A 576,716-nucleotide genomic window follows, 5' to 3' on the forward strand; every position below is an offset into this window, starting at 1 on the left:
AGTGCGCCAAGGTCAGACTGGAAATGACTTTAGTAGAGTCACGCGATAAATGCGTAAGGGAGGCAGCACCTGTGTTGAAAACTGGAAGAAAGTGGGCAGCAAAGAAAGCTGTGGAAGATGCAAAGGCTGCCCTTCGAATTGGTGATATCATGGGGCAAGTTCAGCATGGAAGAGGGGGTCTTGGTTTCAGTTCAACTCCTCCTACATGGCACAAGGCGGCCCCAGCTCAAAGGAGGAAGCTGGTAGTCAACGAGGTGCAAAAGCAGGAGGAGAGGATGAGGTGTATAAAGGCCATTTCCCAGGCCAAGCAGGGAGAATGGATGAGATGGGAGAGTGTGGAACAACGCAAGATTGGCTGGAAAGACCTATGGTCAATGGAACAGAGCAGGATCAGTTTCCTCATCAGGTCAACATATGATGTTCTCCCATCACCACAGAACCTAAACCTCTGGGTAGGAGAGGATCCCTCATGTCCTTTGTGTTCATCACCTGCAACATTAAGGCACATTTTGACAGGATGTAAGGTGGCTCTTAGCCAAGGACGGTTTACTTGGCGCCATGACCAGGTGCTGCGATGTTTGGCCTTAGCATTGGAAGACAAGCGTAACATGACCAATAAGTTGTCACCTGTTCCATCAAAACATTACACACAAAAGACAACATTCCTCCGCCCAGGAGAGCAACCACCAAGAAAAGGTGTTAAAACCAATTCTCGCCCAGGACAACTGGAAGCTGCTAGAGACTGGAAAATGCTGGCAGATGTTGGTCAACGGCTTATTCTTCCACCTGAGATTGCCACCACTAACCTTCGACCAGATATTGTCTTGTGGTCTGGATCAGCACGCCTTGTTCACCTGGTAGAGTTAACAGTGCCATGGGAGGATGCTGTAGATGAGGCGTATGAGAGGAAGAAACTGCGGTATGCTCAACTAGCTGAAGCGGAACAGCGAGGATGGAGAGTCCGGGTTTACCCAGTGGAAGTGGGTTGTCGAGGATTTGTGGCACACTCTACAACCCGGTTTCTCAGAGACGTCGGATTCAGTGGCCAAGAGTTGCGTCGCACAGTGAAGAACTTATCTGAAGCAGCAGAGAGGAGCAGCAACTGGCTGTGGTTGAGACGGAAAGATTCTGGCTGGGGACAGGTAAGTAAGCTGGGCTGAGTTGAGTGGGGGACGGAGGGAGGTGATGCTGGGACGCCAGAATCACCGTCGAGCCCTCTTGAGGTGTCGTGGGCTAGTCGACGAAACACTGAGGATGGAAGGTGCCCACTTGAAAACCCCAGAGATGTACCCTACTTAGCTCAATCCAGACGGTTGTCATGCTGATGCGCTGGGGAGGCCGCACTTTGGTTGATCCCCGGAGCCAGCATCGCAGCCGTTGTGTGTGCTGATGCGCCAGGGAGGCAAAATAAGCTGATCCCTGGAGCCAGCATTACACTTCAGCCATTAACACCAGACAGAAGGATATCTACATCATCATATGGAAGGAAACGTAAATGGATGGAGACACATATGGATCACATTAGTTTACTGTAAAGCTACGTCTTAGTTGGTGCTTATCTTGGCGAGAGCCGAGTTCAAATCAGCATGAAGTTTTAACATCTACTCTCGTGTAATGGAAATCATGTATTATTATTATTGTTTTACTTTGTACAGTCAAGTCTCTTTTGAACTTGGGTTACACACATTTCCTTATAACACATTTTTTTTTAACAAGGTACTGGACTGAAGGTAATAATATCTTTACATCAACTGAAGGTTTACATCAACACAAAATCACTTTTCTCTAAAACATTTCATTTTAGTTTGTTGAAATGTAAGTGTATGTGTAAGTTTGTATGAAGTGCTTGGTTAACTTGATTTTGTACTCATCTATTTCCAGACGAATCTTCTGATGGAAGTTAGGAGAGATTTTATTCACAAAAGACACAGTAAGACATGCCAGCAGTGTATAAAGTAAAAAAAAAACTGTTTTGTAATTCTGAACAGAATTAAAAAAAATGCCCTTTGTTTATTAATGTTCTCACTATGTTCATTCGACAGTTCCCCCCTACACAGCGGTATAGAAAGCAGCACCCTGGGAGGTGTGTGAACCCGCGTCCCTCACGACTCTAGCGATGCTAAAGGAGCTGGGGCTGCTACTTGCTGTTATCTACACACCACCCGGTTGTATATCCTCCTTTCTTACACATTTGTTTAAGTTTCTTTCTCAACTTATCTTAGCAGATAATATATTAATTATTGGAGACTTTAATATTCACATAGAAGATCTTCCTCAATCTCCAGCTACTGTCGATTTTATATCATTGATTGATAGTCTGGGCTTTACAACCCATATTGGAAGACACACCCTTGATTTCATTTGAACTCGTGGTTGTACTCTGGAGGGCTTACTGAGAACAGAAATAGCTTTTTCTGATAATTATTTAGTATCTGCTAAACTTCTGGTCCCGAGACTGCCCCCACTTGTGCATGATAAGTTTATGTCCCTTCGCCCAGAGGAAAAATCTTACTCCAGTAGTCCTTGCTCCGTGTCTCGCCACCTCAATGAGTTGCCGAGGATGTAACTGAAGCTGTGAGTTTTCATAACACCACTTTAACTAAAATTGCAGATGCAGTTGCCCCAGTTACCATTGGTTTAGAACGGTATAGCTGGTATACGGCTGAGTTAAGAACACTAAAGATAGGGGGGTGTAAACTGGAAAGGGCTTGGAGACTTTCTGGTACGGTTGAAGACGGCTTAAATTGGATTATCCACCATAAACACTACTGTAAGCAGCTCTATAAGACAAGAATTAAATATTACTCTGGCATTATTTCTTTAGTGGTAACTCAAGAGTTTTATTCTCCATCTTTAACAACATTATTACTCTGAGGTCCCCATACAGCAGAACTAGTTCTACTGCTCAGTCGCTGCTGTCATGTCATGACTGCTGCACACTTGATAAATACAATCAGCTTCATTCAAGGTCACATATCCTTGGCATGATCCTTGGATCTGAGGCTGAGTTGTTGGCGATCGCCCCATAATTCCCGTTTAGCTTCATGGAAGTTTCTCAGGCTGGAGTTTTAGGACTACATGAGGCTACGTGACTGTGACAGAGAGTGAATCAATTCTAGTCAACAATCTCCCTCCCGACCTGTGAGAGCACGGTATAACAGGAACAGTGTGCCCCGGATTGGATGGTTTGACAGTTTATTCCAGGGTCAGTTGGAAGTCGGCCATCCAGAAAGAGGGCCGAGTCACAATACCAGAAGTCATCACCTTACTGCAGTAGGCGATGTGTCAGGATGGAGGATTGGAGGATACATGATTGCACTTGCTACCGAAGGGGGCGTGACTGAGGGTATATCAGGGGATGTGGCAAAGCAATCTGTTCCTTTGTTATGGTTACAGAAAGACCTGTAAAGGACGAACAAGTGAAAAAGTGTTTAGTGTTGTCTTATCTGACTGTTTAACTGTTGTTATTTGTTATTCTAGATGGTTAAATATCCGGGAACTGTCTCGCTAAGCCAGCATCAAACCCGGACTACACTGCACTACTGCTGTCACTGATTATTGTGTTAAATCACCACTTGCACTATGAGCCTCACTATTGGACCTGTGATTGTGTGTGTATAAAGTGTGTGTATAAAGTGTGTGTCATTATTAGTATTATTATTTCGAGACTGAACCCCGTGGTTTACCTGCGCTGTACACATTGTTGTGTAGAGCCAGGTATTATTACACCGTGTAACATTTTTTTTTTTTTTTTGGCTCCTGGGTAGTAAGTTTTATTTCCTAATTGCTTATGCCTCAAAAGTATAGAAAATGGCTATTATTCCCCACAAACTTTGCTTTTGTGACCAGGACAGTGATATTTTGAAATTTACCTATTTTCCAGAACATTCCAGATAGATTCAGTGCTGAGTAAACTTGGAGTAACTTCTAGAACTTTCTAGAACTTTCCAGTAATATAAATAGTAGTATAAATACAGGGGCCTTAAGCCCACCAGTTCAGTTTAGTTCCAGCTGCCTAAGTGGATACATACAGTGCCTTGCGAAAGTATTCGGCCCCCTTGAACTTTGCGACCTTTTGCCACATTTCAGGCTTCAAACATAAAGATATGAAACTGTAATTTTTTGTGAAGAATCAACAACAAGTGGGACACAATCATGAAGTGGAACGAAATTTATTGGATATTTCAAACTTTTTTAACAAATAAAAAACTGAAAAATTGGGCGTGCAAAATTATTCAGCCCCCTTAAGTTAATACTTTGTAGCGCCACCTTTTGCTGCGATTACAACTGTAAGTCGCTTGGGGTATGTCTCTATCAGTTTTGCACATCGAGAGACTGACATTTTTGCCCATTCCTCCTTGCAAAACAGCTCGAGCTCAGTGAGGTTGGATGGAGAGCATTTGTGAACAGCAGTTTTCAGTTCTTTCCACAGATTCTCGATTGGATTCAGGTCTGGACTTTGACTTGGCCATTCTAACACCTGGATATGTTTATTTGTGAACCATTCCATTGTAGATTTTGCTTTATGTTTTGGACCATTGTCTTGTTGGAAGACAAATCTCCGTCCCAGTCTCAGGTCTTTTGCAGACTCCATCAGGTTTTCTTCCAGAATGGTCCTGTATTTGGCTCCATCCATCTTCCCATCAATTTTAACCATCTTCCCTGTCCCTGCTGAAGAAAAGAAGGCCCAAACCATGATGCTGCCACCACCATGTTTGACAGTGGGGATGGTGTGTTCAGGGTGATGAGCTGTGTTGCTTTTACGCCAAACATAACGTTTTGCATTGTTGCCAAAAAGTTCGATTTTGGTTTCATCTGACCAGAGCACCTTCTTCCACATGTTTGGTGTGTCTCCCAGGTGGCTTGTGGCAAACTGTAAACGACACTTTTTATGGATATCTTTAAGAAATGGCTTTCTTCTTGCCACTCTTCCATAAAGGCCAGATTTGTGCAGTATACTACTGATTGTTGTCCTATGGACAGAGTCTCCCACCTCAGCTGTAGATCTCTGCAGTTCATCCAGAGTGATCATGGGCCTCTTGGCTGCATCTCTGATCAGTCTTCTCCTTGTATGAGCTGAAAGTTTAGAGGGACGGCCAGGTCTTGGTAGATTTGCAGTGGTCTGATACTCCTTCCATTTCAATATTATCGCTTGCACAGTGCTCCTTGGGATGTTTAAAGCTTGGGAAATCTTTTTGTATCCAAATCCGGCTTTAAACTTCTCCACAACAGTATCTCGGACCTGCCTGGTGTGTTCCTTGTTCTTCATGATGCTCTCTGCGCTTTAAACGGATCTCTGAGACTATCACAGTGCAGGTGCATTTATACGGAGACTTGATTACACACAGGTGGATTCTATTTATCATCATTAGTCATTTAGGTCAACATTGGATCATTCAGAGATCCTCACTGAACTTCTGGAGAGAGTTTGCTGCACTGAAAGTAAAGGGGCTGAATAATTTTGCACGCCCAATTTTTCAGTTTTGTATTTGTTAAAAAAGTTTGAAATATCCAATAAATTTCGTTCCACTTCATGATTGTGTCCCACAGTTTCATATCTTTATGTTTGAAGCCTGAAATGTGGCAAAAGGTCGCAAAGTTCAAGGGGGCCGAATACTTTCGCAAGGCACTGTATCTGCATTTTTCTGAGATGGCATCAAGGTCATAGGAGACTTCAAAATGGTGGCATTCCTGATGGGTCTCCAAGGTGGTTTTACCAAGTTTCCCTGCTATCTTTGCCTTTGGGACAGCAGGGACACCAAGGCGCACTACCACAGGCGGGACTGGCCACAGCAGACCGAGTTCTCTGTGGGGAGGAACAACGTCAAGTGGGAACCACTGGTGGACCCCCGGAAGGTGCTGATGCCACCACTGCACATCAAATTGGGCCTTATGAAACAATTTGTCAGAGCTCTAGATAAGGAGTCGGCAGCCTTCAAGTACCTTCAAGACTTCTTCCCTAAGCTGTCTGAGGCAAAGGTCAAAGCCGGTGTCTTCGTCAGACCACAGATAAAGAAGATCCTGGAGTGCAATGAATTCCCCAAGAAGCTCACTAGTAAGGAGAAAGCGGCTTGGAATAGCTTTGTCGCAGTGGTTCGGGGCTTCCTGGGCAATCACAAGGCCGAAAACTATGTGGAGCTGGTTGAGACTCTGGTAAAGAACTACGGCACAATGGGCTGTAGGATGTCCCTCAAAGTCCATATCCTTGATGCTCATCTTGATAAATTCAGGGAGAACATGGGAGCGTACTCGGAGGAGCAAGGCGAGCGCTTCCACCAGGATATACTGGACTTTGAACGCCGCTACCAAGGACAGTATAACGAGAACATGATGGGAGACTACATTTGGGGGCTGATTCGTGAAAGTGATTTACAGTATAATCGTAAATCTCGAAAAACTACTCACTTCTAAATCTTTTGTAGTCATTTTTGTATTACTTTAGTATAAATTAATACATGTTAATTTGGATTCATATGTTGTTTTTTTCTGACTTTATGTGAATGAAAAGACACAAATTCGCCTGTTTTCTCATTAGAAATAGGTACATTTCAAAATATCACTATTCTGGTCACAAAAGCAAAGTTTGTGGGGAATAATAGCCATTTTCTATACTTTTGAGGCATAAGCAATTAGGAAATAACACTTACTACCCAGGAACAAAAATTGTGTTACATAAGGTTGCCAAACAAGCAACCCAGCACAAATAATGAGCTGTTTTTCACCGTGAACTGTGTTGTGTTTGTTATTAGTGAGCAGTGCATCGCCTCTACACCTGCACACTGCAAACGACTTTGCCACAGTGACCCACGACCTGTCTTTTGGACCCTTTGCTGTCCAATATACTCTGTCAGTGTGGGACTGAGCTTGCACCATGCCTGACTCACATTTTAAATATTTCATTAAGAACCGGCACTGTCCGAGTCGAATTAAAACAGGCCCTCATAAGACCTGTGTTGAAAAAGGCTGATTTATCAAACTATTGCCTCATCTCTAATATACCATTTCTCTCTAAGTTACTTGAGCGTGGTGGTTTACATCCAGCTCTCAAAACACATAATGGCCAATAATTTATTAGATCCTGTGTGACAGGCAGAAAACATTATGTGAGTTTTGTAGATCAGGACCCTGAGGTAGACCGTGTCTCACACAGAACACATGATGTGAGTTTTGTAGATCAGGACCCTGAGGTAGACCGTGTCTCACACAGAACACATGATGTGAGTTTTGTAGATCAGGACCCTGAGGTAGACCGTGTCTCACACAGAACACATGATGTGAGTTTTGTAGATCAGGACCCTGAGGTAGAACGTGCCTCATACAGTTCCACATGGTTCTGATCTGGGTCCCCTGCTCTTTAGTATTTATATGCTGCCACTTGGATTACTGATACGTCTGCACAGGATGTTCTAGCACACCTATGCTGAGGATACTCAGCTGTATATCCCAGTTGGCAGGGAGGATAGTGTTACTGGTGGCTCCTTAGCAGCCAGTCTTATGACATTCATGACTGGATGACCTCCAAATTCCTTCAGCTCAATGCTAGCAAGACAGAGCTACTTCTGCTTGGCACAAAAAAGCTGCTAGCCAATTTGGACACTTGTGCTTAACTCAGCTGGCTGCAAGATAATACCTTCGTCTCCTGTGAGGAGCTTGGGGGTCACCCTGGATAGTGGCCTCAGACTGGAGAAGCATATGTCTTTGGTGGTTAGGTCTGCTTTTCATCACCTCAGAAATATTGCCTGTGTTCACGCCTCCTTTTAAATCAAAGGGTGCAGAGATACTGTGTCACGCTTTTATAATAAAACTTTCAGGTAGTCTGCTACACATGCACTTCATAGGTTATCTGTCATTAATTATTTCAAAGTGAAAATCCAAATTCCCTCCAAGCTTTCAACGCCTTCTTTCCTGTCATTAAGCAACAAGCTGCTTCCACTCATGACTGGCTTGCTTTGAGGCAAATTAAGCATGCAAACAGTTAACTTCCTTTAGCTCAATATGACAGCAGAGCTCTTTTTTAAATACACGTTTGCTATAATCTGTGCTTCTTTCTAAACTGTTTACTGCATGTGAGAGCTGAATAATAAGAGTGCACGTCGACAGGTAAGCTTTATCGAATTATTTTGTTAACTAATACACCTGTAAGGCCCGGTTTGTGTGTGTAACCCACTGAAAGAGTAAAGAAATCTTCAGAAATGTGTTCAGTGTTCTATAGGACTGTGCTTTATTTTAGTCTAAACAGAATATCATTTACTAGAGAATTACAGAGTTTAGGAACACTACAGGAAATCTCTTCAAATCATTTTGCAAAACAGGCTACCAACTCTAGTTCAAATTACAGTTATGTTTGAGAAATGAAAATATTAAAAAAATGAAGAATCTTTTCCCAGAAATAAATAGACATTTTATAAATAATTATCCAAATAAATAAATAAATAAATAAACAAAAAACAAGGCAATAAAGACAGTTTCACACCTGGTTAAAAAGAAGCTGGGATCTACTCCCCCTGACTTCCTGTTGACCTCATCATGCGCTTCAGACATTTCACCTGTTTACCCACGCAGCAACCTGACAGAACCTTGTCACTGATACACTATCACCATGGAAACAATTGGAACCCTGGGTATATTTTTACTAATCATTTAATCATAGTGCAAACTAAAGCAAGAAATGTGCAGAACTTACAGACGTGGAGGGGCTTATTTTAAAGAGATTGCAGCTAACAAAACAACTCCATAAATCTTACCTGGTTTGCGCTTCCATTAGCTATATAGGTCTGTGCTGATTTAAAAGAAGCGCATATTATAGTCAAGTGTCTTCATTTAAAACCATTCTCAGTTGCTTATTCTCTGGAAATGTGTTACATCTGCACTTCCTTGGTCATTTCACCTCAGCATGGTCTTCCAAGTAAAGCGTGTTACTGGCTGACAAGCACGGCAGTCAATCAGGCAAGCAGCTGGTTGCTTAAAAACAGTAAAGAAGCCGCTGAAGCAGTGGAGACAATTTCACCCTCCATGTGACCAAGGAAGTGCAGCACTATCTGAAAGCACAGCTTGCTAACAAATATACAAATGCTTACTTTCATGTGTTTCTTTCAAAACTGCACATTTGAGACCCACATAGAAAACATAATTTATTAAACTATTTTGTTAGCTACAATACAAACCTTGTAATATTCCGATATGGCTTTCTCAAAATGTATCACAGTTTAACTACAATTATTTGTTTTTAGTTCACTAAAAATAATCTCTCCAGAATTGTTAATCCATCATGTTGGGGCTTTTAAATGGACACACTGTTACCCAGCCATTACCAGTAGATCACAGGTTCCAAGTTTACATGCCTGCCCTGATCTGTAATACAGCCAGGCGTTGCTCTTTGTTGTCATGTCTATTTCACAGGTACCATCGGAACAGAATTTTCTATATCTTCCAGCCCTGTTAACTGCTATAAGAAGGTACATACTGCAGTGCTTGACTCCTCCATGGAAACTAGTGACAGTTGGGAATGTTCCAGCAATAAACTAAACATCTATTCAGGATTCCAGATTGATGATGGAATTCAATGTTCCAACAATCACCAAAACATCTATTCAGGATTCCAGATTGATGATGGAATTCAATGTTCCAGCAATCACTGAAAAATCTATTCAGGATTCCAGATTAATGATGGAATTCAATGTTCCAACAAGCACTGAAACATTGATGATGGAATTCAATGTTCCAGCAATCACTGAAACATCTATTCAGGATTCCAGATTGATGATGGAATTCAATGTTCCAACAATCACCGAAACATCTATTCAGGATTCCAGATTGATGATGGAATTCAATGTTCCAGCAATCACTGAAACATCTATTCAGGATTCCAGATTGATGATGGAATTCAATGTTCCAACAATCACCGAAACATCTATTCAGGATTCCAGACTGATGATGGAATTCAATGTTCCAGCAATCACTGAAACATCTATTCAGGATTCCAGATTGATGATGGAATTCAATGTTCCAACAATCACTGAAACATCTATTCAGGATTCCAGATTGATGATGGAATTCAATGTTCCAACAATCACTGAAACATCTATTCAGGATTCCAGATTGATGATGGAATTCAAGTTTAGGCATCATTCTTTTTGCAAGCTTTATGTTATCTAACTTCAAACAAGTATATCCATAATTATTGTACTTACAAGAAAATTACCAATAATTCTTATAAAATGGCATTAATTTGGGATTGGTTTCACATTAATTATTTTAAACTTTAATGATTGGACAAGTTGTGTTAAATATATTGCATTTTAATTAAAGGGTGTTTATCCCTACCCTTGATATGCACTGGTTGCTTCTTGTGTATTTTTCAAAGTAACATATTTGCAGTGACTGACTGGGCACCATCACAGACAAAGCAAAGCTGGTTCTGTTTTTAAAGCCAATGAAAGCTCGATATCAAGGTCAGTCAAGAGACCAACACAATGTGGCCTTACTACTGAAGAAGCACATCATTCCTTGTAACAAAGTAATACTGCAGGATTATGGGTATTTAAAAAACAGCTTGTTTAACTGGTTAACACAGTCATTCCATTTTAGTTTCCAATAGTTTTTATTTCTAAATCAAAAGCAGATGAGTTACATCATGCTGGATCCACGTTTTTAAAGTGTTGTTTTACTGCACATTGCTTACCCATGAAGGCTGAGTGTTCTTACTGCACATTGCTTGCCCAAAGGCTGAGCGTTCTTACTGCACATCATGTTGAATGGCAGTGGGTAAGCTGTGAGGCACAGGAGGTGAATTGACTTGAGATTCTTACTGCATGTGGTTGTGCTGAGGGGAGCCTATCTATAATCACACAGCAGGGCTCTGCCGCTGTTGTACAGACTATAGCCCTACGGTAATTAGTGCAATATACAGAGCACATGAATCGTACAGGAGCAGCCTTGGAGGGGAGTCAGCACTCACGACATCTTACAGATAAAAAGGGACCCTTTTGAATAATTCCAGCCAATGAGGTTCAGATGAAGTCCCAGTTCCTATAATATGAAAACCTGATGCACTGTGTAATGGGGAACACTACTCCACTGAACCATATTATTATATTATTGCAATGCATCATCAGATTCTTATAGTGCACTATGTGCTGATAATATCAGCATTATGAACACCAACAGGGTTCTTTCACAAGCTGAATGGGCACAGTCTTGTAAAAGATTATCTGGTATAAAGTCAATGTGAAATTGAAAAAGCCAATGTAGTCTTTGTTGTGGATTAAACACAAATGCCGATAAAGTAACATGATGAATATCAGCAGCCGGGTATAATAGGTAGATTTAGAGTTTCTATTTTTTGTAGAAATGAGTCCACACTGAATACAATGAAGTGCAAGGCATTAATGCAATGAATGCAGCCATTTTCTGACTCATGCCCTAGGATTACACTTTAATTATAGCAGCTTTTTAAAAAAGCACCGAATAGCAAAAAACTGATAACTGTGTGCAACACAGCAGTTGCTTGTTCTGTAATGTGGTACTTTATAAAAGCTGCTATCGGTCGTCTTTATCCTACGCACTCAATCAAAAAACACATTGGTTCCTTCTGTTCTATGGCAACATTATCCTAAGGCATGGCGTATGTGTTTTCAGTTAGGGCTTACAGAACTGTAGTGCCAGAGAATTTGCCAATGCAGTGGGTTGTTTAGGCCATGTCCTCCTATTCTTGAAAGTTGACTGAATAGTTTCTAAAACAGAGAAATAGCATTTTGAATTTTAATTGAAAGGCAAATGGATCCTGTGATTCTGATGGTGAATAGATTTAATTTGTTGCGATTGTAACTTCAAACTGCGGCAGGACTATACCGAGACTCCCTACCCTAGAGATCAGTGTGACTTTGAGCTTAACTGCGCAAACCAAACAATCCTAAACACAGCATTGGAACTCAGTGCTGACTCACCAGTACAGAAGGCCCTTGACTTCAAGTCGCCAAAGCAACAGCCCATGGCTGTTGCTTTGCATTGTGGAGATGTTTGTCATAGAGCACCCCCCTGCCACCAATTCCCTATGTTCATTAGGCATTTGTAATTCCCAGCTATCCCAGCTTCGTATGAAACAAAAATCCACATGTGAAAAATAAGAAATCCATACATATTGAATAATTTAAACATCAGCGTATTAATATACATACAACAGAATCTCTGTTATTGTTTCTGATCAGTTATTTCATAGTCTCCTAATTCTCATGAACTCATTGAAATATATGATTATTTCTTTTTTGTATGGTCTATAAAGAAGGTTGATAACAGAATTAAAAAATAAGCTATATTATATATACAAGTACTGCAGCTAGTTGGCATAACCTGAAAAGCAGAGGCAGGGTGATGGACACTGGCAGAAGAGAGCTTAAAGATATATACACAAGTCTTTATAATACAGTATCTTCAATAGATTTAAATATGAAATTCTTCAATTCAAGGACTCTAGTTCTTGTTGCCTGCTGTCTGTTGGAGAACATGTACAACATTTCCCAGTCTTTACACCTTTCTAGTACTGGATGGCCTGGGAAAGATTTACATTGGTTTAAAATACAGGCTCTTAATTGTATTGTATTACACGTTTTACTGGCAAATCTTTTGGCTGTTAAGGATTTTCGAGTGTGGTTGAAAGTGGTATGCTAAAATCATATCAACCCCCAGGGCCGCAATATACAGGACTTTTCTTTCCCCCTGAAAGGATAAACAATTACAAATAAGAAAACATTTAAAGTAATTGTACATGTGCACAGCAGCTAAAACATAGTTCCACAGTTCCATCATTTGTCTCCGCCATGAACCTTAGTTATAACGGTAGGTCTAAAAAAAAAACCCCAAACTGTATTTTCATTTTAAAACATGATACAACACTCCATTAAAGAAATGTCTGTTTGCAACCCATGCTTTTATACTGTCCTGCACTTCCTGGGTCTTCACCTGGATGGTGAAATTGTCCCGTCCCCTTCCCAGGCTTATTTCCTGTCCATAACCAACCCCTAATGACTGACATGCTTCAGTCAGTAACATGCTGGGATGAAATGAAGAAGACAGTGAAGCAGGACCAGACTTCCTGGAAGGTAAGTCCAGCAGACGGGGAATGTTCTTTAATCTAGTGTAGCACTAGGTGTCTGTTTAAAATGAAGATGCATGTTTGCTATAACACGAGTTTCTATCAAAGCTGCACATTTCAGACCTCTGTGGCTAAAGGAAGTGCAGTCCAGAGGTGCGTTCAACTAAGAGAACGGTCGGGAATGCTTGCAAACAAAACTGTTTTAAACTGTTTTCTGTTGGCGGTCTGTTCACCTCAACTGTTTGCTAACTGAGGTGAACACTCTGAAGAGGTAGTTTGTGTAAAACAATAATGGCGACAGGCTGGGAGAACATTTCTTTGACTCTGGGGGATGGACAAGTTTTGTCAATTTATATGACAAACAAATAAGCCGAAAGAGTTACTTCAGGTATGTTTAATATTATAATGTGACTTATTTATAAAATATTGGTATTTTTCAATTAAATTGATAAAATATGGATGATGATGATGATGATGATGATGATGATGATGATGATGATGAGGATAAGGGTCTGTTTACTTAGAAAGAAAAAAAAGATGAATTCCAATTTTAAACTAGCTAATCCGGCCGTTTTGCTTTCGGATTTTAGGATGTGCTGCAAATGTTCGTGGAATGTTCAGTAAACCATTCAACTAGCCTTGTTCAAAGCTAACACAGTTCCTTGTGAAAGTGCACCTAGTTGAACGCACCTCTGTTAACAGATAATATATATATATATATATATATATATATATATATATATATATATATATATATATATATATATACATACATATACTGTCTATTGCCCTCTGATCTTTACCAACAGCCCTTTCAGCACACACTGTAGATGCTCATTTTGAATGCTTGTGTTTGAAAACAAAGAAAAAAGAAATCAGATGCTGCCATTCAAGTCTATCCTGCAAATATCAACATACAATAAATAAATAAATATATAAATAAAACAAAAGTTCTTAATTGTGTAGGAAATTGTTCTGAATTACAAATCCATAACCCCCCAGAATTCTGTGGTAAACTACAGTTCCCACAATGCCTCGGTGCAGCTGAGAAGTGGTCATTCTGATTGATACAAGCTTTTCAGGATGTAGTCCATGAAAGACTACATCACCATTGGGTTTTCAGCTGTCTATATAAAGGGAATGACATTTCATAAGTAACATTTAATAACAAGTGCTGCTTATGACCTGGGATCTAATGATTTGACTCACAAAAAGAAAAAAGGCATTCGCTTTTGGCAGTGTGGTTGCATTAGAAATTGTGCCAAACACAGACCTGTTTAAATCTCCTCCAGTTTACACAGCCTCTAATCTACACAGGGATTCTGTCTCTGGATAAAGGCAACTGAAGCTCCATGTTGGGGTTGTCACCACTGTCTTAGTGTGGAAAGATTTCAAATGAATTCCTGGCTAATCCTCTTCACAGCACCCTCACCCTGTCTCTGTTTCAACAGCATGAAAAATCTTAGTTTTTTTCATCATTTAAAAGCTCTTTTTTTCTCTGATAATTATTTATGAAGATATATCTTTTAATAAATGGCACCTCGGATGATTTGAGTGAATATTAGTTACTGCAGTGCATAAAGCAAGGCAATGTCACACATTTCTTATTCTTTCACTGAACTGCCCATCGTTCTTTAGAAATGTACATGAGAGGAGTTCACTGGCTATGGGGCCACAGACACCAGCCCTTTTGTTCAAATGAAACCACAAAATCCGGCAATGATTTCACTTTATCATTCGTTTTCCACCAATGCAACGCTGAGTACTACCAGTGGCTCACTTCCCCAGTGGTGCTCGTAGGATTGGCCCAAACTTGTGTTCTGCTAATCTGACAGCTGTTTAATGCTACAACACACTGCCTTTTAGCGGCTTAAGAGAATGGCATCCACGCACTTCCACTCTACCAGCAAAACATGTTGCCTGGGAAACAGCATGTCATTGCATCACTCTTGTGGAACACATTGAGACCCTGCACTATATAGAATGAATGGGTCAGTGCAGGTCTGCAGAAAAGGTATCAATGCATTAAGCAGTGAACCTACAGTCAGATAATTTGGTCTCGGAATGAGACCTTCAAGGAACAAGAGCAGGCTCCGAGTCTTTGAGGCAGCAGATCTCATTTTGTATTAGAACTATTAGAACAGTGTGTTCCAGTCTGAGCAACGCTGTCTCCAGGACACTGACCATGTGTGATTGGGCTACGAGGACTTTTTCAAAAGGAATTGCATACTATTGCTCTCATAACACTATGCAGATTTTTCATCATTTCCTTTTGTACTGCTGCAGTATTCCACACACATGGAAAAGCAATATTTTTAGGAATAATTTAACTAAATCCAAACTGTCCCGCCCCAATTCTATATGGCAGTCCTAGATTTAAGTGGAGTTAGTTTTCCTGTTAGCAATGCCCTTCCCATTGTGTCGTGTGTACTTGTTCTGGGTAGCTATGGTATGCTGCTCTCCATGAATTTAGACATACTCATATTTGTTCTCTCTGAAAATTGGCATTGACTTTTAATCCTCACCTCTCAATTCTTTCTTCCTGAGACTGTTTGCAAGATGAGTAAGCCAGGATTTCAACCGAGAAAAGTTAGGGTACTGTAGCCACCCGAAATACCACCTGTCTAGATTCTTGCTAGCTCCTTTCTCCTACCTCATGACAGTAAGAAACTTTTGACATCAATGCTGCCTGAAGCAGGAACAGAAAATGAAAGGCCTCTGCAGGGTGAAAGGGAGCCTGGGAGCTGTAGTTTTAACTCCTGTGCACTGAATCACTGAATGCATAATAAATCTACAACACCCCTGGTGAAGCCAATTGATAAAGGCTGTCAATCTGTACATTGCCTGTTTACCAAGATAATTTTTTTTGGTTTGTTTTTACTGTGTAAGATTACTACATAGTATAGGGAACAGTATAATGTTGGGCAGAGAATTGCACATTTTAAAATAGTGGCCAAATTCAGTTTTGCGCATTTGATGTATGTTTGACCTAATTTTTTAAAAAGTTCATAGTTCTCACAAATGAATTCCAGTTAATCTTACCAAATATGTATTTCCATCACTTTGTAGATGTAACATATGAAACATTATGTTAAACGCGTATTTGATTTTCAGTTGTATTTTTCCCATAGCTGAATTGCACTCTTTTCATTCCTCTGCTGTCATGAGAACACAGTCAACACTGAAAACATGAGCTGCTTCTGGTGGCCGAGTGCTAAGGAAAAACATATATATATATATATATATATATATATATATATATATATATATATATATATACCGTATTCTTTAGAGTTTAAGACGCCCTCGAATTTAAGACGCAGCCCAAATTTCCCACCCTCAATTTGAGGAAAAAATAAATCATCAAGTAAATCTGCATTTACAAAGATACAACCTTAATTACGCATATGGAGGCAGTTTGCGGCTGTCTGCTATCACACAGAGCATTAGAGTTTTGTGCTGCTTCTCATTTCCAGTAGTGATTAATCACACCTGTTTTTCTCCCAATTTCTGAACTGCGGACATATATATGGTTGTAATGTCGAATAAAATATGGGGTTCTGATCAGCATTTCTGATCTATCCAAGTTGGTACTGTTTGTTAGAAATGCTGAAATTGTAAATGCTTCTCTTCGAATTCCGCAGGAAGAATGACTCATCTTTGAAAATGGCTGCCTGTATGTCATGGATGATTCGAGATCGGGCAGTAATGTTTTGGTTCGTCTTTTCTCAGCAGTAAGTCATGTTGCTGTTTGTGTACTCTGGTAGTGTCTTGTTGGCGATTTTAATACAGACATCACTATACTGTACTGGAATTTAAGATGCAGTATAAACTTGAAGCAATACGGGTATATTTTATACTCTTCTGGAAACATTCTAAATGTTTGCCATTCATTTCCTTTACCAGATCTCAAGACTCCCAGAAGCTTCATGCTTTGGCTTGCCCCCCTTCCTGTGACATGACATGTTTTCAATGTGGACTGCAGTCCTACATGTGATGTATCTGCAGGAGTAATCGATACCCTTTCTTTACTAATAGCACTACTACATAATTACCACAAAAAATCACCTAACTATAATGTGGGCATGTCTCATATCTCACAATGTAAGGCCTACACAAGGATGGCAATACATTTACAGGAATCGTTTTGTTAGCTCTGTGTAGTAGATGCAAACTAAACCCAACGATATCACATTTCACTGAATTTTGATATTGGTCACTATCCTGCAAACAGCGGGACTCCTGGCAACCAAGCAGAGTATATGTTTGAAAATCTACCCAAGTATCTCTGATTCCCGTCCTACCCTCAGCATCAACTAGAACAAATATACAAAACAATATAATCCTCTGCCTTCACTCGCCACCAAAGCCTGCTCCTTTCTTTGCAAGATATCCAAACTGTTTTCGCTTGTGTGGCCACAAATTTCCTCCATCCTTTTGACAGTTTCAGAAGCAGTCAGGCTCTCTAATAGCCATTTTAAATTATAGTTCAGAATCTGTTTGTCGTTTTAAACTATGATTGCAAACAACTGAATGTGTCCATTTTGCTTGGTCTCTTCGATAGATTGTCGCTCAAACCGAGGCCTTTTGTAAGCCTCTGACATCCACACTGTGCCCTGCAAAGGCATTGTTTTTAAATGCAGTTCTATATTTATATTCTTGTGTTCTTCTCAAATCGTTATGAAATGTACAACACTTATGATGAAGAAGAAATCCAGTGGCTGTAACCCCTAAATGAAACTATCCCTAAAATGAAAACAGAGATAAAGATATATTTTATCTACTTTTTCTCTCCACAGCCAAACAAAACTACTTTCTACACTACCTGGTACAGCAAATGGCTACCGGGACAAACAATTTCAGCCAGCTTGGATTTCATGAGACAATCACTTTTTTTAACTACTATAAATGTTTTTTTTTTTTTTTGTAATACTTGCAGCTACAAGGTAAGAGTTTTAAAAAAGCATTTAGTCATTTGGTCCCTATTTTCTAAGGAATGATGTGCCTGTCTGTAAATAATCCCAGGGTTCTCCTCAACAGTCTGGGTGCAGTTCGTTCTGGCAAACCCTCAAGCCCTGCGGCCAGGCTTCTTCAAACTCCAGAGTAGGCACAGAAACCAAGAAGCCAGCTGGCTAGCGTGTGTGTGTGTGTGTGTGTGTGTGTGTGTGTGTATGTGTGTGTCTGTCTGTATCTTCCATCTAATTTTTTTATCTTTCATAAAAAGCAGCAAAATCTTGGCTTCAGCATTCCTCAGCGGAATTTTAAATCTTCCCGTCATCGAACAAAAAAAAAAAAAAATAGGAAAAATCTCAGTCCATTCCATTCTGTCAGCCTTTCTAAACCCAAATTAGAGGGACGCCTTCCTTCATGATATGTAGCGGAACAAGGAGTCTTTGTATTGATACTGCACTTGTGGAAATTAGAACTCGTAAACTCCATGGCCCATCCTCCTGCAAGAGACAACAAAGAAGCAGTTAGAAAGAGGCAGGCTGCAAACTACAGATTGGCTCCAGGCTTATGTAGCAAAAACAATGAACAAAAAAACTCAGCAAATGGGTGTACTGGGGGGTTTGTACCATATGGAACAGACATGTATGTTTATTGGAAATACAAATACAAACAGGATTCATTTAAAGCGACTGTATTATACATCCTAGACTACCTTGCCTTTTCACTATTCATTATGAGTTTACACTCCTTGCTTTGTCTGACAGTAATTCTAAGACCTGTAGGTAGTGTCAGTTCATCAAACTTTAGTTACAGAATACTTCTTTTCTGTTACTTCACAACCCTGCATATATACTGTATGTGTGTGTCATTCTTAAAGTATTTGAAAACAGAGAAGTCTTTTATAATAGTTTATTTCTTTAAACATGGACTGTCAAACTTGGGAAGCTCATAAATAGGCTACATAGTTGAGGATTCTGAACATTTCAAAGATTGTTGATCAAAGCAAAAGAACAATGTGTATTTTGAATACAGATTCACACCAGCTGATAACATGTACTGTGTTCTGGACTGATGTAGTTACATGACATCTATTCTATCCACATCCTGTAATATTATTTTAGTTGGCTGGCCATATAATCCAGCAGTGTATATATCTATTGTCACGCCAAGGTCTTCATACTTACAATATTGATTAGCTACAGTGTGACTGATTCTTACTCATTAATAATCTGTGTGAAAAAAACAAACTGACACATGAGATTTGCTAACCTTCTCTTTATGGTAATACATATACCAGGGGGCTAATAAAAACAAGTTGTATGTTTATTTTATATTCTACATTTCAGGGTTAAGTGAGTACTGAGCTGTAATATGATTTTATCACATTAATTGCTTGGTACAAATTGATAAGAAAAGGAAGAGAAATGTTTGCAAATTAGCCATGCATGTGGATGTTTCAAGTACATTTTATTTCATAAATCAATGGCCAGCTTGTGAGAAGAGAATCGCATCCCAAATGCAGGGTGTATATTCAGCTTGTGAGAAGAGAATCGCATCCCAAATGCAGGGTGTATATTCAGCTTGTGAGAAGGGAATAACATCCCAAATGCAGGGTGTATATTCAGCTTGTGTGAAGAGAATCGCATCCCAAATGCAGGGTGTATATTCAGCTTGTGAGAAGAGAATCGCATCCCAAATGCAGGGTGTATATTCAGCTTGTGAGAAGGGAATAACATCCCAAATGCAGGGTGTATATTCAGCTTGTGAGAAGAGAATCGCATCCCAAATGCAGGGTGTATATTCAGCTTGTGAGAAGAGAATCGCATCCCAAATGCAGGGTGTATATTCAGCTTGTGAGAAGGGAATAACATCCCAAATGCAGGGTGTATATTCAGCTTGTGAGAAGAGAATCGCATCCCAAATGCAGGGTGTATATTCAGCTTGTGTGAAGAGAATCGCATCCCAAATGCAGGGTGTATATTCAGCTTGTGAGAAGGGAATAACATCCCAAATGCAGGGTGTATATTCAGCTTGTGAGAAGAGAATCGCATCCCAAATGCAGGGTGACATGTGGTGTCAAGAAGTCGGAAACAGCGCCTTCACAGACTCAGGCCAGGAGAAGTACTGCAGGTGACATTTTTTAGAAAAAACAACTTTTTTTCTTTCTTTCTCTGTGTGTTTTTGGGAAAGGAGAAAACAAAAGTGGGGTGTATATGGAGTGGTGGCATGACCACCAGCAGCAGCTGAAAGCCGAAGAGGCTCCGAGGTGTCTCGCCTCTCTGGAGTATGGGCACCTACCGGATGTGTGCCCCTACGAAGACCCCCTTTTTGTTCAGGCATTCGATTGGGGTGAGGTGGAGACCTGCCTAAGAGGGGAAGAGTGGTACTTCGCCTGTGCCGAGCCCAGGCATTCCACCATGTGCAGCATCATTCACGGGTCCCTTCTGCCACCTGACCCAAAGAGGACGAAGGGGAGGAGCGGCTGTCCCCGGATGAAGGGGAAGAAGCCGGTGCAAGGTCCAGCACCCACATAGGGGGAGCACGAGCGTCCAACGCCCTCAAGGGAGATCTGGACTGGCTGCTGGACTGAAGGGAACCTCAGGGAGGCCCTCCCGATGGTGGTCGACCTGCTGTGGGCCAGAGATGGGAAGCAGTGGGAAGCCTGGGAGCGGCTACATCGCCTAGCGTCCCTCCCAGACATCGCAGCCATGGTTTGGAACTACCTGGCTGCAGATATGGGAATGGCCCCACAACTGTTTCCAGTCCCACCAGGAGGGGCCATGCCTATTCCAGCTTCACAGGCAGTAGGCAAGTCCACACCAGAGCCCAGAGGAGAGCCACACTAGTCCCTGGCGACCGAGGGAGAGCCGCACCAGTCCCCAGTGAGAGAGGGAGACTACCTGTTGTTCCCACCTCCACCACCAGAGGAGCTGAAGCTACCGCCCAAGGTTCAACTCCTGCCCTGTCCAGCAACGCCAAGGGATGCAAAGCCTAGGGCTGCCGAGCCTGCAATTCCTACCGAGCCTGCAACGGCTAAGGCTGTCAAGCCTGAAACGCTTAGGGCTGCCGAGCCTGCAACGCCTAGGGCTGCCAGTTCGCGATCACCCGGTGAGGCCAGTTCGCCATCGCCCGGAGTTCCCAGCACCTCTGCCACTGCCGGAGTGTCCCATGCTGACAACAGCATGGCCGCTGCCAGCGCCACCATCACTACTGGACTACGCAGCACCGGCGCCACTGCCAGAGTGTACCACGCTGACAACAGCATGGCCACTGCCAGCGCCACCATCACTACCAGACTACGCAGCACTGGCGCCACTGCCAGAGTGTACCACGCTGACAACAGAATGGCCACTGCCAGCACCAACGCCACGTCCGGAGTGCCCAGCACCTCTGCCACTGCCGGAGTATCCCGTGCTGAGAGCAGGATGGCCACTGCCAGCGTCACCGCCACTTCTGGAGTGCGCCACATCGCTGATAGCATTGTATTACATTTCTGCTGCCAGAACCGCCTATGCCAGCCTGTGCGCTGTCAGCATTATCGCTGCCAGCATTGCCACAGGCAGCCTTTCTGCTGCCAGAACTGCCTTTGCTGGAGAAACTAGCCTGTGCGCTGTAAGAATTTCCACTGTCAGCATTGCCGCTGCCAGTGGTGCCAATGGCAGCATTTCTGCTGCCAGGATTGCCCCGGCTGGAGGAGCCAGACTTGCCGCTGTTAGCATTTCCGCTGACAGCATTGCCGCTGACAACATTGCCGCCCGTGGGCCCATTGAGGCCTCCGTTCCTGGCTCTGACTATGATCTGGACTTTTGGGATTTTAAGGGGGGAGGTGGCCTTTGAGGCCATGTGTGCTGCGCACAAGGGGGGAGACATGTGGTCAGGTACCCCCGCCCCTGTGCATATTTCATGTTATATCTATGAATGTATTGGTGCACGGGGTGTGGTATTATTAATATTTAAAATGTAGATGTATTTGGGCACGGGTGTTTCACAAATAGTTCACGTATAGACTGTGCCTGGACTCATTTGATTGATTAGCAATCGAGTCCCTGCACAGCTGCATACAAGAAGCATGGATCTCTCACTCTGGGTTGGGTGTTCAGAAGTGAAATTAAAAGAAAGAGAAAACTATTGCTACTCGTGCTAGTTTTAGACCAACGCGATACTTGTTTGTTCCATGTCTGTTTTGGCTACCATGCTGTTTTGTTTTGTGAAGTGTTTTGTTTTGGGGTCATTTCATCACCCCACTGTCAAAACTCACCCCACTGTCAAAACTCATTCCACTGTCAAAACACACCCCACTGTCAAAACTCATTCCACTGTCAAAACACACCCCACTGTCAAAACTCATTCCACTGTCAAAACAGATCACAGTTCCAGGTTTTGTACAGACTCGCTGACTTGCTATTTGTTTAGAGATCACAGTTCCAGGTTTGGTGCAGACTCACTGACTTGCTATTTGAGTCTAAGACTTGATCTTGATATTGTTTTCAAGTATAATTTTCTAAATGCTTTGATTCTGGCGCAAAAGTGAATATAACAGAAAAATAGCATTTATCTTAATTGTATCCTTTAGTACATTAACTGTATTTATTATCATTTTTGGCAGCATTTTAGTAGGTGTGCATACATTCTGAAACACCCTACATTTCAATAAAATGAACCCTGGGTCTATAAATTGATAGAACAGAAGCATGCAGAACAGAACCTGGAACTGATTTTCGGAGGTTTGGGATCCGCGTGCATTGAAATCCAAACAACATTGGGTATGAAGTTTGACCTTTTTTAGTCCTACTATGGAGCTGCGTGGCTCTAAAAATAGAAAGTGGGTCCTTTAGGGCCAGTGAGCACATTAGCCAGTGATATTAGCTTCATTTATTCTTGCCTTCGCTCAAGCGGTGACCCTACCAACTCCTTATAACACATTCCTATATATATATATATATATATATATATATATATATATATATAGTAACATAGCAGGGAGGGGGTTAAAATCCTCCCTGCGTAAAACATGTGCACAGGCACATTGTTCTTAGTAGTTTATTGTTTTGCTTTATTGTTTAATTAGTTTTGTTAATGGTTTTATTATAAATTATCCCCTGCACCTGGTAGTTATTGGTAAAATTAGATCCAGGTGCAGGGTATTTAAAGAGTGCACTCAGTTGGCTCAAGGCTGCTGAGTAGAAGGAGGCAGAAGAGGTGCGCTGCTTACAAGCAGTCGAGAGAAAGGTGGATGCAGTTTAAACCGGTGAGGTTTGGTTTTGTTGTTCTGTGTTTGGTGGGGAAACGGCTGCGCCGTCCCACTTATAGTCAGGGTGTTCCAGAGAGTTTAGTTAGTGCTCGTAAAGAGCTAGGTGTTTGTTTTGTGTTTGTTTCATTTTTGTGAATTAAAAATAGCGTGTCAGCGCTTAAAAAAATCTATTCCTGTGTGTGTTGGGTCTGTTTTTAAAGGGGCAACGAACCCGTGTGGCAGCAGTCCTTCCACAATATATATATATATATATATATAATATATTTTTTTTTTTTTTTACAGTGGCTCTCAAATGTATTCACCCCCCTTGGACTTTTCCACATTTTATTGTTACAACATGGAATCAAAATTGATTTAATTAGGAGTTTTTGCCACTGATCAACACAAAAAAAGTCCATAATGTCAAAGTGAAAAATAAAATCTACAAATTGTTCAAAATTAATTACAAATACAAAACAGAAAATAATTGATTGCATAATTATTCACCCCCTTGAGTCAATATTTGGTAGAGGCACCTTTGGCAGAAATTACAGCCATGAGTCTATTTGGATAAGTCTCTACCAGCTTCGCACATCTGGACACTGCAATATTTGCCCATTCTTCTTTGCAAAATTGCTGGGGATCTGGATGGGGACCTTTGGTGAATAGCAATTTTCAACTCTTTCCACATATTCTCAATTGGATTGAGGTCCGTTTGACCTTTTTGTTTTTAAGCCACTCCAGTGTGGCTTTGGTTGTATGTTTGGGGTCATTGTCCTGCTGGAAGATGAATCTTCTCCCAAGTCCCAGGTCTCTTGCAGACTTCAGCACGTTTTCCTCCAGGATTTCTCTGTACTTTGCTGCATCCATTTTGCCCTCTATCTTCACAAGCTTTCCAGGCCCTGACGCAGAGAAGCATCCCCATAGCATGATGCTGCCACCACCATGCTTCACGGTGTGAAGGGGATGGTGTTCTCAGGATGATGTGCGGTGTTAGGCTTGCGCCAAACAAAGCTCTATTTTGGTCTCATCAGACCATGGAATCTTCTTACACTTGGTCTCAGAGTTTCCCACATGCCTTCTGGCAAACTCTAGCCGAGATTTGATGTGAGTTTTTTTCAACAATGGCTTTCTTTTTGCCACTCTCCCATAAAGACCAGTTTTGTGAAGCACCTGGACTATTGTTGCCGTATGCACAGTGTCTCCCAGCTCAGCCGTGGAAGACTGTAACTCCTTTAGAGTTGCCATAGGCCTCTTGGTGGCCTCCCTGACTAGTGCCCTTCTCACCCGGATACTCTGTTTTTGAGGACGGCCTGTTCTAGACAGATTCACAGTTGTGCCATATTCTCTCAATTTCTTAATTAATGGACTTTACTATGCTCCGGGGGATATTCAATGCCTTGGAAATGTTCTTATATCCTACCCCCGATTGGTGCTTTTGAAGACAATTATTCCTAATTTGCTTTGAATGTTCCTTTGTCTTCATGATGTAGTTTTTGTTAGGGAATGTACTAACCAACTGTGGGACCTCCTAGAGACAGGTGTATTTAACCTGAAATCATGTGAAACACCTTAATTGCACACAGGTGGACTCCATTCAACTAATTATGTGACTTCTAAAGACAATTGTTTGCACCAGAGCTTAATTAGGTGTGTCATAGCAAAGGGGGTGAATACTTGTGCAATCAATTATTTTCTGTTTTGTATTTGTAATTAATTTAGAATAATTTGTAGATTTTATTTTTCACTTTGACATTATGGACTTTTTTTGTGTTGATCAGTGGCAAAAACTCCTAATTAAATCCATTTTTATTCCATGTTGTAACACAATAAAATGTGGAAAAGTCCAAGGGGGGTGAATACTTTTGAGAGCCACTATATATATATATATTGTAACAGCAGCGGGAATGTGAGACAGCAGGGAGGGGGTTAAAACTTCCCTGCGAGAGAATGCACCTTTTTGTTTGATTGTTTTCTTTTTGTTTAATTTAATTGTTTAATTGTTTTATTATTTAATTATCCCCTGCACCTGGGCAGTAATTAAGAATTGGAACCAGGTGCAGGGTATTTAAGAGAAGCAGTCTGTCTGCCCAAGGCTGCTGAGTAGAAGGAGGCAGATGAGGTGCTCTGCTTCTGTGCAGTCATTAAAAAGTAAGTGCTGTGTTAGTGTTTTTTTTGTGGTGTGTGTGACAGGTAAACGGCTTAGCCGTCCTGCGAGTCAGTCAGGGAATAACCTGTTTAGTAAGCTCTCCAAAACGGAGTTAAGTTTTGTTTTGTATTTGTTTATTTTTGTGTTTATTTAAATTAGTGCAACAGCGCTGTAAAAATCCATTCCTCTGTGTTGGGTCTATTTTTAAAGGGGCAACGAACCCGAGTGGGTGCGATCGTTTACAATATATAAAACAAAAAAATATCCCATTTCAGTTCTCCAGCATTTAACCTGTCAGCTCAGAGGCTATCTGCCGCGTCACACACCTGACAGCTTCTCAGTTTTATTAGCAATTCAAACTTTCTTTTCTCTTGTTAGTGTTCCAGCATCCCTTCTCCCCCTGCAGTGCCTGTCTGATATTGTAAAATCCAGCTACGCACTTAAATGCCTGACTGTTCCAAAGTCATTCAATCGATACAGAACTTTATATTCTTTATTTATTTTTTTGACAGATTGGATACCCTTTTAACCAGTGAATGCATGTAGAGATGGTGTGATAGAGAGAGAAAGGATCGATGCTGTAAATCTCCCTCCCGATTAGAAAGGGCGCTGTGTAAGGGGGAAGGTACGCTGCCTCCTAGATCTACCACTTCGGTGGTAGGTGGAAACCGGAAGGCGACCATATTAGGAGGGGCGCGTAGCTGCAAGTACTCCGGACGATTCCAGTGCAGTCAGCTGCGGGGCAGCCCTCTATTGGAGAAACCAGGCGACGCGTTGACTGCAGGGAGGAGTTTGCTGGGTACAAAGGGGAAGCAGCTACGTCAAAACCTCCCCTTGCGCTGAGTTAAAAAGCGATCGGCCGGAGCCGATGTTTGTTTTTGTGTGATTACGTGTTTTGTGTTTGTGTGTCAACAGAGGAGCAGGAGGACGGGAGGCTATAGCCAGCGAGCCAGCACATACCCCAGAGCACGCCCCTCATCGCACAGCACTTCACAGCACAGTGCACGCACCACAAACCCTGGAAAAGAAGAGCACATTTTCGTGCACGAAGGACTGTGGTTATTGGAGTGTGTTTTTGTTGCTTTTGTTTTAGCTGGATGCTGCTGAGTTTTGCCCCATTACCATCGCTGGTACTGGGGCTTATTATTTATTATTATTATTATTATTATTATTACTTATTTTTCCAAGTGGATTTAGTTTATGATCTTTTTGTTTGTTAATTATTAAAACCTTTTTGTTTTTGGGAGAATTCAGTCTGGACATTCACTTTCTACTGCACCACACCATTGGAGGCACAGGAGCGAGACACCAGGAGGGAATGGTGACCATGATGGAGCGGATGCATGCCATGTTCCTGGAAGCCAATCAGGGGGGACCGGCGACAGAACCAACGCCACCCTTACCGAAGATAAGGGTGGTAAAAATGTCGCTGGAGGATGATCCCATTATTTTCCTATTTGGTAGCCTTTGAGAGGCAGGCAACGGCAGCGCAGTGGCCTTGGGATTGGTGGGCTACCCAGTTGGGGCCCAATTTGATTGGGGAGGCCCAGGCAGCCTACCAAGCCTTAACCAATGAAGATGCCCTCAACTATGATAGTGAGGCAGGCCATTCTCCAGCAACTCGACATCACGGAGGAAACCCACCGTCGCCGGTTCCGGGAATACCAGCGACCCCCAGGACTGCGACCCCGCGTGGTGGCACAACAGCTGGTGGACCACGTGACCCGGTGGCTCTGCCCCGGCACCAATAGCGCAGAGCAAGTCACCGAGCTCATTGCCATCGAGCAATTCGTGAAGGTGCTGGGGCCAGACACGAGGAACTGGGTCAGTCGCCACCGTCCAACCACGCTGGAGGCAGCAGTCAGATTGGCTGAAGGGTTTGAGGACGCTCTACCTGCCGCTCCAGTGGTTGCCCCACCTGCTCCTGCCTCCAATAGACCGCGAGCGGCAACACCACCACCACCACCCCGTGTCACCCCCACTGCCCACGGACCAGCACTGCAACGTCACCCCATGGGTGGCCTCCCTCCAACACAGTGGAGAGCGAGGGCGACCCCCAGCGGGGTAAGAGCAGAGTACCCCTCCCCGCTGCCAAACCAGCAACGGGACACGCAGGCTCCGTGGGCACCTTTTTGCCCCACATGTTACCGGTGCCAGGAAGTCGGTCACCTGGCGCGGAATTGTCCAGCGGCCATGGAGTGTGGGGTGAACTCCCATTACATCCTGACAGCACCAGGTAAGTCCAGTGGTAATGATTGGGAGGGGCCTTGTGTTGTTAATGTACGGGTTGGTGAGGTGAGCACCCACGCATTAGTGGACTCAGGATGTGGGCAGACTTCAATTAGACAAGCTCTATTAAAGGGGGTACCTTGGTGGTCACGAGGGGTCATGGTCATTTCCTGTATTCATGGGGATAATTTGACAGTTGGATGTCATGCCTGCCGCGTAATCTTGGCTATGGCAGAGAAGCTGCCATATCCAGTTATTTTAGGTCGAGATTGGCCGCATTTTGACAGCATGATTAATAAAACGGTAAAGCCAGTCTCCGGTAAGACCATGGGAGCAGCGGGGGAAACTATTGGTAATATCTTTCCGCTGCACACTGATTTGTTTCACTCTCGATTTTGTCCATAAAAAACTAAAAAAGAGCAAAGGGTTGAAAAATGGGAAGGAACATTAATGAAACAAGGCTGGGGTTTGGTGGGGGAAGCCTCAGGATCGGTCAAATGTAAGGGAAAGGGGGTTGGGACCCAGTGTGACCTGCGGGGGCAGGTTACTGAGGCCCCCAGTGCTGAAGCTACTTTAGCTCCGCCCAATATCCCGAAATTCTGGGACCAAGATGTGGACCTAGCGTTGGAACAAAAGAACGATCCTTCGCTGGCCCACATCTGGGGGCAGGTTCGGTCTATCGAGGGGAAGGATGTAGAGGATAGCTGGCCGCTTACATATCCCCACCACATTATTGTCAGGCACTTACTGTATAGAGTATCCCAAGCCACGAGCACAAGTCAGCTTGTAACACAACTACTCGTTCCCCAGTCTTTTCGACATGAGATCATGCGGTTGGCTCACGATGTCCCTTGTTCGGGCCATTTAGGTATCGATAAGACTCGGGAACGAATATTGGCTCGATTTTATTGGATGGGAGTTTTTAGTGAGGTGGCGCGATATGTAGCAGAATGCCAGCAAGTAGCGTCGGGGCAGGTTCGCCCGGCCCCGCTGGTCCCACTGCCCCTGATCTCAGTTCCCTTTGAGCGCATTGCTATGGACATAGTGGGTCCATTGAGCCAGTCTGACTCTGGATATACGCACATTTTGGTAGTGGTGGACTACGCAACCAGATATCCAGAGGCAGTACCATTGAGATCCACTAGTGCTGCAGCCATTGCTAAAGAGTTAGTGAATATTATATCGAGAGTAGGGATTCCAAAAGAAATCCTCACTGATCACGGAACAAACTTCATGTCACAATGTTTGAAAGAATTATGCAAATTAATGCAAATTAAGTCGATCCGAACCTCCGTTTATCACCCGCAGACAGACGGTTTGGTGGAACGTTTTAATCAGACCTTGAAACAGATGCTGAAGCGGTTTGTCAACCAAGAGCAAAAACATTGGGCTAAACTCCTCCCTTACCTAATGTTTGCAGTGAGAGAGGTGCCTCAGAGTTCGACCGGGTTTCCTCCTTTTGAGCTGCTGTATGGGAGGCAACCACGAGGTATCCTTGATCTTGTGAAAGAAGGGTGGGAGGAGCAAGCAAAAACTTCTAAAAACATAGTCAAATATGTAATTATGTTAAGAGACTAGCATTGGTTGGTCGTTTGGCACAGGAGAACTTAAAACTAGCTCAGCATCGCCAGGAGCAACAGTACAATAAACAAGCACGTATTCGGACGTTTCGGCCAGGTGATAAAGTACTGTTGCTACTTCCCACATCGGAATCTAAGTTGTATGCTAAGTGGCAGGGGCCATATGAGGTGGTTCGGAAAATTGGTAAAGTAAATTATAACCCGATCGCCGAAATAAAACTGAAATTTATCATATCAATTTGCTAAAACCCTGGAATGAAAGGGAGGCCCTATTTGTAGCTGGTGACAGTTTGGAAGAGGATTTTGGTCCCACTGTCAATCCACCAGCTACCACTTATATTCCAATGGAGGAACAGTTACTTCCGGATCAGAAACAAGAGCTCTACCAGTTAGTGGAAAGGTTTAGTGATGTTTTCTCTGACTTGCCCGGCAGGACTAATGTTATTTCTCATGCTATTATTACTCCACCAGGGGTCAGGGTCCGGGAGAGACCGTACTGGATCCCAGAGAGTCGCAGGGTTCCTGTTCGCAAGGAGGTGGAGGATATGCTCGAGCTTGGAGTCATTGAACCTCCTGGAGCGAGTGGTGCAGTCCTATCGTGATGGTGGGCAAGAAGGACGGCTCCACTCGGTTCTGTGTGGACTTTCGAAAGGTCAATGCCATCTCCAAGTTCGATGCCCCGGGTGGATGAGCTCCTCGACCGACTGAGTAAGGCGCGGTTGATTTCGACCTTGGACCTGACGATGGGATACTGGCAGATTCCACTGACTCAGAGCTTGAAAGAGAACTGCTTTCTCTACCCCAGATGGCTTGTTCCATTTCTGGACCATGCCCTTCGGGCTGCATGGAGCTCCCGCCATCTTTCAGAGACTGATGGACCAGGTCTTAGCTCCCCATCATCAGTATGCCGCCGCGTACACTGATAATGTGGTGATTTTTAGCTCCACCTGGAAGGAGCATATTGTTAGAGTTTCAGCCGTCCTCCAGTCTCTGAGGGAGGCGGGGCTAACAGCCAAGCTGGGCAAGTGTGCATTTGGCAAACAGGAGACCCAATATCTTGGCTACATTATGGGTAATGGCCGGGTGAGGCCGATCACCTCCAAAGTCCAGGCGCTGGTGGAGACGGCGATCCCGAGAACCAAGTCACAGGTGAGATCGCTACTGGGGTTAGCCGGCTATTACCGCCGATTTATCCCCGAGTATGCCACCATAGTTCACCCCCTGGTAGATCTCACCCGAAAGGCTGCTCCAAAAATAGTTAAATGGACAGGGCAGTGTCAGGAGGCATTTGATTTGATTAAGAAGCGACTCTGTCAAGCTCCCGCTCTGATTTCACCAGATTTCAGCAAAGAGTTCATCCTGCAGACCGATGCCTCCCACATTGGTCTGGGGGCGGTCCTGTCCCAACAAGTTGATGGGGTAGAACACCCTGTTATTTATTTAAGGAAAAAAATGGCTCCTAGGGAGATTAACTACTCCGTCATTGAGAAGGAGTGTTTAGCCATCAAATGGGCTACTCACGCTCTTCGCTATTACTTGTTGGGGCGTTCTTTCTCTCTCATCACTGATCATGCTCCTTTAAGGTGGGTTACACACGATGAAGGACAATAACGCTTGGATAACTCGGTGGTATCTGGCACTGCAACCCTTCCACTACACTGTGAAGCATCGTGCGGGTAAGGAGCATCAAAACGCAGATTTTTTTTCAAGGGAGGGGGGACCATTGGGGAATGTAGAGTTGGCCGAGTGTTCCTTCGGCATCACTCTGAGGGGTGAGATATGTGATAGAGAGAGAAAGGATCGATGCTGTAAATCTCCCTCCCGATTAGAAAGGGCGCTGTGTAAGGGGGAAGGTACGCTGCCTCCTAGATCTACCACTTCGGTGGTAGGTGGAAACCGGAAGGTGACCATATTAGGAGGGGCGCGTAGCTGCATGTACTCCGGACGATTCCAGTGCAGTCAGCTGTGGGGCAGCCCTCTATTGGAGAAACCAGGCGACACGTTGACTGCAGGGAGGAGTTTGCTGGGTACAAAGGGGAAGCAGCTACGTCAAAACCTCCCGTTGCGCTGAGTTAAAAAGCGATCGGCCGGAGCCGATGTTTGTTTTTGTGTGATTACGTGTTTTGTGTTTGTGTGTCAACAGAGGAGCAGGAGGACGGGAGGCTATAGCCAGCGAGCCAGCACATACCCCAGAGCATGCCCCTCATCGCACAGCACTTCACAGCACAACGCACGCACCACAAACCCTGGAAAAGAAGAGCACATTTTCACGCACAGAGGACTTTGGTTATTGGAGTGTGTTTTTGTTGCTTTTGTTTTAGCTGGATGCTGCTGAGTTTTGCCCCATTACCATCGCTTGTACTGGGGCTTATTATTTATTATTATTATTAATATTACTTATTTTCCAAGTGGATTTATTTTATGATCTTTTTGTTTGTTAATTATTAAAACCTTTTTGTTTTTGGGAGAATTCAGTCTGGACATTCACTTTCTACTGCACCACACCATTCACCGTGTCACAGAAGGCCTTCATAATTGTATGGTAAGTGCACATTATGTAGAAGATTATAATATTTGTATAAAATCAAGACACGATCAGATTATATTCAAATGCAACCAGAAACGTCTATAGGAGGATAGTGGTGCACGATACATGTTTGGTGAAGATTGCTATAAAATCAAGATAGACGGATGACCGCGATCAGTACTTATGGTCCTATTTTTTTTAATAAAAACCCTAAAAATGGTCTCTCTGGTAAACTGGTCTTTCCCTAGACAATGTTCAGTACATACCAGTGGCTGTGTAAAAACAATTCTACCTGATATGGTTTAGGTAGGGGTCTCTGTTTTCTGTGTATATTTATAAGGAGCGCACAGTGGTTGCTGTGCATTGATAGCTCTAAACAGTCCTTAGACACAACAGTTACAGCCGGTTTCCCTGAGCTAATTTGGCACTCATTTTGGACTGCATAATGTTCCCGTATGTAAGGTAAGTGATAAGCAGGGTCTATGAAATAAGCTACCAGTGATTCAGGCAGTCTGTTAATATGCACCTTAAACTGCTTGATGGATTTTTTAAGTGTTGAGGTGCTGTACATAATGTGACCGACAACAATAGTACACTGATAAACGCTGGAGGACAATAACGGGAGCTCAGAGTATTTAAATTAAATGAATAGTTGGCATAATCTATGAGACACACTTTCTCATCATTTTGATTCTACATTGATCTGTCAAGAATTTCACTCCCTGAAAAAATATAATCATTTCAGGCAAAAAATCTGTCTCAACAACAGAAACTAAGCAGAAAGGCACTTTTAGAAAGCTGGCCAAGGAAAAAAGATCTCCCAGCTGCCCAGGAAAATGTAGGTTGACAGCAAGAGTAAAACCAAAAAGTGGGACATTCTCTCCCCATTCTGAGAAGAAAGACGCAGATGAGACTACATTTGGCATATTCACTAATGAAGGTAGTAGCCAAAACCTTTGTCTACATGAGTTTCTTTTGACTGTCATATTAAGTCTACTTTTTTATCTTTTAAAGAGACAACTAGGAAACGGGGAGGAAGAACATGCTGTATGAAGGACAAACTCAAGCGCTAGAGCACACACTAGATTTCTACTCTGAAGGAAGAGGCCATGTGGCTATTCTTTTTTATTGGACATGTTATTGACTCAGTTAAACAGTTGGGAACACAATGGAGACACAGGGAGGTACATAAGGTGTAAAAATAAGGAACACAAAAATATCCTGCAAAAACAGCAGTGGATTTAAGAGTTCACTTCAGGTCAAAGGTACTGGATAGAGACAGGCATGCACCATGACAGCTCCACCGCACAGATCTGCAATCCTCTGTCTGCCATTCAGTCCTATCAATCAGACTGCCAATCGTGCTGAATCATGAAGTGATTTGTGATTCATTTCTATCTAGATTCCACCAAACTCATTTCCCATGTGACCTGAGCTGTAGATGAAAGGGATGCTTCCCCACCTACCCTACTGCATAGTTTTCATAAGAACATAAGAACATAAGAAAGTTTACAAACGAGAGGAGGCCATTCAGCCCATCTTGCTCGTTTGGTTGTTAGTAGCTTATTAATCCCAGAATCTCATCAAGCAGCGCTTCAACAACATTACTGGGGAGTTGGTTCCAGACCCTCACAATTCTCTATGTAAAAAAGTGCCTCCTATTTTCTGTTCTGAATGCCCCTTTATCTAATCTCCATTTGTGACCCCTGGTCCTTGTTTCTTTTTTTAGGTCAAAGAAGTCCCCTGGGTCGACATTGTCTATACCTTTTAGGATTTTGAATGTTTGAATCAGATCACCACGTAGTCTTCTTTGTTCAAGACTGAATAGATTCAATTCTTTTAGCCTGTCTGCATACGATATGCCTTTTAAACCCGGGATAATTCTGGTTGCTCTTCTTTGCACTCTTTCTAGAGCAGCAATATCCTTTTTGTAACAAGGTGACCAGAACTGAACACAATATTCTAGGTGAGGTCTTACTAATCCATTGTAAAGTTTTAACATTACTTCCCTTGATTTAAATTCAACACTTCTCACAATATATCCGTGCATCTTGTTGGCCTTTTTTATAGCTTCCCCACATTGTCTAGATGAAGACATTTCTGAGTCAACAAAAACTCCTATGTCTTTTTCATAGTACCCTTCTTCAATTTCAGTATCTCCCATATGATATTTAATTTCAATAAGTATCTAGTCTTTAAAGGGGAGCTTGGTACGGGTAGGACATATCAGAGTTGACCAATTTTGTGTTTTAGTCATCACATCATGGTGACTTTTTAAAATCCAAAGTCTAAAGCTCTCCAGTGTCTGACCCCTGCAACACAGGATGTAAGAAGATATATCACATTCATTCAGCTATTAACATATATGTTTCTTATATCCACTTGGGGCAGTGTTGCAGGGGTCTGGTGTAAATTGTGGGGAACTGGGTGCAATTGAGTTTAGACATGAATTGAGAGGTCTATTGAGGCCGCAGGAGAGATTTTTAAAAGTCATCAGGATGTGATGACTAAAACAAGATGATGGTTATATTCTGGTGTACCCGATGAACTTCAAAAACAATTCTAAGAGCTATATTGAAAAATACTCATATTTCCCACCTGTCTTCTGAAAATCCCATGTTAATAGTCCTTAAACGACCTTCAAATATATCAATCTAGTGGTCGGTTCTAGTTTTAATGTAGAATTCACAGGCATGTATTTTTCCTTTAATTAAACCAGGTGTTAATTAAAACTTTGGAAGTGTGTTAATTCAGTAGTATTTCAAAGCTGAAAATGGACATGTTCTGTCTGTTTTTTGCTTGTATACCTCGGAAAAGAATCTGTAGTATTGAGTAGTAGCTGTAACACAAAACTCCAAAAGATTAGAATGAAACCTAAAGAATAGACTTAATGTGACTTATATTTCCAGAGATATACAGAGACCAATAAAAACAAGTTCATCAAAGAGTTCTGGATGTCTCGGGGAGTTCTGAAACCCTCTCCTGACAAACCTTGAACATCTTCAGTATTTTATATCTTGTTAAACAAAGGTACAGTCGCTTTAAACTATAGAAGCACCAATTGTATTATTTACTAACAGTAATTTTCAAATTTAGTAAGAGAAAATGTGCTCTGAAAATTCAAATTGTTGCAGTATTTTCAACCCCATCACATATATGTTCATTTCATATGGGCTTTGTGTATCTGTGCACATGTGCATGCTGAGTAGCGTTGAAGTGCAAGCTCATTGCAAGTGTTCCAGCATCTTGAGGCACACACCTGGGGTGTATCTATGAGAGTAACCAATACAATACAATAGAGGCACAAGAGGAAAAGGCGAACCCTGGTAGACACACCCTCACAGCTGTCCCAAGTGTCATCTTTTCAAGGGTCAAGGCAGCGGTGGGCATTTAGAAAATGGGAAAGATGTTCAATAGGAATCATGCAGTCTTATCAGGGTTGGCCTGTAGGAACTTAAAACATGTGACTTGCACTAAAAGGACCTTTTTCATGGTGGAAGGGCACAGGCAGGAAGAGGCACTGCTTACTAGTAGATTTGTTTGGCATCAGGCATTCCAATGGCATGTTTTCACAAGGGCTTACTGACTCTACTGTTTCACTTTTTTTTAAATATGCATATATCTGGCGGTATCGTATTTTAGAGTTTTAACCAGTGGTTAACGGGAGAACCTTCTATATTTTTGGGAAATATGCTCCCTCTTTATAAGGTATCCCTTTATACCACGGAGCATTGGGGCTTATCACAGTATCATAGGTGTACCCTACGTTCATTAATATTCTTTTGACCTGAAGCAGTTCCACAAATAGCCCTGACCCCGTCTTTATTGTTACTGATGTCAACTAGTTGGTTCATTGCTTTGAGAAAAATAAGTTGTATTAACGCTCCACTTTGCTGAGAAAAGGCCATTTCATTTTCAAATGAATGTGGTTGCTGAATTGATAGCAGAATAACCTATAACAGGCAGAAGCCCAGACTGTCTCTGTGACAGGGTAGCACTCAAAAACTCTTCATGGTTTACAATTAACCCCAAGCCTCTAGATGTGCAATTATTTAAAAGAAAATATATTGCTATAATCTAAAAGAAAGTACTTGTACAGTGAAAAAATATATAGAAAAATATATAGAATTCAGACGTATTTTCTACTTCAGAAACTGTCAGATATGCATATGTACAGTGTAGAATAACATATTATTGTAATAAACTATTTTATACATTTATAAGGGTTGCTGTCATGAATGTTTTCTGAAGTAGTCTCCTGTAATCTGGCATTACTGTAACTAGGCAAGTCTCCATTTTACACTGTCTTCCTCCATTTTACACCCACGTCTATGATTACATTAAAATGGGCCCCTAACTGATTGGAAAAAGGAGCAGCTACACTGCTACAAACTCTATGATTGGCAATAAAACCTGTCAAGATCCCTCTGATCGGTTTGTGCTCATTAACATGGAAGCACTCCGCAAAAACACAGGATGTGACAATAATATTATAACAAGGTTAATTACATTTACACTATGTGCAAACTAGCACTGGGGTCCTTTACAGTTCAGATTTATTGAATGGATTCCTAGAGCGATATTTTAAATAATTGGTATCCAGTTAAAATTATACAACATGTGAAGTACACCAAGACTTGTCTATGTGTGAAAGGGGAGGAAAGGGGGGTGTAACTAAATAACACAAATGAAATGTTTTGGCCCATTATTTTGGATGCCAGAGTTCTCTACAAATGGACTGAGCCCATACATACAGGGCAGCTGTAAAAACATATTTAGTTGTAGAGAAAATGAGCTCAGGGATGAAAAAGGTCCTTTTTTGCAAAACTGAATCAAACTTCTTGAGCTAACAGAAACGGGCATCAGCATCTTGCATAAATGATAAAGTTATACAAATCATAACAATTTAAAAGCAATTTATTGATCTATATATATTAAATAATATCATATACATTGAATTCCACACAAACACACAAGTTCACGTTACAACAGCAAAAGGGTCAAAGTTCACGTCAGATCATGATCAACCAATCAGCACTTCAGATTTACTTACAACAGCTATAACTACTAAGGCATTAATCAACTGCACTTCACAATTGGCAAAAATATATATATATATATATAAAATATAGAAACTCGACGTCACGTCATGCAACGCAGTCACAGTCCCGTCACATGACGTCATCCAAAACAAATGACACCATGGGTTCAACTTACAGGTTTGGGAGTTTGTCCCCCATGACAGGTAGGGTTGCTAGGCAAGAGGAAGGCCATCTTGAGCTATGATTGGCCCTGCCTGGTTTGGAGGTGGTTGGGTGCAAAAGAAGAAAAGATGTTGTGGAATTTCTATCCTTTGGTGGTTAAAATGACCCATCAGAAAAAAAAAACAGAATCCTTCCCTCTGTTAATTTAGGGAAGCTGCTATTACATTGACCTGTATTGGTACAGAATCATTCATTAACAATAGTGGTTAAACTACAGGCCAACTGGCCCTCAAGATCCATTCTAATCCAGATATGCATTACAACCAGGAAATACATTCCTGGACGAGTGGACCTGGAGTTCCAGATTGGGAACCACTGTGCTGGTCAGTCTTGTAAAATCCACAGCTGTCTTACTAACCCTCCTTCTAAGCAATGGGACTGACTGAAGAATACATGACTACATTGCTCAAGAGATCTGAAGCTCTGGAAAATATCAGATCAGACTATTTGTTGTACTTTCATAAGCTAAGAGCATGTTCAGACTAGTTCCAGAACCTATGCACTCCCACAGTTTGGTCTTTTGGAGTTTCCCTCGGACCAGGAGTTAGTGCACACCGCTAACATGGGTTTGGGCTCTGTCGATGGACTCAGGCCTAGCTGGACTGCAGTGCTACTGTCTAGTTAATACAGGTTCTCACTGAAACAGACTATATTATGTTGAAATTGATTAAGTTGAATCCTAGTTTTTCTCAACAATAGCACTGAACAAAGAAAGGCAAATTAGCTGACGAGACAGACAAAAACACATCAGACAGAACACAACAGGAGTAAAATGGAATGAATACAATTAGACCAAATACACTCTCCATTAGCTCTTTGTATTCCTAAAACAGTTTTGGCTTCATGGCGAAACCCAAGCAGAACAAAGCGGTTAGTGACAGAAAGCACAGCGGTATTCTTGGTGTCTTTGGATCTGAAGTGGTGTGTATCACTATGCTAGTGCAGCATTCCTTTCCTCTGCAGAGGTTAGTAGTGAGCCAAAGACTGCAAACTTAGTGTAGAAGTGACTCAACCAGACAATACGGTTTACAAAAACAAGAGCTTATCATTTCATTTAGTAAACGTTATCTCAAATTCTTGGTTATGAAAGTTATATACATAAAGTTATATTGTATTGTGTTCTTTTTTATTAAAGCATGATTTGTAATAATTTAATATGTGCAGTTGATCTTGCTTCCCAAAAGATATACCATAATAGACGGTGAACTGTGTATTACATGAACCTACAGAAGAGCTTCCAGTTTGTGCTGTGAATTGTACGGATCACTTGCTGCATTGCTTGTTGGTGTAAGCTCTGGAAAGGCACAGCTGCTGGACTGTATTTACAGTGAGAAGACACACCATTATATTACTAAACTCAGCCTCTTCTTATGATTTCCAAGAGATCTAGGTCTCCCTGTGTCTTCTGAGAGTTGGGAGAAGCTGCATATTTCACAACCAAGAATTTACGACAACCACAGGATTTACTAAATTCATATTTAGCTTTTTTTTAAAGGCACTATATATATATATATATATATATATATATATATATATATATATATATATATATATATATATATATATATATATATACAGTACTGTGCAAAAGTTTTAGGCAGGTGTGAAAAAATGCTGTAAAGTAAGAATGCTTTCAAAAATAGACATGTTAATAGATTATATTTATCAATTAACTAAATGCAAAGTGAGTGAACAGAAGAAAAATCTAAATCAAATCCATATTTGGTGTGACAACCTTTGCCTTCAGAACAGCATCAATTCTTCTAGGTACACTTGCACAAAGGCAGGGATTCTGTAGTCATATAGTCAGGTGTATGATTCAACAGTTATACCAAACAGGTGCTAATGATCATCAATTCAATATGTAGGTTGAAACACAATCATTAACTGAAACAGAAACAGCTGTGTAGGAGGAATAAAACTGGGTGAGGAACAGCCAAACTCAGCTAACAAGGTGAGGTTGCTGAAGACAGTTTACTGTCAAAAGTCATACACCATTGCAAGACTGAGCACAGCAACAAGACACAAGGTAGTTATACTGCATCAGCAAGGTCTCTCCCAGGCAGAAATTTCAAGGCAGACAGGGGTTTCCAGATGTGCTGTCCAAGCTCTTTTGAAGAAGCACAAAGAAACGGGCAACGTTGAGGACTGTAGACGCAGTGGTCAGCCAAGGAAACTTACTGCAGCAGATGAAAGACACATCATGCTTACTTCCCTTTGCAATCGGAAGATGTCCAGCAGTGCCATCAGCTCAGAATTGGCAGAAAACAGTGGGACCCTGGTACACCCTTCTACTGTCCGGAGAAGTCTGGTCAGAAGTGGCCTTCATGGAAGACTTGTGGGCAAAAAGCCATACCTTCGATGTGGAAACAAGGCCAAGTGACTCAACTATGCACAAAAACACAGGAACTGGGGTGCAGAAAAATGGCAGCAGGTGCTCTGGACTGATGAGTCAAAATTTGAAATATTTGGCTGTAGCAGAAGGCAGTTTGTTCACTGGAGAGCGGACACGAATGAGTGTCTGCAGTCAACAGTGAAGCATGGTGGAGGTTCCTTGCAAGTTTGGGGCTGCATTTCTGCAAATGGAGTTGGGGATTTGGTCAGAATTAATGGTCTCCTCAATGCTGAGAAGTACAGGCAGATACTTATCCATCATGCAATACCATCAGGGAGGCATCTGATTGGCCCCAAATTTATTCTGCAGCATGACAACGACCCCAAACATACAGCGAAAGTCATTAAGAACTATCTTCAGCGTAAAGAAGAACAAGGAGGAGTCCTGGAAGTGATGGTATGGCCCCACAGAGCCCTGATCTCAACATCATCGAGTCTGTCTGGGATTACATGAAGAGAGAGAAGCAACTGAGGCTGCCTAAATCCACAGAAGAACTGTTGTTAGTTCTCCAAGATGTTTGGGCCAACCTACCTGCCGAGTTCCTTCAAAAACTGTGTGCAAGTGTACCTAGAAGAATTGATGCTGTTTTGAAGGCAAAGGGTGGTCACACCAAATATTGATTTGATGTAGATTTTTCTTCTGTTCACTCACTTTGCATTTTGTTAATTGATAAATATAAACTATTAACATGTCTATTTTTGAAAGCATTCTTACTTTATAGCATTTTTCCACAACCTATATATATATTTAGCTCAAAGAGCCAGCTGCCCAATGTTTCGATATGTTGTACATATCTTTCTCAAGGGAGCCTGTCTATATATATATATATATATATATATTTGGATTAATCTAAAAAACACCCCTGTTGTTAACCCCTAATTTCACTCATGTTTAAAAATGAATTGATTAAATAATCAGAGCTTTACATACATATTGTGCTCCAATAGGACTCGGGGGAAGAAGAAACCTCCATGTCAAACACACTCATATTACAATGCCACATAAAATAACTGATAAAGCATCACTTTGGGTATATTCAATCAAAAATACGCTGCCTTTCTGTAATAGTAAAAGCAACACACAGGTGTTTAACAATAGCCCTAAATATCTAACCTTTCCTAGAATCTGTGGTTTTCTACGTTGCATCTGTTCACATGAATGTTTTGAACTGACCTACATTGGCAGAATTGGTTTTAATTTGTCTGTATTGAATGGAGATTTGGGAGGGTGATTTGACTCAGTGAATCTGGTATATATTGTTCCTTTAAATCGCTCAGCACTTGTGTTGAAGGTCTGTGTGTTTATTTGCTGATATGGTGGTATAAAGTTGACAGACTGCAGTCTAAAATATATTGGTTATCTAAGAAAAACTATTACTACTAATTGTCTCTAAATCTGCTGGGAAGAGTCTAGTAATAACTGAAGTGATACTGATTGTATTGCAAGCTTTGGGCTGTGTTGTAGTCTGTTATTGACACCATGACTATCATGTTGTGTAACCTTGAAATTATAAAAAAAGGAAATATTGAAGAAATTTTTTTAAGCTTCTTTTAATATTACTACATCATATTGGAATTAGCTCTAGTAAATCAAATGAATATTCAGATTACCACATGGTTGTAACATGGTAGCATGGTGGCATTATAAACACAATGTGAAACTATACTACATGTGTAATTACAGTGTACGTTTTTTTAAAGAGAAATCAATGCATTTTTGCTTACGTTGCATAACCAATAAACGTATACATACAAAGCACCATCGTTGTTTTATAGCGGGCTTATTTGGGATTATGTTGTTCATAAACAATTACAATATGTTATGTGCATTTTTTATGCATTGCTATTGTTTCGAAACTACATGCAGCAGAAACAACCTCTAAGTTGAGCTGACTGCTCAGATCTCTGAGGAGCTGCCCTTCCTGGCTGAAGTGTGAAGGGGTCAGTATGGGTGGTTGAGGAGCTGTCCTACCTGGCTGAATCACAAAGGGGTCAGTATGGCCGGTTGAGGAGCTGCCCTACCTGGTTGGAGCATGAAGGGGCCAGTATGGGTGGTTGAGGAGCTGCCCTACCTGGCTGAATCGTGAAGGGGTCAGTATGGGTGGTTGAGGAGCTGCCCTACCTGGCTGAAGCATGAAGGGGTCAGTATGGGTGGTTGAGGAGCTGCCCTACCTGGCTGAAGCATGAAGGGGTCAGTATGGGTGGTTGAGGAGCTGCCCTACCTGGTTGAAGCGTGAAGGTGTCAGTACGGGCGGTTGAGGAGCTGCCCTACCTGGTTGAAGCATGAAGGGGTCAGTATGGGTGGTTGAAGAGCTGCCCTACCTGGTTGAAGCGTGAGGGGGTCAGTACGGGTGGTTGAGGAGCTGCCCTACCTGGTTGAAGCATGAAGGGGTCAGTATGGGCGGTTGGCATCCTTTGGCCTCTTGAGCTGCACCTTCAGCCTCTTCATGCCGATCTGAAAGCCATTCATGGCCTGGATGGCTGCCTGAGCGCTGGATGGGTTATCAAAGCTGACGAAACCTGTAAGAAATAACACTGAAACTGTACACCTGAAAAATAATGGTAGGAACCCCGGTACTGGTGTTTACAGTCATCATTGCAAAGACACATTTTTGGGTGGTAAAATGCAGAAGAAATGTCCCATCCATGCATTCTGCATGTATTAATTTCCTATGGTAAGTGATATCAATGATAGTATCTCCTGCCAAGGATTTAAATACCGCATTGACACTGCCATGTAAAAGTAGGACATCATAACCTACATTCCCCAAATACACAGCATGGCTATTTTATTATCACTTGTACCTAATACCGGGTTAAACCACTGTTTGCCCTTGACTACTTGGTATAGACTCCACACAATGCTGAAAGGTGTGTCGTGGGATGTTAATCTATTCAGTAATATTTCACGCAATTGGTGTACAGAGGTAGGTGGATGGGTGCATTATCGTTAGGGATGTGATTTTGCCACGGTGCTCACTGCAGTAACTGAACCCATGAATTTTGATATTTGTTTCCACAACGTGAAATTTGTAAACAAGTTTGCATCTTTTTTAATTGGTTTCAGTGCAAAGTTAAAGCAGTTAGCAAACGTCAAATAAAGGTGAATACTGACACAGAACTGTAAAATGAGGAGAAATGAAGTTCTAAGCAACTAGCAGAGCCATTTCCAAACAATGTCATGAAAGTGGAGGGAGCAAATTTAATAAAAAACAAGCTTCAAATTAACTGAAGCCTTCTGTGCAGAAAAGATACCCCTGCATACACTTGGTAATGCAAAGCCTAAAGAGAGGACAGTCCTGGAGAAGCATGAGCCCTGATTTGCAGCTCTTGCAGTCGTTCCTCTGAGGTGCTTAACCTGTCAACAGTGTAAATGAGAACGATCCTTCTGATCTTTTAATGTACATCATGCGATACCAACACCACAGCTGTGTGTAAATAGACATGAATGAAAAGGATATTGTAAAATTCTCAATTTCCAACCAGAACATGTATTTAACAAAACTAAATTTCAGGGTTGAGATTATTTTCTTCACATTGGACAAGGTCTGCATGTTAAAATTAAAAGGTAAGCTATTTCTGTTACAGTTGTTTTTTAAAAGTTGCTGTTAAAAAAACAAAAAATCTATGTTTACTTTTGACTAGAAGGAAGGAAGCGGCTTGTCCAAGCCTTGGCTATCATTCCTTTAAGGTAGCGTTAGTGCTGAATTTGCCTGTGTGCCTCAGTCTCAGGTTGGTGCTGACGTGTCTGGGTGTCTGGCTCCTGCCAGTAAGTTATTACCTGGGTGTCAGCTCAGAGGCAGCGCTGGCTTCCTGAGTCGCGACCGCCTCGCTCTTATCAGGAGCCTCTTTGATTGACGGCTGAATTTTCCGGCTGCCGGCTGATCTGATGATGCCGAGACTGGTCCGATTTAATTTGGGGGGAGGGAGGGCAGAGTTTTGTCAGCTCTGGAGAGATAAGGCTCTGCTTTACAATCTGTAATCCAAGCCTCCACTAACAACCCACGTAAACTATTCTCTAACTTCTCCTCCCTCCTAAACCCTCCCCCCCTCCTCCTCCCTCCTCTATCTCCCCTGATGACTTTGCCTCCTTCTTCTCTTCTAAAATTTCAGATATCCGCAAACTCTTTAACACCTCTCCCTCCCCCGCACCCCCTCCCGCTCCAACTCCTACACCCACTGCAACCCCTACTAACTCACCCTCCTTCTCCACCTTCTTGCCCCTCTCAGACTCTGACCTTTCCTCCCTGCTCCAGGGTCACAAACCCACCACGTGTGCCTTGGACCCCCTCCCCACTCACCTCTTTCAAGCTGCTGCTCCTGCTCTACTCCCCTTCATCTCCTCCCTCCTCAACACCTCTCTACTTTCTGGTATCTTCCCCTCTGCCTTCAAAAAAGCCTCTATCACTCCCCTCCTCAAAAAACCTACCCTCGACCCCACCTCCCTCCAGAGCTACCATCCTGTCTCCCTCCTACCCTTCCTCTCCAAAACCCTCGAGCGGACTGTACACCGCCAGCTCTCTGCTTTCCTGTCCAACCACTCTCTGCTTGACCCTCTCCAATCTGGCTTCCGCTCTGCTCACTTTACTGAAACCGCCCTCCTGTCTGTCACCAACTCACTTAAATGTGCCCGAGCTGCCTCTCTCTCCTCTGTCCTAATCCTCCTCGACCTCTCTGCTGCCTTTGACACTGTTGATCACTCTATTCTACTATCATCTCTTGCTGACCTGGGGATCTCTGGCACTGCTCTGGCCTGGTTCTCCTCCTACCTCTCCAACCGCACTTACCAGGTAACCTGGCGTGGAGCAACCTCCACACCTCACCCTCTCTTAACTGGAGTCTCCTGTTCTCTCTCTACACCCGCTCCCTGGGCCCCCTCATCGCATCCTATGGTTTCTCATACTATTTCTATGCTGATGATGCTCAGATTTTCCTCTCCTTCCCCACCTCTGACTCCACCATCTCCTCCCGTATCTCTACCTGTCTGTCTGCTATTTCCTCCTGGATGCACTCGCATCACCTCAAACTCAACCTCTCTAAATCTGACCTCCTTTTCTTTCCCTCCTCCTCCCCCTCCTCTGATCTCTCCATCTCTGTTCCTCTGGAATCTACCACACTCTCTCCCTCTTCCTCAGCTAAGAACCTTGGAGTCACCCTGGACCCCTGCCTCTCTTATTCCCAGCACATCTCCACTCTGGCACGCACTTGCCGATTCTTCCTGAGCAACATCCGAAGAATCCGACCCTTCCTCACCAACTATGCTACCCAGCTCCTGGTCCAGGCCCTGGTACTCTCCCGCCTAGACTACTGCAACTCCCTCCTGGCTGGCCTCCCTGCGTCCGCCACCCGTCCGCTCCAGCTCATCCAGAACTCTGCTGCCCGCCTGGTGTTCTCTCTGCCTCGCTTCGCCCACGCTACTCCACTACTCCGCTCGGCTCCACTGGCTCCCGATCACCGCTCGCATCCAGTTCAAGACTCTTGTACTAGCCTACAGATGCCTTGACCAGTCTGCACCCAGCTACCTCCAGACCCTCATCTCTCCCTACACCCCCACTCGACCTCTCCGCTCCGCCTGCACTAGAAGACTAGCTCTACCACTGCTACGCTCCCCTGCCTCCAAAGCCCGCTCCTTCTCCACCCTTGCTCCGCAGTGGTGGAATGACCTTCCTACAGATGTCAGGACTGCCCAGTCCCTGACCACATTCCGGCGCCTCCTTAAGACTCACCTCTTCAAAGAGCACCTGTAGAACTCCTCTGTTTGTATCCTGGGACACTATCACCCTTCATGCTATGTGCTTTATTTTGCTCTTATCAGCCCCTATTTTACTGCATTTAATCCTGTACTTCAGAATACTGTAATCTGCCAAGTTTTTAACCTGTAGTACTTTGTATTTACTCACATCCTGATGTAACTATCACTATTTAATCATATCCTGATGTAACTATCACTATTATCTGCTGTATTATTGAATTGTGGTTTGTCAAACTTGTACTTTACTTGAACAAAAGTTATTGTATTTCTTGCTCTTATTGTATTACTTGTATTGTAACGCTTGAAATGTTTTTGCTTACGATTGTAAGTCGCCCTGGATAAGGGCGTCTGCTAAGAAATAAATAATAATAATAATAATAATAATTTACAAACCTTTAAACAAACCTGCTGCTAAGACCTGTCAAACAGCCCCCGCACTTTTAATCCATCTCCTTTCAAATACATTGTCAACATGTTAAAAGGGGGGTAACAGGGTTCCTATTGCAGTAACTCAGTTCAGTCTCAACACCGCAGTAAATGGCTCCTTGTTCCCTGACTTCATGTCTTCTGCTTTTATCACTTAATATGATGCCTGCAGATAGCATTTCAGATAGGAGGTCCAACGTGTGACTATTTATTCTGGCATTTTAAGAGAAATGTGTTAGTGCACTGCTGTATATTACAACACTTCTAGAGAGGGAATGGTGTGTGACTGCTGTATATTACAACACTTCTAGAGAGGGAATGGTGTGTGACTGCTGTACATTACAACACTTCTAGAGAGGGAATGGTATGTGACTGCTGTATATTACAACACTTCTAGAGGGGGAATGGTGTGTGACTGCTGTATATTACAACACTTCTAGAGAGGGAATGGTGTGTAACTGCTGTACATTACAACACTTCTAGAGAGGGAATGGTGTGTGACTGTTGTAGGCACTGTTACTGAGCAGCCAAACTGCTAAAAAACAAGATTCTAATAACCTCTTGAAAATATATAAATGATAAATGTTATTAGCTTATTTCAGAAAGGAAAACATAAATCTGTCTTTCCATATATATATATATATATATATTTTTAGGACTGTCAAGCGATTAAAAAAAATAATCTTACGTATATTAAATTGATACAATTACTACATCCATCTAATTTAAATGTATTATTATTATTATTATTATTATTATTATTATTATTATTATTATTATTATTATTATTATTATTATTATTATTATTATCCATAATTGTAAATAAAATCATTTAAAATGCATTTATTTATGTATTTATTTAACCAGGAAATGTACCCATTGAGACCGTGACCAGAATTTACTAGGGGCAACAATTTAGAAATTACAAATACAACCAACACAATAAAATGTGCGGTTCAAGCTGCATACAGAGATGAGAAAACACAATAAATAGGAGATCCGTTTTTAAATGTGATTGTGGACTGAAATTAATTTATAATTTGAATAAAATTATAAATATGTAGCTACAGTAAGCATGTCTGTGAAATTAACTGTTAATTTTGAAGAAAATTAAAATCCTATCCAAAAACTGCAAACTAAGTAGAAAAATTGGTAGGCTTTACATACTACGCACACACACACACACACACAAAGCAGCAACACAGCCTACTCCTTTAAAAAAAAAAAAAGTCTTCTTATCATACTTAGCTTGATTCATGGGCTTGCAGAGATGCTGAATTTCTGTCGAAACTGGTGGGTTTAATCTGTTGTTGTATTGTTATTGTCTGTAGCAGAAGAGCTGCTGCTATTGTATTTTGAGAAGTAAAGGTGTGTTCAGCACACAGCAGACTAGATGTACTCATGTGTGATACTGGAACTCACTTTGACAGTAGACAAGTAAGTGTCTTTCTGTCCAGTGAGCCGTCAGAACATTAAAAAAAATAAAACTTCCATTCATTTTTAGTGCTTTGCTCCATTACCCGGTTCAGTACCTGACTGTCTATTTAAACAATAACTGCACTCAGACACTCAGTCCAAAGTTGCCGCGACCGGGATTAAACTACTGTGTGCTGACAAGCTCGAGACAATGCGATTAACACATGTTAAAAAAAACGCTGATGTTAACTGAGATTAATTGACAAATATGATTAAATATGGACTGGAGAGGAGGTGTACACCGGGAAACTACAGTCCCCGAGGGAAGAACTATTTTATCACCAGGGGACTACAATCCCCGAAGCCACAGGTAACTAGTTCTTCCCGAGGGGCCTTTATTTTCCCACTATGAGTCGAGGTCTGCAGTCCATGTTTTATGAATCAGTCAAGAAAGTAATGTGTTTGAAGTCCATAGTGCATAGTTACTAAAGTTTATTTGGAATAGAACTGTCCGTCTGATTTTCTCACTGCAGCATAGAATTCTCGAGTAGTCTGTTGAGTTTGTGAATGTCCTATTTATTCAAGTTGGATTTGTTTGAATTTTAGGAATTCAGAAAACACTGAAAGCGGCATTTTTATGACGATTTTAGTGCTTGCAGCATCTTTGTTTTGTAGTGTATTTTGTTTATTCATTTTCTGATGTCCGCCATTTTGCTTTGTTGTGTGAAGAGAGGAAGGATGTTCAGCATCAAAATAAACTACAGCGTCACGGGGCAATAGTTGGATCTATTTTTGGTCATGTGATGAGGTTTTAACAAATCACATGCCAGAATTTCTAAGGACTGATTCTTATATATATATATATATATATATATATATATATATATATATATATATATATATAGATATATATATATATATATATATGTTTTCTATAACATTAGCTGACTGTTATCACAGTCCCTGGTTAGCACTGTTCTTGGACCACCTTCCCTAAATTAACATACAGTACATAGGTAGTCCAAGAATAATGCTAGTGGGTGAAAATAGCAGCTGCAGTTCCATGTGTTTTAAATATGTTACTATGTCACCCAATAAACAGGCATTTATAATCCTCTTCTTAAACAGTACGTCCTACCTTCTGTTCTGAATGTAAAGACAGGGAACTCTAAATTGACCTGCAAATATGATCATTTAATTAACAAGGAAATCTTTAAAACTTTCACTAAAGTCAAGCAGACATTGGACTAAGGAGGTAACTCCCCCATTCATGTCAACCTCCAATCAGTGTCAGCTCCTGATAGTAATGAAACCAGGTGTATTTAACCCTGCCTCTCTTTGTAGTCTGTGTCATGCTTTGAGTTTGTAGCCTCTCCATGGGGCTCGGCATAAGAACATAAGAACATAAGAAAGTTTACAAACGAGAGGAGGCCATTCAGCCCCTCTTGCTCGTTTGGTTGTTAGTAGCTTATTGATCCCAGAATCTCATCAAGCAGCTTCTTGAAGGATCCCAGGGTGTCAGCTTCAACAACATTACTGGGGAGTTGGTTCCAGACCCTCACAATTCTCTGTGTAAAAAAGTGCCTCCTATTTTCTGTTCTGAATGCCCCTTTATCTAATCTCCATTTGTGACCCCTGGTCCTTGTTTCTTTTTTCAGGTCAAAAAAGTCCCCTGGGTCGACCTTGTCTATACCTTTTAGGATTTTGAATGTTTGAATCAGATTGCTGCGTAGTCTTCTTTGTTCAAGACTGAATAGATTCAATTCTTTTAGCCTGTCTGCATACGACATGCCTTTTAAACCTGGGATAATTCTGGTTGCTCTTCTTTGCACTCTTTCTAGAGCAGCAATATCCTTTTTGTAACGAGGTGACCAGAACTGAACACAATATTCTAGGTGAGGTCTTACTAATGCATTGTAAAGTTTTAACATTACTTCCTTTGATTTAAATTCAACACTTCTCACAATATATCTGAGCATCTTGTTGGCCTTTTTTTATAGCTTCCCCACATTGTCTAGATGAAGACATTTCTGAGTCAACATAAACTTCTAGGTCTTTTTCATAGATTCCTTCTTCAATTTCAGTATCTCCCATATGATATTTATAATGTACATTTTTATTGCCTGCGTGCTGTACTTTACACTTTTCTCTATTAAATGTAATATGCCATGTGTCTGCCCAGTTCTGAATGCTGTCTAGATCATTTTGAATGACCTTTGCTGCTGCAACAGTGTTTGCCACTCCTCCTATTTTTGTGTCGTCTGCAAATTTAACAAGTTTGCTTACTATACCAAAATCTAAATCATTAATGTAGATTAGGAATAGCAGAGTACCTAATACTGATCCCTGTGGTACACCACTGGTTACCTCGCTCCATTTTGAGGTTTCTCCTCTAATCAGTACTTTCTGTTTACTACATCCTAACCACTCCCTAATCCATGTGCATGCATTTCCTTGAATCCCTACTGCATTCAGTTCGAAAAATAATCTTTTATGCGGGACTTTGTCAAAAGCTTTCTGGAAATCTAAATAAACCATGTCGTATGCTTTGCAATTATCCATTGTCGATGTTGCATCCTCAAAAAAGTCAAGCAGGTTAGTTAGACACAATCTCCCTTTCCTAAAACCATGCTGGCTGTCTCCCAGGATATTGTTACCATATAGGTAATTTTCCATTTTAGATCTTATTATAGATTCCATAAGTTTACATATAATAGAAGTCTGTCGGTACAACCCCTGTGTCAAGAGACTGTTGCATGATCTTGGTTAGCGGTTTGTAAATAACTTCTTTCATTTCTTTGAGTACTATTGGGAGGATCTCATCTGGCCCAGGGGATTTGTTTATTTTAGAGCTCCTAGTCCCTTTAACACTTCTGCCTCTGTTATGCTAAAGTTATTTAAAATTTAATAGGAACAGGTCGACATGTGGGGCATGTTGTCCGTGTCCTCCTTTGTAAAAACCTGTGAAAAGTAATCATTTAATATATTTGCTATTTTTTTCTTCATCTATGATTTTGCCATTTGTGTCTCTTAGACATTTAACCTCCTGCAGGCAGTGCAGGCTGAGTGAGTGTGGAAGCCAATGCTGCTCTGTCATACGAGTCACACACAGGGTCAGAAAGTGCCGGTGCTTACCGAAGCATTTGCTCTGGTTGGTGGCCCGGTCCACAAATACCTTGGCAGAGATGACGTTGCCGAACGGCATGAACATCTGCATGAGCTCCGCATCGCCGAACTCCTGGGGCAGGTGGTAGATAAACAGATTGCAGCCCTCCGGCCCTGAGAGAGAGCAGCAGCAAAGGAAAACCAAATCAGGGTAGTTTCAATCAGGGCTGTCCTGGAGGGCCATGCCGCTTCAGGGTTAACAGGAGATCAATCACGACTTCAGGGTCTGGATCGAGGCTTCATTGGTTAAAGTACACATTTTAGAACAAGGTTGGCACAAAGACCAGGAGTGGAGGGGCCAGCTTTGGCCAGCCTTGCTTTAAATAATTTCCATGTTCCTAATATGTGATCACTCCCCTATTAAATATCCTATGATGTGTGTTCTCTGTCATTGTCCAGTGCTGCTTCTACTTTATTTGTTTACGAACTGTTCCAGCACATATTCCTTCAGGGCTGATGTTTGGCTTCATTACACAATGCCTCACCTATGGGCTTCAGTGCAGAGCGCAATGCTAATATGCTTCCACACCCGTCCTGGCCCAGGAGTCTCTTCAGAAGCATTTTCTGTTAGCACTGTTAGAAAGCCTGGTACATTGTAATCAAAGCAGAAACAACAACACTGCCCATTTGAGATCTACTGCACGGTGAATTGAAGTGCATGACAGGCAAACTATGTTGTTAGCTACAACCACTGTAAACTAAACTAAATTCAGACCAGCATTTCTCAATATCTTTATACACTATGTTGCAACTTTATTTAATAAATGCATTACTAAGTTTCCTTTCCTGTTATATGTTGCGTGTTTAGATGTTGATAAGTGGTCGTTAAATAATTGATAAGCTTCATGTAATGTTAGCTCTTCATGCCTAATAGTGCATTATCACAGTTACTCATAAACTACAGGAATAGTGACCATTCTTTTTAAAGGTCATTTTTATCATTCTGGGAGAGCAAAGCTCATGCATGACATTTCAGATTGCCAGTGTGTCAGTAATTGACAACTCAATTTGATAAAGAAAGTAGATTTACTGGAGCAAGAACATGTCTGAGAAGAAATCGGCTATTGAACATATAAAGCATGATTTCTATGTTCCAATAACTCCGTCCTTTATTTATAAAAAAGCATTTTCTATATTATTGTCTCTGTATAGTTTTAAAATCTCAATAAAATATAATTGGAAAAAACACATAAAAAATCTGGGTTTATGGCAGCTCCCATTGCCACGGAATGGTGCATAGTTCATAAAAACATGCTGCAAATTCCACTTGCATCTCTTGCCTACTTCAGGTTTGATTGCTTCATTTTTCCCCAAAAAAAATCCAGTGTGTTTTGGCACATTAAGCAACATCAACTCATCCATTTTTTTGCTGTCAGCTAGAATTGACAATAAAAATTGTGTGAATCTCAGACCTAAGAGATGTTTTATAATAATGCACCCAAAAAGTTTCTCTTTTTTCACTTTGAAAACTATGTACTCTTTGGAATTATATCACTGGCTATTCCAGTACTGAAAAGAAAAGAAAGTGACAGATGCACATCACTAAACCAGTAAATTGACAGCCACACATCACTTTTTTTATTATTATTTGTTTATTTAGCAGAAGCCTTTATCCAAGGCGACTTACAGAGACTAGGGTGTGTGAACTACGCATCAGCTGCAGAGTCACTTACAAATACGTCTCATCCGAAAGACGGAGCACAAGGAGGTTAAGTGACTTGCTCAGGGTCACACAATGAGTCAGTGGCTGAGGTGGGATTTGAACTGGGGACCTCCTGGTTATAAGCCCTTTTTTTCTTTAACCACTGGACCACACAGCCTCACTAAACCAGTAAAGTGACAGACACACATCACTAAACCAGTAAAGTGACAGACACACATCACTAAACCAGTAAAGTGACAGATGCACATCACTAAGCCAGTAAAGTGACAGACACACATCACTAAACCAGTTAAGAAAGTGACAGACACACATATCACTAAACCAGTAAAGTGACACACACACACACACCACTATACCAGTTAAGTGACAGACACACATCACTAAACCAGTAAAGTGACAGACACACATCACTAAGCCAGTAAAGTGACACACACACACATCACTAAACCAGTAAAGAAAGTGACACATACACACATCACTAAACCAGTAAAGAAAGTGACAAGACACACATCACTAAACCAGTAAAGAAAGTGACACACACACACATCACTAAACCAGTAAAGAAAGTGACAGACACACACATCACTAAACCAGTAAAGAAAGTGACAGACACACATCACTAAACCAGTAAAGAAAGTGACAGACACACACATCACTAAACCAGTTTTAAAAGGAGCAGACATAATCTTGTATTTTATATCCAAATGTACTGAATTTCGAGTCGATGGATCATACAGTGAACATTAAAACATACACCCAAGTACTGGGACGGATGACTACAAGCCCTTTCACATGGTTCAGACCCCTTGCTCCCTTTGGGACACATTTTAATCACAGCCCAAGCCACCACGTAAATGCTACTATATACCAGTTATATACCAGTTAAGAAAGTGACAGACACACATCACTAAACCAGTTAAGTGACAGACACACATCACTAAACCAGTTAAGTGACAGACACACATCACTAAACCAGTAAAGTGACAGACGCACATCACTAAACCAGTAAAGAAAGTGACACATACACACATCACTAAACCAGTAAAGAAAGTGACAAGACACACATCACTAAACCAGTAAAGAAAGTGACAAGACACACATCACTAAACCAGTAAAGAAAGTGACACACACACACATCACTAAACCAGTAAAGAAAGTGACAAGACACACATCACTAAACCAGTAAAGAAAGTGACACATACACACATCACTAAACCAGTAAAGAAAGTGACAAGACACACATCACTAAACCAGTAAAGAAAGTGACAAGACACACATCACTAAACCAGTAAAGAAAGTGACAGACACACACATCACTAAACCAGTTTTAAAAGGAGCAGACATAATCTTGTATTTTATATCCAAATGTACTGAATTTCGAGTCGATGGATCATACCGTGAACATTAAAACATACACCCAAGTACTGGGACGGATGACTACAAGCCCTTTCACATGGTTCAGACCCCTTGCTCCCTTTGGGACACATTTTAATCACAGCCCAAGCCACCACGTAAATGCTAATACTACTGTGTGTGCAGCACTTTGAATAGGACTCTGAAGAACCAATGCTCGTCTGAGAAGTGTGGCATTAAAAGGGCCAGAGTGACTCAAGACTTTGAAATGATGACTACTGTACTGGCCGATATTTCCACTTAACGTAGCGATACACCACTGCATGCCCATTATGTACAAGGGGTCCTTATAATCATGTATTGAAAATATTGAAAAATGTACATAAAAATCAACAGTTTATTGGATTATAGCCATGTGCAAACAGAAACTTCAATACGAGACTAGAAGTATGCGATGAAGATGAAGATTGGTTCAAAATCAAGGCAGTTACTGTGTTCACCATGTAGAATGTGGCAGACAGACAGATGGACAGACACAATACGTTTTTGAATAAGGACGCCAAAAAGCTCAAATAAAACACAGAGTTGATTTATCAGTGTAGTATGAATGCGGGAAATGAGATAACATAATTCCCTTAAGAAAATAAAGCTACAAGAAACATATATGCTACTTAAAACAAACAAAATAAATAATGTTAAGGTGATGTTTGTTCAGCTGAGTAAGCATGGTTTGCAATAAAGTACCAGATTTTAGTGTAGTTCAGCATATGGCAGCCGCAGAATGCTGTAAGTATACAGTAGATTTTTTATTTAATACTAAATCTATTTTTTTAAAGTAACAAGATCTTATAAAAATGTGGTTTTATTTCAAACAAAACTTTGCAGAGCCAGCATTGCAATGTGCACTGGCCATTTGAAATCCAGGTCAACCAGAGGATGCTTTAGCCGATAAACTAGCATGCAGCTGTTCTGCTGGGTCCTTTTGAGAGAGCTGATAAACTAGCATGCAGCTGTTCTGCTGGGTCCTTTTGAGAGAGCTGTGTATGGCAGTAGCGTCTGCATTGCACCTTGTGCTGTGATCAAAATATTCTGCTACATTTTTTGTCCACATGTATCTTTGCGTCCTGTTGAGCACTCTTAGTGGAAGGGGTGGCTGTTCCATGTGAGGAGCTGTTTTGTGTCGAGCACTCTTAGTGGAAGGGGTGGATGTTCCATGTGAGGTAGCTGTTTTGTGTCGAGCACTCTTAGTGGAAGGGGTGGCTATTCCATGTGAGGTAGCTGTTTTGTGTCGAGCACTCTTAGTGGAAGGGGTGGCTGTTCCATGTGAGGTAGCTGTTTTGTGTCACTGTGTTTGTGTTGGGATGACGGTAAGCGCTTACATGTACCTTCTCTCTGTTGCTGGGGAATGATGGCTGGTTGCTGTGGAAACGCCTGGCTGATCGGAGCGTAGGCTGCTGGGTAGGCTGCTGTAGCAATGAGGAGAAAATAAATACCCTTTATTAATGTCTTCAGTTTTCAAATATAGGTAACATGCAGGTGTTTATACCAGGGTGGGAGGTTTCACTTATTTATTTCAATGAAATCAGGCTTTATGACACCTGATGTGGTTCTGTAGGGGCAGTGCTGGATACTGTGCAACATTCATTATAGTCTTTCTTATTTGTGGTGATAATGCAACATTCAAATGGTCGCATTAAGATATCCTGAAGTCTCAAGTCACAAATCTTTGGTAGGCTGTTCATTGTAAAAATTTGTCTGCAGTACACAGCTAACTGCTCAAAAACACTCTATGTAAAATGATCCATTACCTTATATATAGTGAATTTCATTTTTGCTTTCAAATATCTGAAATCATGCCCAATTCAAAAAGCTTTACCTCAAAAGTTCCATGAATGTATTTTTATGACTCTAATCCAGTTTGTCCTGCTGAAAACTCTGCTGGTGAGCTGGTGACAAGTTTGGGAATTGGAACAAATATTTACTGCCCTCTTACTGGGCCCCCAGGAGGTATATGACATCCCAGACAAGGTTCCAGCAAACAGGAGAGGAGACAGCAAACAGCTGGCTGCACAACTTCACAGTAATGGGATTTTAATGGACCTGTTCTTGTCTTGGACCAGCTTAACCAGCTCCTCAACCAGCACCACGTCTCCTGAACCAGTACGGCCAGCAGAAAACAAGCAGCTCTGACCAGTATGCACCAGTGCTGGTCATTGCTGTAATTCCCCTCAATATTCATTGAACTGTTTAAGACTGCTGTTGGCTTTTTTATACAATACAATGCTGCATTAATTCTGTTGTGGTGCTGTATTGACAACATCCTGATTGTGTAACTGTACTGTAGCACAAAAGAGCAGACCAAGGTCTGGAGAAAAGATCAGTGCTGTACTGAGTGTAATACAGAAAAGTCATTGCTGTAGACCGCAGTAAATTAGATACAGAGCTACAATCACAATACTGGGTTTAGTTCTGAGGAACTGAGAATCAGCCAATTCAACAGGGAAACCTCACACTGTATCTGATAAGCAGTGAAAATACATTGGGAATGTGCAATTCAAACAGACAAGGAATTCATGAATATGTTATTATACACTGTAACACAATTATTTCAAAACTAACAAGATATTTTATTTTGAAACTCCAAAGCCAGCACATTCATTTCAGAGAGTACTGTGAGCAAGCAAATTCAGTCCTGAGAAGTGAATACCTTAACAGCCTTTTACAATATACTGTTAGTGCTCCCTCTTTATTTGACTGCCTGGTTTAAAAAACGTGAAATTTTGAAAATGGTGAATTAGACAAGGGCTACAATCTACAGTAATACATGTATAATTTACTGTCAACGTGGACAACTCTGAATGGACTGAATTGAAGGGAGCACTGTACATAGCAACCAGTGTTGGGTAAGAGATCTTAAAGAGTAAATAGCGGGCTTCCCAAAATCTAGCGTTATATGTCCCCCCAGGTGTGGCTACACCTGTTTAAATAACATGCCTGTCATTTTTCTTTGCACTGTTAACATCCTGACAGCTTTGTACACTTCGAACTTTAAAGTCTGTTTCAAAGCTGTTTTCAAAATGCCAGCTCTAGTGCACTGATAGTGTAAGGATCATTGCCCACATTGATAAACAGGTAACACAGCAATAGGTTCATTCTGTGTTAGATCAACCAAAATCCAGGAAATCCCTGCATCAAGATTTAGATTTTACTTATATTTTGTGTAGTGGAAGATACAGGTCAGGTGTGAAACCAGTGATGAAGATTCTCTTACATTCACCCCCTTTTGTGGGGGTAGAATCCATGCAAAATAAGTACCACCACTTTAGTATTTCTGTGTTGCTGGGGGCCTTAAAATTGAGTGATTTTTAAGTGCATGTTCCTTCTAAAGTAGAAGAGATATCACTTTCAAATTGCTTAGTGTGCTGCTCGTAATTTAACTGACTTTCTGTATGCAGCTCTGCTACTGTCTACCTACTTTACTGTCTGATTTAATGACCCCACAAAAGGCTTCAGGATGAAAGTATCGAAAATGTCCCATCTTTGAAGGGCTGAAACCCCTTGTGGGACCCGAGTTAACATCCTGACCTTTGGTGGGCTTATAGATGAGGATTTGAAGGATTTGTGCTAAAACAGATTACCAAGTCAATTATTTCACCACAAGTTCTTCAAACGCTCATCTATAACCCATGAATGCTTGTTTCAGAACGTTGCAAGAATCCATTTGTAAAGATGGCAACAAACAAGAAATAAGAGGTCAACAGTCCATCTGCAGCCCTATGACAAACCACTTGCATATAAAGATTTGTGGCAAAGTGGTTTGCAGTGCGCAGGTGTAGAGGTGATGTGATTACGAAACAGAAGATAGACAACAAAGTTCACGATCCGAACAGAAACGTTTATTTTCATAATCCTGGTCTGGCGACTGCAAAGATTAATCCCAGGCAATACACAGCAATATGTATTGCACTGTGTGATAGAGAGAGAAAGGATCATTGCTGTAAATCTCCCTCCCGATTAGAAAGGGCGCTGTGTAAGGGGGAAGGTACGCTGCCTCCTAGATCTACCACTTCGGTGGTAGGTGGAAACCGGAAGGTGACCATATTAGGAGGGGCGCATAGCTGCAAGTACTCAGGACGATTCCATTGCAGTCAGCTGTGGGGCAGCCCTCTATTGGAGAAACCATGGCGACGCGTTGGCTGCAGGGAGGAGTTTGCTGGGTACAAAGGGGAAGCAGCTATGTCAAAACCGCCCCTTGCGCTGAGAATGTAAAACAGACGGCTGGAGCCTGTATTGTTTTATTGTTTTTGGATTACGTGTGTTTTGTGTTGCAGAGGAGGAGTGAGCCGCGGACCGGCAATATATAGAGCACGTCCCTGCACTGCACAGCACAGCACCGCACCGCACCACTCACGGCACCACGCTTCTCAGGACCGAGAGCACTGTGTGCACGGAGAACGTGGGGATGGACAAAGTCCCGTTTTTGTTTACTTTTTGTTTTTTATTAAGAGAGCTGCCATGTACCCCCCAATACCATCGCTGGTAAAGGGGTGGACTTATTTGTTTTATTGTTATTATTTTTATTATTATTAAAACACGCAGACTGTTTTGGGAGAAAGATTGTGTGGACCTGATTTATTCACTGCACCACTGCACCTGACCACACACTGTTTCAAAACAATGGGTTACAGTATAACACACACAAAGACCCACACACGATCACAAGTCCAGAGTGAGTGCTAAAGTGCAAGTGGTGAAATACAATTTATTTTACACAGCACCGTCACAGGTCGGAAAGGAGATTTATAACCAAGATTCATTCTTTCTCTGTTACAAGATTATACACATTTTATGGTTTTAGTTTTATGGATTGATTTATTTATACACATTTTATGGTTTCTCTTGGTTTAAACTCAAACTATTTGCAATATTGTACAATATAACCCAAAACATCATACATGTGTGTTGTTCATGTTTGTACATGTATTAAACTGTGAAGGAGACAGATTACCAAGTCAATTATTTCACCACAAGTCCTTCAAATGCTCATCTATAACCCATGAATGCTTGTTTCAGAACTTTGCAAGAATCAATTTTTAAAGATGGTGTGGAAGGGTGTGGGTATTCACTGACACGAGAGACAGAAGTGTATTTGACAACACCGCACAGGTGCCCAGTTTTATTTATTATTTGCAAGTGCTTTAGTTTAGCCCACAGAGGGCGCTGTTGTTCGTGGCCTGAATACCAGCGATGGTAGACAGGACCACAGACATACCCACAGGTAAACAGACATGCTGATGCACTCACAGGTGATCTCAAATAATAATAATAACGAAAGGCAAAATCAAAAAGAGAAAATAAAACACAGTAATAAAACTACAAAATAAAGGTGCTGCTTACGCAGTGCCCCCACTGCGGCTAAACCGGTCAGCTCGGGTCTCCATCCTACGCTGTTATGCACTATACACTAGGGTGGCCAAGGTTCCCCTTCTACTCAGACACGTTCCCTCGGATACGTAACAATTTATTTTCTATATTATTTTCTTTCTCTAGGCGGCTGTATTCCTCAGCTGTGCTTGCCTATTTTGGTCGCTCGCCCTAACCACTGGCGTTCCTGCCTGGTCTGTGTTTACACTGGCCTTCTCGCCTCTGAGCCACTCAGAGAGGGAAAGCCAACACACCCTCTTCCCCACCTCTCCGTGTCATAGCCATGACTGACAGGCGGATCTTACGAGGCTGCTGCCCTCTTCCTGCAGAACCACGCATGCGCCAGACAGTCAGCACAGACCTCCCCCGTTACAGATGGCAACAAAGAAGAAATAAGAGGTCAACAGTGCCTCTGTAGCCCTATGACAAAGCACTTGCATATAAAAGATTATAGGCATTTTATGGTTTTAGTTTTATGGATTTATTTATGTATACACATTTTATGGTTTCTCTTGGTTTAAACTCAAATTGTTTGCTAATATTGTACAATATAACCCAAAACAACATTACCAGATTACCAAGTCAATTATTTTACCACAAGTCCTTCAAATCCTCATCTATAAGCCCACCAAAGGTCAGTTTGTTAACTCGTGTCCCACAATTCAGCCCTTCAAAGATAGGGTCATTTTCAATACTTTCATCCTGAAGCCTTTTTGTGGGGTCATTAAATCAGACATTAAAGTAGGTAGACAGTAGCAGAGCTACATACAGAAAGTCAGTTAAATTATAAGCACACCTTAGAATGAACATGCACTTAAAAATCACTCCGGAATTTGACAACTGGATAATTTTTCAATTTAAGAAGACCTTCAGAAGACCTCCCTGGCTATCTGTACATTCATAGGGCTACTGACATTCTAAATATCATTTTTAGATCCTCAAAATCACTCCAAAATGAGATGCGTTTCAAGTATGATAACACCCCACCCCCTACAAAAGGGGATGTATCTGAGCAAATCTTCATCATTCAGCTTAAATATGTGTCCTGGTTTCATACCTGACCTGTATCTTCCACTACACAAAATATAGGCAAAATCTAAATATTGAGATGGGAAGCTCTGGTTGAGTTGGCATGGAATGACCCAATAATGATCCATGATGTGTTACGGAACAGAAAAGCCAGAGCACTTGTTATGTTTTTTTTTTTTTGTTTTTTTTTTAATCACCCTTCCTGCAGTGATTTAGAACACAGATCTCAAACCCCAATGCACTAGAACGGCCATTTTGAAAAGAGCTTTGAAACAGACTTTAAAGTTGTAAAGTGTAAAAAGTTGTCAGGATGTTAACAATAAAAATACAAATTACAGGTACATTATTTAAACAGTTGTAGCAACAGGTGGGAACGTATAATGCTAGATTTATCAGAACTCCTCTACTTTAAAGCCAAGCAAGTCAATAAAATATACTTGAGGATCTGTGAGCTAGCAAATTAAAAGCATGCAAAGCAGGAGATATTAAAGACGGCACCTTGAATAGAAGGGGCGAGTAAGGGGCTGGCACATTAAATGGAAGGGGCGAGTAAGGGGCCAGCAAGGTTACGGTCAAGGCAGAGGTTTCAGAGACAGGGGAGGAAGGAGGAAGGAGGAAGGAGGAAAGAGGAAAGCAAAGCGACCTGCGTAGTGCTGCACGCCTGCATAAGCCTGCTGCAGGGGGTCCGCCACAGTGGGACTTTGTGCTACGGAGAGAAAACAAGAGAGAGAAAACAGGAGAGCAGCGTGAGAGACCAGGCAGCCACATAGAGGAGCAGAGCTCGGGCCCTACCCTGGCCAGGCAGTGAGAGACCAGGCAGACACATAGAGGAGCAGAGCTCGGGCCCTACCCTGGCCAGGCGGTGACACATAGAGGAGCAGAGCTCGGGCCCTACCCTGGCCAGGCGGTGACACATAGAGGAGCAGAGCTCGGGCCCTACCCTGGCCAGGCAGTGACACATAGAGGAACAGGGCTCGGGCCCTACCCTGGCCAGGCAGTGAGAGACCAGGCAGACACATAGAGGAGCAGAGCTCGGGCCCTACCCTGGCCAGGCTCTTCACGGATAGAACAGTGGAGGAGCTGAATAAAGACACAAAGAGCTGCAGACTGGAGTTACTGTAGATCAGAAACATGTCATTGCGTGACCCATCACACAACAGATAACACCCATCCACCTCCGATTCACAACAAACTCGGGCTTAGGGTTGTTCCAGATGAAAAACTAAATGTGCATTTTCAGTCTGAATGGGTCAAGGGGTGAGAAGTTATATAGAGGTCACCTAACACAAGTCTGTAGCACAAATAGTACTTGAGTAAAAAGTTGATGAAAAGTCATGCGGTTGCCCATTGACCACATTTTGACCCATCGACATGATCAGGCTTAAAAAGTGATTTTTTTTGTATTGCCTGTAACACACTGAGTTTGGTGTAAATCAGAGGTGGTAGGGTTTATGGGAGATTTGTCATGGAATGACCCAAACCCTAGATAGAGCTAGGTTTGGAACTGATATAGTATGTGACATGGTTGTGAAATTAAAGAGGCACCATTCCACCTAACCCTGCCCATTGTATGGATATTTGGTGCCACAGCAATTCCACTGGAGATAATCTGGTTACCAAAGAATATCAGAACAATCTTATTTATCAAAGCTTGTTACACAGCGCAATTGACCCTGTTTTTTTTATCATTACTGTTAGTAAGATCAGACTCTTTAAATTAAATGGCTTTGGAATGTTGCTAGTGTTATTTTCCTTTCACAAAAGAAATAGTACACTGTAATTTTAATAAACAAGATCATATGTATTTATAATAAACTTACTACTAGGATCTATTTACAAACCATTAGCAGACTTTATTGAAATACTGTTGTTTAAAGCTTGGTTGGATAAATAACACAAGGTTTAAACTAGATTCAGAGAAGGGACTAAACTGAAATAATGACCTCTATGCGGTAGCAACTGAGTTGAGTCCTACAAAGCCAGTACCTGTGAATGGAAAGTCGTCAGTCATGTTAATGTTTAAGACCACACACTTGTGAATTACCACATCTGTTAACATGAATATTATGACTTAAAATAAGATGAAACAATACATAAAAAACAAAGGTCCTGTAAATCAGGACATATTTATATTAACAAGATATACTGATCTCTACTAAGTAATTGTGTTTCCTCACTTTAGTCCCATCACCTGACTTGCACCCAGCTATATGCAGTTTAGAAAGAAACACATGTTACAGCAGCCATGTATTTTCAGTTTTTATTATATCAGGCACTACATTAGAGTAAAGAAAGTTATCAGTGTCTATGCCGTATTTGCAGGAAATATGTTCCATTTGCACTTCCTAGGACTGCTCAGCAGTGCCTTCTGGACCAAAGCATGTTACTGGCTGAAAGCAGTGATTGGGGGTATAGCTGGTTGGTTAATGACAGAAAAGAAGCTGTTGAAGGGGTGGGGTCCTCCAAGTGACTAAGGAAGTGCAACACTGTCTGAAAGCATTGCTTTCTTTACCCAATGTTTAGTACCAGATGTTTTCTAATAAAATGTTTATTATAGCATTCTTTCAAAACTGTCTTTTGAGACCTAATAGCCAACAACAGGTAAGAGTTATACAATTATTTTGTTAGCTACAATCACTGGTTTGTCTACTTTCTCACTTTTGGCAATAGCATGGCTCCCCCTCCCAACCCTTTGTTTGTCCCCAGCTGGTCTCACCTAGGATTGGGTAGATCTGATTGGTAGCTGCCCTGTCCCCCCCCCCCAAACACCACTCGCTGGGCCCCCAGCCGCGCCCACCTGGGTAGGGGTGGATCCCATTGGTGTAGATCGGCTCGGAGGCTGGCTGCCCGTTGCTCTGGGGTGGGAGAGCGCTGAACCCGTTCACCCCGATGGCCGTCGCTATGCTGGGCACAGCAGTGGCACTGATCCCTGGCGGGGTACTGGTGCCTGAAAGAGAGAGAGAGAGAGAGAGAGAGAGAGAGAGAGAGAGAGAGAGAGAGAGAGAGAGAGAGAGAGAGAGAGAGAGAGAGAGAGGGAGAGACAGAGAGAGAGAGAGGGAGAGAGAGAGAGACAGAGGGACAGGGAGAGGGAGAGGGAGAGGCAGAGGCAGAGGCAGAGACAAAGAAAGGGAGAGGGAGAGAGGGAGGCAGAGAGAGAGAGAGAGAGAGAGAGAGAGAGGGACAGGGAGAGGGAGAGGGAGAGGCAGAGGCAGAGACAAAGAAAGGGAGAGGGAGAGAGGGAGGCAGAGAGAGAGAGAGAGAGAGGGACAGGGAGAGGGAGAGGCAGAGGCAGAGACAAAGAAAGGGAGAGAGGGAGGCAAAGAGAGAGAGGGGGAGAGGGAGAGGCAGAGACAGAGACAGGGAGAGGGAGGCAGACAGCAACAGAGAGAGTGAGGGAAAGACAACCATCACATACAGATTCCACTTCTCATATTTTTTAATACCCTCACTAATACCCTTGTAGAAATGGCCCATAGTAAAAGCATAGCAAAGTGTAACAACGCATAGTGTACGCATGGCAAGGCATAGGTAAGCAGTGTAAGAAGTAAAGGAAAAATATTTAAAAACATGTCAAACCATGCATGACCATGGGAAAAGCAAGGAAGGAAACTGCAAAATAAAATTCTAAATACTCCTGCTATTGAAATCATTAAAACAGAATCTGTAGAAACAATCCATAGATATTTGATAGATTAGCCTGTTAGATTAGATTTATATTAGATGATAGATTAGATGATAGATTAGCCTGTTAGATTAGATTTATATTAGATGATAGATTAGATGTTAGATTAGCCTGTTAGATTAGATGTTACATTAGACGTTAGATTAGATGTTACATTAGACGTTAGATTAGCCTGTTAGATTAGATGTTAGATTAAATGTTAGATTAGCCTGTTAGATTAGATGTTAGATTAAATGTTAGATTAGCCTGTTAGATTAGATGGTAGATTTGATGTTAGATTAGCCTGTTAGATTAGACGTTATATTAGCCTGTTAGATTAGATGTTAGATTTGATGTTAGATTAGCCTGTTAGATTAGATGTTAGATTTGATGTTAGATTAGCCTGTTAGATTAGATGTTAGATTTGATGTTAGATTAGCCTGTTAGATTAGATGTTAGATTTGATGTTAGATTAGCCTGTTAGATTAGATGTTAGAATAGCCTGTTAGATTAGATGTTAGATTAGATGTTAGATTAGCCTGTTAGATTAGTTTGTTAGATTAGCCTGTTAGATTAGATGTTAGATTAGCCTGTTAGATTAGATGTTAGATTAAATGTTATATTAGCCTGTTATATTAGATGTTAGATTAGATGTTAGATTAGCCTGTTAGATTAGCTTGTTAGATTAGCCTGTTAGATGATCTTGTTAGATTAGATGTTAGATTAGCCTGTTAGATTAGATGTTAGATTAGCCTGTTAGATTAAATGTTAGATTAGATGTTAGATTAGCCTGTTAGATTAGATGTTAGATTAGCCTGTTAGATTAGCCTGTTAGATTAGCTGTTAGATGGTTTTCATTTCATAACCTTACCCTTTTTTGAATGATATGAACAGAGGCAGTATCAATGGAATAGACTCCAGTAAATCCTACTGGATATATTACATATTCATTTTAGTAATGATGCAATTAGACCATGTGGCCTACAGCACCGGCAGCACAAGTTTATCTATAATTATATTTGAAATATTTACATGTCCTAAAAAATCTAATGTGAGGGGGGTATTAATAAAGATATAAAGAGAACTGTGTATGATGTTTGCAATCAGTCTGAATGCTTCTTATAGCAATACTCAAATACTAATGCATGGGGCTGGTTTCACAATTCTGTGTTAAAGTGTTATCACCTTCTATTTATTTTCACTTCTAGTTGCCTACTATAGGTGTCTGTAACACAGGCTAGATCAGCCACAGTGTCTTTATGGAAGTGAGAGTCACTGCCATCCAGTGATCTGCCACTTCGGAGCAAGATTCCTTTTGTTTTGCAGGCAAACCACAGAAGTGCTTGGTGATCTGGCCTACATTGCATTTGGGTCGGAAGAGAAGCTCCTGAACTCAAAGTCAAAGCACCTTAACACAGAAAATAAAGCACAATATTTGAGCAAAGGCAATAAGAACCAAGCAGAACGCTTGCAAGCATCATACAAAGGCAAGGGGCAGTGAAAGCTAACCATGTAAATGACAGTAGTGTTTGTATACAGTAGTGTTGGTACAGTATCCAGTAGAATGCAATGGGGCAGGGTTGGATTTCAGAGTTTTGTGGTTAAAGTTTTTAACATGGGATTTGAGCGAGGGGCCGCACCTGAGGAGGGTGTCATGGGGGCCCCCACCAGACCGCTGACGTTGAAAGCTGCCATTTGCTGCATCTGTGCGGCAGCGATCGCGGCCATGGGGCTCAGGTAGGACCCCTGTGCTGCTGCCATCAGCGCTGCCTGTTGCTGCATTAGCTGCTAAAGATGAGGACACAGAGAAACAGATAGAGAGAGGGGGGGGGGGGGGGTCAGTCAGTGGAGCGCAATATCCTTATACACCAGTGGTGGCCAATACACCAAACACTGCGATCCATTTTGGTGGATCTCAAAGGGCTCCGCGATCCACCAGTAAGCCATGACCAACAATTATTAGCGGGATTTAATATAATAGTGTCCAATACGTAATAGCAATAATAAAACAAAACAACCAGAACAACAACAAACGTGCAATCAAAGCATTTTTATTATTAAGCATAGGTAGTTATAAAACTGAAACTTACCAACATTTTCTTGAAACCTGGTGTAGGCAGGGCTCTACACTAACTTTTTTTTAGGCACATGTGCGCCTAAGTTAAACAATTTAGGCACAAACTGAAAAATTTAGGGGCACACAAAAAAAATAAATATACAATTTTGCTCAAATGTATTGTTGAATATCTACAAATCTTTTTTTCCTTCCTTTCTTACATAACACTTGTGCAGTTCAATACTTTTACATCAACAAAATTATAATAGACTTTTTTGTTAAAACTGAAATTATTTTTAACGGTCCGGTAGCATCTTCCTCAGAATGTGCTGCTTGCCTGTTTATAGTAACAGGATGGTGTGGCTGACGTTTCTGGATGTATGCCTCTCCACACATTGCATGCCGTTTTGAAGCACTGTGTTTTAATATATTTTCACGTTTTAACTTTTAGCTCCCTGTTAAAAATGTAGTCTTGCCTGCCATCAGTTCCCCTGCTTCCTGACAAAACGTGCAAAACATAGATTTTTTTTTAACATTGTCAAACTTAAATCAGGGGAAATCTTTTAGCCACTGTTGGTTGAACTTGTATGTTCTTTTGTTACTTAACTGTGAACATGCTTTAACTAACGGAGCCCTTTTCGAAGTTCCCGGTTCGGTTTTATCTTCTGACATACCTTCATTGCTCATTTCTTGTAAAGACGCTGGCATAGCTAAATTTTGTTCATCGCAGTTTTCTTTTGAAACCTCTCCAAGCACATTAAAATAATTTGTTATTTTCCTCTTCTTGGTTTGACAACTTTTCAAACTGTCTGGAAATGAGTAGCCATCGCACTGATAAATCAGTGAAATTGACAGGGTATGGGATTTGTAGTTTTTAATGTGTGATTAACAGTGGGCAGTGGACACCAATAAAATACATTCCCAAAGTACACTACGATTGAGAGTTTAGATCTGACTCTCTGTTTTTTTTTTTTTTTTCTTTTATACTTTCAGCTGAAAAAAATCACGTTTATTTTTTATAGTCAACCTTTAGGAATTCCAAGTCGCACACGTGCGCCTAAATTAAAATGTACGCATTTGTCAAGCATTTTTTTTGTCTCATATGCAGAAACTGTTGGGATATTTTCATCTGTGCTACTGGACGGCACAGAAGGCTCTCCCCATCAGCCGAAACAAAAACTATTGTATGCTTATATGTTAGTGCTTGTTCTGATTTGTCCCGAGATCCACCCAAATTCTTTTGTGATCCATCTGTGGATCACAATCCACGTAGTGGCCACCACTGTTATACACACTAAAAAACTTTTATTGTGATATTTCAGCAAATTGTTAACCTGTATGTCATATTGGTATCACTTTAGATTACAGGCCATACATCTACATGTAATTACACTGTTATAACAAAGTAATTACTGATAGTTCCTGTAATAACACCATGGTATAGTAACACCATGGTACGAGTCATTCCATGTAATTATACACTTATTCAACCTGCAGTTACCATGTGAGAGCAGGAAACATGGGTAGTTACCCAGTTACTACCATGTTATTACATAGGTATGTATTCCCTGTGATTCCCTGTATTTGTGGCTCAATGTTATCAATATTCTATTCTGCTGTTACTAAGCTTAAAAGTGACCTTATATCACATTCATACCCCCCTCTGCTGCAGGTAATAGCGGTTCAAAGTAACAGAGTGGACAGCAAGCTTCCAAGGAAGCAGGAAGCTTGTGGTAAGCCAGTGTGCCTGGTTTCTTGCTGAAGCAGAGCACACAGAAGGCTAAAACATAAATACAATTCACACGTCATACTTTTTCACAAAGCTTTAACAATGACGTGAGATGTAGCTTAGTTAGGCCCTGTGGGTCAAGAAAACATCTTCTGATACCTTCATCAGTGATGAAATACAGCGAAAAGGCCAGTGAAGGGTATCTGATGCCTTCATCAGTGATGAAATACAGTGAAAAGGCCAGTGAAGGGTATCTGATGCCTATCTGATGCCTTCATCAGTGATGAAATACAGTGAAAAGGCCAGTCAAGTGTTCAACAATATGTGTCCTTAATGGGGGATGGCCTTTTGCAAGCTGTTCTAATTCACTGTTTTGGTCAGTTTTCAATTTTAGCTTCTATAGCTTTTAGTTTTTTGTTCTAAATCAATGTTGATACATTTGGGAATGCAGATAGTGGTCACAACGGTGGCCTTAACAGTCAAGATGATGTCAACAGGAGCAAGAAAGGCCTGGATTCAGGTGTATTAATAATACATGCCTCTGCTGTTGTATACTATTAAACATGTCTGTGTACAAATACAAGTGCTTCCGAGATCGCTGGTTTCTCTTAGTGGACACTTGATGTAACAAAAATGCCAATATACAATATAAACCAGAAATAATAACGACTGAACGGTTCAAAATATCTGTATAAAATCGAGAGTTTATAGGGTTATAGCCACATGCAGTCAGATATAACGGTCTAGCAGTCTCTGATGCTTGTGTGGTGAAGACTGATGCAACATCAAGGCACTTGTGTTCGCCGTGTAGAGTGTGACAGACGGACTGACAGACACAATCACATTTTTTGCATAAGCACCCTAAAAATGCACACTGATACTAACTGAGCCACACAAACCAAAATCCCAGCACACAAACCTGACGTACCGTCTGAGTGTAAGCTCCATAGGCCCCGAACTGGATGGTCATGGGGCTGAAGATTCCCAGCTGCCCGGCCATCTGGTGCATCCTCCTCAGTGTGCGCTCCTTATCACTGTCCGCAAACTTTACCACCAGGCTTGACGAGGCCCCCTTCAACACAGGACCACAAGACAGAGCTATATATACAGAACCACTCAACTACCTCCTTCATTCCACATTTACAGTACAGGACTGACAAAGTGAGGGACCAGCCTTGACATTCACCACTGGAGAAACGTGTTTGGGGTAAATTGACATCTACGTATGTGGGAATATCGACATGAGTAGAAGTGAACTGACCAAGACTGAAAACTGAGTCCCAATATTCTGTCTAAGATCTGTTTAGCATTGCTGTATCTCTACCAGTACATAGCAGCAAGCCTGAAAAGTCACCTTAAAATGTTTACAGATACTGTACTTATTGTTCTTTCGTACTCCATATTGCAATATGGATTCTGTGGCGGTTGCTTATTAATAGAATAATTGACCTCGGGTTCGGCATGGTATCATGGAAAAGCAGACCACCGTGATCATGAAGAAACAAGAAGTGAAAAAAGTGTGGAAGATTGTGATAAAAAAGTGTGCAAGATTGTGATACTCTTGTACTTTCGAACGTCATTCCGAAGTCTCATCGCAATGGGATAAGCGCTACTCTGGTTATGTGTAAGAATGTAAGGCGACAGGTGGACGGATAGGCTCCTCCACTATAAGTATGCTCAGGGGAATGATGCACTCATTGTCTGCTGTTTGTGTTGGTTAGGTATTTTTAATTGCTGTACAGTGGTTTTATTTTAAAGTGAAACCTCATTTGTAGAAAATTATTAACAGACCTTGTATAGCAATAGATTGGTCCTGCATCAGTTTGCTAGCGGATCCTTGTGGCTGCTCTAAGATTGTGATTGGTTGCTTCTCTCCTGGCTGCTTAGAGGGGGTGGGACAGCCCCCCTCAGGCTCAAATCAGCGGGAGTGTAAGAGGCTATGATTTGAAAGGGAATGTCTGCTGCTTCTCAGGAAGCGACGCGCTGCACAAACCCACGTCTGTCAGGCTCGATGACAAGCACTTCGGACACAAATCTCAGCGAGCCTCCCCCTCCCCTGTGCGGCTGGCATTTAGATCACATTCAATTTCCTTTTTTCAATAATAGCCCACAAATTGTAGCAGCCGAAGGCAAACTGTATTCAGCACAGCAAGCAAGCTCTCCCTGACCTTTCCATTTCCCCAACCCAAGGAGTACCCTGCTGGGAGATGTAGTTGAACATAGAGATTGGTAACGTTGCAGTTACAGGGCACATATTAAATATGACATGCCTCACATATTGTCACAGCCGATCATTGTCTCACAGGTAGATTCTCTCTAAATGGAACAGGTGAAACTCACTTTAAACAGCGTTAAACATGTAAGCAATGCAGTGCAAAACGCACTGAAAACACCTTTTTCTGCCCTTGCTGTTGCAGCCAATGGTCTGGCAGGCACGATTGCTGCAGGGCCTTAATACTAAAGTTATTAATGTGTTTGTCTGTAATTAAAGGGGTCGTAGCTAACCATTTCATAAATCTTATCAGTTACAGTGCCTTGCGAAAGTATTCGGCCCCCTTGAACTTTGCGACCTTTTGCCACATTTCAGGCTTCAAACATAAAGATATGAAACTGTAATTTTTTGTGAAGAATCAACAACAAGTGGGACACAATCATGAAGTGGAACGAAATTTATTGGATATTTCAAACTTTTTTAACAAATAAAAAACTGAAAAATTGGGCGTGCAAAATTATTCAGCCCCCTTAAGTTAATACTTTGTAGCGCCACCTTTTGCTGCGATTACAGCTGTAAGTCGCTTGGGGTATGTCTCTATCAGTTTTGCCCATTCCTCCTTGCAAAACAGCTCGAGCTCAGTGAGGTTGGATGGAGAGCATTTGTGAACAGCAGTTTTCAGTTCTTTCCACAGATTCTCGATTGGATTCAGGTCTGGACTTTGACTTGGCCATTCTAACACCTGGATATGTTTATTTGTGAACCATTCCATTGTAGATTTTGCTTTATGTTTTGGATCATTGTCTTGTTGGAAGACAAATCTCCGTCCCAGTCTCAGGTCTTTTTCAGACTCCATCAGGTTTTCTTCCAGAATGGTCCTGTATTTGGCTCCATCCATCTTCCCATCAATTTTAACCATCTTCCCTGTCCCTGCTGAAGAAAAGCAGGCCCAAACCATGATGCTGCCACCACCATGTTTGACAGTGGGGATGGTGTGTTCAGGGTGATGAGCTGTGTTGCTTTTACGCCAAACATAATGTTTTGCATTGTTGCCAAAAAGTTCGATTTTGGTTTCATCTGACCAGAGCACCTTCTTCCACATGTTTGGTGTGTCTCCCAGGTGGCTTGTGGCAAACTGTAAATGACACTTTTTATGGATATCTTTAAGAAATGGCTTTCTTCTTGCCACTCTTCCATAAAGGCCAGATTTGTGCAGTATACTACTGATTGTTGTCCTATGGACAGAGTCTCCCACCTCAGCTGTAGATCTCTGCAGTTCATCCAGAGTGATCATGGGCCTCTTGGCTGCATCTCTGATCAGTCTTCTCCTTGTATGAGCTGAAAGTTTAGAGGGACGGCCAGGTCTTGGTAGATTTGCAGTGGTCTGATACTCCTTCCATTTCAATATTATCGCTTGCACAGTGCTCCTTGGGATGTTTAAAGCTTGGGAAATCTTTTTGTATCCAAATCCGGCTTTAAACTTCTCCACAACAGTATCTCGGACCTGCCTGGTGTGTTCCTTGTTCTTCATGATGCTCTCTGCGCTTTAAACGGACCTCTGAGACTATCACAGTGCAGGTGCATTTATACGGAGAATTGATTACACACAGGTGGATTCTATTTATCATCATTAGTCATTTAGGTCAACATTGGATCATTCAGAGATCCTCACTGAACTTCTGGAGAGAGTTTGCTGCACTGAAAGTAAAGGGGCTGAATAATTTTGCACGCCCAATTTTTCAGTTTTTTATTTGTTAAAAAAGTTTGAAATATCCAATAAATTTCGTTCCACTTCATGATTGTGTCCCACTTGTTGTTGATTCTTCACAAAAAATTACAGTTTCATATCTTTATGTTTGAAGCCTGAAATGTGGCAAAAGGTCGCAAAGTTCAAGGGGGCCGAATACTTTCGCAAGGCACTGTATGCACTTTCATCCACTATATAAATCTTATCAGTTATGCCCTTTCATTCACTATATAAATCTTATCAGTTATGCCCTTTCATCCACTATATAAATCTTACCAGTTATGCCCTTTCATCCACTGTATAAATCTTATCAGTTATGCACTTTCATCCACTATATAAATCTTATCAGTTATGCCCTTTCATTCACTATATAAATCTTATCAGTTATGCCCTTTCATCCACTATATAAATCTTACCAGTTATGCCCTTTCATCCACTGTATAAATCTTATCAGTTATGCACTTTCATCCACTATATAAATCTTATCAGTTATGCCCTTTCATCCACTATATAAATCTTATCAGTTATGCCCTTTCATCCACTATATAAATCTTACCAGTTATGCCCTTTCATCCACTGTAAAATCTTATCAGTTATGCCCTTTCATCCACTGTATAGCTCTCGAATGTGCATTTTTGAAGGAAACATGCGGTATCAAATATGTATTTTCATTTTAAAACACTAGGTTAAAGAAAGTTCAGTTTGTTGCCTTGCCTTTCAGGAAATGTATTGCTCATTAGGGGAAGCAGCTGATTGGTTACTGACAGGAAAGAAGGCCCTGAAGGGTGAGGAAAAGTTCTCTATACAGATGAAATGACCCAGAAAGTGCAAGCTAGTCTAAAGGCAGGGCTTGCAAACAGAGATTACTTTAACCTAGTGTAGTACCAGATATCCTGTGAAAACATGTGTTTCTTTCACAACTGCACATTTGAGACGTAATTAGAGCCCTGTGTTTCTCACAAATATGAAAGTATTTTGTTATCCCAAGGAACAATACTACTCAAACAATCAACAAACCTATCTGCTCACTATTTAAAATGTAAATAACATTATGTATGTGTCCAATGAGCTACTGATGTAAAAGTTGGACTGTTGCATTTTCATTGTGCATCAGTGTGTGTATATATATATATATATATATATATATATATATATATATATATATATATATATATATATATATATATATACACTGATGCACAATGATGCAGTATTTATTTTAATTGATTAATTAAAGTACTATATATGTATTTGTATATTTGCGATCACATTATGTTTGTTTAGTAAGAAAATAAATACATAAATATGAATAGCTTAATAAATATGAGGGCATATTAAATAATATTAATGTGTTCTCCGTACACATTACATTCTGTAAAAATATAGCTATGAACAATAGGCTTAAACAACACAGTAGTAAAATCAAATGAATACCTAGCAGGCTTTTTTTTAAGTCTATCTTACATGTAATACATAACAAATCATGTTGATGCACTGTAGGCTTCACATTATTGTAGGGTGCGTAGATAATAAAATATTATTTTAAATTGAAACTACATTTTTTCAACACATTTTCTTTTACCTCTGTCTCATATTTGTATCCCTTCCTCCAGCAGTAAGTAAGCTCCTTCACCTGCTGTCATTGGAATAAATACAGTGTGCAACTTCAGAGCTGCTGCCACCCACAATCTGTATGCGAATTTGAATTTTTCCGACCTGTATTTTTGTTTCTCATTAGTTAGTAAATAGGAAGTGACTCTTTGGTAAATACCATGCACAGTCATCTCAGTTTTCCTCCCGCAATCCTGGCCTGATTAAAGCTGCTTAGTAAATGAGCTTGTTGTATACTGCTTCAAATCAAACTGGGATTAACAATACAAATCTTATGGGTTTATTTAATGGGTAGATTGCTGTATGTGCATGTGGTAGAGCAGGGCTCTGCCTTTGGAAATATTGGCAGGGATGGAGTTAAATTCTCCTCCCTGCCCAGGTTGATTGCGTCAGGTGGGAGCAATCAACCCATTAATTATCCAATTAAGGACTTAGCCACCTGGCATAAAAGGAGGCCTCAGCCACCCATTTGGGGGAGTTCTAGAAGGAGAGGAAGGAAGTGGTTTTTTGTATCTGAATCCAGTGAAGGCAATGCCCAGCCTGGAAGCCTTATTTTGTAAGTTTTGTGTGTTTTTGGTGTTTGGAACCTTTTTGTTTGGCCCTTGTGCCTGTTTATTTTGTATTTTTGTTTTAAGTTTTATTTTGAACTTTCCAAACTGTCTCCGAGTCTCAACCTCTGTCATCCTTGCCACAGTGCAATTATTATAACAGCCCCACAATGGTAGGGTAGTGTAAATATATATTTTTATTTGATCTTAATGTATCTTTATAGAAGGGCATTGGCAGTATTTACTGTAAATAAGCAGTTGATTAAAGAGTGGGGGGCTGTACGTTACCGTTACTGCCGCTAATGAGAAATGATGGTAACTACTATGGTGCAAGGACTGTCAAAATGTTTAAAATAAATAGTCACATGTTTTTTTCTAAGCAATTAAGTCTTACCCCAATATACATTGCAAATGGATCGCTGAAGAGATGCAGGACAGCAAAGCAGTGTTTGGAATACTGCAAATTTTACCAAACAAGATTCTGATACAAAGATGGACATTGTGGTAAGTGCACTGCATATTTAGAAAAATAGTATCTGTGTGATTTGTGCCAGCACTTAGACTCTGTAAACAATTGTAAATGAAGCCCATTCTGTTCAAATGTTTGTTTATTCATGTCATTTCGATTATAGTATGTCTGTATATAAATGCATCACTTCAGTTACGTATATGCATGTTATTTAGGCAATATAAACCCATTTATTAAACAGACACATTTACATCGTTTCAGTTGTACAGTTTTGTATACATGATATACCTGTATATACACACTTATTTTCAAATATTAGTTTATTTCAGTTTTTACCATTTTTTGAAGTTGTGCTTTATGTATTTCTGTATATAAACACATTTCTGTTCAAATGTCAGTTTTTTATTTAGTGTTTTGGTTGTGTAGATGCTTTATATGACGTTCCTGAATAAAACTGACTTGTATTCAATGGTTTGTCCTTTCATTGTAATATTTATGTTTTTAATACGCCGGTCAAATTGACTGGTCATGGTTGTTCTAGGTGTGCCTATAAACACGGTTGTTCCAGTGTTAACATATATATGTGTAGTTTAAACATGTATAGTATACTATTGATATAAATCTATTTGAGTTTTATTAATGTGTGTGCGCAATAAAACATTTGTGAAATAAAATGAAATTATAAAACTAAATAATTTTACAGGGCTCTATTTAATGACTGGGTGTGCATAACTGAGACAATTTATGGAACTAATTTGTTGGGTACAAATACAGTAGTTTAATGGTTTTATATTGTAATAATGCTGTGTAATTAATGTAATTATTAGGTAATTATTTTAGTATTACTTGGCAACTTAGTAACTGTTTTGCCATGTAAGTAATGGTTAACAAGGTCAGCTGTCAATTCCAGGGCACATTCACAATAGAGAGGTTACACAAGGTCTACCTCTGAGTAAAGTGTATAGGCCTGGACAGGGAGAGATACAGACAGATCTGTGTCACAGTAGTGGAGGACCATGGCAGTGTTATTGGAGAAGGCTGAATATCGGCTTGGTCTGGTACTCACCGGCATGGTCTGGCCTCCATGCAGGTTGTTGATGGCAGTCTGTGCTTCTGCGTGGCAGGAGAACTTCACAAAGGAACAACCTGCACAGCGAGACAAGAGAACCAAGCCTGTAACAAAACTCTTAAGCATGCACATGTAAAGATGGACTTGTCATGGGCAAGCACCTCAGGCCATTGAATTAAATGAAAAGGAAGAGCCTGGATATTGGAACAAGAACCTCACAGATGTCTTACCATCCCACTGACTACTGTCGCTCCACACTCAAGAGCTTTAGCACATGTCTTATACTGTTGTTAGTAGAGCAGCTTCCAGGATTACAGACGCCCTTAGAAATCATTTTTTACAAATAAAAAAATATGTTTTTAAAACTAATTTGAACAGTTTTCAAACATGGTGTTTAAATGTAATTTGTGATTCATCTGTTCCCTGCTCTGATTTATTTCCAGTTATTTCACTCCTGATTCTCTCTCTGGCTGTCTTTCACAGTGACTGTACAGTATGACTCCCCCTGCACACCATGAGGACATGCCTTGACCAGGTGAGCTCCTCAGGGACCCTTCTTTTGTGATTTCTATATGTCAATGACTTTGGGGAATGTAACACATAAGCCTGTAGTGCAATATGCAAGCCTCTGAAGCAAAGGGACAGTAAAAAGTAGTTTCCTCCAAACAAACAATATTCACAGTAAAGAAAATACGAAAGAGTGGTGAACAGGAAACTTTTTATTAAAATGCATTTAAATCTTGAAACAATGGGGAATTCAAACAGGAATAAAAAGGATCCCTCATTCAGCAGCCATGATTAAAGCCTGACATTTTAACATCCACCCAAATCAGTCAGCCCCCCTCTGCGCATCCCCTGCACATCAATTATATGAACACCAAACACTGTCATTGCATTACTTTCCAGAATAATAGAGCCACCGTCTTCAAACCTTGTCGCAAATTGCTCGAAATGAAATCCTGAATGAATGATGACAATGAAATTACACATACAATTAACAGCGGTTATTCGTTTTCAGAGGAACAAAATGTGAATAAGTGACTCTTTTATTCCGTGCCCCAAAGAGCCCAGTGGTTCTGTGTCTGGTATGCTATTTCTCATTTACACTCGTCTGCTTCCCCGTCTCCCTTGCTCAGAATCAACCTTGAGTTCAGGAGTCTTACCAGAAGCGATTTTTGCTGGTAGTTAGTAAGCATAACAATCAATGATCTGAGCAGAAATGACCAGAGAAACAAACCTTTAAGGACCTGTGTGCCGGTAGTGCAGGAGCATATTTAACTCAACAATCACACATACTGGTGTATTGGACCTTGTTCAAATGTATAAATATATGAAGCCAGACGTCTGTTTAGAACCGTATTTCATTAACAGAAAACACACTTTTTTAGATTGGTTTTTATTTGATTTTATTGTCACATGTGTTTGTGGGTGGATTGTAGGTCTAGGTGTACTGTCCACTGCAAGTTAGCTTGACTGACAGCCCACAGCATTATTCATGAAGTCCCAATCTTCCACATCAGCTCAGAGAGTTTAAACTGTCTCAACACTCAATTAGAGACACCTCAAACTGTATTAAAGATCTCCTGATAGATTCTGACCTGCGCCTGCTGACATGGCATGCAATGCACTAGGTGAACTGAGCACTGCTGAAGATAAATGAGTCCCAGGTTTCTTTAGCTCCTGATACAGTTATGATATCTGATGAACCTCCCCTTGTGAAATAAGCCTATGCAATACTGACATCTCTCTCTGGGATAGAGATGTGATCAGGAGTGGGATAGAGGAGTGAAAAGGAGTGGGATAGAGGAGTGATCAGGATTGGAAGGTGGGGAGCGGTTGAATAGGGGAGTTTTAAAAAAATAAGGAAACGAAAGATATTGAAAAATACATTTTATTTTGGCAAAGCTTTGTGATTTTTGTTAATACTTCAATCACTCAATTGTGCAGTTCATTCTTTTCTTTTACTAAAGGTGCAGGTAACAGATATCGATGCAGCACAGAAACCAGGACCTGAGGATTAATTGGAAATGACATGGAGACTTAGGACTGAGTGTAGAAGAGATCACTGGGATCCTTTAAGAGTTCTTTTGAGATAAATCAACCATACGAGCATTGATGAGCAGAATAGCCTGCTCTTGTTTGTACTTTTTCTTATGTGTCTTATGATTAATACTTAAAGATGACAACAATCAATTTGCAGGGCCTGCTTAATGCAACCATGTTCACTGTATTCTTTGCTTCTAGCCGGGCTGGATGGAGATCTCCACGCAGAGGGAAATCACAGCAGATGAAACAGGTGTCACTCATACCTGACGTTTCCTATTGGTGCTTCTGGATGCCTTCATCTCCCAATGAAGAACCCCAGTTGGAAAAAGAACAAGCCTAGATATTGCCACAGTGTTCACCTTCCTTTTCCATACAGAATGTGTTATTTACCACTGTGCCAGCTTTCACTTTCCCCTTACTGCTGTGTGATCTGATTTACCATAATGTGCTGCTGGCAGTGTTTAATAAGGCTGGTAAAGAGTGTCTGCTGACCCTTGCTGGCAGTGTTTAATAAGGCTGGTAAAGAGTGTCTGCTGACCCTTGCTGGCAGTGTTTAATAAGGCTGGTAAAGAGTGTCTGCTGACCCTTGCTGGCAGTGTTTAATAAAGCTGGTAAAGAGTGTCTGCTGACCCTTGCTGGCAGTGTTTAATAAGGTAGGAAAGAGTGTCTGCTGACCCTTGCTAGCCCCGTCAGGACCCCTCAGGATGGTGCACTCTTCGATCTGACCGAAGGCCTCAAACAGTCTGCGCACGTCCTCCTCGCTCTGCTGCTTCCCCAGCATGCCCACAAACAGCTTCCTGTCTTCTAAAAAAAAAAAAAAAAACAAGAGAGACACATCTTACGAGACAAAGTCACAAAGCAACAGGAAAGTCTTCCTCCAGAATAATCGAATGCGCTGTTTAACATAAAAGAAGTGGTTGATTTAAAAAAAAGATTAATTTAGTTCTGGAACCCGAACACACAGCAACTCACAGACATGACAACGCACACAAATGCATCCAAACACACTGTCCCATACACACATGTATAGAAACCACTCTTAAAGTTACATTTAGCAGGTATTCGTATAAATATCAGATTCTTAAAGAGTAAGTAGCTTCAAATGTCATTTAAATTATAAATGTTTCTGGATTCTGTTGCTCGAATGCTTAGATTATGACATCTTTCTCTAAATCTGCCTTTACCTGGCTTTGAACTGCGACCAGCTGGTCTGAAGAATCATACAGTAAGTACCAGGAAAGAATAGCCTTCCTTTCAAACTATGTGACAATGTGAACTTTCAGCTCTGCCGGCCCTCTCTACTCTGTCTATATAAATATACAGCAGGCAGTGCTGGCACTTATGATTAGGGTCCTCCAGGCAAGCTCAGAGCAGCTCAAAGCCAGGCAAAGAGAATAAGAGAACACAGGACAATAACGTCATACTGGAGCTACAGAACCCTAATAAGTGAAATATAAAGAAAGCAATTCAGATGACATATTAACCTACTTACTCATTAAAGCCTCACAATACTATATTACAAACTGCTTGAGTTTCTAGCATGCTTTACTCTCTGTATCAGCACGGTTTGCTGGAGTTTCTAGTGTGCTTTACTCTCAGTATCAGCATGGTTTGCTTGAGTTTCTAGCACGCTTTACTATCTGTATCAGCACGATTTGCTTGAGTTTCTAGCATGCTTTACTCTCAGTATCAGCACTGTTTGCTTGAGTTTCTAGCATGCTTTACACTCAGTATCAGCACGGTTTGTTTGAGTTTCTAGCATGCTTTACTCTCAGTATCGGCACTGTTTGCTTGAGTTTCTAGCATGCTTTACTCTCAGTATCGGCACTGTTTGCTTGAGTTTCTAGCATGCTTTACTCTCAGTATCAGCACTGTTTGCTTGAGTTTCTAGCATGCTTTACTCTCAGTGTCAGCATGGTTTGATTGAGTTTCTAGCGTGCTTTACTCTCAGTATCAGCATGGTTTGCTTGAGTATCTCGTGTGCTTTACTCTCAGTATCAACACGGTTTGCATCCCCTGCTCCATGGATTCCCTTTTTCCCCAAACAGGGACATCAGTCACGTGCTTCAGCCACTTAAGAACATTCCTTCAATCCACCTTTTTAATAACACTGACAGACACAATTTTTTTCGTTTTTAAATTTCAACAAAGGGCTGTAGCATTCTAAGTCAGCTTTTTTTTTTTATCTAGACCAAGCACATCTGCACAACACTGTTTTTACTAGCAAACACCACATTTTGTTCAAAGTTCAAATAAAATGTAAGTACAAAGTTGAAGAGCTCCAGGGGTCTGGCTAATATCCTGCACTATAACATGGCTAGGATAAACTATGTTATTGGTGGAATTAGATTGCATGACCATGCGGTTGGTCTTCCTCATGGATGTCGGTGAACTACTGGATGTCTGGTCAGTACAGTAAGAGAAACAGTTCCTCTCTAACCAATGGGAGTGCAAGAGCCAATGCCATGCTCCCTGTGGAATCCCCAACGAAGATCAACAACTTGGCACAGCCAGGATGTGAACCTGTGCCCCCCTGACTGTAGGACTCACCCAGTTGCACACCACACGGTCGTGCCTTTATCAGGTGAGCCAGTTGGGCCCGTGTTACTCACTCTAACAGCTCTTGTTGGGCTTTAAAAACTGTTCTGTGCTCATCGTGGACGAGAACCACAGTGCAGCCCTATAAGTTACCCTAAACCAGGTAACTACAGACCAATAAGCCTGACTTCTATTATATGTAAACTTATGGAAACTATAATAAGATCCAAAATGGAAAATTACCTATATGGTAACAATATCCTGGGTGACAGTCAGCATGGTTTTAGGAAAGGGAGATTGTGTCTAACTAACCTACTTGACTTTTTTGAGGATGCAACATTGAAAATGGATAACTGCAAAGCATACGACATGGTCTATTTAGATTTCCAGAAAGCTTTTGACAAAGTCCCGCATAAAAGATTAATTCTCAAACTGAACGCAGTAGGGATTCAAGGAAATGCATGCACATGGATTAGGGAGTGGTTAACATGTAGAAAACAGAAAGTACTGATTAGAGGAGAAACCTCAAAATGGAGTGAGGTAACCAGTGGTGTACCACAGGGATCAGTATTAGGTCCTCTGCTATTCCTAATCTACATTAATGATTTAGATTCTGGTATAGTAAGCAAACTCGTTAAATTTGCAGACGACACAAAAATCGGAGGAGTGGCAAATACTGTTGAAGCAGCAAAGGTCATTCAAAATGATCTAGACAGCATTCAGAATTGGGCAGACACATGGCAAATGACATTTAATAGAGAAAAGTGTAAAGTATTGCATGCGGGCAATAAAATTGTGCATTATAAATATCATATGGGAGATACTGAAATTGAAGAAGGAATCTATGAAAAAGACCTAGAAGTTTATGTTGACTCAGAAATGTCTTCATCTAGAAAATGTGGGGAAGCTATAAAAAAAGGCCAACAAGATGCTCAGATATATTGTGAGAAGTGTTGAATTTAAATCAAGGGAAGTAATGTTAAAACTCTACAATGCATTAGTAAGACCTCACCTAGAATATTGTGTTCAGTTCTGGCCACCTCGTTACAAAAAGGATATTGCTGCTCTAGAAAGAGTGCAAAGAAGAGCAACCAGAATTATCCCGGGTTTAAAAGGCATGTCGTATGCAGACAGGCTAAAAGAATTGAATCTATTCAGTCTTGAACAAAGAAGACTACGCGGCGATCTGATTCAAACATTCAAAATCTTAAAAGGTATAGACAATGTCAACCCAGGGGACTACTTTGACTTGAAAAAAGAAACAAGGACCAGGGGTCATAAATGGAGATTAGATAAAGGGGCATTCAGAACAGAAAATAGGAGGCACTTTTTTACACAGAATTGTGAGGGTCTGGAACCAACTCCCCAGTAATGTTGAAGCTGACACCCTGGGATCCTTCAAGAAGCTGCTTGATGAGATTCTGGGATCAATAAGCTACTAACAACCAAACGAGCAAGATGGGCTGAATGGCCTCCTCTCATTTGTAAACTTTCTTATGTTCTTCTTATGTTCTTAAGTTCGTCAGCAGCGCAGATATAAACGGGCAGTTATTTGTGATTTCAGTTAATGAGCAAATGGAAAACTATAAAGATGCAAATGTCAAACTGAAGTGTCAAACTATTTGTGTCTTGTTATCAGTTCCGCATGTGTTATTCTTCTGTAGGCAATGACGGCTCCTCCCATGCGAGCTGTGTTTTATAAACACAACACTCTGCTGCACACTTCCCACATACCTACAGGTACTCACCTTTCCTAATATCCTGGGCAGTTGTTTCCTCATCTTTACCACTCATGCTGCTTGCTAACTAACACACGTAAACATTGTTTCTATAAAAAACAAATGTCACTTTTCAAACAAACCCTGTACAGGTGCGTGGACGGGATCATGTCAATACAAACTAGGCACCGAGCCAAGGTGAAAGACAAGCTGAAAGTCTGTTTCTGCCTAACACGGGTACGTCAGCAATGCACAAGTTTCACATTTCAAAGGTAGGTACTGTAGGACAGGGTGACTTTGCACTGGAAGATGACTTTAGACCAAATTTAAAAACTAAAGCGTGGTGCCAGAAACTAATATTGTTACTTTAAATTTCATTGATCCAATCTTTTTTTTTTTTTCCAAAATGCTGAGTTGATGGGGGGTAGAAAAAAGCAAACAGTGGAAGATTGCCGATGTCCTGGATTGAAGCAGATCTGAGTATCTGAATCGACTGTACATGTACGTGAGTGTTCATTTGTTGCTCATCTGTACATCATTAAAACCTGTTAACTGTGAAACAACTGGCAAAGGCTTTGTTGCTTAAGTTTATTTATTACTTCTGTCAGCTGACTTAAAGAGCCAGTATCATGTCTATCTAATCTATAACAATACCAGTACTGGACCTTGCTGTGCTGTTCCTTGTCTTCACACATCACTTGAAATAGCGGTCAGTACTTTTTAAAAATTAAAAAATGCTTCGGGCAACTCTGATCTATCCCCGTGCTTGGTGGCATTGTTTACATTTTTGGTGAGAGAACAGCCAAAAGATAAAATTGTTTATAGGTAAAAAATAAGGCATGTCCAACACTATGAAGGTTAAACCATGATACTGGATCTTTAAGTTTAGCAGGGGCAGAGACATCTAAGACAGGGAGCAGACAAGCGGGGTGTCAATCATATCTAGCACCTGCCTTGTCAGACATCAGACAGAATCAGACAGACAGGCAGGCAGGAAACCCCCTCGGTCCTTATTGGAAAATTGTACAAATAAGGAGGAACGCTGAAGAACATTTGAACATTTGACTGAATCCCTGTACAAGTGAGACTTATTGATAAGACATGTAAAATTGTGAACATTATTAAACATTTGTAGATGCATTAAACCGAAGGCTTTTTAAGGTTCAAAAAGAAGATACATATCTAATTGAATGATCACATTATTTTGTGCACTGAACATGAAGAGCCCTGTGTATGACCATTCCTCTACTATCGCTTGGGTTCCCATGCTGTTCGAATGGAGAGCAGCCTGCGAGTGGCCTGCACAACCCCAGCAAGACTCCCCTTCTCGGGGTGCACCAGTGAAAGATGAGCCTGTAAATCTGCTTCCCTTCTATGAGGAAATAGGGACAGTCATGAAGAATTCTCCTTTTCATTAATCTCCTTCACAAACTGGACGCTTTCCAAACTCAACATGGCCGTTTAGTCACGCTTCATCTGCCAGCACTGCAAATTAGCCAATTTTTCATCTTGTTCATTAATGCTTATCTCCCCTCGTTAGGCATACCCGAGAGGCACTCCAGATTGACAGAAACGAGCCTGGTGTTTGCTCTGGCTCCAGGGGTATAGATTTAATTAACCCATACAGTAACTAAGTGCTGCCGTGCACAGTCATTGGGCAGGTGTGTTTTATCTACTTTGTGAATGTTCCAGAGATCTGCAGCTTTACTAAAACCCTTGAAGGAAAATAATTCCATCTCGGGTTTCTGTGACAGATTATAAACTCGACCTGACGGTCTCATAGTGTATGACGTCACATAAACGCGAGATGGAATTATTTTTCAGTAACTTACTGAAGCCAATCTATTATTCTACTGTATATGGCTTTACTTATCCCAGCAGCATTACAGTTACTGAAGCCATGTTCTAAATCACAGTTGAAATATACATCTTAAATGAGCTCTTTACTGCAAAGGCTGATGTATAAAAATAATTAATGTGTATAAATATAATGAAACACTGCAATCACATATGCCAAAACCATTCAATGAATGTAAATATTTCTAAATAACGGTACATTCATTAACAAATGGTGTTATTGCAATCAAGAACACTTTTTTGTTGATCAAAGTCGCATCAAAGGCAACTGCTAGGGCTATCGTTTTCTTAAAGGGAGTGTCAGAGGCTCCTGATTTGCTTGCAGCTTCTGGCAGCACCTGTCAGTACTAACAGAATCTCGCCAGCGCCAGCCCAGCTCAAACTCCCTTCAAAATCACAACACAGAGCACTCTGCTCTTATGTTTGTGTTTTACCACATTTACAACATATTTCTAAAATACCTAAACTACATATACGTCAGGTATTTAATGTAAAAACACCGTGATTGCTGTTTTTGAAAGAAATACCACTACATCAATCAAAACTTCAAGTGCTGTCTCCTTCAAAATGAGGCTGGAGGGTGCAGGATCTGGGTTCACACTACGAGGTTCAGAAATTCATTTTTCTTTTCCTTTTCTGTTGAGCAGTGGCAGCTGGTGACCAGGTGAGGCACATCTGTAAGACTGCAGCCACACGGGTTCCTGGAAACGCAGTATTTATCATTGCTGGGCAAGCCTGTGAACCCAGTCAAAATCATGTAAATCCTGATATATTTATATGTAGCTGCAACCACCACTTAACTATACAAACAGGTAGCTTATAATTGGTAATACAATAGTTCAATAACATAGATCCACTTAACTAGACTTGGAATTTTAACAAGCTGGGTCTGGAGTAGATTCTTCAAGTGAATCAGCTTAACGGCCTACACTTTTTTTAGTAAACAAAAAACTGGGCCATTGCACAGCATTATGCTAGCATAGTGCAAGCTGCTTTCCTGTCTTTCTAGTTTCACTTTAGAGATTTTTTATTGTACGTCATTGGTACTGATAGGTATCCAAAACTGACAAAAAGAACGGTGGCCTTTCTCCCTGCATGGTGCAAGAACACTAAGATCCTGAGCCAAACTTCACCTTGACTCGGACTTGTTACTATGGCAACACACCGCCTTTGATGCATGCACAGGAGAATGCTTGAAGTCGCTGCTTTACTTTAGAAGAAAGTGTATGTTAGAAGATGGGAAGTTACTGGAAATGTTTTCACGGCTGGTTGCTGCAAGTTTTAATATAATAAAATCTAAGCGTGGTTTTGACATATTGAAAATTCTTGGAACGCTTGCCTTTTGGCCGTCACCGCTCTCGATTAAAAGTTGAGAAATGGATTTCTTAGATTTATGATCCGTGAGGTGTGAATAAAAATATCAAAACAGCCAGCATAATGTTGAAGAATGCTTTGCTGTGATATGGAAAACATGGGCACAACAATGAGAAGTGACTTATTTCTTGTAAACACTGCAGGGGGTACTGTAACACTTTAACATGATACATGTGTCCCTGTCAAAAAATCTCCCATGGTACTTTATTTAAGCTGTCTAACATCATTTCCATATAACTGCTCCAGTGTGGTGTGTAATAATGGCTTTCAAATGACTAAGTTAATTTCCTATTGATTTTGGATTCCCTTTTTCAGACAAATGGAAACTCCATTGCACTTGCAATACCCCTTCTCTAGATCTTACAAGCAGGGCTTGCTAACTGATTCTGTTGCTATAACATACAGTATATACTGGCTTTCCAGTATACATCATAAGATGGGTAATACAATTACAATGCAAATCAGTGCCAATGGCACTATATGAACTGAATCAATAATAATTCATTATTCTTATATATTCCGTGTTTATTAATATAACAATATGCTTGGCCTGCAGCAAAGACGTATTTCTATTTTTAAAAATCAATGCATATTAAGTTTGAATTGAACACTTTCTTATACAAAGGGGTTTTCTGCTTTCCAGATGTGTTCACGTTATTACCCTTATGTTTTTTAACAATAGTATATCACAACTCCAGCTGTGTTGAGTTAGATAGTAATGTGTGTGGACTGGATCTATAAAAAAACCACAGTGACTAAAATCCACACACTATAACTAAAGTGACTCTACCATACATACTACAATAACTGCTTTAAATCACAGGTTTGTGAGAGTTAAATAAAACCCAATTAGGGCTGATATGCCCACCCTCCCCAATCCGATTCTGGCAGTTATTGCCATATCTGATCTAACAGGCTCAATGCAGACTGGACAGTAATTTAGATTGCATACACATAGATTGGTTTAGTTAATGCCCACTAACATAATTGAGGTGTCTCAGTACTACTCGAATAAACCTGCAGTAGAAATTGCAGAGGCTCCACTTTTGAAAAAACAAAGCAGGTTCAGTGAGGGGTCAAGCTAAAGAGATGCTGCAGGTCACCGTGGAAACGCTGGAATGGGGACGTGGAAGAGAAACTGGAAGTTCTGTCATCTTGGATAAAGAGCTGGGCTTTTTAAAAGTTTCAGGTCATGTGACAAAAATCTAAACGGACGGCCAGGGCAGTAGTTGTTATTTTTGTCACCCTTTTTGTGGATATCACATTAGGATTCACTTCAAAGCCCTGGTACAGGAACTGCAATGTAGCTTTACTGTTATACGGTAACAATGGAAGTCTTGAGTCAATAAAGCCTCAAACCAACTTTGCTAGACTGATAAAATTTTTGTACTCCACTGAAACAGTTTTTTGAGAGCAGGACTCAAGCATCCCTGTGAAGCGTTTCTTCATTAAGGATGGTTTTAGAACACATGTCATTAATTAGTGTCATCTTGTCAGCCATGTGCTTCATTTGCCGTTCCATTATTGAGTAATAGCAGAACGGATGACCTCCATTGAAAACAATGGGGGAGCAGTGTCCGTGGGTGTGTAAGTACAAAGAACAAAATGATATTACTGGGAAAGAAACTTAATGTTAATGTCTAGAGATCATCTTCACAGTCTCCAAGTTGTGTGCCAAGTCCACGTGGTATAGGTATGCAATAAGGCCCAACAAGGTGTCTGTATGTGTCAAATATATGGATACCTCGGGGGGTTCTGAGGCACGAGATGAATCCCTGAGAAGTCTGTATATTCAATGTATACAGACACCCTGAAGGGCCTTATTGCATTTAAAATCTAGGTTAAACAGTCGATTAAAAAAAAAAAATCATAAATTATGTTTAGGGCAAAACATTTGTTTTTTTTTATTAAATATCCTTACACCAATGAAGTAGCCCCATTTATAACTACACGCTAAATTAAGCTGAGTAAATTAATTTAATTGAAACATGCAAAAGTAAGTATGGTACATCTTTATTTTTGATACTGTGTTGAAATGCACATTGCCATTGAAAATATCCACCAGGGGGCGGAGTTGAGACAACACTGGGTTTATTTTTTTTCCCTCTCTGAGTTAGTTTTTTGTTTTGTCCTGAAAGACAGCGATTTCTTTTCTTGGTATTTTATTCTGTTTTGCTATCTTCCAGTTCATTCAATTGTTCTTCATTCAAATCGGCATGTCAAATTACTACTTTTGTGATTTTTTTTTTGCTGGTAATTGGTCAAACAAGATGGCTACCGGTACTTTAAATTCTGTGAGGCAGCGCAGTCATTTTTAATATGTGACAATCCATCCAATATACGGACAGCTGGAACCTTGCACGATCAATCACATTACTTGTTTCACATTCCACTGCCAGAACAGGATTATATATATATATATATATATATATATATATATATATATATATATATATATATATATATATATATAATCATGAAGGCATTCATGCACAGCAAAGCGTTTTCCAAAAAATATGTGCTGACCACATGTCTCTGCAGAGTTAAAAATTAGTTAACGCCACTCGTAGAGACCAGGCTGGTCGCGCACTCAAATATCTCTTCTTTGAAACTTGATCGCTAATATTATACATCAGAAAAAAACTTTTTATTATTAATAAAACAAAACAAAAAAAAACACAACACATTTTGACACACAGTGTGTCTTCATCAGGTGTTGCAGCAATTGTCTATTTAAAAAACACAGCTTTATCATATATAATACACACCAATCAATCCAATAAGTAACTTGATAATAGCCATAGATATTATTTAAAGTTAGAGAGGACAATTTTCACCTATCATAGCATTCATTAATTGAAAATGGTTTTAGAATCAATTGTTAATCCATACATAGTGTAATTATGCAATAATGAAACTCAAACACTGATATATTAAAACGCTTTAGAATACAGCCATATATTCTGCTATACGTTACAGATCATAGTACATAGTTAACTTAAACACAGTTATTCAATACTGAAGATTGGAAGACATTGGAACTTGAGTCTTAACCCAGGACACCTGAACATTCAAGATGGCATACAAAATAAAAACAACATTCAACATTTTTAGAGATATGGATTGAGATCTAATGTTTCATGTGGTTCCATAGATTTTAAACTATAAATCCAGAATGACTCTCTCCTCATTAGCAGATTGATTGTATTACCACCTCTCTCAAAAACATTTTCTGAGTCCCATAAATTTAAGACTTGAGGCAGAACCATAATTCATGGCTTTATAGTGTTTTGCTATCACATAATCCATAGTTATTTTGTATTGCTAGACATATTTATTTATTTATTTTTGTTTGTCCTACATAAATGAAGCCACAGGGACATTTAAGTATATATACCACATGGGTTGTATTACAATTGATAAAACTTTGTATCATGTATTTGTGACCAGAGTGTGGAGGATTAGAATATTTGGTATTGTGCGTGTTAGAACAATGAACACATCTTCCACATACACACTGTTTTAGAATTGTCATTAGATGGTATTGATTTATACACAGAAGCAACTAACGCATCCTTAATATTCCTGCCACGTCTAAAACTAAATCTAGGTGGAGAGGTAACGAAGGGCCATAGTTGAGGATCACATTCCAATATCCTCCAGTGTTTCAAGACTATTCTTTTAATGTGATTGGAGATCTAATTATACTCAAGTGACAAAAGTTATTCTTTCTTTCATATCGGCACGCAAAATCGTATTTCCACCTGTTGATTTACGAAACATAGATGTATTAAAGAGAACCCTCATAATTTACTGAAATTAACAAATCTAGAAAATGTATCTTAGTCTGGCTGTATTCCAATTCAAATATCCAATAGTAAATTCAGATTGGTATTGTTTATGTAATCTCTAAACAAAAAATAATCAGTCTCAGATCTTTTCCAAAACAGAACATCATGTAGGAGTGGATTAGAGGCTGTGTGATTAAGATGCAGCTTTTCCCAATATCCCATACATACATTTTCATAGTTTGGAGCAAAAGCAGAGCCCATGGCTGTGCCTTGAATTTGTAAATACAATGTATCTTTAAATAAGAAGTAGTTTGATTCCAATATAAATGTAGTTAATTCTAAGAGTAAATCCATGGGTAGATTGTTTCGCTTTACTTCATAATAAAATGACTTCCAAACCATCCTCATGTGGTATGTTAGTATACAGACTTTCCACATCGAAAGAGGCTGTCACCCCCCCCTCAGTCGAGGGAATGATCTGCAGGAAGATGCCAGTCTTGAGACTCGTCCACATTTAAATTGAGTGTTGATGGCTAGGTTTATGAAAGCAAATAAAAAAGATCGAAACATTGAGATCAAAACAGTACTGACATCTGACAATTGCCTGATATCTGACAAGCCTTTTAATTTCAGCACACGCTCTATTAAAAATTAATGGGTTTCGCTGAGCCGGCATATGCTGTCAAGACTGATGTTTCTCACCTCTGAATTAAAGTACAGTTTGTTACTTACATCTTATTGTTCTGTGTGTGTGTGAGAGAGTGTGTGTGCTCTCGTCTACCAATTTAAGTGGGGACTTTAAATCAACATAAAATGATGCCTATACCTGCCTAAACCCCCCCCCCCCCACCCCCTTGTGAAGTTTTTTTTAAATGACCAAGCGGGGACCTGTGGGGTCCCCAAGTGTGTAACTTTTCAGTGCTGTCCCTGTAGGCTGGTGGTGGTAGTGCAGTGACTTACATTATTATTATTATTATTATTATTATTATTATTATTATTATTATTGATTTATTTATTTATTTCTTAGCAGACTTACACACACGTGGTTCACACACTCCCCCTTTGATGTTGATACTAAGGTAGACGCTTTTCATAGTAAATGTAGTTTAATTATAATATTAATAATGTAAAATTCTATAATGGAAGTATTCATTTATTTATTAATCCTCACATTAAGCAATGCAGCAATTGGTCTGTGCACAAGTGTTTCAGTAACAATCATGCCAGCAATAAAATAAGTTAAGACTAATTAATGCTAAATCTTTCACTTAGTCATAGTCATTTAAACTGGACTGCTTTTTACATTTATGCTGCATTATTTAATCTATAATAATAATAATAAAACATGCAGTTGGTCTAAGTCTCCATTACTAATTAACTATAATATCCCCTTTTCTTACCTTCAGTAGCACTATTGTGCTTCTGTTAAATATTTATTTTGCAGAAACACACACAGTGTGTGAGCATCATTCTGTACTATGCAAGTGGGGACTTGTGTTGCTCAATACTATCTAAGAGGGGACTATCATGTGGGGGGTATTTATATAAAGAATTACACTATGTAACACAATTTTTGTTCCTGGGTAGTAAGTATTATTTCCTAATTGCTTATGCCTCAAAAGTATAGAAAATGGCTATTATTCCCCACAAACTTTGCTTTTGTGACCAGGACAGTGATATTTTGAAATTTACCTATTTCCAACGAGAAAACGGGCGAATTTGTGTCTTTTTGTTCACATAAAGTCAGAAAAAAACAACATATGAATCCAAATTAACTGTATTTATACTAAAGAATTCAAAAATGACTACAAAAGATTTAGAAGTGAGTAGTTTTTCGAGATTTACGATTATACTGTAAATCACTTTCACGAATCAGCTCCCAAATGTAGTCTCCCATCATGTTCTTGTTATACTGTCCTTGGTAGCAGCGTTCAAAGTCCAGTATATCCTGGTGGAAGCTCTCGCCTTGCTCCTCCGAGTACACTCCCATGTTCTCCTTGAATTTATCAAGATGAGCATCAAGGATATGGACTTTGAGGGACATCCTACAGCCCATTGTGCCGTAGTTCTTCACCAGAGTCTCAACCAGCTCCACATAGTTTTCGGCCTTGTGCTTGCCCAGGAAGCACCAAACCACTGCGACAAAGCTGTTCCAAGTCGCTTTCTCCTTACTAGTGAGCTTCTTGGGGAATTCATTGCACTCCAGGATCTTCTTTATCTGTGGTCCGACGAAGACACCGGCTTTGACCTTTGCCTCAGACAGCTTAGGGAAGAAGTCTTGAAGGTACTTGAAGGCTGCCGACTCCTTATCTAGAGCTCTGACAAATTGTTTCATAAGGCCCAATTTGATGTGCAGTGGTGGCATCAGCACCTTCCGGGGGTCCACCAGTGGCTCCCACTTGACGTTGTTCCTCCCCACAAAGAACTCGGTCCGCTATGGCCAGTCCCGCCTGTGGTAGTGCGCCTTGGTGTCCCTGCTGTCCCAAAGGCAAAGATGGCAGGGAAATTTGGTAAAACCGCCTTGGAGACCCATCAGGAATGCCACCATTTTTAAGTCTCCTATGACCTCCTAGCCGTACTCATCATACTTCAAGGCGTCCAGCAAGGTCTTGATGCTGTTGTAATCCTCTTTGAGGTGCACCGAGTGAGCCAGGGGAAGAGACGGGTACTTGTTACCATTATGGAGCAGCACGGCTTTGAGGCTCATGGATGAGCTGTCAATGAAGAGGCGCCACTCATTCTGGTTACAGGCGATTCCGATTGCCTCGAACAGACTGGTCACATTTTGGCAGAAGCAGAGTCCATCTTGACGGGTGAAGAAGCTGGAAAAAGGTTGGTGACGCTTCCTGTGATCTGCAACTTGCACACTTTCATCCAACAAGTTCCACTGCTTGAGCCAAAGTCAAAAGCTCGGCATTGGACTTGGTGAGACCAAGATCTCTAATCAAGTCGTTGAGGTCTTTTTGGTTGGGGTAGTATGGGTTTCTCTCCTCAGCTCCACCTCTGAAATTGTCATCTGGATCTACAACGTCTTCCTCGCTCTCTGACTTGCTGCTCTCTTCTAAAGACGGCTGCTCTCTCTCCGGAGGAGTGGGTACGGGGAGCTCATGGCAGTGTGGCACCGGGGCGATGGATGAAGGAAGGTCCGGATACGTGATAGCAGGTGCATTCTTGCCAGTCCGACGTTTGGAAGGGTCCACCATGCAGAAGTAGCAGTTGCTTGAGTGGTCAGTGGGTTCCCGCCAAATTCTTGGGATAGCGAACTTCATGGCTCTCTTTACCCCTCTGTACCATCCTACAAAAATACATTTATTTCACCCATGACTAATGTGTAAGAGATTCTCACAACATTTTTCATATATATTTTTTCAATAACATTGAAAATTGTAAAACATTTTAAAATTAAAAACTTTTACAATTTTAAAAATTTTAACAAATTTTATAACATAAAATTCAGAGCAACAATTGTCCATCTTACCTTCCAGAGTTTTTTTTGCAGTGCTCGCAGGTGAAATGAGGTGCCCAGGGTTTGTCTTGATCCCCGACAGGCATGCCGAAATATGCCTTGTAGGCCTCACACATCTTAGCAGATGCTTCCACGGCGTACTTTTTCGCTCTTGTCTTGATAATTTGGCCGCAGACATAGCAAAATGCGTCTGCCGGATGCTTGCAGCCTCTTGATGCCATCTCAGAAAAATGCAGATATGTATCCACTTAGGCAGCTGGAACTAAACTGAACTGGTGGGCTTAAGGCCCCTGTATTTATACTACTATTTATATTACTGGAAAGTTCTAGAAAGTTCTAAAAGTTACTCCAAGTTTACTCAGCACTGAATCTATCTGGAATGTTCTGAAAAATAGGTAAATTTCTAAATATCACTGTCCTGGTCACAAAAGCAAAGTTTGTGGGGAATAATAGCCATTTTCTATACTTTTAAGGCATAAGCAATTAGGAAATAACACTTACTACCCAGGAACATAAAAAATAAAAAAAATTGTTACATGGTGTTATGAACCTGGTGACGTTTAATACTGATAGAAAATTGAAAGCACAGTTAGCAGCCTAATTACTATACCTATTTTATACCAGGTACCTACAATGTACTGTCGTTTCACACTATCCAAGTGGCGACTCCAAACTATCTCAGTATTCATAATTACTAATCTACTTATTATTATTATTAATTTCTTAGCAGACGCCCTTATCCAGGGCGACTTACAATTGTTACAAGATATCACATTATACATTATTTCACATTATACAGATATCACATTATTTTACATACAATTACCCATTTATACAGTTGGGTTTTTTTTACTGGAGCAATCTAGGTAAAGTACCTTGCTCAAGGGTACAACAGCAGTGTCCCCCACTGGGGATTGAACCCACAACCCTCCGGTCAAGAGTCCAGAGCCCTAACCACTACTCCACACTGCTGCCCGTACTTATCAATTTTCATTTATATCCACTATTGACAACTCTAAATTATAATTATTTTCTCTAGATTACAGTATGCTTGTAAATGATTATGAGATTTAAATATTTTTAAAAGGTAATTTGTGAATTAAAAAAAAAAGATAAAAAAGTTTCAATACTGTTTCAGTTAAACTAATTATAGCAATGAGATTAGTTCTATGTAAGATTTTAATTAACTCTGCTGATTTTGATCATACTAAATATCAATATATAAATATTATATCATATTTAATATCTAAATTATAATATTTACATAACATATAATTTTAAAATATATTAATTTAATTATATGTCTCTGTATACCAAAAAATAATCAAAATGAATAAAGAAATTTGTATTTTGAAACCTGAGTATAAAAAACAGTGTGAGCACTGTAGCAATGTCCCCCGCTTGGGATTGAACCCACAACCCTCCGGTCAAAAGTCCAGAAACCCTAACCACTACTCCACACTGCTGCCCTAGTGACATGTACAGTACTATTAAATGCTATTTAGTATGAGAATTACAACATCATTTATGAATTATTTTGCTCAAATTGCAAAATGGAAAAAATCAAACAAGCAAAGAACAAAACAGTAAAGAAGAGGAAGCAGAGACAGAGACAAATGTACAATCGCAGATTGAGCAGCATCTTCAAAATCTGTTCGGGAACTCTGCATTTGCTCAAAGCACATTTCACAATTTGATTATATCGCTTTACTCAAAGACCGAAGAAGCTGTCTCTTTTCTGTTTTGATATTTTCCGTTTCACCAAAATAATTTGATCAAAGACCGAAATAACCTTTAATTTCATTCTTTGATAATTGTAAATGCTCAAATCACAAAATGGTTATTTTTGTGAGTGATAGCCTGAATCCTGACTCTTGACTCTGAGTGTAACACACACACACAAACACACACACACACACACACACACACACACATATGTGTGTTAGTGGTATACACTAAAATGGACTTTTCGGGCTCATATCAGAGGTTGTTTGGGCAGTATATATGAAAAAAATACAAACATAATACAATTTGGGAATCTCACTGCATCATACTATTTTATTTATGTATTTTTTTTTCTGTGCTAGGATCAATAACAGTAATACTTTGAAACAAAATTAAATTGAAAAAAGACTAACATCTAAGATCCTTGAAACATTGATTTATGAATAGACTGTGCTATTTGAACATTTATTATGTTACTTAATTAAACCCTGGTAAAAAAAAAAAAAAGAACACAAACAATGCTTAACATAAAAAAGAACAGTCCTGCTACAGTAACAGGCGCAGTTTACACAGACTCTGGGTTTCTGATCGCATCAGATAAATTCCAGATTTTTTACATCCTTTGACGGAAATGTCCGTTCCATTAATGTTTTCAAGCAAATTGGCTTCATCACTGCCATTCTCATATCCACTTTGACATCCGACACATTCTTTCCCTTGTCCTTTCCCTGTTCCGCATACCACTCTGCCAGAGGTATGTTTGCTGCAGGAAACACGATACAAGCGAAATAATATCTAGATGAATTTACTTTTAAATCATTGACAATTTGACTGCAATACCGCCTGCAGCAAGTATTTCCTGCCCAACTCACGTGAAAACTGGAGTAACTTGGAAAAGCATAGGAACGTCTCCTTTTAAACACAGAAACGGAGGTGTGGGAGGACAGCTCGAGCACCTACCTGAGTTCTGTGGTTCATGGGAACGTGGTATTATATACAATTAAACAAGTTCTGTTTGTAAGTTGAGAAGTCACTGAACTTTCTATACGTGTGGTTTTTGCAACTACTGTGTTTCTGAGAGGCTCTATATTGCACTATTAAAGTAAACCAATACAAGTCTATAATAATTGCAAAAATAAATGAAAATATCACAAAACAATTACAGTAACTGAAAGATTATAATTTGAATTATTTGTATAAATCAAAACTTGTATTTTCAAACCCAAAACATCATACACATACAATATTGTTTATTCTTCATCACTGACACCAGGAAGTACTGTACTATTTACAGTAAAACACAGCGACTCATTCAGCATCATTCTTCGTCTTAATGGATCAATTTTCTAAATTACATGACTAAAGCTAAAAGCAATGTAAATTCGCCTGATTTCTTTAATGTTCATTTTTATATTGATCTTACAACCAAATTCAAATTAGGTAGTACTACTTTATGACACATATCTAGTATTTAAAGGTTGGGCCGAGGGATATTTGTCGTGAAATGCTGTGAATTATATTATTGTAATAAATAAAGCACATAAACATTGAAATGCATGCACATCAAACAGTATGCAATATTGTTTTTCAGCAGGGACTCTCTACTACAATAGATACTTATACCCCCCCCCCCCAAAAAAAAAAACACACCACCATTTTATTTTGTTTGTTATGTTATGTAAGCCTCAAACACGTGACTTAATTTCACTCTAGTAAAAGAGAGTGCATGTGTGTAACATTTTATCTTGATTGACGCTGATGTAAGTTTCACACGGTTTTTAACCCTATGCTGCCGGAGCGCTTTACATCGATCGTATATGGTGACCTGTCATGTCATATCTCGGCCTTCCAATCACCAATCTTGTTTTGTTTTGTTTTTTTTGTTGCGTGAGTCATAGCCATGACTACAAGACATGTCTCCACATAATTGGTTTAGGGCTAGGGTGGGCGGGACATATAATATTATAATTACAAAGACGCAGCACAAACGCCGCCATTTTAGTTGAGTTCACTGAAGGGGCAAGAAGGTATTTCTCAATTTAAAACGTCTGTGTCTCCGGTTAATAGAAACAAGACTAACTACTGTACCAGCATGTGCCTGTTTATTTTTATTATTGTTATTTTTAATTATATACGTATTTGTTTTCCTTTTTTGAAAACATTTTTCCTCAGGAAGTGGACAAAAGCAAAACTAAATTCCTGCATCTGATGCCTAGTTTATGAGTCATTTTAAGCTATACATATACATATAGACGTTAACAGATATTTACATAAGAAAAGCAATAACTTACTTTAACTTGGCTTTGCTTCACAATATCCATGGAGAAAAACAAGGTCTTGTTATATTGTTTACTATTCCACGCCATCATCAGCCACCTCAAAACTGAAATATTTCTATGCTTCACTGCGCAGGCTAGGCAAAACGGAAGTAATTTAATATTCTCTGCGTATAAATGTACAACACATCTAAAAGTATGCTGAATGTTGCATTATTTTGAGATGTGTTTGGAGGTTTTAAAAGTACATCTTGTTTATAATACCGAAAGTTCATATTATAAAAATACATTAATAACAGTGTAAGTAATCGCATGGAAAAAATGCAATGAACCACACTGACGCATGCGCATTCAAAATAATCCCAGTCGCATTTAACGCAGCATGCAAATATCGTTTGGTACCCTGTGAGCACATTCTGAATGGAAGAAAAAAATGTACACATCTAATTATTTAAGCTGGTTTTCATGTTTGTTTTTTTGTGATAAATTTGTTTTTAGGTGTGTATCATTTTAAAAAAGACGTTCCTGTTTCTTAATTAGTTGATGTGCGCACTTTTTGAAAACAGGATGTAGTTTCCCGTAAGGGACTGGCCGATGAGAGGAATAGGTGAAGAGGAGTGGAGCATAGGAGAGGGTACACAGGTTGTGGATTTGTTGTTTTTCTTGATTTAAAGCTATTGAATGTTTGAAATACATTTGTTAATCGGGGTCTTAAAAAAATGAAAAAACGCCAATCAATGGAATAAAATGGTTAAATGTGTGGTGTTTACCAACGAGACTGACCATGGTTGGTATGTATAGGGTTTGTTTTATCTTAATATAAAATAAACTTGATTATACTGCGTTTGTATTTTTAGCAGTATTCGCAATAAAAAGAATGTCTCAGGGAGCGTACGTGAATTTTTTTTATCCCAGGATATCGCAATGTGGAAATTATCGATATCGAACGATATCATATCAACATATCGATATTGGTGCCCACCCCAAGTATTTTATTATTATTATTATTATTAGTTTAGCGCGTTGAGGAGGAGGAGGGACGCTTGTGTTTGCCGGCAGTGTTTCTTATTATTTGTGTGGGTAAAAATTGCATTGTGTGGGTGATGATATTTTGGGCTAGTTTTAGGTCTTTGGGCTGGTAATTCGTATTTTCTGTCAGAGGTCCATAAAATATTTTTTAAAAAAGAAGAAATTATAAGTACATCTAAAATAACGTAAGAAAGATTCAATGAGCTGAAGGTAAAATGACGTCACTAAACACTTACGTTTCATAACCACTGTAACCCACCTTAACACAGCCATGGACTCATGATTGACAGTAGCAGACCATCGCGTCACCGCAAGCGAAACGTTTTCCCTTGTGGCTATTTTTGACTATTTTTCACCAAGTTCGCCACAGTGGCGAGGGATTTTAAAAATGCACTTGTTTAAGACTGCCAGCACGATCACTTTCAGCGTGTGCTGTAAGATGATCAATACAGACTGTTTAGTTTGATTTCATTTCGCCCAATGAAAGCCCTTTAGCTTGTTTATGTAAAATGTGTGCCACAAACGTTGTGTTTGGCGGTAGGACATGTTCTAATTAGAAACAGTCAGCGGACGGCGCTGCTTATAAAATTTTTATATATTTTTTAAAACATTGCATCCAAACGGAAAAAATATTGACATGTTTTTTTAAAAAAACAGACAATTACAGACAATTTTATTTTATTAGCTCTCTCTCTTTTTGGGAGGGACAGCTAATAAAGAGAGTGGTTTTAACCACCTTTAAAACCAACCCTGGTGTCCTGCCTTTTCAGCACCACCGCTGGAAACCCAGCACATAGTCGCTACGTTGTTGTCAGAAGTGGAGGCGAGGCAGGTATCCCGACACGCACTTGGAAGCTGGCAGAGGACAGTGTAGAAATGCAAAACTAGACTCACCCAAATAATTGGCATAGGCAAAACTAGACTCGCCAGACCACCGGGTTTTACCCTTAACATATACATTACTTGAAAAAATATATATGTACAGTACTGGATAATTTATTTAACTTCCAAATGTTCTTAATTTGTGAATACAGTTGTGCTTTTTTTTCCCTACAAAAACTAACAAATATGCATTAAATGTATTTGTGTATCTAATAATACTACACCACTTTTGCATTGATATAATATTGGACTGTTGGATATAACATACCTTGCTTATAAAATACCTTTTTTCTTTTGAATGTGGTACGTTATATCAGAGTTTGACTGTATATACTGTATGTTTTTTATTTTTATTTTTTATTTTTTGATAGTGTGATACCTTATTGGGTTCATAATTCTCTGTGGAGAAACTTTACAGAATGGAGTCCCCGCTTAGATAGTATTAAGGGACACAAGTCCCCACTTGCACAGTGCAGAATGACACTCACACACCAGTGTGTGTATGTAGGTATAGTATAAGAGTGTGTTATCAATAACGGGTATGAAGGAAAACTGATAAGTAGATTAATAATTTTTTTGTATTAGAAGTATTAGTGATATACCATATTGGGTTCATAATTCTCTGTGGAGTGGAATGGAGTCCCCACTTAGATAGTACTGAGTGACACAAGTCCCCACTTGGATAGTGCAGAACAATGCTCACATTGTTTTTTATATTAAATGTATATCTTTTAGGTTTCAAAATATGAATTTCTTTTTCCATTTTTATTTTTATTTTGTATATAGATACATAGAATTAATGTATTTTAAAATGATATGTTCTGTAAATTATAATAATTTCGATATTAAATATGATAATATTTATATATTGATATTTAATATGATAAAAATTAAGTTAATTAATCTTAGATCGAAATAATCTTATGGTAACAATTAGTTTAACTGAAACAGTATTGAAACTGTTTTTTTCCATATAATTGATTTTTTTAAATTACCTTTTAAAAATATTTAAATCTCATAATCATTTACAAGAATACTGCAATCTAGAGCAAATAATTTGAATTTAGAGTTGTCAATAATGGATTTGAATGAAAATTGATAAGTAGATTAATAATTATTAATAGTGAGATAGTTTGGAGTCCCCACCTGGATAGTGTTAAACGACGCTCACACACGGCTGTGTGTGTTTCTGCAATATAAGTACACTATGCCAGTACATTGTAGGTACCTGGTATAAAATAGTTACAGTAATTAGGCTGCTAACTGTGCTTTCAATTTTCTATCAGTATTAAACTTCACCAGGTTCATAATCCTTTATATAAATACCCCCCACATGATAGTCCCCTCTTAGATAGTATTGAGCAACAGAAGTCCCCACTTGCATAGTACAGAATGATGCTCACACACTGAAATACGAATTTCTTTCTCCATTTAGATTTTTTTGTATATAGTAACATAAATACATTAATGTATTTTAAAATTGTTATGTAAATATTATAATTTTAGTTATTAAATATGATAATATTTATATATTGATATTAAGTATGAGCACAACAAATTGGCGTGTTGAAGTTGTTAACCGTTCGTGTTGATTTTAGGTGTTCAATTTTCACATTTGACACCACGCAGTGTTGTTTCCAAGGTATATTTCACAGTAAAATAAAGTACACTAATCCAGGGTAATAAAATCAACACCTGGGATTTTCTGTAATGGCGCCGTTTCTGTCCATGCTGGAGAAGTTCAAGGTAGGCTAATATATTGTAACGGGCATGGCTGGACTGACTCGCCGTTGCCACCTGTTGGCGGATTGTGTGCAGTGGCCGGAGCCGGTCTCCACAGATATGTTAATGAGCAGCAGATGATGCTGGGAGTGGGAAAGTAAGTGGGGTAGTGCTCTGGGGTGGGGAAAGCGCTCTGTGTGTATGCGTTAGAGTGTGTGGATGATGCTGACTTGCTGTTGGCTGATTAAATAAACCATGTTGTGTGTCTCCAATTATTTCTGCGTTTGCTACAACGTTTGTTTACTTTTGTGGCAATTAAATATTGTTTGACAAATTCTGAAAGTTATGAGTTTAGCACTGGTACATAGTTTCTATATAAAGAGTACATGTGTCACTACATCAGTGTTAGTGTCAATCTCCCATTGCTATTTCCCAACACTTAGGTAGTTCATTTTACAATAAAGGGGTGCTAGACATACACTGAAAGAGATGTCAATTTAACTCCCATAGTGTTAAATGTTTTACAATATGGAAGTGTTATTTTATTTTTTTTTATTTAACTTTTTCAAAAGTGTAACTTACACCGTGGAGTGTGGAGCCATATGTACACAGGAAACATGTTAGATTTGACTTCTACAGAATTGATTTAACACTGACCAATTTGCTGCGAGTTAATTAGAATTTTACGTAGAAATAATCTTATGGTTATAATTAGTTGAGCTGAAACAGTATTAAAACTGTTTTTTTTCCATGCAACTGATTTAAAAAAAAAAAATCACAAATTACATTTTTAAAACATTCTCATAATCATTTGCAAAGATTCTATAATCCTAGAATAAAGAATTAGAACTTAAAAACTACTAAATGCTGAATTGTAAGAAAGAGCAAGATGAATCTGCAACATGTCTTTGTAATGGTTGTGAACAGCAGGATTCAGAGTGGCAGCGGCTGAGACACAGTCCTACAGACACAGGCTGTGCATGTCCCCACTTTGTCGGGTAAACGTGGTTTAAGCCCCCTCTTGGTTGTTTGTTTTAAATATATTTTTTCAAATTTAAACAAATATTATCAATGTTCAGTTTAAAACATAATTGTCTATATATGTTTTTTTTTAAAGAAAATGTTGGGAAGTCATGGTCCCCACTTGACTGGTGGAGAATAATAGTCCTCACTCAATTTCCAAGACATGATGACAAAAACTTGAAGTGGACTTGAAGTTATGAAGTTACTGCCTTGTGGAATCAACATGTTGACCCTGATATTGATGTGGTACAGCCATCTGAAATTACTTTAAATCTCTAGCAGACCCTGATATTTTGTGTGCCCAATTGCATAGGGTGCTGTGCGAGATACAAGCTGTAAAGTTAGTAAAGAGGACAGAGCGACTACCCATGAGTGGGCTTACTGGCTATTCTGACCTCTGAGTTTAGGAGTGGATATCAGCATCATGTATCATACAGCAACCTAAACGATGTTATATATTACAAATTTATTATTATTATTATTATTATTATTATTATTATTATTATATATACAGTTTATGGTGCAATTTTATAACCCTCAATAGTCTGTTATCAGAACTTTGACATCAGTTTTTTTTTTTTTATAAATTCTGTTACACAAGGAAGTTGCCTTCGAAGACAGCACCAAAAAATAGGCCACTTCTGCCATCTTAGTACATAATTCTTCCTGAAATCTGTCTCCAAAATCTCATGTTGACATTTGGATCACCTAGAAGCCAGGCCTAATAAATATGTCCATAAGCAAGGCCAACGGTTTCGGCTTTAACCTTAACCTCAATATTTATGAGTAGTGCTTCAAGCCCTGCGCAACACTCCAGCACCTGCTGATGAGCTGCTGGCCAGCAAGACTTGGGAATTTGAACAAGTACCCATCTAGTATATAGTACATGATTGTCAAAAAATGTAGGTTTCCTGAGCCAGCACGACCAGTTGAACACCAGCAAACTACCTGCTCTGATCAGGGTATAGACCAGTGCTGGTCACTGCTAGAATTTCCTACAAGGAAGTGGCCATGAAATAGTGGGCACAGCCTCTGAAACTCTGTTATGGATCTGTAGCAATAAAATGCTCTACTACTAAAGGCACTTGATTCATGTACCCTATGGACGAACAGACAGACAGGGATTCAGTCTCTATCTCCTGCTTCCTCGTCTAATACAGGCCACACATGTATCTCTCTGCTGTTCCTGCCCTATGGGTAGATGAACAGAGGGCTCCATCTCTGTTGCTGTCAGCCCCTTTCTATCCACGGGAGCTAAACTCGTCTCTGTGTCTTTCACTGCCCTCTGGTTAGTTCTGGAGAATTGCTTCTCTGGGTGCTGTCAATCCCTCACCATTCACAAGCACTCATTTCAAACATTGGCAATATTAAGAGAGAGAGAGAAAAATCCCCTTCTAAAGGTTAAAAAGCAAAGCCCCTGCAGAAACGCCAGCGTTGATGGAAAGGAAAACTCATTGTTATCACAGCTAATGAAAGAGAATGGGCTTTGTGACCTGGCTGCCGTCTCTCTTTATCTCACCAGTAATTGGATGTGTTCCATATTTCGCTGCAGACGGATTTACTGAACTCCGGCGGGAGGAGCGCGACAGAGAAAACAAACAGATTGTGTTTAGATAACGGCCATCTCCAATCAGGGATTATCAGGCTTGATCTTTTCCTTACTGAGAGAGAAGCAGACAAGGTCAGGGGGAAGAAATCCCAGCAGGGACTGCAGGGGAAAAACAGCTTGGCTTTGTTATGGACTCGCTCAGCTTCTCTGCCTGATTTGAAAACTTTGTTGCTAAAATCCTCCATGCAGAACTGGATTCCCAACTAACTTGCATGTTAGGACTGAGGGGCAGGGAGGTTGTGTGGTCTAGAAGTTAGGACTGAGGGGCAGAGAGGTTGTGTGGTCTAGAGGTTAGGACTGAGGGGCAGGGAGGTTGTGTGGTCTAGAGGTTAGGACTGAGGGGCAGGGAGGTTGTGTGGTCTAGTGGTTAGGACTGAGGGACTGGGAGGCAGTGTGGTCTAGCTGCTGGAGCTGAAATACTATAAGGAAGTGGGACCATGTGCTTAGAGCTGAGGGACTCTGAAGGAGCCATGCAGCTTAGCCCGGTAAAATGGAATCTTGTATTTAGAGTGGAACACCTAAACTCTAGTGGTTGGAGCCAAAGTATGAGGAGCAGGTTGCCATGGCAGGTGGTGCTGTTGACTGTGAGATAGTGTAGCTTAGTGGTTAGAGCTGAGGGATGGAAAACTGTCTATTATGCAATTTCGGTGTTGCTTTCAGTTACTTATTTCAAGGTAATTATTTTGAGACTACAGTGTAATTATAGGGTCATTATACTGCAAGCATAAGGTAATTAATTCATATTTGATCAATTTTATAGTGCTTGTAGCATGCAGGTATTCAAAACCTTCTTTGCATCCTTTTGAAATAATACTTCAATTCACAATGTAATGTAATTAGCAACAGCTGCATGTTAATGTGTGGATGGGTACCTTACCGACATGGTGTGACGGGGTACACCCTGCCCCTGTGTGTGTTTTGTGTTACTATTATTTAAAATGTATGGTTTGGTGTTTAAAAACACCTTGTTTTATTTTACAGCATGGATGGGGTTAAAATTCCCCATCCATGCTAAACTCGTGTAGAATGTATCCATCTCCAGATTGAATAATGTATTGCTAACTGGAGACGGTCTCATGTATAAAACCCTGCAACGTTGGCTGAACGAGGTTGGGTTGTTCAGAGGCGGAACCTACGGTAAAGAGAACTAGAGAAATACAATACCAGTTGCTACTCCTGCTGCTTTAAACCCAGCACGACACTTGTTAATTCACAGCCTGTTTTGGCCAACGTGCCGTTTTGTTTTATAAAAGTGTTCTGTTTTTGTTCAAACCTTTATTTATTATTAAAACGCACAGCAGCGCATTCAACCCCAGTATTGTGAGTGTGCTAAAATAATGACCTTATAGTAACAATACTTCATTGTAGCTTACATAATAATTCCATAAATCTGACCCATTTTACACTTCCAGTTGCTACATCGGTCTCAGATGTGCAGTTTTAAAAGAAACACATGCTATAGCAAAGACAAATTTTCATTTTAAAAGACATCTGGTGCTACACTGAGTTTGTGTAAGCAAACACAAGTCTGCTTGCCTCGCCGTCCAGGAAGTCTGTTACTACTTTACTTCACTCAGCAATGTCATCTGGGTCAAAGCATGTTAATGGCTGAAAGCATGTCAGTCAATAGGGGAAGCAGCTGAGTGGTTGTATTGAAAGGAACGAAGCCAGTGAAGAGGTGGGAACAAATTTCACCCTCCAGGTGAAATGGCCCAGGAATTGCAACAGTCTAAAAGCATGACTTGCAAACAGATTTTTAAGGTAGTACCAGAGATTGTGTTTTAAAATGAAAATACATATGTTACTTTAAAAACTACACAAAGCAGTGTTTCCATGCAAAAGGCTCCTGGTCCAGGCATGCTAACATCCAGTCCTTCTTTGTGATCCTCTAACAGCGTGCCCATGCACATCAGCAGGTGTCTCACGTGGCAGCTCTGGTACATGGAGGGCAGGCTCTTTTTGTTCTCCTGGTAAATGCAGTAATTGATGACTCGGCCCATCCATCCTTCTCTCTTAAGCCAAGTGTCCAATTTATCTCTTTAAAATGTGGACTAGCTCAAGCTCAAGCCTTGTCGGTCAGACTGTTCTTAGACGACCATTAATTAAAGTGGCGCCGTGACAGAAATAGGATCTAAATGGGACTTGTGTGGTGTGGAAATCAGCTGCCAAATACTAGCCCTGCCGTGTAAATCACAATCAAGCCGCGCACTGCGCACTGCATGGAGTGAGAAAAGAAACGCCTTGGAGTTAACCCTTCACCTCCTGGTTAGTTTTCATTGAGAAAATAAAAAGACAATTACCTCCTCTTCCCTCACTGTCAGCTGGTTTCACCTGGATGGGCCTGTTCATCTGTGAACAAAGAAAAGACAGAGGTTATAATCCAGAGTCCAGTCCGATACAGCAGGTATCCGTTCAGTTGAGCTAAACCAAACGGTAGTGAATCTAAATTATTCTTGAAATCAATAAAATAAGGGTACTTTGTGAAAAACATAATCCTTAACACTCTTAATGTATTGTAGACTTTCAAGGTAAGGGTTTGTTCCTGTTTTAATATTTATATGGCGGTGGTATTGCCCACTGTTCAGATCAGTTGAAAATATTTCATACTGTGGTGGGTCTTTAAATAAAATCTAAATGTTGAAATCACAAGATAAATTATCTCAACATTTCAAACAGTTAAGATTTCTTTTACTATGATTGCTTTCTGTTTATCTTGACTTAATGTTTAACCGATTTCTTTCAATCCATTTTGTCACTCCTGGTTTGTTGTATTTGCATTATCACTGGTCCCCCATTTCTTGTGCTAAGAATCTGTTGGTTCTTCACTTGCTTTGTTGTGTTAATTGAGGATCTGTATCAATACATCCTGGTATCTTTACTTTAGGTCACATGGTCTGATTGTGACCATTAGGAAAATTCTGAACTACAACACTTGAAGTGATCTGGTTATAAGAAACAGCAGCAACTTTTGATCTATAACCTTGTCTTTCTGTATAGCTGTACATTCCAAACTAAAGGTACAAATATAAGCCCAGTAATATGATTACTAGTCTAATAAGAAAACACATTTAAAATGACAGGTTTGCATGTAGGGGATTGGTAGTAAATGAATTTCACAATGATTACTGTCGCTAAATAATTCAGTCGGTAGCAGTCATTTCCTTTACAGTCTGCAATACAGCAACCCCATATAAGGTAGAGATTACCACTGCCAATTGATTCATTATTTTAGCACTGAATGTTCATAACACAGTGCTATAATTACACTTTTCACTTATTATGCTGACTTCATATTTTCCTTTTTCTCTTACATTACAATTATTTCCATATTGTTTGATACTTAAATATGGATATTTAACTTATGAAGAGGCATTTTCAACACAACTTAATAAAGGAAAGTGGAAAATACAGGCCTTAATTACATAACAAAGGACAGCACTAACCAAAGACCTAGACTGGAATGACCAACATATCCTGCCCCTGCTCTATAATTTTATTTTATTTTTTTATTACCTGGTACCCACCCATCTTATTACATCTTGACGGAGGGTGTTGGCGAGCTGCTGGCCCCTGGAACACAGCGGCCAGCCCTCACATTTTTCCCTGACGTTGTTTTCCTCCACAGCCAGAGCCAATGTAATGCACACAGTAGAATCACCAGTGAAGATCAGTGACTTCGCACAGCAAGGACACCTGCGCTCCCCTCACTTTATGGCTCACCTTGCACATCACATGGCCGTGCATTCACCAGATGAGGCACTCAGGGACCCCAAGTGTTAGAAACACTCTTGAACTATCACACGGTAAGACCTTGTTTGAGGTTTGCTGGGAGAAAATTCCTTTCATGTAGATCAGAATATATTTACCCTGAGGCTTTTGCAACTATTTTCCATATAGTAGATATAGTCTTTTAAGTACAGTACACAAGTGATTCAGTATTCCTAATCCATTTGTACCCCTGGAGACTTTTAAAACATAGAAGAATTGGGAGTTTTCTTATGTATAACGCTCTCTTTAACCCTTTAGGCTCAGTTTTACTAAATATATTTGTTATACAGTATATGCCAAGATGTACTAATTGGAGCTGGGGAATGGTATTGTTTCTAGTTGTGTTTGATTCATGTATATTTACAGGGCTTATCTCTTGTTGTTGTTTTGTTAGTACAGCACTGTAAACTGAAATGATGCTTTTCACCTGCTCGTCACACCTAGCAGTCATGGTAGTCACTGTCACTTGCTCATAAAGGTACAGCTTTCTCTTTTTGACATTCTTACAAGTAGAGCTGATGATCCGGTCTGGACGAGGTCATTAGTAAGGCCTATATATAGAAGAGCTGACTGCTTTCTTACATTTTGTTACCTCATTAGCATTATTACTGGGTACCTGTTTATCAAGCTGAGCATCTTCTGCTTATTCAGGGCTTGTTGTTGATTATAATTAAGAATATGCTAATATTTCAAAGCACTAGAACAGATTAGTGTGAGTTTTTAAACTACAAGACAACACGAAGTGATGAGAAACAGCAGCAACTTTCCATCTATAGTGTAAAAATATCTGCATATCAAACATACACAATACACAAGTGATAATACTGCTTGTGCTAATAAGAGGTATTAACCATTTAACCCTTTATTCTTACTCATTACATCTCTAGGTACCTTTACCACACAATCTTGAATATCAATGGTTCTGTACTGGTAGAGGATACAACAGTGTTCTTAGTAGAATGGTACATGTACCGTATATTGACAGAGGAAGCCTGCTGCTTGAATTCAACAAATTGGAAAGTCCTGGTATGTGTTTACAGATAGGGGGAATACTGAGTGGAGGAATAAAGTGAATTTACACCCAGGAACCATAATCTGGTATAACATGATTGTGGGGTACTGCTTTAAACACAACGTGAGATAAAACCAGTAAGAGATAAGTAGACGAACATGTCAGCTAATGTCTTCACAAATAAGTGCATTCCTAACAGAGCAGACAGGCTCTGTGTTCATGACTCCCATGTCTGCTCCAGGATGCAGAGTGGAGTCTGCTTCTGTTTTGTTACTGGATTTACTCTGCTCATTAGTGTCAAATTAAATTCAAAATGATACATAATGTAAGCATTGTCTTTGGATTTCTGGAAAATTCCTTATAAATGAACCTGACAACTGTGTAATCTATGTAAACCAAGGATTAATAGTGGGTCATTCCATGCCAAAGTCCTGATCTCATCTTCTTAAACTACTCTGCTTTTTCATGTGAGTTTCATGACGAATTTGAACTACTCAGACTATTCTGTCCAATATTAATACCTAGGGATGAGTTTCATTTAGGCCTCATTTGGCTCAAAAAAGAGTCAATGGTACTTGGTAACATGCCAGTGACCCCGATGGCTTGTGGGTGACATGAGACCAGGAAGAGAATGAACACAGACAGTGCTATGGGGTATGAAGCACTGGTGCGCATGTTTTAATAATAAATAAAAGGTTTAAACAGAAAACAAAACACTAAACAAAATAAATCAGTGTGGAGTAGTGGTTAGGGCTCTGGACTTGAACGGACACACTGTTGCTGTACCCTTGAGCAAGGTACTTTACCTAGATTGGGTTTTTACTGGAGCAACTGTATAAATGGGTAATTGTATGTAATAATAATGTGATATCTTAGAACAATTGTAAGTCGCCTTGGATAAGGGCGTCTGCTAAGAAATAAATAATAATAATTAATTGGCACGGTGGCCAAAACAGACACGGAACAAACAAGTATCGTGCTGGTGTAAAACTAACACAAGTAGCAATTGTTTTCTATATTATTGTCTTTACCTCACGACTCGCATCTCATTCCACCGCTGAACACACTAACCCTGTTCAGCCAAAGCTGCAGGTTTTTATACATGTGACCGTCTCCAGATTCGTAAGAAATTAATCCATCTGTATCAGAAACCAGGGTTTAACAGTGTTCTAGCGCACTGTACTCCAGGGTTTGACAGTGTTCTAGCGCACTGTACTCCAGGGTTTAACAGTGTTCTAGCGCCCTGTAACCCAGGGTTTGACAGTGTTCTAGCGCACTGTAACCCAGGGTTTGACAGTGTTCTAGCGCACTGTAACCCAGGGTTTGACAGTGTTCTAGCGCACTGTACCCCATGGTTTGACAGTGTTCTAGCGCACTGTAACCCAGGGTTTGACAGTGTTCTAGCGCACTGTACCCCAGGGTTTGACAGTGTTCTAGCGTGCATGTCACGTATCCACTCAGTGTTCACGCTAGGCCGTGCCATTGCGCCAATGCCCCCCTGAAATAAAAAATGTCCAGCTGAAATTCTCTTAACACGCCCGTGAGTCCCCCTTCCCAGACCAGACGCAATCAATACCAATACGCAGTATATTAATACATTTTGTATTACCATGACATGTCTGACGACAGGCTAGTCTTTTTTACTTGTTTGTTTACACTTGCGTTTTCATAATTAAACTCCCTAGTAAGTGTTATTTCCTAATTGCTTATGCCTCAAAAGTATAGAAAATGGCTATTATTCCTCACAAACTTTGCTTTTGTGACCAGGACAGTGATATTTTGAAATTTACCTATTTTCCAGAACATTCCAGATAGATTCAGTGCTGAGTAAACTTGGAGTAACTTCTAGAACTTTCTAGAACTTTCCAGTAATATAAATAGTAGTATAAATACAGGGGCCTTAAGCCCACCAGTTCAATTTAGTTCCAGCTGCCTAAGTGGATACATATCTGCATTTTCCTGAGATGGCATCAAGGTCATAGAAGACTTCAAAATGGTGGCATTCCTGATGGGTCTCCAAGGCGGTTTTACCAAGTTTCCCTGCTATCTTTGCCTTTGGGACAGCAGGGACACCAAGGCGCACTACCACAGGCGGGACTGGCCACAGCGGACAGAGTTCTCTGTGGGGAGGAACAACGTCAAGTGGGAGCCACTGGTGGACCCCCAGAAGGTGCTGATGCCACCACTGCACATCAAATTGGGCCTTATGAAACAATTTGTCAGATCTCTAGATAAGGAGTCGGCAGCCTTCAAGCACCTTCAAGACTTCTTCCCTAAGCTGTCTGAGGCAAAGGTCAAAGCCGGTGTCTTCGTCGGACCACAGGTAAAGAAGATCCTGGAGTGCAATGAATTCCCCAAGAAGCTCGTTGTATAATCAACGTTTAATCGCTAACACCAGAATGACGTGCTGTGACAGAGCGTTCAGTGCACACATTATTTAATTTACATATTAAATATATACGTTTTTAAATAAGCCCTGTTTTAAATGTCATATAAACAGTTGGTCTGTCTGGGATAAAAAAAATACATATTTAAAAAAAGTAAAAGCCTAGTCTTGAACTCATTTTATTTCCTGTGTGCGTTCGTGCCTGCAAATCGATATTTATTTGTTTCAATGACCCGATTTAAAGTTTATTGTAACTTAAGTACTTAATTTCAAAATACAGAATGTATGGCCAATCAGAAACCAAAGTATTGCCATGCGGTCTAGTTTGACAAGCCGTTACGTCTGGTGTGAGAGTTAAGAGTTTTTAGCTTTTAATCCAGTGAAAATATGGATTGTTGGCGCAATACTAGTACATTACTAGCAAAGAGCGATCAAGACGAAATACCGTTAGAGATTAAAAATATCTTGCGACTGAAGCTCTCTCCAATTTCCCTGCCCTCATCAGTGATTTGTGTTGTGACAAGCAGGGACATCCATCACACTGATAGGTAAGCATTGTATTCTTTTTTTAATTAGCATCAGTACTGTATGTTTTAGTCACCAAGAATTTAAAAATGCCAATAATATGTTCGTAATGAGGTCAGCTGTAGAGATGCGTGGATAGTGAACTTTCTTTGCCTTTTCTGTAATTTTATTATCAATATAAATACGTGATTACCATTTGCTATCATGGAATAGTCCTATGTCATTTCTGAGTGATTGAGGCTAGCACGGAGGCTTCGTTGATTTTAGAGTGGCATATTTGTAATTCAACAAAGTAGCTACCGTTGTGCTCCAGATAAGCAGAGATATATAAAAATGCATTGAAGTACATCCAGTCTTTTATGAGTGTGACTGCTTCAAACTGAGAGGAAAAAAGTTATCAATTTACTCCATGGAATATTTGATAAAAACCTGACCCTCAGAGGGGTAGGTTTGAGAATTGTTTTAAGCTTTAATCCTTAATTAACCTTAGTTTTCTCAAAGATTTTTGTTGTAATTTAAAAAAAAAAAATCTATTTGTTTAAGCTTTGGTTCAATTTGATTTGGATGCATGAGTAGCTGTTCTGGTTCATTTCACCCTGAGAAAGGAATCTGATGAGGTCCAAGAAATGGTTTGTCAATAATCGTGAATCATGCACAGTGAATTATAACAAGTTAAATTTGTAAAAATGCCTATCAGCTTTTTTCTGTTCTGTTCAAAAGTAATTTTGTTATTTCAATTATATCAGCGCTTGGAACTGGGTAATAGAATATGAGAAGGAGGCTGGCACACAATGGCACTCCTCCTCTCCCTGTGCAGGCATTTTAATCACTATACCAAAGGACCAGGTCCCTTTGAACAAGTACACTGTGTGTATTGTGTTACCGCCCCAGCAGAGCACAGCCTATCGGTACAGGCACTGTGTGTATTCTGCTACCTCCCCAGCAGAGCATAGCCTATCGGTACAGGCACTGTGTGTATTCTGCTACCTCCCCAGCAGAGCACAGCCTATCGGTAACAGGCACTGTGTGTATTGTGCTACCTCCCCAGCAGAGCACAGCCTATCGGTAACAGGCACTGTGTGTATTCTGCTACCTCCCCAGCAGAGCACAGCCCATCGGTAACAGGCACTGTGTGTATTCTGCTACCTCCCCAGCAGAGCACAGCCTATCGGTGACAGGCACTGTGTGTATTGTGCTGCCTCCCCAGCAGAGCACAGCCTATCGGTAACAGGAACTGTGCGTTACTCTTCGCTGAAGTCACATATATACATATCAATTGAAATGCCACCTTCATCTACGAAGATCTGAGTTCAAATGTGCAATGATGTCCACATACTTACTCCAATGTGAAACCAGCGGTATTACATGGAGTACTGTAGTTATTACATGAATGGGGAGAGTGAAATACCCATAGCATTCTGTGAATGTTCATGGAGTATTCTGTTAATACAACAAGCACAATATATGGAAAAGAAAGCATGTTTAACCCTACATTGAACAGCAAAGTTCCCAGTTATTTTCTTAGGTCAAGTTCTGCATCAGTTTAGCAATGTAATTCAAAGAGTGCAGTTTGGCTCCGATGGTTCTGTTGTTGGGTTTGAATGAATGCAAGAGTTAAAAATGAGAAACGCTAAAAAAAAGGAAAAGAAGAAACCAATCAGCAGTGTTGAATATGAAAAAGCAAACATCTCTCAATATCTGCAGTTATGCACGCGTGTGGAGATTTCTAAATTCATTTGTCAATAATATCCAATTTAATTAATACCCAGTTTTTTAAACGTTACAAAATGATCGTGTATGGGGACTTTTGTTGCCCCCAGGTCCATAAGTTAGATTTGGTCACTCGTGGGGCTATGAAAATAACAGGGGCTTATAACACTACAGTGTACCCACAAGCTCGTGCATTATTAACACAAATGTTTCTGAGACTTTGTCCCTGTCTACCTTCACTCCCTTGGTGGTATACATGTGAGGCTCTGACTCATTCAGAGGAACAGTAAAGCTCAATCTCACAAAGTGATAACTTATTTCTAACCACAGCTGGGAATAGTCTGCAATGCAAATGAACTATATAACACAGGTTTCCCATTCTCCTGCTGGAATATTTAATGTTAGGTGACTGTGCTGGACATTTGAACTATAAATCACAAAGGAAGCGAAGAGGATGGCATGAATGTGAATAGAATAATGCATGGATCAGAATATATGACTATTACTGGATCAGAATATATGACTATTACTGGATCAGAATATATAACTATTACTGGATCAGTAACACTTGAGAGGAACCCCAACCACCCCAAAGCCAGCGAGAGATAGAATATTGAGTGATCATACATTCAGGGTTTTATTTATAAATTTTTTTAATATATATATTCTATTGTTTGTTATGTTTATTAAAAAAGGCAGTTGTTTTTAGGCTGAGTTGTGGTTCTTGATAATCTGGCTGCTTCTGTGAGAACCGGGGCACACTAAGTTTAAGAATATAAAGACCATGCTAATAATTGATTTATCTTTTGAAACGATTGAAAACCCAAGTTCATAGTGCTGTCAAAAAGAGTGATTTAAAAACTCATTGACTCATGTAGTGAATTCTTATCTTTTATGAGCGAGACTGCTTCTAACTGTTAACACAAAGAACAAATAAAAACAAGTCATTGGAAGCTACGCACTCATAAACAGTCCACTAGATTCAGCTAGCCTTGCGTAAGAGATGCAGTTTCCCATAGACGGTCTCCTGAGAAATCAGCTCTCGACACCTATCCACCACAACTACTTCTTTCATCATTGTAAACCACTTTTATTAAGGCTCTGCGCTTCCCACTACTGAATTATTTCTCATTGCCTTTGAAAAAGGGCTTCCGGACAGTTTTCTGCACATTCAGGCAATTAAAACCACAGTTGACAAATATTCAAGAAACAAAGCATACAGCCAGAGGGACACAAATGGTTGACCACAAATTGCTCACTTCGGTTTATTGCAAGACAGATTTAAGCTGAGGTGGGACTGGACGAAAGATGAATTCATTTTGCTGAAACAGAATCTGAAGTTGATGTCATGGATTTGAACTGTTTGCTGTCCAATCTTACTCAATGTCTCTTGAACTCAACACATAAGCTAGTTATACAAAATGACGACTGCTTTTTCATGCATGTTACAAAACTACCGAATAATTCTTTATAGTGCTTTATTGTAAAGATAAACTACAATGTTGCCACTACTTTTAGGCTGAGGCTATTTTCAGAGCAGGTCTGTAATGAGCCTGTACTGTTAACATCAAACCTGAAGCCTTCTAATTGCAAAGCCTAAATGGACATGCCAGCACACGGGTAGCTACAGTGAAGTGAAGCTGCCTTTGGTATGAAGGTGCTCAAGTGATACACAGAGAGTAGCTTTTCACTTTCTCCTGGCCATCTTCATGACATTGGAAAATGATTCTGAGTGGTTCTTTTTACTAACACAGTGTGTTTGTTTCGTTAGCAGGTCTGTGTTTAGGGTGCTTTGACCTGGGTTCAGCCAGCCAAGCCACTGTAATGTCAGAGTATAAGGAAGACCCTGTGCATTGTGCGCATGACAAGCGTTTTGAAAACCTGTTTTGAATGTGTAACACAAACCCTGTCCTGATCAAGCCTCCTACCCCCGCTCTTCAGTTAATTTTTAGTGTTTTGTGGATGAGTGGTTGGGTCATGTGAGTAGTCCAGACCCAGTGAGAAACTATCATCATCTATGGATGCTAAGGAATAATAATAATAATAATAATAATAATAATAATAATAATAATAATAATAATAATAATAATAATAATAATAATACTTAAACATGTATACTGGTGCCAGAATGTAATGTTCTATCTAGTGCCATTCTCCAAATTTGCACCCCTGCTAAGCAGTATCATTAAGCGTCCCTTGTGTAACGTGCTCCCCCGCTTTCCGCTAGCTGGGTAAAGCAGAAAACGATACTCAGCAGGCCTGGTGTTAGGGGTGAGCTGCATGGGCTGCTGCCTGGGCTGGCAAACACAAAACAATGTGAATAATGCTGCCCTACTATAGTGTAAGATACAGCTCAATTCTGATGAATCAAACAGAACAATGTGAATAATGCTGCTCTACAATAGTGTAAGATACAGCTCAATTCTGATGAATCAAACAGAAGAATGTGAATAATGCTGCCCTACTATAGTGTAAGATTCAGCTCAATTCTGATGAATCAAACACAACAATGTGAATAATGCTGCCCTACTATAATGTAAGATACAGCTCAATTCTGATGAATCAGTAAACCTTTTTTTACAAAGGAGGACACGGACAACATGCCCCACATGTCGACCTGTTCCTATCCAATTTTAAATAACTTTAGCATAACAGAGGCAGAAGTGTTAAAGGGACTAGGAGCTCTTAAAATAAACAAATCCCCTGGGTCAGATGAGATCCTCCCAATAGTACTCAAAGAAATGAAAGAAGTTATTTACAAACCGCTAACCAAGATCATGCAACAGTCTCTTGACACAGGGGTTGTACCGACAGACTGGAAAATAGCAAACGTAATACCGATCCACAAAAAGGGAGACAAAACCGAACCAGGTAACTACAGACCAATAAGCCTGACTTCTATTATATGTAAACTTATGGAAACTTTAATAAGATCCAAAATGGAAAATTACCTATATGGTAACAATATCCTGGGAGACAGCCAGCATGGTTTTAGGAAAGGGAGATCATGTCTAACTAACCTACTTGACTTTTTTGAGGATGCAACATTGAAAATGGATAACTGCAAAGCATACGACATGGTTTGTTTAGATTTCCAGAAAGATTTTGACAAAGTCCTGCATAAAAGATTAATTCTCAAACTGAACGCAGTAGGGGTTCAAGGAAATGCATGCACATGGATTAGGGAGTGGTTAACATGTAGAAAACAGAAAGTACTGATTAGAGGAGAAACCTCGAAATGGAGTGAGGTAACCAGTGGTGTACCACAGGGATCAGTATTAGGTCCTCTGCTATTCCTAATCTACATTAATGGTTTAGACTCTGATATAGTAAGCAAACTCGTTAAATTTGCAGACGACACAAAAATAGTAGGAGTGGCAGACACTGTTGAAGCAGCAAAGGTCATTCAAAATGATCTAGACAGCATTCAAAATTGGGCAGACACATGGCAAATGAAATTTAATAGAGAAAAGTGTAAAGTATTGCATGCGGGCAGTACAAATGTGCATTATAAATATCATATGGGAGATACTGAAATTGAAGAAGGGAACTATGAAAAGACCTAGGAGTTTATGTTGACTCAGAAATGTCTTCATCTAGACAATGTGGGGAAGCTATAAAAAAGGCTAACAAGATGCTTGGATATATTGTGAGAATGTTGAATTTAAATCAAGGGAAGTAATGTTAAAACTCTACAATGCATTAGTAAGATCTCACCTAGAATACTGTGTTCAGTTCTGGTCACCTCGTTACAAAAAGGATATTGCTGCTCTAGAAAGAGTGCAAAGAAGAGCAACCAGAATTATCCCGGGTTTAAAAGGCATGTCGTATGCAGACAGGCTAAAAGAATTGAATCTATTCAGTCTTGAACAAAGAAGACTACGCGGTGATCTGATTCAAACATTCAAAATCCTAAAAGGTACAGACAATGTCAACCCGGGGGACTTCTTTGACTTGAAAAAAGAAAAAAGGACCAGGGGTCATAAATGGAGATTAGATAAAGGGGCATTCAGAACAGAAAATAGGAGGCACTTTTTTACACAGAGAATTGTGAGGGTCTGGAACCAACTCCCCAGTAATGTTGTTGAAGCTGACACCCTGGGATCCTTCAAGAAGCTGCTTGATGAGATTCTGGGATCAATAAGCTACTAACAACCAAATGAGCAAGATGGGCTGAATGGCCTCCTCTCGTTTGTAAACTTTCTTATGTTCTTATGTTCTTATCATTATTGCTGACCATCGTTACGTGCTGTTGAGATGTTTGTACTTCATTATTGAGGGTATCTATATCTATATTTCCTAAAACCAAGTTGTTGGCTGTCTTGTATTGATCAACAAGATTTACTGGTAACTAATGGAGTTTAACCATACAATACCCAACACAGTTCTTCTTTAATTTGAACTCGGATGGGGCGTCACCTCAAACGCTGTTACAATACCCAACACAGTTCTTTAATTTGAACTCGGACGGGGCGTCACCTCAAACGCTATTACAATACCCAACACAGCTCTTCTTTAATTTGAACTCGGACGGGGCGTCACCTCAAACGCTATTACAATACCCAACACAGTTCTTTAATTTGAACTCGGACGGGGCGTCACCTCTAACGCTATTACAATACCCAACACAGTTCTTCTTTAATTTGAACTCGGACGGGGCGTCACCTCAAACGCTGTTACAATACCCAACACAGTTCTTTAATTTGAACTCGGACGGGGCGTCACCTCAAACGCTGTCTGTGGCTCGAGATACCTTCTCTCCACCCTGATTCTTAGAAAGATCAATGTATCAATTAAGCATAAACACCACACTTGCTATAAAGTCAGACAATCCAAACATGAAATCTTTGGTTTTAGTTGTATTTTATTTCAAACATAAATCAACTCTCACGTATCATCAGGTTTTGCTAACAGCTGCGAGAAAAAAACTGAACAGCAGCTTCTGAACTCAAGTCGAAGCACTATAAACACAGACACATCAAAAAAAGAGTCATTGATAGCAAACAACATGAAACGGTAAAGGGACAGTAATAATAACAATGTAAATTGAAGCTCCTGTTTAACATAAAAGAATGACAATACAGTTGTAGGAGCCAATACACCCTTGCAAGGCGGTGCAGTGCCACAGCACCAGATCAGTACAGACCCTGTGCTCCCGTATCAGGACCAATCCACTGTTATTGATTGTGTATGAAAAATCACATCAATACACACACTGTGCTCCCCTATCAGGACCAATCCACTGTTATTGATTGTGTATGATAGATCAGATCAGTACAGACCCTGTGCTCCCCTATCAGGACCAATCCCCTGTTATTGATTGTGTATGATAGATCAGATCAGTACTGACCCTGTGCTCCCGTATCAGGACCAATCAACTGTTATTGATTGTGTATGAAAGATCCCTGTTTTCTTACAGCAGGGCCTGCCTTTAGCACAGATCTGTTTTGTTTGTGTCCAAGTCCTGAGTGTCTGGCAGCACCTAGACGGGTTGGAAAGGGTCTGCAATTTGTCTAGCCGGGGGCCGGCCTCCATGGAAGGAGGCAGACGAGGGTGAGCCCCCCGGCACACAGTGTCAACATGGATCAGTCACGCCAGCCGAGCTGCACCGACGAGCATCGCCTGCCTGCCTGCCTGCCTGCCTGCCAGGGAAACCACAGCTGAGTCCCAGGCTAAATATAGACAAAACAGACATGCACAGATAGAAAACTACAGCATTAACACACAATGAATAACACTCCCTGACACTTCTGTAGTTCCTGACTGTTGTACACAACTGAGTACATTTTTATTGTGTATCACTGAACCCAACCAGACACACCAAGGTATGTGCTTCCCTCGGCACTCACTAGATGGCAGTATCCAGCATTGTGTTGTTAGGTGCTGTTATAATTTCACAATCAGACTGCAGTAACTGAATACATGTATACACAGAGCTTTTGTTTCTTAATGTGTAAATAAAATGATGCAAATTGAATTAAAACAATCTACATCACAAAGCTATTCTCAGTCAATCATGACAGCAGATTTCAGAACATTCCAGTACATCTTATTTTATCGTCACATGCATGGTGAACTACCAACTGACAAAACTCAAATGGCATTTACTGTATTAATGAAACCATTTCTAATAAATTGACCATGTCTTTTACAGTTCAGCTTCACTTTGCAGTCCTCTTGCCCACCCAAGGCTTAGTTACAATTTGTATTTTGTTTTTTTAAATTAAAAAAATAGTTTGTGTGAACTTGATGGGGTTTGAGAAGTTGCCTGCTAAAACTTTGAAAAATAATCTATGTATTGAAATATGGATACTGTACATAGATAAGAAACACAGTTATGCACGCCATGACTGAGGGGGTTATATCATAAGAGATAGGGTGAAATGTGCATATTAATATAACAAACATACTTAAGACCAATTTTGAATCTCAAAAACTTCTTGTTTCTAATACTAGTTAGTTTGCTGAGAACACATCTTTAAATGGTTCATAAAAGAAAACACATTCTTATCCCCAAATCTGTGCGGAAGCTATTTGCAGGAGAGTTTACAAATATGGGTTGATCTCAATAGGAATATTTGAGAGGCTGAGATCAGTTGCTGTGAATCTATAAAGTAATTACAAAAGACATGTTTATGTAAGTCTATAAATCATACGAGCTTGTACTCTGGGGTCACTGAAGAAATGAAGGCAATGGTGTGAATTTCACAACCAAATAATAGTCATATAGTCTAAAAGAAAACAGAAATGTATAGAGCGAGGTTTTATACAGAAAAAGGTCAGCCCTGTATGTAATATAAAAGGTAAACAAGACACAACTGGGGCAATCTTGGATGGCTGTTGGAAAAACAATCCAATAAACTTCGTTCCTGTATGATTTCCATTACACGAGCGTAGATGTTAAAACTTCATGCTGATTTGAACTCGGCTCTCGCCAAGATAAGCACCAACTAAGATGTAGCTTTACAGTAAACTAATGTGATCCATATGTGTCTCCATCAATTTACGTTTCTTTCCATATGATGATGTAGATATCCTTCTGTCTGGTGTTAATGGCTGAAGTGTAATGCTGGCTCCAGGGATCAGCTTATTTTGCCTCCCTGGCGCATCAGCACACACAACGGCTGCGATGCTGGCTCCAGGGATCAACCACAATGCGGTCTCCCCAGCGCATCAGCTTGACAACCGTCTGGATTGAGCTAAGTAGGGTACATCTCTGGGGTCTTCAAGTGGGCTTTCCTCCATACTTTATTGTAACATGGCCGGAGTAACTACCATGACTCCTAATTCACTGATAAATAACTATTCAGCAAATGATAGTGTTTAAAGATTTCTAAACCGGGTTTTGCTTATTGAAAAGGGTTGGACACAAACCAGACGGATCACCACTTCTGACAGAAGACTCCAATGACTCAACAAGATCAAAAACACATTGAAAAGGGAGCTGTTTGGCAAACACACAGGAATTTGAACTCAAAAAGCTTTAATACAGCCAATTGACTGGCCCTACCTCACACTGCAGTAGTTCAAACCAGTACCTCTCTTGGCTCCACATTGACCAGTTCCACCAATAGTGAGTAACAGGAGGTATCTCAGGCCTTGTTGTTCTGTCCAGGCTGTAGTAAGTGCTTCTTCACCCTGATTAATAGCATTTCCTGCTCAGGGCTGGTGCGTCAGGCTATTGGTGGCCTCCAAGGCAACATTTGAACAAGAATCATTAGACAGCAGTTAATATGCTTGTCGTTGCCTAGCAACAGTGGAAAGGACCATTTCAGAGCGGGCTGCACGTTGGTTTATAGGTCATTATCCAGTGAATTGGCACATTTTGGGTCTCTGAGGTACATCAAAAGTGAAATTGTTAAACAGGTTTTAATATATATATATATATATATCAGACTGTCGAACCACTGTTGCTTAACAGCTTCCATTTGTAAAGTTATTCATAGTTTGTAATTATTCCCAGCTGTGTGATGTGGCTGCATTTAGCCTGACCGTGACCCCTACAGGTCTGTCCTCTAGACTCGGCAATAAGAAGCTCAAACTCAACACTGCAGGGCTGGAAGATACTGCTCTCTCTCAGCTCGTACATATTATGACTGGGAACGGACAGGGAAAAGTGCTGCAACCGACATGTTTGATGCTTCTGCTAAACACAAATAGGGGCATTTTGGACGTCAATAAATGCTTATTTGAATACTTAAAAATACACGGTTCACAAAAACAATAGGTATGTCACTAACATGCACTGCCTGGCTACTTTATTAGGACCTGTCTACCCAACTGGATTTGGCATAGTTGAGGAGTGGGGCGTGTTTTTCTGGTATACCCTGGGTGAAGGCCTGAACTAATTACAAAGAATTGAAGCATCTTCCATGGCCACCACAGTCCCCGTACTCAATCCAATTGAGCTTGTGTGATAAACTTAAATGATGGATTTATCCTCCCCATCCTCAGCACCCATTGCGTAACATCCCTGGAGACAACTTTCAGCACCTTGTGGAATCTGTGCCATGCTATGATCAGTACAAGTGGAGGCCCAACCTGATATCAGCTAAGGGATGAAAACACCACATTACACAAAGAGGCATGCAATGTGATATCAGATCAGAATGCCCTAATGTCATGTGTCATAACACGTGTAACAAGGTTATATCTTTGTTCTGGGACTTTCTGACTGCTAATTGGCGCACTGAGGAGTGAGGGGCATGGCAGGCCTATTTTGTTGCTTTTCACGGGGACAGACTCGCTCTCTGGAACCTGCGCGTCGCTAGGAAGAGATCTCGGAATCCACGGCTCTTGGTGAGACGGCCGCCCAAAAAAACAAGCGCTGCAAACTGGAATAGGAACACAGCCACACTCCGGCTGGTCAAAACATGACTCGTACCCTCCCCACGGTAGGCCGAACCCATTCCAACAGATAGCTAGCCTAGACCTGACTGTCGTTATTACTTTTGAATATTGGTTAATAAAAGAAAGAAAAAAGAGAACAAGAAAAGAATCAAAGAAGGCTTGAGGGTTTATTTTGTGTAAGACTTGAGACAACCCGTGTGGTTACACACGTTTGGCATGATTGCATCCATGGCGTTAGATTGGTGTGACACAGGTTGAATCATAATTGCTCAGTGTACTGTCGAAGTGTTTTTTCTAATAGTGTGACCTCCCAAAGTGTGACGCCTCCACTTTATCCCTGTCACTGGGATTTCATTCCTTGCGGATAGAGTCGAAATCTTGATGCAACATGTGTCTGCTGCACCAGCTTCTGATCAACAGAAACCACCACCCAGTGGAGGTAACATTGATTGGAGCTGTTTCTTAAACAAATCTGCGATGCTCATCTACCAAGATGTGAAAGGCGTCAGAATGTATGAAAGCTCATAGTCCATCTGTGAAAGCGTGAAATGAAATGCCAGTTTGAAGGCAGTTAAATTCCTTCAAGTGAGGTTTATGCTGATGAGCCAGTTGGACATGCTGTGCTGTTATGTCTATACCTATAAAAGATCATTTCTAATCCCGACCTTGATCGCTCTCCACATTCTCCCTGGGCTCTCACTAGAGCACAGCCTGTGAAGGTGCAACTCCAGCACGCAGGGGTCCTGTAAACCCAGAGCTGGATCAGGCTGGTGGAACTGGAATGGTTCCTCTGCCACACGTTGCCTTGTTCACATTCACACTAAATTTCTGTTAGATCTCTAGTTTTTTGTGCAACCGATTTATATGAAGACCCATTAGTATTGCACCAATATGGAATTTGATAATGGGTGGGTATCCAAAGAGTATATTCTGCATACTGCTAACAAGGAAGCACACTTTAGATTTCTGTTCTGGATCAGGGTAAGTAACTACCCCAAGCTTTTCTATCAGTATCATATTTGAAACCTATGTAGTAAATACAAGTGCTTGGATTTATGAAATTATTTTATTAGTTACAGCCTTTTGTATTTATCAGTACTGGAGATTGCACAGGCACTTGTTTAGATGATGCAGTTACTGTGATATACCTGACCAAGGTATTTTATTATCTTTGAACTGAGGCACATTTCCCTTCTCACAGCGGCTATGAAGCCACGCTGTTAACTCTTGTGCCTCGAGCAAGCAGCCTTTAAACCAATATGCTGACTTCCAGTCCATTTAATAGGTTGATCAATTTGACAAATGAGCAGCTTACACAAGCACGAGTGAACATTCTCGCTGGAAGACGTGTGCTGATCTATGAGCTGCCTGCTTCTCAGTTAAGAGCAAGGCCAGTCATATTTGTTGTTTCTACATCCAATTCCCTCTTTTATTTTTTAATCTCAGTAAAATCAATATTTTTCATTCTTTTATGAGAAATATGCCTTTATCTCTCGTCAGTAGAAAACCTTTACATTTTTCAACAGAGCATGGGTTTGTACATTTAATGCCAGGGATTGATATGCCAGAGGTTGAAAGCCCATATTTCAGTCCACAGACAGGTACAGCCTTGATTCTGAACCGGGGTGAGGCCACAAAATTAGAAACGGCTGCAAACAAATGAGTCATGTGAAGAGCAGGCTAGTAAAATGATAGTGTGTGCTACATATGCAATGTGTTTCTAGTTCTGCTTGTACTGCAGCACATGCTTTATAATCGCTGTCGCAGTGATATACTGGAGGCCCTGTGTCCGTATTTGTCCATATCTCTCAGAAACTGCTTATGCAATTGTTATGAAACTTGGTATTAACACTAGTTATAAGTTATTGAGACTATTAGACTGTGAGGATCTATGGGTGTGTGTTTCTGTTCAACAGTCCTAATGACTACAGGATCTTAAATACACTTCCACAATATTCATGAAACTATGCATTGCCATTTCTTATTCTATACCATTCTGTGCATACTGTATATATATTGTTGGTCATCCACTTTTTCATCATACTGCTGCTCTAATTTGGAAGTCACATCCGTGGTGAGGGATGTATGATACTGATACTTGTTTCTGCTTTTCTATTGTAGTTACATTTCTCAGTGATGCCCTTTCCAAGTCAGGTCATTCGGGGAATGGGCTATTTGTTAGTGAGGCCCGATACCTGCTTCTGAAATCCAGACCTGAGCCCTGTAAAGCTGCTCTGACAGGGAAGATGAGTTGAACACTGATGTAAACTGCTGTGGTTCTGTAATAGTAAGGGAGCTCCTTACTATTATAGAATAATCTCTTGCAATCCTCCATATTTAGCTGAAAACTAATTTCCAGCCCAAATCAATATAGATCAGTTCACATTTTATTTGATAGTTTTGACATATTTGTTTGTTTGCTTTATCGTTTTCATAGTTTTTTCTTTCTTTTTTTTACGCATGATGCCGAGGCCTCCGAGTAAGAAGCCAGTCACAGAAGGCCTCGTACTTATCGAGTCTGATGATAGGGATAGTGCCTCCCCATGTGATGCGAATCCCGTAACATTGGAGAGCATTCGACTAGTTTTCAGAGGGGAGATTGAGATATTGCGAGCTGAAATTAAATCGGACATTGCTCCATTGCAATCTGCATTGTCATCCTACTGCGAGAGAGTAGACGAGGTTGAGGCAGCAGTTACAAACATAGACACCCGTCTTAACGCCATGGAAACAAACTATGCAAATCTACTGGCTATGAATGAGAAAATGCAAGCGAAAATTGATGATCTGGAGAATCGTTCAAGACGTGACAACCTTCATGTCGTCGGGATCCCAGAGGGCGTGGAAAAGGGCAATCCAACCGAGTTCATGTCCAATTTCTTCTTTGAGGTCCTTGGCCCGCTGGGACTGGAATCCCAGCCCTCTTTGGAAAGGGCCCACCGCGTAGCTGGAGCGAAGCCCGGGGCGGATGAGCGTCTGAGAGCCATGATTTTAAAAGTCCACAGGTTCCAGGTAAAGGAGCGGATACTCCGTCTGGCGAGGCAGCAAGACAAACTCATCTTTCATGGGAGCAGAGTTCACATCTTTCCAGATTTCAGCGTGGACATCATGAAACGGAGAGCTTCATACAACACCATGAAAAATCAACTGAGGGCCGCCGGGGTTCGGTATGGCCTGCTCTACCCTGCCCGACTGCGTGTATCTTTCAATGGAACAGACCAGGTATTCCTCACGTCGCAAGCTGCGGAGAACTTTTTCTCGAACGTGATCCAGCCAAGGCTTAATAAATAGCTAAGTGTTGTTATTTAATGTTGTTTATTCTCTGGGGTTTCTGTTCCACCCCCCTCCCCTCTGATTACTACACCTTAAAATCTTTGTATATTATTCACGTACTATGTTGTGAATTGCTATAGATTGAGGCGAAGGAACAGACTACAGTTCCCAGTAGCACTTGCTTACTTAGCCAGAGCTGCATCATGTGCTGAGAGACTGGCATGGTCTTGAGAACAGTGCTTGCAGCTCGGGTTATTTTGCAGTGCCTGGTCCACTTTGCTGGGCGTTGTTCACATATTCCTTAACCTATCTGTCAAAACTGAATACGTATTTACATATAATAACATGTTTGCAAATCGTGTTATAGATGGTGAGGCTCATTCATTCACAGTCATGATTGCTCTATAGTACGTATGTGATAGGTGCGTTTTTTTTTTTTTAAAAAACATGCAAAATTGGGTGGGTTTCATCCATTGCAAGTTATTATTATTATTATTTATTTATTTTTTTAAATTATTTTTTTATTTATTTATTTTTAACATGCAAAATTGAGTGGGTTTCATACATTGCAAGTTATTATTATTATTTTTTTTAACATGCAAAATTGAGTGGATTTCATACATTGCAAGTTATTATTATTTTTTTTTTTAACATGCAAAATTGAGTGGATTTCATACATTGCAAGTTATTATTATTATTTTTTTTAGCATGCAAAATTGAGTGGGTTTCATACAGTGCAAAATGTTTGTTTTTTCTTGCAAAATTGAGTGGGTTTCATACATTGCAATTTATTTACTTATTTTATTAATGTTTGGAGGGATGGCAATACATTCTTATGGATTCATTACTTATAAGGATTGCATTTGTTCATAGATATAGTTCAGCTAGGGGTCTCCTGTTAGATTGTCCACAGGAGACTAAGTGTATCTTAGGTTAACCTAGCACTCTTGCAATGTGGGTAAGCTGCCTTGTTTTAGGTGGTAGTGGGGGGTGGGGGGTTAGGATTCTGTTCTTTGTGTCTTTCTACTTATCTCTGTTTTCTTTTCCTCTTCTCTGTCTCTTCTCTTTTCAGCATGCTTGCCAGCTGCTGTAGTGCAGAGGCATCCTGAATATGGGACTCTACATGGGAGGTTAATTAATATTTCGCCACTGATAATTACAGTGTACAGTTTTTTTTATCTACCTTCTAAATGATGGCTGCCACTAAGACTTTAAACACCAATGGTTCCCCGATCAATTTCATTATTTGGAATGTTAAAGGGCTCAATCATCCTGTGAAGCGCAAGAGAGTAATGTCCCACCTCCAGAAACTTAATGTGGGTATTGCATTTCTCCAGGAGTCTCATCTTAGACCCTCAGATCATTTTCGGATGCGCAGGGGTTGGGTAGGGCAGCTTTTTCATTCCACTTTCACTGCCAAGGCTAGAGGTGCAGCAATTTTGATACATAAATCTATCCCTGTAATTGTTTCTGAGGTGATGGCAGACCCGAGAGGCCCCTTTGTAGTAGTCAAGGGCAAGCTCTTTGATACACCTTTAATCCTGGCTAATGTCTATGCGCCCAACTTCGATGACAGTCAATTTTTTAAGAATTTCCTATCCTCTCTCCTTGACATGCATTCCCATCACTTAATTCTCGGGGGCGACTTTAATTGCACTCTGAACCCCAGCCTAGACCGTTCATCTACAAGGCGAACCCCCCCTCAAAATCAGTTCAAGTAATTCGTAACTTCCTTGATACGTACAAAGTTTCAGATGTTTGGCGCTTCTTGTTCCCTACTGGTAGGCAGTATTCATTCTTTTCGCCTGTACATCAGTCATACTCACGTATTGACTATTTTTTCTAGATAGCAGACTGCTTCCTTCTTTTTGTTCATGCTCTTATCAGAGCATCGTGATATCTGATCATGCACCCCTAGTCCTGGAGCTCTTTTTTCCCAATAAGCCAATTTCACTGCGATCTTGGTGCTTTAACACCCTGTTGCTCTCAGACCAAGAGTTTGTTCAGTTCATATCCTCGGAAATAGATTTTTTCCTTGAAACTAATGCCACCCCAAACATCTCCCCATCCACCCTATGGGAAACACTGAAAGCCTATCTGAGGGGCCAAATTATATCTTACTCTGCTCAATCTAATAAACGCCACAATAAGAGAATTGCTGAGCTAACTGACCAAATTTTACAAACAGACCAGCAATATGCCAGCTCCCCCACTCCTGCTCTTTATAAACAGCGCTTAATGCTTCAAAGAGAATTTGATCTTCTCTCTTCGAGGCAGGCTGAACAGCTTTTGGTTAAATCCCGACATGCAGTGTATGAATATGGAGATAAAGCCAGTAAACTACTAGCACACCAACTTCGCCAATCAGCAGCCTCTCACCTTATTACGCAAATTAATACCATAACAGGAATCCCCACTGTAGTTCAGGTGGAGATAAATGACCAGTTTAAATCATTCTATTCCTCGCTATACACATTAGAGTCACCTGCCGACCCTCCTCTAATAGATTCCTTCTTTGAAAATCTCAGTATTCCCACGGTAGATCCAGTTTCCAAGGCTGGTTTAGAGGAACCTCTAACATTGGAAGAAATAACTCTAGCAATTAGTTCTCTGCAGAGTGGCAAATCGCCCGGCCCAGATGGTTTCCCCATAGAGTTTTTTAAAAGATTTAGCACCAAACTGTCTCCACTTCTGAACTCTATGTTCTCAAACTCCCTGTCATGTGCAATTTTGCCCCCGACACTACGTGAAGCATGTTTACACTACTGTTAAAAAAGAACAAGGACCCTCTGGACTGTGGCTCATACCGTCCTATCTCCCTCCTAAATGTGGATGTCAAGATCCTTGCCAAGGCTCTTGCCCGTCGCCTCGAGACTGTTCTCCCCTCTGTAATATCAACTGATCAGACAGGGTTTATAAAAGGAAGACACTCATTTTTTAACATTCGTAGACTTTTCAATGTTATTTACACATATTCTCCTTCTCCACTCCCGGAAGTCTTAGTCTTTCTCGATGCTGAGAAGGCATTTGACCGTGTTGAGTGGGACTACCTGTTTGCTACACTCCACAGATTTGGCTTTGGTCCAAATTTTATTTCATGGATTAAATTGCTATATTCCTCCCCCTGGCCTCTGTAAGAACAAACAGTACTCTCTCAAAAAGCTTTCCGCTTGGTCGTGGCACCAGGCAGGGTTGCCCGCTCTCTCCCCTTCTGTTCGCTCTTGTGATTGAACCCCTCGCCATCTCCCTCCGTTGCAACAGTAATATTCCGGGCATAGTTCATGCAGGACGGGAACAAAAGGTCTCCCTATATGCAGATGACCTTCTATTATATCTCTCTGACCCAGCATCCTCCCTCCTGCATGTCCTCTCAACTTTAGAACAGTTTGGTAAATTTTCAGGCTACAAATTAAACTTACACAAAAGTGAACTGTTTCCAATCAATTCTGTGGCAGTTAGTATGACTTTTAACGACTTTATGTTCAAACTGTCCCGTGAAAGCTTCACTTATTTGGGTGTCTCAGTTAATCGATCCTTTAAAAAACTATTTAAGACTAACTTTATTTCTTTGTTGGAACGTATTAAGCTTGACCTGTCACACTGGTCTATGCTACCCCTCTCGCTGATAGGCCGGGTCAACTCTGTCAAAATGAACGTGCTTCCCAAATTTTTTCAGTGCATCCCAGTCTTCATTTCTAAAGCTTTCTTCCTTTCTTTAGATCGCATTATTTTGTCATTTATTTGGAATGGAAAGAGCCCTAGAATTCGGAGAGACTATCTTCAGAGACTGAGACCAGGCGGAGGTCTAGGTCTTCCGAACTTCCAATCTTACTATTGGGCCGCCAACATCCGTAATATGCTGTATTGGTTACAGGTCCACCCCCAGCATGAACAGCCTGAATGGTTATATCTAGAAGAAGCCTCGTGTAAAGCATCCTCAGTGTCTGCACGATTGTGTTCTTCTATCCCATTTTCTTCATCTCAGTATAGCACTAACCCACTTGTTATTCACTGTCTCCGAACCTGGATTCAATTCCGAAGGCGCTTTGGTCTGTCATTACTCTCAACATTTACTCCAACTAATGCCAATCACTTATTTCCTCCCTCACTTGTAGATAAGGCCTTTAATATTTGGCATCGCAATGGGATTTGCTGTCTTAAGGACCTTTACATTGAAGGCAGCTTTGCTTCATTTGAACAACTCCGGCAAAAATGTAATTTACCACAAAAACATTTTTTCCGCTACCTTCAAATCCGTGACTTTGCGCGAAATAAGACATCCACTTTTCCTCACCTTCCACCTGAATCCCATATTGATTCTATATTTAATCGCAATCCCGGCTGTAGTAGAATCATGTCAAAAATTTATAGCACTATCCTCTCCTTGCATTGCCCGTCTCTATCATCAATAAAAAACACATGGGAACAGGATCTGGATCTTGAGCTTCCAGATGAAGTGTGGGAGTTCGTCCTGGGGAGAATACATTCCTCATCAATCTGCGCCCGTCATGGGCTAATACAATTCAAAATTGTACACCGGTTACATCTGTCAAAAACCAAATTAGCTAAAATTTACCCGGACGTGGACCCCATCTGTGACCGGTGCAATCAAGAACCTGCTTCTCTGATACATCTGTTTTGGGCCTGTGACAGATTGGTTCCATTTTGGTCTTCTATTTTTGAGACGCTTTCCACAATTTTGGAAATACCATGTGTGCCTTCCCCAATAACAGCTCTTTTTGGAGTTGTGCCCAGTGACAGCCTCTTAACGAAACTACAAGCTGACACCCTAGCCTTTGCCACCTTGTTGGCAAGACGACTGATTTTACTATCTTGGAGGCAGGCTGCCCCGCCCTCTCATGCACACTGATTAAGGATCTTCTATATTATTTAAAATTAGAAAAACTGAAATACACTCTTAGGGGTTGCAGGGAGAAGTTCTTCCAGGCTTGGCAGCCTTTTCTACTATATGTTGATCAGCTTAAGCTGACTCCAGTCTCATAGCTATGCAAGGTATTGTAACCTGAGGTGCTGTGGTTGGAAAGCGTGCCTCTCTCTCTCTCTTCCTTCTCTCTCTATCCTTTTCTCTGTGTTTTTTTTCTTACTATTTTCTCTCCTGGTTTGTGCTCTGATCTTGTTCTTGTTTTTTGTATTTTGTGTTTAAAACAAAAAAAAGGAAAATGAATATGTATTTGAGAATTACTTGAGTAGTCACAGGTACAAGCTGTGTTGTTCACATGTCCTTCTGCTTGTGTCTCTGTAAACCAATATTTTTTCCAATAAACAAAATTGTTAAAAAATAAATAAATAAATAAATAAATAATAATAATAAAAAAAAACCTTTGACTGACAGTATTTTTTCAGTGAGGTCTCTGAACAGGTTCTTTTGAACATAAGAAATCTTGGGATCAAGGGCAGGTTTGTACCTTGCCAGTGCAAACTGGTAAACCTGAAACTAGAATGAGCTCATTTTTACTTCCATTAGCTACACAGGTCTCAAATGTGTAATTGTGAAAGAAACACACATATTTCCATTTTAAAGCATGACATCAGGTACTATGCCAGGTAAAATACATTTGAAATGCCTTACACTTAGAGGAAGTCTGTTACACTTGCACTTCCTGGATCATTTCACCTCAGCAGTGTTTTCTGGGTCAAAGCCTGATGCTGTCTGGAAGCAGGTTAGTCTACAGGGGAAGCAGCTGCTGCTTGATTAATGACAGCTGTTGAAGGAGCAGAAGTACAGCACTATCTGAAAGCAGGGCTTGCAAACAGATACCAGGCTTTAAAAGAAGACATTGAAATATGTTCAGCTTATTCAAGTTTAGAGGAAGGGAAACGACTACATTAACTATTCATAGGGTTAGATTTTAAGGAAGCAGAAGATATCTCAGGAGCATCTGGGAAATAATTTTGCTTAAAGGGAAATATTTGAGGAGCCTCCTGAGGAACGAGTGCTCAGTCTGGACACAGAAGCGCTGTGGAGGAGCTCAGTTTGTTTGTAGACAGATACAGCTGAAGCCAGAGATCTCACTGGAGTCTTTGACAGGGGTTGAATCAATAACCTGCTGTGTACACAGTGATTCCCCGAAGTATTGACAGCCTGTGCTTTCAAATAATCTGCTGCTTTTACTGTTGCTAGAAATACTTCATTAACCTTCAATGACATAAATTGTCATAACCGCATTGTACCTGAAAGGTTACAAATATTTGTATAACATTTTTTCAAGACTGCTGTGGATACACTGTAGGTCTATTCCCATACCCTTGAACTCCAGTGTCACAAAACCACTGCGCTCTGAACTTCATTCCAAGTGAAATGAACAAATGGACAGTTCTCAATAGGTGCAAGAGCCTCAATGAACATCAACAAGCAAAGAGTCAGACCCAAGACTCATTCGATTGCCAAAACTTTAATTGACAGATAGACAGGACAAAGTTCATCAGCACAGTCACTCATAGACCCCTCCGCATGTCCTGCCGCACTGAGTGTTATTTACCTTGTCCACTGCACTGAGTGTTATTTACCCTGTTCCACTGTGCTGAGTGTTATTTACCCTGTCCAGTGAGTGTTATTTACCCTGTCCAGTGAGTGTTATTTACCCTGTTCTACTGTGCTGAGTGTTATTTACCCTGTCCAATGTGCTGAGTGTTATTTACCCTGTCCACCGCACTGTGTTATTTACCCTGTTCCACTGTGCTGAGTGTTATTTACCCTGTCCAGTGAGTGTTATTTACCCCGTTCTACTGTGCTGAGTGTTATTTACCTGTTCCACTGTGCTGAGTGTTATTTACCCTGTCCACCGCACTGTGTTATTTACCCTTTTCCACCGCACTGAGTGTTATTTACCCTGTCCAGTGAGTGTTATTTACCTGTTCCACTGTGCTGAGTGTTATTTACCTGTTCCACTGCGCTGAGTGTTATTTACCTGTTCCACTGTGCAAGTGTTATTTACCCTGTCCAATGTGCGAGTGTTATTTACCCTGTTCCACTGTGCTGAGTGTTATTTACCTTGTTCCACTGTGCTGAGTGTTATTTACCCTGTCCAGTGAGTGTTATTTACTTGTTCCACTGTGCTGAGTGTTATTTACCCTGTCCAGTGAGTGTTATTTACTGTTCCACTGTGCTGAGTGTTATTTACCTGTTCCACTGCACTGAATGTTATTTACCCTGTCCAATGTGCTGAATGTTATTTACCTATTCCACTGGCCTTGCTGCTGCTGTCTAATTCCAGGAGGCTCTCGGGGGCCATGGTCTGCAAGTCCAGCTGGCTAATTTAGCAGAGTATTGGTGCGAGTTGTTGATGCTGTTTGGAAGCTATTAAAATAAATAAATTATGCCTATGTTACTCCTCTCTGAAAAGCTGGAAATCCATCTGACATGAACAATTACAGACCAATTTCCAATTTGTCAGTTTTGGCAAAAATTTTGGAATCTATGGTCAGTAATCAACTGAAATGTTAGTTAGATGCAAACAACATTTTAAACAATATGCAATCTGGTTTTAGGTCAGGTTATAGTACTGTGACTGCAGCATTGAAAGTTATGGATGATATCAAAATGACTCTAGATAAAAAAAATCTACATGTTTCTCTCTGTTTATTGATCTTTCCAAGGCCTTTGATATGGTTGATCATGCACTATTCAATAAAAGATTATTGTGTGCTGGTATTGGATTGCAAGCAGCTGGATGGTTTCAAAATTACCTTACCAATAGATCACAGATTGTCAAACATGCAAATATGATGTCAAATCCTGTTTTGTTAAATAAGGGTGTTCCTCAAGGATCTATTCTCGGCCCGTTATTGTTTATCCTATATATGAATAACATTAGACACTGTAAGTACCAACTTTACGCAGATGATACTATTTTATACTCATGTAATCCATCCCCTTCCTTGGCAATCAATAATTTGCAGGCTGATTTTGATTCCATTCAACGAGCCTTAATTAACCTAAAGCTTCTTTTAAATTCTAGTAAGACAAAGGCTATGGTAGTTTCTTCTACAAGGACAAATGCTACTAAATAATTAACTTTAGTCACTTTAGATAACAAAGTTATTGAGATATCTAGGTATCTGGTTGGATAGTAATCTCGATTTTAAGGTCCATATTGAAATTCATGATAGGCTTCTTTTATAGACTCTGATCTTGTGTTTCTGTAGTTACAAAACAAAGACTAATTGCTTGTAGGGCCTTGTGACAGGGTGGACGAGTGGTGACGTCATGGCAAAAGCAGGAAGGACAACTGACACCAGGTACTGCAGTTCAAAAAGGCTTGCGCCGTTTTAATTAAAAAATAAATAAAATATTTAAACAAAAATAAACACTTGCTCGCAGAGCAAAAATAAAAGGTTTAACAAAAACAAATCACGAACACAAAATATATAAACAAAGGTCAGGCTGGGCAAATAGCTGCCACTGATCCTTTTACTTTCTTTTCGTTTTGTTTCTCTCCTCTCGTTCTCTCCTCTCACTCCAAACACCCACCCTGAGTTGGAGAGCTGCAGGCTTTTTATAACAGGTGACCATCTCCCGATTAGCAACACATTAAATCACCTAATTAATTCGGGAGATGGACACCTTCTGCACGAGTTTTTAAATACCATGTGGATGGGGCTTCCCATCCACGTTACTAAATAAAACGGCTACGCCGTCATCTATACATAAATAATAAATCCTGCGGCGCTCGCCGTCATACATTTAAATATAATAAAACAAATCATAAAACAAAACAAATACAAAATACACTGCACATGGGTGTAGGGGACTCCGTTCTAAAAATGAACAAAACAATGTACAGGGCTGCTCGCCCTGTTACATATCCCCCCCCCCACCTTGTGCAACGCACACATAGCCCCAACGGCCACCTCCCCCCTCAGTCTCAAAGTCCCGGAAGAGGGGGAAGCAAGTTGCTTCTGGGGGGTGGCCATGGTGGAATCTCTGGCACCCCCCAATTCTTCGTGGCCGGCAGCTCCCTCTTCCGGAGCTCCTGGCCATGGAGGCGGCAGCGGGAGCTCCACTTCTCCCTCGTACCCTGTACCCTGTACCCTGTGCGAAGCAAAAGGCAGCCCTAGGCGATGCGGAGCAACAGGCAGCCCCAGGCGATGCGGAGCCACAGGCAGCCCCAGGCGATGCGGAGCCACAGGCAGTCCCAGGCGAGGCATCCTTGGGCAGTGCGAGGCTGGCATCCTTGGACGGTGCGAGGCTGGCATCCTTGGGCGGTGGTGATGGTGGTGAAGGTAGTGGAGGTGGTGAGGCCAACAGGCATCCTCCCTCTGTTGGTGGGGCTGGAGGCAGAGGTAGCTCCTGCTCCTCTCCTCGTGATTGTGGGGCTAGTGAAGGAAGTGGCGGTGTGGCCAGCAGGTCTCTTTCTTCTGCTGGCGGAGGTGAGACCAGCAGACTCTCTCTCTCTACTGGTAGGGGTGAAGCCAGCAGGCATGCGCCCTCTACTGGCGGAGGTGGAGACAGAGGCAGCTCCTGCTCCTCTCCTCGTGCTGGGGGTGTGAAGGTGATGAAGGCGGCAGGGGCTCCTCCCCTTCCGGCTGCGAAGGCGGCAGGGCCTCCTCCCCTTCTGGCTGCGAAGGCGGCAGGGCCTCCTCCCCTTCTGGCTGCGAAGGCGGCAGGGCCTCCTCCCCTTCTGGCTGCGAAGGCGGCAGGGCCTCCTCCCCTTCTGGCAGCGAAGGCGGCTCCCCTTCTGGCAGCGAAGGCGGCTCCTCCCCTTCTGGCAGCGAAGACGGCTCCTCCCCTTCTGGCAGCAAAGGCGGCTCCTCCCCTTCTGGCTGCAAAGGCAGCAGGGGCTCCTCCTCTTCTGGCTGCAAAGGCGTCAGGGGCTCGTCCCCTTCAGCCTGCAAAGGCGGCAGGGCCTCCTCCCCTTCAGGCTGCGAAGGCGGCAGGGCTTCCTCCCCTTCAGGCTGCGAAGGCGGCAGGGGCTACTCCCCTTCAGGCTGCAGCGGGAAACCCAGCAGGCATGCTCCCTCTGCTGGTGGCGGCGATGGAGGCGGAACCAGCAGGCATGCTCCCTCTGCTGGTGGTGGTGGGAGCGACACGTCGTCCTCCCACGGCGGTGGAAGTGGAACCAGCAGGAACTCTCCCTCTGCTGGCGGAGGCGGGAGCGACACATAGTCCTCCCACGGAGGTGGAGGTGGCACCAGCAGGAACTCACCCTCTGCTGGCGGAGGTGGGAGCGACACGCAGTCCTCCCAGGGCAGTGGAGGTGGAACCAGCAGGAACTCTCCCTCTGCTGGCTGTGGTGGGAGCGACACGTCGTCCTCCCATGGAGGTGGAGGTGGCACCAGCAGGAACTCACCCTCTGCTGGCGGAGGCGGGAGCGACACACAGTCCTCCCATGGTGGTGGAGGTGGCACCAGCAGGTATTCTCCCTCTGGTGGTGGAGGTGGGAGCGACACAGTCCTCCCACGGAGGTGGAGGTGGCACCAGCAGGTATTCTCCCTCTGGTGGTGGAGGTGGGAGCGACACAGTCCTCCCACGGAGTTGGAGGGGGCACCAGCAGGTATTCTCCCTCTGCTGGTGTGTATCTTGGTTGTGGACCTTCGGCCTTCCCCTTCTTGGGCTGTGGACGCACCGACTCCCCCCTCTTGGGCTGTGGACGTACCAACTCCCCCCTCTTGGGCTGTGGACACACCGACTCCCCCCTTTTGGGCTGTGGACGCACCGACTCCCCCCTCTTGGGCTGTGGACGTTCGGGCTCCTCCCTTTTAGACGCAGGACGTTCGGGCTCCTCCCATTTAGGCGCAGGACGTTCGGGCTCCTACCTTTTAGGCACAGGACGTTCGGGCTCCTCCCTTTTAGGCGCAGGACGTTCGGGCTCCTCCCACTCCAGGTCCGTGTCTTGGAAGACCTCCAGGCAGTGGTGCTCCTCATGCCCGTACCGCATGCAGTTGGTGCCCCACTCCTCTTCTCCTCGTTCCACCTTTCCTCTCTGCCTCCTTCTCCTCACCTTCCGCTCTCTCCCCTCTCGCTCCTGGTAGACCCAGTCGACCATCTGGGTCATCCACTCCTCTCCCTGGTATTGGGTGGGGCAGATGGCCACGGTGTGCCCAAACTCCCCACAACCAGGGCACCACTCATCTACCACAACAACCCCTAGTGGCAGCTGTTGCCACTGCTTTTGCTGCCTTCTGCAGCTCTTCCTCCTCTCTCCTCTCATCTTCCTTCCTCCTCTTCACTCCACTTTTCTCCCTCCACACAATCAGAAAAATGAAAAAAAACCGAAAAAGCTGCAGTACCCTCTTCTGCCTGCATCTAGGAGGCGCTGCGATCCCACGCAGGACACCACGTGTGACAGGAATGACGAGTGGTGACGTCACGGCAGAAGCAGGAAGGACAACTGACACCAGGTACTGCAGTTCAAAAAGGCTTGCGCCGTTTTAATTAAAAAATAAATAAAATATTTAAACAAAAATAAACACTTGCTCGCAGAGCAAAAATAAAAGGTTTAACAAAAACAAATCACGAACACAAAATATATAAACAAAGGTCAGGCTGGGCAAATAGCTGCCACTGATCCTTTTACTTTCTTTTCGTTTTGTTTCTCTCCTCTCGTTCTCTCCTTTCGCTCCAAACACCCACCCTGAGTTGGAGAGCTGCAGGCTTTTTATAACAGGTGACCATCTCCCGATTAGCAACAAATTAAATCACCTAATTAATTCGGAAGATGGCCACCTTCTGCACGAGTTTTTAAATACCATGTGGATGAGGCTTCCCATCCACGTTACTAAATAAAACGGCTATGCTGTCATCTATACATAAATAATAAATCCTGCTGCGCTCGCCGTCATACATTTAAATATAATAAAACAAATATAAAACAAAACAAATACAAAATACACTGCACATGGGTGGAGGGGACTCCGTTCTAAAAATAAACAAAACAATGTACAGGGCTGCTCGCCCTGTTACAGGCCTATAGTCTTACCAGAAATTGATTATGGGGACACAGTCTATAGCAGGGATCTCCAACCCTGGTTCTGAGCTACTGTGGCTGCTGGTTTTCGTTCCGACCAATCTTTCAGTTACTTCATTGAACCAATTATTGGCTTAATTAGTCAAGATTAACATGGGGTTCCAGATCTTTAGCCACTGATGATATAAAGACACCTATTAAACCTGCTGGATAGAGGCTCTCCAGGACCAGGGATGGAGACCCCTGGTCTATAGGTTTGCATCACCCTTAACATTAAGCAAACTGGATCCTATATATCATGCAGGCTTGAGATATATTACGAATTCAAGTTACAGTACTCATCATTGTGTGTTATACAGTTTGGTTGGCTGGACCTCTTTGGCTTTGCGAAGGTCAGTGCTTAATTTGAGCCGGATCCTGCCGGAACAGGATCCAGCACCTCTCAGATTTTACTTTTTTCGTTCCGGCACCTAATTTGTCCGGATCCGGTACCTCTCGCGGCATGATTTATTATTTTTTCCACTGTTTGCACTGTAAACATTCTAATAAAAGCGATCAGAGTTAAAGTTGCTTCTGCCTCCTCGTTATTTCTCCCGCCACCCGTAAAAGCGCATCCTATCCTGCCACACCGATTCCAGACCTGCTGTCTTATTTGTACATAGAGGTTATGGGGCGGGCCGGCGAGGTAAGTAACTGATCTTGAAACAGTGGTGGTCAGCTAGTGAGGTCACGTAGCCTAGGCTAGTCGTCACAACTGAATTTGAAACGTGTCGTGGGAAAGGAAAGCCAAATCAAAAATGAGGGGGAAACTGCTCCTGATGGCGATGCCTTAGCGAGCAGCGCTGTCTGTGCTTAATCCCGCCAGTTCAGCATCACCACCGGCACGTCCTCCACTAGCTAGCAGACCTACTAGTGAGTCAGACTCGGTGGGAGAGGGGGACGGGGTCGGGGAGGACTAGTGATGGGCAGTTCAATTATTTTTAGTGACTCGATTCATTTGATTCAGTTCAGTTTGGTGAATCGATTCATTTCGTTCATTTGATTCACTGATTCAATGACACAAAACCAATCAATGTAGACCGCATTAAGAGTGTTTACGTAGGTTTATTTGAACCGGAAAGAACGAGTCGTTCACAAACTACACATCACAAAAGCTAGGGAGAATCTATATTTGGTTGACTTGGTTCATAAACATTAAATTAAATATAGTATGACAAAAAAAAAAATATATATATTTAAAATACTGGAGATAACATAACAGTTTGAACCATTAGCATTGTTTAGCCATCAGTATCAATCTAGTCTAATTTAATTTAATCTTTAAAAAAAATAGTCAATTGCATTTCTTATGTGTTTTTTTTCTATACATTTGGAGTCACCCATTGTTTTTTACAACAGCAAAAAAGAGAGCCTCGAACGAGTGGTATTTGTGGAACTAATCCGTGGTATTTATTCAGCACATAGCAAAACGCTGTTTGCCCAATTCCTCTTCTATCCAGTAAATCTTTGGGATTAGTCATGTAATCAATCACACGTTGAAGCACACCCATAATCGCAACATGTACATTTTATATAAACAAAGTTTAAACGTGTATATATTTAGTATTTTTCAGTGTTTAACACAGTAAAACAACATTTAGAAAATGTATATTTAATGTGTGTGTAAAATATAATAGACGTTTAAGAACGTCATCCATTAGAATGTGCACTATCCTCCTAAAAGGTTGTTGTATCGTAGCTGATACTACGTTTCACCTTGTGGACTAAGGGGAATCGCCGTCATTATTAAATTATAAAATATTTAACCGTAGTTGTAAATTGTCATGTATAAAATACATTCATTCCTCAAGGTCAAATATGTAATCACAAGTTATATAATTAAGCCTTGGGTACAATAACGTTACAATACCAGTAGATGTTTGTATTTATTTATTTTGGAAATGAGGTGTATATCTCAATTATTATTATTATTATTATTATTATTATTATTATTATTATTATTATTATTATTATTATTTAGTAATTTGGCTGACTTTACTCAAGATGACTTAGAAGTATTAATCATAGGGAGGGATGAAACTAGCGAAAGAGTGGGTGGAATGTACAGCAACGTCATCTGCCTCCGACGTAAAAAAAACAACAAAGAGCCCTCAGAAAAAAGGTTTTTGAACATACCCGAACCAAGGCCCATTTAGCGGCAGCAAGCATTGTAGCCAAGGCTAAAGATGACACCTTAACACAGGTTATAGTTACATTGTCTGGCTACATTGTGTTTGTCACTTTTTTTCTCATGTGTTCTGGCACCTCAGAGCCCCCCGGAACACCCCCCCTCTCACGCTCACTATGTGTTCCGGGACCTCCCGATTTACAAATTAAGCACTGGCGAAGGTTGAAGCACTGGTGTATTCTGTTATATAAGGCTATTCTTTGTAAATTATTTCCATATATAAATGAATACTTTCTAGTCACTTTTTGTAACTACAGTATTAGATTGCATACATTTTTTAATTTCATGGTTCCTAAAGTGTGTACAGAGGCTGCTAAAAGATCATTTGCCTATTCTGCTCCTTGGTCTTGGAATGATTTACAATCTAAACTCAAGCTGCAGTCCCGAATAACTTCAGTACAATTTAAGAGCAAGCTGCACGATTATCTACTTGAGAGTTGTGCTTGTTTTAAGTAGTTGAGTAGACTTGGTACTATTTGATTGTTGACTGTTTCACTGATTTTTTGTATTATTATGATTTGTATTTTATTTTTGTATCTGAGTTTTTGTACCGTGTTTTATTTTGTTGCTGCTGGCTTTCTTGGCCAGGTCACACTTGTAAAAGAGATTTTAATCTCAATGTGCTTACCTAGTAAAATAAAGGTTTATAAAAAAAATCAAAGCTCTCTTTATTTCAGTGGTGCCCAAAGGCTTGTTGAAGTTCATAAAGAACTGAACCACAAGGAGCTTTTTGTCAGACAAAATTGCACACTCAACATCATGTGGTGTGATACAGACATCTGACATTTCTTTTGTAAAATATATTACGAGCAGCAGTGTGGAGTAGTGGTTAGGGCTCTGGGCTCTGGGCTCTTGACCGGAGGGTCATGGGTTCAATCCCAGGTGGGGGACACTGCTGCTATACCCTTGAGCAAGGTACTTTACCTAGATTGCTCCAGTAAAAATCCAACTGTTTAAATGGGTAATTGTATGTAAAAAATAATGTGATATCTAAATAATGTATAATGTGGTATCTTGTAACAATTGTAAGTTGCCCTGGATAAGGGTGTCTGCTAAGAAATAAATAATAATAAAATGACGTCCCATTAAAATTGTTTAATTATTCTCATTTAATTATATCAAGGTCAGGTCAGCAGTAAGCCCACTGCTGTGGAGTGGATACAAGCTTGTTTTGTACTGCACCCTGTATGATATACAGTTGTAGTCAAAAGTTTACATACCACAAATCTCTCAAACAAATGATTATAGGTAAACATTTTTGCAACAAAAGTTTTGCTTTTGTGGATGAGGAAAACAAGTTACAAGAAATACATTTTTTTGCAAAACTCAAAAAATGCTAATTCAAAAGAATTCATACCTTGACAAGGAAAATTAATTTAACAGCTAGTTGAGGCACCTTTAGGAATAATAACCTCTTTTAAATGATTAGGATATTTGTCAATGTGCTTTTGGCATGATTCTTTAAATTGTGCACAGCCTTCTTCAACTGATACCAAAGATTGTCAATCAGATTTATATATTGGGGCTTTGACTAGGCCATTTCAGAACCTTGATTTTATTCTTCTTTAACCATTTTGAAGTAGATTTTGATGTTGCTTTTGATCATTGTTGTGTTGGAACGTCCAGCTGCACTTTAAACCAAGTTTTGCAGCGGAGGGTTTCAGATGATTGGCCAATAGTTTTTGGTATGGTATGGAATTACTGAACTGTACAGAGAGAGGTGGGTCAGGCTCGATGGATCAAACCGTGTTCAGCCTACACTGTCAATGAGCAGGTTTCTGTATTCAGGGGGCCTGGACTAACTTTCTAGCTTGGAAAAAAAACATTTTTGGAAATTTCTAAAGTCCTGGCATGTTCTAGTTGCTGATTTGGTGTTATTTGTCATGCTCTTATCTGTTAGTACAGTTCTGTTTTGCAGAAGGATGGTTTTGTTGTTCAGGGGAGTGATATTTGATTCTCAGTGTTTTTTTTCATATCAAGTTTGGTTCTTGCAACTCTTGTTCTTATTCTAACAACAAATTCAGTTATTTATATATTTAAAATATTCAATTTCTCCCGTGTTTTGTTCTAGCATCACTAAGTGATACATTACTCAATGAACAAGGCCTCCAACACACCGAATGGTAGCTGTGCATAGCTGATTACCTGTTTAATATACACATATGGGCCTCAGCAGCGCCCCCTGTGGCTCTTTCTGTGTCAGTACCAGAAACTCACACAAACCCTATCTCCACAAAGCTAGTCAGTTAGCCTGCTGTGCTTTACTGGGATTTAAACCCAGAATATCCATTTCATTAACCATCAGAGCACTCTGCCTTCTATTGTTTCATCTCCCTTTGTTCATTTTTATACACTTAATCACACCCCTACACAAATGCGCACAATCACACACCCTCATTCATTCCACTCCATTAGGTAGTTTTCCGAAACAGCAGTGGAGCCCCTGTGAAAGATTATTTCTATTTCCCGAGCTGTCGTAAGGCCCTGCAGATATAGGAGAAACTGGGACAGAAAGTCGAACGGAAAAGTTTGCCTTTAGATTATCTCTGGTCCATAAAGCTAGTGTTTCTCTGCTGCTGAGATACGTGCATCATCACGGCACGCTGCTTCTGCACCAGATTAATTTGATGGGTTTTGCCTGGAGTAGGGACGAGCAGATACTGAGAGAGATAAGACTACCAAATGAGTCAAAATGACAGGGCTTGTATTCTATTTTACCTGAAAGCGGGACCACAGACAGTTTCTCCCCTTTTTTACCTTACCTGTATAATAGAACCCTTAGAGACTGGAACATTTATCAAGACCCAAGCCCATAGCGACAGAGTCCTGAAACAGCTGTACTAATGTGAGATACTTTAAACCAGCAACATTCTCAGAATAGCACCTTCTTTACCTGTTTAATGTCCTAGTATACACTGGTTTGCTGTTTTATTAGGACTTGTACCTAATATCAGTATAGTTGCCCTGATCACAGACTTGAAATGACATGGGGAATCTGAAAGCCTAGTGCTAATTTTAAGACATATATGAAAATAGATATTATTGAAAACAAAAAAAAAAAAACACCAGCACAAAACTCAAAACACATGAAGGTAAAGTAGTTGCTAAGCGTTCTTTTCACCTTATAAACCTGGATCTTTTATCAGATATCAAAGGCTTTTATTCCTAAAGAGGTAGCGAAGGAAAGAAGCAGCTCATTATTCCAAGTGCAGTGTCGTGAGTGTTCACAGAGGCCTCTTGAGCTGCCATTAATAGAGATTACATGCCAAAGAACTGATGAGATGCTATGTGCCTTTAATCAGCGTGCGAGAGAATTCAATTCCAGGCTGCCATCAAAGGGGCTCTCAGCTCTTTTCGTTTGAGCCCCCCCCCCCACCCCCAGCACTCAATGTCATTTCTTCAGAGATAATTCCCTAAAATAAAAGAAATGATCATTATCATTGATCAGTCCCACACTTACAGGACTTCTGCAGATCCCTTTCATCACATTTAACTGAGAGCCCCTATTTCCCCAGTCCTAGCCCAGCTTCAAATGATTTTAAAGGCACACTAAACAAGGGTTTACTATCCATTTCCATGCTCCTATTCACCCCCTTTTTGCACTGAAAATTGTTTCTTTGTTTGTTTCTTTTATAAGTTTTATAAGGGTGTGAAATTATTAACTTAGATTGTACTCATGAAATACTATTGAACAAAAACATTTTCTTGTGTTTTGTTTTTAATTTACAGTTCCAAATTATGTTACCCTTGGCTTTCTCCCCAATTTAGAATGTCCAATTACATTTCCTCATCAATTCCCCATAACAATCCAATTGTCTCTTTACACCCAGGCACTTGAGAGCGGATGTCGGCGAGCTACCAGCCCCTGGAAGACAAAGGCCAGCCCTGCAAGAGTCTGCTTCAGATTACCATGCCCCTGCAGGAGTCTGCTTCAGATTACCATGCCCCTGCAGGAGTCTGCTTCAGATCACCATGCCCTTGCAGGAGTCTGCTTCAGATCACCATGCCCCTGGCCAGCAAGGTCCGCTGAAGCGCAATAAGGAGAAACAGAGCCAAGGTGACGCTCTCGCTGGACTGTCCCATGAAGACCAACGACTTTACACAGCCCGTTTGGGAACATGCAGCCCTAAATGTATGCACACCTACTGGGATCCTGCTTTGATCATGTTGGGAAGTGGAAATCTCAAGACCAAACCAACTGGGCCTAATGGAGTCGGGTTTTGAAGACAGATGAGGAAGATACATGCAATGACTTGCCTGAGGATTATTTTCCAGCAGTTTCCTTAACAAAATACCTAAAACAGCAAGTCTAACCATTATAAATGTATAAAACACACTTTTCTAAAATGTAATCAGTTATATATATATATGTGTGTGTGTGTGTGTGTGTGTGTGTGTGTGTGTTTGCAATGTTTTGGTCTGTGCCTTCATCAGTGTGTTTGCTATAATACATGCTGCTTACAAAGCTGCACATGTGACAGCTGTGTAGAGAGTGAAATTGTATGACATGGAAGATTTATGGAATTACATCATTATCAACTACTTAAAAGCTATACAAACTCTATTAAGCAACTCTAGCTAACACAATAATTCCATAAAATCATACATGTTTTTGCACTTCTATTACTACATACATCTCAAATGTGAAGTTCTGAAAGAAACACATGTTAGAGTAGCAAAAAGTTAAAGAAAGTTCTTATTTCACTGCCTTATTCTCAGGATATCTGTTTCATATGCACTTCCTGGTATATTTCCCCTCAGCTGTGTCTTCTGGGTCTGAGCATGCTACTGGCTGAAAACATGTCAGTCAATCGGGGAAGCAGCTGATTGGTTAATGACAGGAAAGAAGCTGTTGAAGTGGTGAGGTGAAATTGCCAAGCAAGTACAACACTAACTGAATGCTTGCAAACAGAGATTTCTTTAACCTAGTGTAGTACCTGATAAAAATACATGTTTACTCTGTTATGTGACAACTGAGACCTATATAACACCAGGTATGATTTAGCAATAGATGTGGAGTTTGTGTAAGGTCACTTTCAACACTGCTCTGTGGAAGGTGAGGCTGTGTTTGCACTAGGCGAGGTTAATTAGTGTGCTGGAGTTGGGGTGCCACAGCAAGTTGGGGGTGATACGGTGAGCCGCAGGGTTCTGTCACTCTCTGTGTGCTCCGGTACCCTACAATGAGCAACATTGCACTGATGAGTCTCATTAGAGTCCGTTAATTACACAGATGTTATTTCATTTACGACCACCGGTCAAAGGAAAGCTTTGCACTTCACTGGAGTCATGGAACGTCATGAAACAGATTTTTTTACGAGGAAAGGAGCATAGGAGCATAGACATAATTAGGAACCGTATGATCAGAACAGACATGTTTCATCAGACTACTTTAAAGTGTCAGTCGCTTCAATATCATTATCAATATCTGTATGATGTTTGTATTCATTCTGATCAGCTCCTGAGCTCAGGTCAGAAAATACCCAACAACACAATATTCAATTCATTTCAATTATGAATGATGTATGAGAAATAACTATGAAGGATTTGTCAAATGTCCATCTTGTGCATAGAATACAGAGTATAATTCTAGTTAAAGGCCAATAAAGCCCTTTGTGTTTAGAGGTTCATGAGTACGTCATTGTTCTGATTTATAATAACTCTTACTGGAACAGAAACCATTTTTCAGTTTGAGCAGACAGAACTGTTCAGCTTCACTTTGTGTAATAATATAATAAGATTTATAATAATAAGAGACAGCTGACACACAACATATTAACTTACTGTGTGAAAAAGAAAAGCCTTGCGGTCCCATAGTAAATGTGAACAATAATTTGGCAGTTTTCCCATGGTTATACTATGCATATAGCTTACCCTGGTTTTAATATGCTTTATCATATCCCTCTGTGCTTTACTATGCTTACCTAGGCATACAGTATAGCTTACCCTGGGTTTAATATGCTTTACCATGCTTACCTATGCTTCAGCATACTTTCACTATACTTTATTACACTTCTTAAAGCCTTGGTTTCTGTCTGTTAAATGAAATTGCAGCATACAAAATAGTTTAGAAAATATATCTAGCACTTTCCTTCACTGTGTGTGTCTGAAATGTGCAGTTCTGAAAGGGATATGCTACAGTGAACATGTATTTTCATTCTAAAGCATGATATTTGGTACTGCCATTGGTTAAATAAAGTTTAGTGTGCTTGCCTTTCCTTCCAGGGTCTCTACTGCTTTTCTTCCAAGGTCATTTCACCCCAGCAGTATCTTTGGGGTCAAAGCATCATACTGCAAAGCAGTTGGTTGGTTACTGACAGGAAGGCTCTAACGGTGTGGAGACATTTTACATTTTCCTACAGATGTCAGGACTGCCCAGTCCCTGACCACATTCCGGCGCCTCCTTAAGACTCACCTCTTCAGACAGCACCTGTAGAACTCCTCTGTTTTTCCCCTGGGACACTTATCACCCTTCCTTAAATGCGCTTTACTTGCTCTTATCTGCCCCCTATTTTACTGCATTTAATCCTGTACTTCAGAGTACTGTAATCTGCCAAGTGTTTAATCTGTAGTATTTTGTATTTAATCATATCTTGATGTAACTGGGGAGCAGTGTGGAGTAGTGGTTAGGGCTCTGGACTCTTGACCGGAGGGTTGTGGGTTCAATCCCCAGTGGAGGACACTGCTGTTGTACCCTTGAGCAAGGTACTTTACCTAGATTGCTCCAGTAAAAACCCAACTGTATAAATGGGTAATTGTATGTGAAATAATGTATAATGTGATATCTTGTAACAATTGTAAGTCGCCCTGGATAAGGGTGTCTGCTAAGAAATAAATAATAATAATAAACTATCACTGACACTGTTATCTGCTGTATAATTGAATTGTATTTTGTCACACTTGTACTTGCTTGAACCAAAGTCATTGTATTTATCTTGCTCTTAATTGTATTATTACTTGTACTGTAATACTTAATGTATTTGCTTACGATTGTAAGTCGCCCTGGATAAGGGTGTCTGCTAAGAAATAAATAATAATAATAATACTGTCCAGATGAGATGACCAATGAAGTGTAAGGCAATCTGAAAGCAAGTCTTGCAAACAGAGATTTCTTAACATAGTGTGGTCCCAAATATCAGGACATAGTTCATACCAGTCTTCTTTTTTTTTTTTTATATTACAAACTTGAAGCAATCAACCAATTAAAATAATTCCAGGTCTCTTAAGCACTCTCAAGTAGTTTTGTTTATCAGTTTCAAAACATCAATGTGTAAAAATCTCCATTCAAAAAATAAGAGTGAATGAAGACTGCTTTGAAAATAAAATCAAAATGAAAATGCATGTTTGTTAAAACATGTATTTCTTTTTAAGAATTCCTTTTATTCGCTACAAACACTTCCAAGAGAAACTGTTTTCCTGTTGTGAATGTCACCTCAGCTGCTAATTCCTCCCTGAGTGAAAGACTGCGTCTCTGTTCTTCAGAACTCCTACCTGTCATATCTGCCTTGCTGCCTCCGGGAAGCGTAATGGGGAGCTGTTAGCTCAGACCTGATAAGCAAGAGGAACCAATTTGTACATTGCAGCGCAGCCCCAATCTCCACTCTATCAAGCTTGCTTTCTGTCTCACTGTGCAGGGCTGCCACTCTGTCAAATCTCCTATAAAACACACCTCCCGCTAGCAGCACTAACCCCCTTGCTGCTTCTTTGTGACCTCACAGGGGCCTCATCCCAAGCCCAGTGCCAAGGGAGAAGTGAAAGCTGGTATCTAATGAGAAAATTGCATTCTAAAACTCTCAGACTGTGCAGAATTGCAGTGAGGTGCAGCTTTCATGGCTGATGAAGCTCACCGGATACAAAACTGTCTGGGAACGAATCTGTCTCAAGATTTTATTTTAAGTGAAAATCTCTCTTTCATCCTGAAACTCTCAGCCTTGTTTATGGAACTCATCAGGATTTGTGGAATGAAGAGTGAATTCCTCATGTCAAGATTAGGGATAAGAGTCCAAATGGTTGTGATTTTTGTTGTGATGGTTGTGATGTTCCTGACTTCGCATATCTGGCCAATGTCCCTTTTTAGCTGGGAATGTGTGGCTGATCCTGGACCACAAACACTACTGGATATCTATGCACATAACTTTATTAGGACCTGTACATGATACTGAGCACCGCCTTGACATGACATACACTCCACAAGGTGCTGGAAGGTGTCTCAAGGGATCCATTTTATCCAGGGGGGAGGGGGGCATTATTGTTAATGGACTCTTAAAGAGTCATGTTTTGGAGTACATAGATAATCAAGTACATACAGTGTTGATGCAAGTCAAGGACAGGTGTAATTGCAAAGAACAATTGAATGTTTTTCTATGATATGTTTTCTTCTCATACGATGCATTGATATAAAGCACCCTGTATCTCTCTTCTCTCTCTCTCAAAAGTATTCACCCCCCTTGGACTTTTCCACATTTTATTGTTACAACATTATTATTATTTGTTTATTTAGCAGACGCCTTTATCCAAAGTGACTTACAGAGACTAGGGTGTGTGAACTATGCATCAGCTGCAGAGTCACTTACAATTATGTCTCACCCGAAAGATGGAGCACAAGGAGGTTAAGTGACTTGCTCAGGGTCACACAATGAGTCAGTGGCTGAAGTGGGATTTGAACCGGGGACCTCCTGGTTACAAGCTCTTTTCTTTAACCACTGGACCACACAGCCTCCTCGAGATTTTTACACATTGATGTTTTGAAACTGATAAACAAAACAACTTGAGAGTGCTTAAGAGACCTGGAATTATTTTAATTGGTTGATTGCTTCAAGTTTGTAATATAAAAAAAAAAAAATGAAGACTGGTATGAACTTTGTCCTGATATTTGGGACCACACTATGTTAAGAAATCTCTGTTTGCAAGACTTGCTTTCAGATTGCCTTACACTTCATTGGTCATCTCATGGAATCAGAATTGATTTAATTAGGATTTTTTGCCACTGATCAACACAAAAAAAGTCCATAATGTCAAAGTGAAAAATAAAATCTACAAATTGTTCGAAATTAATTACAAATTCAAAACAGAAAATAATTGATTGCATAAGTATTCACCCCCTTGAGTCAATATTTGGTAGCGGCACCTTTGGCAGCAATTACAGCCATAAGTCTATTTGGATAAGTCTCTACCAGCTTTGCACATCTGGACACTACAGTTTTTGCCCATTCTTCTTTGCAAAATTGCTCAAGCTCCGTCAAGTTGGATGGGGACCTTTGGTGAACAGCAGTTTTCAACTCTTTCCACATATTCTCAATTGGATTGAGGTCCGGGCTTTGACTGGGCCACTCCAGGACATTGACCTTTTTGTTTTTAAGCCACTCGTGTGTGGCTTTGGCTGTATGTTTGGGGTCATTGTCCTGCTGGAAGATGAATGTTCTCCCAAGTCCCAGGTCTCTTGCAGACTTCAGCAGGTTTACCTCCAGGATTTCTCTGTACTTTGCTGCATCCATTTTGCCCTCTATCTTCACAAGCTTTCCATGCCCTGATGCAGAGAAGCATCCCCATAGCATGATGCTGCCACCACCATGCTTCACGGTAGGGATGGTGTTCTCAGGATGATGTGCGGTGTTAGGCTTGTGCCAAACATAGCGCTTAGCGTTGAGGCCAAAAAGCTCTATTTTGGTCTCATCAGACCATAGAATCTTCTTCCACTTGGTCTCAGAGTCTCCCACATGCCTTCTGACAAACTCTAGCTGAGATTTGATGTGAGTTTTTTTTAACAATGGCTTTCTTTTTGCCACTCTCCCATAAAGGCCAGTTTTGTGAAGCACCCGGGCTATTGTCGCCGTATGCACAGACCTCCCAGAGACAGGTGTATTTAACCTGAAATCATGTGAAACACCTTAATTGCACACAGGTGGACTCCATTCAACTAATTATGTGACTTCTAAAGACAAGTGGTTGCACCAGAGCTTATTTAGGTGCGTCATAGCAAAGGGGGTGAATACTTATGCAATCAATTATTTTCTGTTTTATATTTGTAATTAATTTCGAACAATTTGTAGATTTTATTTTTCACTTTGACATTATGGACTTTTTTTGTGTTGATCAGTGGCAAAAACTCCTAATTAAATCCATTTTGATTCCATGTTGTAACACAATAAAATGTGGAAAAGTCCAAGGGGGGTGAATACTTTTGAGAGCCACTGTAATTTGACAGTTGATGACAGTAAGGCTGTCATCAGTTGGGATCACTCAGTGCTGAAATGCTAAACGAATGCACTCTCTGAGCTGTTTTGTGCACTGAAATGTATAATCTTGCCATTCAGAATATATATGTTTTATGATTTCTCTTCCCCTCACCAATCACATCAGAAGATCACCTGACCACCAACTGTCATCTGAATTTCAACGCCAATGTTGAAAAGCTCCACATATCTTCTATCAGCTATTGAATAAGTCAGAGTAAGCAGTCCTCCATACTCTTACAAAAGCACCATATTTACCATATATTATAAATCATTACAGATTGCATGTGATCTTTATTTAGAGGATATGAATAATACAAATTATTCTCTGGGTTTCAATGCAGTCCAGGCCATTCTAAAAGTATTCATCACCACCAGTTAGGCTCAGAGAGAGACAGGCTTGCTTGCTTACTGCTGGGTGTCACTCAACACAAAACAGTTTCTGCATTGTACTGCACACAATGTCTGCAATTACTCGACTTTTGTTTGCTACTTTATGCACCAGCTTTAAAATCCGAACCTAATTGTTTTTTGTTTTGTTTCTTTCATACGCAGTCTGTTGTTAAGAAGTTCAATGCAGCCACGCTCAGCCCCCGCTATAGAAACTGCTGCATTCGGTACTAAAGACAGGGGTGCTCAAACATGCTTCCATGTGATTGGCTTAATATTGCCTCAAACACTTGAATGTACAAGCCACAAAAATCTATCAAATTCTAACCACCATCGGAGATGTCAGCAGAGAGAGACTACTACCTTGGCACCGACTACTATAGCTGTAGCTCTTATAGTTATTTCGCCAGGTCTGCTGAAACATGACATTATAATTCATACTGAACACAAGAGGAATTGTGTTTGACCCCTTTTATGTTGTAAGATACTAATCTTATTGAAAGACCATTTAAAGATTTAAAGAGGCCCTGTCACACAGTGTTTATGTTCCAAAGGACATCACTCTACCACTATCATTGCCAAGATATTAACAGTTGAAAATCACAGTTTAACATGGAAACAAAGTTGCAGCTATAATTTGTCAACATCAAAAACTTGATCTGACACAATTCTTAAGTAAACTATTCATTCGGCCGACCAGAGTAATGAAGGGACCCAGGGTATACCCTGAGAACATGTGCAGCACACCTGGGTGATGGCAGACCAAATCGGGGAGACAGAGTAACGAAGGGACCCAGGGTATACCCTGAGAACATGCTCAGCACACCTGGGTGATGGCAGACCCAATCGGGGAGACAGAGTAACAAAGGGACCCAGGGTATACCCTGAGAACATGTGCAGTACACCTGGGTGATGGCAAACCCAATCGGGGAGACAGAGTAATGAAGGGACCCAGGGTATACCCTGAGAACATGCGCAGTACACCTGGGTGATGGCAAACCCAATCGGGGAGACAGAGTAATGAAGGGACCCAGGGTATACCCTGAGAACATGCGCAGCACACCTGGGTGATGGCAGACCCAATCAGGGAGACAGACAGGTCCTACTAAAGTGGCCAGGCAGTGTAAGTATTCCTAACATGTTGTCATGATGCTTTACGAGTTGCTGTATAAGTCATTGATAATATTGTAGTATTTCCATTCCAAACAAGGCTAAAGGCTTGCAGTGCTGGCTTGGAAATACATCATTCAAAATAAAATGAAATTCCAAAACGGAGGTTGTTATTTGTAGACTGCATGCTGCAACAAGATGAAAACTGACCTGTAAACATGAGCAGCACCCTGGGAGAGTGTATTTTAAATAATGCATTAGTCTAGCATCTTACAACCTGAAAATACACATTTAAACAGTGATTCACTGTCTAGTGTTGACTGGACAGAGTACAGAGCAGAAACCCCAGGAGCTGTGGAGAGTGTAAAACACATTTACAACTGGGGGCTGGGTGGCACAGTGCCCTAACCTGGTCAGTTTCACTGTAATTTTGCCGTTTTCCATGTTTATTCCATGGTTATTTTCCCCTGGTTTGCCATGTTGAAGATATGCTTTACCAAACCCCTCAGGGCTTTACAGTGCTTACTATGCTTTACCACACTTTCATAATGTTTTATCCCACTTGTTATGCCTTTTCTACAGTAAATATTTTTATGAAGAAATCACAATGTCTTTTGCATCAGGAGACCAGGGTTCGAGTCCAGCTGGGATCACATGTGAATTAAAATGAAGCAAACTAAATCATTTCCTAAATCCTACATGTTTAGCACTTCCAGTATTCTCAAATGTGCAGTTATGAAAGAAACACAAGAAAACACATTTATTTTCATTTTAAAACAAGATTTATGGTTCTAAATGAGGTTAAAGATAGTTCTCAGTTTCCATGCCTTACTCTTAGGAAATCGGTTGCACTTCCTGGGTCATCTCACCTCAACAGTGTCTTCTGGGTCAAAGCCGGATACTGGCTGCAATAGGCGAAGCAGCTGGTTGAGTAATAACAGGAAAGCGCTGTTGAGGTGAAATCGTGAATCTATCTGAAAGCAGATACCATGTTTTAAAACACAAATACATGTTTGCTATGATGTGTTTCTTATAAAGGGACCTACATAACAAATGGAACTGCGTGACAGGTAAAATGTAACTACAATCAGTGGACATTTGCCTCTTGAAACCACCAGATGTTGTCATGTAGAAAAAAAACTATTTCAAATGTAATATAGAGCTAGAGGCAGGTTAAAAAATAAACAAAGTACTGTTTGAGGCTGTATAGAGTTTCCATCATAGGCACTCATACTGTACTGTACTGTAGGTATTCCACGAATAAGCAGAATCTGGATGAGCCTCCGCAGGGTTAGGTCTGTCATCATGAGTGAAATAAACACAGCCCTCTCTGAACGGCCATGGAGTATTCTGTTAATATAACAAGTACAATGCTTGCAAAGGAAAGCATGTTTAAACCGAACAGCAGAATGCAGACAACTTTCCTTAGATCAAGTCCTGCATCCGCTGGGCAGCGAGGTGTCATTTAAAACCGTGCGATTCACCCCCATTATTCTGACAATGGATTTCAATGAATGCAAGACAGTGTCCAAAATGAAATACAGTCAAAAAAATATTCACTCAGCAGCACCGCATATTACAAAGTCATTCGAAACCAGATCTCTGAATATTTGAAATATATGTCTTTGTTTCTTAGTCCTTCTGCTCTATCTGCTAGAACGAGGCCTGATGTTTTTTCTCCCCTCATTCCTGGGAAAGGTGGCATAGAAAGGGTTAACCCCCAGTCCCTGAGTTCTTATCAGCTTTTGGAAAAGGGAAATGGCATTCAGGGAGAGAGCCAAGTGAAATGACTTAATATGCAGATTTATGCAAATGAATGCTAATGTATGCGCACGGGAGAGCGCGGGAGAGAGCAGCAGTGCCGGAGGCTGCTTTGATTGGCACTTGCTGTGTTTATGTGCCGTGATCAGTTGTGGTTGTTTAGAAAGCTGAGCGCTGATTTGTATGTCCTGTTTTTACACAAACAATATATATTTACAGCATTAAAATTCATGTTCTGAAAAACGCATTGAGGACTGAGAGCAACCAGTGTTTTTATTTTTAAAGATGATCTCCCTTATACATTATTTATATTCCAATACAATTCATTTTGTATTCCTGCTTAAATTCTGCATTGTTTTCAAAGATGTTGTTTAAATTGGCTGTGTGAAAATGTTTTGATTTGAATGCTATTTTGTGATGTGCTTGGAATAAAGTTTGTTTGGGAGAAGAATATATTTAATCCCTGTTGTCTCTGCTCTGCTTTTGATTGGTTTAATGTCACCCATGTTAGCACCATAGCAGTGTGCGCCCGTACTGCATTAGTCAAGTCTAAGAAGTACCAACACATTGCTATCTATTCACTGAAATCAATGCTGTGGTGTAACAGGCAGTTTTGTGTGCTGCACTACCGTTACGGATGCTGGCCCTGTCTGTGAGATGCAATGAAGATGAAAGCTCTCAACAATGGATGTAGATGAGCCTGGTTCTTTTGCATAGTGGTTTAGATGCTCATTTGCAGTGTGCAGGGTCGCTGGTTCATGCCCAGACTCTGCCCTTTTTCATCAAGTATATTGGCACGTCAACAAGTCATCCTCTCTTCTTACTAGCACTTTGGCTGCAGAATGACTGTGCAGATGTTCCACAGTAAACTTAGCACTGTACAGACAGGGTGGCTGTCTTAAAACAGCAAAGCAAACTCCAAGGCATAGCACTGCAGCTCAATTCCACCTCAAATCAATCATTCTCACCAGATATTACATTGTCTTTGGTATGAATGAAAGGGAAAGGAACTAGGAGATGACATTATATAATGGGTCTCCACCTAGCGGCTGATGAGTTAATAATACTGATCTCAGCATCAGACCCGCACTGACCTCTCCATTACAGAGCTGGCTCTTCAGTTGAATGGTAACACATTTGCTTTTGAACCGCATGGTTTGTGTTTTCGAGTCCAGACCTCTAATTTCCATTCAATTAATTTGGCTGAGATGCCAATTCATTACAATCACAAAAAAGAAATGGCACTAGCAAAACGACATCACAATCCATTTAGCAAACACTGGTCAACTCTCTAGCAGCTCCCTCCACTGAATCCTTGCTGAGGGTACAGTCAGCACTCACATATCCGACCCTATCAAATGTTGACTTCAGTGATGGTTAAACGCGCGTGACGCATACAGTATCTGATTATTTTATTTTGGCCCATCCAACCCTTGTCCATTTTTCAGGGAACACAAAAAAGATACAATATCAAAAATACATATCTGAAAAGACTGTTTTAAAATAACTAGGCTTCCAACTAGGTGTACTGTATTGGTTTTGTTGGTACAGTACTATATTTTCAACAGAAGAAGTATTTTAATACAGAATGATATGATTCTGAAAATATTACTTGCCAAGAGACGACATGTGGATTGTAATACAGTAAATACTTTTAAATCTGATACACATTGTAGCAGTATGTGAAATTCCCCGTTAACGACCCAACAGCAAAATTAAATCAGAATGTTACCCATGCACAGAACTGCGTACAACGCAAAAGGTAATACAATTTAAAAAAGATTTTAAAAAACAAACAAAAAAAAAACAGTTTCCAGAATTAAAACAGTATCCAGTCAGTATTCAAAATTGCAGAATATAGTGCTCGATAAGGCCTTAATGTCACAGTTCACTTGCAAATGAAAATGCACAAAAACAACTAAAGATCACTGATAAAAAAATACATCACACTATCTAAAACTGTTTAATGATTAACTGTTACATTACCGTAGCTTGTCACTTCGCTTTGTTTTGGCTGCATTTTCTTCAGGTGAAAATGGAGGAAGCGCTGTGTAACTGCACAGACTGATCTGGCATGCAGAGAGAGAAAAACAAAAAGCGGGCTGCAACAGATATTCAAATAAATTGTAACACTGACGAGATGGGCTTTGTATCACAAAACTGATGACGGAGTCGGAAATCACGTATGACAGGTAAGTGCATTCATTTGTTACATATATATAATGGGGATTGAATTTATTCTTAATACGAGGGTGGTAAAACGTGACTGACGTGTATCTGGGTAACGGATATCCGAGTGCTGACAGTAAAAGCAAACTACGAAGGTGTGAAACAGAGACTAATAGAAGTAGATTGGAGTAAAATAAAGAAAACATCCACAGAAAAAGGATGGCTGTTTTTTAAAAATGTAGTACTAGAGGCACAAAACAATTACATCCCAAAAGTAGACAAATCTAAATCTAAAACAAAATGGCCAAAGTGGTTTAATAGATCAATTAAAAAAAATATTCAGCGAAAACAGGCACTTTACAGAGCATTTAAAAGGGACCAAAAACAAAGTACACAGAAAGAGTACTTGGAACTGCAAACACAAGTCAAAAAGGAAGTTAGAAAGGCCAAGAGAGAGATAGAAATCAATATTGCTAAGGGGGCTAAAACCAATTCCAAAATGTTTTTCCAATATTACAACAGCAAGAGAACATTCAAAGAGGAGGTTAAATGTCTAAGAGACACAAATGGCAAAATCATAGATGAAGAAAAAAAAATAGCAAATATATTAAATGATTACTTTTCACAGGTTTTTACAAAAGAGGACACGGACAACATGCCCCACATGTCGACCTGTTCCTATCCAATTTTAAATAACTTTAGCATAACAGAGGCAGAAGTGTTAAAGGGACTAGGAGCTCTTAAAATAAACAAATCCCCTGGGCCGGATGAGATCCTCCCAGTAGTACTCAAAGAAATGAAAGAAGTTATTTACAAACCGCTAACCAAGATCATGCAACAGTCTCTTGACACAGGGGTTGTACCGACAGACTGGAAAATAGCAAATGTAATACCGATCCACAAAAAGGGAGACAAAACCGAACCAGGTAACTACAGACCAATAAGCCTGACTTCTATTATATGTAAACTTATGGAAACTTTAATAAGATCCAAAATGGAAAATTACCTATATGGTAACAATATCCTGGGAGACAGCCAGCATGGTTTTAGGAAAGGGAGATCATGTCTAACTAACCTACTTGACTTTTTTGAGGATGCAACATTGAAAATGGATAACTGCAAAGCATACGACATGGTTTATTTAGATTTCCAGAAAGATTTTGACAAAGTCCCGCATAAAAGATTAATTCTCAAACTGAACGCAGTAGGGGTTCAAGGAAATGCATGCACATGGATTAGGGAGTGGTTAACATGTAGAAAACAGAAAGTACTGATTAGAGGAGAAACCTCGAAATGGAGTGAGGTAACCAGTGGTGTACCACAGGGATCAGTATTAGGTCCTCTGCTATTCCTAATCTACATTAATGATTTAGATTCTGGTATAGTAAGCAAACTCGTTAAATTTGCAGACGACACAAAAATAGGAGGAGTGGCAGACACTGTTGAAGCAGCAAAGGTCATTCAAAATGATCTAGACAGCATTCAGAATTGGGCAGACACATGGCAAATGAAATTTAATAGAGAAAAGTGTAAAGTATTGCATGCGGGCAATAAAAATGTGCATTATAAATATCATATGGGAGATAGTGAAATTGAAGAAGGGAACTATGAAAAAGACCTAGGAGTTTATGTTGACTCAGAAATGTCTTCATCTAGACAATGTGGGGAAGTTATAAAAAAGGCTAACAAGATGCTCGGATATATTGTGAGAAGTGTTGAATTTACTTGGGCAGCAGTGTGGAGTAGTGGTTAGGGCACTGGACTCTTGACCGGAGGGTTGTGGGTTCAATCCCCAGTGGGGGACACTGCTGTTGTACCCTTGAGCAAGGTACTTTACCTAGATTGCTCCAGTAAAAACCCAACTGTATAAATGGGCAATTGTATGTAAAAAAATAATGTGATAACTGTATAATGTGAAATAATGTATAATGTGATATCTTGTAACAATTGTAAGTCACCCTGGATAAGGGCGTCTGCTAAGAAATGAATAATAATAATCAAGGGAAGTAATGTTAAAACTCTACAATGCATTAGTAAGACCTCACCTAGAATATTGTGTTCAGTTCTGGTCACCTCGTTACAAAAAAGATATTGCTGCTCTAGAAAGAGTGCAAAGAAGAGCAACCAGAATTATCCCGGGTTTAAAAGGCATGTCGTATGCAGACAGGCTAAAAGAATTGAATCTCTTCAGTCTTGAACAAAGAAGACTATGCGGCGATCTGATTCAAACGTTCAAAATCCTAAAAGGTATAGACAATGTCAACCCAGGGGACTTCTTTGACTTGAAAAAAGAAAAAAGGACCAGGGGTCATAAATGGAGATTAGATAAAGGGGCATTCAGAACAGAAAATAGGAGGCACTTTTTTACACAGAGAATTGTGAGGGTCTGGAACCAACTCCCCAGTAATGTTGTTGAAGCTGACACCCTGGGATCCTTCAAGAAGCTGCTTGATGGGATCAATAAGCTACTAACAACCAAACGAGCAAGATGGGCTGAATGGCCTCCTCTCGTTTGTAAACTTTCTTATGTTCTTATGTTCTTGTGTTCTTATATAATTACCACAACTGCACCTTAACATTGATGTACTACCAAACCCAGTGGTTAGAATTTGTATGGGCAAATGTATTATAAGACACTTTTACTGAAACCAAGCACTGTACACAGTAGGTAGATAATCCTGACAGCTACAGTCAGGACTGGTCTCGCAGGTGCTTGGCCATTACCTGCCAACTATGTGCAGCTCCCTAAACCTTTGGAGCTCCAGATAACTAAAGGAACAACAACTGGCATTTACTTAAGCAACTGTTATAGGGCTGATTATGCAACAAACAGGTTCATGGTGAAAAAGACAGAACACTCTCAGTTTCTATGGTAACTCTGGTAATTGCAGGCCTCACAAATAAACTTTAAAGTTGAATATCTATAAAAAAACATGCACTCTCTCTCATACAATAGCAATATCTGCTAGCAGTGTCATATGGCTGTTTTCTTTGTGATCATTTCACCATTGCAAGCAAAAGCAATAATAACTACAACAGACTTGTTGCTCAAGAAAGGAAATGTAATTTATCATTTGTCTCCAGACACCATTTAACAGTCCATTACTAAACTTGCATTTGTCAAGCATACAGGCAGTCTGCAGATGTTATTACATCAGTAAATTCATTTTCTCTTTCTGTCTCAAATTCACACATGATACGTAAGCGATTTAAAGCACCTTTCATTGTTCTCCTTTAAAAAAATTAAAGACTAGAGGCCCTTAATTTCATCTGATTTCATCTCTTACCAGTCAAGAGCTTGAGGACCTACACACTCGGTCTAATCCCAGCTTGTTGTGCCCAGTACAACCACGTTCCTGAATTCCACAAAGTGGTTATCCTGGCGACTCTACAAAGAGAATGACCCTCTTTAATCATCTCACCCACATCTGTGCCCAGGAATCCTGCCCAAGCTTTGTTGCTCCGCCAGTGTTCCGCTCTTAAGACAAGATGCCCACCTCTTTCAGTATGAAGCCCTCAACCGTGTTGGCATTTATAAAACATGAGCTAGCTGGTCCAGTAACTAGAACAGACAGATATGCTGAAGCTTTATAAATGAGGCTCAATGTTATTGTAGCTAACCAAATAATTCCAAAGAAACCCTTCTTATTACTAAACGTTTTGTTTGTTTGTTTTAAAGACGACATACTCCACTACATAAAACAAAGTTCTCTTAGCTTGCTTCTCCTTCCAGGAAATCTGTTAAACTTGCACTTCCTAGGTCATGTCACCTCAGCAGCTCACTTTCATCTAGACCGGGATCCAGGACCTCTATCTGTGCAGGTATGTGCTGGTCCTGTGGGCACCATGATCCAGGACCTCTATCTGTGCAGGTATGTGTTGGTCCTGTGGGCACCATGATCCAGGACCTCTATCTGTGCAGGTATGTGCTGATCCTGTGGGCACCATGATCCAGGACCTCTATCTGTGCAGGTATGTGCTGGTCCTGTGGGCACCATGATCCAGGACCTCTATCTGTGCAGGTATGTGCTGATCCTGTGGGCACCATGATCCAGGACCTCTATCTGTACCTCTATCTGTGCAGGTATGTGCTGGTCCTGTGGGCACCATGATGCAAAATGATGTGCTGTACCATGTTCCCTAAGACAAATGTTATGTAATTTAAATGTTAGTGTACATTTATTAGTTTATTTTCCTTTATTTGATACATTTTTGACCAATTTGACCCTTGTTTTCCTACCGAGTTTGAAATGCCCAATTTGTTGCCTTACTGCTGTCCCACTTACTGATCAGGAGGACTGAAGATCAACACGTTGCCTCTTTTTAGCCTCCGAACCTCAGCCAGAGATATAACCAAGCACGGGGCTCGACCAGCAGGGGTCGCAGCAGTGCGGTGAGGAGAATATCCCCAGACCTCACGGGAGAGTGAGCCACATGCACTCTACCAGCACTGCTTTCACTAGGTGCCCTGCTTATTCAACACAAGCAAACAGTTTACTAGGTAAATGCTTTGGGAAAAATCTGAATGATGTTCCTTCTATTACGATGATCTTCCAGTAAGTTCATTCTTATTGAGTATTTAGCCAACAGTACAGTAGTTACTTTTTAGCACTACTACATATCTTATGTGTTTGAAGCCTATAGGACCTGAATGAAATTACTTTGTTTTGATAATTAATTTTTTTTACATAGTTATGTCTAATGCATTAGTGTGTTATTTTACACTTATAAATAACTCTAGAGTTAATTAAAAGACAAAGGTGTTCTGTCGTTTATTTGAAAAGGGATATTTGATTTGTGTTTTCTGTTTGAACAGAATCCCATCGGAGGCAAAGTGCCCTATTCTTCCTTCCCTGACAACGCCTGTCAGCAGAGTTGTAGAGATTTCTCTCACTTTTCATTTACAAGCACCATGGAACAGCAGCACAGCATCATATTCATTATTTAAACATATTTATACAGGAGGTGTCCTCCGAGATTAAGTATCTCCTTCTCAGGGATGCTCTCTCACTGGCAACAGGTCCCAGACACTGGTAAACAAAGCGCGAAACACAAGAAAAACAGACAATAAATCATACAAAACAAAGAGGAGAACTAATCCAGGGACCAATCGCATGGTATATTGTGTTTTAAAAACAAGGAGGAGAACTAATCCAGGGACCGAGCACATGGTATATTGTGTTTTAAAAACGAAGAGAAGACTTTTTCACTAATTTTGTTTGTAAAAATATTCAAAATATACATGATGCAAAACTAGAATAAATACCACTGAGTTTATATACAGTATGGGTATACTTTATATAGGCAAATATTTGTTTCCATACATATGTCCTGTTTTCCATCCATGTAAAGTGGAACCTGTTTTTGTTTGGTAAAGTCAGAGTTGTCTGAGAAGATAGAGCAGCTTTGTCGGTGTAACTGTCTGACTAAGGATAAAAAACCTGGGAGATGATGGGAATTGACATTAACATTGCACCTGAAACAGACCCCAGGGGCCATCTGAGGATGCTGAACCAACTCAGACTGACAAGCAAGGTGCCCTCCTGCCTATGGCAGACTCAATAAAACAGCGATCTCAATTTATTCAACAAAAGCCTACAGTTTACTGGGTCAAATGCCTTAGTCCTAATCTGAATAATGTTCCTGGTATTATGATGCAATTCCAGTAAGTTCACTGTAGTAATTAGCCAGTGAGCAGATAATTACATGTATATGCAACAGTCTTTCTGGAATTAGCTCAGGGGCTGCCTATTAACAGAGTTCCAATAACCAGACCTCATCCATAACTATTAAACATACAATACTGCTGACTTTAGAAACATTCAAAGAAACTTCTACGACAAGCGTCTCAACTCTTTTTTCAATGTCGTCTTCTTTTTGTAGTATTTCTAAATAACTGACGTCCACAGGTTGTGTGGCAACGTTTATCTTATTTAAAAAATATGTCGTTATTACTACTTTTTGTTTTTCTTTTAGAAAAATGTACCTCAAATAAGTATTTGACAATTAATTGCAGCCCTGTATGGTGCTGATATTATTGTATTGATTCATAAACTACTTGTCGTAGCATCTTTTCTCAAAAACTTTCGTTATTTTAGACTTGGGCACAGAAATCAAATTCACTCTTTTTAGAGCATGAATTTATAATTTCTGTCCCATCACTCATTATCTGGCATGTTTCTCACATCCAAGTGTCTCTATGATAATATGTACAGATGGCCCTGTCTTTTATGCTGTAAGAGTATCTACACATGAGCACTTTAGGAAAGGGAACTGCGGAGCTCAGTGGTTCTGTCATCCAAAATGAGAAACAAACATTGTTATACCGAGGCTTGCTACTATTCAATTTTAACTTTTTTGCAAAATCGACGACTAATATCGATGTATATTTTTTAAAAAATTTACCATTTTTTTTTTATCTTTAGTTTTCAATTCAAGCAGAGAATGGGTGAAATTAACCTTTATGCTTTAAAAAAAAACGGACTGTTTATGCCATTGCGAACCCCCTTTATTATTCAAAATGCAACAAAACCATGGTCACCAACGTTCTAATAGAACACATTCAAATTGAAATGACATTTGGTCAATGTGAAGATATGTCTTGTATAGATAAAGATCCTACACAATGAAAACATGTCTCAAATAAACCGCAGAAAACACAGCATATAAACATTTATGACTTTTATAGCATACATTTACTAGTAAAAATATGCACAGAACAAAACAAATAGTTGAACAGAACTAACTTGCACTTATTAGTCAGAGTCAGAGCTCCCCCCCCCCCCCCCTTCCTGCTTCAGCACAGCTGGACTCAGATGCCATGTTTTCATGACACCTCCCTCAACTAGTAGCATTGAGCAGAATCGCTTCAAAACACACACCACACATTAAATCATGAGGGAAACCAGCACCGGATTCTTGTTTTTTCCTGCGTTTTCACCAAGCAAGCATCCACTGCACTTTTTAAAGACAATTTCTGAGCGCTATCCTTAATATTTTTATGGCCTTCTGATTGCATGGGTTCAACCACTCTGTTTGCCTTTGCGGTGACTTCTGCTTTGCACAGTTACATACCAGTTTACATACCAGGATATTTTCTTCATCTGCTGTCCCACATTTCTTTACAGTTTTCACTTCAAAGTCAGGGTAGTGTTTTCCTCTTGTACCACATTTTTAAATCTAACAAGTAACGGTCACCGTATATATAGCAAAAGCTTACCTATACCTTACCCGCTAATTTCAAAATCGGCGCATTGAATGACAGACACTGTAGCTGGCAAATGAAAGTGCACAGTCTGTGCCGTTCTGATGATTGATAGGCATTTAAACGAATGAGAGCATTCTGGTGCTGCTTCAGTCAACGAGATCTGTCAGAACAGGGTGAAATGACAGTGACAGTGAAACTGTACTAACAGATCACTGAGATGACTGACAGCGACCCCGAGTCATTCAGAGAGGAACGGAGACGGGACAGACAGTAAGTATAAAATTAAACAAACTAGAGAGGATTTCTAAATGATCATTTTTGGTAATAAAATAAAAAATAGCATGTGGTTTTACCAACTTTTATCTTATATAAATCTATTTCAGTCTAACTCTTTGCAGAGTCATGAACTTATGTTTTATTTCACATAATACATAATACATCATTTATATGCATCATTTATACCGTTATCCAAGTCTTTATCATGTTTGTCAGTTGGTACTATGCACAAGACGACACTTACGGCAAACTGGTCTGAAATGTGGTGTTTTGATTTGCTGAGATTGCATTTATAATCTATAACCAGCGGTTCACATAACTGATACGCAAGTACGCATGCGGACCAAGAAAGAAAAATGCGGACTTCCATATTGTTCTCTAAGATGCAAATGCGTACCGTCAGAACAGTTTTAACAGGAAAGCATTTTAATTAAAGGCAGGGAGGGTGCTCACGGCTGGAAGGTGAACTATACCTGTGTAACGTATGGATTATTCCAGGAGAGGGGGTGTCTCTGGGCTCAATGATCTCCGCGATAGTCTGTTAGTCTAGAGACTTGTGTTAGAACTGTGCTGGGCTTCACACATACCCAGGTTCAGATGTTCTGACTGAGTTGTCGCATCATGTTTAATTTCCATCTTGGTGTAAGAAGACACCCTGCCTGGATCCTGTTTGATCCCTGTTGGATCCTGTTTTATCCCAGTTTGATCCTTGTTGAATCCTGTTGAATCCCTATTGGATCCCTGGTTGATCCATGTTGGATCCCTATTGGATCTCTGCCCACCCCAAGCTGATAAACCTCAGTAGGATGGCAGTCCAGTGCCTTTGACAGGAGCACAAACTGAATGACACCTCAGGCCTTAGAGAGGGCTGATAGAGATGGGAGAAGACAAACAAAACGAGAGCACAGGCCTGGAGCTCAGGAAGCCAGCGGGCCCAGTCGATGGGACAGTGTGTGTGTGTGGTGTGTGTGTGTTTGAGTATGTGTGTAACGCTGTCACTGTGCAGTGTGGTGTGTGTAACGCTGTCACTGTGCAGTGTGGTGTGTGTAACACTGTCACTGTGTAGTGTGGTGTGTGTGTAACGTCACTGTGCAGTGTGTGTGTGTGTAACGTTGTCACTGTGCAGTGTGTGTGTAACGTTGTCACTGTGCAGTGTGTGTGTGTAACGTTGTCACTGGGCAGTGTGTGTGTGTGTAACGCTGTCACTGGGCAGTGTGTGTGTGTGTGTGTAACGTTGTCACTGGGCAGTGTGTGTGTGTGTAACGCTGTCACTGGGCAGTGTGTGTGTGTGTGTGTAACGCTGTCACTGGGCAGTGTGTGTGTGTAACGCTGTCACTGGGCAGTGTGTGTGTGTATGTAACGCTGTCACTGGACAGTGTGTGTGTGTATGTAACGCTGTCACTGGGCAGTGTGTGTGTGTATGTAACGCTGTCACTGGGCAGTGTGTGTGTGTATGTAACGCTGTCACTGGGCAGTGTGTGTGTGTATGTAACGCTGTCACTGTGCAACAGTGGCATCAGGAAGATAGCTGCAAGCAACACATTTCCAAGAAACAAAACAGCTCCAGTTTTTATGCAGCTCATTAAATCACAAATCTTTTCCCAAAGTTGGAGGCCTGACAGTCTGTATTTCTTTGATGTTACTCTGCTAGATTCTGGCAGTGACCACAACTGTTTTCAGCTGATTTATTTGTTGGTCATTCTAGAAGAAAATGCCATGAAAAGTCATTTTCACTTTAAAATGTGTTTATTTTTTCTAACTAGATGAGCAGCATTAACCCTTTAAAAATCATTCACTCTGATGGGTAGTATAATAAAACATACACACAATCATACAATATGGTGTTTGATTTCCTGTGCAACCTCTTAACTGTTCAGATGCAGAACTGATATCAGTGAAGCTCTGAAGCTCAGTGTGAAACAGGATCAGGAACCAAGGAAGTGCAACACTATCTGAAAGCATGGCTTGCAAACAGAGATTTAACCCAGTGTAGTACCAGATATCAGGTTTTAAAATAAAAATACTTTTTTAATATAACTCTTTCAGAAGTGCATTTTTGAGACCTATGTAACAAATGGAAGTGCATAACAGGTAAGTTTGTTAGATACTTGATTAAATAAACAGGCATTTTCAAAACAACTTAAGGGAAAGTGGGCAATGCAGCCCATCTCAAAAGAGAGAATACTGCCTCGTGCAATCCAGCCCATCTCAAAAGAGAGAATACTGCCCCGTGCAATCCAGCCCATCTCAAAAGAGAGAATACTGCCTCGTGCAATCCAGCCCATCTCAAAAGAGAGAATACTGCCTCGTGCAATCCAGCCCATCTCAAAAGAGAGAATACTGCCTCCATGTCGCATGTCACAAAGTCATCTCTCTCCCTTGAAGAATGGATTTATTGATGTACAGTGTTTCCTCGCTGTAACGCGGGTCTCGGGGGGCACAAAATACGAGCATTATAACTGAAGAGGACACATAACAACACACATCTATCTGACTAAAATACAAAATAAAATAACTCCCTCTTTATAACTCAAGTATAATAAAGTAAAAATGTAACTTTCCATGAATTAACCATGCATAAAGCACCATGTAATCAATGCTATATATTTTACAAAAAAAAAAAAAAAAGGTAACATTCCCACTCGTGGATCATTTTAAATAGCAGTTTTTAAATTATAAATAGGCTGGCTAAACGGCAGTCAGTTCAGTTCGAAGCGACAGACAAGCAAACCAAGTGTGAGAAGGAGAGCGGGTCGGGAGAGGGGAAGAGGGAATGGGCTCGCCCCAGGTCCGGCTGCCGGAGCGGGGCTGAAGCGTCTCGTCTCCCGGAGAAAGCTGCAGCTCCTCTCGCAGCAAAAATGTAAATACATTAGGAAAGACAACCACGTGATAGGCCTAATATTTATTTAGTTATAAAACAAATGGTGAATAAGATGTCTGTGTTATAAAGTGCCAGTGCAGCTTTTCTTCAGTTCAGATACTGTATCAAAAGGGAGAGACAGAAACGGAAGTTAGGCTGAGAAGTTATTTATAGTTTGAACAACACCGGTACTGTATTTACTGTAGAAATACTGCATGCATCACTAGGATAGGGAACTGGGGGACATGCTGTAGGAGCGTTATATCCGAGGCACGTTATAAGAGCTTTATAGTGAGGGAGCACTGTATTTATTTGTGTATGTATTCATTCTGTGGACACCTGCTGGTATGTGTTCTCTTATTCACTAGGCACCATGTCGATAGCAGCTGTCATAAATACTTCCAATCATGTACAGTGTAACTGACACTAGTAGTCAATCACACACACACATCTTGACAATAAAAATCACATTACCACGGAATATACAGTACAGGAGGCAGTCCAGATGAGACCCATCTGTCACAACGATTATATCAAAGCTGATGAACACAAAATAATTACAAAATTGCAGGAAATCTCTGATAGTTTTAGCCAGTGGCAGTGCTAGCATGCAATCACACATTTTAACTCCCCTTTTTTTCTTTACCAATTATCCCTTTTCACTCGTGATTTATCTGCCCCTGTGCATGACTGTCAATCAATGACGTATCAATCAAGGGTTAAAAAAGCAATTTGTACACAACCAAGGGAATATTTATAAAGCACATCAATACTATGTATATTAAAAGCACTAAATCATGTAATAGAATCTGAAGTACAGTAGATATCAGAGGGTTACAAAATAAATCAATGCTTTAATTGCAAAAGAATGGCATTGTCTTGACACAGCTAAGTGCATTTTTATTGTCCAATCGAAAGCACAGTACTACCAACAATGGCAACACGATTCTGTAGATTTGCCTGTAATATTATAATTGTAATCTCACCAGTACTGACATGGTACCATAGTACTGCAATGAAATAGCAGTGGTGTGGACTGGTTAATACCATCGTGATACCAACATTACGTCAAAATGTGAAAATATTAAACAACACTGAAGGTCCTACCAGCCAATCGGAGCTGTAGCTTTGTATTTATTACATAGACACAGCACAAAACCAACCCGACCCATGTAAATATACCTTCAGCCATGCTGTCACATTGCGGAACTTGTGATTATAGCCATGCTGTTACACTACAGCCCCGGATGAAACCTGCATCACAATTGAGATAGACACAGGTTATGCGCCATGGCTCAGTTCAAACACAGCATACCATGCTTACCTATGCTTTATCATGCTTTTACTATGTGAAACTTTTATATTGTCATTGACGATCCATTAGCAATGTAATGACCATTTTGGTAAGGGCACAGTTGAAAAGGACAGAGCAGCTCCTTTGTAAATAAAAGGGCTCCTTCACTGGTAGTGATGTGTGTATCTATCACTTAGACAGCGGAAATCATTTCTCACATGACCGGGGAGGGGAGAGCGGGGCAGCAGCAGATTTATTAGTGTAGGAGGTCCTGAATAACAGGGTAAGTAGCAGTGAGGTCTGGAACAGGAGAGAAACATGTCGGCAGTGAGGTCTGGAACAGGAGAGAAACATGTCAGCAGTGAGGTCTGGAACAGGAGAGAAACATGTCGGCAGTGAGGTCTGGAACAGGAGAGAAACATGTCGGCAGTGAGGTCTGGAACAGGAGAGAAACATGTCGGTAGTGAGGTCTGGAAGAAGGAGAGAAACATGTCGGCAGTGAGGTCTGGAACAGGAGAGAAACATGTCGGCAGTGAGGTCTGGAACAGGAGAGAAACATGTCGGCAGTGAGTTCTGGCACAGGAGAGAAACATGTCGGCAGTGAGGTCTGGAACAGGAGAGAAACATGTCAGCAGTGAGGTCTGGAAGAAGGAGAGAAACATTTCGGCAGTGAGGTCTGGCACAGGAGAGAAACATGTCGGCAGTGAGGTCTGGAACAGGAGAGAAACATGTCGGCAGTGAGGTCTGGAACAGGAGAGAAACATGTCGGCAGTGAGGTCTGGAAGAAGGAGAGAAACATGTCGGCAGTGAGGTCTGGAACAGGAGAGAAACATGTCGGCAGTGAGGTCTGGAAGAAGGAGAGAAACATGTCGGCAGTGAGGTCTGGAACAGGAGAGAAACATGTCAGCAGTGAGGTCTGGAACAGGAGAGAAACATGTCGGCAGTGAGGTCTGGAACAGGAAAGAAACATGTCAGCAGTGAGGTCTGGAACAGGAGAAAAACATGTCGGCAGTGAGGTCTGGAGTCAATGAGCACTTGGTCAATGAGCTAGGCAGAGGATCCTGGCCACTAAGGCAATGTTCATATTCAAGGCAGAGGACTGAAGTCTGTCTGTCTCATATAAGAACATAAGAACATAAGAACATAAGAAAGTTTACAAACGAGAGGAGGCCATTTGGCCCATCTTGCTCATTTGGTTATTAGTAGCTTATTGATCCCAGAATCTCATCAAGTAGCTTCTTGAAGGATCCCAGGGTGTCAGCTTCAACAACATTACAGGGGAGTTGGTTCCAGACCCTCACAATTCTCTGTGTAAAAAAGTGCCTCCTATTTTCTCTTCTGAATGCCCCTTTATCTAATTTCCATTCGTGACCCCTGGTCCTTGTTTCTTTTTTCAGGTCAAAAAAGTCCCCTGGGTCGACATTGTCAATACCTTTTAGAATTTTGAATGCTTGAATCAGATCGCCGCATAGTCTTCTTTGTTCAAGACTGAATAGATTAAATTCTTTAAGCCTGTCTGCATATGACATGCCTTTTAAACCCAGAATAATTCTGGTTGCTCTTCTTTGCACAGAACTGAACACAATATTCTAGATGAGGTCTTACTAATGCATTGTAAAGTTTTAACATCACTTCCCTTGATTTAAATTCAACACTTTTCACAATATATCCAAGCATCTTGTTGGCCTTTTTTATAGCTTCCCCACATTGTCTAGATGAAGACATTTCTGAATCAACATAAACTCCTAGGTCTTTTTCATAGATTCCTTCTTCAATTTCAGTATCTCCCTGTGGCAATGTGCTCCGCCCCTGTGTGCATTTATATGTTGTATGTTGCGTGCGTGTGTTAATGTTGGTGTATAGAGATTGGTACACGGGATATAAACGGGTCTGTGTTTCACGTGTATTTAAAAATGTAGATTTGTATTTAGGCACGAGGAGGGCACAAATCACTTCACGTGCTGGTTAAATGTAATATGTGAGCACGGGGTTGCATGTAATGAATTCACGTGCTGGGATTCAAGTGAATAATTAATTAGTAATTGAATCCCAGCACAACAGTATATATAGACACATTTTCATTCACTCGGGGTTGGGTGTTCAGGGCGAAAGAACGGGAGAGAGAGGAGGTAAAAATAATAATAATAATAACAACAATAATAATAATAATAATAATAATAATAATAACAATAATAATAATAATAATAATAATAATAATAATAATAATAATAATAATAATAATAATGTTATTATTATTAGTGTGTTTATTTATTTCCTGCTTCTGGTCTGACGCAACCCACTCCGGCCGTCTTTGTGACACTCCCATATTATATTTATAATGCACATTTTTATTGCCTGCGTGCAATACTTTACACTTTTCTCTATGAAACGTCATTTGCCATGTGTCTGCCCATTTCTGAATATTGTCTAGATCATTTTGAATGACCTTTGCTGCTGCAACAGTGTTTGCCACTCCTCCTATTTTTGTGTCGTCTGCAAATTTAACAAGTTTGCTTACTATACCAGAATCTAAGTCATTAATGTAGATTAGGAATAGCAGAGGACCTAATACTGATCCCTGTGGTACTCCACTGGTTACCTCGCTCCATTTTGAGGTTTCTCCTCTAATCAGTACTTTCTGTTTTCTACATGTTAACCACTCCCTAATCCATGACAACCACAGACAATACCAACATAGTGGATAGACTCTTCCTGAGAGGGACATTATTCAGCATTCCAGGAGAATCAAAGAACACAACCTAGTTTGAATATAGGAACTAATAGGCATATTACAGTTCAATTTATCTTCAATATTTGTTAAATGCTTTTTTTGGTACTTTGCTAAAAAATGCCTTTTTACATAATTGAACTGTAATATATAGAATTTGCATATAAAAACTTATTTTAGTAATTCAGCTACAATTTATATAAAATAGATTTAAACATATTGAAGGTTTGCTTTCTTGTTTTGTAGGAAAGTGGGCCCAAAAAATATTTGCCATTGGAAAAATGAGGTAGAGAGAAATAATGGTCTGCAAAATCTATTCTGTGCGCTAGTGTGTTCGAGAGAAAGAGAGAAATGGATTGCCAATTAGTGTTAAAACAGCAGGTGCACCTTTTCCTGAGTTATTTCCAGCCTGTCTTTGGCAGCTCCATTGGCATCACAGCGTCATCGGCCATCATTATGTGTGCATTAAGTGCAGGGACGTTTCCATGGCAACCGCCTGGCACACTGCATCTCCAGGGAAACAGAAATGTCACGGCCGGAGTACACGGCTCACAGGGAGATCAGGGCTTATCTCTGGGAATCTGTTTATCTTTCTTATTTATTTATTTTTATCATAGGAATATTTGTTTAAATAGAGCTTTTAATTGTTTAAAAGATGACCCCACTGTGATGAAATGGTGAAGCATTTTGTACATCCACAAACAATGGGGTCCAGATTGAGATAGCTGGATCAACACTCCTTACCTAGTTACATGGTTAATAGTTAACTTGCTTGCCAACCATTACTTATTCAAGAGCCATCAGTACATATGCCTTCCAATCCTTTCTAAAATAGACTGTTAAAGTTACTGTTAAAACAAATCCGTTAACTCTTTTTCACTTCCATTAGCTACATTGGTTTCATATGTGCAGTTTCGAAAGAATCACATGTTACAGCACAAATTCATGAGGTACTGAATAAGGGTGCAATGCAGCGGGAACAGAACGGTCACTGATTCGGAAACACAAAATCGCCTGTCGTTGGGTCTCTGCTTTATTAAGCATGGTTTTACACACTAAATAAGTACCACTATCATGGGTAAACTATTCATACTTATGTGTAACATTTTATTTAGATTTTTTTTTAAAATTATTATTATAATTACTCTATTATTAGAATGCTTACCACACCCCTCTAGAAACTTTGACACAATTCAATGTTTTTTTTTGTTTTCATTTTTATTATGGGACACTTTCATTTGTATATTGTTCCTCATTTTGTAATATGTCACTGAATATGTGTGCGTTAATGTAGGTTAATTGAACTGATTAGGTCTAATGAACTGTCCTGTGCTGTATAAGGATGCACCCGGAGTGACGGAGGGGTCAGGGCCTGTGCAAGCGACAGTGTGTAAGAAACCTGACTTGTACTGCTTTAAATAACAATGTGTACATTCTTCCCTGTTTCAGAGGTGAGATCTTTTTTTTAAAATAAAAACATAATTAAGAAATGTTATTGGTTTTATTGGGAGGCTAATAAGTAGGGCCTTGGAAAATTCACGATATCACGAATTTCACGGAAATCGTGTATTTGACTGCCTACCATGTAAAATATGCCTTTTATACTCCTTACAGTACTTTACATTACTCTTCACCTCCCCTGTTCAATTAATTATTTTATCAAGTAGAAGCAGCGCTACAGTAGCTGTACACGGTCCGGCGTCAATGACGTGCATTTGGTTACTACGGCAACAGGGTCAAACAAATACCGGCTTTATTATTGGTGAATTCCTCATGCTGTACAATGACGTAACATGCGAGTCAGAGGCGGGAAGTTTAAAATGGTTGTTTAGATAGTGTTGATGTATTAGTTTGCAGTGTATGATTAACATAAAAAATGCACACAGCTGACAAATCAAAAAAAGCTAAATTAATTTCAACAGAAGATCGTGTTCAGAGCTACGAAAAGGGGGACGCTGCATGCAGATGGTGGGATTTTTTTTCCTCAACTTGTAATTCTTTGGATCATCTAAGAAAAGGTGCTATTGACAAGCATCTTGACAACACATTACACAAAAACAAGAAAATCAAACTTGAAGTTTAGGCTAAATAATTCCCGATTAAAGACTCGACTTGAGTTCCAGTGTTAGAATGTTCATTTTAAAGAGTTGACTCAGTAGCTAGGCTAAATGTTAAAACGTTTCAGCCTTGGTTTTTGGGTGATGTTCTTGATGAACTATCAATGATAACACATTTTAGGCAACTTACATCTCTGAAGTGGCTGGCCAGCATGAGAGACGCAAGTGGCAAGTTAGCTCGGTGGTCTCTTCAGCTGCAGGAGTTTGACTTTGAGGTAAAGCACTGTGCAGGTTCTGCAAATCAAGCTGCTGATGCTCTCTCACACAATCCCATAGTAGACAATGAGGAAGACTACAGCCATCCGGGGGACAGGATGTTACCTGCACTTGTCATGCCCATCTGTGATAGAGAGAGAAAGGATCGATGCTGTAAATCTCCCTCCTGATTAGAAAGGGCACTGTATAAGGGGGAAGGTACGCTGCCTCCTAGATCTACCACCTCGGTGGTAGGTGGAAACCGGAAGGTGCAAGTACTCCGGACGATTCCAGTGCAGTCAGCTGCGGGGCAGCCCTCTATTGGAGAAACCAGGCGACGCGTTGACTGCAGGGAGGAGTTTGCTGGGTACAAAGGGGAAGCAGCTACGTCAAAACCTCCCCTTGCGCTGAGTTAAAAAGCGATCGGCCGGAGCCGATGTTTGTTTTTGTGTGATTACGTGTTTTGTGTTTGTGTCAACAGAGGAGCAGGAGGACGGAAGGCTGTAGCCAGCGAGCCAGCACATACCCCAGAGTACGCCCCTCATCGCACAGCACTTCACAGCACAGCGCACGCACCACAAACCCAGGAAAAGAAGAGCACATTTTCACGCACGGCGGACTGTGGTTATTGGAGTGTGTTTTTGTTGCTTTTGTTTTAGTGGATGCTGCTGAGTTTTGCCCCATTACCATTGCTGGTACTGGGGCTTATTATTATTATTTATTATTATTATTATTATTATTATTACTTATTTTTCCAAATGGATTTATTTTATGATCTTTTTGTTTGTTAATTATTAAAACCCTTTTGTTTTTGGGAGAATTCAGTCTGGACATCCACTTTCTACTGCACCACACCATTCACCGTGTCACACCATCTCAGAATCCACAACCCCATTGTCTCTAGCTACTGCAGCAAATACCATTGCTTTGCTGCCCCTATACCGTGACACACTATGTGAAGTCCAGGCCAAGAATGAGTATTTAAGCCCTATCCTACATTATGTCATACATGGTGAACTCCCTCATTCGGACACTCAAGCAGAACTGACTCTAACTCCAAATATGCAGAAACCGCTTGGAAGATTGTTATCCCTGCAGATTTACAGAAAAAGGTGTTAAATCTGTTCCATGATGATAAAACAGCAGCCCATCCTGGCTTCCAAAAAACACTTCAGAGAGTGCAGCAATGACACTTCTGGAGAGGGATGTCCAGAGACGTAGCTTAGTATGTCAGGACATGCAAAATCTGCCAAAAGGTGAAACCTGACAATCAACGCCCCGTGGGTTTCATGGTGCCCAATCGCAATGGAGAACCATGGTGCAAAGTAGCCATGGACTTAAAGGACTTGTTGGACCTTAATCAAAGCAATGCAAATAACACATCCAGAGATAGATCTTCCCATTCTTAATGCATTGTTCTTATGTACAACTAGAACAACACTTTGCATTTAGAGATATTAAAAAATATACTAACTCATGACATCATCACATTTCAACCTCCAGTTCTCTCAAGCACCAGAAGTTAGTCCAGTTATTAACTTCCAGACTAACTTCTGGTGCATGACTGTTGTGCAGCAGCAATCGTGCTCCGGAGTCCTGCAAGCTGCGTTCCCTTGACACTCTGTAGATGGAAGCAGCGAGTACAACGGGTGGCCAATTCATCTTTACCGCTATACAAGTAGCCTACTTATTTTAATTTTTTTATTGCAATGAACAAAAAAAAGATACAGAAAGTAAAAATAAAATACAGAATAGTACTATGTACAGGTAGTGGACAAAAAAAATGTTAACACCTGGGGTAAATGAGGGACACCATTCTGTTTCTGCTCCTGTTTCGCTAATGCAATTTAGACATCGCATTTGCCTGTTTTCTTATATTGTTATTTACTGTATAGACAACACATGTATTTTTTTAACGTGTCAAGCTATTTAGCTAATGGACTTAGGCTACTCCAAAAAGTAATGTGATGAAGTGTTTTTGTGGTTCATATTTACAGTATATTATTATGCTAAATAGAAAGTATATTTTTACTGATGTGTAGGCTACTTGCACATTATATATTTTAAGTGATTTACGATTGCCGGAGCACAATTGCTGCTGCACAATGGTCAAAGTACCGGAAGTTAGTCTGAAAGTTAGTTACTGGACTAACTTCCGGGAACTTGAGAGAACTGGAGGTTGAAATGTGATGATGTCATGAGTTAGTATATTTTTTTAAATCTCTAAATGCAAAGCATTGTTCCAATTGTGCACAAGATCAATGCATTTAGAATGTGATGATCTACCTCTGGGTGTGTTATTCGCTTAACTTTGATTAAGGGCCAATGTGCTCTTTAATGGGACCCTTCCCAAGAAGTCACCGTGGGAATTAATACCTTTTCGTAGTTGCAGTTTACAAGATGGATAGAGATTTTTTGCACTCTGCAAAGCAACTTCAAATGCTGTCGTTCAAAAACTTGAGAATGAAGTATTCTGTCGTTGGTGAGTGCCCAAGATACTTGTAGCGGTCAATGGACCCCAATTTGTCCCCAAGGCTAGGAAGTAAGCTTGCAAGGAATGGGGAGTTCAACCCAAGTATATAACCCCATACCATCCACAAGCAAATTGGAGTGAACGGATGAACCGGACCATCAGATTCATACTATAGTCATATGTGCAACAGGCCCACAGCCGTTGGGATGAGGAACCTACAAAGTTTGCCTTAGCAGTACGCAGTGCCATACAGGGCACAACAGGATACAGCCCAGAACAGCTAAATCTAGGGAGAGACACTGCCTTACCTATTGATAGAGCATTAGCCCCAGAAAATGTTCCAATTGAGGAAGACCCTGATGAACACTAAGAGGAATGGCAGAGAAGCTGAAAGAGTTCTATGAGTTAGCTAAGAAGAAAATTCTTAAGGCTCAAGAGAAACAGAAAAGGTACTATGGAGACCAATCGAGTATAAAGTTGGAGAAGGCGTCCTGCTCAGAGCTCATCCCATCTCCAGCAAAGCAAACCATTAACACAGCTAAGCTCACACAGAAATGGTTGGGCCCTTAAACAGTCACAGATAAGATTTCAGATGTCAACTATGAGATCTCTGATTGTAGCGGTCAATCGCTGGGTGCACAGCACATGCAGAATCTGAGGCCATTTTGTCATCGAGATGAAACGGATCGAAGAGACTTATATTCACCTTCCCAGAGTGATGATGCACCAGGAGATTCTGAAGCAGCCACAAACTTATCTGGCACTGAAGAGTCAGAACCCACCAGGATAGCTTGGCAAAATCAGTATCAATTGAGAAGTGGAGCTCAAAAGGACTTTAGCCAAAGGATCACACAGTGGCATATAGCTGTGTTTCTTTTCTTTTTGTTATGTCTTGCAGGCATTTGACCAGGCAGCTCCACATCTGAGTGTTCCAGAAGAAAGGAGTTGTACATAAGAACATAAGAAATTTTACAAACGAGAGGAGGCCATTTGGCCCATCTTGCTCGTTTGGTTGTTAGTAGCTTATTGATCCCAGAATCTTATCAAGCAGCTTCTTGAAGGATCCCAGGGTGACCAGAACTGAACACAATATTCTAGATGAGTTCTTACTAATGCATTGTAAAGTTTTAACATTACTTCCCTTGATTTAAATTCAGCACTTCTCACAATATATCCAACCATCTAATTGGCCTTTTTTATAGCTTCCCATGAAGGGACATTATCGCACACATATAAGTGTGTTTAATTTAATTTCCAGAGTTGCTGTTATTATCTTTTGACCATTGTTAAGTTTGTTTAAAATGGCCAGTGCAGGTGTATTAATGTAACCAGTTAGTTAGGTCTCTTGGTAAGCGACCCTTAGGGAGATGTAGCCATATACCCTCTGTATTGATGTACGGCTAACGTGTCCAATCCACATTAATGAGGGACAGGTTTTATAGTAGTAAGGCTATGTTGATGAGGAGTCTGGGGGAGGGACGAAATCATGATGGAGAAGGGACTGTACACAGTGTACACAGTTTAGGTAAACAAATACTCTGATAGTATCCAGACTTAATGTGAGAGATTATCACTATTAATAGAACAGCACATTTACGTTCACATTCACCACAGCCTGGAGAGATATCAGCTTTACTAACCTGGTACTACAACATGTCTGGTTGGTCTCAGAAAACACATGTTAGCAAGCATAAGGTAGGAACCACACTGAAGTGTAACTGAACCAGATTAGAGAGGAAACCTCGCTGGCCTCACATTAACTTTGACTTGCATTTGAAAATAAACTGTGATTGCATGGAAATGCTTTGTGGACTTTGTTTTGTGTAAAAATAAACTGGACAGAAAAGAATATTAAGCCAGGTAAAGCAATCTGTGTGGTTACAGCACTTTGAAGTGATTCATGTCAGATTTTGAATACAAGTGTAGCTTCAATGCGGGATTTTTGCTTTTTTGTACTGCTTTAATTCTTTAGCGAATTAGATAAAGCAAAGGCGAAATACTGCATACATGAGACGAACAGGTACTTGTAATTCTACTTCACAATGTCATCTCATTAACTTACTCCAACAGCTTATTGTTCATTTTGATTGTCCTTTCGCTGTAATGAACCCCTCGATATAACGAACAAAACGCTTGGACCCCAACAGGTTTGTTATAGCGAGGGTGTGCTATACTCTAGAATATAATTCTCTTTCCCAAACTGCACAAGATTACTTCTCATGCACAAAAAGAGACATTTTACTCACAATAAAGGGGAACCTGAATTAAAAACATTTCCCAAATCTAAACCATACAGGTGATCCAGGAAGAAAGGAAGAAAACATCTTGGTAGTAGTGGTGCTTATCCTTTTCAGAGTTAGTAGGCAAAACACAATATCAGCAATAATGCCATTATTGTTAACAATTTTCAGTACAAGTCATATTACAAAAAAGCTCAATAATTTCATGACAATTGATTCCTGTTCTAACCCCTGCCACAGTTCAATATTAACTGGAAGTGGTGTTTAGCTGCGTCTACAGTAACTAATGAAACCCCAGCCAGTGTGTTTAAATTCCCTCCTAGCTACTGGAGGCTATGCAGTTGCTTGTGCCGATTCCTGCCCCACTTGATTTATGATATTACTTTCCATATTCCTATCACTGTACCATAAGCTCTACAAAGCTCATTATCGTTAATGACGCCGACTCCTAAACTATTAAGATGCCACTGATTAATACCAACTAGCACCTTATTTACTGACTCGAAAGCAGGTGCTTATGTATCAGTCCCAGCTCCCGCAAACGTTAATCAACTTCCATGAAGGGTCCCCTTGTTCTGGTTGTCACGCTTGTTTGACAAATGTCATGTGCGAGTACGTTTATTTATCCCACCATCTGGAGTGATTTTATACTCATTTGCTTCAAGAGTGACAATGAGAAACGCCCTTTGTAAGGTCTCCCCACTATTAAGGCCATTTGGTTGGTCATTTTACTGGCCTAATAAAGAGGTTTCACTGTATTTTAATAGGACTTATCCAGCACAAATATCAGTAGAAGACCAATTTACAATATGGTATATTAAATACAATGTATTTGTTTTGTTATTCACTACACATTGGATGACTAAGCTATTTTGCTTTCCTTAATCGGTTAATATTCCACGTTTCTCATAATCCCCACAGTACATATATCAATGCTACAGGCATTATTTTCTTGACATAACTTAGGCTAGGTATGGAAGCACACATTCCAGACTTTCACACAGAAATACTGCTTTGAGATGGTGGTCGGTTTGAACTGCAACATTTTCACTAGGATCCAAAATATTTCTCATCTTTCAATGCCCAGTGACATCACAATAACAACTTCGCCAAGCTTTGAATTCAGAGCTCCCCACTGCAAACAATGAATTTGTTAAATCTATAGAGCTGCAACTATTAATTAATATATCGATTACTGATCAGTTGTTACTGATTTTGAAAAATATTTTGTTGTCGATAAATGCATATTTAATAAATGCATATATGATAATCGATTAAGAAATGAGTTTGCCAATTGCACCACTATAATTGTCATAAGTAAATGGTTAATTATGAGTTGGTTAAACAGAAAACAAAATGATTCTTTGTGGATAAGTATAAAAATAAATAATAATGCTGTGAGTAAAGATTTAGTCCTTCTGGGTTCCTGTATTCTCTCACTCAGTGATTATTTTTGCATCTCTTAAATTCACCTTCATTTTATTATTCATTTCTCAGTTGACCTTAATGCTAATGTTATGTTTTAAGGGGCATTTACCCCTACTTCCACTCTGAACTGTGGCTTAGGGGGTGTATATTTGGGTTATTAAGGTTTCAATCCCCCACCCTTACCTTACTTGTGAATGAAGTGGTTTAAGTGGCCCCTCCTTGCCTCCTCTTCCTTACCACTCTCAGTCCTCTCCATTCATTTTCACTTTAATTTCAAATAAATGGAATGCACGACAGTTCAGTCAGGGGACTGCCAGTCTTCAGGAATGACAATGTCGTGTTTGTCTTTTTTTTATCCTTTGTAACATGCATCCTTGTGTATACTTAAGAATGTGCTGGTGGACTGTAACCTAAAATAATTACTGAATAAACAAACCAAAGTGACGCTGAAAATAACACCAGTTTTTCGCAGGTTGGTTACCCTGCCAAGGATGGTAATTAACAGCTCTGTGTGTGTGTGTTTTGTATTCATGAATATGTTGAAATCCTATCAGTGAAACTTAACATTATCAATAAAACATAGGAACAAAATATAACATCCTCATTCTATTTTTCACAGCCATTTTCACACTCCTCAGGCATAATTCTGAGCGTGCGCCCAGGAGGATTTAATAATGAAACCGGCGACCCCAGAATTACTTTTCTAGAAACATATTTCAAGTGTGACTTAGACTGGGAGCAATACAAATAAATCTTGTGTTTTGAAAAAGAGACCTTTTCTCTGGGCTCTCCATAGTAAAATGAAAATCTATCTCAAATATACTGTACAGCAGAATTATGTATTTGATTATATTTCAAATATAGTTAGAATCAGTGATGGCTCGTCGGGCAGGGCAGAGGCACTGCATACTCCATCATTTTAAATAAGTTCTTATTTATGTATTTATTTATGTATTTATTTCTATGTAATATGCAACATGTTTATTTTACACAGAGGCAGCCACAATTCTCCACTCAGTCACCGCTGTACGTTCGGAGGAACACAGGCAGCGCGCTCTTGCCTCCTCTAGTAATGATTAGCACATCTATTAGCCAATCATATTCTTCTGATGGCTAGCATGAAACACGCGAGTAAAGCCATTTAAAATAATAGCCAAAGGTGGCATGCTGCCCCTCCCCTTTTGCCTGTTTTAGCCAATCACTGGACCACATTGATGACCTCAGATGCTAACACTGACAAGAGTGAAAGGTAAGAGGCGCAGGTGGTAACAAAGGACATAGTACTAGCAAATACAAATACAGTAGTTTGATTTATTTAATTTTCAATAAATGTTTTAAATAATAATTTAAAGTGCTGTTTTTTTAATTTTGGGAGGAGGTTTTCCATCAGCCACCTTTGCTTCAAGAGATACAGCTGAGTAATGCACCTTGCTCCAGAACTGAAGTGTGTCCAAGTTGTTTCTTTTATATTAAATAGATCCGTTTTGTATCTACAGAACATTATCCCATTATCTTGTTGGTCATTCGTTACGTTTAAGAAATTAAGTCGATAGGGTGTCCTTGATTTTTGTGTCCCTTTCTCCTGCTTTAACAACTTTGTTTAGAAAATATGTTATGCAAATATGTTAAAGTGATGTGGTGGCTTCATATTCTACAGTGAGATACGTGTGACACATTGTTAACCTCCAGGACCACTCTGATAGCTTCATATTCTACAGTGAGATACACGTGACACATTGTTAACCTCCAGGATCACTCTGATAGCTTCATATTATACAGTGAGATACGTGTGACACATTGTTAACCTCCAGGATCACTCTGATAGCTTCATATTCTACAGCGAGATACGTGTGACACATTGTTAACCTCCAGGATCACTCTGATAGCTTCATATTCTACAGTGAGATACGTGTGACACATTGTTAACCTCCAGGATCACTCTGATAGCTTCATATTCTACAGTGAGATACACGTGACACATTGTTGACCTCCAGGATCACTCTGATAGCTTCATATTCTACAGTGAGATACGTGTGACACATTGTTAACCTCCAGGATCACTCTGATAGCTTCATATTCTACAGCGAGATACGTGTGACACGTTGTTTACCTCCAGGATCACTCTGATAGCTTCATATTCTACAGTGAGATACACGTAACACATTGTTAACCTCCAGGATCACTCTGATAGCTTCATATTCTACAGTGAGATACGTGTGACACATTGTTAACCTCCAGGATCACTCTGATAGCTTCATATTCTGCAGTGAGATACGTGTGACACATTGTTAACCTCCAGGATCACTCTGATAGCTTCATATTCTACAGTGAGATATGTATGACACATTGTTAACCTCCAGGATCACTCTGATAGCTTCATATTCTACAGTGAGATATGTATGACACATTGTTCTTGTAACTTATACAAATAATTATAAATAATGACATGAAATGCGTGAGATAAGCAAGGCTATGCATAAGAGAGTGACATAACATGCAAACATGTCTCACACTGTGTATGAGATTGACATGTCTGTAATGACCATGACTAGCGCAGAGCACACTGTCATGTGCTGCTTTCAAATTGCAGCTTTGCATTTTGTTAAGGTTGCTTAACGGGTGCGTGCAGTAGTGCTCGAGGTGGGTGGTAACAAACAAACAGTGACTGTGGTGTTGTTATTCCGGGTAGTGCTGGCCCAAGGCGACAGCTCTGGAGACGTGTTAGCTGTCTAGTGAATTCACAAAACAAAAGACAATTACTAACAGTGCTATAAAGAAAACAAACACTCACAAATTCTTTTCACAGTTCACAAGGGAATATCTCCCGGTCCTTCCAGTTCCGTATGCTCTGAAACCAAGCGAAGGAAAAGATTTACAATTCTCCGGCCCCTTTCTGCCATTACGCATGACCCCTTGGTAAACGATTGCAGCTGTCTCTACTGTCTGCAGCTGCTACATCATTTCCCTTCTGGGTCAATACGTTCCTGCAACAGAGTCTCACCTTCTTCCAGACTGACCGACTTCCTGGCCCAAGGAAAGAACTGTCAGGCTAGTCCGTCCAAAGCCTTCCTGCTTAGCACCCTCACAAGTCGGGAGGGAGATTTACAACCAAAACTCATTATATTTCTGTCACAATGACTCGTATAACTTGTAAACAACTTGTTTGATTAACTTGATAAGGTAGGAGATACAAAAAAAAACTTTCCCAAAACACACAGAACACCCACACACCAGCTGTTAATAGATGAGCAAAACATTTGCGAGCACACATTGGTGTTATTTGTCATGTTAGGCAAACAATCTAGTTGTTTGTAAACAACCACGTCAAGCAGTCTAAGCAGTGCGCTCACATCAAGCAGTCTAAGCGTCAAGCAGTCTAAGCAGTGCGCTCACATCAAGCTGTGCAACAGTGTTCAGATTTCTGCAAGGGTCATTTATTAGGTCTACCCTTGAGGGAGACATTTTGGTTTTGTCTGTGCTTCTCTTTTTTTTAATTGTTTTTATTGATTACTTTTTTTAAGAATAAAAATCAGCTGCAAAACAAATGCTAATACTAATAAGTCTATAAAAATAAAACAGATAAAGAGAAGACATTAAAAGAGAGAGAGATAGAGACAAGACTGCACTGCAGTAGTAAAAAAATCAACCAAGACCAAGAAAGAGTGCCAAAGAGCTACAAGAGAGATCCCAGAGATCCTAACTGGCTGATGTAACTCAGAAATAGTTAACATATACATTGTAATATCAGAGTAGAGAACAAACAGTTGAATTTAGAACTTTACAGTAAATGGCTTTTAATGGACTTATTTATCTTGAAACCAGTTCATCCAGCTCCTCAACCAGCACCACGTCTCCTGCACCAGCAGGACCAGTCAAAAACCAGCAAACCACCCCCTCTGACTGGTCATTGCTAGAATCTCCCTCACAGTTACTCTATTTGGCTGTAATTACCAGATAATGAGTTCGTAATAGCAGTATGCGCCCTGTTCATCTCTCCTCAGCTCTAAAGGGTTAACCCAGACATGTGGGCGCTCGCCAGCTGATTAAGGGACTGTCTTTGAAGGGCTGAAGGCAGCAGCAGTCACAGTCACATCTACGGTTCTGGATTTTCTGCCTTGTGTTCACAGATTAGACCGAGATCAAAGGGAGACACACTGAACAGCAGACTCTTATCTCTGCTGTGAGATTCCAGCGCTCCTCTGGCAAACTGCTGAAGCCAATTGTGCCGGCTGTTTCCCCGGACAAAAACAAACGCAAGTACAGTCAAAATGCAACATATTAATGTTGTGTTTTAAACATGAAACATATTTCTAACATAACCTAGCCTGGCCAGGAGCTGAATAACAAGGGTCTATTATGTTAGTTCTGCTTTTTATTGTTTGTCTGGTCTAATTATATTTCATTTGGAGATCTTTAGGTAAGAAAACACTAACTAAGGATTGTGCCGCATAGGTGCTGTGGGAGCTGTCCAGGTGCTGAATGAGACATTGGTTGTTTCAAATCATGAAGGAACGATTAAACTAAACTTTATCTGCTACCTAATTGCATTGGGTGGGTAGTTTAAATAGCTGATAACCAGGTGATCCAATCAGGTAATCCAGAACAGATGATTTCCCCATTCCCCTTCAATCTGCAGTGGTAGATGTGCTCGGCAGTCTTTGTGTTTGCCTTTGTTGGGATTTTGTTAGTGGTGGGTTAGTTTCTCTTGTCTTTATTAGTGTAGCCTGTGGTCAATCAGCATTAGTTTATATGGAAAAAATCAAGAATTATTACATTCCAAATAATAACAATAATGATTCTTCTTCAAAAATGTAAAGACCTCTCACTACAAATTGAATGTGCTTGTAATTTTCAGTGCTTCAGGGAGTTTCTATCAGGCCATGACAGCATTGCACTGCCTGACAGCCCCCCGAAGTACTGCAACAAAAGACAATAATATTTAGACAAAATGATTTGATTATTGTATGGTAGGAAATGATGTATCCCCTACACCAGTGGTACTCAACTCTGGCCCTCGAGACCCATTCCAGTCCTGGTCTTTATTCCAACCAGGTCCTAAATTAGTTAATTGCCTCTTAGCAGCTTCAATTAACTCCATTAGAACCTGCTTGGATCAAAAACCTGGACTGGAGTGGATCTCGAGGGCCAGAGCTGAGTACCACAGACCTACACTGTGACCTTTGTGCTTTGTATGCACCTGCTTGCATGATATTTCTCTTGTTTTAGGGGCACTCTCCGTGTTAGAGGAATCAGTGTCTTCTCTTGTGACCCCTCCATTCTCTGTACTGGTGTTTGGTAAGTGGCACTGCCCATGTTAGAGGAATCAGTGTCTTCTCTTGTGACCCCTCCATTCTCTGTACTGGTGTTTGGTAAGTGGCACTGCCCGTGTTAGAGGAATCAGTGTCTTCTCTTGTGACCCCTCCATTCTCTGTACTGGTGTTTGGTAAGTGGCACTGTCCGTGTTAGAGGAATCAGTGTCTTCTCTTGTGACCCCTCCATTCTCTGTACTGGTGTTTGGTAAATGGCACTGCCCGTGTTAGAGGAATCAGTGTCTCTGTTCATGTTAAACAGAGATAGGGGACATGAATGGCATTAAAATGATTTATGTTAAGTATGTAAAATAGTCGGATATTCATGAAAAGTTTCCCAACTTTTAAGTTTGTTTCAGAAATAGTTCATAAATATATTTTGGAAGTTAAACAAATAGAAATGTTTTCCCATACCATAAGAAACATACAAGTATACATCACTGCTCCCTTAAATATGTACAATTACTACTTTTGATATATTTAAATGAAATCAGTCATTCAGTCTTGCTGTGAATGGGAGGCTTTGTGACGTTTGTCTATTGAAACTGTACTATGTCCTTTTAGCGCATAATAACGTTTGAAATCCCAATATGGAGAATGGTAGATATTCCACTTGTCATATGATTTTCAACATGCTGCCATATTTCTTTCAATAAGGTTCAGCATTATAATAATAACATACTACCAGGGTTAATCCTCCTGAGTCCACACCTGGCTGTCAAAACCCCTCACTCAGAACCAGCACGAGTAAATCATAGATCTGGATCAAATAAGCATCAAAGCCCGTCAGCAGCTGCCTCGCATTGTCATCCTGACAATCATTTTTTCCATCACCTTCAAATCTGTCATCTCCAGAGATGTCAATTTAGTGTCGGGAAGGGAAGTGGCTGCAACACACTCACAAAATCCATCCCAGACTGACGCAAACACAACCACTGTGAAGCAGCCTCCCAGCTGTTCACATGTGTGCTTACATATACGCACGCTCAGTTAGGACACTCATTTATTATAACAGACTAGACAACGCTACTACAATATACATATTTTACACTACATTCTTTAGCCTTCGGCTTTCTGCAGATAAGTGGAGAGCATGGCCGTAGGGAAGCCATGGGCAGGAGGGGCAGTATAGCTGCCCTCCCCCATTAGACAAATCCAAAGAAAGCAGGTGCTGGCTGGACATACTGTTTATCGAGGGAGGAATAAGAAACTAGCTTCGATTGACGAATTAGTCTGGTATTGGCTGATATTTAGGTGATTTGATCTAAGGTTAAAGTGAGTTCCCTGCCAGAACCATCACTTTGCTTAATTACTGCATGCAACTAGCTGGATTCTTCTGTGTGTATCTCCACAAATTCCATACCAATGCGCTTCAGTAATGTTTTTTTGTCTGTATGGACCACTTTATAAAGTGTTTGTATCTGACATGATCATTCTCTGTCATAGTACACTGCTATTCATTATATATGTCTCAAATGTGCATTTTAAAAACATAAAGCATGATATCACAAACACGTATTTCCATTTTAAAACATCTGGTACCACACTAGGTAAAGAAAGGTCTCAGTTTGCATGCCTTGTCTTTCAGGAAATCTGTTACTGCCTCATATCCTAGATCATACGCAGCGTCTTCGAAGTCAAGCATCTTAGTGGCTGCAAAGCATGTCAGTCAGACGGGAAAACAGTTGGTTGGTTACTGGCAGGAAAGAAGGGGTAAGCGCAATTTGCATCTCCAGATGAAATGACCAGGGAAGTACAAAACTATCTGAAAGCAAGGCCTGCAAACAGCGTTCTATAACATGGGTGCACTTGATTTGGTTTAAAACAAAAATACATATTCTTTAAAAACGACACGTTTGATGTGGAAATGGCCATGGTGTTACCATATCATTACATCAGCATGCAACTGACCAGGCATTTTCCATTTCAGTACAAAGTTACTGTGCAGTAGAAACTATTGGTTATAACAATGTACATGACTGTTCATGCCCTGTAGTCTAGTCTAGTGTGTGTATATATATATATATATATATATATATTCCACTCCCTCAAAGTGGCAGGAGGGTGACAACGGGTTCTCAAGACGAAGTACAGCGGGATCATCTGACTCTGGCAGGTTCAACCATGCTGTGAAAGCTTGAGAAATATACTTGACCAAAGTGGAAGGGGCACTCACCAACCCGCCTGGCTAGTGTGGTGAGTTAAGGCAACCCCCCCATGATGAAAGCACAGAGAAAAACATGGCCCTCATTCCCCTGAGGCTGGATTGCCGCTGACCAAGGCAGCGCCCAGTTAGGCATGAAGGCAGAGGGTGCTAAGAATCACCGGGTTACGATTTTAGGCTGCCACAGAACACTGACCCTGGCCACGTACAACTGCAGATCTCTTTCAGGTGAAGCAAGACTTCAAGAGTTGGAAGAAAAACTTGGAAGAATCAAGTGGGACATTGTAGGACTAAGTGAAGTACTACTAGAACTCAGGAGTGGACATTTTCTCTTCTACCGAGGCACTACAGATGGACGAACAGGAGGTGTTGGATTCATTGTCCACAAGAGAATCAAGAATAACGTAATAGAGATTGACAGTGCATTACAGAGGTCCACAAGACTGATAGTGAAAGTTTCAAGGAAGTATGAACTTCAGGTCACCAACAACAAGCTATTCAGATGAAGAAGTCGAAGATTATTATGAAGAAATACAAGAACTACACAAAAAATGGGAAGAGCCACTGTAAGTTCATCATTGATGACTTCAACACCAAAATAGAAGACAATAATTCGGTCGGCAAATTTGGACATGGCGACAGGAACGACAAGGAGACAGACTTGTCAAATTTGCAGAGAACAAGAACTTATTCATCATGAACACCTTCTTCCGGAAGAAACCCACCAGGAAATGAACATGTAGAGGACCCAATGGAGTGAAGAATGAAACCATGGATCATCTTCAAGTTGTGCGGCAAGTGATTTAAACCAGCAACGAGTACGAACTACCACTTTGCTTGGGATTCATCGACTACGAAAAAGCCTTTGACTCTGTTTACACAAGATCTGTATTAAGCTCTCTGAAAAACAAGGAATTGCGAAAACGTACAGAGACTTGATTATTATTTATTTCTTAGCAGATGCCCTTATCCAGGGCGACTTACAATTGTTTCAAGATATCACATTATTTTTACATACAATTACCCATTTACACAGTTGGATTTTTACTGGAGCAATCTAGGTAAAGTACCTTGCTCAAGGGTACAGCAGCAGTGTCCCCCACCTGGGATTGAAACCACGACCCTCCGGTCAAGAGTCCAGAGCCCTAACCACTACTCCACACTGCTGCCCCATATACAAGATCCACAGTAAGACTCCATAAAAACAGCAACAAAATCAAGATTTAAAAAGGAGTTCGTCAAGGAGATCCCCAAAGCTCTTCACAGCCACCCTAGAAGACATTTTCAAAACACTTGATTGGGAAAATAAGGGGCTGAAGATCAATGGAGCCTACCTGAATCACCTACGATTTGCTGATGACATCCTCATATTTACAACATGCCCAGAAGAATTACAAACAAGAATACAAGAACTACATGAGGCTAGCAGGGGGTTTGAAAATGAACCTGAAGAAGGCTCAAATCATGTTCAATAAATATACCACTCCACAGGCAACTGAAGTCAATGGGATCAAGCTTGAAGAAGTCAATAACTACGTATACTTAGGAGAGTTAGTTTTGGCAACGGGGAACCAAATGTTTGAAATCAACAGAACAGGAAAAATGGGCTGGAGTGCCTTTGGAAGATTAAACATGGTTCTGAAAGGGAAACTACCCTTATGCCTCAAGAGGAAAGTCTTCGACCAATGCGTCCTGCCAGTGCTAACTTACGGATGCGAGACCTGGACCCTCAATGCAAAAATGACTAAAAAATTACAGACAACTCAATGGAGTATGGAAGGATGAACGCTGGGAACAACAAGAAGAGACAGGAAAAGGAAGGAATGGATAAGAGCACAAACAAAAGTATGCAATGTTATTATAAGAGCAAAAAAACTGAAATGGCAATGTGGGCCAGACATGTAGCAAGAAGAAAAGACCATCGCTGGACCAAGGAGATACTAGACTGGATCCCAAGAGATATAAAGTGACCAAGAAGAAGACGACCTCCAGGAAGATGGCAAGATGAAATAAGGAAACATGCTGGAGCAACGTGGATGAGGGACACAGCACACAGGCTTTTGTGGAAGAATCTTGGGGAGGCCTTCATGAAAAAGGCTGAAGATGATTATATATATATATATATATATATATATATATATATTTATATATATATATATATATATATATATATATATATATATATATATATATATTGTAACTGGCCGGCACTCACGGTCGTTCGTTGCCCCTTTAAAAGCAGGACCCAGGACACAGAAATGGATTTTCAAGCGCTTACGCGCTAATTTTAATATACACAAAAATAAATAAACAAAACAAAACAAAACACCTAGCTCCGTTTTGAGCACGAACTAAACATTTTATGCAGGTCCCTGACTAGCTCGCAGGACGGCTAAGCTGTTTACCTGTCATAAAAACACTGGAAACCACACAAGTTTAACTCAGCACTTTGACTGCTCGGAAGCAGAGCACACCTTCTGCCTCCTTCTACTCAGCAGCCGTGTGCAGACAAGCTGCATGTCTCAAATACCCTGCACCTGACATTAATTTACAATATATATCAGGTGCGGGTGATAATTAAACAATAAACAAATTACCAAAACAATAAGACAAATAAATAAAATGTGCATACGCACATGTTTTCTGCAGGGAGGACACTAACCCCCTCCCTGATGTGTTACAATATATATATATATATATATACATATAAATATATATATATATATATATATATATATATATATATATATATAAATATATATATATATATATATATATATATATATATATACACACACACACACACACACAGTGGCTCTCAAAAGTATTCACCCCCCTTGGACTTTTCCACATTTTATTGTGTTACAAAATGGATTTAATTAGGAGTTTTTGCCACTGATCAACACAAAAAAGTCCATAATGTCAAAGTGAAAAATAAAATCTACAAATTCTTCTAAATTAATGTGGCAATGTGCCCCGCCCCTGTGTGCATATTATGTGTTGTATGTTGCGTGCGTGTGTTAATGTTGGTGTATAGATTGGTACACGGGATATAAACGGGTCTGTGTTTCACGTGTGATTTAAAGATGTAGATTTATATTTAGGCACGAGGAGGGCACAAATCACTTCACGTGCTGGTTAAATGTAATATGTGAGCACGGGGTTGCATGTAATGAATTCACGTGCTGGGATTCAAGTGAATAATTAATTAGTAATTGAATCCCAGCACAACAGTATATATAGAGACACATAGCTCTCACTCGGGGTTGGGTGTTCGGTGAGTGGAGAACGGGATTGGAGACGGAGGTAGTAATTGTTAAAATAATAGTAGTAAAGTATCTGCTCACCGTGTTTGTTTGTCTGTCTAGTCCATTTTGTTCGTCTATTTATTTTGGCCTCAAGTGCCGTGCCCTGTGTTTTGTCTGTTCCAACCTTTTATTTTCTGTTCTGTTTATTAAATGCTGAGCGAAAGCATTCGCTCAGCTTCACCAAACCACACCTCTCTGTCTGTTTATTTCCTGCTTCTGGTCTGACGCCACCCACTCCGGCCGTCTTTGTGACACGTGGTGTCCTGCGTGCGATCTACAGCGCCTCCAGGACTCAGGCCAGAGCAGGAACCGCATTTTTGGATAAAAAAAAAAATAAGAAGAAGAAAAAAAAGAGGAAAATGGCAGAAGACGCCATCAAAGTGCGGGACTGGATCCTGGAAAATGCTGGGCTGGAGGCCCAGTCTATACCAGTAGCTGTCCGGTTCCTGCGGTTGATGGACAGCGAGCGATGGGAGGCGTATGCAAGGGAACACACTCTAAGCACCTGGGAGGAAGGTGTGGAGTTGGTCCTCAGCTACCTGGAGGCAGTTATAAGTGGAACAGCTGCCCAGGTAGCAGGTCCACCAGCAGAGGAAGAATGCCTGCTGTCCCCGTCTCCACCAGCAGAGGAAGAATGCCTGCTGGTTTTGCCTCCACAGCCCAAGCGGAAGGAGCCAGAGCGTCCACAGCCCGAGCAGGAGGAGCCAGAGCATCCACAGCCCAAGCGGGAGGAGCCTGAGCGTCCACAGCCCAAGCGGGAGGAGCCTGAGTGTCCACAGCCCAAGCGGGAGGAGCCTGAGCGTCCACAGCCCAAGCGGGAGGAGCCCGAACGTCCTACGCCCGAGTGGGAGGAGCCCGAACGTCCTACGCCTGAGTGGGAGGAGCCCGAACGTCCTACGTCTGAGTGGGAGGAGCCCGAACGTCCACAGCCCAAAAGGGAGGAGTCGGTGCGTCCACAGCCCAAAAGGGAGGAGTCGGTGCGTCCACAGCCCAAAAGGGAGGAGTCGGTGCGTCCACAGCCCGAAGAGAGGGAAGTCGGGGCTTCCACAGCCCTAGGACCCAAGCTGCCAGCAGAGGGAGAATACCTGCTGGTTCCACCTCCACCAGCAGAAGAACAATGCCTGCTGTCCCCATCTACACCAGCAGAGGAAGCATGCCTGTTGGTTAACCTGCTGCTGCCATCCCGAGAGCTAAAGGGGGAGGAGCCATCACTGCCGTCCCAAGAGCCAGAAGGGGAGGAATTACAGGCTCAACCCCCTGAATTTTTCTGGGGGGGAGAAGGGCAGGATGCTGGTGTCCCCCAGCAGCCTCTATTTATGCTGCTGAAGGGAGCACGGCGCACACCAGCCCAGCCGCCACAGCAGAGGGAGCCAGCACCGCCACAGCCTCCCTCTGAGTGGCCAGCATCAGCCCCATGGCCTCTGCCTCCACCGCAAGGAGCAGAGCAGCAGGAGCTGCCTCTGCCTCCGCCACCTCCACTGCTTCCTCCACTAGGAGCAGAGGAGCAGGAGCTGCCTCTGCCTCCGCCACTTCCAGGAGCAGAGGAGCAGGAGCTGCCTCTGCCTCCGCCACTGCCAGAAGCAGAACAGCAGGAGCTGTCTCTGCTTCCCGTACCTCCACCACAGGGAGTACGGTGGCCGGAGCCCCAGAAAGGGGAGCTGTCGGCCACGAAGAAGGGGGAGGAGGTCTGGAGACCACCAACCCCAGCAGCAGTTTCACTTCCGGAGATCGTGGGGGAGGTCAGGAGACCATCCCCCAAGCAGACTTTCCGCTGCCAGGACTGCCCCGGCTGAAGGAGTCATTGCCACCATTGCCACCTGTGGGCCCCTGGAAGCCTCCCTTCCCAGCCCGAGACTTTGTCCTGGACTGCTGGATTTTTAAGGGGGGAGGTGGCCGTTGAGGCCATGTGTGCTTTGCACAGGGGGGGGGGGGGTATATGTGGCAATGTGCCCCGCCCCTGTGTGCATATTATGTGTTGTATGTTGCGTGCGTGTGTTAATGTTGGTGTATAGATTGGTACACGGGATATAAACGGGTCTGTGTTTCACGTGTGATTTAAAGATGTAGATTTATATTTAGGCACGAGGAGGGCACAAATCACTTCACGTGCTGGTTAAATGTAATATGTGAGCACGGGGTTGCATGTAATGAATTCACGTGCTGGGATTCAAGTGAATAATTAATTAGTAATTGAATCCCAGCACAACAGTATATATAGAGACACATAGCTCTCACTCGGGGTTGGGTGTTCGGTGAGTGGAGAACGGGATTGGAGACAGAGGTAATAATTGTTAAAATAATAGTAGTAAAGTATCTGCTCACCGTGTTTGTTTGTCTGTCTAGTCCGTTTTGTTCGTCTATTTATTTTGGCCTCAAGTGCCGTGCCCTGTGTTTTGTCTGTTCCAACCTTTTATTTTCTGTTCTGTTTATTAAATGCTGAGCGAAAGCATTCGCTCAGCTTCACCAAACCACACCTCTCTGTCTGTTTATTTCCTGCTTCTGGTCTGACGCCACCCACTCCGGTCGTCTTTGTGACAATTAATTACAAATATAAAACAGAAAATAATTGATTGCATAAGTATTCACCCCCTTTGCTATGACACACCTAAATAAGCTCTGGTGCAAACAATTGTCTTTAGAAGTCACATAATTAGTTGAATGGAGTCCACCTGTCTGCAATTAAGGTGTTGCACATGATTTCAGGTTAAATACATCTGTCTCGGGAGGTCCCACAGTTGGTTAGTACATTTCCTAACAAAAACTACATCATGAAGACGAAAGAGCATTCAAAGCAAATCCGGAATAAGGTTCTTCAAAAGCACCAATCAGGGTTAGGATATAAGAACATTTCCAAGGCATTGAATATCCCCCGGAGCACAGTAAAGTCCATTATTAAGAAATGGAGAGAATATGGCACAACTGTGAATCCTCAAAAACTGAGCATCCGGGCAAGAAGGGCACTAGTCAGGGAGGCCACCAAGAGGCCTATGGCAACTCTAAAGGAGTTACAGTCTTCCATGGCTGAGTTGGGAGACACTGTGCATAAGGCAACAATAGCCCGGGTGCTTCACAAAACTGGCCTTTATGGGAGAGTGGCAAAAAGAAAGCCATTGTTAAAAAAAACTCACATCAAATCTCGGCTAGAGTTTGCCAGAAGGCATGTGGGAGACTCTGAGACCAAGTGGAAGAAGATTCTATGGTCTGATGAGACCAAAATAGAGCTTTTTGGCCTCAACACTAAGCGCTATGTTTGGCACAAGCCTAACACCCCACATCATCCTGAGAACACCATCCCTACCATGAAGCATGATGGTGGCAGCATCATGCTATGGGGATGCTTCTCTGGGTCAGGGCCTGGAAAGCTTGTGAAGATAGAGGGCAAAATGGATGCAGCAAAGTACAGAGAAATCCTGGAGGAAAACCTGCTGAAGTCTGCAAAAGACCTGGGACTTGGGAGAACATTCATCTTCCAGCAGGACAATGACCCCAAACATACAGCCAAAGCCACATTGGAGTGGCTTAAAAACAAAAAGGTCAATGTCCTGGAGTGGCCCAGTCAAAGCCCGGACCTCAATCCAATTGAGAGTATGTGGAAAGAGTTGAAAAATGCTGTTCACCAAAGGTCCCCATCCAACTTGATGGAGCTTGAGCAATTTTGCAAAGAAGGATGGGCAAAAATTGCAGTGTCCAGTTGTGCGAAGCTGGTAGAGACTTATCCAAATAGACTTATGGCTGTAATTGCTGCCAAAGGTGTCTCTACTAAATATTGACTCAAGGGGGTGAATACTTATGCAATCAATTATTTTCTGTTTTGTATTTGTAATTAATTTAGAACAATTTGTAGATTTTATTTTTCACTTTGACATTATGGACGTTTTTTGTGTTGATCAGTGGCAAAAACTCCTAATTAAGTCCATTTTGATTCCATGTTGTAACACAATAAAATGTGGAAAAATCCAAGGGGGGTGAATACTTTTGAGAGCCACTGTATATACAGACATGCTCAAATTTGTTGGTACCGTTACAGCTCATTGAAATAATGCTTCATTCCTCCTGAAAAGTGATGAAATTAAAAGTTATTTTTATCATGTATACTTGCATGCCTTTGGTATGTCATAGAATAAAGCAAAGAAGCTGTGAAAAGAGATGAATTATTGCTTATTCTACATAGATATTCTAAAATGGCCTGGACACATTTGTTGGTACTCCTTTGAAAAGATAATAAATAATTGGATTATAGTGATATTTCAAACTAATTAGTTTCTTTAATTAGTATCACACATGTCTCCAATCTTGTAATCAGTCATTCAGCCTATTTAAATGGAGAAAAGTAGTCACTGTGCTGTTTTGTATCATTGTGTGCACCACACTGAACATGGACCAGAGAAAGCAAAGGCGAGAGTTGTCTGAGGAGATCAGAAAGAAAATAATAGACAAGCATGGTAAAGGTAAAGGCTACAAGACCATCTCCAAGCAGCTTGATGTTCCTGTGACAACAGTTGCAAATATTATTAAGACGTTTAAGGTCCATGGAACTGTAGGCAACCTCCCTGGGCGCGGCCGCAAGAGGAAAATCGACCCCAAATTGAACAGAAGGATAGTGCGAATGGTAGAAAAAGAACCAAGGATAACTGCCAAAGAGATACAAGCTGAACTCCAAGGTGAAGGTACGTCAGTTTCTAATCGCATCATCCGTCGCTTTTTGAGCAAAAGTGGGCTCCATGGAAGAAGACCCAGGAGGACTCCACTTTTGACAGAAAAACATAAAAAAGCCAGACTGGAATTTGCTAAAATGCATATTGACAAGCCACAATCCTTCTGGGAGAATGTCCTTTGGACAGATGAGTCAAAACTGGAGCTTTTTGGCAAGTCACATCAGCTCTATGTTCACAGACGAAAAAATGAAGCTTTCAAAGAAAAGAACACCATACCTACAGTGAAACATGGAGGAGGCTCGGTTATGTTTTGAGGCTGCTTTGCTGCGCCTGGCACAGGGTGCCTTGAATCTGTGCAGGGCACAATGAAATCTCAAGACTATCAAGGCATTCTGGAGCGAAACGTACTGCCCAGTGTCAGAAAGCTCTGTCTCAGTCGCAGGTCTTGGGTCCTCCAACAGGATAATGACCCAAAACACACAGCTAAAAGCACCCAAGAATGGATAAGAACAAAACATTGGACTATTCTGAAGTGGCCTTCTATGAGTCCTGATCTGAATCCTATCGAACATCTATGGAAAGAGCTGAAACTTGCAGTCTGGAGAAGGCACCCATCAAACCTGAGACAGCTGGAGCAGTTTGCTCAGGAAGAGTGGGCCAAACTACCTGTTAACAGGTGCAGAAGTCTCATTGAGAGCTACAGAAAACGTTTGATTGCAGTGATTGCCTTAAAGGTTGTGCAACAAAATATTAGGTTAGCGGTCCCATCATTTTTGTCCATGCCATTTTCATTTGATTTATTATTTACAATATTATGTTGAATAAAAAATCAAAAGCAAAGTCTGATTTCTGTTAAATATGGAATAAACAATGGTGGATGCCAATTACTTTTGTCAGTTTCAAGTTATTTCAGAGAAAATTGTGCATTCTTTGTTTTTTGTGGAGGGGTACCAACAAATTTGAGCACGTCTGTGTATATATATATATATATATATATATATATATATATATATATATAGTAGCAGAGGAGGGAGGGGGTTAAAATACTCCCTGCCAAAAATACGTGTAAATGTGTTTAATTACACTGTGTAACAAATTCTTTTTTTTTTTGTTCCTGGGTAGTAAGTGTTATTTCCTAATTGCTTATGCCTCAAAAGTATAGAAAATGGCTATTATTCCCCACAAACTTTGCTTTTGTGACCAGGACAGCGATATTTTGAAATTTACCTATTTTCCAGAACATTCCGATAGATTCAGTGCTGAGTAAACTTGGAGTAACTTCTAGAACTTTCTAGTAATATAAATAGTAGTATAAATACAGGGGCCTTAAGCCCACCAGTTCAGTTTAGTTTCAGCTGCCTAAGTGGATACATATCTGCATTTTTCTGAGATGGCATCAAGGTCATAGGAGACTTCAAAATGGTGGCATTCCTGATGGGTCTCCAAGGCGGTTTCACCAAGTTTCCCTGCTATCTTTGCCTTTGGGACAGCAGGGACACCAAGGCGCACTACCACAGGTGGGACCGGCCACAGCGGACCGAGTTCTCTGTGGGGAGGAACAACGTCAAGTGGGAGCCACTGGTGGACCCCCGGAAGGTGCTGGTGCCACCACTGCACATCAAACTGGGCCTTATGAAACAATTTGTCAGAGCTCTAGATAAGGAGTTGGCAGCCTTCAAGTACCTTCAAGACTTCTTCCCTAAGCTGTCTGAGGCAAAGGTCAAAGCCGGTGTCTTCGTCGGACCACAGATAAAGAAGATCCTGGAGTGCAATGAATTCCCCAAGAAGCTCACTAGTGAAGGCGGCTTGGAACAGCTTTGTCGCAGTGGTTCGGGGCTTCCTGGGCAATCACAAGCCCAAAAACTATGTGGAGCTGGTTGAGACTCTGGTGAAGAACTACGGCACAATGGGCTGTAGGATGTCCCTCAAAGTCCATATCCTTGATGCTCATCTTGATAAATTCAAGGAGAACATGGGAGCGTACTCGGAGGAGCAAGGCGAGCGCTTCCACCAGGATATACTGGACTTTGAACGCCGCTACCAAGGACAGTATAACGAGAACATGATGGGAGACTACATTTGGGGGCTGATTCGTGAAAGTGATTTACAGTATAATTGTAAATCTCGAAAAACTACTCACTTCTAAATCTTCTGTAGTCATTTTTGTATTACTTTAATTAATACATGTTAATTTGGATTCATATGTTGTTTTTTCTGACGAAAAGACACAAATTCGCCCGTTTTCTCATTGGAAATAGGTAAATTTCAAAATATCACTGTCCTGGTCACAAAAGCAACGTTTGTGGGGTATAATAGCCATTTTCTATACTTTTGAGGCATAAGCAATTAGGAAATAACACTTACTACCCAGGAACAAAAATTGTGTTAAATAGTGTTATTGTTTGTTAATTTATTTAATTAATTATCACCTGCACCTGGCTATTACTGTAAATTAGAGCCAGGTGCAGAATATTTAAGTAAAGCAGTTGCTCTCTTCTGGGCAACTGCTGTGTGAAGTTCCTGACTGTACATCGTAAGAGTAAGCAAACAGGAACTGTGTGTACTGTTTCCAATTCGTGTTTAAAACTGTGTGTTTTTCGTTATTTGTCAGGTAAACAGCTTAGCCATCCTGCGAGCTAGTCAGGAAACCTACACATGTGTAGTTAGCGCACCAAAGGAGCTAGGTGTTTATTTTGTTTTTGTTTATTTTGTATTATTTAACGTGTGGGTAAGCGCTAAAAAACAAGTTTTGTGTCGGGTCAATGGGTTTTAAATGAGCAAATGAACCTCATGAGTGTGGCCGTGTTACTATATATATATATATATATATATATATATATATATATATATACACACACACACACACACACACACACACACACACACAGTATATATAAAACTAAAGCCGTAGTTACTACTCCTCTAAAACAAACCCAAATAAATGACGGTGTTCTCTAAATATTGTTTTAAAAAATGTGCTTGATTTCCATGGTAACATTTTGATATAACTGCATAATCAATACTTAAATGTACAGTACTCATATACACATTTTATTTGCACAGTATAACACTAGTTCAAATATTATTTTATGCATATAATAATAATAATAATAATAATAATAATAATAATAATAATAATAATAATAATAATAATTTGGAAGAGCTGGCAGGTGGTAAAATATTATCAGTGCTGAAAAAGTCCAACGTTTAAGTGTTTGTTTGTTTTTACCTTTGTAGTAACAGTTCAGTTTATTGTGTTTTTATTATTATTATTATTATTATTATTATTATTATTATTATTATTAGCAGTAGTCGTAGTAGCAGTTAGCTCCATAAAACAGTTTGGGAAATGTAAAAAACTGAAATTAAAAGAAATTAAAATCCCATCTGAAGATTGTTTCTCTTTAATTTTCAGATGGCAGTGCAGGATGGTTTACAATAAAACAAAAGTACATTCCAAAGAGAGATGCGTGTACACACTCAGCTGGGACGAGGTGCATAGAGCACTTAAAAAATGAAGCTTCATTACCAACTGATGCGACGCACGCCGCTGACGGCTTGATGTGTAATTTGATAATTGGCTTCAGTAATATGGATCCATGGATGAACAGCTTGGTGGGTGTCTCAATACAAAGTACAGCATATAAAGACAGAAGATTGGCTTTTAATGTCTTTTAATACTTCTGTTGACTTTCAATTGAATTTCCAGGAATTACTTCAGCGGTTTTGGTAATCTAGTCCCTGCTGCAATTTCAGTTTAAACTACTGACAAGGAGACAGATGTTACAGGTATTACCATCAGAGTGATATTGGAGGTATCTGTGATGTCATAGTGGATTCAACCATGACAAACACAACCATTAATACAAATAAGGAAGTCAAGTGAAACGTTTCAGTTATAGACCTGTATTCCACTCAACTCCAATGTATGACAGCCACACGTGAATCTGTGTGTACCTCTGCCTTATCTACTGCATTACGAGCTGCACCAAATAGGTGACTAGACGAGTACAGGAACGGGTGTGACCTCAGGTGGTGAGCAGCAGGGTACTGCTTGAGGGTGAGTCACTGGGAGTCAGGGGAGTCAGGCAGGGAGAGGCACAGTGCTGGGGAGGAGGACAGGCTGCAAGGCCTCATTGTAACACAGGGGCTGGGGTCTCAACACAGTATCAGCCTACAGAGACTTAGCAAGGACATTCTAAAATATTATACTTATTGAGATTTCACTGCTCAGGATTAGCCCCATTGATATACAATGTCTCGTTAACACAGGGTCAGCAGAACCATCCACAGGGAGTACATTAGACACAACACACACTACAGCAAGCAATACATCTTGGATATAATCACAGGCAATCACATAAAATACCTGACTCAATGTGTTTTTACATCATCTAAAAACAATTACACTGCGATAACCCAGCCAAGCCAATGGTAAGCAGATCACAACGTCGTAAAAAGACTATTGAAATTGACGCTTGTTTAAAGAAGTGCAAACCAATGCATTTTCTTACCTCTTACTGGTACTAGCAACACCATCACTACTCTCTTTTCTTGTGTTGGTTCTCTACTTTGTAGTCTTTTGAGATATGCAATGCTATATAGATGAAAGGTTGTTGTTGCTTTTTGGTACATCATTTCATGTGTTGTAGTTCAAACTCTCATTTTCATGAATTCAATAAAGCGTCCTGACACCCAACTGTTTTTGCTATAATTAGCTAGATTCTCAAAGCTATTTTCTACTAATCTGAAACGAATAAGAAGCAACCTCATACTTTACAAGCCCCAAGTTCTTTATTTCTGCTGGGTGTAATTTTTTCCTCTCGCCCCACAGGACTTGCCTGTGTTGTGTCCATTCTCTTTCTGCTCTGACGTCACCCACAAGCCATTTAACCCATGCCAAAGTTTGTTATCCTGTTCATTTTTACTTGATTGTTAAAATACGCTGCTTGGTGGTGCCTTGGCATACAAGAAGCTATAAAACTCAGAGGTTGTTATTTCTATTTCACTCTAGTAGTTAAGGGTCAAGCATGGAAAAAGGCAAAGCTCATTACATGCTCCCCTCACGTCCCATCAGCACCGTGGATAAGCAGTAAACGAAAGGTAGACCCAATTCCCAAAGCTTCCTCCACCCAACCTATCAGTATGCTGTGTGTGTGCAGGGCGCTGAATTTATTACTCTCCACAAACTATGTGATTGATGAGCCAAATCCACATTCAGAGCTTGAAATTGACACATTATTTTTTAGAAAGTTTTCAGTCTCTCCTGCAACTTAAAACTTGTTAACTCATGTGGCACTCAGGTACTGGGCTGCACTACACCACAACACCTTACAGTAGCCATGCATTTTCTCTGCCATACACGTCCATTCCTCATATAGGTCTGAAATGTGGAGTTTTGAAAGAAACACATGTTTTAGCAAGTATTTGCATTTGAAAACATATCTGAGACTACACTTGGTAAAAGAGATTTTGGTTTGCAAGACATGATTTTAGACTTTAAATATTTATTATCGCTTTAAAATAAATAAATGTTTGCCTTATTGACTGTTACATTTAGGAACCTGGCAGCCGGTTTAGTTTGTTCCAGTAAATGATTGCACACAATGTATAGAGCTTCAAGACGTCTTTAAAATGTCTTCAAAGAAAAACATATCAGCTGCAACAAAGATCTATAATTGTTCTGCTGAAGATCGATCTTTCTAGTATCAGACGGGGACATTTCATGTGTCTGTTTGTGACAGAGAGCGAATTAATCCTAGTCAACAATCTGCCTCCCGACCTGTGAGGGCGGTGTATAACAGGAACAGTGTGCCCCGGACTGGATGGTTTGACAGTTCATTCCAGGGTCAGTCGGAAGACAGCCATCCAGAAAGGGGGCGGAGTCACAATACCAGAAGTCATCACCTTACTGCGGTAGGCGATGTGACATCATGGGTTGGTGGATACGTGATTGCACTCGCTACTGAAGGGCGCGTGACTGAGGGTATATCAGGGGATGTGGCCGAGCAATCTGTTCCTTTGTTATGGTTATGAAAAGACCTGTAAAGGAGTACAGTGAAAATATAATCGTAAGTGTTTTGTGTTGTCTTGTATCTGCTAAACTGTTCCGTTTCTCATTTGTAGACGGCTAACTAACCTGGGAGCTGTCGCTAAAAGCCAGCACCCACCCTGGACCACTCTACATCATTGTTCTCACTAGTATTGTATTAATTCACCACTTGCACTAGGAGCACTCATTGTTGGACTTGTGATCATGTGTGAGTGCCAAGTGTGTGTAATTATTGTTATTATTTCGGGACTGAACCCTGTGGTTTATCTGTGCTATACACATCATTGTGTAGAGCCAGGTATTATTATTTAAGAGTTGCAAGCACAGAACCTGGCCAAATAAAGAGTTGTTTTTCACTGTGAACTGTCTTGTGTCTGTTATTCCTGAGCATGGTATCACCTCTACACCTGTGCACTGCAAACCACTGCTTTTTATCTGCTTTAATAAATATTATGTTTGATCATGCAATATCTGGAAATACCTATTTTTAAACTGAAATGTTGTGAAACAAGTCATTCTTTACTGTGAAAAAAATACAGCCCTACTGAGATTCTCCAGAGCTTCACCTCAATCATTGCCTCAAACACTAGGCTGGGGCTGCTTTGAAGTGGATTCTGGAGGCAGGTCATTTGCCAGCGCTGGATGAAGCTGGAATATTACTGTAATGGGAATTCATTGAAGAGGCGCAGCTTTCACCGACACCAGTACAAAACTGAAAAATGCTCTCAAATGCGTTCTGAAGGGACATACATTCTCATTATCCACCTCTCCGGGCGTTTCAGTTATGGAAAGGACTGGCATCTTAATAACAATCATGACAGGGAGGCTTATCAGCGGGATTATGTGTAAATAGATTTATTTTCCCTTACTGTGTTAATGGGGTAGAATGACTACTAATTTGACGAGTCAAATATTTGAGGTAAAAATAGTCAAATAGGTTGACTGGTTGTAACTTAAAAAAAAATCTGTGAATAAATCTGTCTTTGATAATGAACATACTGTTTAGTAACAGTTTTCTGTTTCTAACTACATTTTACAACTGCTCGGAATGTTGTAAGTGTAATTTAAAGATGAAAGTTAATGTGTTACCACCACAGCTGTACTTCAGTGTGTATCACAAATACTTCACAATCCTGTGACGTGCAATCAGTCGACTATCTGTTTCAGTATTCTAGTGTGTGTGTTATGTGTAATTCTGTATTGTTGTTTATTTATCCTGTTTATTAACTAATGTACTGTTTTAGCCTTGGGCTGCTACTGAAAAGACTGTATTTCTGAAGTGCATTCCTGTCCACCTTTATGGGATCTCTTTCTACAATATATCAAGTTGCAGAGGGGACAGAAATGACAGCTGCACATACCAAGTGGGCATTTTTCACCACCTCACAGAAGTAAAATCCAGTCGTTAAAATGTTTTGCTGTAATAGTTCAGCCGGTGAATAGTAACTCTGGTAAAAAATGATCAATGTAGAAACAACGCTACACACATAATAGTATTTTAAACAGGAAAGGAATGCAATATTCTCCATCAAAACAATGCATGGATGTTATGGTTCTTCATGAGTTATCTTGGTTATGTCTGTGTTTAGGAAGAGAATGTTTTAGTGCAACTCAAAAAAAATTCCCTGATTGCGCCAGTGTTACCATTCTCATTCTAAAAGACTCCATCAGTGTTCTCATTGGTAAGCTCTGATGTACTGTGCTACCATGAAAAGCTCCTGTGATGAGACATTTATTGCATTTCATTTCTGTATTTGGAATTTGACCAATTCAGATATATTTGGTGTAATATTTAACAGAATACAACCTGATAATAAACCTGAAATCGGCATAATATCAATGCCTCATTAAATGAGGCACATATTGCTGTTCGACACGGGTGATTGAGAGAGAGAGAGGACTCTTTAGGGCTAGTTAGATAAAGGAATTCATTTCCATCTATTCTGGCAGCTCAGGAATCCAGGCACTGCCACGGGTCCTGATAACCTAATCATCTCCCTCTGTCATTATCATCATTGCCACAATCACGGCAGTGTAAATATGAAGGCCTGCCTCCTGTGGGGAGCAGGCCTGGCCGCCTGCCTGCCTGAGCTCTGTTCGCTACGCATGAATGTGCAGTGTGGTTGCCTAGGAAACTGTGGCTGAAAACGCTGCCTTGGAAACTCTGCCAGCATGCTTATCCGCTACTCCCCCCGCCCACCCAACACACACACACAAACACACAAGTGTGTGCACCTATACAAGCAAGAGCCTTGCACACGTTGTATGTGTTATTGTGAGAAACTGAATCATCTCTAAGAATGTGGCCATAGAAGATGCTTGAAGAGCCCCGGGGTAGACCAGGAGAACATGCCCCACACCAGGATGATGCCAAATCTGGTGAGGGAGAACATTCCCACACCAGGGCAATGCCAGAGAGGCCCAGGGTAGACCAGGAGAACATGCCGACACCATCATAGCATAAGAATACCCGATCCATACTGTCATCAAACAGTAATTTAATTGTATATAATGCATGTACATTTCAATAGAAAGTTTAGGGGTAGCTGTATAGGGTCAAGGTTTGCCAAGCTATACTCAAGTGAACAAGGTTAGAATGCACCGACCTCAAAGCCAGTTTCCCTCTGAAATAAACTCACCACAGCTTACATTTACAAGCACAATGAATCCCGTTAGCTTGTGCCTGGGTAATCCCATTAAAACACTAATCAAAGCTATTTTCACAGCGGCTGGGGACGTTTTATCTGTTTTTCTACCAAGGCATCCTGAGTACCTTGGGACTGAACCAAATAAATTACAAGTACTGGAGACACCAAATAATTGAGAAACCCTGGGACTGTGTACACAACAGAGGGAAAGCAGCAATTACAGAAACATAATCAGCAGCTTTCAACCTTCACATTAAACTAGCATTGTTGGTTTCACAAAACAACATTAGCAGCGCCACATCATTAGAAGGATCTTGGATAATAGAGAATAGCTAGTCCCACTTGTAATGAACTTTTAAAACCTCCTACTTAAATCATAAGTAACTAGCATCACTATACCACTATGGGTGTGTGTCACAAAGACGGCCGGAGTGGGTGGCATCAGACCAGAAACAGGAACACAAACGACAGAGAGGTGTGGTTTGGTGAAGCTGAGCGAATGGTTTCGCTCAGCATTTAATAAACAGCACAGAAAATAAACGGGTTGTAACAAAAACACAGGACACAGCACTTGTAGCCAAAATAAACAGACAAACAAAACAAACTAACACTTAACAAACGGTGCACGGAGACAAACAAACACGGTGAGACCACTTTACGCTTTATCTTGCTTTTCTTTCTCCTTCTCTCTCTCCTGTTCTCCACTCTCGAACACCCAACCATGAGTGAAAGAAAATGTGTCTATATATACTGTTGTGCTGGGATTCAATTACTAATGAATTATTCACTTGAATCCCAGCACGTGAATTAATTCTGTGCAACCCCGTGCTTACATATTACATTTAACCAGCACGTGAAGTGATTTGTGCCCTCCTCGTGCCTAAATACAAATCTACACTTTTTAAATACACGTGAAACACAGACCCGTTTATATCCCGTGTACCAATGACTATACACCAACATTAACACACGCACGCAACATACAACACATAATATGCACACAGGGGTGGGGCACATTGCCACAGTGTGCCACCACTTCTCTCTGTGCTAGCTACCATGTGGGAGTGAGAGCTAGCAGAGAGCACGGGGAATGTAGAAGCACCTGCTCTGTAATGAAAATTTAACTAAGCCTGATAAGAACCTTTATCTACGTTATATCAGTCGTATGCATTGCATGCATTATCTTTACTCAGACAAGTAAGACAATCTTATGTATAGCCTTGGATTCTTGTCGGTGAATAAATGCAGCTTGATTGATGAAAACTGGAAGTTCATTCTTTTAGTTATCCTGCTCAACAACATACAGTCCCAGGAGCCCTTAACCCATGGGGAAATTTCTCCCCATACGATAGCCCCCAACAGTCACTTACAATCACTTTTCTCTCTACCCCATCACTCCCTCTTTCACCCTCTTCTCATTCCTCCTCTTTCAGGAGTCACACTTCACCATGCTGCCCGCTGGCCTCTCTACCCCATCACTCCCTCTTTCTCCCTCTTTCTCCTTCCCCTCTTTCAGGAGTCACACTTCACCACGCTGCCCACTGGCTTCTCTCCCCCATCACTCCCTCTTTCACCCTCTTCTCATTCCTCCTCTTTCAGGAGTCACACTTCACCATGCTGCCCGCTGGCCTCTCTACCCCATCACTCCCTCTTTCTCCCTCTTTCTCCTTCCCCTCTTTCAGGAGTCACACTTCACCACGCTGCCCGCTGGCCTCTCTACCCCATCACTCCCTCTTTCTCCCTCTTCTCATTCCTCCTCTTTCAGGAGTCACACTTCACCACGCTGCCCGCTGGCCTCTCTACCCCATCACTCCCTTTCACCCTCTTCTCATTCCTCCTCTTTCAGGAGTCACACTTCACCACGCTGCCCGCTGGCCTCTCTACCCCATCACTCCCTTTCACCCTCTTCTCATTCCTCCTCTTTCAGGAGTCACACTTCACCACGCTGCCCGCTGGCCTCTCTACCCTTCCCCATCTCCATTCCTGTTCTCCTAATTTCATCCATCCTTTCTCTCCCTTTCACACTCTCTTCCTGCTCTTGTATATCCTCTCTCTCTCTCTCTCTCTCTCTCTCTCTCTCTCTCTCTCTCTCTCTCTCTCTCTCTCTCTCAAGACATCCTGGAGGAGCTTGAACTGTGGATTCGAGAGTGACAGAATGGGAGAGCTGGGTTACTTTTGCATTTTGTTGTCTAAACCATCAGAACAAATTTTGCTCAGTTTTTTTTTTAAACATACAAGGGGCTATTCTTAGAATCCCAGTCTTCATCCCTCTCATACTCTCACTGACTCAGATGGCATAGCTACTGTCTCCTAGTATATAGCGTCTCTCCAGGGCAGCAGTTATTTCATCAGTTAATAATAGCTATTTGTGTCCTTCTATGTCATTTGGTATAATACAGGATATACAACATTCAGTGTTGGTTTAGCCCAGGGCTGTCCATTGAATAGCTCTTGAGTCATATATGGCTCATTGAGATCCAAAAGATAGCTCGTTTGATTTAGCGATAGAGTATCCCATTTAAGGCTGTTAAGCGAAATTGGTCGCCTTAGGTGGAAAATGCATATTACGCATAACAACACTGAAGCAGAATCTTAGTTTAAACTAAGTTATTTGCTACTATTTAGTTTGCTTTTGATTTTGATTAAACTAACACTATTTCGGGTTCCAGTCTGCAATGTTTAGATTTTATTCAGTTGTTTTTGGTTCTTTAAAAGGCTGCTGGTTGTCAACATGGCTCTTCTAGTCATCTCTAAACAGCTCCCTTTCAGCCAAAAAGAAAAATACGAATTCAACCCAAAATATGCACAAGCAGGCTTACCTGACCAAAAGCATGGTGTGATCTGAAATGGGATACACAATAAACACTGCACACCCTCAGCATTAGCTTGGAAGACTGTACAGATGTTTACTGCTCTATTTAATGAGCTTCACAGTAACTCACAAGACAAAGAAACTAAAAAAGTAGATACTAAAATTTATTTAGTGTTATTTAAAAGTTGCTCAAATTCAGTTCTAATGTTAATCATTATAATTTTAATATAGTAACAAAGCATTGCAAGTCCAAATATTTAACTGACATTCATTTTATCTAGGGGAAATGTCATTTAAAACAGCAACTTCGGTACATAACAGCTGTAGTAGATATATATGTTTGAGTGCATAAGCATTAAAACCCTTTTTGCAATCTTTACAAAATAATCATACAACACGGGGTCAACACCCCCCCCCCCACACACATAAACATAAACACACGATAAACAGAAATATTGATCGTTTTTTAGAATTACAATAATTATTTCAGAGCTGTAAAACACTCAGCAGATAGCAGTGAAACTCAGTTTATTTTAGCATAACCACAGGCCTGTTAAACTAGGCCACCAGAGCAGGAAGCAGACAGAGCTACTTTGGCTGTCTGCAGCACCAATAGACATGGACAGCCTGCGGCTCAAATCGGATCTAATGGGGCCTACCTACCTACCTGGGGCCTGGGGGGTCCTGTGGCACTGGGTGCCCACAGCACAGGGATGCAGACTGGGGTCTCCAACAGGGCAGCTGGGTGCAGCATGCTTCGACAGGCCTCGGAGCTCAATTCAGGGATGAAGAAACAAGCAGAATGAGGAAGACACTGCAAACGAGGACAAACTAGTTCATAGTTCCAGCACTGAAGGGAAGAAAACTGGGTTTCTTCAGCCCCACTGGGCCAATCCTCATGCATATCCTATTCCACAGCAAATAACTACGATTTCAGCCCCACCACTGAGAGATGAATTTATTTTTAAAGTGCCATGACTCAAATGCCTTTGTTTCTCTTATGTGTCTCTCCAAAGTGCCAGTCAAAGGGACATGTTTACAAATTGGCAGTTTTGTGAAGGCAGGACTGACTGGTAGCCATGACAACAGGGGGGCAATACTGGAAATACCCATTGCTGACAAAACTAACCAGATATTTGTGATTGTCTGAACAAAAACAATAGCACACAGTAATGCATGAATCCTCTATACCACCTGACACCCTATAACACTTTCATTTAATATTGCTTTCACTTTGTCAGGTAAAACTTAATAAACAGACAAGTAGACAAACACTTTGTTTCTTGTCATAAACACATTTACAGAGTAACATCTATACACTCCATGTAATAACTGTCAAAGGGGGGAAATGAACAGTTTTAATAGCAATGCCTTGTCTGCTATTGTAACAGGCAGAGGTTGAGCACAAACTGCCTAGTGATTCAAAAGAAGTGTCCTATCCACTGTGCAACAGGGTTGATTCCCCTGGACCAGCTTCCATGCACTGTACAGTGCAGGTCACAACACTGGCTTACACTCTCCAGAGGTCCCACAGAGATTTTAATTCAAGTCCGTAGTGCTCACCATTACATTACAGTGCTGCTGTTACAGACACTACCAAACCCTGTGTGTCAGACAGGTTTATTTTTTGAAACTTTTAATTTAAAAAACAAATTGGTCTTTTTTGAGAAGGAAAAATCGAATTCAGGCTCAATTCTAACAAACTCCAATTATAATTCTACTTTCTTGCAATTTGTTAAGGTAAGAAAGTGAAGGAGTGCATGTACAGGTTAAAATATTCATATAAACTCGAACGTTTATCGGATTACTGCCCAATGCAATCTGAAACGTCTACAGGAGGCTCGGAGTGTATGACAAACATTTGGTGAAGATTGATGCAAAATGAAGGCAGCTATCTTGTTCACCCGGTATAGCATGACATATGAGTGGACAGACAGACACAATCAACATATAGGGCTCCCCATTTTTTGAATGAGGACCCTAAAAAAGGAAAAAAGCTTTTTTACAAAAAGAATTCTGACCATTGGAGCATTAGAGCAGTATTTAAAATACTGTCACATATTAACCCGCGATCACAATCTAGAAACTTGGTTTAAAAAAGTGGAACTTTTTAAGTATTTTCAGAGACAGCTTCAATTGCTTTTCCCTAGTATGTCAAATCTTGAATTGAGAAAAATAAAGATTTATCAGTGAGAGAAATGTTCTCATCTCCTAGCAACACTGTCACAATTTTGCCCTTTCAGCTCTCACCCATCTCTCTTCCAGTCCCTCAGTAATCATTCATCTGCAGCTGGTGAAGGAATGCATCACAGTATGGATTAACATATCAACAGCTTATGAACTGTTTAATGCTATGTTGGTATCGGTCAATGAACAAGCCAGGAGTTGGTTCAGCAGTGAAAGGGTTAGGTCTGTCCACACACACACATCGTGCTCTCTCAGTGTGTGTGTGTGTGTATATCTCTCTCTCCCTCTCTCTCTCATACCGCTGTCTCATTGTGTGTATCTCTCGCTCCCTCTCTCTCACATAGCGCTGTCTCAGTGTGTGTGTGTGTGTGTGTGTATCTCTCATTCCCCCTCTCTCTCATAGCGCTGTCTCATTGTGTGTATCTCTCACTCCCCCTCTCTCATAGCGCTGTCTCAGTGTGTATATCTCTTGCTCCCCCTCTCTCTCAAATAGTACTGTATCAGTGATTGTGTATGTCTCGCTCCCCCTCTCTCACACAGTGCTGTCTCAGTGTGTGTATCTCTCATTCCCCCTCTCTCACATAGCACTGTCTCAGTGTGTGTATCTCTCACTCCCCCCCTCTCTCATAGCGCTGTCTCAGTGTGTGTATCTCTCACTCCCCCTCTCTCATAGCGCTGTCTCAGTGTGTGTATCTCTCACTCCCCCTCTCTCATAGCGCTGTCTCAGTGTGTGTATCTCTCACTCCCCCTCTCTCTCATAGCGCTGTCTCAGTGTGTGTATCTCTCACTCCCCCTCTCTCTCATAGCGCTGTCTCAGTGTGTGTATCTCTCACTCCCCCTCTCTCATAGCGCTGTCTCAGTGTGTGTATCTCTCACTCCCCCTCTCTCATAGCGCTGTCTCAGTGTGTGTATCTCTCACTCCCCCTCTCTCTCATAGCGCTGTCTCAGTGTGTGTATCTCTCACTCCCCCTCTCTCTCATAGCGCTGTCTCAGTGTGTGTATCTCTCACTCCCCCTCTCTCATAGCACTGTCTCAGTGTGTGTATCTCTCGCTCCCCCCCTCTCTCATAGCGCTGTCTCATTGTGTGTATCTCTCACTCCCCCTCTCTCTCATAGCACTGTCTCAGTGTGTGTATCTCTCACTCCCCCCCTCTCTCATAGCGCTGTCTCAGTGTGTGTATCTCTCACTCCCCCTCTCTCATAGCGCTGTCTCAGTGTGTGTATCTCTCACTCCCCCCCTCTCTCATAGTGCTGTCTCAGTGTGTGTATCTCTCACTCCCCCCCTCTCTCATAGCGCTGTCTCAGTGTGTGTATCTCTCACTCCCCCTCTCTCATAGCGCTGTCTCAGTGTGTGTATCTCTCACTCCCCCTCTCTCATAGCACTGTCTCAGTGTGTGTATCTCTCACTCCCCCTCTCTCTCATAGCGCTGTCTCAGTGTGTGTATCTCTCACTCCCCCTCTCTCATAGCACTGTCTCAGTGTGTGTATCTCTCACTCCCCCCCTCTCTCATAGCGCTGTCTCATTGTGTGTATCTCTCACTCCCCCTCTCTCATAGCGCTGTCTCATTGTGTGTATCTCTCACTCCCCCTCTCTCTCATAGCGCTGTCTCAGTGTGTGTATCTCTCACTCCCCCTCTCTCATAGCACTGTCTCAGTGTGTGTATCTCTCGCTCCCCCCCTCTCTCATAGCGCTGTCTCATTGTGTGTATCTCTCACTCCCCCTCTCTCATAGCGCTGTCTCATTGTGTGTATCTCTCACTCCCCCTCTCTCTCATAGCGCTGTCTCAGTGTGTGTATCTCTCACTCCCCCTCTCTCATAGCACTGTCTCATTGTGTGTATCTCTCACTCCCCCTCTCTCTCATAGCGCTGTCTCAGTGTGTGTATCTCTCACTCCCCCTCTCTCATAGCGCTGTCTCAGTGTGTGTATCTCACTCCCCCTCTCTCTCATAGCGCTGTCTCAGTGTGTGTATCTCTCACTCCCCCTCTCTCATAGCGCTGTCTCAGTGTGTGTATCTCTCACTCCCCCCCTCTCTCATAGCGCTGTCTCAGTGTGTGTATCTCTCTCTCCCCCTCTCTCATAGTGCTGTCTCAGTGTGTGTATCTCTCATTCCCCCTCTCTCACACAGTGCTGTCTCAGTGTGTGTATCTCTCGCTCCCCCTCTCTCTCTCGCTCACTCACACAGTGCTGTCTCAGTGTGTATCTCTCACTCCCCCCCTCTCTCATAGCGCTGTCTCAGTGTGTGTATCTCTCACTCCCCCTCTCTCATAGCGCTGTCTCAGTGTGTGTATCTCTCACTCCCCCCCTCTCTCATAGTGCTGTCTCAGTGTGTGTATCTCTCACTCCCCCCCTCTCTCATAGCGCTGTCTCAGTGTGTGTATCTCTCACTCCCCCTCTCTCATAGCGCTGTCTCAGTGTGTGTATCTCTCACTCCCCCTCTCACATAGCGCTGTCTCAGTGTGTGTATCTCTCACTCCCCCCCTCTCTCATAGCGCTGTCTCAGTGTGTGTATCTCTCACTCCCCCTCTCTCATAGTGCTGTCTCAGTGTGTGTATCTCTCACTCCCCCTCTCTCATAGCACTGTCTCAGTGTGTGTATCTCTCACTCCCCCTCTCTCATAGCGCTGTCTCAGTGTGTGTATCTCTCACTCCCCCTCTCTCATAGCGCTGTCTCAGTGTGTGTATCTCTCACTCCCCCTCTCTCATAGCACTGTCTCAGTGTGTGTATCTCTCACTCCCTCTCTCTCATAGCGCTGTCTCAGTGTGTGTATCTCTCACTCCCCCCCTCTCTCATAGCGCTGTCTCAGTGTGTGTATCTCTCACTCCCCCTCTCTCATAGCGCTGTCTCAGTGTGTGTATCTCTCACTCCCCCTCTCTCATAGCACTGTCTCAGTGTGTGTATCTCTCACTCCCTCTCTCTCATAGCGCTGTCTCAGTGTGTGTATCTCTCACTCCCCCTCTCTCTCATAGCGCTGTCTCAGTGTGTGTATCTCTCACTCCCCCTCTCTCATAGTGCTGTCTCAGTGTGTGTATCTCTCATTCCCCCTCTCTCACACAGTGCTGTCTCAGTGTGTGTATCTCTCGCTCCCCCTCTCTCTCTCGCTCACTCACACAGTGCTGTCTCAGTGTGTATCTCTCACTCCCCCTCTCTCTCATAGCGCTGTCTCAGTGTGTGTATCTCTCACTCCCCCTCTCTCATAGCGCTGTCTCATTGTGTGTATCTCTCACTCCCCCTCTCTCATAGCGCTGTCTCAGTGTGTGTATCTCTCACTCCCCCTCTCTCATAGCGCTGTCTCAGTGTGTGTATCTCTCACTCCCCCTCTCTCACACAGTGCTGTCTCAGTGTGTGTATCTCTCATTCCCCCTCTCTCACACAGTGCTGTCTCAGTGTGTGTATCTCTCGCTCCCCCTCTCTCTCTCGCTCACTCACACAGTGCTGTCTCAGTGTGTATCTCTCGCTCCCCCCCTCTCTCATAGCGCTGTCTCAGTGTGTGTATCTCGCTCCCCCTTTCTCTCTCACATAGCGCTGTCTCAGTGTGTGTATCTCTCACTCCCCCTCTCTCTCATAGCGCTGTCTCAGTGTGTGTATCTCTCGCTCCCCCTCTCTCTCTCGCTCACTCACACAGTGCTGTCTCAGTGTGTGTATCTCTCGCTCCCCCTCTCTCTCATAGCGCTGTCTCAGTGTGTGTATCTCTCACTCCCCCTCTCTCATAGCGCTGTCTCAGTGTGTGTATCTCTCACTCCCCCTCTCTCACACAGTGCTGTCTCAGTGTGTGTATCTCTCATTCCCCCTCTCTCACACAGTGCTGTCTCAGTGTGTGTATCTCTCGCTCCCCCTCTCTCTCTCGCTCACTCACACAGTGCTGTCTCAGTGTGTATCTCTCGCTCCCCCCCTCTCTCATAGCGCTGTCTCAGTGTGTGTATCTCGCTCCCCCTTTCTCTCTCACATAGCGCTGTCTCAGTGTGTGTATCTCTCACTCCCCCTCTCTCTCATAGCGCTGTCTCAGTGTGTGTATCTCTCGCTCCCCCTCTCTCTCTCGCTCACTCACACAGTGCTGTCTCAGTGTGTGTATCTCTCGCTCCCCCTCTCTCTCATAGCGCTGTCTCAGTGTGTGTATCTCTCACTCCCCCCCTCTCTCATAGCGCTGTCTCAGTGTGTGTATCTCTCAATCCCCCTCTCACATAGCGCTGTCTCTGTGTGTGTGTATTTCACTCCCCCTCTCACATAGTGCTGTCTCTGTGTGTGTGTATTTCACTCCCCCTCTCTCTCATAGCGCTGTCTCAGTGTGTGTATCTCTCGCTCCCCCTCTCTCTCTCGCTCACTCACACAGTGCTGTCTCAGTGTGTGTATCTCTCACTCCCCCTCTCTCTCATAGCGCTGTCTCAGTGTGTGTATCTCTCGCTCCCCCCTCTCTCATAGCGCTGTCTCAGTGTGTGTATCTCTCACTCCCCCTCTCTCATAGCGCTGTCTCATTGTGTGTATCTCTCACTCCCCCCCTCTCTCATAGCGCTGTCTCAGTGTGTGTATCTCTCTCTCTCGCTCACTCACACAGTGCTGTCTCAGTGTGTGTATCTCTCGCTCCCCCTCTCTCATAGCGCTGTCTCATTGTGTGTATCTCTCACTCCCCCCCTCTCTCATAGCGCTGTCTCAGTGTGTGTATCTCTCTCTCCCCCTCTCTCTCATAGCGCTGTCTCAGTGTGTGTATCTCTCACTCCCCCTCTCACATAGTGCTGTCTCTGTGTGTGTGTATTTCACTCCCCCTCTCACATAGTGCTGTCTCTGTGTGTGTGTATTTCACTCCCCCTCTCTCTCCCCCTCTCACATAGCGCTGTCTCAGTGTGTGTATCTCTCGCTCCCCCTTTCTCATAGTGCTGTCTCAGTGTGTGTCTTTTGCTCCCTCTCTCTCTCACATAGTGCTGCCTCAGTGTGTGTGTGTGTGTGTATCTCACTCCCCCTCTCTCTCTCACATAGCGCTATCTCAGTGTGTGTGTTTCTCTCGTTCCCTTGTGTAGTTGTAATCTGCCCCTTATCTCCTGATCCAGCTCTCTGCTCACATTCCCACTGCATGCGTCTGTATCTCACATCAGCGTCAATCAGCAAGGATCAGCCAAGCTCCCAGACACTCTGTCCCAACACTTGTGCGTAGGAAGGCAGTGTAATGCCACAATATATAACAAATTATTCAAGACACTGCCCTCTCATTACTTTCTATAGACACGGAATTCCTCCATACTGGAAAGACAAATAATGAATGGCTGTGATCTCATACTAAATTCTGACAAAAATCTTTTGTAAAAAATGATTTGTGTTTATTTACAGTTATAGGGCCAGAAGCTTTTTTAAATTGGTATTAACATGTCAGACAAATTACAATTCCAAAAAAGAATAACAAACAGCATAAGACACACATGGTTATATTTTTAAAGCATTTACTCCAGTCTTTAATTACCTTGAAAAAGGTAAACCGCATTTAAATTTTACTAGAAAAAATAGGAGTTCATTTAAAACTCGAGAAAATGACTTGAAAATTATTTGAGCTCTAAGTCAATTGTAAGTCACTCTGGATAAGGGTGTCTGCTAAGAAACTAATAATAATAATAATAATAATAATAATAATAATAATAATAATAATAATAATAATAATAATAAATAAATAAAATGGCTTCAGTGTTTATCTTTATTGGGTGCATTTTTCTTTGCTGATGACAATTTGGAGTAAAGAGCTTTGATAATCTAATGCATGGTCTTCCTTAATATAGTCTTCTGGTCTACAGAAGTATGTAACTGACTGAACAATTGGCTGTTTAGAGACATTGCACTAATGTTTTTATCTTCTGCTCATGTACTGGTATCAACCCAAGGCATACTCCTCAGCTCCACTCCCAACATTGACAGAGAGTCAGGCATGAGCAGAGGAAATACAGAAGCATTTTCAAAATATCAGGAAAGTCTTCATAGACTAGCGTTAATGCTGTCGCTGTGGGCAGTTCTGCATAATAACAGAGATTCCTTGCTCAATGAATGCACTCAAACACTGCTCTTGGGGCTTTTTCCACAGCAATAGCATTATCCTTTCAATACAGGACTGACCAACTTCAACCAACCTCCACTGGTCCATTCTGGACACTAAATCTATACAAATATATACTCTGGTAAGAAGTGTTAAGAGAATGATAAGTCACAGGCAAGTATGGTGAATCACTGGTACTATCGTATTCATAAGAATGGTAAAAAGGTAAAAGAACAGCAAATGCATAAGAAGGGAAAAGCATGGGAGATTATTATATATATACTGTGCTCTGCATATTGGATTTCAATAGTTCATTTTTAATGGAACATAGGCAGATAGGACACAAAAATGGAGGCTGTCATGCAACTTGCTTTGTGATCACTTTGATCTGTTTTTAAAATCGAAAGCCTCAAGCCATCTTAAAGCACTAAAAAGTTTAATTGAGGTATGAGACCTTGTTACATTGCAGCCAAGAGGGCAAGACTCAGACATGTATCTGTAGGGAAGCTGGATAGCACCCAACCCATGACAAGTACAAACGAGAGATTAGATCTTGTGCTGGGACTCCCCCAGAAGGTAGTTAAAAGCTCCCTGTTAGACAGGTGGTATTATTGCCATGAAATCCCTTTCGGCAGGTTTTATATTTAGAGAAAGTGCTTTTAAGCGAGGGCAGGTGTGCACTAAATCCCTAATGTTAGAGCAATTGTAGGTAATGGAGTTGAAAGGACAGCTGCTTGAGGCAAGCACAAGGCCTGATGTGGGTTGACATGGGATTAGGTGAAAATCTATTGCAGGAGAAGAAACACATCTGGAGAAAGAGGACATTCTCTAACACGAGAGCTGGCAGCTTTATTAGGGTCACCCCAATCAGGCTACGTGGAGGGCTTGTGTAATCTGCAGGTTAAAGCTTTTAATGAAAACCAAGGCTACGTCTGTTTAGGCTGATTTGTATTTCCAACTCTGAGGTCGAGAAATGAAATAAGCAAAAGGAGAAGTAAAAAGCCTGATGGTCTGCAATGGTAATGTAGACAGAGGCACTACAATGGGTGTTGGTAACACAAGGACAAGTATATGACCACTGGTAGAATGGGACCACGGTGGTAACATTTTCATATTTTGACATGCCAATGATTTCACAATGGTAAAAAAACAATGCTATTGCAACATATCTGTACTAGACACTGTGCTACTTCCCATTTCTGATTGGACTGCTATAGGTTGTACTCGGTTTTCTTGATACTCTGGTATTACAGAATAATGGGAAACTTTCTGTAAGGGTAAGCAGATAAAAGAGAAAGGGAAAAGAGAAATGAAAGGAATACAGCAGATGAAATGAAGCCAAAAAGCCAAAAAGAAAGGCTACTTTTGCAATGCCACATTAAAGTTGAAATGGTGTTTCATGATAAATTTTTATAAATCTTTGTTGAAGCATTTTGAAACCTGATATAATCTAATACACCATTCCAGGATTTGCAGGTATCATTGTGTTACAGAACACCTGCAGTTTTTTCAAGAAACGCATAGAGTTATCTTTGCTGTGTCCCGTGCTGTCTGTATCGTATTGTCATATTTTGAAACATATTGGCGGCACTTCTGAAATGTTTAATCACACAGCATGGGTCATAAATTCACTGAGAAAGATAATTTATTTTCTAAGGATCACAGTGTATCCAGATCACACTCCCTCCTGTAGCAATGCCGGTTTTCTGTTCCCATAACACGCCTCATTGCAATCAGAGCACCTGCAGTGTTGCAGCAGGGAGCAGGATCTGGATACACTGCGATGTTTAGAGGAAAAATGATCTTTCACCTGGCAAATGTTCCCCCAAAAAAACTACATTCAACACAACAGGCTAGTTAATCAGTTCCAGACTTGGGTATGCCCCTTTATCATTGTTGTATGACTTACCTCCATATAAGACTGAAACCATTTAATTCGTTATTGTAAATGTATTTTTCCAAAGTTACTTTTATGGGTTTGACGTGGAGCATGCAATTCCTCTAGAATTCCCTGTTTATGTGCAGGTTTGTAAGTACACCGAATACTGAGGAGCAGTAATTAGCATGCAGGGGCAGCAATCCCATGTAAACAGGTGCACTGCATGTCTGAGTGAATTCCACCATTATGCTACATATTGTACATGGGACTTTTAGTAATCCTTATAATCCTACTACTGGCATATCCTGTACCTCCCAGCACGCGTGACATACACATGTTGGGAATATGGCAGATCATATGCAGAATATTTAGTGGATATGGCCTTTATATTCTGTTAAGTATTCTACATATTAAAAGAAAACTAGCAGCACTTTAGAATACACATGGATTACAAATATGTACAGTTCCCATAAGCACTGACATCTTCTATCATTACAATGTGGTTCCTCTATAAATGCAATACATGGTGAATGTATTGCAACTGGGAGGGAACCATCAAGGTTTTTGGTCTACAGCCCAGACTCAACTATTGAGCAGTTAGAACCGATCTGCTGTAAAAAAATGTTTCTATGATACGACAATCTGTTGTTAAAGAATGCCATGCAGATTTGAATAAAGATTCTCTGAAAGGGTATCGGTACTTATACTTTTTATTATTGTTCATTATTACAAAGTAGATAATAAGTACATCCAAGTGGTATATAAAACAAAGACACTGGTGAATGCAATGCAGCAATCCATCACATATCTGACTGCGGGGGGACCAGGGGAAGGGCGGATATGTAACAAGGCGGATGAATGAATCCTGTTTTAAATACCGTTATACACAGCTGTAACAATAACTATATTCACACAATCCCTTGTTTAGAAAGCTACAGGGTGTTAATGCTTGTGACGGGGTAGCTGTCTGCAGTGTGGAATGCGTGCATTCGCTGCTGAGTGACAGGCAGGAGATCGAGACGGAGGTTGAAGTTGACACGCCTCACAGGCAAACAGGATATATTTACATATCAACACACTGAACAGCTCACGTGACACTACCAGCAATGGCAACGCATGGATCACATACAACACAGTGTACAAAAACGTTGTCAGTTCTATTGGGGTAGGAGTGACGTTACTGATTCAATGTCATGGTCAGTTCTATTGGGGTAGGAGTGACGTTACTGATTTAGTGGCATGGTCAGTTCTATTGTGATAGGAGTGACGTTACTGATTCAATGTCATGGTCAGTTCTATTGGGATAGGAGTGACGTTACTGATTCAATGTCATGGTCAGTTCTATTGGGTTAGGAGTGACGTTACTGATTCAATGTCATGGTCAGTTCTATTGGGGTAGGAGTGACGTTACTGATTCAATGGCATGGTCAGTTCCATTGGGATAGGAGTGATGTTACTGATTCAATGTCATGGTCAGTTCTATTGGGGTAGGAGTGACGTTACTGATTCAATGTCATGGTCAGTTCTATTGGGGTAGGAGTGATGTTACTGATTCAATGTCATGGTCAGTTCTATTGGGGTAGGAGTGACGTTACTGATTCAATGTCATGGTCAGTTCTATTGAGGTAGGAGTTACTGATTTTTTTGACCATTGGCCCCATGAGGTCCAGTAACGTCAGCAGGCCACGGACCTGCTAATGAAGTGGAGGGTATTTAATTTAGTACAATTGATTTAACTAATGTACCTGAGGACCAGTGTGTTCTGCTACTTGAATACCATTATGTAAAAGCTGCTATTTATTTATTTATTTTAATATGCTTAAAGTTCAGTAGTTTTATTGTAATGTTAAATAGTTTTTATATTTCTCTTGTAATGTTCTGCTGGTTGCATTGCAACCTAAGTGCTGGGACGTGACAATGTAAACTTTCAACTCTGCCAGCCCAACCAACTCTACATTGAAAGGGTGGCATTGTCACATGATTAAAATGGAATCAGGAAGGCTATTCACTGCTGGCACCTAGGATTCTAAAGACAAGCTCAAAGCAGCTCAAAAAGCAGGTCAAAGCAGATTTCGACAAGAATTACTGGAACCCAGAACCACTCAGAATGAGTGCTAACACCATGCAATAGCAAGATACATGAAAACAACATGTGAAGCGACTTATTGTGATATTTTAAAATGCTGTAGTGCCGTTATATAAACACTGAAAGAAAGAAAGACACTGACCTCCAAGCAAATGCATACTGTGAGTTTGATCTTCTGCCTGTGTAAACAGTGTGCCTCACTGATTATCAATCTAAATAAAGTGCCGAATGCAATATCAACCCAGCCTCACTCGGAGGCAAGCCTGGCTTTATGAGCTGTGGGGGCGGCTCGCTTTTTATTTCTACGCGTCTGGTAATGATACCGTTTAAATGTAAGAGCTGAGTGCTCTGCACTGGCTGCAGAGCTACATTAACTGGACATGCCACAGCTCAACCTGGAACACTTCAGCAAAGCTTGGAGCTTAAAACAAAGAAGGGAGTACAGATCATTACAGGGGTCCCATTCCCTTTTATTAATAGTGTAAAATAGCGGGTTATGAGAAACAGCAGGGAGGGGGTTAAAACCTCCCTGCTATAGAAATGCTCTGTTTTGATTTGGATTGCTTTATTGTTTTGTTCAATTGTTTAATTGTTTTATTATTATTCATCATCCGCACCTGGGCGTTATTGGAAATTAGGCCCAGGTGCGGGTTTTAAAAAGAGAGCAGGCAGTCTGCTCGAGGCTGCTGAATGGAAGGAGGCAGAAAGGAGTGCTCTGCTTCCCGGCAGTCCCGAGAGAAAGGTACGGTGCAAACCTGTATGGTTAAGTTTGTGGAACAGGGAAACGGTTTAGCCGTCCTGTGATAGTTAGGTTCCTGCGTGTGTAGTTAGTGCTCAGAAGAGCTAGGTGTTTATTTTGTGTACTTTGTTTTACTGTTGTGTTTATTAAAAAAATAGCGCGTGAGCGCTGGAAAAAAAAATCCATTTCTCGTGTCTGGGTCGCATTCTTAAAGGGGCAACGAACCCGAGTGGGGTCAATCTTTTACAATAGATACGTATGCCTTATGGGACAGTGGTGAACATAGTGTGGAATCTCCTTTCATTTCCGTGTTGCCTTGTGAGCTATAATAGTGCTGGTAGATAGAAACGCATCACTACTACTGCTGCAGTCCCTACATAACCAACAATGTGTACTACAGGTAAGCTTAGTACAAGCACAGTGAAAGCATGATAAAACACATGTAAGCATGGTGAATCCCTGGGAAACACAAGGATATCAGTGTATCCGATTCCCCAAATCAAGGCAGGTCTTAAAGGATTCCCATGATCCAGTATCAACAACTGTAGGAGGCTGTGTGGTCCAGTGGTTAAAGAAAAGGGCTTGTAACCAGGAGGTCCCCGGTTCAAATCCCACCTCAGCCACTGACTCATTGTGTGACCCTGAGCAAGTCACTTAACCTCTTTGTGCTCCGTCTTTTGGGTGAGACGTAATTGTAAGTGACTCTGCAGCTGATGCATAGTTCACACACCCTAGTCTCTGTTGGATAAAGGCGTCTGCTAAATAAACAAATAATAATAATAATAATAATAATAATAATAATAATAATAATAATAATACAGAACCCTTTCAACACCCTCACCACACCGCCTAAAAAGGATCTCCTACCCTCCTTGTCTTCAGTTCATTTCCAGCTGTGTCCTCTGGGCCAGGTTTCTGAGTTTGAGTCCCTCCTAATCCTTCTCTGTTCTAGGCTAAATAGACTCAGGTCCTCACTCTTTAAGCCCTGGGATTACTCTGCTTGCATTTCACTGGACTCTCTCCAGGGCTTCCATGTCCTTATTGTATTACAGGATGCAGGGACCAGAACTGAACACAGTATTCCTAGTGCAGCCTCACCAGTACAAACATGGTAAAGAGCAATAGAAGCATATGAAAAATCTAGAAGCTGCAAATATACTCTGGCAGAGTTTTACAAGGGGCAGTAGTACTGTGTGTACTCAACTCTAGATGACAAAGCAGTAAACAGGTTTTTTGTTCCGTAAAACAAAATTTTTGAACCTGTAAACAAACTAACAAACCTGTAAATTAACTATGGAATAGTCTCCCAGGAATCATATTATGCCTTTTCGTACAGTTCATACTGTATTAACTCATAAAAGTGTCCCATCGAAAAGAATAGCAAAGTGTAATATAGCATAGTGAAAGCATGGTTCAGCATAGACTGAAGCACTGTAAAGCTAAGAGAAGTATGGTAAAGCATATTAAAAACATGTCAGACCATGTTAGACTATGTTAAATGCATCATGATCATGGGAACAGCAATGGGAAACTGCTGTGAAAGTTTAGTCTGCTTAACCTTTGGAAAAGGGAAAGTCAAGGAAAGTGCTCGGGAAACGTTTGGATCAATGGTTTTGTTTCTGCAGCTATTACTCCACACCAGAGAGGAAGGCAGTCTTTATTAATCTGAGACCATCTGTTGAGTTAATCTTGATGACAGGCCAGCTATGGGAATGCACAGGAGGAGATGGCTTCCAGAAACCACTCAAACACTAGCTGCTGTCGAACATCAGACCGTGCAGGGAACAATACAAAGTGAGAAACTTGCCACTGCTCAATTACAATCTTTGCTGAAGCACTGGTATACATGGTAAATCAGAAACAGTACAGAATGTGTTCACTAATTTGAGTGTTGCTGCCACACTTGAATGTCAGAGTTATTTACTTGTAAATATGTAAGATCTTATTAAAAACTCCCCCCACCTGAATAATCTCCTCTCCTCCCCTCCCCTCCCCTCTCCTCCTGTCCCACCCTGCCCTCTCTCTTCTTCTCCTCCCGTCCCATCCCGCCCCATGCCCTCTCCTCCCCTCTCCTTCTGCCCCTCTCCTCTCCTCTCATCCCCTCTACTCCCATCCTGTCTCCTCTCCTTTGCATACTGGCCCTGGAGCAACTAAACAGGATTCTCCCCATACCCCATTGACACGTGTCATTTATAACGGTTATACTGTGCATTTACCACAGTTTACCATGAATATACTTTATCATACCTCTGTGTGCTTTACCATGGTTTTACTATGCTTTATTAAGGATACTGCAGTAAACATTTTTAAATGGGTGTGCCACCTCTACAATCCTCTCGGTAAAGAATAGTAGTTCTTACCAGTACTAACTCCCTTGAATTCCCCTGCTTCGAAACATGATTCGATATTCAAACACAGCTACAGAAGAGCCAGCCCTCAGTCAGCACAGTGCAGTTTAACCTACAGCAGTGTCCGTGCGCTCACTGCATTGAATGCCTGGTGTATGGTTTACCTGGACCCCTGCCACAAGGCAGTGTTACTTAGTGCTGTTGTTACAAGAGCTGTCTGGACTCTAGACAACCTAGCATCGCATTCACTTCTGGGATTCCCTTGAATTTGAAGGTTGAAATCTAAAGAGCTGGAAGCAAGAAAAGTCAAATAAAAATAGAAAAAAGTTTCCTTGTCAAGGAGGATTGCTGGAGTTAGTACAAGAATACAATTGGCACAGCAAATCCTATTTCCTGTATTAGAGTGATGCTGTGGCACTGACTCAGTGTTTAATAACTTTTTCAAGTTTGTACAGATCACAGAAGTGTTCGGCTGGCATTCAAATTAAGGTGATGCTTTTGGAATTGTGTTATAAAGATACAAAGGAAAGTTATGGGTAGGAAATGTTTATATTAACTTTGTATCAATGTCTTTTCCAGACATCCTGGTGACTTTTTTAAAGCTCAGAAGTTTAAATCTCCCTGTGTAAAATAGCCAATTAAATAGCACACCGGATCAATTTCCTCACAAACTTAACTTTGATTAGGATAGCGAAGTGAAGGCTTGTTAAACTATTTATTTTACTTTGTGTGAAATTTAAAATCAGTAGCCATAAAGTAAATGGAGAAGAGAAAGGTGAAGGCGAACACAGAAGATTCTAAAATCGTTAGCCAGATGATTATTTTTCCACTGAATAATTTTGATGACAAGGCAACATGTCTGATTTGCTTGCAGTGCAACGGCTGCAGTTATGAAAGATTATACCATACGTGACTATGATATGCTGCACAAAACAACGTATTCTGTGTTTACTGGAAATTAAAGAAGCTATGGAGTCTCAACAAAAGGAAATGATTTTTTTAAGAAACTAACTCTGGTGGGATTACAACAGAGGGTGCACCAACAGGGGCTTGTCCTGCCTGGCAATGTGGGGGAGCTATAAAAAAGGCCAACAAGATGCTCGGATATATGGTGAAAAGTGCTGAATTTAAATCAAGGGAAGTAATGTTAAAACTTTACAATGCATTAGTAAGGCCTCTTCTAGAATATTGTGTTCACTGCAAAAAGGATATTGCTGCTCTAGAAAGAGTGCAAAGACGAGCGACCAGAAATATTCCAGGTTTAAAAGGCATGTCATATGCAGACAGGCTAAAAGAATTGAATCTATTCAGTCTTGAACAAAGAAGACTACGCGGTGATCTGATTCAAGCATTCAAAATTCTAAAAGGTATTGACAATGTCAACCCAAGGGTCTTTTTCGACATGAAAAAAGAAACAAGGACCAGGGGTCACAAATGTGGCTTAGATAAAGGGGCATTCAGTACACAAATTGTGAATTGTGAGAGTCTGGAACCAACTCCCCAGTAATGTTGTTAAAGCTGACACCCTTCAAGAAGCTGATTGATGACATTCTGGGATCAATAAGCTACTAACAACCAAACGAGCAAGATGGGCTGAATGGCCTCCTCTCGTCTGTAAACTTTCTTATGTTCTTATAAGAAGGTACATTTCAAAGTGGTGTTGTGACAGAGTGAGAGCTCTGCCTATAAACATTGTGCTGGTGTGTGTTTTGGTGGTGGTTGACAGGGATGTTAATTCCTGTCCCATGTTCCCTCTAAGCTTTTTAGATACAGAAACTTGCCATTTTGACTAAGAAAGGGTAAATTATTAGTGAGAAACCTTCAGCCACGCATTAACCCTTTTAATATATTTTGGTTGCATTTTGTATACAATATTCCAACACAAGTATCTCAACAATTTTACAATTTACTTTAAATTTAAACAAGACATTTATTGTGGCTCTGCCTCTGATTTTGAATCATCCTGTGCAGCCCTGTCGGTTATTATCATAGATATAGACTGCATAAAATGACTTTATACGACTGCATAAAACACTAGCGTCTGCACTGCCTTCAATTGTAACCATCTTTAGGACTACTAATTGTTCCATTCTTGGGAATACCAAATTCTGTTTTTCAGAAATGGCCAAATCCATTTGTTCCCACTTTTTATGAATGTATTAATAATTAAATATGGCTTTTCAACATAAATATAATGTTGCTAGTTAAAATAAGAATTTAATAAACATTACCACACTGTCATAATGTTTATAGACATCACTTGGCTGATTGCTGGCATTAAAATAAGCAGGAAAACCTAAGAATTATATTACAACAGTTCAGAAAACCAAATGTCCAGCACAGTCATGAAAACTGTATTTAAAGTCTTCCACTGACACAGTAGTTCAGTCTACAAATAAAGGTGTTTAAAGACCTGTTTAGCTTATTGCTGGCATTTACAATAACAATAAAATATGAAACAGTTTAGTAACAGTCCAGCAATGTCATGTGACAGTAATCCCATGTACAGTACTCCACAAATTAGCGTTTTACTGGCATTATAATAATAACCAGGATAAAATATGAAACACTGATAAAGGTGTGTTGACCTACTCATTGCTCTAAAACACGTGCACTGCTGTGTATTACCCGATTGTAATTTAAATAGCGCCCCTTATAATGCAAATGCATAATTAACCCTCTCAATTGTTTCTTTCCTAATTCTGCAGTGTTCTTTACAAGATTAAAAAAGAGGTGTGTCTTCAGACAGAATGTCTCTATGAAACCTACGGTGTGTAGTGACTACATCCGGTTTTACACAGTAAAGTGATTACTTTCATTTTAGGATTATAGCTAGAAAAATAGTTTTGATCCCATTTCTTCGTCGTCAGAAAATATAATTCAATTAAAAAGCGGCCATGGTTTAAAATTGCTATTTATAGCTTCATTAAAGGCAGGTAGCGTGGAATGAACTAAACAATAATGAAATACGCAATTAATTTACTTAGTTTTTCAGCATAGAATGCAGTGCTTTGCCATTGTTGCCGTCTTATTTGCTTTCTTCTTATTATTTATTTCTTAGCAGACACCCTTATCCAGGGCGACTTACAATTGTTACAAGATATCACATTATTTTAACATACAATTACAAATTTATACAGTTGGGTTTTTACTGGAGCAATCTAGGTAAAGTACCTTGCACAAGGTTTACGACTGGCATCATGAATTGACTCGTACATGATCACGCGAAATAGGGCAAAACTTTAAGAATACTATCGCACCATCCTCATATAGATAATCAGATTTCTTTTATCTCTGTCTTACTGATGTCAGTCGTAAATAAACCTTAAATAAACTTAAATATTACATTGTAATGACTTGCTAGGATAAGTGTCAACAAGAAGGAGCCGAAAACACTTGTCCATTTAGAAGCCCTGAGTATCCCTTACTCATACTCCTGATGAAAGTCGCCCCCCCCCCCCCCACCTCCCCAACTGCTCCCCACTCACCATGCCCCCTGCCCTTACCACATCTCTATGGCACAGACAATGGCATGGAATGCAGACTGAGCATGTGAAAGTATGCCTCTGATATTAATGAGAAATGAATAACACTATAAAACAGCTGTGTCCTTATACTGTAACTTGTAGAATTACTGGGTTCTGGGCTTCAAAAGGAAAGGGAGCCTTTGGCAACTACTGGGTTATTTTACAGGTTGAGCCCTGTGGACACTGCAATGTAAACTATCCCCACACAGTACTTCAGCAAAACTAATGTTGCTGAGGGTAGGCATTTACCTACACGCATTTTATGGAACCATTCTGCTTCTCGCAAACTTTGACATCTTCATTCAAATTAGGTCTTTAGAGCAATTCAAATAATTTTGCTCTTAAGCATATGAAATTGAATCTAATGTTTATCATTATCATAGGCATTAGCATGGTTAATAAGCTAAATAGTTAAAGGGCCATCACAGATTATACGGAATTCAAACAGATTTGCCTACCAGGAAGCTAGGAAGCGAGGTAAGCTATCGATGCCTCTGAATTTGTGTTCTTCATTTTGACGAGTGTGTCAAATATAGGAGTACATTTTACCTATTTAATGAATCTTAATGAATCTCTTTTTTTACTTTCTTTTTCTATTCCCATCCGTTTTCTTTTCATTTTTTTTTTTCTCAGTAGCCTATTAGCCGTGATCTCCTGGAATCTGCCAGTGGCGATCTGCAAGTGTTGTCTATCCATAATTAAATACTCTACTGCAACTACTACCTGCTCGTATCCAACTTTGCTCTTACAACTACATTTACGATATTGCAAATACTCTGCCCTTAAAACGGCCCTTAAACTGATTCACGCATAAGGAAATGCAAACTGTTGATTGATCGATCTGTAGGGGTTTTATACTACTGTATAAGGGTCTATTATTATCGTTGTTGTTGTTGATTAAATTATACAAGTATCTGTTTAGCTCGGTCTATATTTCATACCGTACAGCAGATGTGGACGAAACCTTGAATAACCGCTGGGTGTTTCCATTGCTGTACCTTGGAAAGCTCCTGTGTTCAGTGCTTGAGTGGTGTGCGTGGAGTTAAGGCTTGCTTTTTAAAAGCGCTATTTTATGCCTCGCAAAACTGGTTTTGTGCTTGGCACATACTTTTGAAAACGGCAGGATCATGCAAATTGTCGACCACTCCCCCCATATTGCTCTTTGAATACATTTTATTTGTGCACACAGCAGAACGGATTGTGCCATGCAAAAAAAAAATTCTGAATATGGCACATGTTGTGCATTTGTGCATAACCCTCTGCGCAGTGCGCAAACCTTCCGAATATCGGGGCCATTGTCTTTAAAAGTTCAGTGAAGGCTCTGCCCAGCCTGAACAGTATTTTATTTTATTTTATTTTGTATAAGTGTTTTTGTTTAAACCTTTATTTTGGCCCTTGTGCCTTTTTGTCTGTACCTTGGTGTTATTTTGTTTATTAAAAGTGTGTGTTTGCGCTTTGTACTGCAGTTTCCTGGCTTCTGAGTCTCTGTCTCACCACTATCTGCCTCAGGTACTGTTTACTGTTTCGCATTTTCACAGCTTGTCAGTATCTTTTTTCAGTGCTGTTAAAAATGTTTTGTAACTTGGAACATAAATATTGAGACTCTGACATCTTTTTTTTTAATGAAATAAAATAGTCTTCTATTTCCTCCATTATATTACATTTGTGATAGAGTTTTTTTTAAATGGCCCTTGCTGCAAGATTTTTCCGTTCAAACAAACTTTTATAACCAGGTAATTCAGCAAGATGTATTCAATGAAATTTATAATTAAAGTTCGGGAGGAGGGTCAGACACCAATCTCCGCATCACCAAATTGAATCATTCAATTTACACATTAGCTAATTTAAATGGTTAGCACTATAAATACCCTCTTCACTTATCTCTCAGTTGCGTTTTGATTTCATCGTAACCCACCACCTCCCCATCTCCACCTTTCTTAATAACAGTTTTTATGTTTTATCAAATGGGGGTCTCAGCCTCGTCCAGTTGGCCAGGCAGCGAACCCTCAAACCAAGTTAGGTTTGATGCCAAATGAATGTGTATATACAGCATACTTTTCTGTTAAATCGCATACTCCGCATTCTCTACAATAAATATTTGTACTAAAACATTTTGTGATTGGTGTTTGTCCCGCACTACTGAATTTAGAATTAGTGAATCAAATGAAGAAATCTGTTGAAGTGATTCACTAAACTGAATGAATCGAGTCAGTAAAAAGAATCTAACTGCACATCACTAGTTTTCAGTTCAAATAGCGCACCTAACAGTGGTTAAAGCCTGGTGTCCAAACAAACTAATTATCGCTCACGTTAATGAATATTCATGAGAGCCGGCAATTTCGGACAGCGCTTCGGTGATAAAGAGCTCTTGTCAGGCCAAGTGAAAACATCGATCGTAGAAATAATAACACAAATGTGTTAGGAGGGGTGTCTCTAAACAAATCCAGGTGAATCTTGCTAAAAAATGCAATCGTTTTCAAAAGAGAAAGCTTTGAATAGGATACGTAGCAGACTACATTATAGAGATAGGATAAAAGTCGCCACCGGAACTCTTTGGATTCCCATGATGCACTGCATCGGCGGGGACGGAAAAAGGGGGAGTTGACTATCTTGTGTGTATATAGAAGATCTTTCCTGAGACTGAGACTGTTCATCTTTTGGGTGACTTTGTGCCATATTCCCGCTTTGAAAATTCCTCCTACAAATTTGACCATCATGCAGCCACTCCTTCCCTTCTATCAGCAATGCAAGGTGCTGGACGCATGCGCTGTTAAATACTCATCGATTGTTCCCCCAGTCAACAGGCTGTCCTGTGACCTCTGTGACATATTTTTGACAGTGATTTCATGCTCTATCCAACTTGTAATTTTGTGAGTTGTACTCGTAACTTTTTGAGTCGTAGTCGTAGCTTTGTGATTTGTACCCGTCGCTTTTCTTGAGTCGTACTCGTAACTTTTTTATTTGTACTCGTATTTTTTTTTAATTGTACTCGTATTTTTTATTTGTACTTGTATTTTTTATTTGTACATGTAATTACAAGTACAACTTCTTTTACTCATACAAATATTTTTGACAGTGATCTCCCTCCATACAAAACTAACTACAGTACATCTAAATCAGTGTTTCATCAGTGTTTAATTAACATCAATTATTAATTAAATTTAATTCCACTAGTTCCGAAAATTACAGAGAAATAATTCATAAAACAAAAATAATTAAACCCCAGTCACTGGTATACTCAGCATGTAGATACATACATAAAATGCTTACTATTATGGAATATTGTGTGGGTGTGCAGGGCAGGGGGTTGTTTGGGTGGTAGGGGCAGGTTACAATGTGCTCACCTACATACACGTCAAATTAGATGAACCAATCAGATATGTGTCACACTCGTTTAACCGTTACTGAAGTCAAATTCTGTGGGGTTGGATATGGGAGTGCTGACTCTGTATGTTAAGGGCAAAACCCGGTGGTCTGGTGAATTTAGTTTTGCCTGGGCCAATCTAGTTTTGCCAAGGGCTTCTGGGCGAATCCCGAAATTATCACTTTTTTTCGGCACTCGCCTGAGTTCCAATAGGGCGAATCTAGATTGCCCCAGAACTTGAAAAAGACGACTGGGCGAAACCCATTTTTTCAACAGTTTTCACTGAATTTCGGGGCTAGCCTGGGCTAGTTTTGTCCAATGCTTCAAAATCGATGCTGGGCGAATCTGGTTCGCCCATGCCATTAATTTGGGTGAGTCTAGTTTCGTCCAAAGCTTCAACATCGATGCTGAGCCAATCTAGGTTTGCCTTTCTACACTCTCCCCTGCCAGCTTCCAAGTGCGTTTTGGGATACCTGCCTCGCCTCCACTTAAAACCAATGATTAGTGTATTGGAGAGGACAGCTGATATTGCCTGAGAATGATTTGAAATGCTGCTTATTGAGGTTTCAAAGCAGAGTGCTTCACCTCCAGTTATCTTCAGTTACTTGCTTAATGTAGCAGAGATAAAACACAGATTTAATATAACAGAATGAATCCAACTCAATGAAGATGCTTCACAGTCCAACAGCACCCAAGCAGGGAATCAAAGGAGGAAAAACATTCTCAATGTTGTTTTTTTTGTATGTTTCAGTCAAGTAGTTCTGAGTTCCGTTGTTCCAATATTGAGTTATCATTTCAGAATGTGATGATTTATTGAATTGCAGTTGAACAGACAGATAGGAAGTGACATGTAGGGCCACCTCCCCCAAAAATACGAGGCCGCTAAACTGTGAATGGATACAAATAATTATTGATGAATGATTAACGTAACAAGCCTCTGTGGCGCACTGCCACCTACCCCCAAAAAATATGGGAAAAGGATGAATGAAAGTGAAGCAGCTGAGGCACGGGCCGGCCCCCAGAGCATGAACTGCACTGAGGGATAGAGCCCAGCCTCTCCAGCCTGACCATGAACTGCTCAGCACTCAGGTGTGCTGGAGACTTTGCAAGACCTTTATGTTTTGTTTTTTTTGTTTGGTGTCCTTCATACCGGACTACACTCAAAATAAACACTCACAGTTCGACCAAAGCTGTGTTCGTCTCTGTGATTGATTTCCGCACTAAAAAGCTGTGCCTGCATTCAGTTAGCCTACAATATCTCTATATAATATTTAGTTATTACTTAATAAAGGTTCGTTTGTCCCTTTGATACAGACCCAGACACAGAAATTTAAGTTTTTAAGCACTTTCTTGCTGTATTATTTTACAGAAATAAAAAATAATCAAAACAAAAACCTTTGCACAGTCCTTAAACTAATAAACTGGACAGCTAAGCTGTTTACCAGTAACAAAACATGTATTTTAATGTTACAACACAAACAAAAAGGTTTACACACTACCTGTTCTATTAACCACACAGGTCTCTTCAGACTGACAGCCTCTTGCATTCTCACAGTGCCCTGAACAAACCTTTTCTCTGTTTAAATACCTGCCTGCTTATTACAGACAGGTGACACCAATTAGTAAATATGGAAGCCGCAGGCTGAGGGCATTGCACCCTGCAGATAACAATAGTCTTCCTGAGGGGCATTTCATTTTCCACTATGGCTGGTATGCGCTACATATTCATCAGTCAAGAAAATAAGTGAGGCAAGGTTGGATAGTAAATACGACTTTATATATTTTGTTTAAATATAGCTTATACAGCATAAGTAAATAAATGAATAACATAAATAAATAACAAAATGTTTTTGATGTTCATAGTCGTATAGATAGCAAAGTTTAGATCTGTCTCCGTTTGAATTTCAGAAACTCAGAAAATAGTGGCAGTGACGCTTTAATCACCATTCTAGTGTTTGGAGTGTCTTTCTTTCATAATATGTTTTGTCATTTATTTTCTGTCAACTCACAGAATCGGTGTTCAGCCATTTTCTCTTGCGAAGAGTGCAGGGGAGAAAGATGTTCCTTTGAAAAGGGGCAGGACTGACAGTGATGTAAACCAATCACATTACAGACCGAGACTATTGACCGGTGGTGTAAAGACATACCATGTTTCTTAACCTACTGTATGACATTTGCTTTGCAGTTTATTTTATTTTTCTGGATATTTTTTTACTTTAATACAGTGTTACATATAATGGCTTTGATAACATTTTGCAATTGAACGAATAATCAAATGCTTGCCTGAGTTTTGAACGGATATCCAAACATGAAAATACACTGTCACATGATTTGAATGGAATTTGGAAGTCTCTTCAATGGCCAATGGCCAGTTAGGATTCTCAAACCAGCCCTGGTGTACTTCTGGACAGCAGCCTCTCCTTTGATGCCCACATCTCCTCCGTGGTCAAATCTGCCTTCTACCACCTTCAAAGGCCGTCCCTACCTTTCCCTCCCGGATGCGACTACTGCAACTCTCTCTATGGTGGTCTTCCGGCACACGCCATCAACCAACTAGTTCAGAATGCCGCCCCCAGGATCCTTACCAGATGTAAAAAACGTGATCACATCACCCCCCATCTTGCCCAGCTGCACTGGCTACTTGTAAAGTTCAGGATTACTTTCAAAATTCTCCTGCTCACCTACAATACCCTTCATCACACAGGTCCCGAGTACCTCTTCAATCTGCTGACCCACTATGTTCCTGCCCGCAAGCTGAGGTCCTCCGACTCTGGCCTGCTTGTTATCCCCAAGCAAAAGTGCACCACACTTGGAGAATGCTCATTTAGCTTCATGGCTCCCAGCCTTGGTGCGTGATGCTCCCACCGTCGCTCGCTTTAAATCAGCTCTCAAGACCCACTTGTTCTCTCTTGCTTTCCATGCTCTTTAAACCTGATATCCTGATAACTATCCTGATAACTTTTTTTAATGTATTATTCATTGTTTTTTACTGTATCTTGTAAAGCACTTTGTGAGGGTGGTCCACTATGAAAGGCGCTATATAAAATAAAGATTGATTGATTGATTGATTAATTGATTGAAGGAAATAACTAAATATTGGAACCTAGAAACACAGTGATTAATGAAAATGACATTTGAATCTACTAACTCTTTCATATACTGCAACTGTTTTGCTCGAAACCTGCTGCTTTTAAGAATGAGCAGGAAGCTTCACACCAATATTTGCTGACGGAAGTGGGACCTAACCAGGCTTAATTGATGGGAGGCGAGACGGGGCTGGTTTCTGTTATGACTCACAGCAGGTGCTGCGATTGTCAGCCGTACCTTGACCTCCCAGATAATGAGGACCAGGCCTCTGTCAGCAGCTGGAGCAGCACCACTCACGTCACTCTCCACAGGTCTCTGAATGGAGATATGCCTCACAGACTGCAGCTGCTCATCCAAGCCTGCTGCCTGTGGCTGAAATCTGCCCTATAGTACCTCAGTGGGACAGCATCACAGATAGTTTCTTAAATAAAATACTACCCAGAATGCGTCTGTAAATGACTGTAGAGGTGTATTCAGAATTGGGAATGCATGGGTCTGTTTCATGATGTACCATTGTATGTCCTCCTAGTTGTAGAATATTAAGGAGGGGAAGGATTTGTTTGTTTATTTTCCAATTGAACTTGTTAGTGGTTTTCTTCAAGTGATCATTCATCACTATTTAACACTCAATAGGGCTGGGTTTAGAAATATGGAAAGAAACTTCCTAAGTTCAATGACACACGTTTCGACTCTCTGATGCTGTTCCTCTGTACTGAGGAACAGTATGAAGGGTTATTTTTGTTTTGGTATTGAATGTTGAAATATACAATTGTAAAATCTCTATTGAAAGTCCAGTTTTTAACTTTTTAAAATGTTAATAAAAATCGTCCTCGCTCATATTTTGCTGCACAAAGGATTGGTTAAAACAAAAAAATCTAAATGTAAATGGATCTTCTTAAAATGTCAAAACACAAATACAAAATATGTTTCATTAATTCTGGGGTTCCACACTTTAACTGAAAATGATTTCCCATACTGCATTTATTGCACCTCAATTTTAAACTAGAGTGAGCCCTGTAGTGTGATAACTAACAACAGCGGTCGTTCAGTTCCGTTTAGCAGCCTCGAGTTCCTATCTATCAGAGCACAGACTCCATGCAGGTGTGTAACACCAGGGGTGTAATCGATGGGGTAGCTGTGTGTACTAAGCATTGCCTGGGATATCGGGTGATGAGCTGAGATCGGTGCTGATTGAGCCTCGCCTCAGGGGTGTAATTGGTGGGGTAGCTGTGTGCACTAAGCATTGCCTGGGATATCGGGTGATGAGCTGAGATCGGTGCTGATTGAGCCTCGCCTCAGGGGTGTAATTGGTGGGGTAGCTGTGTGCACTAAGCGTTGCTTGGGATAGCGGGTGATGAGCTGAGATCGGTGCTGATTGAGCCTCGCCTCAGGGGTGTAATCGATGGGGTAGCTGTGTGCACTAAGTGTTGCCTGGGATAGCGGGTGATGAGCTGAGATCGGTGCTGATTGAGCCTCGCCTCAGGGGTGTAATTGGTGGGGTAGCTGTGTGCACTAAGCATTGCCTGGGATATCGGGTGATGAGCTGAGATCGGTGCTGATTGAGCCTCGCCTCAGGGGTGTAATTGGTGGGGTAGCTGTGTGCACTAAGCGTTGCCTGGGATAGCGGGTGATGAGCTGAGATCGGTGCTGATTGAGCCTCGCCTCAGGGGTGTAATTGGTGGGGTAGCTGTGTGCACTAAGTGTTGCCTGGGATAGCGGGTGATGAGCTGAGATCGGTGCTGATTGAGCCTCGCCTCAGGGGTGTAATCGATGGGGTAGCTGTGTGCACTAAGTGTTGCCTGGGATAGCGGGTGATGAGCTGAGATCGGTGCTGATTGAGCCTCGCCTCAGGGGTGTAATTGGTGGGGTAGCTGTGTGTACTAAGCATTGCCTGGGATAGCGGGTGATGAGCTGAGATCGGTGCTGATTGAGCCTCGCCTCAGGGGTGTAATTGGTGGGGTAGCTGTGTGCACTAAGCATTGCCTGGGATATCGGGTGATGAGCTGAGATCGGTGCTGATTGAGCCTCGCCTCAGGGGTGTAATTGGTGGGGTAGCTGTGTGCACTAAGCGTTGCCTGGGATAGCGGGTGATGAGCTGAGATCGGTGCTGATTGAGCCTCGCCTCAGGGGTGTAATCGATGGGGTAGCTGTGTGCACTAAGTGTTGCCTGGGATAGCGGGAGATGAGCTGAGATCGGTGCTGATTGAGCCTCGCCTCAGGGGTGTAATCGGTGGGGTAACTGTGCGCACTAAGTGTTGCCTGGGATAGCGGGAGATGAGCTGAGATCGGTGCTGATTGAGCCTCGCCTCAGGGGTGTAATCGGTGGGGTAACTGTGCGCACTAAGTGTTGCCTGGGATAGCGGGTGATGAGCTGAGATCGGTGCTGATTGAGCCTCGCCTCAGGGGTGTAATCGGTGGGGTAACTGTGCGCACTAAGTGTTGCCTGGGATAGCAGGTGATGAGCTGAGATCGGTGCTGATTGAGCCTCGCCTCAGGGGTGTAATCGGTGGGGTAGCTGTGCACACTAAGCTTTCCCTGTGAGTGTCTGTCTGTAAGCAGCCGCAACGTACAACTCTGGCCTCTCCTGTGTTACACTCCATGAGAAATGAGTAACTCTGTGTGCAGTGTTATCAGCACAATCATTAAGTAGGTTAAGGTCAGTTGATTCCTTCAGTAAACATAATTACCCCCCACAATTAACATGTGTGAAAATACAAAATGAATTAACTAATGAAAACTGACACTTGTTTTTTGTATTATGATCCAAGGTATGGATTGTTGCATTTATTTAAAAATAAATATATAGTAAATATATACAGTAGGTGCAGGATGTGTACAGTGCAGAGGCTCTGCACATGGGTGCAGGTGTATGGGTGTCTGGTGATGGAAGTTGTGTTGAGTGATTGAGGTGTGCGAATCTGGTTCGCCCATGCCTTTAATTTGGGGAAGTCTAGTTTCGTCCAAAGCTTCAATATCAATGCTGGGCCAATCTACACTCTCCCCTGCCAGCTTCCAAGTGTGTGTCGGGATACCTGCCTCGCCTTCACTTCTGACAACAATGTAATGACTGTGTGCTGGGTTTCCAGTGGTGGTGCTGAAAAGGCAGGACACCAGGGCTGGTTTTAATAGCTCTTTTTATTAGCTCTTTCTCCCAAAAAGTTTTGCTCCTCCATACACGCGTACTCGTCTGTAACCTTTTCCCAAATAACGTGTTAGAAGGTAAATGTACCGGTATGTCCTGCACTGAAGCAGGAGGCGATTAGAGAGGAGTCAGCTGACTAAGCAGTGTTGTTCTCACTTGTTTGATACGTCGCAAGATCTATTTATCACATCTGCTTGGTGATATTAAAAACGCCTGTGGACGAGATGAAGCAAAAGATAGCACAGGGTTTATATCATGTAGTGGATAATAATAATTTTATGCAATATATATTGCCATCATTTCATAGGCCTCAGAACTGGAGGCGAAGCGTTCTGCTTTATTTAGCGAAAGCTCCTTGTAAGTACAGTACTTCTATGCTGCACTTTCAGTCAGCCTTCTAAGGTCGTATGAAGGAATTAAGTCGACACTGAAAACACGTCAGTCATGGGAAAGAACTCATTGGTTCTCAAATGCGAGCCAATGCGTCTAGCTTCTGAGAGGTTGAGATCTTTTAAAGATAGCAAACATTTACAATTTACAAAAGAAACAGTCACTGTCTGAAAAAACTAAACGTTCGTAATTGTTTTTCCTACAAGGACTCAGCCTCCCAGAAGGAACCCATTTCAGATGTGTTCCTTCAGCAAGAAGCGCAGCATGGAAAAGAGTGCAAGAGACATTGTGCAGTTTTATTGATAACAACTACTATAAAAGAAATGAAATACATGTTTAACATAATGTGAGCATCTTTCATTTAGGAAAATTGGGTGCCTACAAAGTGATGGTAACACAGAGTAGATACCATTTACTGGAATTATTTTGTTAGCTAAATGTAACGTTACATTATATTGCTGTACAGTGAAACCTCACTAAAAAGAAATGTAGGAATACATTTTATTCACGATGCTGCTATCTGTATTCTCCATGACATCAGTACATTTATCAAGTTGTGTTTAGTTCATAAATTGTAAAACTCCTTTTTAGTTTTTACTGAATAAGCCTTCATGTCTCTGCCCTCAATGATGGTCTTTGGGCTGAAGCAGGCTGCTCATAAGGCCTTTTTCCATCCAACTTTTAAGCTCTGTAAAACTTATGCAAATAAGAAAATATATGCGACAAACACTATGGAAAACGGTTTAAGTTGACTTTTAAGAAGTTTGAAAGCGCACTATAGAATAATAGCTTTGAGCGTGCCAAATGCAGTTCATTTAGGTAGATGTCTATTGAGGCTGGCACAGATTGAATCAAATCTGGTAGAGCTCTGGCGAGTACAAAGACTGAATTCAATTATAGGAGGAACACCTTGGATTAGGGGGCAGCTTTGTGCTCCCAATACCACCACTCACTCATAATGCGACTCAGGAAGTGGTGACAAAAGAAAGACATTACAGTACCTAGGTGAAAACACACCAAGGGGTTTGCATTGAAATAACAGCCAAACACATCAAGGGTTCTGCATTGAAATAACAGCCAAACACATCAAGGGTTCTGCATTGAAATAACAGCCAAACGCACAAGGGTTCTGCATTGAAATAACAGCCAAACACATCAAGGGTTCTCCATTGAAATAACAGCCAAACACATCAAGGGTTCTGCATTGCCTGTTTCAGAGGCGTTGTCACTTGATGTGATCATTTCAATTTGCTCTTGTTACCTGACCTTACATGTCGGTACAGTTCCCCAATAAGCGAATGTTACAATAGAACACAGACATGCAGAGGTTGTATGTTTTATTTGAAATCTTATAGTTTTATTTTCAGTATAAAACAACTGTTGCTGAAGTTTGTAATGGATCTCTAGCGGCTGATGAGGTGAATACTATACTGACATCAGCAGAAGACAGGCTGTCAACTAGAGAGCTGGCTCTTTAGTGGATGGCTAAGATGCTGCTGCTCTCTTTTCAATTTAACAACATGAGATTCCAATCCATTATAAGTGCTTTGGGAGAACAGATACATTGTCAGTAAAAGACTCCAGTAACACTATTGCATTTATGTTCTGTTGTAACATTGTTTACCATGGCTGGTTTGCCAAGAGGTTAATTGCAAAGACATGGTGCATCCCTGGTCTTAACAGGATCATCTAATCAGCCACTTCCCCAACATTTCTTATCTTCTTTTTTAATGCATACCAATGCATGATATTTATGTAAATAAATGAACATTAACCAAACTCAGTTTATCGTTGGATACTTTGTAGCATCATGAGACAAGTCAGACAATCAGAAAAGGGCACATCAGAGGCAGTAACAGAAAGGACACTTTAAAACTTTAATGCAGATAAGGGATGATAACATCAAAATGCTTTGGAGCTCAAGATTTCCAATCTCATCTTCTCAAATATCCAACAACACACAAGACTGGTTGCATTTACCTCCAGATGACCTCAGTCATATTGTAGATCAGCTCCAGATTGCCATTTCTAAACCTGTTAGACAGTGATAAGCCAGGCCAACAAGTTCAATCAACATCTCCCAAAACCCACATACCCGCACGCTCATTCTAGCTGGAGCAAAAGTTAAGGGTATAGGACAAAACTACTGCATCCTGCTCAAGCAGGTATGGTCATGGCTCCAATTTGCTCCATGATGTGTATTTGTGTTTGTATTCAGCATTATTTTATAAACATCCAAAATAACAAAGAAGATGTGATACCTGAACAAAACACGTTCCAAGTACCTTACAGCACAGTCAAGTTACTAACCAAAGACACCTAGGGCTTGGCACTTGGAACCCAAACAGTTCTTCTTCAGCTGCTTATGTTTATAAACACATACACCTACAGTGTGATAAATCTGCCATCAACAGGATTACAGCTATCCTTACAGCAGCTTTTAAAAAGTATACAAATAATGAAACAAGCAAAAGCTGTAATAATGCACATATTGTTTTTGGCATTCTATGTTGTGATAGTTATAGTGATAGTGATAGTTATAGATATAGTGATAGTTAGCACAGTTTTTGCTGTGATAGTGATATAGTGATAGTTAGCACAGTTTTTGTTGTTTGGTACTTTTTAAAAGTTGTAGAAGTGTTCTACCCCAGTTTTCATTTGACCAATACCTGTACCATTTTTCTTTTTTTTTTTCAATTGCCACTGAAATAATTTTATAAAACAATGTATGTAACCTGGATGAATCCTTTATTGAAAAGTCCTTTTCACTATTACATGCCCCAAACAGTGAGCTACACTGTAAATCAGGGGCATATTATATAAAAAAAAACTAAATAGTATGTTGTCTGAAAATAAGGTTTATATAATTGCCTCCTTTGCAGTTACTAATTTAAGTAGCTAATGCCTTGAGAATAAAAGTCATCTTATAAAGTTCACCACTGTAAATCTGCCCAGTAATTTTGTAGCTTTCCCATGCTTTCCATGGTTAGTCTATGAATATGCCATTGCTTATCATGGTTTGTCATGTTTTTTTTCAATATCCCTCTGTGTACTTTACAATGCTTGCCTGTGCTTTACCATGCTTTCAGTATGCTTTAAAATCATACAACCAGTGCTCATAGACTTAAACGAATATGGAATAGGAACACAAACATAAAATGGTGTAAAGACATTAAAGGAAAAAGGTTTTGTGCACTCCAAACATTTCTTATTTCTTTGAATGCATGTGTCCCCTGTGGTTTGAATGCATGTGTCCCCTGTGGTTTGAATATATGTTTCCCCTGTGGTTTGAATGCATGTTTCCCCTGTGGTTTAAATATATGTTTAAATTAAAATGCTATAGGACTGTATTCAACCTACCTGACATGCTGACACTTCACCTGATCCTCTGTCAGCCAGTGTGAAGAACAACTCACCAATCTCACTTAGCTCAGCACACTCCATTGAAAAGATATTTAGAGCACAGCCATGCCTAACCTTCAGGACTTTCAGCATTGAGATTAGGTAAGAATTCATTCTCCTAACTCCTGGGTTTTGAATTACCAGGACACGTGTCAATAGCTGGGGAAATGGGAGCAGGCATTGCCAGACAAGATGTGACAGATACCCTCAATCTGTCTCTCCTTTCACTATGATTACCAACAGGAAGCGAGTGCCCACCAATCATAGGGTGAATCCTGCTTTTCTATTCATGGTGCATTGTCTTTCAGTCTTATAGATTTACAATCAAAAAGCATTATTCTGCAGTAGGCATCCATTTACAAAATAGGATTCAATTCAAAGTATAGCTATGACTAAAAGTTTTGCTTCACAATTTTGCTTCATAAAGTCGGATAAAACCTGCTGAATAATATTATGTTTACAAAAAATGATAAAAATGAAAATATTTAAAATCTGTGCTACTATTAGACTTCCAGTAGACTTTTGCAATATAATTTTGTGTGTGTGTGTGTATATATATATATATATATATATATATATATATATATATATATATATATATATATATATATATATATATATATATTACATATGAAATATCTAAATTATGTTCATAGTTGTTGTTATTTTTTTTCTCTCACTCTTTAAATTCTAGTTGACGCAAAACTTTTGCCCAGAGCTGTACATTTTCTTTTAGCTGAAGTTAAAGTATCCTTTTTGAACTCTGAACTTTCATCCACCAATCAAGAAGCTCTATTGCAGGGCTCTAGCACATAATGATGACAGCAGAGTATTTCGAAAAAATGAAACAGAAGCAAAGCTGTTAAAAGGGAAATACATCTGCAAACAATAAGGCCCTGTTTTCCGGTTTCTAATCGCCTTGAAACATCTAATCGGATTATCAGGCATTAGTTGACCTGTCCTGCGCAGACACGCCTTCCCAGAGGGTAGTGCCCTCTTATCACTGTTCTGTGGCCTAATTATATAAGTGCATTCATTTTACATTCATTAAAGCTCATTTGTGGATGTAACGTCCCTGGCAAAGAATCCATTTAGCATATCTTTAATTTGATTAGAAAAATTTAAGTAGCTGTAATTCTTTTGAGCAATTTTCAGTTTGATAAGTCCTACACACACAAAAAAAAAGCAAACACTGGCCATAACATTAAAAATGCACACAGCTGACAAATCCAAAAAAGCTAAATTAATTTCAACAGAAGTTCGCGTTCAGAGCTACGAAAAGGGGGACGCTGCATGCAGATGGTGGGATTCTGTTTTGCTCAACTTGTAATTCTTTGGACCATCTAAGAAAAGGTGCTATTGACAAGCATCTTGACAACGCAGTACACAAAAACAAGAAAATCAAACTTGAAGTTCAGGCTAATCAATTACCGAAGAAACAGGTCACAATCACAGGATTGTTTAAAAAGAGCACAGTGGAGAAGCACACAATGGCAACATGTTTCAATTAGTGGACAGGCCACTGGTCAATGAAATATTACAAAGTTTTAATGAAAAAAAATCCTGAATTGTGGAGCTGTGCCTAACAGTGTATGCAGCACACAAAGATTATTTAAATAGCAAAAATGAACGATTCTAAGTCTGTGTGTGTTGTATGTGACAAGGACACTGATGATCAAGGTAAATGTGTTTTGTACATTATTTTGTTCCACAGAACTTTACAACTGCTAACTCAAAGGAACCTACTGCTTACTTAGTAGATAAACTGCATCTTGACTCTAACCACACAACAGCAGTAGGTCAGTGTGACAGGGTAGCGTCGTGGGCCCAGATGTTATTCGGCAGGCAAAGAGACTCCGAGACAAGGAACTGCAGTTAACGCGCTTCTGCGCAGTTTAATAAACAAAAAGAAATCCAAAAGTTGCACAAAACACTGCTCACCGAGCAAAAATAAAACAGTTAAACAAAACAGAACTTTCACAGTAAAACAAATCACAAAATAACTGGCGCAAGGGCCAAAACAAAAGGTTTAAACAAAATACAAAAAGGTAGGCTGGGCATTAGCCTTCACTACACTTCTTTTTTTTCCCAAAAATAAACACAGCACAAACAAACAACCACTCACCCAAAACACCTCCACCAAACAAAGGATTTTCCCCTTTTTTATAGCATGTGGCTGGAGCCTAATTATCAATTATTCAATTAGCTCTAGCCACATTCTCACATGTATTTTGGCAGGGATAGGAAATTAACACCATCCCTGCCAACCACCACCAAATCACCACACATCAACAATATTTACAGGCAGGGCCCTGCCCTGCTACAGTCAGGATATCATTAAGACACTTGTGGAGAATGGTATTGATTTCAATTGTGTGTCTGTCTTTGTAATAATAGACAATGTAACAGAGGGAGAAACACTAGCTGTATACGTCTATGCTTAGTCGTATACAATTTGTCTTTTTTTTTCTTTTTTTTTAGGTTGATAGGCTCCAGTGGCATATATTATATATAATTTTCTAATAATTTGACGGTATCTGTGCTTTTAAAACTTCATAAAAATAATTCCACTTTTTATAAAGAAACACAAAAGCTTTAGCTTTGTCATTTCAGGTTTTCAGTTAACATTCTCCTGTGTTTAATATTTGGGGATTAAAGGCAGACCTCCGCTCTCCTCCAACAGAGCGCATTTATTTTGTTCTTGATGTTTCATTGAAGTTAATGTTCTCGCTGATTCAGCACCAAAAAGAAGGAACACGTTATATTAAAGTGCTGCTTATTAATATTTTATAATACATGTATAATAACTATGTTGTAAAGTGTTAATAAACATTATAGATGATTTATAGCCATGCAATAGCCATAGACAGAATTCAAGTTATATAAAGTTATATTATAGCAACCTATTGTACTTTGAGATGTTTAAATGTAATTCCATCTATGGCTATTGCATGGTTATAAACCATCTATAATGCTTTATTAACACTCTGTAACATAGTTATTAAGCATCTATTATATATTTATAAAATATTTATAAACAACACCTTAATATAAAGTGTTACCAAAAAGCCTTTCATAATTCCCACCACTACTTCTGCTAATACATTTAGCTCCTGATCTGTAAACTTTATATTCCTCACTCTGTCCTTCTTGGTCGTTGTCTGAATTCCACGCATTGTGACAACTTGCAAATGAATCATTTAGCTCACTTTATTTGTGCATATAATTAGCTTGGTGAATAGAGCTACCGCTTCCCCCTGCCATGTGGTAATTCTGGTCATTTACTGCCATTTAGCAAATGAGGCCCATAGTTTCTTACCAAAAAGATAAAATAAGCAGCCTTTATTTAAAAATAAATAAGCAAATAAATAAAATAAAAAGAAAATAATGTGGAGCACATTAAGTAAGTGTGCTCCCGTCTTTGATGAAATATTTCCTTGGCAGAGTTTGCAAATTCCGTTTTCTCCTGCTTGGTAAAGAAATTCCACACAATGCTTTGCCTGGATACCATTGTTATGCATTCACAAGACAGAATTTAGTGATCAGAAACAACACTTTATTGTTACAACCAAACAGATGCACAAGTCCCGCTAACTCTTTTATGACTGTTGTCAAAACCCAGCTGCCTCAATTTACGGTAGCTATTGCGACAGTCCATAACGCAATAGCGGTGCTGTACGACTGCATTAGTTTAAAACTGAACAGAGCAGCCATGTTAACAACAACAACAACAACAGCGGAATGGGCAAAAGATCCTGCAGCATGAAGCGCATTTAACATTCTTCTTCTTCTTCTTCTTCTTCTTCTTCTTCTTCTTCTTCTTCTTCTTCTTCTTCTTCGTCTTCTTCTTCTTCTTATTATTATTATTATTATTTCAATGTTTCCAGTACTGAAAAAGGTTACACAAGTCTACAGATCTGAAGGGATGAAATGTACTATATAGTATTTAAATATGTATGATGCACTTAAAACATTAATATATGTGATTTTTTTTTTTTTAAGATCTGGGTATCCGGGTATTTTTCACGGCGGGTACCCAGTTCTGGATTTTCTGCCCGTGCCACCCTCTGGTTTATAGCTACATTTTTTGCAGTAGAAATCTCATTTTGAAGGGAGTCATTGGGGATTACAAACAACTCCAACCGACACAAACAATTTAAACACAAAACATCCAAGATACAATTACAGTTTTACATTTCAGGGAGCAACTAAATAATTAAGAGAATCATGCTTGCAGTCGTGGGTAGGTCTTGAGTATGTGCTAATGTGGAATTGAAAAGCCGACTCGAAGGTGCCATTTCATGTTTAATGCTTGCGGGATGAGAATTCTGAAAGTGAGATGCTTAATATTCAAAGGCACGTTGTTGTTGGCTCATATTGGTCTTCAGTTTGGCCATCATTGGACCTTAGATTAATACAGTTGCTCTTTTAGTCTGATGGGTTTTGCGCTCATTTGCCAACCACAAGGTCACCAGTTCGATCACAATCTGCCCAGCTTGGAATGCTTGTTTAATTACAAAGTCACTGCCCCAACTCTGAGGGGAATCCCTAAGAGAGCTTTGCATCTTGCGATGGCAATGGAGAATATATGACTTTGACAGTAAAGCATTTTTAGATTGCACATTATCTTACTAATACATCCCAAAGTGATTTGCAAAATAATAAGTTCACTCAACAGAACCCAGTTGTTGGTGCATCACAAATCTGTTTTTATGTGCTCTTGTATGTACAGTATGTACTGTATAGTATATGTGTTTGTTTGTATGAAAGCCAGCAACTCTTAGAACTTGTGAACGCACCCACTTTCCCACTGGCTAATAATAACATACCCATTATCATGGGCAAGCACACTTTAGGGGACTTTGACGTGTGAGACAAACACCATTCCAGTTCGAAGTCAAAGGTAAAAAGCAAGATTATAAGCATTGTTAGTGACACAATAAATATATAAGCTGTCAGTACTATGATCAAAGTACTACAATCCATGCAGTTATGTTAATATACTGATAAAGCAAATGTATTCCAAATCATCAGCAGTAGGACATACACAGTAAGTACTGTAGGTATTGTAAGAAAGTTACAAGATGTAACAGTATCTGTTGGTCAATAGTTGTATTTTTTTTTTAAATAACATCTGTCTAAAACCGATAAGCCTAGCTAAAGGTGTGATAATCACATTGATCTTTTCTGCAAGAACAACTCCATTGATTTACATCTTCGATAGTGCACACTAGAGCAAGGGTCTAATACATCTCACAGGTATGTTCTATCTTCCATGCAGCAGCTGTGATACAGGCCCTTTCATTGATGTCTGGATCATGGGTGCTTCTTTGGAGTCTGGTTATGTTAATGCTTATAGATTTGATCTCAAGGGTGAAGGAACCCCTTTGAAAGTGGAACTGATCTGACGAGGTCACGCACTCCCCTTCTCCCCAAACAGGTGGACTGTGCAAATCAAGTGGAGGCTGGGGAGCTGAGGAAGAAGCTGCAACTGGGAGAGCATCAGAGACAGACAGAGGACTGTCCTTGGGGTGAAATAATCTAGGGAGTGGTTTTCAACCTTGTTTTTAAACTGTACCCATTCTGTCTGAAGGTTTCAGCTCAAGTAGCCTTTTACAATTTTCGCTCTACTGAATGGTAGCACAGTTGCAAAAAAAGGTAAAATAATCTGATTAACAAATGCAAAATGTTCCCGTTTATTTCATATATCATTTATGTCATAACAGTTTGAGACTGACAAACTGCTGGTTTAGGACAGCATACCAAACAGTAATTCTTAAATTTTAATTACAAGCCTTAGTTTTTCTTTTGCAAGTAAGAAATGTATACATTTCTGACTCAAAATGCTGTTTGGGATATTCTGGATGTACCTGGCAAGCTCATTGTGCAGGGTGTTGGGTGGGTGGGAAAGTTTGTTGTAAATTGTATTTATTTATTAAAAATGTGCCCTCCAGGCTATTTAAGCAGAATGGTTATTGCAGCTTGTAGGAGTTACAATCTGTTCAACGTAACAAGTGACGTAATTTGTGCAACACTGTCAATGTTACAAAATGAGAAACAAACCAAAAATAATTATATTACCAATCAGTTCCAATTAATGTTGGAATTCTCTCCCTGCAGGTTTTTTTTTTTAAAAGCTACAACCCTGTGCAAATTCACAGCAGAGTTAAAGTCTGTCTGTTTCCATAACGTACTTGCTGAACTCTGCAGCAGAGTTAAAGTCTATCTGTTTCCATAACGTACCTGTTGAACTCTGCAGCAGAGTTAAAGTCTATCTGTTTCCATAACGTACCTGTTGAACTCTGCAGCAGAGTTAAAGTCTATCTGTTTCCATAACGTACTTGCTGAACTCTGCAGCAGATGTATGGCATGGATGATGTAGTTGCTGCTGTAACATGAGGATGTATGGCATGGATGATGTAGTTGCTGCTGTAACATGAGGATGTATGGCATGGATGATGTAGTTGTTGCTGTAACATGAGGATGTATGGCATGGATGATGTAGTTGTTGCTGTAACATGAGGATGTATGGCATGGATGATGTAGTTGCTGCTGTAACATGAGGATGTACGGCATGGATGATGTAGTTGTTGCTGTCTGTATGGTGTGTTCAGGTAATGTATGGAGCCTGTGTGTAACTGCTGCTGTAACCCTACAGGATCCCCATGGAAAGGAGGTCTTGAATCTCATAAGGGTATCCTGTGCTGACAATTTATAATAAAAATGAATACATTAAAGTACTTAGTGATTTGGATCCGGTTCAGATTTAGCAGGTTCTCTTTTGAAATAATTGGAATTAAGTCCCATTAAGATTGGAGTAAACATGCATTGTAGTTTACCTCAGAATGCATTACTGAGTCTTTGAAGTTATGGGTGCACAATTACATGCTCAACAAGAGAAGAAACGGGTACACAAATCAGGAGAGTGAGAAAGACAATTCGTAGAAGCATTCGTCTCCCTACAGTGATTGTAGCTAACAAAATAATTCCATAAATCTTAACCCATGTACTTCCATTCGTTTTACAGGGGGCCATTTAAATCAAAATTCTGTGCAAATGACTTGGCTAAGGCAGGATAAATGTTCGTATTAAAAATTCACAATGCCGCTCCATTGCTTGATATTAAAGCAACAGTAGGTGGTGCGTCATTTTAACTGGTATAAAAACACATTCAAAGAACCCACATTAGGTTCCGCAGTTCGTTTGTTAAAGATTCTAAGTTGCTCTTATACATCCCTGCGTTATATCTCTCCTCCCATTTTGAGGAGCCTTTAATTTTATGAATAGTTTGATTTTATGCTTCTTAAGAGAAACTGCAAACTGAAAAGCGGCACAATTGTTCCAGCTTCTCAGAACGCCTATCCACCTTTAGATTGAATCCATCTCCTGGTCTTAAATGTGCAGGTTTTAAAGAAACAAGTACTATAATAAACATGTTATTTTAAAACATGATACAGTATCTGGTACTACACTAGGCTAAAGAAATCTCTGTTTGTCCCACCTATTCAATAACCTCTTTCCTGTCAATAACCAACCAGAGGCTATCCCTATTGACTGGCATGCTTTCAGCCAGTACGCACCCAGGAAGTGCAAATGTAACAGATTTCTGTGAATAAGGCATGAAATCTGAGAACATTTTATAACCTAATGTAGTTCAGAACTCATGTTTTAAAATGAAAATGCATGCTTGCTATGACATGTACTTATTTAAAACCAGTTTATTTGAGGCATGTGCAGCTAATGAAATTGCAGAATAGATAAGATTCATGGATAATTTTGTTAGTTACAATCAGTTTAATGTATAGTGTTATCCTGTCACCCACCTGGAATAGCCTTTTCCAATTTAAACTCTCCATAATTGATCTAATTTCTGAGAGACAAGCAGAAAGCTATGGTTAAACAGAGACATTTGATATCATGTTCTCTTCCACTTAATGGTCTGTCTGGATTGTCTGCAGAAATTAGTGTCTGTTCCATGCAGACCCACGACAGTAATTGGCTTGAGCGAAGCATGGTTCCAGTGAAAAGGCTGTAAAGGCAAGGGAGAGTGCGGGGCTTGCATACTGATCTGCAGGGGTGATGCACAGAGACATGGCACTATGCTGGATGTTAGGTTGGAGTCACAGGAGTGTGTGGGAGTCTGGAGTCTGCTGTAAAGCAGGGAGGGTGTGGTCTACATCAATCATAGCTCAGAAGATCAATGTGCTGCAGGCTTGAATCAGACGGGCAGGTCACCTTGTCTCTTATTCACAAATATACAACAATATAATGGCATTTAGGATTCTTCTGTTTTATAAACTTCTTCAATACAGTAACGTGGGCCACTTTCTTCTAAAATCAGTGATAACCAAGATTTTAAAACCCATTTCAGCGTGACTACCCTGTATAACTTGTCACTCTTTATCGCTGGTTTTCCTTTTTTTCAGCATATGCAGATTCTTTAAGTACAATACTATAAAATGTCACGGCTACTTCCTGGTAGCTAATCATTAGTCAGGGGTGCAAATGTGGTGCTATGGCACTAGATTCTATAAACTAAAGACAGCGATTGTGTGAGTTTCTGGTTGCACAGTGGGTTCTGGGTATAACATGTGTAAAGCAGCAGGTGTCCAGTGTCTAATGTGACACCTTTATGAGCTGTGGAGCAGGTTAACTGTCAGCAATGCAATAAAACATGGCTTTCAGGCCACCTCACGACAAAGACCATCTCGCAACTAAAGCCACTTTTATCTTGCCACAATTTTCTCCTATTGACTGCAATGTAAAGTTATCTTCAATTGTAAAGCCTCTAAATGCAGTGTGAAACATATCAAACTCCTGTTAAATGACCTCTCTAATACAATCAGCATGCTGTAGCGGAGGTGAAATGACCTAAGCAGTGCACGTGTAACTGATTGGCAGGCAAGGGAACGTTCTTTTAACAAATATATTACATGCCCATTTAAGACCTACAGATGTGCTCAAATTTGTTGGTACCCTTACAGCTCATTGAAATAATGCTTCATTCCTCCTGAAAAGTGATGAAATTAAAAGCTATTTTATCATGTATACTTGCATGCCTTTGGTATGTCATAGAATAAAGCAAAGAAGCTGTGAAAAGAGATGAATTATTGCTTATTCTACAAAGATATTCTAAAATGGCCTGGACACATTTGTTGGTACCCCTTAGAAAAGATAATAAATAATTGGATTATAGTGATATTTCAAACTAATTAGTTTCTTTAATTAGTATCACACGTGTCTCCAATCTTGTAATCAGTCATTCAGCCTATTTAAATGGAGAAAAGTAGTCACTGTGCTGTTTGGTATCATTGTGTGCACCACACTGAACATGGACCACAGAAAGCAAAGGAGAGAGTTGTCTGAGGAGATCAGAAAGAAAGTAATAGACAAGCATGGTAAAGGTAAAGGCTACAAGACCATCTCCAAGCAGCTTGATGTTCCTGTGACAACAGTTGCAAATATTATTAAGAAGTTTAAGGTCCATGGAACTGTAGCCAACCTCCCTGGGCGCGGCCGCAAGAGGAAAATTGACCCCAGATTGAACAGAAGGAAAGTGTGAATGGTAGAAAAAGAACCAAGGATAACTGCCAAAGAGATACAAGCTGAACTCCAAGGCGAAGGTACGAAGGTTGAGCGAAAGTGGGCTCCATGGAAGAAGACCCAGGAGGACTCCACTTTTGAAAGGAAAACATAAAAAAGCCAGACTGGAATTTGCTAAAATGCATATTGACAAGCCACAATCCTTCTGGGAGAATGTCCTTTGGACAGATGAGTCAAAACTGGAGCTTTTTGGCAAGTCACATCAGCTCTATGTTCACAGATGAAAAAATGAAGCTTTCAAAGAAAAGAACACCATACCTACAGTGAAACATGGAGGAGGCTCGGTTATGTTTTGGGGCTGCTTTGCTGCGCCTGGCACAGATGCCTTGAATCTGTGCAGGGCACAATGAAATCTCAAGACTATCAAGGCATTCTGGAGTGAAACGTACTGTCCAGTGTCAGAAAGCTCTGTCTCATTCACAGGTCATGGGTCCTCCAACAGGATAATGACCCAACACACACAGCTAAAAGCACCCAAGAATGGATAAGAACAAAACATTGGACTATTCTGAAGTGGCCTTCTATGAGTCCTGATCTGAATCCTATCGAACATCTATGGAAAGAGCTGAAACTTGCAGTCTGGAGAAGGCACCCATCAAACCTGAGACAGCTGGAGCAGTTTGCTCAGGAAGAGTGGGCCAAACTACCTGTTAACAGGTGCAGAAGTCTCATTGAGAGCTACAGAAAACGTTTGATTGCAGTGATTGCCTCTAAAGGTTGTGCAACAAAATATTAGGTTAGCGGTCCCATCATTTTTGTCCATGCCATTTTCATTTGTTTTATTATTTACAATATTATGTTGAATAAAAAATCAAAAGCAAAGTCTGATTTCTATTAAATATGGAATAAACAATGGTGGATGCCAATTACTTTTGTCAGTTTCAAGTTATTTCAGAGAAAATTGTGCATTCTTCGTTTTTTGTGGAGGGGTACCAACAAATTTGAGCACGTCTGTATATAGTGAATGAGTGCATATGATTTTTGCAAGTATTTTGTAAGCTTCAACCACTTTAATAGCGAGGTTTCACTGTATGTCTGTCTTGGATTGATTGTGATGGACTAGGTCTCACAGGGACCAAGCCCACTGTAGCTTTCTCCCAGAAGTCTAACCAGCACAGCGTAATGGTATAACCCAGGATCACTCCACACTGCACACTACACTAGCACCATGCCTGAAAGACTAATTGGAGACTAACTGTGCAACTGTTTGTTGTAAAAATAACCATACTCAACTGTTTGCCCTGCTATACTGAGCTTTAAATAAGAGTGAGAACTTTCTTTTCACTCATATAAATTGAAAAGTTAAAGATACTCTGTCTCTTAGTAGCTCACAATCACTGCCATTTACATGCTGTGCTCATATTACAGTGAAGCGTGACATTAAGATGACTTCAGTAACAAGGCCACCTCACAATTCAAGCCTCTTTTTCACAGTCCTGATTTTCTCCTATTGATAGCAATGTATTGTCAAATTCAATATTAAGACTGCCCCAGCATTCAGTATTAAGGCCAGCATCAGCAGCCCCACATGTATCAAACATGTTCAATTATCTCTCTAATAAGACCTTCAAACTTTATTATTAACAGTTTGCATAAAATGTACTAAAATGAATACCACATAGAGCACTGTTCAGTGAAGTATTAAACAGTTAAATAAATGGACTAAACTAAGATCTTTCAAAAAGTAAAATCCTCTGGTATTCATGTGATACCAGAAATTCTCTGTCCATTCAGTAGTAAGACCATCCCCTAACTTGACTGACCTTAGTAGCAAGGTTTTTTAGGAATCATATTGCTAATTTTCTGCTCCAACATATTTATTATTATTATTTGTTTATTTAGCAGACGCCTTTATCCAAGGCGACTTACAGAGTCTAGGGTGTGTGAACTATGCATCAGCTGCAGAGTCACTTACAATTACGTCTCACCCGAAAGACGGAGCACAAGGAGATTAAATGACTTGCTCAGGGTCACACAATGAGTCAGTGGCTGAGGTGGGATTTGAACCGGGGACCTCCTGGTTATAAGCCCTTTTCTTTAACCACCACACAGCCTCCTTACATAAATAAGGTTTGGGAAAAGTACTGCTATCTTGTCAGTTAATCAGGTTTACTCTATTGCATATGTATTAATTGAACTTAAAAAGCATTTCCAACATACAGTACCTGTCTATATCAAATATTCTTTGACAGCAGGCAGAGAATTCTTTTTTACTTTAAAAACTTAAATTAATTCTGGATATTACAACGTAATGGATGCATACTTTTTACTTCAACTTGTTAAACAACGTTAGACTTCCAACCCCCTAAACTAAATGTGGGAATTTTGTGTTGCTTCTGTGGCACCTTGTGTATGTTTTTGGAAGTTGGATTTGTAAAGGTTGTTTGCATGGAAAGAGACCGTCTTGAGCTGTTTAATGAACTCTATTTATCTAAATAATGAGTCCAAGTATTATGAAAATGGACTATAACAAACATTTTGATGCATATTTCTGATGTATTTTTCCAACAAAAAAATTCTGAGCCTAAGCTCACTCTTAGGCAGATGGACCCATGCCTGGGGTCCCTCCAGAAGCAAGGAGAAGCACGTGAATGGGGTCACTTACCCCAGGAAGAGTCTTCTGCTCATGCAGGGTGCTCTGAGCTTTCAGGGCCGACTCTCTGGCACAATATGTTAGAAAGGCACATCCTAGAAATAATAAAGAGCTGTTAGATTAAAGACACCATTGCTGTGTAACCCAGTCCTGAACCAGGAACAGAGCTTCTTACAAACACGTACAAGCAGGGATGGAGATTCCGTTACATTTCCCTAAACATATTGAGAGTTTTTGTAACCAATCAAAAACAGAAGCCACCTTGAGAAGCTCTCTGCTGGAGTGCTGTTACTTTATTATGATACAACATTAATGTGGATGAGACTGCATGTGTGCAACATCCGTGTATCTAGATAGACATAAGAGCCAGCACCATCTAGTGATCTGCCACTTGGCATCAAGTTTCCTTTTGTTTCTCTGGCAATACACAGCAGAGCTCTAGATGGCGCTGGCACTGGTTAATATAAAGACACTTTTACCTACATTACATATATCTATGGCAGACAACTAGCAAGTAGCTGCAAATGTTGTCCCATTTTTATGATCATAGCAGCTAGAATAGAAGAGCAGCTGAGTTAGGGGTGGGGTGGCATCTCCTGACTGTTGTGGCTTCAAGCTTAAATCATGAGTGTGTTTTAACAAAGTTTGTTGTAATGAATGTGCGTGTGTATAACACATTTTACACAGATCTGCAAGCAAATATTGAGAAAAAGGAGATAAACCAGGGCAAGCAGACTATCGCAGTCTCTACCTTCACAGGACTAACTGAATCCTCTTAATGTGGATCTTTTTGTGATCACAAGGGTCTGGTTTAATACGCAACAATCAGCACCTTGATCTAGTTTAACTGATGATCCCAGTGATCTCAGCATCGTTTGGTAGGCTGCAATTGGGATTAGCAATTGTACTAATGTTAGTCCATGCAAGTGGGTCATACTCACTTAATCCCCTTTATGGGCGCATCAAGTGGACTAAATTGCAATTGACGGAGAATTTGAATTTAAAATTAATTTTATTGAATGTATCCTTCACAAGTGCAAAATAGTCCTTTTAGAGATTACAAATTGGCTTGAAAAGCGTACTACTGCTGAATTCAAAATGTTCATTTATTTTTTTAGATATGCCCATTTATTTAGTTATTTATGTTTATACTGCAGCTTGAATGTATTGTTTTTTTTTTCAGTAATGTAAAACTATAAAAATGTAGAATGAACCTGCTTACTTGCGTGTTTTTGTATAAGCCGCTGTGCACATTGGATGTTTTCCTATAATGACGCTCTGTACCTTTGCATTTTAAATGCTAGGCCTTCCTTTGTTCTCACCACCAGTTAGGCTCAGAGACAGGCAGGCTTGCTTTCTTGCTTGCTGAGCGTCACTCAACACAAGCAAAACTATTTGTTAACTGCATTTTAATACACAAGAGGTCTGCAATTACTGGACTTTTGAAACCGAATTACTTCTTGCACCAACTTTAAAATCTGAAACTACTTGTGTCCCGAAATGAGCTGCAGAAAGCTGATATCCTCCACTGACAGGCCGGTGTGCAGAGAATTTAAACCTAGCGTTCTGAAAAGCCTATTTCCAAAACAACCAATCAGAGCAAAATAACATCATCGTGCTTCAATGTGATTGGCTCTCCATGTGTGTTCTAATTTTACTTGAGACATTGTGCTCGAGCCAAATGAAACATGACCCTACACATTTTGGGTTTCCATTGGCTCATCTTATTTTACTCAAGAAGACCCTCTTTACACCTGATGTCATGCAAATGAGGGGGAAAGGAGGAGGTTGATATGCAAATTAGCCATGCGTAGCGTTCTTGTGCTGTTTTCACAGATAGCTCGGGAAAATGTGGTTTCCATGCACAGAGAACAGGTACACGACAGAATCTCACCTGAGTGAAACTCTGAAGCACAGTGTTAAGCTCATGTAGTAAAGCTGTCATTTGTAAATGCCTTGTGCCTGGTTGTTTAATAATGTGTTTTACTGCTCTTGCCCAAATTGTTTTTCAAATGTCCATTGGTGAGATGGCACATTGTTAATAATGAATTATATTTCAACAAATTTATCGCACAACTTAATTAAAGAAAAAAGAAAATAATTAACCCAGAGATATATAATGAAACTGTCCAACCCAGCTATTGCAGATCACCATGGCTGAAAACCGGCGGAGATGTAGGATTATAGAGATCTGTGCCAGACACCTTCCACGCGTGCTCCCAAGGCTGTCTGGATTGGGAGCAGTGGACGTTTTCACATCAAATTTCATATTCCATATGAAAATGGGTGTGGAGTTTCTGTGTTTTACGTCATGCTCATGAGTAAATAAAATTTACCCTATCTCTCTCTGTCGCCGTTATTTTCAGCCACAAACCTGATCCTTTCAAGCTGTTCTCTCACACATGCAAGCCTAACACCACTTCACATGTAAATAACCACACATGGGAACTCCCCCATTGTCAGACAAGTAACACAGCAATAAAGATCCATGATATGGTAAAGAACAGAAAAGCCAAAGCACTTATGTGTTTTTTTGTTTTATCACTCTTCCTGCAGTGATTTAGAGGAGAGAATCAAACCCCTGTGCACTACAGCGAACACTTTGAACAGAGCTTTGAAACAGACTTTAAAGTTATTAGTGTAAAAAGTTGTCAGGATGTTAACAATGTAAAGAATAATTACAGGTACGTTATTTAAACAGTTGTAGCAACACATAGGGGCACACAACGCTACATTTTTCGGAACCCCGCTACTTACTTTTTAAGTCAGTATAAAGAGACTGCTCTTACAGCTTCTTCTCCAGGTCTGCTGAAATATGACATTATAATTTGTATTGCCCCCCCCCCCCCCCATTATATATTTTAAAATGCTAATCAGATTTAAAGAGGCAATCAGAGTTTAACATGGAAATGAAGCTGAATCCATAACTACCTGGAAGTCAGACCTCTTCCCAGGACTCCAGCGAGGTTCTAAAATAGCTCTGTCTGCCTCTTGTAACAAATAGCTGAGTAACTGGCTCCCATTTATTATCACCCTGCCATCTACTGCACAGCCAAGGTGGTCTGTACAGAAAAGGGGAGTGTTGCTGAGATGGGTGAAGATGTATGTAATTAATGATTTCAAGACATTTTAATTTGGGGGCTGTTGGGGGAAAATCATGTGATATTAAAAGTCTGATGTCCACCCCATATGGAAATATATTTGTAATACTGTATATGGACATCCATATGGAATTGCTTCTTAATTGAATCAACTGATTATTGCAATCAAAGTGCTGTTCCCACAATATTATTATTTATTTCTTAGCAAACACCCATATCCAGGGCATCTTACAATTGTTACAAGATATCACATTATTTTTACATACAATTACCCATTTTTTATAAAGTTGGGTTTTTACTGGAGCAATCTAGGTAAAGTACCTTGCTCAAGGGTACAGCAGCAGTGTCCCCCACCTGGGATTGAACCCACGACCCTCTGGTCAAGAGGCCAGAGCCCTAACCACTACTCCACACTGCTGCCCCAATACAAAACACACTGCAAATTGTCTATGGAAAAATGGATGTGTGATATACAGATATTTCCCCATAGCCTGATGGCATCGGTGTAAATAACACATCCAAAACTAAAATCTACAACCCACTTTGGTGGCGATGTGATATTCTTCATTCCTCAAGCAGGTGGACAGAATTAAGTGTCACACTCATAAAGGGCTGTCCTATCAGACAAGGCAGGGGACGCTGGCAACGCATTGTGAGGAAGTCCTGCAGCATGGCTCATGACGAATGGATAGCATTATGAGGAAGTCCTGCAGCATGGCTCATGATGAATGGATAGCATTGTGAGGAAGTCCTGCAGCATGGCTCATGATGAATGGATAACATTGTGAGGAAGTCCCGCAGCATGGCTCATGATGAATGGATAGCATTGTGAGGAAGTCCCGCAGCATGGCTCATGATGAATGGATAACATTGTGAGGAAGTCCTGCAGCATGGCTCATGACGAATGGATAGCATTGTGAGGAAGTCCTGCAGCATGGCTCATGATAAATGGATAGCATTATGAGGAAGTCCCGCAGCATGGCTTATGACGAATGGATAGCATTGTGAGGAAGTCCCGCAGCATGGCTCATGACGAATGGATAGCATTGTGAGGAAGTCCCGCAGCATGGCTCATGACGAATGGATAGCATTGTGAGGAAGTCCTGCAGCATGGCTCATGATGAATGGATAGCATTGTGAGGAAGTCCCGCAGCATGGCTTATGACGAATGGATAGCATTGTGAGGAAGTCCCGCAGCATGGCTCATGACGAATGGATAGCATTGTGAGGAAGTCCCGCAGCATGGCTCATGACGAATGGATAGCATTGTGAGGAAGTCCTGCAGCATGGCTCATGATGAATGGATAACATTGTGAGGAAGTCCCGCAGCATGGCTCATGATGAATGGATAGCATTGTGACGAAGTCCCGCAACATGGCTCATGATGAATGGATAGCATTGTGAGGAAGTCCTGCAGCATGGCTCATGATGAATGGATAGCATTGTGACGAAGTCCCGCAACATGGCTCATGATGAATGGATAGCATTGTGAGGAAGTCCCGCAGCATGGCTCATGATGAATGGATAGCATTGTGACGAAGTCCCGCAACATGGCTCATGATGAATGGATAGCATTGTGAGGAAGTCCCGCAGCATGGCTCATGACGAATGGATAGCATTGTGAGGAAGTCCCGCAGCATGGCTCATGACGAATGGATAGCATTGTGAGGAAGTCCTGCAGCATGGCTCATGATGAATGGATAGCATTGTGAGGAAGTCCTGCAGCATGGCTCATGATGAATGGATAGCATTATGAGGAAGTCCCGCAGCATGGCTCATGATGAATGGATAGCATTGTGAGGAAGTCCCGCAGCATGGCTCATGATGAATGGATAGCATTGTGAGGAAGTCCCGCAGCATGGCTCATGACGAATGGATAGCATTGTGAGGAAGTCCCGCAGCATGGCTCATGACGAATGGATAGCATTGTGAGGAAGTCCTGCAGCATGGCTCATGATGAATGGATAGCATTGTGAGGAAGTCCTGCAGCATGGCTCATGATGAATGGATAGCATTATGAGGAAGTCCCGCAGCATGGCTCATGATGAATGGATAGCATTGTGAGGAAGTCCCGCAGCATGGCTCATGATGAATGGATAGCATTGTGAGGAAGTCCCGCAGCATGGCTCATGATGAATGGATTTATGAAGCACTTCGGGTTCGCAGCACTCTCGATCGCTGACCTCTCACCGCTTCAGAAATCCTCAAATTAAAAACAGACCCATTCCAAGAAGCTGCCAGCTGTAAGCAAACCTCCTGAGAAACCAGTCTGTCAGGGGCTGGCTCTGTTTTTGAGTCTCCACTGTTTGTGAGGTGAGCTTATAGATTTTGTGATGTTATTTTATCACTCTGGGTGCCAGTAATTGACAATAATGAGCTACGTTTCCACTGCCACAAACCCTGTTCTGAAAATCATTCTCCATGAGCACATTGTTCCACTGACTGCACTCCCATGATTAACCTTGGGGATTGATGGAGATCCAATATTATGGCTTTAACAAACAATAGTGATTATTATTTATCATTATAGGGGGATTTATAGGGGGAGGGGGGGTTATACTACCATAGAATCAACCTGCTTTAATACTACCATAGAATCAACCTGCTTTAATACTACTATAGAATCAACCTGCTTTAATACTACCATAGAATCAACCTGCTTTAATACTACCATAGAATCAACCTGCTTTAATACTACAATAGAATCAACCTGCTTTAATACTACCATAGAATCAACCTGCTTTAATAATACCATAGAATCAACCCGCACCATCTGCAGAATGTCATGTCAAGTATACAAGTGTTACTTTTTTTTTTTGGACTCTTCTTGTGCCCCCCCTTGGATTGCTTCGCACCCCCCTGGAGGACCACTGGATAAATGTGATGGATTAGCTACTACAATACTTCATATTAGCAGCTCATGTATAGTTTACTTTGAGTTGTTGTGAAGAGTCTGACCAATGTGAATTAAAGATTGCTAAATGACAAGCTTGGTTTCTTCTCATCCAAACTGAGCTGTATTAATAAAAGTCAAAGTTGTAATAATAGTGGAAAACACTAGTGGAGGTTTTCAGTAAATTGTTGATGTTCATCATTGATATATATTGTAACTCCTGAATGTGTCTAAGACTGTTGTGAAGCAGTGTGTGTGTGTAGTGTGGTTCAGTGGTTAAAGAAAAGGGCTTGTAACCAGGAGGTCCCCAGTTCAAATCCCACCTCAGCCACTGACTCATTGTGTGACCCTGATCTAGTCACTTAACCTCCTTGTGCTCCGTCTTTCGGGTGAGACGTAATTGTAAGTGACTCTGCAGATGATGCATAGTTCACACACCCTAGTCTCTGTAAGTCGCCTTGGATAAAGGCATCTGCTAAATAAACAAATAATAATAATAATATATAGTGTTGGATAACCGGTGTATCAGTCTACGAATGCAAAGAGCTTCATTCCCTGAATAATTGCAATCTGGCATTTTGCCACCAGGTGCCGTATTTTGTTTGTAGTGGGGTCTCAAAAGGGAAACTTCCACATGCTTCCAGGATCTTCTAATTGTCTAACAAGGTGCTAATTAAACATGTGTGTAACATTGTTGCCTGTGTAAAAAGGCAACATGAGGTGAACCCAAATACCCGAACATGAAAATCCTGTGTTCATCCCAGCACTAATTCCAATAGGATTCCTGAAGAAACTGCCCACCCCCTTTGATTATCTTGAAGAGAACAGTAAATCTTTTAATATGTGGACGGGGATTTGGAAGTTTATCTTCTACATTTGTTCTTTTTCCATGTAGACACTATTTCTGAAGAATCAGCAAATGCTTGTATGATGATAATCTGCTGGGAAAAAAAGGCTGTTTTAAGGAAAGTGCCATTGCACTGGACACGGCTGTGATTATATATATATATATATATATATATATATATATATATATATATAGTTTTAGTCAAAAGTTTACATACCCCAATGGAAATTTATGATTGCTAGAAATTTCTCAAAGAATTTTAGGAAAAATCTTTTGTAGCAAAAGTTTTGCTTTTGTGGATGAGGAAATTAAAATAAAGACATCTTAAAATATAGACATCATAAAATAAAGATGTCTACAATTATTATTTATTTTAGCAATTTTTTGGCAAAACTCCAAAAATGCTAATTCAAAAGTATTCATACCCTTTGATTGCTATGATAGCATTGTCTTCAAGGTGCTAGAAATTCCAATATGACAATGCAGAACCTAATTCTAGAACAGTCTAGAAAATGCTGGATTATAGGTGAACATTTTATAAAAGTATAAAAGGGTTAGGCCTAGGATGATTGCTAACATTAGTCAATAGGGAAAAAGTAAACAGCTATCTGAAGACTATGGTCAGAACATTATTTATTGTCATATAGCTGGAGAAGGATACAAGAAGATTTGCAAGCATTTGAGTATCCCAATTTCAACTATTGTTTCTCTTATCAAAAAGTACAAGACTCATGGTACTATCATAACGCTCCCTCGGTCTGGAAGAAAGAAGGTTCTTTCACCAAGAACAAGTAGAAGAATTGTGAGGAAGGTTAATAACAATCCAGGATTGACTGCCAAAGATATTCAAAGTGAATTGGCTGCAAGTGGGACTGGGGTTTCCATTTCAACCATAGGTCGAGTATTGCATGGTGAAGGTCTCAATGGTCGCAGGCCAAGGAAAAAGCCACTCTTAGGAACATGTCACAAGGACAATCACTTAAAGTTTGCAAAACGGCATTTCAATGATGGGTATGAGTTCTGGTCAAAGGTTTTGTGGAGTGATGAAACAGAATTTCGAGTTTGGTCACGCTGATTGTCATTATGTTTGGAGAAAGTCTGGTGAAGCGTACAAAGAAAAGAACACCACCCCTACTGTCAAGCATGGAGGTGGTACTGTCCTTCTATGGGGCTGTTTATCCTCTAATGGCACTGGAAATTTAGTTCCAATACGTGTTAAAATGGATTCCATAGCATACCAAAAGATATTGGCCAATCATCTGAAACCCTCCGCTACAAAACTTGGTTTAAAGCGCAACTGGACGTTCCAACACAACAACGATCCAAAACACACATCAAAATCTACTTCAGAATGAAAGAATAAAATCAAGGTTCTGGAATGGCCTAGCCAAAGTCACAATCTAAATCCGACTGAGAATCTTTGGTATGAGTTGAAGAAGGCTGTGTAAAAGAGAAGTCCTCAGAGTTTGAATGAACTGGAAAAATTTTGCGTTGAAGAATGGTCAGAAATCACTAAAGAATCATGCCAAAAACTCATTGACAAACATCCTGTCATTTAAAAGAGGTTACTATTGCTAAAGGTGCTTCAGCTAGCTATAACTTTCATTTTCCTTGTCGGGGTATGAATACTTTTGAATTTGCATTTTTGGAGATTTGCAAAAAGAAATCTATTTCTTGTAACTTTTTTTCCACATCCACAAAAGCAAAACTTTTGCTACAAAAGATTTTTCCTATAATTATTTGTTTTCGAGAAATTTCTAGAATTTCCATTGGGGTAAGTAAACTTTTGACTACAACTGTGTGTGTGTGTATCTATCTATCTACTTTTAAATCACACAATTAAGTTGTGCTGTGTGTATAATAAAAATAGTGTGTAACGTCTTCATTCCAATTTCCAGATTCTTCGATCTATTGATGTTGAGGTTTAAAAGTTTTAAATTGAGATGAGGCAAAACACACATGATGAGTATTGGCCAGTTAAAAGCCAACAATTTCCTCTAAAGCACTCTCCAGAACCTCATGACATAATTTAAAAGCGTCACCATGTGCAAATTGAATGTCAGTTCCGTTTTTTTGTTTGTTTTTTTTAAACCCTACCTGAAGACGTTACACACTATTGTGCCCAAGTCGTATATATATATATATATATATATATATATATATATATATATTTATTTATTGTAACGTAGCGGGTTGTGAGAGACAGCAGGGAGGGGGTTAAGACCTCCCTGCGAAAGAAATACACCTTTTTGTTTAATTGTTTGTTTAATTGTTTTATTATTAATTATCATCCGCACCTGGGCGTTATTGGGAAATTAGGCCCAGGTGCGGGGTTTAAAAGGAGAGCAGGCAGTCTGCTCGGGGCTGCTAAAGAGAAGGAGGCAGAAAGGAGTGCTCTGCTTCCTGGCAGTCCCGAGGAAAAAGGTACAGTGCAAACCTGTGTGGTTAAGTTTTGTGGAACAGGGAAACGGCTTAGCCGTCCTGTGATAGTTAGGTTCCTGCGTGTGTAGTTAGTGCTCAAAAAGAGCTAGGTGTTTATTTTGTGTGCTTTGTTTTACGTTTGTGTTTATTAAAAAAATAGCGCAACCGCGCTGAAAAAAAATCCATTTTAGTGTCCTGGGTCGTGTTTTTAAAGGGGCAACGAACCCAAGTGAGTGCGATCCTTTCACATATGGTGTCAGAGAGTGTGGGCGCCCCTAAGACCTAGAAAATGGATTTACTGCAGATGATTGAGCAGATTACAAAGAAGGCTGTTGCTCAGAGAGAGCAACTTGGGAGATGGGAGAGAGAGATGGGGTTGGCCCCAGTGAAGAAAAGGGAGCCAACAGAATTGGAGCTGCTGCTCCAAGAATGGGAGCAGGCTAGCGGAGCTCCGCAGCCTCCCGAGCCAGAGGGGGAGGAGCCGCCGCTGCCAGAGCCTAGAGAGGAGGAGCTGCCGCTTCCGGAGCCCAGAGGGGAGGAGCCGCCGCTGCCAGAGCCCAGAGGGGAGGAGCCGCCGCTGCCAGAGCCTAGAGAGGAGGAGCTGCCGCTGCCGGAGCCCAGAGGGGAGGAGCTGCCGCTGCCAGAGCCCAGAGGGGAGGAGCTGCCGCTACCAGAGCCCAGAGGGGAGGAGCTGCCGTTGACAGAGCCTAGAGGGGAGGAGCCGCTGCTTCTGGAGCCCGGGGAGGAGGTGGAACGCATATCTCCACCACAGCCCCGACCACCACCCCTACGGTCCAGTCCGGCGCTGCTGCGTCCAGTCCCTCACTCCTTGCTCCAGGACACCCGGCCGGTCTTCCCGGACCTTCCTGCGCTGGACCTAGAGCCCAGGAGTCTGCAGCACTGGCCACAGCTTTGCCCCTGGTTCCCTGCTCCGCTCTCCCCGAGCACCCAGACGTCGCTGGGCTGCTGCCAGACGTCGCTGTCACTCCCCCTGTTCGCTGCTTCACTTCCCCTGGGTGATCGGACATCACTGCGCCGGTTCCCAGGGGAAGATCTCTGTCCACTGCTGCATCCTCCAGTGCCACGGTCTACGCTCCGGTCGCCCCTGTCGAACCGTTGGGTCCCCTTGTCGCCGGTGCACGGTCCTTACCTGGCTGAGCCGGGATGTGGACCGATCCACCCTCAAGCCTGCCCGTGGAAGAGGGCAAGAAAGGACATTTATGGACTTGAGGGTGGGTGGTTGTGTTTTAGGGGAGGAGGTGGCCGTCTCGTGGCCTGTGTCTTGTAAAGACAAGAGGGGAGGTGTGTAACGTAGCGGGTTGTGAGAGACAGCAGGGAGGGGGTTAAGACCTCCCTGCGAAAGAAATACACCTTTTTGTTTAATTGTTTGTTTAATTGTTTTATTATTAATTATCATCCGCACCTGGGCGTTATTGGAAAATTAGGCCCAGGTGCGGGGTTTAAAAGGAGAGCAGGCAGTCTGCTCGGGGCTGCTAAAGAGAAGGAGGCAGAAAGGAGTGCTCTGCTTCCTGGCAGTCCCGAGGAAAAAGGTACAGTGCAAACCTGTGTGGTTAAGTTTTGTGGAACAGGGAAACGGCTTAGCCGTCCTGTGATAGTTAGGTTCCTGCGTGTGTAGTTAGTGCTCAAAAAGAGCTAGGTGTTTATTTTGTGTGCTTTGTTTTACGTTTGTGTTTATTAAAAAAATAGCGCAACCGCGCTGAAAAAAAATCCATTTTAGTGTCCTGGGTCGTGTTTTTAAAGGGGCAACGAACCCAAGTGGGTGAGTCGTTTCACTATATATATATATATATATATATATATATATATATATATATATATATATATATATATACGACTTGGGCACGTTACTGAAAAAACAAATATAGAATGTCCTTATTACTTTATAAAAAAAAAAAAGTATCGTGTTATATTACTCTTGTCTTGTCATGCAAAACTGTTATTGTGACTATTGTATATTTTTAACTATACGTCTAGTAATTAATTTATTAAATGTGTCGAATTTGTAGTATAAATACATTTAATTTTTGGTATATAAACATAATGTACTGTATATTTCCTGACTCAATAATTTTGCATTATGAAGAGAAAATCATACAAACGTTAGAATTCAATAAAACCACAAATAGCAAATCAATAAAAAATAAGTCTATAGAAAAAAACGAACTATATGGTGATAAAGCAGTAATGCAATGAATGTAGCCACCACTGTAAGTAAGCAAGCAAATAAATAAATAAATACAAGTAGTGTACGTACAGTCAAGTACAAGCCTCCTCTCGATCGTGTCCTACTTCAAAATAGGGACATTTGGACATGGAAACCCTCAGTGCAGAATTCAGTAAAGCACTACCAGAAGCACAGGACATGACAAACAAATAACCAAGCTAAAGAAAGGGAGGTCCCCTTAGACCGACAAACCAGGATGTAATACACTTTATAGAACAAAAACTACTGCAGAAAACCCTTAAACAATGATGTATCCAGGAATGTGTATAATCACATGCACCTATAATATAAGCATGTGCATCTATAATATAAATACACAGACCTATAATAAAAGCATGTGCACCTATAATATAAGCACATGGACCTATAAATGAAGCATGTGCACCTATAATATAAACACACGTACCTAGAATAGAAACATGTGCACCTGTAATATAATCATGTGCACCTATAATATAATCATGTGCACCTATAATATAAGCATGTGCACCTATAAAATAAACACATGCACCTATAATATAAACACACGCACCTATAATATAAGCATGTGCACCTATAAAATAAACACACGCACCTATAAAATAAACACACACACACCTGTAATATAAACACACGCACCTATAATATAAGCATGTGCACCTATAATATAAACACACGCACCTATAATATAAACACACGCACCTATAATATAAGCATATGCACCTATAAAATAAACACACGCACCTATAAAATAAACACACGCACCTATAATATAAACACATGCACCTATAATATAAGCATGTGCACCTGTAATAAAAACACACACACCTATAAAATAAACACACACACCTGTAATATAAACACACGCACCTATAATATAAGCATGTGCACCTGTAATATAAACACACGCACCTATAAAATAAACACACACACCTATAATATAAACACACGCACCTGTAATATAAACACACGCACCTATAAAATAAACACACACACCTGTAATATAAACACACACACCTATAATATAAACACACACACCTATAATATAAGCATGTGCACCTGTAATATAAACACACACACCTATAAAATAAACACACACACCTATAATATAAACACACACACCTATAATATAAGCATGTGCACCTGTAATATAAACACACGCACCTATAAAATAAACACACACACCTATAATATAAACACACACACCTATAATATAAGCATGTGCACCTATAATATAAACACACACACCTATAATATAAACACACACACCTATAATATAAGCATGCGCACCTATAAAATAAACACACACACCTATAATATAAACACACGCACCTATAATATAAGCATGTGCACCTATAATATAAACACACGCACCTATAATATAAACACACGCACCTATAATATAAGCATGTGCACCTGTAATATAAACACACGCACCTATAAAATAAACACACACACCTATAATATAAACACACGCACCTATAATATAAGCATGTGCACCTGTAATATAAACACACGCACCTATAAAATAAACACACGCACCTATAATATAAACACACGCACCTATAATATAAACACACGCACCTATAATATAAACACACACACCTGTAATATAAACACACGCACCTATAATATAAACACACACACCTATAATATAAACACACGCACCTATAATATAAGCATGTGCACCTGTAATATAAACACACACACCTATAAAATAAACACACACACCTATAATATAAACACACGCACCTATAATATAAACACACACACCTATAATATAAACACACGCACCTATAATATAAGCATGTGCACCTGTAATATAAACACACGCACCTGTAATAGAACCTGTGTTATAGACACACACACACCTTTAATATAAGCATGTGCACTTATAATATAAACACATGCACCTGTAATATAAACACACACACCTGTAATATGGTAACCCCTCCAAATAATGCCTTTCAGACACATCAGACTGAACCAGTTCTATCCTGGTTTCCCATAGCGGGCCTACATACTACTGACAGTGAAATTATAGCCATTTGTAATGTTGCGTCCAACCACTGTAATTATATTATACCCAATTGCTGTCTGTGTGCTCTCCAGATTTAACCACTATGAACTGGACTTTGCATTGTCTTTTTGTCCTAACTATTCAAACATTGTGGGAGGACTTGGATAATGGGCTGCAAGTACTTTTTGCTGAAAACAAAAACAGTTTAATAGCTTTTCTACCACGGTTTGGTTTAATCGTTTCTTAACGTTTCCTAGCGCCACAGGGTCTATCTGGAAATGAGTGTTTTCAATTGTAGCACTTTCTCTGTATTGACAGATATCTTGAGTAGTCTTTTAGTATGTATACATGCAGCACTAGTGAGTGTTTACTAATGGATAAAATAGGGTCCTGCAATAAAAAAGAATATTATGATGACATTCTTTCCTCTTTTCAAAAGTTTATTTGTTCTGGTTGTCAGTTCCTTTTACAAGGATCTGAAAGAGAAAGCCAATGTGTTTTCAAACTCAGTAAATAAACAGAGGCAGAACATTTACTGATACAGTTTGTGCAATCAATGCTGTAAAGCATTCACAAAGTGATGTATGAAAAGGGTTCACTCAGAAGTCAGGTCCCACACTGAATATTAAGCAGTAATGTCTTCAAATGCCATTTTAATGTTTTTAGCCCTTGCCTTTTGATTATATTAGTAATCGTTCTCAGTTTTTCTACTGTTGCCTAATGTCAGACATTGAGGCATGCTAATAGTGTTAATGATAATATTTATTGTAGTTTATTTTGTTATAATTTTTTAATAAGAATTATTTTAGTGTTACAGCATAATAATAATAATTAAAAAAACTAAAAAAGTTGCTACTTGGTTCTAGTTTTGAAATATTTCCAGGTTATTTTCTCATTTCAAAAGACAGTCAAATTAGAAAGTCTGGCCTAGACTTCATCATTCCCAAAAGTCAGTACAGTATTGTATCTACAATTGTACCAGAGTTTATTAACAATGATTATTCACTTTGTATTGATTTCTGCCTACAGTTTATTTGCCCCACTCGTAATACAATATTTAATTATGACCTACAAAAAAGTTTGAAAAGTAATATTGGGTAGACATTGATCAATAATAATCCTCATATTTGAATACTATATTATTTTAGCCACAAGCACAAGTACAATTAACCCTTTGTATTGCAATGTGCCCCAGCTCTAGTGCTTTATGAATATCTGTTCTACTGTATGTTGTTCAACACTCTTTTGACAACCACAGTAACTCACAAATAGGTCCCAGGATACTAACACTGGTCTGCAAAAACAATTCGCCACCAGAGACTGGAATACCCACTAAAATGAATTATAAGACATCAAAAATAAACTAAACTAGAAAAGGTACATATGGGTTTGGCATGAGATGAATGCTGAACAACAAAATGAGAACTGTGAAACAAAAATGGTAACAGTACTATTTTAAATTATTCAGTCAGCTGGTTTCAATAGCCATAGTTTTACGCTATATTAAATGTTCAGTTGTCTAAAAACAACAACAAAATGTCAATTCAATAAGCTCTTCACAAGGCAGCTTTCTGGGATGTATTGTATCATCTTGACACCTGAACAATATACAATCCCCGCATGCTGAACACGTGAATCAACGGAATGGCAATCATATGGATTTGCAGCTTGGATGGGAACATGTTTTTTTTTTTCTTTTGTAAAAGCTCCAAACATATAGAAACACATTTTAAGTACAACAAAACTGGTCATTATTTGTAATAAAGTATGTAAAATATATTGAATATAAATTCACTTATAGTTTACATTTAATTTTGATATAATTAATCCATTTGAAATCAATGTGCATAACATTTTACAAATGTATGAATCAAAAATTGAATACAGGCAAAACCAGATCCCAGCTGTATTTTGATCACAATACGAATCAATAAAACAGATTTTTCCTAAAACAAAAGCTTACTATTGAAAAACTATAGGATTTTTTTTCGTTTTCCGTTTTTCAATAGATACATTTATAGATCAGACCCGTTTCTACAGATATCTATATATTTCTGTAATTTTCTGCAGATCTGTAAAACAGTTGATGAATGTATTTATAAAATTGCTTGGAAATCTCCTCCTTGCTGATTGGCTGCTAACATTCCAATGCCATGTGGTTAAAAGAGTGCGCCCAGTGGTTCAGATCTCATTGCATTCGGATCAGGAACATCACAGTTTCAAAATATCAATCACACATTTTGTAAGCGCGATAACACACTTGGGTCGTACTGATTTTATAAGCTTGATAAAACACTTGGGTCGTACTGATTTTATAAGCTCGATAACACACTTTTGTCGTCTTGAGACAGACTGGAAAATTGCAAACGTAATACCGATCCACAAAAAGGGAGACAAAACCAAACCAGGTAACTACAGACCAATAAGCCTGACTTCTATTATATGGAAACTTATGGAAACTATAATAAGATCCAAAATGGAAAATTACCTATATGGTAACAGTATCCTGGGAGACAGTCAGCATGGAAAGGGAGATCATGTCTAACTAACCTGCTTGATTTTTTTGAAGATGCAACATCGACAATGGATAATTGCAAAGCATATGACATGGTTTATTTAGATTTCTAGAAAGCTTTTGACAAAGTCCCACATAAAAAAATTAATTCTCAAATTGAATGCATTAGGGATTCAAGGAAATGCATGCACATGGATTAGGGAGTGATTAACAAGTAGAAAACACAAAGTACTGATTAGAGGAGAAACCTCAAAATGGAGCAAGGTAACCAGTGGAGTACCACAGTGATCAGTATTAGGTCCTCTGCTATTCCTAATCTACATTAATGATTTAGATTCTGGTATAGTGAGCAAACTTGTTAAATTTGGCAAACACTGTTGCAGCAGCAAAGGTCATTCAAAATGATCTAGACAGCATTCAAAACTGGGGAGACACATGGCAAATGACATTTAATATAGAAAAGTGTAAGGTACTGCACGCAGACAATAAAAATGTGCATTATAAATATCATATGGGAGATACTGAAATTGAAGAAGGAATCTATGAAAAAGATCTGGGCGTTTATGTTGACTCATAAATGTCTTCATCTAGACAATGTAAGGAAGCTATAATGTTAAAACTTTACAATGCATTAGTAAGATCTCATCTAGAATATTGTGTTCAGTTTTGGTCATCTCGTTACAAAAAGGATATTGCTGCTTTAGAAAGAGTGCAAAGAAGATCCACAAGAATTATCCTGGGTTTAAAAGGCATGTCATATGCAGACAGGCTAAAATAATTTAATTAATTCAGTCTTGAACAAAGAAGACTATGTGGTGATCTGATTTAAGCATTCAAAATTCCAAAAGGTATTGACATTGACCCAAGGGACTTTTTCGACCTGAAAAAAGAAACAAGGACTAGAATGGAGATTAGATAAAGGGACATTCAGAACAGAAAATAGGAGGCACTTTTTTACACAGAGAATTGTGGGAGTCTGGAACCAACTCCCCAGTAATGTTGTTGAAGATTCTGGGATCAATAAGCTCTGAATGGCCTCCTCTCGTTTGTAACCTTTCTTATGTTCTTATGTCCTTATGTTCTTATGTTCTTATGATAACCTTCTTGTGTGTTACTGCTTACTTCATTTTCTATGTTTAGTCATTTGAATTTTGAAGGATAATTTCTCTCCCTAAAAGAAACCTACATCTAAACCCAAATTGGTCAAAAGGTACAACCAAAATAGTGTGACAAAAAGGTGAGACTTATTTTTATTTGTGCATGTAAACCAAGCCACTGCCTATATAAAACATGATCAGCACAAGTGCTGATAGGGTGCAAGTGATACAAATATATAATGCTGCAGCACAGAGGTAGGAACACTGAATAAAGCATACAGTTGGAGTGAAGGAATAGCACCTACTGTAATATACTGTGCAATCCTAGGAATATTAACATGGGATATAAAGATTTTGGCTGGAGTACCATGAAAAATGGAACCAGATGTACAAGGCCAGCGGAGACCTAGGAACAAGACTACAAACCAGGCTTCAATGGAAATCAACCAGAAAAACAGCAGGAAACAAACACTGCCTGGCAACTGCTGGTCAAGAGACCCAAACAAAGTGTGAGACCTGGAATGAACCGCTGCCACAGCCTGCACTGCACAACCTTCCCACAGGTCAGTATTACAGAACCTGCCCACAGGTCAGTATTACAGAACCTGCCCACAGGTCAGTATTACAGAACCTGCCCACAGGTCAGTATTACAGAACCTGCCCACAGGTCAGTATTACACAACCTGCCCACAGGTCAGTATTACAGAACCTGCCCACAGGTCAGTATTACACAACCTGCCCACAGGTCAGTATTACACAAGCTGCCCACAGGTCAGTATTACCACAGCTATTGAAACACAACCTGCCCACAGGTCAGTATTATACAACCTGCCCACAGGTCAGTATTACCACAGCCATTGAAACACAACCTGCCCACAGGTCAGTATTACACAACCTGCCCACAGGTCAGTATTACCACAGCCATTGAAACACAACCTGCCCACAGGTCAGTATTATACAACCTGCCCACAGGTCAGTATTACCACAGCCATTGAAACACAACCTGCCCACAGGTCAGTATTACACAACCTGCCCACAGGTCAGTATTACACAAGCTGCCCACAGGTCAGTATTACCACAGCTATTGAAACACAACCTGCCCACAGGTCAGTATTATACAACCTGCCCACAGGTCAGTATTACCACAGCCATTGAAACACAACCTGCCCACAGGTCAGTATTACACAACCTGCCCACAGGTCAGTATTACACAAGCTGCCCACAGGTCAGTATTACCACAGCTATTGAAACACAACCTGCCCACAGGTCAGTATTATACAACCTGCCCACAGGTCAGTATTACCACAGCCAGTGAAACACAACCTGCCCACAGGTCAGTATTACACAACCTGCCCACAGGTCAGTATTACACAACCTGCCCACAGGTCAGTATTACACAAGCTGCCCACAGGTCAGTATTACCACAGCTATTGAAACACAACCTGCCCACAGGTCAGTATTATACAACCTGCCCACAGGTCAGTATTACCACAGCCATTGAAACACAACCTGCCCACAGGTCAGTATTACACAACCTGCCCACAGGTCAGTATTACACAAGCTGCCCACAGGTCAGTATTACCACAGCTATTGAAACACAACCTGCCCACAGGTCAGTATTATACAACCTGCCCACAGGTCAGTATTACCACAGCCATTGAAACACAACCTGCCCACAGGTCAGTATTACACAACCTGCCCACAGGTCAGTATTACACAACCTGCCCACAGGTCAGTATTACCACAACCACCAGACTTATCTGCAGACTTACAAGTAAATTTGACTGCCAAACCACCACCAACAGTGTTTTCATTATGTACTGTAAAAAAAAACAAAAAAAAAACGATAGCTCAGTGTATTGGTGAAACTAGCAAATCAGTAGCCACCAGATATATGATTGCGATCACCGTGACTTTCTCATTGCTTTTCCATCAACACAACCACGGTTTCAGACTGCACACTGGCATGTCAGTTTGATATGAAACCAAAACACTTAATAAAAGAAAGAACAAAGAACAAGAAGCAATGGTACAGCTAGTAACTGATAGCCCATTTGGAATTAACAAAATACCACTCATCTTTTCAATCTTTCTTTTCTTTTATTCCCTTCTGCCAGCTACCATACCTTGTTCTTTCTTCCTCTCATGTTTTTATTTTATGTTATCTATTTCTACTCTTGCTTTTTGCCACTCTTGCCTATCGGACTAACGAGCCACTCGCACCTCAGGGTCCACACAGTCCACGCTCCAGAATAATATAGATATAGATGATATATTTATATAATGTCTCTCCAACAATTACAGCATTTGAAGACACTGGAAAAGAGCTCTAGTGGAAGCGTTTGCCATGGGATTTGAGTTTCTTTTCGTATTTCTGAATTCAGCACTATTAAGTATTGAATAGCTATAGATAAAATGTATTTTACACTCAGGCATTTTCAAAGTCTTTAAAATACAGGAAATGGTTGCATCATTCTGCTTGGCTCTTTGACTGGTTTCAATGTGGCATCTGATTACAGTTCCCAAATGGTTCAAATTATTATTAAATTGAACATTTGGTCAAACGTGGCAGTCGAGATGCGAATTCATCAATTTAAAAAAAAAATGTCTTATTGCATATTTTCTGGATGTGGGTGCTTCTGAATTGATTCAGCACAAGCATCGGCAGGCTGTCGGTGCCTGTCCCCTTCCCTTGCTTCTGCAAGAGTGCAAATAGAAAGGGACATGTATTGTGTGGAAAACGAGTTCTCTTTTGAAGGCCTTTCACTGATGCTCCTGCAAAGTGGATGTGATGTGCTTGAATTGAGCGTGAGGGTTTTGTGAATCTTTTCTTCATGGTGATATCCTCATTGGAGAAGGTGTGTGCCGTGGCTAATGGTTCATCTGTGTGACTGTACTACACCATAGAGCTGCTGAGGTGGAGAGCCTGTTTCATGTAAACTATTTATTTTAATGTTCTAGTGTGTGTTCGCTGCTGGTCCCACTGGGAGCTGGCAATATGTTTGTTCCTGATTAGCAGCGTGTGCTCCTCAGAAGGAGATTGATAACTGAGAGACAGTGCTCTGCTAAACTGCTGTGGCAGATGTGCTGCTCCATTAGACTGCTCCTTCTTCAGTGTGCGCTGCATGTATGTGAGTGTGTACAACACAGATGATAATGTATGCACACATTATACATGCATATGCATACGCACTTTAACATTTTAATTATACTTGTGTAATCAGACATCATTACATTTAAATAGCATTTTATATACACACACACACACACACACACACACACACACACACACACACACACTTTACTAAGGATGTAAATCTGTTTAATAGCTAAACATTGAAACCTTCTCCGTAAACTATGAAACACATGATTTATAGTCATCTTTATATTTTACTTTTGCTATGGCATTTAGGGTTTTTATTTTCGTTTACTGTTAAAAGACTTACCATTTTCAAGTGACTTGGAGGTGCTTAGATTATTGTAACAAAAACAATGAAGACAGTTTAGATGGTAACCCTAGACTGGCATTAAAGGACACATTAGGTAATAAAATCAGTTTGTGTAAAAACTGAAGTGCTGTTTGTAAGACAATTTCCAGGTGTGTCGGTATTAGAAATGATACAGAGGAGTATATTGCAGCAAGAAGGCAAGAGGCAGACGTGTTATAGAGAATGCTTGTTGTTAACGCATAATCACAGCTAACACAATGGACACTGGGGATACTTAGTGGACCTGTCGAAATATATTTAGTGCCAGTGTTACCCAGGGGCTTGGGAAGCAATTGTCACCAGTGTAGTTCATCAAATTAACCCCACGATGATTCCACAAATAATCAGTTAGACAAAGAGACACCCAGCAACAGTGCTTAAGATGCCTACATTACTTTATTCAAGGAAGTAAGCAAAACTGTACAACAAACACTAAAAAATATCTCTAAATAGGTGCTTATCGGTTAGATAAGTAGATTATTATGCTTTGCAAATGACTGTAGAAAAGCTGGTTCCTGGGCTGGACTTATTTTGTAACTTCTATAACTAGTCATTCTATGGGTCTATATAATGGATTTGATTTATATTGATATGTTGTTAGCCATCAATGGCTACAGGCAGCGCTCCAGATAAGCTGTATAATGGGTGTTTTACACGTTGAAAAAAATATGAATTACACATGATATTTAAATGCAATACATAAAGAATATGTATAGCAATTTTACTGCACAGATTGTTCACATGTTATCAAGATTCTTGTACTTCTTTGGATCCCAGTGTCTCAGTGATCGATTGTGAATATACTGCATGCGGTAGCTAGAGAATGGATTAAAGGAATGCCAGGACAGCTAATTGCAGCCAGCCTGGGAATTGCCAGAAACGTGTGACCAATAAGCCTGGGGTTTTCAATAAAGAAAAACAACATGCAGTTCAATCCCCTCATTTGCAATGCGTGTTTGTGACTGGTGAATAACCAACTGGATTCTTGATTTTGGATTCTGAATTTCTCGGCACTGTCTTAGTGCCCCTAAACCTAACCTACCAATTTACCTGTCAATCAAGTGAATTTTTGGAATGTAAATCTAAACAAATACAATATTCTCTGTTTGGAGAGAGTCGGGATGATTTATATTGTCGTTTCTTTATAAATAGATAGTATGTGCATGCAGACCTTTTGTTAAGTGTATTATATCTGCAGTGTTGGAATAAAAATTAATCTGTTTCTGTGTTTATTTACTTCACAGCTATAGTGTTTGTGGTAAATAAAACAAATAGGAATAATTGTTGTTTTTGTTTTTATTGTAAGACCAAGTTTTTGTACAGTAGTTCAATGTAAGATTACAGTTCAAATGTAAGGGTTTGTAGTTAATGCATACCCCAGTAAATACTGTACATTAAAGTATGTACAGTATTTATTTACTCACGACTTCAAGGAAATGTTGCATTGTACTCACCCTAAATGCATTTTACTCCCATAGTGCCTAAATCAGAGAGTAAATAACTCAATAACCCAAACCTTTATCTGGAGCTCTGGTTACAGGTGTTCCAAATGAAAGATGATGAAGATTACTCGTCAAAAGGCTTGTTAAATAATTATTAATTTGTTTTTACATAACAATGAATGAACCCCCAATGGTATTTAAATGTCATGGTTCCATACCCATTGTATAGAACCCTTCTGTTGTCCTGTATATTAAAATGGCTTTTCATTGCAGCTGAACAGGAATCGTTAATAAGTGACTGTGTGTCTGAGTGGACACTAGCAGCCACCTGTTACAATTACACACAAAAGAGCTGTCAAAAGAACATGGAGCCGGGTGTGAAAATGTACAGCAAGCAGCTCCACTCACAAAGCAGGCACTCTAGCCAGCAACAGGTAGAAGAGAATGGACGAATGCAGCAATCCATTACGAGATGCTATTGCGGTGATGGCTTAAATTTAGAAGGTCAATTCTGTTAAAGCATTATGTCAGTCTTTAGGGATGCTTTGGTATCTCAATTATTGTTGTTGTTTCTACTTTTATTAAACATATTGAAAATAATACTGCACCTTAACATCTACATTTAATTACATTATTATTATTATTATTATTATTATTATTATTATTATTATTATTATTATTATTATTATTATTATTATTATAACATTGGATATAATGATGTGGGAGAAGAACATTGATGTAAAAAGGTAATTTGTATGTTATTGTATTATAAAGCAATCTTAACATTGCCAGATGAAATTAAACTCAAGGTAAAATAATATTTATTGTACCTAAAATGACTGTGAAAAAAAAAAAAACATTTAACAGCAGTGATGATGCACTGCTCTGACTAAAATGGAAAAGCCTTTTATAGTCAAATACCTTTTTTTTTAATCTTCAAATGAGGTCATTTTATTATTTGTTGTTTTCAGTAAATGTTTTATGTCGGTGGTTTTAAAACTGTTGACTGTTTAATTGCACTGATGTTTGAGATTAGGCTGGTGTTTTCTTCAATTAATTATTACACAGACTACATATTCCTCGGTGAGATTATGTTGTCTGGAACATATCACATTAATACAAAAGAAGGTTGTCCAAAATGAAGTATTTGCTGTTTTCAAATATACCTGTGCAACATGTTAATTAACTAATTTTTTTAGTTTTACTTTGAGGACAGATTAATAACGAACACATCCAAGCTCTCGGAATAAAGCGAAAGGATTGTATTGAATTATGCTTGACAGATAGGCTCCAATTCTAGATTAACAACCCAATCTTCTCGCTCTTTTTCTCAATAAAACAAATTAGACTAAACACAATTAGCAAAATGAACACTCTTCAATCTAAAACAAAGCTGCAGCCCTCAGCACAGCTGCACGCAAACCCTTCTCTTCGCTTGTTTGTTTGATTCACCTGTAAAATGCATTTCATTGTAATTGTCGTGTGTTTTAATTACATGTGACACCATTTGGAACACGATGTTCGTGTGTTACCTGGCCCGGGTCCCCAGGCAGTCCTTGTTGGTAAGTACATGTGAAGGACCCTTATACTGTGCACCCTGCGCTTGCCGTGGCGTCTACACCGCTGTATACATCGCTGTGTTCTGGCTGGGAACGCGTTACCAAAATATTGCACGTTGACAGGTTCCCCTGAAGCTTGTGTGTTCTTCTAAAACAATGTACCTTAAAAACAATACTCGTTCATGTCAATGCAAACCCTTGTATAGTAGCAGGTATGACACCAAACACCTGTTTCCATGTCTGTTGACACACACGGGAGTTAGTTACGGCTGCAGTATACTCGCTCGCGCTGTTTAAACGGGTCTTTGACACAATGTGTTAAAAACAACTTTTAAAGCCTGCAGTATTCCTAAAACCCGTCCTGACAGCAGGGGTGCGAGTAATGCTATTAACTGCGCTAAACTTTCCAGACCTTTCTTTCAGTGCTGTGTACTTTACACAGAACCGAAACCTAGTCTGTGAGGCTCGTCTACACATGTATATTTAACCCGTGCTTACAGATTTTGGAGGAAGTTCAATCTTAGCATTAAAACCCTAACTCTTAAACCGGCTCCACTTTTTGAACCCTTGCGAATGACGTTAGGAGTTGAGACCGACCTTTATGCATCCCCGTGAACCGATCTTTCAGCACGGTGAGCTCATAGATCTTGCCGAATTCCTCAAAGAGCGGTTTAAGATCTTTCTCCTCCAGGTTCCTGGGGATTTGCCCAATGAACAGCTTGATGGCATCGTGGTCCTTCATCGGAATGGTACTCTGCCCTAAGCTCAGCCCGTTCATCCTGCCGGAGCTGTTCAAGGTGCTGAATCCCTTCTCCTGCTGCAATCCGTTCGCGGTGACTGTAGCCATCTTTTTCCAATAGGCCGGCTCTTTCTCTTTCTCACACACTCTCTCTCACTCTCTCTCTTACTCTCCCTGGGCTTTCTCTCGCTCTCCTTTAGATTTCTCTTTATTTTTCTATTATGTTTTCCTTCCGCTTGATCTCGCTCTCTGTAGTTCTCTCTCTGTCAGCTGCCACTAGTCTGCCGTATGACGTCAGCCCACTGGCTCTTGACTAGACCCCTCCCCAGCCTATTTGCATAATAACATAGACGGAGCCAATAAGAGAAGACAACGGGTACAAGCCTAAATTGTGGGTGTTTGCAGGGCCGGCTCAAAAAACGAAATGGGGGCCCCCTTTATACATAAATTATTACCAGAAAAAAGTTGTTTGTCTCCAGGTGTGTGCCAGTGTAAAGGTTCCTGAGGGAAGGGGTGAATCTTTTTAAAGCTGTTTGTCTCCAGGTGTAGAGGTTCCTGAGGGACGGGGTGCATCTTTTTAAAGCTGTTTGTCTCCAGGTGTGTGCCAGTGTAAAGGTTCCTGAGGGAATCTTTTTAAAAGGAGCCGTGGGACACAATCTAGAACTATGAACATAAAAGCCACATTGCGTAGTAATATTACTTTTATGTTGATGTAAAGTTTTACATATTCAGGGAACAAAGCGGTTTTTATTTTAGCCAGCAAGGTGTTCATGTGTGACAACAAAAGCAGCTCCCTAGCAACAAGACTCCAATGTTGTGAACGGGTTTGTGCATTTGAGAAAGTAGAGGAAGATCATGAAATTAATTGGAGACTTAAGTTGATGAGACACAATTATCCTTCGCAGTACCAATTAAAATGGGAGTGGTTGTACAGTATTTGTTAGCCTATGTTTTTCTATGGGTCTCTCGCTATATCGCGGCCCTCGGTATATAGCGGATATATAGCGAGGACACCGGCGATATATCGAGTGGGTGTGAGTACATATATATATATATATATATATATATATATATATATATATATATATATATATATATATATATATATATATATACACACACACACACACAGTATATGGACAGTATTACACTTTTTATTGCATATTTCCATTGGAATATGATGTTGTCCAGGCTTGCTTTAAACACGATTATTGGTTTGTAGTGTATGAAACGTTTTTGTTCTATTATTGTTCTCACTGTTATTGTTCAGTAAAGTTGCTTATTTTGTCTACATCAGTCTTTTTTCCATATCTTTTACAGTACATTCACAAATATATGCCCTACTGCTGATTAGCTTAGATTAGCTATTGTACAATGATTGGACAATGATTATGTTATGTACAGAGGGGTGAGAATTGGCCCGGGCTAATGTTCACCCTCCCAGAAGAGTACTGGGGTGAGAATTGGCTTGACAGTGGACTGGCTAACACATTTAAGATTTGTATAATTACAGAATATTTTCAAACATTCATGTCTACCCAGTTGTTTTCAATATGGTCAAAGAGTTTAAAAGCAAGCCGACATAAAAAATCAAGTGCCATGCAATTAAAGGAAATGTCCTTTTTTATAGATGAGGTGTGCAATTTTAATCATGAAAGAGCAGACTGCTGAGATAGACTGCTGAGAACAAAAAAAGAAAGAATAAAGAAAGAACCCATGAAAGAGAATGAATGCAGCACATCAAAGCAAGCACACATCAACAAATTAAAACAGTGGGTAGACAACACTGTTCAAAGCAGGTCCGACGTCACTGCAGCGTGCTGAAGCTGGGGCTCATTCTACGCCTTCTGACAAAAGTCAGATCTGGGGTTGAAATCTTATAAAAATGTCAAATTACATAAATGCTTTTTTTTCTTGATCAATTTCTGTATGTGATTAGTCCCTGCTGTTAACTGACCAATGTCTGTGTGTGATTATTTCCTACTGTTAACTAACTCCCTGGATTAACACAGAGTGATTCACTCAATACAACAATGAAACACAAACACCCTGCTAATAAGATATATTACTATAACCCATTATACTGCTATGGTCAAAAGTTTTGCATCACCTAGAATTTTAGGATTTAGATATGATTAAAAAAACGATATGAATCTAATTTAGATATTTTATTTAACATCATGTAGTCAAACAAACAACAAAATTATATCTCAAAAGTCTACCGGAGGTCATAACAGTAGTAGCATATTTAAGAAAATAAGAAATTCGAGAATGAGAAAAGGCCATTGGGCCCACCTCTGCTCGCTCACTTTGGTGCGAGCGTGGTCCGTTAGCATGCAGGAGAGGAAAAACAAAAACCCCAAGCCAGCTTAGGAGGGTAAATGAAACCTCTGGGAACCTGTGGCTAGACGGACCGCCCTTCCTCCAGACGACTAGCTGAAGGTCTTATTGTGGTCACAGAGAGGGTTATCCAGTATTGCTCATGACACCATCCAGTCTATTCTTGAAGGATCTGATAGTCTCTGCTTCAACAACTCTATCCAGCAGCCTGTTCCAATGGTTCACCACCCTTTCTGTGAAAAAGCTCCTTCTCCCCTCAGTTCTGAATATGCCCTTCTTCAGCTTCAACCCATGGCCCCTGGTTCTGCTCTCTCTGACCTGTGAAAAATAATTCTCAGCAGTTACTTTGTTAAACCCCTTGACAATTTGAAATACCTCTATTAAGTCGCCTCTGACTCTTCTGTCTAGGCTATACAGATTCAGCTCTTTCAGTTTATCTTCATATGACTTGCCATTTAATCCTGGAATGAGTTCTCTTTCCAATGCCTCTATGTCTTTCTTATGATATGGGAACCAGAACTGTGCACAGTATTCTCGGTGTGGTTGTACCAGTGCATTATATAATTTTAATATAACTTCTCTTGATTTGAATTCAACTGTCTTGGCTATATAAGTTAACATTCTATTTGACTTTTTTATAGCTTCTCCGTACTGTCTAGTTGGCTTAAGAGTTTCCTCCACTATGACCCCAAGTCCTTTTCAATCATAGCCTCCTCTATTTTGTTATTATTCATGTTGTACTTGTCTCTAATGTTTTTGCACCCTATGTGCAAGACTGCATTTATTCACATTACATTTCATCTGCCGTGTGTCAGCCCAAGTGTAACATGACGACGTGACCTACGTGGGTCATCACTGAATAATATATACTCAGTCAGACACAGAGCAGTGGGTGTTGACACGCTGCACAGGAGTGCACATTTAATAAATAACACAGTCTGGACATTAGGGAAACAGCAATGGTAATCCTAGTGCCAGATTTAATAAAGAAAACAAAACAAAACAAAGCTAAAAAAAAATTTGCCCACAAATGGCGCTAGCCTCACTAAATGGAACGTTCTGCTCCAGGAACCTACTACTCTACGCAAACCCTCTCTAAACACTGTTTGGGATCAACATCCCCTAAGCTGACCTACTTCTGGGCTCCCAGTCCCGGCATCCTCACGGCGACTCTGACCTCTTCAAACGGCCTTTTCAAATGGTCTCAGCTGGGCAATGCCTTTACGAGCACCGTCTTGGAGTGGAAGGGTTTCATGTAGTGGTTCTCTCCATGGAGCGGACTCTTCTCCTCCTTGATGTTAACACAGCAAGCTTTCACTCAACACCCGTCTGTATGGCTATGGCCGTGCAGTAGCCTCGAGCTGTGGCGCAGACACTTTTTGAGCTGCACACAGGCCCCCCGAGCACGCCCCCCAGCCAATCAGGACCTCACGATCAACCCAGCAACGGGTGAGCCTACCTGCATAATTAGTTACCTAGCAGTGCGTCTCCTTTTGCGTATACCAGCTGCTTCCATAAAGGCACACATGCACTCAAGTACCAGCGACAAGGTCTCCCTGTCCCAGCTTGGAGTTGGAGACGAGGCTGGGCTTCGTTCACCTCATTGCGCTTCAGCGTGGAGGTGGAGATGACGAGGCTGGGCTTGGCCTCCAGGATTCAATAGTGCTGGTTCAGCAGGTGAATGCAGCTTGTCGACTTCACAGCGGGAACAGAGGCTGCCTACTGATCTTCAGTTAGAAAACCTGGGTTAAAAAAGGTAAGGTGACAGAAAAAGAAGCCTACATTTTTAAAGAATTTGAATATTTAGTTGAAATTTGTATTATTGTCAAGCCGTGTTTTTAGCCACCATTTTCAATATTGCCCAAATTAAAATAATTAACAATAGGTACCCCTGCTTTACTGTGTGGTCTGCTATTTTCAAGTGGAAGCCTATCTGCACTCTACAGAACAATGGGTATTGAATGTATGGTAACAGTTTAATAATATTTGTTGCCATTGACAGAGCAGTTCAGGGATTGTTACTGAATACATGTGCTCTAATTATCAGCTGATTGATCACACTGGAGCCCAATAAAGACCATGTAATTGTTAACGATAAAAAATATGGGCAATTGGAGTTTAGTGCTTTATATCTCTGGGCCAGTACTCCAAGCACTCGCTCCTGCTTTGATTGAAGATTGCAGCTAAAGACAGGAGCTGTGCATTTGTGAACACGCAGGAATAGGGATTATTCATTGGGAGTCGTGTTAGTGCTGTATATCTTGCTTTATTGTGGCCCTTTGCACAGAGTGTTCTTAGTCGCTACAAATCTGAAGACGAGGAAACACACAGCCCAGTAGGGAATACAGAGACATTACAGCAAATGCAGTAGAGAGTAATTGGAGAATTAGGAAGGGTCGGTATCTTAGGTTTGCTATTGGATAAATACAACAAAAAATGAAGAGTCTCTGATTTTCTCAGTGGTATCTCCTCACCCCTGAACACCATTCATTTTACACCCAAAATGTTAACGTTTATCTGCTCCCCATGGCCACTAGGGGAGCCGAGAGTAATTCAGTAAGGCAAAGAATGATCTTTAGGGGCGCATACAGTATTTCACATTCCCATCTTCACCATAAAACCAGTCTGTAAAACCCAATCTGTACCAATATCAAACTGGTTCCATCTGCAGTCCACAATCCAATCTGCAACCAGACAAGTCAAACATCTGTACTTTTGCTATTTAAATTCATTAATATTTCCTGATAGTATAATATATTTACAGTCTGTTCAGCCTACATATATATATATTTTTCTGCATCAAATATTAAAACCCACCTCTTGCATCCTTGTGGCAAAGTGGTTAGCAGTGTGCAGGTGCAGGAGTGATGTGGTTATCAATAACAGACAGACAACGATAATCCAGGTGCAAGGGTATTTTATGTGTAATCCAAAGTCTGATGACAATTGGTAAATAATAATGAATGGCAGTACACAAGGCTGTGTACTACACAGTTTAACCCAGGGGTTCAGTCCCAAAACAATAAGCATAGTCTTTAATACACCCACAATATACAAACACGGTCACAGTGACAGCTCCGGATCGTGTTAGCTGTCTAAATAACAAACACGTACACAGCTGCCACATCGTTTCCCTTCCATGGTTTACTGTACCATCGCTCCGCCCCCTTTCTAGATGGCCGACTTCTGCCTAACCATGGGAATGAATTATCTGGCCATCCAGTACATGGCACTCTGTTCCCTTTACACAGTGCCCTCACAGGCGGGAGGGAGATTTATCACCAAGAATCATTCTGTCTCTGTCACAGTCCTACACTCTCGTTAGGCTGTAGTGCAGTGAGGTCCTGGCGATCTTGACTCCCTAACCTGTGGGAGCACCAAAGCCAATGTAACTCTCCCTGCAGAATCCCCACAGAAGATCAGGGACTTCACACAGCCAGGATGCAATCCTGCCCTCCCCTACTGTATGACTCACCCTGCACACCACACAGTCGTGACCAGGGGAGACACACAAGGACTGTGTTTTTTAATAATGAAATATTTCAAAACATACAACAACACAAAAGGTACTGATATCTGACTAAAACATGTTATCTCTACAAAGGGAATATTGAGATGCAATGAGATGCAGAGATGAAATGTATATATATATATATATATATATATATTTTTAAATGGTACAAAGACAGGTTATCTCAATACTGAAGTCAATAAAAAACAATACACAGGAAGACATTTCTGAGTGTCTGTGGTAATAAAATAAATGTATAAAATTAAAAGGCAAACGTTTCAACAAGAAGTCTTTCTCAATGACTTGTCATTGAATTTCTTCCAGTATTACTACAAAGTGTTTTATAGTTATTGATGAACGTCTGAAGATTGTGTGGCTCTAAAATGCAGTTCAAATTCAAAGAGACTGCTGGCATAGACTGCAGGGATGCCATACTTTGCATACACAAATGACATTTTAATGGGACAGATGTGAATATTCACTTAAACAGATGTATTAAAATCATATCTAATAAAGACAGGACCCACATCATGAAACCCTGCAATCACTCACCTTTGTGCATCTTCCTAAAGCAGTATTGGTTTATGTAATTGCAGTATTGTATTTTGTAATTGTAGTATTGTATTTTGTAATTGCAGTATTGTATTTTGTACTGCAGTATTGTATTTTGTACTGCAGTATTGTATTTTGTAATTGTAGTATTGTATTTTGTAATTGCAGTATTGTATTTTGTACTGCATTATTGTATTTTGTACTGCAGTATTGTATTTTGTAATTGCAGTATTGTATTTTGTAATTGCAGTATTGTATTTTGTAACTGCAGTATTGTATTTTGTACTGCAGTATTGTATTTTGTACTGCAGTATTGTATTTTGTAATTGCAGTATTGTATTTTGTAATTGCAGTATTGTATTTTGTAATTGCAGTATTGTATTTTGTACTGCAGTATTGTATTTTGTAATTGCAGTATTGTATTTTGTAATTGCAGTATTGTATTTTGTACTGCAGTATTGTATTTTGTACTGCAGTATTGTATTTTGTAATTGCAGTATTGTATTTTGTAATTGCAGTATTGTATTTTGTAATTGCAGTATTGTATTTTGTACTGCAGCATTGTATTTTGTAAAATAGTCAATAAAGGATGGAGGAAAACTACAGAGACTCTACAGGGCCGACTATACAGTACTGAAATGTATGGGGAATTACCACAGCAATCCCAGTTGTTTCAGTGCCATTCAAATTATTTTACTACACAGCACTAAAAACACGAGAGCACTTTTTGTATTCATGTTGCTACTAGTTCCTACTGCAATAGGAATGGGGGGCTGTACCAGGGTGTGGGTCACCATTGAACAACACAGAGCACTAGTGTTGACACGCCGCACAGGCACACACATTTAATAACACAAGTGCTGACACTAGGGTACCAGCCCTGGTGTCACATTTAATAAAGAAAATAAAACAAAACAAATCTAAAAAATAAAAGTTTGCCACACAAGGCAAGTGCTAGTCCCTTTAAAAGAGACGTCCCGCTCCAGGAACCTACTACATTTCTTAATGTTTTTACATTAAAAAATAATCTGTAAATGCACAGTTACAGTACATGCCTTAGTTCTGGCTACACTTTCATTTCATTGCAGTGTGTTTGTGTGTGTGTGCCTGTGTTAGCTTACACTGATGTACTTCCAATGGGAAGGGATTCATTATTTTCCACGCCTTTATTGCACTTGTGTTTGTTGATGACCGCCCGTTGGTGTTTGTCCTATAGTGCTCACATTAAGAGTGACTGTGTATCCTCTTTGGGCGAGCCCAGGCCCGTGTTGCTGGTTTAGGGAGCTCTGTTGATCGGTCGTCTCTGATCTGTCAGGCTTCTCAAATCTCTGTCTTTACCTTGTGGCCCCCTGGTGGAGAATGAAGGAACTTTCTTTCCCTTCTTAAAGGCACAGCCCAGTCTGGATTTAAAGATCAACAAAAAAGACCCAGAGTTTGAAAGGTTTTGTTGCAGTGCAGCATTGAAGACAATGAGACGTCTAGTCTTGTATACGTTTCTGTAAACAGTGTGTATGTTTCTTTGAGTCTCAGTATATGTAGGGCAAAATTGACAAACACAATTGAGAAATGACAAGTACATTCTGAGGTAGAAATGGCAGAAAGCATTCAGTGTAATACAGTGTAATAGCATAGCAAAGCATGGGAAAAGAACAATATAATAAAACATGACAAGGATAAATGAAAGATGCATTGAAAGCTGTAAAATTACTTTGTAAATGTATCTGCACATTTGCATCATGCATGACAGATGCTACTGATAAATGAAAGACTTGCATTATTGAAACTGCTGTTCTGTGTGTCTAATCAGTGTAGTGATGAAGTTTAACGGTTACTCTCCCATAGAGAGAACAGTAAAGGCGGATGAATGTGAGTGTGTCTTAATTTGCACCCTACACCACTAAATACTCTCCTGCCCTGCCCCTCAGCCACCTTGTAGGCCAGGTAACCTCACATGCTAAATTCTCTTTTCAAATAAAAACACAATAAAACACACAGGGATTGAAGTCCAGCTCCATTTAAAATGAAGATAATTAATTAGGCACACATAGGCATACGAATGTCAAGGATGTATGTCACGAGAGAACTCCATGTCTGATTTTGATCAAACTCCACCAGGGCCTTCTTTAGGACATGTTTTGCTGTTGGAAACAGCGTGCGTGTTTGTTTGTTTTCTTTAAATAATTTAAGGGCTCACAATTTCTCAAGAACTCGTTTCTGAACAATCTACCATGCAATGTATGGCAATGGCAGTGGCAGATTATATTCACATGTATAGAAATGACAAAAGAGCAGAGAAAAGTAAATCAATGGTGCCACCATGAAAGCTTTGAAACCCTCAATGAATTAAAATCAGAAATAAAGACAATACACTGTAAAGTGCTCTCCCTTTATAACGGTAGCATGGGGAGCAGCAGTTGCGAGACCATGCTCTTCAGCTTATTAGGAGAAAGTGCTAATGGACTGGTTTATGGGGCAAAGGGGAGCCACAACCATGACTCTTGTAACTGCTTCCATGGTACGAAGGATCTGTATTTTATTAGTTTTGCTAGAAGCTCTGGTAAACCTCATTTTTACTGTTCAATCTTTTTCAAGTTACGGTTTTTGTAATAGTAAACCCAAAAAATTGGACAGGTTTCAACATAAAATATAGCATATTTATTAACTGAGCATTTATTAAGTATAAACACAACTAGCACCAAATGGCAGAACCTGTTCCAGTGGCATATCTGCACAATGCTGTACCTATAATTCCAACATGCAGCTTATTAAAGGGAAGTGCTAAACAAACACAAATAATAACATGTATGTTATAATATGGCTTGTTTATTGATAGCTATATTGACATAACTATGTTAACAGTTTAAATATTCCTTGCTGGGCTTTGTTTTAAATGTAGTGCTGGATGCTAGAGAATGTTTTTCACGTTTTGTCATCAGCAATGCTGAGCTCAGTTATCACAGTGAAACCAGCTTCTACGGGACTTTCGGAAAGTAAACACTCTATTGCAGGACAGTGCTTGGTGCTGATAGGGTGAAACAATAAGCAGCCGCCCTCACATTGCAATGCTTAGTGATAATTGGTTGAAACACTAAACGCCAGCACTCACACAGCCGATTCATGACAATATTACAGGCAGTGCAGATCAACCATACACTGCTCATACATTAACAAGAGTACAGCACAGTGCACCGACAACACTTCCACTTCCTGCATCTTTAGGCACCAAAATAAATAAATAAATAAAAATTGAGGCGCCAAGTATGTGAAATTTACCTGCCCCAGACCAATGGAGTCGATGATGTACTGAAATCTGCACTGACGTAGCCAGAACATTTTTGCCACTGGAGCAAAAATACAAATATCTCTAGAAAATTTCAATTTTTGCCAAGCCTTCCTGTTCTGATTCAATTTTAAGTACAGCTATTGCCAAAAGTTTTGCAGCACCTGGAATTTTAGGACTGAGTCATATATATATATATATATATATATATTGTAATATGATTGCACCTCACACGGGTTCGTTGCCCCTTTAAAAATAGACCCAACACATTGGAATGGATTTTAAAGTGCGGTTGCACAATTTTTAATAAACACAAAAATAAACAAAATACAAAACAAACACCTAGCTCTTTACGAGCGCTAACTAAACAAACAGGAACCTAAACTATAAATCAGGACAGCTAAGCTGTTTACCTGGAACACAAAACAAAATCTTCACCCCGAAACAAACCACACAGGTTTACACTACCTTTCTTCACCCGACTGCTCGGAAGCAGAGCACCTATCCTGCTTCCTTCTCTCTCAGCAGCCCTGAGCAGAAAATCTGCCTCCCTTAAATACCCTGCACCTGGTACTAATTTAACAATGGCTACCAGGTGCAGGGGATAATTAATACTACAACAATTAACAAAATCAATTAACCAATAAAGCAACACAATTAAATTACACAAATGTGCATTCCGCACATGTTTTTTTCTTCAGGGAGGCTTTAACCCCCTCCCTGCTGTCTTACATATCCCCCACCTTGTCTTTTCAAGACACCGGCCACTCGACGGCCACCTCCCTCCACCCTTAAAAGACCACCCACCCTCAAGTCCAGCAATGTCAATTGTCGCCCTCTTCCACGGGCGGGCTTGAGGGTGGGTTGGACCGACGAGGAGGGACCCCGACGGCTTGTCCAGGGCGACCACAGCGCATGCCGGTGACCGGTAGCCAGGACTGGCAGGCAGAGGCGCGTGGCTGTGGACTGGCGCAGCGACGTCTTGGATTCCAGGGGGAGTGAAGCAAGGGACCAGGCAGGCGACTGTGCCTGGCTGTACTGCGACCTGGGAGCCAGGTCAAGCGGAGGGAGGTCTGGGCATTCCGGCCTGGTGTCCACGCTGCCGGGACAAGGGACCTCCCTCGGCAACGCCGGACTGGCTTGCAGGGGAGGCGGCACATCCTCCCCCTTGACTTCCATCGGTGACTCTGGCAACAGTGGCTCCTCCCCTCTGGGCTCAGAAAGCGGCGGCTCCTCCCCTCTGGGCTCTGGAAGCGGCGGCTCCTCCCCTCTGGGCTCTGGAAGCGGCGGCTCCTCCCCTCTGGGCTCTGGAAGCGGCGGCTCCTCCCCTCTGGGCTCTGGAAGCGGCGGCTCCTCCCCTCTGGGCTCTGAGGCTGGAGTCAGCGGGGCTCCTCTCGCTTGCTCCCACCTTTGGAACAACAGCTCCAGTTCGGTCAGCTCCCGCACTTGTCTCTTCAGCGGGGCCAACCCCAGCTCTCTCTCCCATCTCTCATTTTGCTCTTTTTGAGCGGCTGTATTTTTATTGATCTTCTCGATCAGTTCTTTAAAATCCATTTTCTGGGTCTCTAGGGGCGCCCACACACGCTGCCACCACATGTAATATGATTGCACCTCACACGGGTTCGTTGGCCCTTTAAAAATAGACCCAACACACTGGAATGGATTTTAAAGTGCGGTTGCACAATTTTTAATAAACACAAAAATAAACAAAATACAAAACAAACACCTAGCTCTTTACGAGCGCTAAATAAACAAACAGGAACCTAAACTATAAATCAGGACAGCTAAGCTGTTTACCTGGAACACAAAACAAAATCTTCACCCCGAAACAAACCACACAGGTTTACACTACCTTTCTTCACCCGACTGCTCGGAAGCAGAGCACCTATCCTGCTTCCTTCTCTCTCAGCAGCCCTGAGCAGAAAATCTGCCTCCCTTAAATACCCTGCACCTGGTACTAATTTAACAATGGCTACCAGGTGCAGGGGATAATTAATACTACAACAATTAACAAAATCAATTAACCAATAAAGCAACACAATTAAATTACACAAATGTGCATTCCGCACTTGTTTTTTTCTTCAGGGAGGCTTTAACCCCCTCCCTGCTGTCTTACAATATATATATATATATATATATATATATATATATATATATATATATATATATATATATATATATATATATATATTGTAAGATAGCGGGTTATGAGAGACAGCAGGGAGGGGGTTAAAACCTCCCTGCGAGAGAAATGCACCGTATTGTATTGTTTTATTGTTTCATTTAGTTTTGTTAATTGTTTGATTGTATTGCTTTATTGTTTAGTTTAATTGCTTTATTATTAATTATCATCCGCACCTGGGCGTTATAGGGAATTAGACCCAGGTGCAGGGGTTTAAAAGGAGAGCAGGCAGTCTGCTCGAGGCTGCTGAGTAGAAGGAGGCAGAAGAGGTGCGCTGTCTCCAAGTAGCCAAAGGAAGAGAAGGAAAGTAAGTGCGGTGTAAAACCGGGTGTTTTGGAAAGGTCGGGAAAACAGCTTAGCTGTCCCGTGTTAGGAAGGGTGTTCCTGTGTGTTAGTTAGTGCTCGTACAGAGCTAGGTGTTTATTTTGTGTGTTTTGTTTTATTTTGTGTTTATTAAAAATAGCGCGTCAGCGCTTGAAAATCCATTTCAGTGTCCTGGGTCGTATTTTTAAAGGGGCAACGAACCCGAGTGGGTGCGGATCTTTTTACATTATATATACATACAGGATATACAGTGCCTTGCAAAAGTATTCAGACCTCTGACCAATTCTCTCATATTACTGAATTACAAATGGTACATTGGAATTTCGTTCTGTTTGATATTTTATTTTAAAACACTGAAACTCAAAATCAATTATTGTAAGGTGACATTGGTTTTATGTTGGGAAATATTTTTAAGAAAAATAAAAAAGATAAAAACTATCTTGCTTGCATAAGTATTCAACCCCTGTGCTGTGGAAGCTCCCAGTTTACACCGATGAAAGAAATTGCACTAACGAGGACACAATTACCTTACCATTGGCCTCCACCTGTGAACCATTAAAGTTGCGGTCACATTTTCTGGATAAAAACCCCACTGTTGAAGGATCATTGGTCAGGCTGTGAATCTGAAGGAAAATGAAGACCAAAGAGCATTCTACAGAAGTTAGAGATAAAGTAATACAAATGCATAGATTAGGGAAAGGGTACAAAATAATACCAAAGTGTTTGGATATCCCAGTGAGCACAGTTGGATCAATAATCAGGAAGTGGAAGCTGCATCATGCCACCCAGGCACTGCCAAGAAAAGGCCGTCCCTCAAAACTCAGCGCTCAAACAAGAAGGAGACTTGTGAGAGAAACCACAGAGAGGCCAACAATCACTTTGAAGGAGCTACAGAGTTCAGTGGCTGGGAGTGGAGTAATGGTGCACCAGTCAACCATATCAAGAGCTCTGCATAACACTGGCCTGTATGGGAGGGTGGCAAGAAAGAAGCCGCTACTCAAAAAGTACCATCTGAAAGCACGTCTGGAGTTTGCCAGAAAGCATGAGAGTGACCCAGCTGCGATGTGGGAAAAGGTTTTGTGGTCAGATGAGACCAAGATAGAGCTTTTTGGCCAAAACTCAAAGCGCTATGTGAGGCGCAAACCTAACACTGCCCATGCCTCAAGACACACCATCCCTACAGTGAAGTATGGTGATGGCAGCATCATGCTGTGGGGATGTTTCTCATCAGCAGGGACTGGGCATCTTGTTAAAATTGAAGGAAGAATGGATGGAGCAAAATACAGGGAAATACTGCAAGAGAACTTGCTTCAGTCCGCTAAAAAACTGAAGCTTGGGAGGAAATTCACCTTTCAGCAGGACAATGATCCTAAGCACGAGGCCAAAGCAACATTGGAGTGGCTCAAGAACAAAAAGATAAATGTCCTACAGTGGCCCAGTCAAAGTCCTGATCTCAATCCCATTGAGAATCTGTGGCACTATTTGAAAATTGCGGTCCACAAGCGTCGTCCAACCAACCTGAACAACCTGGAGCAAATCTGCCAAGAAGAATGGGCCAAAATCACTCCGAAGCTGGTACATACTTACCCCAAAAGACTAAAAGCTGTTAATGGAGCGAAAGGTGGCTCTACCAAATATTAATGTGTGGGGGTTGAATACTTATGCAAGCAAGATATTTCAGTTTTTTATTTTTCTTAAAAATATTTCCCAACATAAAACCAATGTCACCTTACAATAATTGATTTTGAGTTTCAGTGTTTTAAAATAAAATATCAAACAGAACGAAATTTCCATGTACCATTTGTAATTTAGTAATATGAGAGAATTGGTCAGGGGTCTTTTGCAAGGCACTGTATATACTGTATATATATATATATATATATATATATATATATATATATATATATATATATATATATATATATATATATATATATAAACAAAGCAATAATAAAAAAAATAATCCTGCAAAGCTGTGCTTCTAAACTTTAAAAACATCAGTAGTTGATAAAGTAGCTTTTTTGTGTTGAGTCTTTTTTGAGGGGAAAGAAAAAAATCAACACCCTGGAGAGCGCTGTACTGCAATTCGGATGAAATGGCCTCTTATCCCAGTGGGGTTTGCAATGCAGGCACCTGTTTGGTAAAATGCAATTCAAAGCACTGGTTAGCAATACTTTATTAGCCTTCCAATTGAAAGGGCCACTTCTCCACAGAAACCGTTCAAGCAACCTCTTGATGCATAGTGTAAAGAAAGGGCTTTCAGAGATCATTTCAGGTTACTGATCAGTGTGAGATGATGTGGTCGAGCAGCTGTTGAGTGGTGTGTGGTGACGTCACGGACCAGGAAGTACCAGAAACAAAACAATGGATGGGCGGTCGAAGCTGAACGCTACGGTGCTCAGCGTATTTATTAAATAATAAACAAAAGATTTTAACAAACAACAAAACAACAAACAAAAAGGCGCGTTGGCCAAACAAATAAACAAGTAAGTATCGTGCTGGTGTAAACCAGCATGCTTAGCAGTTATTTTTAAGTTCAGTTTTCGCTCTCTCCACGCTCTCTCGTACACTCCTCTGTACACGCTCTCCCCAGCACGGACAGCTGCAGGTTCTTATACTCTGGCCGAGGGGTTAACTAGCTGTTAATTATCTTATTACCCCTTCGCCACAGTCTGCACGAGTTTAGTAAGGATGCGTGACTGTCAGCTAGTTAAATAATCAGTAGCTGATCAGCCACGCATCCTCAAGAGGTTTTTAAAATATAAATACAAATAACAAAATCGGCTTTCGCCGTAATAAACAAATCATAATAAATAAATAAACAAAGAGGCGGGACACTCCGCCACACATGCCTCCCCTTGTGCGCAGCACAAATGGCCTTTTCGGCCACCTCCCCACTTAGTCCCCAAAGTCCCGTCTAGCAGTCCCGGCCCAGGAACAGGGGAAGCAAGGTGTCTCCAGGGGTGGCCACGACGGGATGTCCTCCTCCCATCCAAACAGCTGTAGAGTCCCGGTGGACCACGCACAGGCTGGCTCCTCCGGCCAAGGAAATATTGGGGGTGGTCTCCAGACCTGCCCCCCCTTCTTCATGGCCGGCAGCTCCCCTCCGTGGGGCTCCAGCCACAGTATTTCCTGCCGCAGCTGACCCTCGGGAGGCGAACTCGGCAGGGAAGCCCCTGGCCATGGAGGTGGCAGAGGGAGCTCCACTTCTCCATCATACCCTATAACTGGTGGCTCTCCAGGCAATGTGGAGAGCCACCAGTTATAGGGTACAAGGGAGAAGTGGTCCGTCCACAGCCCAAGAGGGGGGAGGCCGAGCGTCCACAGCCCAAGGCTCCACTAGCAGGGGAAGAATACCTGCTGGTTTCTCCTTCACCACCATCATCCGAGGGAGAGGAGCAGGAGCTGCCTCTGCATCCTCCGAGGCAGACTGGTCCACTCTCCTCAGAGGGGATCTGGGACTGGCTGATGGAGCCTGAGAGGGATATCGTGGAGGCCCTCCCTGCTGTAATCAACCTCCTGTGGGCGAGAGATGGGGAGCGCTGGGAGGCCTGGGAACAGCAACACCACCCAGCATCCCTACCAGACATCGCAGCCATGGTGCTCAACTACCTGGCTGCGGATATGGAAGGGGCCCCGCTGCCGTGTCCAGCACCAGAGGGAGAGGAGCCATCGCTGCCATCTCCAGCACCAGAGGGAGAGGAGCCATCGCTTCCATCTCCAACGCCAGAGGGAGAGGAGCCCTCGCCATTGTTTCCAGCACCAGAGGGAGAGGAGCCATTGCTGCCGTCTCCAGTGCCAGAGGGAGAGGAGCCATTCCTGCTGTCTCCAGCGTTGGAGAGAGAGGTCCCATCACTGACATCTCCAACGCCAGAGGATGAGGAGCCCTCACCACTGTCTCCAGCACCAGGAGCAGAGCAGCAGGAGCTGCCTCTGTCTCCACCACCGCTAGGGGCAGAGCAGCAGGAGCTGCCTCTGCCTCCGCCACCTCCACCAGCAGAGGGTGAATACCTGCTGGTTCCGCCTCAACTGCCGTGGGAGGAGTGCTTTCCGCTCCCACCTCCACCAGCAGAGGGTGAATACCTGCTGGTTCCGTTTTCAACCGCTGTGAGAGAACAGCTTGCCGCTCCCAGCTCCACCAGCAGAGGGTGAATGCCTGCTGGTTCCACCTCAGCCGCCATGAGAGGACTGCTTGCCCCTCACACCTCCACCAGCAGAGGGTGAATAAGTATCGTGCTGGTGTAAACCAGCATGCTTAGCAGTTATTTTAAGTTCAGTTTTCGCTCTCTCCTCGCTTTCTCGTACACTCCTCTGTACACGCTCTCCCCAGCACGGACAGCTGCAGGTTCTTATACTCTGGCCAAGGGGTTAACTAGTTGTTAATTATCTTATTACCCCTTGGCCACAGTCTGCACGAGTTTAGTAAGGTTGCGTGACTGTCAGCTAGTTAAATAATCAGTAGCTGATCAGCCACTCATCCTCACAAGATTTTTAACCCTTTGCAGTCCATTTATTAAGTGCGCGTCAGGCGCGTCAGGTCCAATTTATTTTCACACGCGCAGTTAATTTTAGACGCGCTGTTTAAAAGTATTTTTTTTCACAGTCAAAAGTTTAAAAGGCCCTACATATCAACAAAGCACTCACTAGGCATCTCCAGCCCCGCCCCACCCTTTCGTTCGCTATCACTTTTCACATATGCTAATAAATAAATAATAACAATAATAACAATAATAGTCGTACATACCGATCAATCATCTCCTGATCACTCGTTTTATCACCAAATGTAATAAACAAATCATAATAAATAAATAAACAAAGGGACGGGACACTACGCCACAGATGAACATTCACATGGCTCCTAGCCCTGCTTCAGTTCCTCTTGAATCCATGGTGACTGCTGTCCTCTGAAAGAAGGCAATGTGCTTTACACTCCAGTCTGTCTTGCATTATCTCTTTGGCAAGCCCATGTCTTGATGTGCTCGGTCAGTCATACCTGTCTGGGTGCAGCACTTTGTGTGCAGCCATGGCTCTGTAGACCAGTTAGTCATATTGCTGAATGAACTCTTTGAGGCAAGTTGCTGATGTTGGGAGTGCTGCATTCGACTCTGAATGGGTTAGGGTGTAAAAACAAGTCAAATGCCACAACATTTAATAGAACATGATTTCAGTGAACAGATTCCGAAATACAATGAACAGTGGAATACATAGAAATGGCAGCAGTGTATCGATACAGTATTTGTATACGATACACAGATATGTCTAGGGGCTGCTGTAGAGGTGAAGAAGGGGGAGTGGAAGGATGCTGATGCAAGCACGAGGCTCACTGGAATACTGGGAATTGATATCTTTATGGAAGTGACGTCTCACCTCCTGAACTATGCTTAGAAAGCTTTATATGGGGCTGGTTCACCTCGCCATGCTCCAGCAACCACTCCTGATCACCTCACCATGCTCCAGCAACCACTCCTGATCACCTCACCACGCTCCAGCAACCACTCCTGATCACCTCGCCATGCTCCAGCAACCACTCCTGACCACCTCACCAGCAACCACTCCTGATCACCTCACCAGCAACCACTCCTGATCACCTCACCAGCAACCACTCCTGATCACCTCTTCAGCAACCACTCCTGATCACCTCACCCTGCTCCAGCAACCACTCCTGACCACCTCGCCACCCTCCAGCAACCACTCCTGATCACCTCACCAGCAACCACTCCTGATCACCTCACCATGCTCCAGCAACCACTCTTGAGCACCTCACCACCCTCCAGCAACTACTCCTGACCACCTCGCCACCCTCCAGCAACCACTCCGGAGCACCTCACCACCCTCCAGCAACCACTCCTGAGCACCTCACCACCCTCCAGCAACTACTCCTGACCATCTCGCCACCCTCCAGCAACCACTCCGGAGCATCTCACCACCCTCCAGCAACCACTCCTGACCACCTCACCGGCAACCACTCCTGAGCACCTCACCCTGCTCCAGCAACCACTCCTGATCACCTCTCCACGCTCCAGCAACCACTCCTGACCACCTCGCCATGCTCCAGCAACCACTCCTGATCACCTCACCAGCAACCACTCCTGATCACCTCACCAGCAACCACTCCTGATCACCTCACAAGCATCCACTCCTGATCACCTCGCCATGCTCCAGCAACCACTCCTGAGCACCTCACCCTGCTCCAGCAACCACTCCTGATCACCTCACCCTGCTCCAGCAACCACTCCTGATCACCTCGCCATGCTCCAGCAACCACTCCTGATCACCTCGTCATGCTCCAGCAACCACTCCTGAGCATCTCACCACCCTCCAGCAACTACTCCTGACCACCTCACCAGCAACCACTCCTGATCACCTCACCCTGCTCCAGCAACCACTCTGGACCACCTCACCACCCTCCAGCAACCACTCCTGACCAGGCGCCCAGTGAGTCCAGGACAAGACCTCCCAGACTAGGCTTTGGTCTCCAGGGCTCAGGAGCTTGGTAACGGTGGCTGCTTCAGTAAAAAGAGGAGTGTTCAATCCTCCTGATCGGTAAGTGAGATGCAGAGAAAATGCAACATTCAAATTGGGCATTGATCCGAGAGATAAATAAACTCCACAAATAACATTCACGCTTCATGATCAGCAACAGTGTGACGTTGGAATAAGAGTTGAATGTATCAATAATTGCCCCTTGGTTCAGAAGAATGAAATATGAATGTGGTAGCACTCTATGTAATTACATTGTTATTACGTGTGGATCATGCATGGTTTAGGTTGTATGAATAGGGTATTAGTTACAAACTAGGAGTGTTTTCAGAGTGGTAGTTTCAAAAGGAAAAGCATTTTATACAGATATATCACTGCTATGGATAACAGTATTGAGGAGAATGCTAATTGATAAACTGGAATTAATCAAATCATGAACAATTAAAAACAAAGAGTTCTAAAACATACACTGGAGGGACACCTCTGCAGTTTGTAGATTACTAAAGCAAGTGTAATTAAGTGACACGGATTCTGACTGCTCCAATAAATAGGAACAAAGACAATTCAGAGCAGGAAACTCCATTTAAAAGAGCCCGCTCGCTAATCAATAATGCAAGGTCCACAGAATCAAGATCTATAAAATACTGTACCCATGAAAAGAAGCTGGGGTCAGGGACTGTCCCCTGGAACTTATCATTGGGTTGAATGATTATAGCAAACAACAGATTGATGAGGATTAAAAAAAGAAATGGATGTTGTCAAAGATTGCTAATTGGCTGCAAGTCACATTCTTCATCAGCAAGCAATTCAATGGAAGAAGGGAACGCTGGTAATTAGGGAGTGGTGACTGCTCCCCTGCTTTAGGGTGACATTACCTCCTGTTCCAGTGTTTCCAAACCTACCATTGAACTAAAGTTACTTGAACAAGGGGGGGGGGATAGCCTTGTCACAGGTAGACCTGCACAGATGCTCCTTCACAGCCCTTCTGGTTGTGTCACTCTGTGGGTTGTGTCACTCTCTGAGTACTTCACTCAGGAGAAATGTAGGCATAGTTATGAGCACACTCCTTGAAGCCTGCTTCCAGAGCCCTTGAAATCACCACTAGCATCAGGACCGTTCAAACCACACCTGCTTATCCATTTGAAGAACGCCTTGTTGCGCAGGGGTTATTGATGTGTTTGTTTTTTATGTGTTGTATTTTATTTATTGTTCATTGTATGTGTGTGTATGATGTAATTGATACAACATGTAAATATGTATGTCTTGTATCCTTCCCAGGACACACTGCAAAACTAAGTGTACCACTTCAGTGTGTTTTCTCCTTGAATAAAGATTTTTCAATAATAATCTCATTTCAGTATCCTGTAATCTACAATGTAGTATAACTCCATGTTTACAAAAGCCTTCTCCTACCGTTTCCCTGTTAGTATTATTCATCAACGCTCCCTTAAATGTGACTCAGTCTTTTTTTCTGCAGTTCCTGGCTTGGACGCTCAGCAAGTATCTTCCTCTCAGTACAGTGAGCTGCAGAGAAAGAGTCTTTGAAGTATTATTAACAGTTCCCTTTCATCTGGTTTTGTTCCAAAATCATTTCAGGTCACTGTGGTACAACCATTGCTTAAAAAGCCTACTCTTGATCAAAACGTTCTTAACAATTTTGGGCCCATTTCCAATCTCCCCTTTCTATCCAAAGTTTAGGAGAGAGTAGTAGCAATCCAGCTTCATATATTCCTTGCAGCAGATAATATATACGAGAAATTTCAGTCAGGTTTCACCCGGGTCATGGTACTGAAGCTGCTCTCATCAGAGTGGTAAATGATGTGCTATTATCTGCAGATATGGGCTCATCCTCAGCCCTTATTCTTCTACATTTAAGTGCAACGTTTGACACTATTGATTGTCCAATTTTGCTTGAACGTCTTGAGAACCTTGTAGGATTGTCAGGTAGTGTCCTGTCTTGGTTTAAATCTTATCCTTCAAATAGGTTACAATATGTTAGAATTGGGGAAGATTCCCCTGGGCGATATTGTCTGGAGACATGAGGTACATTTTTATTGCTATGCTGATGATGCTCAAATATATCTATCCCTGAAACCGGGTGACTCCACATCTGCAAATATTCTGACTACATGTTTTGGTGATATTAAGCAATGGATGTCAAATTATTTTTAAATGTTAAACAGAGGTAATGTTGTTGGGATCAAAAAATCAACTAAACAAAACAAATCTATGTGCTTCTACAACAACAATCATTCCATTGAGATCTTCACTTGTAACAAACAACCATTTCAAACACCGAGAGTAATCTAATGATGTTCACATTTACTGTAACATGAAGTTTCAAAGGTTACATGTGCACCTGGATTCATTTCAGATGTACTGTAACAAGGAGTATATTATGAGTCTGTTTTAGCATCATTCACTTTATTAGTATCGCATGTGGACACTTATCCCCTAAACCACTCAGAAAAGTCGTGGCACTTCACTGGGCTCGTTCTCACCCCTGTTTCCTGTGTGTTTGTGTTCATGTGAATAACCCTTTGTAGTTCATTTTATTTTTCCTATCAATAGAAACTGGATTTTGCATTTCAAAATGCATGCTGGTTTCAGCCACAGGAGCCGTTCAAAGCTGTCTGAAGTGTGTGCTTGTGTTTGTATATTTTTGGTTATTCTGTCCTGTGTGATTTTAAGAACCTGTTCTGCGAGTAAAATCTATAAATATGTTAAGATGAAATTCCTAAGTGGCGTATTCTGACTGCTAATCATAAGGAACTCGTTTTACCCCTCTCGTACTTTGCTCTCTTCCGACCTTGGCCTGCTTAGAGAGGCAGTGACCACACCCAGCGCCACGGGGCTTTTAGGCTCTAGAATTCCCTGCCAGCTGCCATTAGGGGGTCCAGCTCGATGCCTGTTTTTATACAAAACTGAAAACTTGTTTCTTTAGTCTAGTCTTTTCTACACATAAAGCACATTGAGATGGCTATGGATGGTATATGCACTTGTAGCAGGGCGATTGCCCTGCACGTGTATTTAGTGTGGATATAATTTGTATGGGGAAATGGGTTTATTGTATGTCGTTTTGGAGTTGATTTGTTTAATTGAATTATTGTTTTACAGACGGGCGCTCGATTGAGACAGCAAGTGATTGGCTGTGCTGGACCTCAATCAGCAGGGGGGGCGGGTCTTGATCAAGTGTCTGTCAGTTCAAAAGCATCCGCGGGAGATGGTTCGAGGCGACTGTAACGCCATGCCAGAGGGGAACTGCGTATACTCGGGAGGAGAGGGTCCGCGCTGCAGGAACGACAGCTACGCAACCCTGAGACTGCAAGCGGTGCTTGTGAAGGCAATGCCCAGCCAAGGCCGTATGAAGCAGCACGAGTCGTTGTATGAATACCGGCTCATGAGTAGGTTAGTTAGGGGATTATGATCCCATGTGATGTATAGCGAGGGTTACGTAGTGTAGCCGGTTCCAGGAGCGGGACGCCTCATTTTAAGGCTAGCGCTCGCCCTCTGGGGCACCTTTTATTTGTAGTTTTTGTACTGTGTTTTTATTTTGCCTTTTGTGCAGCTTGCTGTATGTGTACCATGGCTGGTAACGTCACATGACCACCTTTACTTTCATTTCTGTTTGTTTGTTAATAAATCCTGCGCGCCTGTGCCGGCATTTCAAATCCACCCCCAGTTGTGTCTCTATTTTGCTAAACACAGTGGCTATCTACGCAAGTGACGTAAGACCCGGTCACAGCACTATATAATTATTATTTATTTCTTAGCAGATGCCCTTATCCAGGGCGACTTACAATTGTTACAAGAGATCACATTATTTTTTACACACAATTACCCATTTATACAGTTGGGTTTTTACTGGAGCAATCTAGGTAAAGTACCTTGCTCAAGGGTACAGCAGCAGTGTCCCCCACTAGGAAATGAACCCACGACCCTCCAGTCAAGAGTCCAGAGCCCTAACCACTACTCCACACTGCTGCCCTTATAAATCAATGTAATCCATTAATCATAGCTGTTGAATCTATTTCAATAAGTTCTATGCAAGCAACATAAGACCCCCTCCCGGAATGTTCAGTTTTACCTTATCATTTATGTTTGAGTGTTTTTGAAGTTAAGGCTGAACAGTAATGTTTGCAGCTTGCAGCTGTCAGTTGTATTGTGTGCTGCTCAGCGTGTCACTGTCACTTGTTTTGCAGGGACAGTCAGCAGCAGCACAGGTGTCTCATACGCAGGTGGACTTCAGTCCCTCAGTAATCCCAGGGCATCTGGGAACTGAAGTTGTTATCAGGTCCACAGAATGCTTTGTTAAATGGAGATTTTGCATAAATGAAAAATAATAATAAGAATAATAATGGCGTTTTTATATACAAATTTGTTGTAGAAAAGCTCTCTATCAGGAAAACAGAGCACAGTATTAGAGCTTTAGAGTTGGTCACACAGTACAGAACACAGACATGCTCCAGAGAACTTTGAGAAAAAATGTTACCAGGCTGAAAAATAAATATTCTACCCATACGAACCAGCACTATAATGTTCAATTTCTTGTTCTGGAGTCTTCAGAGCCCACACTTTCTGTAAACTATAATGCTAGTTTCTGCTAATTTCCTTCACTGTAGGCTGCCATTCATGACAAGAATCTTATAAAAAAAACAAGAATGTTAAGGAGACTTTAATCAGTTTACTTTAGTACACTTTTGCATTGACTCCAGAATTGAATCATGTTTTTAAATCACATATCATTATCTCTCTACAGTAGCAAATTACTGTTGACTGTGCTAAATTATACAAAATGCATTAAAACAAAACTGATTATCGGCCACGCTGTAGGAGAAGAAAACATGAAAATGTAAAAAAGCAACCCTATCTGTTCTGATTAAATTCCCAGCGGAGGGAGGAGAGTTTCAACGAGGCTGTTATCATCACAATCATTTAATTCATATGTATGCATTGACTTGTTAATGAGAAAGGATATTTTATTATAGAGACACTTTTTAAAACATTTATTTTAAAATTAAATTTTCTCCCAAATTTTAATTTTTCCCCCCTCGCCGCAGAAATTCTCCACACAGCTCAGGAGAAAGCTTCCTCTTTTTCAGCCAGGAACTCGAGAGTGCACGTCAGCGAGCTACTGACAGGTGTTTCTTTTGAGACCCCTATAGACCCCTATAGAGCCACTTTTGATAGGTTTTGGTATTATGTAGTGATACAATGATATGCAGTCCAGTCTCTTTCTGTTGCAATTTTTTTATACCACTGTGACTGAACTGTAAATCTCCCTCCTGACCAGAAAAGGCGCTGTGTAAGGCTGGTTGTATGCGTTCCCTTGACTGGTGGACTCGACGGTAGGTGAAAACCGAGAGTCTGCCATCTTGGAGAAAGCGCGTAGCTGCAAGTACTCTAAACAACTCCATTATGATCAGATACGGGTCAGGCAGCGATTTGATAAACCATGGCAACGGGCTGATTGCAGGGTGGAGTTTGGTGGTACAAAGGGGAAGCAGTTCCATGAGTACGGCCCTTACGGTGACCATACTAACGCGTCGGAGTGCTGTGTTTGTTATTGTTTTTGTGTTACAGAGGAGGAATGAAAGACCCAGGAGCTGCAGCCAGCATGAAAACCCTGAGCACTTGCCTTCACTGCACAAGCACCGTACAGACACGAGCACCGCTTTCCCCGGGAACTACAGAGCACAGTTTTGTGCACGGAGTGTTATTTGTTTGGGACTGCAAAGTCGCCATATTGGCTTCCCCTATACCATTGTTGGTATAGGGGTGACTGGTTATTATTTCATTTGTATTAATAAATACAGATGTTTTTCATTGTCTGGACATACACTTTGTACACCACACCACTTGCATCTTGTCACAACCACCAATAGCAAAGAACAAATTAACTCCAAAAAACCCTTGTTATACAGACTTGCATTATGTATCTTTGCCAGCTCTCAAAACAAAATATACATTCTCTCATTTTAATACTATAATGTAGAAATGGCACCGAAGCCCACAATGGTAAAGGCCTAACCACCTGGTGTGCAGGGTGAGTCATACAGTCAGGGGAGCGCAGGTTTGCTTCCTGGCTGTGCCAAGTTCTGAGTCTTTGCTGGGGATTCCACAGGAAGTGTTGTGCTGGCACTGACATTCAGGTCTCCTGAGCTGGAGTCCAAAAAGCTGCAGCATCCTTAATGTAAATTAAAATGATACTTTGTTTAATGAGAACACAGTTAATGTGGGGAAAAAAGTAAAAGGACCAAATCTGTATATTTTACATTGTTCTTTAGTCATCTAATGTACACACGTGCACCTCTTCATGCGTGTATCTCCATGTGTGTGTGTCGTGTGATGCGGAATGAAGCAAACTAGGTTCTGAATAGTATATGCACTTTTAATAAAATTAGGGGTTGTGCCCTGATGATGACACCCACATCAATGGGAGTATACTGTATTAGGCTTTCCTATTGTATCTGCATCTCCTCAATCATTAGAGAGGCAGCAAAATGACAAGACCTCTCGTCAACTCCCCTGACAGGGTTAAAGATATTTAAGAGATCCCCTGACAGGGTTAAAGATATTTGAGAGATCCCCTGACAGGGTTAAAGACATTTGAGAGATCCCCTGACAGGGTTAAAGATATTTGAGAGATCCCCTGACAGGGTTAAAGATATTTAAGAGATCCCCTGACAGGGTTAAAGATATTTGAGAGATCCCCTGACAGGGTTAAAGATATTTAAGAGATCCCCTGACAGGGTTAAAGATATTTGAGAGATCCCCTGACAGGGTTAAAGATATTTGAGAGATCCCCTGACAGGGTTAAAGATATTTGAGAGATCCCCTGACAGGGTTAAAGATATTTGAGAGATCCCCTGACAGGGTTAAAGATATTTAAGAGATCCCCTGACAGGGTTAAAGATATTTGAGAGATCCCCTGACAGGGTTAAAGATATTTGAGAGATCCCCTGACAGGGTTAAAGATATTTAAGAGATCCCCTGACAGGGTTAAAGATATTTAAGAGATCCCCTGACAGGGTTAAAGATATTTGAGAGATCCCCTGACAGGGTTAAAGATATTTAAGAGATCCCCTGACAGGGTTAAAGATATTTGAGAGATCCCCTGACAGGGTTAAAGATATTTGAGAGATACCCTGACAGGGTTAAAGATATTTGAGAGATCCAGCTTCACACTGGAAACTCTATCAAGGAAAGCTCTCTCTTTGGACTCCCAGACTGAAATAATTCAAAGCAGGATGCATAAAACTCCCCAGTAATGTTGTTGAAGCTGACACCCTGGGATCCTTCAAGAAGCTGCTTGATGAGATTCTGGGATCAATAAGCTACTAACAACCAAACGAGCAAGATGGGCTGAATAGCCTCCTCTCGTTTGTAAGCTTTCTTATGTTCTTATGTTCTTATGATTAGTTCTGTAATTACTGCCTTAATAAAGCGTGCTCAAAAATTACTGAGGACATTGAATTTGGTTAGTGTGTAGAATGCCTCTTTTCTGTATTAATCATCAGCATCATCAATGACGTGTTAGACACTACTTGCTATTCTGAAGAATTCTGAATATACAGTGTGGAACAGGGCCATTGGCAGTAGGAATATTGTTTGCAGTTTAGGGTTATAGTGAAACACTATGATTGTATTGATTATTTTCCACTGTAATGTGAACTACACCATGAATTCAAAGGTGCAGGACAAGTTTGTTCTATTTTATTTGTTTTAAAAAATGTATCTATTTTATTTTACCCAAATTTACCATGGTGTTAATTAAACACTAAATTAAAACACACAGTATGCAGAGTTTCATGAACATTAACTTAATTTTTAGATGTTTTCAATTCTTCAACAAACAGGATTATCAAGAAGACTTATTTCAAAATGGTGAAATTAACACATTTTTAAAAGACTTTCTGTTTCGCTTTCATTTAATATGTGCCAATAAAAAACACATTAAAGGGAATGTCTCCAGTTTCCTGAGTATCTGCACAGCCCTAGTTGATATGCATGAGTGTCTAGATCTGGAAAGAAACACAGGTGGAATGTCAAGTAAAGTTTGGTCCTGTTTTGAGTCACGAAAGTTGAACCTCCCTGTGACAGGGTGACTGAGTCGTCTGACATCAGGCAGAAGCAGGAAGGGAAAAAATACTGACACCACCAGGCAAGTACTGCAGTTTAAAGTGGTGTTTGCCGTTTTATTCAGCCGAACAACAAAAATAAATAAAATATTTAAACAAAAAGACTTTGCTCACAGAGCGAAAATAAATATTTTAAACAAAACAAATCTCGAACACAAAATAAAACACAGATCAGGCTGGGCTACAGCCTTCACTAATCCTGTATCTTTTTAAACTCCTTTTTCTCTCTCGGTTCTCTCCACTCTCGCTCTCTCCACTCCTACAACACCCACCCCGAATGCCGAGAGCTGCAGGCTTTTATAACAGGTGACCTTCTCCCGATTAGCAACAAATTAAATCACCTAATTAATTCGGGAGATGGCCACCTTCTGCACGAGTTTTTTAAAATACCATGTGGATGGGGCTTCCCATCCACGCTACCAAACAGTATAAAATAAACAAACGGCTACGCCGTCACTAAACAAAACAATAACAAAATATACGGCGCTCGCCGTCATGTAAATAATAAATCATAATAAACAAACAAAAAACAATAATCTGCACAGGGGCGGAGGGGAACCCTGTTCTAAAATAAAATAAACAAATAAATATGTACAGGGCTCTCTACCGCCCTGCTACACTCCTTTTATGCTTAGCAGGACTACTTGCCTTGATTCTAGCTTGAATAGATCCTGTGATGGTTCACAGCTTGAAATGAATATTGATGCACCTACACGCTTATCTACACAACCTTCCAATAACATATATATTAGTTTCCAGAAACATTTTGTCTTTAGAAAATCAGGAGACATTTTTGTCTCATGGGTCATGTGACTGTGCAAGTTAACAACTCCCACTGAAGCCAGCATCAATCATTTTATTGATACATATGCAGATAAACCATGTCAAAGCGACACTATGATGCAGTATTAATGGGGGAATGAGTATGTTGTGTAGCTGGAAGCATTGTGATGACCCTGTTTCCTCATGTAAGCTGGTCGAATGCTCAGACCTTCTGAAGCAGATAGCAGTACACAGCTTTGGTGAATCATCTCGCCCAAATTCAGCCCTTATTTGAGAACTCCCCAAGGGCCAGCTGAACACAGAGGCATTTCTACATCCCTTGATCTGAGCTGTCCATCACATCTACTCAATCATAAGCGCTTGATGGAGGTTTCAGGCTTCACAACCCCACTCAAATTGCGTTTGCGAAGATTGCATTCCTTACTGCAGGAGACTTTAATGTTTTACCTGTGACTCAATCCCGTTTAAATTCTGCAGTCTAAACCAATACATTCATCAAGATGGATTTCTCTCGTGGACACCTTCAAATTGTATATCTTTATCAAGCTGCCCTCAATTTACACATTAGGCTACCACTGTGTCCCTATTTTCAAATAAATATTCTACAAGTTCTGCTGTAATATGTGTAGGACTTACAATAAGGTAGAATGTTCTTTTTGACCCATGCCAAATGACTCAATAAGGGCTTTTCTGTCCCACAGCTGGCTGGATTTATGTATGTTTATCTTTTGTACTGTCTGTTTTCATTGCTAATAGTGCAGTGCATCTATTTTGTTAAATCTAGGTTGTTTAGCTACGTTTCATGTGCAATGACACTGATTCTGTACAGAAGCCTCACATTTAGAGCATTATGTTAACTATCAGTTGACATAAATAATTGGAGTTTTTATTTTTTAAAGACAACTGTGGCCAATTATTATAATTTTTTTACTACTAATAAAACTAAACCTGTATTGTGGGTGTATAACTATACTATTGAGAAACAATTATAAGAAAGCAAAAGGCTCTGTGTGACTTCACAAGTGGCATGATAGTGGATGAACCTGCAACTAGCTCATCCCTTCACATGGGGACTGAAATGAGCAGTGTGTCCTTCGAGACAGTCTCCCAGGTACTAGCCCGTCCCTCCACACAGAGACTGAGTTGATCAGTGTGTCCTTTGAGACAGTCTCCCAGGTACTAACCCATCCCTCCACACAGAGACTGAGTTCATCAGTGTGTCCTTTGAGACAGTCTCACAGGTACTATCTCGTCCCTCCACACAGTTGATCAGTGTGTCCTATTTCATGTTGCATTTTGAAATGTCATCAGTATTTCATTAAGTATATGGAAAACTACAAAAGGGTATGTAATTCAATATGTTAATGTAACATTATTCAGCAGGTTTCATTCAATTCTATACGGTGATGCAAAACCTTTGATCATAGCTGTACCGTACAGGACTGTTGTCACATCAGAGACTCAATGCATACTGTGAATAGATACATACAAACACATATACATACATACATACATACATACATGCATACATACATACATACATACACACACACACACACACATAGACCAGCTAATCGGTAATCCAAATTCACTACTCCCAAATAATTATCTATGATTGGAATATCCTAAAATAATGAAATGCAGTCTGATAGCAACAGTCAAAGCTGAACTTCAATCCCATAATTGGTTGATCAGTGAGTAACACACGGACAGCTGTCTGTGTGTTTTATTCAATGGGTTATCAATGGTTTTTGATGCAATGTAAGGTCTGTGTGTTTTATTCAATGGGTTATCAATGTTTTTTGATGAAACGTAAGGTACAGATTCTGATCAGTACTAATCTGAACAGGGTCAGGTCCAAACTGATCTGGATGAGCAGTTTTTAGTTTTAGTCTACGGTGCATAAATACATTCATACTTACATGCTATTGCCATGTACACTTTACAAAAAGAGACCGCATTGAGAATATCTATTCTCTATTCTGAGTAGTACTGATAGATATCATGAACAGCAACATATTTTATTATATTTTTTAAAATCCATGTTATATAAAAAAAATAACATAAGGGCTGCAGTGCATTTCAAGAAAATATGTAATCTTGGGCTTTGTTCACAGTTTATGATATCACATAAGCCCATGTATATATATATATATATATATATATATATATATATATATATATATATATATATATACACACACACACACATACTCTTGCATTCGTAGATCATACAAGACATGTTCAAACTTTGCTAAAAACAAAACTTCAGCGGTTCCAGAGTGGCTCCCCTGGTAAAGGCACGGCTGTGTGGCTGTGTGGCTGTGTGGTGTGCAGGGTGAGTCATACAGTCAGGGAGTGCAAGTTCACATCCTGGCTCTGCCAACTTGCCAATTGGCTCAGGTGCTCCAGTGGGTTACACATCTGAGTAATCAGTGCTGATTAAGGGAACATCTCCAAATTACAATTTTGAAATGACCAGAAATGTATTTCTAAATGCATAGGTAGAGGAAACTGAGAACGTACAGTGGCTCTCAAAAGCATTCACCCCCCTTGGACTTTTCCACATTTTATAGTGTTACAACATCATGGAATCAAAATGGATTTAATTAGGAGTTTTTGCCATTGATCAACACAAAAAAAGTCCATAATTGAAAAATAAAATCTATAAATTGTTCTAAATTATTTATAAATATAAAACAGAAAATAATTGATTGCATAAGTATTCACCCCCTTTGCCATGACACACCTAAATAAGCTCTGGTGCAACCAATTGTCTTTAGAAGTCACATAATTAGTTGAATGGAGTCCACCTGTGTGCAATTAAGGTGTTTCACATGATTTCAGGTTAAATACACCTGTCTCTGGGAGGTCTGTGCATACAGCGACAATAGCCCGGGTGCGTCACAAAACTGGCCTTTATGGGAGAGTGGCAAAAAGAAAGCCATTGTTAAAAAAAACTCACATCAAATCTCGGCTAGAGTTTGCCAGAAGGCATGTGGGAGACTCTGAGACCAAGTGGAAGAAGATTCTATGGTCTGATGAGACCAAAATAGAGCTTTTTGGCCTCAACGCTAAGCGCTATGTTTGGCACAAGCCTAACACCGCACATCATCCTGAGAACACCATCCCTACTGTGAAGCATGGTGGTGGCAGCATCATGCTATGGGGATGCTTTTCTGCATCATGGGAATGGAAAGCTTGTGAAGATAGAGGGCAAAATGGATGCAGCAAAGTACAGAGAAATCCTGGAGGTAAACCTGCTGAAGTCTGCAAGAGACCTGGGACTTGGGAGAACATTCATCTTCCAGCAGGACAATGACCCCAAACATACAGCCAAAGCCACACTGGAGTGGCTTACAAACAAAAAGGTCAATGTCCTGGAGTGGCCCAGTCAAAGCCCGGACCTCAATCCAATTGAGAATATGTGGAAAGAGTTGAAAATTGCTGTTCACCAAAGGTCCCCATCCAACTTGACGGAGCTTGAGCAATTTTGCAAAGAAGAATGGGCAAAAACTGTAGTGTCCAGATGTGCAAAGCTGGTAGAGACTTATCCAAATAGACTCATGGCTGTAATTGCTGCCAAAGGTGCCTCTACCAAATATTGACTCAAGGGGGTGAATACTGATGCTATCAATTATTTTCTGTTTTGTATCTGTAATTAATTTAGAACAATTTGTAGATTTTATTTTTCACTTTGACATTATGGACTTTTTTTGTGTTGATCTGTGGCAAAAACTCCATATTAAATCCATTTTGATTCCATGTTGTAACACAATAAAATGTGGAAAAGTCCAAGGGGGGTGAATACTTTTGAGAGCCACTGTACCTAGCAAGTTTGGCAGTACAAAAGACCAGAATTATAAAGTGTTGAAAAGAATGTTTACTTGGTAATTTCCTCCCAATCACTTTTGTTCTGAATAACCTGCTATTCGAACGACTGCACAATGTAGTAAGTGTGCACTGTGAATTGAGCAATCTTTACTGTAGGTACATTTCTAAGACATCTCTTGAAGCACCTGTAATCAACTAAAGAAGGCTGCACAGTCGGCTCCTAAGCTACTTTCTCTTTCTTCAAAGTGGAATACAGTGTGCACCTAAATCATAATGAAATCTCTCAATACAGATTGTCACTCTGCAACCCACTAGTAGTCTATAAATTGAATGGAAGCAACCGATAATGAAGAAGCAGGTTTTCGAGGACATTAAGTTCAAAATGTACTTTGCAATTCACTACAGCGTAGGCAGAAGTAATAAGCATGAGGTTGAGATGTGTGAGCTGTGTGTGAGAGTCTGATTGCAGTTGAACACAGGCACGGTCACCAGTAATCGGCGGAAATGAAGAGACAGTTAAATTACATACATGAGGAGAGCATAGGGACTGAGCTACACAGTTTATTGGACATGACTTCATATTACCAGCTGCACTAAACGGGCATGGCAGCGATTACATGCAGCTGCAAAGGCATGTGTTTATCTAAGACAGACAGTGATAGAAACAAGATTTGTATGGTGTTGGGCAAGTGTGATTTTAAACAGCATTGCTGTTGATAGTATGCCCATCCTGGTTTGCTAAATCTTGAATCAGATGAGGGATATCATAGTATAGCCAATTCAAGAACTGAGTATTCTGTCTGGAATATCGCCGGCGAACTCTTATGAACACATTATAGGGTCTATTCATAAAAGTACTTGCCAACTGTCCTAGGTAATCAAATTTAATTTAAAACTAACAAAAGTCGTCCCTATTGATATTCATAAAATGATCTGTGCAGACCGGTGACTGGCGCTAAACAATTTATGAATGTGAATATATTCATTCACGACCGAAATCCGTCTCCATTTGATGACATCATCAGCTCTATAAACATTCGCTCAGTTTCGTCGTTAGCTGTTGGGAACATAAACAAATGGAATCTACCGACAGCAGCACCCATCGTGTTATTAACAGCGTGCCTGTATGTATTTATGGGGGGGAGGATTTGTTAATACAGTCCGATATCTTTTTTGACACCGTCATTTTAATGCCATCGCTAGTTTAGACTCCACTGCACCCAGCGTTCAATAACTCCAAGTTGTCGACACCATTTTGCTGTCGTTCACACTTATGAATAGCAGGTTGACACTCATGATGGATGAAAACTTTATGTTAATGACGTACTCTTTAAGCTTTATCTCAATTCGTTAAAAACATGCCTTCATAGAGACGAAAATCGTTGGGGCTTAACAACGCATCTGAATGATCTCTTATGAATAGCAACTGCCGTTAAATAGGCAGCTATGGACGAAATCCGATCATGTACTCCTGCTTACTCATTTCGACAGGCGATGACCCTTTATGAATAGACCCATATAAAGTCATTAAATCAAAATAAAAAAATAGATGACAAGCTGGCATTAACATACTGAATCTGTTTATGTATACAACCTGTTGCTAGAATGCTTTGTCATTGACATACTGAGTGCGAGATCTACACTCTCAGTGAAATTAAAAGGTTCCAGTTGGAAAATGACTTATAAAAATGTGTAGGCACTTGTGGCAGTGTGCCCAGCCCGTGTGTGTGTTATGTGTTATGTGTTGCACATGGTGTATTAATGTTGGTGTATAGGTATTGGTGCACAGGATATAAATGGGTCTGTGTAGCACGAGTGATTTAAAATATGTAGTTGTATTTAGGCACGGGGATTGCACAATCGCTCCATTAGTTCACGTGCAGATGTACCGAGATTCCAATTGAATGATTGATTAGCAATCGAGTCTCGGTACAGCTGCATAAAAGAGGCACGTTTCACTCACTCGTGGTTGGGTGTTCAATGAGTAGATAATGGGAGAGAAAGTCGGGAGTAAGCTTTAAAAGAATAATTAATTACAATTGCTATTTCGTGCTGGAAGGACCAGCACGATACTTGTTTGTTTTTGACTCACCATGTTTGTTTGTCTGTTTGTCCACTGTTTGTTTAGTGTTAGTCTGTTTTGTTTGTCTATTTATTTTGGCCTCAAGTGCTGTGTGCTGTTTATGTTTAAATCTTTTATTTGTTTATTTAATAAAACACTGAGCGCAGCCACAGCGCTTCAGTTTCAACCTCAGTACTGCCTGTCTGTGTGTTGCTTCCTGAACCCCCCACATGCACCACTCAGAGCCATGACAGAGGTGAACATGATTTGAATGTGGTGTCACACACCAACAAGCAATGGTTAACTATGGAACTCGTGGTCTTTTCCAGTAACACTCAGACACGTTGATCAATGCTGCCTCTGTGTTGAGGGACCAGACAGTAGCCCCACTGTCATGCTCCTTGTGAATTCCCTAAGAACCTTTCCCATGATTATTGCTGAATAGTTGAATCATCTGACCGGTCACGTGAGCTCATAAATTTAGAAATTGCAAACTAGGGGACTCACTAGTTTCTCTAACTAATCTCTATTAGTCTTGGTTTTTGGGTCTTGCTTATGGATACAGCTTATAGTGAACAAAGTTTCAGCAGTTTTCATTGTGAACACCTGAGATAAATGTATATACCGATCCTGACTGTTTCCTGTTCTTAATGAGGCACCGTACGAAGCAGTTGTTTTTAGCCAGGTATTGTAGAGCTTTTATTTTACAAAAAAACATGCATATATTAAATATGATTTATAAGTTATGTGATTAATTAAGAGATCTGATAAATCGATATAAAGAAAATGTCAAGATTAAAATGAGCTTTAAGCATTTAAAGGGTGTTAAAATTAATAAGCATTCTGTGGAGATGTGTGGGTTGTGCTTGTGAATCTGATTGCAGTTGAACACAGGCACGGTCAGCAGTAATTGCACTTGGTGGAAATGAAGAGACAGTTAAATTACATACATGAGGAGAGCATAGGGACTGAGCTGCACAGTTTATTGGACATGACTTCATATTACCAGCTGCACTAACAGGGGCATGGCAGCAATTACATCCATCTGCAAAGGCATGTGTTTATCTAAGACAGACAAAGTGAGAAACTACAGTGTTCAAGAGAACAATTGGAAAAATCTGCCCAAACTCTTAAAAGATTACCAGCTCTCATTGCTTCAGAGAAGTTCAGAGACAATAGGCAGATGTTTCCCAACTGCCTTTATTAACCCATGGTTTTTGCAGGAGATGCATAGGCTTTCCTCTCCTGCTTAAATCTTGTATTTTAGTGCAATATTCCCCATTGTCAGCAAGCTGTTTCCACATGCAGTGCTTTGGAGGTGTTGTGACAGGGCTGAAGCCCTACACATGGAAAGTGTTTTTGTTTTGTTTATTTTGGTTCTGGAGTTTTGTGTTTTGTAAACAGCATGGTGGAAAATAGTTTGTAAATAATTGAGAGCCGAATGCTTCGTCTGTGACATCCTACCTGCGGTTTTTGGTTGAGGGGAAAAGCAGCTGGTGACTGGCCAGGGATCAGCTGATACACCTCAGGGCTGCTACAAGGCCATAGGACTAAGAACGTCTTTGCTATCCAGACAACGAAATCTTTAAAAGCCAGACCCCTCTGATCACCGTGTGTATGACAGGGATCGGCGCTCTGTCAGTAGCGTACTAAATGTATCGTACTGGCTGATCCTGTGGTTAGTACAGAGGACAGTATTAATGATAGCACCGTGGTAAGTAGTAAGTGTTATTTCCTAATTGCTTATGCCTCAAAAGTATAGAAAATGGCTATTATTCTCCACAAACTTTGCTTTTGTGACCAGGACAGTGATATTTTGAAATTTACCTATTTCCAATGAGAAAACGGGCGAATTTGCGTCTCTTTGTTCACATAAAGTCAGAAAAAAAACAACATATGAATCCAAATTAACATGTATTTATACTAAAGTAATACAAAAATGACTACAAAAGATTTAGAAGTGAGTAGTTTTTCGAGATTTATGATTATACTGTAAATCACTTTCACGAATCAGCCCCCAAATGTAGTCTCCCATCATGTTCTCGTTATACTGTCCTTGGTAGCAGCGTTCAAAGTCCAGTATATCCTGGTGGAAGCGCTCGCCTTGCTCCTCCGAGTACGCTCCCATGTTCTCCTTGAATTTATCAAGATGAGCATCAAGGATATGGACATTGAGGGACATCCTACAGCCCATTGTGCCGTAGTTCTTCACCAGAGTCTCAACCAGCTCCACATAGTTTTCGGCCTTGTGATTGCCCAGGAAGCCCCGAACCACTGCGACAAAGCTGTTCCAAGCCGCTTTCTCCTTACTAGTGAGCTTCTTGGGGAACTCATTGCACTCCAGGATCTTCTTTATCTGTGGTCCGACAAAGACACCGGCTTTGACCTTTGCATCAGACAGCTTAGGGAAGAAGTCTTGAAGGTACTTGAAGGCTGCCGACTCCTTATCTAGAGCTCTGACAAATTGTTTCATAAGGCCCAATTTGATGTGCAGTGGTGGCATCAGCACCTTCCGGGGGTCCCAGCCGTACTCATCATACTTCAAGGCGTCCAGCAAGGTCTTGATGCTGTTGTAATCCTCTTTGAGGTGCACCGAGTGAGCCAGGGGAAGAGACGGGTACTTGTTACCATTATGGAGCAGCACGGCTTTGAGGTTCCTGGATGAGCTGTCAATGAAGGACAGTATAACGAGAACATTATTATTATTATTATTATTTATTTCTTAGCAGACGCCCTTATCCAGGGCGACTTACAATCGCAAGCAAATACAAATACATTCAAGTGTTACAATATAAGTCATACAATAAGAACAAGAAATACAATAATTCTCAAGTGTGACAAACCACAATTCAATAATACAGCAGATAATAGTGAAAGTTACATCAGGATATGATTAAGTAGTGATAGTTACATCAGGATATGATTAAGTACAAAATACTACAGATTAAACACTTGGGAGATTACAATATTCTGAGGTACAGGATTAAATGCAGTAAAATAGGGGGCAGATAAGAGCAAAATAAAGCATATTTAAATGAAGGGTGGAAGTGTCCCAGGATACAACAGAGGAGTTCTACAGGTGCTGTTTGAAGAGGTGAGTCTTAAGGAGGCGCCGGAATGTGGTCAGGGACTGGGCAGTCCTGACATCTGTAGGAAGGTCGTTCCACCACTGCGGAGCAAGGGTGGAGAAGGAGCGGGCTCGGGAGGCAGGGGAGCGTAGCGGAGGTAGAGCCAGTCTTCTAGTGCAGGCGGAGCGGAGAGATCGAGTGGGGGTGTAGGGAGAGATGAGGGTCTGGAGGTAGCTGGGTGCAGTCTGATCAAGGCATCTGTAGGCTAGTACAAGAGTCTTGAACTGGATGCGAGCGGTGATCGGGAGCCAGTGGAGCGAGCGGAGTAGTGGAGTAGCGTGGGCGAAGCGAGGTAGAGAGAACACCAGGCGAGCAGCAGAGTTCTGGATGAGCTGGAGCGGACGGGTGGCGGACGCAGGGAGGCCAGCCAGGAGGGAGTTGCAGTAGTCTAGGCGGGAGAGTACCAGGGCCTGGACCAGGAGCTGGGTAGCATAGTTGGTGAGGAAGGGTCGGATTCTTCGGATGTTGCTCAGGAAGAATCTGCAAGTGCGTGCCAGAGTGGAGATGTGCTGGGAATAAGAGAGGCAGGGGTCCAGGGTGACTCCAAGGTTTTTAGCTGAGGAAGAGGGAGAGAGTGTGGTAGATTCCAGAGGAACAGAGATAGAGAGATCAGAGGAGGGGGAGGAGGAGGGAAAGAAAAGGAGGTCAGATTTAGAGAGGTTGAGTTTGAGGTGATGCGAGTGCATCCAGGAGGAAATAGCAGACAGACAGGTAGAGATACGGGAGGAGATGGTGGAGTCAGAGGTGGGGAAGGAGAGGAAAATCTGAGCATCATCAGCATAGAAATGGTATGAGAAACCATAGGATGCGATGAGGGGGCCCAGGGAGCGGGTGTAGAGAGAGAACAGGAGAGGACCCAAGACTGACCCTTGGGGGACTCCAGTCAAGAGAGGGTGAGGTGTGGAGGTTGCTCCACGCCAGGTTACCTGGTAAGTGCGGTTGGAGAGGTAGGAGGAGAACCAGGCCAGAGCAGTGCCAGAGATCCCCAGGTCAGCAAGAGATGATAGTAGAATAGAGTGATCAACAGTGTCAAAGGCAGCAGAGAGGTCGAGGAGAATTAGGACAGAGGAGAGAGAGGCAGCTCGGGCACACTTAAGTGAGTTGGTGACAGAGAGAAGGGCGGTTTCAGTGGAGTGAGCAGAGCGGAAGCCAGATTGGAGAGGGTCAAGCAGAGAGTGGTTGGACAGGAAAGCAGAGAGCTGGCGGTGTACAGTCCGCTCGAGGGTTTTGGAGAGGAAGGGTAGGAGGGAGACAGGACGGTAGCTCTGGAGGGAGGTGGGGTCGAGGGTAGGTTTTTTGAGGAGGGGAGTGATCGAGGCTTTTTTGAAGGCAGAGGGGAAGATGCCAGAAAGTAGAGAGGTGTTGAGGAGGGAGGAGATGAAGGGGAGTAGAGCAGGAGCAGCAGCTTGAAAGAGGTGAGTGGGGAGGGGGTCCAAGGCACACGTGGTGGGTTTGTGACCCTGGAGCAGGGAGGAGAGGTCAGAGTCTGAGAGGGGCAAGAAGGTGGAGAGGGAGGGCGAGTTAGTAGGGGATGTAGTGGGTGTAGGGGTTGGAGCAGGAGGGGGTGCGGGGGAGGGAGAGGTGTTAAAGAGTTTGCGGATATCTGAGATTTTAGAAGAGAAGAAGGAGGCAAAGTCGTCAGGGGAGATAGAGGAGGGAGGAGGAGGGGGGGGAGGGTTTAGGAGGGAGGAGAAGGTAGAGAATAGTTTACGTGGGTTGTTAGTGGATGGGAGACTACATTTGGGGGCTGATTCGTGAAAGTGATTTACAGTATAATCGTAAATCTCGAAAAACTACTCACTTCTAAATCTTTTGTAGTCGTTTTTGTATTACTTTAGTATAAATACATGTTAATTTGGATTCATATGTTGTTTTTTTCTGACTTTATGTGAACGAAAAGACACAAATTCACCCGTTTTCTCATTGGAAATAGGTAAATTTCAAAATATCACTCCTGGTCACAAAAGCAAAGTTTGTGGGGAATAATAGCCATTTTCTATACTTTTGAGGCATAAGCAATTAGGAAATAACACTTACTACCCAGGAACAAAAATTGTGTTACATAGTGTAGTCTGCAGATAGTTTCAATTGCAATGAATCAAGTGCTTCCAAATAGACAGCAGGTAGGTTTAAGCTGTTCTCAATTGCAATGAACACAATGTACCAGTCGTCTGCACCTAGAGCAGTACTTCTCAAACTTGTTTGTTCACGGACCACCTGGATTTTTTTATTTGATCTCGACGGACCACACAATAAACAGTATAGCTGAAAAATAAGCACATAAAAAATCATTATAATACTAAAAATAACCGTAGTCCTTTCTTTCTTTCTTTCTTTCTTTCTTTCTTTCTTTCTCTTTTAAATTTAGAGTGCTCAATTATCATTTTTATTTATTTTCCCCCAATTTGGAATGTCCAATTATGTTTTTTCTCCTCACCACAGTGAGTCCCCACACAGCACAGACGTTCTGAGGGCTTGTGAACGTCCTCCAATCTCACAAGTCTAAAGCCAGAATCCTTTTTACGCCGAGCAATCCAGAGCAGAGGTGGGCGGGCTTCCGATCCCAGAGAACAGAGACCAGCCCTGCCTCTTATCCACTCTGAATGTGGTCAGTGTCTGGCCAGTAGGGTTTGCTGTTGCACTATGAGGAGAAGCAATCCCTGTTGGTTTCCCATCCCCCACCCCTGCAGTGTCAGATTCTGAATATCCTTGCATTGAGTGTACTATAAATTTAATTGACATTTATATCTCACTCTCTTCAGTGCTGAAAGGTTAACTATATCATATTTTACAATATGTTTTATTTGAAAATGTACTGTAAAATGCACCTGCTATTATGTGAAGTGTACTATTGTAACTATAAACAAATATGTAATTAAGAAACATTTTAGAAAACACATAACATAGCTGTACAAGAATGCAGCCCTCCTCTTACTCTCTTGTCCCCGCCCCACTCCTCTTACTCTCTTGTCCCCACCTCACTCCTCTTACTCTCCTGTCCCCAGCCCACTCCTCTTACTCTCCTGTCCCCGCCCCACTCCTTTTACTCTCCTGTCCCCGCCCCACTCCTCTTACTCTCCTGTCCCCACCCCACTCCTCTTACTCTCCTGTCCCGCCCACTCCTCTTACTCTCCTGTACTGGCCCCACTCCTCTTACTCTCCTGTCCCCACCCCACTCCTCTTACTCTCCTGTCCCCACCCCACTTCTCTTACTGTCCTGTCCCCTCCTATTCCTCTTACTCTCCTGTCCCCTTCCATTCCTCTTACTCTCCTGTCCCCTTCCACTCCCCTTACTCTCCTGTCCTCACCCCACTCCTCTTACTCTCCTGTCCCCACCTCACTCCTCTTACTCTCCTGACCCCTTCCATTCCTCTTACTCTCCTGTTCCTGCTCTTCGTTCCCTGCGTTTTAACATTGCAAATGGTACAAGCTAGTATTCAACTCAGTACAGGACTAAGGGCAAAATATAAAAATAATAATAATAATAATTGTGAATGTTTGCAACTTTTATGCAACTCTGCTTGGAAATATCTTGCATATATTTGTAAGTCTGTGAAATTCAAAAGAGTTGCTGGAAAACTGCTAATATCGCAAGGCTGCAGAAATTAATAGAGTTCAATGAATCTAAACAGGAAATTAATTGCAACTCAGACTACACCCAACTGATGCAAGCGTATATGTGTAGGAGTTGAGACAATGGCTCAGTGTTCAAAAGCATAGACAAGGCAACTATAGTGAAGAGGAGATTATAACAATAGCTGCAAAAAAGGGAAAAATGCTAAAAATTTACATTTGGCACTGAACAATGCGAAACATTAAAAATGATACCACGTGATTACTCTGCCACTGTAGTCTACATCAGGGGTACTCAACAGATGGACTCCAGTCCGAATCCGGACCGCAAGTACAGATCACACAATATGATACCGTACTGTACTACTCGTGTGTACGAAACTTCACTTTGCAAGCAATGGTGGCACAACGGACAGAACCGACAACGACAGATATCTCATCATTCCACCATCCACCAAAATGTGCTGTGTGTGCAAAACTTAGCAATGAGTATGCTGATTGTATTGGCAATTAAAATTGTCAAATTCTGCTTACAACACATGCAGTTAAAATGTTTCCTTTCTTAAGTATCTGCAGATCACATTGTGTGTGCGGATATTTGTTCTCCAAGACGAACATTATTAATAATTATTTTAATTCACTTGAAAGAGAAAGTACAGTGATTTTTCAGTTCAGTTTTTTTCTTGTGCTTCAGTTTTGTTTGCTACAATTAGCTTTTGCAATGTTTGGCTCTGCTAACACAGACACATAAGAATACAGTAGTTATACAATTATATAGTTATGGCAGGAAAAGAAAAATGAGACGGAACTCCTTTAAACCTAGTGAAGAACTCTCAAACCAACAACATGTGTAAAAACTACATTTGTGTAGCTCTGTGTTTGTTTGTCGGTACAGGGATGGGAGTGAAAATGTAATAGTAATGTGTTTTTTTTTGTTTGTTTGTTTGTTTGTTTTTTGTAATATATACAAGCTGTGTAATCTTGTGGTACAGTTTTCAAGTTTCACACTGTTTTAGTGCCCTGTCCAGGCAGTTTTAACTTTGTCCGGCTTTCACCCACTCCCCAGATAAGGTAAATGTTGTTTCAACTCTTCCAGAAAATAAAGATGACATTAAAAACAATATTATGATTTTTAATTTCAGATTAACAGTGGACGGGTGTCCCAAACAATTCCCATAGAGATTAGGAGTGCTCTGAGCACAGCTACCATCAGTGCCACCAACATCTGTTTTTACTGAACCAGTATCTGAACCAGAGGACTCATCGGGCATACAATCTGCATCCTTACTGAACCAGCATCTGAACCTAGAGAACTCATCAGGGATACAATCTGCATCCTTACTGAACCAGCATCTGAACCTAGAGAACTCATCAGGGATACAATCTGCATCCTTACTGAACTAGCATCTGAACCGCAGAACTCACCGGGGATACAATCTGCATCCTCTGCTGCTGTTTTTGGAGCTGCTACAGCCCCTTTCACACTGGTGCTCTGACCTGGGTTCTGGCTACCCGCGTCACAATTCTGCGTAGTGTGAAACCACCTCAGGATGTGGGTTGACACGTTTTGACCCGGGTCGAGCGAGACAAAATACATGATGGGCATTTGTAAGCAGACGAAGTAACAGCCACGCCTGGGTGAAGCTTTCTTCCGTCTTGTATCTGTCACCCAGGTCGACCCTGCTTCTTCAAAAAACAGTGAATTTGTGTAGCTGACCCCCATAGAACGTGCCCATGTGAAAGGGGCTTTAGTGTTATATTCTGCATTTAGGTTTGTTGTATGTCCCGTGCGAGTTACCATTGCTGGTCTCGTCACCTGATTTCAGTTTATATACATCTGTGCACACGGGCAGTGAGTTAACCTCACATCCATGTCTCCCTGTCTGCATGAGAAAAATAATAATGATCAGAAAGCAGCCTGCTATGCTACCTCTGAAGTTGTCGTGCTGGAAAAAAACACAAAGACTTGCATTTAAATGATGACATCAGCTGACTAAAAAAGATAAGAAGCAATAGTTTGTTTCATTTGTTTCATTGTACAGCTCTACATACAGTGCTGTACAATGGGGTGAATTATTGTGTTCCCATTAATGTCCATTAATAGTATGTATTTATTTACTGTTGCCTACTATACTTACAAAACACTACACAGAGTACCTGTACTTTTAAAACACCAGAACACTGTACACATACAAATTGCAATGTTCTGTATACTGTATTGCAACTGTATATGTAAGACAATGTCAATGCTGTACAACAATTGTAAACACCAGCTTACTTCCTAGTGATATTACCTTTAGAAAACCCTGTCATTTTGTAGATAAGAGGAGTTTTGTAAGAGGAGTTTTTTTTTTTTAAAGTTTTGCCATACCTTACTGTGCTTCACAATACTTACCTATGCTTTACCATGCTTTCACTGTGCTTTATTACACTTTGCTATGCGTTTACTAGGGTACACTTTTATAAGGGTATTAAGGAAGGAAATAACCTGAGAAAATGTGTAACATTTGGACATTTCAGTTGGAAAGAACGGTGGCATTAGTCATATGTATATGTTGTTTCGTGCCTTATTTCTGCTTGTATGGGACTGTGGCAAAGTGGTAAAGACGTGCAGGTGAGTGCAGTGCAGAGTAATCACACAGACAACGTTGGTACAGGTGCAAGGGTGTTTATTTAATTTAATAAATGTCCAGAGCCTTAAGGCAAACCTGCAAATAATAATAGTGTTGGAAATGATACAGCGGCGTGTATCACTTCTTTTTGTAATCCACGGGTTTGACCCGTAACCCCAAAGTCCCGTTCAGTCACCCACACAAAACACAAAACACAGACACAGTTTGACGGTGCGTGATTCTAGTGCTCGTGGTGAAAACAAAGACAGTTCTGGTAGTGCAAAGAGTGAATGGTGAAGTCCGGGTTTGTCGCTGGCCTGCGGCTGCAGCTCCGGATCGTGCTCAGTATCCTTCAGTGGCTAAATGATACACAAGACACACAGGGTTTAGACACAGACACGAAAACACTCACAGTTCTTCACAATACGGGCTCCTTCTCGGTTAGTTAGTTTAACCATATACAAAGGAACAGATCACTCAAGCCATGCCCCCTATTTATACCCTCGCCCATGACCCCGAGGTTAACGAGCGTATCCGCTCCTCCAGTCCTCGGATGCCACGAGCTCCTGAGCTCGGGTGCCGTGGCTCCGCCCCCTTCCGAAATGACCGACTTCCATCTACCCTACGGAATAAATTGTCGTGCCATTTCATTAAGGGTACTCTGTTCCTCGTGCACCGTGCCCTCACAGGTCGAGAGGGAGATCTAACACCAAGACTCATTCGATCTCCGTCACACACATTGGAATTACATTAAGTATGAATTACAGATTCAACATGCTCGTCAACTTATTACATCTAGCAAGAGAGTACTCTGTACAATAATAATGGCTGCTTCCTGCAATTAAGATGTCTCTTGCTAGCTTTATATATATCATTGTTTTATTCCTCTCAGAAACGTTACGTCGTCACGTTTAAATAGAAGTGCCTACGCCGTGTCTAATTCTAAACCACACCGCGAGCAGGTCGCCACGTTTAAATAGAAGTGCCTACGCCGTGTCTAATTCTAAACCACACCGCGAGCAGGTCGTCACGTTTAAATAGAAGTGCCTACGCCGTGTCTAATTCTAAACCACACCGCGAGCAGGTCGTCACGTTTAAATAGAAGTGCCTACGCCGTGTCTAATTCTAAACCACACCGCGAGCAGGTCGTCACGTTTAAATAGAAGTGCCTACGCCGTGTCTAATTCTAAACCACAACGCGAGCAGGTCGTCACGTTTAAATAGAAGTGCCTACGCCGTGTCTAATTCTAAACCACACCGCGAGCAGGTCGTCACGTTTAAATAGACGACATCTGAACGCAACAGCACTATGACTGTCTGAGTGCTACAAAGTGGCTCAGGTCTGATCACATACTGGAAAAGGAAGGTCCGTGTTCAGTTCCAGTGTGTCAGGACCTGGGTGTTTAGTAAAATGATTGGCGGTGGGCCGTTAAGCAGTTAAGTGATGTATTATTATTATTATTATTATTTATTTCTTAGCAGACGCCCTTATCCAGGGCGACTTACAATTGTTACAAGATATCACATTATACATTATTTCACATTATACAGATATTACATTATTTTACATACAATTTCCCATTTTTACAGTTGGGTTTTTACTGGAGCAATCTAGGTAAAGTACCTTGCTCAAGGGTACAGCAGCAGTGTCCCTCACTGGGGATTGAACCCACAACCCTCCGGTCAAGAGTCCAGAGCCCTAACCACTTCTCCACACTGCTGCCCTAGGCATATAAATGTAACATGTGATACAGGATGCAGGCTCCCCTGGACCTATTGATGACCTGAAGCAGGTTGCTATCTCATTGCTGCTACCAGGGGCGTGATTAATGGCCCTCCTGAGAGGTGTGAACCCCCTCCGAGGGGTGCCTCCTTCTGTACTGTAGATTAGCAGCCTCCCCAGACAACTGAGCCGCCGGAGCAGCTCACAGGGAGGAGCTCTGGAGAGATCACTTCTGTCTTTTAATTGGAAATAGATAGAGCTCATCTTGTGAACCGTATTACTTGTAATTGGAGTATTTCAATCATTAAATGGGATTGATGTCCAGACACAGCACTTATATGCAAAGGAGCACCCACAAATGGCTCGCAAAACATAACATCTTTTTTAATAGTAACTTATGCTAAACTCTGATTTAATTTTGCTGTTAATAATAATAATAATAATAATAATAATAATAATAATAATAATAATAATAATAATAATAATAATAATAATAATAATAATAATAATAATAATAATAATAACAATAATAGGAGGCTGTGTGGTCCAGTGGTTAAAGAAACAGGCTTGTAACCAGAAGGTTCCCGGTTCAAATCCCACCTCAGCCACTGATTCATTGTGTGACCCTGAGCAAGTCACTTAACCTCCTTGTGCTCTGTCTTTCGGGTGAGACGTAGTTGTAAGTGACTCTGTAGCTGATGCATAGTTCACACACCCTGGTCTCTGTAAGTCGCCTTGGATAAAGGCGTCTGCTAAATAAACTAATAATAATAATAATAATAATAATAATAATAATAATAATAATAATAATAATAATAATAATGGCCTCCCAGCTGATAATACTGTATTGTGTTTCCAAAGTCGCAGCAAAATATGCAAGTGCTTTCACTGCAGCAGTAGAGAGCTCTGGGAATTTCTGGCAGCTGAGAGCCAGAAATTGAGCAGAGATCATGTGCTAAAATGTTGCTTCAATCTTTTGTCACAGTTCAGCTCAATTAGCTGTTCTTCCACCTCGCCTGAAAGATTAGCTGAACCCACAGAACGGATCACGAACCCAGGCAAGTGAGCTGCAATGTTCTTGAAAGTAGTCGCTGAACTGTTCTTTCAGTCCCGTCACGTATTCAACAACGGTGCCTTTCAGATCACTGTAATTCACACAAATTGAAATCACACTTTCCATCAGCAGCAGATCAAGATCAAATCAATTTGGATCGGCCCGCTGTCAGCCCCTGTTAGGATTGTGAGCTGGCACAGCTTGATCTCTCCACCATGCACCCAATGAGCATCCAATTGCAGTGTCCGAGAAGTGCACGGCGGTAGCATATCTACACAAAGGGGTGGTGACATCAGAGAAAGGGGTGGTGACATCAGAGAAAGGGGTGGTGACATCAGAGAAAAGGGTGGTGACATCAGAGAAAGGGGTGGTGACATCTAAAAAACTGCAGCCGCGTCAAAAAAGACAGCCGCAGCGTTTAGAAAACAGCAGGCGCATCTGCCCGGAAGTTACATTTTGTGCAGGTGGAGGAGGGCGGGTGGGTTTGGGTAAATGTTCTGGTGAATGTTGCCATATTTAGGTTGTAAACTAGAGTAAATTCATAGTATAACCGTAGGAAAAGCATGGGAAAAGTGCAAAAATACTTAAAAATAAACTTTTATAAGGATATCTGCAGTAATACTATGTGTTGTATCGCTACGCTGTTGTATTGTATTTAGGTCTGTCAAAAGATTGAAAAAAAATCTTGATTAATCTTGACATCACAAATCTCAGCGAATTTGTTTTAATTGCACATGTTTTTAATTAGCGGGAAAACTACAATCTTAATCAAAGTTGTTATCATATTACTACTGTTATTACTTTGTTTTTGAAGTGCCAAAAACAACCTCACATTATAAAAAAAATGCCTTTTGTTTGCAGATTCTTGACAGCTTTTAATACAAAGCTGTGTTTTACTCACCCTTACTGGGTCATTCTGCACTCTGCTCCAGTGGCCAGGAGTGAGTTACAGTATGATGAGAAGATTGAGAGCAGAAACATAAACAGAGACACCAGTGAAAAACACACACACAATAGGATATTAAACAGGTAAGAAATTAATATGGGATCCCTTCAATGGGAAAGTACCCTTACACAGAAGATGTAGTAAACTAGAAGAATACCAGTTTCACTTTCTTCATCTCCTTACTGTCTGGGAGAGAGAGGAGCAGTCCTTTAGTAAAGAAAACTTTAAATGCGTAGGCGGTGCTATTAATTGAAGAAAAATCATAGATGAAGAAAAAAAAATAGCAAATATATTAAATGATTACTTTTCACAGGTTTTTACAAAGGAGGACACAGACAACATGCCCGACATGTCGACCTGTTCCTATCCAATTTTAAATAACTTTAGCATAACAGAGGCAGAAGTGTTAAAGGGACTAGGAGCTCTTAAAATAAACAAATCCCCTGGGCCAGATGAGATCCTCCCAATAGTACTCAAAGAAATGAAAGAAGTTATTTACAAACCGCTAACCAAGATCATGCAACAGTCTCTTGACACAGGGGTTGTACCGGCAGACTGGAAAATAGCAAACATAATACCGATCCACAAAAAGGGAGACAAAACCAAACCAGGTAACTACAGACCAATAAGCCTGACTTCTATTATATGTAAACTTATGGAAACTATAATAAGATCCAAAATGGAAAATTACCTATATGGTAACAATATCCTGGGAGACAGCCAGCATGGTTTTCGGAAAGGGAGATCGTGTCTAACTAACCTACTTGACTTTTTTGAGGATGCAACATTGAAAATGGATAACTGCAAAGCATACGACATGGTTTATTTAGATTTCCAGAAAGCTTTTGACAAAGTCCCGCACAAAAGATTAATTCTCAAACTGAACGAAGTAGGGATTCAAGGAAATGCATGCACATGGATTAGGGAGTGGTTAACATGTAGAAAACAGAAAGTACTGATTAGAGGAGAAACCTCGAAATGGAGTGAGGTAATCAGTGGTGTACCACAGGGATCAGTTTTAGGTCCTCTGCTATTCCTAATCTACATTAATGATTTAGATTCTGGCATAGTAAGCAAACTTGTTAAATTTGCAGACGACACAAAAATAGGAGGAGTAGCAAACACTGTTGAAGCAGCAAAGGTCATTCAAAATGATCTAGACAGCATTCAGAATTGGGCAGACACATGGCAAATGAAATTTAATAGAGAAAAGTGTAAAGTATTGCATGCGGGCAATAAAAATGTGCATTATAAATATCATATGGGAGATAGTGAAATTGAAGAAGGGAACTATGAAAAAGACCTAGGAGTTTATGTTGACTCAGAAATGTCTTCATCTAGACAATGTGGGGAAGCTATAAAAAAGGCTAACAAGATGCTCGGATATATTGTGAGAAGTGTTGAATTTAAATCAAGGGAAGTAATGTTAAAACTCTACAATGCATTAGTAAGACCTCACCTAGAATATTGTGTTCAGTTCTGGTCACCTCGTTACAAAAAAGATATTGCTGCTGTAGAAAGAGTGCAAAGAAGAGCAACCAGAATTATCCTGGGTTTAAAAGGCATGTCGTATGCAGACAGGCTAAATGAATTGAATCTATTCAGTCTTGAACAAAGAAGACTACGCGGCGATCTGATTCAAACATTCAAAATCCTAAAAGGTTAGACAATGTCAACCCAGGAGACTTCTTTGAGCTGAAAAAAGAAACAAGGACCAGGGGTCACAAATGGAGATTAGATAAAGGGCAGAATTGTGAGGGTCTGGAACCAACTCCCCAGTAATGTTGTTGAAGCTGACACCCTGGGATCCTTCAAGATGCTGCTTGATGAGATTCTGGGATCAATAAGCTACTAACAACCAAACAAGCAAGATGGGCTGAATGGCCTCCTCTCGTTTGTAAGCTTTCTTATGTTCTTATGTTCTTAATTAATCACCTCAGCTCCAATTACAACCCAATTAACCTTCCTCCTGCTTTTCAATTCCAGGTTCTCACTTCACTCCCCAATCACATCCCTCCTCCCTTCAGCTGAGGGCAAAATTAATGAGAAACCAAATGGAAACTACATGTAATATTAACCTTAAGAAACATTTTCTACAAACCTATATGAGGCACTACACTGTCATGTCAGTCCAGTGGCTTTGAGCTTTATAACCCACTGCCTGTCACCTTCTCAACCCCTTGGCCAACCCAGTCAATATTTGTATATTTTGAAACCCTTATTTAGCAACATGTAGTCCTAATGGCTAATATATTGACTGGGGTTTTTTCATTACAGTTACAGCTGTTGCTCTTGGGGTGACCTCCACTGTCTTTCACCTTGTTAACTTGTAGGCAATAGTTTTACACTAACAGCTCAACCCTAGTCAACATCTTTACAATATAAAACAGATTAAAAACCAGGGACCTTCTCAGCAACATTCCATTTTCAATTAATATCACGACAATGAAATATTCCATTAAAAGTCATAAATAAATGAACTTGTACTTCCCCCATGAGAGATGAGTGGAGAGTGGGGGTGTTCTTGGCATTCACAAACAGATGCATCCCCGCTGTTTTAATATGACATGACAGCTGCCAACAACAGCCAAGAGCAAGACATCCTGTTTCCTTCTGACAGCCCCCTGAAAATGAATTGAGCCGCCTTTCAATATCCCTCAGCTGGAGGGAGCTGGATGTGATGCTGAAGCCCTCTGACAGCTGACTGGCCTGCACGGCCCTGAGCTTCATCCAGATCTGTTAATCACAGATTCCCATTTAGACATATTCACAAACACAGTCCAGATTGAGTGTGTGGAGGAGCTGATACAGTCTGAGCCGCTTTATCGGGACGTCTCGGGAGGTGTACAAACACCCCGAATAAGCTTCTGTCCCAATTAAAAAACAAGGGGCATTTGAGAGCTCATCATTTACGACATGCACAAGAGAGGAGAGGTATTTTTAAATGAAAAGAAAAATAATTAAATCACATCACATTATGAAAATGCATCCTTTGAAATATGAGTCAATTCTTTTTTTATTCCTAAACAAAATGAATTGCTTATTACTCATTCTGGGGCCACGTTTGTTAAACGAGGTGCTGTCATGTATAACTAGGGCTTCTGATTTGTGGTTTTAACTGATAAAAAAAAGATCAAACACAAATCGGTGTACAGCCAATAAACACTGAAAAACACTGGAAATGGTTACTCAATCACATTGACCACCCTTTCCCATAAAAAAATAATGAATTAATTTAAAAAAACTTACAAAAAAAAAACAGCAGCTGGGCAATGCCCCTCCTTCCTGATTTGTATCTATCATTGAGTGAGTGACAGCACATTCCTACATTTCTATTGGAGACTCCACTTGCGAGGTTTAAAATTAGATTACAATTAGGAATGGAGGCTTGCTCGCGGGATTTAACACTGTATTACAGTGCATTGCAAATTGTGGCAAAATATAACAAAATGCCTACACACAAAAATCCCAGAAGAATGTGCCTGTGACCATAGGGATTTCATTGTGGAAGACAGCAAAGGAAAGAAGGTACAATTTAAGTGTGCAAGTACTGTCAAGTTATTACTGTACATATTTTGACAGAAATAAACTGCCAAGCATTTTGGAAAGTAACCAAAAACAATAATTTTATACAGTATATAAAAAGCTAAAGTTTTGAGTTTAGCAGCAGCCCGAGAAATTAAACTCAACAGCTATGATGACAACTCGGAAATGAGACAAAAAACACTGGTTTACGCAATTTACGCAAGTCACAGCGTAATCACATAATCACTGCACTGCACTACACAAACCTGTCTTGCTCTGAAAAAAGATCTCCATTCATCATTTGAAAGTACTATATCCCAATTAAACAACATAAATAGCAGTTCTGTCCCATTTAAGCAGAAATCCCAATTATTAATGTCCCGGTTACATGGCGCCAACTGTACCAGACCTATTTCATTGCTCGTCAGGGGATTATACTTTGTCTGCTGCAGCATCAAGAATTGAAATGAATGATACATTCAATAATAGTGAAATAATACCAAGATCTTACCTGTTTTACACCTCCATTAGCCACTGTACATAGGTCTCAAATATGCCTGATTCTCAGGATATCTGTTACACCTGCACTTCCTAAGTCATTTCACCCCTGCAGGGTCTTCTGGGTCAAAGCATATTACTGACTGAAAGCATGTCAGTCAATAGGGGAAGCCGCTGGTTGGTGCCCGGGTATCTAACAACAAAGTAAAGCACATGCTGTACAGGTTTGTTAATCATTGCCTCATTTTTGTAGCTAAAAATGCCACGCTCAAAAATGATAACCCACACAATAAATGAATTGGAGCATTAGCCAGCTCTTCCGATTGCAAGACTATCCAACTATTTTATACTGCCTTGTATCTGTGTGTTAATGACCTCCCAATCCTCAGGCAAAAACAGTGTGATTCCCTCACCCACCCTGATGGAAGAGAATGCCTACTGTTCAGATAAAGGAAACTGCATTCGTGAGCTGAATCTACTTGGTATTCAAAGCACTTACAAAAAAATAAATAAAACACCATGACGGTCATAATGAGCAACACATCTACAGTAAATGGCTGTAAAAAACTAAAAACAAAACCAAAGGCAAACCCAAAGGCTTCCTAATCTTTAACTTTGATACTTTCACTTTCATTTACAATCAGGCTTGAAGACGGCTGAGTTTTGTAGACAAGATGAGATCTGTGAGGCTTTTTTGATCTTCAAAAAAAAAAAGAAGACAAACTCGTATGGTGTTCAGCAAGAGAAGCATCAAACACGAATACTCTGCCTGAGACATCCAAGAGAGCTGCTTGTGGGACTGGGAGCGTCCAGTGACACAGTTGGGGTACAGACAGCTCTCCAGAACAGGGGCTTCTTCTCTGCACCCTGTGGCAGACCCAATGAAGCTTGGAACGTTGCACTGAACTCTAGGAGCTCACTGGGTTGCAATTTAAAAAGACTTGTCAGTTCTGCTAATGGAGCCTGACTCTTTTAGCACAGCCAATAGACTGTGTTGTTCTCAAGGGCTTGATCCTAGTCACCACAGTAAAAACTTTTGAATTTAATTCTCTTGTTTTCTGCTTGTTTTAAACCACTGAGATTGTTCCTGAAATAAATAAGTAACTGAGCCAGAGAGAGTGATAGTGCTACAGTCTACATCCAGCCTGCTCAAGTGTGGACTTTGGTTTATTATCCCTACATTTTCTTGTAGTTGGGATATACATACGTATGTCACAGTTTTGCATATATCTAGAGAATTAAACTTTACCAGTGTGTCAGAATGTGTGAATATACTGTAACGACCCAGGCAATTGCATCATTGCAGTTTGATTGTCTGGTCTGTCATTTATGTTCCATGTATTGTAAGGGGAATGGGTCAGTTAGCATGGGAAGGGGAGTGAATGAGTGTGTGAATGCTGCTGCTGCTGCTGTCCAGAGATGCATTGGTTCAGCCCATGCTTTCTCTCCCATTAGCGGCAGAAAAAGGGGGCTGCAGAGCATGGGCTTGATTGGTTGAGCCGGACAGTGGCGGGAAATGAGTAGAGGGTATATAAGGGGGTGCATGTGGGAGAGGAGAGACCAGGGAGAGTCTGCAGCGAAAGTGATAGGGTTAGTTAGAAAGGGTTTATTATTTTGTTTGGTGGAGTGAATTCTGGCCCGAACATGAACCGTGAATTGGAGAATTCAACACCGAGTCCTGCTTCATACACACCTGACAAAACATTACAATACGATAGAACCTGTCCATACGTATGTATGTACTTATAATCCAGGGCTGGCAATGGAACGTGAAACAAGCAATATGATTGGTCGAGCAAGGTTCCAGCTGTCCGTATATAGGATGGATATGGACAGTTGGAGTCTCATCACATTATTAGAAATCACTGCGCTGCCTCACAGAATTTCAACTAATGGTAGCCTTCTTGTTTACAGTTACAGATGTACAGTAAGGCTATAAAACTGAGTGACCAATTACCGGCAAAAACAATCCCAAAAGAAGTAAGTAGACATGTCAATTTGGATGAAGAACAATTAAAAGAACTGGAAGATAGCAAAACAGAAAAAATACCAAAAAAATGTAACAACATTTGCTGTCTTTTTATATTTACTCACCCCGACTTTGTCACTTCAAATAATGTATTTTTAGCAGTTTGTAAATGCTAAAGAAAAACACAAAAAGACACTTCTGCTCATTATCCACCCCTTTCTGACACAGACCTTGAACAAACTACTGAAATCCAAGATGTTGTTGAATTTATTTTTATTCCTCATGTCTGTTCTGCTCAAACAGTGTGTCTACACTGAGTGACAGGAAAAAAAATGCCGTCTCAACTCCACCCCCTGGTGTATCTTTTCAATGGCAATTTGCACAATATAAAAAATAAAGATGTACTTTCTTTTACATTTTAATTAAATTAATTTACTCATCTTAACTTAGTTCAGAGAAATGGGACAGGGTCCCCGAGCGGGGCGTCACATTGTCTCTGACGCTCCCAGGGGTGGGGGATGGGAAACCGGCAGGGACTTATTCTCCACATCACACAACAATGAACCCTACTGGCCAGACACCAAGCATATTCAGAGTGGATAAGCAGGGCTGATCTCTGTCTTCCTGGATTGGTAACCTGCCCGCTTCTGCTCTGGATTGCTCAGCGTAAAAAGCAATTCTGGCTTCAGGCTTGTGAGATCAGCTTTTTATTCTTCAAATCCACTGTTTTACCTGGATTATAAATGCAATAAACCCCTTGAGGGTGTCCGTATACATCAAGTATACAGACTTCTCGGGGGTTGGAGGCAATGCCCTGAGGCGTCCGTATATTCGACGTATACGGACACCCTGTTGAGTATTATTGCATCCTTATCCCACACATGGCCAGCTTGTACCAGTAAGGTCCCAATAACAGCTTCACTAGTCTTTGGATTCAGAGGTCCCCACATTAACAGCAGCGGCCCTAATTGTGAGAGGGTCATTTTCCTGGGGTGGATTTAAAGCAAGGTTTTACAAAACATTGTTTTTAGGACACCAGTGTAACCTACAATGTATTCTTAAAAATCAGAATTAGCTACGACCATAACTTAATAAATAATCATAAAATATGTCAAACCATATATAACCATAAACATAGACATGAATAACTGTGATAAAATAAACTTTACGCAAAAGACTTCTGCGCAAACAGGTGTAGAAAGCTGTATGCACATATACAATTATAAAACATAAATAACTAGTTATAAAAATAGCATAAAACAAAAATATACCATAACTTATGCAACGTGAAAGCACTTTGAGTGAAACAGTTCAAAGGCTCTGTCTGTCTGTTCAGAGTTCTATTACTGGTCACTGATCTGTGCAGAGAGCTTAGAATACGCACATTTTTTTTTTTTTTTGCACCGTCACACACAGTCAACATGATTATAATACATTATTTCACAATGACTTTGATTTTATTACAAAGCCCAGACTAAACTGTCGGCTATATTGTATTGATTTCAATATGCCTCATATAGGCGGTTGAAGAAGCAAGTGCTTATAAACTTATTCATTTTTACGATTCTGCAGCTGAAACATGGTATGGGTATTTAATTCAAATATTTAGAACGGACATGCACGAGATATTCACATACGTGGAGATATTTAAATTTGAATTGCAAAAGCCGTTCAAAAAGCGGCTATGGCAGTGCTAGTGTTAAGCGATGAGCGATGCCCCTGGGATGTTCCTCTGCCGAGAAGGCCCCGCAGATCTGGCACCTCCCTGCACGGCCGCAGTTAAGGTTTGGCACAGGAGGTCCATCATGGCCGTGAACTGTGCAGGGTCCATTCTGCTCCCTCTGGTATAGCACTGCTGTGTTTGGGCAGTGCCAGTGAATCCCACCACATGTTTAGAGAGTTTACTCCAGATTTTCATAACCATCTCCTGCAGTCGTATTTCCTATAAGTAGGGGTCTGCTTAAATTGTGGAGAATTTTTTAATTTTCCGCAGGTCTATCACGGCATAAATAGCAAAATTCGCGGATATTTCACGGCTATATTTATACAATATAGAAAACAATGGATACTATATATATATTACCCCCAAAGCTCAGGAATAAAACGTGACGTCTTATTTGTTAAATGTCAGCATGCAGCATCCACCAGCAGTTGCAGCTGACATCCTCTGTCTCTGGGGTGTGAATACTTGACCATACATTGATATGGCATGTTCGGCATCCACTGAATTCATCAGAATTGTAAGGCAGCGCTTTGCCAACTTGTAGAGACATGGAAAGCGGTCGGAAAGTGAGTCCCAAAGCTCAGTCACTTTTACTGGCATCTGCATTTCTTTGACATAGTTCAAGTACGCAGCACATTCGTAGTCATGCTCTTTCTGCCATCCAGGTATTGCTTTAAGTAGATTGGTGTCAAAACACAGGAAAGATGCCTGATTTGGGTCAAAAATGCGAACAGCGTTTAAAAAGTAGGCAGCAGGCTGTTTAAATCGAGGTGGCTTTAACTGGTCGTACTTGTAGTACTGATTTAACTTTGCTGCGATTGACTGGAACTGTTGTCTGCGGCGGTTTTCGGCTTGGCAGCCTGAAAGTTGTTGCGATGCCATATCCTCGACCCAGCTTATCAGATCAATCACTTTGTTGTATGCTCGGTGGATAGAAACCTTCCGACTTTCAAACCAAGTCAGAAGCTGCACGAACCTGCTCGCATTTTCAGCCACAAATTTCACTTGGTCAGCAATGTCACTTTGTTTTAAAAGATCACGGATTTTAAGCAAAGACTGTGTGTCTGGTGTGATTTCAAGCTCATCACAAACAAATTGCTGGTAGTATTGTATATTCTTTGCATGGTAAATTACTGCATTAAACCACGAATTCCACCTCGTAATCACTGGTTCCGGTGGAAGCGACACTGTTGCAGGTACTTTGTCACTTTGATTGGCAATTGACTCCCGGTATCGCAATTTACGACTTTAAACGTTTTTTTTTTAAAGAAGAAACCAGGATATCCACATCAGGGAAACTTGTACGCCAGACATCACTAGCCAAGAAAAGAATATGTGCTTTGCATGTAAGGTGAATTGCATTCGGCATCATTCCATGCAGCCCATCAGAAAAAGCTTTATTCATGTACATCGCATTGTCAGAGATAAATGTGGAGACCTTGTTGAATTCGAAACCATAGTTTACAACAGCCTTTACTGTGGCTTGCGCTACAGTTGAGTAATTTACAGACTCAAGCTGAACAGGCTCTGTTAAAAACACGGTCAGGTCATTGTCGTTCCAGCTGCTAGGTACAAATAAAATGTGGAATATATAGTTATCCTGTGCGTCTGTTGCTTCGTCGGCTACAATTGAAACTGAATCGCATTCCGCCAGTGCAGATTTAACAGACTCAACGTGCAAAGCAATTAATTCTGGTAAATAATCCTGGCGAAGTTTGTTTGCACACAGAAAACTTCCAGCGTTTGCTACGTGTTTGTTGAAGTACTCCCTTAGTTTCGGATTATCCATTTTTTCCAAAGGTATGTTGGCAGCAGTGAAGGCCTCCACTAGCTCGAACGTTGCTTCTCTTCTGCTGAACTGCTTTCAGTTGCTCTTTTAAACATCGATGCCACTGTTGTTTGCTTTTTATTTTGGGCAGTAACTTCTGCAGTAGATTTACGTTTGATATGCGATTCTGAAGCAATATGTCGATCGATCGTGTTTTTTCTTGAAAAATCTATAGTCACATTGCAAGATGAACAAAACAATTTACCGCCGTCTGCATGTAAGGTTCCTGTCAATCGTGAATTGAGTAGACCCCTACCTATAAGGGCAAGAGTGATGGGATAGCAAAGCATTATTTTTATAGGTGTGCAACCCCTGCAAGGTCTGCCCCCCGACCACTCAGAGAGAGAGAGAGAGAGAGAGAGAGACAACACACCCTCACCCAACCTCTCCGTGTCATTGCCATGGTTGACAGGCAGATCTTACGGGGCTCCCAACCTCCTCCTGCAGGATCATGCATGCATCAGATATCCAGCACAGACCTCACCCTGTTACATGTTTACTTGAAACCATTCTTATCTATTTATCATACTTACTACGTGCTCTTAATGGAATTTACTCTTTATAAGCAAATATTTTTACTATAAGTTTAACTGCTCAGTCAAATTCGCTCTTAAATATAATTATTTACAGTATTTTTTATTTTGCCCTTATTTGAATTTGATCTTATTTTCTACTGATTTTACTGTACTTTATAACTGCTCTTATCTGTAATGTGATACTTTGTATTGTGATATTTTGTAACAACTGTAAGTCGCTCTGGATAAGGGTGTCTGTTAAGAAATAAATAATAATACAAAACACAGTATGGCAAAACATTAAAAGAATATTGTCGGTACACAGCACTAATATATATACAGTATTTGAATTAGCAAGAAAAGTAATACATTTTTGTTGTAATGAGGGAGCTGTATGATTAATATTTAAGTTTTTGTTTTGGGTGTATGCACAGTATTTTGGCTAATAAAAGACTGTGGCAATGTGCCCCGTCCCTGTGTGCATTTGTGTGTTGCGTGCGTGTGTTAATGTTGGTGTATAGTCATTGGTACACGGGATATAAACGGGTCTGTGTTTCACGTGTATTTAAAAAGTGTATATTTGTATTTAGGCACAGGATTGCACATCACGCACGTGCATTTAAAATATAATATGTGAACACGGGGTTTCACGTAATGAATTCACGTGCTGGGATTCAAGTGAATAATTAATTAGTAATTGAATCCCAGCACAAACAGTATAAATAGATGCACGTTTAGTCACTCGGGGTTGGGTGTTCGAGAGTGAGAACGGGTGTGGAGAAGGAGAAACTAAATAGTGAAAGAAAGCGTAAATATAAGTGTTGTACTCACCGTGTTTGTTTGTCTCTCCGTGCACCGTTTGTTAAGTGTTTAGTACGTTTTGTTTGTCTATTTATTTTGGCTACCAGTGCCGTGTCCTGTTTTTGTCTGTTCAAACCTTTTATTTTCTGTGCTGTTTTATTAAATGCTGAGCGAAACCATTCGCTCAGCTCCACCAAAACCCCAAGTCTCTGTCTGTTTACTCCCTGCTTCTGGTCTGACGCCACCCACTCCGGCCGTCTTTGTGACAAAGACACTGTAGAATCCTGATGCAGACAGGAAGTTCAGACAGGGGGCGTGGTATTTTGGAGTGTCATGCAGAATCTAGTGTAACTCTCACTGTAGCGTTGCTGTTTAGGGGATAGCCACGGGATCAACTCATCTTCCTCACCGAAGCCCTGCCTGGACCAGGAGACCGGGAGTGTTTAGTGTTTAGGGATTATTTAGTCAAACACCAGTCTCTCTTGTACTGTCAGTGGGTGTGCATTCAGGTGTGTGCAATGTTAAACTCCAGTCTCTCTTGTACTGTCAGTGGGTGTGCATTCAGGTGTGTGCAATGTTAAACTCCAGTCTCTCTTGTACTGTCAGTGGGTGTGCATTCAGGTGTGTACAATGTTAAACTCCAGTCTCTCTTGTACTGTCAGTGGGTGTGCATTCAGGTGTGTGCAATGTTAAACACTGGTCTCTCTTGTACTGTCAGTGGGTGTGCATTCAGGTGTGTGCAATGTTAAACACCAGTCCCTCTTGTACTGTCAGTGGGTGTGCATTCAGGTGTGTGCAATGTTAAACTCCAGTTTCTCTTGTACTGTCAGTGGGTGTGCATTCAGGTGTGTGCAATGTTAAACACCAGTCTCTCTTGTACTGTCAGTGGGTGTGCATTCAGGTGTGTGCAATGTTAAACACCAGTCTCTCTTGTACTGTCAGTGGGTGTGCATTCAGGTGTGTGCAATGTTAAACACCAGTCTCTCTTGTACTGTCAGTGGGTGTGCATTCAGGTGTGTGCAATGTTAAACTCCAGTCTCTCTTGTACTGTCAGTGGGTGTGCATTCAGGTGTTAAAGGTTACAATACCATGCAAGGAATTCATTATTGTTTCTTTATGATACAGCGTTTGGTATTCAAGCTTTGATGTAAAATCCATACATTTATTATAATTCCCCTCAGTTGATTTGTTATGATGTATTTTATGTCTGTTAGTCTTGCAGAAATGCTGTTAATAATATTGTTTTATAACAGGCTTAATGTTTAGGCATCTTCCTATTAAATAAATCCCCCTAAGATTTGTGTTTTTTCTTTCAGCCCCTCAACAATTTTATTTCAACTCTCAAGGTGTGAATTTCAAATGTGATAAGGTCACAAAGGCCTGAATAGTGTGGTGTTTGGGCCCAGTGGGTGTACGTCTCTCTGCAGCATTGTGGAAAAACAGATTTTACCCAAAGGATCCAGAATCTCATTAGGAATATCATAAAGACAGTGAACTAGTTTATTTTAATATTAATATGTGACCTGTTCTGAGAGAACCAAGGCCAGGTAGGGGAAAGGTAGAGTCTACTTGCCATGCAGCCAGTCCTTGTTTTTAGAAGTGTTACTAATATCATATTTGTGATTGTAAATGAAGTGGCTTCAATGTATGTTAATGGTACAATATTTAGGTAGTGCAGACTATACCGGGAATCAGCCTCTTGCTAAGTCTGTTCTGATCTGGTTTGGAGTCACAATAGTCACTCCAGCCAAGTTAGAATAAAGCATGGGGGAAAACTACCATGACTACTGTGACAGAAAGACGATGATTCTTGGTGGTAAATCTCCCTCCCAACCTGTGAGGGCGCTAAGTAACTGGAACAGAGTACCCTGGACTGTTTGGCCTGACACTTCATTCCTAGGGTCAAAAGGAAGTTGGTCATTTAGAAAAGGGTCGGAGTTTCAGTACATTAACTCAGGAAGGGAAATGATGTGTCAGCTGCGGGTTGGAGGAGTGGCTGCAATCGTTTACCAAGGGGTCATGAGTGACGGTAGAAGTAGGCTACAGAGCAACGCAATCTGTTCCTTTGTTTTGGTTAGAGAACAACCTGGAAGGACCTGCGTTTTGTGTGGAGAAAATCGTGAGTGTTTTGTTTTGTTTATTGTCGTGTCAAAATAATACTGCTTGTGATTATTTAGATGGCTAAACACGATACAGGAGCTGTCACTAAAGGCACAAACCTGGACAACACTGCACTTTGTTTGCACTAAAGCATTGTATTCTTGCCACGAGCACTAGAGCGTGCACTGTGGACTGGTGTTTGTGTTTGTGTTTGTGTTACGTGTGGGTGAACTAAAAACAGGACTGTTATTATTTCAGGTCCAAACCGCGGATTACAGATAAGCAATACACACCGCTGTATTGCTTCCCATTGACAGTGTTATTATTTACTGTTGTTAGCCATCAGGCATTTGGATTACAAAATACAACCATTAAACAACATTGCACCTGGATTATAATTGTTTATTGACCACCTGCACCTGCACACTGTTAACCACTTTGCCACACTACCTATAGAGGACTGAACATTATAGGAAATCTAGGCTATTGCCAGAGCTGTCCCAGTTGTTTCAGCACCATTCAAATTAATTTCCGGCTCTTATCACTGTAAGTGGCAAAGTTAGAAAAGACACAACTGGAGCAAACCTGGCCCCTGCTGTATCCATGTTGCCAATGCTGTAGTCCCTGTTGAAATACAAATTGGGGGTCAAGCTTCCCTCGTCAGTATCTTGTGTTTAACATAGCAACTTTTACTCTTGACTTATAAGGTTGTTCGGGGAATAGGACATCTACTACTTTCTTCAAGTTTTTAGTCGCTGACCGTTCCCTTATTCAGGTGTGTCACTGTTGGAGGTTGGAATTTTTCTACTTGTGCTCCCTCCCTCTGGAATTCCCTGCCTCTGGACTCTGGAGGAATTTAAGTCTATCAAAAACCTCCACTATTTTCGAAGCTTATGGAAAATAATTAATTTTGTAATGAATGTTTGATATCATAGTTCAATTTTTGCTTGTTTTGTAAAGCGCTTTGGGGTGGCTTGCCATGAAAGGCGCTATATAAAAATAAATTGATTGATTGAATTCATATTTACAGGGCTGACCCTTTTTTGTACTCGACACTTTTTGTAGATCTCATCTCTTTATATGGGTGTTCACTTTATGTTAACTTGGTGTTTGTGTAGATCTCATCTCTTTATATGGGTGTTCACTTTATGTTAACTTGGTGTTTGTGTAGATCTCATCTCTTTATATGGGTGTTCACTTTATGTTAACTTGGCTGTTTGTGTAGATCTCATCTCTTTATATGGGTGTTCACTTTATGTTAACTTGGCTGTTTGTGTAGATCTCATCTCTTTATATGGGTGTTCACTTTATGTCAAATTGGTGTTTTTGTAGATCTCATCTCTTTATATGGTTGTTCACTTTCTGAAACAGATGATGATAAATATGTGTGCATTTATACTGACACACTAGACAAAAGGTACTTCAACAGCAAATAATTTTCCTCATTTAACACTGTAAATGTAAATAATTGTAACATTTGCAGTTTCCAAGTTTAGGTAATATTTATCAATTAAATTTACTGATCCTTACCTTGAACTGTGGAAGAGTCTGTTTCTGTATGTATTAATGTTTGTAGTATCTGAGAGGATGAGCGGACATATTAGATGGGGATTAGCGTTAGCCTTGACTGTGGAAATGGCTGCCACGATCTGAGTATCGGAGGAAAGCTGGAGCGCTGGAAGCTCTGGAGAAGGGTTTCTTGCCTCTGAAAGAATGAGTGAGAATCCAGGTTTTTGCAGTTGACGCGAAAGAGAGAAGGCGTGATATGAATGTTCTGCCTTGGGAATAATGCAAATTGCGAAATTGAAGTGGCCGAGGGGAGATAACGGGTTGCGTTTCCAGTTTGATTTTGATAGTTGGAAGTTGAAGTTGAAGTTGTTAAATAGCTGACGAATGCATTCCAGGATTGTCTAGTGGGAGGCTGGCTTTGGATTTGACAGTGTCCTGGGTGTCAGGCCGATGGTTTATCTTGAGAGTGAGATTCCTACTTAAGAAAACAGGAATCAACGATTGAACATTGCTTGAGGTGGGGGGGGGGGTCCGAAGGAGGGGATATGAGTGGTCTGCTGTACTGATGGATTTAATAGTGCTGGAAGCTATAATGTAACGAAGGGAGAACTGATTGTGGGGAATTAGGGCCTTGAGACGGGAGTGGAACTGCTTCTCAAGGCAGAAAGATTGATGACTCTTTAGAAAACAGGGTTTGCATACATATAAAGAAACCATAATGAGAGCTTATTTAAAAAAAATCACAATTTAAATTTAGAAACATACAAATCACTATATTTGTTTTTGCAAGGCTTGCTGCTGTGGCATTTAGAATTGCACTGAACTCCCTTACGCACACAGAAGCACTGCTTTGTTTGACCAAAATGAAGCCTTACAAAGCCCCAGAATCAGCTTCTGCTGCTTCTTTGGGTACTTTGTCCAAATTTGGAATAAGCTATCGAACAATTGAAATTCAATTTGACTGTAAAGGCGGTCCAGAGATCCTCCAGCAGACCAAAGACAGAAGAAGCTGTCTCTTCTTTTGTGCTTCGTTCTTTGCTTGTTTGGTATTTAACATTTCGCAATTTGATAAAAATAATTTGCTCAAAGAGCGAAATAACCTTTAATTTTGTTCTTTGATCATTTGTAAATGCTCAAATCGCGAAATGGTTATTTTTTCGGTGACTGACTGAATCGTGAATCCTATGAAACCTATATATTAGTTGACAAAAACCTCCACTGGGACCTAGGGTAATACCTGAAGCATCAAACTGGATTGAGCTGACCTTAGGGGAAGTTTTCTTTGCTGTTGCATAGTCATTTGTTCAATTCGTGCGTAATTCTTTTACCTGGACAGCACTCCAACACACTCCCCACTATCCCCCCCTCACCTTAAGAAGTGCGTGGCCAGGGTGCGTGGCCAGGGTGCGTGGCTATGTCTGTTCACCAGCTTTAGCAATAAGTGAAAGGGAAAGACACATTTTCAAAATTTCAATGGCATAAAGCTAGCAAGAAACAACTTAGTTGCAGCAGAACATTTGCCTTTGCTTTGTACTTAACAGGTCCCAAAGTGTTCTGTCTCTATACCGCAGAAACCTAAAAGTCACATGACCTCAGTTTGGCAGTGTATAGGGAGGTGTGGATATTCGTTGATTGACGGGAAGAGACACAGAGATTTTCTTTGACGTGTTTTATTTACATGTAACACAACAAGACCACATGACACTACCAGCAATGGTAGCTCACAGTGGACAATGACCAGGTGTACAAAAATCAAAACAAAACACTGTAAAAAAAACTACAAACAATAGGTACCGTGAAGATGGCTAGCACTACTCCCCTAATAATGGAGGCCCCACTTCCACACCTCGCTCCTATACTTGTGGGATCTAAAATCCCAAAACCAACCTCCGTTCCTAACCTAGTTTAACAAACCCCAGCCCCGGATATACACACAGTGGAGGAGGTTTCAGCTTTAAACACGCAGTGATTGGAGGAGGTTTCAGCTTTAAACACGCAGTGATTGGAGGAGGTTTCAGCTTTAAGCACGCAGTGATTGGAGGAGGTTTCAGCTTTAAGCACGCAGTGATTGGAGGAGGTTTCAACTTTAAGCAAGCAGTGATTGGAGGAGGTTTCAGCTTTAAACACGCAGTGATTGGAGGAGGTTTCAGCTTTAAGCACGCAGTGATTGGAGGAGGTTTCAGCTTTAAGCACGCAGTGATTGGAGGAGGTTTCAACTTTAAGCACGCAGTGATTGGAGGAGGTTTCAGCTTTAAACACGCAGTGATTGGAGGAGGTTTCAGCTTTAAACACGCAGTGATTGGAGGAGGTTTCAGCTTTAAGCACGCAGTGATTGGAGGAGGTTTCAGCTTTAAGCACGCAGTGATTGGAGGAGGTTTCAGCTTTAAACACGCAGTGATTGGAGGAGGTTTCAACTTTAAGCACGCAGTGATTGGAGGAGGTTTCAACTTTAAGCACGCAGTGATTGGAGGAGGTTTCAGCTTTAAGCACGCAGTGATTGGAGGAGGTTTCAGCTTTAAGCACGCAGTGATTGGAGGAGGTTTCAGCTTTAAGCACGCAGTGATTGGAGGAGGTTTCAGCTTTAAGCACGCAGTGATTGGAGGAGGTTTCAGCTTTAAACACGCAGTGATTGGAGGAGGTTTCAGCTTTAAGCACGCAGTGATTGGAGGAGGTTTCAGCTTTAAGCACGCAGTGATTGGAGGAGGTTTCAGCTTTAAGCACGCAGTGATTGGAGGAGGTTTCAGCTTTAAGCACGCAGTGATTGGAGGAGGTTTCAGCTTTAAGCACGCAGTGATTGGAGGAGGTTTCAACTTTAAGCACGCAGTGATTGGAGGAGGTTTCAGCTTTAAGCACGCAGTGATTGGAGGAGGTTTCAGCTTTAAGCACGCAGTGATTGGAGGAGGTTTCAGCTTTAAGCACGCAGTGATTGGAGGAGGTTTCAACTTTAAGCACGCAGTGATTGGAGGAGGTTTCAGCTTTAAGCACGCAGTGATTGGAGGAGGTTTCAGCTTTAAGCACACAGTGATTGGAGGAGGTTTCAGCTTTAAGCACACAGTGATTGGAGGTTTCAGCTTTAAACACGCAGTGATTGGAGGAGGTTTCAGCTTTAAGCACACAGTGATTGGAGGTTTCAGCTTTAAACACGCAGTGATTGGAGGAGGTTTCAGCTTTAAACACGCAGTGATTGGAGGAGGTTTCAGCTTTAAACACGCAGTGATTGGAGGAGGTTTTAAGCACGCAGTGATTGGAGGAGGTTTCAACTTTAAACACGCAGTAATTGGAGGAGGTTTCAACTTTAAGCACACAGTGATTGGAGGTTTCAGCTTTAAACACGCAGTGATTGGAGGAGGTTTCAGCTTTAAGCACAAAGTGATTGGAGGTTTCAGCTTTAAGCACGCAGTAATTGGAGGAGGTTTCAACTTTAAACACGCAGTAATTGGAGGAGGTTTCAACTTTAAGCACGCAGTGATTGGAGGAGGTTTCAGCTTTAAGCACACAGTGATTGGAGGAGGTTTCAGCTTTAAGCACACAGTGATTGGAGGAGGTTTCAACTTTAAGCACGCAGTGATTGGAGGAGGTTTCAGCTTTAAACACGCAGTGATTGGAGGAGGTTTCAGCTTTAAGCACGCAGTGATTGGAGGAGGTTTCAGCTTTAAGCACACAGTGATTGGAGGAGGTTTCAACTTTAAGCACGCAGTGATTGGAGGAGGTTTCAACTTTAAGCACGCAGTGATTGGAGGAGGTTTCAGCTTTAAACACGCAGTGATTGGAGGAGGTTTCAGCTTTAAGCACGCAGTGATTGGAGGAGGTTTCAGCTTTAAACACGCAGTGATTGGAGGAGGTTTCAGCTTTAAGCACGCAGTGATTGGAGGAGGTTTCAGCTTTAAGCACGCAGTGATTGGAGGAGGTTTCAGCTTTAAGCACGCAGTGATTGGAGGAGGTTTCAGCTTTAAGCACGCAGTGATTGGAGGAGGTTTCAGCTTTAAGCACGCAGTGATTGGAGGAGGTTTCAGCTTTAAGCACGCAGTGATTGGAGGAGGTTTCAACTTTAAGCACGCAGTGATTGGAGGAGGTTTCAGCTTTAAACACGCAGTGATTGGAGGAGGTTTCAGCTTTAAGCACGCAGTGATTGGAGGAGGTTTCAGCTTTAAGCACGCAGTGATTGGAGGAGGTTTCAGCTTTAAGCATGCAGTGATTGGAGGAGGTTTCAACTCCTTTTACGCCCCTCTTGTCCCGCCGGCGGAACACGGAACTGCACGTAAATATTATATTTCATAACTCATTTTTAATATTATTACAAAAGCAAAAGAGAAAAAAGCTGACTCGATATCAAAATCGTTGTTTTCCTACCGTCAAACAGCGAAGGAATTTTTCGAATCCGTCATTTCACCGCTGAGATATCCCATTCACAATGTGTCTAGTACCCCCATGCATTCAAAACAAAAGCAATCGACTAGCTTGCATTTTGCTGCTGTGGTCTTACAACCTTCATGACGATGAAATCTCCCTGATCACGTGGTAGGGGAGGTCACAAGCGTTCCATTCATGCCTTTACTGTGTTTGTAACCCAATACATCACAGAGTAATTGATGTGCAAACAAACACGCCCACCTCTTGAATGAGATAAGGGAAAAAAAAAAAAAAAAAAAAAAAAAAAAACCTTTCAAAGGCAAATGCTTGTGGCAATGGCTAGCCTGTGAGGTGCCAGAAGATAACATCCCTTTTAGAACTTAGTATATCAATTGACATAAAGATTTACACAATGTTTATTTTTGGAGAGGTTTGGGGACCCTTGGGCTTAGCTTTGTAAAAACTCCTGTAGAATTTGATCCCTTTGTTCAAACAGTTCCAAATTTTTACCCAGTATATTAGACATGTTGGTGAAGCACTGGAAAAAAATCTGGCTCTTTTCATATGCTACAAGTTGAAAAAATGACTATAGAACATAAAAAAATGAAAAGCGTTTGTTGTTTTTTTATGTGTTTTTTCTGGATATCTCCTTCCAGTGTGGTACTGAGTAAGACTTTTATCACACCTGAGGTTTTAGTCTTGATGCCCAAGGGGTTACCTTGAATTCAAGCCCTGAACCATGCCTGTGCTGTCTATACTTTGGAAGATATTGTGATTTATTTAAGGGCACAGCCCCCCAGGCGGAAATTGTCTGTGAGGGGCTGGGGTTTTAACAGGTTAAGCACGCAGTGATTGGAGGAGGTTTCAGCTTTAAGCACGCAGTGATTGGAGGAGGTTTCAGCTTTAAGCACGCAGTGATTGGAGGAGGTTTCAGCTTTAAGCACGCAGTGATTGGAGGAGGTTTCAGCTTTAAGCACGCAGTGATTGGAGGAGGTTTCAGCTTTAAACACGCAGTGATTGGAGGAGGTTTCAGCTTTAAGCACGCAGTGATTGGAGGAGGTTTCAGCTTTAAGCACGCAGTGATTGGAGGAGGTTTCAGCTTTAAGCACGCAGTGATTGGAGGAGGTTTCAGCTTTAAACACGCAGTGATTGGAGGAGGTTTCAGCTTTAAGCACGCAGTGATTGGAGGAGGTTTCAGCTTTAAGCACGCAGTGATTGGAGGAGGTTTCAGCTTTAAGCACGCAGTGATTGGAGGAGGTTTCAGCTTTAAGCACGCAGTGATTGGAGGAGGTTTCAGCTTTAAACACGCAGTGATTGGAGGAGGTTTCAGCTTTAAGCACGCAGTGATTGGAGGAGGTTTCAGCTTTAAGCACGCAGTGATTGGAGGAGGTTTCAGCTTTAAACACGCAGTGATTGGAGGAGGTTTCAACTTTAAGCACGCAGTGATTGGAGGAGGTTTCAACTTTAAGCACGCAGTGATTGGAGGAGGTTTCAGCTTTAAGCACGCAGTGATTGGAGGAGGTTTCAGCTTTAAGCACGCAGTGATTGGAGGAGGTTTCAGCTTTAAGCACGCAGTGATTGGAGGAGGTTTCAGCTTTAAGCACGCAGTGATTGGAGGAGGTTTCAGCTTTAAGCACGCAGTGATTGGAGGAGGTTTCAGCTTTAAGCACGCAGTGATTGGAGGAGGTTTCAGCTTTAAGCACGCAGTGATTGGAGGAGGTTTCAGCTTTAAGCACGCAGTGATTGGAGGAGGTTTCAGCTTTAAGCACGCAGTGATTGGAGGTTTCAGCTTTAAACACGCAGTGATTGGAGGAGGTTTCAGCTTTAAACACACAGTAATTGGAGGAGGTTTCAACTTTAAGCACGCAGTGATTGGAGGAGGTTTCAGCTTTAAGCACACAGTGATTGGAGGAATTTAGCTTTTCAAACCCTCGCTGGGTTTGGCCTTGCAGTCAATAGGGTATTACTGCAGTCTGCAGATGCTGTCTCGTAGCGGCTGTCTCATAGCGGAAGTGGAAGTTGTCACATGGTATGTAGTATGTAGTGGGCGTATGCAGTGGTCAGTATGGCAGTTGTATAAACAAGGAAGTAAAGCTTAAAACTGTGTTTTCATTAATAACCAACAGAAATGCATTCATCGTCATGCTAATTTCAAAATAATATGTGTAATGTTAAAATTCTATTGCACTTTCGCGTCCATCTGAATGGGGTATTTAACAGGGTAATGATATGTGATATGTCATGTTCCAAACGCCTGCGTTGGTATTTCATGTAATTGTTTTAATGTATGCTTGTTGTTTACTTTCTCTGGAGGATGCTCCTTTACATCTATAGTACTTTATAGTACCACTATAGTCCATCATATTTGTACCATAGCACAAATATGATGGACATAGTAGTACTATATTACTTTATAGCATAATACAGTACATCATAATATAGTACATCATAGTAGGACTATAGTATATTGTAGTACTTTATAGTAATACTATAGTAATGTATAGTATTTTATAGTAATACTATAGGACATCATTGTAATACAATAGTATATTTTAGTACTTTATATTAATACTGTATGTCAGCATTTTGTAGTAGTACTTTAAGTACTACCTGTACTTTAATGCTCTTCTTATTAAGTGTTCCTAAGTCACCTGCAAACCTCTGCACCTTCTTCTATAAAAATCCTTCACACCCTATAGCAAGTTCACAATCACCAACTGCAGCACACTTACTGGACAGAAAACACAATGCACAATTGCTGCTGGAATTACATTTAGTCAAGTATTACCTTGACCAAGGACATTATGTCAACAAATCCCATTCTCTAACTGACCTGCATCGTTGATTCTCCTAGTGGCGCTAGTGTAGTTTACAGAATGATACAAAGTGTGATTAACAACAAAGGGAGCAAAATATTCACCCATTGCATTGATTAAGAATGTATTGGAAGCATGTTCTACAGCTAGTCAATGAATGACAGACATACCATTGTTAAAACCACTTCCCAGGGGTATGATTATATGACCTGTGATAGCTGGATCCATTTTCAAATTAGGAAGTATCCTATTGAATGCTCTTAGAATATTCACAGAGGCCTTATACATACACTTTCCTGCTTTCCGAGGTAGACTATTAATAATAAGACATGCACTGCAAATCTGATGAGGGACATCCTAAATAAATGAAGAAGTCCTCTGTTGTTCCCTTCATAATGAAATGCAGACACACACCATGCTGGACCCCAAGCGCTGCAACTAGCTGACAGGTGCAAAAGCAGGTGTATATTGAAACACACATTTTCTAAGTCATAGAGCATTTCCATTTTTTAACACATTTTTTAAGAGCATGCTTTACTGACACAATTGTACTGTGTCTGTCATTTTATCTGCTAAAAACAAATGAATGGCATAAACAAGGAGGAACCAATGACACAAACAATGTTTGTGTAGAAACTGTGAAAGCAAGGGGATTGAATATAAAGTAAAAACACTCTCCACTCAGATGCTTTCTAAAATGTTCTTTGCTGTAAGGAATGAGGTGTAGGTGTTATTTCAGAGGGCAGTTTAACGTTTACTAGCATATTGTCTAATTTCGCCATATATCTATGTAAATAATAAGGTTTTGATGAGCTAGAAGGATCAAACCAAAGATGAACCAACTGCTGTACAACCCCTAGCAGAACACAGAGCATATAATCAAGAATTATACAAATGTGGAATGAACATCAAACGACTAGGCCCCTTAATTCAACACAATTAAAAAAAATAATAATTCATGTTCCACAGCAGTGTGGAGTAGTGGTTAGGGCACTGGACTCTTGACCGGAGGGTTGTGGGTTCAATCCCAGGTGGGGGACACTGCTGCTGTACCTTTGAGCAATGTACTTTACTTGGATTGCTCCAGTAAAAACCCAACTGTATAAATGGGTAATTGTATGTAAAAAGAATGTGTAAAAAAAATAATAATAATGTAATTGTATGTTAAAATAATGTGTAATAAAAATAATAATAATGTAATTGTATGTAAAAAATAATATCTTCTAACAATTGTAAGTCGCCCTGGATAAGGGCATCTGCTAAGAAATAAATAATAATAATAAAATGATGCATGAAAGCATTAGGTAACAAAGGGAGGTGGATGAACATGTGTTAGCCACATTTAGTCACCCTATTAGAATGTGAATCCTTGTTTAGAAAACAAATGTATTGGCAAGATTTTTTTTTTCTTCAGCAGACAGCTGAGCACACAGTAATAATTGTTGTAAGTTGTCCTTATGGGTTTTATTGCATGCAAGGCAAAGGAAGTAAATGCAGCTATCAGGACAAAAATGATGAATGAAGAGAAACTGCTTGCAAGGAGCGCCACATGATTAATACATTAATAAACAAAGTTCTGAACACAGTTTTCCGTGAAAAATCTCTTTTTGTTTTCTTTTATTTGTAATAAACCATTAGGGGAAGCAGTGCTGTACTGTGTATAGTAATGTAATTGTAGCCTGGTAATAGTAATTGTAATACTTTATTACTATAGTATTCTCATTTCACTTTAGAACTATAGTATATTTTTTATAGCAATACTATAGTACTTTTTTTAAAAGGGCTATAGCGTGTGCCCGATTACCCCATCCACCAGAAAGCAGGATGGTACTTGTTGCAGTAGCCTTTCAAGACTTCCACTATGAGAGAGCCGCTAGAGAGAGCCGCTATGAGAGAGCCGCTGTGAGAGAGCCGCTGTGAGAGAGCCGGTATGGAAGATCCGCTATGGGAGAGCTGCTGTGAGAGAGCCGCTGTGAGAGAGCAGCATGAGACAGCCGCTATGAGTGAGCCGCTATGAGATGGCTGCTATGAGATGGCTGCTATGAGAGCCGCTGTGAGAGAGCTGCAATGAGAGAGCCGCAGTGAGAGAGCCGCTGTGAGAGAGCCGCTGTGAGAGAGCTGCGATGAGAGAGCCACTGTGAGAGAGCTGCTATGAGAGAACCACTGTGAGAGAGCAGCTGTGAGAGAGCCGCTATAGAGAGCTGCGATGAGAGAGTCACTAGAGAGAGCAGCTGTGAGAGAGCTGCTATGAGAGAGCTGCTGTGAGGGAGCAGCATGAGACAGCCGCTATGAGATGGCTGCTTTGAGAGCCGCTGTGAGAGAGCCACTATGAGAGAGCATCTGTGAGAGAGCTGCGATGAGAGAGCCGCTGTGAGAGAGCCGCTATGACAGAGTCACTATGAGAGAGCCACGGTGAGAGAGCCGCTATTAGAGAGCCTCTGTGAGAGCCGATGTCAGAGAGCCGCTGTGAGAGAGCCGCTGTGAGAGAGCCGCTGTGAGAGAGAGAGAGAGACTGTGAGAGAGCCGCTATGAGAGAGCCTCTGTGAGAGCCACTGTGAGAGAGCCGCTATGAGAGAGCTGCTATGAGAGAGCCGCTGTGAGAGAGCCGTTATGAGAGAGCCGCTGTGCGAGAGCCACTGTGAGAGAGAGACTGTTAGAGAGCCGCTATGAGAGAGCCTCTGTGAGAGCCACTTAAGAGAGCCGCTATGAGAGAGCTGCTATGAGAGAGCCGCTGTGAGAGAGCCGTTATGAGAGAGATAGTGTGGAGAGTAGCTATGAGAGAGTCGCTGTGAGAGAGCCGCTATGAGAGAACCGCTGTGAGAGAGCCGCTATGAGAGAGCCGCTGTGAGACAGTCGCTGTGAGAGAGCCGCTGTGAGAGAACCGCTGTGAGAGAGCCGCTGTGAGACAGCCGCTAAGAGAGAGCCTCTGTGAGATAACCACTGCTATGAGAGAGCCTCTGTGAGAGCCACTGTGAGAGAGCCACTATGAGAGAGCCACTGTGAGAGAGCAGTTATGAGAAAACCGCTGTGAGAGAGCCGTTATGAGAGAGCCGCTGTGAGAGAGCCGCAATGAGAGAGCCGCTATGAGAGAGCCGCGGTGAGAGAGCCGCTATTAGAGAGCCGCTATTAGAGAGCCTCTGTGAGAGCCACTGTGAGAGAGCCGCTGTGAGAGAGAGACTGTGAGAGAGCCGCTATGAGAGAGCCTCTGTGAGAGCCGCTGTGAGAGAGCCGTTATGAGAGGGCCACTGTGAGAGAGCACATATGAGAGAGCCGCTATGAGAGAGCTGCTATGAGAGAGGCGCTGTGAGAGAGCCGTTATGAGAGAGCTACTGTGGAGAGCAGCTATGAGAGAGCCGCTGTGAGAGAGCCGCTATGAGAGAACCGCTGTGAGAGAGCCGTTATGAGAGAGCCGCTGTGAGAGAGAGACTGTGAGAGAGCCGCTATGAGAGAGAGACTGTGAGAGGCACTGTGAGAGAGCCGCTATGAGAGAGCCACTGTGAGAGAGCAGCTATGAGAGAGCCGCTATGAGAGAGCTGCTATGAGTGAGCCGCTGTGAGAGAGCCGTTATGAGAGAGATACTGTGAGAGAGCAGCTATGAGAGAGCCGCTGTGAGAGAGCCGCTGTGAGAGAGATACTGTGAGAGAGCAGCTATGAGAGAACCGCTGTGCGAGAGTCGATGTGAGAGAGCCGCTATGAGAGAGCCGCTATGAGAGAGCCTCTGTGAGAGCCACTGTGAGAGAGCACATATGAGAGAGCTGCTATGAGAGAGCCGCTGTGAGAGAGCCGTTATGAGAGAGATACTGTGGAGAGTAGCTATGAGAGAGCCGCTGTGAGAGAGCCGTTATGAGAGAGCCGCTGTGAGAGAGCTGCTATGAGAGAACCTCTGTGAGAGAGCAGCTGTGAGAGAGCCGCTAAGAGAGCCTCTGTGAGATAACCACTGCTATGAGAGAGCCTCTGTGAGAGCCACTGTGAGAGAGCCACTATGAGAGAGCCACTGTGAGAGAGCAGTTATGAGTGAACCACTGTGAGAGAGCCGTTATGAGAGAGCCGCTGTGAGAGAGCCGCGATGAGAGAGCCGCTAGAGAGAGCCTCTATGAGAGAGCCGCTGTGAGATAGCCGCTGTGAGAGAGCCACTGTGAGTAAGCCGCTAGAGAGAGTCTCTATGAGAGAGCCGCTGTGAGAGAGCCGCTAGAGAGAGCCTCTATGAGAGAGCCGCTGTGAGTAAGCCGCCAGAGAGAGCCTCTATGAGAGAGCTGCTATGAGAGAGCCGCTGTGAGAGAGCCTCTGTGAGAGCTGCTGTGAGATAGCCGCTGTGATAGAGCCACTGTGAGTAAGCCGCTAGAGAGAGCCTCTATGAGAGAGCCGCTGTGAGAGCCGCTAGAGAGAGCAGCTACGAAAGAGCCGCTGTGAGAGAGCTGCTGTGAGAGAGCCAATATGAGAGAGCCGCTATGAGAGAGTTGCTATGAGAGAACCACTGTGAGAACCGCTATGAGAAGAGCCGCTGTGAGAGAGCCGCTAAGAGAGCAGCTGTGAGAGAGCTGCTGTGAGAGAGCCGCTATGAGAGAGATACTGTGAGAGAGCAGCTATGAGAGAACCGCTGTGCGAGAATCGCTGTGAGAGAGCCGCTGTGAGACAGTCACTGTGAGGGAGCAGCTGTGAGAGAGCCGCTAGAGAGAGCTGCTATGAGAGAACCACTGTGAGAGAGCAGCTGTGAGAGCCGCTATAGAGAGCTGCGATGAGAGAGTCATTAGAGAGAGCAGCTGTGAGAGAGCTGCTATGAGAGAGCCGCTGTGAGGGAGCAGCATGAGACAGCCGCTATGAGAGAGCCGCTATGAGAGAGCCACTATGAGAGAGCCGCTGTGAGAGAGCCGCTGTGAGAGAGCCGGTATGGAAGATCCGCTATGGGAGAGCGGCTGTGAGAGAACAGCTATTAGAGAGCCTCTGTGAGAGCCGCTGTCAGAGAGCCGCTGTGAGAGAGCCGCTGTAAGACAGCCGCTATGAGAGAACTGCTGTGAGAGAGCCGTTATGAGAGAACCGCTGTGAGACAGTCGCTGTGAGAGAGCCACTGTGAGAGAACCGCTGTGAGAGAGCCGCTAAGAGAGAGCTGCTGTGAGAGAGCCGCTAAGAGAGAGCCGCTGTGAGATAACCACTGCTATGAGAGATCCTCTATGAGAGAACCACTGTGAGAGAGCCACTGTGAGAGAGCAGTTATGAGAGAACCGGTGTGAGAGAGCCGTTATGAGAGAGCTGCTGTGAGAGAGCCGCGATGAGAGAGCCGCTATGAGAGAGCCACTGTGAGAGAGCCGCTAGAGAGAGCCTCTATGAGAGAGCCGCTGTGAGAGAGCCTCTATGAGAGAGCCGCTGTGAGAGAGCCACTGTGAGTAAGCCGCTAGAGAGAGCCTCTATGAGAGAGCCGCTGTGAGAGAGCCGCGTGAGAGAGCCGCTATGAGAGAGATACTGTGAGAGAGCCGCTACGTGAGAGCCGCTGTGAGAGAGCCGCTATGAGAGAGATACTGTGAGAGAGCAGCTATGAGAGAGCCGCTGTAAGAGAGCCGCTATAGATACTGTGAGACAGCAGCTATGAGAGAGCCGCTGTGAGAGAGCCGATATGAGACAGCAGCTGCAGGCTGCAGTAATACCCTTCTCCTTGCAGCAGCCCGAAGTGTGTCAGCTGCACCTTTATGTAAATGAAGCTCCGCTGGGACACGCCCATCTGCTGGTTAGGGATCTGCAGCTGGCCAATCAGCAGCTGCTCCCCCCCAACCCCCCCGCAAACAAACACAGCAGGTAGGATGTCCCAGATCGAGTGTCCGATTCTTTAAGAAGTATTTACATAAATTAAACAAAAACGATTTACAAAAATAAACACACACACACACACACAAAAACACGTAATTGGAGGGCTGCTGTGCATTTATCATACCTTGCAAAAGAACAATTCCTAATTACAAGTTAATACAAGTTCATAATTTCTACTAATACCAATCAGAATCCCCCTAAGCTTGCTCTTAAAAACATGATATATCAGTGGATGATATACTCAGACAAGCTGCTCCAGTATAAGGGTTTGTGGCAGAATGACAGAGGTTTGAGGCTCAGAGACAGTGGAAGGGGCAAAATAATGATCTTTATTAAACAAAAATAATCAAATAAATAGGCACAAGGGCCCAAACAAAAGGTTTAAACAAAATACAGAAATGTAGGCTGGGCATTAGCCTTCACTACAGTTTCTTTCTCAAAAAAACTAAACAGCACAGCACACCAACAAACAAACTCTCCCAAAAAAAAAAAAAAAAAACCCCACACAAAGGGTTTCACCTGCCTTTTATAGTCTTTGGCTGGAGCCCAATTAACTAATAATTAACAATTAAACACTTAAGGCTCCAGCCACATTCTCACATGTATTTTACAGGGAGGAATTTAACCCTCTCCCTGCCAATCCAAAACAAACAAGAATTCTAAGAAAAACAACAGTAAAAATAACAATAATAAACAAAAATTATAGGAGCGAGCTGGCACCCCATCACATATCCCCCCCCCCCCCCCCCTTGTGCGCAGCACACTTAGCCCCAACGGCCACCTCCCCCCTTTGTCCCAAAGTCCCGGACGAGGGGAAGCAAGTGGCCCGTGGGGGCGGCCATGGTGGGAGGTCTTCCTTCTCCCATTGCTGAGGGAGGGTCAGTCCATAGCCCGGCGCCCTCTTGGCGGGACCAAGACCTGGCGAAAGGGAACCCAAGTGCATTGGATGGGGCGTAGGGAGCACAGGCAGGCGACCAGACGGCTGCAGCCCCAGGCAGAGGTGCGAGCCCAGGCGACAGTGCAGCGACGTCTTGGCAACCAGGGGGAGCGAAGCAGGAGACCAGACGACCTCCTGTGCCTGGTGGTGCTGCGACCTGGGAGTCAGGCCCAGCGACCAAAGGTCCAGACATGGAGCCTGGGTGTCCGAGAGCCCAGGCCGAGGGATCCAACCCCCAGGCGCCGGGCTGTGGCACAGGGGTGGTGGAAGTGGTCTCCTCACCTACCCCCCCCCTTCTTCGTGGCCGGCAGCTCCCCTTTGTGAGGCTCCGGCCACAGCCCTCTTCCCTGTTGGCAGCAGGAGGTAGAGCCCGCTCCAGCTCCTCTGGTGGCGGACGCGGGAACAGCAGCTCGTCTCCCTCTGATGGCGGAGGCGGGAACAGCAGCTCGTCTCCCCCTGATAGCGGAGGCGAGAACAGCAGCTCGTCTCCCTCTGGTGGCGGAGGCGAGAACAGCAGCTCTTCTCCCTCTGGTGGCGGAGGCGAGAACAGCAGCTCGTCTCCCTCTGGTGGCGGAGGCGAGAACGGCGACGCTGGTCCTTCCGGCGACGCTGGACCCTCTGGACCCCCTGGCCCCTCTGGCGACGCTGGACCCTCTGGCGGCGCGGGACCCTCTGGACCCCCTGGCGCTCGGGACAGTAGCTCCACCCCAGGCGACGGCGGACCAGCAGCGACCCCAGGCGACGGCGGACCAGCATCCCTAGGAGAAAGGGCACTGAGAGTTTCTCTAGACGATGCGGGCAGGCAGGCAACCCCAGGCGATGTGGACAGGCAGGCAACCCCAGGCGATGCGGACAGGCAGGCAACCCCAGGCGATGCGGACAGGCAGGCATCCTTGGGCGGTGCTGTGCCTCTTAGCCGCCGGGCAGTTTGTCCCCGCGCTCCCTTCAGCAGCCGGTACAGAGGCTGGGAGGGACCTCCAGCATCTTCTGCTGGCGATGGAGGGAGAGACAGCGCCCGCTGTTCCCCCTCTGTTGGCGGTGGAGGGGGAACAGCAGCTATGAGAGAGCCGCTGTGAGAGAGCCGATATGAGACAGCAGCTGCAGGCTGCAGTAATACCCTTCTCCTTGCAGCAGCCCGAAGTGTGTCAGCTGCACCTTTATGTAAATGAAGCTCCGCTGGGACACGCCCATCTGCTGGTTAGGGATCTGCAGCTGGCCAATCAGCAGCTGCTCCCCCCCAACCCCCCCGCAAACAAACACAGCAGGTAGGATGTCCCAGATCGAGTGTCCGATTCTTTAAGAAGTATTTACATAAATTAAACAAAAACGATTTACAAAAATAAACACACACACACACACACAAAAACACGTAATTGGAGGGCTGCTGTGCATTTATCATACCTTGCAAAAGAACAATTCCTAATTACAAGTTAATACAAGTTCATAATTTCTACTAATACCAATCAGAATCCCCCTAAGCTTGCTCTTAAAAACATGATATATCAGTGGATGATATACTCAGACAAGCTGCTCCAGTATAAGGGTTTGTGGCAGAATGACAGAGGTTTGAGGCTCAGAGACAGTGGAAGGGGCAAAATAATGATCTTTATTAAACAAAAATAATCAAATAAATAGGCACAAGGGCCCAAACAAAAGGTTTAAACAAAATACAGAAATGTAGGCTGGGCATTAGCCTTCACTACAGTTTCTTTCTCAAAAAAACTAAACAGCACAGCACACCAACAAACAAACTCTCCCAAAAAAAAAAAAAAAAACCCCACACAAAGGGTTTCACCTGCCTTTTATAGTCTTTGGCTGGAGCCCAATTAACTAATAATTAACAATTAAACACTTAAGGCTCCAGCCACATTCTCACATGTATTTTACAGGGAGGAATTTAACCCTCTCCCTGCCAATCCAAAACAAACAAGAATTCTAAGAAAAACAACAGTAAAAATAACAATAATAAACAAAAATTATAGGAGCGAGCTGGCACCCCATCACATATCCCCCCCCCTTGTGCGCAGCACACTTAGCCCCAACGGCCACCTCCCCCCTTTGTCCCAAAGTCCCGGACGAGGGGAAGCAAGTGGCCCGTGGGGGCGGCCATGGTGGGAGGTCTTCCTTCTCCCATTGCTGAGGGAGGGTCAGTCCATAGCCCGGCGCCCTCTTGGCGGGACCAAGACCTGGCGAAAGGGAACCCAAGTGCATTGGATGGGGCGTAGGGAGCACAGGCAGGCGACCAGACGGCTGCAGCCCCAGGCAGAGGTGCGAGCCCAGGCGACAGTGCAGCGACGTCTTGGCAACCAGGGGGAGCGAAGCAGGAGACCAGACGACCTCCTGTGCCTGGTGGTGCTGCGACCTGGGAGTCAGGCCCAGCGACCAAAGGTCCAGACATGGAGCCTGGGTGTCCGAGAGCCCAGGCCGAGGGATCCAACCCCCAGGCGCCGGGCTGTGGCACAGGGGTGGTGGAAGTGGTCTCCTCACCTACCCCCCCCCTTCTTCGTGGCCGGCAGCTCCCCTTTGTGAGGCTCCGGCCACAGCCCTCTTCCCTGTTGGCAGCAGGAGGTAGAGCCCGCTCCAGCTCCTCTGGTGGCGGACGCGGGAACAGCAGCTTGTCTCCCTCTGATGGCGGAGGCGGGAACAGCAGCTCGTCTCCCCCTGATAGCGGAGGCGAGAACAGCAGCTCGTCTCCCTCTGGTGGCGGAGGCGAGAACAGCAGCTCTTCTCCCTCTGGTGGCGGAGGCGAGAACAGCAGCTCGTCTCCCTCTGGTGGCGGAGGCGAGAACGGCGACGCTGGTCCTTCCGGCGACGCTGGACCCTCTGGACCCCCTGGCCCCTCTGGCGACGCTGGACCCTCTGGCGGCGCGGGACCCTCTGGACCCCCTGGCGCTCGGGACAGTAGCTCCACCCCAGGCGACGGCGGACCAGCAGCGACCCCAGGCGACGGCGGACCAGCATCCCTAGGAGAAAGGGCACTGAGAGTTTCTCTAGACGATGCGGGCAGGCAGGCAACCCCAGGCGATGTGGACAGGCAGGCAACCCCAGGCGATGCGGACAGGCAGGCAACCCCAGGCGATGTGGACAGGCAGGCATCCTTGGGCGGTGCTGTGCCTCTTAGCCGCCGGGCAGTTTGTCCCCGCGCTCCCTTCAGCAGCCGGTACAGAGGCTGGGAGGGACCTCCAGCATCTTCTGCTGGCGATGGAGGGAGAGACAGCGCCCGCTGTTCCCCCTCTGTTGGCGGTGGAGGGAGAGACAGCTCCGGCTGTTCCCCCTCTGCTGGTGGTGGAGGGAGAGACAGCTCCGGCTCCTCCCGCTCGGGCCGTGGACGCACCGACTCCTCCCGCTCGGGCCGTGGACGCACCGACTCCTCCCGCTCGGGCTCCTCCCCCTCGGGCTGCGGACGTTCGGGCTCCTCCCTCTCGGGCTGCGGACGTTCGGGCTCCTCCCTCTCGGGCTGCGGACGGCAGCTGCTCCCCCCTCTCTGGGCGACGGCAGCGGCTCCACCCCCTTTTCTTCAAGGAGGGGGATCTCCCCCATGTCTATCGCCAGGTATGCCAGGACCATGACGGCTATCTCCTGGAGGGACCCCAGGTGGTGCTCTCTCTCCCACTCCTCCCACCTCTCCCCATCTCGATGCCACAGCGTACTGAGGGCTGTGGGGAGGTCGTGGAAGAGGTCCGCTTCGGGGTGCACAAACCACTCCCAGATCTCCCGTGATGGTGGTGAAGGCGGTGTTGGTGGGGTGGCTGCCGAGGATGGGGTTGGTAGCTGCTCCTGGTCCGGGTTGTGGGGGCATCCTGCCCAGCTGTGGCCATCCAGCTCACAGCGCCCACACCAGTCAGCTGGTGGCCCATCCGTACAGGACCTCCATCGGTGGTCCTCCTTCCCGCACCAAGAGCACCACAGGAACAAGCTCGCTGGGTCCTCCCACAGGGTTTAGGTTGGTGGTGGCGGCCGCTGCTGCCGCTGCTGCTGCTGCTGCTGCTTTCTTCGCTGCCTTTGTTTTTTTCCCATTCTGCACACCGCCAAAAAAAAAAAACCTCCAAAAATAAAAAAAAAATTAAAATTAAAAAAAAATACTGCTCTGAGCCTCTAGGTGGCGCTATCCCGCTTCTGACACCACGTGTGGCAGGATGACAGAGGTTTGAGGCTCAGAGACAGTGGAAGGGGCAAAATAATGATCTTTATTAATCAAAAATAATCAAATAAATAGGCACAAGGGCCCAAACAAAAGGTTTAAACAAAATACAGAAATGTAGGCTGGGCATCAGCCTTCACTACAGTTTCTTTCTCAAAAAAACTAAACAGCACAGCACACCAACAAACAAACTCACCCAAAAAAAAAAAAACCCCACACAAAGGGTTTCACCTGCCTTTTATAGTCTTTGGCTGGAGCCCAATTAACTAATAATTAACAGTTAAACACTTAAGGCTCCAGCCACATTCTCACATGTATTTTACAGGGAGGAATTTAACCCTCTCCCTGCCAATCCAAAACAAACAAGAATTCTAAGAAAAACAACAGTAAAAATAACAATAATAAACAAAAATTATAGGAGCGAGCTGGCACCCCATCACAGGGTTATTAAAATCAAATGCTGCTGTACTGTAGCTTTTCATATTTGGTCCATTGTAACATTGCTAGATCTGACATTATAGCAACTAGTACCATTCATTCAACACATTTGTACAAGAACTGATACAGTACCAATCCATAAAAAGAATTGCTATCAATTTTGGACAAATGTATAATTTTTCAAAAATGTGGGTAAAGAAATCTATGCTGGTGCTTATTTTATTATTTAGATATTATTTAGAAAAGAGTAAACAAAGAATTTGATTTACAGTAGCGTGTCAGGGGATGTTAATGCAGTGCTTCACTGTTTTACAGCCTCTATCGGGTCTGGATAGCCTTTCAATTAGCAGGTAAGTCATCGTCCTGCAGACAATCAATATCCCATCACTGGCGAGTGCGCTAGGAAGCGGCGAGAGGAAGTAATGTGTACCAACACAGCAGGGCAGTGAGCTGCACTAATCCTCACCATGGGACGCTCTGTCAATCACCCTAACGAGCTGATCAGAGGGGGATTAGAGGAACAGGAGGGACGTGCTGTTTTACAGCACTGAAAACCAATCATTTCACAGCAAGGCTGGCTACGAGCCGGGCTCCCACACTGTCAAACAGTATAGCCATCTCCAGCAGGAACCTGACCATTACTGTAGGAAGCATTTTCACACTATCAGACAGTATAGCCATCTCCAGCAGGAACCTGACCATTACTGTAGGAAGCATTTTCACACTATCAGACAGTATAGCCATCTCAAGCAGGAACCTCACCATTACTGTAGGAAGCATTTTCACACTATCAGACAGTACAGGCATCTCCAGCAGGAACCTCACCATTACTGTAGGAAGCATTTTCACACTATCAGACAGTATAGCCATCTCAAGCAGGAACCTCACCATTACTGTAGGAAGCATTTTCACACTATCAGACAGTACAGGCATCTCCAGCAGGAACCTCACCATTACTGTAGGAAGCATTTTCACACTATCAGACAGTATAGCCATCTCAAGCAGGAACCTCACCATTACTGTAGGAAGCATTTTCACACTATCAGACAGTATAGCCATCTCAAGCAGGAACCTCACCATTACTGTAGGAAGCATTTTCACACTATCAGACAGTATAGCCATCTCAAGCAGGAACCTCACCATTACTGTAGGAAGCATTTTCACACTATCAGACAGTATAGCCATCTCAAGCAGGAACCTCACCATTACTGTAGGAAGCATTTTCACACTATCAGACAGTACAGGCATCTCCAGCAGGAACCTCACCATTACTGTAGGAAGCACAGGGCTATGGTTTGGCCCATTGGTTTGTTATGAGCAGAAGTGGTGCAGGTCCATCAATACGCTCCTAAAAGCTCTTTAGGAAATCTCCATCACTCCAGCGCTGTCTCTTATTTTGAACTTTACTCCCTTCATAACTTCTACAGACATCTCCCCATGCTAAATATTGTTAACTGTGGGATGTGCTTTAACTAAAACCTCAGCTATTGAAATGTTTTTACTAGTGTACATAACAAAAGGGAAATTATGTTTTTACAAAAAAATGTAATTCACTTTTGTATTTCCCTTTTCAGATTTACAAGAGCTGTATTTGGTTAATGACATAACGCAGGTTTTTGGTGATGATCAGTTTCCTCAATCTACATTGTCGTAATTTATACTTTACTACGCTACAGCCTGCTGCATGCTGTCCATCTCCCCTCACCATTCAGGGAAGTGGAGAGAATGCTAACTACTGTTCTCTACAGGATGTACTTTACCCAAAGCAGACTTTTATTTAAACTGGTATCTGTAACAAAAAATGAATTTTTAACCCCCTTTTCATATGTTCCACAGCCATAAGAACATAAGAACATAAGAAAGGTTACAAACAAGAGGAGGCCATTCAGCCCATCTTGCTCGTTTGGTTGTTAGTAGCTTATTGATCCCAGAATCTCATCAAGCAGCTTCTTGAAGGATCCCAGGGTGTCAGCTTCAACAACATTACTGGGGAGTTGGTTCCAGATCCTCACAATTCTCTGTGTAAAACAGTGCTTCCTATTTTATGTTCTGAATGCCCCTTTATCTAGTTTCCATCCTCAGAAAAATCAAGCAGGTTAGTTAGACACCATCTCCCTTTCCTAAAACCTGCTGACTGTCTCCCAGGATATTGTTACCATATAGGTAATTTTCCATTTTGGATCTTATTACAGTATCTGTAAGTTTTCATATAATAGAAGTCAGGCTTATTGGTGTGTAGTTACCTAGTTGGGTTTTGTCTCCCTTTTTGTGGATTGGTATTACGTTTGCAATTTTCCAGTCTGTTGGTACAATCCCTGTGTCAAGAGACTGTTGCATGATCTTAGTTAGCGGTTTGTAAATAACTTCTTAGTTAGCGTTTTGTAAATAATTTCTTAGTTAGCAGTTTGTAAATAACTTTTTAGTTAGCGGTTTGTAAATAACTTCTGAGTTAGCGGTTTCTAAATAACTTCTTAGTTAGCAGTTTGTAAATAACTTATTTCTACAGGATATACTTTAACCAAAGCATATTTGGTTAGTGACATAGGCACTGTTGTGCAACAAAGGATTCTGAAGAGATCATCTAGAAAGGGGGCATTAGAGGGGGTGTGACAGGACCCTCTAGGCATAGAGTGAGGCATCCCTATAAGATGGAGGATGAATGCAATTCCTGCTGGGTACAGGAACCCTCAGCACTCACGTTACCAGCTCTGGGTTGGGTACAGGAACCCTCAGCACTCTCGTTACCAGCTCTGGGTTGGGTACACGGACCCTCAGCAGTCACGTTACCAGCTCTAGGTTGCTCCCAGAAAGCACTGATACATCCCAGCATTCCCCTAGCCTGTGCTCCAGATCCTCCGTGGACTGCTGAAATCTGCATCAGAGTGTGGGACATGTTCACTGGTACGCAGGAGAGGGAGCTGCATCATCAGTAGAGAGAGGGACAACTCCAACCAGTTTGGAGGGCAAAGAATTTGAATATCGGCTAGTCAGGACCTCAACAAAGGGCTCGCTAGCAGTGGACGGGGGAGGGTAAATCAAAGATGATCAGAGAAAGCAAGACTGGTTCAGAGTGTGTCTTCCTGTGTTAGGAATGTGAATTTATCATTGTCATCAAACATGATGCCTGAGAGCCACAGAGCAGTATGGGGTATTACGGATCAACCAGACCAATCCTTTAAGACCAGCGATCTCCACAGCCTTGGAAGCAGGTCTGGACAGAAGTAGGAGAAGAGAGAATCAATAGCCATAATCCAATTAATGAAGTGACTTTCTCAAAGGAAGCTGTCATTAGCAGTGAACCCATTAGGTCGTTAATGTGCTGATTTTCTTACAAGATCCAATAATGTAACGTTTTCATCTGCACAATGAAACCAGTCTGTAAAAATCTCATTGCATCCCCACTATCTGAGTTCTAAGTTCAGGCTACAATCCACTTTGTAATTCAGCATTATACAAAGGTAAAACATGTCCAATTTGTAGCAGGTTTTAATTCCCATGCGGGAATTCCCTCTGGTGCCTGACAGTAAAAGTAATTGACAGCCTCCGTTAGCATCCAGCATCCTCTCAGTGGACACCCGTTAGGCAGCTTGAGAAGGAGATCTGCAGCGAGCCACAATCCTAACCGGGGCTGACAGAGGCTTAGGTCAATGCAGTTTGATCTCAGTCAGGGCTGATTACAAATCCTCTCTAACTCTGCTCTAGTGGCAGATGGAAATGTAACAGTTTGTCCAGGATCCAGGCCAGCATTCTTATTGACTATATCATGTAAACCCCTCAACTCTTGCTCTTTGAAAGACAGTAATCCAGTCCCAGACTGAAGTTCTGTCTTGACTAGTTTAACATCAGGTACACAACTAAAAGTTCTCACCTGTAGTTTTCCTCCTTCCTTTACTTGGCCAGGGAGACTCCCAATAATATATAAGGAATATTTTTGTTTTAGACGGCTCTGTACTGTAGTATTTCTATGGTTAACTTTCACACTTTCACGTTGGCCCTTCCACCTGGTTCTCCATTTGCATTCCAGCCCTGGCGACTCTATAAAACATTTACAAGATCACATGCTTTTAATTGATCTGCGTAGATTACTGTGGCATTTTTCTCACCTTTTATTCTAAATGTCATCGGCGCAGTCAAAGCAAACCTTGGGGGAGTTAAGCCCAGTTTTTACACTGTAATTTTAAACTCATTATTTCCCAGCTGCACTATGCTGGTGATCTTTTGCTCTCCGGCAACGTTACGTTGTGCATCCTTGCGAGTCTGAGGAGGAGGCTGAGGGGTGACAGGTCCGCTGTACTTATTGTCAGGCTCAGCAACACACACACTGCTCTGCACTTTCACCCTCACACCTCCTACAAGCAAACACCAAGAGGATGCCAGGAACCCCTTTAATGCGCTTCAATGCAGTTTATATCTTGACAGAGAAGATGATATTTTAGAACAGCTATTTCTGCCGATCACTGAATGTTCCTGCACTATTAGAACTGAGAAGCAGCTCCCTCCTATTCTGTGGGTTGCAGAGTCCCTTTAAACATCCCTGGCCTGGCAGTTTAACACAGACTGCAGAGAAGACAGTGAATAAAAAGAGTTTAGATTTGAAAAGCTAGTTCAGAAAGAAAAGACACCAATTAAAATTTTTAAAATAAATGAGACACCTTTTTTCTGGTTCTGTAACTTTATTGGGCGTCTTTTTTCCCTTGTGATAATGATGATTTGGATTTGGTAAAGAGCTTTGAGAATCTAGCCCAGTGTGTGCAAGCTGGCAAATATACTGTGTTCTATGGCGAAACTGTGATGTCTCCCTCCTCTTTACTGACTGTCTGTACTATTACAAGTGACAGCGGTTGCTTGGTTACCAAGTTGTATCTTGGTAAAGATGACTGTGCGACTGTGCCTGTACAACTGTGCTGCACCAAAGCAAATTTCAGAGCACATGCAATACATACAGGTGATACATGGTAGTTGTTTCAGATTAGTATGCTGGTCCCCCAAAATGAATTATATAGTTGCTACACTATTTTGGCAACAAGATATGGTACTGTTCAGAAAACATGACTTGAGTTTAAATTTGATCTTAGAATTCTGATTCAGTGTTTTTATGTACGGATGATAACATGTAGACTGCACAGCAGCTTGTGGTTTTAAACTAAAAGCCAGAATGTCATTACAGCACATTTAATTGTTAATACATGAAGAGCTGCTACTTATTCTATTTGCTGTTAGTGATATAATGAGGTTGCAAGTGTCTGCAAGGTAAATGCAGCTGACCTGGAAATGGAAATCCTAACCTTGCAAACTGGTGTGCAGTTAAAGACAAGATCATCTCAGCCAGAGTTCTGGTCATTAGCAGACAAACTGAAATTTCCACGTCTGAAAAGGGTTTCCCTTCGATTTAAGTGCGTGTTTTAGGTCAACATATCTGAGTGAAGCTGGATTTTCAACAGTGAAAATACTGAAATCCAAGTTCAGGTCAGCTCTGACAGATGAGCACCTTAATGACTGCATGTGAATCAGTGGAGGCTCCTCAGAGGAGGCAAGGGAGGCAGTGCCTTCGCTATAACACGGGTCTCGGAGGACACACAGTATGAGCGTTATAACCGAAGAGCGTTTTAAACAGGGCGCCGTGGGACACATAACGACACACATCTGACTAAAATACAAAATAAAATAACCCCCTCTCTATAATGCACATATAGTGAAGCAGAAATGTAACTTTCCGTGAATTAACCATGCATAAAGCACCATGTAATCAACACTATATTTTTTACAAAAAGAAAAAGGTAACATTCTGTAGCAATGTGCCCCGCCCCTGTGTGCATATTATGTGTTGTACGTTGCGTGCATGTGTTGGTGTATAGTCATTGGTACACGGGATATAAACGGGTCTGTGTTTCACGTGTATTTAAAAAGGTAGATTTGTATTTAGGCACGAGGAGGGCACAAATCACTTCACGTGCTGGTAAAATGTAATATATGAGCACGGGGTTTGCACAGAATTAATTCACGTGCTGGGATTCAAGTGAATAATTAATTAGTAATTGAATCCCAGCACAACAGTATATATAGAGACACATAGCTCTCACTCGGGGTTGGGTGTTCAGGGCGAAGGAACGGGTGAGAGTGAGGAGATAATCTATAGAGAAGCAATTGCTACGTGGTACGTGTTTGTTTAGTGGTCGTCCCTGTGTGTCAGTGTCTGTTCGTTTTGTTTATCTGTTTATTTTGGCGTAAGTGCCGTGTCCTGTTTTGTGTTTAAAGCCTTTTATTTTCTGTTCTGTTTATTTATTAAATGCTGAGCGAAAGCATTCGCTCAGCTCCACCAAACTCTACCTCTCATTTTGTTTATTTATTTCCTGCTTCTGGTCTGACGCCACCCACTCCGGCCGTCTTTGTGACACATTCCCACTCGTGGATCATTTTAGCAGTTTTAAAACTATAAATAGCCTGGCTAAACAGAGGTCAGGAGTTCAGTTCGACGTGACAGACCAAGTGTGAGAAGGAGAGCGGGTCGGGAGAGGGGAAGAGGGAATGGGCTCACCTCAGATTCGGCTGCCGGAGCGGGGCTGAAGCGAAGCTGAAGCGTCTCGTCTCCCGGAGAAAGCTGCAGCTCCTCTCGCAACAAAAAAGTAAATACATTAGGAAAGATAACCATGTGATAGGCCTAATATTTATTTAGTTATAAAACGAATAACTGAATAAGATGTCTGTGTTATAAAGTACCAGCGCAGAAATATTGCATGAATCACTAGGATAGGGAATTGGGGGACATGCTGTTGGAGCGTTATATCTGAGGCGCTTTATAATCGAGAGCCTTGTAGCGAGAAAACAAAAAAATATTGTCTAAAACGCAAGACAAAATGACATTTTAACCAAAACCCTAGATTCAACATTCCTATATTAACAGCAGTACTGGCTCCTCAGAGGAGGCAAGCCTCCGTTATAAACTCCTATCTGCTATGAACCACAGTACTAGCAGTAGCAGATGACATGATCTAAGCACAGGTTTTAACTGGAGGAGCACAGAGATTTTTTCTCTAGAGGAGACGAGCCTCCATTATAAACTCCTATCTGCTAGAACCACACACAGTACCAGTGGCAGATGATGTAGCCTGATCCCTGGTTTTAATTGGAGAAGCAACTCAAGCCCTCCCGCCCACTGCTGAAGCAAAGCTGTAGGCCTGTTATGCGCGATTATGAGTGAATTGTTGAATAATGGAAATTGCATCTTTCAGTTTCGAGATTTTAAAGTGACCAGAAAAAAAAGAAATCCATCATAATGGTAGGACACGTTTTAAAACACTATATCTTTAAAAAAAGAAATACAGTACATAATTGAAAAATATTACATTGAAATATAGTGACCTACGAATTTGTGCTAGTATTATTTATTACTAATACTGTACTGTTTTACGCATACATCTGTATATACGTTGTGATGATTTTAAATGCTTCTACCTTTGAGTCGTCTGAGGCTAAATATTTCAAAGCAAATATATAAACAAAAAGCAGGCAGAAAGGAAAGTAATAACTACTGTGTTCATTTAATTTTCACTTGATCTGTTTTGTGTTTTGGTGTTTTTGTACTGTTTTGTCTAAAAAGTACATTTAATTTATAATGCCAAAAGTTTGCATTGAAACCTGGGCGGTAATAAATTATGCGCATATTTAAAGTAATGCAAAATTTGGCACACACAGAACTTACAGAAATAATTCTCGATATGACGAGTTACTGCAGCTCATATGGAAATAAGGAACCGTATTTACTAGGATGTCAGAAACCTTACAGAATGACCTGATTCCACCCGTTTCCTTTACTGTGCTAGAAGAAATCAATAAAGCAACGAACGAAGCTCCTTTTTTGCATGGCAGATTGATTAGATGAAACAGGTTTGTAATTGGGCCTCTTGTGACTTAAGTCACCAGCCACCACTGGTACAGAACGGTCCATAGTTATTTTGTAAGTCATTTATTTACGTTTAATAAATAAAGTCGAAAGGATGTGCTTGATTTATGTCTACTTTTCTCCTGGCTTACAACTTTATTTAGAATTTTTTTTTTGGAGAGTATGCTAGCAGGGTGCGGTTTGACGTGTCACTGGATCTGCTTTTTGTATCACAGGCTCTGCTCTTTCAATTTTCATCCACAGCAGGGAAAATTGATTTTGTAGTGACAATGTCTTTCTGCTGGAAAATGTCATTTGTACAGATGATATTCAAACATTTTGCATATAGTATGGCAATTCTGTAAACTTACAGTACACCGTCACAGTGTTTTTAGTTAAAAATGTTTTGTACCATTATAAGCAGACGTTGTTATTGCATTTTAGTTATCGATAATAACAATAATAATAATATAATCATAAAATGTATGAAATGACAATAACAGTTGCATGGTGGAAGATCTTGGCATGCTGGTGACAAATTCGCCCCTGTGACGTGGTCTTGAAATCTACATGCTATATTAATGCTGTATGCAGTGCATTTATAAACATACATTGGCAGTAACAGTTACGTTTATAGAATAAACTATGATGGGCTACTGTTTTATTCTCTGCTGGCTAGTGGAGAAAATGCATTTAACAGCCAAATTGGGGTAAGTTGAGAAGATGTGAAAAGTGTTGTCAGACAGAATACAATAATAAGATCCTAATGCTGCAGCCCCCTGCCTTTTTTTCCTGCCTCCCCATTCTTTTTGGCCACCAGCTGCCACTGATGTGAATGGCAGTGACACATTGCACACCGGCTGAGAATATGCAATGGAGTCGCTCTGAAGAGCTATCTTTGTAACACAGGGAGGAATCATATAACGTAGTGTCTGTCACTAGGATTGTATGCTTTTATTTTTGTAGTATTAGGAGTTCAATACATTGAGCCATATTGACTGTATATGGCAGCATAGAAAGGGTGTGTGAGGGTGTTGTTGTTTTAGCAGGGTGCTTAGTGAAAAACAAACACAATATAACTTAGACCACGGAGAGTTTTAAGAAAGATATTGTCAGCAGAGGCTTGGTGTATTCTTAAACCCTGGAATTCTGACCTTAACCATTTTATAAGCCAAATATATCTTCAGGTTGACTTATCATGATTATTGTTTTTGTTATTGTTATATTTCAGTTTGATGCTAATAGGGCCTGTGGTCTTTTTCTCCCACACCGTGCTGAGAGTGATTGAGCTGGCTGTTAAGCACAGATGCTGTTCTTAGGGTATGCTACAGGCCTCACGGTGAAATTGCAAATTGTGTGTCATGCAGTGAACATGAAATAAGTAGGGCTATAAAAAAGCCTGCTGGAGGTGTGGCAGCGAGAAGGTCAGCCTGTATTGTGATCTGCCGGCTCAGCCTTGCAGGGGGACCAGTGAAGCCAGGCCACCTGAATGAAAAGCTGCGCTTCAGAGCTGCTTTCAAACACAGCATCAAAGTGGCACAGAAATGTCATCCCCGCTGGAAGGGAAAGCATCTTAATGTCATCGTCTCTCGGGACACAACCCTACAGCAGGGGGGCGAGAGAGTCTTGAAGGGATGAAGACAGGGGCTGAAGCCCCTCCCTCCCCCATCCTTCCACTCCCTTCCAAATTAATATGGGGAACAAAATACCTTAGTAGGTGCAACTGTACACTGTGTCATATTGTTTTTTATTTGTTTATAACAATATCACTGCAAGTTTCACCTTCACTTCAGTCCAAGTGCTTGAGCCAAAAACAAGAATGGTTATGTACAAACTCTAAAGTCCACCTACATTGTTTGTTACTTGTGTGAACAGGAGAGAAGGAATCTGAGGAATCTACCTCCTGATCAGGAAGGGCACTAAGAGAGAAGGAATCTGAGGAATCTACCTCCTGATCAGGAAGGGCACTAAGAGAGAAGGAATCTGAGGAATCTACCTCCTGATCAGGAAGGGCACTAAGAGAGAAGGAATCTGAGGAATCTACCTCCTGATCAGGAAGGGCACTAAGAGAGAAGGAATCTGAGGAATCTACCTCCTGATCAGGAAGAGCACTAAGAGAGAAGGAATCTGAGGAATCTACCTCCTGATCATGAAGAGCACTAAGAGAGAAGGAATCTGAGGAATCTACCTCCTGACCATGAAGGGCACTAAAGTAAGGTTGGTGGTGTGCCGGATTAACACATAGGCATACTAGGGTCAAAGTCATGGGGTGCCCCAAAACGAAAGGTTTATTTATTTACTTATTTGTGCGCAAACTGGAAGAACTTCACTCACTGACATTTCAACCTAGGCAGTGTATCTCACTTGTGTTTACACAAAATAAAATTGGCTGACTTGGAACTTACTGTCATGCTCACTTTCATGCGATGACACTAAAGTAAATTCCAGGTCAGTAAGTTTCATTTTGCTTGAATACAGCAAACAATGTCTCTTTCATGGGCAGCAAAGCATAAACACAAGAAACGGGAGGAAGAAGAATGCAATTGTTATTGGAAATATGTGGAATAGCCTTGATGGAATTTATGCAGTACAAAGTGACTGACTTGACAGATCTGACAGGATCTGGCAGCTGATGAATAGTGGCACAAAACTGCGATCTTGTCTACACCTAGAGGAGAGACACTTTTCCTACACTTGCCAAGGTTGCCATTATGTTGATTTTGCCACACAGTACTGCAGAATTAGAATTCTCAGATGAACCTTGTAAAAACAGACGCAAGAAATAAATTGTCTCCAGACATTCTGAATGGAATTCTGAATATCAAGAGTGCTGTTAAAAACAGCACCAGCTTCAGACCAACGATCCAGTCTGCAAATGTGTCCATGTATGACCATATGAAGTAAGACCTAAACAAATGTAAGTACACAAAACCAGACTATTTTATAATGTGTTTTTAGTTATTGTTTTTATTTGTTTTTTAAATGTCAGTAAAAGAATACAATGTCAGTAAAAAAAATTACAAGGTTGGCAACCCAAATTTTCGTCAATTAATAACCATAATTGACTGTTTCTGATCAAAACCATGTATAATAGCTTAAACGAAAATTATACCTTTTGCAAATTGGTACATATATTACACATATACATATACATATACATATACATACAAATATACATATACTTATATATATATACATATATATATAAAATCATATATTTGTTGTTATTCATATAAGAACATAGGGGCCCAGACATGTATGTTTGCCTAGGGCCCCGTGATGACTTGTGGGCCACAGATTATTATTTGTTTTTTGTGAAACCTTTTTGTTTGGGACTGTAAATCCACTGTATGACCCCCATACCATTGCTGGTATAGGGGGTGGATCTTTTTATTACAGTTTAACAATTGCTTTGACTCATTTTTCAATACAGCAACCCAATGTGCACAACTCTTAACACAAAATGACAAACTGAGTGGTAAAATGCAACCGTTTAGACACATTTTTCCATGCTAACATACAACATGCATAACTGTAAATCACCTCTTCCAATCATAAAGTTGCCCTGTCAACCATTAGGACTTGTGTCAAATGCTAACATTTATCTGGTAGAGTTCTTAACTATTTGATCACCTGGTAACAATTGGAGTCATAATTGCAAATATCTTTCTCTATGTGAGAATGCAAGACAGCATAATTGATAATTAGTTCATCACTACATAAAGCTCTGAGGAAATGGCAGTAGTAGTTAAAATGGAGCTAGAGGAAGTTGCTGATCGTGCTCGTGGTCGTGCTCGTGGTCGCGGTCGTGCTCAAGGTCGTGGTCAACAAGAAAGGCGCATTACAGTGTCCAATGAAATCGGAGCTACAGTGGTTGATCTTGTTATAAATAGGGGTTCAACTATGGCAGAGGCTGGTCACACGGTCCAACCAAACCTCAAATGGTCAACGGTTGATCAATTATCTGGACATTTCGCGCTGAAAATAGGTATGTGTGTAGCATTCAAATTTTATTCTTTACAGTAATTACTCAATGTTACTCATTGTATATATTTGGTGCTGATGTCAAAGTTTTGTCTTGCAGAACCAAAAGAAGACCTTCCTCTGGAGGGCGAGGGCGCATCCTTACTGCTCAGCAGGAGATGGCCATTGTGGACATGGTGGTGGCACAAAATGATATACGCCTCAGGGACATACAGCAAAACATCTTAGGAAATAATGAAACATTCCAAGGGGTTGAGACCATAAGCATTACCACTATAGCACACATTCTGAAAAGGCACCAAATATCTATGAAGCAGATATATTTGGTTCCTTTCCAAAGAAATGAGGTCAAGGCATTACGACGTGAATATGTTCAAGTGAGTATACAGTAATGTTGCAAGTATTCTAGTGGTGGTATGAACACGTGGTGCTTAGTGGTACATCATTTTGCATCATTGCGCATATTCTTTTGCATCATTGCGCATATTCTACAGTACAATGGACAAGCTCTAAACATTGCTCTGTGATTGTAATATGGCAGAATCTACTGTACATCACATGCATTATCCTTGTTGTTCAGAGAATGATGGAATTGGATGCAGGGGTCAACCACCACGAATTCATCTACATGGATGAGGCAGGCTTCAACCTGGCCAAATGACGACTGGGTCGGAATATCATTGGACAACGAGCCACTGTCAATGTGCCTGGACAGCGTGGTGGAAATATAACCGTGTGTGCAGCAATTTCTGACAATGGTGTTGTGGCCAGAGACCAGGTCATTGGGCCATATAATTCTGCTCACCGTCTCCATTTTCTGGATGTGCTTCAGTTGCCTCGTACAACCACATGCAGCAACAACATTTGTCATAGTTTGGGACAATGTGAATTTCCATCACGCAGTGAGGAATTATTTTCTGCCTGGAGGTGGAAGGTCTATGAGAGTAACCCTTACCAGCAGGCCACACTCATCCAAGCCATGGATGAGGCATGTGAGGATATAACAGCACAACAGTGCCAGGCTTGGATAAGGCATTCCAAAAGTTACTTTCCTCTGTGCCTTGCTAATGAAAACATAAACTGTGATGTTGATGGAAATCTTTGGCCAAATGCAGAGCAGAGAATAGATCATTGATGTAAATATCAGTGAATGCATGTTACAGTATATCTAATATTCTATAGTTACTGTAAGTAGATTTTGTTCATTTGTAATTTTGATTATTTTATGTATTATACTTTGTAAAACAAAATGTCAGCATACTTTACTTTAGCTTTCTATTACTGTAGTTTTATTTTTTATTTATTTGTTATTGTTACTGTAGGACTCATTTATGTTATTGTGTTTCAAAGATTAAAAAGAAAATGTTCACAAAGTTTCTGATGTTTTGGACACTATTTGCTTTTGATGTCTTTATTGTTGCATGGTTGACTCCACTGCATCCATTTTCCAATGTATACAGGATTCTGACCAGTAGTTTGGGTTTTGGTCATCTTTGGACTGCTACATAATATTAGATACAATTGTGCAGAATATCACTGAATGCTTGCTGTGCATTATTTAGAATATGTTTTATTCTTTAAGTTGCTATCATTTTGCTCATTGTAATGTTGATCATTTGAATATGAGCAAATGACATGTTTAGACTTTGTTTTGATTTGAATTATTTTGTGTTTGACAGCATTATTTGCTAATGGGTGTTTTATTTAGCAATGCTTCAATGATTTAACTTCAGTGATCAAAGCATCTGATGTTTTGGTGCTATGATTTGCTTTTGCATGATGTATTCATCTCATTTGACACAGTAGTATTTATTTTGCACTCTGCATGGGATTTTGACCCCAAAATGAGCAGTTCAGCATCTTGTGTTAAGAGTTATGAACATTGGGATGCTGTATTGAAAAATGAGTCAAAGCAATTGTAAAAAACTGTAAAATACGGATGTTTTGTGTAAATATACCCTCTGTTTTGGACATTTAGTTATTTCCACACCGTTCACATCCAGACACTTGTGTTGTAACATTTTATTTTTCTTATATAAAAAATGGTACAAATTGCTCTGTGAAAAAAAGGAGTAAAAATGGATAAATCAGCCTGAAATGTGCTAAGGATCAATTTGTAGTCTTGGTGATTTGTATGGGAATGGATGCAATGTTTACTCTCTGTGTTTTGTTTGACATTACATTTCTAGTGTGTCCGCTTCCATGATATGACGTTGTGAGTCAATATTTACTGTTTCTCTTCATTCGATCAATAAAGCACAACTGTTCACATTGGTTTACTGTGTTTTAGGTTATAGGGCGCTATTCACAATGTTAAATAATCCAATTATAAATAGTTATCAACTGTTCTAGGGTTTATTCTTATTTTCCAAAACACTTTTTAAAAGCTGTCCTTCGGCCCAGAGCTGTAAAACATCGTCACATTTTTCTTTCTGGAAGGAAGAAACATCTGTAACGGGGTGACCCACATCACTTTATTTAGGCTCTTTTTATTAACATTTTAAATGATAGTAATTACGGTTTGATTTATCACCTTTTATTTAATGTTAGTTTGTTTTGATGATACCACCTTGCTTTTGTAGTCTAAGCACAGATCCCACTGGCACGTTGATGCTCACTTGTTCTCAGCGCCCATAGGTGTCAATTGGATAATTTGAAGAATCTGAGCACCTGGTATAAAAGTTCCTGATTGCTTCCATTCGAGAGACTGGATTTTGGTTGGACGCACAGCCAGCAGGAGCAGAGAAGGAATTAGACTTGTTTGTGTTCGGCGGTGGGTTGGGAGAAAAATGAATGAAACAGTCGCTGACATTTAGAGCGAGACTCCTGCTGTGCTTCCTGTCTCCCTCCATGGGTGTGTGTGTTTAACTGCTTTAGATTTAGTATTTTTAAAAGGCATTGGGGATTTTGAGGAGTGCTGGAGACGGTGGCTATCGGCAGTCATATTGAGCAGCACTGCACTTTGTTCTTGAATTATAATTCACTACGTATTGTTTTTATTGAATAGTGCAAACTCTGTGCCGTGACTGTGTATTCTAGACTTGTCCTATTTGTTAAATCTAGTTAAGCACCTGTATTTAATAAAACGATGTCCGTTGCCCTGCATATTGTTGTGGTCTTAGTTTATTTCCTTCTGGTATTCTGCCTGACTGATCCCACCCCGATGGAAAAGAACAAGCGCCCCTCCCAGGTGCTACACATTTATTTATTTATTTACAAGCCCCTAATGAAATATCAGAGTTATTTATTTCTGGTTCGGTAGCTTTTAATAGGTGCTTTTTCCCTTTCTTACAAAATGTGCAAATTACGGTTTGGAGCCACACAGTGCCATAGAACAGGAAACACACACATCCACACAGTGCCATAGAACAGGAAACACATCCGCACAGTGCCATAGAACAGGAAACACACACATCCACACAGTGCCATAGAACAGGAAACACATCCGCACAGTGCCATAGAACAGGAAACACATCCACACAGTGCAATAGAACAGGAAACACACACATCCACAAAGTGCCATAGAACAGGAAACACATCCACACAGCGCCATAGAACAGGAAACACATCCACACAGCGCCATAGAACAGGAAACACATCCACACAGTGCCATAGAACAGGAAACACACGCATCCACACAGTGCCATAGAACAGGAAACACACACATCCACACAATGCCATAGAACAGGAAAGACATCCACACAGTGCCATAGAACAGGAAACACACGCATCCACACAGTGCCATAGAATAGGAAACACACACATCCACACAGTGCCATAGAACAGGAAACACACACATCCACACAGTGCCATAGAACAGGAAACACACACATCCACACAGTGCCATAGAACAGGAAACACACACATCCACACAGCGCCATAGAACAGGAAACACACACATCCACACAGTGCCATAGAACAGGAAACACATCCACACAGTGCCATAGAACAGGAAACACACACACATCCACACAGTGCCATAGAACAGGAAACACATCCACACAGTGCCATAGAACAGGAAACACACACATCCACACAGTGCCATAGAACAGGAAACGCATCCACACAGTGCCATAGATTAGGAAACACACACATCCACACAGCGCCATAGAACAGGAAACACACACATCCACACAGTGCCATAGAACAGGAAACACATGCATCCACACATCGCCATATAACAAGATGGGCTGAATGGCCTCCTCTCGTTTGTAAACTTTCTTTCTTTCTTATAACAGGAAACACATCCAAACAGCGCCATAGAACAGGAAACACACACATCCGCACAGTGCCATAGAACAGGAAACACACACATCCACACAGTGCCATAGAATAGGAAACACACACATCCACACAGCGCCATAGAATAGGAAACACACACATCCACACAGTGCCATAGAACAGGAAACACACACATCCACACAGTGCCATAGAACAGGAAACACACACATCCACACAATGCCATAGAACAGGAAACACACACATCCACACAGCGCCATAGAACAGGAAACACACACATCCACACAGTGCCATAGAACAGGAAACACATCCACACAGTGCCATAGAACAGGAAACACACACACATCCACACAGTGCCATAGAACAGGAAACACATCCACACAGTGCCATAGAACAGGAAACACACACATCCACACAGTGCCATAGAACAGGAAACACACACATCCACACAGTGCCATAGAACAGGAAACACACACATCCACACAGTGCCATAGAACAGGAAACACACACATCCACACAGCGCCATAGAACAGGAAACACACGCATCCACACAGTGCCATAGAACAGGAAACACATCCACACAGTGCCATAGAACAGGAAACACACGCATCCACACAGTGCCATAGAACAGGAAACACACACATCCACACAATGCCATAGAACAGGAAACACATCCACACAGTGCCATAGAACAGGAAACACACACATCCACACAGTGCCATAGAACAGGAAACACATCCACACAGCGCCATAGAACAGGAAACACACACACAGTGCCATAGAACAGGAAACACACACACCCACACAATGCCATAGATCAGGAAACACATCCACACAGTGCCATAGAACAGGAAACACACACATCCACACAGTGCCATAGAACAGGAAACACACACATCCACACAGTGCCATAGAACAGGAAACACACACATCCACACAGCGCCATAGAACAGGAAACACACGCATCCACACAGTGCCATAGAACAGGAAACACATCCACACAGTGCCATAGAACAGGAAACACACGCATCCACACAGTGCCATAGAACAGGAAACACACACATCCACACAATGCCATAGAATAGGAAACACATCCACACAGTGCCATAGAACAGGAAACACACACATCCACACAGTGCCATAGAACAGGAAACACACGCATCCACACAGTGCCATAGAACAGGAAACACATCCACACAGTGCCATAGAACAGGAAACACACACATCCACACAGTGCCATAGAACAGGAAACACACACATCCACACAATGCCATAGAACAGGAAACACATCCACACAGTGCCATAGAACAGGAAACACACACATCCACACAGTGCCATAGATCAGGAAACACATCCACACAGTGCCATAGAACAGGAAACACACACATCCACACAGTGCCATAGATCAGGAAACACATCCACACAGTGCCATAGAACAGGAAACACACACATCCACATAGTGCCATAGAACAGGAAACACACGCATCCACACAGTGCCATAGAACAGGAAACACATCCACACAGTGCCATAGAACAGGAAACACACACATCCACACAGTGCCATAGATCAGGAAACACATCCACACAGTGCCATAGAACAGGAAACACACACATCCACACAGCACCATAGAACAGGAAACACACACATCCACACAGTGCCATAGAACAGGAAACACACACATCCACACAGTGCCATAGATCAGAAAACACATCCACACAGTGCCATAGATCAGGAAACACATCCACACAGTGCCATAGAACAGGAAACACACGCACCCACACAGTGCCATAGAACAGGAAACACATCCACACAGTGCCATAGAACAGGAAACACACACATCCACACAGTGCCATAGAACAGGAAACACACGCATCCACACAGTGCCATAGAACAGGAAACACATCCACACAGCGCCATAGAACAGGAAACACACGCATCCACACAGTGCCATAGAACAGGAAACACACACATCCACACAGTGCCATAGAACAGGAAACACACACATCCACACAGCGCCATAGAACAGGAAACACATGCATCCACACAGTGCCATAGAACAGGAAACACATCCACACAGTGCCATAGAACAGGAAACACACACATCCACACAGTGCCATAGAACAGGAAACACACACATCCACACAGTGCCATAGAACAGGAAACACATCCACACAGTGCCATAGAACAGGAAACACACGCATCCACACAGCACCATAGAACAGGAAACACACACATCCACACAGTGCCATAGAACAGGAAACACATCCACACAGTGCCATAGAACAGGAAACACACGCATCCACACAGTGCCATAGAACAGGAAACACATCCACACAGTGCCATAGAACAGGAAACACACGCATCCACACAGCACCATAGAACAGGAAACACACACATCCACACAGTGCCATAGAACAGGAAACACATCCACACAGTGCCATAGAACAGGAAACACACGCATCCACACAGCGCCATAGAACAGGAAACACACACACCCACACAGTGCCATAGAAAAGGAAACACATCCACACAGCGCCATAGAACAGGAAACACACGCATCCACACAGCACCATAGAACAGGAAACACACACATCCACACAGTGCCATAGAACAGGAAACACATCCACACAGTGCCATAGAACAGGAAACACACGCATCCACACAGCGCCATAGAACAGGAAACACACACACCCACACAGTGCCATAGAACAGGAAACACATCCACACAGCGCCATAGAACAGGGAACACACACACACACAGTGCCATAGAACAGGAAACACACACATCCACACAGTGCCATAGAACAGGAAACACACACATCCACACAGTGCCATAGAACAGGAAACACACACATCCACACAGCGCCATAGAACAGGAAACACACGCATCCACACAGTGCCATAGAACAGGAAACACATCCACACAGTGCCATAGAACAGGAAACACACGCATCCACACAGTGCCATAGAACAGGAAACACACACATCCACACAATGCCATAGAACAGGAAACACATCCACACAGTGCCATAGAACAGGAAACACACACATCCACACAGTGCCATAGAACAGGAAACACACACATCCACACAGCGCCATAGAACAGGAAACACACGCATCCACACAGTGCCATAGAACAGGAAACACATCCACACAGTGCCATAGAACAGGAAACACACGCATCCACACAGTGCCATAGAACAGGAAACACACACATCCACACAATGCCATAGAACAGGAAACACATCCACACAGTGCCATAGAACAGGAAACACACACATCCACACAGTGCCATAGAACAGGAAACACACGCATCCACACAGTGCCATAGAACAGGAAACACATCCACACAGTGCCATAGAACAGGAAACACACGCATCCACACAGTGCCATAGAACAGGAAACACACACATCCACACAATGCCATAGAACAGGAAACACATCCACACAGTGCCATAGAACAGGAAACACACACATCCACACAGTGCCATAGATCAGGAAACACATCCACACAGTGCCATAGAACAGGAAACACACACATCCACACAGCACCATGGAACAGGAAACACACACATCCACACAGTGCCATAGAACAGGAAACACACACATCCACACAGTGCCATAGATCAGAAAACACATCCACACAGTGCCATAGATCAGGAAACACATCCACACAGTGCCATAGAACAGGAAACACACGCACCCACACAGTGCCATAGAACAGGAAACACACACATCCACACAGTGCCATAGAACAGGAAACACACACATCCACACAGTGCCATAGAACAGGAAACACATCCACACAGTGCCATAGAACAGGATACACACACATCCACACAGCGCCATAGAACAGGAAACACACGCATCCACACAGTGCCATAGAACAGGAAACACACACATCCACACAGTGCCATAGAACAGGAAACACACACATCCACACAGCGCCATAGAACAGGAAACACATGCATCCACACAGTGCCATAGAACAGGAAACACATCCACACAGTGCCATAGAACAGGAAACACACACATCCACACAGTGCCATAGAACAGGAAACACACACATCCACACAGTGCCATAGCACAGGAAACACACACATCCACACAGCACCATAGAACAGGAAACACACACATCCACACAGTGCCATAGAACAGGAAACACATCCACACAGTGCCATAGAACAGGAAACACACGCATCCACACAGCACCATAGAACAGGAAACACACACATCCACACAGTGCCATAGAACAGGAAACACATCCACACAGTGCCATAGAACAGGAAACACACGCATCCACACAGTGCCATAGAACAGGAAACACACACATCCACACAGTGCCATAGAACAGGAAACACACACACACACACAGTGCCATAGAACAGGAAACACACACATCCACACAGTGCCATAGATCAGGAAACACATCCACACAGTGCCATAGAACAGGAAACACACACATCCACACAGTGCCATAGAACAGGAAACACACACATCCACACAGCACCATAGAACAGGAAACACACACATCCACACAGTGCCATAGAACAGGAAACACACACATCCACACAGTGCCATAGAACAGGAAACACATCCACACAGTGCCATAGAACAGGAAACACACACATCCACACAGCGCCATAGAACAGGAAACACACGCATCCACACAGTGCCATAGAACAGGAAACACACACATCCACACAGCGCCATAGAACAGGAAACACACACATCCACACAGTGCCATAGAACAGGAAACACACACATCCACAAACCATAGAACAGGAAACACATCCACACAGTGCCATAGAACAGGAAACAAGCCAGTCCAAACCGTGCCCATGCCCTTTTGGCAGGCTAGTTAGAAGGAGCACACTTTGCTGAACTGTGACTAAATGAATGCCAGTGTAGTAGGAAATAAGTTGACCAGGAAAAAAGTTGATCACGCAAGCGCAGTAAGGCAAAAGTAGACAGAAGTAAGGCGGGGCTACAGTTTGATTAAAGGGGAGGTTCATTGCAGGGTTTTTGTTTTTTTTCTGGCCGTTTTATTTACTAGACTGTAAGTTGGTGCGTGTTCGTGCCACTGTCTTTTCGTATGAACTTTAAAATGTGTGATCGACGGCTCTTTATACGGTAAAATGTTTTAAATCCCTGTCTTTTTATGTTTCTATAACATTGTTGTCAATCAGATGTAGTTTATGTGTGATCGCGGCGATTTATTTATATATTAAATTATTTTACACGTCAAAATGTTGTCAATCTTTAATCACAATTAAAATGTTCCAGTAATATAATCTGATGACATGCTGCATCCATCATATTAGTATGACAAGGTCGTATTTTTACATTTTAATATGAGTATAGCTGTTACTTTACTACAGTTTAGACGTGGCAAAACCGCCAGTTAAAAAAAATGAATAGTATATACAGTACCTTGATTTGTCTGGATGTCTTATGTTTATTTAAAAAAAGGTTCTGGTTTAGGATTGTAGTTTTTAAATTGTGATAGGGTGAAGAAAATGAACCACAAATAGCCAGACGAAAGTTTTTTTCTTTTAGAAAGGAATTGTGTCGTGTACTTTAGGAATTTAAAAGAAATCTCTCATGTTGTTTGCACACAATACATTAACATAAATGCCATATTCTTCGTAAACGTGACAATTGTATTCCTTGCACTAATATATAGTATTACTAAGGGATAAGGTTTGTACTATGTAAAAAAAAAAAGGACCCTGTGAAATCCTCTTGATAGGACAAATACAGAAATGAAAAACGTATGCCATGGTAGATGTGATTGCTCGTTATGTCTTACATGGTTGTTGCACTACAGGAATTTATAATGAGATAGAGATATATAAAAAATACATATATTATGAGGAAGAGAGACACTGTATATATGTGTATATCTGCATTAGGGTGATTGTTGCATTTAATAAACATTGAGTTCTCAAAAGTACTTCAATTTGCATGTAAAAGTTAATAAACTTTACCAGCAATACTGAAAAACTATTAACATTAATATTATTGAAAAGTATTTAAATGCATTTGAAATAATTTTAAGCTTTAAATACAAATGGAAATATGTATTTAGAATAGTCAAATGCAAATAGTTCAGAAGATTACATTTAAATACAAATGCATTAACATTTGACGCCACATCTGCTTTACATTGCACTGTACATTGCATTTTAAAACACATTCATATTCGTGTATACCCGCCTTAAAAAAGAGGCGCAATTTGTAATAAATAACTTACTCCGCCAGCGTTACAGCATAATCCATCTGTACGTATTTCTTTGAAAAACATTTTAGGTTGATTATGTAGTAGCCCTGTGCCGACAGAAATATAAGAGTTAATTCTACTAATTAAAAAAAGTACATTGCAATTATTAATGTATGGATAACAACCTTATTAAATAGAAATATTTCGCATTAGTATCGTGTCGTAGGTTTATTTCTTTTTTTTCGCAATCGTGCTTCACGTATGATTATAACGAGATGTGTTTATGTGTTTATTTCTTACCTTGAAATAAATGCAGGTTTTACTGAGAGTACTTTATATTCTTCTTGAGTTAACAAGTTAAGATAATACATATTTTAACATCACCATGATTAACTTTTAACGCTATTTCCTACATTACAGACGTATGCAATTGTCTGCATGTAAAAATAAAACTACCAGAGTTGAAAGGTCGTAGTTAAATTACACACATTTAAAGGTGTAGGTACAAATGTATTAGCTGTGGCATTTGTGTTTTCTACATCTAATGGTGTTCATGCATTTTGTCCTATAGTTTATTCAACAACTTCAACAACAAAAGGTAAAATACCCATTTAATGTCGCCAGTATTATTATACTGAAAAAACCCATCCATGTGTTTTGTTTTGTAATCTCTGTCTTTTGCATAGTTTACACTTGTGTAGTGTTCATATTATTACAATACTTACCAGGAGGACACATTGATTTCTTATATTAGGCACACATAATGCATATAAATGTTTTTCAATGATATACCTTGTATGCAGCAAACTTCTGATGACAATGTATTTATACACACACATATATTGTTTCTAACAGACTCAAAAAAAAAAAACAACAACTATGTACGCCAGGAGAACTGCCTCAGAAAGTAAGAGTATTGTTACCCGTGTATGAATTGTGGCAGAGCTGTGTCTCTGCCACTGTGTAATGTAATGATGTGAAAACATATAAATTACTATGAATACAGTCATTGTAATGTGAGAGTTAAACCACAGTGGAAGATGTCTAATTATTTTGATTATTTAAAGACATTCTTTAACCTACTTTGTTACCTTATAGCTGATGTCTTTGTAATATTTTGCAACTAAAGTTTTGACAATTCACCTGATTTTGAGAACACATACTGTACATATACCTGTTAAGCAAAACTCATACTGTTTACAAAGATGCATGCTTTAATTTATTGACCACTGCTGTGTTTGTAGTGATTGCAATCAAACTTCTTGACGCTACATCATTTTTCTTCACAGCATCTGTGTGGATTGTCGGACACAGTTTTGTCCACTGGGCTGAATAGCAGGCCAGAAGAGGGCTCGGTCTGGGCCTGCATCTCCAAGGCGCCTCCATCCACTGGTTCGGATGGAGGGGCCTGAAATGGCACATGTTTTTTAATTTTTTTATTTCTTTGATTACTAATGGTTCACCTCCTGATGTCCTGGTCATCCATGATGGGGGCAGTGATTTAGGGAAACTTAAAAGTGTGGAGTTAATTCGAGTTATGAAGAAAGATATAACTAAATTGCATGAGATGTTTCCAAAAACAAAAATTGTTTTCTCATGCATCACCCAGACGTCTTTGGAAAAATATTAAGGCATCACCAAAAATAAACAAAGCACGTAACTGGGTGAACAATGTCATTTCGGATTTTGTAAGGGGTTTAGGGGGGGGGTTCAATTCGGCACCCCGAAATTAAATATGATCAGGTTGGGCTTTTTAGGAGGGATGGTGTCCATTTAAGCGACACAGGTAATGGTATATTCCTAAGAAACCTCCAGCATGGAATCAAAGACCATATGTAAATGATTCCCCATCCCATTCCCAACACTTACTGTTTTTGAATTGTTTCAATTAAAGTTGTTGTTATTTTTTAGAAGTCTCTTATTCTTTCCATCCATCCATTATCATAACCGCTTATTCCTTAACCTAACCCAGCAGACACAGGGCAATGCAAGGCAGGACTACACCCTGGACGGGACACCAGTCCATTGCAGGGCACCACACACACACACACACAGAGGGCAATTTTAGAGTGACCAACCTGAAAGTGATTTTATACTGTATTATCTCTCTTTATTATAAATGTATATTGGTTGGTATTGAACCACAGATTAAAATCATGCTGGTACACTGTATGATCTCTCTTCCTCACTATTTAAGTCTCTTGGCTTGTATTGAAAAATTGTAATTCAACACAACAGACATATAATGAGGAAGAGAGATACTGTATGTGTATATCTACATAATTTTAAATCGTGATAATTCACTTTAATTCAATATACTGTATCTCTTTCTCGTTATATGTCTTATTGGTTGTTGGACTACAGGGATTTACCATTTTAAAATTATGCTGCTATAGAGTAGCCTATATATACTGTATGATCTCTCTCACAACACAAAATCTTGGTTGGTATTGAACTACAGTTATTTACCACGGTTTAGCAAAGCCGTTAACTCTTTAGTTTTTAATTAATTAATGTATTGTTTCTTCCACATTTGTAATTGAAATACATACACTATGATAACCAGTCTCCTGTTTGTTTTCTCTCCTAATTATACAAAATACTGTATGTAAAAATAAATGAAAGAACAAATATAAAATAATCATATTGTAGCGATCTCGGTTCCCGCAGGCAGGCACATCACACAGAGCGAGGCAATCCACACACAGGCGGAAGGCGGGCGCGAACCCGGGACCTCTTGCACTGAAGCATAGCGCTGATACCGCTGTACAATAGAGCCAGCTTCTTTGCAAGGAACGTATATCGGGCTTATGTTTCTGTGTGATTACGTCACCTACCAGCCCTGCTGCTGCCTTCCCCCGTGCACGCTACAATACTGTATAAGCAACGTTTTTTCAAAGCCCTGCTGCTGCCTTCCCCCGTGCACGCTACAATACTGTATAAGCAACGTTTTTTCAAGTACATCGTGTGATTGATGTGCACCGTGGCCTAGTTAGTAATCGCAGCATGGCGTGTAATTTTTTCCATGATTGAACCTCATGCTTTAACTTTTGGACAATCGCTCGCATACCTGCTGTCCATACTGTAGTGCTTCCCAAAACAAAAACACCTCCAGAAATGCAAAATAACGTCAATACGTAACACGTTTAGCTAGTTAACGTTTGATGCACAATCAGAAATGTTCAATCATACAATTCATTTTAAATTATTTATTTGCTGCTAATATCTATTACAGCGATATTCACATCCCCTTATCTAGCGTAATACTGTCGAATATATCCGATCTACATTAATGTAAATTATACGTACAAAAGTCATTTTAAATTATGCATTTTTGTTAGGCTAATATACCGGATCTAAAGCGATATTCACATCATCTTATCTAGCAGCATACTGCCGAATAAATCCAATATACTAATTGATATAAATGATACTTACAACATTAATTTTACATTATTTATTGTTCATTAATATATCCGATCTACTTACTTCCTGGCTCGATCTACTTATTTCCTAGCCTAGGCTCGTTAACATTAGAAACAATGGAACCTCCCCTTTAAATTCTAGAGCTTGATCAACTTTTTTCTGGGACACCGGAATCAGTTTCCATCAGCACAGCACAAGGACTGCAGGCATGCTTATGGAAGTCAGGAAGTGTTTGGTGCACATGCCCTGGTGTGTTCCTATGTGTTCTAAAGCTTGCTTTCCTGAGTAAGATTAATCAGGCTGACAAAATACAAGCTGTTGGGGTGAAACGTAAACCTGTGGACCTCTAAGATTGGATGCTGTTTGGAAGAAACCTCAAGCTGACCTTGTATTCATCTCTGAACACCTGTTACAAGCTGTGAATTAGTCTTTAGTGGAAACAATCAAGAGGTGCAGGTGAGTCTTCTCATCGTTCAAACATTTAACAGAATTAATGGAAATGTGAGCGCTAACCTGTACCCATACCCTGCACAGATCAGTGAGCCTGGCTCACCTGTACACATACCAGCACAGATCAGTGAGCCTGGCTAACCTGTACCCATACCCAGCACAGATCAGTGAGCCCAGCTCACCTGTACACATACCAGCACAGATCAGTGAGCTCAGCTCACCTGTACACATACGAGCACAGATCAGTGAGCCTGGCTCACCTGTACCCATACCCTGCACAGATCAGTGAGCCTGGCTAACCTGTACCCATACCCAGCACAGATCAGTGAGCCCAGATGACCTGTACACATACCAGCACAGATCAGTGAGCCCAGCTCACCTGTACACATACCAGCACAGATCAGTGAGCTCAGCTCACCTGTACACATACCAGCACAGATCAGTGAGCCCGGCTCACCTGTACCCATACCCAGCACAGAACAGTGAGCCCAGCTCACCTGTACCCATACCAGCACAGATCAGTGAGCCTGGCTCACCTGTACCCATACCCAGCACAGATCAGTGAGCCCGGCTCACCTGTACCCATACCCAGCACAGATCAGTGAGCCCAGCTCACCTGTACCCATACCCAGCACAGATCAGTGAGCCTGGCTCACCTGTACACATACCAGCACAGATCAGTGAGCTCAGCTCACCTGTACACATACCAGCACAGATCAGTGAGCCCAGCTCACCTGTACACATACCAGCACAGATCAGTGAGCTCAGCTCACCTGTACACATACCAGCACAGATCAGTGAGCTCAGCTCACCTGTACACATACCAGCACAGATCAGTGAGTCCGGCTCACCTGTACCCATACCCAGCACAGATCAGTGAGCCCAGCTCACCTGTACCCATACCCAGCACAGATCAGTGAGCCCAGCTCACCTGTACCCATACCCAGCACAGATCAGTGAGCCTGGCTCACCTGTACACATACCAGCACAGAGCAGTGAGCCCGGCTCACCTGTACACATACCAGCACAGATCAGTGAGCCCAGCTCACATGTACCCATACCCAGCACAGATCAGTGAGCCCAGCTCACCTGTACACATACCAGCACAGATCAGTGAGCCTGGCTCACCTGTACCCATACCCAGCACAGATCAGTGAGCCCGGCTCACCTGTACCCATACCCAGCACAGATCAGTGAGCCCAGCTCACCTGTACCCATACCCAGCACAGATCAGTGAGCCTGGCTCACCTGTACACATACCAGCACAGATCAGTGAGCTCAGCTCACCTGTACACATACCAGCACAGATCAGTGAGCCTGGCTCACCTGTACACATACCAGCACAGATCAGTGAGCTCAGCTCACCTGTACACATACCAGCACAGATCAGTGAGCTCAGCTCACCTGTACACATACCAGCACAGATCAGTGAGTCCGGCTCACCTGTACCCATACCCAGCACAGATCAGTGAGCCCAGCTCACCTGTACCCATACCCAGCACAGATCAGTGAGCCCAGCTCACCTGTACCCATACCCAGCACAGATCAGTGAGCCTGGCTCACCTGTACACATACCAGCACAGAGCAGTGAGCCCGGCTCACCTGTACACATACCAGCACAGATCAGTGAGCCCAGCTCACATGTACCCATACCCAGCACAGATCAGTGAGCCCAGCTCACCTGTACCCATACCAGCACAGATCAGTGAGCCTGGCTCACCTGTACCCATACCCAGCACAGATCAGTGAGCCCGGCTCACCTGTACCCATACCCAGCACAGATCAGTGAGCCCAGCTCACCTGTACCCATACCCAGCACAGATCAGTGAGCCTGGCTCACCTGTACACATACCAGCACAGATCAGTGAGCTCAGCTCACCTGTACACATACCAGCACAGATCAGTGAGCCTGGCTCACCTGTACACATACCAGCACAGATCAGTGAGCTCAGCTCACCTGTACACATACCAGCACAGATCAGTGAGCTCAGCTCACCTGTACACATACCAGCACAGATCAGTGAGTCCGGCTCACCTGTACCCATACCCAGCACAGATCAGTGAGCCCAGCTCACCTGTACCCATACCCAGCACAGATCAGTGAGCCCAGCTCACCTGTACCCATACCCAGCACAGATCAGTGAGCCTGGCTCACCTGTACACATACCAGCACAGAGCAGTGAGCCCGGCTCACCTGTACACATACCAGCACAGATCAGTGAGCCCAGCTCACATGTACCCATACCCAGCACAGATCAGTGAGCCCAGCTCACCTGTACACATACCAGCACAGATCAGTGAGCTCAGCTCACCTGTACCCATACCCAGCACAGATCAGTGAGCCCAGCTCACCTGTACACATACCAGCACAGATCAGTGAGCCCAGCTCACCTGTACCCATACCCAGCACAGATCAGTGAGCCCAGCTCACCTGTACACATACCAGCACAGAGCAGTGAGCCTGGCTCACCTGTACACATACCAGCACAGATCAGTGAGCCTGGCTCACCTGTACACATACCAGCACAGAGCAGTGAGCTCAGCTTGCAGAAGATATGCTACCCCTGTGGTGCCAATACTTATACATTCAAAACAAAGCGTTTCCCAGGGCCACAGTTCAGCCTGGTTAGTTCCAGTGTTTCCAGTTACACATCTATTCATTGCTGTCCAATCAAGAGCTGATTGGGATTACTAGAGCGGAATTGAATTTGTGAGTGCTGAAAGATATCCCTCCCCTCACCGGCAGCACAAATAAGAAGGCAGAGCTCTGGGGAAATTTAGTAAAAATAATCATTTAGTGTGAAAAAATGAAGTTTGGACAATAGCAGGAGAGCAAATATAATTGGGATTGGAAGCAGAATTCTTTTTGAGGTAGGTGTGTAGTAAATCCGTCCTGAAGAATTTCCATTTAAATACATTCAGACAAATTCAAGAGATTTACAGAACGCAGAGTCCTGGGTGACTTGCCAATACATTTAGACAAATTCAAGTGATTTACAGAAAGCAGAGTCCTGGGTGACTTGCCAAGAAAGCTCTTTCTGCCTTCTGACCTCGCTTAGCTGCCTCTCTTTAAAGTGTTGCATATATCTAGGGAACTTCCCAATTGTGATGAAGCTAATAATGCTGAAACTTGACAATGACACTTATTGAGTTGATTTTAATTAGTATATGGAGGCTTTTTAACTGCGACTGTGTCTGCATGTGACACCTACATGTGTACATATATCTACAGCACTGCTCATCCAATTGAGATGGAACTTGCTGAGGACATTTTATAAAAAGTTAGTGAGTAGCTGACAATATGGGGTACATGCACGCTTCCTGACAGTCTGTCACACTTATTATATTTTTACATAAATGCAGAGAACCACTTACCAAACTGTGCTGAAACGTGTTGGTTAGCAAATATTATTCTGAATCTGGGGTTATGTATTGGCTGTCTGTCTGTCTGAGTGTTTTAAACTTGAACGCATGCTTGACTGAAATGAGTAACAGCAGTTCACTTCATGAAGTGATGCACACAGGATTTGAAATTCAAATGCATGTGTGTCATGTGTACACAGGTCATTTACTCGCAAGATTAACAGTCACTGTAGGTGTTATTTAAAATACAAGTGGCATAAAGTACATTTCAGACCCTAAAAAGAGAATGTCATGTAGCATGTGGCAGTAAAGGGTTCATTCATGCAGTGTGCTTCTGTGTCATGAAGAGTGCCTCTCCTGAGCTATGCACCACACTGACACATCTTTCATCTGCCACTGGGAGTGAGGTGAAAGCCTTTTGAACCCAGCAATAGAGATCCAATCAGTTTGAACTGGGACTCTGTCAGCCTGTGAGGAACTCAGTCTCTCTGTTACCTAATGAGTGTCCAAAGCAAAGAATGCTTGATACAGCCTGTGTTGAGCCTTGCACTACAAAGAGCATGCATGCCGGCAGAATGAAAGGTTGTAGGTGAAAAAATGTCAGTGAATGTATGTACATTTTTATATTATAAATTCTATACAAATTGTGTATGTTTGTCCTTTGTGGAAAGCCTGGTCGCAGACTGGATTGCAGCCCAAGTTTGACACTAGAATGAGATGAAATGGAATTCTTGAGCATGCACACTGGTGCATATGCAGTGCCTGCTATTGGAGGGGTTAGTTTACAAAGGTCTCCTCTCTGAGACTGACAGCACACAGCCTCACAGTTATACACCACTTCCTCCTAGTGGAGTGTTCTGAGATTACCTTCTGGGAAGAAGCTTACTGGTTGAGAGAGTAGTGGGCTCGTGCAAAATTATCAGATTGATACCTGGTCCACTGAATTGAGATAGATGAGATGCCCTCATTGTATACTGGATTTATTGTTCTGATCCAATACCTACAATCAAACTTGATTAAGAGAATCGCAGATGTTTAGAGTATGAAGTCAATATTTAAAAGGTATTTTTCATCCAAAACAAAAAAAGTCAAACACTGTGGCGCCCATAGATGGTTTTCCGTAACGCTGACAGTAAGCATCACAAATGCTTTGAGAGACGTGAGCAGTACAAGTAGATATATAGAAACGTTAAAAAAATTCATCAATCCTACACATACTAGAAACAATGCAAGAATTCAGAACTGACCAGTTAGGTAAAATTGTGCAAAATTCTTTATTTTTCTTTCATTCACACTCACCACAGACAACGACTAAAGAAGTTGATTATAAATACATAAATACTGTACAGGTCACCATCGGACGAAATCATTCACAGTCCAAGCTCACAACATCGAGACAGGCTGGGGAGGAGGGGGCCAGGCTGTTTGGGAACAGCCAGGAGAAACCAGTCCAGTCCTCCAGACCTATCCCTGGGGAGTCCTGTAACTGAGTGCCTATGAAGGTGCAGCTCCGGTAAGCAGAGGAGGGAATGTAGTAGTGCTGCATTATTACACTGCCCTTGATGACAGCCCTACTTAATTTAAAGCATCTTCAAGTTCAAAATAGACTGTTTTGCACTAAACGTGTCTGCTTCAAAAAACAGCTGTTTATGGAAAGGTGAAGCCAATTTGTCCCGCGGCACACATTACAAGGCTTAAGTGGATGTAGTCCTGAGTTTTAGAACCGCTGTCAATAACGTATATTACGTAAATGATCAGGATGTTCAGTACATTGTTCCTCCCTGACAGCTGCATCAACAACTCATGTAGTAAACGTACAGACTCAGATTTGACTTACTAATGCTGCGATGAGCATATTAACCAGGGACCTAACTGTTCAAACTCATGCAGTAAATGTACAGACTCAGGTGTGACTTCTTAATGCTGCAATGAGAAGTGTTATCAGTTCATTCTGAGCAGATTAGCCAGGGACCTAACTGTTCAAACTCATGGCACCTGGTCATTTCAACAATATACCTCAACAAGGATGTTCTGAAAGCCAGGACTGGGTGCAGGGCTAGCATGACACTGACTCACTTCCTTCCTGTGTTACCGGTAATAGGTCCCCACAGGACCCTCTCAATGTCTATGTTGCTATTGATAGGAACCAAGGTTTTTAAGAGCTGTTTAGCACAGGCAGAACTGAATGCTGTTCTGACTGCACTTCCTTGTCAGTGCAGAGGAGAACATTTCTTTTCAATTCTCGTGATCGGTTTGAAGACACACTGGAACTCAGGTAGAGGACTGACAATACCCTCTCCTCCTCCTTGAAAAGAGTTGTGTTTGTATTTACATACAGGAGAACAAATACAGGAATATATTCAGCATCTCCACTGGAAATGTAGGCATCATTGAACAGGATGCATGCTGGAGGGCTGTTAGGGATATTTTATTTAAGAGTTATCAGGTTAGTAGGTTCTTGCTTGGTTTGGGAATGCAAAAGTGCAACAGAATGTATTTAACATTTGCACCTTCTTTAACTTCAAAATACAGGTTGAAAAAGTGCCATACTGTAGTGCTGCACTGTAGCTATATTGCCAATCTCTTTAAATATGACAGGAATTTGAAATAAATGGCCTATTCCGGTCGTTAGAAACTGTCCTGTGGCTGCCATTAGCGCTCCTGGATTTTAGTTCTGGGACGAACATGAGTTTAATGGAATAATCAAACTTTCTTTAATTCTCCATTAGCTGGAAATTGAAAGTATAAATCTCTCAGGAGTAAAGTACCCAATTAAATGACCCGTTAATGAAATAAGAGAAACATCATGTGTTTCCATTGCATGATATCTTTTTAATACAAACATTTATAAATTCTGGAATAAGAATACACACAAGGTGATTTTTGCCATTTCAAGCAGTGTTTGTTTGAATATTTTAAAATGTGTCCCAGCACTGCTGTATTTATTGGAGTAATACTTTAGACATGTCTGCTTGTAGCCGTCACTAACCAGAATATGGTTTCCAAGCAGGCAATAAAAAAAAAAAACTCAATGCACCACCCAAAGAAAAAACTACTCAGATCGATTGCAAACATCAGTAAAAAAAATGTTTTTACTTTCTTTCCAGTTACTACAATAATCTTTGTGATTGGGGTGTCATTTGAATCAGTCAGGAGATGACAGTTGTCTTTAATGATCTAAACAGAAGCAGATCTCAACACTGCTGCCATAAAACTTGCGAACCTGCCCCACTGAAGACATCTTTCCAGAATATTGTATTTTGTAATGTTAATTGAGGGGAAACCCCAGCTGGATTACTATAAGTGAAAGGGATATGCAGACCCTGCTGTCTGAAACAGATCCAAGGTTAGTGAAAAGTAGCGCTTCACACTGCCAGTCCTCCAGCTTCTGAATGAACAAACCTGCCTCCTGAAACAGGCCTGTAATCGACAGGGCACAACGCCAGCTAGGGAACACTGCGGCACACACTAGAAAGACGCCAGCTAGGGAACACATAGTGGCACGCAGTAGAAACTCATCATGGTGACAAACCTGAAAAAATCCAGTCGTTTAGAAATGGCACAGAGGATTCAAGCAAGTCCTTATATAATATAGTGTTCCCAAGTAGCTGTTTTCTGGAAGGCATTGCAAGCAACCTGCCCCTAAGTTGCTGTTCATGTTGTTCTACTTTCACCTGGTGCGAGACCCTGGGGAACAGCAGGGTTTGGGCTCTCTGTCACCTCTCTTAGTCTGTGGCTGCAGGATAGAGAGCGGGTCTTTGTGCTGTGATCACAATGCTGAGCCTGGGGGAGTGGAGCTGATGACAATGCTGAGCCCGGGGAAGTGGAGCTGATCACAATGCTGAGCCCAGGGGCGTGGAGCTGATCACAATGCTGAGCTGGGCTGGGAGTGGAGCTGATCACAATGCTGAACCCGAGGGAGTGGAGCTGATCACAATGCTGAGCTGGGCTGGGAGTGGAGCTGATCACAATGCTGAGCCTGGGGGAGTGGAGCTGATCACAATGCTGAGCTGGGCTGGGAGTGGAGCTGATCACATTGAGAGCTGGGCTGGGAGTGGAGCTGATCACAATGCTGACCCAGGGGGAGTGGAGCTGATCACAATGCTCACCCCGGGGGAGTGGAGCTCATCACAATGCTGAGCCTGGGGGAGTGGAGCTGATCACAATGCTGAGCTGGGCTGGGAGTGGAGCTGATCACATTGAGAGCTGGGCTGGGAGTGGAGCTGATTACAATGCTGACCCTGGGGGAGTGGAGCTGATCACAATGCTCACCCCGGGGGAGTGGAGCTCATCACAATGCTGAGCCTGGGGGAGTGGAGCTGATCACATTGCTGAGCTGGGCTGGGAGTGAAGCTGATCACATTGAGAGCTGGGCTGGGAGGGGAGCTGATCACAATGCTGAGCCCAGGGGAGTGGAGCTGATCACAATGCTGAGCCCGGGGGAGTGGAGCTGATCACAATGCTGAGCCCGGGGGAGTGGAGCTGATCACAGTGCTGAGCCCGGGGGAGTGGAGCTGATCACAATGCTGAGCTGGGCTGGGGTGGAGCTGATCACAATGCTGAGCTGGGCTGGGGTGGAGCTGATCACAATGCTGAGCCCGGGGGAGTGGAGCTGATCACAATGCTGAGCTGGGCTGGGGTGGAGCTGATCACAATGCTGAGCCCGGGGGAGTGGAGCTGATCACAATGCTGAGCTGGGCTGGGAGTGGAGCTGATCACAATGCTGAGCCCAGGGGAGTGGAGCTGATCACAATGCTGAGCCCAGGGGAGTGGAGCTGATCACAATGCTGAGCCCAGGGGCGTGGAGCTGATCACAGTGCTGAGCTGGGCTGGGAGTGGAGCTGATCACAATGCTGAGCCTGGGGGAGTGGAGCTGATCACAGTGCTGAGCTGGGCTGGGAGTGGAGCTGATCACAATGCTGACCCCGGGGGAGTGGAGCTGATCACAATGCTGAGCTGGGCTGGGAGTGGAGCTGATCACAATGCTGACCCTGGGGGAGTGGAGCTGATCACAATGCTGAGCCCAGGGGAGTGGAGCTGATCACAATGCTGAGCCCAGGGGAGTGGAGCTGATCACAATGCTGAGCCCAGGGGCGTGGAGCTGATCACAATGCTGAGCTGGGCTGGGAGTGGAGCTGATCACAATGCTGAGCCCAGGGGAGTGGAGCTGATCACAATGCTGAGCCCGGGGGAGTGGAGCTGATCACAATGCTGACCCCGGGGGAGTGGGGCTGATCACAATGCTGAGCCCAGGGGAGTGCAGCTGATCACAATGCTGAGCCCGGGGGAGTGGAGCTGATCACAATGCTGAGCCCGGGGGAGTGGAGCTGATCACAATGCTGAGCCTGGGGAAGTGGACCTGGTCATGTTCTTGTTTCCTCTGTGCAGTAGCTGCCCTCTCCCTGCCTCATCCCCTGCCCCTCCCTCAGCTGGAGTAGACATGAGTCCCGATCACACGCATGATCTCCTTCTGGATTTTAGGCTCCTGAGTATTGATATTGGCATCTCCCACTTGGCCATCTTCATATCTGCAGTATAGGGAACAAGCAAAATAACAACTCTGTCCTAATCCAGCAAATAGAATCTAGAACTAAAACACTCACTCATAAAACGCATTGTCTGCTTACCCTAAACCTTCATTAAAAAAATGAATCATAATAAGTGAGAAACAGAAAGCTGGAAGTTTTTAAGTTAAAAGAAAAAAAAATTGTTGAGTTTTTTTTTCAGCTGTTAAATACTGTGCTAGACCTACGGTAACACCCTCATCCTCATGTTACTAACCAGTTGCTTTCGGAAGACCATGATTACTACCCGATTCCAAACTGAGTGAAAAAGCAACGGGATTCAAAAGAACACTGTACCAACTATTTAAACAAAATCATCTTTGTTTTCAATTGAGGACTTCAAAACCCATCTTGTTTTTTTCCAATGCAGCCAGGTTAAAACCAGGTTGTCTTACCAAGTTTACCAAAGGGAAATATTTTTATCTTGTTAAATCTGCCATTTTAAAATATTGTAGGGGTTTGTCTTACCAGGATTTGTATCCAGCCCAATATATGTTCTAAATCCAGGCTTCTTACTTACACAAAGAAGAATCTTGTACAGACATGGTCTGACACGGGGCACACCCAAATATTCCCGTGCTTCTGCAGGTCTTTTGACGTTATGACTGCGAAAACAACAAAGAGAAGCACACTGCATCATTAGTCTGGGGGTAATTTTCAAAACATCTTCAGAAGACAACTCCCAGGAGCAGCTTTAAAAGACAGCAGGATTCGTGCCGGAGGCAGGTTAGTACTGCACCCCCCGCTGCAGCTTGTCACCAATCTCGCGAACCACAGTAAGGGGGAATGCAGGAGCCAGGAAAGAAAGCTTCATATGAATACATACAAGCCCCCAGCCTCCTCCTGTCTGTGCTGTGCGTATGTAATAATACTCATTACTTTGGACTGGGCTGGTTCTCAAATGACTAATTCATTTGTCATGCAAGTGGTATCCCTGACATGGTATATATCTCCCTGTTGGCTCACTGATAGAAGTACTGGGTGGGCAGGTGCTCTCCAAGAGAAATTATGGATGATTCCAGAGGAACAATGTGAAAAGTGATGACCCTCTATGGGCTATTCTAGAGAACTAAATGATCGACGGCATAATAACGGACCTTGTGAGAAGACTGTGGTGCTAATGACAGATAAGAAAATATTTGATGCCTTGGTTATATCTCTTTCATGTAAAATGCTAAGGTTTGGATTAAGCGATAGTGCCCATCGATGAAGGCTCTACCTCATGGTAGTTGACCAAGTCGAGGGCGTGAACGAAAGTCAAGGTCAGCTACCACAAGGTAGAGCCTTCATAAATCGCTATTAGAAAACCTATTTTTTGGAAAAAAAAACACACTTTAAAACCTAGATTTATAATCTAGGTTAAATAAATTTGGACCAATTGTGTCTCTGTTAGTATTTACCGTGCAATAGATATGCTACACTTTCAATAGCTACACTTTCAATACAAAAAATCAAAATGAAAAAGCCGGCACTTGCATAGATTGGTTTTGTGTTTGATTTACAGTTGATGCTGTGACACTCTAGCAGGAGGTCAAAGGACGAGTTTGTAGTGTCTCTATGGGGTTTGCAGTGTTTCTATGGTTTGTAGTGTCTCTATGGGGTTTGTAGAGTTTCTATGGTTTGTTGTGTCTCTATGGGGTTTGTAGAGTCTCTATGGTTTGTCGTGTCTCTATGAGGTTTGTAGTGTCTCTATGGGGTTTGTAATGTCTCTATGAGGTTTGTAGTGTCTCTATGGTTTGTTGTGTCTCTATGAGGTTTGTAGTGTCTCTATGGTTTGTAGTGTCTCTATGAGGTTTGTAGTATCTCTTTGGGGTTTTTAGTGTCTCTATGGGGTTTGTAGTGTCTCTATGGTTTGTAGTGTCTCTATGGGGTTTGTAGTGTCTCTGTGGGGTTTGTAGTGTCTCTATGGTTTGTAGTGTCTCTATGGGGTTTGTAGTGTCTCTTTGAGGTTTGTAGTGTCTCTATGAGGTTTGTAGTGTCTCTATGGTTTGTAGTGTCTCTATGAGGTTTGTAGTATCTCTTTGGGGTTTGTAGTGTCTCTATGGGGTTTGTAGTGTCTCTATGGTTTGTCATGTCTCTATGGGGTTTGTAGTGTCTCTGTGGGGTTTGTAGTGTCTCTATGGTTTGTAGTGTCTCTATGGGGTTTGTAGTGTCTCTATGGTTTGTCATGTCTCTATGGGGTTTGTAGTGTCTCTATGAGGTTTTGTATGTCTTTATGGGGTTTGTAGTGTCTCTATGGGGTTTGTAGTGTCTCTATGGTTTGTAGTGTTTCTATGGTTTGTAGTGTTTCTATGGTTTGTAGTGTCTCTTTGGGGTTTGTAGTGTTTCTATGGGGTTTGTAGTGTATCTATCAGGTCTGTAGTGTCGCTATGGGATCTGTAGTGTCTCTATGGTATAGTATTTTCTTCTCGTTTTTTGATTCCTTGGTTCTTGAGAAATCAAAAAATCCTCAACACTGTCAGAATATCAAAGTAGGGACAACAGACAATGCCAAACCAACATAAGCCTGAAAGTGGCAGTGTCACAAAGACGGCCGGAGTGGGTGGCGTCAGACCAGAAGCAGGAAATAAACAGACAGAGACTTGTGGTTTGGTGAAGCTGAGCGAATGCTTTCGCTCAGCATTTAATAAACAGAAGAGAAAATAAAAGGTTTGAACAGACACAGGACACGGCACTATACACCAAAATAAAAAGACAAACAAAACGAACTAAACAGTGCACAGACAGACGAACAAAACACGGTGAGCAGATTTAACTATTATTACTCTTATTCTTTTTACCTCCGTCTCCAATCCCTCCACTCACCGAACACCCAACCCTGACTGAATGAAACGTGCATCTATATATACTGTGTAAACGATTGCACCACTCTCGGGTTCGTTGCCCCTTTAAAAATAGACCCAACACGACAGAAATTGATTTTTAAGCGCTGGTGCGCTATGTTTAATAAACAAAAAATAAACAAAATACAAAACAAACACCTAGCTCTGTACGAGCACTAACTAACACACAGGAACTCCCTGACTAACACGGGACAGCTGCGCTGTTTCCCCGTCCTCACAAAACACACTGGTTTGAAACAGCACTTTACCTCACGACTGCCAGGAAGCAGAGCACCCCTTTCTGCCTCCTTCTCAGCAGCTTCGAGCCGACTGCCTGCTCTCCTTTTAAACCCCACACCTGGGTCTAATTCCCCAATAACGCCCAGGTGCGGATGATCATTAATAAACAATGAAACAATTAAATTTAAACAATAAACCAAAAAGTGCATTCTCACATGTTTCTTTTGCAGGGAGGTTTTAACCCTCTCCCTGCTGTCTCACAACCCGCTATCTTACAACTGTTGTGCTGGGATTCAATTACTAATTAATTATTCACTTGAATCCCAGCACGTGAATTAATTCTGTGCAACCCCGTGCTCACATATTACTTTTAACCAGCACGTGAAGTGATTTGTGCCCTCCTCGTGCCTAAATACAACTTGGGTCCTAGGGCTGTGGAAGCCCCGACTTCCCTCTATTCGGGCTGTGGACGCACCGACTCCTCCCTTTTGGGCTGTGGACGCACCGACTCCTCCCTTTTGGGCTGTGGACGCACCGACTCCCCCCTCTTGGGCTGTGGACGTTCGGGCTCCCCCCACTCAGGCGTAGGACGTTCGGGCTCCTCCCACTCAGGCGTAGGAAGTTCGGGTTCCTCCCGCTCGGGCTGTGGATGCTCTGGCTCCTCCCGCTCGGGCTGTGGACGCTCTGGCTCCTCCCGGTTGGGCTGTGGAGGCAAAACCAGCAGGCATTCTTCCTCTGCTGGTGGAGACGGGGACAGCAGGCATTCTTCCTCTGCTGCTGTTCCACTTATAACTGCCTCCAGGTAGCTGAGGACCAACTCCACACCTTCCTCCCAGGTGCTTAGAGTGTGTTCCCTTGCATACGCCTCCCATCGCTCGCTGTCCATCAACCGCAGGAACCGGACGGCTACTGGTATAGACTGGGCCTCCAGCCCAGCATTTTCCAGGATCCAGTCCTGCACTTTGATGGCGTCTTCTGCCATTTTCCTTTTTATTTATTTATTTATTTATTTTTAAATCCAAATATGCGGTTCCTGCTCTGGCCTGAGTCCTGGAGGCGCTGTAGATCCCACGCAGGACACCACATGTCACAAAGACGGCCGGAGTGGGTAGCGTCAGACCAGAAGCAGGAAATAAACAGACAGAGACTTGTGGTTTGGTGAAGCTGAGCGAATGCTTTCGCTCAGCATTTAATAAACAGAACAGAAAATAAAAGGTTTGAACAGACACAGGACACGGCACTATACGCCAAAATAAAAAGACAAACAAAACGAACTAAACAGTGCACAGACAGACGAACAAAACACGGTGAGCAGATTTAACTATTATTACTCTTATTCTTTTTACCTCCGTCTCCAATCCCGTTCTCCACTCACCGAACACCCAACCCTGACTGAATGAAACGTGCATCTATATATACTGTTGTGCTGGGATTCAATTACTAATTAATTATTCACTTGAATCCCAGCACGTGAATTAATTCTGTGCAACCCCGTGCTCACATATTACTTTTAACCAGCACGTGAAGTGATTTGTGCCCTCCTCGTGCCTAAATACAAATCTACACTTTTTAAATACACGTGAAACACAGACCCGTTTATATCCCGTGTACCAATGACTATACACCAACATTTACACACGCACGCAACATACAACACATAATATGCACACAGGGGCGGGTCACATTGCCACAGGCAGCCACTATTATTACAGTAAGATATAGTACCTCCCAACCATTCAAAACAATACATCATAAAAGGGTATACAACTATTAGGCATTTATATAATTTAAAATGCACCATGCTAATGTGGTGGTGACTGTGAACAGATATGAACAAGGATTCAAATAAGCATCCGCAAATCCACAAGCGGCCCAGAATTGAAAAATGTGGACTTCATAACATAGATGATGAGCGCCAATGCGGACCATGGAGCGTTGAAGGTAAGTAAACAATCCCACAATCACACTCCGGGGCCTGGGCTGGACGATGCAGACTGATGTCACATCTCATTCCAGGATTGTGCTCGACTGCAGGATTATTTATAGCACTGACTGACATCGCAATTTTAATAACCACCCATTCAACAAAGTCATTTCCAGCTCATTACCCATATTCACAATTTTCCAGACGGCCATGTAATCCCATAAATAACAGTCTCTGAGTGGCGCGATATGAGGCACTTAATTTTGATTGCTCTCTCTGTTAAAGGTTGGTTAAAAGAGACGTTTTAATCACTCTACGACTTGAAGAGAAATGCAGTATTGACATTCTGTACTGCACACTGCAATCCATAGAAATATAAAGCTGTTCATGTGTAGCTAGAGGGAATGGCGGAGATATGAGATTTCAATAACCTTGTTCAATAACTTCTCTCCATTCTTCTAAACACCGGATTTCAATACCACCACTATTAAGATACCGGGCAGCAGTGTGGAGTAGTGGTTAGGGCTCTGGACTCTTGACCGGAGGGTCGTGGGTTCAATCCCTGGTGTGGACACTGCTGCTGTACCCTTGAGCAAGGTACTTTACCTAGATTGCTCCAGTAAAAACCCAACTGTATAAATGGGTAATTGTATGTACAAATAATGTGGTATCTTGTAACAATTGTAAGTTGCCCTGGATAAGGGCGTCAGCTAAGAAATAAATAATAATAATAATAATACCAGTAATTACAATAGGGCTGTACCAAGATTATGAGAATCAAACATCAAATGCATGTGCTATTTTATTAATAAAAATGCAGGGATTGGAAATTTGCTCTCCAGAATATCTCGTAAACTGAGACATCAATCATTTATGCCATCTTAGATATGGAAGCATCTACCAACCAAGCAACTGCTATTAGTTGTCAACCAAAGTCAGTGCGATCTGTTTAGTGATCTTAACAGCAGCAGATTTAAATGTGTATGATTATTCCCCATCTTACTAACATCAAACAATACAGTGGATACGCGTTACTGCAGGTTCACAAGTGTTCTGTTGGTAGACTGCAAGTGTTATGATGAATAGAATGTGAAGCAGCTCTTACCTTCACAAAGCGCTATGCAGTTCAAATTGCGGCTCTGCAGGAATCTGGACTGGATCGGGCGACTCTGAAAAACAGAAATGAGACACCTGACTGGGAATTCTGGGGCAGGACGGCACTGAAAGCACAAACAAGGAAGAGAAGGCTGGAGACTAGAGCTGAGGGGCTGGGAGGGAGGCAGTGTGGTCTAGTGGTTACAGCTGAGGGCCTGGGAGGGAGGCAGTGTGGTCTAGCGGTTAGAGCTGAGGGACTGGGAGGGAGGCAGTGTGGTCTACTGGTTAGAGCTGAGGGACTGGGAGGGAGGCAGTGTGGTCTAGTGGTTAGAGCTGACGGAAATAGTGGTGGTATTTCCACTACTGCCGTAGCTCCCTGTACCCTTACACTGTACCTGTGGGATGGTGTTCATCCTGTTGTAGCGCTGAACCAGTTCGTCTTTCGAAGGCATGCGGTGCTGCCCCTTCCCCATCCCTATCAAAGAACAAAACAACAACAACAGCTTGTCAGCAGAGCTCCTCTAGAGCAGCCCCCTACACACTCCCCTGCGCTCCTCTAGAGCAGCCCCCTACACACTCCCCTGCGCTCCTCTAGAGCAGCCCCCTACACACTCCACTCCGGCACAATCCACAAACCAAGCAGAGGCATACCTTGAAATGTGCACTATGATCCTGTTTGTAAACACTATGCTGTCCAGATTGTGGACCACATTTAGCTCTGTTCTCCAGTATTGTTACTGAACTAGCAAGAAACAACAGAGGTGCATGTAGTGCAGTTCAGTTCACTTTTTAAGGGATTTTTGTTTTCCTCCTATAGGGCTAGGGGACACAGGCCTCTACTGTCATTCAGCACTGGGGTTCTACTCAGGTCACAAGTGAAAGGAGCTGGTGGTCTCAACTTAGTCCCCCCAGAGTACTGAGGTGTGCTTGCAGCTTGCAAAGAGATTGGGGGGGGGGGGGTTCACATGTACAAAAACAAACAAATACGGAAAAAAAGGGACAGCCATATAAAGAGGTTAAACAAGACACAATTGGGGCAAACTTGGACACCCATTTTAATGTCAGTGGAGAAATACTTCCAATAAAGTTTCAAGAGCCACTAAGTTTGTGTTTAGCAATGAAACAGTTGTGTGCTGCTTCTTTTGTGACCTGTCTCTTCTATGAGATATCCTGTCCCTTCTATGAGATATCCTGTCCCTTCTATGAGATATCATCCCTTCTATGAGATATCCTGTCCCTTCTTTGAGATATCATCCCTTCTATGAGATATCCTGTCCCTTCTTTGAGATATCACATTGCATAATCTGTTGATTGCCTAAACTCTTGTTTTGGGAGTAAAATGAAGAACAAATGTCTCTCCATTCTGTTGACAATAATTGGGGTACCACTGCACTGTGAGATCGCTTGCTCATTAAAGTTATTTACATGCATGTAAGATGTTGATTAGTAATTCAGGATACCAAGATATTTAGTGAACAAGCAAGGGGTGTAAGTAGTGGGGTTAAATGTGAACAAATTCCCCATTATTCTGAAACATTGATATGGTCCTATACGAAGGTAGTGTGTGCGTGTGTGCATGTGTGTGTGTGTGTGTGTGTGTGTGTGTGTGTGTGCGTTGTGTGTGTGTGTATGTAGGAAATCTGAATCTTCACATGTGCAATTCTCTGTATTGAAATTTAACATTGAAATTTAACATGTGATTTAGACAGCACGACAGAGACATCTGGTGGCCATAGAGGTACTCTGCAAACAATTACATCAGTCCGGGAGACAGACAGACATACTCCACGCTGGCATGAGCAATTTCTCTCAGTTCTTCCATGGGTGGGACAAAAAATAGCAAACACCAGTAACATGTACAACACACTTTTATGAAAATAGGCAGTCCCTCACATGACTGATTCATTTACTATAATGCATGAACACAACAAACACAAGCTGCAACATGACTGATTCATTTACTATAGTGCATAACCACAATAAACACAAACTGCAACATGACTGATTCATTTACTATAGTGCATGAACACAATAAACACAAACTGCAACATGACTGATTCATTTACTATAGTGCATGAACACAAGAAACACAAACTGCAACATGACTGATTCATTTACTATAGTGCATAAACACAATAAACACAAACTCTGTGCAGGCCAGGACAAGCAGGACAAGACAGGAGAGTGAAGAAAGTTTGATAGAGAGCACACAGTAGGTGCGCTATTGGAAAGTGATTTTATTGTCATCTTGGTTTGTCCCATGGTTATACAATACTCGACCATGCTTGCACTGAAACGGTTTGGATTCCATATCACAAAACAATCTGCTTGAGAGAGGCACAGGACTGAACAGCTGTTCAGAGTCACCATGTACTGTATATGAGTTAACCATGCACATCAATGCACATCACACCAACATAAGAGTCCTTCATCAGCTAAAATGCCATGGAGTCTAATGAGTTTTTTGTTTTTTAAGAACTGATAAAGCCAAGTGGGGCTTCATGGTAGAATGTTCATCCCAAGAGGTTCCGTGCAGAGTTTGAAAATCAGCTTGTGTTCTTTTTGCTTTCTGGTTGTGTGTATTCCACAGCATTTGTAAATTCCACAGACAGTGACATCACCAATAGAATGTCCAACAGTATTAAAATGTATAGCTACAGATGACCAGGTGGATATGATCTTAATGCTTCTGAGGTGTTCTACAAAGCAATCTGCTAAACGTCCTTTAGGATCACCAATATATAGCAAGTTGCACTTTTTGCAGACAATACAATCCACAATCCCATTGTTAGTGCAAGTCAATTGTTCATTGATGGTGATAGAAGATTTAGGACCATGAATTTCCAAGTTTGTGTTTGTGTGTTTAAAGGTTGCACAACGAGATGTTTCTTAGACATCAATGTATGTGCTGTCGACAATTCCTGTATTACTACCAGCGTCTGTTACAAAGAAACATACTCCCATTCAAATCTCCAATACAACTCCTCGAATCTCCAATACAACTCCTGTTCGAATCTCCAATACGACTCCCATTCACATCTCCAATACAACTCCCATTCGAATCTCCAGTACAACTCCCATTCGAATCTCCAATACAACTCCCGTTCGAATCTCCAATACGACTCCCGTTCACATCTCCAATACAACTCCCATTCGAATCTCCAGTACAACTCCTCACACCTTAAAACCAGTTGAGATTCCATTGCTTATTCACAACTATTGTGCCTCAGACGCATCTGCAGTGAAGAGGATGATTTCAAAACAAAAGCAGATGAAATGTGCAAGTTTAAGAGCTGTAGATACACAGACCACATCATCAATACAGCCAAGACCCGGATATTTATATTAAACAGGAGCGAAGCCCTATATCAAAGAAAGCAAGATGCAAATCATCATATACCTCTTCTACTAACAGATCCTCCTACAAATAATTCAATACGTCATTGAAAAGAGCTTTACAGTTTTGAAGAGGGTCCATCTACGGCAGCCATTTTTAAAGAACCTCCATTAATATCACATAGGAGAGTAAAAGCATTAGAGACTATTTGGTCCACAGCTCTATCCCTTCTGAAAGCAATACTTCAAAAGGCACTTTTCCTTGCAACAGATCTTGTTGTGCAACCTGTAAACACAAACTTGGAAATTCATGATCCTAAATCTTCTATCACCATTAATGAACAGTTGACTTGCACTACCAAGGGGATTGTGGATTGTATCATCTGCAAAAAGTGCAACTTGCTATATATTGGAGAGAATAAAAGACATTTGGCAGATCACTCAGAAAGATTAAGATCAAATCCACCTGGTCACCTGTAGCTATATATTTTAATACTGTTGGATAGTCTATTGATGATGCCACTGTCCGTGGAATTTACAAATGCTATGGAACACCCAAAACCAGAAAGCAGAAAGAACACAAGCTTTTTCAAACTCTGCACTTCGGAACCTTTTGGGAGGAATATTCTACCATGAAGCCCCACTTGGCTTTATTTGAAATTAGTTCTTTAAAACAAACAACTCATTGGACTCTCGTTGTAGCTGATGAAGGACTCTCATGTCCGAAACCTAAATACGTTTGAATTCATGTTGTACTTTGTCCACATTTACTATTACTTTAAAGTTTTTGTTTATAAGGACTGAACAGCTGCTCAAAGTAACCATACATATTAGTTAACCATGCACAGCAATGCATATCAGATCAACCATATATATATATATATAGTATATATACTGTATGTATATATGGTTGATGTGATATGCAAACACAATCCCATCTGGCTTCATGGTTTGGTAAGTTAGTAAAGTGTATTCCTACCTGAGTATCCAAATGATATACTGGAGATGGGGCTGAGATAGATGCCCTTCCCGTACGCTGCCCCGTGCAGCTTGCATTGAAAAGACATGGTGACAATCACAATTACACTCACAGTGAGAGAGGCAAGGGCAAGGAGTGTGTGTGTGAGTGAGTGTGTGAGCGTGCTGTAGAAAAACATCCCGGCTTGTCTCTCTTCAGCTCTATTGTAATGATCTGAACACAGGCAGCTCCCAACACCAGACACAGGGAGGATATTACTTTACAATTTAAACACAGCATCAAAGTGCTAATGTAGAATTGATCCTAAATGTTCAGCTATTGTCAAAGATATGCAAGTATAGAGGTCAGCTGTACTGTTTCCACCGCAGGAGGTGTGCAGTGCAAGGGTATTTATTCCAGATTTATTCAAAGTCTTTTCTGTATACACATGGATGTTGCACGCATGTAGTCTCATCCACTTTAATGTTGCATCATAAAAAAGTAACAGCATGCTAATGGAGGGCTTCTCATGATGGCTTTTCTGCTTGGTTAAAAACATTTGAAATATTTAAAAGTTTAAACGAGAAATGAAATAGAATCTGCGAGTGTCTGTGCAGCAGAGTGACAGCACTGTGAATTCTACCCCGAGTCGTGTCAGTGCAGCACAGTGACAGCACTGTGAATTCTACCCCGAGTCGTGTCAGTGCAGCGCAGTGACAGCACTGTGAATTCTACCCCCTGAGTCGTGTCAGTGCAGCACAGTGATAGCACTGTGAATTCTACCCCCTGAGTGTGTCTGTGCAGCAGAGTGACAGCACTGTGAATTCTACCCCCTGAGTCGTGTCAGTGCAGCGCAGTGACAGCACTGTGAATTCCACCCCCTGAGTCGTGTCAGTGCAGCGCAGTGACAGCACTGTGAATTCTACCCCCTGAGTCGTGCCAGTGCAGCGCAGTGACAGCACTGTGAATTCTACCCCCTGAGTCGTGTCTGTGCAGCAGAGTGACAGCACTGTGAATTCTACCCCGAGTGTGTCTGTGCAGCAGAGTGACAGCACTGTGAATTCTACCCCCTGAGTCGTGTCAGTGCAGCACAGTGACAGCACTGTGAATTCTACCCCCTGAGTCGTGTCAGTGCAGCGCAGTGACAGCACTGTGAATTCTACCCCCTGAGTCGTGTCAGTGCAGCACAGTGATAGCACTGTGAATTCTACCCCCTGAGTGTGTCTGTGCAGCAGAGTGACAGCACTGTGAATTCTACCCCCTGAGTCGTGTCAGTGCAGCGCAGTGACAGCACTGTGAATTCCACCCCCTGAGTCGTGTCAGTGCAGCGCAGTGACAGCACTGTGAATTCTACCCCCTGAGTCGTGTCAGTGCAGCGCAGTGACAGCACTGTGAATTCTACCCCCTGAGTCGTGTCAGTGCAGCACAGTGACAGCACTGTGAATTCTACCCCCTGAGTGTGTCTGTGCAGCAGAGTGACAGCACTGTGAATTCTACCCCCTGAGTCGTGTCAGTGCAGCGCAGTGACAGTACTGTGAATTCTACCCCCTGAGTCGTGTCAGTGCAGCGCAGTGACAGCACTGTGAATTCTACCCCCTGAGTCGTGTCAGTGCAGCGCAGTGACAGCGCTGTGAATTCTACCCCCTGAGTCGTGTCAGTGCAGCGCAGTGACAGCGCTGTGAATTCTACCCCCTGAGTCGTGTCAGTGCAGCGCAGTGACAGCACTGTGAATTCTACCCCGAGTCGTGTCAGTGCAGCGCAGTGACAGCACTGTGAATTCTACCCCCTGAGTCGTGTCAGTGCAGCGCAGTGACAGCACTGTGAATTCTACCCCCTGAGTCGTGTCAGTGCAGCACAGTGACAGCACTGTGAATTCTACCCCGAGTCGTGTCAGTGCAGCGCAGTGACAGCACTGTGAATTCTACCCCCTGAGTCGTGTCTGTGCAGCAGAGTGACAGCACTGTGGATTCTACCCCCTGAGTCGTGTCAGTGCAGCGCAGTGACAGCACTGTGAATTCTACCCCGAGTCGTGTCAGTGCAGCACAGTGACAGCACTGTGAATTCTACCCCCTGAGTCGTGTCTGTGCAGCAGAGTGACAGCACTGTGAATTCTACCCCGAGTCGTGTCAGTGCAGCACAGTGACAGCACTGTGACGCAGTATCTGCACTGTATGCACTTGCTCCTTACTTCCTGTATAAACATGCGCTCCATGGTGCTTGCTTTGTGCTGTTTGTACTCACACTTTAGATGGAGTATAATGCTCTGTCTAACACAGCAGTCAATCATTTTTTGTTGCTCGGTCAGTGCAGGGCTCCCCATTTGAAGTCAAAGAGGATTTACGGTATTGCTTGATAATTATGTGTGAATATAGTGTAATATTGCAGTGTGAGTTACCTAACTGCCTATTGTCTATTGTCTGTTTCCCCTTTGGGTGGCCGGTGACCTTACAGACCTTACCCTGAACCTGTCCGGATGGTTGTTACATTGTGTCTTGTGTAAACCATTTAATTCTGAGAATGTTTGTGAGTGACTGCTATTGAGTAGGCTGGACAAGTGAGGGTCTACCCCAGACCCTTACAACCAGTTTTGTGTGTTGGGTGTAAACTGTATCTTTATTCAACCACCGTCACAGACAATTCTCTGCTTTGAAAAATAAATGTTAGTAAACAGCAGCATACATTAGCAGAGTATTAGCAAAAAAAAAAACAACCATGCTCAATGGTGATTTACTAACCTTGCTGTTGGATTCTCTTTCCCACTACAACCTTTTACCAATGTCCCCCACCGACCACAATGCCTTTAGGCTGCCAGCTGTTTCCAGGGGCCACCCTGGAAAAGGTTCTTTCATGGAAGCAAAATTCCGCTCTGAAAACTGATGGTTAGTGGTTCGCGCTCCAGCTAGTGGCCCACCCTTGCCTTAGCAAGGCAGACCGAAAACCCAGCCACCCAGTGGACGCCATATTCCACACTTCCACGCTGGATGTGACAGCCAATAGGAACAGGGAGGAGAAACATGGCGTCCATTGCTGTCAGAGCTGAAGAGGAGGGTGACATGGGCTGGGTTCACCGGTGAGCCTTGCAGAAACCCATTGCAATGAGGAGGAACATGGCATCCGTTACTGTCAAAATGGAGCAGCTGGACCCCAGGCCTGGGTTAAGGCAGGCCTTGGTCCAGGGATGGATGCATCTCTCTAGCTGTGATAGCTACATACCTGCAGTTTGGTATAAGACGCATTGACTAGTCCATTTCTCAGAATGGAGTGCCAGTTCTCAATATGGGAACCACTAGAATGGGGGCAGGGAGAGAGAGAAACAGAGAAACTGTGAGAACAAAAAGGTTCCCGGATACTGTCTGAACACTGTCCTGAGGTGTGCCTGTGTTCTACAATACAGGAGATGGGCTGACTCAGAGATATATAGGACTACTGTAATTATTAGAATACAACATGCTCCCTGTGTATAACACACAACCAGGGAATAACACACACATCTTCTATTCGTGTGTACATCTCTCACTTCTTTGAAGATACTTGGCATCTCAGCCCATTCAATTGAATGGAAAGACAAAGACTGGACGCAAAGTGATAACGGTTCAAAGACGAATGTCTTACCATTCAACTAAAGCACAAGCTCTGTAGTCGAGAGGTATAGTAAGTATGCGGCTCTTGCCAATGTCGGTATTATTAACTAATCAGCAGTGATCCATTACATCCTGCTTTCAACCCTAGCAATAAATATTATTCAGGTGCACTGCACAACCTCAATATAACTCACAGACATTATCCAAATAATGTTGTACTCTGTATATTACGGTGCTTTTGTAGTTTCTTGCTAAAAGAAGTTACCAAGGGCTGATTGAACTATGGGGTAGTTTTACCATTTTTAAAACTGGTTATATTACTTTAATGGGTGTGTTGCTACTGTATATATTTCAAAAAGGCAAAAAACTAATTTCAATATAGCCAACATATACTACAGGGCTCCCTGCTGAATTCACTATTTGTCTTACGTTGAAAGCAGTTCATTATTAAAGGGCCCTTATAATGTAAAATATAGAACTGTTTAAATGTACTGTCAACATGACCTAACAGTGAGTTAAACACATCACTGATCTATCGAACGCGGAAGTATCAGTGGCGCACTGTATGCCCATCTGACAAAGTGAAATCTCTTTTGAAAAGGGTTGGTGGAAATTGTGATACAGAGCACACCCCTTATAAAAAGAAAACTACAAATCCCATTAACCGTGAGAAGCCTGGGAGGCCTGGGGAGGGCCGCACACGCCCTGGTGCTTGTGTTTGACACTCATGCTGTGTGAGGTGAGCTCTGTCCTGCTCTGTTCTGAAGGGTGCTGGGGTGTCACTCACTGGAAGGCGAAGGTGCTACCATACAGCTTCTTGGCGGTCCGGAAACGAGCTTCCTTTGCGGGGGGGCTGCTTAGCAACAGGAACTGGTGAGAGGTGTGCATGAACTTGAGTTGCTAAGAAGAGAGGGGGGGGCGCAAGGTTAGGAATAAGTAGCTTCAAATGTCATTTTAATTTCTGTTTTTACATTTACTATACTAGTTTGGTCCTTTGGTGTTTGGTGCTTGGGTCTTCTTCTCCAGTATTGAGCCTTTACTTGGCTTTGAGCTGCTTGTCTGGAGAACGTGCCAGGACAGAACAGCTTTGTCTACATGTATATAGGTGGGGCTGGCAGTGTTGAAAGGTTACATTGCCACCTGCTGGCAACTTGGATTCTCCAGACAAGCCAGGTAAATACAGATTTATAGAAAAACATTATGGCAACTCAATATTGGAGCAACAGAACCCATCACCACTCTGAATGACATAACACCATAAACAGAACCCGTCACCACTCTGAATGACATAACACCATAAACAGAACCCGACACCACTCTGAATGACATAACACCATAAACAGAACCCGTCACCACTCTGAATGACATAACACCATAAACAGAACCCGTCACCACTCTGAATGACATAACACCATAAACAGAACCCGTCACCACTCTGAATGACATAACACCATAAACAGAACCCGTCACCACTCTGAATGACATAACACCATAAACAGAACCCGTCACCACTCCGAATGACAAAACACCATAAACAGAACCCGTCACCACTCTGAATGACTGCCAACACCATAAACCGAACCCGTCACCACTCTGAATGACATAACACCATAAACAGAACCCGTCACCACGCTGAATGACATAACACCATAAACAGAACCCGTCACCACTCTGAATGACATAACACCATAAACAGAACCCGTCACCACTCTGAATGACATAACACCATAAACAGAACCCGTCACTACTCTGAATGACTGCCAACACCATAAACAGAACCCGTCACCACTCTGAATGACATAACACCATAAACAGAACCCGTCACCACTCCGAATGACATAACACCATAAACAGAACCCGTCACCACTCTGAATGACAGCCAACACCATAAACCGAACCCGTCACCACTCTGAATGACATAACACCATAAACAGAACCCGTCACCACTCTGAATGACATAACACCATAAACAGAACCTGTCACCACTCTGAATGACTGCAATCACCATAAACAGAACCCGTCACCACTCTGAATGACATAACACCATAAACAGAACCCGTCACCACTCTGAATGACATAACACCATAAACAGAACCTGTCACCACTCTGAATGACATAACACCATAAACAGAACCCGTCACCACTCTGAATGACATAACACCATAAACAGAACCCGTCACCACTCTGAATGACTGCAATCACCATAAACAGAACCCGTCACCACTCTGAATGACATAACACCATAAACAGAACCCGTCACCACTCTGAATGACTGCAATCACCATAAACAGAACCCGTCACCACTCTGAATGACTGCAATCATCATAAACAGAACCCGTCACCACTCTGAATGACTGCAATCACCATAAACAGAACCCGTCACCACAGAACCCGTCAACACCATAAACTAGCAAGGGAAATATAAAAAAAGAAATCAGATGCCATTTGAAACAACTTGCTCTTTAACAATGAGAAAGATTGAGGTAGAAGCAGTGGCTTGAGAGGGCCACTGAATTAGAACTCAACAATCAACATTTTCATCGGGATAACATGAAGTGCTGCTGTGCAAGAAACATTTATTCTGTGAACACTGAACAGTGTTTGTAGCTTACAAAATCATTTCAGAAATGTGACATGTTTTGTACTTCCATTAGCTAGATACTGTAGGTCTCTCATATGCAATTTGGAAAGAAACAAATGTTATACCAAACATGATATTTTAAAACATGACATCTGGTACGACAGGTTGAATAAAGTTTACACGCCTTCCCTTATAAAATCTTACCACAATAACAAGAGTAATAAGGCATAGAAAACGATTCACTACGATCAGCCAATCAGCTTCCAGCTCTACGGGCTTCTATTAGACAGTAGATGCATGCTGGAACGTCACCGCATCAACTGTCAATCAAACTTAATATCAATCTGAGAAAGTGCCGTTTTTTTTCATTGTGACATGCTGTATTAAAAGCTCAGTTCACATCTATTGGACAGCAAATGCTGAACAAAGACACAATTGCTCCAAATTTATTTTATCATCCACCAAAACCAGCCAATCAATACTTTGCACTGACGAAAGAAACCAGTCCTGTACCCGCAGCTGCCGAATCAGTCAATCACAGCCTGTCAGCTCAAATGGAGCACAGCTTCTTTCAACAACAACAACAAACCGAGACACAATTTAGCAATATTGCTCCATTCAGATATCTGTTAAATACAGTTTTCTTTTTTCTCTATTTATGTGCGCGATCGTTTATGAAAACTTTCAGGACTGTTTTCCTTTATTATCCCTGTAACAGGGGAGATCTGGACTGACTATTTGGCACATTCGTATTACTGCAGGTAGAGGGCAGCAGTCTCGTGGGATCCGCCTGTCGGCCATGGCGATGACACGGAGAGGTGGGGAAGAGTGTGTGTGTGCTTTCCCTCTCTCTGAGTGGCTGAGGGGCGGGCCTTGGGAGACTGCTCGGCCCATAAGAACTAGCTTGGTTGTGCACTCGGGTGGCCGTGTTGATGGAAATACGGTGTCGCTGGCAGAAGAGGCCAGCGTGAAACAAGGAGCAGGCGAGCCCGGCTGAGGGGGCAGCCTTTCATAAAAAAAAAAAAAAAACTATTTTTCACAGAGCAATATAAATAAATACGTACCCGAGGGGACGTGTGTAGAGGTACGGGGAACCCTGGCCAACCCCAGTGTATAAGCACAGCTGAGCGTAGGACGGAGACCTGTGCTGACTGGCTTAGCGGCAGTGGGGGCACTGCATAAGCAGCACTTTTGTTTGTAGTTTTATTACTGTGTTTTATTTTCCCTTTTTCTTTCGCCTTCTGTTTTCATTATTACTTTTGAGCACTTGAAGGTGCACGGATTGGGATACCTGTGTTGGTAACCCCGTGGTCCTGGTTTACTGTCGGCAGTATCCAGACCACGGACAACAGCGCCCTCTGCGGGTTAAACTAAATAAAAAAATAAATAAGTAAAATAAATAAATCTGGGCACCTGTGCGGTGTTTGCAAATAAAATCTTCTGTCTCCCGTGTCAGTGAATACCCCCACCTTTCCACAATCCCCCTAAAGCTTCTCAGTGGAAGGTTACCTCAAGAATCATTAGCAGTTCAAAGTAAATGTAGGTTTTAAAGTGGTTTTTAAAAGAAAATAATAATAAAAATTCTTATTGAAAAATAGTGCCCGTCGATGAAGGCTCTACCGTGTGGTAGTTGACCACGACTTTCGTTAGTACCCTCGTCTTCGGCTTGGGATGCATAACTCCAGTCGTGGTCAACTATGACATGGTAAAGTTGTCACTGGATGTTATTGAACAGTTTCCACTGCCTGACCTTCACTCACACATCTCTCTGTGAGAATCATGTGATACAGCCAGGCAGTGCTACAAATCTATTGTCGCATTGTTCTGTCCATGAAGTCTTATCTAATTTCACTCAGTTCATTCAAGACCTATTAGAAATGACTGAGACAACCACTGCCTTGTTCATAGAATCACAGTGGAATTGGATTCAAGCCACCTGTTTAAGGAATTCCAAAATGAGCAAGATATTCTGCATGTAACCCGCTCGGGAGTAGCAGTCAGGTTTGACTGGATTTAAGTGCATACGGCTGGTTAGCCTGCTAGTACCAGCCAGTAAACCCTGAAGCACTTTTTTCAACATAGTGAATGAGAGAGCCAGTTATCCACCTGTTAGTTCAGCTTTCACTCAATTGATAATGGCAGGTGGTACATTACAGTGATTTATTACTGATTTATGCTGGACAACAAATAAACACAAATTACATTTATTAACTTAAATTTCCTAGGAAGATGGCTATCTGATTGTCTTCCTTTGAAATACAATGTTTCTCCTTTCGGAGCGATAGAGGTGTTCTGTATGGTTTATTGCATTGGAATTGCACAGTTCTTTGGTTTCCAGCAGCTGTTCCAACTCTGAAACATCCTGATTGTTCATCACCTAGGCAGAAAGCAGCACGCTAACAACACAGTGTTCTGTACTTCAAAGGGTTGTTAAAAGACTGCTTCTGTTTTTCCAATGTGGCTCTTAGTATTATAATGTCCAGTTCAACAGCTGGATGCTCTGCAAATGTGTGAGGAACTTTATAAACAAAACAACAAGGTCTTAGAATCTGAGTGAATGGAACAACCAGATTGACTAGGGCTGTTCTAGTGAGTTATAATATCAAAGAGCCAGTCGCTTCAGCGTCATTTTAATGGATATTTTCCATTTCTCTTGCTATGGTATGGTGTTTGTAATCATGCTGGTGGTTCTGGTTCTGTTGCTCTAGTATCCAGATATTATCACATTTCTGTCAATCTGCCTTTACTGGGCTTGTCTAGAGAATCATAAAGGACCTTTCAAAAGTGAAGCAAATCGAAAAATCGACATACTATTCAAATGAAGTGTTACCGTACCACAAACAATACAGCCTACACATTACCAGCATTGTAGTCAATCCATAAAATCATTTTTAAAAATACAGTTATGTTTGTTAATTCAGTAACCAAGAGGGAGGGGGGCATTAAACACATCTTAAACACAAATCATCTTGTTAAGGATGAACAGTATAGAGCCATGTAAATTCCTAAAAGCTCTCTGGCACTCTCTGCTGGAAAAATAAAGTATTGAGTTAACACTTAAAGCCGCACTGCAGGAAAGTGCAGTAGAGATTGACTTGCCTCGAGTTAGCCTGCGATTTACTGTGGTGCAGGGGGACCTTTTCTATGGGACCCACTGTATTCAGCTACAAACACAGCTGTGCAGCTGTGGCCCACAGAATCACTGTAAGATACCAGAGCAACCCTGTGTGCGTGTGTGCTTGGTGGCTGGCGGCCATCTTGGCTCAGGTATGGAGGAACAGCCTGTGGCCAAGATGGACACTTTAGCACAGCCCTCCACTGTAAATTGGGTTTCATTGTTTAATAGGTATTTAGTTTGACTGAATAATTTAAGGGTGGAATGTTTGAGTGTGTGATTGGAAAAGTGTGGAATGTGGCCAGCTGGTGATTAAATGATTGATTGTCAATTAACCACTGGCCACATGGTATAAAAAGGGACAAAGGAATGCTTGTTTTGTGAGAGCGAGAGCAGCAGGTTGTGCTCTGTGTGTTTGTACACCGAGATAGCGAAGCGTGGGTGGGGTGTAGTTGAGAGTTGTGTTTAAACCTTTATTTTGTTCCTGTTTGGTTTTTTTGGGGGGGAATTGAAAGTGTGCAAGAAGTGCTTAAATTGCAGTTTCTGTGTCTGGCTCTATTGTTTCAAAAGCTGCAGACCAGCCTTGACCTTGGGGGGCTACGCCACCCCCCAGCCCCCCCCTCCAGTACAGTCTGATCTGAAACATGAACATACCCTGCTCAGCGGCAGCTTGACGATGTGGGATCTGTTGCTTGATATGATCCTGAAACAGGAGAATCAGAAGAAAGATTCACTATACAGCACTCTATTGGACTTTTCTATGACAATCTAACGATTTTCCACTCACCACTGGAGCAGAGGGTGGGCTAAGGGGTCCAGCTTGTCCATCTGTTTCTTAATCTCCAAATACGAGCCCTAAAATAGAGGATATCAAGTCAGCCATTCAAAACAAGCCATGTGGTCAGCTGTCCAAGCCCACAGTCTGACCACACTGTTGCCTGCTAGTGAAATTCTCTAGATCTGCCGCGATCCTAGACAGAAATGTATGTGCGCACAAACGAATACATTTCTTTAATCAAGGATAGACTTCTTATTTGTTTCTTAGTACCGGTTTTATTACCTGGTGAAACACCAAGCTTTATTTCTTTTCAAAGCCACTCATAAAACTCATCATTCAAAGGGCCTCCAAACAAAGACTGCACTAATCACTTCATGGATGTCACTTATCTTAGTTGTTGCGCTATCAGTAGTGGAGCTATTCAAACAAGTCATTGCCTTGTAGTGTCTGTGGAAAGCTACCAAAGTACCAAAAAACTGTACCAGCTTGTTGTGCCTTGAAATGCCAGCTGGCATAATCTGGAATAGTGCAACACTGTTGTATTGGTACAGAAACTAAAGACATTACAATTAACTGCTCTGGGTCTCAATCTCTGCTTTTGTGCCGTTTGATAGATCCATATTTGCATGTCATTGTATTTGTATTTTACATTTTAGAAACATGATCATGCCCTTAACCTTACTCAATACACAAATGCTCCTGTTGCCATCAGGATCTCTGGTCTAGTCACAGAGTTTGAACTCTCACCTGTGTCATCTCCCGGATAGACATCACACTGTCCAGAGCCTTCTGCAGACGCTCATAGTTCTTCTTCTGTGGGGAGAGGAGGGAGGAGACACAGCGACTGGGTCACTAATCCACATATATTTCATATACTGCAGGCCAAATATACATTCTAACTGCTTCTGAAATACAGGGTGGCTTCATAATCCTAGTTATTGATTTGGGGCTTGTACAGGCACCTTGAAGTCCTCAGGCTGGTAGTTGGGAGTTGACAGCACTGGCAGATTGCAGTATTTACCTTGGGATTGAAGGCCAGAGTCTTGGGGTCATTGGGGTCGACCACAGAAGGGTAGGGCTCAAAGATGATGCTCTTCCGGGGCGACTCCAGCGCCGCTCTGCACATGGCAACTAACAGGTCAACCACCTGGAACACACACACACACACACACACAGGCATGAAGCCCATCTTGTACCGGGGATTAACGTCCGACGATACCATCTTGTCACTTTTCAGTTAAGCAGGGAGGCCTCTGATGAATATCATGTGTATCAGCGTATGATGTGAGGGGCCAACCAATGCCTTAGAGTGGCATTACCACAGTAGAATGTAACTGTGCACAGTGGTAACTGTAGAAACACTGACAGTAGTGTATGAATACGTGTATCTCATAATGTGGTCACCTCTGCTCCAGTGGCTACTTCCTCGGCTGCTCCGGACATGACCCCCAGTGTGTAGAAGGAGAAGACGCACAGCTCCCTGGTGCACACCGCTGGCTGCAGAGACACAAAAAAACATCAGAACCTTCACAAGCGATTCAGACCATCAGCACTCACCCAGGTCCTTGCAGCTGATTGATCTCAAAACACTGTCAAGTCGGGTCTTAAAGGAGCCCCTTTGCCTTTGTATGAGGTTTACAATCCTTCTGAGTGGTAATTATTGCAGCATCTCAATATTGTGTTTGTAAAGGTTCTTTGCTTACATTATGAGTTGAGAAGCTGCTGTAGACATTTATTAGGAAGGCTAGATCAGTCAAGTGTATTTACACTAGTAAGCACCATCACCACCTAGTGCAGAGTTAGTTTACTGACTGAAAAACAAAAAGGAAATCAAATGGCAGATCCCTAGATGGTGATGGCTTATTGGTGAATTTGGAACGATACAGTGCGAGAGGTCCTGATGGTACATGTTCGTATGTTCTGTCCTGCACCAGTGCTTCACATTGTTTTCATGATAGTGTCGGTACATCCTGTCAATGAGATCTGTGCTCTTGATACTCAACCTTTAGCATGGATCCGTTCTGAAAGACATGCTGCTCATCACACACCACGCAGTACTCATTGAGAGTGGGGATGCGCTGCTCCGCATACTTCATAATCTACAGCGAGAGGAGGAGGGGTTGGTAAGCTAACAGTAATGTAAGAGTTTATCAGACTGAATGATTTGTAAAACCACCCGTGACCTATCCCCAGTGCGAGAGCAGCTCAGCACTAGGCCGGCCCTACCTGCACGAGGAAGCCGTACTCCAGGGTGGGGATGTTCTTGCAGTGTCCGCCCGCCTGGGATGAGAAAAACAATTCAATCAGCTGCTTCGTGGTAATCTGCGGGGGAGGCCTGGCAGCGGGAACAGACACGCTCTGATGGGTCAAGTGGAGACAAGGAGATTATGGGAGGGGTGCTAGTCAGACAGCAAGGGGGCTTCCCTCCTCATTGATTATGGGAGGGGTGCTAGTCAGACAGCAAGGAGGCTTCCCTCCTCATTGATTATGGGAGGGGTGCTAGTCAGACAGCAAGGGGGCTTCCCTCCTCATTGATTATGGGAAGGGTGCTAGTCAGACAGCAAGGGGGCTTCCCTCCTCATTGATTATGGGAGGGGTGCTAGTCAGACAGCAAGGGGGCTTCCCTCCTCATTGATTATGGGAGGGGTGCTAGTCAGACAGCAAGGGGGCTTCCCTCCTCATTGATTATGGGAGGGGTGCTAGTCAGACAGCAAGGGGGCTTCCCTCCTCATTCTAGACATGCACTGTGCACATGACATAATAATATCACAAATCAATATTCTGAATGCTTTTTAATGTATAAATCCACACTTTAGTTCCAGAAATGTTCTCTGCCATCCACAACCATTCATTATATAGGTCTCAAATGTGCAGTTTTGAAAGAATCACGTGTTTTAGCAAACATTCATTTGATATCTGGTACTACTCTAGGTTGAAGAAATCTCTGTTTGCAAGCCATGCTTTAAGACTTGCCTGCGCACCCCTTCCCTAGCTTCTATTATTTTGATAACCAATCAGCTGCTTCCCCTATTGACTGGCATGCTCTCAGTAACTTGCTCTGTCTCTGAAGACACTGCTGGAGTGAAATGGCCAAAGACATGAAGCAGAAACAGACTTCCTGGAAGGTAAGTCCAGCAAACTGAGAACTTAGTGTAGTAGCAGATGTCTGTTTAAAATGAAAACACATGTTTGAGCTTGAATAGAGAATCCCAGGTGCCAGGACTGAGCAGCCTTCATTCCATTCCAAACATGTGACAATGTGAGCTTTCAGCTCTACCAGCCCTCCTACTCTACCCTAACCCTTCCTCATTCCATTCCAAACATGTGACAATGTGAGCTTTCAGCTTTACCAGCCCTCCTACTCTACTCTACCCTAACCCTAACTCTAACCCTTCCTCATTCCATTCCAAACATGTGACAATGTGAGCGTTCACCTCTGCCAGCCCTCCTACTCTACCCTAACCCTAACCCTAACCCTAACCCTTCCTCATTCCATTCCAAACATTATTATTATTATTATTATTATTATTATTATTATTATTATTATTATTATTATTAATTTCTTAGCAGACGCCCTTATCCAGGGCGACTTACAATTGTTACAAGATACCACATTATTTTTACATACAATTACCCATATAATCACCTGGGATTGAATAGAGCCCTAACCAGGGATGTGATAGCAAATTGAACTATTATAATGTTGATGTTACAAAAAAGCACACTGTTAGAAAAGTTAACTTATCTGAGAGACAATTAATTAAAAAAATCTTGTGTGGCACCCAAATATGGTAGAAATGATTTAACCGAATTATATTTCATTGTAATTGTTTTATTTCTCTATGAAAAAAATCTGATAACACTTCATCAAATGTATATACATTTGAATAGAGTTTCATAAGAGGGACATTTGAATAACATTGTATTGTTGTCCATTGGAAAAACTTGCAACTATGCAAGGACTATAGGAACATACAAATACATATTTATCAAAGAATGTTCCACATTTTTTTAGCATTTCTACAGAACTGTTTACTGGAAACAGCTCTGTATCACAAAACTTGTATTGAGACAATATCTCAAAAGGTTAACTCTCCTGTTTAACAGTGTGACTTGCCTGACTGCTTGGGGGGTAGCTGAAGAGCTCCCCCTTGGGGTTCTTTATGGTACAGGAGATGGAGCGGTTCATGAGCCTCGTCACACGCAGCTCCGGCACACCCAGCTTCCCCTTTAACCCAGAGTCCTGGAGGAGAGGGAAACTGGGAGACCTGCCAGAGAGAGGGTGGGGGAGAGGGGAGAGAGAGTGGGAGACAGATGAGAGGGAAAGGGTGTGAGATATGGAGGGGAGAGAGAGGGAGAAAGAGTGGGGGGAGAGGGGGGAGAGAGGGGGAGAGAGATGAGGGGAAAGGGCACGAGATAGGGAGGGGAGGAAGAGAGAGGGGGAGGGGAGAGGGAGGAGAGAGAGGGTGAGGGGATAGAAAGAGAGAGATACAGATTACAAAGAGAGGGGGTAAGGAGGAGGAGGAGGGGAGAGAGAAGGGTAGTGGTGGGGAGAGAAGGAGAGAGAGAGTTAGTTCAGAGTAAATAATGGTATGAAAAAGTCACATGCTAAACAGGAATACAACAGGGTACTAAAAATCAACTGAATTTTGGATCAATACCTGAAAGACATTCCAAATATCCAGCCATGCAGATCATAAACTACAAGCACAGTGCTGGCACGAAGGTGTTTGAGGTGTACATCCACACACGATTCTCTAGTCCAGGAACTGCAATAAGGCTCAACAGCGTGGCCACTACAGGCTTTATGGTGAGTTTATACAATTCCACATATTTAGGTTTAATCCCTGTCAGCTCAATGAGATTCCGGGTTTAACCGGGGGGGATGGAGAGGGCTGGGTGGCAGCTACTCACTTTGGGATGGGGGAGAATATACTGAGTCCGGCTCTGAACTTCTTGATGGTGCCCCCTGCCTTGAACCAGCTGTGCCTCTTCTCCTGCTGGCTCTTCAGGAAATCATTGCTCAGGTGCTTCCACTGCTGAGAGGTGAACATGCCCAGGATCCTGCAGGAAGAGAAGTGGCGTTACCAACCAGAGCAGCCCACTCACAGCGAGCCCTACCCCTGGATTAGCTGGAAGGGATCTAGCGACAGTACCTGTAAGAAGCAAATGTCACTACAAACATATACTTTGTTACTTTTTAAATGAAGCTGTCTGGTATCATATTAGATCATCATGAATAGAACAATACTGATGTGTTCCTAGGAGAACCAAAGCCATTACAATCTACTACTCAGACAAAAAAATAGAAATCACAAAAATGAAGACTGCTCAGGAAGTACTATTAAACACAAAGAGAGCTGTCTTTTTTAACTTTACATCTGTCTCATCTGCTCCATGCACAGCAAGGCATCTCTATACAAAATAAAATGTACCGGAATTCTGACAGATCTTTCACAATGCTTGGTTGATTTCTTCCAGGTGATTAATAATTCTTCTGATATGCAAATGTAACTTACAGCACCTTTTCTTTAAATGCCCATTTACACCTGAAGAAGAACCTTCTGAGGTCTTGAAAGCCAGATCTTATAACAATTAATCTGATCAACAGTATCAGCTCTTCAAATTAGCACTATTCCCTTGATTAACACAACTATATCTTTCTTTGAAGTTCTGTAGCTCACTAAATAAATCCCAAACCGTACCTGCTGTGCACTTCCATTCGTTATACAGGCCTCAAGTGTGCAGTTTTGAAAGAAACACATGGTTTGCGTGTTTTTATTTGAAAACAGGATAGCTGGTACTACATTTAGTTAAAGAAATCTCTGTTTGCAAGCCATGCTTTTAGTTAGTTGTCAATTACTTATTTCCTGTCATAACTCAACCAGCTGTCTCCTCTTATGACTGACATGCTTTCAGCCAGTAACATACAGTGCCTTGCGAAAGTATTCGGCCCCCTTGAACTTTGCGACCTTTTGCCACATTTCAGGCTTCAAACATAAAGATATGAAACTGTAATTTTTTGTGAAGAATCAACAACAAGTGGGACACAATCATGAAGTGGAACGAAATTTATTGGATATTTCAAACTTTTTTAACAAATAAAAAACTGAAAAATTGGGCGTGCAAAATTATTCAGCCCCTTTACTTTCAGTGCAGCAAACTCTCTCCAGAAGTTCAGTGAGGATCTCTGAATGATCCAATGTTGACCTAAATGACTAATGATGATAAATAGAATCCACCTGTGTGTAATCAAGTCTCCGTATAAATGCACCTGCACTGTGATAGTCTCAGAGGTCCTTTTAAAGCGCAGAGAGCATCTTGAAGAACAAGGAACACACCAGGCAGGTCCAAGATACTGTTGTGGAGAAGTTTAAAGCCGGATTTGGATACAAAAAGATTTCCCAAGCTTTAAACATCCCAAGGAGCACTGTGCAAGCGATAATATTGAAATGGAAGGAGTATCAGACCACTGCAAATCTACCAAGACCTGGCCGTCCCTCTAAACTTTCAGCTCATACAAGGAGAAGACTGATCAGAGATGCAGCCAAGAGGCCCATGATCACTCTGGATGAACTGCAGAGATCTACAGCTGAGGTGGGAGACTCTGTCCATAGGACAACAATCAGTCGTATACTGCACAAATCTGGCCTTTATGGAAGAGTGGCAAGAAGAAAGCCATTTCTTAAAGATATCCATAAAAAGTGTCATTTACAGTTTGCCACAAGCCACCTGGGAGACACACCAAACATGTGGAAGAAGGTGCTCTGGTCAGATGAAACCAAAATCGAACTTTTTGGCAACAATGCAAAACGTTATGTTTGGCGTAAAAGCAACACAGCTCATCACCCTGAACACACCATCCCCACTGTCAAACATGGTGGTGGCAGCATCATGGTTTGGGCCTGCTTTTCTTCAGCAGGGACAGGGAAGATGGTTAAAATTGATGGGAAGATGGATGGAGCCAAATACAGGACCATTCTGGAAGAAAACCTGATGGAGTCTGCAAAAGACCTGAGACTGGGACGGAGATTTGTCTTCCAACAAGACAATGATCCAAAACATAAAGCAAAATCTACAATGGAATGGTTCACAAATAAACATATCCAGGTGTTAGAATGGCCAAGTCAAAGTCCAGACCTGAATCCAATCGAGAATCTGTGGAAAGAACTGAAAACTGCTGTTCACAAATGCTCTCCATCCAACCTCACTGAGCTCGAGCTGTTTTGCAAGGAGGAATGGGCAAAAATTTCAGTCTCTCGATGTGCAAAACTGATAGAGACATACCCCAAGCGACTTACAGCTGTAATCGCAGCAAAAGGTGGCGCTACAAAGTATTAACTTAAGGGGGCTGAATAATTTTGCACGCCCAATTTTTCAGTTTTTTATTTGTTAAAAAAGTTTGAAATATCCAATAAATTTCGTTCCACTTCATGATTGTGTCCCACTTGTTGTTGATTCTTCACAAAAAATTACAGTTTCATATCTTTATGTTTGAAGCCTGAAATGTGGCAAAAGGTCGCAAAGTTCAAGGGGGCCGAATACTTTCGCAAGGCACTGTACTTTGACTCAGAAGACACTGCTGAGGTGAAAAGGAAGTGAAGTGTAACAGATGACCTGAAGAAACTGAGAACTTCCTTTAACCAAAAGTAGTACCGATATCATGTTTTAAACAGAAACCACATGTTCACTATAACATTTGTTTCTATACAAACTGCACATAATGTAACCAATGGAAGTGCAAACAGGTAGATTTCTGGAATTATTTTGTTGGCTACAACTGCTTTAAATAACACGATAGACTTGGTTACTTTTTCAACTGCAGCCCCAAACTGAATCCCTCCTTGTTGGATGGCTGGAACACTTCCACTGATGGCTCTGCAATTCAAACACAAGAGATGAGCTCAGAGACCCTGGTTAATCATATCAGCACACTGCAATTCAAACACAAGAGATGAGCTCAGAGACCCTGGTTAATCATATCAGCACACTGCTCTGCAATGAACTGTCTTCATCACTGTCCTCCAGACATGTGTGGAGACGCTGCACTAGCCTGGCTACACCCTAGGCATTCTTTACTGCTGATCTAGCTTTGAAACATCTATCAACTGCTAAGATTCAGCCTCTGTCAATTTGAAATCTTGTTTAAAGAGGTTCACAAATGCCATTGCATTTCTAATTGTTTTATCTGACTGTGAGCTGCCTTTCAATGCCTTTCAATTCTCCAGCCCAAAACAAATTCAAAGCCAGATGAAGACAGATATAGCTCAATACCCAGAGAAGCACACGTTGCATGTATGCAGAGGGTATATTAGATAGAACAGAGACTGAACGCATTACAACTGGTTTTCTCACTGAAAATGGGCCGGCATCACTTGACTTGAGTTCACACAATCACCAACACAGAGCGGCTGCTTTGGTTCCCCATCAGGAACTTCGAAAGTTCACAACAAATACCGCTCATCATAATTTCTCATTTCTCTGTGATTCAGTGATACACAGACTGATACATTATGACTGAGGGAGTATTGTGGTTGAGGTCATAAAGAACAACTGCCGGTGTGTACCAGTTGCAAGCCTGTCACGTACCAGCACTGGTACACCTACCACAGGGGGAAAAACACTGCTTTAGAGCGATCATTGAAAAAGTAGCATTAACATTTAAAAAATGGTGCGTTCCATAGTTCTAAAAGAAAAATAGATATTAAAGAATCCTATTTTTCACAGTCCTGTTGAGTGGATGGAGTCCACTGCAGCTGCCCTTGCTTACCCGGCCCATCGAGGTACTGGGACAGAGAGAAACGAAGGCGCACAATGATTGGTTCCGTTCGAATCACCTTCCATGCAGTCGCCACCTCCTCCTGAGGAGAAGAGACAGACACTCACAGATTTGGGGCCGAAACGAAGATCAAGAACAAAAACATTAGGGATCCTCAGCAGAGCAGGCACACACTGAGACAGACAGACAATGCATGAACAATACATGCAGACAGCCGCTCACAAAGGCAGGGCATTGCAAGCCAGAGTGCGCATTGTGATTTCACACCTCAGTAACTCCTAAATTCACAGTCAGGATAGGCTGAAAGGAAACTGTACAGGTACAGCACTGTGTAAGGACCCTTGACTAATTCACTGGACTCAAAATGTCAAGATTTATTTAATAAGGAAGTCTGATAGAGACATAATGAGGGAGGCAGGGAGAACTGCTGGATAGATGGAGAGATGGAGAGATATCCCTGCAGTGTGAGCATTGTAGCTGTAGTTTGCTATGGTCGGCAGGATGTGTATTAACATCAGTACTGACGGGCAGACATACAGACAGGCAGAAAGGGACAGAAATAAATATAGACAGACAGTCAAGTGAATGGTTAAATAGGTAGAGACAGACAGACAGATAGATAGATAGATAGATAGATAGATAGATAGATAGATAGATAGATAGACAGACAGACAGACAACCCTGCCCTGCAGGTCTACTCACATCCAGGAAACTGATGTTAATTTGCAGGTCGATGTCCACATCATCGATGGTTCCATATTCCCTATCGGTGAAAATGGTGTAGAAAACACACAATAAATTCAGCACCTTCCCAAGAGACAGTCAGTACCACACTACCTAGAACTTTTCAACATGTTTCAATCATTTCATAGCATAGTTTGAGAGTCACTTAATAAAGGACTGACCACCCAGGCTTGATTCTCATTAGCAGCCTAATCACTGGCCCCTGTTATATTGCGACAAAAAGCTTTTAGAATGACTGGATGAGAAATGTGTTCAGCATTTTACACCCAAAAACAGGTTTGAAAGGTGACTACCACCCTTAGAAAAGTTTCCCACAGTAAATGTGCACAGTAATGTATCAGTTTTTCTGATGCCACGGTTATACTGCAGTATGCATTATCCATAGTTTACCCTGGTTGGACATGTTTTTAATATGTTTTACCATACCGCTAGGCTTTACAATGCTTATTTATGCTTCACTGTGCTTTATTAAACTGCTGTGCTTTTACTGTGGGTCACTATTCTAAAGGCAAGACTGGCACAACATTCAAAGTGATACCATTCTCAGCAGACGGTATGCCAGTGTTTGGCAATAAAAAGAGTTTCTATAAAGCCCTTGATAACTTGTCCAGTGTCGCCTCTCACCTGACAGAGAGGGCGGTGTCAGTGTAGATCTCCTTCACGGCCTCGATGTCCGCGTCCAGCTGGGGGTGTCTGTACAGGTCTGCAGCACAGCTCCCCTGTGAACACAGCGCACAGGCAGTGAGGCCAACACTGCTCCCCATGAACACAGCACACAGGCAGTGAGGCCAACACTGCTCCCCATGAACACAGCACACAGGCAGTGAGGCCAACACTGCTCCCTGTGAACACAGCACACAGGCAGTGAGGCCAACACTGCTCCCCATGAACACAGCGCACAGGCAGTGAGGCCAACACTGCTCCCCATGAACACAGCACACAGGCAGTGAGGCCAACACTGCTCCCCATGAACACAGCGCACAGGCAGTGAGGCCAACACTGCTCCCTGTGAACACAGCACACAGGCAGTGAGGCCAACACAGGCAGTGAGGCCAACACTGCTCCCCATGAACACAGCGTACAGGCAGTGAGGCCAACACTGCTCCCTGTGAACACAGCACACAGGCAGTGAGGCCAACACTGCAGTAGCAGTAGGTCAGGTTTATTAGACAGGGATTTTGAATGCAGTGGAAGCAGGTCAGGTTTATTAGACATGGATAGTGATTGCAGTGACAGCAGGTCAGGTTTATTAGACAGGGATAGTGAATGCAGTGACAGCAGGTCAGGTTTAGGAATGATTTTGTTCGCTCCAGTAAGCTCATGGATTGAAGTGCTGAGGGTTCTACCTGGATTCCATACAGGAACTCCGAGTCATTGTCTCCATCGGAATCCTCATCGGTCCAGTACTGGCCTTTAATGTCCTGCAGACATAGAGATTGACAGGATAGCCTCAGCATTGAGAATGCGAGCAAGCCAACACCCTCACACTCACCTGCGGCACTCAATCTGCAGGAGAAAGGGTTACAACAGGGGAGAGGTTTGTACACTACTGAGGAAAGAGTCAAGCAAACCAACAGAGCCCCGTCCTGCTTCAGGGTTCAGTCTGACAGGAATTGAAGTTCAGTTAGAAAGGTTGGGATTAAGCAGTCCCTTATAAAAGTTTACCACAGTGCATTGGCAGTTTTCTCGTGTTTTTTTTTTCCATGTTTATACTGTGCATTTAGTTTTGCTGTTTTTTTAAATATTCTTTCCAATACCTCTCAGGGCAGTACAATGCTTTTTACTGTGCTTTGTTACACTTTGCTGTGCTTTTACTGTGGGGAACTTTTATCAGAGCTGCCTCCAGAAGTTACCCGTCCTTGGAGCTTCATCATTCCACACAGCAATTCTAAAACAAGAAGTAATTTCAGGCTACTCACAGTCCCTAAAAGTTTCTTTATTGAGTGCATTTTTACTATCTCAATTTATATATATATATATATATATATATATATATATATATATATATATATATATATATATATATATATATATATATTGGAAATAAATAGCTTTGGAAAAAACAATTACTTAGTCCAAAACATGCAAGAAACATGGGTATGAGTTTGAAATATGAAGAGTTATGTTAACAAATGTTTTCTTTTTGTTTAGATTCACTTTTTTTTTTGTTCAGTCATTACATTCTGGTGACTTTTTAAGAACTCCAGTGTTGTAGGTGGGGGAAGGTTAACGGTTCCACTCTGGTGTACCTGGAGGTTACACGTGATTCTGAGAGCTCTGCTTGAGGATTACACGTGATTCAGAGAGCTCCTGCTTGAGGGTTACATGTGATTCAGAGAGCTCTGCTTGAGGGTTACATGTGATTCAGAGAGCTCTGCTTGAGGGTTACACATGATTCTGAGAGCTCTGCTTGAGGGTTACACGTGTTTCAGAGAGCTCTGCCTGAGGATTACACATGATTCAGAGAGCTCTGTTTGAGGATTACACGTGATTCTGAGAGCTCTGCCTGAGGATTACATATGATTCTGAGAGCTCTGCTTGGAGGTTACACACAATTCAGAGAGCTCTGCTTGAGGGTTACACATGATTCAGAGAACTCTGCTCTGCAGAGAGCTCTACTGAGCCCACAGGGGACTTTAGAAAGTCACAAAGATGTGGTAACAAATAGGAAATGATAACTGACATTTGTATGCCCATTTCAGGTTGTTTTTTAAGAGCTTTTTTTTATCTCTGGGTTTCTTACTTCACTGGGTGCATTTTTCCTTTCTGAAAAATAATGCTTGTGAAAATCTGGAGTAAAGAGCTTAGGGTTAATCATTGGGCTTGGCTTTCATTCCAGGTTTGGTTCAGTGTAACTGGTGCTCAGACTGGGTTCTATGTGTGGGTTAAGGTACCACTAATGGCAGGGCACAATACAGCCTTTTTTGGCTACTGGAAGCTATTTTAGTATTATTATTATTATTATTTGTTTATTTAGCAGACTCCTTTATCCAAGGTGACTTACAGAGACTAGGGAGTGTGAACTATGCATCAGCTGCAGAGTCACTTACAACTACGTCTCACCCGAAAGACGGAGCACAAGGAGGTTAAGTGACTTGCTCAAGGTCACACAATGAGTCAGTTGCTGAGGTGGAATTTGAACCGGGGACCTCCTGGTTACAAGCCATTTTCTTTAACCACTGGACCACACAGCCTCCTACAGTATTTCATGTTAGATTTCGAAATATCACATTTTTCAATTTTTGTCAGTTTTTCGTTAATTATATGGAGAACAACAAAGCGGTATGTGATTCAATATGTTAACGTAACATTATTCAGCAGGTTTCATTTGACTTTATGAAGCAAAAATTGGGTGATACTGGTACATATCTACTATTTCCTATGCTGTAGGGCACTTGCTCTGATTTGAGCTAGTCCACTGACTGACTTACTGCACAACAGGTTATTTCAAAGGTACATGAAACCAGCAGCCAATTGTAATCTAAAATGTTGCATTTACAATCTGAATATTTGGTTTACAAAAAAATATATATACAAAAATGAAGGTTGGCTTGGTTCCATTTTAGATTTGGTTGGCTTTGTGTACCATTTTGAAACACAAGCACTCACTGCCCTTAATAACATCCTCATCCACAAACAAACCATTGGTAAACAACAAGTTACAAAACTGTAAATGACCATTTTACATAAACAGAACCTGGTCCCCATGCTTACCATTGGATCTGCAGTTCATAGGTGTTGCTGAGACAGGACTAGGCTGCTCCCGTCCATTCCGGCTACAATGGGTGAAGAGTGGGACAGCAATCCAGGAAATTTGCAGGCCTCACATCAGATGCTAGGCTCCGGTCTCTGCTGTTTCCGTGGCAACCTCTGATTCACAGCAAGTGCCTTAGTCAATTAACATGAGAAAAGAGAGTCCTATAAATAAATACTATCAGCAGCACAGTACAAAGGCTGACAGTGAATTCAGAAGGCAGAAACAATGGAAGATGGTAGGAGGATTCAGTGGATGAATATAAGAAAACGCATTGACACAGGAACACCTGTGTCCTCATCCTAGACCCAAGATAAACGTATTGGTTGAGACGCTGTCAGCACCAGTTACTATCCTCTGTGTGTGCCTGGATTAAGTATTTACAGTACAGTCAAAACCGCTCAATATCACTGCTCTTAATGTCCCCATTGCTTATCATCACCACATTGAAATGTCCTGAATTTGCCCCAGCCTTCACCAAACCTTTATCAAACAATCATAGCTTCCTACAGATACTTAGGATGAGCTATCAATTTGATGCACCTATTAATAACCTTTCAAGTCCTGTGCGATGATTCACGGATTATGGGTTAATTCAATGCTTACTTTGCCAGGTAAACTCAACTCTGCTCATTGTCACCAGGGTTCTTTGTTGTTTGACACAACAAAATCTGTGATTTCTAACCAGTTTCTATCATAACAGAGTCTTCTTGCCAATACTGACACATCAGTACCACATCAGTGCAGAAGACCAGTATCCCAGTTAGAGTAATCCCAGAACAAGACCAGGCCATGCCAAACCGAGTTCAGTTTCCTAAGTGATGGAAACCCAGTCCTGGTATCTCAGTGCTACAGTATATATAATACCTGTTGAAAGTGGGTCACCTCATTGTTTTGACACATCACTGAATTTAGAGATGCTGGCTCTGCAAGATGTTATATAAACGCACACTGCATCGTGTCTGACCTGCCCAGTCTCTCTCACTTGGCTTGCCAATTTCAGGTTGAAATATTGTGCCTCTTCAGAAAACATTCTTAGCCCATTTATTTAAATGAAACTAGCAACAGTCTCATTTCAAATCTAAATGGCATTCATATTATATTGTACTGAAAAGAATTCATTAAATTGTGTTGCGGTTTAACGCTATGTTAGCACAGCTGGTGTTGACAATACAAATAAAGTGGAATTCAGTGTACGCTGTTAAAATCTTAAACAAAACTCAAAACAGGGTTATTAGCATGAACTTTTTAAAGAAGTGATTTAAACTGAATGTTTTTTTATTTTATTTGTTATAGCGCAAATTAGAAAAAGAGAACCAGACCCCTCCTGCTGTGAGTGTCTGTGTGGAAATATATCCCAATTAAACAGGTTTGTTATCATTGAAGCGCATTTGTGAACCCCAAAACAATCTACACATCAACATGGAGCTATGTTAATGTAAGAAACAATATCAAAAACCACCAAGCCTCAATGGGCAATATCAAAGTGCTGCCTATAGAGGGTGGCTTTACATACACTTAAAGAGATATTTCTTCCCATCCCCATTTTCAAGATATTTCATCATTATTATCTGTAGTTTGTTTCTATTACTATGGTTCTGCTTCTGAAAAGACTCCTGAATGAGGAATAAAATAAAAAAAAACAGGTGGCTTGAACAATGACCCTCTACTACTATGACTTTGTGTCGAGTTGTTCCATTTACTAAGGCACAGTTGCCTTATTTGGGGGCAGAAATGACAGTCATGCTAATAGGAGTCTTTTCAGAAGCTGTGGTTAAAGGAGGACTTTATTGGTGGTGGTGAAAAATGATCAAAGTAGTCCCGGACATTGACAATTATACAAAACAGACATACAGTGCAATAGGAGAAGAGATGGGCAAGAAGTCAAATATTCAGAACATGTAGATAAATATATATACTAACCAACACTCTGTATATAGGTGGTCAGTCTATTCATAATACAGGTGTGACTGTATATCGTTAATCCAATCTGTTTATTCAGGTACAGACTAGCCATTCGACTAAACCTGACCACGAGCTATGGTGCTGATCTGCCATTCCATGCAGGTATCCGGAGTCTCTGATAGCTGGCTGGTGTTCTAGCCCTGCTAGGTTCTTTGCATGCCAGCTTCATCCCTGATAGCAATGTTTGACTCCTCTGATTCAACACAAAGTCCCTGTTCGGTCCGATTCTCACCCCCCTGCTGTCCAGTCCCCCCTGGAATTTCACCCCAGTGTGTTGTCAGTAAGCACCCACTTACCTCCTCAAGCCCCGGGACACAATTACATGTGACAGCTCAATTCCTGCTTGTGCGAATAAACCCAGCCATTTTGTTGAAGCACAATACAACTCTCCAGTCTTGCAATAGTAACGCAAAACGAAAATAAATATAAAATCCTGTTGTTTGGTAAACACTCCATTAACAAAATAACTATTGCTGCACGAACCCTCCCATTCTACAAATAAACAACGAGCTGCATTTCCAATTGTCCCTGCTCTTCATCTCCCTTCTCTTCCAATGAAGGTAGGCCCAGGCACACCTCTTTATTCAGGGATCTGCCTTCCTGGATCACCTATGGATCATCATCAATGGACGACAAAGCAGGCACCCTCTCCCCATCCCACACTTACCAGCTCAGAAGGTGCCAGATAAATAGAGGAGATTGTCTGTATTTATTCTTCAATCACCAACACCTAGCACCTTGCTTTGTTCAACTACTATTCTCCACAAGCAGGGATATTTCTCTCTCGCTAGCTAGCTTGCTCAGTGTTTTATCTATTGCAGATCTCCAGTCCTTCTGCCTTCTTATTTTGCCTGACAACACAGTCTGGTGTGCACATGCTCAGTGTGGTTAGGCTCCTGGTCACGTGACTTCCAGCTGACAGAGCCTGTAGAGGAGAGAGCAGAGCTGAGAGGAGAGGAGAGGGTTTTTAAAAAGGGGTATTCATATTAGAGGTTTGTAACAAGGGGAATTCATTGAACAGTTTATGCAGTAGCTGTTACTGAAATAACAGAAGTTCAATTCAAATAATAAAGTAAACACTATATATAAAATATAACATCTTAAAAAACTCAGGGTCTATTCAATGAAACTGCAGCACATCTAATAACACTGTTGTTTAAATCATGAAGAGGACCCTTCCTAGTGTTAGAACTGCAGTAGCCATACAGCCAGTATCCTGAGCCATGTATGGCTCATTCAGCTCCACTGCATCTCTCTTTAAAGGGTTGCAATGACTTTTAAAGGACTGCAGGGGCTGGTCTTGGGTAGAAGCAAGTAGAAGAGTTAAGCATATTGAAACATGCTTCGTGTTACATGAGCAGAAAACTACTGAAGCTGTGTCTTCGTGTAGTTGCTGCTATCTAGTCCTCTTTTTAGATCATGTTTTTCTGTAGTGCTAGGTTTTGTTGCAGGGCTCAGTGTAGTTGCTGCTATCTCATGTTTTTCTGTAGTGCTAGGTTTTGCTACAGGGCTCAGTGTAATTGCTGCTATCTCATGTTTTTCTGTAGTGCTAGGTTTTGCTACAGGGCTCAGTGTAGTTGCTGCTATCTAGTCCTCTTTTTAGATCATGTTTTTTCTGTAGTGCTAGGTTTTGTTGCAGGGCTCAGTGTAGATGCTGCTATCATGTTTTTCTGTAGTGCTGGGTTTTGCTACAGGGCTCAGTGTAGTTGCTGCTATCTAGTCCTCTTTTTAGATCATTGTTTTCTGTAGTGCTAGGTTTTGCTACAGGGCTCAGTGTAGTTGCTGCTATCTAGTCCTCTTTTTAGAACATTGTTTTCTGTAGTGCTGGGTTTTGTTGCAGGGCTCAGTGTAGTTGCTGCTATCTCATGTTTTTCTGTAGTGCTGGGTTTTGTTGCAGGGCTCAGTGTAGTTGCTGCTATCTCATGTTTTTCTGTAGAGCTGGGTTTGCTGCTATCTCATGTTTTTCTGTAGTGCTGGGTTTTGTTGCAGGGCTCAGTGTAGTTGCTGCTATCTCATGTTTTTCTGTAGAGCTGGGTTTTGTTGAAGGGCTCAGTGTAGTTGCTGCTATCTCATGTTTTTCTGTAGAGCTGGGTTTTGTTGCAGGGCTCAGTGTAGTTCCTGCTATCTCATGTTTTTCTGTAGAGCTGGGTTTTGCTACAGGGCTCAGTGTAGTTGCTGCTATCTAGTCCTCTTTTTAGATCATTGTTTTCTGTAGTGCTCGGTTTTGTTGCAGAGCTCCATTTTGTGCAGCTCTGCACTAATACACTGTTAGACAAAGCAGATGGAATGCATTTGCAGAAACACCTGTCTTTGCTATTATATTCCAAGTGTAATGTACACGTTTCCTGGATGTTGTCAGGCTGACTGCACCTACTCTAGAACAGGCTTGGCACTCTGCCTGTTCTCTCGTGCTGCTGCAGTGTACTGTATGAGAATCAGAAGCAGATCTGCAGGACAGGGAGCCCTTCAGGAATGCATACACACTGCTTACTGACGAGGCTGGAGGAATCAGTGAACAGACTCCAAAGAAACACAGTGACATTCACTGTCTGGAATATGGGAATTTTGCCAACAAGTGATGGACGAAAAAGAAATATTTACCATGGAAGTTGTTTCACTTTTAATGGCACTATCATTGAACTTGCCTCTTGCCACATTCTTATTTTCCCCATGGATATCAAATCCTATGTAGGCTCACTTGAGCAATTGTGCTCATTTTAAAGGTGGTATCTCCTACTTTACTTCCATTTTTTAATGTGAGCGCCTTCTTTTAAAAACGTCATCTGCTAATATATTGTAGCAAACCAGCTATAATCAAGAGTATGCAAGAGAAGCAGTATGCAGTTCCAAACAGCAGTTCTTTATTAGGTGAATTTCAAGATCACACAACAGCAGGGCAGCACTTCTCTGTACACCCCCAATACACTCCCATACACTCAAGCACGCTCCACCCAGAGCAGCTTGCAGGCTCTACTTAAACAACCCCCACCCCCCCCCCCCACCAAGTATACTGCAGCTGAAAAAATATAATACAGGGAGAATCGTTCCATCCAATCAGGAGGCTGCGAGTGCTTGCCTTCCAGGAAATCTGTTACTGCTTCACTTCCTAGGTCATTTCACTAGGGCAGTATCTTCAGGGTCAAAGCATCTTACTGGCTGCAAAGTATGTCAGTCATTCGGGGAAGCAGCTGGTTGGTACCTGGCAGGAAAGGCAGCACTGAATTGGTGGGGACAATGTCACTCTCCATGTGAAATGACAATGAGGTTAATGAGCATGCAGCTCCAGAAAGGGCAGTCAGGTGAGGCTTTCCACAGATGTCTTAAAGGAATACCTGCCGCCTATGGCTGCTGGCTTAACTAAACTTTAATAAGCATTTGCAGGGCTCATGAAAGGTGAGGGACAGTGGCACTGGCTAGTTTCAGGTAGGCAGGCACTGGGAGAGTGTGTGCAAGTGTGTGGGGTTTTGTTAGTAATGTCGATTGCACTGATGTCCACAAACCTTGATCTGGACCTGCGAGCTGAAGCTTCAAGAGTCCGAATTCCTCTGCTTTAGCTGAATGAAACCGTCTGGGTCTCTTCAGTGTGGCGCAGGAGATTTAGTACTTAATAAAAGGGGTGGGGCTACCTGTGTTATTCATGATTAACATTCTGTCCTGATTGGCTACTGTACATGCTAGTAGTGCTTTCAGAGGCAGTGATTGGTTGAAGCATGCTAAGCTGGACAGTGAGAGGCGGCTAGGAAGGGGTGGAGGGGGAGTGTGAGGGAGAGATCATGGGCAGTGGCAGCAGCAAAGAGACCAGGTGAGGGGGTGGGGAGTGTGAGGGGGTTCCATATAACTAACTACAAGGAGGGAAGGGGTCTACTTAGATCAGCTTCTTGGTTTAAGATACAATAAGTAATTTAAGTTTAATCAGTTCAAAATAATACTAATAACATTACTTATAATAATAATAATAACATGTTTGTTATTTATACTACTACTACTACTACTACTACTACTACTACTACTACTACTAATAATAATAATAATAATAATAATAATAATAATGTATTGCTATTATTAATACTGTTATTGTGAAGAAGTCAGTTATTTGCATTGCATGGTCTGAATTGCTTTGGTAGAAACTGGGATGCTGACAATGCATAATGTGTGAACATGAAGTCAAATGGAAAAGTGAAAGTATCATTGGCTAAGAACAATATGGCATTGAAATGGTTTATTTCTACCGGGCACCATCTGTACTGGAACTTTATAGAGAGATTAATCAAACACAGCTTGTAAAGACAATGTATGAAAGTGAGTGTTAGGGTTCATTAATATGGTCAGAGGTAAAAAGAATGTGGCACTGGCACAGGTAATATGGCAAGCCAAATTATCATTTAGAGATATCTCTAATTCATTTATAGATATCTCTAAATATTTGAAGATATCTCTAAATCATTTCCAGATATCTCTAAATATTTGAAGATATCTTCAAATATTTAGAGATATCTCTAAATCATTTTAAGATATCTAAAATGCATTTTTAGATATCTTTAAATCATTTTAAGATATCTCTACATGTTTTTGAGATATCTTTAAATACTTTTCAGATATCTTTAAATCATTTAGAGATATCTCTAAATAATGTCCTATTCATTTAAAGATATCTGCAAATCATTTGAAGATATCTTCAAATAGCTTCCTGTTCATTTCGAGATATCTCTAAATCATTTGAAGATATCTTCAAATGAACAGGAAGCCATTTCAAGATATCTCAAAATGACTTCCTGTGAAAATGCTCTATGTTTTCAATGTTCTTCCTGTCCATTTAAAGATATCTTCAAATGAACAGGAAGTTATTTAGAGATATCTCTAAATGTTTTAGAGATATCTCTAAATGAACAGGATGTTATTTGAAGATATCTTCAAATGATTTAGAGATATCTTTAAATGAACAGGATGTTATTTGAAGATATCTTCAAATGATTTAGAGATATCTTTAAATGAACAGGAAGCTATTTGAAGATATCTTCAAATAACTTCCTATTCATTTAAAGATATCTGTAAATCATTTGAAGATATCTTCAAATAACTTCCCGTTTATTTAGAGATATCTCTAAATCATTTAGAGATATCTCGAAATAACTTCCTGTTCATTTAGAGATATCTCTAAATCATTTAAAGATATCTTCAAATGAACAGGAAGTTATTTCAAGATATCTCGAAATGACTTCCTGTGAAAATGCTCTATGTTTTCAATGGACTTCCTGTCCATTTAAAGATATCTTCAAATGAACAGGAAGATATTTAGAGATATCTCTAAATGATTTAGAGATATCTCTAAATGAACAGGAAGTTATTTGAAGATATCTCTAAATGATTTAGAGATATCTCTAAATGAACAGGAAGTTATTTGAAGATATCTTCAAATGATTTAGAGATATCTTTAAATGAACAGGTAGTCATTTGAAGATATCTTTAAATTATTTAGAGATATCTTTAAAACCCTCATTTTAAGATATCTCTAAATGACAGTTTGGCGTGCCATGCTAGCACAATCCATATGGTTTCCATAGTATTTAAAGATATCTGTAAATCAATTTGAGATATCTTTATTTCATTTTTAGATATCTCAGATTGATTTACAGATATCTTTAAAATAATTTTAGATATCTTAAAAACTGCACAATTAAAGATATCTGGAATTCAATTTGAGATATCTTGAAATGTTTTACAGATATCTCTAAATATTTTAAGATATCTTAAAATGCAATTAGAGATATCTCTAAATGATAATTTGACTTGCCATACAGGTAAGGGTTACTGAGCACCACCTGTAATGGAATTTTATTGCGAGAACCAATGAGAGAACCAGACCCAATGTTAAAGCATGTGTTCTTTATCACTGATATGGCCAGAGGTTCCAACAACATGGCAGTGAAAGGGTTAACATATTTTTATTTTACATTTTATTTTACAACCAATCAAAATGTAACAGGGAAACTGGTTTCTGTTTGTTCAAATGCTGCCAACATTTGGGGAATTACAGTGGTGCATTGAGTTTGTTCACGTGAAATCTTTCCATACCTGCAGTCACAACCTTTCCCCACTAGATGGAGCTATTGACCATTAAAGTGCAGGTACGCAGACCATAAATCTCATTTGAAACACAATCTGTACTTTTCCATGTCAGAGATCTTATGGCAAGCCAAATTATCATTTAGAGATATCTCTAATTGCATTTTAAGATATCTTGAAATATTTAGAGATATCTGTAAAACATTTCAAGATATCTCAAATTGAATTCCAGATATCTTTAATTGTGCAGTTTTTAAGATATCTAAAATTAATTTAAAGATATCTGTAAATCAATTTGAGATATCTAAAAATGAAATAAAGATATCTCAAATTGATTTACAGATATCTTTAAATACTATGGAAACCATGTGGATTGTGCTAGCATGGCACGCCAAACTGTCATTTAGAGATATCTTAAAATGAGGGTTTTAAAGATATCTCTAAATCATTTAAAGATATCTCGAAATGACTTCCTGTTCATTTAAAGATATCTTTAAATCATTTGAAGATATCTTCAAATAGCTTCCTGTTCATTTCGAGATATCTCTAAATCATTTTGAGATATCTCTAAATAACTTCCTGTTCATTTGAAGATATCTTTAAATGGACAGGAAGTCCATTGAAAACATAGAGCATTTTCACAGGAAGTCATTTTGAGATATCTTGAAATAGCTTCCTGTTCATTTGAAGATATCTTCAAATGATTTAGAGATATCTCTAAACGAACAGGAAGTTATTTCAAGATATCTCTAAATGATTTAGAGACATCTCGAAATGAACAGGAAGCTATTTGAAGATATCTTCAAATGATTTGCAGATATCTTTAAATGAATAGGACATTATTTAGAGATATCTCTAAATGATTTAAAGATATCTGAAAAGTATTTAAAGATATCTCAAAAACATTTAGAGATATCTTAAAATGATTTAAAGATATCTAAAAATGCATTTTAGATATCTCATTTAAAGCTCCATTTAAATATATCTTCAAATGATTTAAAGATATCTAAAATGCATTTTAGATATCTTAAAATGATTTAGAGATATCTCTAAATATTTAAAGATATCTTCAAATATTTAGAGATATCTATAAATGAATTAGAGATATCTCTAAATGATAATTTGGCTTGCCATAGAGATCTAGGTAATGAAAGATTATTTTAACTATCATGGAATTAAAAAGGCCTCGCAAGACTACTGGGGATGGTCACAGGGCCATTCTAAGAAATAACACAGTATACCGTCGTATAGAGCTATTCAACATTATATTTACACTAAAATATGATTCCCGTGACTACAATTTTCCTTATATTAGCCTTATGTTCAATCTGCTTAATCAGAAAACTGGGTATTGTCATCTTACCGGTTTGTTTACATTGTCTAAGGTAGTTTTAGCTGCAGACACACAATTCCCCTTTCCCCTACAAGCTTGTGGACTCTGTGATCCAGATTCTGCATCAGGTGTTAAATGCCATATGAAAGCTCTCAGCAAAACCCCCATCAAGCTAATACTGTCACCATGGGCCTGTGTGGCATCAAGCTTCTTAAATATGGAGACTGGGAGGCATGTCCTGGTGGTTAGATTTGAGGAACTGGAAGGGAGGCAGTGTGGTCTAGTGGTTAGAGTTGAGGGACTGGGATGCAGTGTGGTCTAGTGGTTAGAACTGAGGGACTGGGAGGCAGTGTGGTCTACTGGTTAGAGCTGTGGGACTGGGAGGCAGTGTGGTCTAGTGGTTAGAGCTGAGGGACTGGGAGGCAGCGTGGTCTAGTGGTTAGAGCTGAGGGACTGGGAGGCAGTGTGGTCTACTGGTTAGAGCTGAGGGACTGGGAGGCAGTGTGGTCTACTGGTTAGAGCTGAGGGACTGGGAGGCAGTGTGGTCTAGTGGTTAGAGCTGAGGGACTGGGAGACAGTGTGGTCTAGTGGTTAGAGCTGAGGGACTGGGAGGCAGTGTGGTCTAGTGGTTAGAGCTGAGGGACTGGGAGGCAGTGTTGTCTAGTGGTTAGAGCCTAGGGACTGAGAGGCAGAGTGGCTCCAGATACCTGTAATATTTGCAGAACTAGTGCATTGCTATATATTAAAGACAATACTGCAGTATGTTTTTGTAAAGGGAGTGTGTCCCAGATCATCTAATGTGTGTGTGTGTGTGTTTGAAGCGGTTTTATTATTTATTGTATATCTTCACAAACACGCCGATGGGATGATATTATTTGTATGATACCTAACTGTTAGTATTGTCTCCGGTAACTAGGTTAGAGCCTGCTTTAACGTGGATATTTGTACTGAACAATGCACAGGTAACTCTCTAAATTCAAAAGGGTAGCAATGATTTAAAAAAGAAAAATGGTAGGCCTACATCGTGATTTTTCAAAAAATGTCCACCTTCGTGCAAACTCGTGGTACAGTAGCTGTATTGAAGCACGTACCGTCTAGAAATTTCCACAACTGTTAGTTTTTAAACTTTACTTAATTTAGGATATTTCAGAAGAGTTACGTTTTGAACTTTAGGTAATTTACCTTTTCGCATACGATATTCGTGAAATAAAACTGAACAACGACTTAACATCATAATAATAATAATAATAATAATAATAATAATAATAATAATAATAATAATAAAATACAAAATAAAAATCATTACCCTGACATGCTCTTGGCATGTTCACTGCCGCAGCATGCTGTTCACGTGATCACCTCATGCCTCAGTGGCAGTCAGAGCGCTTTGATTGGCTGACTAAAGTCCGCAACGCAGCCCCTGCAGTGGATCCTTCCTCTATTGAAAATAACCTTTATATTTTAATTTCCGCTGACATTTTTTCTCCTTGGCCCAATTCCTTAATGTTTTCATTATTAGTGTGTCGGCAAAAGTAGAGTGCGTGGAAGGTAATACCAGAGGTTGCCGTTTCTAGTGTCTGTTAGTGTGCGGATTCATACATATCAGTGAAACTGAAAAGTAGACCCGGTAGCACGGGTAGGTCATCTTGAGCCGGTTGTCGAAGCAGCGCATCAGTCCGCAGCAGAGCGCATCGAGAGAAGGTGAGTGTTGAAAAGTTATAGGAGTTGCGTAGCATCCTATTGCTGGAGGAAACTTAGATTTAAAAGAGGGTACCAATTAGGGGGCGACTACCAGGAGGTTTCTGTAGTGTAATTAAAAAGGAAAAGATGTAACGTGGTAGGGGTAATAACGTTTAACTTGTTTTGAAATGATTCAGTTAATTCATTCGTACCGCCAAGCATCATAGTTCTGAATGTTATTTATGGTAACGGTTGTTATGCGGCGTAAAATTCGTTATTTTACGTGGTGGGTGTGTGCGCACAATTACATCTCGCATCATTATTTCAAATCACGTATTACTGGTTGTCTATTTTTCTGCGGAGCTGGTACAGTTTCTGAGATTTGTTTGAAAAGATAACAAGCATTACCATTCATCCTTCAATAAACGCAGTGGATGATACAACTCTAAACCTAAGTGCGTCACTGGAGCCCCCGAGTCGCCGGTGTGGGGTGATGTGAGGAGATGCCCGTTACGGCCCCTTTTTCCAGCACAGTGGGACAGTTTTTCTATGCAGCACATTTAGTTATGCGGGCCATGGCAGTCTTTGGCAGCTTGAGCTAGCTGTACTGAGACAATTGGGAGGTGATTAATCTGTAGATGTTATATTCCTCTGCCAGACCAATGACTATCAGCCCATATTTCAGTTCAGCTGTGTTCTCACTACCCCTAACGAAACGTGTGTGCTTTGGGGTAAAAACATTGTATATACGGTATCTTTTATTACAATGTGCTACTGCTCAGCTCACAGACTAAATGCAGAAATGTAACTGACTGCAATCTTAATAAATGTTCAACTTTAATTCTCCCACTGGCCTACCTAATTTTAGAAGCCAGAGTTGGGTTAGCTACAGACAACAAACCGTTAAGGATGGCCCCACAAGAATATCTAGCTCTTTGATCCCCAGCACAATCTAGCTCCCCTACCCAATTATGTGGTAGTTGAGGGCCAGTTTATTATTATTATGTGTTTATTTAGCAGACGCCTTTATCCAAGGCGACTTACAGAGACTAGGGTGTGTGAACTATGCATCAGCTGCAGAGTCACTTACAACTACGTCTCACCCGAAAGACGGAGCACAAGGAGGTTAAATGACTTGCTCAGGGTCACACAATGAGTCAGTGGCTGAGGTGGGATTTGAACCGGGGACCTCCTGGTTACAAGCCCTTTTCTTTAACCACTGGACCACACAGCCTCCTAGGTTGGTTCAGTCTAGTAGGACTATTGCGGTCATTCTAATGACCTATCATGCCGGTAATTGCACTGCAGTGATATAGGACTTGTTGATTTTGTTCTGTAAGAGTTTGACTAGCCTTTGAAGTTCTTAAGTCATTTGTCTTGTCGTTAATACGCACAGCAGGGCTGTGTAGGAATAGGGCGTTCCGATTTCCTGAGGTGCTGTTTTTTGTTTGTAATGCCTCCTTAAGCTGTACGTCAGCGGTTGCTTTTCTGTACTGAATGATCCAAACTATCGCGGTATATTATGTGTACCTTTTAATGGCTTCCAAGAGTAGGATTATTTGTGTAATGTTTCTTTCCAAAACGACAGCCCTTTAAACAATCTCTGTGAATGTGTATGCATTTAAAACGGGAAAGCGTGTCATTGCTCATCAGTAAGAGACCTGGCTGTTGCAGTGCAGTCGGTTTGGATTAGGAGCATGTGATTCATCCACGGTCTCTGGGTGGAGATTGACTGTACTCTTGCATCGAAGGACAAGCTATTGATTTATTCTCGGGCTCCGTTCTGACGATTCTAAATTGATTGCTACCAGTACACTGGGAAAATACCTGGTGTGGAGGACAGGGGAGGGGGAGTCTTGAGAAACAATATTGTAACAAGAAACTTAAAACCACATTAAGCAAAGTTAGCCGATACTGGGGTAGCAAATCAAGACTTTTAAACATCCATGTGAAGAGCTTATGCTTTTCAACTGCTGTCATTAACCCTTTGGAGAGGTCAAGTTCATATTTTCAATAACTCCTCTGGTCACATGACAACACGTTGAGGTAGTGACTCCATCTTGCATTGTTTTATAAACACTTGTGTTGGTGCCCTTGATATTACAGTAACTTGTGCCTGATATGAGGCGAAGTGACTAGTTTTCTGGAGAAAGAGGCAGTATAGTTTGAGTTGCTGATGGAACCTCTTTGATACACCAGTGAAAATGAACTGTTCCTGTGCCACGTTGTTTTGTATTGAAGTGAGTAATGTGGTAGGTAACTGAGTGAGTAGCAGGGATATATCGGGTAAGGGGGCTGTGGTTGAATTTGCTGTTTGATCAACCCCCCTCCCCCTCCTCATCCAGTTTTATTGAAGTGGAATTTCTCAGTGTGATTCAGATGTTGTGTGCTTGGTTGGGAGTTATGTGTCAGGGTTTTTTTTTTTTTTGTGTGTGACCTTGCCAGGATTGTGGTGTGCCAGACTCCTTTCCTTCCCTTCACTGTTGATCAATAGTGTCCCTGTTTCCTGTTGCAGTAATGTCCTGTAGTACATTCTGAAAGCACAGCACCTCTGTTAACAAGGCACCTGGTCCTGTTCATGAACAGTAATGTGTTTGCATGCTTTACTGTAGCATCCAAGCCTTAACTCTTACCCAGCACCCAGACTACCTTGCTGATACCCAACTGCAAGTAGGCCATTTATTGGAAGTTGGTAGGTAACTTTAAGAAGGACTCAAGGGAGGAAGCTCCCTTCAAGTCACTCTTGATTTGGATTGTAGGATCAGCTACATAATTGTCTTTAGTGTTCTGAGAATGTAGGCGTTCTATAGGGTTAGAGGGTTAAGGATAAGGTGAGAGGATTTATCCCTAGTGCTGTGAAGAAGGTGCATAGTCTTTTCATGGTAGGTGGAGACAGTAAGGCACTGGCCTGGCCTCGCTGTGTCTGAGGAATCTGGAGAGCTAGAGACTGGGGTTGCTAGGTAAAGGACAGGGAGTGAAACAACTGCTCAGCATCTGGAGGAAATCCAGCTCTCAGGTATGTGCGTCTATGATGTGAGCGCATGTACAGGATTAAGAAGCCCTGCTGAGGCCTGTGATTGCATGCAGCCTCTTGCACAGAAGTACTACAGGGAATGCATTTTATGTATAGGTTGGAAATACAGGGGCGGGGCACAACACTTTAATGTTAAAATATAAATAAAATAACATTTAAATCCTTTTTTGCAAAATTATACTCCTCTGACAAACAGCTCTCCCCTGACCACTGCCAAGCCTTCCTAGAGGATTTGAATATTCGTAACATCTCTTCAGAGGAGGCAGAGCAGCTAGACTCTCCAATCTCAATAGATGAATTACATCAAGCTGTAAAAACCACTAAAAAAGGCAGCTCCCCTGGGATTGATGGTTTGCCAGCTGAGCTGTATCTAACTTTGTGGGATACTCTGGGCCCAATCTGGTTATCCTCCATAAATTCTGCAATCGCAAAGGGTCATTTTCACAGAGACTATAATACTGCCCTAATCACATTGCTCCCTAAACCCGGCAAGAATCCCCAGGAATGCGCAAGTTACAGGCCTATTTCCTTAATCAATGCTGACATGAAAATGTACGCTCGGGTTATTGCTCGCCGTTTGGAGAAAGTTATCAATGGTTTGATTAATCCTGACCAAACTGGCTTTATTAAGGGTCGATTAGCATCTGACAATATCCGTCGCTTATTGCATGTTATTGCTGAAGCTGAAAAACTGAATTCACCGAGTGGGCTTTTATTTCTCGATGCTGAAAAAGCTTTTGACCGTTTGGAATGGCAGTATTTATGGTGCGTTTTAAAGAAATTTGCTTTCGGTCCAAATCTTATTAGAATGATACAAGTTCTGTACTCTAACCCTTCCGCAAGAGTTTTCACGGGTGGAAGCCTTTCAGACTTATTTAGTATCTTTCGTGGATCCAGACAAGGGTGCCCTCTCTCCCCTCTACTTTTTGACTTGTCACTAGAGCCCTTAGCCCAATTTATCCGCCAAAGCTCCTTAGTTTCACCGGTGAAAATTGGATCGGCCTGCCACTCAAATTCACTATACACCGATGACACACTTTTATATGTGTCTGATTTAGAGCGCTCTCTTCCAAATATACTTCAGATTTTTGAAAATTTCAGCTTAATAGCTGGTTACAAAATTAACTGGTCAAAATCAGTGTTAATGCTACTCAACGTGGAGGCAGGCAGAATTAATATCCCCCCCATCATTCCAGTCTCGCATCAAGTAACTTATTTGGGCATTGAGATACATCCCTCCATATCAACAATTGCTAAAAATAATTGAGGGGGATTTGAACAGATGGATGCTTCTACCAGCTTCAGTTCCTGCCCGTATTGCCTCGATTAAAATGTACATTCTCCCCCGTATTAATTTTATTAGTTCAATGCTCCCATTGCCTCCACCAGTGGGTTACTGGTCAAAACTTGATTCCTTGTTGAGAAAATTCATCTGGAATGGTAAACACTCTTGGATTAAATGGTCTTTATTACAACGCAGTAAAGCACAAGGCGGTTGGGCCTGTCCAAATTTTAAATTTTATCACTGGTCTTTCTTACTACGTACACTAAACCACTGGATAAACCCAACTATGCAGGCATCTTGGAAGGAAATAGAACAGGAAATATTATCCCCCAATTAGAATACAAGATATACTGTTCTTTGGCCTTACTTACAAAAGGTGTTCCCTGCACTATGGCCCCATAATCGCTTACACTGTGCAAACTTTCCGGGCAGTGGAAAGAACTTTGGGTCTTAATATTAAGTGGCACAGACACTCACCCATTTGGAACAATGTTAATATTTTATCTGGTGGTAAACCCCTTTCCTTGGACTCTTGGGCCCGGAGGGGTATAAACGTGTTGAACGATGTAGCCGGTCAGGAGTCTATCCTAGAGTTCCAGGACCTAGTTTCTCGCTATAGTATCCCTAGCACCTCTTTGTTTTTTTATTTTAGACTGAGGTGGGGTGGGGTGAGGGAAATTTTTCCAGTGTCTTTCTGTTCACTTTGTATATAAATTTTCAATAAACTTAAATAAAAAAAAAAATAAAATAGATGATTTTTTTTTTTTTTTTTTTTTTTAAAAGGCATTGTTGGATCTGTAGGACTTTAACTGACCTTCAAGGAATTGTTCCTCCAAGACACTGTTTATCCAACTAAGCTCCTTGTGATTTAGAATGTGAAGTCAGGGAGGTGTCAACTGCTTTCAGTACAGATACCAGAATCTCCTGTAAGAATTTCCACTTTTACTGTTTCCTGAATTAGTTGCATCTCAAAGTCAGGAGTTTACTGTGAAACGGAGCAAAGTACAGTAACTTACTGACCGTCTCCAAAGGGGACACTTGCTGCATGCATTGCAGTGCTAGTGAATAATGAAACACTTTGCCTGGGAAGCTGTAATTCACATTTGCATTGTAAAGGGATACTTGTGTTTTTTAATAATGCATGTGTACCACGTCACCACTGGAACAGTACAATCTTTGTGCTACTTCTTCCAGGATTCATGGGAAAGAAAAGGAACTGAGGTAAAGGTGTGGTCAAGGTCCCCCCAGAAGCAAGGTTGTAATAGTTCAAAGTCTGAACTGCCTTTATTACATCAGTGACAAACTCCCTGCCATCTTTGGCTTTCTGATACAACATGTCTTGATTAGATCAAAGGATGGAAATAAGACTGTCGCATAGCTGTATGATCCGTTCCAGGTTTTACTAAGTTAATAAGGCACATCTGAACTTGTTACCTATTATTATTATTATTATTATTATTATTATTATTATTATTATTATTATTATTATTATTATTTATTTATTAGCAGACACCCTTATCCAGGGCGACTTACAATTGTAAGAAAATACATTTCAAGTGTTACAATACAAGTAATACAATAAGAGCCAGATATACAATAACTTTTGTTCAAGTGTGACAAACCACAATTCAATAATACAGCAGATAATAGTGATAGTTACATCAGGATATGATTAAATAGTGATAGTTACATCAGGATATGATTAAATACAAAATACTACAGGTTAAACACTTGGCAGATTACAGTATTCTGAAGTACAGGATTAAATGCAGTAAAATAGGGGGCAGATAAGAGCAAAATAAAGCACATTTAAATGAAGGGTGATAGTGTCCCAGGATACAAACAGAGGAGTTCTACTGGTGCTGTTTGAAGAGGTGAGTCTTCAGGAGGTGCCGGAATGTGGTCAGGGACTGGGCAGTCCTGACATCTGTAGGAAGGTCATTCCACCACTGCGGAGCAAGGGTGGAGAAGGAGCGGGCTCTGGAGGCAGGGGAGCGTAGAGGAGGTAGAGCCAGTCTTCTAGTGTAGGCGGAGTGGAGAGATCGAGTGGGGGTGTAGGGAGAGATGAGGGTCTGGTCAAGGCATCTGTAGGCTAGTACAAGAGTCTTGAACTGGATGCGAGCGGTGATCGGGAGCCAGTGGAGCGAGTGGAGTAGCGTGGGCGAAGCGAGGCAGAGAGAACACTAGACGGGCAGCAGAGTTCTGGATGAGCTGGAGCGGACGGGTGGCGGACGCAGGGAGGCCAGCCAGGAGGGAGTTGCAGTAGTCTAGGCGGGAGAGTACCAGGGCCTGGACCAGGAGCTGGGTAGCATAGTTGGCGAGGAAGGGTCGGATTCTTCGGATGTTACTCAGGAAGAAACGGCAGGTGCGTGCCAGAGTGGAGATGTGCTGGGAATAAGAGAGGCAGGGGTCCAGGGTGACTCCAAGGTTCTTAGAGGAGGAAGAGGGAGAGAGTGTGGTAGATTCCAGAGGAACAGAGATAGAGAGATCAGAGGAGGAGGGAAAGAAAAGGAGGTCAGATTTAGAGCTTGAGTTTGAGGTGATGCGAGTGCATCCAGGAGGAAATAGCAGACAGGTAGAGATACGGGAGGAGATGGTGGAGTCAGAGGTGGGGAAGGAGAGGAAAATCTGAGCATCATCAGCATAGAAATGGTATGAGAAACCATAGGATGCGATGAGGGGGCCCAGGGAGCGGGTGTAGAGAGAGAACAGGAGAGGACCCTGTACCTATACACACTGTGGTTAATCAAGCTCGTAGTTAAACCTGGAATGGGTGAAACTGCTATGCAATAAGGCTTATTTCCATCTGTGCAATCGGTCTCTAACCTGCAATTTTTATATTTAGAAAAATCCACATACTTGCGTCAGTCTCTGATAAGCCTATTTGGATTGCTTGTGTTTCTCATATCTCTTGATACATATTACTTTGTATTTGTTGCATTCATTTTAATCCACTTCTACACTATACCCTGTGGAATGTGTTCTGGTGACCTTGTATGCTGCATTTATTCTGGTTTTTGGGGTACATTGCACAGACTATACAAGGTCATGTTACCGACACCCGATTGCTGTCGGGGAACTGCAAGGCTGTTTCTTGCTGTGTAAGGAATTAACTACACTTTCATTTAAATGTAGTGATTTATAAAGAATCACAATCTACTTCTCCCTATTTAAGCAATACTGCTTTTCAAGTAATAAAGGAAATGCTGTATTTTGCTAAATGGATTGAGTGGTTGAAAGTTGTGTTCTGTTGTGCTGCTGGTGATCCTCTCCTGAAACATTTATTAAACTAGTTGGTCAAAGGAGTGAAAAAGCATCATGTGTGGGGTGCTGGTCTGCTGCTCGAGGTGATTTTTTAAATCTGTGGTTTGCTAACATTGTGCAGTACAGCACACTAATGTAGACTCTCCTCCTGGGATGCTGTGCAGTTCTGCTCCTGTGTGTTTATACAGTATTTGCATCAGGTTGGTGAATTCCTCAGGATTATCTGGCTGTCTGTGTATGAATAGAGATGGCGCGTCTGCAGTGAGATGTGAGTCTGCTCACGTACTGTACTGCTTAGTCACTGCCCACAGCTTATGCTGCAGTAACCTTTACAGCCTAGGAGACCACTGGAAGATAGCCCCGTCTGAGCCCACGCTGTGTGCTTTTATGTACCATGCATGTGTCCAAATTGTTAAATTAGAATGTATAGAACAAGTACCTATAATGTAAATACTGTCATTTTACCAATAGTGCCAAATGTGTTGGGTTTAAATGTTTGAAACCCTTTTGTAGTAAGAATAAAATAAACCAATGCATATTTAGGCACAAATAGATTAGAGGTGCTGTTCTGCAGCTTGAGCCCTAGGACCCTTATTCTGATGCACAATATTGAATGTGATGCTGCTGTATGATTAAGGGCAGTCTAATGCAGTGAGATGTGACAGCCAGCATATCTTCTCCAGGAATGGAAGTGCTCATGCTGTGCTTGGTCAGGAAGGAGTTGTGCTGATTACAGGTAATCCTGTGCTGCATTCAGGCCACCTGTGAGTTCAGCCCCCAAGGGCTTTAACCTTCAGAGACTTTGTTTAGCTGCCTGACGCATTTATACCTGACACATTCTGTTTGCAGTCCACACAAACCTTTGTTTGCCAGTTGTATGATTCGGGGATGGTTCTCAGTTATGAAATATTCAACTGCTAGTATATGTTTAGAAATCTTTCTGAAGCAACTTCCTCCTGCACAAATGTACTGTAAAGCCAGGTGCTCCCCTTTGTGATTAGGAAGTTGAGACTTGCTACAGTAGCAACCAACTTCTGTGAATGCTTCTGTGAAAGCCGTTGCACACAGTACAGCTGGGTTCTTAGGAGCAAGTCCTATTTTGGACTGTTTTCCAAGCTTCCTGTTTCAACTGCCCTTCATGTGCATGTGGTTAATAGGAACTTTGTGCATTTACTAGGGATGGGTTCAGGTCCTCGAGACTTGTTTTGTCTTTCGTCTGGTCCTGTGCCTTTTACGTTATCTCACTGGTGTGTGAGCCACTTTTGGGTAAGGACCATGTCATCTAGAGCCTCCCCCTCACAAGTAGGGGTCTGCTCTCTTCTTTGTGTGTGAGGGGACTGATGGAGTCGGACCCTGTGTGTGTAGAATAGAGCAAACGAGAAAGTGATCAGGTTTTTAGGTTAGACAGAAGGAAGAGTTTATTGTTTATGGTGTGGTCCTTACCCAAACACGTACCCTGTTTTTAATTTAAGTAGTTTTGTTAGCTCCTGAATCCCATCTGTCTCCTGCTTTGAGCCTCAAGACCAGGGGCTGTTACAATATTGTATTCACGTATATGGAAGTCATTTTAACGGTTTGAGGTTTTCAATTTAAATTTCTCTGTGTCAAAGTTACGTTATTTGTGGGTTTTTTTTCTTACATGTGTTAAATACCCTGACGGCGTCTGAAAAGCAGGACCACAAAAATAAGGACGTTATTAGCCCGCCCACCTAAAACAGACAGTCCCTAGCATTTACCCAGTGTTTGTCTGTGGATGGTTGTACCCATATTATCTTGTGTGTGTGGTCCAAAATGTTCTGTACACTTTCAAATATATATTATATATAATTCCCTACTAATGTTCCAGTGTTGGAATTAATTCACAGGACCGCTAAGAAACCTGTTCTACTTTCAAATTCTTAGTTACGTGATCATCTTGGCCTATTTCTCCTTCCCTGGGAGTTGTGTTCCTTTCAGTCTTGATTTCTAAGAGAACTGACTACCATCTGGCATTCATTCTCTACACAATGCAGTCTGAACATGCTGTCTTTAGATCTTTGTATTGAGCAGATGATTTACCTGTATGATGGTTAAAGAAGTGTTTCATTTCCACAGAGGTGAGCGCGTGGAATAATGTTATCCTGATAGACTATCAATTATTTAGACCCATTGCTTCATTGAGAGCTGTAAAGTATAATTTGTTCCTAATGGTAACCCTGGTGTTTAGTTGGCACTGAAGTAAATTGCCCTTGTTGCTGTTTGAAAGAAAGGAGTGTCCTGTACCTTTTGATAAAATGTATTCAAACATTGAGCAACATCGTAGTTTAATTGCATTACTGCTTTTGAGTCTAGCCCTCAGTTGTAGGCTACACCTGTTCATGTAGTTTTATTTGGTGAGCATGCAGGGCTTATTGGGGAAAACCTATTCTATTCAGCTTCACCACTTTCCCCTCCTGTTTCTCATTTAGCCTTGGAAGACTGAAGCCAGTGAGCAGTGGAAATTTACCAGCTTATGTAATTCATGCCATCTGCAGTGCAGTTTGCTGTGATTTCTGGTATACAATCCTAACGTAGTAATTCTTATTGGGGAAAACCTATTCTATTCAGCTTCACCACTTTCCCCTCCTGTTTCTCATTTAGCCTTGGAAGACTGAAGCCAGTGAGCAGTGGAAATTTACCAGCTTATGTAATTCATGCCATCTGCAGTGCAGTTTGCTGTGATTTCTGGTATACAATCCTAACGTAGTAATTCTCTCTCTCTCTCTCTCTCTCTCTCTCTCTCTCTCTCTCTCTCTCTCTCTCTCTCTCTCTCTCTCTCTCTCTCTCTCTCTCTCTCTCTCTCTCTCTCTCTCTCTCTCTCGTTTTCTCAATTTTGGTAATGCACATTAGTGTTTCCTTAATGACAACTAGAATTGCCACTTTCAAATGTACATCTGCAAGGCGCACTTTTATACAGATGAGAACCATGAAGGTAATAGAAGCTGATTTAAGGTGCAGCTCAGGATCTGGTGCCGGAAGTGTGTTGCGTAATAAAACGAGGAGGGCTTAGTCATGTCTGTGCGCGAGAGGCAGCACGTAGTGTAGCTGTTTGGGGGGGCCTACTGCATCACAGACACTTCCTCTGAGGCAGAGCTACAGCTTCTTCCTCCTTTGTGTCTCATGTGCTGCCCTAGGAACTGGTAGTGTGTTTATATCTGAGCTTCTCATCTCCATATTTTAACATCTCCAACTGACTGAAGAATATAGTCTCTTAATTACAGGTAAGGTACACTGTAATGACCTTGATGGAAAGCTGAGACTACTGTGATTGCCCATGTTTTAATCATGCAGTCCAACTGTTAGACCAGAGGGGTTGTAGTAGGCTCTTTAGGATCTGTATCTCGGAAACCAGGTTTTCCGGATAAATTCAAACTCATGCAAGTTTTTAGTTAAATGTAATTTTCTATTGCTAGCAAGGCTCTTACAGTGCCTTGCATAAGTATTCACCCCCTTGGACTTTTTCCACATTTTGTACTGTTACAACCAGGAATTAAAATGGATTTAATTAGGATGTTTTGTCACTGATCTACACAATAGTCAAAATGGGGGGGAAAAAATCTACATATTTTTCAAAATTATTTACATACTTATGCAAGGCACTGGAACTACATATCTGACACAGCACTGCTTCTACTGGTAAGTGCATGCAGCAACATGCGCTTTGATCAGAGCTGAAGGTATGAGAAATTAAGTTGACAATGAAAATAACCCACCGCTGACTTGTGCATGAAAGAGCACAAATTCATACATCAGTAATATAAATCATTGGTGTGTAGCCTAGACTTCGTAAAGTTGGTACACCCTGGGCCACGTAACCAGACCTCTGCAGAGTTGCTGCTTATATTTAATAGACTTGCTTGATTGATTGAGTCAGCAGGCAGGTCTGGGTTAGTACAGCCCAGCATCGACCTTGCAATGAGAATTAATATAGTGGGTGGCAGATGAAAAGTGGAATCCAAGGTTGTTTTTTTTAAAATAAAGTGCAACCTGTGTTCTGTGATCAGTGCTCACTCTGCAATGCATTTAATCTTCTGTTCTCAAACGAATGAGCTGCTCTGTTGAAATAGATTGCCTTCTAAAGCAAAACTAGTGTATTGCAGCTTGGGTGACTTTTTTAGATTTACTATAACACATTTTGCAGTGCATGTTTGCATCTGCATTAAAGTCCATGATTGGTTATATGAGTGAGTGCATCTCTAGAAACCATTGGCATCTCTCCTGCCTAAACTTGTTCTGCCTGCTGGCATGGCACCCTTAAACGCCTAGGAATAGATCATTGAAAAGGGCCAAATCTTCGTTCAGCAATTGGAAGCAACCCTTTTCAGTTCCTGTGTAGGGTTAACCACCACCAGAATAATGAAGATAAATCCTTTTTTATCCCCCACCCCCATGTTGCTCTTTGCTTAAATTGGGTCAGTTGATTGAGACAGTAATGTAAGGTTAATGGTCCATGGCTAACTTTCTGAAGTTAGCTCAATTTTGGTGGCTCAATTAAATCTGTCAGCCCAGTACAGTTTGTAGTACAGTCTCAGTCCTTCTGTGGCTGTACATTAGGAAGATGTGCAACAGTGGTTCTGTGAAGTAAATAAACGTTTGTGGTGTGCGCGCACACACACTGGCACAACTGCTGAGAAAACCCAAATCTGTCTTCTGTCTTCTGGACAGATGTGGCTGAGCATGGAGGATGTAGCTCACGTTGCCTTCTTTGTTACTTTGTGGAAATGTATGTAAAGAATGTTTCTTTTGTTTGCTGGCTTTCCTTCAAAGACCAACCTCTTAATGTTTAACTGTGTGTACTGAGATCCACAGATCTGAACTCTAACAGTGACAGTTGCTGGACTGAAGCTGTTGAGCTAACCTTCTCCCCCACCCCCCATTCTGAATTGCAGGACAGACCCAATAGTGACCATGCCCTCATCAAAGACTCATTCCCAAGAGATGGGCAGTGCCTTTATCCAGACCCAGCAGCTCAACGCTTCCATGGCTGACACCTTCCTGGAGCACCTGTGTCTGCTGGACATCGACTCTGAGCCGACCACTGCCCGCAACACCGGCATTATCTGCACGATCGGTGAGTGCTGCCTGGGGACCACGACTGAGCAGGGTTTCACCTCAACCAGGGACTACATATATAAAAAATGTCAAAATACACAAGTGCTAATTTTAGCACAAGCTATTGAGTAGTTTTACATCCATCCTCACCAGTGAAAGTAACTGCTCATGGAGGGTTCTATTTATATTGTGTGTGTGTATCTACATTTTATATTGTGATGAGGATATGTTGTAGACCATTTTACTGCAGTATAAAATGCAGCACATTAATTTTGCTTGGCAGCCGGCACTTGACGAGATATAGCCTGCTCTGTACAAACACACTGCATCATGTTCTTAAATTTCTCTTTTAATGAAGCTGTCTTTGGATGTGTTACTAAAATTCCAGGACTCGTGACAGTGCAGTGAAAATATATAAATACTTTAAACACCTGAAGCTCTGTAAATTTGTGTGCAAGTTTCCTGAAAACAAATGCAACTTTGCATCTTCAATTTTTATATTATACCAGTGGAGGTTTTGTTGCATTATTTCTAAGTGGTGCAGTTCATGTTGGTGCTGACTGTTTTCTTTGCTCCTGATTGTGCGCGTAGGGCCGGTCTCCCGTTCCGTGGAGACTCTGAAGGAGATGATCAAGGCTGGAATGAATGTGGCTCGTCTCAACTTCTCTCACGGCACTCACGAGGTAGGTCTGATTCTTGGGGACCCAAGAAAGTAACCGATTTAGGGCCTTTCCACCTGTATACCTCTAGTGGAGTCATTCTCCCTGTGTTGGGGCCCCAGTTAAAGTCTTTCTGTGTTGGGGGAGTAGGGGGGGTTTCCTTGAACCCAGATCTGTGACAGTGCTGTGTTGGCGGGGCCCCTCCAGCAGAACTAACCCTTTGCCCTGACTGGGATGTGACCTTTTTGTTTTGACTTCTGGACTGTTATCTCAAAGGTCATGTCTGTAAGGAGATAGGTCTAGTCCCTGTTGCCCTTCTCGTCTCCCGTGGTCTGTCTAGAGCAGTGCTCATGAAATGGTGCAACTCTCACACAGGAGGCTTTGGCTATAACGTTACTAGCAGAGATACCATGATAAATTGCCAACCTACATTTGCTGCACTATAGGAAGTGTCTAATGGCTTCTTGTGAAGGTCATTTTGCTTATTTGCCCACTGACTATGAAAAGCAAAGATGATATGTCTCTTGTAAAATTGTTTTGAACTTTTTGTAGATCATTCACTGAACACCCTTCTGTAGATGGCTTTGCCAATTTAATTTAATGTCACTGTAAACACGATCAAGCTGTACAGAATATAATGCATGTTTGCCTAGGGTATTCAAACAATGTTGCACTGAAACCAAAAGTCTGCATGAGTTCCTGACATTTCAGGAGTAGAGGGCAAGATGATGGCTGCATGTTCTCAAAAGGGCAGTGGAAACGCAATCTCTCTGACCTACCAGTCTTGCCTTGCAGTCTATAAATAATCTATCATTTTACTTTTCCCACTATAACAGCTTTCCATATATAGCACTCATGCACTAGCTGGTTCAGTTCCCATTGACTGCAAGCATTCAAACATGGTACCTAGAGGTGACTGAAGCCATCTCTTCTGACTTGTAGATTTAGAGTGTGTAATTCCAGAAATGTGCTGTTCTCTTCACCAGAGCTCAAACTGTATAAACTGGTAAGATTAGCTCCCAATGTCCTCCTACAATGTGGGTTACACAACACAAGGCTGAAACTCCTTGCAGTTATCATTGCCAACCCTGCAGGATGTTTTAAACGACACTCATTTCCCCGCAAGCACTTACTGTAACACGACAAATGCTGTTTCTTCCTGTTTTTCAAGATATGCATTTTTTTTTTGTGGCGAAATTGAGCAAGTGCAATTGAGGATTTCGATTGTCACTTGGAGGGGAATCTGTGCCTGATTCCAAAGTTGTGTGACTTGGAGGGTTAATTTTTATAAGAGGACTTTGTCCTTTTTATCATCATTGGCCCAGCACTAGCTAGCAGCCAGCCAGAGTATAATCTCTCTTCTATAGACGCCCTGATCTGCACTTTCAATATCAGTGGCATGATTTCTAAGAGCATTTAAAAGAAATAAAAATAAAAAATAAATTCTCAATATACAAATAAAACCATTAGCTCTCAAACGCCTTCATTGAATGAATTTATCTACACCAGTTTAAGTAGTCTTGTTGTACTTGTGTGTCAGCATACTGGTTTCCTAAGTTGTGGACTGAATAAGCCCGGCCCAGTCTATACTGCAGTAGAGCTCGGTTTTGTTCCACTGCTGCCTATTGCCTGGTTCTATCCTTGTTGTAGTTCAGTGTGTGTTAGTCTTGCTCTGTGCTGGGAGCTACTGTTCATGTTTAGTTGTGTAAATGTAGTTCTTGCTGGGGGGGGGGGGGGGGGGGGGGATTCAAAAAGGATCGAGTGACCAAGTTTAGCAGTGGCAAGCTGCCAGGTTATCTAGTCCTCCAGCATTAAGCCTGTCTGGATCGGGTGCACTGACAAAAGGAATCCTTTTCCAAATTGGCTTAGGGACCTATGCCAGGAAATTGTTTTGTTTTATACAATGACTGTATACCAACATCCCCGTGATTTAATATCATTTGTGAAGTGCACTGCAGTCTTATCTAGAGTTTTCAAAGGGACTTTTTGAAGATGTTATATATACACTCTCTGGACTTTGGGTACAGATTAAAGATTTTAACATTATACTATTGCAGGATTTTATATTTATACTTCCTCTGCTTTACAAGCCAAGTGCTACATGCTAACGGCTCTGCCAGTTTGTCTGCTGAACAAAGTACACAACGCATTGCTTGTCTATTGAACCCTGCTTCACCAGACCCACTGGCACAGTGATTCTCCAAAGACTTCCTCCTTTTCTGTACTAATAGTGGATGAAAGTGCAAGTGTGTTGGAAAATGTTTTTTTTTTTTTTTTTTTTCTCCAATTCTACTACATATATATCTATATCTCAAAACGATGGAAGCCAGGAAGGAATCTCCCTTTAACATAACTTGGTCAGTAAGCTACACATTGTATTAGAAAGTGTGACCGTGGCAAGAACCTCCCCCCCACCCCCGTTTATTTGTGTGGATAGATGTTGTACAAGAGGCATTGCAGTGGTGGTTTGAGCCGTGTGTGCTGTGAGCGTGACTGAGTGAAGGAGAGCAAGGGATATGCATCATCAGATCCGTTAGTGCAATTCTAATCCCCTGAGAGTGGGTCAAAGCAAGCATTCATGCAGATAATGCAATGAGCGATACTGAGTTTGTTTCCTCACGTGTAAAGAGGCTGGAAAATATGGTTTTGTAAATGATTTGCTGATGTATAGGTATGAATTATCGGAAGTTGTCTGGTGTTCCACAGGGCTCCATTCTAGGTCCCTTGCTGTTCTCATTATATATGCTACCGTTTGACATTATCTGCAGACATGGTGTGAACTTCCATTGCTATGCTGAAGATAGCCCTCTAAATATTTGTCCCTAAAGCCAGTAATTTCTTCTGCCTGGGTGTTATTAGCTGCTTGCCTTGCAGACATCAAGCATTGGCTGTCACAGAATTTTCTAATGTCATTCAGATAAAACCGAGGTTATGCTAGTGGGATCACAGAACCAACTAAAAGGAAATGTGGGATAACATGAGCTTGACCCTTGCAGTCTCTCATCAAAACTTAAACTACAAAATTAAGAGTTTGACCCTGATCTATCATTAGAGACTTGTATTAGGGAAGTTACTAAAGTATCTCTTTTAAAATTTTAAAAATGTAGCCAAACTTAAACCAGTTGTTTCCATATCTGATGCAGAGAGACTAATGCATGTCTTTGTTTCATCTAGAATGGATTATTGTAATACACTTTTTTCTGGTGTCCCAAAACATGTGGTATCCGGCCTGCAGCTTGTTCAGAATACCGCTGCTAGAATTCTGACTAAAACTAGGAAAAGTGAACGTATTACCCTTGTTTTGGCCTCTTTACACTGGCTTCCTGTGCAGTATAGAATTGATTAAGATTATGCTGTTAATTTACAAGGCCCCGAATGGATTAGCACCTAGTTATTTGCACCTGAGTTATTGACCCCGTATCTCGCAATCTGAGATCACAGGATGCAGGGCTGCTGGTTATTCCTAGGGTCAACAAAAGCAACACAGGAGGTAGGGCTCTTTCTTGTAAAGCTCCTAAATTTTATAGAATGCTCTGCCTTAGTTTGTCAGGGAAGCTGGGACTGTTGGGTTTTAAGTCAAGACTAAATGCTCTTTTTTTTTTTTTTTAATAAAATGGCTTTCTTGTCTTTATGTGTTTTTAATGTAAACTTTTAATTGCTGCTTTTGTATTGTGTATACTGTTATTTAAATAGTCTAACTTTGGTAGTTGTATGTGTGACATGCTGTACAAATGTGTGTGGGGGTGTTTTTCTTTTCTGCTATGTACTGTGCTTTGCGATACTTTTTGTATAAACTGCTATAGAAATGCAGTAAAGTGGAAATGTTTGTTCTTGCAATAAGGCACCAGTGCATTTCTTTTTCATAATGAGTAGGGGTGTGTCCTTGTGGGTTTGACTTTTATAGTAACACGGTTGTCATCTCTTGCAGTACCATGAAGGCACCATCAAGAATGTGCGTGAAGCAACCGAGAGCTTTGCTGCTAACCCCATCCTCTACAGACCAGTGGCTGTGGCACTGGACACAAAGGGACCAGAAATCAGAACTGGACTCATCAAGGGAGTGAGTACTAATGCTTGCATCATTGAACCAAACAAAATGAGTGGACTATTCGATTCAGGTCAATTTTTTAGCATGCTATTGAGAGCTCTCTGCAGTACTAGCACTTCATCCTCCACCAGCAGTCTACTATTAACATATTGTTCATTGTTAGGTTGTTGTTGTTGTTGTTGTTTAGCAGACGCCCTTATCACATTATACAGATATCACAATTTTTTCTTTACATACAATTACCCATTTGTACAGTTGGGTTTTTACTGGAGCAATCTAGGTAAAGTACCTTGCTCAAGGATACAACAGCAGTGTCCCCCACTAGGGATTGAACCCACAACCCTCCGGTCAAGAGTTCAGAGCCCTAACCACTACTCCACACTGCTGCCCTGTTAGCTTTGATTATCTGCGAAACTGGCAAGTTTGAGTGGAAACTGGGCAGTCAGTCCTCTTGTTCTGCTTTTTAGCAGTGCCCTACAGAACTGTAAAAACAGGATATGCGTATTAAAGTAATTGCTGTTGAACACAATTCATTGGTTACATGAATTGTTTTTGGTAAACCTGTTGGAAGGGGGTGGAGGGCTTTGAGAGTTATTTTGTGTACTACTGTATATCCTGTGATTTGAGTATTTAAGGTTTGAGGATCTTTTTTGCCTCACTGTAGCCACTTGTTGAATGTTTATTTGCTGAGAACTGGGATTAGAGATGTTAAATGGAAACCCAAATAGTTTGTTCTACAAGAAAGACTTGTGTTGCCTGCAAGCTGAGCAGGTGTTTCAAGTTGCTGAGCGAGTGTGGCATGCTGTCTCCTGCACAGAGTGGCACAGCCGAGGTGGAGCTGCAGAAGGGCGCCTCTCTGAAGGTAACCCTGGACGACGCCTTCATGGAGAAATGTGATGAGAACACGCTGTGGGTCGACTACAAAAACCTGACCAAGGTGGTGCAGGCGGGCAGCAAGATCTACGTTGATGATGGACTCATCTCCCTCCTGGTGAAGGAACTAGGTGAGAGGATGGGAACAGCATGGGGGGGAGGAAGTCATTAGGATCGGCACTAGCAACGTCTGCATGACCCGTTCTCTGGGTTACCTCTTTAGATAACCACAGGCCAAAATAAATTGTAAGGTAGTGAACCTTATCCAACAGTATACATTTTCTTGAATATTGGATCATATTACCTATGTGGGAGTAGGTGGGGAGGGCGGACAGACTTGTAGGTAGAGTTCGGTGATTAGAACTGAGGCCCAAGGGGCAGTTTGGCCTAATGAGTGAGAGACTGGTTTGCTGTGTTTTTTTCGTGCAGGGTCTAACTACGTCATGTGTGAGGTAGAGAACGGTGGTAGCCTGGGCAGCAAGAAGGGAGTGAACCTGCCAGGCGCTGCGGTGGACCTGCCTGCTGTCTCTGAGAAAGACATCCAGGACCTGCAGTTCGGAGTGGCACAGGGGGTAGACATGGTCTTCGCCTCCTTCATCCGCAAGGCTTCTGATGTGCAGGCTGTGAGGAAGGTCCTGGGAGAGAAGGGCAAGAACATAAAGATCATCAGCAAGATTGAGAACCACGAGGGCGTGCGCAGGTGAGGGAGTTGAGCATCCGAGAGGGGAGCTAGGGGAGAGGGCTCGGCATGCAGGTAACGCCACTTCCTTTGTGTTGCAGGTTTGATGAAATCCTGGAAGCCAGTGACGGCATCATGGTTGCCCGTGGAGATCTTGGAATTGAGATTCCTGCCGAGAAAGTCTTCCTTGCACAGAAGATGATGATTGGTCGTTGCAACAAAGCTGGCAAACCAGTCATCTGTGCCACTCAGGTACCTGCCAACAAACAGTAACCATACTGCACAGCATAGATAACCATTTAGAAAAGTGCTTGTCTTTTAATGGATGTTTGTTTTCAAAGTTTATCTTCTATGGAAATACAAATCTGCAAAGCCAATCTGTTATACTTCTGTTATTACACCTGACTGGACATGGGGGGCCCAAAATATACCATGTTAATTGGGATAATATGTTTTTGTTAAATAAATACATAATAATAAAGTGTTTGACACCTGGTACCCCAATCGTGTGGGTGTTTCTCTAGATGTTGGAGAGCATGATTAAGAAGCCCCGCCCCACTCGTGCAGAAGCCAGTGATGTGGCCAATGCAGTCCTGGATGGAGCTGACTGCATCATGCTGAGTGGAGAGACAGCCAAGGGAGACTATCCCCTGGAGGCTGTGTGCATGCAGCACGCGGTGAGTATGGACTGGGGTGGGGCGGACAGACTACGACACGACCCTCTCCTTACTTACAGGAAACCCACAGCCTAGTCTCAAGTCACCTTGGATAAAGGCGTCTGCTAAATAAACTAATACAGAAAACCCCCAGTTTAGCGGCTATATCGGAACATTTACAAGAACCCACAGTCAAGCAGGTATATCTGAACATTACACTGTGGATGTGAAAGATCTCTTTGCCCTCTAGGGGAGGGGGCATGCTATATCTCACGAAGGGTCTTGACACTAGAAAGCAGTCAATACTGTCCCCTGTATTTCCATCCTGTGTGCTGTATAGCTTTATCCTGGTTTTAAACTGAAATACCTATATAAAATGAACACCTTGTAATAAACAAACCATAGCTTGGTTTCCATTTTTAAATTGATAGGAAATGTTTTTATGTAAGTTTACCCACATTTGCTGTAATATAGCAAGTTACTTCTCTTAATTTTAAACTCCTAGCTCAAAGCCACGGTTCTGTGGTTATTCTCATCAACCTGTCCCACTTGTTGAGCATGCTGTTCCAAGCAGCCATAATGTGGCTCCTCAGCCTAGCGGCTCATCTCAAAAGTAATATTCAAATCACTAAAATCTTCAGGAAATTTGCTTATGAAACCCAAATCCCAAAGAATAGGAGAGAGAGAGAGAGAGAGAGAGAGAGAACTGCTGCTTTTTTTTTTTTTTTCCAGCACTTGGATCTTTTTATTTAGGATGCATCTCTTGCGCTAACCCCTTCATCCTAACACCAGTCTAATCTTCCTCTAATTGTAGCTGTGGTTAGGTAGTCCTAGATTAGTGGGTCTGTGAAAACAGACATTAATATGTCTTGTTATAGAAATGTTACTAGTATTTCTTAATTACTTATGCTGCTCTGATTTAAGAGGCTGTGCTTCTAGTTTGAAGCTTTCACTTTTTCCACAGAAATAACTAATGGCTGTGTATTTAATGTTCCAGTCAAACGCTTGCATATAATTAACCCTTTGCGGTCCATTGTCGGACTGGGTCCGACATCATTATAGCAACGCAATAAACGGGTGTTTAGTCGTTTTTTCTCCGGAAAAAGCCGAGAAAACCATTCAATTGCCGAGTGGGAGCGACAGGAGCCGAGACAAGTCGGGGGGGGGGGGGAAGCGAAGCGTATCTCATGAATAGTCATACATGGTATCAGGTATCAGATAACGGGGCGTTCATAGTAAACAAGCTGGCTGAGTGCGTCAGCGCACAGAGACTATCATGGACATTTGCAGAGCTTTTTTCAGATGTTATAATAATAAAATAATGACTTTGATCGCATTATTGAGAGTTTGGTTATAAAACGAGTGATCCGGAGATGATCGATGTACGACTATTATTATTATTTATTTCTTACATAGGTGAACGCTATAGCAAACAAAAGGGTGGGGCGGTGCTGGAGATGCCTAGTGAGTGCTTTGTTGATATGCAGGGCCATTTAAACCCGTTTGACTGAAAAAAAATACTTTTAAACAGCGCGTATAAAATTAACTGCGTGTGTGAAAATTAATTAGACCTGGCGTGCCTGACGCGCAGTTAATAAATGGACCGCAAAGGGTTAACACCCCTGTTCTCGAAAGCTAAGCTAACCTTTCCTGTCCTTGCTGCTTTGACTAATCTGATGGTTTTGCTTTGGAACTGATACCGTTTCCACACTCCTGCTTTTGAATCCCAAAGTTTGTTACCTTCAGAAAACTAGTCCAGAACTCACTACCCAAATGCTTTGAAAATGTTTAGAATGGCAAAGCTCACTACTGTATTCAAGCCTAGTGTGAAACTGGTAAAGGAATTCAGGTTGTACACTGACAATTAACTAATTTATAATGACGATGTATTGCATGGTGGTTTGTGCACAATAGCAGTAGCAATGTCTGGATGATTTGGTAAAGTTTGCTGCTGTGTGCTTGATCTAAAACCTTGGATTTGCGTTTTATGTATTGCATGAAGGGGCTTATTTTGGTAGTTATATGGAACCAAGTTATTAATTTTTCACAAAGCTGCATGACTCTCAATTGGGATATTTTTACCAACTGTAAAGTTGTGGGAATGTGTAATAGTCTTGCAGGTAGTTTAATTCTGTCTCAACAGTAAATTAAAGTTGTAATTCAATTGTTTAACCTAGATACTTATATGACTTGGTTAATACTGTACGTTTAGCTGATTTGTCTTTTTTCCAGATCAAACTGACTTTGTGCACAGAGGGCCAGTAAAACTACCTGCATGTTGGTAATGAAACGTGTTTGATTCCACTAACTACTTTTGCACCACTCTTTCCCATCTTCTGTCTCTGCTCGTTTCTCCTCCGTTCTCTCTCTTCACTCCCGTTCCTTGGCTGCAGATTGCTCGCGAGGCCGAGGCAGCTATTTTCCACCGCCAGGTGTTTCAGGACCTCCACCGCATAACCGCGCACTCCACTGACTCAACCGAGGCTATTGCTATTGGAGCCGTGGAGGCATCCTTTAAGATCTTGGCATCAGCTTTCATAGTATTGACCGGGTCTGGCAGGTATGAAGACAGACAGAGGTCCTTGGCTGTCAAGAAACAGATCTTGCCTTCTGCTTCCCCTCCAAGCCTTGAACAGCCTACACCGTTGCATCAGTTTATCAGCAACTGCTATATTCCACAGCATTGCAGCTTGGGTTTTGACCCAAGTATTGTTTCCACCTTGGAGTGCTAGATTAACCTTTTAGTTCAACAATGCATTTACCAATTCAGAAGTTTGAAAATGAGTTTCAGTAGTGTGTTGCTGAAGTCTAGGGGGTAAAATGAAGGCAAGGTGTTTGGTGAGAGTCTTCCTGGAAGTGAGAATAACCCAGCATGGTGAGCAAAGAGAGCTTGGTGGTCTATAGCTGAGGCCCTGAGTAAAGGGTTATTGCAGTGGTATTAATAGATTGTGATGTGGAGGATGTAGGTACAAAAGCTAAATTTCCTTTTAACGTCTAATTTGATAAACACCAAATTTTGTTTATCTGATAAATTTCACAGCTATTGGATTTCTTTGCCACATCACAATGTATTGGTTGCTTCTGCAATATTGTGGGTCTGACTCTCTCCTCCCTTCTGGGTGGTGCTGTGGCTCTCAGATTGCCCGTGAGGCAGAGGCCGCTATTTTCCACAGGCAGCTGTTTGAGGAGCTGCGGCGCCTGTCTCCCCTGACCCGGGACCCAACTGAGGCTGCCGCCATCGGCGGAGTCGAGTCATCCTTCAAGTGCTGCGCCAGCGCCATCATCGTGCTCACAAAGACTGGCAGGTAAGGTACAGGCCTGCATGCTGCTAGGTAAGAGCTGCCTTCATGGAGTCCACAAGCAGTCTGCAGCCAGTACCTCAAGAAGCTCCTTATCCCCCTATGCATTAGAATTAATTGGAATGGTGACATAACTGCATACAAGAAGTACAAAGTGCAATAAAAACCCTTCGACAAACTTCAATCAACCAACAATGCAGTTTTCTGTTGAGATTCAGCAATCTCCAGTTTTAAAGCATTACCTGACAGCAGACTAAATAGCCTAAAATGTTCGTAAACTCCAAAAATTAAGAAAACATTTTACTGTAGGAGAAACTGCAGGGATAACACCCCAATCCAAATGGATTTCATTGAAGCCCCAAGCCAATGGATACTTGCAGTGCAGCATTTCGGTCTATGGTTTAGATTCCTGTATACCATGGCATCAACACACTCGCACTGGAAGCATACTAAATCGCTTTGCATAACCAAGAATGCTTACTGACCTGAAAGGAAGATGTTGGTGGAATGATAGATCTCATCATGTCTGTCGGACCTCGTCTGCACAGGGTTAAAGGATTTGGTTGCTTGCTTGAAAGATTCCTTTTTTTTTTTTTTTTTGGTCAGAATTCAATACAGATGTTCAGAAGATGCAAGTCTGAGTGGTCATGTGTTTTAAACTTCAGGTTGTGGGGTTGATTATTTATTTTATTATTATTTTTTTTTTTTTAAATGGCAGTGAAACTGAATGAAAGGGATTTGTCTTGCTTTTTGAACATCTGCGGTCTTGCTTTAGCGACGCTTGCCGCGAGTCCTGAACCCTGACATTTCAGAAGGCTGTGTTTAGCTCTCCTACAGCTGCCTCTCACTGAGCAGACAGTGTGTCAGGAGCCTCCCCTAGGGGCTCAAACTGATGTGCAGAATGGAAGCCTGTAGGTGAGGGTGTGACTTGCCCCAACCTGGAGACAGTCTTATCTGAAGGATGGAAAATGTTTCCTATTGCATATCAGTTTGAACCATTCCAGGTTTTATACAGAAAGCCAAATCATTCGTCGAATGAGAGCTCAAGACAAATGTGTGGGCAGGGCAGGGGCAGGGCAATGCCAAAATTGCAACAATTGGGAATGATAAGATTGCCACCTCATTTCCTTCCCCGAGTGATTTTGTTGGTACCTCCAAAGTGTGTATTTTCTTGATACTTTGGGTATGGGCTTAGAGTTCTTTGCATACACCTGCACATGGTGACAGTGGACTGTGACTAAGCAACTAAAGTGAAGCACAATCCTCTTGGTTGATATTGATGTATTTGCTCTTTAGGTCTGCCCACCTGATCTCCAGGTACCGCCCCCGTGCCCCCATCATTGCTGTGACTCGTCAAGGACAGACTGCTCGCCAGGCCCACCTGTACCGCGGGATCTTCCCTGTGCTGTTCAACGAGCCCGCCCTTGACGTGTGGGCAGATGATGTTGACCTCCGTGTCAACTTCGCCATGGATATCGGTACGCCTGCTTTAATAATGAATGATAGTTTCAGTATGCATCTTAAAAGTTGTGCATTTATTTGAAGCTGTAGTAATCCAAGCTTTCAACATTTACTTCACTTGACAACACAACTTTCTCCCACATCCCCCCTTTTTTTTTTTTAAATTGACGACTATTGTGGACTTTAACCCTTTGCGGTCCATTGTCAGACCTGGTCCGACATTGCAATTATTCCTATCAGGTCCATTGTCGGAACCTGTCCGACATCATTATAGAAACGCAAAAAATGGGTTTTCGTCATTTTTTTTCTCCAGAAAAAGTCGAAAACCATTCAGTGGCCGAGTGGGAACGACAGGAGCCGAGACAAGTCGGGGGGGGGGGGGGGGGGACAAAAACAAAAAAGAGTATCTCATGAATAGTCGTACATGGCCCTGGTATCAGATAACGGGGGTGGTAGTAAGTAAACAAGCTGGCTGACTGCAAGTCAGCGCACAGAGAACACGGACATTTGCAGAGCTTTTTTGAGATGTTATAGTAATAAAATAATGACTTGGATCGCATTATTGAGGAGTTTGGTGATAAAACGAGTGATCAGGAGATGATTGATCGGGATTTATTATTATTATTATTATTATTATTATTATTATTTATTTCTTACGTAGGTGAAAGCTATAGCGAACGAAAGGGTGGGGTGGGGCTGGAGATGCCTAGTGAGTGCTTTGTTGATATGCAGGGCCATTTAAACCCATTTGACTGTGGGGGGGAAAAAAATACTTTTAAACAGCGCGTCTAAAATTAACTGCGCGCGTGAAAATAAATTAGACATGGTGTGCCTAACGCGCATTTAATAAATGGACCGCAAAGGGTTAATAGTGTTAATGAGAAGGTGTTTGTAGAACCTTGTTTGCTGGAATTAATATTATGCAATATTGTGGTGTGCTGACTGAATGGGTCTGACCTCTCTCCTCCCTTCTGGGTGGTGCTGTGGCTCTCAGATTGCCCGTGAGCCAGAGGCTGCTATTTTCCACAGGCAAATCGCATCCTAACTGCTATGATTTAAAAAAAAAAAAAAAAAAAAAAAAAAAAAAGGTATTCCACTTCCTTCATGCACCTTTTGTTCTGTTGCATGGCTTCCACCAGCTAGAAAAGTACCACATATTTTCAGAAGCAGCTCCTTAACCCATTGCAAATTGCATCGGACAATGCTAAACAGGTTGCTAGTTATCTATATACAATCCCACCGTTGCTTAACTGTTTTGTCTCCCTGTTTCAACCCAGGCAAGGCTCGTGGATTCTTCAAGTCTGGCGATGTGGTCATCGTGCTGACTGGCTGGCGCCCAGGTTCCGGTTACACTAACACCATGCGTGTTCTCCCCGTGCCCTAAAGAAGGGAACTCCCTTCACCCCAGTCCCCCCTCCTCTCCCTTCCCCTGCGGCAGCTTGCGAGGCCCCCACTCCTTTCACTCCTCCTCTTGGCACACTAGACAATCCTCTTAGTCCTCACACCAGCTTCCTCATTTACCAGGGCGCTTGTTCTAGCCGACAAAACCTGTAGTATTTATTAAAGGAATAAACACCACACTGAATGCATTGGAAGCAATTCATCTGGATGTCTTTGTGCAGGCCAGGCAACTCTGTTCTTGCTGTGTGGAACCAGAGTTTACAGAACATGCAGTTAACAGATTTAAGTAATTGAGGGATGTTTACGTGTTGTAACTGATGTTGGACAAGCACATTGTTTGTTTTGTGGGTGCTATACCCTAGTTATTCTTGCTGGAAAGATCAAGGGATACTGCCTTGTCTCTTGTATAATTTAAATTTGCTAAACTCCCGCCCTGCACAATGGAAATATTCTTCTGTCAGAGTTGCCTGGGCCTACCTGCTTTGTAGTTTTTGTGTCCATCTCACTTTGTATCTTCTGTACTGTGTGTGTTTTGAAAATGCTGCACTCCATTTACTGAAAGTAGGTTATATTGTATATTACATTCTCCATTTATACTTGACTTTTGAGTGTGATCGGAAGGTAACCAATATCTATATATTTTATGTCATGCTGGATGGTTGATGGAATGAATGGACTGCACTTTCTTTAAAAGGGGAATAAAGAGCCCTTTTAAGTAGTGATTTTGTGAAATACCCTGTATTTCTGAATGTGATATTTTGGCGGCACACCCTTTTGAATCCTGGCCCATGCATTTAGAGTTGCAAAGAAAAAGAAAAGGCATTATCCACTGGATTATCTGTAAAGCCAGTATTTTCTCCTGGGTAATAGCTTCCTTCCACAAGGCATTGGCCTGTCTAAAATACAACCTTGCTTGTCCTTCCAGTCTTTGAGGGTTCAAGAAACCTGCTTGTTTTTCATACTGTGGAGACCAGTTAAGTGGTAAGGTGGTTTTACATAAACTCAGCCTTCTGCCATTTGCAATGGAGTTCATGCAAGCCTATTTTAGGGGTAACTTTGAACTCTTCAAATTAGGAATTGACCCACTATACAATATTAATCTGCTGCTACATTGTGCAAAGCAAATTTAGGATAGAATTAAGTAAGTCTGCAGTATAATATACTGCGCTGTTTTTGAAGGCGGTTTACCCCTTGGTGCAGGGCAGGATTTGGCACTTTGAAGGTTTCAGGTTGAGACCTCTCACTCCCTGCTGCTGTAGCTCACGTTGTCAAGTCTGTTATTTTTAGTGTGTGTGCTCGCGCTCCTGAGATGTTCCCACTTGCTTTCTGATTTGTGATGGTTTGAAAAAAGTTCAGTATATATATAAAAAAAAAAAAAAAAATGTAGAAAATATGGTGCCCTGAGTTGTCCTGGACTACTGGATTTGCATCAATAAAAGATGAGTACCTGCCATCTGAGTTTGTGTTTTTCTTTGGTTTTATAGAGTAACAGTTCACATAACACTAATTTGAGAATTAAATAGAACATACTCTTATTTACCATTTGTATTGTGATGGAATATTTTTGGCTCTCCTGATTTATTTTTATTGAAGATGTACAAGTGTTTAAAATACAGGACTGCCTGTGTGGATGAGGAATTGGAGCCAGTTTAAATTGCAGCATAGGAGGGGTTTAGTTACCAGGAACCAGCAGTAATGAAACATCTACAAAATAGGAGGGTTACAGGGAAGAACATGATTTTAAATGTTGATGCACAAAGCTTGTAATGGAGAAGAGCCTCGGAAGTGCCACTTCTTGAAAGCAACTCTGTCCACGCACATGTCTGTAGCGGCTGGTTCCAGGGTGGAATAAAGGAATTGGACACTTGGGATCACCAGACACTGGCCGACCACCCAAACGGTTTACATTTTTATTTTTAGTGTGATAGAGACAACAGTGTGAAATTGGGCATGATTAAAGATGAATATTTATATTGGGAGGGTCAAACAGTATAAAAACGCGGGTGGTAAATAGCATGGGGAAAACCTATGCTTATTTTCAAGATCTATACTCTGCTGTGAAGGGTACGGCATCTACAAAGAATGGGTTGAAATGAAATGGCAATCCTCACCAGTTCTGATTAAAGAAAACACCCTGTTTAGGAAGAAAACCATTTAAGTACAGTACTTTAAACTGCTAAAGTTTGTATCTTAATAGTCCACACTGGGTAATATTTTTTATGTTGATACCTTTTCACATGCAAATAGTGAACTATGCTAATAATGAGGGATGGCTATATTTAAGCACCCCTGTGAGCTATTTCACCTGCTAGCATCTCAACCAATGTTATAACATGTTTAGTGTTATGGGAACTTGAAAAGCACCCCTCACTGAGACCCAAGGGCTGCCATACTGTGGTCATGAGTTGTTTTTTGTTAGTTTTTTTTTTTTTTTTCCCCCCCAAATTAATTCCTGGTACACAACTTTAATTAATGTGGCAGTGCCCTTTCAAACCATAATATAGCTGGTATCATTAAGGCAGTAACTTCATATTTGCAGGGTTATAGGTTTTAAGTTTCTGGGGTATAGAAAACAACTGTTTCTTGAGATTCTGTTTTGGTGCACTGCTGTATTCCATGGCTTTCTCAATTTGGGTGCTGGTGTGCCAGCAAAAACTCTTTCATTTCCACATTGATTTAACCACGGACTTATATCCATGGTACTCCATACTTACAAGCTGTTCCATTTATATTAATTTTATATCTACATCTAAATGAGTTAGCATGATCTATCATGTTGTAGTTTACACTTTTCAAGAAAACCAAATTGTCTGTTTCCCCTCTTGTGCTTACTGTATTCTACCAGTAGATGGCACACTACATTGGTTTTCTGTATAGCACTGGTGCATTACTACTGATGAGTAGTGGATCCTAGTCTTCCGCAATAAACAAAAAAACATACAAATCTGCATTATTGCGCAATTAAAATAAAAGGTTTTAGCCCCCCCTTCCACAAACGGAACTAATGAATAGCATTTAACACAGAGTATTTACTGGTACACTCTTAAATTCGGAGGAAGTTGTACTTCACTGGCTAGAGAAGCAAACCGCAGCTCCATTTCAACATGAATGTGGCAGTGCGACTCGTTCAACCTTGACCTCTGTACACCAGAAGCAGTTTTATTGAAGTATGTTTACGTAAAATTAAAGCAAAATGTCCTGTGTTGATGATTATATTTGATAAGTGTATTGATTTAGTTATCAAACATATTTTTTTTGCCACGCCCCAATTATAAAACTAAACTATCCGAGAGCATTGAAAATCCCTGTTTTTCCGCAGCAATCGAATTCCTAGCAATTGAATACCGTACCATGACTATTATACCATACGAGTATGGTGTTTTATAATAGAAGTTTGCAATTATTTATATATTTTATTTAGGGGGGAGAAACCCACCAACCTTTCATTAATTTTAATACATTTGTTCATCAAAAGAAGTAACTGCACTCTGCAAGGCTCATTGAGTAGCTGCTGAGAGATATCCAGGCACCATCCTGGAAAACTCTTGAACTATTAACCACCTTGAGCTGGGTCCTGACACTTACTTTATGACCCATTTCAAGAAGTACGTTCTCAAACAGAACTGGGTGTTGAAAGCAGCAGCAGCAAATCATGCAGTTTGCACTATAGCCAGCGAACTAGGCTGCCATCTGGTGCTTATAAATGGTAGTTTATTTATTTTATTCATTTATTTCTTAGCAGACTTACAATTGTTAGAAGATATCACATTATTTTTACATACAATTATTCATTTATACAGTCAGGTTTTTACTGGAGCAATCTAGGTAAAGTACCTTGCTCAAGGGTACAGCAGCAATGAACTCCACCTGGGATTGAACCCACTCCGGTCAAGAGTCCAAAGCCCTAACCACTACTCCACACTGCTGCCCTGTTGTGCAGAATTACCTAATTTCCCATGATTTAGAAGAGATCTAGTCAGTGCATGTAATGATTTTGCCAGAAAAAAACAAGACCACAACGTATTAGTAAATGAAACACAAATCTAATTGGAGATAAGGGGGTCAAAATAAATATTGCGTAATTAAGAACATAAGAAAGTTTACAAACGAGAGGAGGCCATTCGGCCCATCTTGCTCGTTTGGTTGTTAGTAGCTTATTGATCCCAGAATCTCATCAAGCAGCTTCTTGAAGGATCCCAGGGTGACCGCTTCAACAACATTACTGGGGAGTTGGTTCCAGACCCTCACAATTCTCTGTGTAAAAAAAGTGCCTCCTATTTTCTGTTCTGAATGCCCCGTTATCTAATCTCCATTTGTGACCCCTGGTCCTTGTTTCTTTTTTCAGGTCAAAAAAGTCCCCTGGGTCGACATTGTCTAGACCTTTTAGGATTTTGAATGTTTGAATCAGATCGCCGCGTAGTCTTCTTTGTTCAAGACTGAATAGATTCAATTCTTTTAGCCTGTCTGCATACGACATGCCTTTTAAACCTGGGATAATTCTGGTTGCTCTTTTGCACTCTTTCTACAGCAGCAATATCCTTTTTGTAACGAGGTGACCAGAACTGAACACAATATTCTAGGCGAGGTCTTACTAATGCATTGTAAAGTTTTAACATTACTTCCCTTGATTTAAATTCAACACTTCTCACAATATATCTGTGCATCTTGTTGGCCTTTTTTATAGCTTCCCCACATTGTCTAGATGAAGACATTTCTGAGTCAACATAAACTCCTAGGTCTTTTTCATAGTTCTCTTCTTCAATTTCAGTATCTCCCATATGATATTTATAATGCACATTTTTATTGCCTGCATGCAATACTTTACACTTTTCTCTTATTAAATGTCATTTGCCATGTGTCTGCCCAGTTCTGAATGCTGTCTAGAACATTTTGAATGACCTTTGCTGCTGCAACAGTGTTTGTCGCCACTCCTTATTTTTGTGTTGTCTGCAAATTTAACAAGTTTGCTTACTATACCAGAATCTAAATCATTAATGTAGATTAGGAATAGCAGAGGACCTAATAATAATCCCTGAGAATTAATCTTTTATGCGGGACTATGTCAAAAGCTTTCTGGAAATCTAAATAAACCATGTCGTATGCTTTGCAATTATCCATTGTCAATGTTGCATCCTCAAAAAAGTCAAGCAGGTTAGTTAGACACGATCTCCCTTTCCTAAAACCATGCTGACTGTCTCCCAGGATATTGTTACCATATAGGTAATTTTCCATTTTACATCTTATTATAGTTTCCATAAGTTTACATATAATGTAAGTCAGGCTTATTGGTCTGTAGTTACCTGGTTCGGTTTTGTCTCCCTTTTTGTGGACCGGTATTACGTTTGCTATTTTTCAGTCTGTCGGTACAACCCGTGTCAAGAGACTGTTGCATGATCTTGGTTAGCGGTTTGTAAATAACTTATTTTATTTCTTTGAGTACTATTGGGAGGATGTCATCCGGCCCAGGGGATTTGTATATTTTAAGAGCTCCTAGTCCCTTTAACACTTCTGCCTCTGTTATACTAAAGTTATTTAAAACTGGATAGGAACAGGTCGACATGTGGTGCATTGTAATGCCAAATCACAGTATGCTTCACATGTAGCACAGTTTTTAATGAATTATCAGCAACAATATAACTGGGCCATGATGAAAAAGTGGATGACCATGACATACATCAACAGTATGTGCAGAATGGTATAGAATAAGAGTTTGCAATGACATGTTTAATCACAGCTTGATAAGTGCTTCTCCAGATATATCCACGACTGCATTAACAGACATTGTACAGAATGGTACAGAATAAGAGTTTGCTTGATAAGCACTTCTCCCGATATATTCAAACATTGAAGTGTGACGGAGACAGACACATGTATGAACAGACACCTCCTTATATCCCCAGAATCTGATGTCTTAGTAACTTCTGCTTGATAGTGTTAATTCCAAATTTCACCTCAAACGAACATGCAGATGGCCAGCCGCCTCCACTATATCCTCCTCGCAAAGGAAATCTGACCCCAGTGGGGCGTAGAAAAGACTCCAGACAAGAGAACTGCACAAGAACATGTATTTATCCAGTTCTACAACATGAAACTAAAAGTAACACATCACAACCAGAATGCTTATAATATAAAATTACAAATGAATGTTTAGAGTTATTGAAAGGTGAGGTACGATGGTACTGGCTCACGGGAGCTTCCCCTCACGGCTCTCCTCAATCCTGCCTGCCAGTCAGGCCTGGTCCTCAAGCAGAGGAGGACACTAGCACTGAATACATGTTGTTGTGGATTACACTCATATCAATTGGGATTAAACCAGAATCAAACCCGCCCTCTGGAAGTGAAAGACATAAAAAGAAAGTGAACTACCCTACAGTCTGACAGCTGCGACAGTTTCTGCCATGAAAGGAACTTTAGAAGCCCATGATGATCACTGTCTTTGCCCCGTAGCAGAGCTGTGGATAGCGTGACACCGACAGGAAGGCTAGCAGTCAGGAGCAGGAGGGGGACAGGGCTGGGAGACAAGGGGAGTGTGCAGGCCCTGTGCAGCTGAACTCAGGAGCTGCAGAGTGGGGAGCAGGCCAGCAACGAGCTGGTTCAGACTGGTGCTGATCTCACCCAGCCGCTGCTCTAGAGCCTTGTGGCGCTCCACCATGTGACTCTGCTTCTCTGCCAGGCTCTGGAGAACCCCCAACTGCTGCGCCTGCTGCTCCTTCATCGAGGCCAGGATCCTGACAATGCTGGCCTGCCCGGAGTTCCCATCCCTCTGTGCGGCAAGCAGCTGGACCAGGAGCTCGGAGAGGTTTGCTGCTAGCTGCCCTGGGGGGCAGGCTGGTCTTGCGGGTGAAGGGGGAGGTGAGGGGCTGGTGGTGGGGGAGTGTAGTGCCTCCGCTCTGGGACAGTTCTGTATCAGTGACGTGTCTCTTTGAGTGTGTGGAGGGCTGGGGGCTGGGGAGGGAGTCTGGGCAGGAGAGGCTGGTGGAGACAGTGATGCTGTCTGTTCCTCCTTCACTGGCAGCACCTCACAGCTCAACACATGTGCTGTTCGACTGGCTGCAAAAAATACAGAAGAAAAATCATAAAAAAAGAAAAGAAGAACCAGAATCTCTGTTATGAGCAAGCTAGTGTATCCATATCAGAACCAGAATCTGTTATGAGCAGGCTAGTGTATCCAGATCAGAACCAGAATCTCTGTTATGAGCAAGCTAGTGTATCCAGATCAGAACCAGAATCTCTGTTATGAGCAAGCTTGTGTATCCAGATCAGAAACAGAATCTGTTATGAGCAAGCTAGTGTATCCATATCAGAACCAGAATCTGTTATGAGCAGGCTAGTGTATCCAGATCAGAACCAGAATCTCTGTTATGAGCAAGCTAGTGTATCCAGATCAGAACCAGAATCTCTGTTATGAGCAAGCTTGTGTATCCAGATCAGAAACAGAATCTGTTATGAGCAAGCTAGTGTATCCAGATCATGCTCCCTCTTAAAGCAATGTTTGTGCTCTGACCGAAATCAAGTACAGAAATTGTTGCGGCACAATCTTCTTACACACTGTGGTCCTCATAAGAGAAATGATTTTTCTCCTGACAAACGATCCTGAGTAAAAGTTGGAAAATGTACACTGACTGCAGCAAAGGTAAGTAACACTGCTGGAGTTATGTAACACTAATTCAGCCATTTCAGTTAATAATAACACGTGCATAGTACTTCATTTTTTATTGATAGTTAATTGCTTAAAATTGTGGTGATAGCTAAATGAGGGTTGTCCACTCAGCAGAATCTGGTATGTGATTTTTTCAAGGAGAAGATTGCTCCCTTTTTTAGACTGCTTAATTCTCTTAATCTATCACAGATTAAAAAAAAAAAAAAAAAAGTTATGCTGATTGTCTAGATCTGTTCAAAAACAAAGAATAAAGCCATTCCAGTGTTTGCAATGGCTGTGGCAGTACCTAAGATTTCCTCCTCTATTCCAGCTTGGCTCACTGCCCTGACCCCCCCCCCCCCCCCCCATCACTTACATGCTGTGAGCTGTGGCTCTGCAGTGTCCACCCCTACGATGCCCTGCATGGCGACAGCGTCCAGCGTTGTCAGGATGCACTGCTCCTCCTCTGTCAATGGAGACCTGGGGGGCAGCTCCCCCTCTGTCATCACCCTGGCACACCTCAGAGCCGCCATCTTCGTCCGAACTGCCCGCCGCAGGTCATAAAATCTCTTCTGGATGTCTGCTGCTCTTCTGCGATGGTACCCAAGAGCGGACACTTTCTGAGCAATGCGCTCCCATTTTCGTTTTCTCTGGGAAGGTTTCAGTACCAAGTTGCCCAGCAGCTCTTTCTTATTGTTCACAACCTCCTTGACAAGGAGGCGGTTTTCTTTATGGTTGAATCGGGGAGCCCTCTGTCTCGGCTTCCCCCGCTTCGTGACTTGACTAACGGGTTTGACCGATAACGATTGTGCCTCTATAACCTGGACCAGGAGCTCGGAGGGGTCTGCTGCTAGCTGCCCTGGGGGGCAGGCTGGTCTTGCAGGTGAAGGGGGAGGTGAGGGGCTGGTGGTGGGGGAGTGTAGTGCCTCCGCTCTGGGACAGTTCTGTATCAGTGACGTGTCTCTGTGAGTGTGTGGAGGGCTGGGGGCTGGGGAGGGAGTCTGGGCAGGAGAGGCTAGTGGAGACAGTGATGCTGTCTGTTCCTCCTTCACTGGCAGCACCTCACAGCTCAACACATGTGCTGTTCGACTGGCTGCAAAAAATACAGAAACCTGGATATATTGATCTGAATGCAGACCATAACAATTGTGATGGTCTCTTATATTCTGTTGGTCCTCATATTTGTATTTGAATGTTTATAAGATATCAGTTAAAGTTCTTGTAAAAACATGCAAGCACACTGGGATGCCTGAAAACATGAAGAGTTTCAAACAAACTGCATTTCCTTCCCATCGGCTGGTTACACAACCCCCAATTAACACTAACCTTGAGCTACCTTAACTAGGTACGCACCATTTATTACATTCTACCCTTGTTAAAGGTTTTATGAGATTTTTTACAAATATTGAAGTGCTTTATTGTATATGTCTGAGTCTGTTAAAAAATTATTCTTAAATTATTAGCTGTGGTAATCTGCAGTGTCTGTTCCAATGAGCCCCTGCCCTGTACTCACCTGTGAGGAGGTGTGGGTCTGCAGTGTCTATACCGATGAGCCCCTGTAACACACGCGGCTCCACCTGGGTGAATGGGGTCCTGCGTGGCTGCTCCCTCCCTGTAAGGAATGAAACCCATGTATGCTGCACTCACATAAAAAACTGTTCAGGTGAACTATCTTGCAAGGAAGTGGCTTAAACAGTAGAAATGAAGTTTCAGGTATTAAGGCCCTCTATTTGTATGGTACAGTCAGAGTGAGAACCTGCTAACTCTATTGAATCACAGACCGTCAAACTTCAAATGCGATTCTCTCATCTTCAAAACAGTGCTTACCGGCACTTGCACTAAAAGCGCATCTAGCCCTGGGGTTCAATTTGAATGATGGCACCACTAGCCTTACAGTAGCTTGGGTAGAGTGCCAGATAACAAAACAAACACCAGTGTTTGTGTTATGAGAGAGCAGAGCTGTAAATAAAGTGTAATCCTTGGGTAAGCGGTTTCTTACCGATCTGTAATACTCTTTCAGTGCTAAAGGGGTGGATTTGATTCATTTATACCACGCCAAGATAAGCCACTGCTGGAACTGAATGGAGGATTTTCCAGGGAATCCCCCTGGATTGCATCAGCCTGTTTTTGGGGTTCCCCCGGCCGGGATAACCCCAGAGAGGTGGTGATGTAATCCAGGGGATTCCCCCGTGCTGTAAAATGTGGAACTTTACAACCTTACCACAACTAATGAAACATGTTCAGGGTCTTACCTGGAAATAATTCACACTGCTATTCTATAAGGGCCTAGCTGAGACTGCGACTGGTTAACTGGTCAGCAGTAGTTGAAAAAAAAAAGTGCATAACAAATGTATATAGTTAGGGCTTCAGTGTAAAGGACAAATGACTATTAGATGGGAATTTTGACACATGACAGCCAAATATGAAATTTGTACTTTGAAAGTGATTTTATCTTTATTGAAATGATCACAGGCTCTATTTGCAGGAATTAACTTGTCTATTGCCACATTCTTACAGTATTTCCATGTGTATCAAGCCCAGTTTTCACAATGTTGTTTAAATATGGATACTGCATTTGATACCATGGGAAAAATAAGAATCAAGCAGGAGACAAGTTCTCCAATATGGCAGTTCCATTAACCGTGAACCAACTTCCATAGTAAGTATTTCATTGTCACTGTAGGCAGAGTTCCCATCTTCTCGACTCTTTCTGTGGTAAGTAGGACTGCTGTGTTTACATGCTGTGAGCTGTGGCTCTGCAGTGTCCACCCCTACGATGCCCTGCATGGCGACAGCGTCCAGCGTTGTCAGGATGCACTGCTCCTCCTCTGTCAATGGAGACCTGGGGGGCAGCTCCCCCTCTGTCATCACCCTGGCACACCTCAGAGCCGCCATCTTCGTCCGAATTTCCCTCCGCAGGTCATAAAACCTCTTCTGGATGTCTGCTGCTGTTCTGCGATGGTACCCCAGAGCGGACACTTTCTGGGCAATGCGCTCCCATTTTCTTTTCTTCTGGGACGGTTTCAGTAAGAAATTGCCCAGCAGCTCTTTTCTATTTGTCATCACCTCCTGCACCAGGAGGCTCTTTTCCTCCCAGTTGAAGCTAGGAGCCCTCTGCCTGGGTTGGCCCCGCTGTGTGACCCCCCCTGCCCTCCTCGGGACTCTGGATAGCCGGGTTGTGGGATAGCCTGGGGTGTGTTGTCTGATGGGCTGTTGTGTTGTTGGAGGTCCATCTTCCTGCATAAAAAAATGGATTTCCATTAGTTTTAAAACTTCTCTGCACTAATTTGTCTTTGATTGAAGTATTGAGTCACGCATGGTTAGACTTGTTCATGACGCCCATTGTAAATGCCTGTGCGCTACACAAGACGCATCCAGTTTAGACATCTGACACCCAAACCTTGCGGAGGTCTTGGGAAAGCTGTGCACGATAATGGGGATTGTACTAGCTCACCATTGTTAGAATCTGCCCAATTTTTGGATATATTTTATCACAAAACCAGACCCATATCTTGTGCCAAACTGTACTGTACAGAGAAATGTTTTCATATACTGAGTATTAAAAGAAACGTATCACTTATATTTGAGCATCAAAAGAAACTTATCACTTACATTTGGATAAAATTCACTAGATGTGATCGAAAAATGACAAACTCTGTTTTAGAGCAGGTGCAGGTGCAGGTTCGTGGCCTGTCATTGACAGTGTGTGTCTGGTTATACTGTCTTGCCAGGTTTGAAATTGCTGGCTGTGAGCACCCAAGACGTTGAGCCACAGCACGCTACCCTAGTCCAGCCTCCAACATGCCGACTGCACGAAGGTGCTGCTCTCTTGACAGGCATGTGATATTGCTTTTATTCAAGCTTGCAATTCAACAGCTGAAATCACTCCATATCCAGTATCCAATCAACTGTCTCACTAATTAAGTGATTTCATGCATATGCTTCAGTCATAGTCACTTAAGCATGTCATGGTCAAGGATGAATGATCGAGTGATTAAAAAGAAACCAGAAACATTTCATCAATGTCCATCATTTATATACCTTATTTTTAAATGTGTTATAATTGTTAAAAAAAAAAATTATGTTCTGTATATATTTGACCCATATTAATGTTATATTACATATGACGTAACTACTGCTTGGAACTTTTTGTCTAAACAAAATCTCCACAATGCACAAACAGCATCCCTAAATCACTTTCAGCCAAAAGACTAAAATAGTTTATGTTCCACATCAAACAAGCTGAACGTGTCAGAGTCTTCCTGCCTCACAAAATTCCATCAACTTTGAATATTACTAACAGATGGTCAAAATTCAGTATTTAAAAAAAGAGACATGCTTTTGGGATATTAATTTATTAAGTTTGTTAATAGAATGATGTTTTTCCTTATGAGTTGTAAGGAATGCATTTGTACTGTGGGCTAGGTTGACACACTTTTTTTTTTATAGACACGTTTTCGTACTAACTTCTGTACTTGATAATATTAATTAAAAAATCCAATTGTTGCCTACGATTAATACGTTTTAATACGTTTTGTGACTAATTTGAAGCTATTAATATGTTTCAATATTAACTAAATCTGCAGATAACACAAGAGACATCCATCATCATGGTCCAAAATGTCTATGAGGTCTACTGCCATGCCAGTCTGTTGGGGGGGTTGTGTACATCCGGGCTCTGCTTATGCAGGTCTAGTAGAAGACAGATGCATAACAGTGGCACCAACATCACACTGTACCTCTATGAATTCCACTGCCATGACCAATGTCTAGTGTGGCATCCACATGTTAATATGCATCAGTTTGTTGAGTGGGGGGTGGGTAACTGCATGCAAGGCAACATGAGGGGAAGTGTGTATGTATGGTAAATCGTGAGAAGGACTACCAGTGGTGCTGTAATATGAATCTATGTCCTAGCAGAACTATCTGTAGTATGGAACTGCAGATGTTCAATGGCATAATCCAGTCTTTTACAATGGAGGAGGTGATGGGCCGGCATTAGCATTCACAGTAACATGGTGTGGCAAAGTGGTTTGCAGTGCGCAGGTGTAGAGGTGATGCAGTGTTCAAAAGAATGACAAACAACAAAGTTACTGGTGAAATGATGGTTTTAACTGTAATCCAAAGTCACCTGACAACAGTAAATAATAATGAGAACTGGCAATACACAACGATGTGTATTGCTTAGTTAAATACACAGGGTTCAGTCCCAAAACAATAAACACAGTTTTAAACACACACAAGACACACACACGATCACAAGTCCAGAGTGAGTGCTAAAGTGCGAGTGGTAAAATACAATTTATTCATGTACAGTTGTGAAGTGTTGTCCGGGTTTGGTACTGGCCTTAAGCGACAGCTCCGGATTGTGTTAGCCGTCTAACAAGAACAAACAAGCATTATTAGACACTACAAACAAACAAAACACTCACAGTTTAGTTTTTCCTTTCGCGGTTCGCTCTTAACCATAACAAAAGGAACAGATCACCTAGCCACTTCCCCTTTTGAACCGTCAGTCACTCCCCCTTGGTTAGCGAGTGCAACTGTTTCTCCTCCAATCCGGGGTTGCCACATGGCTTGCCTTCTGGGGCGATGACTTGGTGTACCGTAGCTCCGCCCCCTTTCTAGATGGCCAACTTGAACCTAACCCTTGGAATGAACTGTCTGACTATCCAGTCCGGGGCACTCTGTTCCCTTTACACCACGCTCTCACAGGTCGAGAGGAAGATTTATAACCAAGATTCATTCTTTCTCTGTCACACATGGATAGGAGGAATGGGAGCACTTTAAGAACAGGACACCCATGCAACAGATGTATGACAATGATATTGTCACCTGCAAAAATGGAAGCGTATGAGGTACACCGTTATGAAACTGTGTTTACATGGGCAAGTGGAATGTGCTGTGTCATGTCAGTTTGAGAGGGCAGCACCAACCACACTAATCAACTAAAAGTTTTTCAGTGTCATACTGGAAGCAACAGAATACAGTTTAACCGTCACAGTTGGGCTGTATACGTTGTGCTGGAATACCAGTATGTTCTGTATTCTCCAGTGTTTTAGGACTATGTTGGCAGATAGCACACACATGCGTTCTGTAAATATCCATCTTTATGCAATGCAGATGGACGTCTCTTCTATGTTGTTCGTCTTAACGGATGATGGCTGCCTGTGGTTGCTTGTGTTGCCTTACCTCTTCCACTGCTTGTAAGGGGGTGGGAGGGAATGCAGAGTGAGGGTTAAAAACCCTAACATCACATTGCCCTACTTTTGTCGTTTTAATAGCAACCCTAACTGATGCATAAAGTAACTTTTTTTGCAAAGAATATATATAATCATACTGTATGCTGGGATCTTTCAAAGGTGGTGATCTATCTAGTGTTACACCGGGGCTTAGAAAGGGCATACACCACTGTATCCCAAAGCCAAAGGCCTTCCTGTGTCATAGCTGAGGTTTAGTCTCTTTAGCGGGCTCCACAAAGTATCCCGCTGGAATGTGGTGCTTCCTTTTCCCCTGGTAACAGCTTCCAGGACCACGTTCCACAAACCCCCTCCATGCGTAGCTACAACACTTTTACACGTAAGCTCTTTTAGTGTTATTTTATCTGTCTGCTTGTGGAACACCACCCAGCAGACCTGGGAAGAAGTATTAGAAAGAGTAGTTAAATATATTTAAATACTTCAAATAAATGTATATGTGACTTAGAATATTGAAATGTTTTTAGAAATATATTTGAATTGATTGTAAATATTTAAACCATCATCCATTAAAATTTGAACTATATTTCAAGTTTAGCCTTGATTTACAAATATGTTTATAAATATTGTAAAACAACAACACATACTATAGTGTATTTCAACATTTACTTATACATGCACATATACAGGTAGATAACAGTTCTAGAATGGGCAGCAGTGTGGAGTGGTGGTTAGGGCTTTGGACTCTTGATTGGAGGGTCGTGGGGTCAATCCCTGGTAGGGGACACTGCTGCTGTACCCTTGAGCAAGGTACTTTACCTAGATTGCTCCAGTAAAAACCCAACTGTATAAATGGGTAATTGTATGTAAAAAATAATTGATATCTTGTAACAATTGTAAGTCGCCCTGGATAAGAGCGTCTGCTAAGAAATAAATAATAATAATAATAATAATAATAGAATTCACAAAACACCATAATTATTACTAGCATTATAGTGACACAATTCATCAATCCCTAGCATGTGTAGTGACCCATATTTCCCCACCATGAGAAATCACATTATGAACAAATCAATACAGTCCCATCCAAGTAAGTCAATATGATTGTCCATTGCCTTTACTGCACGTGGCGATTGCACTTGATGAACATTAGTGTTTCGAACCTGGAGTCGCTCATTGAACACCGATCTGGCCTAAAGGTCCTGCCAGCAATACTAAACACTCTCTCGACTGTGGCTGAGATGGCTGGCACATTGAGGTACCTGGCAGCTAGCTTTGCCAATGCAGGAAACTGGGGCTCGTGGCTCTTCCAGAAGGCAAGGGGGTCGGACCCTTCTGGGAGACAGGGGGCAGACAGGTAGTCTGTTACCTCTGTGGAAGCAGCAGTGGATAATATGGGAGCCGACATAAAAGAGAACAATTTGCGGGCTCCCGAGTGGCGCATCCAGTAAAGGCGCTCCTCGCAGGATGTGCCCTATAGCCTGGAGATCGCTGGTTCGAATCCAGGCTATGTCACAGCTGACCGTGACCGAGAGTTCCTAGGGGGCGGCGCACAATTGGCTGAGCGCTGCCCGGGTAGGGAGCGCTTAGGTCGGCAGGGGAATCCACGGCTCACCGCGCATCAGCGACCCCTGTGGCCGATAGGGCGCCTGTGGCTCTGCAGCGGAGCCGCCAGATCTGTGTTGTCCTCCGGCACTATAGGTCTGGTAGCATTGCTGTGGATCTGCAGTGCGAAAAATGACAGCTTGGAAGGAGCACGTTTCGGAGGACGCGTGTTTCGGAGGACGCGTGTTTCAGCCTCCGTTTCCTGAGTCGGCGGGGGGGGGGGGTTGCGAGCGGTGAGCCGGGGATACAGATAATAATTGGGCATGCTAAATTGGGGTGAAAACCGGGGTAAAAATAATTGGCGACGACTAAATTTTAAAAAAAGAAAAAGAAAAAAAAAAGAGAACAATTTGCTTCTCTTTGGAGGTGGATCCTGGGCATTGGCGGGTTGGGAAGATTGTGGAGCAAACCTAGCACACTCCTGCTGGAGAAGAGCTGTGGCTGTCAGTAGTTGCTGTGGGCACCACGCAGCCTTAAAGTGGGGGTCCAGTAGAGCTGCCAGCTTGTAGAAAGGCATCTGTTCATAAGGGGTGAGCCGCTTCTCCAGGGATGCCTTGAGGGCACTCACCAGCTGGACATTGTACTTTGCATTAAAGTTGCTCAGGAAGGTCCTTAGTCCAATGATGCTGGGAATGACATAGCTGGCAGAAACAATGTTGGAACCCTGGGTGAGGAGAGTGGCATCCTCAAACGGTTCCAGAATAGCCACAAGTTCATCAAGGCATTGGATGTCTGCTGGGGTCAGCTGTACTGGTGCATTGATCTGCTTGAGTTTATCTTGGTCAGCCCTCAAAATGGATCGCATCATCTTGAGATCGGAGTTCCAGCGCTCAGCAGTTGCAGGCTGAAGCTTTCTTTCTCCATCCAGAATGTCAGCTGCAATGGCTGATTTGTGGGTGTGGGATACAAGAGAACCAGCTTTGGCAAGGGCTTTCCAGGATGCTTGGTACTTGGACAGGCCATCACTCACAACATGACATGAGCAAAGCAGCCTTCACGATGAGGGAGTACATCAAGGGATTCCACAACGTCAACTCTCTCCAACACAGTATCCTCATCCCCACTGTCAGTGTCACTATCACACCGACCCACCTCCTCAAATCCAGGCAGTCGAAACGCTTTTTTCATATTACTGGCATTGTCAGTGATAACATTGGCAATTTTCCCTTTAATCCCAAATTGGTTTATAGTCTCTTCAAACACAACACCAATGTTGTCTCCTGTGTGACGCCCCTTAAACCTCTTGGAGGCCAGCAGGACATCATAGAGCTTCCAGTCAAGGATGAAATGGCCTGTGATGCCCAGGAAAGATTTCATCTGTCGTGATGACCACACATCAACAGTGACACAAACGCTGGGTGCAGAGCGTAGCAGGGTGACAAGGTGACTGTGGATACTGCTGTGCTTGGCAGGAAGACACACTCTTGACAGGGTTTTGCTGCAGGGAACATTGTAGCTTGGATCCAGTGCCTCAACGAATATGCGGAAGCTGGGATGATCAACATGGGACAGTGGAGTAATGATGTCAGCTATATAGTATGCCAAGGCATTGGTGGCTCTCAGCTGACGAGGATGAGTAGAACTGTACTTCTTTGAAGTAGCAGTGGAAATGCTGGAGAGCAGAGCATGCGAGGAGGAAGACCGGGGTCGATCACCATCAGGCTTGTCAGTGGAGACGTCAGGATGATTCCTCTGAAATATTTGAAGACAACATTGAAGATACTGCTTACAATGTTATAGAACATAGTGATATCTGTATTTGCAAATCAACCTTTGAATGTTTGCTTCCATCACCCCCTTTGATCTTTGTATATAGTGTTGGAATGTTCTAATAAAAGGGTAACATGATTCAGTTAAAAACGTTGCTAATAAAGGCACTTACCACTCCGTATCCATGTCCATAGTAATATCCCGTGCAGTGCAGTTTGTTTTCACGCATGTTGGGGCTCAAAGCATGCAATAAAAACAAACTGCACGGGATATTAGTATTACACTGGACATGGATATTGACATTACTATGGTCATGGATACTGAGTGGGGAGTGCTTTTAATAGCAACTTCTGGAAAGGATACAAGTTACCCTTTAATACAATGCCATATCACTTTGTCTTTTGGATGTTGAATGTTTATTTGCCGAGAGCCGGGATTAGAGATGTTAAATGGAAACCCAAATAGTTTGTTCTACAAGAAAGACTTGCGTTGCCTGCAAGCTGAGCAGGTGTTTCAAGTTGCTGAGCGAGTGTGGCATGCCGTCTCCTGCACAGAGTGGCACAGCTGAGGTGGAGCTGCAGAAGGGCGCCCCTCTGAAGATAATCCTGGATGACGCCTTCAATGAAAATGGCAGGTCTGTGTATTTGAACATTACTTTACAGAATCGTTGTTAACATCACCATTCTCCAAAAAAAAGATAAAAATAAAATATAATGGAATATAATAATAATATTAGACATGCAGGAGACGTGTTCTATATTTAACATTGACCTTCGTGGAGGCATGGTCTGAAGAGGACACAAGAGCTGTTTGAAGTTCTCAAAAAGTCAATTTCTCAAATAAATTAGAGTTCCCCTCAACTGTTAATCCTTTTATCTTCCAGATATAAAGAAGTAGTAAAACAACACCCAGGTAGCCCATAGCCCACCAGTCTCTCCGAAAGCAAATCTAGCAGGGGCGTAAACAAGTTAAACTTGTCTTAAGTGAGGTTATAAAAATTAGAATGACTATTGAAATTGGAATTACTTCTCAAAAAGTTTTCTAAAAACTACCAGCATTCTTGTGCGCATGTAACCATGGTGTTGTTTCTTGTTGAAACTGGGTAGTAGCTGCATTTCAGAAATTGAGCTGACGAAATGAACGGGAAGCCTAGCGGGCCCCGGTTCTAGTTCTGTGATTTCCCTTTGTCTTTGTTCTGTTTTTGTGGTTTTGGATTTCCTCCTGTACAATTGATTAACCCAGAGAAACAGAAAGATTGTGCAGAAGCTTTGAAAAGGGAGAGAGGAGGGTCGCCGTTTCATTCTTTATGCCATGGGCAGTGACAGGTGTACTGAAACCAAATAAGAATATTTGAAAGCCTTGCTGTAGTATATTTAAGTTTTAAATAAAACGTTGAAATGTTAATCTGAAATGCAAAAACATGTAATAAATAAGTGTATTTCTAAATTTATTTCATTCTAGTTTGTTGTCTTATTAATCATCTTAAGTTAACACCTGGTACTGTAGACAGGAGCACTAACACCTTTGTTTCCATTAGAAGTGTTTCAAGCTACAATGCTCTGCCACCCAGCTATAGAAAATCCCTGGGAACCCTGTCAACTATAGATTTCTTACTGCAACTTGCATACCGTTTTCGATCAATTTCAAAACAATGAACATGCTTTGCGTTTGTATTTCAGAATAAATTGAATATTCTGTTCAGTAATGTTTTCTATGTAAATGAGTTGATTTACTTCAGGAGTTTTATCTGAGATCTATTCATCAACATGTACAGAGCTTTGAAAACCGGGCCGCTCTTGTTGCATGCCTGAAAACCAGGCCGCTCTTGTTGCATGCCTGACACCTTGGTTTTTGGACTTAAAACCATTTCTTTCTGTAATTTTATTAAATCGGATATAGTTGTTTGTTGCAGCTTGCTTTGAAAGAATGCTGTAGCCAGTCCTGTCTGTTTGTGAGGCTGTTTATTCTTTTGTCTCAGGCTGGGCTCAGCATTTCATTTTGTAAAAGTATCTTGAGCAAGTGTCAGGTTTCCAAAAAAAAAAAAAAAAAGTGTTTGGTTTCTACTTTCTGTGTTTCAGTTATTTAAAAAAAAAAGTTATTCTACTTAAGTGCTTATTTGTAGGGCTGTTTGTTGTTTTTTAATTTTGATCACATGATGTCCCTTTTTTGATGCCCAAGTTCACTTTAATGTTTTTTTCCGTAACTTGAGTGAGGACGTGATTCTGTTTCATTGATAATGTTAAAAAAATATCTGAGAAAAACAATTTAACTGAACTTACTGTGTGCTTTCTGTTTGAATTAAAAATAAGGAGCTGCCTTTTTTATTTTATTTTTACATTATCAATGAAACAGAATCATAGTCTTATTCAAGTTTCAGGAGAAAAAACTAGTGATCTTGTTTCACAATCAACATGGTAATTAAGAAACGGAGTCAGCTCAATATAACTTTCAAGGGACATCACGTGACCAAAAATAAACAAAACAAAAATAAACAAAACATGAACAGCCCTAGATATCAGCTATGAAAAAAAGGCACAACACAGCTGCACAGTCATTGAAGTACCCTGTTGCATGGATTTGTACAGAGGTATTACAAGGACTTAACATTCCTTTGTTTAATAGTGTTCGTTTAGTCCTGGACTTTGCAAAAACATGACCGTCCGCTTCACTGTAGAAAAAAAGTACTTTTGGTACCAATGTTATAAAAAGTAATCATTATTCAAGTATTTTTAGTTTTATAAAAGCACACATGCTGTGCCTCACTTTAAAATGTACTATATCAATACAAACCTCAAGGGAACTGGACTCCATGTCCTTCTAAAGAGGCTACATTGTGTTCATTTAAAATATTTTATTTTGAACAATTTTTATTTTTTGCTTGCATAATTCCCTGGGGTGTAACTGGGTCTAATCTCCTTTCTCCAACAGTGCTGTCCATTCGCAAAGTGACTTTCACAACTGCACACATATAGACTATACCTATAGTACATAGAGACATAAACACTAAATAATCATACTTTACACACACACACACACTATTCATGTGTACTGTACATTCATACATGCTATTCCACTTACATGGACCAAGTAAAATAGCTCCTGGTTGTAGCGGAGTACAGAACTGCTAGAATGATGATGTCTATCTGTACTGTCACTGGGTTCAGGACGATGAGCATGTGGAGTACAGGCCGAGCTCCACATCCCTGACAGACATGCGCCGTACAGGCCGAGCTGCACATCCCTGACAGACATGCAGAGTACAGGCCGAGCTCCACATCCCTGACAGACATGCGGAGTACAGGCCGAGCTCCACATCCCTGACAGACATGCAGAGTACAGCCTGAGCTCCACATCCCTGACAGACATGCGGAGTACAGCCTGAGCTCCACATCCCTGACAGACTCTCCACACCTCCCTGTGCTTCAGCAGAGAATGTCCTGGCTGTGATCTTCTCTACGGGCTGATTCTCCGAGTCTTCACTGCAATGTGCAGGTTTCTCCACTTGCGTTTCATTTCTACCTGCTTCTGTCTGCAGCTCCCGAGGCCATTCACAATCTCCTGCCAGATCCTCCTCTTATCACAGCACTGCTGGGTGCTCCAGACCCTCGTATACAACCGCAGTTCTTTTTTGTATAGAGCACGGGCATTTCATCTAGCGGTACATAGAATGTCTTGCAACAAATTAATACCATAGGATTGTGATTTCAAGGTATTCCTTTAGAGGGGTCACTTTATATAACTTTTTGCCATTATTTATTTAAAATGTTGTTTAATCTAACTGTTTTAGTCAGTGTGGTTTTAGTTTCTAATGCTGTAGTTAGTTTTCAAAGCTTTTTTTTAAAAAGATTTATAAAAAACTGAACTTGACAGATGGAATCATAAGATAGGTGAACTAAACATGGAATCAATATGTCCACAACACCGAAATCAGCATCTCAAATGGTTTATGACATACAAGCTTTTGAAAAAGGGATGGTGGTGGCAGACTTACAATCACATAACACATATAGGGGTAGATGTAAGGATACACGCAAAGTGATTTGCGGGTGCAAAACCCCCATAATGTGGCCGTAAATCGTGTTTAGCAGCCGTAAAGTCTGATTTTACTGGACGCTAAAAATGTGCCGTTCATTCACCTGGTGTTCTGCACCCGCTATCAAATTTGCAATTTGCCACCATTAATCCATTAAAATGCATACAAATGAAGAAGAGAGTATGGAATTGGGCGGGATCTGGATACTAAGCAGGCACAAACATTATAATGAGATGTACGCATTTTGCCTTGCACTTAGACACCTCTTCTTATAAGGTGCAAACGTGAGTAATTAAGAGCTGCATAAAAGCACACACCTGCAGAGACCTGTCATTGGCTTCAGGATGGCTGCTGTGGTACACTTCCTGATGCAGCGAAGATTGGCTCTTGTTGAGGAGAGGCAGGAACATGTTCAGAGGAGAAGGGCAAGACGAAGAAGACCCCACATATTCAATCCCACGGTCACTTTAGGATGCAATGCTATAGCATTATCGTCTCACTCTGCAGGTCACTCAAAGCGCTTTGTGATGGTGGTCCACTATGAAAGGCACTATATAAAATAAATACTGATTGATTGATTGATCCTAGACCTAATAGCTGAACTGAGGGATGAGCTAGACCCCCGTGTCAATCTAGGGACCATTATTCTTGCACATGTGAAAGTGCTGTGTTCTCTGCAATACTTGGCCTCTGGTTCCTTTCAGACCACAGTTGAACATCTGGAGGGAACACCTGGAGGGACAGCCTAATCCACCTTTATTTGAGTGCCAAGCATATTTCTAGATGTCATGCTAAAAAGGGCAGGCCAATAAATATTATTTCCTAAGGATACTAGCATAACTGATGTTGGCTGAGGCTTTTCCAAACAAGTCTGAGTGACCTGGACTCTCAGCTCCTTCTCAGAAAACTTTTCTTTTCCATGTGCCAAGGGAACTTTTTTTTTGGTTTGTATTTTCGTGCCCTGGAAATGTCATAAAGCGCCTACTGCTCTCTGTACTCATAACTCCTTCACCTCTGGGTTGCTAAACAGACTGATGTGCTCATTGAGACCCTCATTATCATGATTGCAGCTCATTCATTATTTGTGTGTGTTGAGCAATTTGCATTGCTCTTAAGCTTACATTGGCCACAGTGCAAAATAATTGCCTGGCCGCAATGCAATTTGAATTTAGCACCTGCAATTATTTGCACTGCGCCTATACTTACATCTACCCCATAACCCCAAACAAGGATGCTTAGCTGTCATGTTGATTATTACAGTGTACCCCATCAGAGGAAAAGTGTGTTTTTCTGGCCACCCAAATATGTGTACAAACTATTTGCTGCAATGCAGGTTTGGGCTAAAAAAACAAAAGATGAAAATGGTGTCTCAAGTGAATGTAATGCATCATCCACTTCAGCAGCTTCGGCGTTGATGAAACAAACACATGCACAGCTACACAGGCTCCTGTAACAGGGACAGCGTCTTGTCACAGTCTGTAGTTTTACACCACTGTGTATTGCTGCCTGGTTGTTACTATTGCTGGTATCAGCTGTGATTTTTCTGTGTACTGCTGCTTAAATAAATCCTGTGCATCGGAGTGGCGTGACGACAGTGCTGCCTCCGCCTGCCTGTCCAGAGGATAAACTGCACCTCCACCCTGATCACAGTCCTGTCAGTGCTGCCTGTCCTCCAGAGGATAACCTGAACCTCCACCCCAATCACAGTCCCGTCAGTGCTGCCTGTCCAGAGGATAACCTGCACCTCCACCCCGATCACAGTCCCGTCAGTGCTGCCTCCAGAGGATAACCTGCACCTCCACCCCAATCACAGTCCCGTCAGTGCTGCCTGTCCTCCAGAGGATAACCTGAACCTCCACCCCAATCACAGTCCCGTCAGTGCTGCCTGTCCAGAGGATAACCTGCACCTCCACCCCGATCACAGTCCCGTCAGTGCTGCCTCCAGAGGATAACCTGCACTTCCACCCCGATCACAGTCCCGTCAGTGCTGCCTCCAGAGGATAACCTGCACTTCCACCCCGATCACAGTCCTGTCAGTGCTGACTGTCCTCCAGAGGATAACCTGCACCTCCACCCCGATCACAGTCCCGTCAGTGCTGCCTCCAGAGGATAACCTGCACTTCCACCCCGATCACAGTCCTGTCAGTGCTGCCTGTCCAGAGGATAACCTGCACCTCCACCCCGATCACAGTCCTGTCAGTGCTGCCTGTCCAGAGGATAACCTGCACCTCCACCCCGATCACAGTCCCGTCAGTGCTGCCTCCAGAGGATAACCTGCACCTCCACCCCGATCACAGTCCTGTCAGTGCTGCCTGTCCTCCAGAGGATAACCTGCACCTCCACCCTGATCACAGTCCTGTCAGTGCTGACTGTCCTCCAGAGGATAACCTGCACCTCCACCCCGATCACAGTCCTGTCAGTGCTGCCTCCAGAGGATAACCTGCACCTCCACCCCGATCACAGTCCTGTCAGTGCTGCCTCCAAAGGATAACCTGCACCTCCACCCCGATCACAGTCCTGTCAGTGCTGCCTGTCCTCCAGAGGATAACCTGCACCTCCACCCTGATCACAGTCCTGTCAGTGCTGCCTGTCCAGAATATAACCTGCACCTCCGCCAGGATCAGTCATTTCTACAACATCTATTTCAAACATGCAGAACCCCATACAATTTTTTACCTCACAAACCCACATTGAAAACACTACAGGTTTACATTTATGAGTGTAAAAAAAGTAAACATACCTAATTTGTTCCACTTTGTTTGTGATTTGTTTTGCCGCTTTGACGTAAACAGTGTATAAAACTGGTGTTCATGTAAGAGAAGTGATAAACCAACAATGGGGTGTATTCAACTGACTTGAACAGCGGCAGATCTCAGCACCCTAACCATTTACAAAAGAACATGGATTTAAATTACTTTTACACATGAATACACTTAAGTGACAAACACAATTAGAGACGTGGTTTTTCTCCATGTCGCATTCTTACAGTTTAAATGACATCATTACTGAGATCAATTTAATAAACCTCACTGTGTGGCATGTGCCAGAGCATACATAGGATTATAGAGTAGGGTTACCAAGGAAACCTGAATTTCAGCACTTCTTTTACAACAGGGTTCTTCTATTGTTTGAGAAGTAAAATAGTCTCCTCACAGTGTACCAAGAGAAACACAAGGATGACAAATAAAATACAACATAGCACAATGTACGACAGCACAGCGTAATGTGTGAAGGCATTGTAAAGCACAGTGTATGAGGAGTAGAACAGTAACAATAACACAGTATTGATATTGGAAAAGCATCTAAAAGTGCAACATTACCGTGTGAAATGACCATGGTCACTTGTATAAGGTCAACAAGGTTGTATTATAACTGATGTTTATAAAGGCACGTAAAGGAGGTTTTTCGAGAGTGTAACTCATACTGTATTACACAGATCTGCAAACAAATATCAAAAAAAAAAAAAAAGACAAATCAGGGCAAGCAGACTATCGCAGTCTCTAACTTCAGAAGTCTAACTGAATCCTCTTAATGTGGATCTGCAAGGGTCTAGTCTAGTGTGCTGCAATCACTACTAAACTTGATCTAGTTTAACCGATGATCCAAATGAGCTAATGAACTTAAGTACAATTGATGATCCTGTACCTAATGTTTGTACAAGCAAGTGGATCAAACTCACTCAAATCACCCTGTCAGGCACATCTAGTGGACTACATCTGGCACACTGACCTAGTTTAAACTAATGAACTCTAGGTATGCTGCAATTAACCCTTATCTGTCAAAGTCAGTTTGTAAACTTTTTAAAACCAAATTAATCAAAAACAAAACGGATAGTATTTGAAACTGTTGACTGACATGCCTTTAAGGGTTTGCAGTAAATTGCATCTTAGCCTACACTGAATAACAACAACAACAACAACCAGTGAAACCGCACACATTGAAATGTCAGTATACAATGGGATTGAATAGGAGAAGCTCCTGATAACATCACTCAGATTTAATCAGATATTCAGCTGATTTGCACCCCAATGAATATCATTTCACACTGTGCTCTCGATCACATTTCTTATTATCATTTCACACTGTGCTCTCGGTCACATTTCTTGTCATTATCATTTCACACTGTGCTCTCGGTCACATTTCTTGTCATTATCGTTTCACACTGTGCTCTCGGTCACATTTCTTGTCATTATCGTTTCACACTGTGCGCTCGGTCACATTTCTTAATATCATTTCACACTGTGCTCTCGGTCACATTTCTTAATATCATTTCACACTGTGCTCTCGATCACATTTCTTATTATCATTTCACACTGTGCTCTCGATCACATTTCTTATTATCATTTCACACTGTGCTCTCAGTCACATTTCTTATTATCATTTCACACTGTGCTCTCGATCACATTTCTTGTCATTATCATTTCACACTGTGCGCTCGGTCACATTTCTTGTCATTATCGTTTCACACTGTGCGCTCGATCACATTTCTTGTCATTATCATTTCACACTGTGCGCTCGGTCACATTTCTTGTCATTATCGTTTCACACTGTGCGCTCGATCACATTTCTTGTCATTATCGTTTCACACTGTGCGCTCGATCACATTTCTTATTATCGTTTCACACTGTGCGCTCGGTCACATTTCTTGTCATTATCGTTTCACACTGTGCGCTCGGTCACATTTCTTGTCATTATCGTTTCACACTGTGCGCTCGGTCACATTTCTTGTCATTATCGTTTCACACTGTGCACTCGATCACATTTCTTATTATCGTTTCACACTGTGCGCTCGGTCACATTTCTTATTATCGTTTCACACTGCGCTCGGTCACATTTCTTGTCATTATCGTTTCACACTGTGCGCTCGGTCACATTTCTTGTCATTATCGTTTCACACTGTGCGCTCGGTCACATTTCTTGTCATTATCGTTTCACACTGTGCACTCGATCACATTTCTTATTATCATTTCACACTGTGCTCTCGATCACATTTCTTGTCATTATCGTTTCACACTGTGCGCTCGATCACATTTCTTGTCATTATCGTTTCACACTGTGCTCTCGATCACATTTCTTATTATCATTTCACACTGTGCACTCGATCACATTTCTTATTATCGTTTCACACTGTGCGCTCGGTCACATTTCTTGTCATTATCGTTTCACACTGTGCGCTCGGTCACATTTCTTGTCATTATCGTTTCACACTGTGCGCTCGGTCACATTTCTTATTATCATTTCACACTGTGCACTCGATCACATTCCTTATTATCATTTCACACTGTGCTCTCGGTCACATTTCTTGTCATTATCATTTCACACTGTGCTCTCGGTCACATTTCTTGTCATTATCGTTTCACACTGTGCGCTCGGTCACATTTCTTAATATCATTTCACACTGTGCTCTCGGTCACATTTCTTAATATCATTTCACACTGTGCTCTCGATCACATTTCTTATTATCATTTCACACTGTGCTCTCGATCACATTTCTTATTATCATTTCACACTGTGCTCTCAGTCACATTTCTTATTATCATTTCACACTGTGCTCTCGATCACATTTCTTGTCATTATCATTTCACACTGTGCGCTCGGTCACATTTCTTGTCATTATCGTTTCACACTGTGCGCTCGATCACATTTCTTGTCATTATCATTTCACACTGTGCGCTCGGTCACATTTCTTGTCATTATCGTTTCACACTGTGCGCTCGATCACATTTCTTGTCATTATCGTTTCACACTGTGCGCTCGATCACATTTCTTATTATCGTTTCACACTGTGCGCTCGGTCACATTTCTTGTCATTATCGTTTCACACTGTGCGCTCGGTCACATTTCTTGTCATTATCGTTTCACACTGTGCGCTCGGTCACATTTCTTGTCATTATCGTTTCACACTGTGCACTCGATCACATTTCTTATTATCATTTCACACTGTGCTCTCGATCACATTTCTTGTCATTATCGTTTCACACTGTGCGCTCGATCACATTTCTTGTCATTATCGTTTCACACTGTGCTCTCGATCACATTTCTTATTATCATTTCACACTGTGCACTCGATCACATTTCTTATTATCGTTTCACACTGTGCGCTCGGTCACATTTCTTGTCATTATCGTTTCACACTGTGCGCTCGGTCACATTTCTTGTCATTATCGTTTCACACTGTGCGCTCGGTCACATTTCTTATTATCATTTCACACTGTGCTCTCGATCACATTTCTTGTCATTATCGTTTCACACTGTGCGCTCGGTCACATTTCTTATTATCATTTCACACTGTGCACTCGGTCACATTTCTTATTATCATTTCACACTGTGCGCTCGATCACATTTCTTATTGTCATTTCACACTGTGCGCTCGGTCACATTTCTTGTCATTATCATTTCACACTGTGCTCTCGGTCACATTTCTTGTCATTATCGTTTCACACTGTGCTCTCGATCACATTTCTTATTATCATTTCACACTGTGCACTCGATCACATTTCTTATTATCATTTCACACTGTGCGCTCGATCACATTTCTTGTCATTATCGTTTCACACTGTGCGCTCGATCACATTTCTCGTCATTATCATTTCACACTGTGCGCTCGATCACATTTCTTATTATCATTTCACACTGTGCGCTCGATCACATTTCTTGTCATCGTTTCACACTGTGCGCTCGGTCACATTTCTTGTCATTTCACACTGTGCACTCGATCACATTTCTTATTGTCATTTCACACTGTGCGCTCGGTCACATTTCTTATTATCATTTCACACTGTGCACTCGGTCACATTTCTTGTCATTATCATTTCACACTGTGCTCTCGATCACATTTCTTATTATCATTTCACACTGTGCGCTCGATCACATTTCTTATTTCACACTGTGCTCTCGATCACATTTCTTATCATTTCACACTGTGTAATAGTGACCTATAGTGACCTAATCTTCAGAGTGTGACACCTGCTGGCAGAACATTGTACTGCAATAGTAATCTGTGAAAAATCTCTAGCGTGCAGAAGATGCAGGGCAGGTTTAATAAACTACATTTCGCATTGACCTCAGTTTTACCGTGGATCACAACGTGCCATACTTGAACACTGTTATAGCTGGCCATGGCTACCCCTGTATGTTTCTAGGCAGCACTGGTACAAAGGAAACACAGTCTCTGTACTCACCGGGCAGAAAGCTGGCTGCTGTCCGTGGTGTAACAGTGGATTTATGTGGCTGGATGACTGCGCTCCCACGATCTCCATGTATTCCACAGTGTGTCTCCTCTGCAAGTGCTTCTCTAGGTAATGTGCCGTTGTGAAGGTATACTGGCAGTAGGGACAGGGTTGGGACTGCTGCACAGGGTCCATGGTCACTGCAGGAACAGAAGACACACAGAGTGTCACTGCCTGAGCTCACAGTGCAAATCAACACATCACACTATGGGCTGGAGACACACCATTTGTACCAATCTTTGTGAAAGGAAAAGTAGTTTTTATTTTATTTCCAAATGGCATTTTGGTGTAGTGACCCTTACAAAACATACCCAGTGCCTCTGTGTAGAATAATTTGTGCAATGTAATCATTTAAGTCCAGTTACAGGTTTGTTAAGCTGCTGGACTTTTCAAAACAGTTCAAAAGAACTACCCCGGCCATACGAAAAACAAATCACAAACTATTTGAGGAGCAGTAATTGGAGCTACTCCGAACGACTGCAAATACATTAATCAGGTAATAGGGACGCATGTGGCAATGTAATCTGAAGCTACTTGCTCTTTAGCTGTGACCACCCCCAGCTCCATGACTCACATGAGTCCTCCACTTCGATGCTGACACTGTTCATGTCAGGCTCTTCGTTTTTAATGTGGATGAACTGGAACTCAAAGGAGCCTTGGTCCTGGTCAGAGCCGTGCTCAGTGCTGTTCACTGGGAACTCTTCAATCTCCGAGGCCTCCTCTTTAATATCGAGTACTTCCGGTGCAGTGTGGGCAGACTCCACCCTCACACTGGCATGGGCAACGATGTCTGCAACAAAGCAAAGCTGATAAAGTGGTTTGTTGTTACATGCGCTACTACATATTGCAATATGTGACACCTGTTTAAATGGGCTGCCCTTCTGGTACCCCTGGTATGTGTGTATTCTGTGTTCAAGCTGTATCTTCTGGTAACCCTGGTATGTGTGTATTCTGTGTTGAAGCCGTATCTTCTGGTAGCCCTGGTATGTGTGTATTCTGTGTTCAAGCTGTATCTTCTGGTACCCCTGGTATGTGTGTATTTATGTTGTCATGAAAAACAGGCTGCAATCCAGGAAACTACTCAAAAGTAGGGTTGCCAACTTGCTCAATTCTCACACCCTTTTAAGTCTTTCCTGGTTGTAGCCAGTGCATTCTGCCAAATGCTTTACAAATTCATTTAATCAAGTGCAAGATTTTATCAGAGTACAAACATAATGATTTTATATTAAGTACTCGTGTGTCTGCGTAATTTATATACAGTCAATTCACGTTAAAACAAACTCGGAGGAGACAAATTTCCTGATACTATGACTGCTTGTAATATGAACTGATGGGGAAGAACAATTTGAATAAAACGAACCACCCATTCAAACCACTGGGTGCAAAGGATATTGGGAAATATATTCACTTGCATCCAGATTACAGCCTCTGTTCTGTATTTCAGTGCTGATCCCATGATGCATTTCAAGTTGCCATAGTGCTGACACATCAATATAATTTCCATAAAGCAACGCAAAAACACAAACTATCCTTGCAGACAAACATGGAGGTGTTGAAAGGGTTAGAGGATGTTGCTGCAGATTTCAACATTCCCACAAACACTGTCGACCATTCTGAAAAACCGGGATATAGTAATACAGGCGTACGAACAGCAAAGTGTGGATGCAAGTCATCAGCGCTTCTGATTTGCTCAATACCTGATGTTGAGGACAGCTTGTTTCTGTGATCAGAATGGGACAGGCAGGTTTCAAATGCAGTCCACTTGCTATGTATACCTTTTTAAAGTATTTTCATTAACACACACACACTATACTTTTAAATGTGTAATACTTTGATTTCAGTGCTACAGTAACCTCAACAGTATGAATTTGTCTTTGGTCCTTTGAAATTTATATAAAATATACGGTCAGTTCTCGTTAATACATTCTCTCTCTCTCCCCGGCCCTAGTGGTCAGGATGGTCACTCTCCTGTGTGTATCCAGGATAGAGACGGGAGACAGCAATAGAAGACTCAGCGCCACCAACACACTTTTACTGCTTTCAACATGGAGCGGCCGGCCTTCTAAATAAAACCAATACAAAATCTAAACAAAACCGAGCATTAACTAAACTGTGACTGAGCAGCTCTCCTGCTGCCAAGCTAAATGTATGACTCTGCAACATAATCTTATATATAAACTGTGCAAGACTAAGGGCCTCATTCACTGAAGGGTGGTAGGGTTTTTACCCCAGTATTTCTTCCATTGTATTCACTATTCCTGATACTGCGCAGTAAATGGGATTTACCTTGTGTTAAATAACACGTAGTATATGTAGTGCTTCTCATTCATTTGCATTGAATTAATTGTTGAATGATGTAAATCAGCCTGTGAAATACCATACCTAATGAGGTCTCCGATATTCATCAGGGATTCACTAAGGGCTGGTAAATGTGCCACTGTCTACTACATGCTAAAATGACCACGAGGGGAAGCAGGCGCTAATGATTTAGAAACACATTTCAGTGGCCTTTTCTCAAAGGTAAACATGCACCTTCCTAGACTCACTCACAGCAGGAATGCTTTCTGTGTAAGTGAAACCAATGCTGAAATGAAACTGCTGGGAAAAGTATAATAAAAATGTATACCATTGCAATTGTGCATAGCAATGGAAACAAATGTATATGTACTTTGAGCATGTGTAGCTGTTCCCAAGAACTATGAACTGTGTGTGCTATTTTGGAAATGTATTAAAAACATGTACTCAGCAATTATGTGTGTGTATTTTGGAAATGTATTAAAAACATGTATTCAGCTATCATGGCCTTTCCTTATCAGACACAATGAATGGCTCCAAACACAAACAATGGCACACAATGCATATCCCACTTACCTTCCAGGACAGGCCCATTCTGAATCCTGGAGGTGTCCTGGAGATGCTCTGGCTGCAGGGTGCTCTCCACCAGGCTCTCCAGGGGGCTGAGCTGCTCCTTCGAGACGCCATGTTTTGCCAGCTTCTCCTTGGTTTTCCTTTTAAAGTCTGCCCAGCGTTTTTTGAGGATCTCCACAGTGCGTTGGCAGACCCCCAGGGCATTAATACGGCTCAACATAGCCTCCCAGATGGCCTGCTTGCTGGACAGAGGGGTTTTGGTGGAGAGGGGGCCCAACAAGACATCATAATTATTGACCACCTCAGTGACCAGTATCTCCAGCTCTTGCGCGGAGAACTTCATAAGGCGCAGTCGTGCCTTCTGAGGACCAGCAGAGGTGGTTGCCTGCTCAGCCATTATTCATAAAGACTCAGCACACAGGGATTGCAGGGCTGCAGTATCCTGATGGGCAAAGAACACAGTGGAATGCTGGGCCTTTTTATACTATTCCCCAGCCAGAAAGCAGGCTGCAAATTTCCATGAAACTGTCCTAATGCATAGTAAAATGCAGAGTGTTAACTGGTGGTAAATGCTAATGAGAATTTAGTGTGTGGTATTTTTTTTTCCAGCAAAAACTTTGATCGATATGGCAGTAACTGGAAGAAATACCACGCAGTGCGCTAAACAGGTAGCACGTAGTAAAAAGGGAAAAATAGGCACCAGGTGTATTTGAGCTTGACAAATATCTGTAACACCAAGTGTCTTCATAGAAGCAAGATCCAGCAAAAATCAAGCTTTTTACAGCTCTGACCAAAAGTGTTGCATCACCCTGGAATTTAAGATTGAGAATTATTAAAAAAAACATAATTAGATCTTATTTAACATCATGCAAGCAAAGAAACTACAACAATATATCATAAAAGTACAGGAAGCCATAATAGCAGTACAGTATTTCACATTAGATTTTGAAATGCCACATTTTTCAATTTGTCAGTTTACGCTAAGTATATGGAAAACAACAAAGCGGTATGTAATTGAATATGTTAACGTAGCCTTATTCAGCAGCTTTCATCCGACTATGAAGCAGAATTCTATAGAAGGATGCAACTAGCTGTAGATGTGAATTGGACAGCTATGCTTACTGATAAACAGTCACTTTGGCTGATCTAGCCTGTGTATGTCAATAGCAACTGGAGAGCAGCACCTCAGCGCAGGGAAAAGCACCATCAGTTTTTTTTATTTTATTATTATTATTATTATTTTATTTTTTTTAAACACTATATATGTTTTTTTTTTATTTCACTGGGCGTGAGCTGGGGGGGGGGGAAGGATAAGGCAGAAGAAGTAGCAAGGAGCAGTTAGTAGGACAGAATGTGGTCACCGACTGGGGCCGACGCTGTCGACATCCCAGGGGCGGAGGACCCGGCAACCGGAAACAGGATAGAAAAGAGGTCACCGACTGGGGCCGACGCTGTCGACATCCCAGGGGCGGAGGACCCGGCAACCGGCAAGGGTTATGACTTGGAAAGCCGCCCCTCGGGAGGAGATGAGAGAGGTACCCAGCATCTGAGGCTTCTGTAAGGGGCGCTCGTAAAACCCGATTGGCCGAGAAATCACGCTGCCTGGGACCTGAAAATAAGGACAAAGCATTGAGGTTAGTATAGGACTCGGCACGAGTGACCACGTCCTGAAGAGAGGCAGAATAGAAGAGAGCCTCGAGTGAGATGAGCGCAGGAGCTGCGACAGAACAGAGTTTGGCCGGGGGTCCGCTCTGACTCACGCGGTGAGAACCCCTGAAGGTAAGGGAGGCGGCTGCCTAGCCCTGAGGTCGGGGAAGTGAGCCTCACTTGCCCCCCAAAGGATGGACCCCCGGCACCTCACGAAAACTCCCACACCGTGAGACAAACAAGACAGCACATGCCAACACATAAAACATACACAAAAGACCATAATGACGAACAGGACGAACAGAGGGAGATTAGTAAATTTGTTAGTAGGATGCGACTATGTGTATACCTGCCGCTCAGTGGAGAGGAAAAAAACCCTTGAGGCAGATTAGGGGAAAACCTCTGGTGGCCCCGGCGAACAGGTAGCCCCCACTCCGGGCATGCTAGCGATTTTAAAATGGGCTGCAACTATATCGGAGGAGATGAATGAACGTAATAAATCTACTGTGGAAGAGGACCAGCAGCCCATGGTCTTGATCAGACTGTGGTTGATGCTGGCTCTTGCAGCGGAGGTAGCTGCACCTATACGAAATTAATGGGGAGAACACAGCTGAGGAGGGAAGCCTGCTCTAGAAAGGAGGGTGGAGAGGTGGGCTGATTAGGAGATCTTCGTCGCTGCAGGGAAGCTTGAAGCTGAAGAAACTGTGTATTTTGAGCTTCTGAGGAAGCCGAAGGCGGCTGTGAGTGATGTTGGCCCTCGCAGCAGAGGGGGCTGTGCCTACGGAATGATTGGGGGGGGCGGGGGGGGGAAGGAGGCCCGCTCTGGAGGCGAGGTAGGTTGGAATCCAGTGACGAGTGATCCTAGGAGCGAGAGAAATCAATGAGGGGGTGGAGTAGAGGAGGGAGGCTTGCTCTGGAGGGTGGAAGGTGGGTTGGGAACCAGCGATGAGTGATGATAGGAGCGAGAGGAATCAATGAACCGAGGGTCCTGGGGAGGGGGGGGGGTAGAGTAGAGGAGGAGGGGGGGGTTCTTGCTGGGGAGATACCTTGCTGATGAAAGGGGCAGATAGGGGACTCTTCTTGACAGCTGAATGGACTAACCACGTTGAAATTGATCCCTCTTGGAGGTATGACCGAATGGTGAAGTAAATTAGAAGCAGAAGAAACTACGAGTTCTGAACGTAATAATCTACTGCGGAAAAGGACCAGCGGCCCATGGTCTTGATCAGACTGTGGTTGATGCTGGCTCTTGCAGCGGAGGTAGCTGCACCTATACGAAATGAATGGGGAGAATACAGCTGAGGAGGGAGGCCTGCTCTAGAAAGGAGGGTGGAGTGGTTGGCTGATTAGGAGATCTTAGTCGCTGCAGGGAAGCTTGAAGCTGAAGGAACTGTGAAGTCTGAGCTTCTGAGGAAGCCGAAGAAGGCCGAGAAGCAGATGAGATACCTTGATGTTGAAAATAAGGGGCAGATAGGGGAATCTGCTTGACAGCTGAATTAACTGACCGCGCTGAAATGGATCCGTCTGGAGGTACACAACTGAATGATGGAGTAAATTAGAACTGTGAATTCTGAGCTCCAAGGAGACCGAAGAGGGCTCAGATGCAGATGATCTCCATAGGTAGATCCTTGTATGGGGAGAAGTGGTGTTTCCGAAGAGTAGAATGAGCAAACTGAGAATGGTCATTGATGCGGACAGCGGGAAGGTGAGGCAGAAGGGAAGGCTCTTAAGAATCAACTGTTAGGCAGATGGTCTCCATGAGGAGATCTTCGTAAGGGGACAAGCAATCTTTCCGAAGAGTAGAAATGAGTGAATGGAGAATGTCTTTTGATATGGACAGGCGGGAAGGTGCGGGGGGGGGGACTTTGAAGATTCCGCAAAGAGTCAGGCAAACTACTGGTATGGAAAGAATGGTGGGAAGAAAAAAGAAAAAAAAATCCCTAGCTGGACGATGAAAGCCATGATCTGGTTTGATTTGAAGGAATAGGATGAATCCGATTCTGGCACAGAACGTTTAAAACACTGACCAAGCTGTACAATATGAAGCTTTCGAAGGAGGGAGAGAGCTGCAGATATGAAATGCTGAGCAGATTGAAGGAGGTTACTGAGAGTATGATTCAGTCAAATGACAGCTGGTGAAGCTGGGGAAGCGGGGGGGGGGGTTGGGTGGGGACACAGAGACGGGACCAGTCGGCGGAACTTGAATACTAAAAGTGGAGGCCGAAGGGGAGCTGGAACTGACAGTTGAGGTAGCAGCTGGAACTGAACGAACGTGTGTAAATCGACTGCTGGGGAAGCTCAGCACGCTTTGTGCTCCATTTACTGGAATGGAGGGCAGAGATGAGATGTTGACTATCCTATGTGTCAGTTAATACGGGATCGATCTGCGGTCTGCTACTATCATGTCTGCTTGAAATGGAAAAGGTGAACTCACATTGAGAGACTGGGTTTCACAACTCCAGTTATTCTCCTAGAGTGGAACTCCTTAACTCATAAACAAGACAGATTTCCAGTCTCACCGCGTCTCTCACCATGTATTAATGCTGTAATATTTGAGAGGATGTGTGGACATATGAATAGATTGCTGGAAGATCGTTGGAAGATCTGGAGTAGTGCAGGTACAGATTTAGACTGTAAACTAAAGCAACTTGCATGCTATAATAGTGAGTAGATCTGAAGAGGGAGCAGAGATCTGCTGCAGTGAGGAGCAATTAACAGTAGAGGACGGGATCTGCTGAACGGTGCAGAGATCTGAGGAAGTAAACAAAGAAGTGCTGTCAATAATGAGCGGTGGTCTGCTGTAGAGCGCAGATATCTGCTGAAGCAGGGATCTGTAATAGTGAATGGTGGATTGCCATCGGTAGTGTGATGATCTGCTGTAGAGCACAGAGATCTGCTGAATGCGGTGGATGTTGGACTGTGAGTTAAAGTGATTTAGATGAAGCCAGAGATGGAGAATACATAGAGCTGAGGCCGCTGTAGAACCTAAGAGGATGAAGAATCCGTTGCTCTGAGGCTGTTGAAAAATCTAGTGATTTTGTCGGGAGTAGTCCGCCTCAAAGGGGCAGGGGGGGGGGGTAAGAGTTGAAATTGAAGAATGTCATTTGATATAGATAGACAGAGGATGAGGCAGGAGGGGAACTCCCGAGAATCCATCCGAGTGAGAACTGCGGGAATAGATAGAAAAGCTGTAGTGTCCGAGCTTCGCAGAGAAACCAAACTGGTTTAATGTATAGAGAGAGAGCTTGTGGTATTATACTGCCATCCAGAGGTTATGATTGGAATTACATCATTGACTTGAGTGAATCAGGGTAGAATCTATGAGTTATTACGATTAAAATCCTTGTCTATGTAGAACAACATTTGCTTATTCCTTTAGATTTGAATAAATATTCTAGACATGTTTAGGACAGATAGTCATGAATATAAATAAGTCAACGAAATATTTAGATGTCATGGTTCGGCGCGTTGAATTCGTCTCCGCCAGTTGTGAAAGTGCAGCAACAGGAAGCCGGAAGATTGCAGTGCTGAGGCGCAGAGCACGCAGAGCCTGATGAAGCAGCCTGGTCACCATGACAACTTACCACTCCCCGCAGTCACTCAATAAGGGCGTTGCCGCGGTAACCATAGTCTGTGAGGCGCTGGTGAAAAAGTTACAGTACAATAGTGTCGCTGGAGAATGTTGTGACCAGTCGAGTCACGAGCCGCCACTGGTTAAAAATTGAGTTTAAAATGGGCTGGATACGTCTTTAAAAGGTTGAACGTAGCTGATGGAGGTCCAGGGCAGGTTCTTCTGATGAAACGGTAATTGTGCTGGCTCTGTGGGAGCGGGGGGAGGGGCGTCTGATTGCAGGTGAGGAGTAAAGAAAGATTCTGCCAACAAAACTTTGTGGTAGAATTAAACAGAGCTAAGGTAAGGCAATCGCAGACAACGGGAATGTCGATGTCATGTCGAAGGAGTTTGAAAGTTTAACGGAGGACCAGACTTTCTGATAAGGTTGCAGACAAGTTGAGTAATGGAGCTGCGCTTTGGACGGCTATGATGCCGAGGTGGAGACTGGATGGCACAGGAAAGAGTAACGTTGGAGCTCTTGGAGCCGAAAAGAGAAGCTGAATGAAAAGAAAGATCACCTGAGCAGGTAAAAAAAAAAAAAGATTGATAATATCTTGGCAGCGATGTGCAGAGAAACGACCTGCGTGAGCGAGGCAACAAAGTTTAGATATTAACGGTGAAGCACGAAACGACGGCATCTGAGCGTTTGCTACAAAAACGAAACACTAGACAGAAAAGGTGCAGGTGATCAGGTCTTAAATAGTAAATAGAAACTAATTAACAGGAGATTAGAAAATTGAAAGATTAGAGATTAGCGGCCCCCACAGCTCCACGCCCCCCGAACCTCGCAAGCTAACATTTAAATGATTTGTATTCAAATTTCCCAGTAAAATATTAAGTTAATACACAAATGTAGAGTAATAGATCACAACAGAAAAGTTGCGTAATCGCATTAGGGACCACTCCGAATGATTCATAGTTATTTAAAGCTTCTGACTTTAAAAGTTCAGGGAATACAGTGAGGCGGCTACACACATCATGTGCACAAAAACAAGAGGCACATGAAAACTAAGCATCCCTATTTATACCCCACCGACCCTGACCCTGCACGCAGGTTCATTCAGCACTGACAGGAATGCTATACAACCTGCATATACACATTGCTAAATACACTTTCACAATTTAAAACGTCACCCTGGATTTTTACCATAGTACTATATAATAATCTAGTGCTGAGAACGACTGTGCCACGATCTGCTACCGTATGTTCCAAACCGCACTCTGAGATCACAGGATGCGGGGCTGCTGGTTATTCCTAGGGTCATTAAAAGCAACACGGGAGGTAGGGCTGCTTCTTGTAGAGCTCCTAAATTATGGAATGCTCTGCCTTCGTTTGTCAGGGAAGCTGGGACCGTTACAGTTTAAGTCGACTAAAAACGCACTTTTATAAAATGGCTTTATCATCTTACTGGGTTTTAATGTATCTTTAAAATAGCTACTTGTATATTATTAAGTGTAAACTGTTATTTAAATCCGTTATTAAATGGTCTGAACTGACTGTGGCAGTTGTATGTGTGACATGCCATACGAATGTATTGGGGTTTGTTCTTTTTTTCTGCAACGTACTGTATAGTGATTTGAAATGCTTTTACGTGTTAAAAAAAAAAAAAGAAAAAAAGCGCTATATAAAATCAATACATAAATACTGAAATAAACCAGTATAACTTAACTGGGGACCAAAACAAAGAAAGGTGCCAGCATTATCCTCCCGCATCACTAGGCGGTTTCCAGCGGTACGGCAACTGGAAAATGCTTAACTTTACAGTACAGAACAGAACAGCAGCTCGTTTAGTAGTATTCTCCCTGTATTGTTTTACTTAGACTCATGCAATTGGTGAAACCAACAAGGATTTCCCCCAAAACAAGTCATCCTCGCGGTGGGAACTACAGCAGTACAAAATAAACTATTTCGTTCACATCTCACCACATACAACTCGTTGCTTTAGCATTATAGCACAGATTTTTCCATTGCTGGGCAGCAAAACTATGCATAATTGGCAGCAGTGTAGAGTAGTGGTTAGGGCTCTGGACTCTTGACCGGAGGGTTGTGGGTTCAATCCAAGGTGGGTGACACTGCTGCTGTACCCTGAGCAAGGTACTTTACCTAGATTGCTCCAGTTAAAACCCAACTGTATAAATGGGTAATTGTATGTAAAAAAAAAAAAAAAAAAGTGATATCTTATAACAATTGTAAGTCGCCCTGGATAAGGGCGTCTGCTAAGAAATAAATAAATTGCAACAAACTTTGCTTGCATTGCTCGGGGCTACTGCATCACATAATGTATCAAATAAACGCTCACACTCACCACACAGCTGTGCCGTACACTCTCCACCTCGACAATCACCGCATATTAAAGCGTGTCTGAAATACAAGCGTTCAGGCAACCACCGCCTTTGTTTGTTGTGAGGAAATCTAGCACATACTGAAATACAACCCACAAAATACAATTAATGGAGTTCTCCGGCAATCCACAGCGGAAGCTACATAGTTAAGAAAACCTGACTGCTTGCTGGTGCCCTGGATCTCGCCGGTCAGACAGGAAACGGTACCGCTGCATTTTGGGATACAATCGTTCAGTCGTTCCTATTCATTCGCTTTTAAGGTGAAAATGAATTTCACGGATGTGACTACCTCAGTGTTTGCATTTCACCTGTGTCCCAAATTAAAATAAAACGAACACCTAATTCATTTCCAGCGCTTTTTATTTTAGTTTATTTTCCTCGTCAAAACGGCGTTGTCAGTTCTCCCCTTTTCTTTCGCTTGGATAAAGGCGTCGCTAAATGAATAAATAATAATAATAAAACAAGCGCACAAAAATACAAAACATTTTAACACCCATTTATTACAATGCCAAGAAGGCTGGTTAGTGCAAAACTCTCACTTGAAGCTATCTACAGCTGCATATCTGCAAGAAATAGATGAACAGGCGGCGTGTGTAACGTGAATTTACACACCCGAGTGAGATGTCATGAACACCCAAGACAAGAGCGATAGCTTTCAGTGTTTATTAATGCTATCACACACCATGGCAAGGGTGTAGGGATGCTAAACAGGAAACACTAACAATGTTGTACTCACATGTTTGCTGCCTCATTCTGCTGAATGGCTAATCTATGCAGCTGATTACTGCAATGAACTCAGCATGTTTATATTTGAGATATTTTGCCAGTGTTGTGCATGGAATTGGTGGCTGCACCTGTAATTCTGTACAGTTGTAATATGAGAAACAGCATGCTGCAACTCGCATACTCAGTGTTAGTGAAGTCCCTATCTAACAGAGCTCACCTATCTAACACAGCTCTTATGATTACATGTTGCCATCTATTTTTTCAGTAAAAAACAAGTTTAAGTTTCAGTGAGTTTGTTCTGGGTTTTTTTACGATATTAAATACACCACAGCAAGCACGTCATATAGCTGAGATATTGCCAAACCGTTCTTTTTCATTCTGAGAGTGAAGTTTAAGGAATGGCAGTTTTTCTACTGCAGTCAAGCTGCGGTACATTTCATTTCTAATTCTCTCAATGTTTCTATTCTGTCAGTAGTACACTTAGTTCCCAGCCGCCCCAAGTATTTCTGTGCTCTCACTGTTCTTAAAATGGTCAGTTTGACCCTGACTTAGCACAAAACTCACGCTACATTTACTGCTTTTTTTTTTTTTTACAGAAGACCATTAGCGTCACAGAGTATACAAATATTTATTATGTTGTTACGAGATACTATTGCGTTATTTCGCATGATGATTGCGTTATTACGAGAACGTTTTCATCAGTATGAAATATGTCATAGTATTGAAGACTTCTTCATTGGCGGACCCCACAGAGACACGTTGCTCAGGTTCAAAGAGTCTGTATTGCCATTAACTTGTTTTACACTGTACCGGCCCACTCTAGCAGTGTACCGGAAATCTTGCAAACTAGCTCAGCTCTGCCCAGGCTAGCCCCGAGCACCCCTATATAATCATCCCCTTATCCTGCCCACACAGGAGTCAACCTCCTATTAAACCCTAAATTAAACCCACGAAAAACACCCTGGGGCCCCCACCTGCCAGTCACGACCCGCGTAACGTGCTATAATTTGCGCCATGGCATTTCTTTTTTTCAGCCGTTGTCACTTGCCAAAGGCGATTTGCAAGAAACAGGGTTTGAACTGAATAATCTACACGGGAAACAAAAGAGCGATTCTGCACTTTCACTCCACACAAGCCAGTTGTGGCACATGGGAATTTGGGATAGACAGAATAAGGGCACCCCATAAACAAAATTCAAGAAACAAAAGACTTTTCAGTCTTTTCATTGTAATTGTAAGGGTACCAACTGATGTAGTTACAGCTTCCAGACACTAGAGTGCGATAGTATTACCTTCACACAGTATTTGAGTATACGCTCCTTAATCTAGCCATTACAAATGTAACACTGGGGTGATTGTATTGCTGTAGAACTGTGTGCTGCTGTAAAGTTCTTAAGAACTTTTCTGTTATTGTTTTTCAGGTAAGCTGTAACTTAAATCTACATTACAGTAGTGTGTTTAGATATGGATTGTTATTCGATATCATAAATGCGTAACTGTCATAAAAAACGATAAATAAGATATTAAACAAATGCGAAATACAAGGCCTCTAGACGATATGTAGACAACGTGGTGGAAATACAAAATGTCAGTTTATATTTAATATGGGTATATATTTGGAAAAGACATGATCAAACTATTAGAAATAGTGTAAGGAAGATATAATGTATATCAGAGAATGATTAGGAAAAACGGAAATCTACTGTATTAAGGATGACTAGTTTATATTATTTTTGGTTTATTGAAATACGCGGTGTGAAAGTAAAGTAAACGAGAAATAACTATAAAGGGAGTTAATGGGAATTTTCTGTTTAATTAAAGAAGCTGTATTAAGGGGGAAAACGTTATTGATATTAAGAAAAGTAAAAGAAACAATGATTGAAATAGAATGTTTAAAACTGAGTGCTAATACACACAATACTAGACTATATGCATGAGTGTATTGTATACGGTTAGATATAAATTAGGCTGTATAATTATAGGATTTTGCCATTTCTTACGTTGTCAATGACTAAAGTGAAATGTTAATACAGGGATATGATTTAAATATGCTAAGTACAGTAAAAAGAAAATGTTATTATTTAGAATATATGCAAGTATGATTTAGTATGAATCATTTCTAATGGAATCAATAGGTATATTGATTATATTTTGGTGGAGATTAGTGAAAAGTAGTATTATTATTATTATTTTGAGAAATGTTAGGAGAGTATTATTTTTGAGTATAAGCACCTTAGTCTAGCAATTACAAATGTAACACTGGGGTGATTGCATTGCTGTAGAACTGTGTGCTGCTGTAACGTTCTTAAGAACTTTTCTGTTATTCTTTTTCAGAATAAATCTGACACATTGGAACTAGAGTGTCTGAAATTCTTTCTTTAAGTGTGTAGCATAGTCTGGTCAGCCTGAGAGTCAGAAGTGTTACATATTTTGGTGAGCCAGCCAGGAGGAGTGATCCAGCTGACGAAAATAAAATCCAGCAGAGAGACCCACTCCTTCAGAGAGACGAACAGAGAGTCAACCTCCAGTACCGCTGCAGAGGGATATAGTCCATGAATGAAAACATGGACTTGGAACAGTTGCGTGATCAGGCAAGTGCAGCTGTGCATAAGTTAACGAAGGAGCAAATGCTCAAAACAAGCAAATATCTCAAATGCATTAGTGAATCTGATGAAACTGCCAAAAGCAAAACACGAAGGTTTTTAATTAAAACGATGGAAGAGTTGCTTGATGCTGTTGAGGAAGAACAGGATCAAGAGGAAGCATGTCAGTTTGTTAAAGATCTTCTGGACTTTGTAGAGAAGCTTCCCGCAGAAGGCACGGGCAAGAGTAATGCAGGAGAGCTTATACAGCTAGAGGAGCTGAAGAAGCAATACCTCCAAATGCAGAAGGCTCAAGCAGAGGTTAAGGAAGCCATTGAAAAGGAAATTAAGACATTGAGTGAAAAGCTAGTACAAGTAGATAAGAGTTCAAAGGCTGATGAAGAGGCAATAGCTCACCCAGTTAAAGTGCCGGAAGTGACAATAAGAAGGGAGTTTCGGATTTGTGGGCAGATAGGCGAGGAGGGACAGAAAGACAAACTGTCTTACACCAACCTACTGCACCAGATCAATGCAGGACTCCAGAAGGGTCACAGTGAGGCTGAAGTCATTGAAGCAGTTATCAAGGCCATCTGTCCAGGTTTGAGTTTAAGAAACATGTTGGAGATTAAAACTGATTTGACCCTCTCCAAACTAAAAATTAATTTAAAAAGCCACTTTAAAGCAGAAAATGCATCGGATCTATATCATAAGCTGGTCAACATCACTCAAGAACCACGTGAGTCTGCTCAGAACTTTCTCTTCAGGGCTATTGAGTTGAAGGACAAGCTATTGGTTGCGTCCGCTGAAAGAGGAGCCGAAGAACAGTATGATGCTGATCTTGTGCGACGCAAGTTTTTGAGATCAGTTGGAACTGGATTACTCAATGACTCCCTCAAGTTTGAGATCAAGTCCTTCCTGGAAATTCCTGATGTTGCAGACGAAGTTCTGATCGAAAAGTTAAATGAAGCTGCCAGTTTAGAGACCGAGAGACAACAGAAAATGAAGAAAAATGCTGTTGTAAAAACATCTCGAGCTAATGAGTTTCAAGCTGAAGTCAAGGTAAATGCCAACATGGCTCAACACGACACACGAGCAAAGCAAGAGCAGCAGGCTCAGATAGAACCAGATGAGCACATGGGACCTGCAACACCTCTGGAAGAGAAGGGAAAAAAGAAAAGAACATATGAAAGGGGAGCAGAATCAGACACCAGAGAGATGGTACAAGAGTTGAGAACTGAAATGGCAGAACTGAGGAAGATGCTTGTGACCTCACTGGAGAACAGTTACAAGCCACCACAGTGGAGGCCGACAGGAACCCAGCAAAGAACACAACCTAAATGCTGTAGAGCATGCATCGCCAATGGGGCAGGGGAGTCTTGCCGGCACTGCTACCGATGTGGCCAGTCAGGACATTTTACCAGAGGGTGCCAGTCACCAAGAGAGCCGCAGGGAAACGGCGAAGGGTTATTGCTGAGGGACCCACAGTAACCCAGAACACAGTGTCCCAAGAAAGTAACAGATGTTTGACAAAGACTAGCATCACTAAGAGACCAGGCCAGAAGTGTAACCAGCACCAGCCTTTGTGTAATACAATAGAACAGGCGGAAGAGGGTTCAGCAATGAACAGATCAGTTGGAAATTATGTGATTCAGTCGACAGTCACTTACCTTAACCCTTTGCGGTCCATTTATTAATTGCGCGTCAGGCATGCCGGGTCTAATTAATTTTCACACGCGCAGTTAATTTTATACGCAATGTTTAAAAGTATTTTTTTTCACAGTCAAACGGGTTTAAATGGCCCTGCACATCAACAAAGCACTCACTAGGCATCTCCAGCCCTGCCCCACCCTTTCGTTTGCTATAGCGTTCACCTATGTAAGAAATAAATAATAATAATAGTCGTACATACCGATCGATCATCTCCGGGTCACTCGTTTTATCACCAAACTCCTCAATAATGCGATCCAAGTCATTATTTTATTACTATAACATCTCAAAAAAGCTCTGCAAATGTCTGTGTTTTCTGTGCGCTGATTCAGTCAGCCAACTTGTTTACTTACGACCGCCCCCGTTATCTGATACCTGATACCATGTATGACTATTCATGAGATACGCCTTTTTTTTTTTTTTTCGACTTGTCTTGGCTCCTGTCGCTCCCACTCGGCAATTGAATGGTTTTCTCGGCTTTTTCCGGAGAAAAAATGACTAGACACCCGTTTATTGCGTTGCTATAATGATGTCGGACCCAGTCCGACAAAGGACCTGTGAGGAATAATTGCAATGTCGGACCCAGTCCGACAATGGACCGCAAAGGGTTAATCCTAAACATGAAGCAAAGCTCCTGAACTTAATTGGGAATAGGTGTATAGTGCAGTGTGAACTGGACGGTGTGTCAATATCTGCTTTATGGGATACAGGCGCCCAAGCCAGTATGATCAATGAAGTATGGAGAAAGAAGTATCTTCCCCACTCCAACATCAGGTCAATAGAAGAACTGCTGGGGCCTGGGACATTGAGGGGATTTGCAGTCAATCAGACAGAGATTCCTTTTTCTGGCTGGATTGAGGTGAGCTTCCGTCTAAAACAGGAAACACTTTGCAAGGCTCAAAGTGCCGATACTTGTGTCCACTGACCCCAACATGGCAGAAGAGCCAATCATTGGATACAACGTCATCGAAACAGTGGTAAATCAGCACCTTGGAGCACAGGATATGTTTTCAGAAGAAGCTATCAGCATGGCAGCTGCAGCGTTCTCATTGAGGTCTGAAGCAGCAAAGACCTTGTTACACATTATCCAAATGGGAAGCCTTAGCAGTGGAGCTGGCATTGTGAAGACTGGAAAGAAAAGCGTTGTCCTTCCAGCGGGTCAGCTGACTACAGTCCATGGTCACACACATGCTGGGAATCTGAACCAAGAGCAGGTGATGTTGTTTGTCCCTGATGAAAAACTCCATTGGCCCGAAGGATTGAGCATCAATGAGATGATAGTGACACTCTCAAGGGGGAACTCCTCCAGGACTGCAATCCTGATTACAAATAACACCAGTCACAACATTGTTCTGGATAAGCGAACAGTACTGGGACATTTACAGTCGGTGAAAACAGTCTATCCAGCTCCAATGAGACCAATAGAAGTGAAACCCAGCTTTCCGGATAGGGAAATTCAGAACCAGACAACTCAAGGAGAGCACACCCACCACCTAGGGAGGAAGCTTGAAGAGCTTAGCCTAGGGGAAGCAGTAAATGATGCTAACAGGAGCAAGCCTGTTGAGTGTTGGGATCTTCCAATGGAACTGAACCACCTAACAGAAGAGCAACAAGTCATGGTGAAAAAGATGCTGAGGGAAGAGTGTAAGGCATTCGCATGAGGTGACCAGGATATAGGATGCATTCCGTCATTGAAAATGCACATTAATTTAAAAGATACAACACCTGTACAGAAAACATATGTTTCCATTCCAAAGCCGCTGCATCGGGAGGTCAAGGAGTATTTGCAGGACCTACTAAACAGGGGCTGGGTCACAAAGTCAAGGTCTTCTCCAGTGGTATGTGTCAGAAAGAAGGATGGAGGGCTCAGACTGTGCTGCGACTACAGGGAACTGAACCGCAAGTCATTCCCCGACAGACACCAAATCCCACGGATACAAGACCTGGTGGATAGTCTCAGCAGCAGTTCCTGGTTCTCTGTCCTGGATCAAGGGAAGGCGTACCACCAGGGAACACTGGATGAAGAAAGCCGCCCTCTCACTGCTTTCATCACACCTTGGGGTTTGTACGAATGGGTGCGGATTCCGTTCGGACTTAGTTCAGCGCCAGCAGAGTTTCACCGAAATATGGAAGAGTGCTTAGTAGGACTCCGAGATGAGATATGCCAACCTTACCTGACGATAACTTAGTGCACAGTAAATCCTTTGAAGAACACGTGAGACATGTCCAGACAGTTCTTCGCCGGTACCAGCAACACAGGATCAAGCTTACGGCCCAGAAATGTGAGGTGTTTCGTCGCAAGGTGAGGTACCTGGGGAAGATTGTGTCTGAGGAGGGTTACACCATGGACCCAGCTGAAATTGTACCTGTGCAGGCAATGAAGGAAAAGCACCCCACCACAGTTGGAGAACTGAGGAAAATACTAGGCTTTGTGTCTTACTATCGTCCTTATATCCAGAATTTTTCTCGTCGTGCCAAGCCTTTATACGAGTTGCTATCAGTGTCAACGGATGCAAAGACAGTGGTAGAGCCGAGGCACACAGCATCAGGAGCACCTCTGAAACAGAAGCGAGCGTCAGCAGAGAAGCCAGGACAAGTCTCAAACCGAACACCCATCAAATGGACTAATGAACATCAGGAGGTCCTGAACCATTTGATTGATTGTTTGTCCAGCCCACCGGTGTTAGGGTATCCTGATTTTACGCAACCTTATGTGCTCCATTGTGATGCCTCGCAAGAAGGACTAGGTGCAGTACTGTACCAACGGCAGCAGGGGAAGATAGTGGTGATAGCATACGGCTCCAGAACTCTGACTCCAGCGGAGAAGAATTATTGCATGCATTCCGGGAAGTTAGAGTTTCTGGCTCTAAAGTGGGCAATCTGCGAACGATTCCGGGACTACTTGTTCCATGCACCGTTCTTCACTGTCTATACGGACAACAACCCCCTCACGTACATCCTCACAACCGCAAAGCTGAATGCCACTGGACATCGTTGGGTGGCCGAACTTGCTGATTTCAATTTCTCCATAAAGTACCGTCCAGGGCGAAACAACAGAGATGCTGATGGTCTATCAAGGATGCCCTTGGACCTCAATAACTTCATCAACCAGTGCACTGAGGAGATCATTCCAGACATGGTTAGCGCCACCTTGCAAGGAGTTGTAGTAGCACAGGAAGAAACATGGATGAGCCCCATAGCTGTGAATGCCCTGCAAATACAAGTTAACACCACCCAACCTAGTATACAGACCATTCCAAGAGAAGGCATCAGATTTAGATTTAGATTTAGATTTAGATTTAGATTTTCTCCAGTCTCACTCTCGTTCCTCCTCTCCAACACCCACCACAAACACACAGGTTTATATACACGTGGCCATCTCCAAATTAACAACCAATGAATTAATTTGGAGACGGACACATTCTGTACAGGGTTTACAGGGCTGGGGCTGCCAAACAATAACAAAGAATCACTCACTTTAAATAAACAAAAAACACATTCCCAATCATAATACAGTACTTTTAAACTCATTTTAAATAACCATAAACCCATACAACAATAACCCAGCTAATATACCCATGCACATACCAATAATTATAACCATTCAAACAGTAATTCAATTTACCATTCTCTGAAATGCACCCTGGTGTTTCTCATTCAGCACTAGCGGCTTCTGGAAAATGTAGTTTTTAGGTCTTCGGCCATGACACCCCTCCTGTGGACTACAAAATCACAAAACATTTACAAGAAGGGCTTTGCCCTGCCCCCTCTAATTATGTGCAGGGCTTTTTCTACCCTGCCACAGTGACATTTTAACCTTTGAACTCTGCCAGTCCCACTTACTCTCTCTGTACACATATACAGTAGGTGGACTAGCTGAAAAGCCACATTGTCATCTGCAGTTAGGATTCTCCAAACAAGCTCAAAGCAGCTCAAAGCCAGGTAAAGGCAGATTTAGAAATATCTACTCAAATGACATTTTTAAGCTACCTCTTTAAGCATTTTTATAACTAAACAAAGATAAAAACTAAACCATCATTGACCTACATCAGACACATGCAGAACATGTAAAAGTATTGACTTCAATGAATACAACTCTGTGAGGATAGACCTCCCCCCCACTTACCAGTACAGAATGTCCCCTTTGTATGGGGTGTTTAATACATTTTATAAATGTACAGCGCCTAATTATTTTACCAATTTTTCTCTCCAATTTAGACTGTCCAATTATGTTTAACACAGCAGTGTGGAGTAGTGGTTAGGGCTCTGGACTCTTGACCGGAGGGTCATGGGTTCAATCCCCGGTGGGGACACTGCAGCTGTACCCTTGAGCAAGGTACTTTACCTAGATTGCTCCAGTAAAAACCCAACTGTATAAATGGGTAATTGTATGTAAAAATAATGTGATATCTTGTAAGTCGCCCTGGATAAGGGCGTCTGCTAAGAAAGAAATTATTATTATAATTATTAAATGGACCACTTTACCCGGTTCGCGCAAGCCTATGCCACTACTAATAAATCAGTGAAGACCGTAGCAGAGAAGATCTTCGGGGACTATGTTTTTAAATTGTTTCCCTTCAAAAATTCACCATGATATGGGAAAAGAATTTGAGAACCACTTGATGGCAAGACTAAAGGAGAAGTGTGGAATCAAAGGCTCACACACCACGGCCTACCACCCACAGGGCAATGGACAAGTTGAAAGGTTCAACAGAACACTGCTGGGAATGCTGAGGACAATTACTGAAGAAAAAAAGATAGACTGGAAAACCTCCCTGGCAAAAGTAGTGCACGCGTACAACTGTACGAAACACGAAGCTACTGGGTTTTCTCCGTTTTACTTATTGTTCAGACGTTCCCCAAGACTGCCGATAGACCTTCTGTTTGACCTGAGACCTGAAGGTGAACAAGGGACTTACCAAGATTACGTGGACAAATGGAGAGGCATACCAGATAGCATCAAAGTCTGCTAATGAAGAAGCTGAAAGAGGTAAAAGGTACTATAATCGCAAGGTATATGGAGCAGATCTACAGCCTGGAGGACGCATACTGATTTGGAACCTGACAGAGAAAGGGGGTCCAGGTAAGATTAGGTCATACTGGGAAGACAAAGTCTACGTGATTGCCGGAAGGAAGTGCAAGGACAGCCCAGTCTTTGAGGTGAGACCGGAAGATGGTAAAGGCCGGACAAGAATACTGCACCGCAATTTACTCTTGTCCTGTGACTTCTTACCTATCAGTCTGCCTGCAGACAGTCAGCACAGAAAGGTGAAACAAAAAAGACCATCTCAAGCAAAAGTGAAGTCGCCAAAACAACAGCCACACGCTCAAGCTTACAGTGAATCTGAGTGGTATGAAGAACTGGAAGGTGCATATGTTTGTTGCCCAAAGAGCCCATCTCCAAGCAACACAGAATTAGATCTGAATGCTGTAGTTTTCTACCCACAGTATATAGAAGAAACTACACAATTATGGAATACAGAGCCAGAGACTGAGACTGTGACTGACGGTTTTGAGGACATTGAGGGCCGTAGATCTATTGCTACGGTTGAAGCAGATCCTGAGATGGTCACTGAGGAAATCATGAGTGATCGGGTACAGAATGACACTGAGGGTGAAAATCCTCCTCTACAAAGAAGATGTTCAGCACGAGAAAAGAGGCCACCAAGGACTTTGACTTATGAGACACTGGGACGGCCTACTGTAGTTAGTAGAGGCATTTCAACACATAAAGTAAAACTGGCTACACACACAAACAAGAGTTTAAATCTCTTTTGAGACCATGGAGTTGAACTGACAACGAGATATAAAAAAATGTACAGAGAAAAATGTTATGATAGCGAATGTCGGGACAACATTAATTTTGTAGGGGAGAGTGTGGCACATGGGAATTTGGGATAGATAGAATAAACTCTTGACCGGAGGGTTGTGGGTTCAATCCCCAGTGGGGGACACTGCTGTTGTACCCTTGAGCAAGGTACTTTACCTAGATTGCTCCAGTAAAAACCCAACTGTATAAATGGGTAATTGTATGTAAAATAATGTGATATCTGTATAATGTGAAATAATGTATAATGTGATATCTTGTAACCATTGTAAGTCGCCATGGATAAGGGCATCTGCTAAGAAATAAATAATAATAATGAATCATTTCTAATGGAATCAATAGGTATATTGATTAAATTTTGGTGGAGATTAGTGAAAAGTAGGATTATTATTATTATTTTGAGAAACGTTAGGAGAACATTTATTATTTTTGAGTATAAGCACCTTAGTCTAGCGATTAGTCTAATGTGTGTTAATGTAGAACCACCCCGGGAACAGGCAGGTCCCTAATCCTGTTTCCCCTTTTACCCCACTGGGGGCTGATAGCACGTTACAGTATTGTTACTGCATACATGTAATGCTGTGACAGGATAGCACTGCGGGCCCAGATGTTATCAGCAGGGAAGAGACTCAGAGACAGGGAAGCTGCAGTTTAAGCACTAGAGTGCATATTTAATGAACAAAACAACAAATAGACAGGAGCAAACAAACTGGCACGAGGCCAGAATAAAGGTTCAAACAAAAGATTAACCAGGTGTAGGCTGGGCAGTCCAATCCAATCCAATCCAATCCCCTCCCCTCCCCTCCCCTCCCCTGTGATTTACCGTCACGGATTTTTACCGAGAGCTGTGGTATGCAAATGAGCTATGCAATGCAAAAAACGTCATTTATAAAATAGAGTGTTAGAATGCTGCATGCTGATTGGTCATTCAGTGTTCCAAGCCGTTATAATATCCAGCACAATGTCAGGATTAGGAACTATTTAGGAAGAAAGGCAAATCACTGCATCTGTGCCGTATCACTGCACCACCTGACATAGGGGGACATGTATCAAGATCGACCGACGCAGAGCTAACTTGGCGGAGTGTAAAGTAGCGCTCTGCCATGGCACAAATTTTAACCCAGCCCCAAATGTATTGACTGGCCCAAAATTAATGAGGCACGGCGTAAACTGACACATTTAAATGCTTAAATGCCCTGCGTCAGTGCTCAAAATGGGCTACCAGTAGCACAGATTAAGACTAATCTGAAAAATAGCGCCTCCCCTCCAAATGGGCTACCTCAATTGAACAATAGGTAGGTCATTTGGAGATGCAGAAATGACAGTTTAAAATGGGCTAACCTGTGTTTTTAATAAAATGTACAGGTTTTAACTCACTAAAGCCCGGGTAGATCATCTGGAGAGACAGAAATGACCCATGTTGACTAAGTGTCTTGACTTCGTATTATATTATTATTATAAACTGATAAAACCAAATATACATAATGAAAAGGATAACTTAATGAACCTAGTTTATACAACAAATACAAACAATTGTATATATTTTGTACAATCGTACATTTCCTATCAGCTGCTTTCTGACTTTCTTTGTGCCCAAATAAGACCAATTTGAAATCAGACTTATTTGTGGACATTTAAATTCAATGGCCCCGAAAATTAAAAGTGTCTCTCGACAGTTCGAAACTTGCTCTCTCCGCCAGTTTTAACCTGACACTTAACCCGACTGTTTTTTACGCCATAAAAGCAAACACTTTTCTGAGGGTTTCCGACAGTCGGAATGGGCGTAACTAACATAAAAAGTGGCAAAAACACTGTTCTGTATTTAAACGGGAAACCTGTATGTAAATGATGCAAGTGACATTTTACGTCATCTGCAGTTCCGAAAATAGCAGATCCTGAGGAACAAGGCAATCCTTCAGCAAGAAGTGCCAGAGTGAGGCATCCTGTAATAAAAAATATACATTTACTCAAAGCAAGAAGAATGAATTGGATGTGATCAAGTGAATAAATGGAATTCAGTGGTTAACATCTATTTACAGCAATATGATCATATATTAAAGGCCAAAAAACGTTTACATCCATTCATTAAAGTGTTCTTTACTTTTTGGAATGTGCGATCATTTTTCGTGAAATACAATCATTTTGAGGCTCCAATACGATATTTTCATTTTTCAGATCTGGCAACACTGGTTGACACAGTACCTGCTACGAATCACATCATCAGAGTACTCCAGAGAGTCAAGTCGTAGCTCAAATCTGGGTTCTCACTCTTCTGAGAGGATCCTCTTCCGATATCTCCCTGCTCTTGATGTACAGCTCACATAAGCACACTGAACCCTGCCATTTTCTCCACTTAAAGCAATGAATAGGCTACAAACCTGATTTATATGTTTTCCAACCAGTAAGTAGCCTCTCCTGTTCAGACGTGTTAACCATGCATGCATTACAAAAATCAAAATTACCTAATTATTGGATAATTAAACACAGACATTTTTATTATTACTATTGGCTTAAAACACATGTTCCTAAACACAGAAATGATGCTAGGAAAGCAGACTGATAAAATACATCTGAAGCCCACTAAACAGGTGAAATTTAGTCCTTTTTATCCCAGATCATTTTCTCAGAGGTCCTCAGGTTTTTTTAACAGGACATCGGGACCTTCTGTCAAATTTCAAACTCAGGCATCCTGTCTTTTTACTTCTGTGCAAATCGACCATACCAGTGTTATGTTAGAATTGATATAGCATTTCCAGGGTATTCATCTCAAAGCAATACCAGCCTTCAAAATAAACCATAATATAATATAAAATTTGGTACGATCTGTCCTGAGATTCTACAGTTCAGTAAAACACAACGATTGGGCAGAACTAGAGCCCTGTGAAATTATTATTTTTTTTTTTATAATTGTTAATTTCATTTTTCACAAATTTCATTTTATTTTGTTTTATTACAGATACACATTAATAAAAACAAGATATATATCAATAATAGTATAGTATACATCATGTTTTAACTACAATCATTTTTATTAAACATTTTCTGCTTTTTTATAACATTATGACATAAACAGACCTTGCACAGAAAAATAATGTAGTTACCATAACTTCTCATTAGCGGCAGTAACAGTAACGTACAGCCCCCCACTCTTTTTAATCAAATGCACTTTTGCTGCAATGATAGGTCAAGGGATGAATCATCATTCATCAGTAACACCTTAGCAGAACAAGGAATATTCTTTTAAAAAATGGTGGACAAAGCTGAAGAAACCCCATCCCAGAACAAGCCCACATCCGGACACTCCCAGAACACATGTAAAGAGAAACCCATGGTGCCCCAGGGACAGAACAGGCATACATTTGATGACGTCTACGAAGTTAAATATGTTCTATGCAGAAAATTGTAATGAATCAGCTGATGATTTGGATTTGGCAGAGTTTAAATTATCCCAAACAGTTTCCCAACAAATTCCTTCATTTTCAGAAGATAAATCCCTGTTCCAAACAGTATTGGACACCAAAGGTTTATATGAGGCCTTTAGCAGATGAATATAAAGTGTGGAAACCAACCCTTTAGTTTTGCCCCCTGTGTCTAACATATCATGCAGTGCATGTGATGGCAATTCTGCCCCCCAGGGTACCCCATAGGCACGCACTGCACAGCGAAGACGGAGGTAGAAAAGTACCCGGTAAATTATATTGCGATTGTAGATCTCGGAATGTGTGAAGGCATTTATCTCTACAAATATCCACAAGAGTATGTATTCCCTTATCTCTCCACTGAGGAAATGATAAGGGATGACTGCCTGACAGGAGCGCAAAATTATGAAAAATAAGTGACTGAGAATACCATTTTATTTGAAGTGTTGTAAACTTTTCCACTAAGCGCCAAATCGTAATTAAATGAGAGATTATAAGGCCAGGTGGCGGAGTGTCCCGCCCCTATATTTATATGTGCACTGTGTTTTTATGATTTGTATTATTGTTTGCGGCGCAGATAAAAGCGCAGCGTATTTGTTATTGTTTTTATATTTTAAAAACCTTGTGAGGATGCGTGACCGATCAGCTAGTGATTTATTTAGCTAGCTGACAGTCACGCATCCTTATTAAACTCGTGCAGACGGTGACCATCTCCCGAGTTAATTCATTGATTAATTGTTGTTAATTGGGAGATGGTCGCTTTATATAAAACTGCAGCTCTCTACCCTCGGGAGAGTGTGTTAGGAGTGAGAGCGGAGAGAGCGAGGACAGAGAGAAAACGAAACTTATAAATAACTGCTAAGCGTGCTGATTTACACCAACACGATAATTATTTGTTTATTTGTTTGCCCAACGTGCCCTTTTTGTTTCTGTCTTGTTTGTTCAAATGGTCTGTTTTGTTTATTTAATAAAATAGCTGAACACCGTAGCGTTTCAGCTCTCACCCGCTACTTCCTGAGTCTGTATTTCTGGTCTGATGTCCTCACTGAAGGCATCCTGTCACAGTTGGTGTCCAGAAGCGGGAGGACAGCGCCGCCAAGCGTCAGGCCAGGAATGCGCAGGGATTTTTTGTTTAGTTTTTTTGTTTTGGGGGGGAAAAAAAAATGGGAAGAAGCGGTAGGAGAAAGCATCAACAGCAGCAGGAGGCGCATTAACAACAGCGCGGGGCCGGTCGCAGGTCCCGTCGTGTCTCTACTACACCGGATGTTTGTCTGGCCTGTCTGGATGAGGAAGGGTGGTGCTTCCTGTGTGGCGAGGTCAGGTATCTTCCACTCAGCCACAGCCATGCGTGGCAGGAGATGGAGGAGCCTGAGCGTCCGGCATCAGAGGTCTCCTCTGAGGGAATCTGGGGCTGGCTGGTGGAGCCTGGGAGGAATGCTGAAGAGGCCCTCCCTGATGTGATCAACCTCCTGTGGGCCAGAGATGGAGACTGATGGGAAGCCTGGGAAAAGCAACACCGCCCTGTGTCCCTCCCGGACGTTGCGGACATGGTAATCTGCTACCTGGCTGCAGATATCGCAGGGCTCCTGCCATCTCGAGCGCCAGAGGGACGGGAGTCATTGCTGCCATCTCCAGCGTAAGAGGGAGAGGAGCCATTGCTGCCGTCTCCAGTGCTAGAGGGAGAGGTCTCTGCCCGGACATCTCCAACGCCAGAGGGAGAGGAGCCCTCACCACTGCCTCCACCGCCAGGAGCAGGCCTGTATCTCTACGGCCAGGAGCAGAGCAGCAGAAGCTGCCTCTGTCTCCACCGCCATGGGAGGACTGCTTGCCCCTCCCATCTCCACCAGCAGAGGGTGAATACCTGCTGGTTCCACCTCCACCACCATGGGAAGGACTGCTCCTGACCTGCCTCGTTCCGGCCAAGGATGCCTGCCTAGCTCCGCTCAAGGGGCTGCTGCTGCTGCTGCCGTCGCTTCCCGAGGGTCCGCTGCTGCTGCCATCACCTCCCGAGGGTCTGCTGCTGCTGCCGTCACCTCCCGAGGGTCCTTCTTCGCCTGGGGTCGCTACCAGTCCTGCCATGTGGCAGGAAATACTGTGGCTGGAGCCCCATAAGAACATAAGAAAGTTTACAAACGAGAGGAGGCCATTCAGCCCATCTTGCTCGTTTGGTTGTTAGTAGCTTATTGATCCCAGAATCTCATCAAGCAGCTTCTTGAAGGATCCCAGGGTGTCAGCTTCAACAACATTACTGGGGAGTTGGTTCCAGACCCTCACAATTCTCTGTGTAAAAAAGTGCCTCCTATTTTCTGTTCTGAATGCCCTTTATCTAATCTCCATTTGTGACCCCTGGTCCTTGTTTCTTTTTTCAGGTCAAAAAAGTTCCCTAGGTCGACATTGTCTAGACCTTTTAGGATTTTGAATGTTTGAATCAGATCGCCATGTAGTCTTCTTTGTTCAAGACTGAATAGATTCAATTCTTTTAGCCTGTCTGCATACGACATGCCTTTTAAACCTGGGATAATTCTGGTTGCTCTTCTTTGCACTCTTTCTAGAGCAGCAATATCCTTTTTGTAACGAGGTGACCAGAACTGAACACAATATTCTAGGTGAGGTCTTACGAATGCATTGTAAAGTTTTAACATTACTTCCCTTGATTTAAATTCAACACTTCTCACAATATATCCAAGCATCTTGTTGGTCTTTTTTTTATTAGCTTCCCCACATTGTCTAGATGAAGACATTTCTGAGTCAACATAAACTCCTAGGTCTTTTTCATAGTTCCCTTCTTCAATTTCAGTATCTCCCATATGATATTTATAATGCACATTGGTATTGCCTGCATGCAATACTTTACACTTTTCTCTATTAAATGTCATTTGCCATGTGTCTGCCCAGTTCTGAATGCTGTCTAGATAATTTTGAATGACCTTTGCTGCTGCAACAGTGTTTCCCACTCCTCCTATTTTTGTGTCGTATGCAAATTTAACAAGTTTGCTTACTATACCAGAATTTAAATCATTAATGTAGATTAGGAATAGCAGAGGACCTAATACTGATCCCTGTGGTACTCCACTGGTTACCTCGCTCCATTTTGAGGTTTCTCCTCTAATCAGTACTTTCTGTTTTCTACATGTTAACCACTCCCTAATCCATGTGCATTCATTTCCTTGAATCCCTACTGCGTTCAGTTTGAGAATTAATCTTTTATGCTGGACTTTGTCAAAAGCTTTATGGAAATCTAAATAAACCATGTCGTATGCTTTGCAATTATCTATTGTCAATGTTGCATCCTCAAAAAAGTCAAGCAGGTTAGTTAGACACGATCTCCCTTTCCTAAAACCATGCTGACTGTCTCCCAGAATACTGTTACCAAATAGGTAATTTTCCATTTTAGATCTTATTATAGTTTCCATAAGTTTACATATAATAGAAGTCAGGCTTATTGGTCTGTAGTTACCTGGTTCGGTTTTGTCTCCCTTTTTGTGGATCGGTATTACGTTTGCAATTTTCCAGGCTGTCAGTACAACCCCTGTGTGAAGAGACTGTTGCATGATCTTGGTTAGCGGTTTGTAAATAACTTCTTTCATTTCTTTGAGTACTATTGGGAGGATCTCATCTGGCCCAGGGGATTTGTTTATTTTAAGAGCTTCTAGTCCCTTTAACACTTCTGCCTCTGTTATGCTAAAGTTATTTAAAATTGGATAGGAACAGGTCGACATGTGGGGTATGTTTTCTGTGTCCTCCTTTGTAAAAACCTGTGAAAAGTAATCATTTAATATATTTGCTATTTTTTGTTCTTCATCTATGATTGCCATTTGTGTCTCATGGACATTTAACCTCCTCTTTGAATGTTCTCTTGCTGTTATAATATTGGAAAAACATTTTGGAATTGGTTTTAGCCCCCTAGCAATATTGATTTCTATCTCTCTCTTGGTCTTTCTAACTTCCTTTTTAACTTGTGTTTGCAGTTCCAAGTACTCTTTCTGTGTACTTTGTTTTTGGTCCTTTTTAAATGCTTTGTAAAGTGCCTTTTTTCGCTGAATATTTTTTTTAATTGATCTATTAAACCATTTTGGCCATTTTGTTTTAGATTTAGATTTGTCTACTTTTGGGATGTAATTGTTTTGCGCCTCTAGTACTACATTTTTAAAAAACAGCCATCCTTTTTCTGTGGATGTTTTCTCTATTTTACTCCAATCTACTTCTGTTAGTCTCTGTTTCATACCTTCATAGTTTGCTTTTCTAAAATTGTAAACCTTAGCTTTATTCATTACTTTTGGGGTTTTAAAAAATATTTCAAATGAGACCATGTTGTGGTCTGAGTTTGCCAATGGCTCTCTGACCTCTGTTTTAGTTATTCTGTCTTCGTTATTTGAAAAGACTCCCCTCTAGTCGATGCCTTGACAAATTGCGTTAGGAAGCAGTCATTTGTCATTTCCACTGTTTCAGTTTTGTCCGTTGTGTTCCCCAGCGGGTTCTCCCATTTTATACAGGGAAAGTTGAAATCCCCCATTAGTATGGCTTTTCCTTTGCTACACGCAATTCTAATGTAATTGTATAACAGGTTATTTTGCTCAGCATCTGAATTTGGCGGTGTGACGGAGAGCGAATGAATCCGAATCAACAATCCCCCTCTCGACCGGTGAGGGCACTGTACAACAGGAACTGCGGGCTTCGTACTGAATGGTTGGGCAGTTCATTCCGGGGACAGTCGGAAGCCAGCCATTCAGGAAGAGGGCGGCGTTACGGTACCTGGAGTCATCGCCCTAGTACGGTGAGCGAAGTTTCAGTCATGAATTGGAGGAGACGTGATTGAACTAGCTATCGGAGGGGGCGGGGCTTAGGGTACTTTAGGGGGGACGTGACGCCGTAATCGGTTCCTTTGTTGTGGTTAATGGGAGGAGACAAGGACGGAACCTTGAATGAAGTGTGGTTCCATTGATTAAACGGTTGTGTTTGTTTTGCCAGACGGCTGATACGAAGCCGGGAGCTTCAGCGAGAAGCCAGCCCGGACCTGAACGCACAAGTCACCAGCACTCAGAGCACCGCACCTGCACCTGCACCAGAGCACACAGTCTGGAGACGTGTTGTTTGTGACTGTATTACGTGTTTTGTGTTGGAATTATTATTTCGGGACTGCAACCCCTTTGTTTTGTCGCTGGCAATACCCATTGCTGGGTAGAGCCAGCTTTATTATTTAAAAAACCTCGTCAAGGAAATTAAAGAACCTGACCTGTGAACTTTGTGTTTGTCCTTTGTCTGGAGCACCTTGAATCACCTGTACACCGGAGCACTACAAACCACTTTGCCACAGGCGGTCTATAGCATGCTCCTATTATTATGCCCTTTGAATTTTTGTCCATTATTCTGACCCATATTGATTCGCCGTTGTTTTCTTTGTCTAGATTTAACACCTGAGCTTCAAGACTATTTCTTATGTATAGTGCTCTTCTGTCCTGCCTGTCTTTCCTATACAGTGTGTACCCATTAATATTATATTCGTCTCCATCACTCTCAGACAACCAAGTTTCTGTAACACCTATCACATCATAGTTACTTGTTAGTGCAGTAGCTTCAAGTTCTAACATTTTGTTTCTGAGGCTTCTAGCATTAAGATAAATACATTTAATAGTTGTCTTACCTGAGTTGTTGCCCTTGTTTTGATGTGGTCTCCCTTCTGTTTTTTGTTTTCTCCCCCCTTCCTTTCTAGTTTAAATGCTTCTGGACCTCCTCAAGGATCCTTTCTCCGAGAAGATTGGTTCCCTTTCTGTTTAAGTGCAGTCCGTCCCACCTATATAGATAGTCCTTGTTGTAGAATGTGCTCCAATGTTCAGGAAAGGTGAAGCCTTCCTGTGTGCACCATGATTTCAGCCATGCATTTTGATTTTGTATTTCCAGCTGTCCATATGGTCCTTTGCAAGGCGCCGGCAGTATCCCAGAAAATACCACAGTTTTGGTCTTGTCTTTTAATTTCCTTCCTAGCTCTCTGAATTTGTTTTGCAGGGATCTTGGCCTGTCTCTTCCAATGTTGTTTGTACCGATGTGGACGACTACTACCGGGTCGTCTCCTGTTCGTTCTAGGAGCCTGTCCACATTCTCAGTGATGTGCTTGACTGAGGCTCCTGGAAAGCAGCACACTGTTCTAGTAAGGGGGTCCAAACTGCAAACTGAACTTGCTGTGTTTCTCAGTATGGAGTCCCCAATAATCATGACCTCCCTTCTTTTTGCTGCCTGGCCAGCACTGTTTATAGGGTCCTGGATGTTGTTCCTTTCATTCTCTTGATGTTGGTTTTGGTCATCTAAATGTTGAAGTGGCTCAAATTTGTTGGATGTTTGGATTTCTGGTGGTTGTGTTTGACAACGTTACTTTTTTCCCCTGCTTCTGCCTATCTGAACCCAGCTGTTTCGTCTCTCTTCCATCTCCCTTGTGGCTTGCAGTCTGCTAGGGGTGCAGACTGCCATGAATTGTGGGTGTGTCAGCTCCTCAAGCTCCTGTTGCTGTCTCATTTCCTCCAGCTCCATTTCTAACAGACTTACTCGTTGAAGCAAGTCCTGGATCGTGCGGCACTTTACACACACTTGGTTGAGCTCTGTTGGGTTTTCTCGGATTTCCCACATCATGCAGTTCCACACGCTGTTGCTGTGAACACTGCCTGGCTTTTGTTTGTTTGCTGTTGGCTCCGCCCCTCCCCCGTGTCTCAGAACCGCGGCGAATTTGAATAAGCTGTTCTGAGTTTCAGCTTGTTATCAGAAAAAGACACACAGTTGTTAGACTTTAGCTGCAGTGTTTTCTGATTAAAGGAATTAAAGATGTAATCTTTCCTTACTGCTTCAAACTGTGATGTACTTGTCCACTCGTACTTCTCCCACGCTGTCGCTTCCACACGCTCATGAAGGGGAGCTGCCGGCCACGAAGAAGGGGGAGGAGGTCAGGAGATCAGCTCCCCCCACAGCAAGTTCGCTGTAGGAGAACGGGTGGCCAGAGCCCCATGGAGGGGAACTGCCGGCCATGAAGAAGGGGGGGGGGAAGTTAGGAGACCAGCTCCCCCCGCAGACATCCCGCCTATCAATCCACCAGAATACCAAATGGAGGACTGTGCACCTAAGTGGAAAGAAGTAGAGCAAGCTGTGAAAAAAGCAAGGGCTTCATCATCTCCAGGGCCTAATGGAGTTCCGTACAGAGTGTACAAGAGTGCTTCAGGAGTTCTACGAATTCTGTGGAAATTGATTTATTTATTTATTTATTTCTTAGCTGACGCCCTTACCCAGGGCGACTTACAATTGTTACAAGATACCACATTATTTTTACATACAATTACCCATTTATACAGTTGGGTTTTTTTACTGGAGCAATCTAGGTAAAGTACCTTGCTCAAGGGTACAGCAGCAGTGTACCCACCGGGGATTGAACCCACGACCCTCCGGTCAAGAGTCCAGAGCCCTAACCACTACTCCACACTGCTGCCCTTATTGATGAAAGTGGCATGGGAAAAACAGGTTGTACCAAGAACATGGCGCCGAGCAGGTGGAGTCTATACCTAAATAAAAACATTCTACAAGCATCAGTCAGTTTCGTCCTATTTCCCTATTAAACGTAGAAGGCAAGATTTTCTTCAGCATTATTGCTCAGAGATTGTCAACTTACCTATTAAAGAACTGCTTCATTGACACTTCAATACAAAAAGCGGGCATTCCAGGTTTCCCAGGATGCTTAGAACACATCAATGTGATCTGGCAACAAATTCAATCAGCTAAAAAGGAGAGGAAGGAGCTCCATGTGACATTCCTGGATTTGGCTAATGCATATTGTTCAGTGCCACATGAACTTCTTTGGGCAGCATTTGATTTTTTCAGTGTACTGATGACAATAACAAATTTAGTGAAAGCCTACTTTGGAGATTTGCAATTTAGTTTTTCAACTTCAGAATTCAGCACTACATGGCAATGCCTAGAGGTTGGAATAATGGCAGGATGCACCATTTCTCCACTGGCTTTTACCATGGCAATGGAAGTAATCATTAGGGCATCAAAATGGGTAGTAGGAGGAGAGCGCTTGGCTTCTGGAATGCGACTACCACCAATTCGAGCATACATGGATGACATGACAACCATGACTACAACAGTAGCCTGCACTAATCAGTTATTGGGCAAATTAACCAATAACATTGAATGGGCACGAATGCAATTCAAGCCCACTAAATCAAGGATCATCTCTATAATTAAAGGCAAAGTAGAAGATAAAACATTCTTCATTAATGGTGAGGCAATACCAACAGTGTCTGAGAAGCCAGTGAAGAGTCTTGGGAGATGGTACGACGGGGATCTAAAGGACACAGTTCGTGTGGGAGAAGTTAGACAACAAGCAGTGGAAGGGTTGAAGAGCATAGACAGCTGCGCTCTACCAGGCAAACTAAAACTCTGGTGCTTTCAGTTTGGTCTACTGCCGAGGTTGCTGTGGCCACTGACTGTGTGCGAGGTTTCTTTGACAACAGTAGAGAAGCTGGAAGCTTTAATCAGTTCATACATCAGGAAATGGTTGGGAGTTCCACGCTGTCTCAGCAGAGTGGGACTTTATGGTAAAGGAATACTGCAGCTACGAGTCTCCGCTCTAATCGAGGAGTTTAAGTGCGCCAAGGTCAGACTGGAAATGACATTAGTAGAGTCACGCGACAAATGCGTAAGGGAGGCAGCACCTGTGTTGAAAACTGGAAGAAAGTGGGTGGCAAAGAAAGCTGTGGAAGATGCAAAGGCTGCCCTTCGAATTGGTGATATCATGGGGCAAGTTCAGCATGGAAGAGGGGGTCTTGGTCTCAGTTCAGCTTCTCCTACATGGCACAAGGCAGCCCCAGCTCAAAGGAGGAAGCTGGTAGTCAACGAGGTGCAAAAGCAGGAGGAGAGGATGAGGTGTATAAAGGCCATTTCCCAGGCCAAGCAGGGAGAATGGATGAGATGGGAGAGTGTGGAACAACGCAAGATTGGCTGGCAAGACCTATGGTCAATGGAACAGAGCAGGATCAGTTTCCTCATCAGTTCAACATATGATGTTCTCCCATCACCACAGAACCTAAACCTCTGGGTAGGAGAGGATCCCTCATGTCCTTTGTGTTCATCACCTGCAACATTAAGGCACATTTTGACAGGATGTAAGGTGGCTCTTAGCCAAGGACGGTTTACTTGGCGCCATGACCAGGTGCTGCGATGTTTGGCCTTAGCATTGGAAGACAAGCGTAACATGACCAATAAGTTGCCACCTGTTCCATCAAAATATTACACACAAAAGACAACATTCCTCCGCCCAGGAGAGCAACCACCAAGAAAAGGTGTTAAAACCAATCCTCGCCCAGGACAACTGGAAGCTGCTAGAGACTGGAAAATACTGGCAGATGTTGGTCAACGGCTTATTTTTCCACCTGAGATTGCCACCACTAACCTTCAACCAGATATTGTCTTGTGGTCTGGATCAGCACGCCTTGTTCACCTGGTAGAGTTAACAGTGCCATGGGAGGATGCTGTAGATGAGGCGTATGAGAGGAAGAAACTGCGGTATGCTCAACTAGCCACTGAAGCGGAACAGCGAGGATGGAGAGTCCGGGTTTACCCAGTGGAAGTGGGTTGTCGAGGATTTGTGGCACACTCTACAACCCGGTTTCTCAGAGACGTCGGATTCAGTGGCCAAGAGTTGCGTTGCACAGTGAAGAACTTATCTGAAGCAGCAGAGAGGAGCAGCAACTGGCTGTGGTTGAGACGGAAAGATTCTGGCTGGGGACAGGTAAGTAAGCTGGGCTGAGTTGAGTGGGGGACGGAGGGGGGTGATGCTGGGACGCCAGAATCACCGTCGAGCCCTCTTGAGGTGTCGTGGGCTAGTCGACGAAACACTGAGGATGGAAGGTGCCCACTTGAAGACCCCAGAGATGTACCCTACTTAGCTCAATCCAGATGGTTGTCATGCTGATGCGCTGGGGAGGCCGCACTGTGGTTGATCCCCGGAGCCAGCATCGCAGCCGTTGTGTGTGCTGATGCGCCAGGGAGGCAAAATAAGCTGATCCCTGGAGCCAGCATTACACTTCAGCCATTAACACCAGACAGAAGGATATCTACATCATCATATGGAAGGAAACGTAAATGGATGGAGACACATATGGATCACATTATTTTACTGTAAAGCTACGTCTTAGTTGGTGCTTATCTTGGCAAGAGCCGAGTTCAAATCAGCATGAAGTTTTAACATCTACTCTTGTGTAATGGAAATCAACCCTCAGGGTAGAGTGTGTTAGTAGTGAGAGCGGAGAGAGCGAGGAGAGCGAAAACGAAACTTATGAATAACTGTTAAGCGTGCTGGTTTACACCAGCACGATAATTATTTGTTCATTTGTTTGGCCAACGTCCCTTTTTGTTTGTCTTGTTTGTTCAAATCGTTTGTTTTGTTTATTTAATAAAATAGCTGAACGCCGTAGCGTTTCAGCTCTCAGCCACTACTTCCTGAGTCTGTGTTTCTGGTCTGACGTCATCACTGAAGGCATCCTGTCACAGGCCAAAACAGAGTTTACATTGCTTGAGAGGAACACCAGAATAAACTAGGTCTTGAAGTCTATGTGGAGATACTAGTTTTCCTCTAACAGTCGCCATGAGACAGGAACAGTTATAATGATTTTTCGTTTTATTTTTGCATTTCGTTTTATTCTGTGCTATTTCGTATTTGCTAAAAACACAGTGTATACCGTGTACCACAGGGATCAGTATTAGGTCCTCTGCTATTCCTAATCTACATTAATGATTTAGATTCTGGTATAGTAAGCAAACTCGTTAAATTTGCAGACGACACAAAAATAGGAAGAGTGGCAAACACTGTTTAAGCAGCAAAGGTCATTCAAAATGATCTAGACAGCATTCAGAATTGGGCAGACACATGGCAAATGAAATTTAATAGAGAAAAGTGTAAAGTATTGCATGCGGGCAATAAAAATGTGCATTATAAATATCATATGGGAGATAGTGAAATTGAAGAAGGGAACTATGTAAAAGACCTAGGAGTTTATGTTGACTCAGAAATGTCTTCATCTAGACAATGTGGGGAAGCTATAAAAAAGGCTAACAAGATGCTCGGATATATTGTGTTGAATTTAAATCAAGGGAAGTAATGTTAAAACTCTACAATGCATTCGTAAGACCTCACCTAGAATATTGTGTTCAGTTCTGGTCACCTCGTTACAAAAAGGATATTGCTGCTCTAGAAAGAGTGCAAAGAAGAGCAACCAGAATTATCCCAGGTTTAAAAGGCATGTCGTATGCAGACAGGCTAAAAGAATTGACTCTATTCAGTCTTGAACAAAGAAGACTACGCAGCGATCTGATTCAAACATTCAAAATCCTAAAAGGTATAGACAATGTCAACCCAGGGGACTTCTTTGACCTGAAAAAAGAAACAAGGACCAGGGGTCACAAATGGAGATTAGATAAAGGGGCATTCAGAACAGAAAATAGGAGGCACTTTTTTACACAGAGAATTGTGAGGGTCTGGAACCAACTCCCCAGTAATGTTGTTGAAGCTGACACCCTGGGATCCTTCAAGAAGCTGCTTGATGAGATTCTGGGATCAATAAGCTACTAACAACCAAACGAGCAAGATGGGCTGAATGGCCTTCTCTTATTTGTAAACTTTCTTATGTTCTTAAGCCAGCCATCCAGGAAGGGGGTGGAGTCACAATGCCCGAAGTCATCGCCCTAAAGCGGTACGCGATGTGTCAGTCATGGATTGGAGATGTGACTGAACTAGCAATCACAGGGGGCGTGACTAAGGGTATAATTGGGGATGTGTTGATGCAATCTGTTCCTTTGATGTGGTTATTGACAGAGAAAGGAAACAGGCTGTGTAAAGTGCATCGTGAGTGTTAAGTGATTTGTTTGTTTGTGGAAACTAACTGTCTGTGTTTGTCACTGTTAGACGGCTAACACGATCCGGGAGCTGTTGCTACTGACCAGTATCAAGCTCGGACTACACTGCACGACTGTCACTGTAATTACCTTGCACCGCACCTGCACTCGGAACACTCACTGTCAGGAGAAGTGACCGTGTCTGTGTTGTGTGTTGTTCTTTGTATTATTATTTCGGGACTGAACCCTGTGGTTTTCAAGCTGTCAATACACATTTTTGTATAGAGCCAGCCTTATTATGTAACTGGTTGCATACCAGGAAACAGAGAACTAAAGAACTGTTTTGAACCTTGAACTTTGTGTCTGTCGTTGTTGGAGCACCAGCGTCACTTGTACACCTGAGCAATGCAAACCACTCGATCACAAATTGTTATATTCTCAAGCTGTAAACTCCACTATTTTCAAATAATTTTTACAAAATAGTAATGAAGTAGAGTAATATCAGTGAAAGTAACTCGGTATCACTGTTCTCTTAACTCGTGTATTCTTCTCTTTGCTGAGATTCACTTTGTATATCAATTCAGTCACATCCTGAAGTTTAAACCATGTTTGTTTCTTATTTTGTTGTGGAATGATGCTGGAGTGACATATCCTGCAAGAACAAATACAGCTTTCTCTGTAACTACAGTCCTTTCATTCAAGTTCCCTCCTGTGTGCCTAATAAACAGCTTAATGAGCATGTCAGTGTATCGCTGCCCATGTTTATGGCAATACCCTAAGGGTGCAGCATTGCTGAGTAAACTATTCATTCTGCCTTCCAGAGTAATCAGGAGACCCAGGGTTTACCAGGAGAACATGCCCCTCACCAGGGTTTACCAGGAGAACATGCTGCACACCAGGGTATACCAGGAGAACATGCCCCATACCAGGGTTTACCAGGAGAACATGCTGCACATAAGGGTATACCAGGAGAACATGCCCCACACCAGGGTTTACCAGGAGAACATGCTGCACACCAGAGTATACCAGGAGAACATGCCCCACACTAGAGTTTACCAGGAGAACATGCCGCACACCACGGTATACCAGGAGAACATGCCCCACACCAGGGTTTACCAGGAGAACATGCTGCACACCAGGGTATACCAGGAGAACATGCCCCACACCAGGGTATACCAGGAGAACACCACACACCAGGGTTTACCAGAAGAAGATGCTGCAAACCTGGGTATACCAGGAGAACATGCCCCACACCAGGGTATACCAGGAGAATATGCTGCACACCTGGGTATACCAGGAGAACATGCCCCACACCAGGGTTTACCAGGAGAACATGCCCCACACCAGGGTTTACCAGGAGAACATGCTGCACACCAGGGTATACCAGGGGAACATGCCCCACACCAGGGTTTACCAGGAGAACATGTTGTGCACCAGGGCATTGCCAAACCCAATCAGGGAGAAAGGTCCTAGAAAAGCAGCCAGGCAGCCTAAACCAAATGGGAATTCAGAACCTCTATATATAAACAAACATTTTCTTTCATCTTCAGCAGCAGAAGGCATGTAGAGGTCTCTCTTCAGTGGTACTTTTGGGAGACATTAGAAATGGACCTGAGCTCTTCCAAAGGAAAACACTTAAAATGTTTAAAAGGTAAAATACAACCACAAAAGACAACACAGATTAGAAAATACTGGATTAGAGAATGCTTCAGTGTATTAGTGGAAATAAAAAGCAGCATTGAACAGTTCACTATACAATCAGCAATAGAATGGTGTAGTTGAGTAGTGAGCCTCCTCCCACACTCTATTCTGCGTCCTGGCAGTACACCACTCCCACCTGTCTGCGAGCTTCGTCACGAATACTGGTTAACAGAGCTGTGTCCTCCAGCATCATTCTGGGACTCTGCTTGAGACCTGGCAAAATACACCTGCTATTAGGTTTCAAAAATCAGGAACACATTCAATGCAACACAGTATCCTCACCAGCGCACCCAATCGGATAACACATTGTCTTCATTACAAAAGAACATTCCAATTCCACTTTGTAGGCATGCTTTACCAGCCGAGGCAGTCACCACTGCAGAAATGCTGACCCGCCTGTCCCTCACTGGGATGAGCCACACCAGGGTTTATTAGAGCATTTTACAGATCTGGGGAATGCCCTTGGACTGCACCAGCATCTATTTTTCCAGGTAATACTGGAATCACCACGGATTGATGCAAAGTGATGGGCCAGTGCTGTAAAATGCTCTCATGAAATGTAGCTGTGGCTTCCCAGGGTATAGGCTGATCAAATCAACCCTTTAGTCATCCTGCAACAATGTACCTGTGGGGCGCCTTGCCTATTAGAATCTTTGAATGGGGAGTAATGGGGATTATTACCTACTAGATATTTAATAAGCAAGCAAGGGATCAGGAAAATGGCTTCTAATGTCCCAAACCCAAGCACCACAGAAAACAATCTGTTACCATGATGCTGTGGATCATTTGTTCTTGATTATTTATTGTACAGAAAAATGATTAGCAAAAAAGGATGAGCACCACTGCTATCTAGATGTTTCATCCAACCCTCAAATCACTTAGAAGGGGCTTCTCCATTGAGCAATAGCACGCCAAAGTGTATAATCAGCAATTCAATTAGACACTCATAGAGAACACACCCCTATCCAACCCAGTACCTGCAAGTAAACACCTCCGAACCTCTTGTGCCTCATAGCGCAACCCGGTACTGTTGGGGAAGTTGAGAGGCTGGTAAGGCTCAGGCAGTGGGAACTGCGTTTCATTCCCATTCACTATCAAAGAGGTTGGGGACCACATGGGAGCTGGGATCTGGAAGGTAATAGAGATGCATATCATCCACAGCTATTACTCACTCTAGAGTGCTTAATTTACAAATACTAAAAGAAATAAATTCAGTGACAAACATTGTGACTAATCAAAACATTGTTACCAGCCATAAGCTTCTTTAGGAAAAAGTATTTTCATTAACTATTTGTTTTTTTCGTGCTGAACATACTGTTACTAGAGATGCCGCACTTTGGTTGATCCCTGGAGCCAGCGTTCGCCACTGTTGTGTGTGCTGATGTGTCAGGGAGGCCACAAATAGGCTGATCCCTGGAGCCAGCATTACATTTCAGGACCAGGCCAATAGGAAATCCACATTACCTGGATGAAAAGCACTGAAGCCTTATATATTATAGTGAAGCTATGTTTTGGTTGGTCCCCACCACTACTATCTCATTTTATCTTGGCGAAAGCCGAGTCCAATATTAACATGAAGTAGATAACAACTACTGCAATGTAATACAAATCTGTCTCTTTGGTATTATACCATTACAACCAGCCTGTAATTAACTCCAGCAGAATATTAATGATTCCAGAGAGATTCTATGACATAATGTGTTATTGAATCAATTATTAATGATAATTAATAATAATAATAATAATAATAATAATAATAATAATAATAATAATAATAATAGTGCTGAATACAGGAGGCACATTATTGAAAGCGGCAGGGATTCTTTTTCGCATGAATCTTCCTCCTCTGCCCCTTCATCACTATTGTAGATAATTATTGACTGTATATTGTATCTTGAAAGGGTTATGGCATGCCTCTCATGCTAGTAACAGATAAGGAATGGGTTTTTAAAGCATAGGTTAGGACTCTTTTAAATGTTACCATCAATCTTTACCTTTATAGTTCCCTTTGTGCCGAAGATGAATGCTTCATTTGGCAGCTGAACGGAAACCGTACAGATACAGACAGCCATCCTGTTACTGGAGAAACTAAGAACCACAGTCGCAGCCTCATCCACCCTGCAAAGAAATAGAAAGAAACCTAAGAACCACAGTCACAGCCTCATCCACCCTGCAAAGAAATATAAAGAAACAGAACCACAGTCACAGCCTCATCCACCCTGCAAAGAAATAGAAAGAAACAGAACCACAGTCACAGCCTCATCCACCCTGCAAAGAAATAGAAAGAAACCTAAGAACCACAGTCACAGCCTCATCCACCCTGCAAAGAAATAGAAAGAAACCTAAGAACCACAGTCACAGCCTCATCCACCCTGCAAAGAAATAGAAAGAAACCTAAGAACCACAGTCACAGCCTCATCCACCCTGCAAAGAAATAGAAAGAAACAGAAACACAGTCACAGCCTCATCCACCCTGCAAAGAAATAGAAAGAAACCTAAGAACCACAGTCACAGCCTCATCCACCCTGCAAAGAAATAGAAAGAAACCTAAGAACCACAGTCACAGCCTCATCCACCCTGCAAAGAAAAAGAAAGAAACAGAACCACAGTCACTGCCTCATCCACCCTGCAAAGAAATAGAAAGAAACCGAACCACAGTCACAGCATCATCCACCCTGCAAAGAAATAGAAAGAAACCGAACCACAGTCACAGCCTCATCCACCCTGCAAAGAAATAGAAAGAAACCTAAGAACCACAGTCGCAGCCTCATCCACCCTGCAAAGAAATAGAAAGAAACCGAACCACAGTCACAGCCTCATCCACCCTGCAAAGAAATAGAAAGAAACCTAAGAACCACAGTCACAGCCTCATCCACCCTGCAAAGAAATGGAAAGAAACAGAACCACAGTCACAGCCTCATCCACCCTGCAAAGAAATAGAAAGAAACCTAAGAACCACAGTCACAGCCTCATCCACCCTGCAAAGAAATAGAAAGAAACAGAACCACAGTCACAGCCTCATCCACCCTGCAAAGAAATAGAAAGAAACAGAACCACAGTCACAGCATCATCCACCCTGCAAAGAAATAGAAAGAAACCTAAGAACCACAGTCACAGCCTCATCCACCCTGCAAAGAAATAGAAAGAAACAGAACCACAGTCACAGCCTCATCCACCCTGCAAAGAAATAGAAAGAAACCTAAGAACCACAGTCACAGCCTCATCCACCCTGCAAAGAAATAGAAAGAAACCTAAGAACCACAGTCACAGCCTCATCCACCCTGCAAAGAAATAGAAAGAAACAGAACCACAGTCACAGCCTCATCCACCCTGCAAAGAAATAGAAAGAAACCTAAGAACCACAGTCGCAGCCTCATCCACCCTGCAAAGAAATAAAAAGAAACAGAACCACAGTCACAGCCTCATCCACCCTGCAAAGAAATAGAAAGAAACCTAAGAACCACAGTCACAGCCTCATCCACCCTGCAAAGAAATGGAAAGAAACAGAACCACAGTCACAGCCTCATCCACCCTGCAAAGAAATAGAAAGAAACAGAACCACAGTCACAGCCTCATCCACCCTGCAAAGAAATAGAAAGAAACAGAACCACAGTCACAGCATCATCCACCCTGCAAAGAAATAGAAAGAAACCTAAGAACCACAGTCACAGCCTCATCCACCCTGCAAAGAAATAGAAAGAAACAGAACCACAGTCACAGCCTCATCCACCCTGCAAAGAAATAGAAAGAAACCTAAGAACCACAGTCACAGCCTCATCCACCCTGCAAAGAAATAGAAAGAAACAGAACCACAGTCACAGCCTCATCCACCCTGCAAAGAAATAGAAAGAAACCTAAGAACCACAGTCATAGCCTCATCCACCCTGCAAAGAAATAGAAAGAAACCTAAGAACCACAGTCACAGCCTCATCCACCCTGCAAAGAAATAGAAAGAAACCTAAGAACCACAGTCACAGCCTCATCCACCCTGCAAAGAAATAGAAAGAAACCGAACCACAGTCACAGCCTCATCCACCTTGCAAAGAAATAGAAAGAAACCTAAGAACCACAGTCACAGCCTCATCCACCCTGCAAAGAAATAGAAAGAAACAGAACCACAGTCACAGCCTCATCCACCCTGCAAAGAAATAGAAAGAAACCTAAGAACCACAGTCACAGCCTCATCCACCCTGCAAAGAAATAGAAAGAAACCTAAGAACCACAGTCACAGCCTCATCCACCCTGCAAAGAAATAGAAAGAAACAGAACCACAGTCACAGCATCATCCACCCTGCAAAGAAATAGAAAGAAACCTAAGAACCACAGTCACAGCCTCATCCACCCTGCAAAGAAATAGAAAGAAACAGAACCACAGTCACAGCCTCATCCACCCTGCAAAGAAATAGAAAGAAACCTAAGAACCACAGTCACAGCCTCATCCACCCTGCAAAGAAATAGAAAGAAACCTAAGAACCACAGTCACAGCCTCATCCACCCTGCAAAGAAATAGAAAGAAACAGAACCACAGTCACAGCCTCATCCACCCTGCAAAGAAATAGAAAGAAACCTAAGAACCACAGTCGCAGCCTCATCCACCCTGCAAAGAAATAAAAAGAAACAGAACCACAGTCACAGCCTCATCCACCCTGCAAAGAAATAGAAAGAAACCTAAGAACCACAGTCACAGCCTCATCCACCCTGCAAAGAAATGGAAAGAAACAGAACCACAGTCACAGCCTCATCCACCCTGCAAAGAAATAGAAAGAAACAGAACCACAGTCACAGCCTCATCCACCCTGCAAAGAAATAGAAAGAAACAGAACCACAGTCACAGCATCATCCACCCTGCAAAGAAATAGAAAGAAACCTAAGAACCACAGTCACAGCCTCATCCACCCTGCAAAGAAATAGAAAGAAACAGAACCACAGTCACAGCCTCATCCACCCTGCAAAGAAATAGAAAGAAACCTAAGAACCACAGTCACAGCCTCATCCACCCTGCAAAGAAATAGAAAGAAACAGAACCACAGTCACAGCCTCATCCACCCTGCAAAGAAATAGAAAGAAACCTAAGAACCACAGTCATAGCCTCATCCACCCTGCAAAGAAATAGAAAGAAACCTAAGAACCACAGTCACAGCCTCATCCACCCTGCAAAGAAATAGAAAGAAACCTAAGAACCACAGTCACAGCCTCATCCACCCTGCAAAGAAATAGAAAGAAACCGAACCACAGTCACAGCCTCATCCACCTTGCAAAGAAATAGAAAGAAACCTAAGAACCACAGTCACAGCCTCATCCACCCTGCAAAGAAATAGAAAGAAACCTAAGAACCACAGTCACAGCCTCATCCACCCTGCAAAGAAATAGAAAGAAACCTAAGAACCACAGTCACAGCCTCATCCACCCTGCAAAGAAATAGAAAGAAACAGAACCACAGTCACAGCCTCATCCACCCTGCAAAGAAATAGAAAGAAACAGAACCACAGTCACAGCCTCATCCACCCTGCAAAGAAATAGAAAGAAACCTAAGAACCACAGTCACAGCCTCATCCACTCTGCAAAGAAATAGAAAGAAACCTAAGAACCACAGTCACTGCCTCATCCACCCTGCAAAGAAATAGAAAGAAACCTAAGAACCACAGTCACTGCCTCATCCACCCTGCAAAGAAATAGAAAGAAACCTAAGAACCACAGTCACAGCCTCATCCACCCTGCAAAGATTAGATTTAGATTTAGATTTAGATTTAGATTTTCTCCTGTCTCACTCTCGTTCCTCCTCTCCAACACCCACCACAAACACACAGGTTTATATACACGTGGCCATCTCCAAATTAACAACCAATGAATTAATTTGGAGACGGACACATTCTGTACAGGGTTTACAGGGCTGGGGCTGCCAAACAATAACAAAGAATCACTCACTTTAAATAAACAAAAAACACATTCCCAATCATAATACAGTACTTTTAAACTCATTTTAAATAACCATAAACCCATACAACAATAACCCAGCTAATATACCCATGCACATACCAATAATTATAACCATTCAAACAGTAATTCAATTTACCATTCTCTAAAATGCACCCTGGTGTTTCTCATTCAGCACTAGTGGCTTCTGGAAAATGTAGTTTTTAGGTCTTCGGCCATGACACCCCTCCTGTGGACTACAAAATCACAAAACATTTACAAGAAGGGCTTTGCCCTGCCCCCTCTAATTATGTGCAGGGCTTTTCTACCCTGCCACAGTGACATTTTAACCTTTGAACTCTGCCAGTCCCACTTACTCTCTCTGTACACATATACAGTAGGTGGACTAGCTGAAAAGCCACATTGTCATCTGCAGTTAGGATTCTCCAAACAAGCTCAAAGCAGCTCAAAGCCGGTAAAGGCAGATTTAGAAATATCTACTCAAATGACATTTTTAAGCTACCTCTTTAAGCATTTTTATAACTAAACAAAGATAAAAACTAAACCATCATTGACCTACATCAGACACATGCAGAACATGTAAAAGTATTGACTTCAATGAATACAACTCTGTGAGGATAGACCTCCCCCCCACTTACCAGTACAGAATGTCCCCTTTGTATGGGGTGTTTAATACATTTTATAAATTTACAGCGCCTAATTATTTTACCAATTTTTCTCTCCAATTTAGACTGTCCAATTATGTTTAACACAGCAGTGTGGAGTAGTGGTTAGGGCTCTGGACTCTTGACCGGAGGGTTGTGGGTTCAATCCCCGGTGGGGACACTGTACTCTCTGGGCTGCTGTACCCTTGAGCAAGGTACTTTACCTAGATTGCTCCAGTAAAAACCCAACTGTAAAATGGGTAATTGTATGTAAAAATAATGTGATATCTTGTAACAATTGTAAGTCGCCCTGGATAAGGGCGTCTGCTAAGAAATAAATAATAATAATAATAATAATGCATTTATTGTATACATGCTGTGGCAAAGTGGTGAGTGAATACGGGTGCGTGCAGTGTAGAGTGGATACAAAAAATACAGACAATGATTTCCAGGTGCAAGGGTGTTTATTGGTTTATTAACAATGTCCAGAGCCTTATGGCAAACACCTCTAAATAATAAATATGGAGTGATACAGCGGAGTGTATCACTCGGTAATTGTAATCCCCAGGTTTGACCTGAAACCAAAAGTCCAGTTTTCGTACACCAACACTAAACACAAAACACAAAAACAGTTTTTAGTGACAGTGAATAGGTCATAGTGGTGTAATACAGTTATCTGTGAATGCAGGGGTGACAGTGATGTCCGGGTTGATGCTGGCTTTCGCTACAGCTCCGGATCGTGTTATGGGTAGTCTAGTTTAAGACAAACAGACCGTTATAACACACACAAGACAGAACTCACTTTTTTCAGCAATGTAACACGGGCTCCTTGGAGGTTGTATCTAACCATTTACCAAGGAAGAGATCACTTACACTACGACCCCTTACATACCCTCCCCCATAACCCCTAGGTTAACGAGCGCATCCGCTCCTCCAATCTGCGGATGCCACGTCGCTTCCCGTCCGGGTCATTGAGTTTGGGTACCGTAGCTCCGCCCCTTTTCTAGATGACCGACAAGGAATAAATTGTCATGCAATTTAGTTAAGGGTACTCTGTTCCTTTTACACAGCGTCCTCAGAGGTCGGGAGGGAGATCTACACCAAGAATCATTGTGTAGTTCCCTTCCAATAGGCACACAAGCCAACCATGTGAGAATGTGCCTGGATTAGTTAGTCTGATCTGTTTGGAAGGGAACTTAAACACATGTGAGAATGTCAAGCCAATTGGATAGTTGAGCACATGTATAAAGGAGGATTTGTATTGGCTGAGGGATTTCAGAGCAGTCAGTGCAAGGGTGAGTGCAGCTCCCTGCACAGAGACAGCAAAGCTTGGGGGTACCTTCATTAAGAATTTGTATTAGATTTATTTTTAATAAAAGCCTATTGACTCCAGCCTCTGCTCATCTCGCCACTATTCAAAATAATTGTGCTAATGACGATTTAGAGTAAATAAGGCCCATTGTAGCCCATTAGGACTATCACATTTGCACTTATCTGAAGTCTCCTGCCCTCCTCACCAATGTCCTTGTCCTGGGCCAGCTCCTGGTAAGACCCGTACGCTCGGGGGATGTTGTGCCTGTTTGCAAAGTCCTGAGCCCGCCCCAATTCACGGGCTGCCACTGCTACCACCTTAGAAAAATGGAGCCATAATATTAATGGCTGCTGTCATTCTGGTTCTCAAACACGCTCCTAAAATTATACGAGTAGGATGGCAGCTGAGTTATGCTGCTATACAAAACCCATTCGAACACAAACACTCATTTCCCTTTCTTTACACTTCCAACAAAGTAGAAAGATTTCTCATTCCCAAAAAGGCTGCTGCTAGTAGATGTTTTACTGGTTCGTGTCACCCAGAAAATATACATGAGATTTTTTTAGAGCGAGTAATGGGATGAAACCTGTTTCATTTTGCAAAGCTACAGTGCATCTGTAATATATGAGACTATACTGTGCTTCTTTAACTAACTGCGTGCAACAGTGGCTGCTGAAGGTACTGCAACCACGGCTGCACAGTTGACCATGTTTTTAAATATCTGTATTCACCCTGGGGAAACTCCAGAAATTACTTCTACAAGCTGGCCGTACTGGTTCAGGAGACGTGGTGCTGGTTGAGAAGCTGGTTAAGCTGGTCCAAGACAAGTACAGGTCCATTAAAATCATATTCGTGAGAATTTGTGAAGTCCGTGGTTCTTGTTTTTCTAAAACAGGTTTTCCTCCTTCCAACGAAATAGACGTTAAAGCCTGGAATAAAATCTTAGAAAATATACCCCACAGAATGGACACAACAATAAATGGAAAATTAAATTCAAATACATGTTTTGCTTTCTCTGATAGTAAATATTCTTAGGCAGATTCTAAGGAGATTTTCAAACACACACTGGAAGAGTTGGCAGTCTTAATGAAGGTCATGAAAGATGTTGGGAGAGAGATGGGGGTTGTGTACACACAGGACGCCCACTAAACCCAGAAGAGGAGGGTAGGTTAATGCCCACAGTGTCCTGTCAGAGTGCTCAGTTCTCTGGCAGCTGTGTTGGACATCAATGCTGAAATCAAACTACAGCTGAACAAGAGAGCAGCCCCTTCAACTGGTTTTCTAACACAGGTTCCGGATCCAAGATATACAACATATGAACAGAATATGTCATTGGGATGTACATGTCTAACGAATAAAAGAGTTTCAACAGAGATATCAATCATCTTCAGGCATCTGATTTCCACATCCACACCCAAGGGGCAGAGTGTTGCAGGGGGGACAGGTTAATGGTTACACGCTGGTGTACCAGCTGCACTTAGGGAGAAGACATGCTGGAAAGTTCTGTTGACTACAGGGGTGCTTTACACAGAGTGTTTAAAAAGTCACCAGCATGTGATGAATGAAGTGACAGGCTGTTTACTGGATTCAAAACAATGGCATCCCCTTGCAATCTCAGTATGTACATGTATCACACATTTCATGTTTGACTTCATCAGCAAGAACAGGAAGAAGAAGAAGAAGGTGCAGTGCTCCCTAATACGCTGATAGCTTTCCTGCATGCACCTCGTTGTTTTGCTCAGTTCCACAAGGTAAAACACCATTTTTCTGTATTACACTGTGGCTACATTATAGAATAGTGTTAGTGGCTTCATTTTGTGTTTACACACATACCGCTTGATCCTTTGATTTCAATAATTGTACACCATTGAATGCAATCATATTTCCCTCTTGGTTCATATAAAACAGCAGCACAGCAGGTTTCACTGTCTACATCCATCCATTGACTAAACAATGGTACAATGAAAAGGCTTTCAGATTGATTGGCTTGTCTGCTGTACTGCAGCAGTACTGTGCTAGCTGCAAACAAATGGTGGCCTGACCCCTGCTTTATTGTTCTTTTAATGCCATGGATTCCTAATACTCATCACAGAGTACAATTGATACGGTTTCTAGCTAATCCCTTCCTTTGATACAGGGCATACCAATGGGGGCAAAAAATAAGTAGAGTAGAATGCTTTGATACAATCTAGGAATGCTTTTCCATACCATTAGCAGGACACCAGTCTCCCAATCTCCTTGTTTTGCTGTTGATCTCTTTTTCTTACACCCCCATTAGATTCATTCATTCTTTGTGGTATGTCTTACCGATTGATTTATTTTAATATAGGGGGGCGTCTTCTCTTTAAATACAGCTGGTATACCAGAGTGTAACCATTAACCTGTTCCCCTGCAACACTGCCCCTAGCCTAGTGGATGTCATGTAATAAATACACCAGTAAGAAATACCAAATAGAACAAATGTTGTACAGTTGCAGACAAAGTATTGGCACCTTACACTTAATATAAGAGAATTCAAGCATTGAGTGAATATTAACCACTAATACGACAAGGACCAAAATATAGTATACTGAGCCTCTAAAGAAACTCATCACTTATATTTGAGCATCAAAAGAAACATATCACTTATATCTGAGCATCAAAAGAAACGTATCACTTAGTGGTTAGGGCTCTGGACTCTTGACCGGAGGGTCGTGGGTTCAATCCCAGGTGGGGGACATTGCTGCTGTACCCTTGAGCAAGGTACTTTACCTAGATTGCTCCAGTAAAAACCCAACTGTATAAATGGGTAATTGACTGTAAAAATAATGTGTAAAAATAATGTAATTGTATGTAAAGATAATGTGATATCTTGTAACAATTGTAAGTCGCCCTGGATAAGGGCGTCTGCTAAGAAATAAATAAAAATAAATAATAATAAAATTCACTAGAAGTGACTTTTTATTGTGCCGATTAACAATTTACATCACGAAGATGCTGCAAAATGATCTGTCGATCTTGGGCAGATGTTGTGACTCTTGGTCTCCCAGTTTGTGGCCTGTCATTGACAGAGTGTGTCTGTTTATACCATCTCGCCAGGTTTGAAATTGCTGGCTGTGAGCACCCAAGACGGCGAGCCACAGTACAATGCCCTAGTCCAGCCTCCAACATGCAGATTGCACGAAGGCGCTGCTCTCTTGACAGACGTGGCATATTGGTTTTTTTCTTTGATTTTCTTTATTGCTTTTTATTCAAGCTTGCAATTCAACAGCTGAAATCACTCCATATCTAGTTTCCAATCAACTGTCTCAGTAATTAGGTGATTACGTGCATATGTTTCAGTCATAGTCACTCAAGTGTGTCATGGTCAAGGATGAATGATCGAGTGATTAAAAAGAAACCATAACATTTCGTCAATGTCCATCATTTATATAACTTTTTTTTTTTTTAAAGTAAATGTGTTATAATAGTGATAAGTTTCTTTTGAAGCTCGGTATATAAATAAATGATGCTGTATCAGTGTAGCATTGCAGTCAAGGCAGGTCAGCGGCAGGAAAGCAAACACAGAGACAGAAGCTGCAGTTTAAAGGCGCTGTTGTTCACGTTTATTACACACAAACAGAACACAAAGAAAGAAGGCACAAGGCCAAAATAAAAGGGTCAAACAAAACAAATCAGTTATCAAAACCCAGTTCATACACTCACCTACACTCCTGTCTCAAACAAAGGATATGTTATTATTATTACTTAACTGCCAGAGTTCATTAAGAAGTTCGCAATAAGAAGCAAGAGAATTGCCTACGTTACCACTCCTTTTAATTGCTATACACTGATTGCAATTGTGAATAATGAATGCATTTAATACTCTATGACCTTGTGTGGCAAAGTGGTTTGCAGCGCGCTGGTGAAGTGGTGATGCAGTGCTCAGGATAAACAGACACAAGACAGCAACAGGGCAAGACAAGAGAAAGAAATATAACGAGTAATATAACATGCTACTTTTTTATTAAGTAATAAGTAAGGACATTATATTATTATTTTTTTTTTCTGAAGAAACGAGTAGCGAGTAAGAAGTTCCTTTTCTTTAATGTGCCCAACTCTGTGGCCCGAGCTGTTACCGACAGGAATGAGAGACTCAGAAGCTGTAGTTTAAGTACTGGTGCTCACGTTTATTTACAAAATGATACATTGATCAAACAGGGCACAAGGCCAAAATAAACGGGTTAAACAAAAGAATAAACAAGGGCATTTGCCTTCACTACACAGTTTGTCAAAACACCCTCTCCTCTCCTCTCAAAGGATTTCTCACCCTTTTATACATGTGGCCATTCCCCAGTTAGCACTCAGTTGACTAATTGGGAAATGGCCACACCTGTGATTGTTGGCAGGGACAGATTTAACCCCACCCCTGCCAACCTTTCTGGTTTTACTGAGGTCTGCATGCACAGAATGCACTGCGATCAGTTGCTAGTAGCCAAGCCTGCAAATAACCACTAGAGGGTGCTGCTGGATCACAGAGACTGGCTTGTTTAAGTGAAGACGCTCCTCCACTGTGTATCATATCATATCACTATGGAAAGGGGAAGTGAGAAATATTCAGTAGACATATTGCCCCTTGTACAGCATCAGGTATCCAGGCATCTTGCGTAAGAGAGCTCTTTATTGTCTTAAAGGAGTGCTAATTGAATGTAGATTTGTTTATTATTTCATGATATGCATTACTGTTTCTACTCCTGGATATTTTTTTAATGTTTAATAAAGTCATCAGCGTATTTTGTATTCAGTGCCGTCTCTGAGCAACCTTTAAAAAAAAAAAAAAACACAAGGATTGCAAATACTATAATTCTTAAAAACGATTTGATCAGGTAGCAGGTTAAAGCAGGTCATCACAAATGTGGTTGTGTGCATTCTGTTTAATTCAGCATGACATTCTTTTTCAAGCAGTTTGTCAAACTCTTTGAATGCATTGCGGTCACTCATTTATTCTTTCTTTTTTATGGATGTCTCCTCAGTCATTGTCTCACACACACACAGTCTCCTCTCTGTGTGCCGTTACCGTAGCAACAAGGTACCAGCTGGACAATTTGTATGCAAATAGAGGCAGGTCTGGCCTAGCCTTCCCATCTCCCTTATATGACCTGGTTACCATGGAAACCTCTACCTTTCCTTTTTGAGGGAGTAGCTTACCGTGTGGTAGATGTTAAAATAACAGATAGAGACAGGGGGAGAGTGAGAGAGAGTGAGAGAAGGACACTGTCACATCATTCTCAAGGGAAGTGATTGCCATGCTCATTCATGCTGTAAAATATTGATAAAGGAAATTAGAATACAATGACAAAATAGCTCAGCCGGATTAACTGGATACAGTGTGTGGTGAAGGCTCCAAACAAGTTAGAGATGGGTTTTTATGTGAAAAGATAATGACACTATGCCCTTCATAAAAAATAATAATGCAATATTGTCTACAGCTTGTTTCTGTAGCATTATACTTGAAACCTGGTGAGGAAGCCTGGCTGGAACAGGTTCTATGGGAAGAATGGCAACAGAGAAGGGCAACTAGATTGATCCCAGGATTAATGACACAAGCAATGAGGACAGGTTCAAATAATTCAGCCGAGAAAAAAGAAGGGAAAGACGAGGCTTGGTTGAAGTCTTTAAAATCATAAATGGTATAGATAAAGTGAACCCAAGCAACTACTTCAAATTCAGCACAGAGAGAAGAACAAGAGGTCATAAGTGAAAGCAGTAAAAGTAAGTTTAGATACATGATCTAGATAAAGTGAACCCAAGAAACTACTTCAGATTCAGCACAGAGAGAACAACAAGAGGGCATGAGTGAAAGCACTTTTTTAAAACGAGTTATACATGCATGGAATAGCCTACCAGGTGAAGTAGTCAGATCTAAGACACTGGGAACATTTAAAAAAGACTAGAATATGTGCTTTAATGAGTTCCTCCCAGTAGGGGAGAATGGTGCGCTAACAAGGGGCGAGCCATGATGGGCTGAATGGCCTTTTTGTTTCCAAACTTTTCTTATGTTCTTATGTAATGGAAGCTGAGATGTCCTTCATGACATTTATTTTGTGTTTGAAAAAGATGACAAAAAATCACTTGTGACATCTTCAAATCTCTGTTCAGAGTTGTACAGCTGAGTCTCCAGCACAGCAAAGAGCTGTAGACAAGAATCGAATGAGTATTGTGTTGCCATAAGCATTTTCCAATCCAGCTTTGGCCATACATACAGACATCCATCATTTCTGGAGGGTCCACAGACTAGTTTGCACCCTAATGGTCTCACGTTCGTAATAGATAACTGCAGGGTTCTCTATGGGTCACACTGGCTATGCTTACATGCAGTAATGTAACCTTCATTTCTATTCCTACATATCATGCTGAATGGAATGGTAAATGAAGTGCGTGACAAAATGTGGGTACGTTAAGAAAGTACGGGCCAATGATCTCACACTGAAAACCCAGTCTGATGTGATTCAATTGCATGGAAACAGAAAAGACTTATGTGTTCCTGTGATGTGTCAAACAGCAACATGTTTTATCCTGGGGAGTTGTAACCACAGTTTGCATTAAAAATGGAAAACGCCACATTTTAATGTATCGGTTATTTGAATCCCTGCTGCTGCTGCTGCTGCAGACACTCTATAGCAGGGGAAATGCATTCACAATTTCTTTTCTTTTTGCTGTTTATCTGTTTTCCAGACTTGTTTATTTTCAGGTTCAGCTCATGAATACTATTTATTATAATTATGAATTTATTTATTTTACTGCAACCTGCCTCAACTCCTCCCTACACATTACCAAAGTAGCCTGACAGTTTAACAGTTAAATAAAAACTAAATGAATAGAGGATATGCAAACAAAATCAACATGAAGGAATTGCTCAGGACAAAGGGATCCATTTGAATGACCTACATACAAATGCTATGTTTATCCATGTTAAACAGGACCTCCATTCTGTTGTGTGTAGCTGATTAAGTGGTGGTGGTGGTGTTCGGATCATTCAAATGGACCCCAAAGTTATGAATTTCCTCACAAATGTTTATGTTTGAGATACCCGTGCAGAGCAGCCACTTGTCTTTCTGTTTACAGTTCAGCAGTAACGCCATGTTTGTGGCCTGTTTCTCTTCTCTTATGGCCACCAGAATATACACCATGGGGCAGTTTGAAAATAATAATAATAATAATAATAATAATAATAATAATAATAATAATAATGTTACCTCATGCCTCAAAGCAGTAATTGGCAATACAGGCTGAGGGAGACTGGCATTCCTCCACACCTCGACGGCTTCATCTCAAGGTCATGGCTGTGGGAAGGTGAGGGGACAGGAGAGGAGCTGCTCTCTCTAGAAGGGGGGGGGGGGCAGCTGATTAAGAGGGTCTCTCATTGCTCATGCTGATGGATGCCTCCAGAACTAACCAGATATCACAATTGATTTACTCCTACGGGTTTTATGAGGGGGCTTTATTTCATATTTCATAGTCGACTGGGCTGTCTGAAGAATGAGGCATCACTGGCGAAAGCAATGGGGGGTTTGTTTGGATATACAGCCAATGTAAGACCAGAGGGTAACTTTTTTTTTTAGCAGATTTACTATCAGCATTTCACTGATATGCAGTTACACATTGATTATGTTATTCATTTCTGCTTATTTTGTGTTCTGTATTACATAAGGTGTTTACTTTTTTATGGATAGACACACGCATTCTAGTTATTTTTTCTAATTGTACAGTTAACCTTTTAGTAGGGGTTTTAATCGATTAATGATTAATTCATTAATCACACCTGTGGGAATTGATCAATTAAAAGATAATTGATCGATTAATCTTGTCTACCTGAGTGCGGTATCAAAAAAATAAAATTATATATATATATATATATATATATATATATATATATATATATATATATATATATATAAATACCGGAGGCTATTCTATATTACCAGGATACTGAACTCTGCCTTTACGTCCGTCCCGCAGCACGCAAGGGATCATGGGTCTGTTTACATTTTTAAAAAATTTTCAAGTCTGTTTCACTGTTATCCAGGGTCTACAAAAGAACTATATTAACCTGGTGAATGATGACGTAACATAATAGATAATCTCAGAATGAAGAAAAATGCTCTCACTGCTTTCACGGCAGTACTACAAGTTTTTTGTATCATCTTAATCTCAAATATTTTCAAACAGTCAAACTACATGTAAATAACTAATATATGCATATTAAACATTAGCTGGCAGTATGAAACATTTGCAGTAAAGAGCATTATGTTAAGACTTGGTATTATTTAGAATTGTCTACAATTTGATATCACTAGCAAACAGGTGTGATTAATCAATCAATCGATTGTAAATCGTAGAACTACTCTCTAGTACTACTGTATATCCCCTCCTGCCGAGGTCCATCAATGTTGAAATGAAATTATGTGTTAAATCTAAAACATGACCCTTGTTTATAATTAGGGCTTCTGATTTTCGGTTTAAAACCCAATAAAACACCCAAGATACAAAAAAAAAAAGAAATCGGTGGATAGCCAAGAAACACAAGAAAACACCAGAAAAAACTGTGGAAATGGTTCATCAATTCACAGTGACTTTACCCTTTTCCCATTAAAAAATAAAACCTACTACAAAAATAATAATAAATACATTTCCCAGTGCTGCTGGGCAATGTCCCGCCTTCCTGACTTGCATCTATTATTGATTCGTTATGAATACTTTAAACCCGCCCCATCTACTGAGTGACAGCACATTCCTACATTTCTATTGGAGACTCCGCTTGCGAGATTTAAAACAAGATTACAATCAGGATGGAGGCTTGTTAGCAGGATTTAAAGCTGTATTACAGTTAATATACAGAGGATTTAAAATAGAATTGTGGTGAAATGCCTACACACAAAAACTCCAGAAGAATGTGCCTGTGACCATAGGGATTTCATTGTGGAAGACAGCAAAGGAAAGAAGGTACAACTTAAGTGTGCAAGTACTGTCAAGTTACTACTATACATATTTTGACAGAAAAAAAAATGCTCAAGCATTTTGAAAAGTAACCGAAAACACTAATTTCATACAGTATATCAAAAACGAAAGCCCCGAAAAAAACGATTTAAATAAAACTCGAAAATAACTAACAAAAAGCACTGAAAAATACAATTAGTAAAACCCGAAAACCAGAAGCCCTATTTATAATGTTGAAAAGTATTAAAAAATGACTATTTAGCAAAAATATACTTTTTAAAATTTTAAAACTATTGGGACTTCAGTGCATATCCTATGGTTGTGGGGTGTTTAAGGAATATTTTTGTTTTTAATTTTGGTTCAACTCTGATACACTTTGTTTAAATTATAGCTTTTACAGCGTATTAAAAAGGATGTGTACATTCAGCTGATAAGCAAAATATTGGTATAGCTACTTCAGCGTGGGTCTTTAGCATGGCTTTCTGAAAGGATTAACAAGCTTCACAGAAAGAGAGACTAATGGATTTTGCAGAGTTACAGTATTTACCATGATAAGCCATGGGGAACAGTAGGAGACATGGAACGCAGTATTATAATGTGGATATATGGTGCTTATCATGGGTAGTTTGAACAGCCCCCTTCCAGGCTTATGAAAATACCAGGTCCTGTGTAATGGTGTAGACACGTGACACAGAATTAAACAAAGCGACGCAAGAAATGACACAGAACGCCCAAGATGTTTGGGGGGGTGGCCACAGATCATACAACAGGGTTTAAAAATAACTCTGCCACACTTTGATTGTGTTCGGGAAATGTCATTCAGATTTGTACAAATAAAAGAGAGGCACTAGCTAAAGTCCATCAACACAATCTGCAGCGTCACAGAAGCCATGTGCTCATCTATTGAGAAATGCTCCTGTGAAAGCAGGGAGGTCTCAGGGGCTTCATGATAACGGGTGTGCAATCAGCTTGTCCCTCAACACAGTGCTGCAGTGTCCAGCAACACAGTCTGCTCCTGGAATAGCAGTGTGTGCAGAAATCTCTGGTCACAAGCAGGACATGACTGATCGAGATGGCAGACGTAAGCAATACATTGTGACACGCAACATACGTGATGCAAATCACAGCGACCTTCACCACCGGACAGACATGCCTGGTTTCACAAGAAAGGCTCCATTTTGTGTATGGTCAGTTTTAAAAAAGGCAATGCTTTTAGTTGTATTTGCAAAATGATTTTCAGGATTTATAGAACCCATTCATAACGCTTTCACTTTACATTTTCATGAAAATGTTGTAGACAGTTGTTGGATTATCTGATTATCAAATGTTATTAATCAGTTTTAACACTGAAACAACTTTAGGGACTCTAATGGTTACAATACATTACAGAAGGGATCTGTCAAGTTAAGAAAAAGCCTAATTTTAAAATTCCACTCAGGGGGTAGAAGCCAGTCCCGCTAGCCCCCCTCAGACACTAGTTTCCAGCCTGGTCCGCAGAGGACCCCAGCCAGCTGGAGGAGGTAATTCATCTGTTGTTTGTTGGGGGCCCCTGCTCAATGAATCCCTGTGCTCTGCTTTGCTTTATCAGGCTGTTTTGGGGTTTCAGGATTTTTTCCTGCCGTGTCTAATAAAAGCAACAGTGCCTCCCGATTGGTTCAGAGACAGGGCTGTGTGTTCTGTCTCTCTTTTAAGTTTCACCTTATTCATTTCTTTTGCACTGATGACGCAACACCTGCCCACATTCCGTGACGCTGTTTTGCTCAGATGATTTCACTATAATGGAAGTAGTTATTTCCGCAGATGCAGTGTATTTTACAAAGGAGGAGAGGTGCACAGAGTTCTGTACAACTAGGTGAGAGGTTTACAGATAGGTGAATAATTCATTGGCGATCATCAGCAAGGTGACAGCTGTTTAAGTGGAAGTGAAATAAAGCTGAGCTATGTCTCCCTTCATGTCCCTGGTGCCTCTACCTGAGCCTGTCCCCAGATAGCATGACCCCCAGACAGACAGCCCTCACGATGAAGGACTGGAGCAAATACAGACTGTGTGTTGGGTCTGCCGCCCATTTATCAGCCAAACCACTCGAGAGGCCTGGATACAATACGAGCTCTGGGTTTAGTAAGAGGCATTAGGTAACACTACATGGAGTGTATCCAGCTGCATTGTGACTACAGTAACTGCTGTACATCTGTGACATATGGTTGTGTAGTTACAATGCAACAAAATACTTAATTACAAAATGAAAAATGTTGGCAGTTCTTCGTGATAAACCATGGCTACGCATTTGATTGTGTACTTGGTTGTGAATCTATAGTGTAATTCACAGTTAGAGACAGCTGGGGCCAGATTCTCAAAGCTATATACTCCAAATAGTAATAGGAAAAAACACCAATTAAAAATTTAAAACAAATTCAAAACAGCCTGTTGCTGATTACAAGCCCCTAAATGAAATGTATAGTCTGGTAATGACGATTTGGAGTAGCTTTGATAATCTAGTCTTTAATGTTTGCGCTCCTCTTCTATTCTTTGACAGTATGATATAACAGAGCAGTTGGATTGTTTTCTCTTGAGGACTCTGTTCAGTTTTAGCATCCCATTGTTTATACAGCAGGACTCAGTCCAGCTTTCTTCAAGCCAGTCCCTGACAGTGAGCTTCTCCAGTGACGGTGGAGAGACCTTATCATGCACGGAGATAATGACTCAAGCCTGGCTTTAAACGGGATGTAAACCAAAACCAGGGAGATTTCCACAATCATTTTTTTATTGGAATGAATTTTAAGCAGCAGTAGAACATGGCTGGATGGAATTCCTCACTGAACTGTGTTTCAATGTTCCCTTCAAAGAAAATACTAATTGTATTCTTGTCTACAGCTCTTTCAGTAACGCTGCTTTTAAATGAGTTCTCTTTACTCTGGGACTTTGTCTGAGCATATATATATATATATATATATATATATATATATATATATATATATATTAGCTGCCCAACGTTTCGATATGTTGTACATATCTTTCTCAATGGTTACAATACATTACAGAAGGGATCTGTCAAGTTAAGAAAAAGCCTAATTTTAAAATTCCACTCAGGGGGTAGAAGCCAGTCCCGCTAGCCCCCCTCAGACACTAGTTTCCAGCCTGGTCCGCAGAGGACCCCAGCCAGCTGGAGGAGGTAATTCATCTTTATATATATAATTTATATATATACACACACACACACACACACACATATATATATATATACACACACACACACATATATATATATAAGAAGTTGATAAAAAACAAACAAGTAGTCTTTTAAACAAAATTCCAGAATGTTGATGATGTTGATGATGAAGATGATGATGATGACCTCAGAATAGAATGTTCATTCCAAATGGCTCCAAAGTGCCTAGTTTGAAAATAAGTCCACATTCCTTTTGTTTCCTGACAGCATTATTTCCATAGCATTGAACCATCCCACAAATTGTGATGTCTTCTATAGTGTGGTCATTTCTGTTAAAATGTCTGGTGACAGGAAAGGTAGAGGTGTTAATTCGTATACTTCTCAGATGTTCCACGAAGCCATCAGCCAAGCGTCGTTTTGTTTCACCAATATATAGCTTGTATATATATATTATAATTCTGAAAGTAAAGAAAAGCAATCCTATGGTAACTGAATGGTACTGGTAGTTGACAACACATAGAAAATAGCAGAATGAGCTTATGAACATATTCCTTAGCTTTGACCTGTTGTCCACTTTCGCTACATTCACTCTCATATGAGCAGTTGGCAAAAGCACATAGCAAAGATGCTGTGGAAGGGTGGTGGGCAATTCACTGACACAAGGAGACTTTATTTGTAACGCCGCTCAGGCACACTGGTTTATTTGGTACAGTAGATGGCGCTGACAACAGTAACCAGAACCATGGTGTTTACCAATACAGGTACAGGCACAACAAGTGCTCGTAAATAATAATGAAAACCAAAGGCGAAAGAAAAAAAGGAAAATAAAACACAGTAATAAAATTACAAAAAAAAGTGCTGCTTATGCAGTGCCTCCACTGCCGCTAAGCCGGTCAGAACGAGCCTCCGTCCTACACTCAGTTACCCTATACACTGGGATGGCCGGAGTTCCCCGTACAACTAAGCACGTCCCCTCGGGTACGTGGTGATTTCTGTTATTTCTTTCCTATTTAAATTATTTTAAGGCCGGCTGTTTTCCCCAGCCAGGTTTGCCTCGTTTTGTTTTTAAAAATGACGTCTTTTGTCAGTGTCACTGTGTATTCCCCCAACACGGCCACCCGAGTGCACAACCAAGCCAGATCTTATGGGCCGAGCAGTCTCCCAAGGCCCGCCCCTCAGCCACTCAGAGAGAAGGAAAGCCAACACACCCTCTTCCCCACCTCTCTGTGTCATCGCCATGACCGACAGGCGGATCCCACGAGACTGCTGCCCTCTACCTGCAGTAATACGGATGTGCCAAATAGTCAGTCCAGATCTCCCCTGTTAAAGATGCATTTTGAAAAATAATATCTTGTACCATACTAGGGTAAAGAAGGTGCTGTTTGCAGTTGGCTTTCAGGTCATTCCACAAAATTCAGGACATGATTTTATTAGTTCTAACCCTATATTTTCTTGTCACTTTTTGTGACATTAACATGTATTATTAATTATTATTATTATTATTATTATTATTATTATTATTATTATTATTATTATTATTATTATTATTATTATTCATAACATAAACAGGATACGCAGGTTTTTTTTTTATGTTTGTCTCAGTAAACATATTCCTAGCTACACCCCAGATTATTATTATTGTATCATCGTGAGGCCATGGTATGTTTTACGCCGTTTAGTAGTCACATGTTGAATAATAAAGGCTGACACAGTACAAAAATACATGATCTGTTTATCTTTCATGTTACAGGACAGGCTTCTTACAATACAGGTCCTAGTGTGGGGTTAAACAAACAGAAAATCCAAGCTGTCCGAACAGTGGTGGAGCGCTACTACACTATAACGGCCTTGCCCAGACAGCTTGTATCCCTGCTTGTAGAACCAAGGAACTGGCTTTCCAGCTCCTCTTTAGAGCATGTAGTCAGGTCTAATTGATATCAATAACTCAATTAACACCTGGCCACTTTCCACACCTGCCTTATCAGGAAGGGGATTCTAACTCCAGCGCTGCCATAGTTAACGCAAACGTATACATTTTCACAAACTTTATTTACAAAACTCAAACAAAATTCACAACACACTCTTTCCATGTGCTGGGCCACACTGCCTGGTAATGATACTTCCTGGCCATTCACCATAATGAAAGGTGTCATTTGGGTATTAAGTGGAAGCTGCTGAATCCCAGGTGTTGCTCTGCAAGGCGCTGTGTTTGCTGCTGTGTCTGCTGGGTATTGAAGCTGCTTCTGTGTGGATCAGTGCTCTCGTGTGCAGCCATCCTTGTTAATTATAAGCTTTCAGCACTCTCTATATTCTTTATACCAAAAGATCATTTTGATATACAGCAGGGCTTCAGTTATTATTATAGTTATTATTACAGATCTGAATAAAAAGTATTATGGAAACAAGTATTAAGAACATAATAAAGTTTACAAACGAGAGGAGGCCATTCGGCCCATCTTGCTCGTTTGGTTGTTAGTAGCTTATTGATCCGAGAACCTCATCAAGCAGCTTCTCGAAGGATCCCAGGGTGTCAGCTTCAACAACATTACTCGGGAGTTGGTTCCAGATTCCCACGATTTTGGCACCTATTTTATTTTCTGAATGCCCCTTTATCTAATCTCCATTTGTGACGCCTGGTCCTTGTTTCTTTTTTCACATCGAAAAAGTCATTTGGGTCGACATTGTCAATACCTTATAGAATTTTGAATGCTTGAATCAGATCACTGTGTAGTCTTCTTTGTTCAAGACTGAATAGATTCAATTCTTTTAGCCTGTCTGCATATGTCATGCATTTTAAACCTAGGATAATTCTGGTCGCTCTTCTTTGCACTCTTTTTAGAGCAGCAATATCCTTTTTGTAGCAAGGTGACCAGAACTGAACACAGTATTCTAGATGAGGTCTTACTAACGCATTGTAAAGTTTTAACATTACTTCCCTTGATTTAGATTCAACACTTTTCACTGTATATCCGATCATCCTGTTGGCCTTTTTTATAGCTTCCCCACATTGTCTAGATGAAGACATTTCTGAGTCAACATAAACTCCTAGGTCTTTTTCATAGATTCCTTCTTCAATTCCGGTATCTCCCATATGGTATTTATAATGCACATTGTTGTTGCCTGAATGCAGTACCTTACACTTTTCTCTATTAAATGTCATTTGCCAAGTGTCTGCCCAGTTCTGAATGCTGTCTCAATCATTTTGGATGACCTTTGCTGTTGCATCAGTGTTTGCCACTCCTCCTATTTTTGTGTCGTCTACAAATTTAACAAGTTTGCTTACTATACCAGAATCTAAGTCATTAATGTAGATTAGGAATAGCAGAGGACCTAATACTGATGGATAGGGTTCCTATCCCTGGGCAAAAACCCTGTGAGAATGTGGTCAAGCTGAATGAGATGATTGATTTCAGCTGGCCCTGTGTGTTAAGATGTCAGAGAGCCCCTCAGTGTGCGCTCTGTTCTTGTCTTGTTGATCGCTGGCTGGTGGATATCACATACTCCTGACCCTCTTTATGGGCCAGTTCTTCCTGTTTTGCCTTCCTTTTTTTTTTGAACAGCTCGTAACCGCAATGTCCTGTGGTTCCTGCATCTGCTAGTCTGGCTGCTGCTTGCATTGACTGCCAAGCTACCATTTCACAGGGGTGTAAGTATATCACATTTATATAGGTTAGGATCCCAAGCCCTTTGCCTGGGGTTCACCAGATAATTACAGTGTCTTTAGCCTCATTATTCTAACTCTCCTTTAATGATTATATATATACATATATATATATATATATATATATATATATATATATATATATATATATTGTGAAGGAACTGCTGCCACTTGGGTTCATTGCCCCTTTAAAAACACGACCCAGGACACAGATTGTGGATTTTTCTGCGCAATTGCGCTATTTTTTTTAATTAACAAACAACAAAACACAAAATAAACACCTAACTCAGTTTTGGAGCGCTGACTATACAGGTAAGTCCCTTTCTAACTCGCAGGACGGCTAAGCCATTTACCTGGCACCATAATACAAACACACAGGTTCACACAGCTTACTTTTTTCCAGACTGCTCAGAAGCAGAGCACCTCTTCTGCCTCCTTCTACTCAGCAGCCTTGAGCATTCTAACTGCTCCCCTTTTATACCCTGCACCTGGTCCTGATTTACAATTGCCGCCCAGATGCAGGGGATAATTAAACAATAAAACAATTAACAAAACTGATTAAAATAAAAGCAAAACAATTAAACAATAACCCAAAACAATTAAACTAAACAAATGTGCATTCCGCACATGTTTTTCTTCTGGGAGGCATTAACCCCCTCCCTGCTGTCTCACAATTATATATATATATATATATATATATATATATATATATATATATATATATATATATATATATATACACACTGCTGTGCAAAAGTCTTAGACATGTTGCATTTTTCTACTCTGATGCATTATGAGAATCAGGAATTTACTCAAAGCCACCACTAGTGTTTTCTACTATTATAACAACCTTGACCAATCTACTCGGAGAAAGGATCCTTCAGGAGGTCCAGAAGCATTTAAACTAGAAAGGAAGGGGGGAGAAAACAAAAAAACAGAAGGGAGACCACATCAAAACAAGGGCAACAACTCAGGTAAGACCACTATTAAATGTATTTATCTTAATGCTAGAAGTCTCAGAAACAAAATGTTAGAACTTGAAGCTACTGCACTAACAAGTAACTACGATGTGATAGGTGTTACAGAAACTTGGTTGTCTGAGAGTGATGGAGACGAATATAATATTAGTGGGTACACACTGTATAGGAAAGACAGGCAGGACAGAAGAGGCGGAGGGGTAGCGCTATACATAAGAAATAGTCTTCAAGCCCAGGTGTTAAATCAGGACAAAGAAAACAATGCAGAATCAATATGGGTCAGAATAATGGACACAAATTCAAAGGGCATAATAATAGGAGCATGCTATAGACCACCAAATTCAGACGCTGAGCAAAATAATCTGTTGTACAATGACATTCGAAATGCGTGTAGAAAAGGAGAAGCCATACTAATGGGGGATTTCAACTTCCCCCGTATAAAATGGGAAAACCCGATGGGGGGCACGACGGATGAAATTGCAATGGTGGAAATGACAAATGTCTGCTTCCTAACGCAATTTGTCAAGGCACCAACTAGAGGGGAGGCATGCCTTGATTTAGTCTTTTCAAATAATGAAGACAGAATAACTAAAACAGAGGTCAGAGAGCCATTGGCAAACTCAGACCACAACATGGTCTCATTTGAAATATTTTTTATAACCCCAAAAGTAATGAATAAAGCTAAGGTTTACAATTTTAGAAAAGCAAACTACGAAGGTATGAAATGGAGACTAACAGAAGTAGATTGGAGTAAAATAGAGAAAACATCCACAGAAAAAGGATGGCTGTTTTTTAAAAATGTAGTACTAGAGGCGCAAAACAATTACATCCCAAAAGTAGACAAATCTAATAGATCAATTAAAAAAAATATTCAGTGAAAAAAGACACTTTGCAGAGCATTTAAAAGGGACCAAAAACAAAGTACACAGAAAGAGTACTTGGAACTGCAAACACAAGTCAAAAAGGAAGTTAGAAAGGCCAAGAGAGAGATAGAAATCAATATTGCTGAGGGGGCTGTGACAGAGATCGAATGACTCTTGGTGTTAGATCTCCCTCTCGACCTGTGAGGGCACGGTGCAAGAGGAACAGAGTACCCTTAATTAAATGGCACGACAATTTATTCCGTAGGGTAGGTGGAAGTCGGTCATTTAGGAAGGGGGCAGAGCTACGGCACCCAAGCTCATTGACCCGGACGGTAAGCGGCGTGGCATCCGAGGACTGGAGGAGCGGATGCGCTCGTTAACCTCGGGGTCAGGGGCGAGGGTATAAATAGGGGGCATGGCTTGAGTGATCTGTTCCTTTGCATATGGTTAAGTTAAATAACCGAGAAGGAGCCCGTACTGTGAAAAACCGTGAGTGTTTTCGTGTCTGTGTATTAACACTGTGTGTCTTGTGTGTTGTTTTCACTGAAGATTACTGAGCACGATCCGGAGCTGCAGCCGCAGGCCAGCAAAAACACTGACTTCACCATTCACCTTTTCCACTATTGGAACTGTCTTTGTTTTCACCACTAGCACTAGAATCACGCACTGTCTAATTGTGTCTGTGTTTTGTGTTTTGTGTGGGTGACGGAACGGGACTTTGGGTTATGGGTCAAACCCGTGGGATTACAAACCGAAGCGATACACGCCGCTGTATCACTTCCAACACTGTTATTATTTGCAGGTTTGCCTTAAGGCTCTGGACATTTATTAAATTAAATAAACACCCTTGCACCTGTACAAATGTTGTCCGTGTGATTACTCTGCACTGCACTCACCTGCACGTCTTTACCACTTTGCCACACGTGGTGTCAGAGTGGGAAATGGATTACACAACACTGTCGGCGCTGCTGGAGCAGCTGGACAGCAGAAGGGAGGTGGAGGAGAGACGGAGAGAGGAGAGGTACACCACGCTGATTGAGAGGGTCGGGCTGGCGATACCTCCCACAGCGTCAGAAGAACACAGCTTCATAGTGCCCAAGGCGAGGACGCACAAAATGACGGCGGAAGATGACCCAGAAGCATACTTGGTGGCATTTGAGTGGTTGGCTACCACCGCGTCATGGCCCCGACAGTTCTGGGCAAGCTAGCTGGGACCCTGCCTGATTGGGGAAGCACAGGCAGCATACCAGGCGATGGGGGATGACAACGACGCTCAATATGACCTGGTAAAACTGTCTATTCTCCGCCGTCTCAATGTTACAGAGGAAACGCACCGAGTGAGGTTCAGGGAGTACAGGAGGTCCCCGAACGTACGCCCCAGGGTGGTCGCGCAGAAGCTCTGTGACCACATGATAAACTGGCTCACCCCGGCGCTGAAAACAACTGCACAGATGGGTGAGGCCATTGTGATCGAGCAGTTTTGTCATGTGGTCGGTGCCGAGACCCAAGCATGGATACGGCGCCACAACCCCAACACCCTGGAACAGGCAGTAAAACTCGCCGAGGACTTCGAGGACTCCCTGGTATCTGCCCATTCTGGGCTACTCATCCTGCCACCTCAACGGAGCAGCCGAGCCCCACCTCCTCTCTCTGCTCCACCAACCCCACCACCGGGACCGGGTCAACGACCTCCTAGAGCGCCGACCCCAATGGGCGACCTTGCCTTCTCTTCATGGAGACCAAGGTTGGCCCCCACCTGGGGTAGAGGTGCTACCCCTGCCCCGTTGCCATACCAGCAGCGGGACAGACCATTAAACACTATACCCTCCTTTCCCCCTACCTGTTTTAGGTGCCGCCAGCCGGGACATCAGGCTAGGTCATGCCCATTTGCGATGGAGTGTGACGTGGCTGTATGCAATCTGGCATCTGAAGCGGGTAAGCGAGAGAAAAATGGTCGGGAGGGGCCTTGTATTGTTAATGTGATTTTGGGAAATGTGAAAACCCATGCATTAGTGGACACAGGGTGTGGTCAGACCTTAATTAGAGCATCTCTCTTAGGCGGTATGGTGTGGCAGCCACAAGGTCAGGTGGCGATCTCCTGTATCCATGGAGACACGGCAACATACCCCACAGTAAAAGCATATTTATCGGTAGTTCCGATTGAACGTCACCTGGTGGTTGGGGTGGCGGAAAGGCTACCACATCCAGTTATTCTGGGTCGAGACTGTCCCAACTACAAAGATTTGGTGAAATTAAGGGCAGTCCCGGCCATACACGCAAATATGGCAGAAAAAGCAGAAAGGGAAATGATTGGTAATGTTTTTCCCTTTCAAACGGAAATGTTGACTCCTCTGTTCCAGCCAAGAAAAACAAACAAAGAGAGAAGGCTGCGGAAATGGGAGGGAGCATTAATGAGACAAGGCTGGGACCTGGTGGGAGCCTGCTATAACGGTGAAAAATGTCAGTCAAAGGGGGTCGGAACACAGTGTGACCAAGAGGGCGAGGTTACTGGGCCATCAAGGGCAGATGTTACTCCCGCCCCGCTCAATATACCAGACATGTGGCACTCAAATGTGAACCTAGTGTGGGAGCAGATAAATGACCCATCACTGGTGCACATTTGGGGACAGGTCCGGTCCATTGAAGGTAAGGATGTTGAAGGCACTGGGGTACTAGTATTTCCACACTTCTTTATCAAGGGGCAACTACTATATAGGGTAAACCTGGCCACGGGCACAGGACATCCTGTAACGCAATTATTGGTTCCCCCGTCTTGTCGACTGGAGGTCATGAGGCTGGCGCATCAAGGGGCACCTCGGAGTTGACAAGACAAGGGAACGGATATTGGCTCGATTTTTTTGGCTAGGTCTTTATAAAGAAGTGTCGAAATATGTAGCCACATGCCCAGACTGCCAGCGAGTAGCGCCGGGTCGAGTGCGCCCCGCCCCTTTGGTCCCACTGCCGATTATTTCCACACCCTTTGAACGCATCACAGTGGACATAGTCGGCCCTTTGCTACCTTCTGACTCCGGGTATATGCATATATTAGTGGTGGTAGATTACGCAATGCGATACCCGGAGGCAGTTCCATTGAGGTCCACTAGTGCTGCTGCGATAGCCAAAGAACTAGTGCAGATTTGGCAAGAGTAGGGATCCCTAAGGAGATATTGACTGATCATGGAACTAATTTCTTGTCAAATACGCTACAGCAGGTATATAAACTACTAAAAATACGTCCCATCAGAACGTCGGTTTACCATCCACAGACGGACGGATTGGTGGAACGTTTCAATCAGACTCTAAAGACGATGCTGAGACGATTTGTAAATCAAGAGCAAAAACATTGGGCATCGCTTCTTCCATACCTCCTTTTCGCAGTGAGAGAGGTGCCGCAGAGTTCGACAGGGTTCTCCCCCTTCGAGCTCTTGTACGGCCGACAGCCTTGCAGCATTCTTGATCTGTTGAGAGAGGGGTGGGAGGAGCACAAAGGCTCGTCCCAAAATGTAGGTCAGCATGTGCTCCTACTTAGAGATCACCTAGATTTGGTCGGTCGTTTGGCCCAAGACAATCTCAGATCGGCTCAGCATCGACAACAGCAGCATTACAATCAAAATGCATTAATCCTAACCTTTCGGCCTGGAGACAAGGTAATGCTGTTACTTCCCTCATCAGAATCCAAACTATGTGCTAAATGGCAAGGGCCATATGAGGTGATTTGGGCTATAGGAAAGGTGAATTATGAAATTAGACAGCCCGATCGCCGTAATAAAAAAGAAATTTATCACATAAATTTATTAAAGCCCTGGCAGGCAAGAGAGGTTTTATTCATAGCCCCAGGCAATATAGAGGATGATTTGGGGCCCGAGCTAGAACCCTCTGGCACAAAGAACATTTCGATGGGGGAACAATTACTTCCTGATCAGCAAGGTGAACTATGCATGTTAATTGAGGAATTTAGCGATGTTTTTTCTAACACGCCCGGTAGAACTAACCTTGCTGAATATGACATTATCTCTCCCCCAGGTGTCACAGTGCGAGAGAGACCTTATCGGATCCCGGAAAGTCGACAGAGTGGCGTTCGCAAAGAGGTATGGGACATGCTCAAACTTGGGGTGATTGAGCCTTCCAGGAGCGAGTGGTGCAGTCCAATTGTGATAGTGGCCAAAAAGAACGGCACCAACTGCTTCTGCGTTGATTTCCGCAAGGTAAACGCTATTGCCAATTTTGATGCATATCCCATGCCCCGGGTCGACGATCTTCTAGATAGACTGGGGACGGCAAGGTTTATCTCCACTCTGGACCTGACGAAGGGATACTGGCAGATCCCGTTAACTAGTAGTTCTAGAGAGAAAACCGCATTTTCAACACCAGAGGGGCTGTTTCATTTTACAACCATGCCATTTGGGTTACATGGTGCGCCTGCTGCCTTCCAGAGACTGATGGACCAGGTTTTACACCCACATCGTGAATATGCGGCAGTGTATATTGATGATTTGGTTATTTACAGCTCCACCTGGCGAGAGCATTTGGCCAGGATCACAGCCATCCTTCAGTCTCTAAGGGCAGCCCGGCTGACAGCTAACTTGCGAAAATGTGCGTTTGCCAAGAAAGAGACACAATATTTGGGATTTATAATGGGGAATGGCAGGGTGAAACCCGTTGTCTCCAAGGTCCAGGCCTTGGTGGACGCGGCAATCCCCAAAACCAAGGCTCAGGTGAGGTCTCTATTGGGGTTAGTCGGTTATTACTGTCGCTTTATCCCCGAGTATGCCACAGTGGTTAATCCCTTAGTTGACCTCACCAGAAAGAGCGCACCAAATTCAATTAAGTGGTCAGAAGAATGTCAGGGGGCGTTGGATATTGTTAAGCAGAGACTTTGCCAGGCCCCTGCTCTCATCACTCCAGACTTCACTAAGAGATTCATCCTCCACACCGATGCTTCGGATGTCGGTTTGGGTGCAGTCCTGTCCCAAATGGTAGGCGGAGTAGAACATCCTGTTCTGTATATAAGTAAAAAAATGCTCCCTCGGGAGCGCAACTACTCCGTTGTCGAAAAAGAGTGTTTGGCCATCAAATGGGCTACTCACTCTTTGAGATACTACCTGCTGGGACACTCATTTGATCTCGTCACTGACCACGCCCCACTCAAGTGGTTAAGCACAATGAAGGACAGCAATGTCCGGATAACTCGGTGGTATCTGGCATTGCAGCCCTTCATGTATCACATGGTACACCGTGCAGGGAAAGACCACCAAAATGCGGATAATTTTTCCCGGGAGGGGGGAGTAATGGGAAAGGTAGATTCAGCCGAGTGTTCCTTCGGCTCCACTCTGAGCGGTGGGATATGTGACAGAGATCGAATGACTCTTGGTGTTAGATCTCCCTCTCGACCTGTGAGGGCATGGTGCAAGAGGAACAGAGTACCCTTAATTAAATGGCACGACAATTTATTCCGTAGGGTAGGTGGAAGTCGGTCATTTAGGAAGGGGGCAGAGCAAGGGAACCACAGCTCATTGACCCGGACGGTAAGTGGCATCCAAGGACTGGAGGAGCGGATGCGCTCGTTAACCTCGGGGTCAGGGGCGAGGGTATAAATAGGGGGCATGGCTTGAGTGATCTGTTCCTTTGCATATGGTTAAGTTAAATAACCGAGAAGGAGCCCATACTGTGAAAAACCGTGAGTGTTTTCGTGTCTGTGTATTAACACTGTGTGTCTTGTGTGTTGTTTTCACTGAAGATTACTGAGCAAGATTACTGATTACGGAGCTGCAGCCGCAGGCCAGCAAAAACACTGACTTCACCATTCACCTTTTCCACTATCGGAACTGTCTTTGTTTTCACCACTAGCACTAGAATCACGCACTGTCTAATTGTGTCTGTGTTTTGTGTTTTGTGTGGGTGACGGAACGGGACTTTGGGTTACGGGTCAAACCCGTGGGATTACAAACCGAAGCGATACACGCCGCTGTATCACTTCCAACACTGTTATTATTTGCAGGTTTGCCTTAAGGCTCTGGACATTTATTAAATTAAATAAACACCCTTGCACCTGTACAAACGTTGTCTGTGTGATTACTCTGCACTGCACTCACCTGCACGTCTTTACCACTTTGCCACAGGGGCTAAAACCAATTCCAAAATATTTTTCCAATATTATAACAGCAAGAGAACATTCAAAGAGGAGGTTAAATGTCTAAGAGACACAAATGGCAAAATCATAGATGAAGAAAAAAAAATAGCAAATATATTAAATGATTACTTTTCACAGGTTTTTACAAAGGAGGACACGGACAACATGCCCGACATGTCGACCTGTTCCTATCCAATTTTAAATAACTTTAGCATAACAGAGGCAGAAGTGTTAAAGGGACTAGGGGCTCTTAATATAAACAAATCCCCTGGGCCAGATGAGATCCTCCCGATAGTACTCAAAGAAATGAAAGAAGTTATTTACAAACCGCTAACCAAGATCATGCAACAGTCTCTTGACACAGGGGTAGTACCGACAGACTGGAAAATAGCAAACGTAATACCGATCCACAGAAAGGGAGACAAAACCGAACCAGGTAACTACAGACCAATAAGCCTGACTTCTATTATATGGAAACTTATGGAAACTATAATAAGATCCAAAATGGAAAATTACCTATATGGTAACAATATCCTGGGAGACAGCCAACATGGTTTTAGGAAAGGGAGATCGTGTCTAACTAACCTACTTGACTTTTTTGAGGATGCAACATTGAAAATTGATAACTGCAAAGCATACGACATGGTTTATTTAGATTTCCAGAAAGCTTTTGACAAAGTCCAGCATAAAAGATTAATTCTCAAACTGAACGCAGTAGGGATTCAAGGAAATGCATGCACATGGATTAGGGAGTGGTTAACAGGTAAAACACAGAAAGTACTGATTAGAGGAGAAACCTCAAAATGGAGTGAGGTAACCAGTGGAGTACCACAGGGATCAGATTTTGACTTGAAAAAAGAAAAAAGGACCAGGGGTCATAAATGGAGATTAGATAATGGGGCATTCAGAACAGAAAATAGGAGGCACTTTTTTACACAGAGAATTGTGAGGGTCTGGAACCAACTCCCCAGTAATGTTGGTGAAGCTGACACCCTGGGATCCTTCAAGAAGCTGCTTGATGAGATTCTGGGATCAATAAGCTACTAACAACCAAACGAGCAAGATGGGCTGAATGGCCTCCTCTCATTTGTAAACTTTCTTATGTTCTTATATTCTTCTTGACTTGCATAAAGAAGGAAAAACAGTGAAATAGCTCACATCACTCGATTTTCAAGGTGTGGTATCCAAAACATAATCAACAGTACAGAGAAACATCATCTGTAATTGTCAAACCCAGGACTGGAAGACCCAAAAAGCTGTATAACAAGGGATGAGCAATACTTGAAGATAATATCCTTAAGTAGTCGAAAGAAAGCTTTGAATTGACAACAGAACTGGCAGAAGGCACAGGTGTCATTGTCCATCAAATCAACAGTATGAAGGTCACTCTTGAAATCAGGACTTAAGGGATGTGTTGCAGTAAGAATACCTCTGTTAAGAAAGGGGAACAAGACTAAAAGGCTAAAATATGCACAAGAACACAGAACTCGGACTATGGAACAATGGTCAAAGGTGCTGACCAGCCACACTCATCCATGGAGCCCCGTGAAATTATTTTAAATTTTTATAATTTTTCGTTTTATTTTTCACAAATGTCTGCATTTTTGGTTTTCATCCTAGGAATTGTTCAGAGTTTATTTTACATATATAAAATAGGGGAAAATAAAAGTAAAACATTGTTTTCAATTGAAACATCTGTAAAAAAAAAAAACAAAAAAAAAAACGGGGGTAAAAACCCCAGTATATACACTTACATGTGGAATATGTTGTGTAGCAGTTCTGGTTTCTGATTAGTTTAATGTCCCTGGCATGTATGATGAAGCAGAATCTGTACAAGTCGAAACCACATTTTCCCAAGTTAGCTGGTAATTCTTGAAATCATTAAAAGAACTGGACAATGCATGTCAAAAATCACACTGGACATTTCCATCAATGCTTTCCATAAGTTTACCAACTAACGCATCACCATTTTCTGTCAATTATTTACAATTAAGATTGTCGGCGTTAGGCAGTGTTTTAGCTGATGGACAGTACTGTCGCACGAAGTCACCAATACACACCTCTCTGCAATAAACAGTGGCTGTCCAGCAAAGCACAGCGCGGCTCTGACAAACTCATTAACACAGTCATTCTGCGTTCTCTTTTATTAAAGCGAGTGTAAAAGCAGCATAAAAGGATTGCTTGTCCCTCAGTTCACTTTCTTGTTTTAGTTTAATGAGTCTCTTATTTTTCAGTATGTTCTTTTATTGTCAGTGTGAACATGTACCTCAATGCAGCAGTATTTGCAGCGCTGTGCATCCTCTGCCTCATCTGACCCACTTCTGCTATTTTTGCTTTTTGTATACTTCAAAACATTTGTGTTCTTTTGAATATTCATAAACTGATTTACGTTTTCTCCCCATTCCTCATCCACTACAAATATAATATTTTCATGTATTTCAATGTAGTTTTTGATCAAGCTAGTAGTTACCACGCTCAGCAATTGCCACAATAATCAGACTTTGATTGGCCAACATAATCAAGTGAACAGAGAAACACGTCTGAACGGTATTTGATCCTCTGGCGTCTAAAAGTACAGGGCTGCTTATTACAATGTCGGTGTCAAAATAAAACAGCATTTTAATCAAAATATTGTGTATCTCCTAGAAAATAGTACTGGGAAAATATTGAATAGTAGATAAAAATCGAGTATAAATCAGTAAAAACCGATGCTCAGTTAAAAAAAAAAAATCGGAAAAAACCGGAAACGCAGTACACTAAGTATACATTATGTTTTAACTACATACATATATTTTTTTCATTAAACATTATCCGATTTTTTTTTCATTTTGACATAAACAGACCTCGCACAGAAAAATAATGTAGTTACCATAGCTTCTCATTAGCGACAGTAATGGTAATGTACAGTCCTCCACTCTTTTTAATTAACTGCCTATTTACAGTAAATACTTCCCATGCCCTCTATAAAAATACAATAAGATAATATATATATATATATATATATATATATATATATATATATATATATATATATAAGAAAAGGATGGCCGGGACACTATTTGTGCTCTATGGTTGATATACAGACGTGCTCAAATTTGTTGGTACCCTTACAGCTCATTGAAATAATGCTTCATTCCTCCTGAAAAGTGATGAAATTAAAAGCTATTTTATCATGTATACTTGCATGCCTTTGGTATGTCATAGAATAAAGCAAAGAAGCTGTGAAAAGAGATGAATTATTGCTTATTCTACAATGATATTCTAAAATGGCCAGGACACATTTGTTGGTACCCCTTAGAAAAGATAATAAATAATTGGATTATAGTGATATTTCAAACGAATTAGTTTCTTTAATTAGTATCACACATGTCTCCAATCTTGTAATCAGTCATTCAGCCTATTTAAATGGAGAAAAGTAGTCACTGTGCTGTTTGGTATCATTGTGTGCACCACACTGAACATGGACCAGAGAAAGCAAAGGAGAGAGTTGTCTGAGGAGATCAGAAAGAAAATAATAGACAAGCATGGTAAAGGTAAAGGCTACAAGACCATCTCCAAGCAGCTTGATGTTCCTGTGACAACAGTTGCAAATATTATTAAGAAGTTTAAAGTCCATGGAACTGTAGCCAAATTCCCTGGGCGCGGCCGCAAGAGGAAAATCGACCCCAGATTGAACAGAAGGATAGTGCGAATGGTAGAAAAAGAACCAAGGATAACTGCCAAAGAGATACAAGCTGAACTCCAAGGTGAAGGTACGTCAGTTTCTGATTGCACCATCCGTCGCTTTTTGAGCGAAAGTGGGCTCCATGGAAGAAGACCCAGGAGGACTCCACTTTTGACAGAAAAACATAAAAAAGCCAAACTGGAATTTGCTAAAATGCATATTGACAAGCCACAATCCTTCTGGGAGAATGTCCTTTGGACAGATGAGTCAAAACTGGAGCTTTTTGGCAAGTCACATCAGCTCTATGTTCACAGATGAAAAAATGAAGCTTTCAAAGAAAAGAACACCATACCTACAGTGAAACATGGAAGAGGCTCGGTTATGTTTTGGGACTGCTTTGCTGCGCCTGGCACAGGGTGCCTTGAATCTGTGCAGGGCACAATGAAATCTCAAGACTATCAAGGCATTCTGGAGCGAAACATACTGCCCAGTGTCAGAAAGCTCTGTCTCATTCGCAGGTCATGGGTCCTCCAACAGGATAATGACCCAAAACACACAGCTAAAAGCACCCAAGAATGGATAAGAACAAAACATTGGACTATTCTGAAGTGGCCTTCTATGAGTCCTGATCTGAATCCTATCGAACATCTATGGAAAGAGCTGAAACTTGCAGTCTGGAGAAGGCACCCATCAAACCTGAGACAGCTGGAGCAGTTTGCTCAGGAAGAGTGGGCCAAACTCCCTGTTAACAGGTGCAGAAGTCTCATTGAGAGCTACAGAAAACGTTTGATTGCAGTGATTGCCTCTGAAGGTTGTGCAACAAAATATTAGGTTAGCGGTCCCATCATTTTTGCCATGCCATTTTCATTTGTTTTATTATTTACAATATTATGTAGAATAAAAAATCAAAAGCAAAGTCTGATTTCTATTAAATATGGAATAAAAAATGGTGGATGCCAATTACTTTTGTCAGTTTCAAGTTATTTCAGAGAAAATTGTGCATTCTTCGTTTTTTTGTGCAGGGGTACCAACAAATTTGAGCACGTCTGTATATAGATATTTACACTGCCTTACTATTTTGGGGCTGTCATAAATGCACATACAGCAATCTACCCATTCAAAAAAACATCCTGGTGTCCTGGGAGCCTTTGATTGTACACACGCGCAGATACACACACCAACACAGAATAGGCACCTCTACAGGGGACCTAAGGGGACCTATTCTGTCAACGTGCAAGTAGTGTGTGATCTGTGATGCCAACAACTACATCACAAATGTGTATGCAAACTATCGCTGCTCTGCGCATGACTTGTTTATCCTTGCTAATTCGCAGGTGGCAGCTGCGTTTCAGCAGGATGATTGGCTGGTTGATAGGGGACAGCAGGTAAGCGGTGGCTAATGACACCGCTACTCAACCCCACAACCTGCCGAACAGAGGTATAACCGTACCTCTAAATGCACTCGTACTTAATTGAGCAAATGTTTGGAACCCTCGAAATGAGATTCCGATGTTTGGATGTCTTTGGGGGAACACTACAGTATACTCCTCAGAAGGTTAGCAATATCATCCTGGCTTGTTGTGTTTTACACAACATAGCTCTCCGTAATGGATGTGATGTTGAACTTCCAGAGGAAAGACTACAGGGTTTGAGGGAAGCAGATACTGAACTTGAAGCCCCAGTGGTGGAGGTTGCAGATGCTGCAAGTGCCAGGCATGTCAGAGAAAGCCTTATAGATTACTTTTTTTATTTTTTATTTTCGTAAGTATTCACTCTCCACCTCCAGGCTGCTAAAAAAAAATTGAAGCCTTGCTTGAGGGGCTTGGTCATCCTCCTCACTTGGGCTACTGGACATTTTTTATTTTTTTGCACTTTTGTCTCCTTTCTTCTTTTTTTTGGTTTCCAAATACCCTCCGTTTGCTCTCGCAGACGCACAGGTGCTCTTAAAGGGAATGTTGAATCCTTATTGGTTGTAACCTTACTCCCCCCGGCTGCGCACGTATTTGCTAAATAGGGCCCTTGGTCTGTTTCAAAGCTCTTTTCAAAATGGCTGCTCTAGTGTACCGGGGTTTGAGATCACTGCAGGAAGAGTGATAAACCAAAAAAAAAAAAAAAACATAACTAGTGCTCTGGCATTTCTGTTCCGTACCACATCATGGATCGTTATTGCTGTGTTACCTGTTGCTGTGTTGCCTGTTTGACAATGTGGGCAATAATGCTGACACTATCAGTGCACTAGAGTGGCCATTTTGAAAAGAGTTTTGAAACAGACCTTAAAGTTATAAGTGTATTGCATACTGAACACCTATGCACTGGTCATCCATCCATTGCAGTACCATGGTAGCACATCAGTAACACTGTATCAGTGCCCCCTTGACCAGGCCAATAGTGTTGTCATTGCTGACAATGGTATAACAAGTGAACTGCTGTTTCAATTAAGTGCATGGTAAGGCAAAAAAACTAAATGTCCTTGGAAGACTGATGAACAGGACATTAGGCTTGCTAGAGCAGAACTTGTTGATTCATAACAACCATGACATACTCTGAGCTGAAGAGTATTTTAATCCCACAAACCCAGATTAAAAATTTGAATCCCACAAACCCAGAGTCCAAAATGCTGAAAAGGCCTCCTTTCGCCTGAAGGTTTCTTATGTAATAAGCGATCTTATTTTGCTGTGCAAAGACCCAGATTTAGGAATCTATTTTTGACTTTGGTAAGTGGCAGTGTTCACAATTGGAAAGGGCTTAAGATGTCACCTCTGCAGATTCACACAGCAATCACTGAGGATTTACGAAGCACAGAATGTATCAGCAACACACCTGCCCTGGCTGGTTCAGAAACACTGTAAAAATAATGCAGACAGTTTCCTGGGGGTCAGGTGGCGTTGTGAGGAAATATGAAAGTCAAACACGAACAGGCTGCTTTCTCATGCTAAATCCATGCTACACCATGTTGTTTTAATGTTTTCAGGTTGTTGTTTTTTTCACTCATAAAGTCTTCTTCTTAAAATGATGCTTAAATTGATTGTTGATAGGTGTGGAAGTTTAACCTAAGTATTGTGTCATTTCTCCTAATACTATAATGCAGTGGTTTAGGTTCTTAGAAGAAACTTTAGCATTCAAATGATTTTAAGCAACTCTCTCCAGCAAATGTAAACAAAGTGGGCTCCAATAATCTCTATGGTACCTGGGTCTGGGCCCTCGTCAGATTGTTGTGAGTAAGATAGCAACAATCGCTAGGGGGGAAATTCACACATGAATACTGTGGCTCTTCATTGCTGTCACCAAGTAATTATATCAGAGTTTGTTTGATGAACAATTTGGCAAAATATTATTTCGGGAATTGAAGTTATTAACTTATATTTACTACAACTTTGTTTACTACACAATTACAGTTTACTATAATGTGTACAATTATAAATATTGAAACTTGCCAAAATGCCTTCCCAATTACATGACCTACTTGAATGCTTGTGGCTGACTAGACTTCCTCTGCCTGCTTCCGTACTCAGTGGGCCAGCCTGCTCCGGATGCCTCATCCCTCATGACTCCACTGAAGCCTTTGACGAATGTTCTTGTATTTGCTTGCAATCTGTGAAATGACCTCAGCTTGCTGGGTTGAGATAACAAGGAGACAGATGAAGATACGCTGTGACAGGTTCAAGGAGTGGAAAACTCAAGGCTGACCACAGTGTACGACACTCCTAATCATTGCTGGGATTAAAGTGAAGAAACTGCAGGAACCGACAGGTGTCTTGGACCAAAAAGACCAATGAGGACCCCCACCACACACTGCCATGTTGTTTATGATGGTTTTACATAAATATTGTAAAGACGCTGGAATCCCAGAGTAGGACAGCTTCATGATCCTTCTCAGATTAGAATGTATAATCTGGACAGGCCACACAGTCATCTCTCTGAATCCAAAACACAGCTTCATTAGCAGGCAGGCTGAGTACAGAACATCGGTACCATCCAGTATACAGCACAGCCAGATATTTCACTGAATGTTTTACTAAAAATGTTAGATTTTACTACAGGTTAACTAATACAAAACATATGTGTTCTTTGACCAACGGCTATAAAGTTGTGGTATTCAGATGTCTGGTTTAACAGAAGGACTGTGTCATACAGTATTTAGGCTTGCTCATTTTCAACGTGTATTTTCAGGGGCTCACAAATCACTCACCTTTTATAGTAACACATTTTTCTGATCCTTTGCATACGTTCCACCCCACTCAGAAACCACTCTGAAACTGAAAGTGACTAAACCTGTTTCATGGTGTTCCAATTAAGAAAAGTTGAGTGATTAAAACATTTATGTTGAAGGGGAGCAAACCTATAAGTACTGTATATTTTACTACACACACACACATACCCACAGACAGAATAGGATCCTAATTTTCAGAAGAAAGGTAATTGATTAACTGAAAATGAATAATGAGCTACGTTTCAACAGACTTCAGACCTTGTCTCCTCATGGATTGAACCTGGTAGACAATGCATCCTTTTAGTACTGGAACTTTCAAACTTTCCATCTGAAACAACCACACCAGTTGGCTGGCTACCTGGCTATCACACTACAGTATGTGGAATGTATATCCGCCCTCCACATCGGGCATTACCAGGCATTATGGATGAGTTGGGTAATGGGCTCCGGCCGAGAAGAATGCCTGGTAAGCCCTGATGTGGAGGGTCTTATTGCTTTTCTACTTCAATGTTACAGCACAAATAAGGATCATTTTAATTTATTCTAACTGTACTGTACTCTCCGTCTAAGAGAACACCCCTCGGGAAGCAAGCAAAGAGTTCTTATAACCAAAGACGGAGTTAGCCACCAGACACAATATGAATCAATGAATAAATAAATACATATGTATTACTTGTCATGATGTACGTGCATCAACATATGAAATTAATTGAATAAGTAAAAGGCAAGTCTATGTTAATAAACTATAATAATAATAATAACTTAACAGACAAACTAACATTAATAAAACTAAAGCAAAACAACATGGTCAAAAAGCTTGAATCGCCATGTACTATGAAATTAGCTGGCTGGTGTGTTTCAGGCAGATGGCAGAGGCAAAAATAATGGGAGTTACTGAGGGTTAACTGAACATTAATAAACTAACTGTCAAACTAAATTTACACAGCACCCCTACACACGTTACAAAATGCAGCAGCAATATACAAGACATGCACATTATTTAACAGAATGGTGAAGCAGCTCACCAGAACGGGAAATACCAAATTGCTCAGCGACTTGTGTCTGATTCAGGTTTTTTTCAAGAGCCCGAACAATTTCTAACTTTGTGTAGCAAGAGAGACAGCGGTGCATTTTGCCATTTGTTTACATGCCATTTTGTAGCGATGAGGTGCACTTGTGGAAATCAGAATACATTCAACACGTCATGCTGTAATCTGCTTGTGAGTCACCAGCCTTTTTGAATTGAACATTTTAAAAGATTTTCTTTGAGTGTCATTTTCTAAAGGACTTGCTTTATGCAGAGTGAGGGTTAATCTTCATCCACAGACCACATGCTGTGAAGGGTGTCAGCCGAATCAACACAGAGCTGCTTCTTTCCATTTAATGACTGTTTAGATGACAGTGGCACTGGCAGCTCCATTAGTGAAAGACCATCATTATCGAACACAATTGATGGGTTTGAATGACCTCAATTACTCCACACAAAAGCAAGCTCTGAAACATATAATTAAGATTTTTCTTTTTAATATACACATTGCCGATGATACTATCTGCCTTCCAGTGCTGTTAATTTCTTTGGGAGCTAAACTTTTGACTTGGAGAGTAGAGTTCATGATCATTTCCTTTCTGGTGTTCAAAGCATTCAGTTGTTTTTATAGTAATTATCCTATTGGAGCCAGTTATGCTTCATTTCCACTGCAGGCCTGGGCTGGTAATGGATGCTGCAATGGAAAGCATGTGTATATTCTGCACAGCGCCCATTCACTTTTTCAGTATTTGAGAGTCAGCCCAGATTGCTAAAAGAGTTTTCGTTTCTTCGTTCTCCCACATAACGCCACAATTATCTTTTTAGCCAAACTCTCCTCAACAGCTATTGCACTAGTGCAGAAGCTTGAAATGTTCCGCTGCCAGCTTCTTATCCAGCACATGCCTCCCTGCTATGTCATGATGTGGTTCCTCTGTGACCAGGGCCGATGTATCCTTTCTGGCCAATGCCGATGAATCATTTAGACCCAGCCCAGCTGTATTAATCAAGTAAACCCCAGCCCAGCTGTATGAACCATTTAGACCCAGCCCAGCTGTGTGAATCATTTAGACCCCAGCCCAGCTGTATGAACCATTTAGACCCAGCCCAGCTGTATGAATCATTTAGACCCAGCCCAGCTGTGTGAATATTTTAGACCCCAGCCCAGCTGTATGAACCATTTAGACCCAGCCCAGCTGTGTGAATCATTTAGACCCCAGCCCAGCTGTATGAATCATTTAGACCCCAGCCCAGCTGTATGAATCATTTAGACCCTAGCCCAGCTGTATGAATCATTTAGACCCCAGCCCAGCTGTATGAATCATTTAGACCCCAGCCCAGCTATATGAATAATTTAGACCCCAGCCCAGCTGTATGAACCATTTAGACTATTTTTGAGTCTTAATTTCATCACACCCAGTTCCACTCCTCATGGCAGGATAAAAACACATCTGTGCATGTGTAGCCAGTCAAGACAGCGCTGTACAGATGTTCTGCTACTGTATGTGGGTAAGACCCAGCAGGTTTCTCATTTGTTTGTTGCTGGACTGTATTTTGTTTTTTTTTTATGCAACCGCCAAAGTGAAGAGCATTCTGATTTACTGTCATTTCTTTAGTGTATTTTGGATGGGACTGTGTTAAGCAATTGTGTTGATAAGTAACTTTTAAAAATGGCAACCATAGAACCAGCAGTGCTCCAGTAGGAGGTGCTGGTACCTAATAAATACCTAGGGCAAGATTAATGCTATCAGATAAACCCTATCAAATGAACTTTGCCCCTGGGAGGGATATTTATTAGGTACCAGCATATCCTACTGGAATAGTGCCGGCTCTACACTATGGTTTTATCTTTAACTACAATGTCTTTTTCTGTTGCAGTTGATTACTGTCCCCTTTTTCTTCTTTATTTTTCACTGTAGGTATATTACTGTTGTTTAAGCATACCAGTACAATGCTTCCCCAATGGCCATAGCTGTGTCCCAATTGTACTAATAACATTTCTGACTAAAAAGCTTTGCTAATCTAGCTACACATGTCCCCCAACCCAACATCTTTTTCTTAGGACAGTGACTCAAATCTCAAGTTAGTCCAAATAGTTTTATGAGTAAATCACATGCTGCTATATGATTGAAAGTAGTAACTGAATCACTTTGTCCTAGTTTCCAAGGGCAAGCATTCATGTGATCGCTAAAGCAACCCCAATTTCATATTGTACAGCTCACCTGGCCTGCGTATCCGGTGATCTGGCTTCTCTCACATCTCAGCTTCAGGTGTTGGGAAGAATTCTCAGCATGCAGAGCCTGACAGTGGTTATCAGGTGTGGAGCCTGTAGTGCTGACGAAAATTACAGAGGCATTTAGACTCACACTACAAGACTTCTTATCTCCGAACAAGAAGCAGTAAAAAGAAATCGGGGGTCATGTCACTTGTAGATGATTGTGAGGTGATTTAGCAATTAGTGGCGCTGAAGCTAGCTGGAGAATGATAAAGACAAAGAGGAAAAGGAAGCCACATGCTTTCCAATTCAGGAACACAGTTGGGGATGCTGCTAGTTCTAATAAGAGGTAAGACAATAACATGTAATCCTATGACTTTTGCTGTCAGAGGAGTAATATTTTTGGATTTGATTTACCTGTTGAACTTAAAACATAATCTGGCTACTATTTTAAAAACTTAGAATATATGGTTCAATTTAATAGTTACTATAGTGATTTATCATAAGTTGGCACGTGGTGTGTAGGGTGTCTTATTGTACATCAACATGTACAATTTGAGTTCCCTTTCAGGTTGAAAATAACCATCAAAGTATGGGATATTGCCATCAGGCAGTAGGGATTGGCTGAGCTTTATAGCAAAGCTGCCGATAGGCCTCCGCGCGAGCTGCCGTGTAAGCCCGCCCCCCTGGGAGCTTACTACACACAACGCGCGGAGAGTCACTTCCTCTTTTGTCTTCAGCATCGGTAGCGGTAGGTACTAGAGCTTGTATCTGTCTGTACTCATTGAGTTTAGGCTTGAGAAGCTGGTTTTTGCCCCTTCTCCGAGTTTATTTCAGTTGCATTTATTGTTGGTAAATTTGGTTATATAATTGTATATATATATTTTATATATTACTTTATATATCCTTTCACGCTTTGCTTCGGCATCGTGTTTTTGTTTAACCTCGTGGTCTTCGTCTTCTCTTTATTAGTATATTATTCTAATATTAATTGTGTGTTTTGGGGGTTTTGTATATATATTATATATTTGTTATATATATATATATATATTTTATTTGCAGCCTCGGTCTTGCCTGGCTAGACCGCGTGTGTATGTGGAGTCTGCTCTGCAGCCCTCTATAAATCTTCCACTGCTGTGTGTTCCACACCGCGTGGTAGCTGTACGGTTTGCTCGGCGCTTCGACACTACATGCTCGACGCTCAACTCTCGACGCTCGGTGCTCGACGCACCTTCGATGTCGTGCTCGACGGAAATGTCGGGCTTCCATCGTTGCACGTCTTGCCAGGCAAAGCTGCCTGCCAGTGACCCGCACGATGAGTGCGTGGCATATCTTGGGCCAGAACACGCCGCATCCGCGCTGGCGGATAGGGCTTTTTGCCACCATTGTGCTGGTTTTCAGACACGCACCCTTCGGCAAAGGGCTAAGAAATCAGTGGGTGGGCACTCTCCCTCCTCGGGATCTTCCCACACCATTTCAGCCCCGCCGTCGTCTACGGCGACGCCGCCAGGGCGACTGCAGCTCTCCACGAGCCCAGCCTCCCAGATTACAGCTGGTCAGAGGTCCCCCACCAGACGTGCTAGGGCTCGCAGCCCCTCCCCTTCTAGGGTATGCCCTCGTCGGGAGTCTAGGTCGCCCTCCAGATCGCCTCGACGTAGAGGACGCTCTCGTTCCCCTCGTCGCGACAGGCGATGCAGAGACAGGTCAGGGGTTGTAGAGCTATCTCAGTTCATGGAGATGATGATGGGACAGCAGTCTCTTCTCATGTCCCTAGCTAATGCAGTGCCTCGAGCCCCAGAACAACTCACTGGGTCCGTCGCCAACCAGCCAGTGGTTCCTCTACAACCTCCATTGGCCGTTTCCCTTCCACTGCAACCTCAAAAGGACTAGGATATCGATGCCATTTCCAGGGATGCATCTGACATCCTGGAAGGGGACAGTATAGAGGCTGAGGTAGCCTCCCAGCACTCGGATCAGGTCGCTGAGTCCGTTTGAGTCGCCTTCAGCCCAGTCCCATCAGTCCAGGATGCTTCCGGCATTCCCGGACTTTGTTAAAGAGGTGCAGTCTACTTGGGGGGCTTCGGCCTCTGCTCCTGCGATGTCTCGCAAGGCTTCGGCCTTTACTATGCAGGGTGCTAGTGAGGCCGGTTTAGCGTCCTTTCCACCGGTGGACGCTGCGTTCGCCGCGTTAGTGAAGACGCCGACACTATCTGGGCTTACTAAAGACCCAGCTTGCCCCAATAAGCAAAGCAGGACCACAGAGATACACCTGAAAAAAGGGTACTCTGCGGCCACGGAGGCAGTTAGACTGTCTAATATAGCCAGTCTACTGACGGTTTACAAGCCGGCACTCCTTCGAGACCTACCTGAGTGCCCTTCTGCGGCCCTCAGAAGCGAGCTAGGCACACTCAGTCAGCTGCTGGTGAAGCTAGCCCAGCTCAACGCGCGGGCTCAGGGCAGGTGCATCGCGTCTATGGTGGTGGCCAGAAGACAGCTCTGGCTCTCGCAGGCGAGAGTGCAGGAGCCTGATAAGGCCCCTTTGCTGGATGCTCCGATTACACCCGGACACACATTTGGTCCGGCGGTGGAGGAGATGTTGCAACGCTCCATCAAGGCGCGGGAGGCATTGCTACAGATGGCTAAGATGTGGCCAAATAAACAGTTCCAGCCAAAGCGGCCTCAGGAACAGCCATGGCGTAGGACACCGCCACAGCAGCAGGCGCAACCACAGGGTAGTAGGACCTCCCCCGTAGGTCCATCAGCGCGCGGCCAGCCTGAGTTTGCAAAACCGCGGCGCGTAGAATGGCGCCCTAGAGGAGGTGGCAGGTCACGTCCTCGTGGCTCTGGCCAGGCACTTCGTGAGCGAGCACAGCCAAAGGAGCCCTGAGGCATCCAGACAGCTGTTAGCCCACCCTTACACTGTTCCACAGCTCCAGTTCTGGCAACAATGCACCAACGATATCTGGGTGCGCAAAACTATATCCACTGGGTACACCCTTCAGTTCCAGTTAAAGCCTCCCCCCTTCAGGGGGGTGGTCGTAACTGCAGTGAAGGACCCGGTTCAGTCCTCAGCTCTGAATGTGGAAATACAGGCATTGCTCAGGAAGCGTGCCATTCAACAAGTAGACCCTGCTCTGATCGACCAGGGGTTCTATTCCAAATACTTCCTAGTGCCCAAAAAGGACGGCAGGTTCCGCCCTATTTTAGATCTGCGAGTACTGAACAAATACCTACGGCGGTTATCGTTCAGGATGCTTACGCACAGGCACATCATCCAGTCAGTCCGACACAGCGACTGGTTCACCACCGTGGACCTGACAGATGCATAATTTCACGTTCCCATCTGCCCGGGTCACAGGAAGTATCTGCGTTTTGCATTCCAGAGCAGGGTGTATGAGTTTTGTGTCCTCCCATTCGGCCTGTCACTAGCTCCTCGAACCTTTTCCAAATGTATGGATGCCATTTTAGCTCCCTTGCGGCCTCAAGGCATCCGACTGCTGAACCATCTGGACGACTGGCTTGTCTGCGCGCAGTCGAAGGAGCAGTTGGAACAGCACACAGTGATGGTTACAGACCATCTTCAGCGGTTAGGTCTGAAGGTCAATTCAGAAAAGAGCCGTCTCGTGCCGAGCCAACAGACCGAATTCTTGGGTCTGCATCTGGACTCAGTGTCCATGGAAGCGACCCTGTCGACACAAAGAGTTGCCTCGCTGGAGCGGTGTCTCTCCCTATTCAGGTTGAGAGAAACAGTCAGCATGGAGCTGTGTCAGCGCATGCTGGGGTTGATGGCTGCCGCCTCGCAAGTCCTTCCTTTGGGCTTACTACACCAGAGACCTCTGCAGGCCTGGTTCAATGCCTTCGCGTTGCATCCGCGGAGAGACAAACACCGCAGGTTGAGGGTATCCCGAACCTGCTGGGAAGCACTGCGCTGGTGGAAAGTTCCGTCGAACATCCGCCAGGGCGTACGCTTGGGTCCCATCTTCCGAAGGGGAGCAGTCTGGAACGGGTCGGGGACTCGCGGAGTGTGGTCAGGACCCTGGAGGTCGGCCCACATCAATGCTCTGGAACTCAGAGCGGTGGACCTCGCCCTTCGGCACTTCTTGCCAGTGCTTCTAGGCAAGCACGTGCTAGTGCGGTCAGACAACACCACGGTAGTGGCGTATATCAACCGCCAGGGTGGCTTGCGGTCCCCCGGTCTTCACCAGATGGTAACACGGCTGTTGCTTTGGGCACAACCGCGTTTAGCCTCTCTGCGTGCGGTTCACCTACCGGGCAGAGTCAATTACGCAGCAGATCTCCTGTCCAGAGGAGGTCCTCTTGCAGGCGAATGGCGTCTTCACCCTCGGGTGGTAGAGCACATTTGGGAATGGTTCGGCACAGCGCAAGTCGATCTCTTCGCTTCGCGAGAGACCACGCACTGTCCCCTATGGTTCTCGGTGAAGGACCTCGACAGCCCCCTAGGAGTCGATGCACTGGCTCACGAATGGCCGCCAGGGCTCCTGTATGCATTTCCACCGATTCCGATGCTCCCCGCCTTCTTGGAGAAGGTCAGGGTAGAGCAAGCGACAGTGATTCTGATCGCTCCTCGGTGGCCTCGGAGGATGTGGTTCCCGAGTCTGGTGCAGTTGTTGCACGGTCGCCCGAGGGAGCTCCCTCTGCGAGTGGACCTGTTGTCCCAAGCCCAAGGAGGGATATGGCACCCAAACCCCAAACTCATGCAGTTATGGGCTTGGCCCCTGAGCGGGAGCGCCTGTCGACGGCGGTTATATCGACCATTCAGAGTGCGAGAGCGCCCTCTATTAGGTCACAGTATGCGTATAAGTGGCAATTGTTTCAAAGTTGGTGTCTGGCTGAGGGCCATGACCCGGTTTCCTGCCCTATGGCAGTGATATTACAGTTTCTGCAGAAGCTGCTAGATGAGGGGAAATCTCCCTCTACACTTAAAGTGTATTTAGCCGCCATTTCGGCTTGCCATGTACGCATTGACGGGTTATCACCTGGTTGCCATTTTCTGGCATCTCAGTTCCTAAAAGGCACAAGACGCTTGCGGCCTCCAAGGACGACCAGTTTACCGTCATGGAGCCTTGATGTGGTGCTAGAAGCCCTGTGGATATGAAGTTTGTGTCTATAAAGACTGCGTTTTTGCTATCAGTGGTATCAGCAAAACGCGTGGGCGAGTTACATGCACTTTTGGCGCATTCATCATGTACTCGTTTCGCAGGAGACGGTTCTAAGGTCTCCATGCGTCCAAATCCAGCCTTTTTACTCAAGGTCATATCCCCGTTTCATATGAACCAACCAGTCGAGTTGATGGCGTTCCATCCTCCTCCTTTTTCTTCCCCAGAGGAAGAGTGGTTACACATGCTCTGCCCTGTGCGGGCATTGAGGTGTTATATTGACCGCACAAGGACTGTGAGGCAAACAGAACGGCTGTTCATATGCCATGGTTCTAAGACTTTGGGTCAGCCGTTGTCTAAGCAACGCCTTTCTCATTGGATAGTGGATGCTATTCAGTTAGCATATGATTCTATGGGCCTTCCGCCACCAGGGCAGTTGAAGGCACATTCCACTAGGGGTATGGCAACATCCTGGGCCCTCTTTAGAGGGGTGCCGATGTCTGACATTTGCGCTGCAGCCAGTTGGGTTACACCACATACTTTTACGAGGTTCTACCGGTTGAATGTACTGGAATCCTCTGCTCCGTCATTTGGAGCATCTGTGTTACACTCTATGACGCCTCAGGTTGCGGACATGTAGAGTGGTTGACAATATGGTGTGACTATTCCACCTTAGGACAGGTGTCATTGCGAGCATAGACGCTGAGGCGCAGCTCCGCATATGTGTAGATGTACTGCTTACGCAGTTGCGTTATGACGTAAGTCTGTCCTACTGCCGAGAATCCTCCCTCGTGACGGCTTGGGTACACTGTTCCCATACCTTGATGGTTATTTTCGACTTGAAAGGGAACAATAGGTTGCGGATGCAACCCCGGTTCCCTGAAAGAGAAAATAACCATCAAGCCTTGAGGTCGCTCCGGAAGCCTTCACGGCCTGAAGAGCAAAAGAGGAAGTGACTCTCCGCGCGTTGCGTGTAGTAAGCTCCCAGGGGGGCGGGCTTACACGGCAGCTCGCGCGGAGGCCTATTGACAGCTTTGCTATAAAGCTCAGCCAATCCCTACTGCCTGATGGCAATATTCCATACCTTGATGGTTATTTTCTCTTTCAGGGAACCAGGGTTGCATCCGCAACCTATCGTTCTAGATGCTCCAACTGTGCAAAATAATTTCTCCTATAACGCTCTGCTCCACACACGGTATTAAAAAACAATAATATAATAATAAATACATAAACTAGCCGTTTTTCCCCCTGCATTGCTGATTGCAGATGAAAAGATGTAATGTACATTCAGAAAGGAATACTTTTTAATTGTCCTTATTATAATCGCATAATTTGACCCAAGTAAAAAAAATAAATAATCCCCAGCTATGATCAGCAAAGAAAAACTCCAACATAAAGTGCTCAGAGAAGTTATCTAATTCAATTCGAAGACGCTCTCTCATTATTATTGATTGGTATTGAAAAAATGCGTACATTTAAAGAGTGCAGAAAATATATAAATTGTGTTCACATTGCTGTATTGGGGCACAAGAACAATATGTATAAGAACAATATAGGCTATGTAATAACTGCAGACAGATGCACACACTGATGACGTTTCTCACATTTTTATATGGCATAAATGCAGCTCCACAATCGGGAGAATATATATCATGAAATATAAAGTGCAGCACCAATCACATTGAATATAAAAGAAGAAAAAAAGTTAAAAAAAAAAAAATGCAATTCTCAAGTCTGCAAACATAAAAGTGTCTAATTTTGGTTTGAAACTGGAAAATTAACTGCTACCATGCACAGGCATGATAGAAAATACTGTTGAGTGACTGCATCTTTATTTGCCATCTTTTTTATAACTCTTTTGTGCAAACTCCATGGAAAAATAAAACCTCAGTTCTTCTCAGTGCTGTAAAGGAACGGGCAGGAAATGTCTGCTCCCCGCTCTGCTCCAGCAACTACCCCGCTCCATATACAATTCACACTGCTCCCCGCTCTGCTCCAGCAACTACCCCGCTCCATATACAATTCACACTGCTCCCCGCTCTGCTCCAGCAACTACCCCGCTCCATATACAATTCACACTGCTCCCCGCTCTGCTCCAGCAACTACCCCGCTCCATATACAATTCACACTGCTCCCCGCTCTGCTCCAGCAACTACCCCGCTCCATATACAATTCACACTGCTCCCCGCTCTGCTCCAGCAACTACCCCGCTCCATATACAATTCACACTGCTCCCCGCTCTGCTCCAGCAACTACCCCGCTCCATATACAATTCACACTGCTCCCCGCTCTGCTCCAGCAACTACCCCGCTCCATATACAATTCACACTGCTCCCCGCTCTGCTCCAGCAACTACCCCGCTCCATATACAATTCACACTGCTCCCCGCTCTGCTCCAGCAACTACCCCGCTCCATATACAATTCACACTGCTCCCCGCTCTGCTCCAGCAACTACCCCGCTCCATATACAATTCACACTGCTCCCCGCTCTGCTCCAGCAACTACCCCGCTCCATATACAATTCACACTGCTCCCCGCTCTGCCCTGTGACCGCTGTTCACCTGAAGCCTACCACCTCTATATCCGAACTGACATTAATGCTCTAAAAATGTTTTTTCACTTCTTTTCAGCACATGTGGTATCGGGGTCCTGTTTGCTTATCTTTTGGAGACGTTTCACTACAGAACCTTAAACAGGTTTAGTTTTAATAAAAACGTGATTAAATAGTAACAAAGATATTGAAAGAACGAACACAACTCTAAGACAATACTTCAGTATTGTTGTCCAATCATGGCATTTTTACTGCACCTTCTATCAAAGGCAACTCCTTACATTCTTTTTCAGCCCATTACCAGTCTTCAACTGTGGACTTCACCATTTAAATAAGAGATTAGTCGGAGCTCAATGAGCCCGATGAAGAGTTGTCTGTTGGACATTGGTCATGTAGAGGACACCCCGGGAGCCCTTCTCTCCAGTTCTTGTTGGAATAACACAGCATCATGCCATTTAAACAGGAGCTGCTGCGATTTTGATGAGCTTGCACTTCTGTTTAATTCTGCAATCTTGGATAATAGGCAATAAAAACTGAAATTGCATCTGAGACCTGTCTCCTATTAGCAATATCTCCGGGGCCCAGGATACTAGCCATGTGCACAGACTACCTCACAACATACAGACTGTTTATATTACAACAGCTTTTTTATTATTGGCTGCTTGAGTGACAAAACCCAGTTCACCCATTCAATTTTACTACCTGTCATGCACTGTAGCACAGAAAGCTGTTCATCTTATCAACCTACTGTGCCACCCAGCCCTCCACACTCCTAATCATTCACAAACAGTGTATACAGTATGTGATAGTGCCAGCAAAGCCATCCCCAATTAAAATGTAATGATCGAGTGTGACTAGAATGCATTAAGTAAGAAATAACCCACGACAGGGTGTGCGGTAAGACAATTCTTATGGCATGCCCTGGGTGCGTTGTAACCCAGGAAGAAACTGATTGTAAATGCTCCAGCTAAAGGAACAGGAACTGTTCTTGGCACTGATAGCGATTTGTTCACAACAGATACAGTACTGTTTTGTAACCTGATAACTCATCATCATCAAACTTAAATTAAAATGGTTTATTCAGTCTTTTCAAAAGCGACTTGTCATTGCACACTGATTGGCTTATGAAATCATTCCAGAACCACTGTCATATCATTGCCTCGTTTGGTATTCTGATTTCCAAGAGTGCACCTCATCGCTACAAAATGTCATGTAAACAAACAGCGAAATGCGCCACTGTCTCTCTTGCTACAAAAAGTTAGAAATTGTTCGGGCTCTTGAAAAAAACCTGAATCAGACACAAGTCGCTGAGCAATTTGGTGTTTCCCGTTCTGGTGAGCTGCTTCACCATTCTGTTAAATAATGTGCACGTCTTGTATATTGCAGTTGCATTTTTTAACGTGTGTAGGGGTGCTGGGTAAATTTAGTTTGACAGTTTATTAATATTAGTTTGTCTGTTACTTTATTATTATAGTTTAATAACATACACTTGCCTATTGCTTTTCTTTTACTTATTCAGTTGATTTCATATGTTGATGCACGTGCGTCATTACAAGTAATACATATGTATTTATTTATTTATTGATTCATATTGTGTCTGGTGGCTAACTCTGTCTTAGAGAACACTTCGCTTGCCTCCCGAGGGTTGTTCTCTTAGCCGGAGACTACTGTATATGTATGTAATGATGACTGTGACTGTGCAGCACAGTCTACATTATAAATCCTTCTCAGTGTAACAAAGCAGTGGTTAGTTTGTTGCTATGATTTATAATAAGGTGATATTATCACGTTGATGGTTCAGGACTGGAGGTATCTCGACTTCAAAGTGACGTACATACTGTACAAACGTTATTATGTTTCCCTGTGCGACACAGCCGCCATGTGAGATTCTAATTACAGCACCCTACCTCCTGGGGTTGGGAGCACAAGTGCAGAATTGAACACTACTAGGTAACTCCTGCATTGCCCTACTGCAGAGAAACCACACTGACTTCATATGTTGTCTTAATGCCTGTATTCCCTGTTGCCTGTACATAGTGAGAACACTTCAAACAGACATCAAGGTCACCTGAGATATTCCCCTTGGGCAGTCGTTAGACTTTTTCAGCAATAGCTAATACAGCGCTAATGGTTAGACTGCTCCTTCAAGCCCTGCTGTAGGGGGGCTTGATAACTGGGACTGCTGCATCATGGGAACTATTAGTTGTATTGACTTGAAACTCGGAAATAACCACGCTCTGAGAATCTGTTCAAGGGTTTTGACTATGGCCTGTCCAAGCTTAGAGGTTTGGTTTAGACCTCCACGCACCCTTACCATCCAGGTCTCTTTTCAATGTCATTTTAAAGAAGGGGGTTAGTTGATGATTACAAAGTGCTCTGTGTCTTTATTTTGCTATTTCTCAGCTTTGTGCTGTATGTTGTCAGAAGGTCATTCTTGGGGTCCCCAGTGGCTCCCCTAGTAAAAGCACTACCGTGTGGAGGCCGGGGTGAGTGACGCGAGAGTGGCTCTACTCCCACTGGGGGTCTGCAGGGAGCTCTGCTCAGGCCTTTGTGCTCCAGCAGGTTTAAGATGAAAATTGGCTTGTCAGACTTCCAGCGTGCCTCGCTATAAGCAAGTTAGACATGAGCCCCCAAGGTCCTAATTGGAGAATTGTGCCCATAAGACGTGCATTCAACATTGTTCACCCCCTGAATAATGTGATATCTTGTAACAATTGTAAGTTGCCCTGGATAAGGGTGTCTGCTAAAAAATAATAATAATGTTTTAAAAAAATCTCAAAACAAATTTAACCCCAGAATCATTAAGTGTACTTTGCCTGCAAATCACAAACATATTGCTGTATATTAACAAACCATTTACTACTAATAAAATACAACTGTTAACATGTTAGT

General features: G+C 41.8%; 5 protein-coding genes and 1 long non-coding RNA gene across 12 annotated transcripts; 1 reads left to right on the forward strand and 5 right to left on the reverse strand.

Moving 5' to 3' along the window:
- Positions 1-8,197: 8,197 nt before the first annotated feature.
- On the reverse strand, positions 8,198-271,894 carry LOC117427629 (CUGBP Elav-like family member 4). 4 transcript variants are annotated; one of them, XM_058994865.1, is made up of 13 exons: positions 271,462-271,894; positions 247,270-247,352; positions 104,100-104,148; positions 77,465-77,593; positions 74,741-74,820; positions 68,016-68,159; positions 64,943-65,087; positions 62,439-62,588; positions 60,285-60,347; positions 54,574-54,654; positions 50,143-50,286; positions 41,786-41,933; positions 8,198-18,540 (listed from the first exon to the last, which is right to left on the reverse strand). In XM_058994865.1, exons 1-12 carry the CDS (start codon positions 271,709-271,711, stop codon positions 41,806-41,808), a joined length of 1,446 nt encoding a protein of 481 aa, XP_058850848.1. In that variant the 5' UTR covers positions 271,712-271,894; the 3' UTR covers positions 8,198-18,540; positions 41,786-41,805. The 4 variants fall into 4 exon arrangements, with proteins under 4 accessions (XP_058850848.1, XP_058850846.1, XP_058850847.1 ...); XM_058994863.1 differs by having other exon boundaries at positions 62,358-62,588; XM_058994864.1 differs by having other exon boundaries at positions 64,943-65,090.
- A 1,864-nt stretch (positions 271,895-273,758) lies between these two features.
- Positions 273,759-275,668, reverse strand: LOC131699098 (uncharacterized). The gene is made up of 2 exons (XR_009308026.1): positions 275,419-275,668; positions 273,759-274,261 (listed from the first exon to the last, which is right to left on the reverse strand). It is a non-coding gene; the product is annotated as an uncharacterized LOC131699098 (long non-coding RNA).
- Positions 275,669-381,897: 106,229 nt separating this feature from the next.
- LOC117428406 (protein mono-ADP-ribosyltransferase PARP6-like) lies at positions 381,898-430,664 on the reverse strand. The gene is made up of 24 exons (XM_058994866.1): positions 430,581-430,664; positions 422,546-422,823; positions 419,874-420,047; positions 417,506-417,580; positions 416,784-416,878; positions 416,118-416,178; positions 415,407-415,497; positions 414,448-414,514; positions 411,551-411,700; positions 410,754-410,904; positions 408,863-408,994; positions 408,640-408,735; positions 408,041-408,133; positions 407,658-407,783; positions 407,384-407,449; positions 406,646-406,713; positions 406,513-406,561; positions 400,950-401,062; positions 399,795-399,867; positions 396,603-396,672; positions 392,683-392,762; positions 392,298-392,361; positions 386,727-386,811; positions 381,898-386,170 (listed from the first exon to the last, which is right to left on the reverse strand). Exons 3-24 carry the CDS (start codon positions 419,874-419,876, stop codon positions 386,068-386,070), a joined length of 1,911 nt encoding a protein of 636 aa, XP_058850849.1. The 5' UTR covers positions 419,877-420,047; positions 422,546-422,823; positions 430,581-430,664; the 3' UTR covers positions 381,898-386,067.
- Positions 430,665-430,839: 175 nt separating this feature from the next.
- On the forward strand, positions 430,840-458,134 carry LOC117427963 (pyruvate kinase PKM). Of its 2 annotated transcripts, none has more exons than XM_034046402.3 (11): positions 430,840-430,975; positions 443,445-443,626; positions 444,199-444,290; positions 448,195-448,326; positions 449,132-449,318; positions 449,617-449,887; positions 449,968-450,118; positions 450,391-450,543; positions 452,916-453,082; positions 455,118-455,299; positions 456,560-458,134. In XM_034046402.3, the coding sequence occupies exons 2-11, from the start codon at positions 443,464-443,466 to the stop codon at positions 456,664-456,666; spliced, it is 1,605 nt and encodes a 534-aa protein (XP_033902293.1). In that variant the 5' UTR covers positions 430,840-430,975; positions 443,445-443,463; the 3' UTR covers positions 456,667-458,134. The 2 variants fall into 2 exon arrangements, with proteins under 2 accessions (XP_033902293.1, XP_033902294.1); XM_034046403.3 differs by lacking the exon at positions 452,916-453,082 and adding an exon at positions 453,661-453,827.
- A 2,151-nt stretch (positions 458,135-460,285) lies between these two features.
- On the reverse strand, positions 460,286-495,800 carry LOC117427937 (uncharacterized). 3 transcript variants are annotated; one of them, XM_034046335.3, is made up of 8 exons: positions 495,531-495,800; positions 487,968-488,406; positions 485,671-485,886; positions 485,049-485,236; positions 467,061-467,559; positions 465,836-465,934; positions 464,699-465,415; positions 460,286-463,733 (listed from the first exon to the last, which is right to left on the reverse strand). In XM_034046335.3, the coding sequence occupies exons 2-8, from the start codon at positions 488,359-488,361 to the stop codon at positions 463,165-463,167; spliced, it is 2,682 nt and encodes an 893-aa protein (XP_033902226.1). In that variant the 5' UTR covers positions 488,362-488,406; positions 495,531-495,800; the 3' UTR covers positions 460,286-463,164. The 3 variants fall into 3 exon arrangements, with proteins under 3 accessions (XP_033902226.1, XP_033902228.1, XP_033902225.1); XM_034046334.3 differs by having other exon boundaries at positions 460,287-463,733; positions 487,968-488,773; XM_034046337.3 differs by lacking the exon at positions 465,836-465,934 and having other exon boundaries at positions 487,968-488,773.
- A 27,623-nt stretch (positions 495,801-523,423) lies between these two features.
- On the reverse strand, positions 523,424-532,137 carry LOC117963168 (trans-1,2-dihydrobenzene-1,2-diol dehydrogenase-like). The gene is made up of 6 exons (XM_058995641.1): positions 532,063-532,137; positions 531,495-531,606; positions 526,763-526,781; positions 525,394-525,517; positions 524,377-524,527; positions 523,424-523,612 (listed from the first exon to the last, which is right to left on the reverse strand). Exons 1-6 carry the CDS (start codon positions 532,135-532,137, stop codon positions 523,503-523,505), a joined length of 591 nt encoding a protein of 196 aa, XP_058851624.1. The 3' UTR covers positions 523,424-523,502.
- Between the last annotated feature and the right edge of the window lie 44,579 nt (positions 532,138-576,716).

The sequence above is a fragment of the Acipenser ruthenus genome, chromosome 21, assembly GCF_902713425.1.
Source record: "Acipenser ruthenus chromosome 21, fAciRut3.2 maternal haplotype, whole genome shotgun sequence".
Classification (NCBI taxonomy): domain Eukaryota; kingdom Metazoa; phylum Chordata; class Actinopteri; order Acipenseriformes; family Acipenseridae; genus Acipenser; species Acipenser ruthenus.

Bases quoted from the DNA above. Each gene is read 5' to 3' on its own strand.
- LOC117427629 (XM_058994862.1), bottom strand. From the start codon at position 271,711: ATGGCTACAGTCACCGCGAACGGATTGCAGCAGGAGAAGGGATTCAGC. The intron at 65,091-68,015 runs GTACGTCAGGTT...CCTCATCTTTAG, and splicing joins ATGGAGCTTACACTCAGACG to CAGCTAATGCAGCAACAGGC. The intron at 50,287-54,573 runs GTACATGTAAGC...GCTCTCTCTCAG, and splicing joins TCCCCAGCAACAGAGAGAAG to GGCCGGAGGGCTGCAATCTG.
- LOC117428406 (XM_058994866.1), bottom strand. The intron at 416,179-416,783 runs GTGAGAGGCGAC...TTTCACCGATAG, and splicing joins GACACCGCCCTCTCTGTCAG to GGAATATGGAACCATCGATG. The intron at 396,673-399,794 runs GTATGTAGCTAT...TTTCAATGCAAG, and splicing joins CGTCTTATACCAAACTGCAG to CTGCACGGGGCAGCGTACGG.
- LOC117427963 (XM_034046402.3), top strand. From the start codon at position 443,464: ATGCCCTCATCAAAGACTCATTCCCAAGAGATGGGCAGTGCCTTTATC. The intron at 448,327-449,131 runs GTGAGTACTAAT...TCTCCTGCACAG, and splicing joins GAACTGGACTCATCAAGGGA to AGTGGCACAGCCGAGGTGGA. The intron at 450,119-450,390 runs GTACCTGCCAAC...GTGTTTCTCTAG, and splicing joins CAGTCATCTGTGCCACTCAG to ATGTTGGAGAGCATGATTAA.
- LOC117427937 (XM_034046335.3), bottom strand. From the start codon at position 488,361: ATGGCTGAGCAGGCAACCACCTCTGCTGGTCCTCAGAAGGCACGACTG. The intron at 485,237-485,670 runs GTGAGTCATGGA...CTGTTCCTGCAG, and splicing joins CATCGAAGTGGAGGACTCAT to TGACCATGGACCCTGTGCAG. The intron at 467,560-485,048 runs GTGAGTACAGAG...TTTTTTATGCAG, and splicing joins AGCAGCCAGCTTTCTGCCCG to GAAGATGGACCTCCAACAAC.
- LOC117963168 (XM_058995641.1), bottom strand. From the start codon at position 532,137: ATGATTTTAATGGACCTGTACTTGTCTTGGACCAGCTTAACCAGCTTC. The intron at 531,607-532,062 runs GTACGGCCAGCT...CATTTTTCTAAG, and splicing joins GCACCACGTCTCCTGAACCA to GTGGTAGCAGTGGCAGCCCG. The intron at 524,528-525,393 runs GTAAAGATTGAT...ATTACCTTCCAG, and splicing joins GCACAAAGGGAACTATAAAG to ATCCCAGCTCCCATGTGGTC.